A 493,179-nucleotide genomic window follows, 5' to 3' on the forward strand; every position below is an offset into this window, starting at 1 on the left:
AACACATTCTGATTGGCTGGGCCTGGCTCCCCAGTGGGTGGCTGCACCCCTATCCAGTCATGTGAAATCCATAGATTAGGGCCTAATTCATTTATTTCAATTGACTAATTTCCTTATATGAACTGTAACCGAGTAAAATCTTTGAAATTGTTGCATGTTGTGTTCATATTTCTGTTCAGTATAGATAACAAAACATGAAATTAAAAGAAACAATGGAAATCTCTGTCTGTTATCAGATATATCCTGTATACTGCCCTGATTTCTGCATGACTTAACTACCAACTACTGCATGCATAGTCGTCCTCCTCCATAGGTAGACCACTAGACTAGACCTATATCTGTTCTTGAATGTAAATCCCCCCCATCTGGAGTGGATGGGGTCACTATGCATGTGAAACAGATAGGTGTTACATCGTTAACTGCTGTCCCATTGGGACACACTGGGACACACTCTTAGCAGCAAATGGCTCCGTATCCCCCCACTCTGCCAAAACATAGGATAAGGGACAGACGACAATGGGCCACCTATGTAATGGAGAACTGTATTATACCTCGCCACCTCCCCCTCAGACACACACCTCCCATCCTCCATAATAGGACGGAACAGGAACACTTCCCAATCCCTACCCCCCCTGGCTCAACAAATGCTTTCCATGTGCCTGCTAGGCTGCTATATGGTTATCTATAGGTTCCTTCTGTCTGTCTAGGGCTCAGTTTCACACCAATAAGCCCACAAACACAAATAAAACAAATAAATTAATTTAAGCTGCCCTACATAAATAAAATGACACATTCTTTCTGTACCTTTGCATAAATGTTCTATGTTGATAAAGCATGGATTATAAAGAAATAGGGAACTGTGAAGTAAAATGTAATAATGCAGTAATTACAAACAGCAGTGTGATATGTTTATTGAGCAAGTGGCACATTATTGAATAATTCCAATAATAGTTGGTACTTCTGTACAACGTTAACAAAAAAAACGGTTTAATAGCTAGGATACTTTTGACACATTTTCTGACCCAGTTTCAGTTAGATCTTTTCAAATTTGAATGAAATTGTGATGTCAGAGGTAAATAGTTAGGTAAAGGAATTGTTAGGTGAATAGAGATTTGAGCATGTGTGTACGGAATCTGGTGAAATATACCGTGGTAGGTATGCTACTGTACATGGTGGGCAGATAGGATGAGTGGGTTAAAGGGGGGATTGGATGGGGAATGAATGGAGAGAAGTGCTCTTTTTCTGAATGAATCCAATGTTCTGCTCAGCATGTGCTTGCCTGGCACGCCAGCTCTCCATCTCACTCTATTCACTTCCTTCCTCTCTTTCTTCCCCCAGTCCCCCTAACTCATCCACCCCCAACCTCCCCCCATGTCTCTGCTATGCTCAGGCTGAGTCCCTCTATACTGGGATGAACACAGGGCAACCAGCCAGAGAGTGTGTGTGCCTAAGGAATGTCCTCCTCCCAAATATGGGATGAGCCCTGCTGCTGAACCATGCAGCATCAGCCTGGAGCAGGACGGGGGGATGATGGACTGTAGCTGATATTACTTTAAAATATATATATTTTTATTAGACATGGCAGAACTGTGTAAGAAATAACAGAACTGTGTTCAAATACATGTTCTCACATGGTGAAAAAAGTATTTTCAAATACCCTTTTCAAAAACGTTCCCCCAGTAAAGTATTTGAAGTATCACTGAGTATACCATACATTAGGAACACCTTCCCAATATTGAGTTGAACCCCCTTCTTCCTTTTGCCCTCAGAACAGCCTCAATTCGTCGGTGCATGGACTCTACAAGGTGTCGATGTTGGCCCGTGTCGATGTTGGCCCATGTTGACTCCAATGCTTCTTTTTGAGGAAGTCTCTAAGAGCTTTGCACACCTGGATTGTACAATATTTGCCCATTATTATTAAAAAAATTAAGCTCTCTCAAGTTGATTGTTGATCATTGCTAGACAGCCATTTTCAAGTCTTAATAGATTTTCAAGCTGATTTAAGTCAAAACTGTTACTAGGCTACTCAGGAACATTCAATGTTGTGTTGGTAAGCAACTCCAGTCTACACTGAGTATACGAAACATTAGGAACACCTTTCAATTGTCTCACGGCTTAAAAATCCTTCTTTAACCTGTCTCCTACCCTTCATCTACACTGATTGAAGTGCATTTAAAAAGTGACATCAATAAGGGATCATACCTTTCACCTGGATTCACCTGGCCAGTCTATGTCATGGAAAGAGCAGGTGTTCTTAATGTTTTGTATACTCAGTGTATAATTACCACCAAAGTATTTCACAGAAAGTGGACAACACCTGTATTCTAAATTGTGAGTACTGTGGCATTACAAAGCTGTCTGTTGAAAGATAACACTCAGGCTTGAATATAAATACTTTAATTTCAATAGATGAATAATCATGCAGAATTCAGCATTCCAAAGTGATAAGAAAACTCCCCCAGTAGCAGCTGTACAAAAAACAAATAGCTTTCTTATCACCAGCCACAAAAGGCTGCAAAACAGTCCAGCTAAAATTCAGCAACAACACAATGAAATACACCAAAAAGCAAATCACGTCCAATCCAGACTAAAAGCACTCCTTGAAGCACCTGGCTCGTGGAGACCACAGGCAGCTCTAGGGGGAATCCTAAAACTCTGGGGGGGTCTTGGCCCACTTTGTCATACTAACCCCCCTTCTCCTGTATTTCTTCCTTCTCCTATATGCTCAGCCCCCCACTCCCCCCCCCCAGCACATTCTACACATTCAGCCCATTCTAGAAATCCATTTTTAGGCCCTGTGCAAACCGCAGAGCTCTGCAGCCAAACCGGCTAACAGATGTGGACAAAAACATCCTATTCCTGCCTGCGCCTGGGTTTCCCCCTGCATGTGCGGCTAGAATTGGCCCAGGCTGGATCTAGAAATGACTCATACTACACACACACTCGTCCTGCAAGATGGAGATACGGAAGGAGAAGGGAGAGTGAGAGATTGTATAGAGAGAGAGAGAGAGAGAGACGGAGGGAGGGAGAGAGAGAGGAAAGAGGGAGGGAGAGAGAGGAAAGAGGGAGAGAGAGACATATACACATACACTTAGCACAGTTCTCCAGACCGGACCTCAGGAGGGGTGAAAGAGGGAACAGGGCAGACGGGGATGGGAGAGGATGTCATTTTTCTTAGCGGAGGGGGCGGATGGAGGTGAGGGGGCGGGGTATGGGGGCAGGCTGATTCACTGAAGTTCATGATGAGTGGTGTCTGACTCACACAAACACAGGAAGGGGCACGTGCTGCTCATATAATGAATAAAGCGCTGGTATTTATTTATTTTTCCCGAGTGGCGCAGCGGTCTAAGGCACTGCATCTCAGTGCAAGAGGCGTCACTATACAGTCCCTGGTTCGTATCCAGTCTGTATCACATCTGGCCGTGATTGGGAGTCCCATAGGGTGGCGCACAATTGACCCAGTGTCGTCAGGGTTTGGCCGGGGTCGGCCGTCATTGTAAATAAGAATTTGTTCTTAACTGACTTGCCGGTTAAATAAAGGTTAAATAAAAAATAAAAACATTTACTTGGGTAGATCTGAAAGGATTGGATAAGTGTAAGTAATCTGTCAAAACTTTTACAGAGCCTATCAGAGGGCATGGTGGAGCTATTACAACATTGCTTTTATATATACACAATCCTTTCAGAATCAGATCTACAGAAGTACATGGCTGAGTAAGGTTTGGACACAGTATGGTGTATGGCACCATCGTGTGGACATTAGGAAGAAAGAAAGCTGCATCTCGATATATAGTTGAAGTCGGAAGTTTGCAAACACCTTAGCCAAAGACATTTAAACTCAGTTTTTCACAATTCCTGACATTTAATCCTAGTAACAATTCCCTGTTTTAGGTCAGTTAGGATCACCACTTTATTTTGAGAATGTGAAATGCCAGAATAATATTAGAGAGAATGATTTATTTCAGTTTTTATTTCTTTCATCACATTCCCAATGGGTCAGAAGTTTACATACACTCAATTAGTATTTGGTAGCATTGCCTTTATATTGTTTAACTTGGGTCAAATGTTTTGGGTAGCCTTCAACAAGCTTCCCACAATAAGTTGGGTGAATTTTGGCTCATTCCTCCTGACAGAGCTGGTGTAACTGAGTCAGGTTTGTAGGACTCCTTGCTCGCACACGTTTTTTCAGTTCTGCCCACAAATGTTCTATAGGCTTGAGGTCAGGGCTTTGTGATGGCCACTCCCATACCTTGACTTTGTTGTCCTTAAGCCATTTTGCCACAACTTTGGGAGTATGCTTGGGGTCATTGTTCATTTCGAAGACCCATTTTCGACCAAGCTTTAACTTCCTGACTGATGTCTTGAGATGTTGCTTCAATATATCCACATAATTTTCCTTCTCATGATGCCATCTATTTTGTGAAGTGCACCAGTCCCTCCTGCAGCAAAGCACCCCCACAACATGATGCTGCCACCCCCGTTCTTCACGGTTGGGATGGTGTTCTTCGGCTTGCAGGCCTCCCCCTTTTTCCTCCAAACATAACGATGGACATTATGACCAAACAGTTCTATTTTTGTTTCATCAGACCAGAGGACATTTCTCCAAAAAGTACGATCTTTCTCTCCATGTGCAGTTGCAGTTGCAAACCGTAGTCCCACAGTTGCAAACCGTAGTCTGTCTTTTTTTTTGTCTGTCTTTTTTTTATGGTGGTTTTGGAGCAGTGGCTTCTTCCTTGCTGAGCGGCCTTTCAGGTTATGTCGATATAGGACTAGTTTTACTGTGGATATAGTTACTTTTGCACCTGTTTCCTCCAGCATCTTCACAAGGTCCTTTGCTGTTTTTCTGGGTTTGATTTGTAACTTTTCGCACTAAAGTACATTCATCTCTAGGAGACAGAACGCGTCTCCATCCTGAGCGGAATGACGGATGCGTGGTCCCATGGTGTTTATACTTGCGTACTATTGTTTAATCAGATGAACGTGGTACCTTCAGGCATTTGGAAATTGCTCCCAAGGATGAACCAGACTTGTGGAGGTCTACGATGTTTTTTCTGAGGTCTTGGCTGATTTCTGTTGATTTTCCCATGATGTCAAGCAAAGAGGCACTGAGTTTGAAGGTAGACCTTGAAATACATCCACATGTACAACTTCAATTGAGTCAAATAATGTAAATTAGCCTATCAGAAGCTTCTAAAGCCATGACATAATTTTCTGGAAATTTCCAAGCTGTTTAAAGGCACAGCCAACTTAGTGTATGTAAACTTCTGACCCACTGGAATTGTGATACAGTGAATTATAAGTGAAATAATCTGTCTGTAAACAATTGTTGGAAAAATTACTTCTGTCATTGTAAGGGAGTGCGTAACTGGTGGCAGGGAAGTCAGCTTCTAAAGCCATGACATAATTTTCTGGAAATTTCCAAGCTGTTTAAAGGCACAGCCAACTTAGTGTATGTAAACTTCTGACCCACTGGAATTGTGATACAGTGAATTATAAGTGAAATAATCTGTCTGTAAACAATTGTTGGAAAAATTACTTCTGTCATTGTAAGGGAGTGCGTAACTGGTGGCAGGGAAGTCAGGCGCAGGAGAGCAAAACTTGGTCATCAACGGAGCAGTTTAATTAATAAAAACCACCAGAAACCAGAACAACAAACAAATGGGTACAAAACCCGTCGCGCACCAGAGGAAACGTGCACATGCACTTACAATAAACAATTCCGCACAAAGACATGCGGGGAACAGATGGTTAAATACACAACATGTAATGAGGGAAATTAATACCAGGTGTGTGAGAAGACAAGACAAAACAAATGGAAAATGAAAAGTGGATCGATGATGTGGATCGATGACGCCAACCACGAGCGTCACCCGAACAAGGAGAGGAACCGACTTCGGCGGAAGTCGTGATAGTCATGCACACAGTAGATGTCCTAACCGACTTGCCAAAACTATAGTTGGTTAAAAATAAATTGGTGGAGTGGTTAAAAAATGAGTTTTAATGACTCCAACATAAGTGTATGTAAACTTCCGACTTCAACTGTAGGCCTCCTGTAAGTATATGATCTAAAGGACAAATGATTGTCATTCATATCCAACATCACAGTTGTTATTATTTTTCACAGAATTACCTTTCATAGAACTCCCATCCAGCTGTCTCTTAGTGGAGTGTTCTTTCTCTAAATTAAACACAGCTAATGAAACACCTGTCTTTCGATGCACAATGCCCGTCTGTTCTTGTGTAGATTTTTCCCTCAGCATAATATACCCTCATGGGATAGGAAAGACATAAAAACAAAAATGAGCAGCTCATCTCTGTTGCCAGGGAAACCTACTTCTCCTTAGTGTAGTCGATGCCATTATAGAGATACAAGTGACTGGAGACAGACATACTAGAGTGTTATTTACATTAACTCCAGCAGAGTGTAGTCTTGCCTTGATAAAGAGCAGAGCATTATCAATTTTAGCCCCAAGACTAAAGTGTGAATTGGGAAGCCCAAATAGAAAAACAATAGAGATACAAATAGTATACAGTGAGGGAAAAAAAGTATTTTATCCCCTGCTGATTTTGTACGTTTGCCCACTGACAAAGAAATGATCAGTCTATAATTTTAATGGTAGGTTTATTTGAACAGTGAGAGACAGAATAACAACAAAAAAATCCAGAAAAACGCATGTCAAAAATGTTATAAATTGATTTGCATTTTAATGAGGGAAATAAGTATTTGACCCCCTCTCAATCAGAAAGATTTCTGGCTCCCAGGTGTCTTTTATACAGGTAACGAGCTGAGATTAGGAGCACTCCCTTTAAGAACGAGCTGAGATTAGGAGCACACTCTTAAAGGGAGTGCTCCTAATCTCAGTTTGTTACCTGTATAAAAGACACCTGTCCACAGAAGCAATCAATCAATCAGATTCCAAACTCTCCACCATGGCCAAGACCAAAGAGCTCTCCAAGGATGTCAGGGACAAGATTGTAGGCCTACACAAGGCTGGAATGGGCTACAAGACCATCGCCAAGCAGCTTGGTGAGAAGGTGACAACAGTTGGTGCGATTATTCGCAAATGGAAGAAACACAAAATAACTGTCAATCTCCCTCGGCCTGCGGCTCCATGCAAGATCTCACCTCGTGGAGTTGATATGATCATGAGAACGGTGAGGAATCAGCCCAGAACTACACGGGAGGATCTTGTCAATGATCTCAAGGCAGCTGGGACTATAGTCACCAAGAAAACAATTGGTAACACACTACGCCGTGAAGGACTGAAATCCTGCAGTGCCCGCAAGGTCCCCCTGCTCAAGAAAGCACATATACATGCCCGTCTGAAGTTTGCCAATGAACATCTGAATGATTCAGAGGACAACTGGGTGAAAGTGTTGTGGTCAGATGAGACCAAAATGGAGCTCTTTGGCATCAACTCAACTCGCCGTGTTTGGAGGAGGAGGAATGCTGCCTATGACCCCAAGAACACCATCCCCACCGTCAAACATGGAGGTGGAAACATTATGCTAAGGGGACAGGATAACTTCACCGCCTCAAAGGGACGATGGACGAGGCCATGTACCGTCAAATCTTGGGTGAGAACCTCCTTCCCTCAGCCAGGGCATTGAAAATGGGTCGTGGATGGGTATTCCAGCATGATAATGACCCAAAGCACACGGCCAAGGCAACAAAGGAGTGGCTCAAGAAGAAGCACATTAAGGTCCTGGAGTGGCCTAGCCAGTCTCCAGACCTTAATCCCATAGAAAATCTGAGGAGGGAGCTGAAGGTTCGAGTTGCCAAACGTCAGCCTCGAAACCTTAATGACTTGGAGAAGATCTGCAAAGAGGAGTGGGACAAAATCCCTCCTGAGATGTGTGCAAACCTGGTGGTCAACTACAAGAAACGTCTGACCTCTGTGATTGCCAACAAGGGTTTTGCCACCAAGTACTAAGTCATGTTTTGCAGAGGGGTCAATACTTATTTCTCTCATTAAAATGCTAATCATTTTATAACATTTTTGACATGCGTTTTTCTGGATTTTTGTTGTTGTTCTGTCTCTCACTGTTCAAATAAACCTACCATTAAAATTATTGACTGATCATTTCTTTGTCAGTGGCCAAACGTACAAAATCAGCAGGGGATCAAATACTTTTTTCCCTCACTGTATGCTGTCAAGTTACCACTACTTAGTCTGTTTTTAAAATTGTCACCTGCGCTTATCCAATACTTTAATGTACTCCAACTTGTGAAAGCATGAATACAGTGTCACTACAATCAAGGGCCTAAATGAAGTAATCAGTTTATCTAGGCTAAATGACTTTGAGCCAGTCTGCACCAAACCAGGGGAGGGATATGGAACACAAATGACGTCAATGATTGGCTGATGAGCGTATGTTCAGCTCTGTTTTGCTGTAATGCATGAGTCACCTTGGCGACTGTGCATCTGGAGTTTTAGAATTCCTCCTATCTCTCTCTGTCTCTCACCTGATTGATCAAAAGCGAGAGGGGGCCCGCCTGCCTATTTTGTGCCTGTCGCCTCCCTCTGTGGCAGCTTTATTGTAGACCCAGGAGAGGGAGGGTGTGGTGGTGCTGTGCTGCATCTGTGCTGCGGTTACTTACTGAGGCAGTCCGTGCTCAGATTTATCATGGCCTTTATATTCTACCAGAACAGACAGCAGCATGTTATCTCTTCAGAAGGCTGTGATAAGACACATTTGAGCCAGACTCAACAGCATAGAGATATATGGAATACAAATAGGTTTTACAAAAAAGGTGCTTGACCGAGTTGCAGGTGCAACTTTTAAAATGTGTTCCTCTGAATTGAAATCCCTGCAAACAAAGTAGAAGAGGGGTGAATATCTAAACAGCTAGTTTAATACCGTAGTTCCTCCAAACTCAGATAGGGAAAGGTGGCAGACACTTACTCCTTTTTCTTGGTCTGAAGGGGCACTCTGTCTCGGAGAGAGAAGAAGAACCTCAATCGATACACTTCCTTTTCTGGCATCAATCATGAGGACATTGCCAAATCTAGTATGGACCCTCCCAAGAAATCAGGCGGTTTTAGTCAGGTACAGAGCCTTCAGAAAGTATTTATACCCCTTGACTTATTCCACATTTTGTTGTGTTACAGCCTGAATTAAAAATGGATTAAAATAAAATCTACACACAATACCCCATAATACCCCATGCTTTTAGAAAATGTTGCTAATTTCTTGAAAATGAAATACAGAAATATCAAATTTACATAAGTATACACACCCCTGAATTAATACCCCCCCCCCCCAATTTTGTCCTCAGAACAGCCTCAATTCATTGTGGCATGAACTATTCAAGGTGTCGTGTTGACTCCAATGCTTGCCACAGTTGTGCCAAGTTGGCTGGATGTCCTTTGGGTGGTGGACCATTCTTGATATACACGGGAAACTGTTGAACGGGAAAAACCCAGCAGCGTTGCAGTTCTTGACACAAACCGATGCACCTGGCACCTACTACTATACCATGTTCAAAGGCACTTCAATCTTTTGTCTTGCCCATTCAATCTCTGAATGACACACATACCAAATCCATATTTCAAAATCATTCTTTGTCCTGTCTCCTCCCCTTCATCTACACTGATTGAAGGGGATTTAACAAGTGACATCAATAAGGGATCATAGCTTTCACCTGGATTCAACTGATGTAAGTCTATGTAATTGAAAGAGCAGGTGTTCTTAATGTTTTGTTTTGTATACTCATGAGTCACCTTGGCGACTGAATTAATCTCCCAGTGTATATTTGTCTTGTGTTTTAGGTTATTGTCCTGCTGAAAGATGAATTCATCTCCCAGTGTCTGTTGGAAAGCAGACTGAACCAGGTTTTCCTCTAGAATTTTGCCTATGCTTAGCTTTAATCTATTTATTTATTTATTTTTATCCCTAAAAATCCCTAGTCCTTGTCGATGACAAGCATACCCATAACACGTGTTTTTTTTATTAGGTTCCCCATTAGCTGTTGCGAAAGCATGATGCAGACACCACCATGCTTATAAATATGGCGAGTGGTACTCAGTAATGTGTTGTGTTGGATTTGCCCCAAACCTAACACTTTGTATTCAGGACATGAAATTATTTTTTTTGCCACATTTTTAGCAGTTTTATTTTAGTTCCTTATTGCAAACAGGATGCATGTTTTGGAATATTTCTGATCTGTACAGGCTTCCTTCTTTTCACTCTGTCAATTAAGTTAGTATTTTGGAGTAACTAAAATGTTGTTGAACCATTCTCAGTTTTCTGTTATCACAGCCATTCAACTCTGTAATTGTTTTAAAGTCATTCTTGGTCTCATGGTGAAATCACTGAGCGGTTTCCTTCCTCGCCAGTAACTGAGTTAGGAAGGATGCCTGTATCTCTGTAGTGACTGATCCAAAGTGTAATTTATAACTATAACAGTGGAGGCTCCTCAGAGGAGGAAGGGGAGGACCATCCTCCTCAGTGAATTACATAAAAATAATACAATCTTTAAAAAGTTATCCTTTTTAGATAAAACTAAGCTAAATATAATCTTGTCACCAAATAATTGATTAAAACACACTATTTTGCAATGAAGGTCAACAGTTGCCTCAACAGCACTCTGTAGGGTAGCACCATGGTGTAGCCAGAGAACAGCTAGCTTCCGTCCTTGTCTGGGTACACTGACTTTAATACAAAACATAGGAGGCTCATGGTTCTCATCCCCTTCCGTAGACTTACACAGTAATTATGACAACTTCCGGAGGACATCCTGCAACCTATCAGAGCTCTTTCAGCATGAACTGACATGTCGTCCACCCAATCAAAGGATCAGAGTGTCACGAATCCCACCGAAGGCGGTTCCCCTTCCTGTTCGGGCGGTGCTCGGCGGTCGTCGTCACCGGTCTACTAGCGGCCACCGATCCCTTTTTCCATTTTTGGTTGGTTGGGTCTGATTGTTTTCACCTGTTCCTTGTTGGGGTTTGATTAGGAGCTATTTAAGCTGGAAATGTCCACTTGCTGTTGTGCGGGCTTGTTTCTCCTGTGTAGTGTTGGTGGATGTGTTTATTTGCTTTTACGCAGTACTGTAGTGGGTCCTGTTTTGGCCCGGTCTGGGTTTTGCGCCTAGTGTTTTGACGTGACCGTATTCAGTCCTGTATTAAATTGCATTCGTCCTACCCTCGGCTCTTTGCGCCTGATTCCTGCACCCACGTGTTACACAGAGAATTAATCTAGTACTGAAAGCATAAGCTACAGCTAGCTAGCACTGCAGTGCATAAAATGTGCTGAGTAGTTGATTCAAAGTGAGAGAAAGACAATAGTTGAGCCCGCCTTTGTAAGTGCTAAACTGCTTACTGACTGTACACTGTAATGTTACTGCATGATTGTAGTGGGTTTACGAACGCATTAGTTCTATTAGCTATGTTGTCTATGAAGTTACTTTAGCTAATATATTACAATGATGTAGGCTGTGTGTAGTGGTTGTGATATGGTTTGTTTTTTCACTTGGTCACATAAAGCTGATGTGTTGTGCAGTGAAGTCCACAAGCAAAGGGAAAAGGTGAGAAGAGGAGACCACATAGATGCGAGAAGGAATACAACGGGCTGCTATGAAAGTGAACTGTGTTTACATGTGATCAGGGGTGTATTCATTCCGCCAATTGAAAAACATTTCTTAAACAGAAGCAAACGGAAAGAAACAGGGATAAACATGCCTGAATTTGTCCGTTTGCAACTGTTGGACTAATGATTACACCCTATATCAGCTAGTTGTAGGCAAGAGTGTGCAAGGCGGTATTGAATGTGTCACTCTCTGTCACTTCATATTTTTCTCTCGACTGAGGGACCTTACAGATAATTACACGTGTGGGGTACAGAGAGGAGGTAGTCATTCAAAAATCATGTTAAACACAATTATTGTACACAGAGTGAGTCCTTATTAAGAGACTTATTAAGCACACTTTTACTCCTGAACTTATTTAGGCTTGTCAAAGGGATTGAATACTTATTGACTCAAGACATTTCAGCTTTTCATTTTGTATTAATTTGTAAAAATAAAAAAAAAAACAATTCTAGTTTGACATTACACTCTCTGACACCAGGCAACCGGTCTCTCTAGCCTTGTCAACATAACAGTGTTCAATATCTCCTGATCTGCATCCCAAATGTTGCTCTGATCCCTGTATAGTACACTAGCCATTTGTGATGTATCCCCGGACCCTGGTGTCAGATGGCTGTCTATTGATAAATGTTTAGTGTTTCTGTCTAAAAAACAACTGTGGTGCGCTACTGCCTGCCCTGCAGGGCTCTGGGCGAGACGGATGGCTACATTTGTAATTCAGATGGTGGCCCCACAGCTGCATTAACTATTAAAGTGTGGTTATCTATGGGTAATGGGACCCCAGTAACAGAGGAAAAAAAACACTGCCAGTGATGGAGTAGCCTGAGCTTTGATATATGGGCCCTGCCACTCTACATTATAAGATCCTCTCTGCGCCATACTCTGACTGTAAGTAATCATGATATGTGGGGTGTCATTGTGATGAAAGAAAATAGGCACTCACATCATAGCACTCCAGGCGAGAAAGTACATTTATGGGCGACATATAACATGGCAGGTGATATAGGCTCTTGAAACAATCATTCCGGATACAGGCACTCTTATTAAGGAACTAACCATAATAACTATCCAATTTGTGATGACCTAGTATGAGATGTTTTGATCTAATCAAGATCAGCTTTTGCCCTTTATAACCCTACAGACCAAAAAATGGCAGCTTTCTCAATGCTTAGTATTGCTACAGTACGTGTCATGACTTAGCATAGCTGTAGCCATCTGAAATTCAAAGCATTTTAGACAGAGTACTTATTAAACAAAACCTACCAGGCCTCTACCCAATAATGTGATCACACCATCATTAGTAAACACCACTGCCTCGAACCCTCAACTATCGTGTGCAGGCCAGGGCCATGTACAGAATCACGCCTTCACTGACTCTCCCTTACTTTCCCTTACGCTTCTACTCTCCTTTGGTCTCTCTTGAGTAGAGTGTATCTGGGGAGTGTAACCTTTAAGTGGATGCAGGAGTAGCCGGGGTAGCAAGTAGTTGGGAGTACCTGGGGTACAGGAGTAAACCTTCCATGCAGCCAGCTAGCTGGGCAGGCGGTTGGGTACCTGGGGGCAGGGTGGCATTCCACCTGGCTGGCTAGATGAATAAATCATGCCATTAGGCCATTCTTTAGCTGCCGTCCAATTAACCAACAGGGACACTGTGAATGCAGTTACAGCCTGTGATTAATTACACTGCAATAACATCAGACCAGAGCTCACACACTCCCAAAGGGCAGCCACATGGTTTCATGGCTTCATTCTGCAATTTTGTTTTGCAATGAAGTGCTGTGTTGTTATAACGTGTTGTTGTGTTTTGGGGGAAGGTTTCTCTGCTTTTCCTATCTTAAAGTAGTGTTCCAGTGTTTCCATTTTTCTATGAACTATTACCTATAATTACTTACAATATGGGTGAAAAGGTTTTCCTTCCAAAATATGGTAATTAAGTATGCTAAAAAGCAGCTTTCCTGTGTTGGAATGGTGTGGGCATACTCCAACAACAGGATGGTGTAGGCGTATACCGATCATTAAAAATATTAATGCGAGTAGACAGCTGTTTTGATCGTTTTTTAAGTGTTTTCTCTCCAATTTATGCTTTGGCCACAAATACGAGTATAGGACGAGTCAACAACATTATTTGTATAGGAGTTAACAGAATGAGATTTTAAAAGTTAGATTTCAATGGACAGTTACTTTAAAATGATATTGATTTGTACCAGAGGAGAGGAAGTGGTGAGTAGTGAGATGGCACAATATACTGTACACAGCCACACAAGCAGGCAGGCACTCATACTTACTCACACCACTAAGCACACACTATCAAGAGTACTTAAAGCATATATACTCTGTGACTTATCCAAAACCATACATACAAATTACCTCTACCTCTTGAATAGCAGACTCATCAGGATACAGTTAGGTGCAATTATTTCCTTAAACACAATCTACGACTAAGCCTCTGTCCTCCCCACTCCATACTCATTTAATTTGTGGCCTTAATTGAGCCTAAAAAGGCAGGGAATGAGATGGAAGAGAAAGGTTAATGGGACTGACACAAAGGGAAGTACAGACATCAGAGAAGGACTAGCCTTAACTGTCACATCCAGACCGTGTCACAGTCTGAGCGTGTCACAGTCTCCAGGAGCCAATTAGAGCTGGGGTTGCATCCAAAATGGCACTCTATTCCATATATATATATATCTATATATATAGTGCAGTACTTTTGACCAGGGCCAAACCTCTATAGGGGGATAGGGTGCCATTTGAGATGCAACGCTGGTCAGTAATTAAGCCACCTCCAGTAGAGTCAGTAGTGCCAGAGTCGGGCATTTATTTTCTCTGAAAGTACAGACCCTCTCTGAGAGCAGAGTTTGTAATGACCTCTATCTTTCTATCAATGTGCTCACTCAGGGTGAAGTCTGACTTCCGCCGTATCCAATCGAAAGGTCACGGATGATGTAACAGATGAGAGGGGTGGAGGGAAGAGACAAGTTCTTGGGATTTAATGGCAAGGGGGCAGGGACAGTAGAGTGGGGACCCACTTTCACATGTCTATTCTTTCATTTGTGGCTTGCTCTATAAGCACTGAATTAATGTGTTTTTGTTTTAAAAGACTGAAAAGGTGGAGTGCAAAATCAAAAAAGAGGTGCAGGGGCCCTGATTGGTGATCGTCAAACAATGTTTATGTTAGTGTGTGTGAGTATATTTTGTTTTCATTGTGATAGTGTACGCATTTGGCTTGGTCTGCAAATCTTACATTCCATGTTTCCATTTTTTTATGTTTTGTATGTGGGTTCAGCTTAGGTTACAGTTTTTACCCCTTCACTTCTTAGAGGCTCATCCAACTTAAATTAAATGTATTGTTGTTGTTTTTTGACTAGCACTGCTTGATTTGAGATTAAAACCACATATGACTCATGCCTGATCCTGCTTCAATAGCAGAGTTGCCTTTGTGTTCTAGATAGATAGGGTTGTGCAACACATAACAATGACATTCAGCTGCTGCAGCACTTTTCTTTGGTATTTTGGACTAAGTCCACACAATGTAGTAATACATTGGTACTGTATACATACACCCCTCTCTAAGATGAGGTGCAGAGACTGATATAGTAGAAGCAATGAGGAAGCCCAATGGATATCACATAAACTACAATCCATTTTCATGCAGTGCAGCTTACAGGTATAAGAGCCCATGCCACTTTGCTGTTTTCAGCCCATGGTATGAGTTTCTAGAGCTACAGGGGGAAATATGTGAACTGCAATGCATACCCAATGTGGTAACACTTTACATGAAGTTCCTCTTATAACTCTGTAATAACAATACAATTGCCCATCCTCCCAAAATCCAATTAGTGAATTGTCTTCAATAGGTGTAATTGGCTCTCACGTAAACATAAGGACTCTATGTAATGTCACACCCATTTTCTTTACTAGTTCTATTTGTTAACACCCCTCCCCTCTTTTGTGGAGACGGTCTGTGCTTGTGGTGTTCCTGAAAACCAAACCGGCTTTGGCACCAATTGAATTTACAGCAGTTGGGTCCTGTATATTGCATCTGATAAAAGGGTGATTGGAAAAAGGGATTCCTTTATTGGAACTTGGTCTTATCCTTTGCATTAAGAGCTTTCTATTTAAACAAATTAAGTAATTAGCATTGAACTCCTTTATGCCTGATTCCTCAAACTATTATTTTCGGCTATTGTGAATGGCATGCCCGTTATACATCAACAAATATGCTTTACAAATGTGCACTTTACTTGTTTTGCTAGTTGTCAGGAGCATCTTATATGGATCGATAACATCCCAGCTAGCACATAACGTTCTGAAAACCATATTTTTCTTCGAGCTTGGTGATATCGTGGTTGTCCTATGGTTATTTTGAATAAAACCTTGGTGCAGGATAGTTGCTTGGCTTTGGAACATTCTCAGCACATTTAAGGAACTTTAAAAAATTATGTTATTTTCTTGGTATTTAATTTTTTTAACAGAAGGATTCCTAAAAGTTCCAACATGGTTATCTTTAATAACATTTTTGTTAATGTTCTAGGAATGTTCTCCAACTGGTTTGACATTGGGAATGTTCTGAAATAGTTCAGAGAACATTAAGAAACAACATTCTTCTGTGGGAATTTCAATATTTCAGCATAAAGTTTCCTACAGGTTTCCTCATGGTTCTATTTAAAGTCATGTTCTCAGAACATTAAGAAAACGTTCCATAAAATCACGAAAACATTAGTAACATTCTAAGAAGGTTCTAAAAATGTTATTGAAAAACATACACATTCCATTCTCAATGTCTACAAAACTCTCTCTATCCAATTAAGTGTGTTCAGATGTGTTGGCCGTGCCCACTGATTAGCCACACGTGATCTTAATGAGTGCTGTTTGACTTGACAAAAATAAACAGTTTTGTAGGGACTAATTCCATGGATAGAGAATATTTACATTTACATTTACGTCATTTAGCAGACGCTCTTATCCAGAGCGACTTACAGATTGGTGCATTCACCTTATGATATCCAGTGGAACAACCACTTTACAATAGTACATCTATATCTTTTTTTTTTGGGGGGGGGGGGGGGCCTGATCAGAGCCTGAAGGTACGGAGGTGCCGTTCCCCTCACAGCTCCGTAGGCAAGCACCATGGTCTTGTAGCAGATGCGAGCTTCAACTGGAAGCCAGTGGAGTGTGCAGAGGAGCGGGGTGACGTGAGAGAACTTGGGAAGGTTGAACACCAGACGGGCTGCGGCGTTCTGGATGAGTTGTAGGGGTTTAATGGCACAGGCAGGGAGCCCCGTCAACAGCGAGTTGCAGTAATCCAGACGAGAGATGACAAGTGCCTGGATTAGGACCTGCGCCGCTTCCTGTGTAAGGCAGGGTCGTACTCTGCGAATGTTGTATAGCATGAACCTACAGGATCGAGTCACCGCCTTGATGTTAGCGGAGAACGACAGGGTGTTGTCCAGGGTCACGCCGAGTCTCTTAGCACTCTGGGAGGAGGACACAATGGAGTTGTCCACCGTGATGGCGAGATCATGGAAAGGGCAGTCCTTCCCCGGGAGGAAGAGCAGCTCCGTCTTGCTGAGGTTCAGCTTGAGGTGGTGATCCGTCATCCACACTGATATGTCTGCCAGACATGCAGAGATGCGATTCGCCGCCTGGTTATCAGAAGGGGGAAAGGAGAAGATTAATTATGTGTCGTCTGCGTAGCAATGATAGGAGAGACCATGTGAGGATATGACAGAGCCAAGTGACTTGGTGTATAGCGAGAATAGAAGATCATAGGTTCGAATCTCACTGATGCCATGCAACAACAAACAAAATAAATGTGTTTGCATGATTAATGCCTAAGCAAATTAATTTCCATCTGTGCTAGGAGTTCAAAACAGTTAACCCAAACAATGCTAGCAGTGTTACTAAAAGTCTTACTCAAACATTCAGTGAAAGTTAAGTATGTTACTAACAAACCTTCAAATAACCTATAATTTCCGTTTTCAGAACCTTAATAAAACCTCCTAGGAAACCGTTCAGGGAATCATAGTAAAATGTTCTCAGAACCTCCCTGCAACCTAAAAATGAACATTCCCAGAACAGAGGGAATGTTTACTTCCGTTCACGCAGTCGTGAACAGGGAGTACAGGAGGGGACTAAGCATGCACCGCTAAGGAGCCCCCGTGTTGAGAGTCAGCGTGGTGGATGTGTTGTTGCCTACCCTCACCATCTGGGGGTAGGCATCCATCCAGTTTCAGAGGGAGGTGCTCAGTCCCAGGGTCCTTAGCTGAGCTGAAGTCAATGAACAGCATTCTCACGTAGGTGTTCCTTTTGTCCAGGTGGGAAAGGGAAGTGTGGAGTGCAATAGAGATTGCGCCATCTGTGGATCTGTTAGGGCGATATGCGAATTGGAGTGGGTCCAAGGTTTCTTAGATAGTCTTGATGTGGCCCATGTCCAGACATTCAAAGCATTTCATGGCTACAGATGTGAGTGCTACGGAGTGGTAGTCATGTAGACAAGGTTACCTTGGCGTTCTTGGGCACAGGGACTATGGTGGTTTGCTTGAAACATGTAGGTATTACAGACTGGATCAGGGACAGTTTGAAAATGTCAGTGAAGACACTTGCCTTCTGAATGTTAACTTGCTTAAAGGTCTTACTCACATCGGCTATGGAGAGTATGATCACACAGTCGTCCGGATCTGATCTCACGCATTCTTCAGTGTTGCTTGCCTCGATTCGAGCATAGAAGGCATTTAGCTTATCTGGTAGGCTTGCGTCACTGGGCAGCTCTGGGTTTCCCTTTGTAATCCGTGATAGTTTGCAAGCTCTGCCACATCCGACGGGCACCAGAGCTGGTGTAGTAGGATTGGATCTTAGTCCTGTATGGACGTTTGACTGTTTGATGGTTCGTCAGAGGGCGTAGTGGGATTCCTTATAAGCGTCCGGATTAGTGTCCCGCTCTTTGAATTCGCCCTAGCTCTAGCCATTAGCTCAGTGTGGATGTTGCTTGAAATCCATGGATTTTGGTTGGGATATGTATGTACGGTCACTGTGGGGGGGGGGGGGGGGGCACGTTGTCGATGCACTTATTAATAAAACCAGAGACTGATGTGGTAAACTCCTCAATGCCAACGGATGAATCCCAGAACATATTCCAGTCTGTGCTAGCGAAACAGTCCTGGAGCTCAGCATCCACTTCATCGAACCACTTACATATTGAGCGCATCACTGGTACTTCTTGTTTGAGTTTTTGCTTGTAAGCAGGAATCACAAGGATAGAGTTATTGTCAGATTTGCCAAATGGAGAGCGAGGGAGAGCTTTGTATGCGTCTCTGTGTGTGGCGTAAAGGTGATCTAGAGTTTGTTTTCTCTAGTTTCACAGGTGACATGCTGGTAGAAATGAGGTAAAATGGATTTAAGTTTTCCTGCATTAAAATCACTGGCCACTAGGACCGCCGCCAATGGATAAGCATTTTCGTGTTTGCTTATGACCCTATACATTTAGTTGAGTGCAGTCTTAGTCCCAGCTTCGGACTTGTGGTGGTAAAAAGTATGGTCTATAGCTTATCATGAGGTATTCTAAAACAGGCTAGCAGAACCTTGAGACTTCCTTATTATTAGTGATTGAGAACCAGCTGTTGTTAACACACACACCACACCCTCTGATCTTACCGGACGCTGACACCGATGCATAAAACCCCCCAGCTAGCTGTATATTATCCATGTCTTTGTTCAGCCATGACTCCGAGAAGCATAGTATATTACAGCTCTTAATGTCCCGTTGATAGGATAGTCTCTAACCTAGCTCATTCAGTTTAGTCTCCAGCGATTTCATGTTTGGCAATAGAGGATAGGGTAGAGGCGGTTCACAACACACACTTACTCTATAAGCAATTGTTTTCTATTTAATCTACATACATGTCTTTAAACTCCCTCATAACACAATATTTGGTGGCCTGTGTGGTTAGTGCTGCGGACTCTGGCACACATGTATGGCCTAGTCAACTAGAGTCGGCATCAGTTCAAATCCGACCCACGAGCTTCTCTGGCATCCTGTCCTACCTTTCATGTCTGCTTTTCCCTCTCCTAATATCAATATAATAAACAAACCCCCACAAATATATATACACTGAACAAAAATATAAACACAACAATTTCAGTTACAGTTCACATAAAGAAATCAGTAAATTGATTTTTTTTAAAATTGGCACTAATCTACGGATTTCACGACTGAGAATACAGATATGCATCTGTTGGTCACAGATCCTTAAAAAAATGTAGGGGCGTGATCAGAAAACCAGTCAGTATCTGATGTGACTACAATTTGCCTCATGCAGCGCGACAAATCTCCTTCACATAGAGTTGATCAGGCTGTTTATTGTGGACTGTGGAATGTTGTCCCACCCCTCTGCAATGGCTATGTCGAAGTTGCTGGATACTGGCGGGAACTGAAACACGCTATCGTACACGTCGACCCAGAGCATCCCAAACATGCTCAATGGGTGACATGTCTGGTGAGTATGCAGGCCATGGAAGAATTGGGACATTTTCAGCTTCCAGGTATTATTTACAGATCCTTGCGACATGGGGCCATGCATTATCATGTTGAAGCATTAGTTGATGGCTGTGGATGAATGGCACGACAATGGGCCTCAGGATCTCCTCACGATATCTCTGTGCATTCATATTGCCAACGATAAAATGCAGTTCTGTTTGCTGTCCGTAGCTTATGTTATGTCTGCCCGGTACAGTTGAAACCAGGATTCATCCATGAAGAGCACTCTTCTCCAGCGTGTCAGTCGCCATTTTTAAATATATATTTTGTTACATTTAACAAGGCAAGTCAGTTAAGAACAAATTCTTATTTACAATGACAGCCTACCAGGGAACAGTGGGTCAACTGTCTTGTTCAGGTGCAGAACAACAGATTTTTACCTTGTCTGCTTGGGGATTTGATCCAGCAACCTTTTGGTTACTGGCCCAACGCTCTAACCACTAGGCTACCTACCACCGTTGAAAGTGAGCATTTTCCCACAGAAATCGGTTACGACGCCGAACTGCAGTCAGGTCAAGACCCTGGTCAGGACGACGAGCATGCAGATGAGCTTCCCTGAGATGGTTTCTGACAGTTTGTGCAGAACTTCTTTGGTTGTGCAAACCCACCGTTTCATAAGTTCTCTGGGTGGCTGGTCTCAGACAATCCTAAACTGGCGTGGTTACAGGTGGCCAGCGGTTGTGAGGCCGGTTGGATGTACTTCCAAATTCTCTAAAACGACGTTGGCATCCAACTTTGTTTGACATTCCTGCAGTCAGCATGCAAATTGCACTCTCCCTCAAAACTTTACACATCTGTGTCATTGTGTTTAACAAAACTGCACATTTTAGAGTGGCCTTTTATTGTCCCCAGCACAAGGTGCACCTGTGTAATGATCATGCTGTTTAATCAGCTTATTGATATGCCACACCTGTCAGGTGGATAGATTATGTTGGCAAAGGAGAAATGCTCTCTAATAGGGATGCAAACAAGTTTGTGCACAACATTTATGAGAAATAAGCTTTTTGTGTGTATGGAAAATGTCTGGGATATTTAATTTCAGCTCATGAAACATCGGACCAACACTTTACATGTTATTTACATTATATTTTTGTTCAGCATATACAGTATATAAAAAACACAAGTTACTGCAATAGAGATGAAAAGATGTTGATTACCTTTCCGTGCTGTTCAGTGTACTAATCTCCTTGTCCCTGTGGGAATGCGCTCCTCCCCTGGTGATGGCAGCCAACATTAAGAAGAATACCATGTGTGCTGCCAGCCTACCCACTACCATGGTGTGGTGGCAGGGATCCTGGTCCAAAATGTCCACAAGTAAGAGCTGAATTACATTAGTTTGGATCTGAGCCTTGGGTCATATGGCACAAAACGGAAGAAAACGAACTAAAACAGAGACACTACCTGAACTTGCCCAATAAGAAACACTTGTTTTTGTTTTGTTTTGCAAAATATTTTGCTACGGTTTGCCCTAATGAACTCGACCCTGATCGTAGCCCATCATTTACAAATACCCATAACAGGGTTTCCTATGAATGTATCCTACACTCTTAGGAAAAAAGGTGTTATCTAGATCATAAAAGGGTTCTTCGGCTGTCCCCATAAGAGAACCCTTTGAAGAACCCTTTTTGGTTCCAATTAGAACCTTTTTTTGTTCCAGGTAGAACCCCTCCAGGGTTCTTCCTGGAACCAAAAAGGGTTATATTTGGAACCAAAAATTGTTCTCCTATGGGGACAGCCGAAGAACCCTTTTGGAACCCCTTTTTCTAAGAGTGTTATAGTGGTTTGTGGTCCTCTAACAGGTACCTGTTGAATTTTGGCACTGTCAGTCACTACCTGAGCTACAACACTATGCAGGACTTCATCCCCACTATGTCCATGAAGGCCAATCCCACAAGTGATGACCACCACTGCAGGAAACAGCAGAATGACTATAAGGTAACCAAGGCTCTTTCCTCTCTCTTTCTGTTTCTGTCACTGACGGTCTTTGTGTTTTTCTTTATATAGCTCTCTTTTCCTCTGTCTCTTTCTCTCTCTCTGTCGCTCTCTCTAATTCACCCATCATGTCCTAGGGTGTGAGAGGGGTTGTACAGTATATGACCAAGTACAGTTGTAACTGACAGTGTTGTGTGCTTTGTTGCCCACAGAAAAAGAAGCAGAGCTGCCGAAAAAGGTTTTAGAGGAGGTGGAAGAGGAGGAAATGGTTCACGAGGAGAACAATTGGAGTGAACTAGAGCTTTGATATTGTCTCAATGTAATGTCCAGGGTACGTGATCCAGTCTAGGTACCATTACTGACCTATGTTGTTGGTCTGTCAGGTAGTGAGGTGGTGTCGGAGGTGACAGGTGTCCAGGCAGTCTCAGGCCCTGTCTCCGACCTCCCAGAAGGCCTCACTGTGGACTGAGAAGGTCATTACCAAACAAATAGTTTAATACTGTAGTATCTGTATGGTGAGAACAGACAAGCCAAGTCACCATGTATTAGTGGAGGCTGTTGAGGGAGGATGGCTCATAGTAATGACAGGAAAGCATGATAAATTTCATAAATTTCACATACTATAAAACTTTTTCCAGATACCCATAATGTCTACTATTTTGAACTCTTGTACGGGTATTCAGACACGAACCATGACTAATCTTTCTTCGTAATGTAGTTATCCTGTTCCCAGGACACAGTGGCAGGTGAGACAGTCGAGGAGATGAAACATAGTCTAAAGGAGCTGATGGCTCAGATGAGGAAGATGTAGCCGGGGACCAGGAAAGACACTTCTGCTTTCAGACAACCATCATTGGCTACGTCCCAAATGAAACCCTGTTCCCTATATAGTGCACTACTTTAAGGCTCTGGTCAAAAGTAGTGCACTATGTAGGGAACAGTGTGCCATCTGGGACTTAGCCATTATCATTGCCATGCATCGATTATCTCTGCAACATCAGACACCTAAAAACTTTTAATAAAGAAGCATCGACACTGCAAAGCCCCAATGCAGCGAGCATGCTGAATCTTACTGTATATCCACATTATAAAATAAAGCGAGCTCTTTCTTAGCCACTAACCGTACTACAATATCAATACTCCTTAATGCAGGTACTTCTGCTCAAAGGGAGTACAATGCATGGTTAATGAGCTTAAAGTGCTGCTGATGATAAGGATCTTCATATTCCCCAAGGGTAGGAATTTACAGTATGGAAGCATATAGCTGTCGAAAGCTATACATTTTATTTCAGCATCAGAGAGCATAAACTGGATAAACTGGAAGTTGAAATACCCTAACATTAGCCTCCTACCTGCACCTAAATCGTATGTAATTCTCTTAAATTGACTTAAATTTGATGTAATGGACCAGGTACATAAGATGTTAGCTGTATAATAAATGATGCTTATATGTCACCTGTTGACCGAGAGGAAAGATTGTTGTAACACTTGTATAAGTTAATTATAAGTGAAATAATCTGTCTGTAAACAATTGTTGGAAAAATTACTTGTGTCATGCACACAGTAGATGTCCTAACTGACTTGCCAAAACGATAGTTTGTTAACAAGAAATTTGTGGAGGGGTTGAAAAATGAGTTTTATTGACTCCAACCTAAGTGTATGTAAACTTCCGACTTCAACTGTATATACTAGGCGCTGTCAGAGGAAGGCCTAAAAAATTGTCAAAGACTCCAGTCACCCAAGTCCTAGACTGCTCTCTCTGCTACCACAAGACAAGCGGTACCAGAGCTACAATGAGTTACAATGACTCCAACCTAAGTGTATGTAAACTTCCGACTTCAACTGTACAGTTGACAGTGAAGTCGGAAGTTTACATACACTTAGGTTGGAGTCATTAAAAGTAGCTTTTCAACCTCTCCACAAATTTATTTTTAACAAACTATAGTTTTGGCAAGTCGGTTAGGACATCTACCTTGTGCAGGACACAAGTAATTTTTCCAAGAATTGTTTACAGACAGATTATTTCACTTATAATTAACTGTATCACAATTCCAGTGGGTCAGAAGTGTACATACACTTAGCTGACTGTGCCTTTAAACAGCTTGGAAAATTCCAGAAAATGATGTCAAGGCTTTAGAAGCTTCTGATAGGCTAATTGATATTGTTTGAGTCAATTGGAGGTGTACCTTTGAATGTATTTCAAGGCCTACCTTCAAACTCAGTGCCTCTTTGCTTGACATCATGGGAAAATCAAAAGAAATCAGCCAAGACCTCAGAAAAAAAATTGTAGACCTCCACAAGTCTGGTTCATCCTTAGGAGCAATTTCCAAATGCCTGAAGGTACCATGCTCATCTGTACAAACAATAGTACGCAAGTATAAACACAATGGGACCACGCAGCTGTCATACCGCTCAGGAAGGAGACGCGTTCTGTCTCCTAGAGATGAACGTATTTTGGTGCGAAAAGTGCAAATCAATCCCAGAACAACAGCAAAGGACCTTGTGAAGATGCTGGAGGAAACAGGTACAAAAATATCTATATCCACAGTAAAATGAGTCCTATATCGACATAACCTGAAAGGCTGATCAGCAAGGAAGAAGCCACTGCTCCAAAACCGTCATAAAAAAAGCCAGACTATGGTTTGCAACTGCACATAGGGACAAATATCATACTTTTTGGAGAAATGACCTCTGGTCTGATGAAACAAAAATAGAACTGTTTGGCCATAATGACCATCGTTATATTTGGAGGAAAAAGGGGGAGACTTGCAAGCCGAAGAACACCATCCCAACCATGAAGGACGGGAGTGGCAGCATCATGTTGTGGGGGTGCTTTGCTGCAGGAAGGACTGGTGCACTTCACAAACTAGATGGCATCATGAGGGAGGACAATTACGTGGATATATTGAAGCAACATCTCAACACATCAGTCAGGAAGTTAAAGCTTGGTCGAAAATGGGTCTTCCAAATGGACAATGACCCCAAGCATACTTCCAAAGTTGTGTCAAAATGGCTTAAGGACAACAAAGTCAAGGTATGACCTCAATCCTATAGAACATTTGTGGGCAGAACTGAAAAAGCGTGTACGAGCAAAGAGGCCTACAAACCTAGCACATTTGGTTCCTTGGAAGTTGTGGGACAATACTTTTTTGGTTTCCCATTGGTTCTGGCTCATGGGTGTTTTACTTACTCAAGCATGTTCTCAAAGCAGAAAGGATTATGATTGGAACACTTATGTGAGAATGCTATTAATTGACTACAGCTCAGCGTTCAACACCATAGTAGCCACAGGGTTCATCACTAAGCCAAGGATGGTGGGACTAAACACCTCCCTCTGCAACCTGGATCCTGGACTACCTGACGGGCCAACCCCAAGTGGTAAGAGTAGGTAACAACACATCTGCCATGGTGATCCTCAACACTGGGGCCCCTCAGGGGTGCGTTTTTAGTCCCCTCCTGTACTCCCTGTTCACCCAAGACTGCGTGGCCAAGCACAACTCCAACACCATCATTAAGTTTGCTGACGACACAGTGGTAGGCCTGGTCACCAACAACGATGAGACAGCCTTTAGGGAGGAGGTCAGAGACCTGGCAGTGTGGTGCCAGCAAAACAACCTCTCCCTCAATGTGAGCAAGACAAAGGATCTGATCGTGGACTACAGTGAGGGAAAAAAGTGTTTGATCCCCTGCTGATTTTGTATGTTTGCCCACTGACAAAGAAATGATCAGTCAATAATTTTAATGGTAGGTTTATTTGAACAGTGAGAGACAGAATAACAACAAAAAAATCCAGAAAAACGCATGTCAAAAATGTTATAAATTGATTTGCATTTTAATGAGGGAAATAAGTATTTGACCCCTCTGCAAAACATAGTACTAGTACTTGGTGGCAAAACCCTTGTTGGCAATCACAGAGGTCAGACGTTTCTTGTAGTTGGCCACCAGGTTTGCACACATCTCAGGAGGGATTTTGTCCCACTCCTCTTTGCAGATCTTCTCCAAGTCATTAAGGTTTCGAGGCTGACGTTTGGCAACTTGAACCTTCAGCTCCCTCCTCAGATTTTCTATGGGATTAATGTCTGGAGACTGGCTAGGCCACTCCAGGACCTTAATGTGCTTCTTCTTGAGCCACTCCTTTGTTGCCTTGGCCGTGTGTTTTGGGTCATTGTCATGCTGGAATACCCATCCACGACCCATTTTCAATGCCCTGGCTGAGGGAAGGAGGTTCTCACCCAAGATTTGACGGTACATGGCCCCGTCCATCGTCCCTTTGATGCGGTGAAGTTGTCCTGTCCCCTTAGCAGAAAAACACCCCCAAAGCATAATGTTTCCACCTCCATGTTTGACGGCTGACCACAACACTTTCACCCAGTTGTCCTCTGAATCATTCAGATGTTCATTGGCAAACTTCAGACGGGCATGTATATGTGCTTTCTTGCGCAGGGGGACCTTGCGGGCGCTGCAGGATTTCAGTCCTTCGCGGCGTAGTGTGTTACCAATTGTTTTCTTGGTGACTATGGTACCAGCTGCCTTGAGATCATTGACAAGATCCTCCCGTGTAGTTCTGGGCTGATTCCTCACCGTTCTCATGATCATTGCAACTCCATGAGGTGAGATCTTGCATGGAGCCCCAGGCCGAGGGAGATTGACAGTTATTTTGTGTTTCTTCCTTTTGCGAATAATCGCACCAACTGTTGTCACCTTGTCACCAAGCTGCTTGGCGATGGTCTTGTAGCCCATTCCAACCTTGTGTAGGTCTACAATCTTGTCCCTGACATCCTTGGAGACCTCTTTGGTCTTGGCCATGGTGGAGAGTTTGGAATCTGATTGATTGATTGCTTCTGTGAACAGGTGTCTTTTATACAGGTAACAAACTGAGATTAGGAGCACTCCCTTTAAGAGTGTGCTCCTAATCTCAGCTCGTTACCCGTATAAAAGACACCTGGGAGCCAGAAATCTTTTTGATTGAGAGGGGGTCAAATACTTATTTCCCTCATTAAAATGCAAATCAATTTATAACATTTTTTCATGCATTTTTCTGGATTTTTGTGTTATTCTGTCTCTCACTGTTCAAATAAACCTACCTTTAAAATGATAGACTGATAATTTCTTTGTCATTGGGCAAACGAAGAAAATCAGCGGGGGATCAAATACTTTTTCCCCCCTCACTGTATAGGAAAAGGAGGGCCGAACAGGCCCCCATTAACATTTACGGGGCTGAAGTGGAGTGGGTCGAGAGTTTCAAGTTCCTTGGTGTCCACGTCACCAACGAACTGTCATGGTTCAAACACACCAAGCCAGTTGTGAAGAGGGCACGACAACACCTTTCCCCCTCAGGAGACTGAAAATATTTGGCATGGGTCCCCAGATCTTCAAAAAGTTATACAGCTGCACCATCGAGATTATCCTGACCGGTTGCGTCACCGCCTGGTATGGCAACTTCTCAGCATCTGACCGTAAGGCGCTAGAGGGTAGTGCGTACGGCCCAGTACATCATTGGGGCCAAGCTTCCTGACATCCAGGACCTATGTACTAGGCGGTGTCATAGGAATTCCCAAAAAATTATCAAAGACTCCAGTCACCCAAGTCATAGACTGTTCTCTCTGCTAACGCACGGCAGGCGGTACCGGAGCACCAAGTCTAGGACCTAATGGATCCTTAACAGCTTCTATCCCCAAGCCATAAGACTACTGAACAATTAATTAAATGACCACGCAGACTATTTACATTGACACTGCTGCTACTCACTGTTAATTATCTATGCATATCACTTTACAAATTACCTCGACTAACCTGTACCCCCGCACATGGATTCGGTACCGGTACCCCCTGTATATAGCCTCGTGAATTTATTTAGAAAATATTTTCTTAACTATTTCCTGAACTGCATTGTTGGTTAAGGGCTTGTAAGTAAGCATTTCACGGCGTTGTATTCGACACGTGACAAATATATTTTTATTTTATTTGATCTGGGTGTGGCCGATGCCAGGAGAACGCTATCTGCCCAATGCACAGTGCCAACGTGCGTCCACATACTTTGTCATGTAGTGTATGTCCAGCTATAAGTCTTGAAACATACTGTGAAGAGACCTGGAGAATCATATTAGCAGTCATAATAGTTAGGAAAGTTTGATTAAAATGCATTCGAATGAAAAAGCTCTCAGGTTCTCTCTCTGAGTAAAAGTGACAGCGCATGCCTCAACACATGAAACACACTCTTTTTACAACTATTAGATCAATAATAGTTAGCTTTTCTTGAATCATGAATTATGAATGGCATTTTGTGTGTCTGCTGCTGGTTTTTCTGCCCATCCTTAGCACCTTGCCTAAAGAAGTGAAAATCAGTGACGTCTGTGTGGAATGATTCTGTAGCCCTCTGGCTTCACAAAACCTTTCCCTGACCCTGCTGGGTATCTCCTCGATCAGACCGACAGCATCATTGCACTTTGGTACACCAGAAGCACATTAGTTTCCAATGGAATGCTGTGTTTGCCTTGCAGCGTTGCAGAGGCATTTGTAGTGCGTTCTGTGTGGTGCATTCGTTGGATTTATCCAACAAATTGTATGCGTAGACTTCACAGAAATAGTAGCAAAAGGTCAATGTTGAAATTTGTTGCACATCAACAAAAAAATTATGAAAACGGTTTGAGTCCAGAATTGATTACGCAGCATTGATGCAATTATGTTGTCGATCTGATTGAGGCGTAAGGGTGATGAGGTGTGCTTTACCAGTCATATACTCTTTCCTACAGACAGTGAAAAGCCCTGGATGGCTAATTATGAATAATCTTGTTGAATGTTTGTTTTTCACAATAATCCAATTTTGCTTTCTTTTCATTCCAGCTAACAGTCAATAGGTAACTTTTTTTTGTCAAGATGACTTGTGTTCATGGAAGAACGCCATAGAAATAGAGTTAGCCTGCTAGTACCACTGGAAGTAGAGCTTTAAGTAGTGATTGTCTGCAGAATACTGAGAATCCACCCCTCCATTAGAGTGATGGTTCTATAGGTCTGCATCATTACTCAGGCAGGAGGTTGACTCACAAAGAAAGGAAGTAACAAAATTGGATACTTAAAGGTAATCTTCCAGAATGAGTAAAACTACTCACGGTCAACACGGGCCATTAGAGTTCCCCCTAGCCCCTAAAACCAAAAGAAACAATACCTCTAACTGAACAGTACAGTGTTCCGGTAGTAACAGACACCATTAGACTCTTTAGAATGGTCCTCATTTGAAACCCCTTCTGTTTCTCAGATTTTTGTTTCTTTTGAATAAGAGACAATCCTACGTAGATGGGGCTAACACTAGAAATCCACCCAGCACATTTGGGGTGATGAAACATCGGAGCCCCATTCATTGTCAATGAAGGGAAGCGAAGTGGGCGGGGACTGTTTGGGTGAAATGAGCATGGCCGAGGGCACGTGAACAGGGCGGGGCCAAAGTTGGGGAAAGCTGAACTTTATGCAAATACTCACTATAGTTTCCAGACTCTACTGGATTGGCAGTTGATACCTAACACAATTTAGCCTGCTTGCTAGCACCAACACGAGGGTAATGTAAGCTTGGCTAGCCGAATGTATGCGTTAAAAGGATCTTGACCGTAATGCTGTAGGAGTCATTTTCGCCTACATCTTTGGTTGTTGTGTTGTGCAGGTGTTACGGAGGTAAGAACGTGCCATAAACTCAATCCACAGCTTGCATGAAATATCGCAGATGGGGCTCAACCCTTTGGAACGTTGTCATGCGTGTTGCCAAGCAGGCAACCACATACAGATAATTGTAAGGTCCCTCAGTTGAGCAGTGAATTTCAAGCACAGACTCAGGAGGTTTTCCAATGGTTTGAAAAGGGCACCTATTAGTAGATGGGTAAAAAAAAAAAGCTGACATTGAATATCCCTTTTAGCATGGTGCAGTTATAATTACACTTTGGATGGTGTATCAATACACCCAGTCACTACAAAGATACAGGCATCCTTCCTAACATCATGAGGCCAATGGTGATTAAAACAGTTGCAGAGTTTAATGGCTGTGATAGAAGATAACTGAGAATGGATCAACAACATTGTAGTTACTCCACAATACTAATACAAATGACAGAGTGAAAAGGAGGAAGCTTGTACAGAATACAAATATTCCAAAACATGCATTCTGTTTGCAATAAGGCAATAAAGTAATAATGCAAAAAATTCAGCAAAGAAATGTACTTTTTGTCCTGAATACAAAGCGTTATGTTTGGGGGAAATCCAACACTGAATACCACTCTTCATATCTTTCATGAATACATTTTATTTAAATGATTTCTTCCACTTTGACATTACAGCGTATTTTGTATAGATCATTGACAAAACAAATGACAATTACATCCATTTTAATCCCACTTTAATACAAAATGTGGACAGAATTATAAGTAGCCAAACTACACCACTCTTTATTAACGAGGTGAGGTCCTCAGATATACTAACACCAACAATATAATACAGGTTATTTTATCAAAGATGGAGCGTGGAATCAAAAACCGATTCCAAAATGAAAATGTATTTTATTTTCCATTATGCAAAGTCTATAAGTGCATCAGTTGTTTCAAAATCTCATTTCACAACCATTTAGCTTGGTTTACGTTCATTTCACAAGATCACAATACAATATTTAGCTTTCAGCTTTAACAACTTGCACAATACATAATAGGAAATTATAATACAAACAAACAGTTTCTCAGCAGGCCTACTGGAACCCCAATGAAGGCGTGCCAAGGGAGGAACGGATCTACAATGTACTATGGTACATAGAATGCATATACTTACAGTTAAAAGGCTCGATATAGTCAAACTGCAGTCTGCAGTGGTCGTATAGCATTTACTGTGATACTTTCTTTGCAGAAATCAGGGCATTCATACTTCTTTCGCGTCGCAGAGCTGTTGTGAAGGAAATTGTCAAGGAAGTGAGTTTGTATTCATACAGGACCTCCCGCCCCCACCTACCGTCAACCAATCATGTCAATGCGGAGCTATACAGCGCTATATGGAGCACTCCACATTGTTAAAAACTTTGGGAGGCGCACAGCGATGCGGTACAGAGCTCAATGTGGCGTCTGCAAGCCTCCAGAGGCTCCGCAATTGAGTCACACAGTCTCTGGATCGCATTGACAGAGTAAGTATAAATTGGTTTTTAGCCTCATTCACATTACCCATAAGCACTCCGTTACATTTTGGCGGATGCCATGCAATTCGATAGGGAAACGCAATGCCCCCATGCAGTTGAAGGCTCTGTTGTGAGACGGATGTCGCATACTTTGTGTCGTCTTCAGTCCAGCCAGAGTCTGTTGAAGAACATAAACTTACCAAACCATAGAAGAAGATGAAAATATTGATGGCTTTATGGGATAGCTAGCAACTTGTAAACAATAACTCATTCCTATAATGGAGTGAACATTATTTATAATAAAGGTTACATGGTCCCTGCAGCAAAATACACTGCTCAAAAAAATAAAGGGAACACTAAAATAACACATCCTAGATCTGAATGAATGAAATAATCTTATTAAATACTTTTTTCTTTACATAGTTAAATGTGCTGACAACAAAATCACACAAAAATAATCAATGGAAATCCAATTCATCAACCCATGGAGGTCTGGATTTGGAGTCACACTCAAAATTAAAGTGGAAAACCACACTACAGGCTGATCCAACTTTGATGTAATGTCCTTAAAACAAGTCAAAATGAGGCTCAGTAGTGTGTGTGGCCTCCACGTGCCTGTATGACCTCCCTACAACACCTGGGCATGCTCCTGATGAGGTGGCAGATGGTCTCCTGAGGGATCTCCTCCCAGACCTGGACTAAAGCATCCGCCAACTCCTGGACAGTCTGTGGTGCAACGTGGCATTGGTGGATGGAGCGAGACATGATGTCCCAGATGTGCTCAATTGGATTCAGGTCTGGGGAACGGGCGGGTCAGTCCATAGCATCAATGCCTTCCTCTTGCAGGAACTGCTGACACACTCCAGCCACATGAGGTCTAGCATTGTCTTGCATTAGGAGGAACCCAGGGCCAACCGCACCAGCATATGGTCTCACAAGGGGTCTGAGGATCTCATCTCGGTACCTAATGGCAGTCAGGCTACCTCTGGCGAGCACATGGAGGGCTGTACAGCCCCCCAAAGAAATGCCACCCCACACCATGACTGACCCACCGCCAAACCGGTCATGCTGGAGGATGTTGCAGGCAGCAGAACGTTCTCCACGGCGTCTCCAGACTGTCACGTCTGTCACATGTGCTCAGTGTGAACCTGCTTTCATCTGTGAAGAGCACAGGACGCCAGTGGCAAATTTGCCAATCTTGGTGTTCTCTGGCAAATGCCAAACGTCCTGCATGGTGTTGGGCTGTAAGCACAACCCCCACCTGTGGACGTCGGGCCCTCATACCACCCTCATGGAGTCTGTTTCTGACCGTTTGAGCAGACACATGCACATTTGTGGCCTGCTGGAGGTCATTTTGCAGGACTCTGGCAGTGCTCCTCCTGCTCCTCCTTGCACAAAGGCGGAGGTAGCGGTCCTGCTGCTGGGTTTTTGCCCTCCTACGGCCTCCTCCACGTCTCCTGATGTACTGGCCTGTCTCCTGGTAGCGGCTCCATGCGCTGGACACTACGCTGACAGACACAGCATACCTTCTTGCCACAGCTCGCATTGATGTGCCATCCTGGATGAGCTGCACTACCTGAGCCACTTGTGTGGGTTGTAGACTCCGTCTCATGCTACCACTAGAGTGAAAGCACCGCCAGCATTCAAAAGTGACCAAACCATCAGCCAGGAAGCATAGGAACTGAGAAGTGGTCTGTGGTTACCACCTGCAGAACCACTCCTTTATTGGGGGTGTCTTGCTAATTGCCTATAATTTCCACCTGTTGTCTATTCCATTTGCACAACAGCATGTGAAATTTATTGTCAATCAGTGTTGCTTCCTAAGTGGACAGTTTGATTTCACAGAAGTGTGATTGACTTGGAGTTACATTGTGTTGTTTAAGTGTTCCCTTTATTTTTTTGAGCAGTATATATTTGACCTAAACCCTCCCTGAATGCTTGAAAAAAACAAACACGTGACCCTCCCCTATACCCAAAATAATAATTAAAACAGAGTGGATAGCAGAGAGCATGTCTACCGTTTACCCTCACTTCTTGGACAGACCAGAGCCTTAGATATGCAGTTTTAGAAACTATTCTTCGTACTGTATTACATGGCAATGTGGTAAGTTTGATAGCGCAAAGGGCTGCGGGCCAGAAGGTTGTGGGTTCGCTGAAGAGTAGGGGTGGAAAGATCTCCTTTATTTATTTATTTATTTATTTATTTATTTATTTTATTTTACCTTTATTTAACCAGGTAGACAAGTTGAGAACAAGTTCTCATTTACAATTGCGACCTGGCCAAGATAAAGCAAAGCAGTTCGACACATACAACAACACAGAGTTACACATGGAGTAAAACAAACATACAATCAATAATACAGTAGAAAATAAGTCTATATACAATGTGAGCAAATGAGGTGAGATAAGGCAGGTAAAGGCAAAAAAGGCCATGGTGGCAAAGTAAATACAATATAGCAAGTAAAACACTGGAATGGTAGATTTGTAGTGGAAGAAAGTGCAAAGTAGAAATATAAATAATGGGGTGCAAAGGAGCAAAATAAATAAATTAATAAATACAGTAGGGGAAGAGGGAGTTGTTTGGGCTAAATTATAGATGGGCTGTGTACAGGTGCAGTGATCTGTGAGCTGTTCTGACAGCTGGTGCTTAAAGCTAGTGAGGGAGATGTGTTTCCAGTTTCAGAGATTTTTGTAGTTCGTTCCAGTCATTGGCAGCAGAGAACTGGAAGGAGAGACAGCCAAAGGAGGAATTGGCTTTGGGGGTGACCAGAGAGATATACCTGCTCGAGCGCGTGCTACAGGTGGGTGCTGCTATGGTGACCAGTGAGCTGAGATAAGGGGGGACTTTACCTAGCAGGGTCTTGTAGATGACCTGGAGCCAGTGGGTTTGGCGACGTGTATGAAGCGAGGGCCAGCCAACGAGAGCGTACTGGTCGCAGTGGTGGGTAGTATATGGGGCTTTGGTGACAAAACGGATGGCACTGTGATAGACTACATCCAGTTTATTGAGTAGGGTATTGGACGCTATTTTGTAAATGACATCGCCGAAGTCGAGGATCGGTAGGATGGTCAGTTTTACGAGGGTATGTTTGGCAACATGAGTGAAGGATGCTTTGTTGGGAAATAGGAAGCCAATTCTAGATTTAACTTTGGATTGGAGATGTTTGGAAGGAGAGCTTACAGTCTAACCAAACACCTAGGTATTTGTAGTTGTCCACATATTCTAAGTAAGAACCGTCCAGAGTAGTGATGCTGGACGGGCGGGCAGGTACGGGCAGCGATCGGTTGAAGAGCATTCATTTAGTATTACTAGTATTTAAGAGCAGTTGGAGGCCATGAAAGGAGAGTTGTATGACATTGAAGCTCGTCTGGAGGGTTGTTAACACAGTGTCCAAAGAAGGGCCAGAAGTATGAATGGTGTCGTCTGCGTAGAGGTGGATCAGAGACTCACCAGCAGCAAGAGCGACATCATTGATGTATACAGAGAAAAGAGTTGGCCCAAGAATTGAACCCTATGGCACCCCCATAGAGACTACCAGAGGCCCGGACAACAGGCCATCCGATTTGACACATTGAACTCTATCAGAGAAGTAGTTGGTGAACCAGGCGAGGCAATCATTTGACAAACCAAGGCTATTGAGTCTGCCGATGAGGATGTGGTGATTGACAGAGTCGAAAGCCTTGGCCAGGTCAATGAATACGGCAGCACATTATTGTTTCTTATCGATGGCGGTTACGATATCGTTTAGGACCTTGAGCGTGGCTGAGGTGCACCCATGACCAGCTCTGAAACCAGATTGCATAGCGGAAAAGGTGCGGTGGGATTCGAAATGGTCGGTAATCTGTTTGTTGACTTGGCTTTCGAAGACCTTAAAGGTCCTTTCAAGAGGGGGATGACAGCAGCTGCTTTCCAATCTTTTGGAATCTCAGACGACACGAAAGAGAGGTTGAACAGGCTAGTAATAGGGGTTGCAACAATTTTGGCAGATCATTTTTGAAAGGAAGGGTCCAGATTGTCTAGCCCGGCTGATTTGTAGGGGTCCAGATTTTGCAGCTCTTTCAGAACATCAGCTGACTGGATTTGGGAGTAGGAGAAATGGGGAAGGCTTTGGCGAGTAGCTTTGGGGGGTGCAGTGCTGTTGACCGCGGTAGGGGTAGCCAGGTTTATATTTTACAGCTTTATAGTAAAAGTATTGCATGAATCTATCATCTCATTTGCAGGTCTGAGAAAAAAATGGCCTTTTATAAAAATGTAATTCTACGTAATTTTACATACTAGCTGTTTTTTTTTCTCATATCACACAAATGACCAGAATTACGGGCTAAGAACGGACAGAGAGATAGGCCTATGTGTTCATCTTATCATATTTCTCCAATGCCAAATCAGTGTGTCTTGTTTGGAACAAAACTGCCCATTTGCAAATAATAAAATATGAGATGTCATTAGGAATCTGAATATGTTATTTTCAAAAGTTACCTTTCCACCCCAGACAGAGTAGGCCTACCGACAGAGAAAAAGTGAAGCTTTAACTGCTGGCTACTCTTCTTCTGCGGTTGCCTTAGAGAGAAGGTCACAAGTGTTTGCCTAAAAGCTGTCTGGGTTTAAACATCTTCTATTGTACAGACAGTGAATTGCTTAATCAATTGATAGTGACAGAATTAGATTACTTCCCAAGCAAAGTCTGCCTCTGAATGTCAAAGAAACGAAACAATGATATCCCCATATGCATCGGAGTCACGTCTTTCCCATTTCCTGGGTATTTTACAGCTTGTTTCTAGCATAAAGCATCGCCGACCAAAGTGCTGTTATAGATCACTTTCAGTGGTGATTTTAGCATGTAAATCTTGGTGGGTCTAACTCCCCCATTTTTTTTTATGCATGCCAGCAAAGCCACTACACAACACAACACAACACTAATCAATACATTAATTGGACTATAACGGTGACAAGGAGTGCCCACAAACTGTTAGGGCCTATATAAAGCTGTCCCAACAGCAGAGTTCCAACAGCAAAGTCCCAACACCTTACCACTGTTACACCTGGCTATCAGTAGAGCCTTGGCTGGCAGAGAAACAATTCAATCAGCCTCATTTACTGCCCTTTAAAAAAACATAGCTGAAATGGCTGACTTAAACAAATGTGGTTTCTACTGACAATTGAGATGTACAAACTTTTGGTATAAGAGGACGACGAGGCAATCCGTAATTTCAATTAAGACATTAATGAGAGAGCTAGGACGGAACTAGTCAATGTAACTATTTGTTCAGCACTTTTGAAATGTACAAGGACAGAATTCAGAACATCAAATAAATAAAAAATTCTTCACATGCGCCAAATACAACAGGTGTAGATAGACCTTACCGTGAAATTCTTACTTACAAGCCCTTAACCAACAATGCAGTTCAAGAAAAAGAATTAAGAAAATAAAAAGTAACACAATAAAATTACATAACAATAATGAGGCTATATACAGGGGGTACTGGTACTGAGTCAATGTGCGGGGATACAGGTTAGTTGAGGTAATTTGTACATGTAGGTACAATGTAAATAGTCCGCGTGGCCATTTGATTAATTGTTCAGCAGTCTTATAGCTTGGGAGTAAAAGCTGTTAAGGAGCCTTTTGGACCTAGACTTGGCGCTCTGGTACCGCTTGTCTTGTGGTAGCAGAGAGAGCAGTCTAGGACTTGGGTGACTGGAGTCTTTGACAATTTTTTAGGCCTTCCTCTGACAGCGCCTAGTATATACAGTTGAAGTCGGAAGTTTACATACACTTAGGTTGGAGTCAATAAAACTCATTTTTCAACCTCTCCACAAATTTCTTGTTAACAAACTATAGTTTTGGCAAGTCGGTTAGGACATCTACTTTGTGCATGACACAAGTAATTTTTCCAACAATTGTTTACAGACAGATTATTTAACTTATAATTCACTGTATCACAATTCCAGTGGGTCAGAAGTTTACATACCCTAAGTTGACTGTACCTTTAAACAGCTTGGAAAATTCCAGAAAATGATGTCATGGCTTTAGAAGCTTCTGATAGGCTTATTGATATCGTTTGAGTCAATTGGAGGTGTACCTGTGGATGTATTTCAAGGCCTACCTTCAAACTCTGTGCCCCTTTGCTTGACATCATGGGAAAATCAGAAGAAATCAGCCAAGACCTCAGAAAAAAAATTGTAGACCTCCACAAGTCTGGTTCATCCTTAGGAGCAATTTCCAAACGCCTGAAGGTACCATGTTCATCTGTACAAACAATAGTACGCAAGTATAAACACAATGGGACCACGCGCCGTCATACCGCTCAGGAAGGAGACGCATTCTGTCTTCTAGAGATGAACGTACTTTCGTGCGAAAAGTGCAAATCGATCCCAGAACAACAGCAAAGGACCTTGTGAAGATGCTGGAGGAAACGGGTACAAAAGTATCTATATCCACAGTTAAACGAGTCCTATATTGACATAACCTGAAAGGCCACTCAGCAAGGAAGAAGCCACTGCTCCAAAACCACCATAAAAAAAGCCAGACTATGGTTTGCAACTGCACATAGGGACAAAGATCATACTTTTTGGAGAAATGTCCTCTGGTCTGATGAAACAAAAATATAACTGTTTGGCCATAATGACCATCGTTATGTTTGGAGGAAAAAGGGGGAGGCTTGCAAGCCTAAGAACACCATCCCAACCGTGAAGCATGGGGGTGGCAGCATCATGTTGTGGGGGTGCTTTGCTGCAGGAGGGACTGGTGCACTTCACAAAATAGATGGCATCATGAGGCAGGAAAATGATGTGGATATATTGACGCATCATCTCAACACATCAGTCAGGAAGTTAAAGCTTGGTCGAAAATGGGTCTTCCAAATGGACAATGACCCCAAGCATACTTCCAAAGTTGTGGCAAAATGGCTTAAGGACAACAAAGTCAAGGTATTGGAGTGGCCATCACAAAGCCCTGACCTCAATCCTATAGAACATTTGTGGGCAGAACTGAAAAAGTGTGTGTGAGCAAGGAGGCCTACAAACCTGACTCAGTTACACCAGCTCTGTCAGGAGGAATGGACCAAAATTCACCAACTTATTGTGGGAAGCTTGTGGAAGGCTACCCGAAACATTTGACCCAAGTTAAACTATTTAAAGGCAATGCTACCAAATACTAATTAAGTGTATGTAAACTTCTGACCCACTGGGAATAATAAATAAGAAAGTGGTGATCCTAACTGACCTAAGACAGGGAATTGTTACTAGGATTAAATGTCAGGAATTGTGAAAAACTGAGTTTAAATGTATTTGGCTAAGGTGTATGTAAACTTCCGACTTCAACTGTAGGTCCTGGATGGCAGGAAGCTTGGCCCCAATGATGTATTGGGCCGTACGCACTACCCTCTGTAGTGCCTTACGGTCGGATGCCGAGCAGTTGCCATATCAGGCAGTGACGCAACTGGTCAGGATGCTCTCGATGGTGCAGCTGTATACGTTTTTGAGGATCTGGGGACCCATGCCAAATCTTTTCAGTCTCCTGAGGGGGGAAAGGTGTTGTCGTGCCCTCTTCACGACTGTCTTGGTGTGTTTGAACCATGATAGTTTGTTGGTGATGTGGACACCAAGGAACTTGAAACTCTCTTCCCACACCACTACAGACCTGTCGATGATAATGGGGGCCTGTTCGGTTCTCCTTTTCCTGTAGTCCACGATCATCTCCTTTGTCTTGCTCACATTGAGGGAGAGGTTGTTGTCCTGGCACCTAACTGCCAGGTCTCTGACCTCCTCCCTATAGGCTGTCTCATCGTTATCTGTGATCAGGCCTACCACTGTTGTGTCGTCAGAAAACGTAATGATGGTGTTGGAGTCGTGGTTGGCCCGTGCAGTCGTCGGTGAACAGGGAGTACAGGAGGGGACTAAGCATGCACCTCTGAGGGGCCCCGGTGTTGAGGATCAGTGTGGCAGATGTGTTGTTACCTACCCTTACCACTTGGGGGTGGCCTGTCAGGAAGTCCAGGATCCAGTTGCAGAGGGAGGTGTTTAGTGCCACGGTCCTTAGCTTAGCGATGAGCTTTGTGGGCACTATGGTGTTGAACGCTGAGCTGTAGTCAATGAACAGTATTCTCACATAGGTGTTCCTTTTGTCCAATTGGGAAAAGGCAGTGTGGAGTGCGATTTAGATTGCATCATCTGTGGTTATGTATGGGCGGTATGTGAATTGGAGTGGGTCTAGGGTTTCCGGGATGTTGGTGTTGATGTGAGCGATGACCAGCACTTCATGTCTACCTGAAGTGTGTGCTATGAGGCGGTAGTCATTTAGGCTGGTTACCTTCGCATTCTTTGGCACAGTGACTATGGTGGTCTGCTTGAAACATGTAGGTATTACAGACTCGGTCAGGGAGAGGTTGGAAATGTCAGTGAAGACACTGATGCAGATGCTCTAAATGTGCGCCCTGGTAATCTGCCCCGCGGCCTTGTGAATGTTGACCTGTTTTAAGGTCTTGCTCTCATTAGCTATGGAGAGCAGTTAGTGCTCTCATGCATGCTTCAGTGTTGCCTGCCTCGAAGCAAGCGTAAAAGGCATTTAGCTCGTCTGGTAGGCTTGCGTCAATGGGCAGCTCTTACAGTATTCACCCTGTATTCTTAGAACTTTAGGATAAATAAAGGGAGCATATAAAGTAAGCAGACAATGCTAAATCTCTTACAATATAAAATTATTACATTTCTCTAAAATAGAGTATAGGCTACATGTGCACCATCAAGTCAGAACAGTCGGCTAAGTCATGAGGGGAAAAGGGACCAAATTATTAGGGTGAGGCACATGGGCTACTAACACCTTACTACACAGCATACACTTAGTATTACTTTCTGAGCTACAGTATGCATATCTCCCTGGAATTGTACATAGTTTATGCAGCAGCATATAAGACACTTTTGGACTCACCTTGTGCTGTGCTCACTTGAACAGGAAAGTGGCGAGGTGGTCCTTCGTGGGCAAATGTTGTTATCAAAGTCTGGAATTCTCTGGTTTTATGGTGCTTTCAAGACAACTGAGAACTCTGGAAAAAAAACAAGGATGAATCATGACGTTCGTGATCTTCAGGTCGTAGCTCTAGAAAGAGGCCTGATTTCCCGACTTGGTATTCCAAGTTGGATGACCGTTCAAAGCGTATTTTCCCAGTCGGAGCTTGTTTTTTTCCCCAAGTTCCCAGATGTCTTGAACTCACTGAAGTCTGAGATTTCCCAGTTCCGAGTTTCCAGTTGTTTTGAAAGCGGCAGAAGTCATGCTGGATTGACAGCAAGGCAAATGTTGAATGTTTATCCTTTTAAACTTGGAAAAGAGACCCTTAAACCCTGACTTCGACCACACATCCCCTCCACCGAATAGCAGGCTAGTGTGATTGCTTTGCAATGCTTGCAGTTAGCCACTGATTCCTTCCAAACCACTCATTGTTGAATTTGCAATTTCCAACTTGTTGTGTAATGTTTATGTCCACCGATACATTTTATCTGTAATTTCTATTCATCATTTCTCTTCATATGACAAGGATTGAAAAGGATTTTCCAGTAGATTATCGACTTGATTCATGATGATGACTGCTAGTTTGCTATCTAAAATGTTGAAAGTGTGACGCTGACATGATCAGTCCAATCAAAGCTACTGTAGATATAACGTGATTTTACGTCGTTGTATCTGTGGCCAATGACCTTGAGCATTCTTGGATGGGCTCTTCTAATGTAACTATATGGAAGCACCCAAGGGGCTAGAATTCTGCCCCACCTGCCATGAATGATGGGTCGCCACTGATCACTTTACATAATCAGATATTTTTTATTTTCTTTCAAATCTTGAGGTAACAAGGGGTAGTCCTGTGCTTTTTGCCGTTTTCCTTAATAAAAGATTGGCTTATGTCATACACTCTCATACCCACTCAATTTGAGTCTTGGTTTGAACTTAACAGACCTTCACTGACATAGAGGTAGGCTATTTAAAGAGTGCATGGTGGGTGGAGGAATTGACTGACAAATCTATGGATAAAGCAGCCTATAGCTTAATTTCGTCTTTCAAAAGGTAGACCTACCTTTTATTTTTAAATAATATATACAACACAAAGCCCTCTTGTTGTTAGTAAGGTCTAATTAAAATGAAGATGGTGTCAATGAATTATGTCTACTTTCATCACCATGAGCTGTAGATTTTCCGATTGATTGTGCCGCGGTTGCTGCTTCAAGGTTCAGCACCACAATGTAAGTTCTTCGAATCTGGCTTATTGTGAGGTCAGTAACTCATGGGCAAGAATGTAATAAAATCAAGTAGTAACGAGCTATCAAAGTTGACCTCCGGTACTCCTTCTCATCTTTGCGCTCTCCTTCTTAAACTGAACAGAACATTGGCTGTAGGCTAGTCCGCGAGCAAGATAGTGAATTTTTTGGACTAGGCCTAATCAAAAATAATTTTGGAAGAAACCTTTGACTGTCCTCCTAAACTGCCACTGTAACCCTACACAGCTCAGCCATTGGTTAAGCAGCAAACAAAAAAGCTTTTTTTTATCAGCAAAAGCAGGGTTGTAATATCCATTGCAGTGTGTAATGCTGCGTAGTTTTATTTACACAATCCCAGCAGTTATCTTAGAAATACAACTTTTCTTTGTGCTTCTCCGAGCATGCATTTCGTAGCCAATAGCCTATAGGCTATGGAACATTTGAATGAGACCACACTAAATAGCCTATAGGCGGAAATTGATATTGCGTGCCCAGCAGATAATCAGAGATGAGGGGCGGCATCGGGCACAAGTCGATATATAGCGTATTAAGCAACTAATTCTCAAATGCTGAGAAATATAGAAATTTCATCAATTACAAATTACATGACCCTGCCCTGGACTAGCTAAAAAAAATACTAAACCCTTCCCTTGACTGAAATTGAAAAAGCATGACCCTCCAGATAACTACACTGTCACCAAGTGGGTACTAATTTAATAGTAATGTTAGACAATACACATTGGCTGTTCAGCGTATTATTTTATATGTCTGTTGCCTCCTGTTTAAGTTTATTGTGATCATAATGATGTTTGTTTTTTATTATAATTATTAGGTGGAGGTTGCTAGCTACAATGGTATCTTCAACCTAGCCTAGCTTTTAGCTAGCTTGACTTGCTATAAAGTTAGAGAAACAAGTTCAGGAAAAAGAAACTAAACAAAACATGTTTTATTATCACCTAAAATAATATATTTATACTGTCTTGAATAAGAAGGTATATTTAGCGATCTCCCAAATTAAATGTAATTTCTGGCCAGAAACAGGCTGTACTCAATCTTGCGTTACACACGCTACACTTGTCCGTTCAGTAGCGGGGCAAGACTCTGTGAAGATGACAGAAGGCATAATGAAATACGTCACGATGTAAACAGGGAATAAGTGATATTACGTTTGATACCAGAGCCCCGGGGGCGTGTGCCAATGCCTTTATCACTTTATCAGAAGTATGTCATCAACGACGTCCGAAGCTTCCTTTGATCAAGTGCTTTTTCAAACCATGTGTTGCAGAATGCTAGATCCCACTGATTTCGCCATGGTTACGGTGCTTTCTTCAATTCAAAGCTGCTTTCAAACACTGTCCTCTACTGGACACTGTACTTACAAATGTAGTTAGGATTTTGTACATGCATTTTCATCTGAATGGTAGTTTAGCAGGTAGAGTAGGGAACTGTGGAACATTCTGAGACGTGAGGGTATTGGGTTAAATCCCAGTGTAGTCCCATGTTTAGAAAAAAGGTTTTATATGAAACCACACTTTCGGTACATTGTTGTTCAAATAAATTATTTTATGTTGTTTAGTATAAGCTCCTGTCTTAATAAATCCTCTGAAGGATCGGCCCCCTTTTTTCAATTTTCACCTAAAATGACATACCCAAATCTAACTGCTTGTAGCTCAGGCCCTGAAGCAAGGATATGCATTTTCTTGGTACCATTTGAAAGGAAACACTTTGAAGTTTGTGGAAATGTGAAAGGAATGTAGGAGAATATAACACATTAGATCTGGTAAAAGATAATACAAAGAAACAACCAACCGTTTTTTTTATTTTTTTTTTCATCTTTGAAATGCAAGAGAAAGGCCATAATGTATTATTCCAGCCCAGGTGCAATTTAGATACTGCCCACTAGATGACAGCAGTGTTTGTGCAAAGTTGTAGTCTGATCCAATGAACCATTGTATTTCTGTTCAACATTTTGTATCAAGACTGCCGAAATGTGCCTAATTTGTTTATTAATAACTTTTCATGTTCAAAACTGTGCACTCTCCTCAAACAATAGCATGGTATTCTTTCACTGTAATAGCTACTGTAAATTGGATAGTGCAGTTAGATTAACAAGAATTTAAGCTTTCTGCCAATATCAGATATGTCTATGTCCTGGGAAATGTTCTTGTTACTTATAATCTCATGCTAATCGCATTAGCCTACGTTAGCTCAACTGTCCTGCAGGGCACCCACCAATCCTGGAGAAGTTTTAAGCAGATTCACTGTTTAAAAAATAATATATATATATATATATTGTTGAAGGCAAAAAGGGGAAGCATGTTGTAAGAAGTGAACCTTGTATTCCAACTGATTGTAGATTACAAAAGCCAATGGCTTACCACTGTGTCACAGGTTTTTGATGAAAACAGTGGGAAATAAACTTTTGACAGTCAAACGTTTGGAAAGCCCTTCTGGACTGGAACTCATGCATGAGGTAGGAAGAACTGTGTCTGTCTTTTGACAATGTCTAAGCCTATGTCTAGGTTTTAGCTGTCTTCTCAATAAATGTATCTCATCAAAGTGACATGGTCAAACCACGCCAATAGCCATACTGCCACTGCACTGGCTATCTATGTCCTTGTCGTTCATTGCTGTTTCCTTACCCTGTTGAGATCTGTCACGACCAGTAATGAGATAATCACAAAACATATATTTTCTACTACTTCATAGATTTATCAAATTATCTATTGTAACGCAACCATTGGAAATGTATACATTTATGTATAACTGCATCAAGGTTTAACACACAAGATGTGTCTAATCTTTGTTAAAGTTGATGCAGAGAAAGAGTCTGTATTGATGGGTTGTTAATGCTGAGACCTTTACTATGCAGTGCATGGCATCAGGATAAACAACATCAGTCACTCTCAACCTGCTCCGGAGGAGGTCTTCTCTGTTGCATGCTGATTGATACAAATTTCAGACTACTAATGAAGACTATAAGGACCAACACTTACTTGCCTTGCAACCACTATAAAGTGCCTTTGTGTATCCAATTTTAAGAGTACTATCAATGTTGCAAGGGAAAAAATTTATAGGAATATATACAGTATGTAACTTAAATACAGTTGTTACTCTTCTACTCAGAGATGGATATATCTTTTTTGTTTCGATTACCATTGTCTATGGCGACAATGTGTGTAGTCTAATACTGAGTACTATCATAAGTTCATTAAGTAATAAATTAAGTATAAATGAAGTTAAACAAGTATATATTTTGTACAACCAAATCAAAATTTTTCATGACCTTTTGTGTGATTTCAGATGTTTTTGAGAAACTTACAAACAGCAAATCTCTTCCTTATTATCGTTGTGTAGTATTGGGCCCTGAAAAAACATGAACAAATGCTCCAAAAACACCCAAATATGTCCTTTTTGGAAACGGCAAAGCTCTCAGTATAGTGATGCAAGTCTTTAGATGTTGTACACATGAAATTGTGTCATAACTTTATCTGCAAAGTTATATTACATTTTGTTGCGACTCGAGCGATACCTCTCTGTAAATTAGGATACAACAGTGGTGACCTGTCATTCAGAGTAGGTGGGGCAGAGCCTGCCTTGTTTTGCATGTTATTTTGGCATAAATACGTGTCACATATCAGTTTGCAAACAATGTAAAAAAAAATACAAATAATCATAATTGAGTTAATAAAGCTGCATACAAACTCGGTCTCTTTTTTGCTTTATTGAGTAAGGCAGCTCCAAAATGCAGGTTTCAGCCTAGCTCAGTGCTTTCTGTGGTGGTGGGGCAGCCAGCGGAAAATACGAAGCGTAGGGGTTGGTAATGTTCTCTAGTTGCGCCGTGATTGGCTCATTGTTCTGTCACTCATGGGGACACCACATCACCGCAAAATCTAAGGGTAGAGCTAAAAAAATCAAGCTCCTTGGGTACTGCCATAGAGTTACTTTATAAGTGTCCATCCAAGAAGGCTCAAGATCATTGGCCACAGATAAAATTATGTCAAATCACATTATATCTACAGTAGCTTTGATTGGACTTTCAAAATATTAGCTAGCAAGCTAGCAGTCATCATCATGAATCAAGTCGTCCATCTAACGGCAAATCCTTTTCAATAAATAATGAAGAGAAATTATAGATAAAACGTATCAGTGCTCGTCGGCCATTGGACATAAACGTTACACAACAAGTTGGAAATTGCAAATTCAACAATGAGCGGTTTGGAAGGAATCAGTCGCTAACTGCAAGCATTGCAAAGCAATCACTAGCCTGCTATTCAGTAGAGTGGGTGTGTGGTCCCAAGTCTGGGTTTAAGGGTCTCTTTTCCAAGCTTAAACGTGTAAACATTCAACGTTGGCCATTCTGTCAATCCAGCATGACCTCTGCTGCACTCAAAACAACTGGAAACTCGGAACTGGGAAATCTGACTTCAGTGCGTTCAAGACAACTTGGAACTGTGAAAACAAGCTCCGACTGGGAAAATACGTTAATAGGGTAATCCAACTCGGAATTGCAAGTCGGGAATCGTGTATCTTTCTAGATCACTGACGTCATCATGATTCAACCTTTTTTTTTTTCAAGAGTTCCCAGTTGTTGGGAAAGCACCATTAAATCCAGAGAATGCCAGATTTTGATGACAAAGTTTGCCCATGTTTTATATGCTGCTGCATAAATTATGTTATATACCAGGGAGATATGTATAATGTTGTTAAGAAAGTAATACTAAGTGTATGTTGTTTAGTAAGCTGTTAGCTGTTAGCTGTTGGTCGTGCACATGTAGCCTATAGCCTGTTTTAGAGAAATGTCATCATTATCAGGAATCAAGGTAAGACCCAAGTGCAGACTGTGTGAAGTAACAATGTTTATTGTAACCACAAGGGCAGGCAAACAACAGGTCAAGGCAGGCAGGAGTCGATAATCCAGAGTAGGAGCAAAGGTACAGGACGGCAGGCAGGCACAGGGTCAGGGACAGGGACAGGCAGAGTGGTCAAGCGGGCGGGTACAGGGTCAGGACAGGTAAGGATCAAAAACCAGGAGGACAAGAAAAAGAGAGGTTGGGAAAAGACAGGCGCTGACAGGACTAACGCTGGTAAGCTTGACAAACAAGACGAACAGGCACAGACAGACAGAAAACACAGGTATAAATACCCAGAGGATAAGTGGGGAAGATGGGCGACACCTGGAGGGGGTGGAGACAAGCACAAGAACAGCAGAAACAGATCAGGGCGTGACAATCCTTGAATATTGTAAGAGCTTTCATTGTCTGCTTATATACCCTCTTTATTTCTCCTACGGTCCTGAGATGGTGTACAGGGAGAATACTGTAAGAATGGCCCATGTTCTGAATTCTGTCTCTGTACATTTCAAAAGTGCTGAACAAATGGTTAAATTGACTACGTCTGTCCTACTTCACTCATTAATGTCTTAATCGAAATTACGGATTGCCTCTTATACGGTTGTCGTCCCCTTATGCCAGAGTTTGTACATCTCAATTCTCAGTAGAAACCACCTTTGTTTAATCAAGTCAGCCATATGTTTTTAAAAGGCAGTAAATTAGGCTGAATGAACTGTTTCGCTGCCAGACAAGGCTCCGCTAATAGGCAGGTGTAGCAGTGGTAAGGTGTTGGGACTCTGCTGTTGAGACAGCTTTATATAGGCCCGAACAGTTTGTGGGAACCGTTTGTCACTGTTATAGTGCAATAATGTATTGTTTAGTGTTGTGTTGTGTAGTGTAGTGGCTTTACTGGCATGCATACAATTATTACATTTTTTACTCTGCCCCACTAAGATTGACATGCTAAAATCGCCACTGGATACAAAGTATATTGAAAGCATGGGGTGCTTCCACACAGGAAGTTCCAGACACTAGAATCTATGCCAAGTCACATTGAAGCTGTTCTTGCAGCTCGGAGTGGCCTAAAGCACTAATAAGACAATTTATGTTGGTGTTTCCTTTATTTTGACAGTTCCTGTAGCAGTGGAGAATGGAACAGCTGAATAGGGGAAGTGGCTCGAGGCGCGCAAAAGGGAATATAAGATTGCAGATAAAGTTTTGAATTACACAATTTCATGTGTACGATATCTAAAGACCTGTATCACTATACTGAGAGCTTTGCATTTCTAAAAGGACGTATTTGGGTGTTCTTGGAGCCTTTGTTCATGTTTCTCTGGGGCCCCCATACTACAAGTGATTTGCTGTTTGGGGTAAGTTTCTCAAAAACATTTGAAATCACAAAAAAGTGTCTGGACCCTTCTACATGCCATTTAAATACAAAATTGAGATTTTGTTGTAAATTTGTACTTATTTAATTACCTGTTATTCAATAGAGGAATGGTTTGTCAATGTTCAAAACTACAAATAATTGATGGAATGTGCTCAGTGTCGTGGGAATGTTCTGAGATAGACACCCAAATGGGAACCATTTGCTGGTTTCCCATTTGAATGGGTAGGTAGGGTTCAGGCTATTCCCTCATTATTGGAACGATGCACTAAACTCAACAATGAAGAGATGGAATCAATATCTGCAATCAGGAAGGTAATGACAAACATAACATGTTAATGAACAAGATAGGCATGCTCTGGATTACCCTGGGGGAGTACAGAGGTTCCAATCATTATAGATATGGCGTGTGTGTGGAGTGTGAGAAGGCATGGAGACATGTTGAATTGTCTGCTAACATTTTTTTATCCTGGTTTATAATTATCATATTTTTATTATCCCTGATTAAGCCATTTTTGTATTCCAATACACAACCAAACTTAGTAACCTAGCAAGTATGTAATTTTACGCACTGAAAGTAACTTCAGACTTTATTAACAGAATTGCAGTTGTTGACACAACGAGGCACTAGTCGGCGCCGTCAACCTTCAGAATGATTATAATGCAATTCATTGACTGGCCAGTCACAGAAGAAATTCCCACCGCACCCACTCCTACGTTTCCACAACAGCTTTTCACTAAGCCAAATGTTTCTCCAGCCATTTGCTCTCTCTTCTGTAATTTGTCATGGACAATTATTTTCTTCAGGTTTGCCGATTCAAAAGTTCCATTAACGCCAAAAGGCCATCATGAACTTCACACCAGACACCACAAAGCGTCAACATGTCCACATTTACCAATATACCTATAGTTTTGCTTTATATTGGATGATTTGGTAGGGTTTGGGTCGCCCAGAAGCGAGCTGCGTTTCACTGCCCCCATAGAACCTGCTTAACTTCAGTGATGAAGCGCTTGATATAGTTGAATTTGGATAAAAGCGAGTGCGTTTCAATGCAGCACCTATTATGCCCCATAAGAGTTAGAAGAGAATGGCCAGTGTAATGTAAGGTCATTAGCCTACTATCAACCTGAAAACCAAAACAGACTCCGATATGTTGTTCCCCATCATAGCTTCCAGTGAGGAGAAAAATAGGGGCAGGAGAAATTGTGCCTATTATGAAAGAAATGCTTGAAAGAATGCATGACAAAATCGGTCTATTTATTTTGTTGTGATCTCGAACTGACTCCCAAGTTTGGCTAAACACCTGAACCAATGTAATCACTTAAAAGGCCGTATTTCTATAGGCTATATCTCCTCTCGTGTACTTTAAGGTAAGGTTAGACAAACGTGTGTAAAAAGAGCAGAGAATAATCGTGGGTATTTAGATTTTTTATCACTATCTTCTGATATACATTTATAATTCGTTTGTCTGTCGCTCCTATTGATATTTTCAAGCCGCTTATTTGCACTGAAACATTGATTTGTTTAAAAGGCAACTGATTTCGCTGTAATATTTCTTGCATCGATTTTGCGCAACCCCCCTACTCAGCATGCTGGAATGTACTATTATCAGTCACTCTCATTGCCAGAGTCAGAATTGCACGATAAAGCTCAGTATTCGGATGGATTGGTAAGACGTTAAATACTAATTTCCTGCAGTGTAGGAGGGGGTGGCTTTGTAAGCTACACTCACACAAAGTAGAAAATAACCAGCGCAGGAACCCTTTCAGCACCACTCGCCAATGGACAGTGGTTTCAGCACGCAGAGTCATTGGGCAGTTTGAGAAGTGACAGGATTTGTTTGGAGTCTAGTGACCAGTGGGATTTGGACTACCGAGCCATCAAGACAGGTCCTGGAGGTTCTATTCTCGTAATTCTTCGTCACTGCTATTGTATCCCCCAACTACAGGACTAAACATATGCCTTTGTATCCTTACACCTGTTTTTCTCAAACTCGGGTTCTAACCAAAGAGGAGTTCTCTGGAAAGAATCCGTATTTCTGCACATGCTGAAAGACACAGTCGTTGAAAATAGAAATTTAGAGTGGACGGTTTCAATTGAACTTGGTTTTCATAAACGAAATTTTCTGAAATAAAATCCAGTGGGTTTCTTTCAAAGGTAAGAGTTCATTTTCTCTCAGCTCATTGAAAAGAATCATGTGGTGGGCTACATGTGATTATTTAATAGAATGATACTTTTCCAATACATGCACATTATGCATCTTTATATCATTGCTGATATACATTTTTTTTGTCTCCAAATTTAGCTCAAATGTTTCTTCTTGAAGGTTGTAGAATCGCTGCATTTTGTTGTAGATCTGCATCCTTTGAGTCAGGGATGGGCAACTTCGATGGGGGTGGGGGCCACAAAAAATCTGAACTCATCATGAGGGACCGCAATGGCTCGAGTGGCTTGTGGGTCTGCATAACCACATCCATGCCCAGACATGCAGTCAGAGCCGGCCCTAGCCCTTTGGGGGCACTAAGAAAATTGAGCAATTATCTAAATAATTTAATGTAATTCTATTCATTTTGCCATGGGCGGTAAGAAACGTTTGCCGTTTTTAATATGATATCAGAGTGAGTGTGACTACCAAAATCAATGGAGGCCCCCAGTCGGTAATTAATGTGACTGACATGACAAGAGAAAAATTGTTGATGCACAACCAAATTTCTAAATTGCACCTTGTGTATTCTACTATTCTAACTCTCAACTGTAAGGTGAAAACCTCGACTGAGTTCCAAAACAGCTTGGAACCTCAGGCATACAAAAGGGCTGTCAGTTGCCCATCCCTGCTTTACATGACTGCAAAAACTGGGGAAAGATTACTCTTTTGTTTTCCTGATATCAGATTTATGAAAACATACTGGCATTCTTGCACACTCCAGTCCAAAGTGAGAGTGCGGTCAAAGCAGGCTATTTAAAAAGTTATTTGATGCACCTTGACATTAAGTGGGCTGAATCCAGAGTGTGTATTTGCTTGTCTGTCAAGATGTTTGAGGGATATTCACTCCTTTCATTTCAGCGTGTGTGTGTGCACTGCTCAGACTGTGTGTGAGTGTGCGCGTGCAAATCTGCTGCACTAGCTCTTGCATGCACTCATGTAGTCCAAATACATTTATCCCTCTCCATTTTTTGGTTTGTCGCCTAACCAGATACTCAACAGATGAATCACCTCCAAGGACTGTAAAGCCCAGTGGGCTCGGGCTGTAATAGGCTAACATTCTTCGGTACTGTGTACACAATACAATCATCCCCTTCATCAGCTGTGTCAAAGCAAGCCCCCCTAGCAAGCCCCTCTGTTTTTCCTGCTCTATTTAGCTGCCATTCAGATGAGAATTGATAATGGGATGTAATCAATTGAAAAGCAGCAGGTATGAGTCAGAATGAAAATTAATTAATTAAATTAAGATTCTATTCAAGTGAGATTCTTGCTTTGTTAAGATTGGTTAAGATTTTAATGTTGAATATTGGATTTAATTAAACTCCAAGATGTGTTGGAATACATTGAAATCACTATCACAAGGAGGCAAAATTCATGTAATGGGATATGTCTGTGAGGCTACCAGATTTTCAATAATTCCACATTCTGGTGTTATTCCCTCTTCTTTTCAAGTGCTAATGCAAGGATGCTATATACTATATACAATGTGTGTTTAGGAAGGTGTCTGTCAAGGATTGTCAGATCCAATCAGTTTTCAGCATTTTATTGAGAGAGGGCAGAGAAAGATGGGAGAGAGAGAGTTTGTATACTTGTAAGACTCTACAGCATATGACCTCAAACTGTGCTTTGCTGTTTTTGTCGGTAGCCATACTCTTCTCAATATTTATATAATAAAGCATTTGATTCTTCCATTCCCTTAACGTTGAGTACAATTTGACTTGCAGTATTTAAGTAATAGCTTCTTCAATATAAGTGATGAAAATAATATTGGCCAACCCATTGAGTATCACACCGCACCCCCATATGTTATGTCTTGAAATATGCAGTAGAGGTGCGTAGGTAAAATCACCGGAGAAGCCAAGCCAGGAAAAAGGCCATATTACAACCTATGTGTTGTGTTAATTGCATTGTTTGCTCTATAATCTGTAAATTCATATGCCTTGCCATCGTGATATATAGGCCTAAGGCCGAGACAATAAGAAGACACAGCACAGTGGCAGAATAAATTCAACCACACCTTTGTTTCATCACAATTCCGGAGAACAAAATCTGTCCGGTGGAGTCCACAAAGCATATTGCATGTAATAAGCAGTTACATGACCTACAGCATGGTCAATCAAGTTAATGTTTCAGACATTTTCGGGCTACTAAACAAGTATTGATTTAGAACCACGGAGAGTTACCGCAAGTCGCAAAGAAAACAGGCCTCCACTATTCCAGCACCATTTCAACTTCAACATTTCAACATCATCTGATCACCTATCAAAAAACTATTTAGTCCTATCAATGTACGCTAATACGCTAATATGATGTGGCCGTCCATGTTACTGATTTCTGTGTGTGCGTGCAAGTAGAAAAAACATGTTGACTCACCCTACTTGTAGAGAAACGTCAATGCCATCCTCCTCTTTTATGTTACCTAAACGGTCTATCACTCTGTCATACAGTACACTCGTTTAGGTTTTGTTGTCCTTCTCTACTTGGCTAAAATGCTTGCTCGCTAGCCTAACTTCCTTTGATGGGTACTGATGTGCCAGGCCAGCCAGTTAACATTAGCCTACTACATCTAGCTACATGTTGAATTTCCACCCTCTCAGGCCAGTGACACAGTGTATGCATTTATGGTTGGATCATAATTGCCGTTATGATCATTGGCCAGTATGGAGAATTAGGTAAAACCACAAGTCCAAATCCCTATCTCCATCCATGGCTAATTTAGGAAAGGGGTGATTTTAGCTAGCTAGTTAGCCACCAGAGGACAACAACACAACAAGATGGAACAATTCATGTTTTTTCTGATGTGATTGGTGTGAAGCCAAATCCAAACTGTCTTCCCTTGACACTTTTTTTTGGTGTGCCAGGTCCATTCACAGCTGAGCTCACTCAGTTTAGCTCAACGCTGATTGGCTATTATTTTATTTAGAAAATTATCAAGGGAGGCCAAATGCCCGCTGGGTTCCCTTGCATTCAATGCTACAGGTGGCAACAATGTCATGCTCTTTCTGACCAGATAGCATCACATAGATGGACTACACATACTGAGACAAAGGGCCGCTGTTTTGTTCATTCGCTCGGATGCTTTCTCCGGAGATACATTCATCCTTGCAAATTGAAGGAAATTTATGAAACACAGAGAGACTAAAACAATGTTTATTTATGTTTTGGGCTTCCCTTGGAATCCATGAATACACACACCTGGAAATATGCCGATAGACAGATTCATAGTAAACTTACATTGTAAAACTTCTGACAGCCAGCTTTCTAACTCTGCCCGTAACGTTTGGACATTATAGCACTCCCAGAAGGCATGAATTATTGAGTCATTGTTAGTTTTACACTTAAGACATGACTCTGCTGTTGTGCTGTAGAATTTGTCAATTTTGTCTCGTGTAACAAATTCTATACATTCGTTTATACTGGATTAAGCATACATTTCCGTTAACTGTCATTTAATTCATTATATTCCAACACTCCCTCCATCTTGTGCCAAAATCAGTTCCAATAGTTTATATTTATTTCCAAGAGATTGTCCGTTGGATAGGCACTCTGCAAGGTTTTCTATATCTTACCTATCATATGAGTATCTTTTTCTGACTCAAATAGGATTCCCTCAACATTGCTCTGATGTCCAAAAGCTTTCAGGTCGAAATTTCACGAGAGAGTTTGTATTGAGAGAGAGGAAGAGAGAGAGAGAGAGAGAGAGATAATCAAAATGGATGCACTACAACCTCACTCTCCCCACACTACCTTGGCAAAGCATATTTATTGTATTTAATGGGATAAATATTTGATATCTGCTTGGGTTGAGATCAGTTCCATGATTAATTCAGTCAATTTAGGGGATTAATTTCAATTGTATTGGGATTTTTAATGAACAATTTCTGAGTTTCAATCTCAATTCATTTTCTGAGCTGACAGAGTTCAAACAGAATGTAGACCCCCCCCCCCTCCCTCCCCTACATACACCTGTCACGTCTCTTACTTCAGAGGTTACAGATAGAGTACGCAATGTCAAGGATCTCAACAGGCTGCTCATAATCCATTTTCAGGGTCATTGCGTGTTACTGGATCATGCTTCGACTAAAAGAGCCAAAACAGCATAATGAGGGAGCAGACTATCAGACCATCAGATGCCACTTTGTCCTCTCAAGTCTAAATATTTGGAAGTTTCTTTAGTTTTTATTTTTCGAATGACTCCATGTTCATGGAGTGTCCAGTCCACATTCTGGTTCACCTCCTCTGCTGCTCCTCCTGGCTATGACCATCTGTTCATCAGGGGGCCTGATGTCTCCCGAGTTTTGATCACAGTCTGATGATCATATTAGCGCCAAAACAACATGCCCCTAAAACCAGATCAAAATGCTGCCCGTCTCTAAACAAGCTTAAAATATTTTCCTAAAAGCAGATTTTTCCTAATGTAGGCCTAGAGCAATTGGTATTTTTCTGCCTTTGGTTTGTGTCCAACTTTTACAGTTTCTGAGTCCACATGACACTGTAGTGCCATTCATCCAATACGAACAAAAATGGAAGTGAAGTGGCTCTTCTAATAAATTTACGTAAGAGGTTTGGATAATGATTTTGCATTAAAATCTTAGGTTAGAAGTGAATCATGGTGCAAGAAACCTGTGGAGTATGCCAGTACTATTAAGTGCTGGTCTTGTAATTCCTGTTGTGCTCACCCACTGTTATAATGGACCTATCAGACTGGCTTTGGCAGATTCTCCAATGGGTCATTCATTTCCAATAGGAGCTCGCAATGGGGGCGTGGTGCTCCATGGCACGACCATCTGCAGTTGCATGCATGTGAAAAGTTAAGATGGTTTTACACCATCTTAATTTGACACCATCTTAATTTGAGTCAGATCTAGGCTGTATCACAACCGGCCGTGATTGGGAGTTCCATAGGGCGGCGCACAATTGGCCTAGCATCGTCCGGGTTTGGCCAGTGTAGGCCATCATTGTAAATAAGAATTTATTTACTATGTGTGATGGCCCCTACTACTGTCGGTGTTTGTTTGTGTGCGCACCTGCATGAGTACATGTCGCTACACTAACAAACAGTGTCCAAAATCTGTCTTGGCTTCTACTTACTAAAATGAAATATGGTGTACTAATAGTACTACCGTAAAAACATATGCTCTAAGCAACAAATATCAACATAATACTCATCCATACTGAGGAGGCGTCATCTAATGCGCAACAAATGGCGGGGATATTCTGATTATCAGCTGTTGTCAAACACGTGAGTGTGAAAAGACGACTCTGAAAAGATGACTCTACTTCATGAAAAGCCAAAATTAGTTTGACATCCTGGAATTTAAAGCAAACAAATTTTTGAAAATTCACATACAATAAAACCTATTTATGCATACCCAAAAACCTATTATTGGGTGTGGGTAGTCGGAATGGCCAGTGTCTACTCTAGTCTGATCACACAAGTGCATGAGAGCTGAAATGTGCCCACAGTTTGATCCACTTCATTAGAGGCCGGCTGACACTGATCGGAGATGACATCTGTTCACACTGTGGTACATTTCTGAGATTTACGACATAAACAACGGACTGAACAATCTATTCATTCCGGTATGGCGGTACAGCTTCCCCTCTCTCAACTTCTGAGGGGGCACCTCATCTCACAAGGCGAAGCATTCGTCATTGTTTTAGGGGGGGATGTCATAACTCACGGTTGTTATTCCTCTGAGCACAGTGGCTTGACTGCTCAGCCCCACTGAGTAAGTGTTCATGTGTGTGTGCCTCTTCAGTGCTCCCATGCATGCAAACATCCATACAAACAGGATTAGGGCATAGATATATAAAGGGAGAGCGGCTCTCTCAAATCAATTTCCTCCATGACACACAAGCAAGCAGACATCTTGAGAGATAATAGGCTGATAGATCTCTCACACCCCAAGACCTGATAATGTCTTATTTAGACAAATGCGCAAAATGCAATGATTTAACCTATTTATTTACCTGATTACCCTATTATAGGGTACATCAGAGTCACCCACTTTTCGATTGCAAATATCAATTCCAGAGAAGCTGCTATGCTCTCAGAATGTTGTAGAGTTACATATGTAGGATCTTAATTTGAGACAGTTTGCTACAGCAACAGGAAATGTGAATTATTATGTGGATTATAATTCATGGACATTCTTTTTGGTGGGTTTGATAAATGTTTTATAAGAGCAAATCAAGTCTGACATTTTAAAGTGGAAATTACAAACTTTAGAAGACTTTTTAAACCTTGGATACATTACACGTTTGCATTTCCTGCTATGCAGGAATATTCTCAGAAAGAAAAGATTGATCAAATTAAGATCCTACATCTGTAGGCTTGATAAATCATATCTCACACTGCCAGGGTCTGTCTGTACCCTACAGAGAGGCATCAAACCCAGCCACAACCCCACCAGATTAGGCCTTGTTCCTCTCACCAGAGTCCTGGAGGACTCCCTCCCTCATATACAGATGCTGCCACAGGCAGGCTGGGAACAGCCCCTAAATCCTGGCGTTAACAATCAACCAGCTCTTGCTGCTCCCACTGGCCTGATATCCTTTCATATGTCACAGCAGCGGCAGCCTTCATCAACACATGGGAACATGGAAGAAATTAACTGATATTTTTGCCTTCATGTCAGCGTTGATGCTCTATTGCCTCAAGGTTTTACATGGAATATATTGTTGGCTTTAATTGTGTGGTTTAATGCTAGAGTGCTTCAAAGCCTTTGGTCCTAGACCATTTTAATATCACTTAGCTGTTGCAGTGGCCATACAAGTCCACGTTAGCCACTAAGGTCTTAGTCTGGACTGTCCATCCGCTGCACTTTAAACATTTATAGATCCACTGTTCACATCAACTTTTCTCAATAGCCTGGTGGTGGCTTATAGAGAGATGAATGCAAAAGGCAGCAGAGACATATACTGTAGGTTTCACTGTCAGCACACACTGGTCATGATTTATTGCATCGCTATGCTCTCCTTGTTTTCCCCAAACTCTACAATTGAACGTGAACAAGGCAAGAGGAAGCTAGGGACAAGGGAGAGGAGAAATAGCATCAGTTCCTGTAGAGATGCGTTAGCTAACTTACAGGCTGGCTGTCTTTTCTCTTTTCCTCCTGATCAAGAGTGCAAATCCTCGTTAATTATCTGGCGTGATTAAGGTACTGTAAGTACAAGAAAATAACTTAAAGTGTGTGTGGCATTAATGAAACCATATTGTAACCACTTGATTGACGTCGATGCTAAGCGCCGCTTGTTTTAGAAGCTTACTTGCTTCATCAATCTCACACATTTAGGCCTAATGAAGAAGTATCTTGGTCAATCTGACTGATCATCGACAATACAGCCCCTTTGTATTATCATTATTTCATACTTTACTACTACTGTGCAAACACCATAGTAAATTAGCATGCATTTGCCATTCAGAATAAAAATGGGCTACATTGTAATGCACGCTGTGTCTCATAATTAGACTGAAGGTCTACTGTGTGTAGGCTATATCTCATAATGGGGCCTGGATAATATGTAAGAGCTCATTAATCAGAGAGAGAAGCCTCATCATTGACCATGGCCTTTCTCCTCTTCATTCTCCAGCTTGCGCCACGTCTTTATTTACACCACTGTTTTTATTTACACCACTGATTAGTAATGCAGAGGCCTAGCCAGTGACACAGAATATGTCTGTCTGACACACCCATCCCTCTTCATTTGGGCTGTTGTCTCACATCCCTCCCTGATCTCTCTGTGGAATTAAATTGTGAGTAGTACCCAAAACACACAGTTTAAAAACAGTCTTGTGTGATCTGACTTCTTGAAGCTTGCTTCAACTCTTCACACTTTGGTGACTGACCCAATCTCTGGCTGGCTTACAATTTATACAGTGTGTATCTGTTGCGTGGTGTAATATATATATATTTTTTAAATGATCAAATTAAATCCAACTGGATCCCTTTTATGTTTTGTTCATCTGGAAAGTCCAAAGGTGCAGGCGAACACCTCATATACGACCGGTTGTTCACCATGTTTGTTTAACATTCTTCCATAGAGGCGTGCTGCTCTAGTCTACTGGCACCTGGTCTGAGGTCCTCATCATATCTGCTGTACCTGCTCTTTCTTTACACCCGTGCTGTAATAGGAGCTCTGTAGACTCCCCAATCAATACTAATGCTATAGCATGAGAGCAGGCTCCAACAGCATCATAACCTGAAACATGACAGCACCATCCACTGCAGCTCTCTTCAAATGCTTCAGGCGATATATCCCTGAACATCTGATTCATGTAGAGGAAATATTCGTACATGGCTGTGATTGCCTTTAATGCATTAGGTCTGAAAGAGAGCAACCCGGCTCAACGTATTTTACTGGTTTGTGACCCGGCTCTACGTATTTTACTGGTTTGTGACCCGGCTCTACGTATTTTACTGGTTTGTGACTCACTGACACTGCCCCCGGTTAGTGGGGAATAAAGCAGGCCAAGAGTTAACACACATAGGGAACTTTATTTACACACTGAGGAAGGTGAACGTGGGGATGTATATGGGGATGGTTCTGTAATGGACAGAAACAGAGATAGTAAATAGGCCACGCAGGAGATAAATACACTGGCCTGAATATGTAGAGTAGGATAGAATGGGATATGGGATAAAGCAACAAGGACCATAGCTAATAAATGACCTAATAACCCAACCTGGTCTCAGATCATTTCGTATTATTCCTTATGTATATCGGTGACACTCCATTTAGTATGATATGTTACATTTTTTATGGTATGTATTAATTTGTGGATGTCCATCACCCATTTCGTATGATATGTTACGAATTACAGTTGTTATTATATGTTATGAATTTGGAAAACATATGATATGTTCCTGAATTCTAGCAAGGTGGCTAGGTGGCTAACTGGCTAACGCAAAAATGCTAAACTTGTGCTTGATGAGATTAGACCTCGCAACTTTTGGGATGGTAGACGTTCGCATTATACACCCACCCAACCAACCACCCTACTTTTACCTGAAGTAGCCATCTGTCTTATGAAACCATACCAAACGTAACATATCATACCAATTTGAGTCTCCCGGATTTACTGTTTAAGTAAGAATAATGGCAAGGACTGTATATTATACAAATAGTAGGCTACTGCACAGCAACACACAAGAGCAAGGACTCATCATTGCAGACAATAACAATAGTAACATAATAATAACAGTAATGAAAACTACATAGAATACTGCTACTCTAGCACATACTACAATAATAACAACAGTGACAACTTACTTTGTAATCACGCATCCCATGCATGTATATCCACCCATGTTCTGACAACGGAAAAAACTAAGTTCAGGCCCGGCTAATACTTATACGATTGAGAGAGCATGCAACGGACCGACTGGACAGTGCTGGGCTAGCTAGGAGCATCTGATCAATCACAGCATGCATGATCAGTGCATGGGCAAAGTGTAGGGTGCATGGGGATAGTTTGATTGGCTGAAGCCACATCTCTCATATGAGGAGGAGAGCTAGACTACGTGGTGCCAGCTAGACTACGTGGTGCCAGCCAGACATAAACAACAACACACGCTGGAAATTAGTCCCACACAGTGCCCTCGGCATGGGGATTCTGGAACACCATGTACATCCCCATGTTCATCTTCGTCAGTGTGTAGATAAAGTTCCCTGTGTGTGTTCATTCTTCGACTGTCTTATTCCCCTCTAACCAGGGGCTGTGTCAGTGGAAATCCAGTAGAATACATAGAGCCTGGTTCCTCCCTTTCAAGGTAATTTAACCACTCTTACCATCCATGTATTTGACTTGTGTTTGCATCCTTAAGATTTGTTGATAGTCCCTCACTAATAATTAGGCTGTGTTTTAGTCATTAACATAACAATACAGCGGTATCGCCGCAAGATAGATGTTTAAAGTATTTAAATGGCAGGGCACCAGCACTTGTGCTGTCTGTGTTTGAGAAAAGACAGCAGACTAGTCTACTGGGACATATATGATTATAAGAATCACATGAATAAAAAGCCTTGGATGCGCCCTTTCAGCCGTGCTGTGTAGGCACTCTAGCAACTAGCCTCTCTTCTCATCTCAGTGTGTTAGTGAGCTGCGCTGCGGCACAGCCAGGCAGGTTCAGGCTCGGTGTTTCAAATGGAAAATCCATCTCTGTCATTAGACTGCCATTTTCACGCTCTATTAAACTTCATACATTCATCGCACTGGTATGCATTATGTGCCATTGACTCCTGCTATCCTGCAGCGTCGTTTCAGTAATGGGGGGTAGGGGATGTGGGTAGAGTGAGGGTTCATCAGTTTGTCATTTCACCATGGTACCTTTTATAGATTTTCTTCCAGATTATTTCCTGTGTAATTTTCCATCTTGAGGGGTGCCCTGCCATCTGTATTTTTTACAGAAGAGACAGTATTAAGAACAGTATCAAAATACAATAAATTATTGTATTATTATCACATATATTTCTTTGATTGTAGTCAGCTATGATTTCAAAACACATACTGTATAAACACTGATTGTTATTGTTTGAACCGTGATTTCTAAGATTCAGGCTACAATTTGAGGGCCCAGTTTGAAAATGTACAGTATCACATCCAGGTAGATCATCTGATGCCTCACGTTGAGAACAAAGGGAAGAAGTGGAGGAAGCTGCAGCACAAACACAGGACTAAATTAAGCTCCAGATAATTTAATCAGAGAGAAGCTGTGAAACTGCAAAGCGTCACAGGGTTGTGATCCTTACTGTCTTCACATGGTAAGGCTGAGAAGGGGAATGTGGATTTTTATACAGCAGCAGCACAAAGGTTTTCCTCAGGATGGCTAAGTGGAATCCTAACCCTCATGCAAAGTAAAAAGATCAAAGACTTGATTTGAGCGCAGACTCCTTGTTCCAATGCCTCTTGTGAAGAAGTTATCTCGCTCATAATCATGCATGAGCATACCCACTAGTCCTTAGAGTTGTAGATTTCACACAAATGTAGAGTTTAGAGGAAACTTTGTGTACAATCTGTCATGCATTGATGGAATTATGTGCCCTGAACTAAAAACCACAGTTAATAAACACATAAATATACTGTGTTTAATCCGGTTACGCAAGAGTAAACAAAATATAAGAACCAGTCACTTTTCTTTGTCAAATCAAATACACCCTCAAAACATTTTGTTGTGTTGTTAAAATAGTTGCTTTTCAAAAACATTTACCCCAAATGTGCATAGTATGAATGGAAAGACTAATGGAAAGACTAATGAGTGGGCATTAGACAGAACCCAGATGTCCACTGGTAACTATCACATTCAGCTTAGAAAACAAATAACCCCACAGAGTGTCTTCAGCACAGTCAATATTTGTAGAGACATGCTCTACTCCTCTATTTCACTGCAAAACATCACAGGCTTGAATAATTTAGGGACATAAAGCATGCATGGGATCAATAAAGATTAAACATTAAAAAAAAAATACATACCATGGCTGTGTTGTGCAAATATTTACAATTTTCCGTTAGAAGTACTGAATTATATATGAGATATTCTTATCACAACCAGGGGTATAGAGTGGAGGAGTGGCACTCCCACACTTTTAACAATTTGATTTGAGAATACTGGTAAAACTATATCTGGAAAATATATTCTGATAAATGTATTATAAAAATGTATTATATTTAATTACCACTACAATTCATTGAAAAACTATAAAATGACAAACCAAATAAATGAACTAAAAGAAAAAAAAAACATCTCTCACTGTCAACTGCGTTTATTTTCAGAAAACATAACATGTGTAAATATTTGTATGAACATAAGATTCAACAACTGAGACATAAACTGAACAAGTTCCACAGACATGTGACTAACAGAAATGGAATAATGTGTTCCTGAACAAAGGGGGGGTCAAAATCAAAAGTAACTATCTGGTGTGGCTACCAGCTGCATTAAGTACTGTAGTGCATCTCCTCCTTGTGGACTGCACCAGATTTGCCAGTTATTGCTGTGAGATGTTACCCCACTCTTCCACCAAGGCACCTGCACGTTCCTGGACATTTCTGAGGGGAATGGCTCTAGCCCTCACCCTCCGATCCAACAGGTCCCAGACGTTCTCAATGGGATTGAGATCCGGGCTCTTCGCTGGCCATGGCAGAACACTGGCATTCCTGTCTTGCAGGAAATCACTCACAGAACGAGCAGTATGGCTGGTGACATTTTCATGCTGGAGGGTCATGTCAGGATGAGCCTGCAGGAAGGGTACAACATGAGGGAGGAGGATGTCTTCCCTGTAATGCACAGCATTGAGATTGCCTGCAATGACAACAAGCTCAGTCCGATGATGCTGTGACACACCAGACCATGACGGACCCTCCACCTCCAAATCGATCCCACTCAAGAGTACAGGCCTCAGTGTAATGCTCATTCCTTCGACGATTATCGCGAATCTGACCAAAAACCGGTGAAGTTGTTGCCGGTGATGTCTGGTGAGGACCTGCCTTACAACAGGCCTACAAGCCCTCATGCCAGCCTCTCTTAGCCTATTGCGGACAGTCTGAGCACTGATGGAGGGATTGTGCATTCCTGGTGTAACTTGGGCAGTTGTTGTTGCCATCCTGTACCTGTCCCACAGGTGTGAAGTTCGGATGTACCCATCCTGTACAGGTGTTGTTACATGTGGTCTGCCACTACAAGGACAATCAGCTGTCCGTCCTGTCTCCCTGTAGCGCTGTCTTAGGCATCTCACAGTCCGGACAATGCAATTTATTGACCTGGCCACATCTGCAGTCCTCATGCCTCCTTGCAGCATGCCTAAGGCACGTTCACGCAGATGAGCAGGGACCCTGGGCATCATTCTTTTGGTGTTTTTCAGAGTCAGTAGAAAGGCCTCTTTAGTGTCCTAAGTTTTTATAACTGTGACCTTAATTGCCTACCGTCTGTAAGCTGTTAGTGTCTTAACGACCGTTCCACAGGTGCATGTTCATTAATTGTTCATGGTTCATTGAGCAAACATTAAACCCTTTACAATGAAGGTCTGTGAAGTTATTTTGATTTTTATGAATTATCTTTGAAAGACAGGGTCCTGAAAAAGGGACGTTTCTTTTTTTGCTGAGTTTATGTTTCGCAGCCTAGAGGTAGGTAAATGGTGGTTTGTTCCCTGTCTTCTCCCTTTCTTCTTCTTTGGTGGTGGTGAGTATGATGAAGAACTATTAGGCTACCTGTGTGCACTGCGGCGGCCTGTCGGAGTCTTGACCACTTTGGCCAATCAGAACATTGAAAAAATAAATAATTCAGCGTGTGTCAGCCTTGAGGTTGCTCATAAAACACGGACCCCTCTTGTGCAGTGAAACACAGAAAGATATGTGACCACTTTGTAATGGCGACGCTGTTTTGCAGAGGACACCCAAACCAGAGTTGCCACCGCAAAGCCCAAGGAGCATGACACACTCTGGAAGTTGCTATTGCCCTGCTTGGGATATTTAGCCTACATTGGCTATTGGTTGAGACACAGGGCCCATTCTAGCTTGGTATGTCAGGGTTGGCAATTGGAAATGTGAATTGGGCCAAATTGGAGGTCAAGTTTTAGAGATGCATGAATACACCACACCAAAAACTTTATTTTATGGCTATGCAATGATTTATGGTAATGATTTATGTTCACTACTTGGTCAATTGATTTGATAGTATTTTTAATCTATGCAAATAAATTCTATGAATTGATAGTTCACCTCTCTGTTTTCTTTTATTCTGTAATTGGGTATATTGTAACCATGTGTTCAAGCTAATCAAATCAAAGTTTATTTATGATACAGACTGTAAGCTAAACAATACAATGAAATGCCTATTCGCAATAAAGCTCTCCTCGCAAACAGTGCAATGACATTAAGCTACAGTTGAAGTCGGAAGTTTACCTACACCTTAGGCAAATACATTTAAGCTCAGTTTTTCACAATTCCTGACATTTAATCCAGATAAAAATTCCCTGTCTTAGGTCAGTTAGGATCACCACTTTATTTTAAGAATGTGAAATGTCAGAATAATAGTAGAGAGAATGTTTTATTTCAGCTTTTATGTCTTTCATCACATTCCCCGTGGGTCAGAAGTTTACATACACTCAAATAGTATTTGGTAGCATTGCCTTCTAAATTGTTTAACTTGGGTCAAACGTTTCAGGTAGCCTTCCACAAGCTTCCCACAATAAGTTGGGTGAATTTTGGCCCATTCCTCCTGACAGAGCTGGTGTAACTGAGTCAGGTTTGTAGGCTTCCTTGCTCGCACATGCTTTTTCAGTTATATCCACATATTTTCTATAGGATTGAGGTCAGGGCTTTGTGATGGCCACTCCAATACCTTGACTTTGTTGTCCTTAAGCCATTTTGCCACAACTTTGGAAGTATGCTTTGGGTCATTGTCCATTTGGAAGACCCATTTTCGACCAAGCTTTAACTTCCTGACTGATGTCTTGAGATGTTGCTTCAATATGTCCACATCATTTTCCTCCTCATGATGTCATGTTTTTTGTGAAGTGCACCAGTCCCTCCTGCAGCAAAGCACCCCCACAACATGATGCTGCCACCCTCGTGCTTCATGGTTGGGATGGTGTTCTTCGGCTTGCAAGCCTCCCCCTTTTTCCTCCAAACATAACGATGGTCATTATGGCCAAACACTTCTATTTTTGTTTCATCAGACCAGAGGACATTTCTCCAAAAAGTACGATCATTGTCCCCATATGCATTTGCAAACCGTAGTCTGGCTTTTTTTATGGCGGTTATGGAGCAGTGGCTTCTTCCTTGCTGAGCGGCCTTTCAGGTTATGTCGATATAGGACTCGTTGTACTGTGGATATAGATACTTGTGTACCTGTTTCTTCCACCATCTTCACAAGGTCCTTTGCTGTTGTTCTGGGATAGATTTGCACTTTTCACACCAAAGTACATTCATCTCTAGGAGACAGAACGCATCTCCTTCCTGAGTGGTATGATGGCTGTGTGGTCCCATGGTGTTTATACTTGCGTACTATTGGTTGAACAGATGAATTTCGTACCTTCAAGTGTTTGGAAATTGCTCCCAAGGATGAACCAGACTTGTGGAGGTCTCCAATTGTTTTTCTGAGGTCTTGGCTGATTTCTTTTGATTTTCCCATGATGTCAAGCAAAGATGCACTGCGTTTGAAGGTAGGCCTTGAAATGCATCTGCAGGTATACCTCCAATTGACTCAAATGATGTCAATTACCCTATCAGAAGCTTCTAAAGCCCTGACATAATTTTCTGGAATTTTCCAAGCTGTTTAAAGGCACAGTCAACTTAGTGTATGTAAACTTCTGACCCACTGGAATTGTGACACAGTGAATTGTATGTGAAATAATCTTTTTTTTTTAAATTAAAATGTCCTTTCTCTTAAAATGACATTTCATCAAGATCTGTTGCCTACGCCTATAATAATCATTCTTCTTCTTCTTCTTCTTCTTCTTCTTCTTCTTCTTCTTCTTCTTCTTCTTCTACAAATAAAATATTATTCCTTCTCACAATGGTGCTTGTTTAGTAAAGTTAGATCAGAGAATCAATCGTCGAGCAAGATCACACAATGATTAATTTGCATGTTACATAACAGAACTGAATGTAATAGCATAGTAGGGCTGTAATGTTACTGTTACACTAAAACACCTCCTCATTTCTAATGAGATTTAAGGATGGTTAGCTCAAGCCGAATTGTCAATTTTAAAACTCAGAGTGCACCACTAGGCAGGATACATGCTTTGATTGTAACAAAATACAAGAAAGGCTAATAGTTTGTTAACACCATCTGCTCTAATTCTTTCAAATGAAGTAGCCTATGCCTAACTTGGTGTTTGACGGTATTAAAAACATAAATGTTTCTTTAGACAATAACCTATGTATGGGCATAGGCAGACGTTGCACATGTAGGATGCATTTTTTAAATGTATATTCTATAATGATAAGCTATTAAATTGGCTACATCTGTCGGTACAAACTTTGATTGAGGAATTTATGATGCAATTTCCATTTTTTTGTGCTCCCTCACCTAAAAAAATAGGAATACATCACTGATCACAACAAACTGTTCAGCGCAGTCACTAAAAAGAAGAAAGGCCCCAGTGTCTTAGGGTTTATTGCGGGATGAATACAGGATTATTAGAGGATCGTGTCAGTGTAGCTGAGGTCAGCTTGGAGGACAGCATAATGGTGTCAACCAACGGCCCTTTACAGTACATTCAGAAAGCATTCTTTTCCACATTTTGTTACGTTACAGCCTTATTCTAAAATTGATTTAAATTGTTTCCCCCCTCATCAATCTATAAACAATACCCCATAAAGACAAAGCTAAAACTGGTTTTTTGACATTTTTGCAAATGTCTTACAAAGAAAAAACTGGAATATCTCATTTACATAAGTATTCAGACCCTTTACTGAATACTTTGTTGAAGCACCTTTTGCAGAGATTACATCCTCAAGTCTTCTTGGGTATGACACAACAAAATTGGCACACCTGTATTTGGGGAGTTTCTCCCATTCTTCTCTGCACATCCTCTCAAACTCTGTCAGGTTGGATGGGGAGCGTCGCTGCACAGCTACTTTCAGGTCTCTCCAGAGATGTTTGATCGGGTTCATGTCTGGGCTCTGGCAGGGCCACTCAAGGACATTCAGAGACTTGTCCCAAAGCAACCCCTGCGTTGTCTTGGCTGTGGGCTTAGGGTTATTTTCCTGTTGAAAAGTGAACCTCCGTCCCAATCTGAGGTCCTGAGCACAGGTTTTCATCATGGATCTCTCTGTACTTTGCTCCGTTCATCTTTCCCTCGACCTGACTAGTCTCCCAGTCCCTAGCGCTGAAAAACATCCCCACAGCATGATGCTGCCGCCACCACGCTTCACCGTGGGATGGTGCCAGGTTTCCTCCAGACATGACGCTTGGCATTCAGGCCAAAGAGTTCAATCTTGGTTTAATCAGACCAGAGAATCTTGTTTCTCATGGTCTGAGTGTCCTTTACCTGCCTTTTGGCAAACTCCAAGTGGGTTGTCATGTGCCTTTACAGAGGAGTCGCTTCTGTCTCGCCACTCTACCATAAAAGCCTGATTGGTGGAGTGGAGTGCTGCAGAGATCGTTGTCTTTCTGGAAAATTCTCCCATCTCCACATAGAAACTCTAGAGCTTTGTCAGAGTGACCATCAGGTCCTTGGTCACCTCCCAGACCAAGGCCCTTTTCTCCTGATTGCTCAGCCAGCTCTAGGAAGAGTCTTGGTGGTTCCAAACTTCTTCCATTTAAGAATGATGGAGGCAACAGGGTTCTTGGGGACCTTCAATGCTGCAGACACTTTTTGATATATACTTCACCAGATCTGTGCCCCGTCACAATCCTGTCTCGGAGCTCTACGTACAATTACTTTGACCTCATTGCTTGGTTTTTGCTCTGACTTGCACTGTGGAACCTTATTTAGACAGGTGTGTGCCTTTCCAAATCATGTCCAGTCAATTGAATTTACCACAGGTGGACTCCAATCAAGTTGTAGAAACATCTCAGTGATAATCAATGGAAACAGGATGCACCTGAGCTCAATTTCGAATCTCATAGTGAAGGGTCTGAATACCTACAGTATGTAAATAAGTTATTTCTGTTTTTAGATTCAATAATTTTGCAAAAAATTATAAAAACCTGTTTTCACCTTGTCATTATGGGTTATTGTGTGTAGATTAATGAGGATGTTTTATTTATTCAATCCATTTTAGAATAAGGCCATAATATAACAAAAAGAGTGAAAAAGTCAAGGGGTCTGAATACTTTCCGAATGGACTAAACATCAATAGATTATGCTACTCAGTCTCATTATACAACTTACATGCCATTTTAGTAAATGTAGTAAATACCGCTGTAGTAATAGAAATGTTGAGAAAGAGGTCACGTTTGGAAATGGATTCCATAGCTCAGATTTTACTTAGTTTTGTGGTGTGGATTAGTCATTTCTGACATACTCTACATCCTGTACTGTATATGTACTGTACCTCATGTACTGTGGATGTACTGTACATTATACTTCCTTACAGTCAAAGTGCCTCAGCAGTATTGACTTTTTAGCTAGTCAGCCATCAGCACTCAATATCAATGTCTGTAAAGCCATCATATTACGCTAGAACACTGACGAAGCTCTCACCATTGAATCAATCTCTAGAGATCCTGGTGCTTGGCTTTTAGCTGCGCCTTGATACAGCTTTAAACCAAACAAAGGCTCAGGAATAAAAGGCTTGTGAGGAACCATGCACTGTAAAATCTCTAATTCTGTTAGTGCTGCTCTCTCTCGCTCTTCACCCCCCTTTGTTACACGGTACATGTCTAATCGCCATAAAGCAAGTTGATAGAATGGCAATATAAATGAGATAGCATGGCCATCTGAGGATCCGTCTTCATTAGGATCTGAGGAGAGAGTTTCTATTAGTTTTCTATCAAGATGGGATGACGGCGTGTATGGAATTACACGTCACAGTACAAAGCACTGGTGGCCCAAGAGCTCTGAGCTGGGCCCAATGGAGGATGAAAATCCTTAATCAACGGGAGGGGAGTACTAGTGACAGGGCACTATGATCTCTCCCCATGTCACAATCCAGGAGATTATTGCTAGCGTCCTGACACTTCCTCTACAACACTGAGGGGAGGAGGGCGCCTCTTCTTTTCGCTCCTTTCTTTTTCCCCTTTCATTTCAGACATCTTCTCCACATTAAGGTCATTTTCTTATTTTCTTATCTGCCGGCGTGATGCACATTTCTTTCTTCGTTCAAGGCGAGGACACAGGTGGAGCAGGCCTCAGGAGGGCCACATGCTTAACTGGCCTGTTAGGACAAATTATGATTATAATTAGTCTGTGAGTTTTCTGAGGATCTGAGGATGTTTTAAAACAAATGGGCTCATTTTGCTCCAGTTAAGAGTCATAAGCTAAGACAATAGAAAGAGATGATTCACGAGGAGAGAAAAACATGAATGCATGTTTTTTTCCCCCTATGAAATATCCATCTGTTGCTCTTGTTGTTTTCCCCATGCAGCTTGTTGTATTTATTCTATTTCCCACCAGGACATTATTTCACAATTATCATACAGCTGTCTGTCTGTTGGTCCTTTTCTACCCATGATCAAAAGCCCATTAGTTTGAATAAGTCAGCTGCCGTTATCAGAGGGTACAATATAAACACAGGTTTTTGTTCGTATTACTCATGTGGCAGCTACAAAACGGGGCCTGCAGAGTGAAAAGGATCTTTATCTCTGACCTGATTCTAAGAGTGACCTAAATAATGATCGCCCTATTTCTAAACTTTAATGCCTAGCTAAAATATTAGAATCCTTGATTAATTCTCATCTAAGATCTTTCTTATCTTTGAAATGTATTCTAAATGTACATCAGTCGGGTTTTAGACCAGGTCATAGCATTATCTCTGCTGCATCCCTAGTTATAAGTTATGTGCTAAACTGCATGGATAAAAGGCAACCTTGTGCTGCCCTCTTCATTGACCTGTCAAAGGCTTTTGATACTGTTGACCACTCGTTGCTAATTCAGAGGCTTTCCACAATTGGCCTAGATCAGGCTGCATGTAACTGGTTACAAAATGACTTGACAGATAGAAATCAATGTGTATGTACTGATGGTGTTAAATCAGGTTTCCTGGATATTACGAAAGGTGTCCCACAGGGGTTGATTCTGGGTCCTGTACTTTTTACCGTTAACATTAACAATATCGACTTGTCTATAAAAAAATGTAACCTGTACTTGTATGCTAATGATACTGTTACGTATGCTATTGCCCCCACGGTTGACCAGGCTCTATCTGAACAATAGTGCCTTCCTTGTATTACAGAGAAACGTTATTGACTTGAAATTAGTATTGACTGCAGGTAAAACTAGGTATATGTTGTTCTCTAAAAATAACTCTGATGATTTAAGCATATGTACTTTGGATGGTGTCCATATTGATCGAATCCCTGCTTACAAATATCTGGGCATCTGGATACATGAAAAGCTGGCTTTTAGAAAGCATATTGATGAGTTAGTAAAGAAGCTGAAAAATAAATTGGCAACTTCTATAGAAATAGGTCCTGCCTTTCGCTAAATAGCAAAAAGCTGATTATTCAGTCAACGTTTCTATTGGTCCTAGACTATGGCAGCATCATCTATGTGATTATCATAGAGCACAGTGCTTTATTATGGGCGACACTTTTAGTACTCATCACTGCAGTCTCTACTAGAAAGTTGGTTGGTCATCTTTGATGTCACGTAGGTTAATACATTGCTATGTTTTCATTTATTAAGCCCTTTTACAAGACGTCCCACTGTACCTTACATCTTTCCAAAATTACCACACCCGGTCTCAGGGATGGTTAACTCTGGAAAATCCTTTGGTGTCTTCAACATGTTCTTAAATGTGATGTTTTGGTGTATCAAGGGCAATTCAGAATGCTGACTGAGGACCTTATTACTGATGAATGTGTTTGTTTTTTATGACCATGTTCTTCTTTCTACTTGCATTTAGTATTCATATTGATGTGTGTATTTTCTGTAATTTCTGTAATTCAGGGCTCATCTGTATAAGAGACCTTGGTCTCAGTATGACTCCCTGGTAAAATAAAGGTTTTATAAGAGAGAGCTTTAGAATTCTAGAAATTCTGAAATTCAACATCTGAAATGTTATTATTCAAACCACCTAGGTACTGTATATCTGAGAAATATGGCCTGGTTTTCATTATTGCCAACAAGTATTTAGATGAGGATTGCATCGGAGAATGCTGGTGTCAGTTCTACTCCTCCCTCCACCAGCCTCCACTGGATTGCATGTAGACCTATTGCTCTTTGAGTGGGTAGGAGGGATCAAGAGCAGTCCCATCATTTAGGGGGCCGTCACCTCAGAATGCTAGTCCAGCACTGTTAGCACAAACACAGTTTGCCCAGCTGTTGTTGATCCATCCAGTGCCAGGGTGCAAGGTTCACCATCGGAGCTCAGTGGGTCCTCTGCCATCCCCTCCTTGACGGGGCACAGGCTGATAATTAACATGATTAATGGCGCTGGTTCACGGTGGCAGCACTAGCAGTTGAGGTAATTAACAAATGAGTGGGCAAATACTTCCATCTTGCTTTCAAATGAGAGGGATGCTAATTGTCCAACACAATGTTTAATGTTGGTGTGGACTGACTACCAGATTCCCATGCAGACGGGTGGGCACCACAGGCATGCCAGTGTGTACCCTCTGTTCACTGTTTGAGAAGATACTGTATGTTCCTGCCTAAAGCCTGAGTGAGGCAATAGGACAAACATAGGCCCTGTTTCACAGACCCAGAGTGAGGGCCCTAAGCCTGGACTGAAGACTTTTAATCAAGAACCTGGTTGGGTTATCTCAAGCATAGCATATAGGCTAAAAGCATGATGATTGATATGAAACTGTTAAAGACAGAGGGAAGAGTGAGCTGTGTATTGGCATCTTATGTCTCTCCCAAGCATGTAGTGTCTGGCTTACCAAAAGCTACATTAGCTAGCCTTCATTGAGGGGTATCTCCCTGTAGGCTGTTGCAGGACCCATTGCATATTCTAGTTGCTGCCAGGGGGTTACGTAATGAAGGCTGCCTTCTGAGGTTGTGCTGAAGTGAAGCAGGGGACCCTGCACTCTCTTCTGATTAAGTGACAAGAAAGAGGGCCCAGGGTGATGAAGAGTGAGCAATGAATTCTACATACTAAGAGTTTCATTCCAAGACGATATACAGTTGAAGTCGGAAGTTTACATACACCTTAGCCAAATACATTTAAACTTAGTTTTTCACAATTCCTGACATTTAATCCAGATAAAATTCCCTGTCTTAGGTCAGTTAGGATCACCACCTTATTTTAAGAATGATTTATTTCAGCTTTAATTTCTTTCATCACATTCCCAGTGGGTCAGAAGTTACATACACTCAATTAGTATTTGGTAGCATTGCCTTTAAATTGTTTAACTTGGGTCAAACATTTCGGGTAGCCTTCCACAAGCTTCCCACAATAAGTTGGGTGAATTTTGGCCCATTCCTCCTGACAGAGCTGGTGTAACTGAGTCAGGTTTGTAGGCCTCCTTGCTCACACACTTTTTCAGTTCTGCCCACAAAGTTTCTATAGGGTTGGGGTCAGGGCTTTGTGATGGCCACTCCAATACCTAGACTTTGTTGTCCTTAAGCCATTTTGCCACAACTTTGGAAGTAACTTCCTGACTGACGTCTTGAGATGTTGCTTCAATATATCCTCATAATTTTACTGCCTCATGATGCCATGTATTTTGTGAAGTGCACCAGTCCCTCCTGCAGCAAAGCACCCCCACAACATGATGCTGCCACCCCCGTGCTTCACGGTCGGGATGGTGTTCTTCAGCATGCAAGCCTCCCCCTTTTTCCTCCAAACATAATGATGGTCATTATGGCCAAACAGTTCTATTTTTGTTTCATCAGACCAGAGGACATTTCTCCAAAAAGTACGATCTTTGTCCCCATATGCAGTTGCAAACCGTTGTCTGGCATTTGTTATGGCAGTTTTGGAGCAGTGGCTTCTTCCTTGCTGAGTGGCCTTTCAGGTTATGTCAATATAGGACTCGTTTAACTGTGGATATAGATACTTTTGTACCCGTTTCCTCCAGCATCTTCACAAGGTCCTTTGCTGTTGTTCTGGGATTGATTTGCACTTTTCACACTAAAGTACGTTTATCTCTAGGACACAGAATGCGTCTTCTTCCTGAGTGGTATGACGGCTGCGTGGTCCCATGGTGTTTATACTTGCGTACTATTGTTTGTACAGATGAACATGGTACCTTCAGGCATTTGGAAATTGCTCCCAAGGATGAACCAGACTTGTGGAGGTCTACAATTATTTTTCTGAGGTCTTGGCTGATTTCTTTTGATTTCCCATGATGTCAAGCAAAGAGGCACTGAGTTTGAAGGTAGGCATTGAAATACATCCACAATACATCCACATGTACACCTCCAATTGACTCAAATTATGTCAATTATGTCAGAAGCTTCTAAATCCATTACTTAATTTTCTGGAATTTTCCAAGCTGTTTAAAGGCACTGTCAACTTAGTGTATGTTAACTTCTGACCCACTGGAATTGTGATACAGTGAATTATAAGTGAAATAATCTGTCTGTAAACAATTGTTGGAAAAATGACTTGTGTCATGCACAAAGTAGATGTCCTAACCGACTTGCCAAAACTATAGCTTGTTAACAAGAAATTTGTGGAGTGGTTGAAAAACAAGTTTTAATGACTCCAACCTAAGTGTATGTATACTTCTGACTTATATCAATTTATATCACTTTTCAGAAATGTAGGTAAATTAGCTTTTATTGTTTAAATAACCTATGAAAGAGATTGGTGTGTTTTTTCACTATCATGGCATGGGATTGTTCAATAGCGGATATTAATAACAATATTTGTTTGAAATCTAACACTTGATGGTTTCATTTCAGAGACAAAAATAAACATGTTTTGTTGCAAAAAGCTATATATTCGCCACACTCTCTGAGAAAGAAGTATTACTGCTAGGATGTTTTACACAGTCAATTGTGTTGAATAACTTTTTTTTAAATAAATAACTGTAGAAATTACACATTTGTGACATCCATATAAAAATAAATACATTAATCATTACAGTAATATGAGATCTGTATGTAAAATATTTACATTTTACATTTTAGACATCTTCCAGATTTGAGTTCTATGTAGAACCCTTTACACAGAGGGTTCTACATGGAACCCAAAATAGTTCTACCTGGAACCAAAAAGGGTTCTCTATGGGGACAGCCAAATAACCTTTTTGGAACCCTTTTTTTCCAGGTAGAGGGGATGGCCAGGAACAGTGACAGGACTGTGGGAGCCAAAGCAGCTTGTCTGTTGCCTCAGCCTGGCTGAACCTTAATGCCCGGAGCAATCCAAAATGGCAGGACAGTCACACCCTGCCTCAACCATAGTCAGACATCCAGCAAACAGGGCAGGATTACTCCTTTTTAAAACGTTAATTGGTAGGCAGCACAGTTCTGCTCAGTGGTCTTTGCCTGTGGTGGCACCCTCGGCTGTGCTGAATTACATTGTTTCGAGGTATAATGGAGATGAGTTTACCTCGCAGTGGTCAGATTAGCTAAGTGTTTGTACCAGCTGAAAAGGGATGAAGCACAAAAAATAGGCTAACACATGAAACTCTTTCTCCTAACCTTATGTTCATTTTTGGCTCTGTCCTCAATGTCTAATTTGCTTTTTAAGAAACAGCAGGTGAAAATCTGGCCCATAGTGTTGTCAATAACAATGTTCTCCTAATGCGGTCAGACCTTGAACACGTAGGTGATCTATAACCATATTAACCCTCTGAAGCTTCAGTTATTGGTCATTCCCAGCATTGATATTCTGGACAGTGTTGGAGATGTGCTGGTGGAGGACTCAGTCATCCCACTCTAGCCCTCTCCTCTCCTCCTCTGGTCACGTCTCTACGTCTGACTGAGGTCTTGGTGGGTAAGCAGCAGCTCCCCGCATCAGGAGCTAGATCAGAGCCGAGCTGTGAGCGCCAGGATATATCCTCTGCTTTGAAGCTTGGAGGGCTGTGCAGAGTTCACCCAACTGCCAGTTTAATGAATTGCCATAGAGACACAGCTATTTGCTGGGCTTAAAGTTTAGAGTGCAAAAGGGACTGTTCTTTCTCTATTTCTCGTTCTCTTGCTATGCCTCCATCTCTTTCATTCTCTCTGTCCATGTAGTTTCAGGAATTAATTTGTTCTCTCACTGTGTGTTATTGAGAGACTAAAAGACCCCAGGGTCTGGAATAGAATAACATATAGAGAAGTGCCATTGCATGAAGACATAAAGAAGACATAAAGGCAACAATCAAGGAAATAGCCTAGCAACAGCCAACGTTTTAGCCAAGTGGATTGATGGATCGCCTTCATGTGCAAATCCAATGAAGGCTGTGTGTGCGTGCATGCGTGTGTGTGTGTATGTCTGGTATATCTGACAAATAAACGTGAAGTCCATCTGCGCTCGACCACTCCTATTATGTTTTAACAGCTGAAAGGTGAGGTCACAGGACAGACAAGCCGCTAACTTGAATCCAATGCAAAAATGCCATGGTAACAGGCAATTAACATACTGTGTTCCCTAATTAACCACCCTCTACAGAAAGCCCAAATATCAAAAGCCTGACGCACTTCAATGAGTTGTCAGCATGGTGTCTCAGGTAATGAATCACCTACCCTCTCCCTCTGTCCTCTCTGAACAGATGAACATTCTCTATTTTACTCTCTCTCTCTGTCTCTCTGTCCCTCTGTCCCTCTGTCTCTCTCTCGCCCTCTGTCTCTCTCTCGCCCTCTGTCTCTCTCTCGCCCTCTGTCTCTCTCTCGCCCTCTGCCTCACTCTACCCATCGTCTCTCTCTCAATTAAATTCAATTTCAATTAAATTACAATTCTATTTAAGGGCTTTATTGGCATGGGAAACATATGTTAACATTGCCAAAGCAAGTGAACTAGATAATAAACAAAAGTGAAATAAACAATACAAATTACCAGTAAACATTACACTCAAAAGTTCCAAAAGAATAAAGACGTTACAAATGAAATATTATGTGCAAATCGGTAAAGTACAAAAGGGAAAATAAATAAACATGAATACGGGTTGTATTTACAATGGTGTTTGTCCTTCACTGGTTGCCCTTTTCTTGTGGCAATAGGTCACAAATATTGCTGCTGTGATGGCACACTGTGGTATTTCACCCAATGGGAGATATTGGAGTTTATCAAAATTTGTTTTGTTTTCGAATTTGTGTATCTGTGTAATCTGAAGGAAATATGTGTCTCTAATATGGCCATACATTTGGCAGGAGGTTAGGAAGTGCAGCTCAGTTTCCACCTCATTTTGTGGGCAGTGTGCACATAGCCTGTCTTCTCTTGAGAGCCAGGTCTGCCTACGGTGGCCATTCTCAATAGCAAGGCTATGCTCACTGAATCAAATCGAATCAAATCAAAGTGTATTTGTCACGTGCACTGAATACAACAGGTGTAGACCTTACAGTGAAATGCTTACTTACAGGCTCTAACCAATAGTGCAAAAAAGGTGTTAGGTGAACAGTAGGTAAGTAAAGAAATAAAACAACAATAAAAAGACAGGCTATATACGGTAGCGAGGCTATAAAACTAGCGAGGCTACATACAGACACCGGTTCGTCAGGCTGATTGAGGTAGTATGTACATGCAGATATGGTTAAAGTGACTATGCATATATGATGAACAGAGAGTAGCAGTAGCGTAAAAGAGGGGTTGGCGGGTGGTGGGTGGCGGGACACAATGCAGATAGCCCGGTTAGCCAATGTGCGGGAGCACTGGTTGGTCAGCCCAATTGAGGTAGTGTGTACATGAATGTATAGTTAAAGTGACTATGCATATATGATAAACAGAGAGTAGCAACAGCGTAAAAATAGGGTTTGGGGGGGTTGGGGGGGAGGGGGGTACACAATGCAAATAGTCCGGGTAGCCATTTGATTACCTGTTCAGGAGTCTTATGGCTTGGGGGTAAAAACCGGTACCGCTTGCCATGTGGTAGTAGAGAGAGCAGTCTATGACTGGGGTGGCTGGGGTCTTTGACAATTTTTAGGGCCTTCCTCTGACACCGCCTGGTGTAGAGGTACTGGATGGCAGGCAGCTTAGCCCCAGTGATGTACTGGGCCGTACGCACTACCCTCTGCAGTGCCTTGCGGTCAGAGGCCGAGCAATTGCTGTACCAGGCAGTGATGCAACCAGTCAGGATGCTCTCGATGTTGCAGCTGTCGTGTCTTTGGCATCATTAACTTGAAGACATGTTTATCAAATAACTCTCTGTAATTATTATTACGCGATTAAACTGATTAATCGTGTAACTGTAATTAACTAGAAGGTCGGGGCACCAAAATATTCAGATTACAAGGTTATAATTTTCCTAATATAACTTTCAGATATCATAATATCTGATCTGAGTCTTCTGATTTATGATGTATTCTTTACCTCGTCAGTCTCATTCCAAACGTCGTAAATTGTTGGTTATCTGCACGAACCCAGTCTTCACTATGAGTCATCCATACATCAATTGTCTTAAAATTATTTATTTACTAAACTAAGTAATTCACAGAAAGGCATACAAAACAGTAGGTATCGTTACAAAGAAATGGTAGAGGAATGTGCCCTAGTGGGCTAAACCGGCATGGCGGCTTGTTAAACAAAAGGGGTGGTTCAGAATTGAATATTATACAATTTAACTGCTAAACCTTTGCACATGAACGCTCACTCATCCGGGAACAATTGCAATCAATATATATATATATTTACGCTCAGTGTGTCGTCGGGATCTTTGTTGGAAAGGTCGTTCTGTTGGAGAGTTCTCTCTCTCTCTCTTGGTTAGAATGGATCTTTCAAAGCGATATTCGTTCATGTCGTTATAGGACAGATGTTTCCGGCGGTTGTCACGTTCAATGATACTGAATTCCTAGCTGCAGACTAGTAATTAATATCAAAGACTTGTCCTTATTCTGTATCGATAGTCTAATAGTTTAACCACGTGGTATGGTTAAAGTTCAGTAGAGGGATGCATGGTCAAACCTATTAGCCAACTCGTAATGGAGTGGAGGCCTGGTCTGGTGATGGTGATTTTATTCGGAATGACAGAAAAAGGCTGTCTCATGACGCCAGGTCTCGTCTGTTCATGGGGGTGTGCCGATGACTTGGTAAAACTTTAAACAGAAAATACAATTCTCTCACATTAACATCTTACAAGCATCTCAACATATTCCAAATAGCTTCATCCTTATTCATTAATTTTATACAACCATTTAGATGTAAGTCTCATAGCTGAGGCAAGTATATAAACATTATTATGGTAATATGGCCGTATTGTCTTTCATGAGTTTCACAAAATTATACCAAATGGACCAGTTCGTAGCTGGATTCTTCACCGATCTTTTATACCTTCTCCAGAACATAAATGTCGTTCGGTTCTCCAATTCTGTGAGGTGGAAGAATCCTTTGTTCTCTATACTGTGGCCATGAGGAGAGAATTTCCTCATAGGAATTTACGACCGCTGTCACAGAGCCTGGTGTCAGAATTATAGAGGTCGGGGGATGGTGCATAGAAAAGGCCTGGTGCAGAGGGAGGGGGGTCAACTGTGTTCGCTGTATCCAAAGAGGGCAACGTCATGACACAGCTGTAGAACCTTTTGAGGATCTCAGGACCCATGCCAAATCTTTTTAGTTTCCTGAGGGGGAATAGGCTTTATCGTTCCCTCTTCACGACTGTCTTGGTGTGTTTGGATCATTCTAGTTTGTTGTTGATGTGGACACCGAGGAACTTGAAGCTCTCAACCTGCTTCACTACAGCCCCGTCGATGAGAATGGGGGCGTGCTCGGTCCTCCTTTTCCTGTAGTCTACAATCATCACCTTAGTCTTGGTTACGTTGAGGGATAGATTGTTCTTCTGGCACCACACGGCCAGGTCTCTGACCTCCTCCCTATAGGCTATCTCGTCATTGTCTGTGATCAAGCCTACCACTGTTGTGTTGTCTGCAAACTTAATGATGGTGTTGGAGTCGTGCCTGGCCATGCAGTCGTGGGTGAACAGGGAGTACAGGAGGGGACTGAGCACGCACTGCTGTGGAGCTCCAGTGTTGAGGATCAGCATGGCAAATGTGTTGCTACCTACCCTCACCACCTGGGGGTGGCCCGTCAGGAAGTCCAAGATCCAGTTGCAGAGGGAGGTGTTTAGTCCCAGGATCCTTAGCTTAGTGATGAGCTTTGAGGGTACTAAGGTGTTGAACGCTGAGCTGTAGTCAATGAATAGCATTCTCACATAAGTGTTCCTTTTGTCCAGGTGGGAAAGGGCAGTGTGGAGTGCAATAGAGATTGCATCATCTGTGGATCTGTTTGGGCGGTATGCAAATTGGAGTGGGTCTAGGGTTTCTGGGATAATGGTATTGATGTGAGCCATTACCAACCTTTCAAAGCACTTCATGGCTATGGACGTGAGTGCTACGGGTCTGTAGTCATTTAGGCAGGTTGCCTTTGTGTTCTTGGGCACAGGGACTATGGTGGTCTGCTTGAAACATGTTGGTATTACAGACTCAGTCAGGAACTTGTTGAAAATGTCAGTGAAGACACCTGGCAGTTGGTCAGCACATGCCCGGAGCACACGTCCTGGTAATCCATCTGGCCCCGCAGCCTTGTGTATGTTGACCTGTTTAAAGGTCTTACTCACGTCGGCTATGGAGAGCGTGATCACACAGTCGTCCGGAACAGCTGATGCTTTCATGTATGCCTCAGTGTTGCTTGCCTCGAAGCAAGCATAGAAGTGATTTAGCTCGTCTGGTAGGCTCGTGTCACTGGGCAGCTCGCAGCTGTGCTTCCCTTTGTAGTCTGTAATAGTTTGCAAGCCCTGCCACATAAGACGAGCGTCAGAGCCGGTGTAGTATGATTCAATCTTAGCCCTGTATTGACGCTTTGCCTGTTTGATGGTTTGTCACAGGGCATAGCAGGATTTCTTGTAAGCTTCCGGGTTAGAGTCCAGCACCTTGAAAGCGGCAGCTCTACCCTTTAGCTCAGTGCGAATGTTGCCTGTAATCCATGGCTTCAGGTTGGGGTATGTACGTACAGTCACTGTGGGGACGACGTCCTCGATGCACTTATTGATAAAGCCAGTGACTGATGTGGTGTACTCCTCAATGCCATAGGAAGAATCCCGGAACATGTTCCAGTCTGTGATAGCAAAACAGTCCTGTAGTTTAGCATCTGCTTCATCTGACCACTTTTTTATAGACCGAGTCACTGGTGCTTCCTACTTCAATTTTTGCTTGTACATAGTCTAACCTTTCCTTAAGTTTGGGTCAGTCGCAGTGGTCAGGTATTCTGCCACTGTGTACTCTCTGTTTAGGGCCAAATAGCATTCTAGTTTGCTCAGTTTTTTTGTTAATTCTTTCCAATATGTCAAGTAATTTATCTTTTTGTTTTCTCATGATTTGGTTGGGTTTAATTGTGTTGCTGTCCTGGGGCTCTGTGGGGTCTGTTTGTGTTTGTGAACAGAGACCCAGGACCAGCTTGCTTAAGGGACTCTTCCTAAGGTTCATCTCTCTGTAGGTGATGGCTTTGTTATGGAAGGTTTGGGAATCACTTCCTTTTATGTGGTTGTTGAATTTAACATCTCTTTTCTGAATTTTGATAATTAGCAGGTATCAGTGTAATTCTGCTTTGCATGCATTATTTGGTGTTTTACATTGTACACAAAGGATGTCAAAAAATGTGACATTTTGTGAATTCTTGGTTGGTGAGTGGACCCCAAACCTCACAACCATAAAGGGCAATGGGTTCTATAATTGATTCAAGTATTTTTAGCCAGATCCTAATTGGTATGTCGAATTTGATGTTCCTTTTGATGGCATAGAAGGCCCTTCTTTCCTTTTTTCTCAGCTCATTCACAGCTTTGTGGAAGTTACTTGTGGCACTGATGTTTAGGCCGAGGTATGTATCGTTTTGTATGTGTTCTAAGGCAACGGTGTCTAGATGGAATTTGTATTTGTGGTCCTGGCAACTGGACATTTTTGGAGCACCATTATTTTTTGTCTTACTGAGATTTAGGTCCCAGGTCTGACAGAATCTGTGCAGAAGATCTTGTTAGATATTACTGCATAGTCGGAACTAGAAGCACAAGCATTTCACTACACTCGCATTAACATCTGCTAACCATGTGTATGTGACAAATACAATTCGATTTGATTTTAATTTCTGAGGTGCTGCTGCAGGCCCTCCTTGGTTGGGGACAGAAGCACCAGATCATCAGCAAACAGTACACATTTGTCTTTAGATTCTAGTAGGGTGAAGCCGGGTGCTGCAGACTGTTCTAGTGCCCTCGCCAATTAGTTGATATATGTTGAAAAGGGTGGGACTTAAGCTGCATCCCTGTCTCACCGCACGGCCTTGTGGAAAGAAATGGGTGTTTTTTGCCAATTTTTACTGCACACTTGTTGTTTCTGTACATGGATTTTATAATGTTGTAAGTTTTTTCCCCCCAACACCACTTTCCATCAATTTGTATAGCAGACCCTCATGCCAAATTGAGTCGAAAGCTTTTTTGAAATTGCATGAGAAGACTTTGCCTTTGTTTTGGTTTGTTTGTCAATTAGGGTGTGCAGGGTGAATACGTGGTCTGTCGTACGGTAATTTGGTAAAAAGCCGATTTGACATTTGCTCAATAATGTTTTTCACTGAGGAAATGTACGAGTCTGCTGTTAATGATAATGCAGAGGATTTTCCCAAGGTTGCTGTTGACGCATATCCCACGGTAGTTATTGTTGTCAAATGTGTCTCCACTTTTGTGGATTGGGGTGATCAGCCCTTGGTTCCAAATATTGTGAAGATGCCAGTGCCAAGGATGATGTTAAAGATTTTAAGTTTAGCCAATTGGAATTTTCAGTCTGTATATTTTATAATTTCATTGAGGATACCATCAACACCGCAGGCCTCTTGTCCTCTGACTCACTCTCCCCATTATCACTACCTCTCTCCCGATCATCTCTCTATTTTTCTATCCCCTTCTTTCTATTCTCTCTCACTCACTCTCTTTCTCTCTCCACCTCTATCCCGTCATCTCTCTACCTCCTACTCTATCTCTCTCTACCTCCTACTCTCTCTCTCTCTCTCTTTCAAACATTACTGAAGTCTTGAACTCTATGGAATTCAAGGCTTCCAGAACTATTTGATCTAACAAGCATACTTTGCCACATGGTGTGACATGAGAATGAATAAGTCAATGTTTGAAATATTTTCTGAACATTTCATGCTGAACTTCGAAACTTTGCAGACTCTAAAAGCTTTAAGTTGATGATGGGTTGCAACCCTAGCGTGTATGGTTCTGAATCAACGAGCCTACTGAAAAGACACTCAGCTTGGGAAAACTTCCTTAGAAAGTATTTGTGTGAAGAAATACAGTGGGCTTGACCCGTGGTGTAAAGTACTTATGGAAAAATACTTTAAAGTACTGCTGAAGTTGTACTTTTGGGTATCTGTACTTTACTTTACTATTTATATTTTTTACAACTTTTACTTTTACTCCACTACTTCCCTAAAGAAAACAATGTACTTTCTACTCCATACATTTTCCCTGACACCCAAAAGTACTTGTTACATTTTGAATGCTTAGCAGGACAGGAAAATTGTCCAATTCACGCATTTAAAGAGAAAATCCCTGGTAATCCGTACTGCATCTGATCTGGCGGACTCACTAAACACATGATTCGTTTGTAAATTATGTCTAAGTGTTCGTGTGCCTCTGACTATCCGTCAATTAAAAAGGAATTTGAAATGATTTATACTTTTACTTTTACTTTTGATACTTAAGTATATATTAGCAATTACATTTCTTATGATACTTAAGTATATTAAAAACCAAATACTTTTAGACTTTAATTCAAGTAGTATTGTACTGGGTGACTTTCACTTTTAATTTCTATTAAGGTATGTTTACTTTTACTCAAGTATGACAATTGGGTACTTTTTCCACCACTGGGCTTGACCGAACAAACAGTTATCTACTGGATAGATTTGCTTCAGATTCAGTTATTTTCCATAGATGTCAATTGTCATGACTGACAGCGAGGTGAGGAAGTGAAGTGAACTCTCCAGTGGCACAGTGAGATAGGGAGTTAAGATTCCGCTGGCAGTCCTTTGGGTGAAATGTCACAGTGAGCACATCCAGTAATGAAATTAGGGGTCCCTGATCTGTAGTACAGAAATGCATAATTATTGATATGAATATCATTCTCTTCATGGTGATGTATCCTGAATAGGTACTCAAAGGTAGAAATATGCAATATCCTTCTTTTACATATCTGGGTATTATTTTACACACTGGCTGTTATTGTAATGAGCTCCGCCCCCAAACAAGACCACATTTGGTTTGTCCGGACCAGACCAAATCTTGGTTCAGATTTGAGAGCGAGAGCGAGAGAGAGGAGGTTTTCCAGGCTGTTTTCAAAGTCTTGCTTGGACCACCAGATGACAGAAAGAGGAAAAAAAACAGCTGAACATAACAGTATGTCAGTGGAAGGGAGGACAGCAGCAGGTGACCCAACTATGGTTTGTGACTACTATGATTTCCCATTGTAGCCTCTTCAATTGCAGTAATTCCATTACAGATTTTTCGGTAATTTCATTACCGATTTGGTAACAGAATTACGAGTTTGAATCACTTAATAATTCATAGACAAACTTTATATCAGTAAAAACACTATAACTAGTTGGTAGGTCTACCTTTACTTGTTACTTCTGTGAACTTTTATTATTCTCCCTCCTCATGAGGGAGAGAAATGTGAAAATATCTTAATAAAGATATGTGGGGTTTTGGTAATGGAATTTCAAAGCACAAGGTAATGTTTCTTCAACTTACAGAAGGCAGAAATATGTATCCAACCTAAATATAAGTGTTGATACTAGTTGTCAAGGGTCTTTACTTCAACATTATTGTATTTTGATGTATTTCTAATACCAAATACTTTTTTCTTGTAGATGTTTTCGAAGACCCCTTTTCCATCTGTTTGACCAGAAATCAAAGCCTTTGCTTTTTCCTAAATTTGTATATTTGCCATAATGTTAAAAAAAATACTTTAGAGTGGTAGTTGGTAGTAATACTGCAGTCTCGTTCTGGGCTGACTGGTTGATTAGGCAGACGGCATGTGTGTGTGTGTGTTAACTCAGGATGGCGGGCCATCTGGTCCAGTCACTGAGATTGATGAAGGGGATAACACTGTCCAGTGGAAACAGTGAGAGAAATTAGGAGAAAATAGCAGTGGCCCTTATGTTGAGGATATGAGACACTATTTACAACCGAATACCACCAAGGAAATGTAACAGTGAGACCAATGATATATGGGGTTCATGATCTTGCCATTTTGCCAGTCTTTAGATAGAAAGAGACCCAACTTTGTTTTCTGATGGTCATGGTTTTAAATTAGGTTTACTTTGTGCACTAATTATTCTTCCAAAGGAGTAGTTCCAACAGCCAATATGAAGAATAGAATGTAGCGTCAGTTCAATTACTTGGTGAAATCATGGACTTTTGGATTAAGAGTACAAAGGAGGCATTGATTAGCTCAGAGTTTGACAATAACAAACAGAAGAGCACAATTTGGATTAAGAACACTCTAGCTTGAGGCAGTTACTGCCTCGCAGTCAAGGTTTTAACTCGACTGTTTGCAATTATACTTAAACAAACATCAGTTCCTGTCCGCAAGATCTCTGTGGCACACAAGTGATTAAATGTATGGCCATCACATTCATTATTCCGATAGTCTGATAGATATCCTGTGAAATGGATATTTCTACTCATGACTTACAGTAATTAGAGATGAACTCTATGTGGGAACCAGAAAGTGCTCCTCTCATCCATTTAAATTGTGTTAAAGGAAGGCGATTAAAGCCTCTGGTTGTTATATAATAACTTGAATATAATGGTGTATTGTCATCCATCATTTTGTGAATGTGTTAGCATCAGTGTAATCTGAAGGTGACACTTTCAATTAGAACGTAACACTATTTAGTGCTGTGTGTTATGGGTGTAGTTTACAGAACTTTTCATTTAAGTAATGTATGACTGGTAAGATGATAATCTCATTTAAATTCTTGTTAGAATGGCTGTATGCGTTGGCCAGACAAGTCTAATGTACGCTACTATGCTTCGCAAATATGTTTTAAAGTGACTATTATGTTGATTACGGTGAGAAATTTGTTAGATTACTATCAAGTAATTCATGCCCTGTTGAGGAGTATCTTACTAACTACAACATAGACCTTTAATGGAAACACGGTGTAGTTTTACTTCATGCAATAATTACTGTACATCTGTTCAGAGATCCAGTCTTGCAGGAAAACGTTCCTTAATTGCCACCTTTGTCCCAGTTCTACAGTAGTCTGAAGGGATAATAACAGCTGGCCACACTAATTGTTACTTTATGAACTCATTTGTAGAATTATGCTGCAGAACCTTCTCCCAAGAAGCTGGTATATTGTTCTGCACACAATGGCGCTGTGGTTGTGCATCTTTAGATTTTGAACCATTACGTAAACTCAATGAATATACAGTACCAGTCAAAAGTTTGGACACACCTACTCATTCGAGGGTTTTTCTTTATTTTTTACTATTTTCTACATTGTAGAATAATAGTGAACACATCAAAACTATGAAATAACACATGTAGAATAATGTAGTAACCAAAAAAGTGTTAAACAAATCCAAAATATATTTTATATTTGAGATTCTTCAAAGTTGCCACCCTTTGCCATGATGGCAGCTTTGCACACTCTTGGCATTCTCTCAACCAGATTCATGAGGTAGTCACCTGGAATGCATTTCAATGAACAGGTGTTCCTTGTTAAAAGTTAATTTGTGGAATTTCTTTCCTTCTTAATGCGTTTGAGCCAATCAGTTGTGTTGTGACAAGGTAGGGGTGGTATACAGAAGATAGCCCTACTTGGTAAAATACAAAGTCCATTTTATGGCAAGAACAGCTCAAATAAGCAGAGAAATTACAGTCCATTATTACTTTAAGACATGAAGGTCAGTCAATACGGAACATTTCAGGAACTTTGAAAGTTTCTTCAAGTGCAGTCGCAAAACCCATCAAGCGCTATGAAACTGGCTCTCATGAGGACCACCACAGGATAGGAAGACCCAGTATAAGGGCACAGGGCGAGACCCAGATGCAGACACGGGAGGCAGATGGTTTGAGTCTCTGATATTTATTATAATCCAAGGGGCAGGCAAGAGAATTGTCGTGGACAGGCAAAAGATCATAAACAAGGTCAGAGTCCAGGAGGTTAGGGCAGGCAATATGGTCAGGCAGGTAGGTTCAGAGTCAAGGCAGGCAAGGCTCAAAACCCTGAGGACTAGTAAAAGAGAAAGGAAAAGCAGGCTCATGGTAAATCACGCTGGTTGATTTGACAAGACGAACTGGCAACAGACAAACAGGGAACACCGGAATAAATACCCAGTGTCACGTCCTGACCAGTAAAGGGGTCTATTTGTTATTGTAGTTTGGTCAGGACGTGGCAGAGGGTATTTGTTTTCATGGTTTTGTGTATGGGTTTAGATAGAGGGATATTTTGTGTAGAGTGTTTCTGGGGTTTATTGGTGTAAGTGTCGATGTAGAGGGGGTAGTTGATTTAGGTGGTTCGGGGTGTGTGTGTATTGTAGAGGGGTATTTGATTTATGTGTTCCGGGGTGTTGGGTATTGTCTTGTGTTTGTATTTCTAAGGGGCTGTTCTAGTTTTGTATTTCTGTGTTGGCCTGGTATGACTCTCAATCAGGAACAGCTGTACATCATTGTTGCTGATTGAGAGTCATACTTAGGGAGCCTGTTTTCACCTGTCACTTTGTGGGAGGTTATTTCCGTGTTTAGCGTTATGCCTTACAGGACTGTCTATCGTCGTTGTGTTTTTGTATACGTGTTTGTTTTTGGTTTCCCTTCTTTATCCAAATAAAAGAAGATGAGTGTACATATACCCGCTGCGTTTTGGTCTCAATCCAACGACTTCCGTGACACCCAGGGACTAATGGGGAAAACGGATGACACCTGGAGGTGGGTGGAGACAATCACAAAGACTGGTGAAACAGATCAGGGCATGAGACCCAGAGTTACCTCTGCTGCAGATGATACATTTATTAGAGTTACCAGCCTCAGAAATTGCAGCCCAAATAAATGCTTCACAGAGCTCAAGTAACAGACACATCTCAACATCAACGGTTCAGAGGAGACTGCGTGAATCAAATCAAATCAAACTTTATTTGTCACATGCGCCGAATACAACAAGTGTAGACCTTACTGTGAAATACTTACTTACAAGCCCTTAACCAACAGTGCAGTTCAAGAAGAGTTAAGAAAATATTTACAAAATAAACTAAATTAAAAAATAATAAAAATACAATAAAAAGTAACACAATAACATAACAATAACAAGGTTATATACAGGGGGTACCGGTACCGAGTCAGTGCGGGGGGTACAGGCTAGTTGAGGTAATTTGTACATGTAGGTGAAGTGACTATGCATAGATAATAAACAGCGAGTATCAGCAGTGTACAAAACAAATGGGGGGGGGGGGGGGGGGGCAATGTAATAGTCCGGTGGCCATTTGATTAATTGTTCAGCAGTCTTATGGCTTGGGGGTAGAAGCTGTTAAGGAGCCTTTTGGTCCTAGACTTGGCGCTCCGGTACCGCTTGCCGTGCGGTAGTGGAGAAAACTGTTTATGACTCGGGTGACTGGAGTCTCTGACAATTTTATGGGCTTTCCTCTGACACCGCCTATTATATAGGTCCTGGATGGCAGGAAGCTTGGCAGGATGCTCTCGATGGTGCAGCTGTAGAACTTTTTGAGGATCTGGGGACCCATGCCAAATCTTTTCAGTCTCCTGAGGGGGAAAAGGTTTTGTCGTGCCCTCTTTATGACTGTCTTGGTGTGTTTGGACCATGATAGTTCATTGGTGATGTGGACACCAAGGAACTTGAAACTCTCGACCCGCTCCACTACAGCCCTGTTGATATCAATGGGAGCCTGTTTGGCCCGCCTTTTCCTGTAGTCCACGATTATCTCGTTTGTCTTGCTCACATTGAGGGAGAGACTGTTGTCCTGGCATCACATTGACAGTTCTCTGACCTCCTCCCTATAGGCTGTCTCATCGTTGTCGGTGATCAGGCCTACCACTGTTGTGTCATCAGCAAACTTAATAATGGTGTTGGAGTTGTGTTTGGCCATGCAGTCATGGGTGAACAGGGAGTACAGGAGGGGACTAAGTATACACCCCTGAGGGGCCCCAGTGTTGAGGATCAGCGTGGCAGACATGTTGTTGCCTACCCATGATCCAGTTGCAGAGGGAGGTGTTTAGTCCCAGGGTCCTTAACTTAGGGATGAGCTTCGTGGGTACTATGGTGTTGAACACTGAGCCGTAGTCAATGTACAGCATTCTCACATAGGTGTTCCTTTTGTCCAGGTGGGAAGGGCAGTGTGGAATGCGATTGAGATTGCGTCATCTGTGGATCTGTTGGGGCGGTCTAGGGTATCCGGGAGGTTGCTGTTGATGTGAGCCATGACCAACCTTTCAAAGCACTGCATGCTTACCGACGTGAGTGCTACGGGGCGGTAATAATTTAGGCAGGTTACCTTCACTTCTTTGGGCACAGGGACTATGGTGGTCTGCTTGAAACATGTAGGTATTACAGACTCAGTCAGTGAGAGGTTGAAAATGTCAGTGATGACACTTGCCAATTGGTCCGCACATGCTTTGAGTAGACATCCTGGTAATCCATCTGGCCCCGCGGCTCTGTGAATGTTGACCTGTTTCAAGGTCTTGCTCACGTTGGCTACCGAGAGCGTTATCACACAGTCATCCAGAACAGCTGGTGCTCTCATGCATGCTTCAGTGTTGCTTGCCTCAAAGCATGCATAAAAGGCATTTAGCTCGTTTGGTAGGCTCGCGTCACTGGGCAGCTCGCGTCTGGGTTTCCCTTTGTAGTCGGTAATAGTTTTCAAGCCCTACCACATCCGACAAGTGTCAGAGCCGGTGTAGTAGGATTCAATCTTAATCCTGTATCGACGCTTTGCTTGTTTGATGGTTCGTCTGAGGGCATAGCGGGATTTCTTATAAGCGTCCTGATTAGTTTCCTGCTCCTTGAAAGCGGCAGCATCGGTCTGCTCGATGCAGATGTTGCTTGTAATCCATGGCTTCTGGTTGGGATATGTACGTACGGTCACTGTGAGGATGTCGTCGTCGATGCACTTATTGATGAAGCCTATGACTGAGGTGGTATACTCCTCAATGCCATTGGATGAATCCTGGAACATATTCCAGTCTGTGCTAGCAAAAGAGTCCTGTAGCGTAGCATCCGCGTCATCTTACCACTTCCGAAATGAGTGAGTCACTGATACTTCCTGCTTTAGTTTTTGCTCATAAGCAGGAATCAGGAGGATAGAATTATGGTCAGATTTGCCAAATGGAGTGCGGGGGAGAACTTTGTATGCATCTCTGTGTGTGGAGTAAAGGTGGTCTACAGTTTTTTTCTCCTCTGGTTGCACATGTGACATGCTGGTAAAAACGTATTTAAGTTTGCCTGTATTAAAGTCCCCGGCCACAAGGAGCGCCACTTCTGAATGAAAATGTTCTTGTTTGCTTATGGCCTTATAGAGTTGGTTGAGTGCGGTCTTAGTGCCAGCATCGGTCTGTGGTGGTAAATAGACGGCTAAGAATAATATAGATGAGAACTCTCTTGGTAGATAGTGTGGTCTACAGCTTATCATAAGGTACTCTACCTCAGACGGGCAATACCTCGAGACTTCTTTAATATTAGACATTGCGCACCAGCTGTTATTGACAAAAAGACACACACCCCCACCCCTAGTCTTAACAGACGTAGCTTCTCTGTTCTGCCGGTACATGGAAAATCCCACCAGCTATTATTGTCCGTGGCGTCGTTCAGCCACGACTCGGTGAAACATAAGATATTACAGTTCTTAATGTCCCGTTGGTAGGATAATCGTAATCGTAGGTCATAAATTTTTTTAGGTCGGATGGCAGTGGGAGTTTACTTGCTCACCTACGGATTCTCAAAAGGCAACACGATCTGCATCCTCTTTTCCTCCATCTTTTCGTCACGCAAATGACAGGAATTTCGGCCTGCTTCCGGGAGAGCAGTAGTTCCGTCTCGTCCGACTCATTAAAGAAAAAAGCTTCTTCCAGTTCATGGTGAGTAATCGCTGTTCAGAAGTTATTTTCGGTCATAAGAGATCGTAGCAGGAACATTATGTACAAAATAAAAAAAAAAATAAGTTACAAACAACGCAAAAAAACTAGCCCATTTGGTTAGGAGCATGTAAAACGTCAGCAATCCTCTTCGACGCCATCTTAGGCCTTCCTGATCGAATTGCTGCAAATAAAACACTACTAAATGACACCAATAAGAAGAAGAGACTTGCTTGGGCCAAGAAACACGAGCAATGGACATTAGACCGGTGGAAATCTGTCCTTTGGTCTGATTAGTTCAAATCTGCGATTTTTGGTTCCAACCGTTGTCTTTGTGAGACGCAGAACAGGTGAACGGATGATCTCCGAATGTGTGATTCATGCCGTGAAGCATGGAGGAGGAGGTGTGATGGTGTGGGGTGTTTGCTGGTGACACTGTTTGTGATTTATTTAGAATTCAAGGCACACTTAACCAGCATGGCTACCACAGCATTCTTCAGTGATATGCCATCCCATCTGGTTTGTGCTTATGTAACCGGTGTGAAATGGCTAGCTAGTTAGTGGGGTGCGTGCTCATAGCGTTCCAATCGGTGACATCACTCGCTCTGAGACTTAAAGTAGCTGTTTCCCTTGCTCTGCAAGGGCTGCGGCTTTTGTGGAGCGATAGGTAACGATGCTTCGAGGGTGTCAGTTGTTGATGTGTGCAGAGTGTCCCTGGTTTGAGCCCAGGTAGGGGCGAGGAGAGGGACAGAAGCAATACTGTTACACTTAGTGGGACTATAATTAGTTTTTCAACAGGATAATGACCCAACACACCTCCAGGCTGTGTAAGGGCTATTTGATCAAGAAGAAGAGTGATGGAATTCTGCATCAGATGACCTGGCCTCCACAATCACCCGACCTCAACCCAAGTGAGATGGTTTAGGATGAGTTGGCCCCAGAACGAAGGAAAAGCAGCCAACAAGTGCTCAGCATATGTGGGAACTCCTTCAAGACTGTTGGAAAAGCATTCCAGGTGAAGCTGGTTGAGAGAATGCCAAGCGCGTGCAAAGCTGTCATCAAGGCAAAGGGTGGCTACTTTGAAGAATCTCAAATATAAAATAGATTGTTTTTGGTTACTACACTTTTTGGTTACTACATGATTCCAAATGTGTTATTTCATAGTTTTGGTGTCTTCACTTTTATTCTACAATAGCAAAAAAATTGTAAAAATAAAGAAAAACCCTTGAATGAGTAGGTGTGTCCAAACTTTTGACTGGTACTGTACATCGTATATTAGTATACTAGTATTCAACAGATATATTCACATCATCCAGTTTGTATTTTTTTTTAAAGGGTTGAGGAACAAATCTACCTTTGTTCCTCATATCTTACAGACATTGTATTCATAGCAATAAGTCTCTAAACCCCTTAAAGTGGTCCAAAATGTGGGTGTTGGCTATGCCAGAGCTCCTCTGACAGGGATACTACCACGATCACATGTCTGAAAGAAGGAAAACCCTTCTGTGCATGTCCATTTAAACATACATTTTCCTTTAACTTTAATCAAAAGAGACAGACAAGAGGAGAGCCTCTTGTTCTGTTCTGTTCTGTGGTGGAATCGATGTGCTGGTCAATGAGTGTGATAACCATCTCAGTCGTTTCTCTCCCACGCCTTCACTGTCAAAGCTAGAGGAGGTAATGAAAGCGCACACATGATTGGGTTCTGACGTGATCCTGTTGTGTTAACCTGAAATGACCTGAGATAATCTAGTCCTTTTTTGTCTGCCCTGTTTGTCGTGGGTATATGGTGAATGAGCTAGGCTGGTTTGTGTAGACCTCATATAATTACAGTGAGCTGATATAGACATTTGGTCTCAATGGAACCGATAACCTAACCATTGCTGTGATTATTTCCTTTGAAGTAGTGCATTATGGGATAGAGTCCTGGTCTCAAGAGCCAATCACATGGACTTCTCTGATGAACTAACCAGGGAAATTAATCGGGTCGATGATCGACATCCAACTCTGACGGCAGCCTTTTCGAGCTGAGTTTTGCTAATTTCCACAAACTTATAATACAACAACCACTGACTGAAATGCAGAGAGGTTAGAAAGCGGGAGTGTCTGTGAACACGTTATGCCTGATCCAAATCAAATCATCAAATCAAATGTATTTATGTAGCCCTTCTTGGGTTGTGCCGTGGCGGAGATCTTCGTGGGCTATACTCGGCCTTGTCTCAGGATGGTAAGTTGGTGGTTGAAGATATCCCTCTAGTGGTGTGGGGGCTGTGCTTTGGCAAAGTGGGTGGGGTTATATCCTGCCTGTTTGGCCCTGTCCGGGGGTATCATCGGATGGGGCCACAGTGTCTCCTGACCCCTCCTGTCTCAGCCTCCAGTATTTATGCTGCAGTAGTTTATGTGTCGGGGGGCTAGGGTCAGTCTGTTATATCTGGAGTATTTCTCCATTGTCCTGTGTGAATTTAAGTATGCTCTCTCTAATTCTCTCTTTCATTGAAATGTACAGCTGTGTGTCATCCGCATAGCAGTGAAAGTTAACATTATGTTTTCGAATGACATAAAAAATACATAGTAAATACAATAGTGGTCCTAAAACGGAACCTTGAGGAACACCGAAATTTACAGTTGATTTGTCAGAGGACAAACCATTCACAGAGACAAACTGATATCTTTCCAACAGATAAGATCTAAACCAGGCCAGAACTTGTCCGTGTAGACCAATTTGGGTTTCCAATCTCTCCAAAAGAATGTGGTGAACGATGGTATCAAAAGCAGCACTAAGATCTAGGAGCACGAGGACAGATGCAGAGCCTCGGTCTGACGCCATTAAAAGGTAATTTACCTTCTTCACAAGTGCAGTCTCAGTGCTATGATGGGGTCTAAAACCAGACTGAAGCATTTCGTATGCATTGTTTCTCTTCAGGAAGGCAGTGAGTTGCTGTGCAACAGCTTTTTCTAAAAATGTTGAGAGGAATGGGAGATTCGATATAGGCAGATAGTTTTTTATATTTTCTGGGTTAAGGTTTGGCTTTTTCCAGAGAGGCTTTATTACTGCCACTTTTAGTGAGTTTGGTACACATCCGGTGGATAGGGAACCGTTTATTATGTTCAACATAGAAGGGCAAAGCACAGGAAGCAGCTCTTTCAGTAGTTTAGTTGGAATAGGGTCCAGTATGCAGCTTGAAGGTTTAGAGGCCATGATTATTTTCATCATTGTGTCAAGAGATATAGTACTAAAACACTTGAGTGTCTCCCTTGATCCTAGGTCCTGACAGAGTTGTGCAGACTCAGGACAACTGAGCTTTGGAGGAATATGCAGATTTAAAGAGGAGTCCATAATTTGCTTTCTAATGATCATGATCTTTTCCTCAAAGAAGTTCATGAATTTATTACTGCTGAAGTGAAAGCCATCCTCTCTTGGGGAATGCTGCTTTTTAGTTAGCTTTGCGACAGTATCAAAAATAAATTTTGGATTGTTCTTATTTTCCTCAATTAGGTTGAAAAGATAGGATGATTGAGCAGGAGTGAGGGCTCTTCGATACTGCACGGTGCTGTCTTTCCAAGCTAGTCGGAAGACTTCCAGTTTGGTGTGGTGCCATTTCCGTTCCAATTTTCTGGAAGCTTGCTTCAGAGCTCGGGTATTTTCTGTATACCAGGGAGCTAGTTTCTTATGACAAATGTTTTTAGTTTTTAGGGGTGCAACTGCATCTAGGGTATTGCGCAAAGTTAAATTGAGTTCCTCAGTTAGGTGGTTAACTGATTTTTGTCCTCTGACGTCCTTGGGTAGGCAGAGGGAGTCTGGAAGGGCATCAAGGAATCTTTGGGTTGTCTGAGAATTTATAGCACGACTTTTGATGCTTCTTGGTTGGGGTCTGAGATTATTTGTTGCGATTGCAAACGTAATGAAATGGTGGTCCGATAGTCCAAGATTATGGATTCCACTGAGAGAGTTTTGGCTCATTAACTGAGCTCTTTGTGTCTGCATTAATAATGCAGAGCCCAACATGAGCGAATGAGAGAGAGAGAGAAAGTAGTTATGTACTGCCATCATGTTAATGCACCATTAATCACACAGGTTAAGACAACAGCCCAGGGCGCAGTTGACCCCCTCTCTCTAGGGGCAGGGTGGGTCAAACAGTAGGGCTTTTGGTAACTCAGTCCCTGAACCTGGGTAATGTGGTGTTCAGAGCTGTTGTATTCCAGTAGGGTAACCTATCTGAACCTCTCCCCACCCTCATGCTCTGTGTGCTATGGAGTGTGAGCCTCATGAAGAATTTAAATCTCTCTGCTGACAATCCCACCTGTCGTGGCACATCTGCAAATCACATTTCACATGTTTTTTTGTGCGGGTGGAAATCACTTTTCATAGCTCTTGTCTAACCCCAAAAGGGATTTGATTGGGCTAAAGCCAGTGAAATTATTGCTTTATAGTGTACAGGTACAGGTAGATATGTTGCCTAAGACAGTGGTTCCCAAACTGAGGGGTTGGCAGGGGGGGCGCGGAGGTCCCCAACCTAAAGGAACTCAGTCTGCCTTTAAACTTACTCTTGAAGGTTGTAATAGTAGAATGGACAAGGTGCATTTATAAATTGGGTAGTGCATCATCAGTTCCTCTTGTCATTGCAGACCTTAGAGAGCTATTTATAACTGGTCAGAAATGTCCAGATCAACTAGCCCATGTCAGCTAACATTTTTTAGCTAGGTTTTTTTAGCCCATAGATTTTGTAGTAATGTTTAAATCACTCAAATATCACATGAATACACATTAGATATGACAAAATGAATAGAATTACAAGGAAATGAGCTTTAAAACTGCAGCATTTTCTCTCCGCCAACAAGAGGGGTGAGAACAGTTTGTGTCGGTGCATGAACAGTGCTTGTGCCCATAGAAATGGAGTAGACGTTGCACACATACGTGGGGGGGGGGGGGCCTGAGTGAAAAAGTTTGGGAACCCCTGATCTAAGATGATGAAAGTCGTTAAAAAGAAAGTCCAACTGCTTTCAAGGTAGGGTAAAAGAAACGTCCAATAGTGACCTGAATCATTTGAGTTTGTAGACTGAGCTATTTCTTTGTATCCTCATAGGTATTGCCACACTTTATCGGACTACATTTTGCTCAGCTGAGGATAGAAAGACTTCTACTTTGAAGGCTTCATCTAGCACCAAGCTCTCGGTACTCTCATACCCTTTTTCTCCATCCCTCCTGCCTCCCTGAACTGAAATCAATGCCCTGGCCCTTTCATCCTCCCAGCGGAGGGAGCGCCTCGACAGAAACAGAGTCTATCAGGCCTCACCATCCTGACATTTCCCTCCAGCTCCTTCACCTACTAGGCCTAGGGGACCGGGGCTGACTCATTCCCCCTTGGGGTGGATAATCCGGGGGTGAAATCCCCCCAGGCCCCAGCTCCCCCTACCTCCTGTGATTAATGATATGTCTTGTGGCTGTGACCATTGTTCTCTCCTTATGATGCCTTGGGTCGAGCCCTGGGAGTTATGTGTGAGAGCAGGGGAGCTCTTGTTCTTTGTAATTATTTACTGGCAAAGCAGCCGCTGGCAAACATAGACAGACTGACAGGTCTTTTATTAGCAGATATACAGAGCTTTATATTACAAAGACAAAGCCTGTATGTATTACCCTTGGCCCTAACTCTGCACAGCCTTGCTTTCTGGTCTGCAGTATTGTGTGCTGTCCTGCTGAGCACACGTGCTCCAGCTCCACATTGATGGGTTAATGCAGGGATGTTACTGGTACTCTCAGTGCAGTGTCTCACCACTGTACATGTTTGTGACTGCTTGTGTAAATCCCCCTTCCTTCTGTGAGAACAGCTGTTCTGTAAATGTGGGTACAGAGAAGACAGCCCCCTTCAGCTGAAACCATCTTAGTGCATTCAGTGACTCTCAGATGATAACTGGGCATTCATTTGGGTTCAAGTGGAGATTATGCATTTGAGAGAGCAATCGCCTTTCTTACACCCACAACTAATGCAGTCATTCAAAATGTGGATTTTTCTAGGGACTATTTCTGATGTGCTGTTTTTTCATGGACGTCTCTATAAAACATGTCTAGGTATAAATGTCAACTGAACTCGCTTGTTCTGTAGACTCTTATGCCTTTATTTACCTCAGTTTCTCAGTTAGAGACTGAACCAGACGGTGAACGTTCTCCACAGCATCTCCAGACTCTGTCACATCTGTCACATGTGCTCAGTGTGAACCTGCTTTCATCTGTGAAGAGCACAGGGCGCCAGAGGCGAATTTGCCAATCTTGGTGTTCTCTGGCAAATGCCAAACGTCCTGCACGGTGTTGGGCTGTAAGCACAACCCCCACCTGTGGACGTCGGGCCCTCATACCACCCTCATGGAGTCTGTTTCTGACCGTTTGAGCAGACACATGCACATTTGTGGCCTGCTGGAGGTCATTTTGCAGGGCTCTGGCAGTGCTCCTCCTGCTCCTCCTTGCACAAAGGCGGAGGTAGCGGTCCTGCTGCTGGGTTGTTGCCCGCCTACGGCCTCCTCCACGTCTCCTGATGTACTGGCCTGTCTCCTGGTAGCGCCTCCATGCTCTGGACACTACGCTGACAGACACAGCAAACCTTCTTGCCACAGCTCGCATTGATGTGCCATCCTGGATGAGCTGCACTACCTGAGCCACTTGTGTGGGTTGTAGACTCCGTCTCATGCTACCACTAGAGTGAAAGCACCGCCAGCATTCAAAAGTGACCAAAACATCAGCCAGGAAGCATAGGAACTGAGAAGTGGTCTGTGGTCCCCACCTGCAGAACCACTCCTTTATTGGGGGTGTCTTGCTAATTGCCTATAATTTCCACCTGTTGTCTATTCCATTTGCACAACAGTATGTGAAATGTATTGTCAATCAGTGTTGCTTCCTAAGTGGACAGTTTGATTTCACAGAAGTGTGATTGACTTGGAGTTACATTGTGTTGTTTAAGTGTTCCCTTTATTTTTTGGAGCAGTGTATATGTGTGTGTGTATGTATGTATGTATGTATGTATGTATGTATGTATGTATGTATGTATGTGTGTATGTGTGTGTGTGTAACCGATGTGAAATGGCTAGTTAGTTAGCGGTGGTGCGCGCTAATAGCGTTTCAATCGGTGAAGTCACTCACTCTGAGACCTGAAGTGGTTGTTCCCCTTGCGTTGCAAGGGCCGCGGCTTTTGTGGCGCGATGGGTAACGATGCTTTGTGGGTGTCAGTTGTTGATGTGTGCAAGGGTCCCTGGTTCGAGCCCAGGTTGGGGTGAAGAGATGGACGGAACCTACACTGTTACGTATGTATGTATGTATGTATGTAGATTTACCAAAATAATATATGGGGGATTGGAAATGATGCAGACAATTACATTGATGGAAGCAACAATCTATCCTCAATATTAAAGCTGATCCACCCCCTAAAAAAATAAATAATAATAATTGATCCTACACTAACTGTTGAGTGGCAGTCTGAATAGCACGTTACATATTGGTTGTAACGGCTCTCGTCGGAAGAAGTGGACCAAAACGCAGCGTGGCAAGTGTTCATGATTTTTATTTATCACCGAAACACTCAAACAAAGAAACAAAACGAAAAGCGCGCAGTTCTGTCAGGTACAGAATACAAAACAGAAAACAACTACCCACAAAACACAGGTGGGAAAAGGCTGCCAAAGTATGATTCCCAATCAGAGACTACGATAGACAGCTGCCTCTGATTGGGAACCACACTCGGCCAAAACAAAGAAATAGATAACATAGAATGCCCACCCCACATCACACCCTGACCTAACCAAATAGAGAAATAAAACGGCTCGCTAAGGTCAGGGCGTGACATTTGGTAGTATAAGCCATTGTTAGGTCCTTTTCATCTGGCTTAACCAAAGATTGTCTGCCCTTCAGTATCTAGCAGCCCCACTGTTCTTCAAGCTACCAAGTTCCCCTAATGGATTTAAAGGTATTCAGAGCTTCTTCTCGTTCTAACGTAGCTCCTTCCTCTGGCAGCTCTAAGAGCCTTTATCCCTGTTTGACATGTCCTACTGAATCTGAGCAGTGTTCAGTGTCTTACTCTACATCCTGGTGGATCCGCAGAAACACGTACATGAATATTCTCCTGGTATTCTCCTATGTTAAAGACTCGGATAGATATCAAGGTTACTTGTTCAATCAGTCTCCTATGTTAAAGACTTGGATTTGCCTGGATAGATACCAAGATTAGGATCCTGCTTGTAGGACACTTGTTCAGTCTGTCTTCTTTGTTAAAGACTTGGATTTACCTGAATAGATATCAAGGTTAGGATCCTGTTTGTAGGACACTTGTTCACTCAGTCTCCTATGTTAAAGACTGGATATATATCAAGGTTAGGATCCTGTTTGTAGGACACTCGTTCGGTCAGTCTCCCTTGCTAAAGACTGCATAGATATCAAGGTTAAATCTAAACGGAGGGATTGTTTTCATGAGGATCCTGTTAGTAGGACACTTGTTTAGTCAGACACCTAACTACCTCTGATGAGGTGCTTCATGTTAATGACATTATTTCTCATTTCTCCTCCTCCTTTTCTTCTGCCCAGGAGGGTGAATATGTGACAGGTTAAAGGAAATACTCATAGCCTGTTATACATTAAAAAGTATTAGTAAGTTCATAGTATGTGAGGATCTTAAAACATCTAAGGTTAAAAAGGTCAGGCATTCAGTACTAGTTGATAGAGATTGATAAAATTCATATAATTGTGTTAAAATCTGTCAAGCATACAAAGGGTAAGAATTGTGAGAGAAATGTGTAAACGTTATATTGATTACTTTATTTTGTGGTGCCTAATTGAAGGGTAAAAGTGTTAATCTGTGATCTACTAAAAGCTCTTAATCTATGAGCCTGAGATCGATTGCTCTGGTCTCCACCCAAGTTCCCGGGGAAACCACGGTCTTTTCCTCATTACAGTAAAAGTTCTCATTGAGGAAACAATACCTTATCACTCTCGTGATTATTTCTCCCCTTTTTCAGGTATGTTATTGATGATAAAAAAAGAGTAATTTAAATGTAATAACTCGCTAACATGTCAAGAGTGTTTAAGGTGTGTCTTAGTAACATCTTGAGGAAGTTAGAGTTAAGTTTGCAGAGAGTAATATGAGCCTGCTCGGTTGCAGTGAAGAATAGCTTCGCACTGAGAGTAGCTGCCATTTTATGTCGATTGTGAATGAACATCTGCGTTGTTAATAAGATATTTTGCGGTGTTATTTGTATGATGGTTTTTCAAACACTTTATTGCCTGTTGATAAATTGAGTTATGGTTTACTGATTTAAAGCTTTGTGCTTGACAGTGATATTGAAATTAGTATCTGTTTCAGTGAATTACAGAGTATACTTTTGTGACTTGAATAAGCCTTGTACCCTACAAAACTATCTTTCCTGTAGATCTGTTGTTCTGTAAAATGTGTTACTTTTGTAAAATGATTGCAGTAAAAGTTCTCATTGAGGAAACAATACCGTATCACTCTCGTGATTATTTCTCCCCTTTTTCAGGGGCGTAACAAATACTTTATCTTCATGGTGAGCTGTCAGGACGTGATGAATGCAAGTGGAAGAAACCTGCATACATTATTAAGGAAATTATACAGATTATTCTAAAGACAAAGCATTAAGCAGGTTGGAGCAACAAGCACACTTATGTCAGGGTTTCTATACAGATTTAGCTAGGCAGGAGACTTTCAATGGAGAGCATTGAGAGTGCCATCGTGTCCAAAGAGCTGTCAAATTACTTCATACAGTATGGAATCAAGGAATGGTGACCTGGAGTTCCTATGAGATCATTCACTTGGTAAATCCATGCAGTGTATATTAGGATGATCATGCATCAGTGTTTTGTTCCCTTAAGGCAATTTATACAGTAAAGGTATATCAATTGTCATTGATCGACCCTTATCTTCCTATTCACTTAGCTACCTTTCAATGCTACTTTCAGATATTGAATGATTGTTATTACCCAATCAAATACACTCAGGAACTTTCTCTGCAATTCCTGCTTTCTCAGATGCAGCAGGTGCTCAACCAATGTACCACCCAAGTGACTAATTAATTAAACTTAATTTCTACTCAAGCACAGCACAGATGGCTGTATTCCGGGGCTGCTAACCCATCTACCTCTTAGCCAGTACGCTAGATTGCAGTGTCTCATTCATGCTTTGCCCCGTCTTGTTTGATCTTAGATTTAACAAGGCAGATGAAAGGTGCAATTATCGTCTCCCAAGCTCCACTTAAAGGTGTGCCTTACACGAAATTGGTGTGGTACATCGCAAGCTCTGCTTCAAAGAGGAGGTTTTCTCATTTTCCGCAGTGGAGAAGTCACCAAAAGAGACAGAGGGGAGAGATAAAAAGAGAGAGGGACTGAGAAAGTGGGAGGAAGTAAATAATAAATGCTCATATTTTGTCAAAACCCAGGATGCATACAACAAGCCTGTAAATAAGAGAAGCTCATAGTAGCCTTCTAGGGAGGGATGGATAGGGAAAGGAAGGGAAGGAGGGATGGAGGGAAGGAGCGAGAGACTGCACTATAACCTGTCTCTCACTCACCAGAGTTAAAGGGTAGAATATTTCAGGGACAAGTGCTCGCACAGGAGGGGTAAAGGTTTTGGACCTGAACCAACTGTAAAAGTTAGGTTTATTCTCTATTTTGCTCTAAGATGATGGAGATATTTGTCAGAGCGTCAGAAAAGCGTAAAGAAAAAATTTAACATTGTGAGTTCACACATAGGCACTTCTGTCATTGGGAAAACAGCTTCCTTTGTAACTTTGGTTACAGGCACTTCAGTAACGATGATTATACCAATGATATAAATTCCAATGATTATTTCCCTATCAGAGCACTCCTGAATGAGAGGCACTGCTTCATCCATTAGTCTTAGCAGACAATGCAAACAGATTGATGGACAGTTGGACAGGCTGTCATCACTTCTTATTAACCTAACACTGTAAAACTCTCCCAGCCAACAATTAGTCCCTGTGATTCAGAGCTCTGGGTGAATAACAGCTTCTGACAAGTCACAGAAACCTCTATAAACCCGTCCGCAGGCTTCAAACACAGGTCAGATGGTTCTTTTCACAGCCCATCTCCTCTTCGTGCCAGGCTGGGCTGGAGCAGAGAAGTACAGGGTCTTAAGGCTAGCCTAGAGACCAGTGTCAGAGAATGATGAACCAGACAAGGACTATGAGGGGACTACGCTGAGAGAGTGATATGACATTCCGCCACCTTGATGTTATCTTTTGAGGTATAGGATTGTATAGTGGGCTTTGGTGTGGTCACTGAGTCGCGGGATGCATCATTGGAAAACATTGAAATACATTAGGCTGTATTTCCACTATACAGTAAAGATATACCGTAAAGATATACAGTACTGCAATTGCAGTCTACCCATAACAAGCTTACCTTCCTCCCAACATATTTATTGCTGTGTGATACTGAGATAATTAATCCAATGAAAACACGGAACTCACAGCACAAACCATGCGTATCAACAAAGGCTTGGATGCACATCAGCACCCCAAACAAAGACATGATGATTGGTATTACCAGAGGAATACACACGTAGAAGAGATGTACCTTCTTCCAATTAGTGTGTATCCGCTCATCGCTATTCCAGTCAGTTGCATGGCATTCACTTACAGCTATGGCACATGAGCAATGTTTTCACAGATCCTGACGCAGTGTTGTGTGTGGTGTGGCAACCCTATGGCACATTATGCGTTGGCTGGTTGATGCGTGTACGCTCCCCTGAACTCCTGAGCTGGTATCAGGAGTCTCTGTCAACATCCCAGTGAGTCCCTTTTAGACATGCCTGGTTTTTGGTGCTGTCATGTTCCTTTTTTTGCTGCAATCATTACTAAAGCATTCAAAATGTTGAATTAGTCCCAGAGCAAGAGCTCTTGCTAGCTGACACTATCTGCCAACCCTGGAGCCTCTCCTCTGTTTTCCCATTAATCTCTTCTTACAGGGATCTACTCCCAGCTTCAAAGTGAAGTTGGAGAGCCTTTGGTCTTGATGACATGGACTTAATCCCCAGACTAAAGGTTTTATAGAAGTGATCTTTCCGTGTGAAATGGGAATATGGGATTCATGCTGTGAGACGGGGTGAAGCTGAACCACCCTGTTGTGGTGATGTCAGAAGGAACCAGGGGGAGCTAAGTACAGTGATTAATACTAGATCCTCAAAAGCTCTCCGCCCATGTCATCTGAATTGGGAGAAAAATGTGCTCTTATACAAATAAAGCCTAAAACTGTGGCCATTGACAGTGCATTAGAAAAGTACTCAGATCCTTTGACTTTTTCCACATTTTGTTATGTTACAGCATTACTCTAAAATTGATTCAATTGTTTTCTTCCCTGTCATCAATCTACACATAATACCCCATAATAACTAAGCAAAAACAGGTTTTTAGAATTTTTTTCAAATCTATTGAGAAATAATATTTAAAAAAACATGACATATACATAAGAATTCAGACCCTGTACTCAGTACTTTGTTGAAGCGCCTTTGGCAGTGATTATAGCCTCGAGTCTTCTTGGGTATGATGCTACAAGCTTGGCACACCTGTATTTGGGGAGTTTCTCCCATTCTTCTCTGCAGATCCTCTCAATCTCTGTCAGGTTGGATGGGGAACATCGCTGCTAAGCTATTTTCAGGTCTCTCCAGAAATGTTTGATCAGGTTCAAGTCAGGACTCTGGCTGGGCCACTCAAGGACATTCACAGACTTGTCCCAAGCAACTCCTGCATTATCTTTTTAGTGATGGGGCAGTATTCGGAAATTCAGATGAATGACGTGCCCAAACTAAACTGCCTGCTACTCGGGCCCAGAGGATAGGATATGCTTATTATTAGTAGATTTGGATAGACAACACTCTGAAGTTTCTAAAACTGTTTGAGTGATGTCTGTGAGTATAACAGAACTCATATGGCAGGCAAAAATCTGAGAACAATCCAACCAGGAAGTGTGGAAATCTGAGGTTTGTAGTTTTTCAAGTGATTCCCTATCCAGTATACAGTGACTTAGGGTTTATTTTGCACTTCCTAAGGCTTCCACTAGATGTCAACAGTCTTTAGACTGTTGTTTCATGCTTCTACTGTGATTGGGGAGAGAATAAGAGCTCCTGGAAGTAGACAACTGAGAGAATGACATGAGTTCAGTGGCGCGCACTCACATGAGAGTTAGCTGTGTTCCTTTTCATTTCTGAAGACATTGGAATTGTCCGGTTGGAATATTACTGAAGATTTATGATAAAAACATCCTAAAGATTGATGCTATACATCGTTTGACATGTTTCTACGAACATAAATATAACTTTTTTGACTTTTCGTTGTGACATTTTGCGCGAGCTTCCTGCATTTGGAGTAGGGGACTAAAACGTACGAATAAAAAGGAGGTATTTGGACATAAATGATGGACTTTATCGAACTAAACAAACATTTATTGTGGAACTGTGATTCCTGGGAGTGCATTCTGATGAAGATCATCAAAGGTAAGTGAATATTTATAATGCTATTTCTGATTTTAGTTTACTCCAAAATGGCGGGTATCTGTATTGCTTGTTGTTGTTGTCTGAGCGCTGTACTCAGATTATTGCAAAGTGTGCTTTCGCTGTAAAGTTTTTTTGAAATCAGACGCAGCGGTTGCATTAAGGAGAAGTGTATCTATAATTCTTTGAATAACAGTTTAATATTTTATCAATGTTTATGATGAGTCTTTCTGTAAATTGATGTGCTCATTCACTGGAAGTTTTGGGAGGCAAAACATTTCTGAACATTACACGCCAATGTAAAATGTTTTTTTTTATATAAATATGAACTTTATTGAGCAAAACATACATGTATTATGTAACATGAAGTCCTATGAGTGCCATCTGATGAAGATCATCAAAGGTTAGTGATTAATTTTAGCTGTATTTCTGGTTTTTGTGACGCCTCTCCTTGCTTGGAAAATGGCTGTGTGGTTTTTCTTGTCTCGGCACTGTCCTAACATAATCTAATGTTATGCTTTCGCCGTAAAGCCTTTTTGAAATCGGACAATGTGGTTGGATTAACGAGAAGTGTATCTTTAAAATGTGATATAATAGTTGTATGTTTGAGAAATTTGAATTATGAGATTTTTGTTTTGAATTTGCCGCCCTGCTATTTCACTGGCTGTTGAACAGTGTGTCCCGCGGGTGGGACGATAACCTCACATTTCCCAGAGAGGTTATCTTGGCTGTGTACTTAGGGTCATTGTCCCGTTGGAAGGTGAACCTTCGCCCCCAGTCTGAGGTCCTGAGAGCTCTAGAGCAGGTTTTAATCAAGGATCTCCGTTCATCTTTCCTTCGATCCTGACTAGTCTCCCAGTCCCTGCCACTGAAAAACATCCCCACAGCATGACGCTGCCACCACTGTGCTTCACCGTAGGGATAGTGCTAGGTTTCTTCCAGACGTGACGATTGGCACTCAGGCCAAAGAGTTCAATCTTGGTTTCATCAAACCAGAGAATCTTGTTTCTCATTATCTGAGAATCCTTTAGGTGCCTTTTGGCAAACTCTCATGCAATTGCATAGCCTATAGAAATGTTGTGCAACATCGGCTCACGGGCTCTCATGAAGCATTCGATTAGATTTTCAATTACATTTGCATTGATGTCAGAGTGATCATAGGGACAATAGAGTGCTGAGTACCTGGCAGTTAGCAAGTTTGGTAAGCTACTAATGACCATCAGCAGCATTAGAGCTTGGAGAAGCATAATAACCGTGACTAAACGATCACATGTATTTTTGACTGCCATCATGTCTCATGACCGCTGGTGTGGAGCTGTGTCAGAGTGGCCATCAGGTTCTTGGTCACCTCCCTGACCAAGGCCCTTCTCCTCTGATTGCTCAGTTTGGCTGTGTGGCCAGCTTTAGGAAGAGTCTTGGTCGTTCCAAACTTCTTCCATTTAACTTCTATGGGCTAGGGGGTACGTCACCGTCCCACTCTATTCAACAGCCAGTGGAAGAGGGTGGCGCGAAATACAAAACCTCAAAAATGCAATAATTTCAATTTTTCAAACATACGACTATTTTACACTATTTTAAAGACTCGTTAATCTAACGACATTGTCCGATTTCAAAAAGGCTTTACAGCGAAAGCAAAACATTAGATTATGTTAGGAGAGTACATAGCCACAAATAATCACACAGCTATTTTTCAAGCAAGCACATATGTCACATAAACCCAAAACACAGCTAAATGAAGCACTAACCTTTGATGATCTTCATCAGATGACACTCCTAGGACATTATGTTATACAATACATGCATGTTTTGTTCAATCAAGTTCATATTTATATCCAAAAACAGCTTTTTACATTGGCGTGTGATGTTCAGAACATGCATTCCCACCCAAAACTTCTGGTGAATTTACTAAATTACTCACCATAAACGTTGACAAAATACATAACAATTATTTTAAGAATTATAGATACAGAACTCCTTTATGCAATTGCTATGACAGATTTTAAAATAGCTTTTCGGCGAAAGCACATTTTGCAATATTCTGAGTACATAGCTCAGCCGTCACGGCTAGCTATTCAGACACCCGCCAACTTCGGGGCTTACTAAACTCAGAATTACTATTAGAAAAATTGTATTACCTTTGCTGATCTTCGTCAGAATGCTCTCCCAGGACTGCTACTTCCACAAGAAATGTTTTTGTTCCAAATAATCCATAGTTATGTCCAAATACCTCCGTTTTGTTCGTGCGTTCAGGTCACTATCCAAAGGGTAACGCGCGAACGCATATCGAGACAAAAAAATTCTAAATGTTCCTTTACTGTACTTAGAAGCATGTCAAACGCTGTTTAAATACATTTTTATGGTATTTGTCTCGTAAAATAGCGATAATATTCCAACCGGACAATAGTGTATTCATTCAAAAAGGAAAAGAAAAAACAGCATGTTCGCAGGACCGCGCATTTCTAATCTCTTAGTCACCGGGCAGACCACTGACAAACTGAGCTCCTATACTCTGCCCAGAGACAGGAAACGCCTCAATCCGCTTTCTGAACGCTTTAGAGAGCCAATGGAAGCCTTAGAAAGTGCAACGTAACCCCAGGGATACTGTAGTTTTGAAAGGGACAAGAAAGAAAAACGACAAATTCGCAGACAGGCCACTTCCTGCTTGGAATTTTCTCAGGTTTTTGCCTGCCATATGAGTTCTGTAATACTCACAGACACCATTCAAACAGTTTTAGAAACTTCGGAGTGTTTTCTATCCAAATCTACTAATTCTATTCATATTCTCGTTTCTGGGAAAGAGTAGTAACCAGTTTAAATCGGGTACGTTTTTTTATCCGGCCGTGAAAATACTGCCCCCTAGCCCAGACAGGTTAAGAATGATGGAGGACACTGTTTTCGTACCCTTCCCGAGATCTGTGCCTCGACACAATCCTGTGTTGGTTTTTGCTCTGACATGCAGTGTCAACTGTGGGACCTTATATAGACAGGTGTGTGCCTTTCCAAATCATGTCCAATCAATTGAATTAACCACTGATGGACTGCAATCAATTTGTAGAAACATCTCAAGGAGGATCAATGGAAACAGGATGCACCTGAGCTCAATTTCGAGTCTCAGAGCAAATCATTTACATTACATTACATTTACATTTAAGTCATTTAGCAGACGCTCTTGGTCTGAATACCTATGTAAATAAGGTATATCTGTTTATTATTTTTAATACATTTGCAAAAAAAATTAAACCTGTTTTTACTTTGTCATTATGGGGTATTGTGTGTAGATTGATGAGGAAAATGTAACCCTTCAAGAAGATCCCTCATCCCTGGCCTGCAGGCAAAGGAAAGCATCAGAGGCAAATGGAAGAGCTGTCATGCTAAAGATCCCTACCTTCTCCATCCATGTGTGCCTAAACATCAAAACGCTCTTTGACGGGTGGCAAAACGCAGAGGGGATGCAATATTAATGCCTTCTGTTTTCAGGACCATAAATAAACCCAGGCTATATTTGGAACAACGTTACCGTGACATTCCCAAGCATTTGGAATCCTCCTCACGAATACAGTTTATCATATCTCCCTTTCTCTACATCCCCCACTCCTTCACTCCTGTCTTCTTACCGGCTGGGAGGTTTCACTAGAACAGTGACATAGCCATTGTGTGATTCCCAAGCATTTGGAATCCTCCTCACGAATACAATTTTTCATATCTACCTTTCTCTACATCCCCCACTCCTTCACTCCTGTCTTCTTACCGGCTGGGAGGTTTCACTAGAACAGTGACATAGCCATTGTGTGATTCCCAAGCATTTGGAATCCTCCTCACAAATACATTTTGTGGTCTCTTTCCCCCTTCTCTCCATCCCCCAATCTTCCACTCCTGTGTCCCTAGAACACAGGCATAGCCATTGCCTACTCAGGGCTCTGGCACACTGCCAACACCTGCCCTGGCTGCACCGCTGCCTGCTGCTTTGTGATGTGCCAACCATTACTGAGCCACTGCATGAGAAAAGATTGCTGTCTGTTCAGTAGGGTGGATGTGATGCTTAGTAGATGGCACAGTATTTTTCCATTTGTTTTCTGGGTAGAAGACATGACAAACCTTTGATTGTTATGATCAAGCTTGGTGTTTGATGTGGGAGCTGATGTTGCATCATATCTCCCTGGAAGTTCGTGTTTCCTTTAGGTGAACAATAGAAGGTGGTCACATGCGTTGGTGTGTATACCATTCTATCTTGGCAGGGAGCTTATTCGTTTTCGATGCAAAGTCAACACGATGCTTTTAGTTGCAAAACACCTTTAGCTGTAGGCATTCCACAGACTATCCACATCACGACTCCCCTTAGACACCAGAGGTGAGTCATGAGAGCAAGTGGCAAACAATAAATGACCATGGATAAATACATTTACCATGGAGACTGAAGCTATATTCACTGCCTAGCACTTGCAATTCAGATCTCACACAAGCACGCACACATGCACACACACATGCACACACACACCACTTCCATCTCATTTTGATATTATGAACCAACCTTTGTCTCTCCATCCCTTCCCCCATGAGCCTTGTGATGTCTTGAGCTTTGACAGTCATGGAATTTTGGATGACGGGTTATCGGTCAGCCAAATGACCGTGGTCATCATAATAACCGTTCGAATAGCATTTTTTTAAAAATAAATAATAATAATCGGTTGCCTAGGCATTTCATCTGAGCAACAAAGTTTCAATCCTGTGTAGAGTTCAAGTTACAGCAGAAACGGACTCAACCGCACGACTGCTCGGCCGTCCCGTCTTCAGTCAGATGTTTTTTAAAACGGTTATGATGACGGTCATCATCCATAACAGTCGGTTACACAGTTATACAGTAATTGTGCCAGCCCTAGTGACGCATGTGTATTGCTCTGCAGGAGAGTGTGTGTGTGTGTGTGTGTGTGTGTGTGGTGTGTGTGTGTGTGTGTGTGTGTGTGTGTGTGTGTGTGTGTGTGTGTGTGTGTGTGTGTGTGTGTGTGTGTGTGTGTGTGTGTGTGTGTGTGTGTGTGTGTATCAGCAGCATCGTCTGTCCTAAGTATCAAATAGAATAATACTCCTCTTTATTCACTTGGCACCTGCTGAAAAGCACACGCTGGCAACATTTATCTGTCAGAAGGAGAGAAAAGGAATCCTTGTCGTTTTATGTTGAACATCTAACTCACATGATGTGATCACTGATACTCTGTTTGGAGTCTGGACTGTCTGCAACAATTCCAAGTGTATGTCTGTCGCCTACACCTCCGCCAATATTTACACCATGTCAGCCATTTTGCAAACCTCGCCCTTCTGATTTATAAGACCATTAGAAAATCCTCAGTATAATATCGAGTTGCATTTGAAATGATGTATTGCATTATCATCAAAGCAAATGTATTGCTTGGTTTAGTGTTATTTGAGTGGGTCTGTAGGGCAACCCCTACAGTATAATATGAGGCTAGAGACTTGCAGCTGGATGAGCATGCGGCAGTGGTTCACTGTATCACATTCACATGGCATATTTAGGGCGCATTCTATTCAATTGCTTATGGTAAACCACACACCAGCCAGGCTCAAAGAGCTTGTTGTAAACTGTGGCACATGTAAAATTAGCCCATGCAAAGTGGGACACACATGGAACCTCTGCTATTAGCTTTGCTCGTTGCTTCACTGGCTTCCCCTATCTCCCTCCCTCACCTCCCTCTCTCACTTTTTCACAGTCTCTCAGAGAGACATTGTGTACCTTTACAGTAAACATTTTAAGACGGCTAGCTCAAATCCCACCAGTGTGACTTGTACATACGTTACAGAGCAACTTAAAAGGCCAGGCTGTAAATAATTGACACCTTTCATGCATAGCGGTAGAGGAGACCCTGAGAGGAACTACGTAGATAGTGTATTTTAACACTGGCAGGGTAAGGGTTGGGTTGTATCATACAGTAGGCTTATAAACAGAATAAACAGGCATTTAATCACTGCCTGATGCTGAACAAAACCGATCACATCTCAGAGTAATACATATAGCCTACTGCACAGAGACAATGTTGGGTTTCCAGCAAGTTTGTATAGCATCACGCTACACCAGGGCTTTCTCAACTGGCACATTTGGTTCCTTGGAAGTTGTTCGAGCATACGTTTTTGGTTTTCCATTGGTTCTGGGAACGAAGCCATACATTTCCTGACTGGTAAAACATAACTTTTTTTGTTGTTCTGAGAACAGAAGTGAACATTTAGCATGTTCTGGGAACATTACAATAAGAACATTAGAATAATTTTGCACGGCCAATTTTTCAATTTTTTATTTGTTAAAAAAGTTTGAAATATCCAATAAATGTAGTTCCACTTCATAATTGTGTCCCACTTGTTGTTGATTCTTCACAAAAAATTACAGTTTTATATCTTTATGTTTGAAGCCTGAAATGTGGCAAAAGATCAAAGTTCAAGGGGGCCGAATACTTTCGCATGGCACTGTACATACACATACCTATATAGACATACACACTTTTTTAAAGAATATACCTTTATTATTATTCCCCGCAAACCCTACCACCGATCGCCCAATTGGAGTAAACTAATAAACACTTCGGGTTTTACCTTCAATTTATTCATCTTATACACATTTTACAGACAGTCTATTTTACAATAGTTATTTTTTGTTTGTTTTTAGTCCTTCCTCTATTTCTGATGTCCATCCAGTTTGATTTCAATTTGTAACTGTGCTATATCACAAAAGTTCTGAACCTATATACATTTTACAGACTCCGTATGTTTTACATTGTTGTCACGGCTGTCTAGGACCGGTGGAGATGTGGAATCAGGAGCAGGAGACAGAGGGCCGGAGCAACAGTGTTTTAATGATAAATGCAAAACGCAATAGCCGTAGGGCACAGGGCGCGTGACGAAGTCCGCCAGGGGAAAACACATTCCCAAAACTAAACACTCTGGAAAAAGCGCACGGGGCGCAGCCCGGCAATACAATGGACAATAACCAGCGAAAAAGAACAGCTACACTCGCAACTGTCTAGAGTAGACAATAAACAATCCCGCACGAGAACCCCAACTGAAAATACACACTAAATAACCCCCCACTAATTACAGACACAAAACAGGTGCGGGATAGACAGAAAAAGCCAAAAGACACAGAAACAACGATCGGTGGCAGCTAATAGGCCGGCGACGACGACCGCCGAGCGCTGCCCGACCGAGGAGGGGCGCCACCTTCGTTAGATACTGTGACAATTGTTTATCTTGTTATTAGTCCCACCCTTCAGCTCCATTCAACCCTTCCCATCTATCCATCAACATCATCCATTTCGGATTTCTATTTGCCATATATACTGTGCTGTGATGCTTCACAAAACAATTGAACCTTTCTATTCTCATAGCTTCTACAGATTGTAAATTAAAAATAAACATTTTGATAAAATAATTATTATATTATTGATTGATTGACTATGGCTTTTCAAATCACCCAGTATTGCTATCTGCAGCGTTAGCTCTAGGCAAATGTTGCAATTCTTCAGCCATTCCTGGACCTGTGACCAAAAACGAGCTACATATGGACAATACCAAAATAAATGATCTAATGACTCTGCCTCCTCACAGCAGAATCTGCAGAGCTGGGAAGATTGTATCCCCCATACAGTGGGGGAAAAAAGTATTTGATCCCCTGCTGATTTTGTACATTTGCCCACTGATGAAGAAAGGATCAGTCTATAATTTTAATGGTAGGTTTATTTGAACAGTGAGAGACAGGATAACAACATAAATATTGAGAAAAACACATGTCAAAAATGTTATAAATTGATTTGCATTTTAATGAGAGAAGTAAATATTTGACCTCTCAATCAGAAAGATTTATGGCTCCTTGGTGTCTTTTATACAGGTAACGAGCTGAGATTAGGAGCACACTCTTAAAGGGAGTGCTCCTAATCTCAGCTTGTTACCTGTAAAAAAAGACACCTGTCCACAGAAGCAATCAATCAATCAGATTCCAAACTCTCCACCATGGCCAAGACCAAAGAGCTCTCCAAGGATGTCAGGGACAAGATTGTAGACCAACACAAGGCTGGAATGGGCTACAAGACCATCGCCAAGCAGCTTGGTGAGAAGTTGACATCATTTGGTGCGATTATTCGCAAATGGAACAAACACAAAAGAACTGTCAATATCCCTCGGCCTGTGGCTCCATGCAAGATCTCACCTCGTGGGGTTGCAATGATCATGAGAACGGTGAGGAATCAGCCCAGAACTACACGGGAGGATCTTGTCAATGATCTCAAGGCAGCTGGGACCATAGTCACCAAGAAAACAATTGGTAACATACTACGCCGTGAAGGACTGAAATCTTGCAGCGCCCGCAAGGTCCCCCTGCTCAAGAATACATATACATGCCCGTCTGAAGTTTGCCAATGAACATCTGAATGATTCAGAGGACAACTGGTGAAAGTGTTGTGGTCAGATGAGACCAAAATGGAGCTCTTTGGCATCAACTCAACTCGCAGTGTTTGGAGGAGGAGCAATGCTGCCTATGACCCCAAGAACACCATCTCCACTGTCAAACATGGAGGTGGAAACATTATGCTTTGGGGGTGTTTTTCTGCTAAGGGGACAGGATAACTTCACCGCATCATTTGACGGGGCCATGTACTGTCAAATCTTGGGTGAGAACCTCCTTCCCTCAGCCAGGGCATTGAAAATGGGTCGTGGATGGGTATTCAAGCATGACAATGACCCAAAATACACGGCCAAGGCAACAAAGGAGTGGCTCAAGAAGAAGCACATTAAGGTCCTGGAGTGGCCTAGCCAGTCTCCAGACCTTAATCCCATAGAAAATCTGTGGTGGGAGTTGAAGATTCGAGTTGCCAAACGTCAGCCTCGAAACCTTAATGACTTGGAGAAGATCTGCAAAGAGGAGTGGGACAAAATCCCTCCTGAGATGTGTGCAAACCTGGTGGCCAACTACAAGAAACGTCTGACCTCTGTGATTGCCAACAAGGGTTTTGCCACCAAGTACTAAGTCATGTTTTGCAGAGGGGTCAAATACTTATTTCCCTCATTAAAATGCAAATAATTTTATAACATTTTTGACATGCGTTTTTCTGGATTTTTTTGTTGTTATTCTGTCTTTCACTGTTCAAATAAACCTACCATTAAAATTATAGACTGATCATTTCTTTATAATTGGGCAAACGTACAAAATCAGCAGGGGATCAAATACTTCCCCCCCCCACTGTATATATAACATTCTATTAGTTGCAAGAATTTTGTATAGTAATTTAAATTGAAAAATTCTAAGTTTTGAATCCAGTGTTGTTTTGCGTATCAATTCATAAACCATGTGCCATGGAATGGGCACATCGAAAATCTCTTCCCAACTATTTTGCAATTTATATGGCACAGCTTTCAGTTTTTTGGTCCTTAAATGAAATTGGTATGTTTTTATGTATCACACTTTTCTTTAACCATTTATGTTCTTTAATACAGGGCCGACATACAACTTCCTTACTTTTTTCCCCTTCTACTTGCCTCTTCCATTTTTGTGGTAATGCTGCAATTAATTGGTTGTAATTTTGGGTAGAGCAGACATTTCCATATGTCTGTGTTAGCTGCATGTGTGACATCACTCCACCAGTCCTATTTATAATATCATTCACTAAAATTATACCTTTTCTAAACATTTCTTCGAAAAATATATATTTTTTAATCAATTACTATATTTGAATTTAACCACAATATTTGTTGTATTATTTGTTCTGTCTTTTCAGGTGGATTAAACTGAAATGGCAAACAACTTTCTAAGGCTTGTTTAAAAAATAAAGATATTTTGGAGATGATTTCCTTTTCAAACAACCGATAGTGGGCAGCTGTAATCTGAATAAAGGGAAAAAGGCCCTTCTTGAACATAGGATGAGACATTTGTACCAATTTACTAGAAAACCAGTTTGGATTTAATTATAACTTTGGTATGACTGATGCCTTTAGTGAGAGGTCTAATGCTTTAATATTTAATAATTTCTGCCCTCCGAATTCATATTCGTTATATAAATAGGCCCTTTTAATTTTATCTGGCTTGCCGTTCCAAATAAAATTGAATATTTTTTGTTCATATCATTTAAAAAGCAGGTCACTGGGTGTAGGCAAAACCATAAGCAAACTGTGATATGATTAAAGAGTTAATCAGGGTGATTTTTCCACAAATAGACAGGCATTTTCCTTTCCATGGTAGCAAGATCTTATCTATTTTTGCTAACTTTCTATAAAAATATATTGGAGTGAGATCATTTCTTTCTTTTGGGATTTGTATACCGAGTATGTCCACATCTCCATCAGGCCATTTCATTGGTAAACTACATGGTAATGTGAAATTTGCATTTTTTTGTGATCCAATACGTATCATAATTTGGTTTTAATCCAGTGAGGATAGCAAAAGTATCTAGATCCTCTATGAGGCCGTGGAGAGACTCTAATTGTGGTTTTAAAAGAAAACATGAATCATCGGCGTACAATGACACCTTGGTTTTTAAGCCACGGATTTCAAATAATTAATATTATTGTTTCATCTAATCTTAACAGCTAACATTTCAATGGCAATAATAAATAAAAATGCCGATAGTGGACAACCTTGTTTTACTCCTCTAGATAGTTTAAAACTTTCTGAGATGTAGCCATTATTTACTATTTTACACCTAGGGTTACTATACATAACTTTAACCCATTTTATAAGAGATTCCCCAAAATTGAAATATTCTAGGCATTTATATATAAACTCCAGTCGTACTTTATCAAAAGCCTTTTCAAAATCAGCTATGAAAACCAGGCCTGGTGTCCCCGATATTTCATAGTATTCTATTGTTTCCAGTACTTGTCTTATATTATCTCCAATGTATCGTCCATGTAAAAAACCTGTCTGATTAGGATGAATAATATCTGACAATACTTTTTTAATTCTCTGCGCCAAGCATTTTGCTAGGATTTTTGCATCACAACACTGAAGTGTAAGACGTCTCCAATTTTTTAAATGGACTGGATCTTTATATATACCATTTGGGTCCTGTTTCAGTAATAATGATATCAGACCACCTTGTTTCGTGTCTGATAATCTACCATTTATATAGGAGTGGTTAAAACATGCTAATAATGGTCCTTTGAGTATATCAAAAAAAGTTTTTTGTATACTTCCACTGGTATGCCATCCAGCCCTGGAGTTTTCCCATCCTTAAAGGCCCCAATTGCATCAAGCAGTTCCTCCTCTGTAATTCGGCCTTCACATGAGTCTTTCTGTACAGATGTTAATTTTACATTATTATTAGGAAAGAAATCCAAACAATTAGTTTCAGTTAGTAGAGATGGAGGAACCTGAAACGAAAACATATTCTTAAAGTACTTTACTTCCTCTTTCAAAATATAATTTGGTGAATCATGCGTGACTCCATCATTTGTAACAAGTTTTAATACATTTTTTTTGGTAGCATTTCTATATTGAAGATAGTTAACTGTTATTAACAACAACAAAAATAATGGCCAAACTGTTAATTAGTGAATAAGCATTTTTCCAATATCCTTCGTCCTTGTGTGAGTAAGCTGATGGTAAATAGAGGGACTGTTTGAATATGGGGAGTGTCTGAAGTCTGTTATAGAGCTGAGATGAATGCAGGTAGCATAACATGGAGTTAGAATACATGTAATGAACCTGTTGCTCTCACTCGCTCTCTCTCTTTCGCTCTTCTCTTGCTCTCTCTCTCTCTTTCACTCTTCTCTTTCTCTCTCTCTGTCTCTCTCTCTCTCGCTCTCTTTTTTTCTCTTCCCCTCTCTACTCTGTCTTCTCTCTCGCTCTCTCTCTCTCACCGCCCCCCTTCCCTTGTTTTTCTCTCTACCTCGGTTCTGGCTCATTGTGCACAGAACATTTCACAATAAATGAACGTGATACTTGCCAAGATTATAATACATGCATTGTAGTTCTGTGTGTAATTTATTTTCTTGCCGGTCATATTCCTGAAAGAAGTTCCTGTGTTGTCTCCCAGATTGTCCCTCTGGCACCTTACTGATCCATTCATAATAGATGAACTGTTAGGTAACAAGAATCTGGCTACAACTGTTGCAATCTGACTTTATTCAGAGTCCCGGGGAAGGGTGAGATATAAAGCTAGCAATCTGCAGGGCTTGACTTTTATTGAGAACTACAGTTTCATTGAAGTACCCATCTCTCACCTTTTTTATATTTCTTTATCACTATCTTTCACTCTCTCCTCTCTCTCTCTCTCCTCTCACTCACTCACTCACTCACTCACTCACACACACACACACACACACACACACACACACACACACACACACACACACACACACACACACACACACACACACACACACACAGTGTACATGTACACACATGCATGCGTGTGTGTTTGTGTACACATTTTACTATACTTGTTAGTACCAGAAGTCCTCACAAGAATAGTAAACCAACTAAAATTCAGAGAAGTAAGGACACTTTGCCGATCCTCACTTGCAAAAAGGCTATTTTAGGTTTAGGGGTTAGGTTTAGGGTTAGAATTAGGGTTAGGGGTTTGGTTTAGGTTAAGGGTTAGGGTTAAGGTTAGGCTTAGAGTTTAGGGAAAGTAGGATTTTGAATGGGAATCAATTGTTGTCCCCAAAATGTCCTCACAAGTATAGTAAGACATAGCTGTACACACACACACACACACACCCACACACACTCAAAGAAAATATAAAACCGTCAAGAAATTAACTATTGACCCTAAAAAGGATTTTTAAATATATTTATTTTCATCTTCATTTTGGTACGCAATTTCTCCCAGACATGTTGAAAAAGGGTAACAACTATGTACAGTTGAAGTTGGAAGTTTACATACACCTTAGCCAAATACATTTCAACTCAGTTTTTCACAATTCCTGACATTTAATCCAGATAAAAGCACACCCACAACATGATGCTGCCACCCCTGTGCTTCACGGTCGGGATGGTGTTCTTCGGCTTCCCCCTTTTTCCTCCAAACATAGCGATGGTCATTATGACTAAACAGTTCTATTTTTGTTTCATCAGACCAGATACATTTCTCCAAAAAGTACGATCTTTGTCCCCATGTGCAGTTGCAAACCGAAGTCTGTCTTTTTTATGGTGGTTTTGGAGCAGTGGCTTCTTCCTTGCTGAGCAGCCTTTCAGGTTATGTCGATATAGGACTCATTTTACTGGGGATATAGATACTTTTGTACCGGTTTCCTCCAGCATCTTCACAAGGTCCTTTGCTGTTTTTCTGGGATTGATTTGCACTTTTCGCACCAAAGTACGTTCATCTCTAGGACACAGAACGTGTCTCGTTCCTGAGTAGTATGATGGCTGCATTGTCCCGTGGTGTTTATACTTGCGTACTATTGTTTGTACAGATGAATGTGGTACCTTCAGGCTTTTGGCAATTGCTCCCGAGGATGAACCAGACTTGTGGAGGTCTACAATATTTTTTCTGAGGTCTTGGATGATTTCTTTTGATTTTCCCATGATGACAAGCAAAGAGGCAGTGAGTTTGAAGGTAAACCTTGAAATACATCCACAGGTACACCTCCAATTGACTCAAATGATGTCAATTAGCCTATCAGAAGCTTCTAAAGCCATGACATCATTTTCTGGAATATTCCAAGCTGTTTAAAGGCACAGTCAACTTAGTGTATGTAAACTTCTGACCCACTGGAATTGTCATACAGTGAATTATAAGTGAAATAATCTGTCTGTAAACAATTGTTGGAAAAATTACTTGTGTCATGCACAAAGTAGATGTCCTAACCGACTTGCCAAAACTATAGTTTGTTATTAACAAGAAATTTGTGGAGTGGTTGGAAAACGAGTTTTAATGACTCCAACCTAAGTGTATGTAAACTTCCGACTTCAACTGTAAATCTATTAATGCTGCTGTTTAAAAAACATCCCTCATGCAAATAACTATACAGTGTTTCCTTGCACCTGTCTTAAACATGCTGATTTGAAACTTTTTTGACAGAGTCTGTAAGTATTTAGGATCTGTCACTGCTGTAATAATATTTGAAGATAAATACACAACACAGAGGACTAAAGGTCAAGAGGGAATTAGTGATCAATTGAAATAGTTGTCTTTCTGTAATGGGGAACTGAATATTAAAAATGGGTCAGGGACATGGGAGGAATTTCAGTCCGGGACTCATAGCTACATGTGGCAAGTTCTTATTGGTCCGAATTGTCTATACATTGAGCCTGAAATGGGATACTTGTTATTTGGCCATTGGCCCAATTTTACTGCAAGGAATTATAATTGGTCAACCACAGGCTAGGGTTGGGTTATAAACTACATCCTGTCTCTTTATTCAGAGGAAAAACCATTGAGGACAGGGAAGAATGACCATCTACTATGTACTTTCCACCATAACAACTATGATTTGTTCTCTTTAAAAAATATATTTTTCTCCCCCTGATTTGCTTTGGGGTCTGTGTTCTTGAAGAATAACATCAACTGCTAACACTGCCACCAATCTCAGACAGTGAGGAAATACTTTCTCTCTTTCCCACTCAAGTGACAGTCAGTCACGGTGGTGGTTGATCCCAGTGGTGGTTGATCTCACTGGCTCAGTTTTATTACCTTTAAAGTAGCTGACAGACTTCACTGGATGTGGATTCCTCCAGTGTCTGTCTGATGGATATGGAACCTATGACCTCTTTGAGCTTGGATAGAGATGGACACAGGTTGTTGTATGTGTACCTGTGGATGTATGTGTGTGTATATTTGTTTATATGCCAACAAGTGATTGGTATGAGCCCTTCCTGATATAAGAAGGCAGACACTTGTGTCCTCTAGGCAATGAAACATTTGGCTCTCGTATATTGACACCGAGGAAAATCATTCACCAGTCATATGTACTATGAGTGAGACAGAAAAGCGTCTCCTGAAACACAATAGTTCATTTCTGCTCCCCACTGTGATCCTATTGCCCATTTGGGGCCTAAGTATGAGTGCTGATGAAGCATAACGGCCAAACAGCAGTCTCCTGTCGGATTAGGATATCACTGTCAGACGCATGGCTGCCCAGCCGCACTCTGAGGGCCATATTAGCTCAGTGCATGGCATTACCAGGCTTCAGCTCTGTGTTCTGAAATTGAACTGAGTTGAGCCCCCCCACTCTGGCTACCTATTCCATCCAGACAGACATATTGGTCCAGGGGCCATTTGTTTGCAGCTGATGCATTCAATATATACCAGCCAGGTATTATGATGGCCCATAATGGAACATACAGTTGATGCCAAGTAGTTCATAACATGGAGGGTGTAGGTGGATGATGGGTGTAGGTGGATGTTATCGCTGTTGTAGCGAAATGCTTATATTCCTAGCTCCAACAGTGCAGTGTAATACCTTACAATACAATACACGCATATCCCAAAAATTAAAAGAAAGGAATTAAGAAATATAGAAACATTAGAACAAGCAATGTCCAGAATATAAATATATACTGTACTGTATGTATATGATGGTGTGTATAGACATCATGGACAGTATATGAACAGAAAAGGTGTGTACAGAAGTAGTTATAGGATGAGCCTTGACTAGAATACAGTATATACATAATATGAAGTGGGTAAAACAGATTTAAACATTATTAAAGTCACCAGTGTTAAATGTTCATAGGGCAGCAGTCTCTAAGGTTCAGGGTTGAGTACCGGGTGGTAGCCAACTAGTAACAGTGACTAAAGTTCAGGGAAGGGTACTGGGCGGAGGCAGGCTAGTGCTGGCTATTTAATAAAAGTCTGATGGCCTGGGAATATAAGCTGTTTTTCAGTCTCTCTGTCCCAGCTTTGATGCACCTATACTGTGTCTGCCTTCTAGATGGTAGTGGGGTGAACAGGCCATGGCTCGGGTGGCTGAGGTCCTTGATGATCTTCTTGGCCTTCCTGTGGTGCGTTGCCATACCAGGCAGTGATCCTTTGGAGAGCCCGGTGCAGTTGCTGTACCAGGCGGTGACACAGCCGGACAGGATGCTCTCAATGGTGCTGTAGGTTTGTAAGGGGCCAAGACTAATTTCTTCAGCCTCCTGAGGTGGAAGAGGCACTGTTGCGCATTCTTCAGCACACTATCTGCGTGGAGGGATACTTTCAGGTTGTCAGTGATGTGCACGCCGAGCAACTTGAAGCTTCAATGACCACCAACCGGGATTCCTGTGCATCCTGGATTATACACATTCCTAAACACACCTACACACACAAATGCACACTCTCAGACTACTTTCTTATTGCTCATACACTGTAAATTAGGGATGTCAAGTGAAGTAAAATGTTTGTCAGTGACACCTGATGAAAGTGGATGTTGAGAAACTGGCGTTTTAATGAGGAGATTTTTTCAAATTCTTGCCGAGTTGCTATGTAGTCAGCAATTGCCCTCTATACCTCTTACTCCTCTTCAGCAGACAGACAGATGATGTTGATCTGCTCTTCCCATCTGGGTCCTGTGTCTAGAACATCTGGTGTAGATGCCACCGTGCGTGCAGTCTCCGACTCTGACAGCAAAAGGCATGGCCCAGGCACATAACTTTCGTGTCCACATTGGCTAAGAGGGCATGGTGAGAGAGAGTGAGAGACAGAGAGAGAGAGAGGGGGGGGCTGGGGGTGGACTGGGGGGACAGAGAGAGGAAGAGAGGAAGAGAGGAAGAAGGACAAAGGGGGAGAGGGAGAGGGTGAGAACAAACTCAGGCAACATGAGTAATATTCAAACTGATTTATTTCCTGGGAATGGGAGATACGATATGTGGTACTTTTTCCCGCCTTGCGCCGCCTTGTTATTCTGATCTGGTTTCTTGTCATTTCATGTCATTTCACTGGAGAATTGTCCAGCGCTGAAGCAATTTATTTGTCTGCTCTGTTTGGTCACTATGCTGTAATTACCTTCCTTGTTGCTGTATTAGCTTTGTAATCTTAACAACCTGGGGGGAAGGAGATTTGGAAATGAGACTCATGCAGATAACTGGCCAGCAGCTTTTCAAATTATCCAGCCTGTTCTCATATACTTGACGTAACATAGTAAACATAAATCCAGGACACACCAATTAGTATGATATGTTACGTTTGGTATAGTTACACAAGACAGAAGGTTACTTAAGACAAAAACCAAAGTAGGGTGGTTGGTAGGGTGGTTGGTCTAGCAACCCAAAGGTTGCATGTTCCAATCTCATCATGGACAACTTCAGCATTTTAGCTAATTAGCAACTTTGCAACTACTTACAACTTTTTAGCTACTTTGAAACTACCTAGCATGTTAGCTAACTCTTCCCTAACCGTAACCCTTTAACCTAACTCCTAACCTTAACCCTAACCTTAACTCCTAGCCTAGCTAACTTTAGCCACCTAATTAACATTAGTGTTAGCCACCTAGCTAACGTTAGCCACAACAAATTGGAATTCGTAACGTATCATATGAATAGCAATTCGTAACATATCATACGAAATGGATGATGGACATCCACAAATTAATACATGCCATACAAAATTAAGCATTTCATATTAATTGGGGTGTCCAGGATTTACATTTACTATGTTACTTCTACCGCTGAGTCCAGGTTGAATTATTATGCTTAGATTATGATCTCATAGAGAATTATCAAAAGAGCTGATTACCCTGGGTAGAGAGATTATTTTCAGGCCACCCACATAATGTTGTAATTCTGTTTGCAGCTGAGGTAACACATAGAGTACAGGCCACTCAGGAAGATCATTACCTTCTGGGTACAGATTTGTGAAAACAGTCACAGGTCTTACAGCCATGAGGGTATGATGCAAAAGGAGGCAAAGTTAAAGGGGTAAAATCAGGTGTAGCTTTATTTATTAGGTGATACAAAATTGAGGTTACTGAAAAAGGTTCAAAAAGACTTACAAAACAAAGAAATACCTGAAAGGGTCGAGTAATAAAAAGGACTAGGCCTAAGCCGGCATTCCTGCCAATATAACTCTCTTGGCACTGACGGGGTCTACCTGGCCCAATATTGGACTAAAGGAGCCAAACTTTACTCCTTATAGTCCAAGGACCTTACATGTTCTGTTCAGAGGCTAATTGGCTCTGGCAGCCAAAACAGCCATACACTCCATCTAAACGGGAATCGATTCTCAATTGCAGTATGGTTCTAGAAACAAAAAGCCCTCTACTTTCATATCAAATCAAAATAATTTCACAAATGCAAAATATGCACATACTGTAGACTGTTTTAACCGTTTTCTTTGCAACCAAAAGTATTTTTCAGTGACAAGTTTGTAGCGCCTGTCTTCCGTTTACATGCAGGTGTTCTGAGACACAAATAGCTAATTAGCACAGGTAGTCGACTGTCTTTCATCTGTTTTCCATAAACAAATGCTGTAACATGGAAATATGGTCGTATGGGAACCCTAACCTTATAAAAGTGTGTAGTAATTGAACCGTTTCTTTTTTGAAAATGATTCAATGCTGATATGAAAGATATGTTTCCAAAACCAGTACCGCAAGTGATGCGTGTTTACAGCAAGCATCGGGCCTCTTAACAAAAGTCCCAATGGGAAGAAGATACACTAAGTGACCAAAAGTATGTGGACACCTGCTCGTCAAACATCTCATTCCAAAATCATGGGCATTAATATGGAGCTGGTCCCCCCTTTGCTGCTATAACAGCCTCCACACTTCTGGGAAGGCTTTCCACTCGATGTTGGAACATTGCTGCGGGGTCTTGCTTCCATTCAGCCACAAAAGCATTAGTGAGATCAGGCACTTATGTTGAGCGATTAAGCCTGGCTCGCAGTCAGCTTTCCAATTCATCCCAAAGGTGTTCAATGGGGTTGAGGTCAGGGCTATGTGCAGGCCAGTCAAGTTCTTTCACACCGATCTCAACAAACCATTTCTGTATGGACCTCGCTTTGTGCATAGGGGCATTGTCATGCTGAAACAGGAAAGGGCCTTCCCCAAACTAATGCCACAAAGTTGGAAGCACAGAATCGTCTAGAATGTCATTGTTTGCTGAAGTGTTAAGCTTTCTCTTCATTGGAACTAAGAGACCTAGCCCGAACCATGAAAACAAGCCCCAGACCATTATTCCTCCTCCACCAAACGTCACAGTTGGCACTATGCATTGGGGCAGGTAGCGTTCTCCTGGCATCTGCCAAACCCAGATTTGTCCAAACCCAGATGGTGAAGCGTGATTCATCACTCAAGAGAACGTTTTTCCACTGCTCCAGAGTCCAATGGCGTTGAGCTTTACACCACTCCAGCCAACGCTTGGCACTGCACATGGTGATCTTAGGCTTGTGTGCGGCTGCTCGGCCATGGAAACCTATTCCATGAAGCTCCCGACGAACAGTTCTTGTGCTGACGTTGCTTTCAGAGGTAGTTTGGAACCTAGTAGCGGGTGTTGCGTCCGAGGACAGATGGTGTTTCCAGGCAACGGGCTTCAGCACTCGGCGATCCCGTTCTGTGAGCTTGTGTGGCCTACCACTTTGTGGCTAAGCCGTTGTTGTTCATAGACGTTTCCACTTCACAATAACAACACTTACAGTTAACCGGGGCCGCTCTAGCAGGGCATAAATTTGACAAACTGACTTGTTGGAAAGGTGGCATCCTATGACGGTGTCACGTTGAAAGTCACTGAGCTCTTCAGTAAGGCCATTCTACTGCCAATGTTTGTCTATGGAGATTGCATGGCGGTGTCCTCGATTTTATACACCTGTCAGCAACTGGTGTGGCTGAAATATCCAAATCCACTAATTTGAAGGGGTGTTCACATACTTTTGTATATATAGTGTACCTTCATCAATACGCGCTAAAGTTACTTAGCGTCTATGAATGGAGTAGGTATGGAGTGGCCTAAGCATCTTCCTGAGATAGATTAGCTAGCAACATGCTAACTATTCACAGTCGGACAAAAGGCTTTACTATTTTTTAACAGGTCCTCTTTAACCTGTTATGGCTAGGGGGCAGTATTTTCACGGCTGGATAAAAAACGTACCCGATTTAATCTGATTATTACTCCTGCCCAGAAACTAGAATATGCATATAATTATTAGCTTTGGATAGAAAACACTCCAAAGTTTCTAAAACTGTTTGAATGGTGTCTGTGAGTATAACAGAACTCATTTGGCAGGCCAAAACCTGAGAAGATTCTGTACAGGAAGTACCCTGTCTGACCATTTCTTGGCCTTCTTTGTCATCTCTATCCATTACAAAGGATCTCTGCTGTTACGTGACACTTCCTACAGCTCCAATGGGCTCTCAGAGCCCGGGAAAAAGCTGAATGACGTAATTCAAAGCCCTGGCTGAAACACAGTATCGCGTTTTTGTCAAGTGGCCGATCAGGGGACAGTGGGCTTAGGCGCGTGCACTGGCCGCCCCCGTCTTTCTGTTTTTCCCTCTATTTACCAAAACGCAGATTCCCGGTCGGAATATTATCGCTTTTTTACGAGAAAAATTGCATAAAAATTGATTTTAAACAGCGGTTGACATGCTTCGAAGTACGGTAATGAAATATTTAGAAATCTTTTGCCACGAAATGCGCCATGCGCACGACCCTTATTTACCATTCGGATAGTGTCTGGAACGCACGAACAAAACGCCGCTATTTGGATATAACGATGGATTATTTTGGACCAAACCAACATTTGTTATTGAAGTAGAAGTCCTGGGAGTGCATTCTGACGAAGAACATCAAAGGTAATCAAACTTTTCTAATAGTAAATCTGATTTTGGTGAGTGCTAAACTTGGTCGGTGTCTAAATAGCTAGCCCTGTGATGCCGGGCTATCTACTGAGAATATTGTAAAATGTGCTTTCACCGAAAAGCTATTTTAAAATCGGACATATCGAGTGCATAGAGGAGTTCTGTATCTATAATTCTTAAAATAATTGTTATGTTTTTTGTGAACGTTTATCGTGAGTAATTTAGTAAATTCACCGGAGGTTTGCGGGGGGTAAGCTAGTTCTGAACGTCACATGCTAATGTAAAAAAGCTGGTTTTTGATATAAATATGAACTTGATTGAACAAAACATGCATGCATTGTATAACATAATGTCCTAGGGTTGTCATCTGATGAAGATCATCAAAGGTTAGTGCTGCATTTAGCTGTGGTTTTGTTTTTTGTGACATTATATGCTAGCTTGAAAAATGGGTAGTCTGATTATTTCTGGCTGGGTACTCTGCTGACATAATCTAATGTTTTGCTTTCGCTGTAAAGCCTTTTTGAAATTGGACAGTGTGGTTAGATTAACGAGAGTCTTGTCTTTAAAATGCTGTAAAATAGTCATATGTTTGAAAAATTGAAGTTTTCGGATTTTAGAGGAATTTGTATTTCGCGCCACGCCCATCATTGGATATTGGAGCAGGTGTTGCGCTAGCGGAACGTCTAGATGTAAGAGGTTAGCTAGGCCATCTCCATCACAGCATTGAAAACCATTTTCCTTATTTATTGAAGACATTGGTTTCTTCCCAGCCTCATTTGAGGAGGGAGGGAGTGAGTCTCCCTTGTGCTCTGCCAAGCCAGCCCTAATCCTCCATGGACCCTGAGCTGCATCTGCTTCACTTTCTTCCCCCTCTCATCCCTCTCTCCAGAACTAGATGTTGTGCTTCAGCTGAGCCTGGGAAGCCTGGGAAGCCTTCATCCATTATGGATGCTGTGTTATAGGAGACTGATCTATAAGATCTCCCTTTGGATTCCAGCAGGACAGGACAAGCCAGCACAAAGCAGCTAGGCCTCTCTCTGTATCTTTTTACTGTACAGTTACTGGAGCGGGGCATTTTTATCATTTGATTTGCTGTCTATAATTCACGAGGCATGACAGCATAGTAAGGCAGCCCGATACAGTATATTGTAAATCCTGTTGTAGGCTGATAGGGTTCTGCAGAAAAGCATCTATTCCCTTATTTGACCTCTGTCTTCCTCCTACTTCCTACTCTAATCAGGGACATCAAAGCCACAACAGCGGCACCCTACTACCCATTGTTGGGGTTAAGGAGCAGCATGTATCTCCTTTTATGTTGACCTGTTTCCTGCCAGATGCCCTTCCTAGCCTCCATCACAGGACAAGCCAGGCATGGCTGACAGCTGTATGAGGTTGTTGCAGATGTAGTTGCTGTTGGACTGATTGTCTATGCATGGGACAGCCAATGAAAGAAAGGAAGAGAGAGTGGGTGGAGAGAGAGGTAGAAGAGAAAGAGATACACAGACAGAGGGGGAGAGAAGAAACAGACTCAGCTGCAGGTCTTTCCCACTGGGCATACATCCACCACTTTATTAGTCTGGCACAGTGGAAGAGGAGAGCCTGCTGTGGGGGGGACGAAATACACACACACACACACACACACACACACACACACACACACACACACACACACACACACACACACACACACACACACACACACACACACACACACACACACACACACACACACACACACCAATATGTTCAAATAGAGACAGAAGCCATACAGCTGAGATGATGGGTTTGGAGAGGAGAATTGAGCGAGGGGAATGTGGGGTCCAAGCAAATGTCTTCATCAGTTAAGTGATATTCCTACTTTGATTATGAACGTCCTGTGCTCTCCATCTGAGGCGGGATATTTTATAAGCCTTCAGTAAAACACCCTGGAGAGATTCTGCTCTCCACATGAAGAAAGCGGGACGTGGTTACGAAGCAGCCTATGGACTCGTGCCGCTTAGGCTCTGAGTCAGTTATACTCCAGGCCTTATGAGAATAATTCATAACAGTGCTCTAATAGCAAGTGAAGCAAGGGTGTGAAATGGAAAAAAAACATTTATACGACTGCAGTATTAGACTTGGTGATTTTTCTGTTTGAATATCTGGATTCACTATTTGATAGAAACCGTGACCCTCCAATGTTGTTGTTTATGCTCAGATATGTTTAACAAATGCAAAAGCATTGAAGAAGCATGACTCTGCTTATTATCTGCTTCATCACAGTAGAGAGTTAGTGAAAAATGTCTTTCATGTTTCACTGATTTGAAAAGCAGTGCGTGGGAGCTAACGACAATTGAGATAGAATTGTTATAAGAACCATGTGGGAAACTAATATGCAGCAAACCCCCTCACTGAGAAATCTATTGTTGATCAGACCAATGAAATCCCATTTCATCTCTCATTCTTTTTTTAACAGAGCTCTCCCTTTCTCCCCCTTTTTCTCAGAATCTCATCCCTTTCTCCTTTTATCTTTCAGAAGTCTGCTGTCTTTCTGAGCTCGAGGAGGGAGGCCATGTTTGAGTACCTGCAGGTCTGCTCGGGCTGACTGAGGACTTTCTGCCTGCTCCAGGGGGGTGAGCCAGAGAGAAGCTAAACGCCCCTGACTGGCTCTGGAAGAGTGGAGAAAAGAAGGCTTATCTCCCACCTTTGTTCTCTCTAATGCCCCTTGAGATGGCTCTCCACAGACTCACTCCCACCTCAGTCAAAACTGTTTAGTAACTCCACACCGTCTCCATACCCCAACTGCAGGGAGAGAGAATATCCCACAAGGAAGTGGAGAAAGAGAGCGAGAGAGAAAGCTAATTAGTATTACTGAGATAGTGTCAAAGCTGAGAGACATGAGAAGAGACTTCTGAAGAGAGTTCTGTGCTCTGAGGGATATTGCTGTTAACCTTTAGGACATTTGTTTGGGTATTTTTTTAAAGGGACTCAATTTAGTTGGTTGCGGGTTTAACATAGCCTTCTGTCATGACTCTTCTGGGAAGCTGTATGAAGAGGGGGCAGACTGACTGCCACAGAGGTGGTCCGGCTGGGCCCTGTCAGGTTCTGCTCCTGACCTGCTGTATCCTAGTAGTCCTGGGGGCCAAGCCAAAGACACCTGGCCACACACACCTCAACTCCATCCGCATTGACGGGGATATCTCACTGGGTGGGCTCTTTCCTGTACACGCCAGAGGCAACAATGGGAAAGCCTGTGGGGAGCTGAAGAAGGAAAAGGGGATCCACAGACTGGAGGCCATGCTGTTCGCCTTGGACCGCATCAACAATGACCACGAGCTGCTGCCCAACATCACTCTGGGGGCCAGGATCCTGGACACCTGTTCACGGGACACCCACGCCCTGGAGCAGTCGCTCACCTTTGTCCAGGCGCTCATCGAGAAGGACGGGACGGACATCAAATGCCTGAGTGGCGGGCCGCCCATCATCACCAAGCCTGAGAGGGTGGTGGGCGTCATCGGGGCCTCCGCCAGCTCCGTGTCAATCATGGTGGCCAACATCCTGCGCCTCTTCAGGGTAAGTGCCTTACACATATTGGTTAATGGCTGTGAATGATGGCGGCGCCTATGAAAGTAGTCTCTCTCAACATTCGTTTGTAGGCTGGCAGGCAGCACGCTCTGCAAGTGAGAATGCGAGCGAGGCTGCAATGAAAGCAATGTAACAGAAATCTGTAGCTGACGCTATTGCCTGATTCATGTATGATTATTTGTAATAGGTGTCATCAAAAGGCTAGGTTGCTTTTACTGGTAAAAGTGTTTTTAATTTTCTTCATGAAAGGATAAAGATCTATTCTGTCATTTTCCAACATTATGGAAATGTTGATGTGATAAAAACACTCCCCGCATTTTCTATAGACTTTTACTCCATGTCTTCTCTCTAAGGTGATATTACATAGTGTAGCTAGAGGCGTATTCAATATCTCACATTTCAGGAATGCTCTGTGTCTGTGAAAATGCACCATGTCGCTCTTGTATGGGCATCAACTCATTTATGTGAGGAATTAGGTTCACACAGGGATGAAAGTAAGGCGGTACAGTCCGGTACAGAGTCCTTGCAAAATAAATAGTGGGGTACGCCGTACCGGTAAAACATGAGCCAAAATATCTGGGGGCTATTACACCATTATTAATCATTACTGCATGTCAGAGGCATGATAAATAAGCGAAAGGACTTGAAAACGTGTGATATAGCCTATGCTCTAAAATGTGATGTGGTCAGATGAGAACACAGAAATTTTGCCAAGGCAGAGATGATTGGCCGAAACCAAGACGCGTGTGGACAGCAGTAGACACATACATTCTGGCCTAATGACAATCGCCAAATGTCCTTACACTTTCTGGTGTTTTGTGTAACAGATGTCTCTTTCCATTCACCACTGTTCGGAGGCTAGAAATATGTTGTGAGTGGATGAACGTGCGAGGGTAGCCTAGTAAAGGAGCCTTCTGAAGTGATTGTTTGACAAACAGATGAAAACATCATGACTGGTTGGGTTTATGCCACAATAAAAGGTAATACATTTTAAAGGTTAAATGACAGATTTTTACAACTAGGCCCACAGAGATCCTATTGAATTAATAGGGATTTTATATGTAATTCTATGATTAGGCAAGAGCATAAACCCATAGGAAGTCCTGTACCGGGAGAAAATGTAATCTATTTTCACCCCAGGGTTCAATCCCCTCATTAAACCAATTCAAAATCATATTCCAAAATATTATTTTTTATCAAACCAACATAGTCTTCTGCCTGTATGTTGGCCATCTGCGTTTGCCTCAGTTGGATGTGGTCTTTGTGGTTTGTAAGTTCTATAAAAGTCCCATTTAGAACCAGGCATATTTTTCACTGTTCTGACAGTTGAGGCTCATCATTAGTCATCAGCCTCTCCCCATAATGACATTAATTTGGGAAGAGTCCTTAGTGGTGTTTTGCCTCTAATTAAATAGGGCAAGTCATGCATGTAACCATTTGAGCTCGTTCAACACTTATTAAAGATCTAAAACGAGCCTCAACAGTATTATGTTTGCTCTCAGGATCCAAACATAACGTGCCAGTGTGAAAACAAAAGTAAACACAAACACAAGAAGACAGGCCCTTTCATAATACCAACACAAAGCTGTCACAGGAATGATGAAAATGCCAGGCAAAACAATGGGCCAACAGTTGGGCTGTGTTATAATGTAGCTACAATATTATGACGCTCATAGAACATTTGGAACATCGGAAGGAAGACTGGATGCTTGAGGCTTGTTTGAATAACATAATTCCCATAATACAATATCAGCACAGCGATCTGTGTTCTCTGTATTGTGTTCACAGTGCCAGACAGTGACAGTAACAGATAATGCTTGGGGGCATGCAGAGCATAAACTGGTTGGATTTAAACTGTGTGTAATCAGTGTTCTTAGCTTCTCAGGTCACCTCCGTGGCGAGCATGTACTGTAATCGCCCCCTGCACAAAAAGCCGCCTGTTCTGTATTTGTACTGCAATTATACTGAATAAAAGCCAGAAAGCAGCTATGCACCTCGTTGTGATTTCCAAGGCTATGTGCTCTGATAAGTACCCTTTTGAGCTCTGTGCAAATATCATTTGAATATCAAATTGAGAAGCTGGGAAATGTCCCCAGAACTTAAAAGTCAACAAGGATCATTGGGAGACACTCTACTGCAGTAGCTGACAGTAGCAGTCTGTGTTTGGGGTAAAGATATAATAACCAGTGCTGTGCTCACACCATGCTGGCCTACCTCAGCCTGCTTCCGCCAGGATCACATCACCATCATTAGCTCGATATAATGGCTCCTCTTCATTAGTGAATGAGGGTGGTATTGCAGCAGATACATACTCCTCTTGTTTCTAATTATTTCAAGAACTTGACTTGATACTGTATCTTTCATCTGCACAACCTATGTTTTTGTCTCTCTCATCCTCGCTGTTGAGGAATGAGTGTGTGTTCTTCAGATGATTGGATGATGGCGGTAAGAGATTTGATCAAAGTGGGAGGCAGTCTTCAGAAAGATGTGTGGAGAAGATTGCACTGATTTCAGATTGCACTGGTTTCACATTGCTCTCGTTTCTAATTCAGTTACAGTGATGAAGGGCTCATCGCCAAGTGGTACACCAATTAAGTGCAGGTCACTAGAGCCCCGTTTCCACTGGCAATTAAAATTAGTGCCAAATTAGGGTGAAATTAAAAGCTGGCTCGAATGAAATTCTCAAATTCTAGCTGGGTCGAAGGAAACCGGGGGCAGCGCAGCCCAGTTTCACAACTGGTGTTAGCTCGATTAGAATTTGGGCTGCTGACGCCGTTACTATGCAATCACCAAGCTGATCACTGCTGGATGCTGACACAATGTTTAGCTAGCTCATCAGGGCTTGTTGCTGTTAGCTAGCACATGGACAAGCAGTACTGCAGTAGTCAGACATGACACACATTTTCACCATAGCTAGATCCTGTATTAATTTTTGTACTACACAATAAACTTATATTAAAACAGTCAACCCTCGGTTAGCTGTTTCAGAGTTGAACGTGAGCTAGCAAGAATTTTAGCCGTCCAGGTCATATTGAAAGCTAGCTACTTAGCTACATCATATCAAACCCGTCATCTGGTTTGCTTGGTTAGCTAGCTAGGTAATAGCCAATGACATGTCAAGGAAGAATCAAGGTAGGAATTACGCTAGCTAGCCTGTTATGCTAGCGACAATGCTAACCGTTTAGCTAGCTAGCTAACGTCAGCAAGCTAAATGCATGGCTCTGTGTCTAGCTGGTACTAGTAGTAGTATAGGGTAACATTAGTTACACCATGGTGAGGTTGAATACAGTTCATCAACATCTTGCTAGCTAGCTAGCTAGCAACATTAACAAAGCCAACTGCAGTCACATATTGGCTACCTAGCAACATGACATAATTTCAAATTTCTGGATGCAGTAGGAATGCAATTTGAGCTAGCCCCCCAAGGCCAGCCCAACCTGGGATGACGTCAAAGTGCCAATGGAAACGGGGCTCTCGGTGAGCTCTAGATAATGACAGTCAGTAGGCTACACACTCCCTTTTCAATGTCATAACAGGGTCGGGGAGATTTTACTGACCATTTTTACCTCAACATGGACAATTTCAGGTGTTTTACACTTAACTGTTGCACCTTTTTCTTTATTTTAAAAGCAGAAAGTAGGCCAGCTTCTCAACCCTGGCAGACTAGCTGAGGATAGGACTGTTCCCAGCCGCACATAAGCTATACCCAGTAAACTCTTGGTGAGTCAACTGTTTCCTGTGCCGAGGTCAGGGGATCTGCCACATCCATATTTTGTTTGATTTGAACAAGCAGTTTGGGTCCCAACCCTTCTTCTTGCCATGCCTAAGGGTAGTGGCCATAACACACTGCATGCTTGCTATTGTTATCAGAATGGTTCATTCTTTTCCCCCCACTTCCCTCTCACAGTCTTAGAGCAGCTGAGGCTGGGTAAAGTGTTTACTCAGCACTCTGGAGCAGTAGGCAGGATCCCGTCCCTATTGTGTTGTATGAATATTTTATTCCCAGTTTACGTAATGTCCGCCTGGGGATCCAGTTGGGGTTTGAAAGCTCCCTCCCTCCATGGTTGGCCCTGCCTGCTCATGCTCTGTGATGTTCTCATCAGTTGAGCATTTTACTGCAACATAAGCAGGAGCAAAGTGTCCTAGCGCCCAGGCTAATTTGCAGAGGGCTGGTTATGACACTGTAGCGACTGCAATTGATTACACACTAACGACAAGGCTGGTTTTAATAAGGCATCCAGCTTTGTGATCATGTCTTGGAGATGTCGTCTGGCCCTGTGCATGTCAGCTCTTAACTCGGTCTTGTGTAGGCTACTGTATCAGCACTGTAGCTGTCACATGGGCATGAAGGTGGGATCAAGTGCCACTGTTGAGTTGCTGAGACATAACCATATGTTCTCAAAGAAGAACGGGCGCTTCGGCCACCTCCACCGAGGTGTACAGTCTGCTAAGGCACAAACAGCCTACACACATGCCTGTACCTCTGCCTTCTAAGCAGCAGGGAAGATGTATTCAGAGAGTAGAGGGGAGGGAGGTGAGAGTAGTTTAGAGGAGAAGACAGGGGAGCCTGTAGTTAGCTGTAAAAGGAGGGTTAACTAGCTGTTTTTTGTGCTGTCTGTGAAGCAGAGAGACTTTGCAGCCCCTGTCTCTTCCCTCATTAGAGACAGAGATTGTAGACCCTCAGACACTGTACCTTCCTCTTCTCAGCATCTCAACATGTTGAGACAGCATTCTCTCTGGATTAACGCAGGAACCATCATGGACTGTAAAAACCTTACACAAAAATAAATCAATTTGGAAAATGTGATGAAAGGATGCCTCTGCTCTGTTTGCAGGATGCTGGGCAGACATTTACAGGAATCTGTAGAATGCCTGTGCTGTAGGGAATGTGGGGAACCAGAATTATTTTCAATGGGATACCTTTGAGAATTAATTTGGCAAGAAAGTAGCTGAGTATTTGGCAAAACTAGACTGAATGAAGATGGCAACTGTGTGAGCTGAAGCACAACTACACAAAAGCTAGTAGCTCTCAGTAGCTACCTCAGTAGCCAGTAGCTCTCTTTATCACTCTTGAGACAGGCCTGCCAAGGTGTGTCCTGTCACCTTCATGGATCCTCAGCATTGTAGCTCTGTGGTAATTAAGAATAATTGTTTCTTTCTATGTGGACTCCTATTCTGCACTAAGTGAAAATTGGTGTAGCCACACAAAATCAGGTCATTCAAGCCAGCCATTCCAGCCCTTTACCCACCCATCCATGCCCAATAAATCCAAGGAGTGAATTCTCTACTCGCATGTGACATTTAAAATCCCATGCAGGCAAAGCCAACAAGGGAAGAAAAGCAAACGAGCGTCTCAAAATACTTGCAGGAAATTGTTTTCTGCAGGTTTACAGGCCAGTGGTTGCGCAGTGTCACTCAACCAGACTTTTACAGTCGGGAAGACCTGATCCTTGCAGCTGTCTTTCTAACTGTTCATTGTGGTCGTTCCCTTCCATATAGAGCTCCGGCCATAGCGGACCACTCCTTTATTACAGGACTAGTTCAGACTCAAGTCGCTTAGCCGACCCTGGGTCCAGCGGTCAAGTCCCAGTACATCCAAGAGGGAAGTGTGCCCAGAAACATGTCCCTTGCCTCTTAGTTCTGCTCTCTTTTTTCTTAGTTTTGCCGATTCTGTGTGCAAATCCCATCACAGGAAGCTGGAACAACAGCTGCTAATCACCATCCATAGTAGTGAAGGGGCACGGTGCGGTGGTCTCCACATGTGCACTGCTCGCTGTGTGGAGACGCTTGGTTTCACTCAAATTAATTTGTGGCATTTAATTACCGTAAGTTTGCAGGTCTGCAGAGTGAATGTTGCATGGTGGGGAGGGGAGGATGTCGAGTTTGTTTTTTAAATGGATGGTAAAAAAAATGTAACTTCCTGAGAGAACTCTGTGGAGACTAACACCATCTGCACTGATTTTAACAGCAGAGGAGATATACATGTATAGTGCTTTGGTAGGAACACAAGACAAGCTACACCTGTGATAACAGCTCCAATGTTCTGACCCTCTGCATAGTCATTTGACATTGTGTATTCTCAAGGCATGATAGCTTAAATAATTTTTTTTCTAACACAGTAGTCATACAACATGAATAATGTTCAACACTGTGTTTATCAAGTATCCTCTTACCCTTCCCCCTGTGAAAAGAGGGGATTGTTTTGGAGAAAATCCAGTGTTACAATCATGCTCCTAATTTAATGTTGGTATTTTCTCCAATTACTGTACATCACTTCTTCAGCACTCCTTGAAGCTCACTCCTTGAATTTGTGACACTGTAAATTGTCAGTAAGTCTTTTGATTTTGGTCTACATTTACAAACTGTCCATATGCTTACATCAAAACCATTGATGTCATCTTATGTCCTGTGAACTTGTCTCATAGATGCCACTACAGCACTCCCCCTGTCTCGAAATCTAACACTAAGCCTATGCGTTCCAGATACTCATCTTTAAACAACCACATCTCCAAAACAGAATCCAAGCAGCAAAGCCATGGTATCGCACAGTTTCCTCAAAAATAACTCAGGATTAGTCGCTTGCAGCTGTCTCCCCTGGAAAATCTACCCATCAACCAAATAACATTCTGTGACCTACTGTCTGAAGATGTATGCAATGCATGTAGATTTGTAGTTGTAAAGATGGATGAGTGGTCACAAGAGAGACAGACTACACAGTTGTTAGTAGGGGAAATATATTTGAATTAATGTGATCGATGGAGGCATGACAGTTATTGATTCTGGGAGTAGTGAAATTTGATGGAGAAGTGACAAGTAGGACGTTGGAGTGATGGTATATATCAGCAAGTATGTTGTGATAAATGGACATACTCTCTGTTTTTAACCCTACACACTATTGAACATTGCCTGAATGATGACAGTAAAAACATAACCACTAAGAAATGTAAATGCACTGCAATGTTAGCATAATGATAGTCAAGTTGTGTTGATCTGAGATTTTCTATGTCTGCTCAATTCCCTCCGGTGCCATGCCATATCCTCTACCTGGCCTGAAGCAGTGACAGAGAGCTACAGTAAGAAGGTTGGACATCATCCAGTCAACGTGCACGTCAGACAACATGGTAGCTAGCTTCTATGAGTCATCTACCCTCCATCACACAGAGGAATTCACTCTCTCTTCTCTGAGGCAGTCACGATGCTCCATTACAAATGACCATTTTAACGTTAGACAACTAGGACAAAACATATTCATTCAGAAGTGTGAAGATTTATTTATTGCATTAGTGACCTTCAGCAGCACTTAATTTGCTTTATTGTTGAATATAGTTTCAGAAATGTTGAAACAAAATGATGAGATACATGTATAGTAACAGTATGAAATGTCCATGGTTTTGATGTAATGCCCTCATTCTGATATTACATCATTCTAGAGAACAATGTCAGGACAGAACAAATAAAAGGGCATAAACAATAAGACACCCACCCGTTAAAAACATTTGTACACACCAACATTAGCAGATAGACAGAGAAGGATCAATTCTCATTTACTGGTTAATTATCTCTTTCCAGACCTCCCTCAGTCAGTAAAATAGACTAAGTCTGTAATAAATCCCTACACAGAACACAGGGTTTATGTTGTACACATCTGCCAGTTTTATTATTTGTTCTGTACAATAATTAAACAGTCAAGCAAGCTGTGAAGACCCCCTCCCATACAAACACAACACACCTCTTAGATTGCACTCCTGTTCAGGTATTTAACCTGAGGCAGGGAACTGTTGTGACAACATACTCTGTTTCCTGGAATTGTACCCTCGTCTTTTTCCTGCTGTTGAAAGGCAATGTTTGAAGTTACACAATGGACGGAAAGTTGGTCCATATTGGTATTGATTTCACACAAGTTTGAGGTGTTGACATTTAAATGAAGATAAATGTACTAACATAGCCTATGTACCAAAAACAAACACTATCTCACCTGGGCTGTTGCAGACAATAGTTGGGAAGTCTGGAAAATCTGATTGTATTATCAATGTCCCTGCCGAGGATGCCACCATACTCACTGTGTTGGTCGAGGATCCATTCTTGCAAGAGCACCAGTTCAGTATGCTAGCTTATGGTAAACACTGCAACACAAAGCATAAACAGCTAGGAAATAACTGCGTATATAAATGAGTTTTGGTTATATGTAGTTGTAGTTATTGAAGCAGACCACTGCACTTGTCCAGCTAGAGGGTTTGTGGTCAAGCGTTTCCTACCTGACTGGGCCTGAAAAGATGTTAAACATTTCTTGGAGGCTGCTAGGTCATGTGTGAAATCTTGTTCCTAAGAAAACCTGTTTTGTGTCTTTTCAGTGTTGACCCTGCGGCGGTGTGGCATGTCCTGTGGTGGTTTATCTTAGTCAGGACTACTGTATTCCCTGTACTTCTAATTGACTCACATACAGCAATAGTTAAATCTGATCTGACAGTTCTATCTGCACTCTATGGCTGTGTCTGAAATGGCAACCTATTCCACATATAGTGCAACAGTTTTGACCAGAGCCCTATTCAAACGCATCCTATGAGATGGGTAATTGTGAATAAAGGGTCTCCAGGAACATCCAGAGACAGTGTTGAAAGCATACTGTATGTGCATTAGTAGAAATGGTTATGTACAGATTGACTCTTTGCCGCTTGGGAACTGTCTGTACATCAATGCCACAACTACCTCAATCATAATGGAGTTAAATCCAGGGCAGCTCTGTCCCCTCAGATATAGCCTGCTACAATAAACAGATCGTTTTACGTTTGAGGCTATCGATCACACCTTTACTTTCCCCTCCAGATCTACTACACTGAACCCCTCTTTTCTCTGCTTACTGACCCTCTGCTCCATGCCTTTAGAGGTAGGTGAAATGAGTGCAGTGTGGCCAGCTGGATGGCTGGATATGTCAGCCCAGGAGTCCTAGGGTCATCCTCAAGGACACTGCAGCTCCTCAGCCCTGATTTTAGTGATTTAATATGCCAGGCTTACATGTTGACCTGAAGGTCTCTTTCCCTCCAGCTCTCCTCCTCATCTCTCTCCTCTATAGGCCAAGGCATGCTCTACAGGCTCAGAGCCATGAAAGCACAGCCCAGTGTCATTGGCATCTGTCCTAAACACAGCTACTGATGAGATATAATTGCAATGCCAAGCAAGGGTCAGTTTAATCATTTCAGGTTTGTGTAAATCAGGTAGGTATTTTCCAGGTGTTCTTTAGATGGCAACCTCTTGTCTTCTGTTTGACCCCAGATTTACTCCTACAGTATGTCTTTTAATTGGCAGAGTCTAGAGCACATCAGATCAAGCCAAATGTTCTCATTGACCTCTGCTAGAGCTTGGCTGTAAGTTCAGTGCCTGACATTGCAGAAAGAAAAGATCAGACACCCCAAAGAAGCAATGTACTTTTAATCTAATAATTTCCAAAGTCAAACAGTCTTATTAAAAGCTTGTGCAAAGTATGACATTTACACTCAACAACCCTTAAATTAAGTTTTATTAATGAGAGATCAATTGCTACTACGCCGCTGCTGTTAAACTTGCTCATATTTTGTGTTTCTAGAAATAAACAAGAAATTAGTGCCACTTGACTTATTTGGATGAGATGAGTTCTAAGAACAACTTGAGGATGGGAGAAAACCCTCTGATCAGATAAATTATTATCTGAATGTCAAGGGGATTTTGTGATAATTGTGTGAGTTTCTGTGGAAATAACCAAGGGAGTCAATTTGCAGAGAAATATGAAAATACACAATATATTTCTGAAAGACGTAGCTTACAAAATGGTAAGTTATTGCTACTAAATGAAAGCAGTTTCCAATAATGGATTGTACTTGTAGGTAAAGGTCAATAATATTTGCAGTATGTCATAGAATGTTATTAAACAAAACCAAGTGATAACGAACAGAGAGAATCGGTGTGTCTAATAGCATTATAGAAGTAGAGGATACCATTTGAGGAGGTCACTGAAAATAACCAATCAGATGCTCGCAAGCGATGCTATAACATCTGGTGAAACAATTCTGATTTGAATTGAAGTAGCAATGTGTGATTATTTAATGTGACTCTCACAGAGAAATTGCTGTCTTCATTATGCAGTGTATGTGGACCATTTAGAAAGTGATTATCTGACATGAATGCAGTAACATACAGCAGAGATCAGGGCAAACATCAGAGGCGTTGTTATGATCCTTTTTAAATGGCACTTTAAAACCAGATTGAAGAGTGCTTAAGCCTTCAGTGATGTTTGCAAAGTGGGACGCTGTACTGTTGCCCTTCTGGCTCTTTTCAAGTGTTAAACTGGCCATTAGGTTACTGTTGAAAAATGGTTAGAGGCAAATAGAGAAATCTTTCACCCATAACACTTGCTCATGTGGCATTTCATGCAACCGTAGGCTAACTCATTTTAAACATATTATGGAGCTTAGGAGAACTGCTGGCGAATACATGAAGGATGTATACTGTACAAAAATATAAATGCAACATGCAAAAATGTCTAAGATTTTGCTGAGTTACAGTTCATATAAGGAAATATGTCAATTTAAATAAATTCATTAGGCCCTAATCTATGGATTTCACCCACTGGGGAGCCAGGCCTAGCCAATCAGAATGAGTTTTTCCACACAATAGGGCTTTAGTACAGAAATACTCCTCAATTCTGCTATTTTGTGTCTTTTTGCATTGATCTTAACTTTTTCTTGTACATTGTAAGGCTTGGGTGTCGTACTGGAGGAATCAAATGCATGAAGCAGCGATACAGGGTAGTGGCTTTAATAAGCACACGGCTAAAACACAAGCCTTCCCAAAACAGCGATCAAAGCGCACAACAAAACAAGGTGCCCCAAACACAGGGGACAAAACACTGTTGGCGCAAACACACGCACTACTGCAAAATACAAAATCAGTGTCACCAAGCAAAGCAAACAGAGAAACAATCCCGCACAAAGAGCAGGCGGGCGTGCTGGTTAATAAAGCCCGCTAATCAGCTCAACTAGGAACAGGTGCACCTAATAACGAAAAGGGGGAGAAAAAAAAAGGGAATCAGTGGCAGCTAGTAGGCCAGTGACGATGACCGCTGAGTGCCACCCGAGCAGGAGGGGGGGCCACCTTCGGTAGGAGTCGTGACATACATAACGTTTCCACCATCGTTTCCTTCGACTGAAAATAAGTTCTCGACATGAGAACAGCAATCACTGACCTCGATTTGAATGAAGATTTCTACTTCAACGAGTCAATGGGACATAAGTGGGGAGGCAGGTAGCCCATTGGTTAGAGCGTTGGGCCAGTAACCGAAAGGTTGCTGGATCGAATCCCCGAGCTGACAAGGTAGAAATCTGTCGTTCTGCCCCTGAGAAAGGCATAAATAACCCACTGTTCCCTGTGCACTGAAGACATGGATGTTGATTAAGGCAGCCCCCGCACCTCTCTGATTCAGAGAGACACATTTCAGTTGTACAACTGGATAGCTATCTATTCACCCCGGACCAGGCCTTAATCCTGCAGACTTGGAAAAGCTGAAGGCAGTGTAAGAGAGGCTGATGTGTGGGCACCATGGTGAAACTAAGTTGGTGAGTACAGTACATGAACCGCCTCTACGTTCTATTGGCGAATGTACAATCACTGGAGAACAAAATGGACGAGCTCCATTTGAGGTGTGTCTCATTCTTAACCGCAGCTGGTGCTCAATCCCTAATATTAAGGAAGTCTTAAGTTTCTGCTCGCCTGAGTTAGAATACTTCATGATAAGCTGTAGACCATACTATTTACCAAAAGAGTTTTCATCTATATTTTTCGTAGCTGTCTATTTACCACCAGAAACCGATGTTTGCACTAAGACAGCACTCAACAAGCTCTATAAGGCCATAAGCAAACAAGAAAATACTCATCCAGAGGCGTCTCTCCTAGTGGTCAGTGATTTTAATGCAGGGACACTGAAATCCATCTTAACTAATTTCTACCAACTACTGGCGAAAAAACTCTAGATCACCTTTACTGTCCCACGCCCTCCATTTGGCAAATCGGACCATAACTCTATCCTCCTGATTCCTGCTTAAAAGGAAGTACTCAAACAGGAACTACCAACGATGCTCTCAATATGGAAGTGCTCCTATGAAGCGGATACTAAGCTACAGGACTGTTTCGCTAGCAAAGACTAGAATATGTTCTGGCAATATGTTCAAGTAAACTTCCAAGATGGCATAGCAGTCGGATGTATGTTTTGTCTTGTCCCTTCCTGCCCCTTGTAAACATCGTTTTTCCTTGTTTTTTTTTCTTATATATTTTAATATCACTTTCCGTCCACGGACTGAATATACTCTCCTATACTTAAGAACCAGAACTCCCATCAACAGCTAGCCGGTTAACTGGCTACTAGCTAACCGCGGCCCGCTAGCTATCTAGAGCACTTCGGACTGTTAGCTTAAGAGGCCCATCAGACAAATTCTTTGGCCACTATACCTAGTTTGCCAATTGGCCTGGTTTACCACATGGAGCCCTGCTGATCCGTCTTCCGAACCGGAACCCCAACAGAAGCTAGCCAGCTAACTAGCTACTAGCTAGTAGTCAGCTAGTCACTGCTAGCGGTCATCAGCTACCTCTAGCATGGACAACTTTCACCAGTCTGCACAGCGGGACTCAAACCAGAGCAAATCTGACTTATTTTTCTCCATATCTCCGGATCCCTTCCGCAAGCTCTGAACCTTTTTATTTTTTCTTCACCTGGATCATTTCTGCTAGCTAGCTGCTATCCGAGTGGCCACTCCTGGCAAACATCCCTGTCTCGAAGCAAGAACCAATTAGCCTGGATCTAGCCTTGCCAGGCCCATCTGCTATGCCCATCTCCCGGCTAGCCAATAGAGGTCCATCAGCCACTCCCTGGGCTACAATACCTATTTTGCCAACCGGCCCTGACCCATCACGACTGGACCACCGATGTGATCTGCCTGATGGGTTTTCTCAACTGGCTCCGCCGTCGTGTCATCCCCCTGAATGCCCATCCATTAGCCTGTTAGCCGCAGCCTGCTAGCTGTCCAGAGCAAATCGGACTGTTAGCTTAAGAGGCCCAGCAGACAATTTCTTTGGCCACCATACATATTTTGCCAATTGACCTGGTTTACCACATGGAGCCCTGTTGATCCGTCTGCTGACGTAATAGCACGAGGGGGCCACAACAGACTTTCATCCGTCGCGACGTCCCTCCAAGGCCCTTTCTGCTAGCTTGCTAGCCTCGGCTGCCTGAAGCCACTCACTGGACTCCAATGATTCACTCGGCTACGCATGCCTCTCGCTAACGTCAATATGTCCATTGCTGTTTTGGTTAGTAATTATTGCCTTATTTCACTCTAGAGCCTCTAGCCCTGCAATACGCCTTAGCTAACAATTTCATTCCATCTACCACACATGTGATGACATCACCTGGTTTAAATGATATTTCTAGAGACAATATCTCTTTCATCGTCACTCTATGCACAGGTTTATCTCCACTGTATTCACATCCTACCATACCTTTGTCTGTACATTATGCCTTTAATCTACTCTACCGTGCCCAGAAATCTGCTCCTTTTACTCTCTGTTCTGAATGTACTAGGCGACCAGTTCTTTTAGCCTTTAGCCGTACCCTTATCCTACTCCTCCTCTGTTCCTCCGGTGATGTGGAAGTTAATCCAGGCCCTGCAGTGCCTAGCTCCACTCCCATTCCCCAGGCGCTATCATTTGTTGACTTCTGTGACCGTAAAAGCCTTGGTTTCATGCATGTTAACATTAGAAGCCTCCTCCCCAGGTTTGTTTTATTCACTGCCCTAGCACACTCTGCCAACCCGGATGTCCTAGCCGTGTCTGAATCCTGACTCAGGAAGACCACCAAAAACCCTGAAATTTCCATCCCTAACTATAACATTTTCCGACAAGATAGAACTGCCAAAGGGGGCGGTGTTGCAATCTACTGCAGAGATACCCTGCAGAGTTCTGTCTTACTATCCAGGTCTGTACCCAAACAATTCGAGCTTCTACTTTTAAAAATCCACCTTTCCAGAAACAAGTCTCTCACCGTTGCCGCCTGCTACAGACGACCCTCTGCCCCCAGCTGTGCCCTGGACACAATATGTGAACTGATTGCCCCCAACTATCTTCAGAGCTCGTGCTGCTAGGTGACCTAAACTGGGCCATGCTTAACACCCCGGCCATCCTACAATCTAAGCTTGATGCCCTCAATCTCACACAAATTATCAATGAACCCACCAGGTACAACCCCAAATCCGTAATAACGGGCACCCTCATAGATATCATCCTAACCTACTTTCCTTCCAAATACACCTCTGCTGTTTTCAACCAAGATCCCCTCCTCACAGTCAAACGCTCCCTATAACACTTCAGAGAACAGGCCTTTCTAATTGACGTGGCCCGGGTATCCTGGAAGGATATTGACCTCATCCCGTCAGTAGAGGATGCCTACTCTTTCTTTAAAAGTGCCTTCCTTACCATCTTACATAAGCATGCCCCTTTCAAAAAATGTAGAACCAGGAACAGATATCCTCTCTGGGCTAGGCGGGACGAATTCGTCCCACCTACGCAACAGCCAGTTGAATCCCGTGGCGCGATTTTCAAATACCTTAGAAATGCTATTACTTCAATTTCTCAAACATATTACTATTTTACAGCATTTTAAAGACAAGACTCTCGTTAATCTAACCACACTGTCCGATTTCAAAAAGGCTTTACAACGAAAGCAAAACATTAGATTGTCAGCAGAGTACCCAGCCAGAAATAGACACCCATTTTTCAAGCTAGCATATAATGTCACAAAAACCCAGAAGACAGCTAAATGCAGCACTAACCTTTGATGATCTTCATCAGATGACACACCTAGGACATTATGTTATACAATACATGCATGTTTTGTTCAATCAAGTTCATATTTATATCAAAAAACAGCTTTTTACATTAGCATGTGACGTTCAGAACTAGCATACCCCCCGCAAACTTCCGGGGAATTTACTAACAATTTACTAAATTACTCACGATAAACGTTCACAAAAAACATAACAATTATTTTAAGAATTATAGATACAGAACTCCTTTGTGCAATCGAGGTGTCCGATTTTAAAATAGCTTTTCGGTGAAAGCACATTTTGCAATATTCTCAGTAGATAGCCCAGCCATCACGGCTAGCCATTTAGACACCCACCAAGTTTAGCCCTGACCAAAGTCAGATTTACTATTACAAAAGTTTGATTACCTTTGTTGTCTTCGTCAGAATGCACTCCCAGGACTGCTACTTCAATAACAAATGTTGGTTTGATCCAAAATAATCCATCGTTATATCCAAATAGCGGCGTTTTGTTCGTGCGTTCCAGACACTATCCGAAATGGTAAATCAGGGTCACGAGCATGGTGCAATTCGTGACAAAAAATTCTAAATGTTCCATTACCGTACTTCGAAGCATGTCAACCGCTGTTTAAAATCAATTTTTATGCCATTTTTCTCGTAAAAAAGCGATAATATTCCGACCGGGAATATCCATTTAGGTAAACAGAGGAAAGAAAACAAAGCATTCGGTCGACGCGGGCACGAGCCTGAGTCTCACAGTACTGTAACCAGCCACTACCCAAACGCGCAACTTTTTTTCAGCCAGAGCCTGCAAAGCCACGATTCAGCTTTTTGCCGCCTTCTGAGAGACCATGTGAGCCGTAGGAAGTGTCACGTAACAGCAGAGATCCTTTGTAATGGATAGAGATGGCAAAGAAGGCCAAGAAATGGTCAGACAGGGTACTTCCTGTACAGAATCTTCTCAGGTTTTGACCTGCCATTTGAGTTCTGTTATACTCACAGACACCATTCAAACAGTTTTAGAAACTTTGGAGTGTTTTCTATCCAAAGCCAATAATTATATGCATATTCTAGTTACTGGGCAGGAGTAGTAACCAGATTAAATCGGGTACGTTTTTTATCCAGCCGTGTCAATACTGCCCCCTAGCCCTAACAGGTTAAAGCCCTTGGTTCTCTCCAGACCTGACTGCCCTTGACCAGCACAAAAACATCCTGTGGCGTTCTGCATTAGCATCGAATAGCCCCGTGATATGCAACTTTTCAGGGAAGGTGGGAACCAATATACACAGGCAGTTAGGAAAGCTAAGGCTAGCTTTTTCAAGCAGAAATGTGCATCCTGTAGCACAAACTCAAAAAGGTTCTGGGACACTGTAAAGTCCATGGAGAATAAGAGCATCTCCTCCCAGCTGCCCACTGCACTGAGGCTAGGAAACACTGTCACCACCGATAAATCCACTATAATTGAGAATTTCAATAAGCATTTTTCTACGGCTGGCCATGCTTTCCACCTGGCTACACCTACCCCGGTCAACAGCCCTGCACTCCCCACAGCAACTCGCCCAAGCCTCCCCATTTCTCCTTCACCCAAACCCAGATAGCTGATGTTCTGAAAGAGCTGCAAAATCTGGACCCCTACAAATCAGCCGGGCTAGACAATCTGGACCCTCTTTCTAAAATTATCTGCCGAAATTGTTGCAACCCCTATCACTAGCCTGTTCAACCTCTCTTTCGTATCGTCTGAGATCCCCAAAGATTGGAAAGCTGCCACAGTCATCCCCCTCTTCAAAGGGGGAGACACTCTAGACCCAAACTGCTACAGACCTATATCTATCCTACCCTGCCTTCCTAAGGTCTTCGAAAGCCAAGTTAACAAACAGATTACCGACCATTTAGAATCCCACCGTACCTTCTCCGCTATGCAATCTGGTTTCAGAGCTGGTCATGGGTGCACCTCAGCCATGCTCAAGGTTATAAATGATATCATAACCGCCATCGATAAGAGACATTACTGTGCAGCCGTATTCATCGACCTGGCCAAGGCTTTCGACTCTGTCAATCACCACATTCTTATTGGCAGACTCAACAGCCTTGGTTTCTCAAATGATTGCCTCGCCTGGTTCACCAACTACTTCTCTGATAGAGTTCAGTGTGTAAAATCGGAGGGCCTGTTGTCCGGATCTCTGGCAGTCTCTATGGGGGTGCCACAGGGTTCAATTCTCTGGCCGGCTCTCTTCTCTGTATACATCAATGATGACGCTCTTGCTGCTGGTGATTCTCTGATCCACCTCTACGCAGACGACACCATTCTGTATACATCTAGCCCTTTTTTGGACACTGTGTTAACTAACCTCCAGACGGGTTTCAATGCCATACAACTCTCCTTCCGTGGCCTCCAACTGCTCTTAAATGCAAGTAAAACTAAATGCATGCTCTTCAACCGATCACTGCCCGCACCTGCCTGCGCGTCCAGCATCACTACTCTGGACGGTTCTGACTTAGAATACGTGGACAACTACAAATACCTAGGTATCTGGTTAGACTGTAAACTCTCCTTCCAGACTCACATTAAGCATCTCCAATCCAAAATTAAATCTAGAGTCGGCTTCCTATTTCGCAACACAGCATGCTTCACTCATGCTGCCAAACATACCCTCGTAAAAATGACCATCCTACCGATCCTCGACTTCAGAGATGTCATTTATAAAATAGCCTCCAACACTCTATTCAACAAATTGGATGCAGTCTATCACAGTGCCATCCGTTTTGTCACCAAAGCCCCATATACTACCCACCACTGTGACCTGTATGCTCTTGTTGGCTGGCCCTCGCTTCATACTTGTCGCCAAACCCACTGGCTCCAGGTCATCTACAAGTCTCTGCTAGGTAAAGCCCCACCTTATCTCAGCTCACTGGTCACCATAGCAGCACCAATTCGTAGAACGCACTCCAGCAGGTATATTTCACTGGTCACCCCCAAAGCCAATTCCTCCTTTGGTCGTCTTTCCTTCCAGTTCTCTGCTGCCAATGACTGGAACAAACTGCAAAAACTCTCTGAAGCTGGAGACTCATATCTCCCTCACTATCTTTAAGCGCCAGCTGTCAGAGCAGCTCACAGATCACTGCACCTGTATATAGCCCATCTGTAAACAGCCCATCTATCTACCTACCTCATCCCCATACTGTATTTATTTATTTATCTTGCTCCTTTGCACCCCAGTATCTCTACTTGCACATTCATCTTCTGCACATCTACCATTCCAGTGTTTAATTGCTATATTGTAATTACTTCGCCACCATGGCCTATTAATTGCCATACCTCCCTTATTTTACCTCATTTGCACTCACTGTATATAGACTTTTTGTTTTATTTTTTCTACTGTAATATTGACTGTATGTTTTGTTTATTCTACGTGTAACTCTGTGTTGTTGTATGTGTCGAACTGCTCTGCTTTATCTTGGCCAGGTCGCAGTCGTAAATGAGAACGTGTTCTCAACTAGCCTACCTGGTGAAATAAAAAAAATAAAAAATTCATCCTATGGCATTTAGGAATTTACCAAATCAGTCACCGGCTTCATTAATAAGTGCATCGACGATGTTGTCCCCACAATGACCCTATGTACATATCGAAACCAGAAGCAATGGATTACAGGCAACATCTGCACTTAGCTAAATACCAGAGCTGCAGCTAATCCGGATGCTTATAAGAAATCCCACTTTGACCTTCGACGATCCAACAGTCAAAACGTTAATTCAGGACTAAGATTGAATCTTACTACACTGGTTTTGACGCTCGACGCGAGAAATTGCCAAGAAACTGAAGATCTCGTACAACGCTGTGTCCTACTCCCTTCACAGAATAGCGCAAACTGGCCCTAACCAAAATAGAAAGAGGAGTGGGAGGCCCCGGTGCACAACTGAGCAAGAGGACAAGTACATTCGAGTGTCTTGTTTGAGAAACAGATGCCTCACAAGTCCTCACCTGGCAGCTTCATTAAATAGTACCCGCAAAACACCAGTTTCAACGTCAACATTGAAGAGGCGACTCCAGGATGGTGGCCTTCTAGGCAGAGTTCCTCTGTCCAGTGTCTGTGTTCTTTTGCCCATTTTAATATTTTATTTTTATTGGCCAGTCTGAGATATGGCTTTTTCTTTGCAACTCTGCCTAGAAGGCCAGCACCCCGGAGTCGCCTCTTCACTGTCAATATACACACAATACCCCATAATGACAAAGTGAAAACAAGTTTTAGGAAATTTTTGCAAATGTATTATAAATAAAAAACATATCTTATTTTGAATATGGGCTGTTATACAACAAAATGTGGAGTAAGTCGAGGGGTATAAATACTTTCTGAAGGCATTGTACAATAATTGGATTGAATTCGGTAAAACAATAAGTGGGCTGGGCGGTATTCAGATTTTCATACCTTTCCTGTACCATACTGGGGTATATGGCAAAGGGAAAGGGAAAGGCTAGACACAAAACACAATCTCCCTGCATGGCTTTGAGACATTAGAGATGTTAGCTGTGCACGGGAAAGAGGGAGAGAGATTGGTATGGCATTACCAGAAGTGCACGCCAGGGGTGCTATTGCTTTCCAAAAGTAAAAAATAAATAAAGCATACCACACTCATTGCATATAAAACTGTAAAACCGTTTATCTTGAAGGACCATAAGAAATTGCTTAAAAAATATATATATAATAATTGCAGCTGTAGCACATGCCTTGTGAGGGAGCAGAAATGTAATTACCAATAACCATTACGCTCATCAACAACAACCCGAAGGCTAATATGCTACCACCCTGGCCGATAACCTGTGTTTATCAACAGGATTGGCCATTCTTTACCTCCAACGGGCGTGCCCTCTTGGGGCAAACTGCATCCCTTAACAAGACAGATCTTAACAGCCACTCACTCGTCTCCTGTTTGAGGCCATCAGTCTGGTCTTGGGCCCCTCTAAAAGCAATTATAGTGTGTGCCGTGGCAGTGTAAGGGGCAGAGGCATTAACTCACTGAATACATTACCTGTCTGTGTACTCTTCTCTCAGTTAGTCAATTACTGAGTCTAAATAGAAGCATCAGATCTTGACACTGATGCCTTCAATGGAGCTTGCTGCTGTTGATGTTGCTGCTTGGGCAAAAACAAACGTGTGAAACAGAATGCTCCCTATCATTGTCAGAGTCCTCAGCCACCTCCATTGATTTTCATCTCAAAGCCTAAGAAAATTAATATCAGACCAAGATCGAGTCCAGCTTCATAAGTCTATGGGAAAAGTGAAAGGGGAATATGAAAACTCAGCAGGTCTACGGCAAGGTCATCTTAGACTGGCTCAGAAAGAGCTTATTGAAGCTATCAACTGGGCTTTAATTGGTAAACATTGAGTTATTGTGAATTGATTTTAGTCTGAAGGAGACAGACTTTCTGTTTAAAGTCATAAATTGAACCGTGATGCTTACATACCCAATGTAGAAATTAATTTTAATTGAATCTATACTACTTGAACTGTAAATATAGGCTACTCTAAGCTCAGAAACAGTGTAATAACCCATATGTTCTAAACCACAAAAATGTCTTCAATGAAATTTTAAATACGACCATATAGTGTCTTCATGTTTTCCAGACCGTCACCATTAATAACAAATATGATTGATGCAAAAACAGTGTCCTGCCAAACCTAATTTGACTGAGCAATGGCAATGACTACCTCTCACTTCACTGACCGTTGGTTAGTAATGCTATGTGACATGTGTCAGTGCTCTTAGGGAAATGTGTTTGATATGGTCCTGTAGGAGGCCTAGTAATGGCCATTGTATGTGTTTTACTTGCATGTCCATCACCATCTGCGGCTTTGATGGATGGAACACAACATGGTTCTGGAACATGCAGGGTTCTAAGAACCAGACATATTTTTTGTCTTAATTCCGTGAGGAGGTGGAATCAATCAAATGTTGCAGTGAGATTGAGAATATTTGGTGAGACTCTGAAGATCTTGGATCTTAATATTGACCTTCATATAATGTTGATGTTCAGGCAGAACCTCTAGAAAACATGCCATGTTGTCTACAGCTTCTAGGTTGAATATATATGTGGCCTCCTTGAGCCTTACAGATCTTTGCAAAAAAAGAAAGTCATAGAGGAGATGGCGAAATACTATTACATGTGGGATTTTCTCATAGCTTCGTAATGGAAGTAGGCCTATAGCTGATGCATTGTTGTCTTTAGACAACTTTACATTAAAAAACTGTCAGAATACTTTCATGTTTGAGTTCTTGCAGATGCACAGCCAATAGGAGATGACCATCAGCTTCTCTAATAAACAGATACACCAGTAACTTTCATTCTGCAGATACAGATTGCACCATTCAATTTCACTTTCTTCCAAATGGATTTCAAACTTCTAAGATCTGCTCAGGTGAAAAGGGCTGGTTTGCTGAGACATTGAGAAGTGAGCTGCCTGTGTACATCAGCGTCAAGAGGCAAAGGGAAAGGGAAAGGCTAGACACAAAACACAGACTCAATCTCCCTGCATGGCTTTGAGACATTAGAGATGTTAGCTGTGCACGGGAGAGAGGGAGAGAGATTGCGGGTGCACACATCCCCCCTCTGTTGCCTCTTAACTGGCATACACGGTGATGTGCTGCTGCTCCTTTCACCACCTTGCTTCTCTTTTCTGCAACTTTAGCTGAAAAACATAGGGGGAATTAAACATTTAAGTAAACTATTGGGGATTTCAGCATGCCTTTTTCTTTCTTTCGATGAGCTCCAGTGAGAGACAGATCTGCAGTGTAGGTTGGAGTTGGACCAGGTAGGGGTGTAGCCCTTTTCACGTGACATCACTGATGATATGCACTCATCTTTCCCCTTTTACTTGCTTTTTCATTCTAGGTCTGGCTCTACAGCCTGTGCTTTATACAGAATGCATTGTCCTCGTCGGGTCACCTCATCCTGTTCATAAAGCTTGCAGCGTGGTTTTTAAAAACTCCTGTATGATCATTTATGATAGGGAGTACATACTGAAACTAGTGTAGTTGAGATTATAACTAGCTGATGGAGTCAGGTATTTATGAGGTTAAAGTCATGAAGGTGGACCAGGAGAGTGCAGTGTTTCTGGGGACTGAGAGGGGGTCTAAAATGCTTCTCTGTGACATCACAGGGTAGGATTAAAAGCAAGGGTTGGAACCAATTCAGGGAACAGAACTGAAAACCCAAATACCAAAATTATTTGAGGAACAGAACCCGAACAGAAAACGAAAGTTATGTATACTGTTCTGGAACAGAACTGATATTTTAAAGCATGGGAACCGGTTAATAACATTATTTAATGTTCCGGGCATTTTTTTGCAGGCCCACACAGATCCCCAAAAAGTGCCTATGGAAAGCCCTCCCTTTGTCACTCAGGAACTTATGCCACAATCACATACTAGTTTGAACTAGGAAACTCGAGTTTCCTAGTTCCGACTAGCACATGAACAAGGAATTATTCCATGGTCTGCCTTCCAGATGGAAATCTTTGCCAGTGTGTGTGCGTGTGTGTGTAGGCTACCTGCCCCTCCCCTCTGAAGCATACTGTAGGTGTCTGTAGCCTACTGATGACGGTACAGGCATAATGCAGAAATTTGGTAGAGATGTTTAATTAGAGAAGAATGGATTTACTTTTAAAATGCTAGTTAAGGATACTACAGTTATCACGTTTCACATTGGCTTTATTAACTACAAAAAGGTAAGGCGTGTTTTTTTAATTCTAGTCCTGCTCTACCCAAACAAGCTTGTTAGCTATAGCTAGCTAGCTAGATAACGTTTGCTCTGGTCCAACGGTAAACCAACTCGGATGTGCAAAGACATTCAACGTTCCTTCAAAGAAGCCACTCCTACGTGGGTATCATTCTGTAGGCTTAATTCAGGTAATGCATGTCATAACAAGATGCCCAACGATCAAGGCAAGCTTCCTCTCTCGCTCTCTCCTCGCCCTCAAAATTTCAGTTGCATCTGGCGCCCTACACTGTGACTGGAAGCACAGTGTGTGTGTTTGTCTTTCATTATGATTAAACCATGCTGTTACGGCAAAATACAATTTGCTATGTAGAATAAATCGCTTACCCGCTCCACAGCAAGCTGCTCTATCTGCACTGATTGGTGAACTAGTTTAATGTTGAGCTAAATGTAAAATAAAGTACATTTCAGAGGTTTAAAAAGCAACAGAAAGTAACTATATAAACCGTTACTTTTTTTTGGTGCGAACCGGTTCAGAACTTTATTTTGCTGGTCGAAACAGTGGAACGGAACGGAACAAAAAAACAATGGTTCTATTCAGAACGAAAGATTGGAAAATGTTGGTTCCAACCCCTGACCTCTTGGGGCTTGGTGTCCCGCTAGCGGGATAATTCCGACAACATCCGGTGAAATTGTAGAGCGCCAAATTCAAACGACAAAATCGTAATATTAAACATTCATGAACATACAAGTGTCTTATATAATTTAAAAGCTTAACATCTTGTTAATCCAACTGCATTGTCAGATTTCAAAAAGGCTTTACGGTGAAAGCATACCATGCGATTATCTGAGGTCAGCGCCCCACATCAAAATATTTTTTCAACCAGCACAGGCTTCACAAAATCACAAATAGCGATTAAATAAATCACTTAGCTTTGGAAAATCTTCCTCTGTTTGCAATCCCAAGGGTCTAGAAAAAAGAAACGCACACCTATAAAGGCGAGGTGCTGGCTAGCGGAGTAGAACACTAGAAAATAAAGGAAAGCCGCACACTCTAAGAGCTCAGATGAAAAAATTTAATAACCAACGTTTCGACAGCGAAGCTGTCTTCATCAGGGTATCATCACAAACACTGCGAGATGAGTCATTTATATAGTGTCAAGACACACAGAACATACGTATGTTCTTTGTATGCCATTTTTTTTAAATATTTGAGTTAACCAATGATATTAGGCCATACTTGGCCATGATTACAAACACCTGTGTGTCTTGACACTATATAAATGACTAATCTCGCAGTGTTTGTGATGATACCCTGATGAAGACAGCTTCGCTGTCGAAACGTTGGTTATTACATTTTTGCATCTGAGCTCTTAGAGTGTGCGGCTTTCCTTTATTTTCTATTGCAATCCCAAGGGTCCCAGCTACACAATGAATGTTTGTATTGTTCGATAAAGTCCTTCTTTATATCCAAAAAAGTCTGTTTAGTTGGCACCATTGATTTCAGTAATCCACTCCTTCAACATGCATACAAAGGAATCCAATAAACTACCGGTAAACTTCATCCAAACAGGTCAAACAATGTTTCTATCCAATCCTCAGGTACCCTAATATGTAAATAAATGACAATATTTCAGACGGAAAGAACGGTGTTCAATAGGAAAGGAAAATAACAAAGATAATGTTTTTCAAGAAACAAGCCTGAAACCCTGTATAAAGACTGTTGACATCTAATGGAAGCCATACGTACTGCAATCTGGGAGGAATGTTTATATATAGAACCATAGACTTGCATTGAAAAGGACTGTGACCTCCAAAAAATACAATTCTGGATGGATTTTCCTGGATTTTTGCATGCCATATCAATTCTGTTATACTCACAGACATTATTTTAACAGTTTTAGAAACGTCAAAGTGTTTTCTATATGCATATCCTAGCTTCTGGGCCTGAGTAACAGGCAGTTTACTTTGGGCACGTCAGTCAGGCAGAAATTCAGGATACTGTCACCTAGCCCTTTAAAAGCCTCTGACAGATGCTTTTCATCTGTGTGCTTCTAACTTTTGTTATCTCATTGGCATTAGGATGTTTAACTTTTATTCAAATTTAAATCTAGGATGACGTGTCTCCTGGTAGTTGAAAGCTATCACCATGATATCATGAGATGGAAATCCATCTTGGATTCCCTTTAAATACCTCAGGGTGACTGATTACCATTATTTAATTATCTATTAAAAAGCAATTAAGAGACCTTTTACTGAAACAAAAACTTTTTTTTTCTTTCTCCATATTCATAACATGCCTTATCTTATTTCCAATTGCAATTAAAGGGCAATTTCACCAATGCCCTTTCATTTTCTCCAACACAATACCAGTGTCTACAAACGGCGCATTTCTGTTTTATGGAGCAAAGAAAATTCAGGTTAAAAAGTTTTACCTAATGACATCATCAAAAGTTATAACATTTAAAAAAAAATGATGTCACTGATTCGCAGTGACATGGGGAGAAAATGACTGGTTTTCTTTCTTTTAACAAATCTTCTTAGTTAAAGCACAGAGGGTGGATGAATGGCCCAGGCTGCAGATTGCATTGAATTATTTAATATTGCTGTGCATTCCTCATGTGCACCGGCCATATTGTACATATACTGAACAAAAATATAAACACAACACCTAAAGTGTTGGTCCCATTTTTCATGAGCTGAAATAAAAGACCCCAGAAATGTTCTAAAAAGCTTATTTCTCTCAAATTTTGTGCACAAATTTGTTTACATCCCTGTTAGTGAGCATTTCTCCTTTGCTAAGACAATCCATCCACCTGACAGGTGTACCATATCAAGAATCTGATTAAAAAGTATGATCATTACACAGGTGCACCTTGTGCTGGGTACATTAAAAGGCCACTCTAAAATGTGCAGTTTTGTCACACAACACAATGCTGCAGATGTCTCAAGACACAATTGGCATGCAGACTGCAGGAATGTCTAACATAGCTGTTGCCAGAGAACTGAATGTTAATTTCTCTACCATAAACTGCCTCCAACGTCATTCTTGAGAATTTGACAGTGCATCCAACCGGCCTCACAACCGTAGACCATGTGTAACCATGCCAGCCCAGGACCACATCCGGCTTGCGGAGTATTTCTCTCTGTAATAAAGTCCATTTGTGGGGGAAAACTCATTATGATTGGCTGGGCCTGGCTCTCTGGTGGGTGGATCTGACTCCCAAGGCGGTGAGCCTATGCCCTCCCATGGCTGCGCCCCTGCCTAATCCTGTGAAATCCATAGATTAGGGCCTATTGAATTTATTTTAATTGACTGATTTCCTTCTATGAACTGTAACCCAGTCCAATTTTTGAAATAGTTGCATGTTGCATTTATATTTTTGTTCAGTATAGTTGGCTTCAGATGAAAAGGTTCCTGGCTGGAATATCTAATTAGCGATCAATGTTACAGGTCATATCAGTAAATTCAAATGGGAAAACGTAAAACCTGCGTTATGAATTGTCTGGCTTTTCATTTAATATTCAAAGGCAAGTAGGGAGAGACGACGCCTCAGGTTCAGTAGACTGAAAATATTCCATATATCACTATAATAATGAGGACATACTTGAGCCTCCTTGAGTTACTCAACGGGCTTCCTGTGTAACCTATTTTACAGACCAGTTGCATTTTAAATGGCTTATGTGGTCTATAACATGTTCATTAGTGAAAGGGTAATGTAAACGGAGTGTACAAATCATTAAGAACACCTGCTCTTTCCATGACAGACTGACCGGGTGAATCCAAGTGAAAGCTATGATCCCTTATTGATGTCACTTGTTAAATCCACTTCAATTAGTGTAGATGAAGGGGAGGAGACAGATTATTAAAGAAGGATTTTTAAGCCTTGAGACAATTGAGAAATGGATTGTGTATGTGTGCCATTCAGAGGGTAAATAGGCAAGACAAAAGATTTAAGTGCCTTTGATCGGGTATAGTAGTAGGTTCCAAATGTACCGGGTTGTGTCAAGATCTGCAAAGTTGCTGGATTTTTCACACTCAACAGTTTCTCGTGTGTATCAAGAATGATCCACCACCCAAAAGATATCCAGCCAACTTGACACAACTGTGGGCGTAGTGAACATGGAGTCAACATGGGCCAGCATCCCTGTGGAATGCTTTCGACACCTTGTAGAGTCCATGCCCCAACGAATTGAGGCTGTTCTGAAAAAGGGGGAGGGGGGATGAAACTCTATTGTTTTTATTTTTTTGTTGACTGATAAATGTGAGCACATTCAGACTTGATGTTGAAGCTACAAACCATTATGAATGAACAGTGTTGGTTCAGCCTGTGATGTCATATTGAGGGGACTGGTTGGCACAATCAGAGCAGTGCGATTGAGGTCAAGGGAGCACAATACCAGGACATTTTGTAATTTCCGGTTTACTTCTGGGGGGAATGCTGTTAACAATTGTGGTTACCTTTGTGCAGAGGAAGGAAGCAAAGACTCCTCCCTCGCAAATGGAAACTCTCGGCCAAGCCGCTCCCTTCCGCTAACTTCATCTGTGTTTATCATCGTCAAAAAGCTCTTTTGTTTTCATGGATTTTTACAGTATAGCCAATTTTGACAAGCTGTGGAATCTAGTGGAAACCGTTTATCATCCTGCCTTCGCCCAATCCTGATTTGTCCAAATAATCAATGACGAAAACAACAAACCAAAATCAAATCAAATCAAATTGTATTGGTCACATACACATGGTTAGCAGATGTTAATGCAAGTGTATAGAAATTCTTGTGCTTCTAGTTCCGACCATGCAGTAATATCTTACAAGTAATCTAACCATTTCACAACAACTAGCTTATACACATAAGTGTAAAGGAATGAATAAGAATATGTACATATAAATATATGGATGAGCGATGGCCGAATGGCATAGGCAAGATGCAGTAGATGGTATAGAGTACAGTATATACATATGAGATAAGTAATGTAGAGTATGTAAACATTATATAAAGTGGCATTGTTTAAAGTGACTAGTGATACATTTAATATATCCAATTTTTAATTATTAAAGTGGCTAGAGATTTTTGTCAATATGTTGGCAGCATCCTCTCAATGTTAGTGATGGCTCTTTAGCAGTCTGATGGCCTTGAGATAGAAGCTGTTTTTCATTCTCTCGGTCCCAGCTTTGATGCACCTGTACTGACCTCGCCTTCTGGATGATAGCGGGGTGAACAGGCAGTGGCTTGGGTGGTTGTTGTCCTTGATGATCTTTTTGGCCTTCCTGTGACATCGGGTGGTATAGGTGTCCTGGAGGGCATGTAGTTTGCCCCCGGTGATGTGTTGTGCAGACCTCACTACCCTCTGGAAAGCCTTACGGTTGTGGGCGGAGCAGTTGCCGTACCAGGTGGCGATACAGCCCGACAGGATGCTCTCAATTGTGCATCTGTAAAAGTTTGAGTGTTTTTGGTGACAAGCCAAATTGGCGCTGTTGCGCCTTCTTCACCACGATGTCTGTGTGGGTGGACGATATCAGTTTGTGTGGGTAGATTATTTCACCACGCTGTCTGTGTGGGTGGACCATTTCAAAACTTTCCACCTTCTCCACTACTGTCCCGTTGATGTGGATAGGGGGTGCTCCCTCTGCTGTTTCCTGAAGTCCACGATCATCTCCTATATTTTGTTGACGTTGAGTGTGAGGTTATTTTCCTGACACCACACTCCGAGGGCCCTCACCTCCTCCCTGTAGGGCGTCTCGTCGTTGTTGGTATCAGCCTACCACTGTAGTGTCATCTGCAAACTTCATGATTGAGTTGGAGGCGTGCATGGCCACACAGTCGTGGGTGAACAGGGAGTACAGGAGAGGGCTGAGAACGCACCCTTGTGGGTCCCCAGTGTTGAGGATCAGCGGGGTGGAGATGTTGTTTCCTACCCTCACCACCTGGGGGCGGCCCGTCAGAAAGTCCAGGACCCAGTTGCACAGGGCGACGTTGAGACCCAGGGTCTCGAGCTTAATGACGAGTTTGGAGGGTACTATGGTGTTAAATGCTGAGCTGTAATCGATGAACAGCATTCTTACATAGGTATTCCTCTTGTCCAGATGGGTTAGGGCAGTGTGCAGTGTTATTGCGATTGCGTCGTCTGTGGACCTATTGGGGCGGTAAGCAAATTGGAGTGGGTCTAGGGTGTCAGGTAGGGTGGAGGTGATATGATCCTTAACTAGTCTCTCAAAGCATTTCATGATGACGGAAGTGAGTGCTACGGGGTGATAGTCGTTTAGCTCAGTTACCTTAGCTTTCTTGGGAACAGGAACAATGGTGGCCCTCTTGAAGTATGAGGGAACAGCAGCCTGGGATAGGGATTGATTGAATATGTCCATAAAAAACACACCAGCCAGCTGGTCTGTGCATGCTCTGAGGACGCGGCTAGGGATGCCGTCTGGGCCGTCAGCCTCGCGAGGGTTAACACGTTTAAATGTTTTACTCACGTTGGCTGCGGTGAAGGAGAGCCTGCAGGTTTTGGTAGCGGGCCGTGTCAGTGGCACTGTATTGTCCTCAAAGCGAGCAAAGAAGTTGTTTAGTTTGTCAAGGAGCAAGACGTCGGTGTCCGTGACACGGCTGGTTTTATTTTTGTAATCCCTGATTGACTGCAGACCCAGCCACATATGTCTTGTGTCTGAGCCGTTGAATTGCGACTCTACTTTGTCGCTATACTAACGCTTAGCTTGTTTGATTGCCTTGCGGAGGGAATAGCTACACTGTTTGTATTCGGTCATGTTTCCAGTTGCCTTGCCATGATTAAAAGCAGTGGTTCGCGCTTTCAGTTTTGCGTGAATGCTGCCATTAATCCACGGTTTCTGGTTGGGGAAGGTTTTAATAGTCACCGTGGGTACAACATCACTTATGCTAATAAACTCGCTCACCGAATCAGCATATACATCAATGTTGTTGTCTGAGGCTATCCGGAACATATCCCAGTCCACGTGATCGAAGCAATGTTGAAGCGTGGAATCCAATTGGTTAGACCAGCATTGTATTGACCTGAGCACAGACGTTTCCTGTTTTAGTTTCTGTCTATAGGCTGAGAGCAACAAAATGGAATTGTGGTCAGATTTTCCGAAAGGACGGCGAGGGAGGGTTTTGTATGTGTCGCAGAAGTTAGAGTAGCAATGATCCAGAATTTTGCCAGCCCGGGTCGCACATTCGATATGCTGATAAAATGTAGGAAGCCTTGTTTTCAGATTAGCTTTGTTAAAATCCCCAGCTACAATAAATGCAGCCTCAGGATATGTGGTTTCCAGTTTGCATAGAGTCCAATGAAGTTCTTTCAGGGCCGTCGAGGTCTGCTTGGGGGGGGGATATACACGGCTTTGATTAAAATTGAAGAGAATTCTCTTGGTAGATAATGCATTTGATTGTAAGGCATTTGATTGTAAGGAATTCTTCGTAAGGTGAACAAAAGGACTTGAGTTCCTGTATGTTGTTATGATCACACCACGCCTCGTTAACCTCTTACATCTAGACGTTCCGCTAGCGGAACACCTGCTCCAATATCCAATGATAGGCGTGGCGCGAATTAGAAATTCCTCAAAAATACAAAAACTTCAATTTTTCAAACATATGACTATTTTACAGCATTTTAAAGACAAGACTCTCCTTTATTTAACCACACTGTCCGATTTCAAAAAGGCTTTACAGCGAAAGCAAAACATTAGATTATGTCAGCAGAGTACCCAGCCAGAAATAGACACCCATTTTTCAAGCTAGCATATAACGTCACAAAAATAAAACCACAGCTAAATGCAGCACTAACCTTTGATGATCTTCATCAGATGACACGCCTAGGACATTATGTTATACAATACATGCATGTTTTGTTCAATCAAGTTCATATTTATATCAAAAACCAGCTTTTTACATTAGCATGTGACGTTCAGAACTAGCATTCCCACCGCAAGACGTTTATCTTTAAAATGGTGTATAATACTTGTATGTTTGAGGAATTTTAATTATGGGATTTCTGTTGTTTTGAATTTGGCGCCATGCAATTTCATTGGCTGTTGTCGAGGTGGGACGCTACTGTCCCACTGATACCAGAGAGGTTATTAAAGGCACAGTCAACTTAGTGTACGTAAACTTCTGACCCACTGGAATTGTGATACAGTGAATTATAAGTGAAATAATCTGTCTGTAAACAATTGTTGGAAAAATTACTTGTCTCATGCACAAAGAAGATGTCCTAACCGACTTGCCAAAACTATAGTTTCTTAACAAGACATTTTTGGAGTGGTTGAAAAACGAGTTTTAACCTGTTTAGGATAGGGGGCAGTATTGACACGGCTGGATAAAAAACGTACCCAATTTAATCTGGTTACCACTCCTACCCAGTAACTAGAATATGCATATACTTATTACATATGGATAGAAAACACCCTAACACTTCCGGTGAATTTACTAAATTACTCACGATAAACGTTCACAAAAAACATAACAATTATTTAAAGAATTATAGATACAGAACTCCTTTGTGCAATCGAGGTGTCCGATTTTAAAATAGCTTTTCGGTGAAAGCACATTTTGCAATATTCTGAGTAGATAGCCCAGCCATCACGGCTAGCTATTTAGACACCCACCAAGTTTAGCCCTGACCAAACTCCGATTTACTATTAGAAAAGTTTGATTACCTTTGGTGTTCTTCGTCAGAATGCACTCCCAGGACTGCTACTTCAATAACAAATGTTGGTTTGGTTCAAAATAATCCATAGTTATATCCAAATAGCGGCGTTTTGTTCGTGCGTTCAAGACACTATCCGAAGTGTAAATAAGGGTCATGCGCACGACGCATTTCGTAACAAAAAAATTCGAAATATTCCATTACCGTACTTCGAAGCATGTCAACCGCTGTTTAAAATCTATTTTTATGCCATTTTTCTCATAAAAAAGCGATAATATTCCGACCGGGAAAGCGTGTTTACGTACAAAGAGAGAGAAAATAAAAGCATGGGATCCCCTCGTGCACGAGCCTGAGTCTCATAGTACTGTGACCGGCCACTGTCCAAACGCGCTAATGTTTTTCAGCCAGGGGCTGCCTCGATATCATTCAGCTTTTTGCCGCCTTCTGAGAGCCCATGGGAGCCGTAGGAAGTGTCACGTAACAGCAGAGATCCCCTGTATTGGATAGAGATAATCAAGAAGGCCAAGAAATGGTCAGACAGGGTACTTCCTGTACAGAATCTTCTCAGGTTTTGGCCTGCCAAATGAGTTCTGTTATACTCACAGACACCATTCAAACAGTTTTAGAAACTTTGGAGTGTTTTCTATCCAAAGCTAATAATTATATGCATATTCTAGTTTCTGGGCAGGAGTAATAATCAGATTAAATCGGGTACGTTTTTTATCCGGACGTGAAAATACTGCCCCCTAGCCATAACAGGTTAATCATAAGGCATACACCCCCGCCCTTCTTCTTACCAGAGAGATGTTTGTTTCTGTCAGCGCAATGCGTGAAGAAACCGGGTGTCTGTATCGACTCTGATAATGTATCCCGAGTGAGCCATGTTTCCGTGAAATATATATTTTTTTTACAATCTCTGATGTCTCTCTGGAAGGCAACCCTTGCTCGAATTTCGTCTACCTTGTTGTCAAGAGACTGGACATTGTCGAGTAGTATACTCTGGAGTGGTGAGCGATGTGCCCGTCTACGGAGCCTGACCAGAAGACCGTCTGCCCTTTCCCCCCGTCTGCGGCGCCGTTGTTTTGGGTCACCTACTGGGATCCGATCCTTTGCCCTGGGTAGTGGTCCAAACAGAGGATCCGCTTCGGGAAAGTCGTATTCCTGGTCGTAATGTTGGTTGACGTTGCTCTTATATCCGATAGTTCTTCACGGCTGTATGTAATATGACTTAAGATTTCCTGGGGTAACAGTGTAAGACATAATACATAAAAAAAGAAAATACTACATAGTTTCCTAAGAGCGCGAAGCGAGGCGACCATCTCTGTCGGCGCCATATCTAGCTCAGGAACTACTGCTGCTCATAATGAGCAGCAGGAACTACTGCTGCTCATAAACACATACTTCTATGTGAGCCTTGACCGACTCTCGCCATTTCATGTCCATGAGATTCTGTCCACGAGAGATTGTCCTCTTCACAACTGTCACTTGCAAACTCATTCTGTCTGCATCTGGAATTACTCCTGGGCCAAAGACTGGTTGGCCATCCTGAAATGAGAAGCCGTTACTTATTCATTGATATGCTATCTTCAGCAGCGCTTCTCTTTCCTCTATCAGTAGCATGTGATGCAAGGCAACCATAAACCCCCACTCACTCCCTCCAATGACAGAAATCACTCAACTCATGGATGCATGCGTGTGTTCCAAATGGCTGGGAGGAATATGATGTGTCTTCAAACTCTGTGTTATTTAAAACAAATCCATAAAACAAATCCTTACTGTGTATTAATGTAATGCCAACACATAAATCTGAACTTAATATTGTACCGAAAAAATTAAAGGCATTAAAAATGCCTGCTAACTTGAAGACATTGAAAATAATAATATTTGTGTCATATGACATCACCTGAATTCATGTTTCAGAGATTCATCCAGCATGCTCTCTTGAGGTCTGTTGCACTGCAGATGAGGCGTAACATATTCATAGATTCATAGATTTTCATCATCATTTGGTTAATAGATGACACAGTTACATCTGGTGTATGGTGTCTATTTTAGGACCTTCTCAGCCTCGTGCGTCTTCGTTGACTACATTTTCACCTTTCATACCATTCACCAAAAAAGGTTCTCTGTCTAGCACCTTTTTTAACATTTATTCCATAGATGAGACGGGTTAAATAACCAGAGCTGAAGCAAACTGAATTTGATTTGTTTTTATTCCTCGCATGTTCGCTCAATACCTTTTAACCCTCATTTCCAGACCCTCCTCAGTGGTATATTCATGATCAACTTCCACTTTTCATGAGCTATCTGTAATGGCTCTTGACCAATTATAAAGTGTTGGTATAATTAGTTGCTTGGGCGAGTGAGTAGGCTCCAAATTGTTTGTGCTGGAGGGGAACTCTGGGGGAGTTATGTCACTGGAGGGAGAGAGTGAGAGGGAGAAGTGGGGAGAAAGAGAGAGCGATAGAGAGATCAATAGAAAGAAAGAGAACGAGAGAGGGAAGAAGAGTTATTCAGTTCACTGGAGTAGCAGCAACACTGATGGAGAGAGGAGGAACACTCAAGTAGATCCACCTTGCAATCTCCAAGCATTGTTGAAATATTAAAAGAAATATTCTTAGGATCATGTACTCTGTCGTCTTTCTTGAAGCTCTGATGCCACTGAACAATAAGATAAATAGGTTGTATCCTATGTACATCTACCCACTTTCTCTGCCTAAACCTCCTCCAGAAAATGCCAGGGAATACATAAATGTGGGCTGAATCTTAAGGCTTTGTTTCTGTTTGTGTTTATCACTCTCCCACAGATCCCCTATAGTGTAGGCGTCTGGGGTAATGGATTAGAGCGCTGGTGTCCGTGATGGCATGCTTGAGAAAGAGCTGCATATTTCAGGGTCTGTCTTTCTCTTTCTTTGTGCCTGTGTGATGCCTGTGTTTTTCCAAGGAAGGAAGATTGTCACACTGCCACTGATATGCCCATCGGCACGATGGTCCAGTGTGGGCACAGTGTACAGTGGTGTACACTAATGATGTGAAAAGGCTGGGTGTTAAAAGTGCAGTAGAAGGCAGACCAGCCTATGAGGATTTGTTTTGGTGTGTGGTTTGGGGAATAGGAAGGTTAGCATTTGCTCTGCTGGCAAGGACACCGTGGAACGTTTACAAATAAAATCCAACCTGAAGGTGATACCTGTTGCATTCCAGAACGGTGTTATGAGTCCATATTCTGGGACGATTCAGTAAGAACAGTACAGTGTCGTAATTAGGATTGAAAAGGGAGGGTATATTACTGTACACTTTCAGTAAACTACCAGAATTTTGTTAACTTTCAGGTTTTTTATTAGATTATCAGATGACATCTACTGGCCTTTTTGGGTACTTCAGATTATCACAGGTGTCTGTAATTATCTCTGGTGCTCTGTGTGGCCTAGTCACATGTTGGAAGTTTACATACACTTAGGTTGGAGTCATTAAAACTCGTTTTTCAACCACTCCATACATTTCTTGTTAACAAACCATAGTTTTGGCAAGTCAGTTAGGACATCTACTTTGTGCATGACACAAGTAATTTTTCCAACAATTGTTTATAGACAGATTATTTCACTTATAATTCACAGTGTCACAATTCCAGTGGGTCAGACGTTTACATACACTAAGTTGACTGTGCCTTTAAACAGCTTGGAAAATTCCAGAAAATGATGTCACGGCTTTAGAAGCTTCTGATAGGCTAACTGACATCATTTGAGTCAATTGGAGGTGTACCTGTGGATATATTTCAAGGCCTAGCTTCAAACGCAGTGCCTTTTTGCTTGACATCATGGGAAAATCTAAAGAAATCATCCAAGACCTCAGAAAAAATTGCAGACCTCCACAAGTCTGGTTCATCCTTGGGAGCAATTTTCAAATGCCTGAAGGTACCATGTTCATCTGCATAAACAATAGTATGCAAGTGTAAACACCATGGGACCACGCAGCCGTCATACGCTCAGGAAGCAGACGCTTTCTGTCTCCTTAAGATGAACGTACTTTGGTGCGAAAAGTGCAAATCAATCCCAGAACAACAGCAAAGGACCTTGTGAAGATGCTGGAGGAAACGGGTACAAAATGATCTATATCCACAGTAAAATGAGTCCTATATTGAAGTAACCTGAAAGGCCACTCAGCAAGGAAGAAGCCACTGCTACAAAACTGCCATAAAAAAGCCAGACTACGGTTTGCAACTGCACATTGGGACAAAGATCGTACTTTTTGGAGAAATGTCCTCTGGTCTGATGAAACAAAAATAGAACTGTTTGGCCATAATGACCATCGTTATGTTTGGAGGAAAAAGGGGAAGCTTGCAAGCCAAAGAACATCATCCCAACCGTGATGCACGGGGGTGGCAACATCATGTTGTGGGGGTGCTTTGCTGCAGGAGGTACTGGTAAACTTCACAAAATAGATGGCATCGTGAGGAAGCAAAATGGGTTTTCCAAATGAACAATGACCCCAAGCATACTTCCAAAGTTGTGGCCAAAGTTGTGGCAAAATGGCTTGAGGACAACAAAGTCAAGGTATTGGAGTGGCCATCACAAAGCCCTGACCTCAACCCTATAGAACATTTGTGGGCAGAACTGAAAAAGCGTGTGCGAGCAAGGAGGCCTTCAAACCTGACTCAGTTACACCAGCTCTGTCAGGAGGAATGGGCCAAAATTCACCCAACTTATTGTGGGAAGCTTGTGGAAGGCTACCCGAAACGTTTGACCCAAGTTAAACAATTTAATGGTAAGCTACCAAATACTAATTGAGTGTATGTAAACTTCTGACTCACTGGGAATCTGATGAAAGAAATAAAAGCTGAAATAAATAATTCTCTCTACTATTATTCTGACATTTCCATTCTTAAAATAAAGTGGTAATCCTAACTGACCTAAAACAGGGAATTTTTACTAGGATTAAATATCAGGAATTGTGAACAACAGAGTTTAAATGTATTTGGCTAAGGTGTATGTAAACTTCCGACTTCAACTGTATACTATATATGATATATATTTAAGGTATTCAAGTATACACTGAACAAAAATATAAATGCAGCATGCAACAATTTCAACGATTTTACTGAGTTACAATTCATATATAAGGAAATCAGTCTATTGAAATAAATTCATTTGGCCCTAATGTATGGGCGCACCTATGGGTGGGACTGGCTGGGCATAGGCCCACCCACTGGGGAGCAAGGCCCAGCCAATCAGAATAAGTGGTTACACATGGTTACACATGGTCTGCGATTGTGAGGCCGGTTGGACGTACTGCCAAATTCTCTAAAATGACGTTGGAGGCAGTTTATGGTAGAGAAATGAATATGATATTATCTGGTAACAGCTCAGGTGGATATTCCTGCAGTCAGCATGCCAATTGCACGCTCTCTCAAAACTTGAGACATCTGTGACATTGCGTTGTGCAACAAAACTGCACATTTTAGAGTGGCCTTTTATTGTCCCCAGCACAAGGTGCACCTATGTAATGATAATGAAGTTCAATCAACTTCTTGATATGGCACACCTGTCAGATGGATGGATTATCTTGGTTTAGGAGAAATGCTCACTAACAGGGATGTAACCTAATTTGTGCAAAACATTTGAGATAAATAAGTTTTTGTGCATATGGAACATTTCTGGGATCGTTTATTTCAGCTCATAAAACATGGGACCAACACTTTACATGTTGCATTTGTATTTTTGTTCAGTGTAAATTACCAAAATTACCATAGATTGCCATAGATGACCTGTTAATTACTAAAATTACAGAAGATTCCTCTAACTTTATTAATTACCTAGTTGGAATTCCAACACTGATCCTCATCTGGCAGGGCTCCCAATCCCTATCCTCCAGTACATTTCATGTGACGCAGAGCACCACAGCGAGATAAAACAGGATGCTTCCCCTCATCAATATTGACCTACCTGGATGTAGAGATGGGAGGAGGAGGAGACTGGATTTTCATGCACTGGGAGGAGGATATACCGTGTTCCTTTCCTAGCTGCTTCTCCTCAGCGCGTGCTGAAGGAAGGGAGTAGTCAGGGTGGCGGTGCTCTTTCCTTAAGTGATGGGAGTCATTATATGATCATATGTCAGGTTAAACGGATGTGAGAGCAATCAAGAGCCTAGAGCTATAGGGGCACGTGACCTTTCCTGTAGTGGTATGTGAGTAAAATCACTGAGGAAGCCAAGCCAGGAAAAAGCTATATTAGAACCTATGTGTTGTGATAATTGTGCTGTTTGCTCTATGACCTGTTAGTTCATATGCCTTGCCACGATGATAGATAGGCAAAGGCCAAGACAGTAAGAAGATAAAGTGGCAGAATAAATTCAACCACACCTTTGTTTCATCACTGAACCAGAGAGCAACATCTGTCCACAAAGCTTATTGCATGTAACAAACAGTTACATGACCTACAGCATGGTCAATCAAGTTAATTTTTCCTACATTTTCGGACTATTAAACAACTATTGATTTATAATCACGGAGAGTTCCCCTAAGTCGCAAGAAAACAGGAGCTGCCTCCACTATTCCAGCACCATTTCAAGATAATCAAATCACCTATGCTTAGTCTAATACAAGATACCAAAAACAATTTAGTCCAATCAACATAAGCTAAATATGATGTGGCTGTCCATGGTACTGATTTCTGTGTTTGTGTGTTCAAGTAGAAAAAACATCCGAATATCAAATATGATATATTTCTTAATTCCATTCTAGTACTTTTAGATTGGTGTGTATTGTTGTGAATTGTTAGATACTACTGCACTGTTGGAGCTAGGAACACAAGCATTTCGCTACACCCGCAATAACATCTGCTAAATATGTGTTAGTGACCAATAAAATTTCATTTGATTTGGAACATGTTGACTCACTCTACTTGTAGAGAAATGCCATTGCCATCTTTCATGTTGCCGAAATGACTTACTTTGTGCCCCCTCAGATTTTGGGGGAGCATGAAGCACATGTCTATATCCGCTTGGTAACATATGCCTTCAGCAATATGCTACAGTATGTTTGAGTGTGCACCATTAACTGTTGAGAGCTGCCAGCTCTGGCTCTCATTCTCTTTCATAAATGTTTTTATTTATTTCACCTTTATTTAACCAGGTAGGCTAGTTGAGAACAAGTTCTTATTTGCAACTGTGACCTGGCCAAGATAAAGCATAGCAATTCGACACATACAACAACACAGAGTTACACATGGAATAAACAAAACATACAGTCAATAATACAGTAGAACAAAAGAAAACAAAAAGTATATATACAGTGAGTGCAAATGAGGTAAGTTAAGGCAATAAATAAGCCATAGTGGCGAAGTAATTACAATATAGCAAGTAAAACACTGGAATGGTAGATGTGCAGAAGATAAATGTGCAAGTAAAGATACTGGGGTGCAAAGGAGCAAGATAAATAAATAAATAAATACAGTATGGGGATGAGGTAGGTAGATAGATGGGCTGTTTACAGATGGGCTATGTACAGGTGCAGTGATCTGTGAGCTGCTCTGACAGCTGGTGCTTAAAGCTAGTGAGGGAGAGATGAGTCTCCAGCTTCAGAGATTTTTGCAGTTCGTTCCAGTCATTGGCAGCAGAGAACTGGAAGGAAAGACGACCAAAGGAGGAATTGGATTTGGGGGTGACCAGTGAGATATACCTGCTGGAGCGCGTGGTACGAGTGGGTTCTGCTATGGTGACCAGTGAGCTGAGATAAGGTGGGGCTTTACCTAGCAGAGACTTGTAGATGACCTGTAGCCAGTGGGTTTGGCGACGAGTATGAAGCGATGGCCAACCAACGAGAGCGTACAGGTTGCAATGCTGGGTAGTGTATGGGGCTTTGGTGATTCGTTCCTATACGGCCACGACTTCTGTGTTGATGAGTAAGCAGAGACGCCAGGTTCCTTTCAGTGCTGCTAGTATAAACACTGTTATCTTAACGCCCTCATGCTCATTACTGAGACAGAGGGAATTTTTCTAATTTATTCTGTGTCTAAAGCTTTAGATAACCCAATCAGCTTCTGTCTGTCAGTCACTGCCGCTTCAGAGGCAGGGTTGGAGTGCTTTGTTGTGGGTCTGGCTGGGGTGTATGGGAAGTTGAGAACCATGAGTGCTATTACAGTGGCAGGAATAAGTAACTGTTGGGAAGTAATGAGCTCTTTACCCTCCCTCACTTATGCTACAAAGACGAAAAGGACAATGACAGTGCAACATTTGTTGACTGAAGATGACAAAACACCTTTTTCACCACAATGTGTTCTACATTATTGAATCACATTATTGGAAGCGTAATATAAATGTTCAATTACAGAATTCCATTCTATTAACATGATCTCTCAATAAGACATTTTAAATTATGCTTCTGTTCACCTACTCTACATCACAAAGACACAGCGGTTGGAACCAAAAATCTCAAATTTGGACTCAGACCAAAGGACAGATTTCCACCTGTCTAATATCCATTGCTTGTGTTTCTTGGCCCAAGCAAGTCTCTTATTATTGGTGTCCTTTAGTAGTGGTTTCTTTGCAGCAGTTCCAATGGCGCCGGAGGAGATGATTTTCATTTTACATGCTCCTAACCAATTGGGCTATTGTGTGTGTTTTCGCAGTATTTGTAACTTATTTTGAAAATATTGTTTGGGCCACTGTCTCTTATGACCGAAAAGAGCTTCTGGATTTAGGACAGCTGTAATAATGGAGCTGTGAGTTGGGAAGCAGGTGCAACGTTTAATAAAACCAGGAACAAGATAATTCCACGTGGCTACACAAGAATAATACCAACTGGAGAGTGAACAAAAGAGAGTGACATATAAAGGGGAGGAAAGGTGAATGTAATGATGAGTGCCAGGTGTGCGTAATGATGAATCCCAGGACCGGTGGTTGGTATTCGGCGACGTTGTACGCCGGAGGGGAGGAGCAGGAGAAGATGTGACAGTACCCCCCTCTGACACGCCGCTCCAGTCGCAGGACGACACTGACCAGAGGGACGACCCCGAGGAGCGGGTCGGTCCGGGCGGCGAAGGTGGAAATCACGGAGGATGTTGGGGTCCAGAATGTCCTCCTCTGGAACCCAACACTGCTCCTCTGGGCCATACCCCTCCCAGTCCACCAGATACTGGAGCCGACCACCATGACATTGGGATTCCAGTAGTGGTCTGACAGCTTACACCGGGCCACCCTCGATGTCCATGGGGGGGAGGGGGGTCGTGGGGGCAGTATCAGCTAAGGGACCATGAACCACCAGCCTGAGAAGGGAGACATGAAAAGAGGGTGAGATACGATAATGACTGGGTAGTTGTAACCTGTACATCACCTCGTTGACCCTTCGGAGAACCTTGAATGGCCCCACAAACAGGGGGCTCAGTTTCTTGCAGGGCAGACAGAGTGGGAGGTTCCTGGTAGAGAGCCAGACGCGGTCCCCAGGATGGAACACAGGGGTCTCACTGCGGTGGCAGTCTGCCTGTTCCTTCTGACGATGGACGGCTTGCTGGAGTCTCACGTGCGCTACACCTCCTCTGCGTGCAGGAACCACTCATCTATCGCAGGAGCTGCGACTACTCAGGAACCTAACCAGCTCCTGGTTCATCCTCTCCTCCTGCCCTTTGGACTGAGGCTGATACCCGGAAGTGAGTCTGACCATAACCCCGAGCTTCTCCAAGAAGGCCCTCCATACTCGTGATGTGAATTGGGGGCCATGATCGGAGACGATGTCCTCTGGAAGGCCATAATGCCAGAAGACCTGCTGGAAGAGTGCCTCAGAGACCTGGAGAGCAGTGGGGAGACCAGGAAGAGAGATTAATCAACATGACTTGGACAATCTATCCACTGAAACCATCAGAGGGGGAAGATCGGTTACAAAGTCGATGGATAGATGTGACCAAGGTTGCTGAGGCATGGGAAATGGCAGGAGCATTCCGGGGGGGACTTGGTTTGAGCACATACGGAACAGGAGTTGACATACCGAGTGACATCCTGCACCAAGATGGGCCACCAGTACTTCTCAGCGATGGAGTGGATGGTGCTAGAAATACCTGTAAGGCCAGCGATGACAGCTGTGTGTGCCCAGGTCAGCAGCCGATCCCTTACCCCTGTGGGAACGTCGATGTTCTCGGGAGGACAATTCCGTGTGCCCTCTCTAGAGCCTGGCGGATGTCCACATCTACGTCCCAAACCACTGGACCAACGACTCAGGAGGATGGAATTATGGGTGCCCTCTGGACAGGAACCTCTCCCAAATCGTAGACACTGGACAGGGCATCGGCCTTGATGTTCTTAGAACCTGAGCGACAGGTCAGCGTGAAGTCGAACCTGGTAAAGAAAAGTGCCCACCTGGCTAGGCGTGGATTCAGTCTCCTCGCTGTCCGTATGTAATCTAGGTTCCGATGGTCAGTGAGGATGACGAATGGTTCCTTGGCTCCCTCCAGCCAGTGTCTCCACTCCTCTAATGCCAACTTCAACGCCAGAAGCTCCCGATCACCGACGTCGTAATTCCTCTCTGCGGAGGACAGTTTCTTGGAGAAAAAAGAACAAGGATACAATTTCAATGGGTTACCCTGTCTTTGTGACAAAACTGCACCCAAGCCCACCTCAGATCCGTCTACCTCAACCACAAAAGGTCGCGTGGGATCTGGGTGTTTTAGCAAGGGGGCAAAAGTTCAATGTCCCTTGAGGAGACGAAAGGCCTCGTCGGCTGCTGGAGACCACACCAACCTACGAGACCCACCCTTGGAGATGGGGGCACCGATGGCACTGAAGTTCCTGATGAAGCGGTGGTAGAAGTTGGCAACCCCAAAAACCGTTCTAACCTTTTGATGGTGGTTGGGACTGGCCAAGACCTTACCACACCTATCTTCTTGTCCTCCATCTTTACTCCCTGCAGGCTGATTTGGTAACCCAAGAATGATACAGCCTTCTAATGGAATTGGCACTTCACCTTGACGAACAAGTGATTGGCCAAGAGGAGTTCCTGGACTGCTCAAACGTGGGTGATGTGATCTTCCAGGTTGGTCGAGAAGATCAGGATGTCATCGATGTATACAATCACCTGACGTCCGAACATGTCCCTGAAAACCTCGTTGACGAATGCCTGGAACACTGACGGAGCATTGGCTAAGCCAAAGGCCTTAACCAAGTACTCATAGTGGCCAGACATCATGCTGAATGTTGTCTTCCCTCCCGGATGTGGATGAGATTGTAGCCACTCCACATGTCCAGTTTGGTGAAGAACTGGGCCTCGCAGAGCTGCTCGATGGCACCAACGGGAGAGGGTACCGATACTTTGTGTTGATGTCATTGAGTCCTCGGTAATTGATACATGGACGTAATCCTCCGTCCTTTTTGGCCACGAAGAAGAAACCAGCCGATGCAGGAGATGTGGATGTGCGGATGAATCCCTGTTGGAGCGCCTACTTGAATGTAATCCTCCATGGCATGGGTCTCAGCCACAGACAGAGGGTTGATGCGTCTGCGTGGAGGTATAGCACCGGAAAACAGGTCGATGGCACAGTCAAAGGGGTGATGAGGAGGGAGACAGGTAGTGCGGGTCTTGGAGAATACCTCCCTTAGGTCCTGTTATTCCTCTGGGATGTTGGGCTGAAGGGCAACCACAGGACTCTCAACCGACATGGAACCACAGGGGACAGGGAAGCAGGTCCTCCGGTATTCAGACGACCAGTCTGTGATTCTCATCCTCGACCATGAGATGGTAAGGTCATGTCGTTGGAGCCAAGGATGATTTTGTGAACTGGTGCACTGGTGATGAAGAAGGGGATGTTCCCCTGATGATTGGACTCCACGGTGAGGGTGAGTGGTTGAGTGATGTGTGTGATGGTTCCAGATCCTAATGGCCAACAGTTGAGACCTTGAACCGGAAAAGGAGAGGAGAGCGGGTAGATGGTAATGTTGAGGGAGGAGGCAAGGGTCTGATCCATAAAGTTTGCAGTGGCGCCGGAATCCACTAAAGCTGTAGACACAGTACATGATGGACAGTCAGCCAGAGTGAAGGACACCATAAAGAGTCTAGCAGGAAGAGTTGAATCTGGAATACTCACTCCTGGTCCAGGGGATGGAGCATCATGTGACCGTCCCTCTGCTCTAGTGGATCCCGGATTCTGAAGTACCGGACATCGTTGGAGCTTATGCCCTCCTTGCCCACAGTACAGACATAGCCCCAGCTGTATCCGTCTGCGTCGTTCCACGGCCGAAAGGTGTGTGACCCCTACCACCATGGGTTCAGGTTCTGATCCCGAGTTCTAGCCGAAGGAGGTAGAGAAGCGATGAGAATGCCGACACTCCTGGGGAAGGTTATCCAGACGGATGGCCATAGCAATGAGTGCGTCCAGGGTGAGGTTGTCGTCACGACAGGCCAGTTCCGTCTGGACCTCCTCATGCAGACCTCTTCTAAATAGTGTGTGAAGCACCACTGGAAGCTGCTACTGCCCGGAAGGTGAGCGCATACTCAGTAGCTGTCTGATTCCCCTGCTGTAGCTCACCTCCCTATCTGACCGCTGCGGGATGATCAAAAATGCATTTAAACAGAGCCATGAACACCACATAAGAATCTATCTCCTCTCTCCCAGATGGCCGTAGCCCATTCCAATGCCCACCCGGTCAGAAATAACCATGGCAACCTTAGACCTCTTGGTGGAGGGGACTCCCAACTGGTGTGAAAAATAGAGGGAGCACTGAAGGAGAAAGCCACGGCATTTGGATGGTGTACTGTCGTATTTCTCAGTGAGGGATAGACCAGTATTGCTGACCTGAGCGGGTTGCTGAATTGGCCGTTGTGCTGGCTCGCTGGGTAGACTGGCTCTAGAGTATCCTCCGCTGCAACATCTCTTGTTGGTGTTCGAGATGCTGCAGACTGTAGAGAACCTCTTCCATGGCCGTCCCCAGTTGAGCCAGCTGGTCATGGTTCCCTCTGCTTCCATAGTTGAGTTGGTATTCTGTAATAATGGAGCTGTGAGTCGGGAAGCAGGTGAAACTTTCAATAGAACAACAAAACCAGGAACAAGACAATTCAACGTGGCTCACGCCGGTACACAAGAATAACATCAACTCCTGAGTGGACATAAGAGAGTGACATATAAAGGGGACAAAATTATAAAGGTAATGAAGTCCAGGTGTGAATCATAATGATTAACAGGTGAGCGTAATGATGAGTGCCAGGTGTGCGTAATGATGAATCCCAGTACCGGTGGTTAGTATTCCGGCGACATCATACACCGGAGGGAAGGAGCAGGTGATGATATGACAACAGCGATTACTTACATCGAAAATGATAATTTTTCTTTACCGAGTCGGATGCAAAGAATTTACTTCAGACGCCCAACAAGGCCCAAATCCCTGTCAATCGCATGAAGAGGAGACGGAAATATCGTTGACATAGGCGAGTGGGTAATCCGTCTCTACCATCAGTCCTATTAGTCAATGTGCAATCATTGGATAATAAAATGGATTAGGTCCGATCAAGCGTCCCACCTAGTCAACAGCCAGTGGAATCGCGTGGCGCGAAATACAAATACCTCAAAAATGCTATAACTTCAATTTCTCAAACATATGACTATTTTACACCATTTTAAAGACAAGACTCTCGTTAATCTAACCACATTGTCCGATTTCAAAAAGGCTTTACAGTGAAAGCAAAACATTAGATTATGTCAGGAGAGTACCCTGCCAAAAATAATCACACAGCCATTTTCAAAGCAAGCATATATGTCACAAAAACCAAAACCACAGCTAAATGCAGCACTAACCTTTGATGATCTTCATCAGATGACACTCCTAGGACATTATGTTATACAATACATGCATGTTTTGTTCAAACAAGTTCATATTTATATCAAAAACCAGCTTTTGACATTAGCATGTGATGTTCAGAACTAGCATACTCACCGCAAACTTCCGGTGAATTTACTAAATTACTCACGATTAACATTCACAAAATACATAACAATTATTTAAAGAATTATAGATACATAACTCCTTTATGCAATCGCGGTGTCAGATTTTAAAATAGCTTTTTGGCGAAAGCACATTTTGCAATATTCTGAGTACATAGCCCGACCATCACGGCTAGCTAATTTGACACCCACCAAGTTTGGCCCTCACCAAACTCAGATTTACTATAAGAAAAATTGGATTACCTTTGCTGTTCTTCGTCAAAATGCACTCGCAGGACTTCTACTTCAACAACAAATGTTGTTTTGGTTCCAAATAATCCATAGTTATATCCAAATACCGCCGTTTTGTTCATGCGTTCAGGTAACTATCCAAACGGTGACGCGCGAGCGCATTTCGTGACAAAAAAATGCAAAATATTCCATTACCGTACTTTGAAGCACGTCAAACGCTGTTTAAAATCAATTTTTATGCTATTTTTCTCGTAAGATAGCGACAATATTCCAACCGGGCGACGTTGTATTCATTCAAAGGCTGAAATAAAAAAAATAGAGAATTCTCATGAACGCGCTTCTCAGTCTCACTGTTCTTGGGTACAGGGACCACCATAGTCCCTGTACCCAAGAGCACCAAGGTAACCTGCCTAAATGACAACCGACCCATAGCACATCTGTTGCCATGAAGTGCTTTGAAAGGCTGGTCATGGCTCACATCAACGCCATTATCCCAGAAACCCTAGACCCACTCCAATTTGCATACCGCCCCAACAGATCCACAGATTATGCAATCTCTATTGCACTCCACACTGCCCTTTCCCACCTGGAGAAAAGGAACACCTACGTGAGAATGCTATTCGTTGACTACAGCTCAGCTTTCAACACTATAGCTCCCTCAAAGCTCATCACTAAGCTAAGGACCCTGGGACTAAACACCTCCCTCTGCAACTGGATCCTGGACTTCCTGACGGGCCGCCCCCAGGTGGTAAGGGTAGGTAACAACACAATTTCCATGCTGATCCTCAACACGGGGACCCCTCAGGGGTGCGTGCTTAGTCCCCTCCTGTACTCCCTGTTCACCCATGACTGCATGGCAAATCACGACTCCAACAGCATCATTAAGTTTGCCGTTGATACAATAGTGGTAGGCCTGATCACAAACAACGATGAGAACAGCCTATAGGGAGGAGGTCAGAAACCTGGCAGTTTGGTGCCAGGATAACAACCTCTCCTTCAATGTGATCAAGACGAGGAGATGATTGTGGACTACAGGAAAAAGAGGACCAATGAACTATCAGGACCAATGAACTACCAAGACAGTCATGAAGAGGGCATGACAAGGCCTATTCCCCCTCAGGAGACTGAAAAGATTTGGCATGCGTCTTCAGATCCTCAAAAAGTTCTACAGCTGCACCATCGAAGGAATCCTGACTGGTTGCATCACCACCAGGTATGGCAACTGCTCGGCCTCCGACCGTAAGGCACTACAGAGGGTAGTGCGTATGGCCCAGTACATCACTGGGGCCAAGCTTCCTGCCTACCAGGACCTCTATACCAGACAGTGTTAGAGGAAGGCCATAAAAATTGCCCAAGACTCCAGCCACCCTAGCCATAGACTGTTCTCTCTGCTACCGCACGGCAAGCGGTACCGGAGTGCCAAGTCTAGGTCCAAAAGGCTTCTTAACTGCTTCTACCCCCAAGCCATTAGACTCCTGAACAGCTAATCAAATGGCTACCCAGACTATTTGTATTGTGTCCTCCCACCCCCCCCACCCCATTTTTACGCTGCTTCTACTGTCTGTTTATTAATCAATCAATCACATTTATTTATAAAGCGCTTATAACATCAGCCGATGTCACAAAGTGCTATACAGAAACCCAGCCTAAAACCCCAAACAGCAAGCAATGCAGATTTAGAAGCATGGTGACTAGGAAAAACCCTAGAAAGGCTGGAACCTAGGAAGAGACTTGGAGAGGAACCAGGCTCTGAGGGGTAGACAGTTCTCTTCTGGCTGTGCTGGGTGGAGATAACAGTACATGGCCAAGATGTTCAAATGTTCACAGATGACCAGCAGGGTCAAATAATAAAAATCACAGTGGTTGTAGAGGGTGCAACAGGTCAGCACCTCAGGAGTACATTTTCAGTTGGTTTTTCATAGCCGATCATTCAGAGTTAGAGACAGCAGGTGCGGTAGAGAGAGGGAGTCAAAAACAGCAGGTCCGGGACAAGGTAACACGTCCGGTGAACAGGTCAGTGTTCCATAGCCGCAGGCAGAACAGTTGAAACTGGAGTATCAGCACTACCAGGTGGACTGGGGACAGCAAGGAGTCATCAGGCCAGGTAGTCCTGAGGCATGGTCCTAGGGCTCAGGTCCTCCGAGAGAAGAGAAAGAGAGAGAGAAAATTAGAGGGAGCATACTTAAATTCACACAGGACACCGGATAAGACAGGAGAAATACTCCAGATATAACAGACTGACCTTAGCCTCCGACACAAACTATTACAGCATACATACTGGAAGCTGAGACAGGAGGGGTCTATGCATAGTCACTTTACCTTTGCCTTTACCTAGTGTACATGTACATATTACCTCAATTGCCTCGACTAACCTGTGCCCCCGCACATTGACTCTGTACCTGTATGTAGCCTCGCTACTGTTATTTTTTTGTAGCTCTTTGATAATTTTCTTATTTTTCAGTTTTTCAGCTTATTTGAGTAAATACTTTCTTAACACTTATTTTTCTTAAAACAGCATTATTGGTTGAGGGCTTTAAACTAAGCATTTCACTGTAAGGTCCACACCTGTTGTATTCGGCGCATGTGACAGATACAATTTGATTTGATTTGATGAAGGCCTGATTCAGTTGATGTTGAGATGTGTCTGTTACTTGAACTCTGTGAAGCGTTTATTTTGGCTGCAATTTCTGAGACTGGTAACTCTAATGAACTCATCCTCTGCAGCAGTGGTAACTCTGGGTCTTCCTTTCCTGTGGCGGTCCTCATGAGAGCCAGTTTCATCATAGAGCTTGATGGGTTTTGCGACTGCACTTGAAGAAACCTTCAAAGTTCTTGACATTTTCTGGATTGACTGACATTCATGTCTTAAAGTAATGATGGACTGTCATTTCTCTTTTCTTATTTCAGCTGTTCTTTCCATAATATGGACTTGGTCTTTTACCAAATAGGGCTATCTTCTGTATACCACCCCTACCTTGTCAACACAACTGATTGGCTTAAATGCATTAAGAAGGAAAGAAATTCCATATTAACAAGGCACGACTGTTAATTGAAATGCATTCCAGGTGACTACCTCATGAAGCTGGTTGAGAGAACTCTTGAACGTGCCGTCCTTGGCCAGCTCTCCTGCTATCTCTCTCAGAATGACCTTCTTGATCCTAATCAGTCAGGTTTCAAGACTGGGCATTCAACTGAGACTGCTCTTCTCTGTGTCACGGAGGCTCTCCGCACTGCTAAAGCTAACTCTCTCTCCTCTGCTCTCATCCTTCTAGACCTATCTGCTGCCTTTGATACTGTGAACCATCAGATCCTCCTCTCCACCCTCTCCGAGTTGGGCATCTCCGGCGCGGCCCACGCTTGGATTGCGTCCTACCTGACAGGTCGCTCCTACCAGGTGGCGTGGCGAGAATCTGTCTCCGCACCATGCGCTCTCACCACTGGTGTCCCCCAGGGCTCTGTTCTAAGCCCTCTCCTATTCTCGCTATACACCAAGTCACTTGGCTCTGTCATATCCTCACATGGTCTCTCCTATCATTGCTATGCAGACGACACACAATTAATCTTCTCCTTTCCCCCTTCTGATAACCAGGCGGCGAATCGCATCTCTGCATGTCTGTCAGACATATCAGTGTGGATGACGGATCACCAGCTCAAGCTGAACCTCGGCAAGACGGAGCTGTTCTTCCTCCCGGGGAAGGACTGCCCGTTCCATGATCTCGCCATCACGGTTGACAACTCCCTTGTGTCCTCCTCCCAGAGTGCTAAGAACCTTGGCGTGATCCTGGACAACACCCTGTCGTTCTCCACTAACATCAAGGCGGTGACCCGATCCTGTAGGTTCATGCTCTACAACATTCGCAGAGTACGACCCTGCCTTACACAGGAAGCGGCGCAGGTCCTAATCCAGGCACTTGTCATCTCCCGTCTGGATTACTGCAACTCGCTGTTGGCTGGGCTCCCTGCCTGTGCCATTAACCTCTATGGGCTAGGTGGGACGCTAGCGTGCCACCCGTGGTGCACTCCATCAACAGCAGGTGCATTTCAAGAGCGGCAAATTTGAATCCAAATAAATGTCAAAATTCAAATTTTTCAAACATACAACTATTTTACACCCTTTGAAAGATAAACATCTCCTTAATCTAACCACGTTTTACGATTTCAAAAAGGTTTTACGGCGAAAGCATAAATTTAGAGTATGTTAGGACAGTACATTTACAAGAGTTGTGTGTAATGTTTTGTCAATTCAAAGACAGGGTCACCAAAACCATAAAACCAGCTAAAATGATGCACTAACCTTTTACAATCTCCATCAGATGACACTCCTAGGACATTATGTTAGACAATGCATGCATTTTTAGTTCTATCAAGTTCATATTTATATCCAAAAACAGCGTTTTACTATGGCATTGATGTTGAGGAAATCGTTTCCCTCCAATAACCGGCAGTCAAGTCAGCGTCACAAATTAAATAATTAAAATTAGAAAACATTGGTAAAATATTATATTGTCATTTAAAGAATTATAGATTTACATCTCTTGAACGCAATCAACTTGCCAGATTTAAAAATAACCTTACTGGGAAATCACACTTTGCAATAATCTGAGCACTGCGCCCAGAAAAATACGCGTTGCGATACAGACTAGACGTCATGTTGGGGAGATCTAAAATCGAAAATACTATGTAAATAATCCATTACCTTTGATTCTCTTCATCAGATGTCACTTCCAGGTATCACAGGTCCATAACGAATGTAGTTTTGTTCAAAAAAGCTCATCATTTATGTCCAAAAATCTCCGTCTTGTTAGCACATGATCTAAGCCAGCCGGACTTCTCGTCATGAACGAGGGGAAAAAATATATTTACGTTCGTTCAAACATGTCAAACGTTGTATAGCATAAATAATTAGGGCCTTTTTTAACCAGAACATGAATAATATTCAAGGTGGACGAATGCATACTCTTTTATAACGTATTGGAACGAGGGTACCCAACATGAACTCGCGCGCCAGGTGTCTAATGGGACATCATCGTTCCATGGCTCTTGTTCGGTCAGATCTCCCTCCAGAAGACTCAAAACACTTTGTAAAGGCTGGTGACATCTAGTGGAAGCAATAGGAAGTGCCAAAATATTCCTCAACCCCTGTGTTTTTCAATGGGATAGGTTTAAAGGTAATACAACACATCAGGTATCCACTTCCTGTCAGAAAATGTCTCAGGGTTTTGCCTGCCAAATGAGTTCTGTTATACTCACAGACACCATTCAAACAGTTTTAGAAACTTTATAGTGTTTTCTATCCATATATAATAAGTAAATGCATATTCTAGTTACTGGGTAGGATTAGTAACCAGATTAAATCGGGTACATTTTTTTTATCCAGACGTGCAAATGCTGCCCCCTAGCCCTAACAGGTTAAACCCCTACAACTCATCCAGAACGCCGCAGCCCGTCTGGTGTTCAACCTTCCCAAGTTCTCTCACGTCACCCCGCTCCTCCGCTCTCTCCGCTGGCTTCCAGTTGAAGCTCGCATCCGCTACAAGACCATGGTGATTGCCTACGGAGCTGTGAAGGGAACGGCACCTCCATACCTTCAGGCTCTGATCAGGCCCTACACCCAAACAAGGGCACTGCGTTCATCCACCTCTGGCCTGCTGGCCCCCCTACCTCTGAGGAAGCACAGTTCCCGCTCAGCCCAGTCAAAACTGTTCGCTGCTCTGGCACCCCAATGGTGGAACAAGCTCTCTCACGACGCCAGGACAGCGGAGTCAATCACCACCTTCCGGAGACACCTGAAACCCCACCTCTTTAAGGAATACCTAGGATAGGATAAAGTAATCCTTCTAACCCCCCCCCCCTTAAAAGATTTAGATGCACTATTGTAAAGTGGTTGTTCCACTGGATATCATAAGGTGAATGCACCAATTTGTAAGTCGCTCTGGATAAGAGCGTCTGCTAAATGACTTAAATGTAAATGTGAATGTAGAATGCCAAGAGTGTGCAAAGCTGTCATCAAGGCAAAGGGTTGCTACTTTGAAGAATCTCAAATCTAAAATATATAGTAGTAACCACAAACACTTTTTTGGTTACTACATGATTCCATGTCTTATTTCATAGTTTTGATGTCTTCACTATTATTCTACAATGTAGAAAAAAAAAAAAAAAAAAAAAACTTGATTGAGTAGGTGTGCCCAAAGTTTTGACTGGTACTGTACATCAGCTATGATTCATCAGTCTTAGAAATGGCACCGTGAAGAGTAGCCTTTACAGGGCACTATACGGTAAGGTGATGTGTGGTGTGTACTGCATCATACAACAGAACATCCTATAAGGAGGTCATACATGCTTATGACAATCCTTATGCATTATATCCACATCATAATGCATTATAAAGTGTTACATAGTATTGAATAGGGAAATAATCAGTCCTCTCTTTATTTGATGTACAACTCTAGGTCCTATACGCTTAATATGACTGTAGTTCCTATATTCTTAACCACAGTGATAACGTGCAATCCCTTGGTGGTTGTGGCTCCATTAGTTGGGGACGAATGGCCGACAGAGGATCACAGAGAGGATGTTAAAGTAGCTTTATGTTAGTGAAATGAAGTTGTCTATAAGACTCAAGAACAGGTTGTGACAAATCTGAATAGACATGAGTGGACCATCATTGATGGCTCAGAAGGACATTGACGGCTCAGAAGGACATTGACGAGACAGGCGTGCATTTATGACCCAGTGCCATACTTTTAAGTACAGTGAGGAATAGGAGACAGATGAAAAGTACTAGCTATAGGAGGGATGACTTTCTCTCACAAGACTAGTATCTAAACAGATGGAAGACTAGAGGAGAGTGAAGACGAATTGCCCAGAGCATAATGTGAGGGTTGTGGTGTGGTTCACGAGTTCGGCTTCTCGCCATCTGATGAACATGTTGGAAGGGGTAGTATTTGGCAGAGTTTGGTTTGTGGATTTTGGCGTGGATGGTTATCAGGGAAGCCAGCCCCCAGTCGTGGATCGGGGTTGGAAGCTGGCCTCCCGGTAGGGTCAGCCCAGTCGTGAACTGTGGTTGTGCTGAGCCTGCTGGCAGGGCCAACCCCCCAGCCATAAACTGATATTGTGCTGGCCTCCCTGCTGGCGGGGCCAGCCCTCGGTCGTGAACCAGCTGGCCGACCATTTTGCAGGACACCTGGAGGGTGACTCGATGGTGAAGAGGACAGGGTGTTGACGGGTCAATGGATCAGCACGGACATGCATTACAGACTGTTTGTTAGGCAGATGTGCAAAGGCGTGAAGATAGATGTTTAAATGGTTAAGGCAGGCTTGTGGCTAATGAAGATTGGAGGCAGGTGAGCAGATTGGCCAAATATGTCCAAATATGGATTTTCTTACTAATAGGCTGCGTTCCAATATGGGTGTCTGAGACCATATATAGAGTTCCTGCTCCTTGGCCGGGTTCCAATATGAATGTCGGTACACATATATGGAGTTCCTGCTCTAAGGCTGCGTACCAACACAAAAGACAATGCCCATATATGGAAGTTCCTGCTGTGGATTAGATGTAATCTGAAACTTAAAGCTCTACTCCTGAAACTGCGTTATAAACTACTACACATATCAGAGCATCAGAAGTGACCGGTGAGACCAAGATGTTGGCATAGATTCCGTAAGGAATAAGAGACTTGCTCTAGCTCAAACACCATGTAGCTTACTCTACTGTCAACATCCCGCATGGTGTTCTCTGTTTAGATGAATTTTAGGTCACCTGCTGCTGGCTTGGGCAGGCTCTGATATAGTGAACCCATTATTTCATACAGTATGTGGATAGTTCTGCTGGACAGGGGAATTAGAGTATAAATTGTCCCACCGGCATATAGTACATCTCAGCACCATCCAAACACCTCAGAAAGCCAAAGATGAGACATTCAATTCTAGCGTAAGAGCCAGCAGTCACAGGAGTGGAGGTGTTATAAACCAAAATGCTGTGCAAATCAGTGTTGAATCGCTCTGTCACATAACTTCTTAATCTGCGAAACAGAAAATCCAGACTGACCAACAGGGGATGCCTTGATCTCTGAGACATCTCTGAGATGTTCACTGATTTCTTCATTGATCTTTCCAGTTGAGTCAGCCTTGACAACAGTTCCTATAGCCTGGGGGAGTTAAGCCAGTAGCCAGTAGCTACAGAAAATGAATGATCAATATGTGATGACTAATCAGTGGTGTTGACTTTCAAAACATTCCCAGTGAACATGATTGAACATCACCCATACACTGTACGCCCACGGAACAGCCCCAGGTTCTATACTGTGTCATGATGGACGAAGGCTTATGAATCTTGAATGCAATCACTGTTAGCAGATAAGTTATGAAAATATATATGCAAAGATTGCACAAGGTTCTATTAATCAGAACACAATGAATACTTGTTCCTACACCGATAATCAGCACATTTCCACAAGCTAATATTTCCTTTAGCATGGCTGATGAGAGCAGGGCCTTGTTTAACAAATGAAAGCACCACTGAGTTATGATTCCAAATAAATGCGTAGTCATGCATTCCTGGGAGGGAAGGATTAATATTCTCTCTCCTTCAGCAGAAATGCCAGCAGAGCCTAAGGTTTGTCTTTCTCGCCTCCCCTGTGCGCCATTTACCAGCAGAGTGGACGGTAAATCTCCTCAAATAAATCAATTAATAAGATATTATTGAGCAGTTTACCCACAGCATGCAGGGAGTATCTGTATGCCATTCAGACTAGGATGATGGAGGGAGAATCTCAAATGTCTAGATAGAAACCCACCTCTGCCAGCTGAATGTGAGCAAGAATGATTTCAAGCCTTAACATGAGTCCAACATGGTGTGAAATTCTCCTCTACAAGTCTTGGACATGTGTTGAATCTCTGTTTCTCTATTCCCCAAATAAAACCACTATACATTTTCTTTGGCCAGGCTGAAACCCATTTCATTATTGACCGTGAGAGGATGCTTGTGTGTCTCAAATAGACCTCAACATGCTTAGAGAGTGGTGAAGCAAAATGAGGGACATGTGTCTATGAGAGATGAGGAATGGGACTGCATCTCCTGTTATCCCCTTACCCTTTGGTTGTATGGGAAAGAAAATGTAGAGTTGACACCCAAGCAGAATGAGTTCTGTAAAGACACTTGTTAACTTGTCGTGTCCCGTGTGTATATATATATATATATATACACACTGCTCAAAAAAATAAAGGGAACACTTAAACCACACAATGTAACTCCAAGTCAATCACACTTCTGTGAAATCAAACTGTCCACTTAGGAAGCAACACTGATTGACAATAAATTTCACATGCTGTTGTGCAAATGGAATAGACAACAGGTGGAAATTATAGGCAATTAGCAAGACACCCCCAATAAAGGAGTGGTTCTGCAGGTGGGGACCACAGACCACTCCTCAGTTCCTATGCTTCCTGGCTGATGTTTTGGTCACTTCTGAATGCTGGCGGTGCTTTCACTCTAGTGGTAGCATGAGACGGAGTCTACAACCCACACAAGTGGCTCAGGTAGTGCAGCTCATCCAGGATGGCACATCAATGCGAGCTGTGGCAAGAAGGTTTGCTGTGTCTGTCAGCGTAGTGTCCAGAGCATGGAGGCGCTACCAGGAGACAGGCCAGTACATCAGGAGACGTGGAGGAGGCCGTAGGAGGGTAACAACCCAGCAGCAGGACCGCTACCTCCGCCTTTGTGCAAGGAGGAGCAGGAGAAGCACTGCCAGAGCCCTACAAAATGACCTCCAGCAGGCCACAAATGTGCATGTGTCTACTCAAACGGTCAGAAACAGATTCCATGAGGGTGGTATGAGGGCTCGACGTACACAGGTGGGGGTTGTGTTTACAGCCCAACACCGTGCAGGATGTTTGGCATTTGCCAGAGAACACCAAGATTGGCAAATTCGCCACTGGCGTCCTGTGCTCTTCACAGATGAAAGCAGGTTCACACTAAGCACATGTGACAGACGTGACAGAGTCTGGAGACGCTGTGGAGAACGTTCTGCTGCCTGAAACATCCTCCAGCATGACCGGTTTGGCGGTGGGTCAGTCATGGTGTGGGGTGGCATTTCTTTGGGGGGCCGCACAGCCCTCCATGTGCTCGCTAGAGGTAGCCTGACTGCCATTAAGTACCGAGATAAGATCCTCAGACCCCTTGTGAGACCATATGCTGGTGCGGTTGGCCCTGGATTCCTCCTAATGCAAGACAATGCTAGATCTCATGTGGCTGGAGTGTCAGCAGTTCCTGCAAGAGGAAGGCATTGATGCTATGGACTGGCCCGCCCGTTCCCCAGACCTGAATCCAATTGAGCACATCTGGGACATCATGTCTCGCTCCATCCACCAATGCCACGTTGCACCACAGACTGTCCAGGAGTTGGCGGATGCTTTAGTCCAGGTCTGGGAGGAGATCCCTCAGGAGACCATCCGCCACCTCATCAGGAGCATGCCCAGGCGTTGTAGGGAGGTCATACAGGCACGTGGAGGCCACACACACTACTGAGCCTCATTTTGACTTGTTTTAAGGACATTACATCAAAGTTGTATCAGTCTGTAGTGTGGTTTTCCACTTTAATGTTGAGTGGGACTCCAAATCCAGACCTCCATGGGTTGATAAATTGGATTTCCATTGATTATTTTTGTGTGATTTTGTTGTCAGCACATTCAACTATGTAAAGAAAAAAGTATTTAATAAGATTATTTCTTTCATTCAGATCTAGGATGTGTTGTTTAAGTGTTCCCTTAATTTTTTTGAGCAGTATATATTTTTTTCTTCTAAAAGCTCAACTTCAAAACACTCTCCTGCAACCCGCCTCACCAATTTAAAAAAAGTATTATTCACCTCAAATCTGAAATCCACAACAGAAGCTTGCCAGAAGTTAGCCAGTTCACTAGCTAACGTAAGAATTCAGCTAACCACGGTTGGCGGTCATCAGCTATCCCTTAGCTCGAAAAGCTATCGCCAGTTTTGTACAACGCGACTCAGACCAGAGCATACCGGACCTATTTTCTCTCCATATCCCCGGATTTCTACCGCAAGCTCTGGCCATTTACACTTGGATCTTGCAGCTAGCTAGCTGCTATCCGAGTGACTATTGGCTAACGTCGGTCCCGGAGCTAACATCAATTATTCCGGAGCTAGCCAGCTGAAGAGTTCCATCAGCCACTCCTGGGCTACAATTACCTATCCGGACCCGTTTTACTGCCGATGCGGAGCCCCATCGGGCCTTCACGACTGGACTACCGACGTTATCTGCCCGAGGGAGTTATCCAACTGGCCCCTCCGTCGCGACGTAACCTGAACGCCCATCTGCGGTTAGCTGTCTTATCGGCTGCTATCTGAATATGTCTATCGGCCAATTTTCTTGGGCCACTATAACTATTACTATTTTGCCAATTGGATTGGTCCACTCTACCACACGGAATCCCACTAATCTACCGACGGAAACGCATGAGGTGGCTAATAACAGACCATCTTCTGCCAACTTGCTACCAATGGCCCGGCTAGCTGTCTGAATCGCCGTGACCGCAACCGACCTCACTACTCACTGGACCCCTGTGATAACTTGGCTAAGCATGCCTCTCCTTAATGTTAATATGCCTTGTCCATTGCTGTTCTGGTTAGTGTTTATTGGCTTATTTCACTGTAGAGCCTCTAGCTCTGCTCATTATACCTTATACAACCTTTCAGTTTCACCACCCACACATGCGATGACATCACCTGGTTTCAATGATGTTTCTAGAGACAATATCTCTCTCATCATCACTCAATGCCTAGGTTTACCTCCACTGTATTCACATCCTATCATACCTTTGTCTGTCCATTATACCTTGAAGCTATTTTATCGCCCCCAGAAACCTGCTCCTTTTACTCTCTGTTCCGGACGTCCTAGACGACCAATTCTCATAGCATTTAGCCGTACCGTTATCGTAGTCCTCCTCTGTTCCTCTGGCGATGTGGAGGTGAATCCAGGCCCTGCAGTGCCTAGCTCCACTCCTATTCCCCAGGCGCTCTCTTTTGATGACTTCTGTAACCGTAATAGCCTTGGTTTCATGCATGTTAACATTAGAAGCCTCCTCCCTAAGTTTGTTTTCTTCACTGCTTTAGCACACTCTGCCAACCCAGATGTCCTAGCCGTGTCTGAATCCTGGCTGAGGAAGACCACCAAAAACTCTGAAATCTCCATCCCTAACTACAACATTTTCAGACAAGATCGAACTGCCAAAGGGGGCGGTGTTGCAATCTACTGCAGAGATAGCCTGCAGAGTTCTGTCCTACTATCCAGGTCTGTACCCAAACAATTTGAACTTCTTCTTTTAAAAATCCACCTCTCTAAAAACAAGTCTCTCACCGTTGCCGCCTGCAATAGACCACCCTCTGACCCCAGCTGTGCTCTGGACACCATATGTGAACTGATTGCCCTCCATCTATCTTCAGAGCTCGTGCTGCTAGGTGACCTAAACTGGGACATGCTTAACACCCCAGCCATCCTACAATCTAAGCTTGATGCCCTCAATCTCACACAAATGATCAATGAACCTACCAGGTACCACCCCAAAGCCGTAAACATGGGCACCCTCATAGATATCATCCTAACCAACTTGCCCTCTAAATACACCTCTGCTGTTTTCAACAAAGATCTCAGCGATCACTGACTCATTGCCTGCATCCGTAATGGGTCAGCGGTCAAACGACCTCCACTCATCACTGTCAAACGCTCCCTGAAACACTTCAGCGAGCAGGTCTTTCTAATCGACTTGGCCTGGGTATCCTGGAAGGATATTGACCTCATCCCTTCAGTAGAGGATGCCTGGTTATTTAAAAAAAAATGCATTCCTCACCATCTTAAATAAGCATGCCCCATTCAAGAAATTTAGAACCAGAAACAGATATAGCCCTTGGTTCTCTCCATATCTGACTGCCCTTAACCAACACAAAAACATCCTGTGGCGTTCTGCATTAGCACCGAACAGTGATATGCAACTTTTCAGGGAAGTTAGAAATCAATATACACAGGCAGTTAGAAAAGCCAAGGCTAGCTTTTTCAAGCAGAAATTTGCTTCCTGCAACACAAACTCAAAAAAGTTCTGGGACACTGTAAAGTCCATGGAGAATAAGAGCACCTCCTCCCAGCTGCCCACTGCACTGAGGATAGGAAACTCTGTCACCACTGATAAATCCACTATAATTGAGAATTTCAATAAGCATTTTTCTACGGCTGGCCATGCTTTCCACCTGGCTACCCCTACCCTGGTCAACAGCACTGCACCCTCCACAGCAACTCACCCAAGCCTTCCCCATTTCTCCTTCTCCCAAATCCAGTCAGCTGATGTTCTGAAAGAGCTGCAAAATCTGGACCCCTACAAATCAGCCGGGCTAGACAATCTGGACCCTTTCTTTCTAAAATTATCTGCCGAAATTGTTGCAACCCCTATTACTAGCCTGTTCAACCACTCTTTCGTGTCGTCTGAGATTCCCAAAGATTGGAAAGCAGCTGCGGTCATCCCCCTCTTCAAAGGGGGGGGACACTCTAGACCCAAACTGCTACAGACCTATATCTATCCTACCCAGCCTCTCTAAAGTCTTCGAAAGCCAAGTCAACAAACAGATTACCGACCATTTCAAATCTCACCGCACCTTCTCGGCTATGCAATCTGGTTTCAGAGCTGGTCATGGGTGCACCTCAGCCACGCTGAAGGTCCTAAACGATATCTTAACTGCCATCGATCAGAAACAATACTGTGCAGCCGTATTCATTGACCTGGCCAAAGCTTTTGACTCTGTCAATCACCACATCCTCATCGGCAGACTCAACAGCCTTGGTTTCTCAAATGACTGCCTTGCCTGGTTCACCAACTACTTCTCTGATTTAGTTCAGTGTGTCAAATCGGAGGGCCTGTTGTCCGAGCCTCTGGCAGTCTCTATGGGGGTGCCACAGGGTTCAATTCTTGGGCCGACTCTTTTCTCTGTATACATCAATGATGTCACTCTTGCTGCTGGTGGGTCTCTGATCCACCTCTACGCAGACGACACCATTCTGTATACTTCTGGCTGTGTTAACTACCATCCAGACGAGCTTCAATGCCATACAACTCTCCTTCCATGGCCTCCAACTGCTCTTAAATACAAGTAAAACTAAATGCGTGCTCTTCAACCGATCGCTGCCTGCACCTGCCCGCCCGTCCAGTATCACTACTCTGGACGGTTCTGACTTAGAATATGTGGACAACTACAAATACCTAGGTGTCTGGTTAGACTGTAAACTCTCCTTCCAGACTCACATCAAACATCTCCAACCCAAAGTTAAATCTAGAATTGGCTTCCTATTTCGCAATAAAGCATCTTTCACTCATGCTGCCAAACATACCCTCATAAAACTGACCATCCTACTGATCCTCGACTTCGGCGATGTCATTTACAAAATAGCCTCCAATGCCCTACTCAATAAATTGGATGCAGTCTATCACAGTGCCATCCGTTTTGTCAACAAAGCCCCATATACAACCCACCACTGCGACCTGTACACTGTCGTTGGCTGGCCCTCGCTTCATACTCGTCGCCAATCCCACTGGCTCCAGGTCATCAACAAGACCCTGCTAGGTAAAGTTCCCCCTTATCTCAGCTCGCTGGTCACCATAGCAGCACCCACCTGTAGCACGCGCTCCAGCAGGTATATCTTTCTGGTCACCCCCAAAGACAATTCCTCCTTCGGCCGCCTCTCCTTCCAGTTCTCTGCTGCCAATGACTGGAACGAACCACAAAAATCTCTAAAACTGGAAACACTTATCTCCCTCACTAGCTTTAAGCACCAGCTGTCAGAGCAGCTCACAGATTACTGCACCTGTACATAGCCCATCTATAATTCAGCCCAAACAACTACCACTTCCCCTACTGTATTTATTTATTTTGCTCCTTTGCACCCTATTATTTCTATTTCTACTTTGCACTTTCTTCCACTGCAAATCTACCATTCCAGTGTTTTACTTGCTATATTGTATTTACTTCGCCACCATGGCCTTTTTTGCCTTTACCTCCCTTATCTCACCTCAGTTGCTCACTTTGTATATAGACTTATTTTTCTACTATATTATTGACTGTATGTTTGTTTTACTCCATGTGTAACTCTGTGTTGTTGTATGTGTCAAACTGCTTGCTTTATCTTGGCCAGGTCGCAATTGTAAATGAGAACTTGTTCTCAACTTGCCTACCTGGTTAAATAAAGGTGAAATAAAAGAAAAAATCTATTGATAGTTGCCTTCAGTCATTTTGTTGTTTTTCGAAACCTTGAATGCACTATTAAGGGCTACTTAATATATAATTCAAACGTATCTTCAGGAGATACAGTGTCATGTTGGGATGGTGTATCACTTCCCCAATTGCAATATTGCCCCCAACAGCTCAAGATTCTTCATGTTTTCTTAAAATAGCCACTTCGATCAGATAGCAAAAGAAAATAAATGCACACCTTTCAGTTTATCTACCTCATGGGATTTTACTATCTAAGAATTTGCTGTATACGAGCATTTATAATATCCGAAAAAAGAGAAGATACATTTTAAGTTAGTCACTGGGGTATTACAAAAGTTCAGATAACAGTGACTGCTACTCAGGCGAGGCTTTGACTTAGCATGCTACAGGAATTTAAATCACTACAGGAGCATTTATTCGGAGTCCTAAACCTCAACCATCATCCCACCTCCCAGATGGGCTGGCAGAGAGCCTGCAATCTTGATTTGATCCCACTGCTCTGAACATTTAGCAGGTTTTCAAAAACTGACATTAGCCTGTCTGAGAGGTCCCAGCAGCTTGGTTACACTAGTTAGCTGTGAATCTGTCGCTGGGGAGAAGTATGTCCTGGAGCCCAGTTTGACACTGTGTCGCTTAGATCTGCCATTCAGCCCCCCTCTCCCCCTGGGTGGTGTGTGAGTTATCACTCCAACGCAAAACAGCTGTAAGGGCTGTGTCTGTGCTGCAGAGGAGAGATGACTGTTCCAGTGCCCCCGTAGCTCACTGCTGTTTCGCGTTAAGGGGCCAGGGAAGAACAATTTGAAGGTGGTAGGGAAACCCTAGGGTTCTAGCCCTCCTGGCCTGCTATACTGACCATTATACCATTATACAGTATTGCCCATGTCTCTTCTAGGCTACATCCCTTTCCCACACTCTCATTTTCATTTACATATTTGTCACCCCTCTCTTTTTCTCTCTTTTCTACTCTTGGTTTTCTCTTTCTCTTTCTCTGCCTTAGTTAATAATTTATCAAGTTTTGTTAAGTCTCAGAACCACTCCCAAAAGGCTTTGTGCTTACTTTGGGCAGACCAGAAGTTTACTGATGAAATTAGTACCAATATTTAATGAAATCACGTCTACAGAAATTATAGCTCTGGTCGCCCATGTTTGTTTTTCTACAGTAAATGGGATATCTATCAGGGTTTACATTTCTAACAGCATCATTTATTTCTTTGCTACCAACATGTCAGGCCCTAACGCCCCTGGTCAGACAGAGAAATTGACACTTACATCTGTTTTTTATGTTGGCTACCCTGCCAATTTCTCATCCTCCAATGGCTGTGGGTGAAACAATAAAGTGAAACTGGTGCCGCTAAATGTGCTGAGTACGTGAGAAGACTTGGAAAAAGAGAGCGAGAGAGACAAAATAACATGTGTCTGTTTGTTTGGTAAGAAAGGAAAATAGAAAGACTATAAAGTGTAGAAATCCATGTGCAGTTTTTCTGGCATCCCTCTGTCTAATGAGTAGAGGTGCCCTACTTTTACCAAACAAGTGTGCAGCTGTAAAACTACTGCACAAGAAGAGCAGACAAGACAAATATAGATAACATCATTAAATCAAACAATGTTAGAAAAAATAGGATGGGGCAGAGGAGTGTCTTAAGACTGAACTGCATACCCAATGATAGCAAAGTCCTGGAGACATTCTAGGCACACAGTCATGAGGCATGCTGGGTAATGACAAACAGTTATTTATATGTACTCTTTGGTGGCTATGATGGGCTCAGAGGAATCACAACATGCAGTTGACATATGGACATGTTAATTACCAGTTAAGCTGGACAGGGCTTAAAGCTCAAGGTGGAGCTCATGCGAATTAGCCAACTTCTTTCCTTTTCCCTCTGTCCAATTCCATTTCTGCAGGTTACATTATATATATTTCCAGTGGAACCAAGCACAGTTATCATGTGGACCATGGAGTTTGGTGTCCAATGCATAAGCATGTAGAGTGATTCAGCAACCCAAGGCATTCTGGGAGCATGCTTGAAATGATCCGATTTCGGAAATCCCTATGGGACCAATAAATGGGAGATTCTTTCCTTGAGCACTTGGAAGGCGAGTAGGTGACATCACAGTTCTGCTTTCTGTCAAACAGCTTGATCTGATTGCATTACACTCATCTCGACAAGATACTGAAGTGTTTTTCTGTACAGACATAGGGCCGGGACGAAACCAGCATAAAAATACTTGTTAGTATCCTGGCAAGGAAACAAAGCACAAAGCAGATTTAACTTCTTTAGGAAAACAACCCTAATGTTGAAAACAACCATAATTATGTTGTCATCCAGAGTCACTATTTATTTATTTTACAAGCCATAGCACACAATATTTTACATTGGGCAGGTTAATAAAGGACCAAATAGATTTCATTTTTGCCATTGAAAGAATATGGTAATACCGGTATCGTCCCGGCCCTAACAGATATACCATACAGTTTATCATTCACCCGTCAATCTCAGTCTGTTGCCTTAAATGTGACTGACATGATGGCAGCTCACTTTGTCAACCATCACATTATTCTCTCATGGACAAAGTGTTTGATGAAACTTCAATAAAATGTTCTTGTTGCAGAGAAAAAAGAATAGGCACAATGATGTATATCTACTAACCAATCAATACATCATTTTCACATGAACTTATCTGACTATCTTTTCCATCCATCAACTCAGACATAAATGACCGTGGCTAATACTAGCCATTATTTCAGATGACTTGTTGTTGTGTTGTGCTCTGCTCCTGTAGTCAGACCAGCTTGTCCAGCATACAGGAGCTTTGTCAAAGTGTTTTCTCTCTGAGCCATTGAGTTAGTGCCTCTTAACCCCCAACCGCCATGGCTGTATCTTTGCACTACTTCTCCAATGCCACCTTAGCTGTTATTAATAGCACCTACAGTAAATCCAGTCCACTCCAGCAGGTTGGGCCTGCCTGGCTGTGTGTGATATAAAGCAGCTCCATGCAGTGACGTGATCGTGGCAGACTAATGGCTTTCACTTAGGGTCTGACGGCTTGGTATTTGCCAGCCCCTGTTGTGTTGATGGATCTCTTAATTTTGAGTCATTTGTTTACCCAGATGCCATTCCCCCCACTCTGTCTAATGTGTGCCCATTCTACACATCACTCCCGCTGAGAAATAACAGAGCACAGACAAGGGCAGAGTCACTGGAATGAGATTAATATGACAAATTTGGATGTTGAAGCAGATGAGTGTCAATAAATGATCTCCCTCAGGCAGGTTCAGATACTGGTTGTTTACCTGGAAATCACTCTTTTGTTTGACACCATTTGTCACGACTTCCGCCGAAGTCGGTCCCTCTCCTTGTTCGGGCGGCGTTCGGCAGTCGACGTCACCGGTCTTCTAGCCATCGCCGATCCACCTTTCATTTTCCATTTGTTTTGTCTTTGTTTTCTACACACCTGGTTTTCATTCTCCAATTCCATGTTCATGTATTTAACCCTCTGTTTCCCCCATGTTTTTTGTGCGTGATTGTTTCTATGTTCATTCAGTACGTTATGGCTGGTTTTCGACGGGTGCTGTTTTCACCCGTGCATAATTGATTACCGTTTATTGTTGGTCAAGTGTATTGTTACCTTGTGCCTTTATTTTGAGTAAAGTACGTTGCTCACTCATTCTGCTCTCCTGCGTCTGACTTCATGCACCAGCTACACCCACCTACTGACACCATTTTTATAGCCAGCTTTGTTACTGGCAAGCTTTATTATATGCATTTGACTGCTTGTATCAATAAATTATATACTAGGCTAATAAAATATTCAAGATTTGTTAACCTCTATGGGCTAGGCGGGACGTAATCGTCCCACCTACGTAACAGCCAGTGTAATCCAGTGGCGCGATTTTCAAATACCTTAAAAATCCTATTACTTCAATTTCTCAAACATATGACTATTTTACAGCTATTTAAAGACAAGACTCTCGTTAATCTAACCACACTGTCCGATTTCAAAAAGGCTTTACAACGAAAGGAAAACATTAGATGATGTCAGCAGAGTACCCAGCGGGAAATAATCAGACACCCATTTTTCAAGCTAGCATATAATGTCACAAAAACCCAGAAGACAGCTAAATGCAGCACTAACCTTTTGATGATCTTCATCAGATGACAACCCTAGGACATTATGTTATACAATACATGCATGTTTTGTTCAATCAAGTTCATATTTATATCAAAAAACAGCTTTTTACATTAGCATGTGACGTTCAGAACTAGCATACCCCCGCAAACTTCTGGGGAATTTACTAACAATTTACTAAATTACTGACGATAAACGTTCACAAAAAGCATAACAATTATTTTAAGAATTATAGATACAGAACTCCTCTATGCACTCGATATGTCCGATTTTAAAATAGCTTTTTGGTGAAAGCACATTTTGCAAAATTCTAAGTACATAGCCCAGCCATCACAGGCTAGCTATTTAGACACCCGGCAAGTTTAGCCTTCACCAAAATCAGATTTACTATTATAAAAGTTTGATTACCTTTTGTTGTCTTTGTCAGAATGCACTCCCAGGACTGCTACTTCAATAACAAATGTTGGTTTGGTCCAAAATAATCCATCGTTATATCCGAATAGCGGCGTTTTGTTCGTGCGTCCCAGACACTATCCGAAATGGTAAATCAGGGTCGCGCGCATGGCGCAATTCGTGACAAAAAAATTCTAAATATTCCAATACCGTACCTCGAAGCATGTCAACCGCTGTTTAAAATCAATTTTTATGCAATTTATCTCGTAAAAAAGCGATAATATTCCGACCGGGAATCTCCTTTTCGGCAAACAGAGGAAAAAACACAAAGACGGGGGCGACCAGTGCACGCGCCTAAGCCCACAGTCCCTTGATCGGCCACTTGAGAAAGGCGATAATGTGTTTCAGCCTGGGGCTGAAATGACGACATTCAGGTTTTTCCCGGGCTCTGAGAGCCTATTGGAGCCGTGGGAATTGTCACGTTACCGCAGAGATCTTTTGTAATTGAATGAGATGTCAAAGAAAGACAATAAATGGTCAGACAGGCCACTTCCTGAAAAGGAATCTCTCAGGTTTTGACCTGCCATTTGAGTTCTGTTATACTCACAGACACCATTCAACCAGTTTTAGAAACTTTGGAGTGTTTTCTATCCAAAGCCAATAATTATATGCATATTCTAGTTACTGGGCAGGAGTAGTAACCAGATTAAATCGGGTACGTTTTTTATCCAGCCGTGTCAATACTGCCCCCTAGCCCTAACAGGTTTTAAGAAACAAATGAATCTCAGATATGAAATGATTGAATATCAAAGCCATATAACAACTGGAAAATCATTGGAACCATCATCATAATAGTGATTATAAGAAACTTGGTGTTGGTGCCAGAAATAGTCTATACTGTTGATAGCATGTGATCCCTCATCATCATTGATGCCAAGTGCTGCTGACATTCCCTATGACCCGGGGCTGATGTTGTACCCTGACATTATTAACCCAACATGCATGGAGGTTTCTACCCAGTCAGACGAAGAGCTAATCTAATTCCCTGACGGTCCCATGGATCTGGGGGGACTTAATATGACAAGATGGGAGCTTCTGGGAACTTGGAACACCTCTAGCAGGGATCCAAGGACCTACCTTCAGCCTTCCACTGAGACAAGATGATCAAAGGATCCAAAGTGTCGCTGAGGGCAGAGGCCCTAACTGACTGTCTGGCAGGGTAGAACTGAACTCATCATTAACAGGAGACCAGTAGCTAGTGTATCATCAACATGGCTGAGATTATGCCTACAGGAGAGAGAACCTTTACCTGTCCTATAGGTATAGTCCATGATAGGAATACAGTTTAGCAAACAATATCTGCTGAATTTGAATTACAAAACTTCAGCCATTTTCACTTCCAAACCAAGGATAGACACAAGCCCAGGAGAGATAAGAACATGTTGAGTTGACACTAAATACTAAGTAAGTGTCTATATATGAGCCCAGACTTAAAGATCTGCTGCAGGAGAAGAGTGTCTTACTGTAACAACAACTCGATGGAGTGATTGTGATAATATGCAGTTTGTGTATTGACTGGTTATTTATGCTCCTATATAGCTCATTCCTCAGGCTCCATGATGATGCTTACTTTCACCTAATTTCCTCATAATATGCACCACATGTCAACTGTCCCAGTAGTCTCAGCAGTCTCATGTTTTTAACTTTAAGTTTGCAACAAAAAAATGTATAATGGCGTTTCTGTTTTGATCAAGATTTTTCATGCATGTGGGAGATCAAAGTCAGGATTAAAGGCAAAATTAAAATGGTCATTTTAAAGATTAATATAAGCATTTCCTATGATCAAATGCACTACAGTGGAGTTACAGCGCATTCGGTAAGTATTCAGACGCCTAGACTTTTTCACATTTTGTTACGTTACAGCTTTATTCTAAAATTAACCCCAAAAATATTTCCTCATCAATCTACACACAATACCCCATAATGACAAAGCGAAAACAGTTTTCTTGTTTTTTTTGCAAATTGATTAAATATAAAAAACAGAAATACTTTATTTATTCAGACCCTTTGCTATGAGACTCAAAATTGAGCTCAGGTGCATCCTGTTTCCATTGATCATCCTTGAGATGTTTCAACAACTTGATTAGAGTCCACATGTGTTTTAGAATAATGCTGTAATATAACAAAATGTGGAAAAAGTCAAGGGGTCTGAATACTTTCTGAATGCACTGTAACTCAATTGTTGGTGATTATATGAATTACACCTCACAATGGCTGTGGTAGACAGAGCAGAAGCCTACAACCTGAGACTAATGTGCTTTTTATGTGATGTCCTTCATGTCAGGACAACCAGGATCATCTAGCTTTATGGGTTCAGAGAGACAGATGAGTAGGAGAGAAAGAAAAAGGGCCTGTAATTGGGCCCTGGGTATGTGTCATTCCAGCGAAAGAGGCCCCACTCCACTTTACATTGTGAACTTGCTCCCTTGTGAGATATCATTTATTTCTCTCTTGATTTGGGGTGCGACATAACCTTCTTTTTCTAGGCCTCATAAAATCTTGAACAGCAGCCATGAGAAGACAGATGGGAGGGGAAATGGAGAAACCAAGCTTCCTCTCAGATGACCGTGTTGAGGTTGACAGATTGAGAGTACACACGCCATAAAGACAATGTATGTTTTCTGCTCCCTTTCCCTCATAATCCATGAGTGAAACCAAACAAACAACACTGAAAACAGAGTGACAGAGGAGAACATTTACATTTTTCTTCCCTCCTTTTCACTCTTTGCCATGTTTCTACAGATGTAGGATCTTAATTTGAGCCAGTTTGCTTCAGCAGAAAGAGGAAATATTACTTATTATGTGGATTATAATTAACCTGCCCTCAAATCACTGCATGCTGTCTGCTAAATATCTATAGGCTATGTTTCAACTTATCAATTTCAATTTGTATTTTCTCACAACAGTTTGAATTGAGGTGTGTTCCGCCTCCTCATTAATTCACATAGAAGTAAGCCATTTCACTGTGACGGACAATTTACATTTGAGGCATTACTGACAAAACATCTCTCTTCTATGAGAGCCCAAGCACCAACTTTTTCCTCCCTGGCACATTTTCAGGCTGGCGCCCGCATTGCATTCACTGTTAATAGTAAGTGCCTTATTACGTTATCATTATAGTTTCTGTAAATCGTATGTATGTATGGAGCATGTATTTATATTAGATCGTACTTTTTGGAGAAATGTTCTCTGGCTTGCAAGCCAAAGAACACCATCCCAACCGTGAAGCACGGGGGTGGCAGCATCATGTTGTGGGGGTGCTTTGCTGCAGGAGGGTCTGGTGCTCTTCACAAAATAGATGGCATCATGAAGTAGGAAAATTAAGTGGATATATTGAAGCAACATCTCAAGACATCAGTCAGGAAGTTAAAGCTTGGTTGCAAATGGGTCTTCCAAATGGACAATGATCCCAAGCATACTTCCAAAGTTGTGGCAAAATGGCTTAATGACAACAAAGTCAAGGTATTGGAGTGGCCTTCACAAAGCCCTGACCTCAATCCTATAGAAAATCTGTGGGCAAAACTGAAAAAGCGTGTGTGAGCAAGGAAGCCTACAAACCTGACTCAGTTACACCAGCTCTGTCAGGAGGAATGGGCCAAAATTCACCCAACTTGTGGAAGGCTACCCGAAACGTTTGGCCCAAGTTAAACAATTTAAAGGCAAGCTACCAAATACTAATTGAGTGTATGTAAACTTCTGGCCCACTGGGAATGAGATGAAAGAAAGAAAAGCTGAAATAAATCATTCTCTCTACTATTATTCTGACATTTCACATTCTTAAAATAAAGTGGTGATCCTAAATGACCTAAAACAGGGAATTTTTACTAGGATTAAATGTCAGGAATTGTGAAAAACTGAGTTTAAATGTATTTGGCTAAGGTGTATGTAAACTTCCGACTTCAACTGTATACTGTATTCTATTCTACTGTATTTTAGTCAATGCCACTCCAACATTGCTCGATCTAATATTTATATGTTTCTTAATTCCATTATTTTTCTTATAGATTTGTGGGTATTGTTGTGAATTGTTAGGTACTACTGCACTGTTGGAGCTAGGAACACAAGCATTTCGCTACACCCACAATAACATCTGATAAATATGTGTATGTGACCAATAAAATTTGATTTGTTTTGACGTGCATACTGCAAACAGACCCAACTTATTTTGTAACCTTATATCTTTGGTTGACGTGAAAAAACAAACATGCCGGCGCACAAACTACCCATCATCTGATTTCCATTCTTTTAAAGTGTTTTACTCAGTTATTTCCATCACTGGTTAGGTCACCCGTGATGTGATGAATTGTAAATAGTAATTGCTATTACCTAGTTCATATTATGGTTTCTGTCAGCTGAGATTTAGCTAAATATGACTGCTTGTGTTAGGTCACTCTTTCCTCAGTTAGCGCTACGACCAACGTAGCCTACATTTTCTGGTTTGGATGAGAATTGTGTTATGCTGTCGCTACTTCTGTGATTGTCTGAACATTGCATCCAGAAATAAACTGCTCACATTGAGGACATTACATTGTAAAGACTGTGTTTGTGCAAAATGTTTCTGTAAAAAAAAAACAGTTTGGCAAGCTCAAACGGTGACTGTTGCGTCAATCGTAACTCCACATTCTAAATAAGTGTTCTAATCACACTGCTTTGAGCGTACATTGCATGGACCACTGTAGAATTATCACACCCGTGGGTCAAAGGGGTTAATATAAAAAAAAAAAAATAGAAGTTGATACATTTTTAATTTTGCCAAATCAAGTCTTACATTTTAAAGTGGACATTACACACTTTAGAAGCATTTTTAAACCTTGAATACCATGCTTTGCAAGAAAATGATCAGCAACAAAAGAGTGATCAAATTAGGATCCTCCATCTGTAGCTCCTCGAAGCATCAGGTGACAGCGAAATGAGTATTGTGTGGCATTTGCTGAAATTTGTCAGGTGTAGCTTGCCATTTCAGCTTTGATACATTGTCAAAAGCACCACAGGATTTCATTTATTACTAGTATCAAATGCACCGCAGGCCTGCCTTTCTTACTGTAACCTATCCGCAGCACACATTTCACAAAACAATATGCATATGTGCGTATTGTTCTGTATTGCTAGGTATTATTACTGCTCTGTTGGAGCTAGCATTTCGCTGCACCTAAAATAACATCTGCAAATCTGTGTATGTGACCAATAAACTTCGATTTGATTTGATACATTCCAGTAGAGGCTGCTGAGGGGAAAACAGCTCATAAAAGTGGCTGGAATGGAGTTAATGGAATGCTATCAAAAACATGGTTTTCATATGTTTGATACCATTCCATTACTGTGAGCCGTCCTCCTATCAGCAACCTCCACTGATACATACCGTATAAGCCAGGGGTAAGCAACTAGATTCAGCCAGGGGATGATTTTTGTCGGAGAGGATGGTCGGGGGGCGGAGCATAATTATAATAATTTTGATCACTGCAAATTGACCACAACTAAGCGCAAAAAGAGATTGCATTTGAATATAACAATAATTTCAAATCTTGATTACATTGATACACGATCAGGTCTCTTTTTTTTATTCATGGAAATACTTGGGAACAGATTTCCTGAATGAAACTACTGGTGATTTTGTTTTTGGTTTAGTAAAAACTTTGGGGGGCCCCCCAAAAAATCACTTGAGGCCTTGTTTTGGCCCGTGGACCGCTTGTTGCTGACCCCTGGTATAATGTGAAATGGTAAAGAAATGGTAGAATATTTCTCCAATATTTTATCAAATGTTATGTGGAATTTCAATACGATTAGACTCTGGTGACTTGTGTTTCTCAGTGCAGTGGGTGTACAGGGTAAGCTAAAGAAAACCTGATGGGCGCTGTGAAATTGGAGAAGTGGTAAACTGCACCATACAGGCCCCTGATGGATGGCCTGGGGGGGAATGTTTGGAGGGGAAAATCTCATTTTCTCCATGCTAGCTGGAGGGAGCACTACATTTGATCAAACATAAATGTATTCAAACAACTCGTAGGTCTTTGTAGCCGCTAAGAGGTCTCCGTCACCAAGGCATTATCATCTGGTAGTGCATTTACAGAGGGGAGGCCTCCCTATCTCCTCCTCTCTCTCCTATATTTCCTCTCCTACTATAAACCCAAACACCAGGGTGACCAAGGTCACTATTAGTAGGTATTGGAGCGGTAGATATGGGGGTCAAGTATTATGCTTGTATTTTCCCTGCTTTGATAAATCTCTTGAATCATTCTGACTGAAAATTGCATTAAACAGGGAGTGCAGAAGGGCGGATAAAGTTTACATTGCTGAGGTATTAGACATGGTTATGGTTACCCAACTCAACTGTCCTTTCAACCTTTGAGGAAATGTGGTGGAAGTGAGGATGGCACCCAGTTGTTGTATTGATTCAATACAGTACTTGTCTATTTTGTCTATATCTGTGTAGAAAACCTATGAATCAGCAGAATAGAGTTTATAGATGACTTCCAAAGGTCACATGACTGAGAAAGACCATGTGCACTTTTGAAAGTTCAATCAATTAACTGCAGGCAATTATTGGCATAAACAACACACACAGTAATGAAGCATTTCAATATTCAAGCAGGAAGATTATCATATAAATTGTTATGTTGCTATTCCTTTTTCAGAACTGATGCCAATGACTTAATTGTATTACCTTAATAAACTACATCACAACAAAGTGCCGTGGCAGAGACCAATAAATCTGTTTAGATTGCTGAAATGGCAAGCTTTTATAATTGAGCTGCTCTATTAGGCTACTTCTCAACCTTGCTCTATGGTGGTGGTGTGACAAGGATTTAGATACAGAGAAGGTTTAGATACAGAGAAGACCCTGAGGCAGTCATACAGCAGTGTTGGCCTCAGACTCATAATCAATTCTCTGGCAAAATAAGTGGAGGTCAGAAGAAGACAGATGGTTCACGGGTCAGGGAAAGGCCAAGGGTCATTTCACTCTTCCAGGTCTTCATTACCTGCAGCAACCAGTATTGCACCTCACTCTGTACTTCCTCTAGAGTCACTCTCTTCCTGTAAATAACCTCCACTCATATTCTTTCTTTGAACTATTCAATTACCAAAAGCCGCAGCCACCATCAGCCTCAGTGCTGCCACTCGTCTTCCAGCTCTCTCTCTGCCTAGTAGTGTTCCATCACTATCTGCTGTCTCTGCTTTTAAATTTCTTCCTCATATCTAACTCATTGTTAAAAAAATGTTGGTCTAAATCGGATGTTAGGTAGGCTACTATTCTATGAATCCTATGAATTAAACTAAATTATATTTAATTAACTTCTAAATAAATTATATTTAATTACTATTAGAATTCTGTGAAAATGCTAGAATGACAAACTAAATAGATATGTATAGCAGCCTAGAGGTACAGTAGGTAAATGGTGGATAGTTCCCTGTCTTCTCTCTGGTGGTGGTGAGAATGATGAAGAACTGTACAGTAGGCTGTGTGTGTGCACTGTGGAGGTCAGTCGGAGGCTTGACCACTTTGGCCAATCAGAACGTTAAAAAAATATATAAACTCACCGTGTATCTGCCTTGATGTTTATAAAACTCCACGGAACTGCTCTGGTGCAGTGCAACCCAGAACGATATGTTACCACATGGTTACGGCGACACTGTTTTACCGAGGACGCCCAAACCAGAGGGGCTGCCGCAAAGCCCAAGGAACCCGACCCTCTCTGGAAGTTGTTGAAGCCCTGTTTGAGTTATTTAGCCTACATTGGCTGTTGGTTGAGACAGAGTGGGCAATTGTAAATTGGACCAAGTTAAGCGGTTATAATGCATTTGGTTATAGTTTTTGAGATGCAAGAAAACACCACACCAAATTGATTTTATGGCTGTTTTAAAGATAATTTCTTGCAATTCAAAGTAGTAATGATTTATGTTCACTACTTGGTCAGTTGATTTGATAGTATTTTTAATCTATGCAAATAAATTCTATGAATTGATAGTTCACCTCTCTGTTTTATTTTATTCTGTAATAGGGTATATTGTAACCATGTGTTCAATCTAACCAAATCAAAGTGTATTTATTAAGCTACACAATACAATGAAATGCATACTTGCAATAAAGCTCTTCTCGCAAAACAGTGCAATGATATTAAGCTACAGTATATGTATTTGTATTTACATTATGCTATAGCCTACAAATAGCTATACCACGTAGTCTATTAGACTATATTGCAAATTATTGCTGTTCGTTCCTGAAATGACCGAATGGCAAAGCTATCCTTCAACTACCTTTCAGCGCCACAAGTTGGTTCAACCTCTTTAACATCATTACACGATCCTGGCGCTGTCCTTTCAGCTCCACAAACGGCGTTCAATACCTTAAAATTACATCTTCTCCAGATCTATGCATAAGAGCAGTATTCAGACCTCTTCACTTTTTCCACATTTTATTTCGTTACAGACTTATTCTAAAATAGATTCAATAGTTTTTGTTCCCTCATCAATCTACACACAATACCCCATAATGACTAGGCAAAAACAGGTTTTTAGATTTTTTTTGCAAATGTATTACAAATAAAAAACTGAAACAACACATTTACATAAGTATTCAGACCCTTTACTCAGTACTTTGTTGAAGCACCTTTGGCAGCAATTACAGCCTAGAGTCTTCTTGGGTATGACGCTACAAGCTTGGCACACCTGTATTTGGGGTGTTTCTCCCATTCTTCTCTGCAGACGCTTTCAAGCTCTGCCAGGTTGGATGGGGAACTATGCTGCACAGCTATTTTCAGGTTTCTCCAGAGATGTTTGATTGGATTCAAGTCCGGGCTCTGGCTGGGTTACTCAAGGACATTCAGAGACTTGTCCCGAAGCCACTCCTGCGTTTTCTTGGCTGTGTGTTTAGGGTCGTTGTCCTGTTGGAACGTGAACCTTTGCCCCAGTCTGGAGGTCCTGGGTGCTCTGGAGCAGGTTTTATTCAAGGATCTCGCTCTACTTTGGTGAATTTATCTTTCACTCAATCCTGGCTTGTCTTCCAGTCCATCCCACTGAAAAACATCCCCACAGCATGATGCTGCCACCACCATGTTTCACCATAGGGATGGTGCCAGGTTTCCTCCAGATGTGGCGCTTGGCATTCAGGCCAAAGAGTTCAATCTTGGTTTCATCAGACCAGAGAATCTTATTTCTCATGGTCTGAGAGTCCTTTAGGTGCCTTTTGTCAAACTCCAAGCGGGCTGGCATTTGCCTTTTACTGAGGAGTGGCTTTCTGATTGGTGGAGTGCTGCAGAGATGGTTGTCTTTCTGGAAGGTTCAACAATCTCCACAGAGGAACTCTGGAGCTGTGTCAGAGTGACCATAAGGTTCTTGGTCAGCTCCATGGCCAAGGCTCTTCTCCCTCGATTGCTCAGCTTGGCAGGGCAGCCAGCTCTAGGAAGAGTCTTGGTGGTTCCTAACTTCTTCCATTTAAGAATGATGGAGGCCACTGTGTTTTTGGGGACCTTCAATGCTGCAGAAATGTTTTGGTACCCTTCCCCAGATCTGTGTCTCGACCTCATGGCTTGGTTTTTGCTCTGACGTGCACTGTTAACTGTGGTACGTTATAAAGACAGATGTGTGCCTTTCCAAATCATGTCCAATAATTGAATTTACCACAGGTGGACTCCAATCAAATTGAAGAAACATGTCAAGGATGATCAATGGAAACAGGATACACCTGAGCTCAATTTCGAGTCTCATAGCAAAGGGTCTAAATACTTATGTAAATACGGTATGTCAGTTTAAAAAAAAATACATTTCCTGTTTTCACTTTGTCATTATGGGGTATCATGGGTAGATTGATGAGGGGGAAAAAAATAATTCAATACATTTTAGAATAAGACTGTAACATAACAAAATGTGGAAAAACGTAAGGGGTCTGAGTACTTCCTGAATGCACTGTATAGAAATGTGTATTTACATTATGCTATAGCCTACAAAATGTTATACCATGTAGTCGTAGGCCTGTTAGTCTATATTACAAATTATTGTTGTTTGTTTCTGAACTGGCCGAATGGCAGAGCTATCCTTCAACTGTCCTTCAGCTATCCTTTAGCACCACAAGTTGGTTCAACTTCTTTAACATAATTACGCGATCCTGGTGCATTCCTTTCAGCACCACGAAGGGCGTTCCAATAGCTTAAAATGACATTTTATCAAGATCTGTTTCCTATGCAAAAAGTCTGAAACATCACTTATTATTATTATTATTATTATTATTACAAATAGAAAATGATCACTTCTCACAATGGTATTTGTTTAGTAAAGTTAGATCAAGCTGAATCAATGTTTTGCACGATCACATTATGGTGAAATCCTGCACGGAGCCTTCACCGCTACAACATAATGACTCATTAGCATGTTACATAACAGAACTGAATGTAATACCATAGCATAGTAGGGCTGTAACGTTACTGTTACACCAAAACACCTCCTCATTTCTAATCAGATTTTAGGATGGTTAGCTGAAGCTGAATAGTCTCCCCCCCAAAATATAATGCGCTAAACTCAACAGAGTGCACCGCTAGGCAGGATACATGCTTTGATTGTAACAAAATACAAGAAAGGCTAATAGTTTGTTAACACCATCTGCTCTAATTCACTCATGAAACAGTAATTCAAACAGATCTAAATGCATATTCCCATGAAACTGATTGAGATCAATCAAATGATTGGCATGGAGATGCAGTTTTGGACGTTTCACCAGTAAAACATGAAGAATTATCATTCACGATTGACAGTGATGATGACCTATTTTGAAATTAGGTAGCCTATGCCTAACTTGGTGTTTGAGGGTATTAAAAATATAACATTTGTGTGGGCATAGGCAGACGTTGAAATTATTTTATGCATATTCTAAAATAATAGGCAATTCAATTGCCTACATCTGTCGGTACAAACTTTGACTGAGAAAATTATGACATCATAAAAAAATGTACTCATTCCCTCGCCTAAAACAATATCACTACGCCACTGACTGTGACTCCCCTTGAAACGTGTATGCATGATGAATGTGTGAGGACAGAGCTGAGAGACGTGTGTGAGAGATGTGTGTGGCGCAGCCTGCATGTACGTTGAGCTGCCTTGTGTTACTGTGTATTCCAGTGATTTCCTTGTTAGTCTATCTACTGTACCTTCAATACTAGTCTTTACCTTGGAGACATGTTTCATATGACATGATGCCCTTCCACATGATGCTATGTCCTCTGCTTTTTAAAATGCCTGACTTTTACCTTCCACACATGCTTTCAAAGAAGAATTACCACTGTGCCCAAGCTGCAGCCTCTGAAGTTTGATCCATTTACTGTAGTGTCCAAGCTTGGCAGTTACAATATGGGCAAGACTACAGTATGAACTACCCTACAGCTGTCTTTTACTGAACTTTCATTAGATCCTCACCACTTCACCTGAAGCTTCTTACTGTATCATACCTCCATAGTGGTTTAAAGATGTCAGTATGTTCTGTCAGAACTTCCCTTTTTTCCTGATCTGCAGCTCAACCCTGCTGCTCATGTACAGTAAGCGGATTTGGCTAACACCAGACAAAGACTCACGAAGATGGAAAAGGGGGGTGAAATCGTCAGCAACAGCAGCTTGTTGCTATTAGACAAAGACAATGTTATGTAACCCCACACCACCTCCTGTACTGGTAATTTGTTTTCCATTCACAACCCAAGCCCTCAGCCACATCCTGATGTCACACTGATTTCGTTGTGGTAATGAAAAATCGGAGTCTGACTGCAATCCTTCAAAGGGATTTGGAGGCCATGGCATTTATAACAGCAAGAGGAGAAGTAAAAAAACAAACGTCTTAGTTTCTTTCCAAAACAAATCGTCAGGGTCTGCGAGAACCCAGCTTTAACCTGAACCACCCTATGTTTACCGACTTCCTCTAGCATACACATTATCATCCAAATACCATGCCACGTTATTCTTAGGAGAGGAGACTTTGTTAAAGTTGAAATTTCCCTGTCTGGCTGGTTGATAGATAATGTTTACCAATTGTCAATTACCATATCTGAGGGAGTATTAGCTAGCTTGAGCGTGGTTGCACTGTAATGAATATAGAGAGGGAAATGTGTAGAGGTTCACATAAAGTTCGGTTCTGAAATACTCTAGAAAATCAGTGCGTAATAAAGTACCAGCAGGATTATTGGCACTGATTTCAGAGGTTTCCTGAGGTTGACAACCCTATAATTCTATACACACTGAAACCTGAAGTAATCAACTGGTGATGTACTGTAGGTAGCTCTTTATTACCACTGCAGCTTCTGCAGAGTTTTGTGAAACATTACCCCAGTAAATTCTCTCAGCTGCAGTAGCCACTCTATGACAATATATCAAATTAATAACTCCACAAAAATAGTGTAAAGCAGTTCTGACTGTGTGCTCTATTGGAACTTTCCAAAGCTTTCCAATGTTTCTAGTTTTGCGCCACCAGCTATTAGTGGAGAGGATTGCAAACATATTACTCAAGACGCTACTGTATAGAAGATCCCTCTACAGTAAAACACTTATAATGGGTTACCAAAACCTATGCATCAAGTTATAATTACTTCCACTGATTTCCGCATGGTGGTGTTGATATGAAAACATGCATTGCAATTAACAACAATTAGTTGTATTAACTCTATTGTTGTGTTTTCCCATTACTCTACTGTATATTCAAGCAGTGCACAACCTCCCTGACTTCAGCTGACTTCCCTTTTCCCAGAGAAAAGAATAATAGATTGTTATTGACACAGTCTAGTTCCACTGGGGATCTGTCTGTTTAGCATTTTCTTCAGCCATACCAATAGCCACTTCTAACAGACCCTGGTCCCTTCTGGTCCCTCCTTTGTTTGTCTAGTCATTCATCTTCTCTCTGTCCATTGCTTTAGAACAATGCAAGACCTAAAGAACCTCAATTGCATTTCCTTGTTCGAGAACTGAGAGTTCTTAAAGAAACAGTGCAAGAGGAGAATCCTTCCTATTGACGGCACATTTCAATTAGCATCATATCGATACAGCAGGGCTGTGACTTTGAGGCCATTGATTTTGGTTTTAAGAAAAGGTCAGGTTTAATCACTTACAAGTGCTCCATGCTAGCTTTGATCAGTTGAAACGCAAGGATAACGTACTGTACTGTATGAGGCTATGGGTGTTTTTCATGATCAATATGGAAACAAACTGGTGAGTTTTATGGCAATAGGTAATTTCATTCACAACTCTCCTGCAAATTGTGAATTCCAGGTAGCAGTGGCAGAGAGCCAAAGAATTAGACAGAGCAAGAGGACATGTTTTGTCGATTAAATGTACCTTTGTTCTAATCATGATATATTTTCTGTCATTAACCCTTCAGTTATTGAGATGCACTGTATCTACAGTAACCCAATTCCATCCACTGCATACAAACCCCCATACCTCCCACCAAACTCTCCCAGCCCCCATTCTGTTACATTGTCTACTTCAAAAAATATATAATTCAAAGGAGACTCCGATTGATTGCATGCTCATGATGCAATTACAGAGTTACAAACAAAATCACAGAATAATGAACAATATAATCCTCCACAGTAAACAGCCAGAAGTGGAATAAACGTCAATTAATATGTACTATCAATCATTGACTTCTGCACTAACTCGCCCCATTATGCCATTTACTGAGAACGAGGGCAGACTGATCCCAGTAACACGCTGAGATGTTTGTCATGAGTGAGATGCAGAGCACCGCTTGACTCGGGCTTGATTTAGACTTCAAGCCAGTTTCAGGCATGTATTGAAATCCGTTAGTAGGCTATAGCAGCGTCACTTGACAGTCTCATGGTGCGACTGTAAAACCCATCAAGTTGCATTGTTAACTGCCTTGGATATGGAGCGCATTGATAATTGATAATAATTCAAAGACACAACTCAAAGAATCAATATAGACTTGGTGAAATTGTAATGTTAGCTGAAGTCTATAGCCTACACTAATTCGATCCACAGTTAATAGTATTAGGAAAAGATGGGCTGGTGCCATTGAGATATCTGGGGCGGCTCTTAGGTGGCTGAGAGACAGAGGATTGAATACAGACGGATAACCTTTCTTCAGGGGACACTTTTGTCATGTTGAGCTCACAGGGCACAAAGGTACTTACTTTTCCATTAACTTATAATACATTGCCTCCATTTCCTTTTGTGTAAATCCTCCATCCTGTATTTCCACCCTTCTCCTTCCCCCCTTTAGGATTGTGTTCTGTTGTATTGATTTGTCTGTCTATACTCACCTGAAGTTACTGTAACTATTGAGACATATCCTATTGTAATTAGAATCATACCTGCATATGTGCTTGCCATCATGTGTTGGATCAGATTGTAGCGACTTGCACATGTATTGGACATACTGTAAAGAGTGTGTTTACGAATTACTCTACACCATAGACCCACTTAGGATCAGAGAGAGAGAGTTTTTTAAATGTCTGTGGGGTCAGTCTGAAACCAATGAGAAGCGTGTGCTGCTATCACACACCCTTCATCATCCCATAGCTCTATTTATAAGCCTCCCCATACACCAGGCCAACTCTCTAGGGAGGTAATTAATTTGCCTCTAGGTCAGCAATAAAACCGTATCAAAACTAGCACTCTGCTTATCTTATAGTCTCCATTTCTCTGGCCATACTGAATCTCACAGAGGAACCCTAACAACTCTAATTTCTCAGGGCTACTACTTGTCCTGACAACCTGACAATGCTATCCTGTTCAAATCATGCCAGATCCCACCCTTGTATCAGTCCAAACTGACCTGTCTGCGTAATGAGGACCACAGCCCAAATCATTCAGAAGCTTCCATACACTGTGTTGTTCATCAAATCGGAAAATTGGGCTCTAAAAACACTGCATAGTACAGATGTTTTGCCATGCACTGAGCTAAAAAAGTAATCCAGTCAGTCTGTGACTTCTCTGACCTCCTGTGATAGTCTTGTGTGTGGCTGTTTACTCACTTCCCTTGTCTCAGCATTTATCTGAGAGCTGCCACACTGACCCATGACCTCTCTAAGCTTATATCTTCCTTCTCATTCAGAGTATCACAGCACTGTACTGGGCTTGCTGTGAAGTGGCTGCCTAATGAACTGCCTCCCAGGGAGAGAGGGGTATGCTCCGGCAGTGGTTCGCTCTCCTTGTTTCTCCATCCCTTTCTTATTTACAGCCATATTTCAGCCTGGTTCCTGCTGAGCTAGGGTGTTTTCCTGAGATGCTCCGGAGGTGTGAATAGTTAATCTGGAAACAGACACATCATGCTCTGGGATTTGCATGATATGTATAAGAGTGATAAGACCACAAAAGCTGCTTTTCTGTAGTAAAACATACGTATTAGCTGTTATATTGGAAATTGGTTAGAATATACTTTTTTGAGCAGTGTTTCCTTGATTTCCTGAATACAGTAGAGTGCAAGGTCTGTGTATAGGTTGCAAATAGAATGCATTTGACATGAAAATCTGTCAAAAATGTTATGGAAACCTAGCTACTTACTGTTGTATACACAGTAGAATAATTGAGGTGATGTAAAAGTGAATCCCCTGAGGATAGTATAATCATTTATTTGGAAATGAAAATGGCAGATGCACAATAAACCAATCAATAAATACAATTTGATAAAAAAAACACAGTATTTAGCTATTTCTGTCCCTTTCTCTATCCCCTGGTCAATGGTTCTTTGTTGGGAGCTACATGGGGTACATGAGATAGCAGCCATTATTGATCTATTCATCATTGATCAACGCTCTGTGTGAATGGGAACCTCCAGTGGAGATTCATACTGTATGAATGTAGCTTGCTCAGCGTTATCTTTGTTAGCATCTTAAACCTTTCTTGGGGCTCATATGGGAAAAAAAGAACGCTATTTTGTTATTATACAAGTATGAGTGTGCCTATTTACATAATATGTCTGTAAATGCATTACTTTCTCTAGACCTTGATCTAAGTCTGACTTCATAAAAAATATACTGTGTGCTCATGTCCCTAAATATGTATAGTCAAATAACTGTCTGTCAATTCTTCATGCCCATTTGTTTTGCACATTATAAAGTTGAGTGCAATTACAATGACTAATGGAATTCATCAGGAAATGGCATATAATACGCCGCATATTATGGCAAAATGGAACATTGCCTGATTTGTTTGGAAATGTATGACCTTTTTGTGTCTCCTTATTATTTTACCAAAGAGGTTCTGAGCAGAGTGCAGGAAAGAAGACAGGAATAGGTTCTTACATCAGGCCAGTCCAATAAATCAAATCAAATGTATTTATAAAACCCTTTTTACATCAGCAGATGTGACAAAGTGGCACGTGCTTACACAGAAACCCAGCCTAAACCCCCAAACAGCAAGCAATGCAGATGTAGAAGCATGGTGGCTAGGAAAAACTCCCTAGAAAGATGCTGGAACCTAGGAAGAAACCTAACGAGGAACCAGGCTCTGAGGGGTGGCCAGTCCTCTTCTAGCTGTACCGGGTGGAGATTATAAGACTACATGGCCATTATTAAGGCCAGATCGTTCTTCAAGATGTCCAAACGTTCATAGATGACCAGCAGGGTCAAATAATAATCACAGTGGTTGTAGAGGGTGAAACAGGTCAGCACCTCAGGAGTAAATGTCAGTTGGCTTTTCATAGCTGAGCATTCAGAGGTCAATAAACCTAAATGTGTTCATAATGGAGATTTGATAAAACACTGAAATATAGCACTCTGAATGACCTGAATTTTGGGTCTTCTCTTTTTCCATGTGCTCTATTTGACTTCTACTAACTAGCATATTATATTATGTGACTGCGTACTGTTACAGCTAATAATTCAGTGATATGAAGAACATACCTGTAATATACTGTCATATTTGTTAATGTTATGGTTTTGATATAAAAAATGTACTGGAAGGCTTTGATTAGGAATTGTGTTTTATTTTGAGCAATGACATAAAGCATACATTGTGTGTACATTAGTTGCTTGGCAACCATCTACAGTATGGACTGCAATATGTCAGCAGCACTTCTAGCCCTCACACTGTCAGGAAACTGCACAGTGCTCAAGTATGATAAACACATTCTCAACAGAGTGAGCAAATTAGTGAAGTCTTTATAGGTGCAGCCAGATGCTTGTCCACTAAATTAGAACTCTGGCTGTGTCTGTATTTGCTGCTTTGAGTGGAATGAACAGTGAATATGTTCTTATTTGTGGATGGGTTTATTAAAATCCTCTGCAATAGCAAAATGTTTTCTCAGCCAGGTTGTGAGTAGATCGTAATAATGATTTCTCAAACAGTGAGACCTTTGTGGTTGCCTCAGAGAGGTGTACCTGCAAATTGCCTTCCTTTATGTCTTAATAAGCAATAACTCCAGATTTATTAGGGGGAGGACATGCTTATTTTCTTCCTCAATTTGCATTCTGATGGCTTCTATTCCATTCCCTTCTCAATGTTTGAATGGCTGAGAGTTTTATGGCTGTTTCAAATGGGCCTTGATCAGACTAGGACCAGCGTTGATACTACATCCCCGTATCACACAGTGAGTGAGACAAACAGTCTACCTATTCTATGACTTTGTGGAAAGGTTGTCACAAGAAGAGTTGGCTTCAAGTTGACTGCCTTGTTATTAGTCAGTACCATGATTCTGGCCCTAAAAGTTAGGAAACCAACCATCCAAACAACAGAGTACGTTTTACCTTCCACACTGTCTCTAACATTTCAATTCTCACTGCTTTGGCCAGACAGTGCTGATCATCATATTGCATCTTTCATCAATACCCCATCTCCATTCATTATTCTGAGAAATGCAGCCTAACACAGCATGGCCAGCCGTTCTGTCAACACAAATCCAGTCTTCACTGGACTGAACACAGCTTTAATGGACTCGACTGATAATGGCGATGCATCATTCCCAACCTGCCATCGCATGCCATCATGGTTTGGTTGTTAGTTTGTTAATAACAAGCATCACATACTGTATTTTCTGGGAATATTTTATTTATTTATTAAGAGCTTGGTGATGATTCAGACATGTTGAATAACATAGTAATCCAGAGCTTTGTCAGACCTGCCGTTAATTCACATGTCTTGTACACAATAGGATAGATGATCTGACTGTTATTATAGAGTCCAGTCACATAGCTACGTATCCCTTTAACACTGTGGCAGGTGGTCAGAGCTGTTTGTGTTAAACCTCCATTAGAATAGTGCTGCAAATCAGCCAGGATTCTCAGCCCCATTACTGCACCCATACAGCCACATTGCTACCACTCATCTAAGTATATATTAATCTTTCCTGTTTCCTATCTCCTCCCCCAACTCTAACCAAAGATACATTATTAAACACGTTTATAATTTCATCTGCTTTATCAAAGCACAAGGGTCCTCCATTGAGGAGACACATTATCGTCCTTCTTTGACTGATTCTCCGACATGAATCACACAACTAACAAGGTCTTAAGGGGGAAAAGAATGTTGACTCACTTGGCATTTGGTAGTAGTGGTGAAGAATACGTCCATAACCACTATGGGAATGATTCATTACAACCATAATCATTATTTCAATGAATATGTTATTAATTTACTATTTGAATGAATGTACTGTTTTTATCAGTAGTATGTGTATTTTCAAAATGACAGGCTAGAGGATTTTCTGTCCTACATGGTCAGGGTCATAATTAGCCTACTATTTATGTCAGAGCAGTATTGACTGCATGTCATAAGGGCCACATTATAGTATGTCAATTAGTGTGGAATCCTGTGTTCTCAGGGATTACAGAGACCCATCCAGTGGTTATCTTCACATGACGACCACACAACAACAGCCATTTAGTCTCTGTTAGGCTCCCTCAGAAGCTGCAATCACAAGCTGCTCATACCTACAATTTGTCTGCATGCTTTAGCTTTGTTCATAATGGCTGCCCTGTATTGCTGTGTAGCACTTTTACTGACGTTTGCATGCAGAGGGGGAGTAGCCCTCAAGCTCACTGGCAAAGGTGTTTATGTCTAGTCATGTGCAGTGGGACTTTATTGAAGTACTTAGGAGCACCTCTGTCCCTAGTTTTTGTCCCTCATTTTTAAGAGGACTTTATGTAGTACCTCACATGGGAATTTTCGAATACAATGTGGGTACGGATTAAACACAGTCAAACAACACATAAATAATATATAATAGCCTGCCTCCCTATTGTTAAATGGCTTCAAGCGTTTCTGCAGAGTCTGTGTTCTTTCCAGAGCAGTTATTGTAGGTTGCTATTATTAAGGAGATACAGCACTCAAACACTTCATATAGCATATCTTGGACATGCATTACCATTGCCATATAGATTCACATGGCATTACTAAACTGTACAATGTTTTGATTACATTTTCCAAGTACTCATGACGTAAACCTCGATAGGGACACACAGGAGTGCCTGATGGCAAGAAAATATTTTGTTTTGCTTTCGTGAATACTTACACAATCTTCCAATTGTTTTAGAGTTTACACTAGAGTTTAATATTGCCCTGTAAATTCATGTACTGTGTAAGTTTAAATGAAAAGCGTCATACTGCATAAGACTGCTTGAAGTGACGTGTTAAAGTTCAAAGGTAGAGGGGGAGGTATTTTCAAACAGCTCTTACACTAAAAGGGCAATATCATAAATTTCCGAATTTCAAAGTGTGGAAATGTATATACAGTTGAAGTCGTAAGTTTACATACACTTAGGTGGGAGACATCAAAACTCGTTTTTTCAACCACTCCACAAATTTCTTGTTAACAAACTATAGTTTTGGCAAGTCGGTTAGGACATCTACTTTGTGCATGACACAATTCATTTTCCAACAATTGTTTACAGACAGATTATTTCAATTGTAAATAACTGTAACACAATTCCAGTGGGTCAGAAGTTTACATACACTAAGTTGATTGTGTTTCTTTAAACAGATTGGAAAATTCCAGAAAATGATGTCATGGCTTTAGAAGCTTCTGATAGGCTAATTGACATAATTTGAGACAATTGGAGGTGTACCTGTGGATGAATTTCAAGGACTACCTTCAAACTCAGTGCCTCTTTGCTTGACATCATGGGAAAATCAAAAGAAATCAGCCAAGATCTCATAAAAAAAATTGTAGACCTCCACAAGTCTGGTTCATCCTCGAGAGCAATTTCCAAATGCCTGAAGGTACCACGTTGATCTGTACAAACAATAGTACACAAGTATAAACACCATGGGACCACGCAGTCGTCATACCGCTCAGGAAGGAGACGCATTCTGTCTCCTAGAGATGAACGTACTTTGGTGCGAAAAGTGCAAATCAATCCCAGAAAAACAGCAAAGGACCTTGTGAAGATGCTGGAGGAAACCGGTACAAAAGTATCTATATCCCCAGTAAAATGAGTCCTATATCGACATAACCTGAAAGGCTGCTCAGCAAGGAAGAAGCCACTGCTCCAAAACCACCATAAAAAAGACAGACTTCGGTTTGCAACTGCACATGGGGACAAAGATCGTACTTTTTGGAGAAATGTCCTTTGGTCTGATGAAACAAAAATAGAACTGTTTGGCCATAATGACCATCGTTAAGTTTGGAGGAAAAAGGGGGAGTCTTGCAAGCCAAAGAACACCATCCCAACTGTGAAGCATTGGGGTGGCAGCATCATGTTGTGGGGGTGCTTTGCTGCAGGAGGGACTGGTGCACTTCACAAAATAGATGGCATCATGAGGAGGAAAATGATGTGGATATATTGAAGCAACATCTCAAGACATCAGTCAGGAAGTTAAAGCTTGGACGCAAATGGGTCTTCAAAATGGACAATGACCTCAAGCATACTTCCAAAGTTGTGGCAAAATGGCTTAAGGACAACAAAGTCAAGGTATTGGAGTGGCCATCACAAAGCCCTGACCTCAATTTTAACTCAGATTGAATGTCAAGAATTGTGAAAAACTGAGTTTAAATGTATTTGGCTAAGGTGTATGTAAACTTCCGACTTCAACTGTATACATTTTTGACTGTACTGGGCCATTAACAATACTTAAAATAGTACTAACTTCAAAATCCTAAAGTACTTTCAACCTTTCTGTTGTGTGGAGCATGCATAGTCCACATGAATCTTGCATGAGGCCGAAAGCACCACAGTGCAGACATAGTGCCAACATACTGCCTTGTCCTCTCTGCTACAGTACTATTTAATCTACATTCTATACATCTGTGTCTCATTTGGTATGACGCACTATACACATCCTTTTTGGTATGAATTACTATACACATCCTTCTGTGTTTGGTGATGGAAGGTAGGATCTCTGCTGTTCTGGGGAGAGCTGAGCAGCTATCTGGGTATTCTACATTCTTTTGCAGAGCAGATACAATTTTATCACATCCTAAATCGAAACAATTCCCTGAGTGTATGCATACATCTCCCTACAGGGACTGCTGATCCAAAAACCAAAGCAATTTATATGTGGATAGTTTTTAGTTATCCTACTGGGTATAAATATGTCCCTCTTTTTTTATTTCGCCCGAGGGTCCAGTGAATCTAGAAGAAGAAGATGTTTTTTTCATTCATACAAGTCCCCCTGGTGCCTTGCTACATATCATGCTGAACATCAACAGTAGAATCCTGTTGTAGAGGTTATGACCAGGGCAACACTGTCACAGTAATGATAGCATCAGTCTCATTTGCTTTATCAAAGCATTGCAAGTATCTGAGCAAACCTATTGAAGATTGATCACCTTGCTCAAACAAGGTGTATGCACTTTCAAACCATTGATTCATAGTGCCCATATAGTGTCATACTCATCTTGTAATACTATTTAGTACATATAGTATTAAAGATGCATCCATTGCATATATGTATGGGTTACATGGTAGTATTAGATGTGGGCTGAGATTTGACTTGAGGTAAGGAATGACATCATATCAAATTATTTGTTTTTTTCATGCATTGTACTAATAAAACCACTGGTTTCCATTTGTAATCATGACATTCTCTCAAGGTGGTGAGAACAATTGGCTTTCACTGCTAGACTTAATTGAAGATATGCAAATACATGCTAGTATTGCACTCAGTGTTGGATCAAGTTGTATCTGTGCTAGGGAGATGTGAAGATCTAGTGGGTAACACTTTCCAATAAGGTTCCATTTTTAAAGGGTTTATAAAGGGTTTGTAATTACGTTACTAATGGTTATTAAATCATTTGTAAATGGGTTATAACAAATTCATAATTATGTTACTAATGGTTATTAAATCATTTGTAAATGGGTTATAACAAATTCATAATTATGTTACTAATGGTTATTAAATCATTTGTAAATGGGTTATAACAAATTCATAATTATGTTACTAATGGTTATTAAATCATTTGTAAATGGGTTATAACAAATTGGTCAAATAGTGCGATTGCCAGTCAGTGCTTGCCAAATAATGAGACACTATTTACTAGCTACTAACCATTTATAAATGCACTTACAAATTCGTATAATATTGAACCCTTATGTATCATCATGCAACTCAGGAACAGAAATGGCTGGTTTTCAGACCAATGGTCAACTCCCATGATGTGTCTTGTCCCACGTTTGAAACCCTGATGATGCATTGGTACACTTATTTATTCCAGGAATGAAGGCCTCATCTGAAGATCTCAAGCCATATTATTGGTGTGGTTTGCTGGTTTCTGAGAAATTTCCCCGATTTCCCCAACGTGCTTGAAATAAACACGACCTGGAACGTGCCTAGAATTTTGTGTTTACACTGACATAATGTGACAATGCATCATGAAGAATCAGGATGGATGTGGCTATAAGAAGTGTGCAAAGACCAGACAGAAGAGATTGAGCACAAATACATGTTGTTTACAAGATAAAAATTTTGACAGTGGAGAGAAGGTAAATTCTCTATGCAATTTCTTTTACTTTTGGATACAGAAGTTTTTCTGAATGATTTAGCACGCTGCTCAGCTAGCAAAGTAGTTAGCTAGCTAATGTTTGCTAGCAGCTCTGTCCTAACTAGCTAACTAGGAAAAGTTAGCTAGCTAGCTAGCTAGCATTATGTAAAACCTAAAACTTATTTTTGAATATAGAAATTCTGCTAGACGAATTAGCAAGAGATAATCTTTGGCATGATATAGTGGGCTAGCAAAGTAGATCACGTTTGCTGGCTAGTTAGCTATATATAGACCAGAGCCGGTCGTTTCCAATGTGAGCAAATTACTCATAGTGGGCAGAACAAGCAAGGAGGTGGGCAGAGCCAAGCACGAGCTAGTGAGATCCTATTGGCGTGTTCTAGCATTTAGGGAATGCCTACTCTTTTTTTATTTCACCTTTATTTAACCAGGTAGGCTAGTTGAGAACAAGTTCTCATTTGCAACTGCGACCTGGCCAAGATAAAGCATAGCAATTCGACACATACAACAACACAGAGTTACACATGGAATAAACAAAACATACAGTAAATAATACAGTAGAACAAAAGAAAACAAAAAGTCTATATACAGTGAGTGCAAATGAGGTAAGATAAGGGAGTTAAGGCAATAAATAGGCCATGGTGGCGAAGTAATTACAATATAGCAAGTAAAACACTGGAATGGTAGATGTGCAGAAGATGAACGTGCAAGTAGAGATACTGGGGTGCAAAGGAGCAAGATAAATAAATAGATACAGTATGGGGATGAGGTAGGTAGATAGATCGATGGGCTGTTTACAGATGGGCTATGTACAGGTGAAGTGATCTGTGAGCTGCTCTGACAGCTGGTGCTTAAAGCTAGTGAGGGAGATATGAGTCTCCAGCTTCAGAGATTTTTGCAGTTTGTTCCAGTCATTGGCAGCAGAGAACTGGAAGGAAAGACGACCAAAGGAGGAATTGGCTTTGGGGGTGACCAGTGAGATATACCTGCTGGAGCGCGTGCTACGAGTGGGTGCTGCTATGGTGACCAGTGAGCTGAGATAAGGCGGGCTTTACCTAGCAGAGACTTGTAGATAACCTGTAGCCAGTGGGTTTGGCGACAAGTATGAAGCAAGGGCCAACCAACGAGAGCGTACAGGTCGCAGTGGTGGGTAGTGTATGGGGCTTTGGTGACAAAACGGATGGCACTGTGATAGACTGCATCCAATTTGTTGAGTAGAGTGTTGGAGGCTATTTTATAGATGATATCACTGAAGTCGAGTATCGGTAGGATGGTCAGTTTTACGAGGGTATGTTTGGCAGCATGAGTGAAGAATGCTTTGTTGCGATATAGGAAGCCGACTCTAGATTTAATTTTGGATTGGAGATGGTTAATGTGTGTCTGGAAGGAGAGTTTACAGTCTAACCAGACACCTAGGTATTTGTAGTTGTCCATGTATTCTAAGTCAGAGCCGTCCAGAGTAGTGATGCTGGATGGGCGAGCAGGTGCGGTCAGTGATCGATTGAATAGCATGCATTTAGTTTTACTTGCATTTAAGAGCAGTTAGAGGCCACGGAAGGAGAGTTGTATGGCATTGAAACCCATCTGGAGGTTAGTTAACACAGTATCCAAAGAAGGGCCAGAAGTATACAGAATGCTGTCGTCTGCGTAGAGGTGGATCAGAGAATCACCAGCAGCAAGAGCAACCCCATAGAGACTGCCAGAGGTCCGGACAACAGGCCCTCCGATTTGACACACTGAACTCTATCAGAGAAGTAGTTGGTAAACCAGGCGTGGCAATCATTTGAGAATCCAAGGTTGTCAAGTCTGCCAATAAGAATGTGGTGATTGACAGAGTCGAAAGCCTTGGCCAGGTCGATGAATATGGCTGCACAGTAATGTCTCTTATCAATGGCGGTTATGATGTCGTTTAGGACCTTGAGCGTGGCTGAGGTGCACCCATGATCAGCTCTGAAACCAGATTGCAAAACGGAGAAGGTACGGTGGGATTCGAAATGGTCGATAATCTGTTTGTTAACTTGGCTTTCGAGGACCATAGAAAGACAGGTAGGATAGATATAGGTCTGTAGCAGTTTGGGTCTAGAGTGTCTCCCCCTTTGAAGAGGGGGATGACCGCGGCAGCTTTCCAATCTTTGGGAATCTCAGACGATATGAAAGAGAGGTTGAACAGGCTAGTAATAGGAGTTGCAAGAATTTCTGCAGATAATTTTAGAAAGAGAGGGTCCAGATTGTCTAGCCCGGCTGATTTGTAGGTGTCCAGATTTTGCAGCTCTTTCAAAACATCAGCAATCTGGATTTGGGTGAAGGAGAAATGGTGGGGGCTTTGGCGGGTTGATGTGGAGGGTGCCGGGCAGTTGACCGGGGTAGGGGTAGCCAGGTGGAAAGCATGGCCAACCGTAGAGGAATGCTTATTGAAATTCTCAATTATAGTGGATTTATCGGTGGTAACAGTGTTTCCTAGCCTCAGGGCAGTGGGCAGCTGGGAGGAGGTGCTCTTATTCCCCATGGACTTTGCAGTGTCCCAGAACTTTTTTGAGTTAGTACTACAGGATGCAAATTTCTCTTTGAAAAAGCTAGCCTTAGCTTTCCTAACTGCCTGTGTATATTTGTTCCTAACTTCCTTGAAAAGTTGCATATCACGGGGGCTATTCGATGCTAATGCAGAACGCCACAGGATGTTTTTGTGCTGGTCAAGGGCAGACAGGTCTGGAGTGAACCAAGGACTATATCTATTCCTAATTCAACATTTTTTGAATGGGGCATGCTTATTTAAGATGATGAGGAAGGCACTTTTAAAGAATAGCCAGGCATCAATGTCATTCCAGGATACTCCGGCCAGGAAAATTAGAAAGGCCTGCTCACAGAAGTGTTTTAGGGAGCGTTTGACAGTGATGAGGGGTGGTCGTTTGGTCACAGACCTATTACGGATGCAAGCAATGAGGCAGTGATCGCTGAGATCTTGATTGAAAACAGCAGAGGTGTATTTGGAGGGCGAGTTAGTTAGGAGGATATCTATGAGGGTGCCCATGTTTACGGATTTGGGGTTTTACCTGGTAGGTTCATTGATAATTTGTGTGAGATTGAGGGCATCAAGCTTAGGTTGTAGGATGGCTGGGGTGTTAAGCATGTCCCAGTTTAGATCACCTAGTAGCACGAGCTCAGAAGATAGATGGGGGGCAATCAATTCACATATGGTATCGAGGGCACAGCTGGGGGCAGAGGGAGGTCTATAGCAAGCGGCAACAGTGAGAGACTTGTTTCTGGAAAGGTACATTTCTTTAAGTAGAAGCTCGAATTGTTTGGGTACAGACCTGGATAGTAATACAAGATAGAACAAGTTAGCAGAAGGGCCTTTGTGGGACGTCACGATGGAGGTAAATCTGTTTTTGCCTCTTCGTGCGGTGACGTTGATAGACCAGTCGTGGATTAGTAGGGTTCCAAGTAGCTCTAGGTAGCTAGCAGGCCGCGGTTAGCAGAATGGGCCTTCAGCGGACGTTGCGCCTGAGGGGCCTGTTGGAATCCTCGGGCAGATTATGTCGGTATTCCAGTCGGAGAGGATCGGCGGGGTTCCGTGCCCTGTACCGCAGTAGAAGGGGTCTGGATATTGTAGCCCAGGAGTGGGCTTCGGTGGTAGTACAGGAGCCCTAGTCGGGCTAGCTTCAGGCTAATTGGTGCTTGCTCCGGGATGGAAACGCTAGCCAGGAGTAGTCACCTGGGATTGCGGTTAGCTAGTTGCGAAGATCCAGATGAAAATGTTCAGAGTTTGCGGTAGGAATCCGGGGATATGGAGAGAAAAAAAATAGGTCCGTTATGCTCTGGTTTGAGTCACGTTGTTCGAACTGGCGAGAGCTTTCCGAGCTAAAGGTTAGCTGATGACCGCTAGCAATGGTTTGCTGACTGATAGCTGGTAGGTAGTTAGCTGGCTAGCTTCAGTTGAGGGATTCCAGATCCGAAGTAAATAGAAATACTTTGAAAAAAACAGATCCACGCCACATTGGGTGAGGCGGGTTGCAGGAGAGTATTTAGAAGTTGAGGTTTAGGAAAATATTTCAAAAAGATATGCGAAGAAAAAGATGTAAAAATATATATACAAGGGACAAGACAGGACAAAGACAAAGACGTCTGTCTGCTATGCCATCTTGGATCCACTAGCAGTGGATAACATAACTAGCTAAGCCTAAATGGTATAACTCATGATAACGATGATAGTACAGTTGTGTAGCAATAATGTCTATGCTAAATTGTCAGAAATTCCTATTCTCTCCCACAGATTCCCATAAGGTCACAGACTCCAGGATGGGAAAATTCTTAACAAGAAATAAACAGATGAAGACACAGAAGGGGACCATGAGACCCTATGTTGTATTTTAAATAGTTCATCTGTTCATCTGTTCAGTTTTGCCAGGTGGTCAGCTCTAGGACGAGCTTCAGTGGTTCCAAATTTCTTCCCTTTAAGAACAATGGAGGCCACTGTGTTCTTGCAGCCTTTCATTGCAGAAGACATTTTGGGGTAGACTTCCCCAGATCTGCGCCTCGACACAATCCTGTCTTGGAGCTCTACAGGCAATTCCTTCAACCTCATGGCTTGGATTTTGCTCTGATATGCACTGTCAACTGTGGGACCTTATATAGACAGGTGTATGCCTTTCCAAATCCTGTCCAATTAATTGAATTTACTACAGGTGGACTCCAATCAATTTGTAGAAACATCTCAAGGATGATCAATGGAAACAGGATGCACCTAAGCTCTAAGTGTTTCCCAATACTGTTCTTGCATTGAGCAAGAACGAAAGAAGGACTGTTCTCACTCTGAAACATTAAGTTCATTCACATCTCAAAGGAAAAATAGGAATGCTGCTTATTCTATTCTCCCAGTGGCAATTTTTTTAACCATTGCAGTAGAAAATGGACGTTGCCTGGGGAATAGAAAGAGAATGGGGCGATGGCAAGGGATGCTGAATACAATAGAGATCTCTTTTCTCTTAAGCACATTGCCTCCCAGGCAGTTCATTACAGGTCATATTTAATCATATGTTTGAAATGACACGCAGGAAAGTGTCATTTCAATGGTTAACTATATCAGATACCTAAAACAGAATAGGGCCTGCATTTATCTAGAGTCGCCATTATTCAAGGAATGATCTCAAACATAGTGAATCAATCAGAAAGTCCAATTCAACATAACCGGAGGCTGAAATTGTCGTCTCTTAGCACTAATTGCAATTTTCCATTGGATTCCCATCACTTTCTGTGGTAAACAAGTGTAATATTGTCTCTGCAGTCATTCATTAATCACAAATGACATTTTTGTTCAAATCTCAGAGCAGCCTCAACCTTTATTTGTGATCATTTGGATGTTTAACGCAAGTTATAGTTCAACCTGTAATAAGATAATTAATCACAGTTGACAGTACACAAATTAATGATTGCCATTCCTTAACAAATGGAATAACACCCCCATGTAGCCAGCAGCTTTCACAAAAGGGAAGAAACAATAGGTGCCAGGCGACCTGATATATTCAATTCATCCCCGGCATTTGCATTTTTTGTTATGGCAAAGTATGAAAAATGATATCCCTATTTGTTACAAAGAGTGGGAAATGAAATGGAAACAGCCCACTCAGCCAGAATGGGAAATAAATTCTTATCCTGTATTGCCTGTCTGTTCTTTCCGCTACAAGACACAGTGATACACGCAAACTCCAACAATTTAGTGTCACTGTCTCACATTGTGTGTGTGTGTGTGTGCATGTGTGCGTGTATGTGTGCATGCGTGTGTGTGCACGTGTGTGTGTGTGTGTTTAAATAGATGGGAAAGGCAGATGTCCACATCCCTTTTTGTTGTAGTTATGGTGGATGTTTCTCATCCCATGCAGGTGCTTGTCACCCTTTTCCCAATGAGTCAAAAACACTTCAGCTACTATGTATACATATTCATCATGTATGCATCAGTCTGTACATACTGTATGTGTTAATTCCTCCATGTGTCCTTCCAGTTGTCACAGCCTAGTATGACACCAACTGGCATTGGCAGCATTCTGGGTGGGCTACACCTCTAAATAGTGAACGATCACATAGCTAAGACTTACAGTTCAGTTATCTAACCAAAAAAACAGTAGGAGGACTACTGCATACTAGTAGGACTATTGCACACAGCAGTATCCTCTTGGAAAAAAGGTGCTATCTAGAACCTAAAAGGGTTCTTCAGTTGTCCCCATAGGGGAACCCTTTGAAGAACCCTTTTTGGTTCCTGGAACCGAAAGCTGAAGAACCCACCCTTTTTGGTTCCAGGTAGAACTCTTTGGGTTCCATGTAGAACCCTCTGTGTAAAGGGTTCTCCATGGAACCCAAAATAGTTCTACCTGGAAACAAAAAGGGTTCTCCTATGGGGACAGCCAAAGAACACTTTTGGAATCCTTTTTTGTAAGAGTGTATCTGTAACAATATCTGTAGCAATAAATCATGCCCGTAGTCTCTTTATACACACACATAGCTACAGTATGCATATTCATGGCCCAAGACTCACTTTCATGAAATATAGTAGAAGTCAGCGGATGCTTGATTAATAAGACCCTTCACCAACATATGCTACAATCGTCTGTCATCTCCCATATCCTGTGAACACGCTTGTCACACACCTGAAGCTGAGCAGCATATGTGTCAGCCACTGAACAAGGACGAGGAAGCGCTGATTTGTTCAGACATGACACATTATTTTGGGAATCAGTCTCGTAAGTCGTCGCTATTGGTCACAGTAATTATTCCACTTGGCTCAGGTTACCCAGTTGTCTTATGATGAGGGCTATGATGCTGCAGAACAGAAATAGACTGTCTTCTGTAACACCCTGATCTGTTTCACCTGTCTTTGTGATTGTCTCCACCCCCCTCCAGGTGTCGCGCATCTTCCCCATCATTCCCTGTGTATTTATACCTGTGTTCTCTGTCTGTCTGTTGCCAGTTTGTCTTGTTTGTTCAAGCCTACCAGCGTTTTTGTATCAGCTCCTGCTTTTCCCCGTCTCTCTTTTCTCGTCTTCCTGTTTTTGACCCCTGCCTGTCCTGACCCTGAGCCCGCCCGCCTGACCACTCTGCCTGCCCCTGAGCCTGCCTGCCGTCCTGTACCTTTGCCCCACCTCTGGATTACCGACCTCTGCCTGACCTGAGCCTGCCTGCCATCCTGTACCTTTGTCCCTGTTGCTATAATAAACATTTTTACTTCGACACGGTCAGCATCTGGGCTTACATGATTCCTGATAGTACGAACAGGCCATGACTGACCAAGCAGACCTGGACCAGCTGCGCAACACCATTTCCTCACAAGGAGCTCGCACAAGGAATTTCTTTGTGGGCTGATGGAGGGGGTCCAAACGTTGGCTGTGTGCCATGACCGGGTGTTAGACATGCTGTGGGAGCAATTCCGCGGGTTGGCTGGGGGTCAGCCTGCCACGGTGGTAACCTCACCGCCCTCCAGTAACTTGGAGGTTAGCAGCGCCGCCCCACCGGCCACTCCACCTTTCCGGGAGCCCCGGTTACCTCCCCCGGGAATGCTTTAATGGAGAGCCGAGCACCTGTCGGGCGTTTTTAGCTCAGTGTGCCCTCATTTTCGAGCTTCAGCCCTCCTCCTTCCCCTCGGATCACTCCAAAATAGCCTACCCCATCACGCTGATGTCTGGTAGGGTTCTCACTTGGGCTACCGCTGAATGGGAACAGCAGCAGGCCATATGCGTGAGCCTACAGGGGTTCGTGGGAGAGGTGAGGAAGGTTTTTGATGCCAATCCAGCTCCGGCAGTATGCCCGCACTGTGGCCGACTATGCGGTGGATTTCTGCACATTGGCAGCGGAGAGTGCATGGAACCCGGAAGCATTGTTCAACATGTTCCTGCACGGCATCTTGGAGGAGGTTAAGGATAAGCTTGCGGCTCGGGAGTTACCCACGGATCTTGACTCCCTCATCGCTTTGACCATCTTCACAATGGGTTATTGCGGGAATGACGGTTGGAGAGGGAATTCAATGTTGCTCGCCCGTCCAGGGATTCACTACGTGACATGCTGAACCGGTTCGTCTTTGTCTACATTGATGACATCCTCGTCTTCTCCCGCTCCCCCCAAGAACACGTGCTCCATGTCCGGCAAGTTCTCCAGCGCCTTCTGGAGAACCAGTTGCTCGTTAAGGCGGAAAAGTGAGAGTTCCATCGCTCCACCATTCCCTTTCTTGGCTACATCATCTCTGCTGGGAGTGTCCAGATGGATCCCGAGAAGGTAAAAGCGGTGGTGGATTGGCCTCAGCCTACGGCTAGGGTGCAGCTGCAACGCTTCCTGGGTTTCGCCAACTTTTATTGTCGCTTTATCCGGGGTTACAGTACCCTGCCCTCCCCACTGTCTGCCCTCACCTCTACCAAGGTTCCGTTCACGTGGTCCACGGCCTCAGACAGGGCGTTCCGGGACCAGCCGTCCTGTACCTTTGACCCTGTTGCTCTAATTGTTACTTTGACACGGTCTGCATCTGGTTCTTACCTCATTCCTGATAGTCTTCCATACCTGTGTTTTTTCCCCATTCTGGAGTAAGCTGGAAGATAAGCTTATTCAGGAATGGCTTGTTTAGTGGTGATTACTGTAACGTGAGTGCTCTCGTCTACTTAGTGAATAGTATGGGGATCAGTGGAGGCTCCTCAGAGGAGGACCTCCCTCCACTTTCATTAAAAAAATGTTTTAAACATTTAAAAAGTTATCATTTTTAGATAAAACTATATTAAATATAATCAAGTCAACAAATAATTGATTAAAACACACTATTTTGCAAAGAAGGTCTACAGTAGCCTCAACAGCACTCTGTAGGGTAGTACAATGGTGTAGCCGGAGAACAGCTAGCTTCCGTTCTCCTAAGTACATTGACTACAATACAAAACCTAGGAGGCTCATGGTTCTCTCCCCCTTCCATAGATTTACACAGTAATTATGACAACTTCCGGAGGACGTCCTCCAGCCTATCAGAGCTCTTGTATCATGAACTGACATGTTGTCCACCCAATCAAAGGATCAGATAATTAATCTAGTACTGAAAGAATAAGCTACAGCTAGCTAGCACTGCAGTGCATAAAATGTGGTGAGCAGTTTACTCAGAGAAAGAAAATAGTTTAACAGTTTTGAACAAATTAATTTATTCCTAAATGAAGGAGAAGCAAGAGAGAAATAGAGAGCGATTTTGTCACTTTTTTCCCAGTTTCACTTAGCTAGCAAATGCAGCTAGCTAGTTTAGCCTATTGAAACACCATGCTCAAACAGAGGGATGCTATGTTAGCTAGCTGGCTATGACTATCCAACACAACACTGGAACTCTTCCAAGTCAAGGTAAGCTTTTGGTTTTTACAAATGTATTGCCACCGGGGCCTGCCGGTGTAACTGCTTACTGAATGTACACTGTAACGTTACTGCATGATTTAGCGGGTTTACTAACGCGTTAGTTATATTGGCTATGTTGACTATGACGTTACTTTAGCTAATATGGTGACAGCAATGTAGTGGTTTGGCTTGGAAAGTTTATGTCACATACAGTTTATGTGTTGTGCATTGACGTCCACAAGCGAAGGGAAAAGGTGAAAAGAGCAGAGCGCATAACGTAGATGCTAGATGAAACTGTAAACGGTGTTCAGGGGTGTATGCATTCTACCGATTTTGTTGAAAAATATTTCTTAAACAGAAGCAAACGGAACAAAACGGGGATAAACATACATGCAACGGCGGACTAATGATTACACCCAATATCGGCTAGATGCAGGCAAGAGTGTGCAAGGCAGTATTGAATGTCACTGTCTATCAAATTTGTCTCTCGACCTGTGTGCACCTACGTTGTAAATTTTCATTAATGGGCAAGGTTGTAGCAACCTCATGATCGGTATAGGGGAAATTCGAGTATCATGTAGTAGGTAGCCTAAACCTATCGCTGTTACATTTAACTGGGTGAATAAAATATGAATGACAGTCATCCAATATGCTGTAATAGAAATAAGGTCACACATCTTTTTTTTGTCCTCCCTAATCTGAAATGGCACTGACCGCTACTGATAGGGATATATTTATGCAGGTGATCCTAAATGGTGTAATGCACAGTAGTGATTAACTGACATTTCATTGGCTCTTAAAGTGGGATAAGAGTTACATAGTTGAGGTAGTCTACACTTAGAAAAAAGGTGCTATCTAGAGCCTAAATATTGTTATTTGGCTGTCCCCATAGGAGAACCCGTTGAATAACCCTTTTTGGTTCCAGGTAGAACCCTTTTGGTTCCAGGGAGAACTCTTTTGGGTTCCATGTAGAAACCTTTCCATAGAGGGTTCTCCTATTCGGGACAACCGAAGAACCCTTTTGAAAACCTTTTTTCTTAGAGTGTAGTGTGGTGTGATGACTAACATCAAACAGTACCTGAGAGGACAGTGCCTCAAAAATCGCTCTATGTAATACTCTAATATATAACCATTGTGTCGTTGTATATATTACTGTATATCACCTTGAATATCAAATCAATTTTTTTTTTTTTATATAGCCCTTCGTACATCAGCTGATATTCTCAAAGTGCTGTACAGAAACCCAGCCTAAAACCCCAAACAGCAAGCAAAGCATGTGAAAGAAGCACGGTGGCTAGGAAAAACTCCCTAGGAAAAACTCCCTAGAAAGGCCAAAAACCTAGGAAGAAACCTAGAGAGGAACCAGGCTATGAGGGGTGGCCAGTCCTCTTCTGGCTGTGCAGGGTGGATATTATAACAGAACATGGTCAAAATGTTAAAATGTTAAAATGTTCATAAATGACCAGCATGGTCAAATAATAATAATCATAGTAGTTGTCGAGGGTGCAACAAGCACGTCCGGTGAACAGGTCAGGGTTCCATAGCCGCAGGCAGAACAGTTGAAACTGGAGCAGCAGCACGGCCAGGTGGACTGGGGACAGCAAGGAGTCATCATACCAGGTAGTCCTGAGGCATGGTCCTAGGGCTCAGGTCCTCCGAGAGAAAGACAGAAAGAGAGAAAGAGAGAATTAGAGAGAGCATATTTAAATACACACAGGACACCGGATAAGACAAGAGAAATACTCCAGATGTAACAGACTGACCCTAGCCCCCCGACACATAAACTACTGCAGCATAAATACTGGAGGCTGAGACAGGAGGGATCAGAAGACACTGTGGCCCCATCCGATGATACCCCCGGACAGGGCCAAACAGGCAGGATATAACCCCACCCACTTTGCCAAAGCACAGCCCCCACACCACTAGAGGGATGTCTCCAACCACCAACTTACCGTCCTAAGACAAGGCCGAGTATAGCCCACAACGATCTCCGCCATGGCACAACCCAAGGGGGGGGGGGGGGGGGCGCCAACCCAGACAGGAAGACCACGTCAGTGACTCAACCCACTCAAGTGACGCACCCCTCCCATGGACGGCATGGAAGAACACCAGTAGGCCAGTGACTCAGCCTCTGTAAAAGGGTTAGAGGCAGAGAATCCCAGTGGAAAGAGGGGAACCGGCAAGGCAGAGACAGCAAGGGCGGTTCGTTGCTCCAGCCTTTCCGTTCACCTTCACACTCCTGGGCCAGACTATACTTAATCATAGGACCTACTGAAGAGATAAGTCTTCAGTAAAGACTTAAAGGTTGAGACTGAGTCTGCGTCTCTCACATTGGTAGGCAGACCATTCCATAAAAATGGAGCTCTATAGGAGAAAGCCCTACCTCCAGCCGTTTGCTTAGAAATTCTAGGGACAATTAGGAGGCCTGCGTCTTGTGACCGTAGCGTACGTGTAGGTATGTACGGCAGGACCAAATCGGAAAGATAGGTAGGAGCAAGCCCATGTAATGCTTTGTAGGTTAGCAGTAAAACCTTGAAATCAGCCCTTGCCTTAACAGGAAGCCAGTGTAGGGAGGCTAACACTGGAGTAATATGATCAAATTTTTTGGTTCTAGTCAGGATTCTAGCAGCCGTATTTAGCACTAACTGAAGTTTATTTAGTGCTTTATCCGGGTAGCCGGAAAGTAGAGCATTGCAGTAGTCCAGCCTAGAAGTAACAAAAGCATGGATTAATTTTTCTGCGTCATTTTTGGACAGAAAATTTCTGATTTTTGCAATGTTACGTAGATGGAAAAAAGCTGTCCTTGAAACAGTCTTGATATGTTCTTCAAAAGAGAGATCAGGGTCCAGAGTAACGCCGAGGTCCTTCACAGTTTTATTTGAGACGACTGTACAACCATCCAGATTAATTGTCAGATTCAACAGAAGATCTCTTTGTTTCTTGGGACCTAGAACAAGCATCTCTGTTTTGTCCGAGTTTAAAAGTAGAAAGTTTGCAGCCATCCACTTCTTTATGTCTGAAACACAGGCTTCTAGCGAGGGCAATTTTGGGGCTTCACCATGTTTCATTGAAATGTACAGCTGTGTGTCGTCTGCATAGCAGTGAAATTTAACATTATGTTTTCGAATGACATCCCCAAGAGGTAAAATATATAGTGAAAACAATAGTGGTCCTAAAACGGAACCTTGAGGAACACCGAAATTTACAATTGATTTGTCAGAGGACAAACCATTCACAGAGACAAACTGATATCTTTCCGACAGATAAGATCTAAACCAGGCCAGAACTTGTCCATGTAGACCAATTTGGGTTTCCAATCTCTCCAAAAGAATGTGGTGATCGATGGTATCAAAAGCGGCACTAAGATCTAGGAGCACGAGGACAGATGCAGAGCCTCGGTCTGACGTCATTAAAAGGTCATTTACCACCTTCACAAGTGCAGTCTCAGTGCTATGATGGGGTCTAAAACCAGACTGAAGCGTTTCGTATACATTGTTTGTCTTCAGGAAGGCAGTCAGTTGCTGTGCAACAGCTTTTTCTAAAATTTTGGAGAGGAATGGAAGATTCGATATAGGCCGATAGTTTTTTATAATTTCTGGATCAAGATTCGGCTTTTTCAAGAGAGGCTTTATTACTGCCACTTTTAGTGAGCTTGGTACACATCCGGTGGATAGAGAGCCGTTTATTATGTTCAACATAGGAGGGCCAAGCACAGGAAGCAGCTCTTTCAGTAGTTTAGTTGGAATAGGGTCCAGTATGCAGCTTGAGGGTTTGGAGGCCATGATTATTTTCATCATTGCGTCAAGAGATATAGTACTAAAACACTTTAGTATCTCCCTTGATCCTAGGTCCTGGCAGAGTTGTGCAGACTCAGGACAATGGAGCTTTGGAGGAATACCCAGATTTAAAGAGGAGTCTGTAATTTGCTTTCTAATGATCATGATCTTTTCCTCAAAGAAGTTCATAAATTTATTACTGCTGAAGTGAAAGCCATCCTCCATTTGCGAAGGCTGCTTTTTAGTTAGCTTTGCGACAGTATCAAAAAGAAATTTCGGATTGTTCTTATTTTCCTCAATTAAGTTGGAAAAATAGGATGATCGAGCAGCAGTAAGGGCTCTTCGATACTGCACGGTACTGTCTTTCCAAGCTAGTCGGAAGACTTCCAGTTTGGTGTGGCGCCATTTCCGTTCCAATTTTCTGGAAGCTTGCTTCAGAGCTCGTGTATTTTCTGTATACCAGGGAGCTAGTTTCTTATGACAGATGTTTTTAGTTTTTAGGGGTGCAACTGCATCTAGGGTATTGCGCAAGGTTAAATTGAGTTCCTCGGTTAGGTGGTTAACTGATTTTTGTCCTCTGACGTCCTTGGGTAGGCAGAGGCAGTCTGGAAGGGCATCAAGGAATCTTTGGGTTGTCTGAGAATTTATAGCACGACTTTTAATGCTCCTTGGTTGAGGTCTGAGCAGATTATTTGTTGCAATTGCAAACGTAATAAAATGGTGGTCCGATAGTCCAGGATTATGAGGAAAAACATTTAGATCCACAACATTTATTCCATGGGACAAAACTAGGTCCAGAGTATGACTGTGGCAGTGAGTAGGTCCAGAGACATGTTGGACAAAACCCACTGAGTCGATGATGGCTCCGAAAGCCTTTTGGAGTGGGTCTGTGGACTTTTCCATGTGAATGTTAAAGTCACCAAAAATTAGAATATTATCTGCTATGACTACAAGATCCGATAGGAATTCAGGGAACTCAGTGAGGAACACTGCATATGGCCCAGGAGGCCTATAAACAGTAGCTATAAAAAGTGAGTGAGTAGGCTGCATAGATTTCATGACTAGAAGCTCAAAAGACGAAAACGTCATTGTTGTTTTTTTTTTTGTAAATTGAAATTTGCTATCGTAAATGTTAGCAACACCTCCGCCTTTGCCGGATGCACGGGGGGTATGGTCACTAATGTAACCTGGGGGTGAGGCCTCATTTAACACAGTAAATTCATCAGGCTTAAGCCATGTTTCAGTCAGGCCAATCACATCAAGATTATTATCAGTGATTAGTTCATTGACTATAACTGCCTTGGAAGTGAGGGATCTAACATTAAGTAACCCAATTTTGAGATGTGAGGTATCACAATCTCTTTCAATAATGGCAGGAATGGAGGAGGTCTTTATACTAGTGAGATTGCTAAAGCGAACACCGCCATTTTTAATTTTGCCCAACCTAGATCGAGGCACAGACACGGTCTCAATGGGGAAAGCTGAGCTGACTACACTGACTGTGCTAGTGGCAGACTCCACTAAGCTGGCAGGCTGGCTAACAGCCTGCTGCCTGGCCTGCACCCTATTTCATTGTGGAGCTAGAGGAGTTAGAGCCCTGTCTATGTTCGTAGATAAGATGAGAGCACCCCTCCAGCTAGGATGGAGTCCGTCACTCCTCAACAGGCCAGGCTTGGTCCTGTTTGTGGGTGAGTCCCAGAAAGAGGGCCAATTATCTACAAATTCTATCTTTTGGGAGGGGCAGAAAACAGTTTTCAACCAGCGATTGAGTTGTGAGACTCTGCTGTAGAGCTCATCACTCCCCCTAACTGGGAGGGGGCCAGAGACAATTAATCGATGCCGACACATCTTTCTAGCTGATTTACACGCTGAAGCTATGTTGCGCTTGGTGACCTCTGACTGTTTCATCCTAACATCGTTGGTGCCGACGTGGATAACAATATCTCTATACTCTCTACACTCGCCAGTTTTAGCTTTAGCCAGCACCGTCTTTAGATTAGCCTTAACGTCGGTAGCCCTGCCCCCTGGTAAACAGTGTATGATCGCTGGATGATTAGTTTTAAGTCTAATACTGCGGGTAATGGAGTCGCCAATGACTAGGGTTTTCAATTTGTCAGAGCTAATGGTGGGAGCCGTCGGCGTCTCAGACCCCACAACGGGAGGAGTAGAGACCAGAGAAGTCTCGGCCTCCGACTCCGACTCGCTTAATGGGGAGAACCGGTTGAAAGTTTCTGTCGGCTGAATAAGCGACACCGGTTGAGCATTCCTACAGCGTTTCCCTCCAGAAGCCATGAGAAAGATGTCCGGCTGCGGGGACCGTGCGAGGGGGTTTATACTAACGTTACTATCTGTACTTACTGGTGGCACAGACGCTGTTTCATCCTTTCCTACACTGAAATTACCCTTGCCTAACGATCGCGTCTGAAGCTGGGCTTGCAGCACAGCTATCCTTGCCGTAAGGCGATCGTTCTCCTGTATATTATAAGTACAACGACTGCAATTAGAAGGCATCATGTTAATGTTACTTAGCTTCGGCTGTTTGAAGTCCTGACGAACCATGTCCAGATAAAACCTCCGGGGTGAAAAAGTTGAATGAAAAAAGTTGAGTGAGGGAAAAAGTAAAAATATACGGTAATTGAAAAGTAAAAAAACCGTCAGGTATCAAAGTAAGATCGGCAACAAAAACGCACAGCAGCGTAAACAAGTCTGCAAGTTGTGACCGGAAAACCGAAACAAGAAATGTCAAGAAAGAGGAAGAAGGGCAAAATGAGGGGGTGTGATCCGCTGAGCAAATAGTTTCTGTATATGATGTGGTGAGCACAGAAAGAGAGAAGCAGTGGCAGTCCACTGTGGCTGTGTATACATTTACATTTACGTCATTTAGCAGACGTTCTTATCCAGAGCGACTTACAAATTGGTGCATTCACCTTATGATATCCAGTGGAACAACCACTTTACAATAGTACATCTATATCTTTTTTGGTGGGGGTGGGGTTTAGAAGGATTACTATATCCTATCCCAGGTATTCCTTAAAGAGGTGGGGTTTCAGGTGTCTACGGAAGGTGGTGATTGACTCCGCTGTCGTGAGGGAGCTTGTTCCACCATTGGGGTGCCAGAGCAGCGAACAGTTTTGACTGGGCTGAGCGGGAACTGTGCTTCCGCAGCGGTAGAGGGGCCAGCAGGCCAGAGGTGGATGAACGCAGTGCCCTTGTTTGGGTGTAGGGCCTGATCAGAGCCTGAAGGTACGGAGGTGCCGTTCCCCTCACAGCTCCGTAAGCAAGCACCATTGTCTTGTAGCAGATGTAAGCTTCAACTGGAAGCCAGCGGAGTGTGTGGAGGAGTGGGGTGACGTGAGAGAACTTGGGAAGGTTGAACACCAGACGGGCTGCGGCATTCTGGATGAGTTGTAGGGGTTTAATGGCACAGCCAGGGAGCCCCGCCAACAGGGAGTTGCAGTAATCCAGACGGGAGATGACAAGTGCCTGGATTAGGACCTGCGCCGCTTCCTATGTAAGGCAGGGTCGTACTCTGCGATTGTTGTATAGCATGAACCTACAGGATCGGGTCACCGCCTTGATGTTAGCGGAGAACGACAGGGTGTTGTCCAGGGTCACGCCGAGGCTCTTAGCACTCTGTGAGGAGGACACAATCAAATCAAATTTATTTATATAGCCCTTCGTACATCAGCTGATATCTCAAAGTGCTGTACAGAAACCCAGCCTAAAACCCCAAACAGCAAGCAATGCATGTGAAAGAAGCACGGTGGCTAGGAAAAACTCCCTAGGAAAAACTCCCTAGAAAGGCCAAAAACCTAGGAAGAAACCTAGAGAGGAACCAGGCTATGAGGGGTGGCCAGTCCTCTTCTGGCTGTGCAGGGTGGATATTATAACAGAACATGGTCAAGATGTTAAAATGTTCATAAATGACCAGCATGGTCAAATAATAATAATCATAGTAGTTGTCGAGGGTGCAACAAGCACGTCCGGTGAACAGGTCAGGGTTCCATAGCCGCAGGCAGAACAGTTGAAACTGGAGCAGCAGCACGGCCAGGTGGACTGGGGACAGCAAGGAGTCCCCATCCGTGATGGCGAGATGGTGTCCACCGTGATGGCGAGATCATGGAAAGGGCAGTCCTTCCCCGGGAGGAAGAGCAGCTCCGTCTTGCCGAGGTTCAGCTTGAGGTGGTGATCCGTCATCCACACTGATATGTCTGCCAGACATGCAGAGATGCGATTCGCCACCTGGTTATCAGAAGGGGGAAAGGAGAAGATTAATTGTGTGTCGTCTGCGTAGCAATGATAGGAGAGACCATGTGAGGATATGACAGAGCCAAGTGACTTGGTGTATAGCGAGAATAGGAGAGGGCCTAGAACTGAGCCCTGGGGGACACCAGTGGTGAGAGCACGTGGTGCGGAGACGGATTCTCGCCACACCACCTGGTAGGAGCGACCTGTCAGGTAGGACGCAATCCAAGAGTGAGCCGCGCTGGAGATACTCGGAGAGGGTGGAGAGGAGGATTTGATGGTTCACAGTATCAAAGGCAGCAGATAGGTCTAGAAGGATGAGAGCAGAGGAGAGAGAGTTAGCTTTAGCAGTGCGGAGAGCCTCCGTGACACAGAGAAGAGCAGTCTCAGTTGAATGACCAGCCTTGAAACCTGACTGATTTGGATCGAGAAGGTCATTCTGAGAGAGATCGCAGGAGAGCTGGCCAAGGACGCCACGTTCAAGAGTTTTGGAGAGAAATGAAAGAAGCGATACTGGTCTGTAGTTGTTGACATCGGAGGGATCGAGTGTAGGTTTTTTGAGAAGGGGTGCAACTCTCGCTCTCTTGAAGACGGAAGGGACGTAGCCAGCGGTCAAGGATGAGTTGATGGGCGAGGTGAGGTAAGGGAGAAGGTCTCCGGAAATGGTCTGGAGAAGAGAGGAGGGGATAGGGTCAAGCGGGCAGGTTGTTGGGCGGCCGGCCGTCACAAGACGCAGGATTTCATCTGGAGAGAGAGGGGAGAAAGAGGTCAAAGCATAGCGTAGGGCAATGTGAGCAAGGACCAGTGGTGTTGTTTGACTTAGCAAACGAGGATCGGATGTCGTCAACCTTCTTTTCAAAATGGTTGACGAAGTCATCCGCAGAGAGGGACGAGGGGGAGGAGGATTCAGGAGGGAGGAGAAGGTGGCAAAGAGCTTCCTTGGGTTAGAGGCAGATGCTTGGAAGTTAGAGTGGTAGAAAGTGGCTTTAGCAGCAGAAACAGAGGAGGAAAATGTAGAGAGGAGGGAGTGAAAAGATGCCAGGTCCGCACGGAGGCTAGTTTTCCTCCATTTCCGCTCGGCTGCCCGGAGCCCTGTTCTGTGAGCTCGCAATGAGTCGCCAAGCCACGGAGCAGGAGGGGAGGACCGAGCCGGTCGGGAGGATAGGGGACATAGAGAGTCAAAGGATGCAGAAAGGGAGGAGAGGAGGGTTGAGGAGGCAGAATCATGAGAGTGGTTGGAGAAGGATTGAGCAGAGGGAAGCGATGATAGGATGGAAGAGGAGAGAGTAGCAGGAGAGAGAGAGCGAAGGTTGCGACGGCGCAATACCATCTGAGTAGGGGCAGAGTGAGTAGTGTTGGAGGAGAGCGAGAGGGAAAAGGATACAAGGTAGTGATCGGAGACTTGGAGGGGAGTTGCAGTGAGATTAGTAGAAGAACAGCATCTAGTGAAGATGAGGTCAAGCGTATTGCCTGCCTTGTGAGTAGGGGGGGACGGTGAGAGGGTGAGGTCAAAAGAGGAGATGAGTGGAAAGGAGGCAGAGAGAAATGAGTCAAAGGTAGACGTAAGGAGGTTAAAGTCACCCAGAACTGTGAGGGGTGAGCCATCCTCAGGAAAGGAACTTATCAAGGCGTCAAGCTCATTGATGAACTCTCCAAGGGAACCTGGAGGGCGATAAATGGTAAGGATGTTAACCTGTTGGGTCTAGGGGGCAGCATTTGCACGTCTGGATAAAAAAAATGTACCCGATTTAATCTGGTTACTAATCCTACCCAGTAACTAGAATATGCATATACTTATTATATATGGATAGAAAACACTCTAAAGTTTCCAAAACTGTTTGAATGGTGTCTGTGAGTATAACAGAACTCATTTGGCAGGCAAAACCCTGAGACATTTTCTGACAGGAAGTGGATACCTGATGTGTTGTATTGACTTTAAACCTATCCCATTGAAAAACACAGGGGTTTAGGAATATTTTGGCACTTCCTATTGCTTCCACTAGATGTCACCAGCCTTTACAAAGTGTTTTGAGTCTTCTGGAGGGAGATCTGACCGAACAAGAGCCATGGAACGGTGATGTCCCATTAGACACCTGGCGCGCTACTTCATGTTGGGTACCCTCGTTCCAATACGTTATAAAAGAGTATGCATTCGTCCACCTTGAATATTATTCATGTTCTGGTTAAAAAAGGCCCTAATGATTTATGCTATACAACGTTTGACATGTTTGAACGAACGGAAATATATTTTTTCCCCTCGTTCATGACGAGAAGTCCGGCTGGCTTACATCATGTGCTAACGAGACGGAGATTTTTGGACATAAATGATGAGCTTTTTTGAACAAAACTACATTCGTTATGGACCTGTGATACCTGGAAGTGACATCTGATGAAGAGAATCAAAGGTAATGGATTATTTACATAGTATTTTCGATTTTAGATCTCCCCAACATGACGTCTAGTCTGTATCGCAACGCGTATTTTTCTGGGCGCAGTGCTCAGATTATTGCAAAGTGTGATTTCCCAGTAAGGTTATTTTTAAATCTGGCAAGTTGATTGCGTTCAAGAGATGTAAATCTATAATTCTTTAAATGACAATATAATATTTTACCAATGTTTTCTAATTTTAATTATTTAATTTCTGACGCTGACTTGACTGCCGGTTATTGGAGGGAAACGATTTCCTCAACATCAATGCCATAGTAAAACGCTGTTTTTGTATATAAATATGAACTTGATAGAACTAAAAATGCATGCATTGTCTAACATAATGTCCTAGGAGTGTCATCTGATGGAGATTGTAAAAGGTTAGTGCATCATTTTAGCTGGTTTTATGGTTTTGGTGACCCTGTCTTTGACTTGACAAAACATTACACACAACTCTTGTAAATGTACTGTCCTAACATACTCTAAATTTATGCTTTCGCCGTAAAACCTTTTTGAAATCGTAAAACGTGGTTAGATTAAGGAGATGTTTATCTTTCAAATGGTGTAACATAGTTGTATTTTTGAAAAATTTGAATTTTGACATTTATTTGGATTCAAATTTGCCGCTCTTGAAATGCACCTGCTGTTGATGGAGTGCACCACGGGTGGCACGCTAGCGTCCCACCTAGCCCCAAGAGGTTAAGCTTTATGTTAAGGTAAGGATGTTAAGGCTAGTGATTGTGACAGCATGGAATTCAAAGGAGGATATAGACAGATGGGTCAGGGGAGAAAGAGAGAATGTCCACTTGGGGAGAGATGAGGATTCCAGTGCCACCACCCCACTGACCAGATGCTCTCGGGGTGTGCGAGAACACGTGGTCAGACGAGGAGGGAGCAGTAGGAGTAGCAGTGTTTTCTGTGGTAATCCATGTTTCCGTCAGCGCCAAGAATTCGAGGAACTGGAGGGTAGCATAGGCTGAGATGAACTCTGCCTTGTTGGCCGCAGACCGGCAGTTCCAGAGGCTGCCGGAGACCTGGAACTCCACGTGGGTCGTGCGCGCTGGGACCACCAGGTTAGAGTGGCAGCGGCCACGCGATGTGAAGCGTTTGTAACGGCCTGTGCAGAGAGTAGAGAACAGGGATAGACCGACACATATTTGATAGGCTACAGGAGATGCTACGCTAATGCAAAGGAGAAAAATTAACTAAACAACTGGGGAAGCGAGAGAGCAGGGCCTCCCTCACTAACAATTCACTGAAACACTAAAACGCTAAAATATAACTTTTCTAGCTACCACTAGAAATTAAAATTGATGTAAACTACAGTGGTTCAGTGTTTCCAGGAATAGGCTCAAACTTAGTTTATTCCGCTAGATAACTTGGTACAGTATTCTTCCGTGAAAACCCACCTAGTGCACCGTGTCCTATGACGCCGTAGCTAACTAGCATGCTAGCATCCTATAACACACGGTTAGCACCAATACTTGGTAACAACAAGCTACCAATGGATCATTCGTGTCTGTGTCTAGTTCATAACGCAGAAGTAATTAAACGTTGGCTAGCTAACACAAAGTCAGTCCTGCTAGCTACACAAGTGGACTACACATCTCGAATGTTCAGAAAGTTAAGCTAACGTTGCAAAAATCTTATTGACTAAAAATGATACAGCTAGCTGGTAGGGTTAGCTAGCTAGCAGGGGGCGTGTTGTTGACTATGTTAGAGAATGTAGCTGGCTAGCTAACCTCGATAGTTACTCTGTACTACGCCTTTATCTTGATACAAAGACAGCAGATACAACTATGTAGCTAGCTAACAATACACTAATCAAATCGTTCCAATGTAATGTAATGAAATGTAATATAAGTTGGCTAGCTAGCTGTGGTGTTATGGTGTTGACGCCGTTTCGAAAACGGCGCGAACGAATACAGCTGGCTAGCTAACCTTGTTAGTTCCTCAGAGCTACACCTTTATCCTTGATACAAAGACAGCAGATACAACTATTTAGCTAGCTAACAATACACTAATCAAATCGTTCCAATGTAATGTAATGAAATTAAATGTAATATTACCCGCGGAGCGAGGTGCAGCACGACCACTCACTCCAGTGCATTCAGAAAGTATTGAGACCCCTTGAATTTTTCACATTGTGTTACGTTACAGCCTTATTCTAAAATAGATTAAATACATGTTTTTCCCTACCGTATAATTTGTTTGTATAGGTTTTTAATCATTTTTGCAAATTTATTACAAATAAAACAAAAATACCTTATTTACATAAGTATTCAGACCCTTTGCTATTACACTTGAAATTGAGCTCAGGTGCATCGTGTTTCCATTGATCTTCCTTGAGATGTTTATACAACTTGACAACTTGATTGGAGTCCACCTTTGGTAAATTCAATTGATTGGACATGATTTGGAAAGGCACACACCTGTCTATATAAGGTCCTACAGTTGACAGTTCATGTCAGAGCAAAAACCAAGCCATGAGGTCGAAGGGAGCGCCACGTCTGGAGGAAACCTGGCACCATCCCTACGGTGAAGTATGGTGGCGGCAGCATCATGTGTGGGGATGTTTTTCAGTGGCAGGGACTAAGAGACTAGTCAGGATCGAGGCAAAGATGAACGGAGCAAAGAACAGCAAGATCCTCGACGAAAACCTGCTCCAGAGTGCTCAGGACCTCCAGACTGGGGCAAAGGTTCACCTTCCAACAGGACAACGACCCTAAGCACACAGCCAAGACAACACAGGAGTAGCTTCAGGACAAGTCTCTGAATGTCCATGAGTGGCCCAGCCAGAGCCCGGACTTGAACCCGATCCAATATCTCTGGAGAGACCTGAAAATAGCTGTGCAGCGACGCTCCCCTCCAACCTGACAGCGCTTGAGAGGATCTGCAGAGAAGAATTGGAGAAACTCCCCATATACAGGTGTGCCAAGCTTCTAACGTCATACACAAGAAGACTCAAGGCTGTAATTGCTGCCAAAGGTGCTTCAACAAAGTACTGAGTAAAAGGTCTGAATACTTATGTAAATGTGATATTTCAGTTGTTCATTTGTAAAACATTTTCAAGAAATCTAAAAACCTGTTTTTTGATTTGCCATTATGGGGTATTGTTTGTAGATTGATGAGCGGAAAAAACTATTTAATCCATTTTAGAATAAGTCTGTAACATAACAAAATGTGGAAAAAGTCAAGGCGGGTAGCAACAGGTGGCAAGTGAAGACGGGTAGCAACAGGTGCCTATCAAACATTTTTGAAGTTCATTGTCAGACATATTAATTTCTCAGACTTTTAATAAAAAATGGAAATGGAAATATCCCGGTGTGGTTTTTCATATGACTTAGTGGATTGGTTCCAGTAGTTCACAGGATTATACAGTACTAATAGCAGTTACTGTCTCAGTTGGGGAAATTGGTTTGTGGCATTCCGTAAGGGTAGGGTCAAGCCAAAGAGTCTACTGGTTGAAGTAAAAACCTTCTGTGATTTAGCAGTATAACCAGGATGGACAACACTAGTAGTACAGGCTGGAGAAATGTATATTAACATTCCTCTAATAACCTGAGACAGAGCAAACATACCATTTTATGACCAAGATATTGCTGCTTGGATGATTGCAAACATTTGTTGACACTTCATTGCCACTGTAGAACAACCCTCTTCTCCTTCCTTTGAAAAGCATCCCTCACTGTGTGTCATTCAAACACCAGGGGATGGGAGACCTTGAATCCCACCTAGTAGCTAGCTACCTCTCCTTGGTGGCTTCTTATTTTAATGGAGGCGTCTGCTCCTTGTCTGAAGGTATCTGAAGGTTCTATCATGTGTAGCAGGGATCATCAACTAGATTCAGCCACGGGTTGATATTTTCTTGAGTGGATGGTCAGGGGACTGGAACATAATTAGAAATATTTTGTAGACTGCAAATTGACCACAAGAAGCCCAAACTGATATCATATTTGACTAAAGCCTAATCATTTCAAATCTTGCTTACTTTTGTATACGGTCACATATATCTCTTTATTATGCGTGGGAATACTTTTATTATGCGTGGGAATACCGGTGTTTTTACAGTGTTTAATGCCCCCCCCCCCCCCCCCCAATTAAAAAAAAAAAATAATCAGTGCGGGCCGCCAGTTGGGGAACCCTGATGTATAGCCTGAACCCGGGGACTGAGGAGGCTGGAACGTGTGGTGTTCAGCTCAGCAGGGCCCCTCTGAGAGCTGGCTGAGAGCAGACTGACTTGCCGTGACAGGGTTTGCCAATAACTGAACCTGACAGACAGGTGTGAAGACCCCTACCGCCAAATAAGAATCTAGCCCATTACCTTGGCGACTGCAGCCCCCTACTGGGCGCTTGACAGCCTGAGGGATGAGGTGGAACTGTTGTTGTGGTATAGGGTGTGTGGGGGCGTCTGACAGAATCCCTATGTCCCTCTATACCACGACAAAGAGAGCCACAGACATAGCCTTTCCTGGGTATCAGGCTCAGATGGTCATTTTACCACATCTCATATTAAGGATATATAGCGACAGCAGTAAAGCACAATTCCTTGGATAGACTGCCAGACTGGTAGCTAACTTCACCAGTCTCAGACATCCATGTCCAATAGACATTAATCACTTCAAGTCATAAACCTGTTCTATTTGTTTCACTGCCTGTCAGACAAATAGTCTTGACTGAAATATTCACCAAGCAAATTAGAGTTTCAGTGCCAGCCCGAATGCTTTTGATTTTTCTTTGCCAGCCACACAGTGCAGATGTACGGTATAATATTTCTGTAGGTTTCAAATGAGCATTATTACTTCAGCATTGATGTTGTGCCAAATGAACTCATTGCATTTTTTAAAAGCCACAGTTATTTAAAGCAAGCGAATTGAACATTAAAACTGCATAAAACCATCTGCTTGAGACTCCATCACTGTAATTTCTCCCACAATGGATGGGGAGGGATGAGAAAGGGTTGAGGGGAGAGGTGGGGTAAGGTGGTTCATTTCTAAATTCTGGTCACGTTCATAACAAATCTGTGGGAAAGGTCAGTTTTCAGTGTCGAGATCAGGTTTAGGTTAGGGCTAGGTTGAAGATAACAAAGGCTAAGACAAGAGGATTCTAATATCCCATAACGCTTTGCAGCAATGAGGAAGAATTCTAAACAATGGCACCAGCAATGCTAGTTAGTAATGGCGCTGGTCCAATCATTCTGTTTATTTAAAAAGCTTCCTCATGGAATTATTAGCTTGTCCTAACCTGGGTATCTTCAACCTAGGGTCAGGGAACACCTGGCTCTTGAGGGCAAAAATCTTTGCTGGTTTAGTACTAGAGGAAGTGGATGGGGACGCTGTATCCCCAAATGAAAACGGAAATATAGGTTTTAGGTATCTGTCCTTGATCTTGATAGAAATTCCAAGCCACATTGGTACACCAGGCAGTGCCTTTGCTTTTAGATGGACAAGGCATTCTCTGGGCTATATGTATATGTTGTACAATATTCTATCCAAACAAAGGTTTCTCTAGTTTGTATATACTCATTTTCTCTCATGGGTCAGAGAGGAGCTTGGCTGGGGGTGTTGAATTCCTTGAGTCAAAGCATGGAAGTATACAGTATGTGTTCTATTACTGAGAACATCACGCTTCAGTACTTTCACTGTACTCCAGAGAGGGAAAGAGAAATCTAACAAACAAAAAACATGATAAGCTTAGCCTGTCTTGCTTCTTGACAGGATGCTGAAATTCAGTAATTGTTACAGGAGGAAAAATCCCTCAGGTGAAAAATGAAACATTACACAGAGTCCCTAAATATCTATAGCCACTTTATCTGGCAGATATATTTCTGAGGGTTGTCATGGCAGAACCACCATACATTGCTTGAAAAAATCAACAAAAACATATGTATTTTCATATTTAGCTAATAAAAGCATTTAGCTTATTGTCATTGTCCACCTCCAACTCTTATTAGGGAGTCCATTTGCTATTACCAGATTTAAGAAGCATCCCAAAACTTTAATTCTATGTTTCATAGTCTCGGTAATACTTGATTTGGATAATCCCATACACCTTTAGTCAAAGTTTTCAGCCATTTTCTCCACAATTGAAGAGCTAAGAACTGTTATTTTATGGAGGAACAATGGAAGCGAGTCTTGCAGGTAGAGTACAGTGAAGCGGGATGTCAGCAGGGATCCTGTTTGATTTGTTATCTGTGTTTTAGACAAGCTCCCCTGGGATGAAAACCTGAGTGAGCCTCGTGGGTGGGACACCAAACACACCATGTGTGACAGGAACAGTCCATTGTTGTTTTTGATATACTGCTGTATGTTATATATTTCTTTCCTTTCTTTCAAAGGAACATAAAAGCACAGGTAAAAAAACACAAGGATAAGAACAAGAATCCCAAACCAAGTGAAATACAAGTGCAGTACAATGCAATCACATCCTTTGTAACTAGAGAAGCTCTGTTGGATGTAGGTGAAAGTCATTGATGAGTTAAATGCAAGGGAAATAGTGAATATTCAAGTGCTCTAAAATAAGACATTGTTAGCAGCTTCCAAATACAGTTTAGCAGCCCCTTTAATGATGTTCAGGTAGGAGGCAGAGCAGAACATAGACCCTCCCCATGACTTCAAAGCCAGAACAAAAATATGAGGCCAGCACATGTATTTTTCCTTACAAAAGGAGACAGGAAACAGTTTCACTTAACCTCAAAGTAGACAAAAGTGAAGCAAAGTTTGGTGTGAGAACAGATTCCATGAATCAGTGTCCAGCAGGATAGTTTCACCACCCTGTCCTTCTGTGCCCCCTCAGTCACAGCCAGATGTTTAAGTCTGATGACCTCTGTCGGTTCCTGTGGAGCCCTCTGGACATGTGCCAGATACCACAGACACGACTGAAGCCTCTGTGTCCCCATGAGCTTTCCAATTATGAGACACACAGAGTGGCCAGAGAGACACACAGTAGCCTGTTCAGGAATCGAGGAAGACTTGGCCTGTTGTCAGGATAGACCAAGGAGTTGAGGTGACAGGACTATGGACCATTCCCGCCTGACTCATCTCGTGTTGTATAATCAGTCATTACACATCAAGTACAATGCACTGTGCATTGTAAGACATCCACCTACATGGATGAGCTAATGGTATTCTCCTCGCATAAGAAGAGTTGTGACACATCTTTGCTCTAACATTCTAAGGAGTAAGATTATGTCCCTTATTTAAAAAATGTTTGTAAAGGGACATTACCATACTTAAATAGTGCCTTACTTTGCATGTGCCACTCGAAATGCGAGGTGCTGCATGTTGTTCATTTGCATAATTTAACAGATACATCCTCGCGGTTGGAGGAGGAGGAGGGGGCGAGAGGAGGACTGACGTGGGTGTAAGGGGCTGCAGGCACTGGGCACAGCTGGTTTGTACTCCAATAGTGGCTGCGGGGGTGAACATACTAGTGTCAGGATCAATGGGAGCTGCAACTGAACACATCAAAGCCAACCACAGTGTGAGGCAGGGAGAGGAGAGGGGAGGAGGATAGCTCTGCCGCAGTCAGACTGCTTTCAGACCGCAGTGGAATGACACATGCTGGTGGAATACTGTACTGTAGTTGCAGGTACAGTATGAGTAAGGTTTCGTCCAGGTTAACTGTACTCCTGTGCTGTAGAGTTTTAGCCTCCGAGGAGCCTCTGATCTACAGACTTGCAAAATGCATTAGTTCATTCCGGAACATATTACGCAGAGCTGAACTCACCAGCATGCGTCATAGCTCACACATATCTCTCTCCCAAGGTAACCACCCCTCACCCTGTTTCAAATAAATAATTCAGGATAGGCTATATGCAGGAAAATGAACTCTGAACAATGGCTATTACAGCTCAGTGTGAACAGACTCATAGTGGTACTGTAGCTTCAGTATACAAAGATGGGACTTCTGTTTACATTTTAGAATATGACCAGATGTATACATCTATCAATAGATTTTACTGCTACTGTGTAAACTTGCATTCCTAATAACCACAAAATTAATATACAAACCATTCTGCCTTAAAACATCCTTAGGAGTCTATTGTCATACACATGCATCAATCTAAGTAACATAAAAAAAATCCCCATCAAAATCCGTCAGTTTAACCTCTCTAGGGTAGGGGGCAGTATTTGCACGGCTGGATAAAAAACGTACCCGATTTAATCTGGTTATTACTACTGCCCAGAAACTAGAATATGCATATAATTATTGGCTTTGGATAGAAAAGACCCTAAAGTTTCTAAAACTGTTTGAATGGTGTCTGTGAGTATAACAGAACTCATATGGCAGGCAAAAACCTGAGAAGATTCCTTACAGGAAGTGCCCTCTCTGACCATTTCTTGGGCTTCTACACTCTCTTTATTGAAAACTGAGGATCTCTGCTGTAACGTGACACTTCCTACGGCTCCCATAGGCTCTCAGATGGCGGCAAAACGGTGAATGATGCCTTTGGAGCCCCTGGCTGCAAAACAGTAGCGCATTTGGATAGTGCGCGTCACCCTTCGTCACCCTTCGGATAGTGTCTTGAACGCACGAACAAAACAGAGGATATTTGAACATAACTATGGATTATTTTGAACCAAACCAACATTTGTTATTGAAGTAGAAGTCCTGGGAGTGCATTCTGACGAAGAACAGCAAAGGTAATCACATTTTTCTAATAGTAAATCGAAGTTTGGTGAGGGCCAAACTTGGTGGGTGTCAAAATAGCTAGCCCGTGATGGCTGGGCTATCTACTCAGAATATTGCAAAATGTGCTTTTGCCGAAAAGCTATTTTAAAATCGGACATAGCGATTGCATAAAGGAGTTCTGTATCTATAATTCTTAAAATAATTGTTATGTTTTTTGTGAACGTTTATCGTGAGTAATTTAGTAAATTCACCGGAAGTTTGCGGTGGGTATGCTAGTTCTGAACGTCACATGCTAATGTAAAAAGCTGGTTTTTGATATAAATATGAACTTGATTGAACAAAACATGCATGTATTGTATAACATAATGTCCTAGGAGTGTCATCTGATGAAGATCAACAAAGGTTAGTGCTGCATTTAGCTGTGGTTTGGGTTTATGTGACATTATATGCTAGCTTGAAAAATGGGTGTCTGATTATTTCTGGCTGGGTACTCTGCTGACATAATCTAATGTTTTGTTTTCGTTGTAAAGCCTTTTTGAAATCGGACAGTGTGGTTAGATTAACGAGAGTCTTGTCTTTAAAATGGTGTAAAATAGTCATATGTTTGAGAAATTGAAGTAATAGCATTTCTAAGGTATTTGAATAACGCGCCACGGGATTCCACTGGCTGTTGAGTAGGTGGGACGATTTCGTCCCACATAAGCTAGAAATATCTGCGTCCGCCTATGTCGGCCTTCCGCATCTGCGGTGGAAGGTGGCCAAGCTACAGCGGTGTTTGTCAGACCATGAGACATTCCTGAAAATAGGTCTTCTCACTAAAACTTCTGTCGCGTCTGAACAGTTTGGCCTCCAATCTAATATGGCCACTATGGATAGATGAGACTCACACGATGGTGTCGTCTGTTTTGCTCCACCACCTCCACAAGCCCCACAGGTCTCGCCTGCAGTTGGTACCGCCGATGTGCCTACTTCTGTCTGAACCATGGCATAAAATGAACACCTGCCACCGGCCAGATGCAGGTAGATTTTGGTATTGGCGGTTAAGAATGTCTACTTCACCAGCCACCGTGGCGGGTGGTCAATTTGCTGGTCTCTACAGTGCGAGCATTACATTCGCATTTGTGAATATAAATACAGTCAAAAGTTAAGTATGAGCATATGAGTTGCGATTTCTAGCAGGAAAATGCTGAAGTACCTCTTATGTTTTATAGCTGCTAATCACACAAATAAATCTGAATCCTACATCCCACGTCGTACAGCAACAGCTTTGCTTACTGTGAGTGAAGCGCTGATAGATCAGCAAAGTGATACTTTCCTCGTGTTTCTTGGCTATTTACAATGTTTTGTTCGTAAGCTCAGTTGTTTTTCAATGTTAGTTTAAATCTGCTGCTTCAACTGATGGCGAAGAGACTCTGTCGACACTGTCTACTACTTATCACATCCCAAATCTCACACACTCACAGATACCACCTGACATGACTCCAGTGGCCCCATTACTACGGTAACCTCCCGCCCTTAAAAGGGGTAGCTGAACATTTTTTCTCCTCTGATATTTTGGTTAAAAGACTCAGGTATCAAAAATTTGTATTAAATTGAGCAATACACCACATTACTTCTTACTAATACATTTCTTGTTTTAGAAACATTACAAAGCATGGTCATCCGTTTTTTGCTGTAATTATGGTGAGAAATTATTTTGGCTGGTAAAAAATCTGAGTGGCTGGTAGATCTTTTCATCTACCTGCTACAGTGGCTGATGGAACAAAAAGTATATTTTAGGCTCTGGTCCGAACCGTTTTGGCTACAAACTCTATGGAAAGATGAGATTCTCACACACATGATGGTGTTCTCCATTTAAGTGTCACGGGACTCATCTGAAGGTAACCCGGTACCTTTTCAAAAAGGTATGGAGGTAGTTTTGTGCCAATAAAAAGGGGTTTAAATACTCGAGATGGCCAAAAGTATGTTGTCACCTCTTTAAATTAGTGGATTAGTCTATTTCAGCAACACTTGTTTCTGACAGGGGTGTAAAATTGAGCACAGGGCCATGCAATCTCCATAGACAAACATTGGCAGTATAATGGCCTTACTGAAGAGCTCAGTGATTTTCAATGTGGCAGTGTCATAGGATGTCACCTTTCCAACTTGACTGGCCTGCACAGAGCCCTGACCTCAACCCTATCGAACACCTTTATGATGAGCCTACTGCGAGCCAAGCCTAATCGCCCAACATCAGTGCCTAATGCTCTAATGGCTGAATGGAAGCAAGTCCACGCAGTAATGTTCCAACATCTAGTGGAAAGCCTTCCCAGAAGAGTGGAGGCTGTTATAGCAGCAAAGGGGGGACCAACTCCATATTAATGTCCATGATTTTGGAATGAGATGTTAGATGAGCAGGTGTCCACATACTTTTGGCCATGTAGTGTATGTGTCCAAAAAACACACATTTCCTGAGCTTTCTTATATCTCCTAGATAAAGGAAAAACACTTCAAAACCATATTGCTTATTTTTTTACTGTATTTTTTTGCCATTTGTGAATGTGTTATTCAATGCATTTATATGGGCTATATAGTAAAGGCCAAATTTAAATGTGTTCAAATAATTGTTTTATTTTGGCGGGATACCTACAGGGGTCTGACAATTCTAAATCAAATAGCTAAATTATCCATGGTATGACCTTCTTAAAACAATTCCATAGTCACCCCCTCTAAGGCTTAGACTTTTAGAGGTTAAAACATTCTGAAAACTTACTTAAGTCAACATCTGTCTCTCCAGATCCGTCGGTCTCTTCCTGGTGATTCTTCAAGGTGACAGCATATGCCAATAACCCTGGAGGCTGTAGCTGTAGCCTTGTGACAGAAAACATTTGGAGAGAGATCAGGCCGATTTCACTAAACTGTCAGTCATATCTAGGATGTCTGTATCAGGGTCATTCAGCAGTCATGATCTTCCTTCAAATAACCAGGATCACATCCAAACATATTTTGATTTGTTTAACACTTTTTTGGTTCCCAAATAATATTGCGATATGTAATTGTATAGATTTTTTCCCCCTATCACTATTGAGTAGCAGTCTGTAATTTGTTCTTAAATGACTTGCCTAGATAAATAAAGGTTAAATTAAAAATATTGCTATTTATCTTATGGAGTCAGATAAACATTATAATAGGCTAATTGCTTTGTCTTATTATGAGTAGCATGTGATGTGTGTGTGTGTGTGTGTGTGTGTGTGTGTATATATACTATATAATATACTGTATATACACATATCAAATATTACTGCCCACTAGAGCTTTTCACTGTCTAGTAGTGTAATTTATAACCCACAAGGACTTGGGGCCAATCAAAAGTGCATCAGCATAAGAAGAGGTGTCTTTGTATTTTATGTTGTAACATGAAACTCATTATTGAGTGTCATAAAATATGCTCAGTTAAACCCCAAAGTGTGCAGGGAAGAAGCTACGGAAAGATCACTGACCATCGTAAATCTGAAATTACTTGAGCGAGCAGGAATAGAGATTACTTATCAAGTGGGAAAAGTGTTCAGCACTTGAGGCAGTCTGTAAGACTTCCGCACTGACACTACAACAGTACAGTCAGCAGAGTGAATCAAGATCTATTATTACAGTAGATTGTTTGGCACAAACACAAATTATATGGAAACCATTTGACTTATCATTATTTAATACATACATTGGAAAAAAAGGAATTATAGGACTGGTTGACGAGATCAATAGTGGACCCAGGGTCTTGTCAGTGGGGTGAGAAGCATCAAGAGGCACGCAGGATTCGATTGCAAAATGGTGGTATTTATTTACAGGTGCAGAGAGTGAAGATGGATCCAAAATATGTACAAGATGTTGAGGAACACTGACACATACTTTCAAAACAACAAACAATAATCTAAATGGCAAATATACAGAAGCTACCACTGGCTTCTAAGGCAGAGCACCTTCAAACTAGACGGAGCAACTATAACTTAGACAGATCATCAATAATTCCTCAGTTGAGAGCCCAGAGGAAACATGACACTAAACTCTTCTGAAATGAGAAACCCAAAAAGGTTAGAAGACCACCTAAACAGGTATTTCATCAATGTAACATTTATAATTCCCATCACAATTAATGCTTATCAAATGTCATCATATCAATGGCCAATACATTTCCTAATATCAGGACATATTATAACATAGAGATAACATAGAATAAATGTATTAGGAAAACTGACCACGTGCACACTTGCTGGGTAACCATGTGGCTTCACCAGCTCTCACTCTCCAAATCGGTCCACAATCAATCAATCCACTGTGGTGAGTAGGCTACAGTTTGGTGAGACAATGTAACTTTAAACTCTAACAAACAATGTTAACGTTTCTACTCGCGTGTGATATTTTGTATAACTGTGGGACATAGTGATAGGATATGCCTGAAAATGCTTGCATGAAAACTAAACAACTACTGCATGTTTTGGACACAGTGTCCTTAGCTCCCGTTTGACAAGCGCTTCTGTCCAGCAACGGCATGGGAAGTCTACCTAGTAGCCAATATCAGGGTGAAGCAATAGTACGCCCATCATTAGTACTTTTAATTAAAAATAAAACACTTCTCTGTTTTATAACTGAAAATGTACAATTATCTCTGTAAATCGAAAGTGATGTACGACTCAGAGTCATCCTCTGGCTTCAAAACTCCAAACTGTCTGACCTATAGCAGAGCGCTTTCAACGCACCCACTCCTTTCAATGCACCCACTCCTTTCCACGAGCCCACTACTTTCCTGTCGACGCACCCACTCCTTTCCACAAGCCCACTACTTTCCTGTCGACGCACCCACTCCTTACCATGAGCCCACTACTTTCCTGTCGACGCACCCACTCCTTTCCACAAGCCCACTACTTTCCTGTCGACACACCCACTCCTTTCCACGAGCCCACTCCTTTCCTGTCGACACACCCACTCCTTTCCACGAGCCCACTCCTTTCCTGTCGACACACTCACTCCTTTCAATGCACCCACTCCTTTCCATGAGCCCACTACTTTCCTGTTGACACACCCACTCCTTTCCACAAGCCCACTACTTTCCTGTCGATACACCCACTCCTTTCCACGAGCCCGCTCCTTTCCTGTCGACGCACCCACTCCTTTCCACGAGCCCACTACTTTCCTGTCGACGCACCCACTCCTTTCCACGAGCCCACTACTTTCCTGTCGACGCACCCACTCCTTTCCACGAGCCCACTACTTTCCTGTCGACGCACCCACTCCTTTCCACAAGCCCACTACTTTCCTGTCGACGCACCCACTCCTTTCCACGAGCCCACTACTTTCCTGTCGACGCACCCACTCCTTTCCACGAGCCCACTACTTTCCTGTCGACGCACCCACTCCTTTCCACAAGCCCACTACTTTCCTGTCGACACACCCACTCCTTTCCACGAGCCCACTCCTTTCCTGTCGACACACCCACTCCTTTCAATGCACCCACTCCTTTCCATGAGCCCACTACTTTCCTGTCGATACACCCACTCCTTTCCACGAGCCGCTCCTTTCCTGTCGACACACCCACTCCTTTCAACGCACCCACTCCTTTCCACGAGCCCACTACTTTTCTGTCGACGCACCCACTCCTTTCCACGAGCCCACTACTTTCCTGTCGACGCACCCACTCCTTTCCACGAGCCCACTACTTTCCTGTCGACGCACCCACTCCTTTCCACAAGCCCACTACTTTCCTGTCGACACACCCACTCCTTTCAACGCACCCACTCCTTTCCACGAGCCCACTACTTTTCTGTCGACGCACCCACTCCTTTCCACGAGCCCACTACTTTCCTGTCGACGCACCCACTCCTTTCCACGAGCCCACTAGTTTCCTGTCGACGCACCCACTTGCCCATACTCCGGTCACAATATTGGGCTGCAGCTACCCCTTTTTTGATTCCCTGGGACATTTCAATAATAATAAAAAAAAACTATCAGACAGACGAATCATGAGTTTGGGGAGGCGGGGCTTAAAATGCAGGCGGGAATTGTGGTCCTGTTTAGCTAGAGCAACAAGTGAATACGGCACCTCTGATGCACCTCCCATTTCTGACTCATCCTCTGTCCCAACTGACGGCAGAACTTCTACAGACGTATAAGCTGGAGCATTGGTACATTGTGGAAGGCAACTCGTCTAGAGAGACTACGTGCTCCACAGTGCACATCATTTCAAGGAGACATAAAGGGAATATGTTTGTAAAATATGTTATCAAGGATGCACATTTTACTCTGAATTGTATTCTTGTAGACAAATATACATCACCAAAACTATACAGTTTATGTTATTACCATATTCTTGTTCTCTCCACCAAAAAACTAAAAACAATGTTGCCCTTGTGAAAACACAAGACTACCTTGTCAAGTTACTTTAAAATGTGTTATCACAGGCCCTGGAACAAAGGCCCTTGTCTGTTAACACTTTTCACCCCCAAATGAATCACTTCTAGTCTGTGAGAATCTAATTTAAATTAGCTTATTATAGCTTTGGTGCTACTTGATTGGCTTGAGGGCAGCTTGAAGTGGAATAACACTTTGTCTACAACATCTCAACTTTGAGGTTTAATCTCAGTTGTCTTGACACTCTTGAGAAATGCTGTGCTCATTTTTGCAGAGGGCTACAGTATATGACATCATAGCTGGACAAAGTCTGTGCACATAGATGTGGGAGTGAACAGACAGACATTTTTCTTCATTTTTGAAATAGTAGCATTCAACACTCCTTAGTTGTCAATATTTCAGTGTACAGAAGTGTAATACCACAGATAATTACTACAGTAACCACTGAGGTTTACCCTATGGAGTAAAATCCAGGTTCTCACCTCAGTCCTGATGTCTCATTTACTCATCAGTCACCTGAATGAACAGAAAATCATACCTCGTCATTGAAAATGCTATTTGAAAATATTCCCATATAAAATGTATAAACCCAAAACATAATATTTCATTAAATAGACCAAGCATGCATGTGGAACCCAAAATGTATCTCTATGTTGCATAATTTGTCCATGGTGTAGCATGGTGTAGGCTTGAACATAGCATTTTATTTGAGGACTGTCTCTCACCATGACATCTGCATATCCACATAAAGGGTCAAGTGCCATTCAATCTCCATTAGTGTTTGCATTGCACAGAGATGGAATCCTTTAACAGCAAACAACCGACTCCGCTTTCAAGCCAGTTACTGTTAGGTAAATGAAAGTGCAACACTATGCTTAACACACAAAAGCATAGCATCTGTGTTAACTGGTTGGCTTTTCATTTACCATTTGATAGTATTGATCAGCATCCAAGAGATGAGAGGGGTGGGGTGGTTAATAAAACAATCCTGATAGTTCATAAATGTTTGATATACTTTGCTCAATTATGTTACCATCAGCCCACCAAAGACCTTTCCCCTTAGGAACAAAATGTACTTTATATGAAATGACCCCTTACAAACTACTTTTACTAGTTTAATAACACTTATCTCTCAAATAGGGTGTCCGCTTTTAACACAGCCAATCAAGCCTCTACATTCTATAAGTCAGGAGTCCTCTGGACTAATATGAAAGCACTGAGAGCTGACTGCATACTCACAAAGCCTTTTACAGGGATTACTTCTGTAAATTAGAAATGACCTACAACTTGTCTTCAATAAGAGACAATTGAGATGTACTAACTTCCCATCATTCCTTCCAGCATATATCGATACTATAAAGTGGAACTACAGTATGTGCTCACACCATGTCCTCTTGTTCTCTCTCCCCAGATCCCCCAGGTGAGTTATGCCTCCACGGCTCCGGAGCTGAGTGATAACACGCGCTATGACTTCTTCTCCCGCGTCGTGCCTCCGGACACCTACCAGGCACAGGCAATGGTGGACATAGTCAAAGCCATGCGCTGGAATTATGTCTCCACAGTAGCATCAGAGGGCAACTATGGAGAGAGTGGTGTGGACGCCTTCATACAGAAGTCCCGCGAAGACGGTGAGTCATCTCTATCTCACCTGAACATTCTTTTCACTGTTCCACATGTATGCTTGGTCTTATTTAATTAAATATTATTTTTGATTGGCTCCTGCAATCAGGAACCTATTATGACATCATTGGTTGGGTCTGGAAACTTCCTGATGTTTTGGCTCACAAACCCTCAGGATCCATAGGTTTATGGGCATTGGAAAAGCTACATTTAGTTAAATTCATTATCATGTTGCATTTGATTTAAATTTACCCTATTGCAATGAGGCCAATCACTTAACATAGGTGCCATGCTTTTGTGTGTTAAGCCAACAGTAGTGTTGCACTTTCATTTACTGGCTTGAAAGCGGAATCGGTTGTTTGCTGTTAAAGGATTCTATCTCTGTGCAATGCAAACACTAACAGAGCTTGAATGGCACTTGACCCTTTATGTGGATATGCAGATGTCAGTCCTCAAATAAACTGCTATGTTCAAGCAGCTGAACCAAACAAAGCAGGGGAACTCATTGGAAATTACCCTGTAGCTTTTGAGTGCTTTTATCTCTGCAGTATTATTTCACACATCCTGTATATGCTTAAGAGTTTTTCAGGTATGGCATTATACCATTTTAGCTGTATCTCCTTATGAAGCGTTAGAGGCAGAGTGGTCGGGTAGTTTTCAGGGGAGTTCATCTTGTTGTGACCATTCAGAATTCAAATGAAAGGAAAAGACAGTCATAAAAGAGCTGTTCCATTTGAGCATTCCATCTACAGATCAAACATCTTTTAGATATAATAGTAATGGCCATTTGGCCCAAAGAATGGAATCCAGTCATGAATTACGAGGAAAATTAGATACAAATTGTTGGCTGTACTATGACCATCATCATCCATCATACACATCATACTGTACATATAAAATAATTCAATTTTCCCATTTGCATTAACCCAGCTGACCTCAAACAAATACAGAATGGTTTATCTGACAGTTGACTGAATAACATATAGCATCAAATAGCCTAACATGAATAAATTAAACATGCGGTGGTAAAGCTTGAGAAACGTTGAACCTGCTAGAGATCAAAAGGTCTTCTCTCTCTTTTTCTAGAATTGAAAGTTGTATGAATGTTTTTCAAAGTGAGGTTATGAAGGTTGAGAAGTGTTCTCACATGGCAGCAGTAAAGCCATGCCTGGGACGTTGGAAGGAATGATTCATTGTTTCTTTTTCTTTGCTGGCAAAGAGTTCTAGGCCATTCATCTCTGTCTCCCTGGCCTCAAATCTGCCCCTTATTGATGGGCGTTTGGCAGCATAATCTGAAAATAAGTGGATACTGATTTGTAATGTAAAGCGCATGAATAATTAAAATATTGGGAAGTGAAACAGGTCAGTGCTTCTGAATGAATTATCCATGTTGATGAATTCATATCTTAATAGAAAACAGAAATGTATTTATTTACATTTGCCATAGAGGATCATTGTTTCTTTATGCACCCCCCATGTGCATAAATTGTGTGTGTGTGTGTGTGTGTGTGTGTGTGTGTGTGTGTGTGTGTGTGTGTGTGTGTGTGTGTGTGTGTCTGTGTGTGTGTGTGTGTGTGTGTGTCTGTGTGTGTGTGTATTCACGTGTGTGTACGTGCATTCATGTGTGTATTTTTGTCATTATTATGACTCCGATTCATGTGTTGATGATGCCCGTCCTGCTGACCCTACACCCTCTGTCAGTTTACAAGTGTCATTGTCCTGAAATGGGCACCGTGGCCACATTTAGTTTCATCTTTCTGGCTAAACTAAAACAATTTCTCCAATGTGATTGGAAAAGTGTTGCGGTTGGGAAAATGAATCAGTATTGAAAGATAGCTAGAAATTGAACAAACAAGAGAGAACTGAGAAGTAGAAGTGAGCATGACTGCCTGGAGCACCAGTGGGCGTGGGCGTAGAACAGCGTTGGGAATACAGTCAGCTCTGAGCAGGGAGCAGGCCGCACACGCTCAGCCTGACCTCTGACCCCCGCTGGGGTTGAATGTAATCACTACCGACATGCCTACCGCTCTCTGTGCCACTGTGGCTCGCTCGTCTGCCGGCTCCAAGCTGCTGCCCATCATACTGTATGTCCTAGAGAGAGACCAGTGGCGGAGGAAGCGGAGGAGTGCCCCTGCAGAGCCCTCCAGCTTCCCCTGCTCAGCTCTGTGGAGGAGAAGTTCATATGAGGAGAGTTCAGCCTGCTCAGCAATTTATAGGTTGGAGCCTCTAGGTTGCACCACGGGGAGCCTCCAGAAAGGGAGTTCCATGTGTAGGCTTCCCAGATTAGATTAATGTTTTGTACAGTAGGTTGAGCTCAGTTAAACTAAAGCAGCAAACTCCAAACCCACTGCTTTTCGCAGATAGACAGACAATATGGTAGGGTCATGTACTGCATCTTTCCAAGCACCTCTGCCAGGAGGTAAAAACACACCATCCATCTGCCATGCCAACTTGCTGAACCCCCCTTATTGCTTGGCTTCTTATTCGCCGTGGCAACAGAAAGCAATCTATGAATACCCACCAAACCATGACATGTCCAATTAGCATTCCTCTCACCTAGTGCTGTACTGCTGACTTTTTCCCTTGTGAGTGCTCAACTCAAAAAGCTCCCTGCACTCCAAGTCTCCATGCGCCAGACCATTACATCCTGCAGTTTAATGATACTGAGAGCATGGTCATTTTCACTGATCCTTATTACAATCCAAACTATGTAGGATGTTATATTGAACAGTGGTGTAAAGTACTTAAGTAAAACTATTTTTAAGTACTACTTAAGTAATTTTTTGGGGAACCTGTACTTTTAGATTTTTGACTACTTTTACTTCACTACATTCATTAAGGAAATATTGTATTTTTTACTCCATACATTTTCCTTGACACCCAAAAGTACTCATTACATTTTGAATGCTTGGCAGGACAGGAAAATTGTAAAATTCACGCACTTATCAATCTGATCTGGTGGACTCACTAAACAGAGAACATCCCTGGTCATCCCTACTGCCTCTGATCTGGCAGACTCACTAAACAGAGAACATCCCTGGTCATCCCTACTGCCTCTGATCTGGCGGACTCACTAAACACATGGTTCGTTTGTAAATGATGTCTGAATGTTGGAGTGTTCCCCTGGCTTTCCATAAATTAAGAAAACAAGAAAATGGTGCCATTTGGTTTGCTTAATATAAGGAATTTGAAATGATTTATACTTTTACTTTTGATACTTAAGTATATTTTAAACCAAATAATTTTTGACTTTTACTCAAGTTATTTTCTATTTAGGTATCTTTACTCAAATTGACATACCGCACCAACAGATCCACAGATGATGCAATCTCTATTGTACTCTACACTGCCCTTTCCCAGCTGGACAAAAGGAACACCTATGTGAGAATGCTATTCATTGACTACAGCTCAGCGTTCAACACCATAGTGCTCTCAAAGCTCATCACTAAGCTAAGGACCCTGGGACTAAACACCTCCCTCTGCAACTGGATCCTGGACTTCCTGACGGGCCGCCCCCAGATGGTAAGGGTAGGTAACAATGCATCCGCCACGCTGATCCTCAACACAGGGCCCCTCAGGGGTGCGAGCTCATTCCCCTCCTGTACTCCCTGTTCACTCATGACTGCACAGCCAGGCACAACTCCAACACCATCATTACGTTTGCTGATGACACAACAGTGGTAGGCCTGATCAACGACGAGGAAGCCTATAGGGAGGAGGTCAGAGACCTGACCGTGTGGTGCAAGGACAACAACCTCCCCCTCAACGTGATCAAGACTAAGGAGATGATTGTGGACTACAGTAAAAGGAGGACCGAGCACGCCCCCATTCTCATCGACGGGGCTGTAGTGGAGCAGGTTGAGAGCTTCAAGTTCCTTGGCGTCCACATCACCAACAAACTAACATGGTCTAAGCACACCAAGACAGTCGTGAAGACGGCATGACAAAGCCTTTTCCCCCTCAGGAAACTAAAAAGATTTGGCATGGGTCCTCAGATCCTCAAAAGGTTTTAGAGCTGCACCATCGAGAGCATCCTGATGGGTTGCATCACTGCCTGGTATGGCAACTGCTCGGCCTCCGACCGCATGGCACTACAGAGGGTAGTGCGTACAGCCTAGTACATCACCGGGGCCAAGCTTCCAGCCATCCAGGACCTCTATACCAGGCAGTGTCAGAGGAAGGCCCTAAAAATTGTCAAAGACTCCAGCCACCCCAGTCATAGACTGTTCTCTCTGCTACCGCACGGCAAGCAGTACCAGAGTGCCATGTCTAGGTCCAAGAGGCTTCTAATCAGCTTCTACCCCCAAGCCATAAGACTCCTGAACAGCTAATCAGCAGCTAACCCTGTATATAGCCCCGATATTGTAATTTACTGCTGCTCTTTATTATCTGTTTTTCTTATCTCTTAGTTTTTTTTTAGGTATTTTCTTAATGGCATTGTTGGTATGGGCTTGTATTCCACGCATGTGACAAATACAATTTGATTTTATTTGAAGTATGACTGTTGGGTAATTATTCCAACACTGATATTGAAGCCAGCATACTCTGGATTTGTCATTGTACTCAGATTACACAAGGGCTGCCGGAAAACCTGTGGCGAGGCGGCATTTGCCACAGCACTTTTATTTATTTATTTTTATTTCACCTTTATTTAACCAGGTAGGCTAGTTGAGAACAAGTTCTCATTTGCAACTGCGACCTGGCCAAGATAAAGCATAGCAGTTCGACACATACAACACAGAGTTACACATGGAGTAAAACAAACATACAGTCAATAATACAGTAGAAAAATAAGTCTATATACAATGTGAGCAAATGAGGTGAGATAAGGGAGGTAAAGGCAATAAATAGGCCATGGTGGCGAAGTAAATACAATATAGCAAGTAAAACACTGGAATGGTAGATTTGCAGTGGATGAATGTGCAAAGTAGAAATACTGGGGTGCAAAGGAGCTAAATAAATAAATAAATAAATAAATAAATAAATACAGTAGGGGAAGAGGTAGTTGTTTGGGCTAATTATAGATGGGCTATGTACAGGTGCAGTAATCTGTGAGCTGCTCTGACAGCTGGTGCTTAAAGCTAGTGAGGGAGATAAGTGTTTCCAGTTTCAGAGATTTTTGTAGTTTGTTCCAGTCATTGGCAGCAGAGAACTGGAAGAAGAGGCGGCCAAAGGAGGAATTGGCTTTGGGGGTGACCAGTGAGATATACCTGCTGGAGTGCGGGTGGGTGCTCCCATGGTGACCAGCGAGCTGAGATAAGGGGGGACTTTACATAGCAGGTTCATGTAGATGACCTGGAGCCAGTGGGTTTGGCGACGAGTATGAAGCGAGGGACACCCAACGAGAGCGTACAGGTCGCAGTGGTGGGTAGTTCATGGGGCTTTGGTGACAAAACGGATGGCACTGTGATAGACTGCATCCAATTTATTGAGTAGGGTATTGGAGGCTATTTTGTAAATGACATCTCCGAAGTCGAGGATCGGTAGGATGGTCAGTTTTTTGAGGATATGTTTGGCAGCATGAGTGAAGGAGGCTTTGTTGAGAATTAGGAAGCTGATTCTAGATTTAATTTTGGATTGGAGATGCTTAATGTGAGTCTGGAAGGAGAGTTTACAGTCTAACCAGACACCTACGTATTTGTAGTTATCCACATATTCTAAGTCAGAGCACTTTTCAATCAGGTTTGGCAGCACCATACCACTTTTGATTTAGTTTAATAAAATATATAGATGCTAAATGTTAAAAAGAGGGGCTAAGTACTGTTTCTTTTGACTGATTTGGCTCATGATTTGTCAACTCAAGCACAATTTCTGTCCGTCACATTGGAGTGCTGCTACATGCTCTTTCTGTGTCTTGACCAATCAGATTCACAGAAATCACATGTTGCACCGGCCAGGGCACAATGCACAAAGTGTTGGTGCGCGTTATGCGTTCTTCACTTTCCACCAGTATTTATTTAGCAAGCGTGATAGCACATCACTGAAGGCTACTAACAACAGCAGCTGCATAGTCTCAACTCGGATGTTGACCCACCACCTCAACCTCAACAAGACAGAGCTGCTCTTCCTCCCGGGGTGGCCTGCCCGCTCAAAGACCTCTCTCCATTACGTTTGACAATTCCATGTTGTCCCCCTCCTAGAGAGCAAAGAACCTTGCCGTGACCCTGGACAACACCTTGTCGTTCTCTGCAAACATCAAAGCAGTGACTCGCTCCTGCAGGTTCACGCTCTGCAACATCTGTAGAGTACTACCCTACCTCACAAAGGAAGCGGCGCAGGTCCTAATGCAGGCACTTGTCATCTCCCGTCTGGACTACCGCAACTCACTGTTGGCTGGGATTCTCGCTTGTGCCATCAAACCCCTGCGATTTATCCAGAACGCTGCGCCTGCCTGGTGTTCAACCTTTCCAAGTTCTCCCATGTCACAAAGCTCGCATCCATTACAAGAACATGGTACTTGCCTACAGAGCAGCAAGAGGAACTGCCCCTCCATACCTTCAGGCTATGCTCACCCAAACCCGAGCACTCCATTCTGCCACCTACTAGCCAGTAGCCTTAATTCTTGCATAGAATCCAGCCTAGCTGAAGCGATGCATTTTTCCTGATTTCTGACCACTTTTTTTTCACTGGCCTCCATTGATTTAGTCACCCTAATTCTGCCCATCCTACAAGGCTAAAAACGCTGATAACTTTTGAATGAATTATGATAGAGACATGCGGTTTGGACCATTGGTTTTCTTAGAGGATTCTCCACACGGTATTTTACCACTTGGTCAAAACATGTGTTTTGATTGGACACTCTTATACTATGCCCCCTGTCCCTCTGGCCAGGGTAAACAAAGTGGTAACGTTGTGTATTTATAGTCCTTTTGTTTGTGAAAAATTGTGAATGGTTTATAAATTTGGTTTATATTCAAACTTGGGCTGACTCGACTAACTACACTTTTTCAATCCGAAATTATTAACTGGAATTGATCAATAAACACTATAGCTGACATAGACTGTGAGTTAATGTTTCAATAGGCCTACAGTTGCAAAGGGCAAGACTACTACTCTGGCCCCATCATAGCCCATATTAAACCTTTTTACAACAGATTAATCAGGTCATACTGTATAATGTCCGACGATTTAACTGGATAGATACCAGATCAGGAAAAACTACGGGCCCCAGAATTTTTTTTTCTTGCCACACCACTTTGGGACCTGTGGTGCCACCTATGGATTACATTGATATATTATGCCACATGGTATGTTGGTTAAATGAAGCATTGACAATACAATAAAACAGAGGCAGCAACAAACCACACGATTTAATTAGTGTGTTGTGTGATGAAGGGCAGCAGGTATTCTGGCGGTTAAGAGCGTTGGGCCAGTAACCAAAAGGTCGCCTGTTCGAATCCACAAGCTGACTTGGTGAAAAATCTGTCCATGTGCCCTTGAGCAAGGCATTTAACCCTAATTGCTCCTGTAAGTCAATCTGGATAAGAGCGTCTGCTAAGTTACTAAAATGTAAATGAAGGAGAGACTAGAAATTCCAACCGTAATTGAAAAGTGATTAGAATATCCACCAAGCTCAATTATTTACTGTCATTATTATCTGATTCAAAGCTGATTGGGATGCATGGGATGCACAGGCTGATGTGAAATATATTGACTACCTTCTGGGCTGCAATTAAGTACTGTATGTGAACAAAACAGGCTAAGAAGAAAGGTAATGAAATACTGGGCACCAGCAGTATACAGAAGGTATTTGTGTTACATACTCACGGTCTCCTAAGCCTAGGACTCGCATAAACATACTCCATGGACTCACATAGATGCAGTTTGATAGTGACCCAGAAAGCTTCAGCAAGCATGAACGTGTGTTGTAAGTGAAAATCAAAGCCACAGGTGGTTTGGCTGGTTGACAGAAAGCCACCAGAGAGGTTTCCTTTCATCTTAGAGTGGCCAGCCCGGAGCAGAGATGGAGGGATGTGGGCTCTCATTATTAATCAGCCAAACAGAGACAGAGTCAATACTGCCGGGCTTTACTTTGTCCCGTCACGGCCTAACCCACCTGACAGGGTAGACAGAGAGGAGGCGCTACCCCACATCACAATGTGGACAATGCATAATAAGTGCATTGTGCAATTCAAACTGCTTAGGATCTGTTATATTTAACCTTTTCCGAGTTCCCAACAACCAGATGTTCCGGTTTTCTGGGGAAATGGAAAGAGCCTGTGACGCAACTTCCACTTTTGGATGTTGACAAGGTGACACTCCATCTTAACTCCTCCTCCACTTTTACTGTATTGGTTGAACAATGCAGAAGAGAACCTCTCAAGACACTTTTTCTTCTTCTTGTCAAGACCAGTATGTTGGATCTTGTTTCAAGCGTTTCTTTTACACCTGCTATGTTAAGTTACATTTAACCTAATGATTACGATCCCGTTTAACCCTCTGAAAATGTTTTTTTTTTATGTACTGCATGTTACCATTATTCACTTTTCACATGAGATTCTTAACTTTTTATACGTTTCTACCAGGGGTTGGAACCAAAATTATTTTCCAATTGTTTCGTTCTGAACAGAAGCATTTTTTTTTTTTTTTCCGTCACACTGTTCCGACCAGCAAATAAAGTTCTCAACCGGTTCCAAAAAAAACTAAGTAACAGTTTATATAATTCCTTTTTAAACCTTTGAAGTCCATTTTTTTTTTTTACATTTAGCTCGACATTAAATTACTTCACATATCAGTGCGCATAGATCAGCTTGCTATGGAGAGGGAAAGTGATTTAATCTGTATAGGAAAGTCATTAAGAGCAAATTGTATTTTGCCGTAAGAGCAGGGTTTAATGATAATGAAAGAAAAAAACCACTGTGCTGCCAGTCACAGTGTAGGGTGCCAGATGCAACATTCATTTTGCGGGTGAGGAGTGGGTGAGAGAGGATGGAGGAAGCTTGCCTTGAAACGACTGGGCATCTTGTTATGACATGCATTGTCTGAATTAGGCCCACAGAATTCTACCTACGTAAGAGCGACTTCTATGGAGGAACTTTTTATGTCTTTGAACTTCCGATTTGGTTTAACATTGGACCAGAGCAAACGTTAGCTAGCTAGCTAAAAAACATGTTTAACCATCTTCAGTGGGCAAATGCTCACCTTCACTGGCACACTAAAGAAGTGTGCTCTTCATGGATGAATTGCAGTTTCGACTGTACTGAGCAGATGGCAGACAGTGTGTATGGCGTCGTGTGGGTGAGTGATTTGCTGATGTCAACTTTGTGAACAGAAATGCCCCATGGTGGCAGTGGGGTTATGGTATTGGCAGGCATAAGTTATGGACAACAAACACAATTACATTTTATCGATGGCAATTTGAATGTACAGAGATACCGTAACGAGATCCTGAGGCCCGTTGTCGTGCCATTCATCCGCTGCCATCACCTCATGTTTCAGAATGATAATGCATGGCCCCAGTTCTTCCATGGCCTGCATGCTCAACAGACATGTCAAGACCCGTTGAGCATGTTTGGGATGCTCTGGATCGATGTGTGTTCCAGTTCTCGCCAATATCCAGAAACTTCGCACAGCCATTGAAGAGGAGTGGGACATCATTCTACAGGCCACAATCAACAGCCTGATCAACTCTATGCAAAGGAGATGTGTCTTGCTGCATGAGGCAAATGGTGGTCACACCAGATTCTGACTGGTTTTATGATCCACGCCCCTATTTTTTTCTGTGGTATCTGTGACCAACATATGCATATCTGTATTCCCAGTCATGTGAAATCTATAGATTATTATAAAAAAATTAAAAAATTCACCTTTATTTAACCAGGTAGGCCAGTTGAGAACAAGTTCTCATTTACAACTGCGACCTGGCCAAGATGAAGCAAAGCAGTGCGACACAAACAACACAGAGTTACACATGGGATTAACAAACGTACAGTCAATAACACAATAGAAAAATCTATTTACAGTGTGTGCAAATAAAGTAAGATTAGGGAAGTAAGGCAATAAATAGGCCATAGTGGCGAAATAATTACAATTTAGCAATTAAACACTGGAGTGATAGTGCAGAAGATGAATGTGCAAGTAGAGATACTTGGGTGCAAAGGAGCAAAAAAATAAATACCAATATGGGGATGAAGTCGTTGGGTGGGCTATTTACAGATGGGCTGTGTACAGGTGCAATGATCGGTAAGCTGCTCTGACAGCTGATGCTTAAAGTTAGTGAGGGAGATATGAGTCTCCAGCTTCAGTGATTTTTGCAGTTCGTTCCAGTATTGGCAGCAGAGAACTGGAAGGAAAGGCGGCCAAAGGGGGAGTTGGCTTTGGGGATGACCAGTGAAATATACCTGCTGGAGCGCGTGCAACGGGTGGCTGCTGCTATGGTGACCAGTGAGCTGAGATAAGGTGGGGCTTTACCTAGAAAATACTTATAGATGACCTGGAGCCAGTGGGTTTGGCGACGAATATGAAGCGAGGGCCAACGAGCGCATACAGGTCACAGTGGTGGGTAGTTCATGGGGCTTTGGTGACAAAACGGTTGGCACTGTGATAGACTACATCCAATTTGCTGAGTAGAGTGTTGGAGGCTATTTTGTAATGACATCGCCGAAGTCAAGGATTAGTAGGTTAGTCAGTTTTACGAGGGTATGTTTGGCAGCATGAGTGCAGGAGGCTTTGTTGCGGAATAGGAAGCCGATTCTAGATTTTGGATTGGAGATGCTTATTGTGAGTCTGAAAGGAGAGTTTACAGTCTAACCAGACACCTAGGTATTTGTAGATGTCCACATATCCTAAGTTAGAACCGTCCAGTATAGTGATGCTAGACGGGCGGGCGGGTGCGGGCAGCAAATCGGTTGAAGAGCATGCATTTAGTTTTACTTGCATTTAAGAGCAGTTGGAGGCCACGGAAGGAGTGTTATATGGCATTGAAGCTCGTCTGGCGGTTTGTTAACACAGTGTCCAAAGACGGGCCAGAAGTATACAGAATGCTGTCGTCTGCGTAGAGGTGGATCAGAGAATCACCAGCAGCAAGAGCGACATCATTGGGCCTAATTAATTTATTTCAATTGACTGATTTCCTTATATGAACTGTAACTCAGTAAAATGTTTGAAATTGTTGCATGTTGCATTTGTATTTTTGTTCAGTGTAATTAATAAATCCAATGTGAAATGTAATAACTATAGTATTATTAACTAGCATTGAAAAAGATTAAACAGCTCTCCCTAATTTCTGAATCATGCTTGTAACGTCGTCAGTAGGCTACAGTAACCTATGATTCAGATGGGATGGGCAGGTAGCCTACACACACCCATTGGCAAAGATTTCCAGCAGGCAGGCAGACGCTGGAATAAGTTTCTGAGTGACAAAGTGAGGGCTTTGCATAGGCACTTTGTTGCGATTTTTGGGGGACTGGAAAAAAATGCCCGGGACGTAAAATCATGTTTTTAACCAGTTCCCATGCTTTTAAAATAATGGATCACTTTTGTTTCCGGTTTGGATTCTGCTCCTCAAATAATGTTGTTATTTTCGGTTCTGTTCCCTGAACTGGTTCCAACCCTTGATTTCTACACAATCATTTTAATTGTAGCCACTCAATCTGTTTGTAAAAAAAAAAAAAACATCTGTTTATTAACCATCTCAGATTTCTCCAACGTCCACGCTGATTAATCCAATCCAATGTGTCTTGTAGCAATATGTTTACTGTATGTAATTGAATTTGGAGTGCTAAATAGTTGACCGAGGGGTGGCGGAAATCAGCTTCTTGGTGATCTGAGGCCTTTGAAATCCGTGTCGTCTGGTGACTGGTGATCAGACAGCTCCTTTACTCAGCGTTAGTTAGGGATAAGCTGATTGCTGCTGTTGACCCTGAGACTAAATCTGCTTCTCTTTTTTATGACTGTGCTACAATGTATGATGCAGCAAGTTAACATTTTTCTTTTCAACTGAAAGAGGCACTGCATGTCACTAAAATTTAACATACAGTGGTTGTGGGTGGAATTTACATGTAAATAGTTCAGTGTACAGTAATAGTTCCATTAGAGTGACTTGTTTTTACAAACAATATAGTTAAGTTCTGTTTTACTGTGACTGGACAAGACAATGTCATGGTCTAGAGAGCTGTCATGGTCTAGAGAGCCACATTATGGACTATATACAGCTCAACTGAAAACCAGAGAGCAAGTTGTTTTCCCATTGCTGTTCCCAATCACAGTGTTTCCCATTACACACTGCAGGATATCGGTCAGGGTTCATAGTACGTATGGATTTCCACAGCACCACAGCAAACCAATATCTCGCCACCTGAAACACAGCTTCATCTCAAAGTGGTCATGCTGTATAGAATGGATCTATATAGTTGTGGCTGTTTCATCAACAAAAGGACAGTTGGTCATTTTTTTTAAGCACACATAACCACACACAAACTCCCACATAGACACAGCAAACATCCACAAATGAAATGTGAAAAACAGGAAGGATGTGGCTCAAAGGTTAACTCACAGGAAAGCATCAATGTGAAGTATCGATAACGGAGAGTTTATATAATTCATGATATTGTGTCCACATATGTTAACATCTGTTGGATCTGGAGCTACGAGCTATCTGCTAGTTTTTCTCCATAGCCTCAGGACATCATCTTATCTCCGATGGCAAAACAACACCTAGTCTGCTAAATACTCCTGAGTAGGCTACATTTATGTGGTGAAACGTATTAGTTATGGAAAAGATTGACTCATTCTCTCTATGGACATATGTAATTATTTTTATGCAGCACTATGTTTCACATGTTTTCTACATACATAATGGAATAATGTGTGTGGACATTAGTTTGTAAACAAAGTCACTGTTTAAACATCACTATGGCAGGTGAGAATGAATCCCAGCCACTGCCCTCAGGCTCTGTAAGATAATTAATAGCATATTGTTTGCGTGGCCTTATGTGAGACAAAGGCCTCTTATACGTCGAGACACCTTAAATAATAGCCATCATTCTTACTTGGTCTCTGCAGTCTTCTTACAGATTGCCATTTCAGGAACCTTTGCTTGGCATGCTATGTCACTTCATTGTATAAATTAGTCTGTGCTGCAGTTGGGGGCTGCAGGCTGGATTTGCAAGCACATAGTACCATGTCTCAACCTCTCTCTCTCTCTCTCTCTCTCTCCCTCCTCCTCCTCCCTCTCCCTCTCCCTCTCCCTCTCCCTCTCTCCTCTCTCCTCTCTCCTCTCTTCTCTCTTCTCTCCTCTCTCTCTCCCCTCTCTCTTTCTTTAATGGGATTTTTAAGGATACAAATGTAGAGTCTGAGATGTTGATAGCACTCTGTCTCTGAAAGAAATGTGAATAATATTATTTTACACTGATCATGTTGTCCTAACACCACATTATATCCAACTCACCAGACACAGAAATAGTATATGCAGAAGAATAAGTACTAAATTGGTACGAGGCTGGCTGGTAGTTCATTCTAAGTCAGTACCATCCTGGACTTATAATTACTTCACTATGACAGCTGAGAGAATTATCTGAGTCTGGGGACTCCCCAGCTTTAAACAGTCAGACCAGGGGTTCCAGGTTACACATTATGGGAGTAATGATCCCCAATGATGTGCTCAATTATGTTATAATCATGCAATTTCCATTTTATGACCAAGAGTTTGGGTCTGTGTTTCATGTTAAAACAGTTGTTAAAACTGCACAATGTACAGATGTATATTTTATTTTGAGGAACAGATTTCAAGTTTCAAGGGGTTATCTAATGGCAATTCCACAGTAACGGAATTTTGCAGACTTTAAAATGTATGCCAAACAGAAAACATCGATGCCAAAGTTTAACAAACCATACAATTATATGCACAATGACTACTTTCAAAGAATTTACACAGTTAAAAAAATTATAATACTGGAAAAACTTTGCAGATGCAACTTTTGGTAACAGAATTACGGTAAAATTCATCAAAATTGTATTCTGTTACCAAATGTTGTATCTGTAAGGTTCTTCCAGTAAATGTATTTTTTTATTTTTTTAAGTTAAGTGGAAATTAAAAGTACTCATTGTGCATAGAGCCCTATAGTTTCTTAAACTGTGACATCAGTGTTTTTTGTTTGCTATACATTTTAAAGTCTCAGATTATTTCTGTTATCATGGAATTACCCCTAACAGTTTCCCCACCCCTTACCACCACTTCCGTTGTCATTACAGATCATTTTGTATGGTAGCATTACATATTGGTAGTTTATTTCATCAGCACATTGGGATAAAGGAATTCCAGGATGTATTCACGACTCCTCTGCTAGATGTAAATGTAGGTGTGCGTGAGTGAGTGCATCTGTGTGTGTGATGGCTTTTGGCCATGATCCAGCTCTAATCATATCTCTTTCCTTGCAACCCTTTAGCATTACACCTGCCTCACCAAAGCACAGAGGCAGATGTAATTGGTTTGAATCTTCCCCATACAAAAACAAGGAAGTGAGCTAAATATAGCAAGATACAATATATAAGCTTCAAGTCATGAATCCTTACCTTAAAAATACATACTTATTAAGGACAGGAACCACAGGCTAAAATGACATTTTTGCATGTACTTTTCCATTTTGAGATGTTTTGGTAATTTGGATGATTAACGTCAGGATCTGACCCTTTTTTATACATTTTTGCCTAAAATGACATACTCAAATCTAACTGCCTGTAGCTCAGGACCCGAAGCAAGGATATGTATATTCTGGATACCGAAAATAATTAAAGAAAAAGTTAAACTATTAAAGACACTTACTGATACACAAAGTAGGTCTCACAAGCAAGAGCCTGTAACTTAAACAAGATCTCAATTTGCCAATATAGAAAGGCTTTTGAGCAGAAAGTTTGACAGTATTATGTCGTTTTGGTTATATACAGAGATGAGAGCGAGAGATGGGGAGAGGGAGATGAGAGTGAAGGATTTAAATGTTAATGCAGAGACTACCTCTTCTTCTCCAGAGACAGCAGGGGTTCAAACTGTAGAACTCAGTTCCTACATTTGAATATAAAAATAGTTTTGTTTGATTAAATCCATCACGTTTCAAGGAAGAACCAGATGCAGACAATGTCGAAGTAACAAACGATTATTACTAGAACAGGGGGCAGGCAAAACGATAGGTCAAGGGCAGGCAGAGGTCAGTAATCCAGATCAGAGTCCAAAGGTACAGAGCGGCAGGCAGTCTCGGGGTCAGGACAGGCAAAGGTCAATAATCCAGGTTGGTGTGACAAGGTACAGAAACGGCAGGCAGTCTCAGGGTCAGGGCAGGCAGAATGGTCAAAAACAGGAAATTTAGAAAACAGGAACTAGAAACAGACAGGAGCAAGGGGGAAAATGCTGGTAGGTTTGACGGACAAAACGTACTGGCAACAGACAACACAGGTATAAATACACTGGGGATAATTACATTTACATTTTAGTCATTTAGCAGACGCTCTTATCCAGAGCGACATTTCATCCTTTTTTTTTGCTCCGTACTGGTCCCCCGTGGGAATCGAACCCACAACCCTGGCGTTGCAAACACCATGCTCTACCAACTGAGCCACACGAGACCTGAGGCACACGAGACCTAATGAGGAAGATGAGCGACACGTGGAGGGGGGGCGGAGACAAGCACAAAGCACGGAGACAAGCACAAAGAGAGGTGAAACAAGTAGAGGTGAAACAGATCAGGGTGTGACAGTACCTGGGCTCATACCTGGTTGACCGGGGTGCCGGCGTTGGAAATCAGCGATGAGGCCTGGGTCCAGGATGTCCCTACCAGGGACCCAGCACCTCTCCTCTGGGCCATAACCCTCCCTGCCAACCAGGTACTGGAATCCCCTGCCCCGAGGTCGAACCTTCAGGAGACGCCTCACTGTGTACACAGGTTGGCTGTCAATGAGACGAGGGAGAGGGGTGGGCCTGGAAACAGGAGACAAAGGGCTGTGCGACATGGGTTTGATCCTAGCCACATGAAAAGTGGGATGTATACGGAGGGTACGGGGCAACGGAAGACAAACAGCAGAGGGGCTAAGTATCTTGGACATGAGGAAAGTGCTGATTAACCGGGGGGAAAGTTTGCGGGACTCCACCCAGAGGGGCAGATCTCGGGTGGACAGCCATACCCTCTGCCCGAGACGATACCGGGGAGCTGGGGTCTGGTGGCTTTCTGCTTGTCGTCGATACCTGGAGGTGGTCTTGAGAAGAGCCGACCGGGTTCTCTTCCAAGTACGACAACAGCGGTGGACAAACATCTGGGCAGAGGGTACGCCAACCTCTTACCCTTGCTCCGTGAAGAGCGGGGGCTGATAACCCAGGGAACACTCAAAGGGCGAGAGACCCGTGGCAGAGCAAGGAAGGGTGTTGCGGGCATATTCGACCCACACTAGTTGTTGGCTCCAGGTGTGGGGTTGGCGGAGACCAGGCAGCGAAGAGTCGTCTCCAGGTCTCGGTTGGCTCGCTCCGACTGGCCGTTGGACTGTTGGTGGAACCCGGAGGACAGGCTGGCCGATGATCCAATGAGTGTGCAGAACACCTTCCAGATCCGGAACGAGAACTGAGGACCCCGGTCGGAGAACATGTCCACTGGGAGTCCATGGATTCGGAAGACGCCTCCGACGGGAGCCCATGTGGCAGGCAAGCTTGAAGGAGTGGGCTGAGAGAATACTTATTTTCCACCATAATTTGCAAATAAATTCATAAAAAATCCTACAATGTGATTTTCTGGATTTTTTTTCTCATTTTGTCTGTCATAGTTGAAGTGTACATATGATGAAAATTACAGGCCTCTCATCTTTTTAAGTGGGAGAACTTGCACAATTGGTGTCTGACTAAATACTTTTTTGCCCCACTGTAGGTTGATGGGGGTGGTATTGTGGGTGACCTGGCCTATAGAGCGCCCGTCCAGTGCTCTAACGTCCATTGGAATGGAGAGGGGGATGCCCAGCTCGGACCCAGGGTAGTGTCCATAAAGCTCTCATCAGCCCCAGAGTCGATGAGTACCTGGAGAGATTTTGACTGGTTCCCCCACAGCAAGATGGCATGAAAGGGTGTGCGAGTAAGGAGAGAGGAAAAGTTCTCTGTATGGCCCACCAGAGTACTCGCTCCTACTGGTGAGCCTGGTCTTTTAGTGGACAGGTGGCCACAAAATGACCAGCAGTCCTGCAATACAGGCAACTCTTCGTGTGAAGCCTGTATAGCCGTTCGGCTGGGTACAGCCTCTGCCTTGTTGCATCGGCTCAGAGACTCTCGGGGAACTCGGGTAGCCTGAGGTTCTCTCGGCAACGGAGCCGTCTTGGACTTCTGGGAGGCGAGGTGGGCAAGTGACATCGAACCTCCTCTCCTTCCTTCGCTCCCGTAAGTCGCCCATCGATCCGAATGGTCAAGGCGATGAGCGAGTCAAGATCTGTTGGTAGTTCCCGGGCTGCAAACTCGATTTGTACGTGCTTCAGCACTCTGCGGTCCCGTTCTGTGAGCTTGTGATGCCTACCACTTTGCGGCTGTGGTGTCCACATATTTTCGTATATATAGTGTATGTAGTAACTTACTTTGAAGACATAGTGATTGGGTCTTAATAGGTGTTTGGTGTCTGGTAGTCTAAATTCAGTATCCTTGTCTTTAACTGCCATTTCCTGACTCTTCCCACACGCCAATACATTTTTCTCAACCTCAAGTATCTGCAATCACCAAAATGTGTGTGTAGACACATTATCCAGACTTAGACATAGGGAATTGTTGATATGTTTTCAACTGTTTATTCTAGATGACATACAGATAATAAGATTAACAAAGTGTGTAAGGCTATGTGTAAGTCTAGTCCTGGGGTGTCTTAACCAAATGAAACCAAAATTATTTAGTCTGACTTCATCCAGTGTCCAGAAAAATAGATTTGAGTGGTATGGAAATATGTGCATATTTAATGAGATATCACCTAGTTTGCATATTTTAATACAATATTTCAGAATTGTTTTCATACAAGAAAGTATTTTATTTGTGTCCACATTCAATTAGTAAAAGTTGATTGTGATATTAAAAAAACTTATTAGGGTGTGTTGCCTGGCCTTAAAACCTCTTGAGGACCCCTTCGAGATAAAATGGCGTTAACGGAATTGGTTGGACAACAACCAGTGAGATAGCATGGCGTGAATTAAAAAAAATAAAAAATCTTAAAATTCAAGTATTATACGGCATTTTAAAGATACTCTACTCGTTAATCCAATCACATTGTCCGATTTCAAAAAGGCTTTACGTTGAAAGCAAAACATTAGATTATTTTAGGATGGCACCTTAGCAACAAAAAAAAGCAATTTTCCAAGCACGGATAGCGTCACAAAACCAGATATACAGCTAAAATTAAGCACTAACCTTTGACAATCTTCATCAGATGACACTCCTAGGACATCATGTTAGACAATACATGCATTTTTTGTTCGATCAAGTTCATATTTATATCCAAAAACCCAATTTCTACATTGGCGTGTGACGTTCAGAAAATATTTTCTCCCCAAAACTCCCGGTGAATAGGCACATTTAATTTACAGAAGAACTCATAAACGTTGACAAAATTTATAACAATTATTTAAAGAATTAGAGATAATCTACTCCTTTATGCAACCACTTTGTCAGATTTCAAAATAACTTTACGGAAAAAGCACATTGTTCAATATTCTGAGTACAGAACTTAGCCTTCAATGCTAAGCTATTCAGTTAGCCTACAACCACGGCGTCGACAAATCTCTAAAAATATGTTCGAAATATTTTCTTACCTTTGCTGATCTTCGGCGGAATGCACTCGGAAGGGGTCCCACTTCCACAAGAAATGTTCATTTGTTCTGCAAAGTCCATCATTTATGTCCAAATACGTCTGTTTTGTTGACCCATCCAGAACACTTTACAATGCCATGTGGCGTGGACGCAAATCCATAGACGAAATGTTCAAAAGTTCCGTTACCGTTTGTAGAAACATGTCAAACGATGTTTACAATCAATCCTTTAGGGTATTTTTTTACGTAAAATTGCGATAATTTTACAACCGGGCAATAGGTATTCATCCCAGAAGAAAAATAACAAACAACGAAGTCACGGGCACGCGCGTCACAAGACACCTGTCCTCAGACTGGCCAGGGATTGACTGAGCCATAATTTTCTGCCTGGTAACAGGTGATGGATGAAACCAGTTCCTGAAGATTGTTGAAAGCCAATGGAAGCCTTAGGAGGTGCAACGTAAATCCTATGTCACTGTAGTTTTTCAAGGGATTCAAAAGAAAAACTACATTTCTAATTTCTCCCACTTCCTGATTCAATTTCTCAGGTTTTTGCCTGCCATATGAGTTCTGTTATACTCACAGACACCATTCAAACAGTTTTAGAAACTTCAGAGTGTTTTCTATGCAAATCTACTAATAATATGCATATTCTATTTTCTGGGCCAGAGTAGTAACCTGTTTAAATTGGGTATGTTTTTCATCCAGCCGTGAAAATACTGCCCCCTAGCCCCAAGAGGATTTATTAAACACCTTGCTGTAACTTAACTTAAACCTTAGAGGGCCACTATATCTTTCTCACTTGAAATAGTCCTTTGCTCCTTTGGCTCTTTATCTCTAACCATCTTCTGATGGGTGGACATGTTTATTATGGTTCACGAGTCAAGGAGATCTATTCTAATGACCCACCTCCCCCTGTTCAGATAGTACCTTCTCATTAACATGTTGAGTGATGATCCCTGGATGCACCTACAAACTCAATAGAAACTCCATACATGGCCATTCACTTAGCTGCTTCTCACTGTCCATTATATACTGTACATCTGGTTAAGTATTCCTGATGGAAAAAGTTGTGCTGGAGTCCAATTGCAAAGCATGTTAGCTAGAGTTTTCAATGTGATATGCTTGCTCTGCAGTAAGGAAATTATAGCTTAGAGACCTCAGAAAGCAAGGATGTCCTCAATGTGTTGATCTGTTCTCTGCTCTGTATGGGGATTCATTTTGTCCACAGTGACAGTTATTGTTGAAAAGCTGCTCTATTCTCACATCTTACTAGAGACTCATTGGCTCTGCAGCAACAGGAATAGCCGATTAAGCTAAATTCCACGATTTACGATGGAGTTGAGCGGCGACTAGTGTGGACGGACTGGAGCGCCAACGTCACACCTAAAGAATAGCCTGCAGTTAAACACACCATGTTTTAATGTAATTGCGGTCAATTCTTTGGGTGCTGATATAATTTTATGTGACATCGGAGCTCCAGTCTACCCACATTTAGTCGCCGCTCAACTCAATCATGAATCGTTGAGTTTAGTCGGCTACAACGGTAACTGACCGCTTTGCCACTTTACTTAATAATTCCATTATTCTGAAAATAGCTGTGTTGAGGATGTTCAACTTCTTTGGTGAGCAGTGCCAAGGCAATATCATATTTCTATGACCTCACATATTAGAGTCTAGTCCATCTAGAGGGGGCTTGGCACATTGATTTTGGCTGAGCCTGACTCTTGCTGATTCTATGTGTAGGCACGCAGGTGACAAACATCCTCAACAGCTGTGCAGGGACAGTGTGCCAAATGCCTCCCACACACAATAAACGACTTATGCTATAATATGCACACAAACGCATTAGCCATTTATTTAAAGGCCTGCTCAAAGAAAAATTGTTGTTTTCTTCTGTGGAGATTAAGACCAAACAGATGTAATAGTGGGTGTGTTTAAGATTTGTGAATTTAAATATAATGCATTTGAATGCCAGATAAATAGTGTGTGGTCGCTATAAGATAACACTTATATATAATACTGACCGTATTGTGGTCAGTGCAACCAGTGCCTACTCAACCCAGTGATGATTGGTTTCATTGTTCCATAATCACACAACCAAAACAAGAACAAACCCCCATGGCTTTAAATTCCTCTCACACTGCGTGTGACTGCCCTGCATCAGCTATTCCGCTATTCTCTTCCTTGTGTCAGGGTACACTTATAGACGGATGGAGGCAGCGATGCAACCTATAATGTATGAAACGAATGACAAAATTACTATTTTCTACCACAAGTGGAATCCTCCACATTAATATTTCAGAACTCATTTAGAGTACCTGTGGCATCTAGTGGTGAACAGCCCAATGTAATTGTCCAATAGAGCAGCATTTTACAGCTGCATATCAATGTGAGAGGCAGATAATTTGGAGTTCTAGGGCCAACTGAAACGTTTCTTTTGATTGACAGGTGGCGCAACGAGGAGGGCAGTGGAGGCAGACAGGGCAGCGGGATAGCAGGTAGATTTATTATGTAAATATTGGCTCTGAGGGCAGTGTCCCTTTAGCATGACAGGAATATCAAGAGGAAAAGTTATGATTAGAAAACCTTTTTCTATTCCACAGAGATGTTACTAAGCAAAATATCCAAAGGACCACAGGAGGTTGGTGGCACCTTAATTTGGGAGGACGGGCTCATGGTAATGGCTGGAGCGGAATAGGTGGAATGGTTTCAAATACATCAAACATGTGTTTGATGCCATTCCATTTACTCCGTTCCAGGCATTATTATGAGCCTTTCTCCCCTCAGCAGCCTCCACAGCAAAGGACTTTTTGATATTTTAGCTGTCTCACACATACCCAATTTCACTTTCTCTCCGAAATTCTCAGAAATGTTAGCTTAATTTTGTCGTGCAAAGTGCTTTTTAGTGCAGGTGGTTTTAAAAGGAAAGATAATTTCGACCAGCTTGGAATAATAATTCTCAAACACTATTCCAAATTGCGATTTTGAGGATATGTCTATCATAACATGGTTTAATAAGTCATTATTAGCATGAAATTAACTAATTAGCCAGCAAATCATTGTACATTACCATTTGGTAAAAGTATAATTGCACGTGTATGCATTACTGCTCTTTTTCACCCTTTTACTGTCCTTAATGAATGCCTGTAAATGTATAGTTCATTTAGATTAACAGTTACAGTAGGAACAGAAGATTTAATTCAACACAAAAAGAAAGAACGATCCCAAAATTGTATTCTTTAAGGAAGGGATGGGCAACAGCATAGACAGATCTGGGAACAGGCTAGTTTAACAGGGCTTTAGAGTGTTAAAAGAGACATCAGTAGAATTGACTCTGCCAGGGCTAACCCCTTTCTCTTTCTGGCATCTTATCCCATGCAGCACCAAGCCTCTCCCTGCTTTGCATTATTCATACACTGTAGCCTTGAGGCTCCAGGTAAAGCAGAGAGGATTCTGGGAAATGTGCTGGTCAGCTCTAATGGCCGAGATCATTTTAATGCCTAAATTTGGATTGCCAGGATTGCTTCGCCCTCGTGTTGGTGGTAGCAATCTAATGTACCAAGCAAGCTATGTAGTGCTAGGTATCAATAGCCAATTCAGTAGGAGATGGAAACTATAGTGAGCTTCGATTGGTCAATCACGAAACAATGTCACAGTATTTTAATAAAGTTGTTTCCGTTGTATCATCACCCTGAACGGACTACATTTGCATTTTAGCCATCTTATCCTGAGCGACTTACAGTTAGTGCATTCATCTTAAGAAACACTACATGACCAAAACTATGTGAACACCTGCCCGTCGAACATCTTATTCCAAAATCATGGGTATTAATATGGAGTTGGTGCCCCATTTGCTGCAATAACATCCCCTACTCTTCTGGGAAGGCTTTCCACGAGGTGTTGGAACATTGCTGTGGGGACTTGCTTCCATTCAGCCAGAAGCGCATTAGTGGGGTTGAGCACTGATGTTGGGCGATTAGGCCTGGCTTGCAGTTGGCATTCCAATTCATCCTAAAGTTGTTCAATGGGGTTTAGGTCAGGGCTCTGTGCAGGCCAGTCAAGTTCTTCCACACCGATCTCGACAAACCATTTCTGTATGCACCTGTGCATGGGGCATTGTCATGCTGAAAATGGAAAGGGCCTTCCCCAAACTGTTGCCACAAAGTTCAAATCACAGAATTGTCTAGAATGTCATTGTATGCTGTAGCGTTAAGATTTCCCTTCACTGGAACTAAGGTGCCTATCCTGAACCATGAAAAACAGCCCCAGACCATTATTCCTCCTCCACCAAACTTTACAGTTGGCACTATGCATTGGGGCAGGTAGCGTTCTCTTGGCATCCGCCAAACCCAGATTTGTCCGTCGGACTGCCAGATGTTGAAGCGTGATTCATCACTCCAGAAAATGTGTTTCCACTGCTCCAGAGTCCAATGGTGGCAAGCTTTACACCACTCCAGCTGATCCTTGGCATTGCGCATGTTGACCTTAGGCTTGTGTGCGGCTGTTCGGCCATGGAAACCCATTTCACGAAGCCCCTGACGAACAGTTCTTGTGCTGACGTTGCTTCCAGAGGCACTTTGGAACTCGGTAGTGAGTGTTGCAACTGAGGACAGACGATTTTTACCCGTTACGGGCTTCAGCACTTGGCAGTCCCATTCTGTGAGCTTGTGTGGTCTACCACTTCGTGTCTGAGCTGTTGTTGCTCATAGACATTTCCACTTCACAATAACAGCACTTACAGTTGACTGGGACATCTCTAGCAGGGCAGAAATTTGACGAACTGACTTGTTGGAAAGGTGGCATCCTATGACGGTGCTATGTTGAAAGTCACTGAGCTCTTCAGTAAGGCCGTTCTACTGCCAATGTTTGTCTATAGAGATTGCATGGCTGTGTGCTCGATTTTATACAACTGTCAGCAATGGGTGTGGCTGAAATAGCCAAATCCACTAATTTGAAGGGGTGTCCACATAGTTTTGTATATACAGTGTAGCTAGGTGGGACAACCACATATCACAGTTATTGTAAGTGCAGTTTTCCCCAATAAACTAACTATCAGCAAGGTCAGAGCTAGTAAGGGGGAAAAAAAGTCAAGTGCATTTTATTTTTGTGTTTTATTTTAAACCTTGAGATGTACAGTGTTTATATGAAAGCACTATTTTATTCAATAGAGGCTTATGATATTTGACAGGAACATATACTGTACATTAAAGAATACATTTCTTGCGGGTGGAGAAGTTTATTTTTGTAAACCACGGTCATCCGTTTTGACCTGTACTCAATCATTGTAGCTGGCAGAGTGTTTTAAGTTGTGGTTTAGTCTATTAGTCATAGTGGTAAACGGAAAGACTTTAAGGCTTTAAAAGTCTTCAAATATGTATCCTTGTTTGAATTGTTCTTCCACGTACTTTAGTAATTTGTGAACTATTCACATTTTCATTCGTACTTAGTATCCTATTTGATATTACATTTTTATCATAACACAGGTATAATGTTCTTCACTGTCATTGTGACCTGAGGGATTTTCACATTTATGTATTACAAGAGATTGTCAAATTGCTATTTATCTCTCTTCAAGTCAGAACTCAGTTCATTATTGATAAGAGTGTGTATCGGAGGCGAAGTCAGGTGCAGGAGAGCAGAGTGTAGTGAACAGGCACACTTTTTATTCCGATCAAAATGACAGCACAAAAATAACATATAATGTGCCCAAAACACAGAACATAGACAAAAAGTAATGCGCGTAACAATAACCACAATATCAAAATACACGTAACACAAACAATCCTACACAAAGACATGATGGGGAACAGAGGAATAAATACATATGAATTGATTGGGGAATGAAAACCAGGTGTGCAGGGAACAAGACAAAACAAATGGATACATGAAAAATGGAGCGGCGATGGCTAGAAAGCCGGTGAAGTCGACCGCCCAACGCCGCCCGAACAAGGAGAGGAGCCGACTTCGGCGGAAGTTGTGACAATTATGCAATATTGTGGAATGGCTTTTCATTACAAAAAAGTTAATATTGCATCTTGGGTCAGCATATTTCTTAAAGATGTTGATTAAAAACATAGTAGAGCATTCCTGCAACTCATGCCAGGTATATCAACTGATTCTATTTTCAAATGCTCCTTGTGTTGAAGATAAGTGGGACTGAAGGGTCTTGACTGCATTACAGATTTCTCTCATCTCATATCTGACACTGACTGGCTTAAGGGTCCGTCAGGAATTTTATATCTTAGACAGTGTATGTGTCTGGTTTTTTAAAGCTAATTCTGGGTTAAATTCAGGTAGTAGTCACAGTCACCAGTGGACAAGGCCCAGACTCGCTCTGTTTAGGATTCATCATAATGAAAACACTGCTGGTTGTGGTACTGAGGAAGTAATTAGGAGGGAAGAAGATCATGACAGCTACAGATGTAGGATCTTAATTTGAGCCAGTTTGCTGCAGAAGGAAAATAATCCTGCAGCAACAGGAAATGTGAATTATTATGTGTATTATATTTAACAGACATTTTTGTAGGGGTTGCTACATTTTTCCTAAGGGAAAATCAAGTCTGAAATTATTTTTTTAAACCTCAAATACACTACTGTAATATTTAAAATGCCCTTCATTGCATGAAAGTTCTCCTGCAACAGGGTGATGAAATTAAGATCTGACATCTGTAGCACAAAGCATTAAAGTGATTTCCTATCAAATCACCTGTTCAAGATCAATAGTAAAATGCTTTTCATTTGGCCAAAATTCAGAGAGGCTTCTAAACAGCTTCTACCCCCAAGCCATAAGACTCCTGAACAGTTAATCAAATGGTTACCCAGACTATTTGCATCGCCTAGACTATTTGTTGGTTAAGGGCTTGGAAGTAAGGTCTACTACACCTGTTGTATTCGGCGCATGTGAAAAATACAATTTGATTTGATATTGACCCAAATATAGTTGGGAGAATGGTGTTCCATTGTATTTGCAAAAGGAGCAGTCCAAACATAAGCAAAGATGAGGTTGGTTAAGTCCACTGAGCCTCTACTGAATGTTTTACCCATCAACCTGTCTAGTGCTAGTCCTGTCAAGTGCTACGTTGAGCACATTTTGAATGTAGCTGAGATCTAATGACCAGACAGTCATGCCAAGTGGCTTCAAGGCCTGCTGGATACCCTATTACATTCCTGGGCAGAAGTGTTAATGTCTGGATTGGCCTACGAACAGAAGCAGCAAATGTTGTTACACTCGAAAGCATAGGGGTTTAGCCGTTTTTCATTTTAAAATAAAGCTGTGCTCTGATGGCTTTCCAAGGGGGGTGAACTGAGACTCCCAGGGCTGTCAGGTGAGTCATTTCATCACCCTTCAGGACTGTGCTATTCTCCTACTTATAAATCATTTAGCCCAAATAAGAAAATGTAATTTAGTTATTTTTAATTCAAATGTATGCTTGCCCTAGACCCTGCTGCCATGTACCTTTTTAATGTATCAAAGTCCAGGGAACAGAGCACAGTCCGTAAATTCCCCTGTGTTAAGTTGTTCTTTGCAAAGGCCTCAGACATAAATGCAAGGAGGGTCAAAATGGGCACTGTGAGTTTAGAATAGATTATTTGAGGTTCAGTATCAGAAGAAACAAAAACCTGTTTGAATGGTATGATTTATTTCCATGTATGGTTAGAAAATACTGTATTTACTCATTTGTGTAATCATCACAATGCAGTAATTTTTTTCACATACAGTAAGTTATTCAGATGTTAATGCAATTTTCCATTTCACATGTGATATGTGGGATTGTCAGTTGACTGCTTACCAGCCCAGATTCAGACTTAGAGAGGGTGGGACTGTACTTTCTTGGTGATAAACTGGGGAGACTGATATGAGCAGAATAACATGTTCTGTCACTCACTGCAGAGTAACTGCTACCCATGTGCCAGGGATAAATAGAGAGTCTGGGTCCATTTCCCCATGGGAATTAAAGACTGCTTACAGATGAAGTCAGGGCTACTGATGGATGGCTTACTGGCCCTGTTGCAGTTTGTTTTCGAAAGCTTTGGAAACTGTCAACACACCCTCACCACTACATACAGTTGATCCATCACCTAGAAGGCAAGTTTATAACTAACAGTATACAGCTCAACCTAGTTGTGTTCTCATGCATGCTGTTCATGGTAGATTACTTATATCATCAATATTGTTACTTACATGCTTCACTAGATAATTGTTGACTATGGCAGCTAATGGTTTTGCTTAAACACTTTGTCTATTAGCTACTGCGGTTTGTGGAATTGTTGTCCAATCATAATTTAATGTATCTGGCCAATAACATACAATAAATAGTACAAGGCTTTATCATAGCACAAGCCACAAAGTAATTCGATTTGTAGAATTCTTACATAATGTAACTAAACGGATTAATTATTCAACATGAACACGTTTTTCATCTTCATGTTTCCAACACATTGTACAGTAATTTGAATGATCATATTGATTGCAGCCTAATGCAAAGGGATAAGACATCCTCTGCACAATATGCAATACATCTAGGTTTACTTCATCAATTCTGTAAGCTAAAAACAACAAATGACATGCGTTTCCACACAGTTGCAATGATATCCCCTTTTATCCAAGCGTAAGTCCTCTTATTGCCAGCAGGATCTTGCCGACTATCAACATAGAGAGAGAGCCTCACTAGAGAGTACGTTAGGAGCCATTACATAAGACTACACTGCAAGATGGAGAAACCATTCCCTGGGATTTTGTTTCATCTTTTCGTCCTTTGATAACAAATCGGTTGAGGACAGCACTTTCCTCATCAACATGGCACAGAGTCAGGTCCTTTTCTAGACATTAGGCATTTGAAGCTTAAGGCATGATGGAGTACGCGTTCTTGGCTGCCTATTGTAGTGAGGCAGGGGATAAGGTCATTCATGAATGAAACGTCTGATTCGTCATCTAATTAAGGATTCCTGTATTTCCAACTGCAATTTTAATGAGTGGATATTGCAGTTCTATTCTTAATTAATCATTTATTTAACTGAACACTGAAAATTGCTTTAGTAGCATATTCCATTGTCCCTTATTCTCTCACATGTCTTCCAGCTCTCTGTAGATCTGTATTTCTTTATCTCTACAGGTAATGATTCCATTTGCCTTTTGATTTGTCATTTTATAAATGTTTCCATAATAAGCAGATTTTTGGGGCAATTGGCTTGATTAATGATAGGATATAACATGCATAACACATTGGTCACGACTCATGCAAACAATAAAAAAATCACTGCTGCGCATCCATTTCGATTCCACCTCTGAAAAGGCTTATGTTTGATTGAGCGATGCCCACTGCACAAAATTACCTTTTTTAGGCCTCATCTCATCACAATCACACTTTGTCTCGTTTCACAACGGTTTCCTTTGAAGGATGACATCCATGTATCACAGGCAGTGACTAGACAAAGCCACACACTAACACAGGAGATGTACATACTTATATAAACTCATGCTCTTGCAACTAACTACTCTCTCACAAAAAAGTGTCACTGGCCACATCATGATGCAAATGCATCGTGCATTTTGCATCATGATGATGTGGCCAGTGACAATTTGGTTTTTGAAAGTCCAATATCTTGAATGCTTGACTGCTGACGTGGGACTGTATCATTAGTGGACTAATGAAATAAATAGCAAAAGTAAGCTTTTGAGTGGATTATCCCTTTCATGGGAAAGTAATCCAAAAGTAACCGAAAGTAATCAGATTACATTACTGAGTTTGAGTAATCCAAAAGTTACATTACTGATTACAATTTTGGATAGGTAACTAGTAACTGTAACATATTACGTTTAGAAAGTAACCTACCCAACCCTGAGAATTACAGTATTAGTTTCTGTGACAATGGCTACCTTAATATACACAAAAGTCATTCTAGCCCACCACAGTTCATTTTCACACATCAATATTATTAAACCACACTCAGTCTGCTGCAGCTCATGTCAAACACCAACACTGATGATACTTTCAGACACACAGTCCATAGCTGTCTGTGAGCGGAGATCCTGGTGATCAAATATCACACTCTGTCATAAATTATTATTCTTATCCGTCTCTATTTAGTTACAGAACAAAGCATGTTTTAAACTTTACTTCCCTTAGCTTTCAGCTAATTGGCTTTACATTTGTATTTTTTTTTTTTTTTACTGTTATTTTATCAGGGAGTCATACTGAGAGCAATGTCTTACAGATGAGCCCTGGAATTCAGAAATTACAGAAAATACACACATCAAAATATAAATGCACAATGCTAGCAGAAAGAAACTGTGATAAAAAACAAACGCGTTAATCAGTAATTGTAACGTAGACGCAGGGAGTCAGGACGCAGGTGCAGTTAGTTTAATAATATTGAACATGCAGCAATACAAACCAAGCAACGCGTCTGACAGAGACAAACAATACTACACAATGACTGATAACAAAAGAGTGCTATATAAAGGGGACGTAATCAGGGGAATAATGAAGTCCAGGTGTGACTAATGATGAGTCGCAGGTGTGCGTACTGATGGTTGCCAGGTCTGCGTTAAGATGGGTTGCCAGGACCGGTGGTTAGTAGACCGGTGACGTCCTGCTTCCCCGCTCCGGCGCGCGAGTGGACAGGACAGTAATAAGGTCCTCAATCAGCTTTCTGAATTGCCCAAGAGGCACCAAAACATCCAATTTAAGAACATTTTAAAGATTGTTCCACAAAAAAGGTGCAAGAAAACTAAAAGCTGATTTACCTAACTCAGTAGAGACCAAAGGAATTTCTAGAGTCATCCATCTCTGAGACTGGGTGTAGTAACTCATACATCTAAAGTTTAGTAATGATGTTAGTTAGCTACAGTGGGAGTTTTTGTCAACTTACATGACATTAAAAAGGGCCAACCAACTTTCTGGGAGAGAATGCAGTGATGAGTGCTACCACTGTCTCCTGTAATAAAGCTCAGTGCACTATGCTGAACTGCATCTAACAGCTTTGATGAAGTGGCAGCAGCGTTCACATAGATGATGCTGCCATAGTCTAGGACCGATAGGAACTTTGACTAAATAATCTGCTTTTTACTATTTAGCTAAAGGCATGACCTATTTTTTTTTTTTTATAGACAAAGCCCATTTTTATTCTCAGCTTAACTAACTCATTAATATGCTATTTATTTATCCAGATGCCCAGATATTTGTAAGCAGGGACACGATCAATATGGACAAAATCTAAAGTACATACTGTATGTTTAAATCATCAACATTATTTTGATGCACTCTAGAGACAACATATACTTGTTTTACCTGCATTCAATACTCATTTCAGGCCAATAAAGTTTTTCTGTAATACAAAGAAGGCAGACTATAGATAGAGCCTGGTTAACCGTAGGGGCAATAGCATACATAACAGTATCATCAGCATACAAGTGTAGGCAATTTATTTTTTATGCAAACAGTAAAAAGTACAGGACCCAGAATTGGACCCTGCGTTACACCTTTCGTTATGTCCTGAAAACCTACCTTTCCTTATGTCCAGAAAACCTTATTTAACACCATCAGAGATCAAATCCTACTATACCGGCTCTGACGCTCATCGGATGTGGCAGGGCTTGCAAACTATCATGGATTACAAAGAGGAACCCAGCCGTGAGCTGCCCAGTGATGCAAGCCTACCAGACGACCGAAATGCCTTCTATGCTCGCTTAGAGGCAAGCAACACTGAACCATGTGTTAGAGCACCAGCTGTTCTGAACGACTGTGTGATCACGCTCTCCATAGCCAATGTAAGACCTTTAATCTCTCTGGGCTAGGTGGCACCAAATCGTCCCACCTACGTAACAGCCAGTTGAATCCTGTGGCGCGATTTTCAAATACCTTAGAAATGCTATTACTTCAATTTCTCAAACATATGACTATTTTACAGCTATTTAAAGACAAGACTCTCGTTAATCTAACCACACTGTCCGATTTCAAAAAGGCTTTACAACGAAAGCAAAACATTAGATTATGTCAGCAGAGTACCCAGCCAGAAATAATCAGACACCCATTTTTCAAGCTAGCATATAATGTCACATAAACCCAAACCACAGCTAAATGTAGCACTAACCTTTGATGATCTTCATCAGATGACAACCCTAGGACATTATGTTATACAATACATGCATGTTTTGTTCAATCAAGTTCATATTTATATCAAAAACCAGCTTTTTACATTAGCATGTGACGTTCAGAACTAGCATACCCCCCGCAAACTTCCGGGGAATTTACTAACAATTTACTAAATTACTCACGATAAACGTTCACAAAAAGCATAACAATTATTTTAAGAATTATAGATACAGAACTCCTCAATGCACTCGATATGTCCGATTTTAAAATAGCTTTTTGGTGAAAGCACATTTTGCAATATTCTAAGTACATAGCCCAGCCATCACGGGCTAGCTATTTAGACACCCAGCAAGTTTAGCCTTCACCAAAATCAGATTTACTATTACAAAAGTTTGATTACCTTTGATGTTCTTCGTCAGAATGCACTCCCAGGACTTCTACTTCAATAACAAATGTTGGTTTGGTCCCAAATAATCCATCGTTATATCCAAACAGCGGCGTTTTGTTCGTGCGTTCAAGAAACTATCCGAAATGGTAAATCAGGGTTACGAGCATGGCACATTTCGTGACAAAAAAATTCTAAATATTCCATTACCGTACTTCGAAGCATGTCAACCGCTGTTTAAAATCAATTTTTATGCAATTTATCTCGTAAAAAAGCGATAATATTCTGACCGGGAATCTGCGTTTCGGTAAATAGAGGGAAAAAAAGAAATACGAGGGCGACCAGTGCACGCGCCTAAGCCCACTGTCCCCTGATCGGCCACTTGACAAAGGCGATAATGTGTTTCAGCCTGGGGCTGGAATGACGACATTCAGCTTTTTCCCGGGCTCTGAGAGCCTATTGGAGCCGTGGGAAGTGTCACGTTACCGCAGAGATCCTTTGTTTTGGAAAGAGATGTCAAAGAAAGCCAATAAATGGTCAGACAGGCCACTTCCTGTAAAGGAATCTCTCAGGTTTTTGCCTGCCATATGAGTTCTGTTATACTCACAGACACCATTCAAACAGTTTTAGAAACTTTAGGGTGTTTTCTATCCATATCTAATAAGTATATGCATATTCTAGTTACTGGGTAGGAGTAGTAACCAGATTAAATCGGTACGTTTTTTTCCGGCCGTGTAAATACTGCCCCCAAGCCCTAAGAGGTTAAACCGGTTAGCATTATTAAGGCCGCAGGGCCAGATGGACTACCAGGAAGTGTACTCAGAGCATGCGCTGACCAGCAGGCAAGTGTCTACTGACATTTCCAACCTCTAACTGACCCAGTCTGTAATACCTACTTGTTTCAAGCAGACCACCATAGTCCCTGTGCCCAACAACACCAAGGTAACCTGCCTAAATGACTATCAGCACTCCCATCTGTAGCCATGAAAAGATTTGAAAGGCTGGTCATGGCTCACGTCAACGCCATCATCCCAGACACCCTAGACTCACTCCACACTGCCCTGGGTTCCTCCTAATGCAAGACAATGCTAGACCCCATGTGGCTGGAGTGTGTCAGCAGTTCCTGCAAGAGGAAGGCATTGATGCTATGGACTGGCCCGCCCGTTCCCCAGACCTGAATCCAATTGAGCACATCTGGGACATCATGTCTCGCTCCATCCACCAACAGACTGTCCAGGAGTTGGTGGATGCTTTAGTCCAGGTCTGGAAGGAGATCCCTCAGGAGACCATCCGCCACCTCATCAGGAGCATGCCCATGCCCAGGGAGGTCATACAGGCACGTGGAGGCCACACACACTACTGAGCCTCATTTTGACTTGTTTTAAGGACATTACATCAAAGTTGGACCAGCCTGTAGTGTGGTTTTCCACTTTAATTTTGAGTGTGACTCCAAATCCAGACCTCCATGGGTTGATAAATTGGATTTCCATTGATTATTTTTGTGTGATTTTGTTGTCAGCACATTCAACTATGTAAAGAAAAAAGTATTTAATAAGATTATTTCTTTCATTCAGATCTAGGATGTGTTGTTTAAGTGTTCCCTTTATTTTTTTGAGCAGTATATTATAATTAAGTCTTTGATTTGATATTTGATAGACCAGTCTGACTGAGCGGTGGTAGGCAGCAGCAGGCTCGTAAGCATTCATTCAAACAGCACTTTCCTGCGTTTGCAGGCAGCTCTTTGCAATGCTTGAAACACTGCGCTGTTTATGACTTCAAGCCTATCAACTCCCGAGATTAGGCTGGCAATACTATAGTGCCTGTAAGAACATCCAATAGTCAAAGGTCTATGAAATACAAATACTATAGAGAGAGAGAGTTCTATTATAACTACAACCTAAAACTTCTTACCTGGGAATATTAAAGACTCATGTTAAAAGGAACCACCAGCTTTCATATGTTCTCATGTTCTGAGCAAGGAACTTAAATGTTATCTTTTTTACATGGCACATATTGCACTTTTACTTTCTTCTCCAACACTGTTTTTGCATTATTTAAACCAAATTGAACATGTTTCATTATTTATTTGAGACTAAATTGATTTTATTTATGTATTATATTAAGTTAAAATAAAAGTGTTCATTGTTCATTCAGTATTGTTGTAATTGTCATTATTACAAATATATACATAAAAATCGGGCGATTTAATCGGCATCGGCGTTTTTGGCCCTCCAATAATCGGTATCGGCGTTGAAAAATCATAATCGGTCGACCTCTAGTGTGTACGGCCCAGTACATCAGGGGCTGAGCTCTCTACCATCCAGAACTTCTATACCAGGCAGTGTTGGAAGAGAGGTCTTAAAAACTGTCAAAGACTCCCAGCCACCCAAGTCATAGACTGTTCTCTCTGCTATTGCATGGCAAGTGGTATCTACCCCCAAGTCATAAGACTGCTAAATAGTTAGTCTGGGTAGCTATTTGGTTAACTGTTTAACTATCTCCATTTACCCTTTTTTGCACAAACTGTTTTGACTCATCTCATACACTGCTGCTACTGTTTACTATCTGTCACTTTAATCCTAGTTATATATACATATCTACCTCCATTACCTCATACCTCTGCACATCGACACGGTCCTGGTACCCCTTGTATATAGCCAAGTTATCGTTACTCATTGTGTATTTATCATTACTTTTATTATTACGTGTTTTACTTTTCTCTTATTATTATTTATTTATTTTCTCTGCATTGTTGGGAAGAGAACGTAAGTAAGCATTTCACTGTTAGTCCACACCTGTTGTCTACGAAGTATTTTTGATCAGTAGATTCATATTGGATTCTATCTGTCAACTAGTTTTTAAACCAGTTACATTCAGCCTGGTCTAGGCCAATTGAGGAAAGCCTCTGAATTAGCAATGAGTGATCAACAGTATCTAAGGCCTTTGACAGGTCAATGAAGAGGGCAGCACAATGTTGCCTTTTATCCATACAGTTAACTACATAATTTATAACTAAGGATGCAGCAAAGATAGTGCTATGACCGGGTCTAAAACCAGACTGATGTACATTTTAGAATATATTTCAAAGATAAGAGAGACCTTAGATGAGAATTAATCAAGGATTCTAATATTTTAGCTGCAAGTTGACAGGTTAACCATTGAGTCAGCTAGAGGCTGGCAGAGGGAAGAACAGTCGATTGACTGACCAGGGTCAATTAAACCACTGTTTCTCTCAAATAAAAAACCTGCTGAGAAAAAATGATTAAAAGCGTCACTTATCCCATTCTTCTCAGTTATGATACCAGAGTCAGACAACTTGCCTAGGCAGGGAAGAAGAGGTACAGTTGAAGTCGGAAGTTTACATGCACTTAGGTTGGAGTCATTTAAAACTCATTTTTCAACCACTCCACAAATTTCTTGTTAACTAACTATAGTTTTGGCAAGTCGGTTAGGACATCTACTTTGTGCATGACACAATTAATTTTTCCAACAATTGTTTACAGACAGATTATTTGTCTTATATTTCACTGTATCACAATTTCAGTGGGTCAGAAGTTTACATACACTAAGTTGACTGTGCCTTTAAACAGCTTGGAAAATGTCCTCTGGTCTGATGAAACACAAATAGAACTGTTTGGCCATAATGACCATTGTTATGTTTTGGAGGAAAAAGGGGGAAGCTTGCAAGCCGAAGAACACCATCCCAACCGTGAAGCAAGGGGGTGGCAACATCATGTTGTGGGGGTGCTTTGCTACAGTATTGACTGGTGCACTTTACAAAATATATGGCATCATGAGGCAGGAAAATGATGTGGATATATTGAAGCAACATCTCAAGACATCAGTCAGGAAGTTAAAGCTTGGTCGCAAATGGGTCTTCCAAATGGACAATGACTCCAAGCATTCTTCCAAAGTTCTGGCAAAATGGCTTAAAACTTCTTTGGGATCTGGGGGCAGTATTAGAGTAGCTTGGATGAATAAGGTGCCCAGAGTAAACTGCCTGCTACTCAGGCCCAGAAGCTAGGATATGCATATTATTAGTAGATTTGGATAGAAAACACTCTGAAGTGTCTAAAACTGTTTGAATGATGTCTGTGTGAGTATAACAGAACTCATATGGCAGGCAAAAACCTGAGAAAAATCCAACCAGGAAGTGGGAAATCTGAGGTTTGTAGTTTTTCAAGTGATTGCCTATCCAATATACAGTGTCTGTGGGGTCATATTGCACTTCCTAAGGCTTCCACTAGATGTCAACAGTCTTTAGAACGTTGTTTCAGGCTTCTACTGTGAATGGGGAGAGAATAAGAGCTATTTGAACCATGCTCTGATTTGTCATCCTGAGGGTCCCAGAGATAAAATGTAGCATAGTTTTGTTTGATAAAATCAATTTTTATGTTCAAATGTAGGAACTGGGGTTTACAGTTTGACCCCAGGGCTGTCTCTGGCTCCCCACCCACTCTGCCCGGCCATCTAGATGTGTGAAAGTTAGTGTATAAGCTAATGATCCATAATTTATGACATTCCTGGGAGTGTGTAAACTAGAATTTTTTATTACCATAGCATTTTTGTATATTCCTTATAGTTATGTACTTGAAAATGTATCAATTGACCAATTCGGCACATTTGGGCAAAGTCCTGGCAGACTTGATACAAAATATTGTGCAGTAATGTAATTCTTCACTGGTTCAGTCTGAAACTTTGCACACACACACACTGCTACCATCTGGAGGTCAAAATCTAAATTACAACTAGACTCCTATCTGAAAGTATGGCCTTTCTCTTGCATTTCAAAGATGATGTTAGTATTATCTTTTACCAGATCTAATGTGTTATATTCTCCTACTTTAATTTCACATTTCCACAAACTTCAAAGTGTTTCCTTTCAAATGGTATCAAGAATATGCATATCCTTGCTTCAGGTCCTGAGCTACAGGGAGGTAGATTTGGGTATGTCATTTAAAAAAAGGGTACGATCCTCAAGAGTTAACCAGTATTAATTTAATTTCAGTCAGACAAAGATAATATCATGATAGAAATGCAAACAGGGTGTTGTCGTGCCTAAAGTTTGTATTTGGTGGATGGGACAAGCGAAAGAGGCTTCTCAGCACAGCAGTCTGGCGACATGGCTCAAGAGACCACCAGCAGGAACACATCCCCTGACCAAAGGATGTTTAGTCATTCTCAATGACCACTCCTGGTCATGTAGATGCTTTATACTGCATGCAGAGGCCGAGTTCTGTCGTCCAGGATATTTCTGTGTTTTACTGAACCTCTCCTTGTTCTTTCTGTTTTTTCTTGTAGTGTTAATATTATTTTATATCTGATCCAATTCCTGAGTAGTGCACCATCATTACTGTCTGAGTAGGCCAACAACAGTACCCAGTCTCATAGCCAGCTAGTACCAAGCATGAGGGGGGCTTGGGAATAGGCTACTTAGTTACTACCTAGTTCAAAATTAGAATGAACTTTTGCACTCAGCTTCTTCATTCCATTTCACTTTCAATGGAACCTTCTAGGTGCTTTGGGCAACACTTTCATTTGAAAGAGCTTGGTTCAAGAGTTCACTTGATGAACATATCAAACTCTTCAGGCAAGAATACAAACCAGAGGGACAACACGTCACCCCTGTTAATATGGCATGGAAGGCAAGAAATGGCTACCAAAATCTTGTCTTTTGCAGTAAATGGTGCATTCAATGTCAAAACATTAGATTGTCGATTACCACTTCCTTCTAAAGGGAGAAGCATAGCTTTAAATTCAGATATTAATATGGGTATTAATATGCCTGTCCTTTGTTTATGCAATTTAGTGCACTTATTTTGATGTAATTACTTAAATTAAGGCTGTATATTTGGGAAGTCATTCACACACAGGAGACACAAGTGGGTAAATAATTGATGTTATATGTTGTGCAACATATTGACTTATAAACAGTCCTTCATAGGATGGGATCCGTAGTCCAACACTGAACCTACTGTGGCATACTTTTGCCCACGTGGTCATGAAGGAAGATAAGAACATGTCTATATTTTCAAATGACCTGAAGTCCAAACAAATTCATATCTGCCTCTGTTGGAGACATGTACAGGTATATGTCAGTGGTGGTCAGTGCTGTTTAAGATGAGGGAGGACAATTGTTTTTCATGAGCATGGCCTTATTTCTATTACAGATTATTGGATGTGTCTCATTCATATTCCAATCACCCAGTTCAATGTATTTTTTAAATGTATTTAACCTTTATTTAACAAGGCAAGTCAGTTAAGAACAAATTCTTATTTACAATGACAGCCTAAACCGGCCAAACCCAGACGAAGCTGGGCCAATTGTGCGCCGACCTATGTAACAGCAACAGGTTTAGGTTACAACATGATTTTTGCTATACCCGTCTTGAGGTTGCTACAACCTAGCCTATGAAAAGTTTACAACGTAGGTGCACACAGGTCGAGAGGTGACACATGGACAGACAGTGACATTCAATACCACCTTGCACACTCTTGCCTGCATCTAGCTGATATAGGGTGTAATCATTAGTCCAACAGTTTCTATTGGACAAATGTATGTATGTTTTTCTCGGTTTTGTTCCATTTGCTTCCGTTAAGAAAAGTTTTAAACAGAATCGGCGAAATGAATACACCGCTGATCACGCGTAAACACTGTTCACTTTCATAGCAGCCATGTTGTATTCTTTCTCGCATCTATCTACGCATTCTCCTCCTCTCATCTCTCCCCTTTGCTTGTGGACTTCAATGCACAACCGATCAGATGTATGTGACCAGGCGGGGGAAAAAAATCCAAGCCAAACCGCTGCACACAGCCTACATTGTTGTCACCATAGATAAAGTAACGTTATAGTCAACATAGCTAATAGAATTAATGCGCTAGTAAACCCGCTACAATCATGCAATAATGTTAGTGTACAGTCAGCCCTGGTGGCAATAAATTAGTATTACCAAAAGCTTACCTTGACTTGTAAGAGTTCCAGTGTTTTGTTGGAAAGTCATAGCCAGCTAGCTAACATAGCATCCTTCTGAGCAGGGTGTTTCAGTAGGCTAAACTAGCTAACTGCATTTGCTAGCTATTTGCTCTCTATTTCTCTCTTGCTTCTCCTTCATTTTGGAAGAAAATAGTTTGTTCAAAACTGTTCAACTATTTTCTTTCTCGCTTTTTGAGTCAACTACTCACCACATTTTATACACTGCAGTGCTAGCTAGCTGTAACGTATGCTTTCAGTACTAGATATATTCTCTGATCCTTTGATTGGGTGGACAACATGTCAGTTCATGCTGCAAGAGCTCTGATAGGCTGGAGAACATCCTCCGGAAGTTGTTATAATTGCTGTGTAAGTCTATGGAAGGTGTGAGACCCATGAGCCTCCCAGGTTTTGTATTGAAGTCAATGTACCCAGAGGAGGATGGAAGCTAGCTGTCCTCCGGCTACACCATGGTACTACCCTACAGAGTACTGTTGAGGCTACCGTAGACCTTCTTTGCAAAATAGTGTGTTTTAATCAGTTATTTGGTGACGTGATTATATTTAGTATAGTTTTATCTAAAAGTGATACAATTTTAAATGTCTTACAATTAAACATTTTATGAAATTCACTGTGGAGGATGGTCCTCCCCTTCCTTCTCTGAGGAGCATCCACTAGTATATGTGTTGTATGCACTTGTTTACTGTGTCTATGTACTCAGCTAGCAATGAAGGTGCTAAGGCACATAAACTATTTTCAATTCATAGCTTTTCATGTCAGCCTCCGCTAGTTCCAAATCCCGTTTCTCTCTGTTTCCAAATGTAAATATCCCAGGCATAACAGAGTGCTCTAATACTCCCCTCAGTTTTCTCTTGTACCTAGAAGGTGTGTGCTGCCTCACTACTCTCTCTGTATTCCCCCGTTCTCCTAGCTACTCCCTCCTCTCCTGTTAGTACACCTCCCTGCTCCCTCTTCTTACAGACTCTAGTGTACCTTCCCCCTTTCAAGTGTACAGTCTGTGTTGTCTGTGTTTACTAAACATCTGCCTTGGTAGACACACTGCACACCGCACACAACACACAGCACACACAGTGACAGTAAGAGCAAACGTCTCGAAGTTGTCAGCCATGTCATCATGCATCAACATAAATATTATATTGTAACTGGAGCAGTATTAACTAGGAAGTACATGATCAGCAGCACCAGAGTAAGAGAGGAAAGGCAGGATATTAGTGTGAATCCCCATGGGCCCTAAAAGTGTTTGACAAGCAGGCCTGTGGGCACAACACAAACTGCTGCATTCTCCCACAGTGACGGTGAACCCACGCCTCTACGTTGTATTCTATATACCACGATTCCAGAGCTGCTGCCTCATATTAGCATGCACACTGAGTAAACTAAGTAAACCCTATACTGTCTGACAAGTCCTCTAGTGTCTGCCATTCCTTATAATACAAGCACACCTTCCCTTACTATCTGGGGAGGGCATACTGTATACATAGGTGCCCTTTTGGATTGTGTACATTTCTCAGTTCTAAAGAGGATGATAGGGGAGTTCTGAGAAATGGCGTTGGCATATGGATAAATAAAAACAAATGGCAAGTTGGTGAGGTGAAATTGTGGTCATTTATTTCTTCCCATTCAATAGCTAAACCATCCATGTGATTCAAATTAAAACGATCTTTGATACTAGTTCTCAGGGCAAGATTCAAAGCATTTATTCTAAGTAACAGATAATTACTTATATGATCTCCTCAGAGATGAAGAAAATGATTTCCCTGCTAGGGTGGTTGCAACATTCACTGTGTTTTTATTAATTGCTTGACTATCTATCTGTCTTTCTGTCTACATGTTCATACCATATGACAGTGAATCTAAATGATTGGTCTGCAATGTGGGGAATTTCATCATAGAAGAGGGGAAAGAAGGAGAATTTTCCTAATTAAAACCTGTCCTGCAGCTAAAATTAATCTAGAAATGCATTTTGTGGAGAAACAGGTTCCTGGAAGGTAGTCATTACCGTTGGATTATTACCTTGCATAACTATAATAGCAGATACATAATGAGGGAACAATCATAATTAGATCGATAAAAAGGCATAACAGTCTGTGCTGGATTTGTTTTCGCAGTTCAAAATAAACTCCCCTTCACCAAACATCTCTGTAATGGGGAAATTATAAGAATACCTGCAGAACAATAAATACATATTATATTCCTACAATTGTACAGAGATTGGTAATGCATTGTGATGAAGCAGGCATGCTAGCAGTGATTTTTTTGTGGCAGCGATACATTATGGAGTTTTGTGCCACAGACCCATTAGAGGACCCACATTTTTAAAAATGGTGTGCAGCTGTGGTTGGAAGCACAAGGGCATAATTATATGAAAACCACACCACACAAAAACAATACTAAGTACAAAATTAAAAAAGGTTGTTAAAACAGATAACAAAACCTAGTAATTATAAATGTATGAATTAATTGATCAGCAATCACAGAAAACAAAATATTTGTTTTGTTTAAACGTGGGAGAGTTAGGCTATATGGAGGAGATTAATGAGTAGTTTGGTTCATCAGGCTGACCCCAGTCTTCACTTTAAGTTATTGGGGGATGATGATGTTTTGGCAATGTGAAGATAAGAATTCCAGAGTATGGTACCTCTTTATCTGATAAAGAATTGACTATGTGAGGTGCGGCAGATAAGAGGGAAAAGGTTATCGCAGTGTCTTGTGTTATACATAATGTACTGGCCCAGACAATATTACAGTAAATGAGATTTGGGTAAATTATGCTATAGTATAGAGTTAGGACTCAAGCCTGATGAACCAAACCACTAATCTTTCTGATGATACCAAAATATTTCATAACTTTGCTGCAGACAAAATGAATATGATCTTTTTGGGATAGCTTTTCATCAGTTAGAACTCTGAGGAATATAGTGGATGTTCCATTTCATTCCCACCAATTGAGATTCTGGCTCTTTTTATTTTTTGCAATATTTCTTATTCTTAATAGAGAATACAGTAAAGTTGGATTTTTGTACATTTAAAGATAATTTGTTTATCTGGAACCATTCAGAAAATTTGGCCATGCCTGAGTTGGCTTCATTAATTAGTGAATCAAAATTATTTTGTGATTAAATCTAATTGGTATCATCAGCAAAGAAGTATGGTAAAAGACACAGCAGCAAGGTCATTGATATAGATTAGGAATACCAAAGGTCCAATTATCAAACCCTGTGGCACACCACAGGATATCTTGGCCTGGTAGATGCACCCACATTTGCATAAACAAATTGTTCTCTGTCATAGACATAACTATCAAGGCAATTATATGTATAATCATGAAAACTGTAATATTGCAATTTAGAAATAAAGTCATATTTCATGATTGAAGGTTAAATAAAAAAAATAAAAAAATAAACCGTGTCGAACACTTTGGATAAATCTAAAAATATGCCAAGAGCGTATTCATTGTTGTTCAGGGCTGAAAAGATTTTATCCACAAGTTGCAAAAGAGCCTGTTGAGTAATTTTTATCGAAAACCATATTGGTGCGCATACAGAATATAGTGTTGATTTAAATGTTTCAACAGGATTTTAGAAAAACATGGTAGTACAGATATTGGGCGATAATTTGTGAAAGATCTTTGATGCCCATATTTATAGAGGGGGATCATTTTTTACATTTTTTTAATCTTTAGGCACAATACCAGTTTCCATAGCTTTGGTGAAGATATACAGTACCAGTCAAAAGTTTGGACACACGTAATAATTCCAGGGGTTTTCTTTATTTTTACTATTTTCTACATTGCAGAATAATAGTGAAGACATCAAAACTATGAAAGAACACATATGGAATCATGCAATAACCAAAAAAGTGTTATTTTATATTTGATATTCTTCAAACTAGACACCCTTTGCCTCTGACAGCTTTGCACACTCTTGGCATTCTCTCAACCAGCTTCATGAGGTAGTCACCTGGAATGTATTTCAATTAACAGGTGTCTTTCCTTCTTAATGCGTTTGAGACAATCAGTTGTGTCGTGACAAGGTAAGGGTAGTATACAGAAGATAGCCCTATTTGGTGAAAGACCAAGTCCATATTATGGCAAGAACAGCTCAAATAAGCAAAGATAAATGACAGTCCATCATTACTTTAAAACATGAATGTTAGTCAATCTGGAAAATTTCAAGAACTCTAAAAGTTTCTTCAGGTGCAGTCGGAAAAACCATCAAGGACTATGATGAAACTGTCTCTTCATGAGGACCGCCACAGGAAAGGAAGAGCCAGAGTTACCTCTGCTGCAGAGGATAAGTTCATTGGAGTTAACAGTCTCCGAAATTGCAGCCCAAATAAATGCTTCTCAGAGTTCAGGTAACAGACACATCTCAACTTAAAACTGTTCAGAGGAGACTGCGTGAATCAGGCCTTCATGGTCGAATTAGTGCAAAGAAACCAGTACTAAAGGACACCTATAAGAAGAAGAGACTTGCTTGGTTGAAGAAAACACGAGCAATGTACATTAGACCGGTGTAAATCTGTCCTTTTGGTCTGATGAGTCCAAATTTGAGATTTTTGGTTCCAACCGCTGTGTCTTTCTGAGACGCAGAGTAGGTGAACAGATGATCTCCGCATGTGTGGTTCCCACTGTGAAGCATAGAGGAGGAGGTGTGAGGATGCTTTGCTGGTGACACTGTCTGTGATTTATTTAGAATTCAAGGCACACTTAACCAGCATGGCTAACACAGCATTCTGCAGATATGCTATCCCATCTGGTTTGCGCTTAGTGGGACTATCATTTGTTTTTCTTCAGCCCTTTCACACCTCCATGCTGTGTAAGAGCTATTTGACCAAGAAAGAGCGTGATGGAGTGCTGCATCAGATGACCTGGCCTCCACAATCCCCCGACCTCAACCCAATTGAGATGGTTTGGGATGGGTTGGACCGCAGAGTGAAGGAAAAGCAGCCAACAAGTGCTCAGCATATGTGGGAACTCCTTCAAGACTGTTGGAAAAGCATTTCAGGTGAAGCTGGTTGAGAGAATACCAAGAGTGTGCAAAGCTGACATCAAGGCAAAAGCTGGCTACTTTGAAGAATCTCAAATATAAAATATATTTTGATTTGTTTAACACCTTTTTGGTTACTACATGATTCCATGTGTTATTTCATAGTTTTTATATCTTCACTATTATTCTACAATTTAGAAAATAGTTCAACTAAAGAAAAACCCTTGAAGAAGTAGGTTTGTCCAAACTTTTGACTGGGACTGTACATTAGAGGCTCAGTAATCAAAGAGGCACCAGTCTCATCGTGACCTACTGCTGATATATTTAAGTTACCAATTACCTCTATCACCTCCATTACAGTACACCAGGGGGATCAAACTGAAGCAGAGAAGGGAAATGTCCCTTAATGTAATCCAAGGAATGTCTATCATGTGTCAGGTAAGACCCAAATGCAGACTGTGTTGAAGTAACAATGTTTATTACAGCAACAGGGGCAGGCAAACGTCAGGTTAAGGCAGGCAGGGGTCGATAATCCAGAGTAGAGGCAAAGGTACAGGACGGCAGGCAGGCTCAGGAAAAGCAAGGTACACAAATCAGGAGGGCGAGGGAAAAGCAGGAGCAGGGACAACCGCTGGTAGACTTGAACAAACAAGACGAACTGGCAACAGACAACAGAAAACAGGTATAAGTACCCAGGGGATAATGGGGAAGATGAGCGACACCTGGCGGGGGGTGGAGACAAACACAAGGACAGGTGAAACAGATCAGGGAGAGACAATTTCCATCAGTTTTCTAAATTTTATTTGACAGAGGAACCTACATTCGCAAAAAAGTTGTTAAATTCACGTGAAATAACATCAGGATCACTATAGGTCTTATTTCTAACAATACATTTAGATGGAATAGCTGTAGATGCCTTTTGATGTTTTTCCAAGTTTACTTTATTTAAGGATTCTTGGAATTTGTTAGTAAAATAAAAAAATTAAAAAATGGATATCCGAAGTAGGTGAATAAATGTGTTCTTATACTTTTTGGAATTTGCAGAATTCAGGGGAGAGGAATTTCGGATAAACTTTTTATACAACTTCTTTTTATTAACTGAGGAGACCGGTTGTAAACCAAGGTTTCCAGAACCCTTGTGCTGCTCTCTTACGCCATTTAACTAAGGGAAAGCAGTGGTGAAAGATGTGAGAAAATTCTGGTAAGCAGAGTCTCCACATTGGCCTGATTTTATAAAAATGTTCCCATTTAAATATCATTAATCAACATCCTAAAGTGCTCACAATTACTTTAAAAAAATTATTTAAAAAATAATAAATAATATATATATATATATATCAGTATAAAGTATTCCTGTATTAATCACATTATTCAAAGAATTTGTAAAAAATACTGATGTTCTGGTCACTCTTGTAGGCTTATAGATAAGGGGATACAGATAGCTGTAGTATAAAGTCAGATGTCAGTGAGTGGTTCTCACTTTTAAATACGTTTATGTTGTAATCACCCAATAGAAAACACATTTTAGCTTCAAATCCAAGTTTGAAACTAGCAATGCCAGAATTGGGTGGCCGATAGATGCATCCAATTACCAGTTTTTTACCACCAAAAATTAACAGGAGGGAATTTCGATGAAAAGAGATTCAATGTTATCAGATGTAAGTGCGAGGTCCTCGATTACAAAGAATTGAAAACATTTATGAACAAAAATGAATACTCCTCCTCCCACTCTGGATGTTCTACAGTGGTGAACAGTATTGTAAGGAGACATGTCATAAAGTATGGTTGTCTCTTCAGTCAACCATGTTTCTGAAAGGGCAACACTGGAAAATTGAGAGAAGACAGAAAATGAACCGGGTGGTGATGATTTTTATGAAGAATGCGAACGTTCAAATGAAAAGGTAGAAAATAAGCTTGTCTGGGAATTAGATACACTGATATACAGGTTGTTAAATTGCTTAACATTATAGTAATCACAAGTGATAGACTAATCTCTGGTAAATGTCAGGTAATTTGAATCTGGATTAAAACAATCATTATATTTATAGTTCTCTTTATTAATATCTAATGGGTTGAACACCATGTTATCAGGGTTGATATCATGCCCAACTGTCACGACTTCCACCGAAGTCGGCTCCTCTCCTTGTTCGGGTGGCGATCGACGTCACCGGCTTTCTAGCCATCGACGCTCCATTTCTCATATATCCATTTGTTTTGTCTTGTTCCATTACACACCTGGTTTTCATTCCATAATCACTGCATGTATTTAGTCCTCTGTTCCCCTCTGTCACGTCCTGACCAGTAAAAGGGGTTATTTGTCATTGTAGTATGGTCAGGGTGTGGCAGGGGGTGTTTGTTTTGGGTGTTTTGATGTTTTTTTTTTTTTCCTATGTTTTATATTTCTATGTTTATTCTAGTTCTATGTTGTTTTTTGGCAATGACCTCCAATTAGAGGCAGCTGGTTGTTGTTGTCTCTAATTGGAGGCCATATTTAGTTGTGTTCGTTTCACTTGTGTTTTGTGGGTGGTTGCTTTCTATATAGTTGGGTTACCTTACAGAACTGTTGGTTGTCGTTTATTGTTTTCATTTAAGTGTTCTCTTTAGTAAGTGAATAAAGAAGATCACTATACACGCTGCATTTTGGTCCTATCCTTATGACGATTGTGACACCCTCCATGTCTTTGTGTGTAATTGTTTATTGTTATGTGGATATTGTCAGGCGCTATACTTTTGCTATGTTCCGTGTTTTTGGCACGTTATTGTTCTTATGTGCTGTCATTTTTGGACCAGAATTAAAGTGCGCCTGTTTACTACACTCTGCTCTCCTGCACCTGACTTCGCCTCCCGTACACATCCCTAACAGAATTACACACCGAACCATGGAGTCAGCAGGAGCAGGGACCCCGGTTAGAGGAGTCAAGGAGCGCGTCCAGGAACATTCTGCTATGTTACATCATCTTGGTGCCATGATGGATCACGTTGTCCAGACTATGGACCACTGGGAGAGACAGGAAGTCTCCCAGTGCCTCGACCAGCGCAACCGGGGTTATCTCTACCCGTCCCATCCGGAACCAGTCCCAGTGGAATGCGTCTCTCCCTTCCCAGGGAGTATGATGGGACGGCAGCACAGTGCCAGGGATTCCTGTTACTACTGGACCTCTACCTGGCCACTGTGCACCCAGCTCCCTCGGAGAGGGAGAGAGTGTCTGCCCTCGTCTCATGCCTCTCAGGGAGAGCTCTGGAGTGGGCAAACGCCGTGTGGGCAAACGCCAGGTTATCCGGTTGGATAACCTGCTGGTCACCCGCGGACGCCCAGAGGGGGCTCTGTTGGTGCCATCTTCCAGCACCCCCGCTCCGGTGCCCATGAAGTTGGGAGGGGCTGCGCATAGGGAGACTGGAGGAGGAGCCATCACGTGTACCATCTGTGGCCGCAGAGGGCACACTGCTGGTCAGTGCCATGTTGGTTTCTCTGGGAGTAGAGGCAACAGACAGGGCACTCTGGCGTCACCCCAGGTGAGTCTGCACCACACTCATCCAGAGTTCTCTGTTGACCACCTGTTCGTTTCCCAGATTTTTCCCTGCATTCCCAGCATACGGCGCTCGTTGATTCAGGCGCAGCTGGGAATTTTATCGACAGAGCGTTAGCCCTTAGTTTATGGGATCCCCATTATTCCTGTAGTTAGACCTTTCCCGGTTCACCCTCTGGATAGTTGACCATTAGGGTCCGGGCTAATCAGGGAAGTCACCATCTCCTTGGGCATGGTGACGCAGGGGGGTCACGAGGAGAGAATCAGTCTCTTCCTCATTGACTCTCCTGCATTTCCCGTGGTACTAGGCCTTCCCTGGTTAGCTCAGCATAACCCCACTATCTCCTGGCAACAGAGTGCTGTCACGGGGTGGTCGCGAGAGTGCTCGGGGAGGTGTGTAGGGGTTTCCGTTGGTGCGCATCACCCCAGAATATGCTGATTTGGCTCTCGCCTTCTGTAAAAAGAAGGCGACTCAATTACCACCTCATCGACGGGGGGGATTGTGCGATAAATCTCCTGGTAGACGCTGCACTTCCCAGGAGTCACGTGTATCCCCTGTCGCAAGCGGAGACGGTGGCTATGGAGACATATGTCTCTGAATCCCTGCGTCAGGGGTACATTCGATCCTCCACTTCACCCGCCTCCTCGAGTTTCTTTTTTGTGAAGAAGAAGGATGGAGGTCTACGCCCGTGCATTGACTATAGAGGTCTCAATCAGGTCACAGTGAGGTATAGTTACCTGCTACCTCTTATCGCCACGACGATTGAGTCAATGCATTGGGCGCGCTTCTTCACGAAACTGGATCTCAGGAGTGCGTATAACCTGGTGCGTATCCGGGAGGGGGACGAGTGGAAGACAGCGTTTGGTACTACCTCAGGGTATTATGAGTACTTAGTCATGCCGTTCAGGTTGATGAATGCTCCATCAGTTTTCCAATCCTTTGTAGACAAGATTTTCAGGGACCTGCACGGGCAGGGTGTAGTGGTGTATATCGATGACATTCTGATATACTCCGCTACACGCGCAGAGCATGTGTCCTTGGTACGCAAGGTACTTGGACGACTGTTGGAGCATGACCTGTATGTCAAGGCCGAGAAATGCCTGTTCTTTCAGCAGGTCTTCTCCTTCCTAGGGTATCGCATTTCCACATCAGGGGTGGAGATGGAGAGTGACCGCATTGCAGCCGTGCGTAATTGGCTGACTCCCACCACTGTAAAGTAGGTGCAGCGATTTTTAGGGTTTGCCAATTACTACCGGAGATTTATCCGGGGTTTTGGCCAGGTGGCTGCTCCCATTACCTCACTGCTGAAGGGGGGTCCCGTATGGTTGCAGTGGTCGGCTGAGGCGGACAGTGTTTTTGGGCAGCTAAGAGCTTTGTTTACTTCGGCTCCCGTGCTGGCCCTTCCGGAACCCTCTTTGGCATTGATAGGGGAGGTGGACGCGTCCGAGGCTGGTATAGGAGCCGTGCTCTCACAGCGCTCGGGTTCGCCACCAAAACTCCGCCCCTGTGCTTTCTTCTTGAAGAAGCTCAGCCCAGCGGAGTGTAACTATGATGTGGGGGACCGGGAGCTGTTGGCTGTGGTTAAAGCATTGAAGGCGTGGAGACATTGGCTTGAGGGGGCTAATAACTCTTTTCTCATCTGGACTGACCACCGCAACCTGGAGTACATCCGGGCAGCGAGGAGATTGTATCCTCGTCAGGCAAGGTGGGCCAGGTTCTTTACCCGTTTTGTGTTTACCCTGTCCTACAGACCAGGTTCCCAGAATACGAAGGTAGACGCGCTGTCCCGGCTGTATGACACAGAGGAGCGGTCCATGGATCAGACTCCCATACTCCCAGCCTCTTGCCTAGTAGCACCGGTCGTGTGGGAGCTGGACGCGGACATTGAGCAGGTGTTGCGTACAGAGTCTTCTCCCCTCCAGTGTCCTGTCGGGCGTATGTACGTTCCGTCTGCTGTCCGTGACCAGTTGATCTATTGGGCCCACACGTCACCCTCCTTTGGTCATCCGGGGATTGGTCAGACAGTGCGCTGTCTGACTGGGAAGTACTGGTGGCCCACCTTGGCTAAGGACGTGAGGGCTTATGTTTCCTCCTGCTCGGTGTGTGCCCAGTGTAAGGCTCCGAGACACCTGCCCAGAGGTAAGCTACACCCCTTACCCGTTCCACAACAACCTGGGTCACACCTGTCTGTGGATTCTTTAACCGATCTACCTCTTTCACAGGGACACACTGCTATCCTGGTCATTGTGGATCGTTTCTCTAAGTCCTGTCGTCTCCTCCCTCTGCCCGGTCTTCCTACGGCCTGCGGAAGCCCTGTTTACTCACGTCTTCCGGCACTACGGGGTGCCTGAGGATATAGTGTCTGATCGGGGTCCCCAATTCACGTCGAGAGTCTGGAAAGCGTTCATGGAACGTCTGGGGTTCTCGATCAGCCTTACCTCGGGTTTTCACCCCGAGAGTAACGGGCAGGTAGAGAGAGTCAACCAGGATGTGGGCAGGTTTCTGCGGTCCTATTGCCAGGACCGGCCAGGGGGGTGGGAGGCGTTCGTGCCCTGGGCCGAGATGGCACAGAACTCGCTTCGCCACTCCTCCACTAACCTCTCCCCCTTTCAGTGCGTATTGGGGTACCAGCCGGTCCTGGCGCCGTGGCATCGGGGTCAGACCGAGGCTCCTGCGGTGGACGACTGGTTCAGGCGCGCGGAGGAGACATGGGAGGCTGCCCATGTTCACCTCCAGCGAGCTGCGCTTCGCCAAAAGAACAGCGCGGACCGTCGCCGCAGTGACACCCCGGTGCTCTCGACCCGAAACCTGCCCCTCCGCCTGCCCTGCCGGAAGCTGGGTCCGCGGTTTGTGGGGCCATTCAAAGTCCTGAGGAGGGTGAACGAGGTGTGTTAAAGATTACAGCTTCCCTCTGATTACCGTATTAACCCCTCGTTCCATGTGTCTCTCCTCAGGCTGCTGGTGGCTGGTCCGCTCCAGGAATCTAAGGAGGGGGAGGTCCCTCCGCCCCCTCTGGACATCGAGGGGGCCCCGGCATACTCCGTTCGTTCCATCCTGGATTCGAGGCGTCAGGCAGGGGGCCTTCAGTACCTCGTGGAGTGGGAGGGGTACGGTCCGGAAGAGAGGTGCCGGGTTCTGGTTGTGGATGTTTTGGACCCCGAACTGCTGCGGGAGTTTCACCGTCGCCGGCTGGATTTCCCCGCACCTCGCCCTCCGGGGGGGGGGGGGGGGGCACTGTCACGACTCTCACCGAAGTCGGCTCCTCTCCTTGTTCGTTCAGCGATCGACGTCACCGGCTTCCTAGCCATCGACGCTCCATTTCTCATATCTCCATTTGTTTTGTCTTGTTGCATTACACACCTGGTTTTCATTCCATAATCACTGCATGTATTTAGTCCTCTGTTCCCCTCCATGTCTTTGTGTGTAATTGTTCATTGTGTCACGTCCTGACCAGCAGATGGAGCTGTTGTTGTAGTTTTGGGGTCAGGACGTGGCAGTCTTGTGTGTGTGATTGTTCTGTGTTGGTCTTGTGACTCCTGATCAGGAACAGCTGGGGATCGTTGTTCCTGATTGGGAGTCATATATGTAGGAGTATGTTTGTCACTTGGTTTTGTGGTTTTGCACTGCGTGTTGTGTGCCTGCAAAACTGTTCCTGTCGTATATATTGTTTGTATTGTTAAGTGGATGCTCTACTCCTTTATTTTAATTAAAGATGAGTATTCACATACCTGCTGCGCCTTGGTCCATTTCTACAGAAGACAGCCGTTACACATTGTTATGTGGATATTGTCAGGCGCTATACTTTTGCTATGTTCCATGTTTTTGGCACGTTATTGTTCTTATGTGCTGTCATTTTTGGACCGGAAATAAAGTGCACCTGTTTACTACACTCTGCTCTCCTGCACCTGACTTCGCCTCCCATACACACCCCTAACACCAACTGAGATACAAAGTCACAATCATCCATAGAGTGGAACAGAAAAATATAACTGCAAGCCTCACATGTCCAATACAGCAATACATTTGTGTTAATTTGGTTTTAAAAGTTTTATCAATAGGGGTGCACTTCTTATGGAATGCACATTGACACAGTCCACATAACACCACTGAAGACTTCAGAGGGTTATGACATTTAGAGCAATGTGTGTTTTTGGTCATGAGGTTAGGTGAAACACATGAACAAAGTAGAATAAATATGTGTGTGTGTGTGTCAAATCAGTTGAGTATAGCAGAGTCACTTGCAAGAGGGGGTTGAACGTACAGCTAATCATACTTCAGCATTGAGATGTTGCCTTTTTTACATTCTTCAATTAGTCGTGGCAACAGTTCCTTTCTTTTGAAGCATACCTTTTTTGGTCTTCATTGATGAAGATGTTGGTTCCCTACAGGCGTTTGGCTCTTCTGAGAATATCCTCCTTGTCTTTGAACCCGAGCAGGTTCACCATTATAGATCTGGGCCATCCATCGGGGAGTAAAGTGCCATTCCTATGCATCCTCTCCATCTCAATGAGTTTAGGTGTCACGTGTGCTCCCTCTCCGGCCTCTAGGTCATCAGGCTGCTCATTATCCCACACACCTGTCACCATCGTCACGCGCACCAGCGCCTCATGACTCTCACCTGGACTCCATCACCTCCTTGATTACCTTCCCTATATATGTCACTCCCTTTGGTTCCTTCCCCAGGCATTGTTATTTCTGTTCCAGCTTCATGTCTGTGCGTTGTTTGCGTTTCTTGTTTTGTATTAAGTTCCGTTCATTTATTAAATGTATTCACTCCCTGAACTTGCATCCCGACTCTCAGCACACATCGTTACATTACGGTCCTGTTTGAGTTGATCTTCCAGGAGTTTCTTGGCCTTGACATGCAAAGTCTCAGTCTTTATGTCCTCAATTCCATAGATTTAAAATGTTATTGCACCTCGATTGGTTTTCGAGGTAGTCTCCTTTGGAAAAGCACTTGTCAAGTGTTTGGAAAATACAAAATCCTCAGACATGTTGTTGAATGGTGCTTCTCCACCTCCCACTGCGTGAATTCCAAACTTTCTTTAAATTCCATTCCATCCTTAAACAGATCAACCATTTTTTGGGTGAAATACAGAAAGAGTTGCAGAAAGGACTTACATTTATTTTCCTGCAGATCTATTAGATCTTTATAGTGGACCTCGACTGCTTTCACTTTCTATCTCTCTATCTCGCTCCCCTCTCCAGAGGCTAGGCCACAGAACAGTAGCAGTGAAGTGAAGAGGGAGCGGGGAGAAGGGATAACTCTCTATCTCCTCCACAGAGCATATGGTTAGGGACCCTGGGACTGAGACACCAGTGAGGCAAAGATGCTCTTAAGATGGATAGAGTCTCCAGTAATGACAAGGAGAGTTGCTATAGCATTCCTCTAGATCTTGCTGAAGTAAAATTTCCCATGAGTCTACTGGCTGCGTACTGTATATAGAATGAGACAGCTAGATGGATAGACAAACCTACCAGGATAATTAGTTTAGACTGGGTTTAATTAGTTGGAAAAAGTTTACAGGGTGGAACAGCGTAGGATTGGAGACGGACAACAAGAAAGTGGGATGGGAGACTGCATAGAGTGGGGCCCTGAATGGTGGTTTGTAGGATTGTAGGTAGTCTATAAAACACTCCCCAATTTCCTGTCTCAAGTAAGAATGTGCTGTAGATGTAAACCCACAAATGGCTTTCAATCTAATGTGGAGGGTGAAGGAAAGAATTGTGGAATCATGGATCTGTCAATATGACGATGGCTGGCCATGCAAGAAACAGACATGAACTACAATATGAGTAGGAATAAGTCTCTATTTTTCCAGAGAAGAAAAATAAAATGATCCGGCCCAGTGACTCCATGGGCAGAGTACTGCCAGCTCTAGCTGCTTCATCTAGGCCTATTTGTTGTCACATGCATGACCAGCAAGATTAGAACATTCACCAGAGAAACAAATAGTGATAAAAATCCAGTGGTTTAGCAATACCGCAAAATCAAAGAAAAATAAACTACTTGTACTATACAGTATGTGGGAGTACAAGAACATCCATTGCACACCATTGACTGAGGACTGGTGCATGCCATCAACTGGAAGTGGCCCTTTGCACCTATGAGCTAGCCTGTCATCACTGCCATTGTTGTCCCTCTAATGTTCTTCGCTACTTGATTTTTTCTTACTTTCACTTTCCCAACCTATTAGTCAGAGCTGGGGCGCAGCTTTGTTTTCTGATCCATTGTGAGGCCCTGGCAGCCATTCACTGAACCAGAGGGTATTATTCCTGCATTGATGATACAGCGGGCCTGCATTGTATGAGTCAAGAGAGGCAAGTTCATTAGCATGCACATAGACGCTGTGGCATTTTGGCAGGACGACAAAACAATTCTCCTGAAATGTTTCTCGGGGAATTAGAAAGCCTTGGCTTGTTTGGTATCCAATGGACGTATGCTAGAGCTCACTCACTTTCTTTCTGCTGCTGGATACCAATGCCTCAAGGCAAGGCAAGGTTTGTTGCTCTCTTTGGGGACTTGTAAGTGTATTGGGTGTGTGTAACAGTATTGCTTCCGTCAATCTCCTCACCCCAACCTGGGCTGGATCCAGGGACCCTCTGAATACATCAACAACAGTCACCCACAAAGCTTAGTTACCTATTGCTCCACAAAAGCTGAGGCTCTTGCAGAGCAAGGGAAATAACTACTTCAAGTTCTCAGAGCGAGTAACGTCACTGATGGAAACGCTACTAGCACGCACAGCTAACTAGCTAGCCATTTCACACCGGTTACATGTATCAGAGTCTAACACGCCAGATTAGGAATGATCAGTATGGAATTAGGTTACATGGGTTTGACTGATTGTATTTAGATGAAATAGCACTGGTTTCCATAACATGTGTGCTGTATGGGTGGGCTGTTTTGGAGTTTTGATCTGATCACTATTCATTTATTTGCGACAACAGTCAGTTTTTAAATGTTTCTGAAGGCCAACTTAATAGTTCTATGAGTCAGTGAAATTCCTTAAGGCTTGATACATTTGGATTTATACAGTACACAACATAAATAATGCTTACTGTGTCAGAAAGTATGAAGTTGAAGCTGCATATCAATTAAATGATGCTTTCCCAGTAAGCAAGGCATGTGTCTTTTATAACTAAACAAAAGCCTAAAAATGCTGAAGTTAAACAATAATACATGGAGAGAAAGTGTTCTTAATTGACCTGCCTGGTAAAATAAGGTAAAAAAAAATAATGCTAAATTGCAACTATTCACAAATGTATCCAGTGCTCACCATTTCATTTTGGGTATAGGTTCGCTCAGAATTGCTACACAATTTACCCAGTCTCATTGGCAGCCCGATAAACTGAATGGATGGGTTTTCGTGTCTTAGATCTGCCCCTTGTGGTGCATGAAAATATGTTTTAATACCTTGCATTCCTCCTGCTGTGAAATATTACACCTGCACAATTTTAATCTTGCATCCAGACATCCATAAAATGTCCTGAAGACATGAATAGGATTAGTGTTGTTGGTTCAGGAGAGAGCAACAAAATATCTCCTTGGCTTTGGCCTACTTTCAGTTGAAACAGATAAATAAGAAAGAGGGTGATTCTAAGAATGATATGCCAGACTAGCTTGGGGATAACCTGAATTTAGATGGAGGTTTACTGTATCTAAATGCAGATGCCCTTTGCTGGTTTTACCAATGTAGTTATTTCTGATGCAGATTCCTGACAGGTGTTCTACACCAATACTCCAAACTACATCAGAGATGGCACACCCTTAGAAAGATACATGTCTATTTAAGTAAAAGTCCCAGGTACAGATTTTAAAATGTTTGGAGGGAGCCCCAAGACAGATCAGCTGTTCAGCTTTTGTTCATGTCTATTTTCCCCAGTCTATTGTTAAGAACACTATTTTGATGATTATTCCCTATTGGAATTTGGTCTCTAAGGTCAGAGGTTACTGTAAAGCAATTCTTAGTAATTGGTATCTGGTCCCCTTAGCCATACAATCGTCCATGGGTGTCAAATGTATAGTCTATTCAACCCCCGGGTTTCAGCCTTGATTTAATGTTTTGGAATTATGCATGGAAGGAAGAAACAACAAACATAAGGAAGAGCATTTAGGTCCACCCTTCCCTCTGAAGGCTGTCAGTTTATTAATAACCTTGCAGAAGTCTCATTTTGGTCTCCCTGTGCACATTTTTGTTTAATAAAACTCTTAAATATAGAAGTTTATCTCTTGCATCCAGCATTTCTCCACACCTTGACCAGTTTTCAATTCCTAACAATATATTTGGGGCGGCGGGTAGCCTGGCGGGTATGGGGGTAGGAGCTTTGGGCCAGTAACCGAAACGTTGTTGGATCCCATCCCCGAGCTGACAAGGTAAAAATCTGTTGTTCTGCCCCTGAGCAAGGCCCCTGAGCAAGGCCCCTGAGCACTGTTCTCCGGGCGTCGAAGACGCGGATGTCAATTAAGGCAGCACTCCGCACCTCTCTGATTCAGAGGGGTTGGGTTAAATGCGGAAGACACATTTCAGCTCAATGCAATCAGTTGTACAACTAACTAGGTATCCCCATTTCCCTTAAAAAAACAAACAAAAAACAATTGTTCTAACATGTTTTTCCTCTGTCTTGGTTGCAGGAGGTGTGTGCATCTCTCAGTCAGTGAAGATACCACGAGAACCTAAGCTTGGAGAGTTTGACAAGGTAATCCGTAGACTGTCAGAGAACCCCAACGCCCGGGTTGTCATTCTCTTTGCCAACGAAGATGACATTAGGTAAGTTCAGTTGACTGTTACAGGAAAAAAATAAAATGAAACTAACTAAATGATGGCAACAAAGTAACTCAACCCATCTGAGTTTCTGTTTAATGACACAACATTCATAATGTTTGCCCATTGGGTATATATACTGTGGTGTAAATGGCTGTAAATGTTTATATTGTCCTCCTCAGATAACATCCCACAAATTCAGTTAGCTTTTTACTGTAAGCTATAACAGCTTTGTTTTCATTAGGTGTCCACAGTGTAATGGATGTGTGCCAGTTTACATTAAATACATACAATCTAACTATATGTAGCATTCTGATCATAATATGTTCTTCTCATCTGTTGTATATATTTCTAGATTACAGCAATTTCCAATCTGCTGAATATTGTTTAATTCCCTCTGTTCCCCTGCAGTGTTGTAAACCTTTAGTTACCTTTAGGATGACTGAGGAGCATCTTGATCAGTTGGCATGGGGTGGCAGCTTGTGATGTGTGTGGATGCAAGTGTTGCAGCTAACCATTTTGTTTTACAGCACATTCCAAAATGACCTAGTACTAACACAAGCATAAAGCATACAGTACAAGCATACAGTACATATATAGCCTAATGTATGGGTTTGTCCTCCAAATTGAAATGATGCAAAATTTGCCATCTGTCTGTCATTTGATACACACATAGCATCATACTAATTTCACAATACAACACTGCAGTGGCTTATGGTATGTAAATATGAACACAGGACTTGTCACGCCCTGACCTTAGAGATCCCTTTTATTCTCTATTTGGTTAGGTCAGGGTGTGACTAGGGTGGGCAATCTATGTTTTCTATTTCTTTGTTGGCCGGGTATGGTTCCCAATCAGAGGCAGCTGTCTATCGTTGTCTCTGATTGGGGATCATACTTAGGCAGCCTTTTTTCCACCTTTAGTTTGTGGGATCTTGTTTTTGTACTGTTGCTTGCCAGCCCTACAGAACTGTGCGTTTCGTTTTGTATTTGTTGTTTTTTCGGTGTCATCTAAATAAAGAAAGATGTACGCCTAACTTGGTCGCACCTTGGTCCGACCATCATTACAACGACGTGCATAACAGAAGATCCCACCACAAACGGACCAAGCAGCGTGGCCAGGAGGAGCAGACATCCTTGACATGGGAGGATATCTTGGACGGAAAGGGATCCTGGACGTGGGAAGAGATCCGGGCAGGAATGGATCGCCTTCCGTGGGAGCAGACGGAGGCAGCGAGGGAGGATCAATGGCGACTCCGAAGTTCACGACCACGACGGAAGCCCGAGAGACAGCCCCCAATTCTTTTGGGGGGGCACACGGGGTGGTTATCGGAGCCAGGTTTCAGACCAGAGCCAACTCCCGCACTTGCTTTAAGGAGCGTGTGACCGTTCAGGCACCATGTTATGCGGTGATACGCACTGTGTCTCCAGTGCGCATTCACAGCCCGGTGTGATCGGTGCCAGCTCCTCGTACTTGCCGTGCGAAAGTGAGCATCCAGCCAGGACGGGTTGTGCCGGCTCAGCGCTCCTGGTCTCCAGTGCGCTTCCTCGGTCCAGGATATCCTGCGCCGGCCCTACGCACTGTGTCGCCAGTTCGCCTTCACAGCCCAGTGTGTCCTGTGCCAGCGCCCCGCACTTGCCGGGCTAAAGTGAGCATCCAGCCAGGACGGGTTTTGCCAGCTCTACGCTCCAGACCTCCAGTGTGCCTTCACGGCCCAGTATATCCTGTGCCGGCTCCACGCACGAAGCCTCCAGTGATGATCATGGCACGAAACCTCCAGTGATGATCCATGGCACGAAGCCTCCAGTGATGATCCATGGCACGAAGCCTCCAGTGATGATCCATGGCACGAAGCCTCCAGTGATGATCCATGGCCCGAAGCCTCCCGTGATGATCCATGGCCCGGAGCCTCCCGTGATGATCCATGGCCCGGAGCTTGCAGTGATGATCCATGGCCCGGAGCTTGCAGTGATGATCCATGGCCCGGAGCCTCCTGTAACGGTCCAGCGACGGTCTGCGGTCCAGAGCCTCCAGCGACGGTCGGCGGTCCAGAGCCTCCAGCGACGGTCGGCGGTCCAGAGCCTCCAGCGGGGGTTCCCAGTCCGGAACCTTCTGCGGCAATCCCTGCACCAGAGTCGCCACCGAAGATGGCGGATCCGCGAGCGGAGTGGGGTCTACGTCCCGCACCGGAGCCGCCACCGAGGCTAGATGCCCACCCGTACCCTCCCCTATAGAGTCAGGTTTTGCGGCCGGGGTCCGCACCTTTGGGTGGCGGGGGTATTGTCACGCCCTGACCTTAGAGATCCCTTTTATTCTCTATTTGGTTAGGTCAGGGTGAGACTAGGGTGGGCAATCTATGTTTTCTATTTCTTTGTTGGCCGGGTATGGTTCCCAATCAGAGGCAGTTGTCTATCGTTGTCTCTGATTGGGGATCATACTTAGGCAGCCTTTTTTCCACCTTTAGTTTGTGGGATCTTGTTTTTGTACTGTTGCTTGCCAGCCCTACAGAACTGTGCATTTTGTTTTGTTTTTGTATTTGTTGTTTTTTATGGTGTCATCTAAATAAAGAAAGATGTACGCCTACCACGCTGCACCTTGGTCCAATCCTTCCAACAACGAGCGTAACAGGACTTTTGTTGAGAGGTGCATAAGAAGAGGGAGAGAGAGCGAGAGCCAAAACCCTACACAATTTATTGCCAATTTGATTTCAATTTGACCTATCCTGTGAACTTTTTCTATTAAAAAATATAGCAATGACTTTAAAATGTAATTTGTACTCACACATTGTAACGATCGTCGTGCAGGAAGGAAGAAGTGGACCAAGGCGCAGCTGGGAGCGAACTCATGTTATTTATTACAGACTGAAATAACACGGTCAAAACAGAGAATAAACGTATCGCTACTGCTCCAACAAAAAGAGACAACAACCCACAAACATCGTGGGGGGAAAAGGAACTTAAATATGATTCCCCAATCAGAGGCAACTAGTGACAGCTGTCTCTGATTGGGAATCGACAGAACCCAACATAGAAATACGCCCCAAAGCAAGGCTATACCAAAAACATAGAAAATAAACTATAGAAATGCCACACCCTGACCAAAATAGAAGAGTTCACCTGGTCAGGGCGTGACAGTACCCCCCCTCCAACGGTGCGTACTCCCGGCGCACCAACCTAAAGTCTATTAGGGGGGGGGGACCCGGGTGGGCGCCTCACCCTCGGTGGAGGCTCTGGCCCCGGGCGTGTTTCTCCCCCTGCCTCCACCCTAGCCCTACCCCTCTGGCCCGGACTGGACCACGGTGGAGCGGCATGCTCAGGCTCCGGAGCGGAGCCGCCGACCGGAACAGGACTGGTCACCGGTGGACCGGACACAGGCCGTGCCGGACTGTGGACACGCGCCGTGGGCCTGGTGCGGGGAACAGGGACGGGCCGGACAGGACCGGGGACACGCACCACCAACCTGGTGCGGGGAGCAGGGACGGGCTGGCCTGGGGACACGCACCACCAACCTGGTGCGGGGAGCAGGGACGGGCCGGACTGGACTGGGGACACGCACCACCGGCTTGGTGCGGGGAGCCGGGATGGGCCGGACAGGACTGTGGACACGCACCACTAACCTGGTGCGGGGAGCAGGGACGGGCCGGACAGGACTGGGGACACGCACCACTAACCTGGTGCGGGGAGCAGGGACGGGCCGGACTGGACTGGGGACGCGCACCACTAACCTGGTGCGGGGAGCAGGGATGGGCCGGACAGGACTGTGGACACGCACCACTAACCTGGTGCGGGGAGCAGGGACGGGCCGGACTGGACTGTGACCGCACACCGGCGACACAGTGCGCATAAGCGGCGCCGGATATCCTGGACCGAGGAGGCGCACTGGAGGTCTGGAGTGCACAGCTGACATCACCCGTTCTGGCTCAACACCCACCTTAGCCTGGCAAGTGTGGAGCGCTGGCACAGAACGCACTGGGCTGTGCAGCCGTACCGGAGACACAGTGCGCGTCCTCGGCGCAGGATACATCGGACCGAGAAGGGGCACCGGAGGCCAGGAGCGCTGAGCCGGCACAACACGTCCTCGCTGAACACTCCCCCTAGCCCGGCAAATGTGGGGCGCTGGCACAGAGCGCACTGGGCTGTGCAGGCGCACTGGCGATACCGTGCGCACCTCTGCCACCCAAGGCTCTTCCTCCACGCTGTCCCTACGCAGGTCCTCCAGGACCTGCCACATCTCTGCCTCCTCCTTCGCCGTTATCCCCCACGAGAGCAGTGGTCTGGGCTCTTCCTCTGCCCTTCCGGACCACCCCATTAGCCCCCCCCAAATTTTTTCTTGGGGGTGTCTTCCGGGCCTCCTCGACCGCCGCCTGCGACTCCTTCCACCGGCTGGCATCACCTCCTCGACCTGGGAATCCTTCCGCCAGGGTCCTTTCCCCGACATGATCTCCTCCCAGGTCCAGAACTCCTTCCCCTCGCGAGCCCATCTCTTTTCCTCCCGCTGCTTGGTCCTGGTTTGGTGGGTTGTTCTGTAACGATCGTCGTGCAGGAAGGAAGAAGTGGACCAAGGCGCAGCTGGGAGCGAACTCATGTTATTTATTACAGACTGAAATAACACGGTCAAAACAGAGAATAAACGTATCGCTACTGCTCCAACAAAAAGAGACAACAACCCACAAACATCGTGGGGGGAAAAGGAACTTAAATATGATTCCCCAATCAGAGGCAACTAGTGACAGCTGTCTCTGATTGGGAATCGACAGAACCCAACATAGAAATATGCCCCAAAGCAAGGCTATACCAAAAACATAGAAAATAAACTATAGAAATGCCACACCCTGACCAAAATAGAAGAGTTCACCTGGTCAGGGCGTGACACACATATAATAAATAATAACTTATTCCAAGAGCTTGGTGAGTAGAATGCATATTGTATAATATCCATCTGCCCTCAGAGGCAATACACCAAATGCAGGGATTTTGAGGTTCTATGAGGTAATAGGCTTAAAAGAAAAATTGGGTTGCTGAGTCAAGTAACACATACAGTATAAACCAATGTGAGAAGTATCCAAAGGCAATATATTACAGTAACCAAAGTTACCATTAAATAACTTTGCCCTTTCTTTACCCTGTCCTATTGCTTTTGCTCAACAGTACAAATGTGTGGAAAAGAGTTAGCATACATAGCATTAACCTATAATTACCATATAGAGGAGGAGCAATTGACATTAGTCAGGTAATATTCTTCTTTAAGGATATAGGCAGTGATTTGAGGAAGCCGTAGATGGTGGATGACCAGGGCAGAAGTCCCAGTGCTCATTGACTTAATCCAAGCTTGATAATGGGTAATAGTGTTAATATACAGTAATTACACAAAGCCAGGGGGATTTCAGCCCAGTATGCCTGCTCTACCCTTGAAACCAGTCAATGTAAGTGTGCAGCCACTTAATAAAAATCTACAATTAAGAGTTTTCAGCACTCAGGCTATAGAAAGATGCTTGAGCAAGAGTGGCCTCATTCACAGGAGAAGGATGTTAATGCCATCATGCATTTTGTCCTAAACATAGACCTTCAGTACATGTAATTGAGTGATTTCATGATGAGAACACCTGGTGTTTATGTGATGAACTAGATTGTCCTGTAAACGACCTTAAGGGGGGTTTGCAATTGACAGTTGACAAAACAGGCTCCCTCCCTTCTCCTTACCTCCAGGAATATGTTGTCTTATTTTGAAGGATGGTACAAGTTGCCATGGACCCATACAAAGAACCATTCTCAAGTGAGGCAAAAAAAGGAGCATATGACAACATTTGCATAGTATACTGTAGGTTTTGTTATGGACATTATTGTCTCCTGTAAAGTCATATGGGAATGTTGGGGCTCAGAATAAACCATGTTTATTCAGTGAGAGGCAGGATAAAGGTCATTATAACTCAAACATGCATTACTCTCAGTCTCTTCATTCTTTGGATTGAGTGGTGAGGAATAAGGGTAGCAGAGTGACTCAGGGAACACTGTATTGTTATTGTACCTGGCTGTTGTAGCGACTGTGTTTCTAGTACTATGTCTAATATATCCTGATTGCCTAGCCACTTTTACCCCTACCTACATGTACATATTACCTCAATTACCTCAACTACCTCGTACCCCTGCACATTGACTCTGTACTGGTACTCCTTCTATATATTTTTTGCGAATTTGTCTTTTTAACTCTGCATTGTTGGGAAAGGGCTCATAAGTAAGCATTTCACAGTAAAGTCTGCACCTGTTGTATTCTGCGCAGGTGACAAATGCAATTTGATATGAGTACTGTGGTCCTAGTGGCAGCAGAATGAATAATTAATACAGAGCCTGGTGGAACAGCAGGGAATGCCGGCTGGCTCATCATGGTTGCTTCTTAATTAGCTCTATTACCAGGGAGGGACCAACCTTGGAGTAATGTGGCAGCACTGGCAGGCTGGGATGGGTGTTCGCTAGCCTGCACCATGCACACTCCACAGGGTGGCCTCTGTCACAGGCAGGGAGGGTGGCAGTGTTCCAACGGTGTTCTTCTTTAGTGTATTGTGCTGGTTCTGGGGACCCACGGGGTGTGCAGTTAGGCTTTTGTTCATGTCCAGTACCAACACACCGTTTTCAACTAATCATCAAGGCCCTTGAATTGGTGAATTATGTATATAAGTGGCAAGAATTGTATTGTATTCTCTCTCTTCCCTTCTTACAGGCGGATTCTTCAAGCAGCTAAGAAGGCTAACCAGACAGGACATTTTATATGGGTGGGGTCAGACAGCTGGGGGTCTAAGATCTCCCCCATCCTGAACCAGGAGGAGATGGCAGAAGGGGCTGTCACGATCCTACCTAAACGGCAGTCCATCCGAGGTATTGATGCTATACACACTATATAATGTCCTTTATTCCTCATTGTTCTAAATGCCACACAACGGTAGGTAGTGCTGGTCAAGTGAGGATTACATTTATATCTATTTTCTGTTGTCTATGACAATATAGTCTAATATAGCATGATATTTCCATATTAAACACTGACACACTGTAAACAACAGCAGGATAAGAACACCAGTGAGATGAAAGTACAATGCGGAGGTAGTGTTGAAAAAAGAGTTGATGAAGTCATGTCACCGTCAGACAATCCAATGCACATCGCTGCAGTATTTCAAATCCAACTGTGCCTCTCATTGATCTCTCTAGGGTTTGATCGCTACTTCATCAGCAGAACTTTGGACAACAACAGAAGGAATATTTGGTTTGCAGAGTTCTGGGAAAACAACTTCCAATGCAAACTCAGTCGACACGCTCTGAAGAAAGGATCCGGCATCAAAAAGTGCACAAGTAAGAGTAGGATGTCCTTGTTTACCATGGCCTACTCCTACGCACATTCTGTTTATGACCTCACAGATACAATCGCTAGTTTTAGTATTCTGAACATACTTCCTGTGGCAAGTTCCAAACTGCCAGGACCTTTGATTATTCAAATATTATCAATTAAGCCGAATAGAAGAATCATCACTATATTGCACTTAAGTAACTAGAGGTGTCACGGACACTTAAATAGCAGCAGTGATGAGTCAGGCCCAGGAGACAGGTCTGTTGAAGACAACGTTTTAATACTGCCAAGGGCAAAATCCAAAGACAAGGCAGGGTGTACAAATAAACGAAAGGAGAATAGCTCCACTCTCCAAAATAGATGGGGCGCAGCCCGGCAACCCTAATGCCTATCCAACAACGTAGTGAACAAAACTACGCACATAAATCCTGCCCATACAACACGTAACATGAAACAATCCCGCACAAATCCCAAACAAACACAGACAAACTAAATACCCCCCCACTAATGACAAACAAGGAACAGGTGCAACCTAAAACAGACATAACTAACAGACACTGAAACATGGATCGGTGGCAGCTAGTAGGCCGGCGACAACGACCGCCGAGCACCGCCCGACCGGGGAGAGGCGCCACCTTCTGTGGACGTTGTGACTAGAGTAATGCAGAATGTGTTTTGAAAGTGCAATGTCAACAAAATAGATTGGTTTTATTACAGACCTTAACATTTGTTAGTACTTGAATGTAAATGTATAACCCTTCTCCAACAGCATTGGCAGAGATGTAGGTTACCGTAGTATGAGCTAGTGTACATTTTAGGTAAATGCAATGTAAATGGTAGGATCCTCTTGTTCTGTTAAACATGATTAAATGTTCCCATTACTCTACGTCGCCAAGTTCAATCTGCACTGCAGTACAATAGCAATCACCAAAACTGGGCTATTACACAAGTTGAAAACACAATCAATAGCAAATCCAATCAGCATATTAGAGACAAGCTCCCAGGTCATTAAAATCAGTAGGCACTCCAAGCCTGACTGTCTTTCATTTCCCTGTACAAACACAATCTGCAGGATTCTAGTCAGTCTAGACAGGACTGATTCTGGGATTGGTTGGATTGTGAAGCTTTGATGGTTGATTCCTTCCTACGAGTTAATGTCTCTTGCTTTCATCAGCTTGCTACGATAGTTTTGGGAACTTATGGGTTTTCTCGTAACAGTTGCATGACCACTTAAGAAAGACCACTTAAGATATTTTCCCATGGAAAGGGCGGCAGGCACCCTAGAGCAGGGGTTCCCAGACTTTTTTGCTTTGTGACCCACCAATTGAGGTGTCCTTTGAGTCTCAACCCACCGTAAGAGTTGAGCGGTGAAAAAAAATACACAGACCAAAGACAAGTAAAAAAAAAAATCTTTGTAGCAGAGCAAAAATGTAGCAGTTTCAAAGCTAATCTCCTGCAATTCCACACATCCTGCCATGGAGCTGAAAGAAAATCTTGCCGTTTTATAGCCATTTTCCTGCAATTCTATACATTTTGCCATAGAGCAGAGATTTTTTTGGTTTGTTTGTTATTAAGCAAATTGTCTACAATTCTATGCATTTTGATATGGCAAAATGCTGTGTTCTTATGCTTAAACATTATATCAAAGTCAATGGGGGCCTGATTGTCTAGCTTTGATTGTAAATTCTCAAAGATAATAGGCTATTATTGAACAATATATAAAGTAGGTCCTCTATCTTTTCTACATACTTTCTATTTGGTTTTAGTAATTTAAGTTTACACTGAAAGTGTTTTTCTATGTATTTTCTTTTTTGCAATGTCATCACGCAACCCACTTGAACCCCTGCCGCAAGCCACAAGTGGGTCTCGACCCACAGTTTGGGAACCACTGGCCTAGAGGTCAAGAGTGTTGGGCCAGTAACTGAAAGGTTTCTGGTTTGAATCCTCAAAGCCGACTAGGTGAAAAATCTGTCAATGTGCCCTACTGCACATGAGTCCCTGTGGATGCATCTTGCCTATGCCACTCTGCTGCTCTGTCATTGCTCACCCATATACTTATGTATATATTCCTATTCCATTCCATTACATAGATTTGTGTGTATTAGGTACAGTGGGGCAAAAAAGTATTTAGTCAGCCACCAATTGTGCAAGTTCTCCCACTTAAAAAGTTGAGAGAGGCCTGTAATTTTCATCATAGGTACACGTCAACTATGACAGACAAAATGAGAAAAAAAAATCCAGAAAATCACATTGTAGGATTTTTAATGAATTTATTTGCAAATTATGGTGGAAAATAAGTATTTGGTCACCTACAAACAAGCAAGATTTCTGGCTCTCACAGACCTGTAACTTCTTCTTTAAGAGACTCCTCTGTCCTCCACTCGTTAACTGTATTAATGGCACCTGTTTGAACTTGTTATCAGTATAAAAGACACCTGTCCACAACCTCAAACAGTCACACTCCAAACTCCACTATGGCCAAGACCAAAGAGCTGTCAAAGGACACCAGAAACAAAATTGTAGACCTGCACCAGACTGGGAAGACTGAATCTGCAATAGGTAAGCAGCTTGGTTTGAAGAAATCAACTGTGGGAGCAATTATTAGGAAATGGAAGATATACAAGACCACTGATAATCTCCCTCGATCTGGGGCTCCACGCAAGATCTCACCCCGTGGGGTCAAAATGATCACAAGAACGGTGAGCAAAAATCCCAGAACCACACAGGGGGACCTAGTGAATGACCTGCAGAGAGCTGGGACCAAAGTAACAAAGCCTACCATCAGTAACACACTACGCCGCCAGGGACTCAAATCCTGCAGTGCCAGACGTGTCCCCCTGCTTAAGCCAGTACATGTCCAGGCCCGTCTGAAGTTTGCTAGAGAGCATTTGGATGATCCAGAAGAGGATTGGGAGAATGTCATATGGTCAGATGAAACCAAAATATAACTTTTTGGTAAAAACTCAACTTGTCGTGTTTGGAGGACAAAGAATGCGGAGTTGCATCCAAAGAACACCATACCTACTGTGAAGCATGGGGGTGGAAACATCATGCTTTGGGGCTGTTTTTCTGCAAAGGGACCAGGACGACTGATCCGTGTAAAGGAAAGAATGAATGGGGCCATGTATCGTGAGATTTTGAGTGAAAACCTCCTTCCATCAGCAAGGGCATTGAAGATGAAACGTGGCTGGGTCTTTCAGCATGACAATGATCCCAAACACACCACCCGGGCAAAGAAGGAGTGGCTTCGTAAGAAGCATTTCAAGGTCCTGGAGTGGCCTAGCCAGTCTCCAGATCTCAACCCCATAGAAAATCTTTGGAGGGAGTTGAAAGTCCGTGTTGCCCAGCGACAGCCCCAAAACATCACTGCTCTAGAGGAGATCTGCATGGAGGAATGGGCCAAAATACCAGCAACAGTGTGTGAAAACCTTGTGAAGACTTACAGAAAACATTTGACCTGTGTCATTGCCAACAAAGGGTGTATAACAAAGTATTGAGATAAACTTTTGTTATTGACCAAATACTTATTTTCCACCATAATTTGCAAATAAATTCATTAAAAATCCTACAATGTGATTTTCTGGATTTTTTTTTCTCATTTTGTCTGTCATAGTTGAAGTGTACCTATGATGAAACTTACAGGCCTCTCTCATCTTTTTAAGTGGGAGAACTTGCACAATTGGTGGCTGACTAAATACTTTTTTGCCCCACTGTATTTGTTGTGGAATTGTTAGATTACATGTTAGATATTGCTGCACTGTCGGAACTAGAAGCACAAGCATTTCGCTACACTCGCAATAACATCTGATAACCATGTGTATGTGACCAATAACATTTGATTTGATTTGATAAGAGTGTCTGCTAAATGACAAAAATGTAAATGTTAACCTTAACCATGACATTAGCCGATAATAGAGCAGCCTCAAGTGCAGTATATTAGTCATTGGTAAACTTGAGGGCCTCCGGCACAAGCCAATGTCCTCCTGTCATGATATCAGCCAAGCAAAACATAATTTTAATAACACCCTTTGGTGCCAAAGCAGTGTGTTGCCACAACGTTTCTGAAAATCCTCGGGTCCACTTATATGAAAACTGACATTACTGTATATAGCATACTCCTAGAGCCACAACATTCAGCATCACCATGTGAGGATTTAATTTACAATTCAATTGAATGGTGATTTGTTTTCTAAATTGTATAAAGGAATAGAACAAATGTAAGCTCTGTTTATTTTAGCTCATTCAGCAAAATGTTGAGGAGCTTGACAATTATGCAATATTTTATTATTCATAATCCAACGCAAGAATGAGATTTACAATCTTGGCTCCAAAATGTCACACGGGGCCTGAAGAAATCCAGGAGAATGCAAAAATAATGACAGTGCGTTAGTATTAGCAAAACATTAGTCAGTGAAGCCAAGACTTAACTGTAAGGTCTCTGCACATACGAATGCCTTATAGATGCTTTCAAACAGACAAGCCTCCTAAGTTTCAAGAGAGAGGATAGTATTCTCTTTGTGTATACTGGTTTCTTTCATCAGTTGTCATGGTGGCGGCTCTTGAGCTAAATTGCAGCAGTTATTTTTTTCTGCAGTGAGTGTCCCCAGGAGCACTGTAATTTCGTACAGGAAAGAGTTACTATATATCCACTCTACTCAGATCCTCCACAATCTCTCTCTCTCTCTCTCTCTCTCTCACTCTTTCTCTCTCTCTCTCTCTCTCCATACCATTCACTATATTATATTTCAGGGGTGGTTTTGCAGTACGATTGTGCAGGCCCTCTGTAAAATTATTGATTTTCTCTAATAGACAACATTATTTGAATTAACATCCTAAATGAGAGTTTGCCAAATCATCAAATTTGAGGGAGAGAGGAGTATTCTCCTGTAATCTGTCTCTGCTACAGAGATACACTACAGGACCCAGAGTATGTGGACACCTGCTCATAGGACATCTCATTCCAAAATCATGGGCATTAATATGGAGTTGGTCGGCAGGGTAGCCTAGTGGTTAGAGCATTGTGCTAGTAACCGAAAGGTTGCAAGTTCAAATCCCCGAGCTGACAAGGTACAAACCTGTTGTTCTGCTCCTGAACAAGGCAGTTAACCCACTGTTCCTAGGCCGTCATTGAAAATAAGAATCTGTTCTTAACTGACTTGCCTAGTTAAATAAAGATAAAATAAAACATTTAAAAATTGCTGCTATAAGAGCCTCCACTCTTCTGGGAAGCTTTTGCACTAGATGTTGGGACATTGCTGCAGGAACTTGCTTCTTTTCAGCCACAAGAACATTAGTGAGGTCGGGCACTGATGTTGGGCGATTAAGCCTGGCTCGCAGTCGGCTTTCCAATTCATCCTAAAGGTGTTCGATGGGGTTGAGGTTAGGGCTCTGTGCAGGCCAGTCAAGTCCTTCCACACCGATCTCGACAAACCATTTCTGCATGGGCCTCGCTTTGTGCACGGGGGCATTGTCATGCTGAAACATGAAAGGGTCTTCCACAAACTGTTGCCACAAAGTTGGAAGCACAGAATCGTATAGAATGTCATTGTATACTGTAGTGTAAAGATCTCCCTTCACTGGAATTATGCCCAAACCATAAAAAACAGCCCCAAACCATTATTCCTCCTCCACCAAACTTTACAGTTAGCACTATGCATTGGGGCAGTTAGCGTTCTCCTGGCATCCGCCAAACCCAGATTAGTCTGTTGGACTGCCAGATGGTGAAGCGTGATTGTCCCGTGTGGCTCAGTTGGTAGAGCATGGTGTTTGCAACGCCAGGGTTGTGGGTTCGATTCCCACGGGGGACCAGTACGGGAACAAAAAATGTATGAAATGAAATGTATGCATTCACTACTGTAAGTCGCTCTGGATAAGAGCGTCTGCTAAATGACTAAAATGTAAAATGTAAAATGTGATTCATCACTCCAGAGAACGTGTTTCCACTGCTCCAGAGTCCAATGGCGGCGATCTTTACACCACTCCAGCCAACGCTTGGCATTGCGCATGGTGATCTTAGGCTTTTGTGCGGCTGCTCGGCCATGGAAACCTATTTCATGAAGCTCCCGACGAACAGTTATCGTGCTGATGTTGCTTCCAGAGGCAGTTTGAAACTCCGTAGTGAGTGTTGCAACTGAGGACAGACTATTTTTACGGACTACGGGCTTCAGCACTCAGCGGTCCCGTTCTGTGAGCTTGTGTGGCCTACCACTTCGGGGCTGAGCCGTTGTTGCTCCTAAATGTTTCCACTACACAATAACAGCACTTACAGTTGACCGGCACAGCTCTAGCAGGGAAGACATTTTACGAACTGACTTGTTGAAAGTGAGGCATCTTATGATGGTGCCACGTTGAAAGTCACTGAGCTCTTCAAGGCCATTCTACTGCAAATGTTTGTATATGGAGATTGTATGGCTGTGTGCTTGATTTTATACACCTGTCAGCAATGGGTGGGGCTGAAATAGCCGAATCCAGTAATTTGAAGAGGTGTCCACATACTTTTGTGTATATATAGTGTATTTACGAATCACCCCCTGCTATTGGCCAACTGCTGATGTTACTGTAAATATTTAACTGAGGAAGCTGGGACTGTAAAGCCTTCCATTCAATTTCATAAGAAACCCCAGGGACCGGTGGTTATGGGGACTGTTACCCAAGTGTACCCCCTCAGAAGTTTTGGGTTTTGTGTTTGTATGTGGAATGAACAGCAAAACAAAATAATGGTTATTTTAAGTCACATACATCAACCACTTACATGTCAGCTGTCGGTACTTATGCTATAATGCAGGGTTTTAGTACCTTTTTAGTACCTTTTCTCATCTATTAGGATGGTGGCTCCAGACTGAAAGACCTCGGCCCCGGAGTCTGGATGTATAATTCAGATCCAACTACTGGTCTCAGTCCAAATCTCCTTGCTTGTACTTAACTTACATTGTAGGTGACAACCACCTTAACCTGTAGGTCCCTCTATTGCTCAATGTGTCCATGGCCAGATGGCGACGAAACCCATTCAATAGTGGATGGCAGCCAGGTCATAAGCCAAGCCACTAAGTACTTTAATTCCACACATTGATATCGGCCAGCGAGAGCTAGTGCCTCTCCATCAACCTATACTAGCTGGACTGGAGTCATTCGACTAGCTTAGAGGAAATTGCTCGTTGATGATTAAGCTGATTTGAAAAATCACAGGCAATTACTTGCCAAGACTCCTACAGTCAGAAATAAGGAGGTCCACAGCAACTTGAGAACGCTCTTAGTGCCAAGTAGGGTGGAATAGTGGGAACTGGGCTACTGAGATTTACCTAGATTCACTCCCTTTTCCCAGGATAAATAACTGCGAGAAACTGGTAAATTATAACAAATGATTTCTATGAACAGCATGACGTGAAATGGAACTGTTAAATTATATGGGATGTCTAAAGCTGGCTACTATATGGCCTTCTCTCTGCTATCTGCATGATCAATGCTCAGTGTTGAGATATAGTGCTCAGTTCCAAATACATGTCATTGTGGTAACTATTTTTTATTGTGACTGGTAGGGCTACATTTTCTGCAGCAGAGCCTATACTCAGGGTTGGGTAGGCTACTTTCTAAATGTAATCCGTTACGGTTACTAGTTACCTGTCCAAAATTGTAATCAGTAACGTGACTTTTGCATTACCAAAACTCAGTAACGTAATCTGATCACATTGTTACTTTTAGATTACTAAAAGGCATTAAAAGAAGATAAAAATGAATGTTACCAATTGAACGACATCTATTGCAGGATAAAACAATGTTAAAGTTTACATAGCTGGCCATATATGGATGTTAAACTTTACTTTAAATAAAAAAAAACATTTAACTAGGCAAGTCAGTTAAGAACAAATTCTTATTTACAATGACAGCCTACACCCGCCAAACCCAGACGATGCTGGGCGCCGCCCTATGGGACTCCCAATTACGGCCGGTTGTGATACAGCCTGGATTGGAACCAAGGTGTTTGTAGTGACGCCTCAAGCACTGAGATGCAGTGCCTTAGACCGCTGGGCCACTCGGGAGGCTTGTTCTAACACATCGCTTTCTAGTACATATTATAATTTTGATTAAATTATATCTTTATATTAAAAACCAAAGTCTATCAGAATTCCAGTCATTCCAATAAATGTTATACCCCTTGATCTTCAAGAATAGGACTTGGAATTAGCGATTGGTGTCCCGCCAACGGGACAGTTGTAAATCATGCAGTGCCTTGTGTCACGATCGCAGATTTTAGAGAAACAACAAATATCGGTACATGTAAGTGTCTTATATCGGCTGAAAGCTTAAATTCTTGTTAATATAACTGAACTGTCCAATTTACAGTAGCTATTACTGCAAGAAAATGCCATGCTATTGTTTGAGGAGAGCTCCTAACAACAAAACACTTTTTTCACCCCGATAGGTTTGATAAATTCACCTCTGAAGGTGAAATGTGTACTTACATTCTGAATTCTTGCTCAGATTTATCATACAAAGGGTCCCAGAGATAACATGAATTGTCGTTTTATTAGATAAAATCATTTTTCATATCCTAAAAAGGTCCATATAGCATACACAATCGATTTTGTATTTCCACTCATTCAATTTGCAAAGAAAGGAATCTGTTAAAATCCAACCCTAAACGTTGTTTCAACCAGTCAAATCACGTTCGTATGTATTCCTCAGAGATCCTAGAATGTAACCAGACTTCACTATATCATTAGGGGTGTAGTATATCCTATAGGACACCAAATTTGGTCAGAGAGTGACGCCTTCATGGCACACCGACGACTTGGGCGGTCTTCACTTGATCAACTCTAACTTTGTCAAATAAGCACCAATCGGGGTCAAACATAGCTAGCTAGATAGCCAATGAGCGTATCCGGAAGCCCTGTATCTGTCGCAAAATGTAGCTGCTAATCTTGTGCGACAACATGCCTTTTTATTTTGGACAAAAAAATAAAGTTGTTTTTTTCTTAGTATTTTCTTCTACCAGATCTATTGTGTTATATTCTCCTACATTCAATTCACATTTCCTCAAACTTCAAAGTGTTTCCTTTCAAATGGTACCAAGAATATGCATATCCTTGCTTCAGGGCATAAGCTACAGGCAGTTAGATTTGGGTATGTCATTTTAGGCAAAGATTGAGGGTTTCCCTAAGAAGAAATGGAAGTATAGATTAGCCAAATTGTTTTAATTGAGCATAACCCCAAAACTAAGGACTTATTAGCCAGCCTTATTCTGTTGTTTATGATGTTGTTGTCATGGAGGACTGATTGGGCTCATTGATTCGAGTTGAAAAATAAATGCTCCGCTCATGAAATGGCATGCTTTGAGCAGTACTGAAAAATGCTATTTACATGTGAAAAATGAATGCCACATGCTGCATTTGCTATAGGCCTATTGTTTACCTTTTTGCTGATGACACTTTGATATATTGATAACATGCAGCTGTTTAAAGGGCAAATCCACAGATGAAATAACAACAAAACGTTCGCCCTGCCTCTGTTAGGGTAAAAAGCTGAGGGATGGGCCTGGAGAAATGTAACCACTCTCAGATTAATAGACAGAGCTATGGATGCAAGGGCTGACCAGCCATGATATCAACATTATTGTTTTAACATGTTATGAGGCTATATATATATATATATATAATGTATCTATGTATGTATGTGTGTGTATATATATATATATATATATATATACACATACATACATACATAGATACATACATACATACATTATATATATTATGTAATGATTTGCCCTTTTTCTCGGCATCTGTCATTTTGTCTTTGACATGCTTCACCTATATTTCAGGATGACATTTTAAAAGTTTTTAAATGTGTATATATATATATATATATGTATGTGTATATATGTATGTGTTATTAAAAAAAAATAAAAAAATATTGCATTTACATAAGTATTCAGACCCTTTACTCAGTAGTTTGTTTAAACACCTTTGGCAGCGATTACGGCCTCGAGTCTTCTTGGGTATGACGCTACAAGCTTGGCACACCTGTATTTGGGGAGTTTCTCCCATTCTTCTCTGCAGATCCTCTCAAGCTCTGTCTGGTTTGATGGGGAAAGTCACTGCACAGCAATTTTTTTAGGTCTCCCCAGAGGTGTTCAAGTCCAGGCTCTGGCTGGGTTACTCAAGGCCATTCAGAGACTTGTCTCGAAGCTACTCCTGCATTGTCTTGGCTGTGTTCTTAGGGTTGTTGTCCTGTTGGAAGGTGAACATTCACCCCAGTCTGAGGTCTAGAGAGCTCTGGAGCAGGTCTTCATCAAGGATCTCTCTTTACTTTGTTCCGTTCATCTTTCCCTCGATCCTGACTAGTCTCCCAGTCCCTGCCGCTGTAAAACATCCCCACGTAATTTTCCTGCCACCACAATGCTTCACTGTAGGGATGGTGCCAGGTTTCTTTCGGAAGTGACGCTTGGCATTCAAACCAAAGAATTCAATCTTGGTTTTATCAGACAAGAGAATCTTGCTTCTCATGGTCTGGGAGTCCTTTAGGTGCCTTTAGGCAAACTCCAAGTGGGCTGTATTGTGCCGCGGAGCGGTCTCGATTCTATACGGACAATTCCTTCGACCTTGTGGCTTGGTTTTTGCTCTGACTTTCACTGTCAACTGTGGGACCTTATATAGACAGGTGTATGCCTTTCCAAATCATGTCCAATCAATTGAATTTACCACAGGTGGACTCCAATCAAGTTGTAGAAACATCTCAAGGATTATCAATGGAAACAGGATGCACCTGAGCTCAATTTCGAGTCTCATAGCAAAAGGTCTGAATACTTTTTTATTTTTAATACATTTGCAAAAATGTCTAAACCTGTTTTCACTTTATCATTATGGGGTATTGTGCGTAGATGAGGATTTTTATTTTATTTTATCACATTTTAAATAAGGCTGTAATGTAACAAAATGTGTAAAAATGGAAGAGGTCTGAATACTTTCCGAATACACCAAATGGCTCATCAGGCTGAGGTTGCATCATGCTTGAATTTTTACGCCGATCAAAGCTCTAAACAAATCCAGACATATGTACAGTTGAAGTCGGAAGTTTACATACACTTAAGTTGGAGTCATTAAAACTCGTTTTTTAACCACTCCACAAATTTCTTTTTAATAAACTATAGTTTGGCAAGTCGGTTAGGACATCTACTTTGTGCATGACACAAGTAATTTTTCCAACAATTGTTTACAAACAGATTATTTCACTTATAATTAACTGTATCACAATTCCAGTGGGTCAGAAGTTTACATATACTAAGTTGACTGTGCCTTTAAACAGCTTGGAAAATTCCATAAAATGATGTCATGGCTTTAGAAGCTTCTGATTGACAACATTTGAGTCAACATTTGAGTTAATTGGAGGTGTACCTGTGGATGTATTTCAAGGCCTACCTTCAAACTCATTGCCTCTTTGCTTGACATCATGGGGAAATCAAAAGAAATCAGCCATTGTAGACCTCCACAAGTCTGGTTCATCCTTGGGAGCAATTTCCAAATACCTAAAGGTACCACGTTCATCTGTACAAACAATAGTACGCAAGTATAAACACCATGGGACCACGCAGCCGCCATAGCGCTCAGGAAGGAGACGCGTTCTGTCTCCTAGAGATGAATGTGCTTTGGTGCAAAAAGTGCAACTCAATCCCAGAACAACAGCAAAGGACCTTGTGAAGATGCTGGAGGAAACAGGTACAAAAGTATCTTTTTCCACAGTAAAACGAGTCCTATATTGAAATTACCTGAAAAGCAATAAACAAAAATAGAACTGTTTGGCCATGATGACCATCATTATATTTGGAGGAAAAAGGGGGATGCTTGCAAGCCGAAGAACACCATCCCAACCATGAAGCACAGGGGTGACAGAATCATGTTGTGGGGGTGCTTTGCTGCAGGAGGGACTGGTGCACTTCACAAAATAGATGGCATCATGAGGCAGGAAAATTATGTGGATATATATTGAAGCAACATCTCAAGACATCAGTCAGGAAGTTAAAGCTTGGTTGCAAATGGGTCTTTCAAATGAGCAATGACCCCATGCATACTTCCAAAATTGTGACAAAATGGCTTAAGGACAACAAAGTCAAGGTATTGGAGTGTCCATCACAAATCTCTGACCTCAATCCTATAGAAAATTTGTGGGCAGAACTGAAAAAGCGTGTGCGAGCAAGGAGGCCTACAAACCTGACTCAGTTACACCAGCTCTGTCAGGAGGAATGGGCCAAAATTCACCCAACTTATTGTGGGATGCTTGTGGAAGGCTACCCGAAACGTTTGACCCAAGTTAAACAATTTAAAGGCAATGCTACCAAATACTAATTGAGTGTATGTGAACTTCTGACCCACTGGGAATGTGATGAAAGAAATAAAAGCTGAAATAAATCATTCTCTCTACTATTATTCTGATTTTTCACATTCTTAAAATAAAGTGGTGATCCTAACTGACCTAAGAAAGGGAATTTTTACTAGGATTAAATGTCAGGAATTGTGAAAAACTGAGTGTGAATGTATTTGGCTAAGGTGTATGTAAACTTCCGACTACAACTGTATGTGCCTTATATGCTTTAAAATGACGAATACTCGGGAGAAAATAAATTGTTCTCAGGATGGAACATTTGTAAAATACCAGGAAAATATTCAACCCTAGTGCCAATACTGTTTCTATGAGAGCAGTAAGTGTAAACATTTAAATAACACACTTGTAGCTTTAACTTTGAATAATAAATGACCTCCACTTCTAGGAGGAGATTACAGTACAGACACAATATACGTCCTGATCCAGTAAAAAGTATGATTTGGCTCTGTCTGGCATTTGCAGGAGCATTTTGACTATATTCGTTGAATATATCCAACATTGGTCAAAGTTTGTTTTCTCTGCGAGGTTTCAAATAATGTGACCGAATTGTAAGTTGAGCTCAGATACAGGACCAGATACAGTCCATCACGCAATCCTGTCCTTTCTAGTGAACATAACCACAGAGTCAACATAATACATGCAAACCTAAATCAATTAAGCCATACTCTGCTATGGCTGATCTCCTGTTACAGTATGTGAAAAGGGGCACAAATTGGAGACAAACTTCTCCTCCGTGAGCAAATACATCTATCTGTACAGTGGTGTGGCATGAGATTTCTTAAGATTATCTCTGCATGGACAACAATTAATAATGCACAACTGTCAATGGGAGTACTAATAGAATGGATTGCACTGTGAAACCATGGACCCCTGGCATTTATTGTGCAGAATATTGTGTCATTGGAACACATGTTCAATGCAGCCATCTTCTGTTGAGATCTAGTCAGAGCTCTGACGTGTTTAGTACGACTTTGCTGTCCCATTTTGATTCTTCAGAACCTTGAATGGCTTTTATTTTACAGAATTATTATTATTCCAATTTGAGCACAGAATTCTGTCACAGTTTGTTCATTCAGCTAGTGTGTCACCTTTATCAGCCTGTGGCATTTCTTTGATAAAAACAACCTTTTCGGTAATTAATGTGCCTGTAGCACCCAGGGCTCCGCGACTAGGGAATTTACAGCTCCATCAGGTGCGATGCTTGTCGCTGACTTCAATCCAAAGTGAGGCCTCCTGTCTGGGTGCACTGAGGAATCAAGCGAACATGACTGACTGAATGACTGACTCACTCTGTTGCTCACCTTCCCAATCGACATGAGTCATCAAGGCCAGCGGAAGAAGGAGGATGAGGAAAGTTATCTGCACGACTGGCTGAGGCCATTCTCTCGCTGAAACTTAAAGGCCGCCTGAAGTCAAGGTTGCCTTCCATAATCGAGCAATGTTTGGTGCGTCTTTGTGTCCCTTGACTTACAACATTTGTCAATTGTGTCTATGAACCTGAGTTATACTGTTAGCATTGAGACTGTTTGCCCTAGTAGGAAGCCCACTGTGAGCAATTCACCCTGCACTATCTGCTCAATTATAAATATCACTGTCATGTCTGCCTCTGATAAGCCTCCCAGTAAAGCAATGAAAACAATCAAGCAACCTAGAAAATCACAAAAAATAGCCAACATTAACATACAGTACCAGTCAAAAGTTTGTAGAATAATAATGAAGACGTCAAACTATGAAATAACACGTACTGTATGGAATCATGTACTAACCAGAAAAGTGTTAAACAAATCAAAATGTATTTAAGATTCTTCAAACTAGCCATCCTTTGCCTTGATGACAGCTTTGCACACTTTTGACATTCTCTCAACCGGCTTCATGAGTCACTTGTAGTTGATTGGAATGCATTGCAATTTACAAGTGTGCCTTGTTCAACATTGTGCATTTGAGCCAATCAGTTGTGTTGTGACAAGGTAGGGGTGGTATACAGAAGATAGCTATATTTGGTAAAAGACCAAGTCCATATTATGGCAAAAACAGCTCAAATAAGCAAAGAGAAACGACAGCCCATCATTACTTTAAGACATGACGGTCAGTCAATCTGGAACTTCAAGTGCAGTGGCGAAAACCATCAAGCGCTATGATGAAACTGGCTCTCATGAGGACCGCCACAGGAAAGGAAGACCCAGATTTACCTCTACTGCAGAGGATAAGTTAATTACAGTTAACTGCACTTCAGATTGCAACCCCCAAAATGATTCACAGAGTTCAAGTAACAGACACATCTCAACATCAACTGTTCAGAGGAGACTGTGTGAATCAGGCCTTCCTGGTCAAAGGAAGGACACCAATAATAATAAGAGACTTGCTTTGGCCAAGAAACACAAGCAATGGACATTAGACCGGTGAAAATCTGTCCTTTGGTCTGATTCGTCCAAATTTTAGATTTTTGGTTCCAACTGCTGTGTCTTTGTGAGACGCAGAGTAGGTGAACGGATGATCTCTGCATGTGTGTGTTATGGAAATGTTTAATCCCAATGATAATAATTAACAATCAATAAGCTTTGACTAATCCCCAAGGTTTGTAAGACACTGGGTTAAGAATAATTAGGCAAGGACTCGGCTTTCTGCAAAAGGTCTGTACAGTTTATTCAGAGAACGTTCCAAGGTCAAAAATTAGGACTCAGTCCTTTTATAATACACACATACATTCCTATCTTTAGACCACTCCCTTCTCAAACAACCAGTACTTTTCCACTAACCACAAAGAACCATAACATTTGTCACATTCTTCAAGGCTTTCACCTCCCCTCCCCCTTTGGGACCCTCTTGGTTTGAAACCCTCCAAGGATTTTCTATTACCTACTCTACAACTTCACTCTGTTTACATCCCTACTAAAGCATATAACATCATAGTATTTCACAACTAACAGATCTACCCATATCCTGGTTTTATCTTCTCATATTTATCAAACTTTTCCCCCTATCCTACAATTTCAGAGTGGAACACTTAAGTCATCATCCTAACACATACAAATTATTCTAACAGTGTGGTTCCCACGTGAAGCATGGAGGAGGAGGTGTGATGGTGTGGGGGTGCTTTGCTGGTGACACTGTGTGATTTATTTGGAATTCAAGGCACACTTAACCAGCATGGCTCCCACATCAATCTGCAGCGTTACTCCATCCCATCTGGTTTGCGCTTAGTGGGACTATCATTTGTTTTTCAACTGGACAATGACACAAAACACACCTCCAGGCTGTGTACAGTAAGGGCTATTTGACCAAGGAGAGATGTATTTCAAGACCTACAATTGAAGTCGGAAGTTTACATGCACCTTAGCAAAGTACATTTAAACTCAGTTTTTCACAATTCCTGTCATTTACTCCTAGTAAAAATTCCCTGTCTTAGGTCAGTTAGGATCACCACTTTATTTTAAGAATGTGAAATGTTAGAATAATAGTTGAGAGAATGATTTATTTCAGCTTTTGCTTCTTTCATCACATTCCCAGTGGGTCAGAAGTTTACATACACTCAATTAGTATTTGGTAGCATTGCCTTTAAATTGTTTAACTTGGGTCAAATGTTTCGGGTAGCCTTCCACAAGCTTCCCACAATATGTTAGGTGAATTTTGGCCCATTCCTTCTGACAGAGCTGGTGTAACTGAGTCAGGTTTGTAGACATCCTTGCTCACACACGCTTTTTCAGTTCTGTCCACAAGTTTTCTATGGGATTGAGGTCAGGGCTTTGTGATGGCCACTCCAATATCTTTGGAAGTATGCTTGGGGTCATTGTCCATTTGGAAGACCCCTTTGCGACCAAGCTTTAACTTCCTGACTAATGTCTTGAGATGTTTCTTCAATATATCCACATAATTTTCCTGCCTCATGATGCCATCTATTTTGTGAAGGTCACCAGTCCCTGCTGCAGCAAAGCACCCCCACAACAAAGCACCCCCTCCTGCCACCCCTGTGCTTCACAGTTGGGATGGTGTTCTTCAGCTTGCAAGCCTCCCCCTTTTTCCTCCAAATATAACGATGGTGATTATGGCCAAACAGTTCTATTTTTGTTTCATCAGACCAGAGGACATTTCTCCAAAAAGTACGATCTTTGTCCCCATGTGCAGTTGCAAACCGTAGTCTGGCTTTTTTTATGTCGGTTTTGGAGCAGTGGCTTCTTCCTTGCTGAGCGGCCTGTCAGGTTCGATATAGGACTTGTTTTACTGTGGATATAGATACTTTTGTACCTGTTCCCTCCAGCATCTTCACAAGGTCCTTTGCTGTTGTTCTGGGATTGATTTCTACTTTTCACACCAAAGTACGTTCATCTCTAGGAGACAAAATGCGTCTCCTGCCTGAGCAGTATGACGGCTGCGTGGTCCCATGGTGTTTATACTTGCGTACTATTGTTTGTACAGATGAACGTGGTACCTTCAGGCATTTGGAAATTGCTCCCAAGGATGATCCAGACTTGTGGAAGTCTACAATTTTTTTCTGAGGTCTTGGCTGATTTCTTTTGATTTTCCCATGATGTCAAGCAAAGAGGCACTGAGATTGAAGGTAGGCCTTGAAATTCATCCACAGGTACACCTCCAATTGACTCAAATGATGTCAATTAGCCTATCAGAAGCTTCTAAAGCCATGACATCATTTTCTGGAATTTTCCAAACTGTTTAAAGGCACAGTCAACTTAGTGTATGGAAACTTCTGACCCACTGGAATTGTAATATAGTGAATTATAAGTGAAATAATCTGTATGTAAACAATTGTTGGAAAAATTACTTGTGTCATGCACAAAGTAGATGTCCTAACCGACTTGCCAAAACTATAGTTTGTTATCAAGAAATTTGTGGAGTGGGTGAAAAATGAGTTTTAATGACTCCAACCTAAGTGTATGTAAACTTCTGACTTCAGCTGCATGTAGACCTCCGACTTCAACTATATGTGAGAATGCTATTCATTGACTACAGCTCAGCATTCAACACCGTAGTGCCCTCAAAGCTCATCACTAAGCTAAGGACCCTGGGACTAAACACCTCCTTCTGCAACTGGATCCTGGACTTCCTGATGGGTCGCCCCCAGGTGGTAAGGGTAGGTAACAACACATCCGCCACGCTGATCCTTAACACGGGGGCCCCTCAGGGGTGCGTGCTCAGGCCTTTCCTGTACCCCCTGTTCACTCATGACTGTACGGCCAGGCACGACTCCAACACCATCATTAAGTTGTCTTGGCAATATGGTGCCAGGACAACAACCTCTCCATCAACGTGATCAAGGCTAAGGAGTTGATTGTGGGCTACAGGAAAAGGACCGAGCACACCCCCATTCTCGTCGACTGGGCTGTAGTGGAGCAGGTTGAGATCTTCAAGTTCCTTGATGTCCACATCACCAACAAACTAACATGGTCCAAGCAAACCAAGACAGTTATGAAGAGTGCACAACAAACCCTATTCCCCCACAGGAGACTGAAAAGATTTTGCATGGGTCCTCAGATCCTCAAAAGGTTCTACAGCTGCACCGTCGAGAGCATCCTGACTGGTTTCATCACTGCCTGGTATGGCAACTGCTCGGCCTCCGACCGCAAGGCACTACAGAGGGTAGTGCGTATGGCCCAGTACATCCAAACTTCCTGCCATCCATGACCTCCATACAAGGCGGTGTCAGAGGAAGGCCCAAAAAATTGGCAAAGACTCCAACCACTCTAATCATAGACTGCTCTCTCTGCTACCGCACGGAAAGAGGTACCGGAGTGCCAAGTCTAGGTCCAAGACGCTTCTATACAGCATCTACCGTCAAGCCATAAGACTCCTGAACATCTAATTAGGGGAAGGGTTAGCTAACAGGCGAAATAGTTGCAAAGTAGCTAAAAAGTAGCAAGTAGTTGAACATTTGCTATTTACATTTACTATGAGATTTGAACGTGCAACCTTTGGGTTGCTAGATGTTTGCATTATGCGCATACCCTTCCACCCTGACCAACCAATCTACTTTTGTTTTTGCCTTAAATAACCATCGGTCTTATGTAACCATAGCAAACGTAACATATCATACTCATTTGTGATTCATGGATTTACATTTACTATGTTGTCTAGTCTATCAGACCAGGTTGAAAACTTACACATCTCTCTGTCTTCACTGTTCCCTTTTTGCGCAATTCACGCATCCCTGCTGATTTCTCCACTGGCCTATCTCTTTCCCCTTTCTCTAGCTTTTGAACGAGTATATTATTATTTCAAGCAATTTTTTAAAACTAATAGGTCGAGGCCTATTAGAGGAGAGAAGCATCGATCAATCCTCTTGCTTGCGGAATGGCTAAAAAATAGGCTACAGTGTTGGCAATGAACTGGTGGGGAAGTTTGAATGGCGAGAGTGACGTGTAGCTCTGGTGCATTGACTAAATTGATATTGCTGCAATGATGCCTTGCAAACGTAAAAAAAACAGGCAGAGAGAAATTAATAGCTTCATTCATTCACAAGACGTGCAAGTATTTATTTCTAGTTATTTATTTTTGTCCGAATTATTCAGACAAAAAAAAACAGACTTGGTGAGAAAGGGCCTCAAGATTGAATGTGGAGTCAGCAGTTCAGTCATTCTACTTGTAACCACTATGGCATAATAACTGAACAAGCCCACAACATTGCTCGCAATAGTTTCCTAACTTGACTGAAAATGTATTTTTTAGCGAGGATGACATGAACTGTAGTCTGCCTGTTTTGAGCTTAAGGGAGATGAGGCCAATTCTTCTTAATGATACATTGGAAAGAAGCACCCTGCTATATGATAGCCTTCCACATCAAAGTCTGTGCCATGGTGGCACCAGCTCACTTGATGTTCAGCCTTTCATGTTCAATCAAGTGCAAGGTTCCAAATCTACTTGGGGGAAAGAGCAGAGTGACTCCCGACTGCCATATGCGCAACTGATGTCACCCATATACGACGCTTGATTTAGCTCTACTTTTGAAAATGTATTATTCCCCATGAAATTATGTGGTGGGTGAATGGTTGGGTTTCTGATGGTTGGATTTATTGCCTGCTGCGTCTTTACACCATTTCAGTGTTTAAACACACAACAATATATTTCTCCTTCTGGGACAAAAAACAGTAATTTAGAGTCTAAAGAAGCAATTACAAACAAACCCTCTCGAAAGTATACCACTAATGATTACTGACAAACATACAGCATAAATCCACATCAGAAGGCAATGGCCATAAGCTGTTGGGTATACAGGGAGAACACATCAGTACAGTAGGTTTCTGCCTTAGCTTCAGTGAAATCAGAATTTATCAAAGTCAGTCGACAGTCTAATTAGAATTGTATAGTTGTGTTTTGAAACTTGGCATAGGGATACATCCTACCCTTTTTTACTATAGACACTTCCAACTAGCACTGCTTATTTAAAATGGCCTTAGACGTCCAATACGTCTCAATGCGTTTTAAGAAGAAACACCAGAGGAATCCTCAAAATCATTCATACAGTATCTTACTGTCAAGAGCCCATAACAGGAGTAATACCTCCAGTGAAACAGTCTGAGACAGAAAAGATGCTTCATAGCTGGATAAGCTTTTCATTTGCTACCACTGTATTGTAAACAATAGGGTCAGGACCCTCCTCTCTCTCTCTCGCTGCTGAATTATTTCAATATGCAAAACATTAGAATCCAGTGTATTTCTTTAGACAAGAAAGGGTAATAGCACAACATACGTAGTAAACTATATATAAACTCAGCAAAAAAAGAAACGGCCTCTCACTGTCAACTGCGTTTATTTTCAGCAAACTTAACATGTGTAAATATTTGTCTGAACATTACATGATTCAACAACTGAGACATAAACTGAACAAGTTCCACAGACATGTGACTAACAGAAATGGAATAATGTGTCCCTGAACAAGGGGGGGGGGGTCAAAATCAAAAATAACAGTCAGTATCTGGTGTGGCCACCAGCTGCATTAAGTACTGCAGTGCATCTCCTCCTCATGGACTGCACCAGATTTGCTAGTTCTTGCTGTGAGATGTTACCCCACTCTTCCACCAAGGCACCTGCAAGTTCCCGGACATTTCTGGGGGGAGTGGCCCTAGCCCTCACCCTCCAATCCAACAGGTCCCAGACGTGTTCAATGGGATTGAGATCCGGGCTCTTCGCTGGCCATGGCAGAACACTGGCATTCCTGTCTTGCAGGAAATCCCGCACAGAACGAGCAGTATGTCTGGTGGCATTGTCATGCTGGAGGGTCATGTCAGGATGAGCCTGCAGGAAGGGTACCACTTGAGGGAGGAGGATGTCATCCCTGTAACGCACAGCGTTGAGATAATGTGACACACCGCCCCAGACCATGACGGAACCTGCACCTCCAAATCGATCCCGCTCCAGAGTACAGACCGTGACTCGTCAGTGAAGAGCACTTTTTGCCAGTCCTGTCTGGTCCAGCGACGGTAGGTTTGTGCCCATAGGCGATGTTGTTGCTGGTGATGTCTGGTGAGGACCTGCCGTACAACAGGCCTACAAGCCCTCAGTCCAGCCTCTCTCAGCCTATTGCGGACAGTCTGACCACTAATGGAGGGATTGTGCATTCCTGGTGTAACTCGGGCAGTTGTTGTTGCCATCCTGTACCTGTCCCGCAGGTGTGATGTTCGGATGTACCGATCCTGTGCAGGTGTTGTTACATGTGGTCTGCCACTGCGAAGATGATCAGCTGTCTGTCCTGTCTCCCTGTAGCGCTGTCTTAGGCGTCTCACAGTATGGACATTGCAATTTATTGCCCTGGCCACATCTGCAGTCCTCATGCCTACTTGCAGCATGCATAAGGCACGTTCACGCAGATGAGCAGGGACCCTGGGCATCATTCTTTTGGTGTTTTTCAGAGTCAGTAGAAAGGCCTCTTTAGTGTCCTAAGTTTTCATAACTGTGACCTTAATTGCCTACCGTCTGTAAGCTGTTAGTGTCTTAACGACCGTTCCACAGGTGCATGTTCATTAATTGTTTATTGTTCATTGAACAAGCTTGGGAAACAGTGTTTAAACCCTTTACAATGAAGATCTGTGAAGTTTGGGGATTTTTACGAATTATCTTTGAAAGACAGGGTCCTGAAAAAGTGACGTTTCTTTTTTTGCTGTGTTTATATATTTTGCTGTGTATATATATATATATATATATATATATATATATATATATATATATATATATATATATATATATATACTTCCGTTCAAAAGTTTGGGGTCTCTTAGAAATGTCCTTGTTTATGAAAGAAAAGCAATCTTTTTGTCCATTAAAATAACATCAAATTGATCAGAAATACAGTGTAGACATTGTTAATGTTGTAAATGACAATTGTAGCTGGAAACGGCTGATTTTTTTATGGAATATCTACATAGGCGTACAGAGGCCCATTATCAGCAACCAACACTCCTATGTTGTCAATGGCACATTGTGTTAGCTAATCCAAGTTTATCATTTCAAAAAGCTAATTGATCATTAGAAAACCCTTTGGCAATTATGTTAACACAGCTGAAAACTGTTGTTCTGATTAAAGAAGCAATAAAACTGGCCTTCTTTAGACTAGTTGAGTATCTGGAGTATCAGCATTTGTGGGTTTGATTACAGGCTCAAAATGGCCAGAAACAAAGACCTTTCTTCTGAAACTCGTCAGTTTATTCTTGTTCTTGTTCTACACTGTATTTCTGATCAATTTGATGTTATTTTAATGGACAAAAATGTTGCTTTTCTTTCAAAAACAAGGACATTTCTAAGTGACCCCAAACTTTTGAACTGTAGTGTGTGTGTGTGTGTGTGTGTGTGTGTGTGTGTGTGTGTGTGTGTGTGTGTGTGTGTGTGTGTGTGTGTGTGTGTGTGTGTGTGTGTGTGTGTGTGTATATATCACACTGAGTGTACAAAACATTATGAACCCCTATATATTTATAGCCTGTCTCAGAGCAAATTAATCATGTAGCAAAATACATCAGCCTTCATTCAGTGGAATTATGTGTATACAAATGTAGAATTTTAATTTCATCAACCAGTTGCAGGAGAACTTTCCGGAATGCAATTTAAAACATTAAAAATATTTTTAAAGGCTTCTGAAGTTTGTAATTTCCACTTTTACATTTCAGACCTGATTTCAAACCAAAAAAGTCCATTAATTATAATCCATATATTAATTCACATTTCCTGTTGCTGCAGGATTATTTTCTTGCTGTAGCAAACTGGCTCAAATTAAGATCCTACATCTGTATGCTCAGTCAGAACACATCACCTGGCCTCTTCTGACTCCTCTTTTTCTTTCAAACTCTCAAGGCCCACCTTGATGCTGTCCCTGAATTAACAATACAAAGACACAAAGGTTTCACAGCAGGCACTCTCCAGTCTGCCAGGCAGCACGTCAAACCTAGTATTCAGTCACTGCCTTCTTCTTTTCTTCCTTTATCATCCAATAAATGTCAGCCCACTACGAGGAGAGCAGATTGTCTAAACCTGTTCAAAACTTCCCAATCTAGCACACATTGTTAATTTCTTTGAAGTGCTGTATTTTATATGCAGCCAAGAGAGTATCAACGGTGTATTAATCCAGGTGAAATTATTGTAAAGCTGTGCATAATGGCTTTGTTTGATACAAGAAAATACATAATATGCTGGGTTAGATGTGACTTCATGATCAGTGAAAATATATTGTTTACTTGTGAGCAGCAGCTAGCAGGCACCTACAACCACTGTGGACAAGTTGGTATATGACCATTGTCGGCAGTGGATATGATGCAAGCAGCCCAAAACTTCTATGATACTCAACTCATCTGCATGGCATTTTGAGTGTTTTGTGAGCTCTCTCTTCGGTTAAGGAAAAACAAAAAAAGACTTAATATGCGAAAACATTGGGGAATGTAATTTATTGCCGCAAATGAGCAGCAAAACCCTGTTCAGTGATCAGACCCTCCTCATCCTGGGATTTAAAGTTATTCGTCCCATTTAATGCAAAAATATTTACCACAGCCGAGGTAGGTATGTGTGGGTTTGTGTGTGTGCGTGTGTGTTCTCTTATGATTGGTATACCAGTGGCAAACAAGTACAGGACCATAATTGGACATTTTTTATTCAAGCATTCAAAGTCTTGTCAGAGATGTTAAATTGCTTCTCCAAGCCTGGGCAAATACAGATTCAGACTGCATATAGTAGCAGCAGCAAGAGAGAGAAAAAAAAAAAATCTGTTCACAGCCAGCATTTGTTAACATTAAGTACCTCTGTTTAGATAAGAAATGACCATGTAGATCTTTCAAGAGGCATAGAGAAAACAAAACGCTGAGCAACTTTATCAATTACTCCATCCTGCTTTTCTTCATCCTATTATACATTCTATGTCTTGTTTACATTTGGGGAAACAGTGGATTAGGCAATAAGAGACATAGTGAGATGAGAGAGTTAGACCTGGAACTGGAGCATGGTCTGAAGGGAGAGGAAAAGGGGGAGAAGTGGGCAGAGGGGCCATCCCCTAGATGGCACTGGCTGTTGATTTTTATTACAGCCGTCAACACTGGGCAGTAGAGTCCTTACTTACCGAATGCAAGAGTAATATGTGACAGGGTCCCTCCCATTCATCAGGGATGACGTCTGGCTACTGGCACAGAGACCACTTTCCAAATGGACATGAGAGAACTAGACTGATTATGTCAAATGTTGCCTCCCCCTGTATCAATGGCAAGGAGGGATTTGGTAAGTCTGAAAATGACAGTATGAATATACACTGCTCAAAAAAATAAAGGGAAGACTAAAATAACACATCCTAGATCTGAATGAATGAAATAATCTTATTAAATACTTTTATCTTTACATAGTTGAATGTGCTGACAACAAAATCACACAAAAATAATTAATGGAAATCCAATTTATCAACCCATGGAGGTCTGGATTTCACACTCAAAATTAAAGTGGAAAACCACATGATCCAACTTTGATGTAATGTCCTTAAAACGAGTCAAAATGAGGCTCAGTAGTGTGTGTGGCCTCCAGGTGCCTGTATGACCTCCCTACAACGCCTGGGCATGCTCCTGATGAGGTGGCGGATGGTTTCCTGAGGGATCTCCTCACAGACCTGGACTAAAGCATCCGCCAACTCCTGGACAGTCTGTGGTGCAACGTGGCGTTGGTGGATGGAGCGAGACATGATGTCCCAGATGTGCTCAATTGGTTTCAGGTCTGGGGAACGGGCGGGCCAGTCCATAGCATCAATGCTTCCTCTTGCAGGAACTGCTGACACACTCCAGCCACATGAGGTCTAGCATTGTCTTGCATTAGGAGGAACCCAGGGCCAACTGCACCAGCATATGGTCTCACAAGGGGTCTGAGGATCTCATCTCGGTACCTAATGGCAGTCAGGCTACCTCTGGCGAGCACATGGAGGGCTGTGCGGCCCCCCAAAGAAATGCCACCCCACACCATGACTGACCCACCGCCAAACCGGTCATGCTGGAGGATGTTGCAGGCAGCAGAATGTTCTCCACGGCGTCTCCAGACTCTGTCACATCTGTCACGTGCTCAGTGTGAACCTTCTTTCATCTGTGAAGAGCACAGGGCGCCAGTGGCGAATTTGCCAATCTTGGTGTTCTCTGGCAAATGCCAAACTGTAAGCTGTAAGCACAACCCCCACCTGTGGACATCGGGCCCTCATACCATCCTCATGGAGTCTGTTTCTGACCGTTTGAGCAGACACATGCACATTTGTGGCCTGCTGGAGGTCATTTTGCAGGGCTCTGGCAGTGCTCCTCCTTGCACAAAGGCGGAGGTAGCAGTCCTGCTGCTGTGTTGTTGCCCTCCTACGGCCTCCTCCACGTCTCCTGATGTACTGGCCTGACTCCTGGTAGCGCCTCCATGCTCTGGACACTACGCTGACAGACACAGCAAACCTTCTTGCCACAGCTCGCATTGATGTGCCATCCTGGATGAGCTGCACTACCTGAGCCACTTGTGTGGGTTGTAGACTCCGTCTCATGCTACCACTAGAGTGAAAGCAACACCAGCATTCAAAAGTGACCAAAACATCAGCCAGGAAGCATAGGAACTGAGAAGTGGTCTGTGGTTAACACCTGCAGAACCACTCCTTTATTGGGGGTGTCTTGCTAATTGCCTATAATTTCCACCTGTTGTCTATTCCATTTGTACAACAGCATGTGAAATTTATTGTCAATCAGTGTTGCTTCCTAAGTGGACAGTTTGATTACACAGAAGTGTGATTGACTTGGAGTTACAATGTGTTATTTAAGTGTTCCCTTTATTTTTTTGAGCAGTATATAATACATGTACCTTCACATACTTACAGAGGCATGGCCATGGGTAAAGTTGAGTAGAAATTCTGTGAAAAATAATACTGTATATTTACTCCCCCCAGTCTTCCACTTTATCTCAAGCATGATTCAGAGAGGTTATCCAGTCTACTCATTTAATTCCACGAGCAATAAACATCAAGCAATGAGAATCTCAGTTAGCAATCTGACAAAATCCTTAAATTGACTAGGAGTGTTTGTACTGTCTCAGAGGACGTAGATCCTGTTGATTTTACTTGAATCGCATGATGAGAAATTGATCATGCAGGATAAAAGTGTGGCAGATGGGATCTGTTACAGTACCTTAAGGATCAGCTGTCAGTGCCTTTACACGTTGCCAATATCCTACTCCCCTCGCTAGCTCCTCCAAACTCTGGTTCTCCGCTAATGATTTTACAGGGCAAGGGTGCTACTTTTAACGATCTTCACTGACATTTATTAAAATGTGTGCTGTAACAGTGTTCATATTAGCTGTATGACTCAACTCGTTGCATCCCTCTGATAATGGTTTCAATCCTGTTAAACTCTGTTCAGCACGTCTTATAGATGACATAATTCGATCCCCAGGCAGGTGAAAACACTTTTTAATATTGAAATAATAATTACAGATACAAGAGCCAGATGGGGCTCCTGTTTAGTGGTGTTGTTAGAGTCTGAATGTGACTTCTAATCTACTGATGTCCTTGCCTTTGTAGACATGTTCTGTTGACCATTTAGCAGTAGGCCAAAAAGAGTAACTATCTGTTCATTTCTTATTTAACCTTTATTTAACTAGGCAAATCCGTTAACGGGATTGGTTGGACAACAACCAGTGAGAGAACACGGCGCAAAATTCAAAAAAAAATTATCTCAAAATTAAAATTCAAGTATTATACGGCATTTTAAAGATACTCTACTCGTTAATCCAATCACATTGTCCGATTTTAAAAAGGCTTTATGGTGAAAGCAAAACATTAGATTATTTTAGCATAGCACATCAGCAAAAAAGAAAAAAAGAAGCACGATAGCCATCACAAAACCAGATTTACAGCTAAAATTAAGCACTAACCTTTGACAATCTTCATCAGATGACACTCCTAGGACATCATGTTAGACAATACATGCATTTTTTGTTCGATCAAGTTTATATTTATATCCAAAAACCCAATTTCTACATTGGCGCGTTACGTTCAGAAAATGTTCTCCCCTGATAACTTCCGGTGAATAGGCACATTTAATTTACGGAAGAACTCATAACGTTGAAAAAAAATTATAACAATTATTTAAAGAATTAGAGATAATCTACTCCTTTATGCAGCCACTTTGTCAGATTTCAAAATAACTTTACGGAAAAAGCCCATTGTTCAATATTCTGAGTACAGAACTTAGCCTTCAATGCTAAGCTATACAGTTAGCCTACAACCCCGACGATGACAAATCTCTAAAAATATGTTTGAAATATTTACTTACCTTTGCTGATCTTCGGCGGAATGCACTCGGATGGGCACCCACTTCCACAAGAAATGTTAATTTGTTCTGCAAAGCCTATAATTTATTTCCAAATACGTCCGTTTTGTTGACCCATCCAGAACACTTTACAATGCCATGTGGCGTGGACTCAAATCCGTAGACGAAATGGCCAAAAGTTCCATTACCGTTTGTAGAAACACGTCAAACGATGTTTATAATCAAACCTTTAGGGTATTTTTTAACGTAAAATTGCGATAATTTTACTACCGGGCAATAGGTATTCGTCATACAAGAAAAATAAAACAACAGCTAAGACACGTGGATGCGCGTCATAAGACACCTGTTCTCAGACTGGCCAGGGATTGAACGAGCCAGAATTTTCTGCCCGGTTACAGATGACGGATGAAAGCAGTTCCTAAAGATTGTTGACAGCCAATGGAAGAGTTAGGAGGTACAACGTAAATCCTGTCATTGTAGTTTTTCAAGGGATTCAAAAGAAAACTACATTTTGAATTTCTCCCACTTCCTGACTCAATTTTCTCCGTTTTTTTGCCTGCCATATGAGTTCTGTTATACTCACAGACACCATTCAAACAGTTTTAGAAACTTCAGAGTGTTTTCTATCCAAATCTACTAATTATATGCATATTCTAGGAGTAGTAACCAGATTAAATCGGGTACGTTTTTTATCCGGCCGTGAAAATACTGCCCCCTATCCCAAAGAAGTTAAGGACAACAAAGTCAAGGTGTTGGAGTGTCCATCAAAAAGCCCTGACCTCAATCCTATAGAAAATATGTGGGCAGAACTGAAAAGGCGTTTCCAACCTACACTGTGAATGTTTAAATGATGTGTCCAATATAGACAAGAAAAATACAATTTCTGTGTTATTAGTTTAAGCACACTATGTTTGTCTATTGTTGTGACTTAGATGAAGATCAGATCAAATTTGATGACCAAATTATGCAGTAATCCACATAATTCCAAAGGGTTCACATACTACCATTTTTGACCAACTGATGAGCCTTTCTTAATAATCTACTGGAGAACCATTTTGGATTTAAGTATAACTTATGTATGAGTGAAGCTTTTATTGAGAGGTTTAAAGCTTTAATATTTAATAATTTTAGCCCCCCCCCAAACTCATATTCATTAGGCATGTTTAATTTTGTCTGGCTTTACATTCCAAATATATGATTTAAAAAATGAGTCGTCTGGAGTAGGCAGTGCCAATAGTAAGTAAGTAAACTGTTATAGGACCCAAAAGTTAATCAATGTGATTTACCTCTCGATGGTTGCAGAATCTTATCTATTTTTGCAAACTTTCTATTGAAATTGATTCTGGTAAATTCATTTATATTTTCTGAGATGTGAATACCATGTATGTCTACTTCACCATCCACCCATTTTATTGGTAAACTACAAGGTAGTGTAAACACTGTGTCTTTTAGCAATCCAATACATAACATGACACACTAGTCATAATTAGGTTTAGAAAAGTGATCAAGATCAAGAAAAAACTTGAGTCATCGGCATACACATTGTTTTTATTCCCTGGATTTCTAACCCCTTGATGTTCTTGTTGGATCTAATTTTAATAGCTAGCATTTCAATGGCCATAATAAATCGATATAGAGACAACGGACAGCCTTGTTTTACTCCTCATAAAAGCTCAATACTGTCTGAGAAGTAACCATTATTTACTATTTTACATCTGGGGTTCCTGTACATAACTTTAACCCATTGTATAAGAGATTCACCAAAATTAAAGTAACCCAGACATTTATATATAAATTCTAGTCGTACTTTATCAAACGTCTTTTCAAAATCTGCTATGAAGACCAGGCCTTGGTTTCACCAGGATTTTCGCATCACAACATTGAAGTGTAAGAGGCCTCCAGTTTTTTAAATGGATTGGATCTTTATACTTACCACGTGGGTCCTGTTTTAGAACTAATGAAATCAGACCTTCTTGTTGAGTACCTGAAAGTATATATTTTTTAGGAGTAATTAAAACATGCTAATAATAGATCTTTGAGTACATCAAAAAAGGCTTGATATACCTCTACTGGTATACCATCAAGCCCTGGTGTTTTTCCAGACTGAAAATATTGAAATTCCTCAAAAGGTTCATCTTCTGTAAGTTGGCCTTTACACAGGTCTTTCTGTAATTGTGTTAATTTTACATTTATTAATATTATTATTATTATTATTAGGGGAAAATCCTTACAGTTATACAGGTCCGGCAAATGGAGGAGACTGAAAAGAAAACAAATGCTGAAATATTTTGCTTCCTCTTTCAAAATATAATTTGGTGAATCATGGATGACTTTTTGGTAGCATTTCTATGTTGAAAGTTTCAAGAGAAAAGCATTTTTCACTATTTTCCATCCAATATCTTTCTAATCAGACTCCTCTCAATGGCTAAAACCTCTGCTCTAGCATACTGATAATATAGAGTCTAGACTATAGTCATGCCTCTGTACGCAATCACAACTCACTTATATAGAGCAGTCAGACCCAATGCCCTCACCTTGGCTGGTGGTTATGATTTTTCCTTCTCACTTGTGCTGTAATTATAGCTAAGACCAGCTGATTAAAGGCCAGTGGAGTGTCCCACTGTCACTCTCTCCATGCCAACGTGCTGACAAGGCAGCAGCTAATTGCAGGACCAGGATGTTAATTGAAACCTTACTTGGTGATTAACACATTTCCAAAGCATTGAAACAACCTCGGCTATGATTAATATACACCTGTCATAACTAATTGCATTAATACTAAAGAATGATTAGACCTGTCTTGCTCTGTCTTCCAGTCGTCCTCCACTCCTCCAACACATACTCTTGCCTTGACTATCAAACCTCTGATGAATAGTAGAACATAGCAGATGATCAAGACCTGTCGGTCGGTCATGTTTTCATTCTATATCAAAGGAGCCTATCCAAAAATAAATATATTTGTTAGACATGTATATTTTTAGTCTCAAGTGAAGTATAATTTGAGTTGTACACCAGACAACGGGATATATTCACTGTAATACAGAAGTGTGTTTATTGTCTTTGAACTAATGTCATTACATGAGGGTTATGCTACTGTATAATGATTGAATTTAACAGTGGCTTTTATTTTGGTGTCCCTTTAGACCACGAGCGGATCGGGAAGGACTCGTCCTATGAGCAGGAGGGGAAGGTCCAGTTTGTGGTTGATGCAGTTTACGCCATGGCTCACGCCTTACACAACATGCATAAGGAGCTCTGTCCAGGGAAAGTGGGCCTCTGCTCCAAAATGGAAACCATCAATGGAACCATGTTGCTCAAGTTCATTCGCAACGTCAACTTTACAGGTTTGTCTTTGTAATGCAAACAACAAACACCCGTGAACATATGCAAGGATGCAGATACACAAATAAACACATTAGCAAAGGCATCAGCGTTTCCTACATCTCTTGTCTGTAAGACAAAGCCTTACACCATACATTTGTAAAGACGCTTTATCAATTGAAACAGACTTTGAAATGCCAGCTTTGTTCTTCCCACCACATTTACTTGAATGATGTGTCTTACGAGTGTAATTATTTTGAAAACAAACCGTAATGAAAGAAACAATGTGGTTCTATGGCCAACTGAAATACCCCAGTCTACCAGAGAGCAGCATGAAAATGCCTCCCCTAAATAATCTGTTAAGAAAACATGAAAGCAAAAGCAGACTGCAGTGCTTGCGTACAAACCGATTATTACAAGCTTACTGTTACTCAGTTCAGAGAACTCATCTGCATTTTTATGGAACCTCTGTTGCCTGCGAAGCATTTGAAGCTGGGGTACACTACACTGTAGTATACCGCAGTAAAAGTGGGGAAAACATACAAGTGTGCTGCTTTAATAGAATATGTTTAAAGAAAAATACCTTACAGTTGTGATGTAAGGTAAAAAAGAGAAAGTGGACATTTGATTACAATCAGCCACACTATGTAAAGCTTGGTTAGTATTAGTTTGTAGATCCATTAAAGATCAATTGTAAAAGTTGCAATGCTAATTATTCCTGCATTTTCTGACAGAAAATGGCGCCCACACTGTCATACTCATTTTATAAACCTCAAAGTGACAACCGCAACTCCAGTCTTCATCCGTGTTGAAATTTCAAGGAAGGACAAACTCAGATTGCCTAATAACCAACCGTGTGACTGTGACTCATTGGCCTGCTAGGCTACTTTAGAGTATGGTCTCTGTCTGATGTCACTTTCATCTGTTCTAATAAGGTGCTGCTAATTATAAGTGAGCAGAATGTCAGAGTGACACAGTTCAGGCAATCAGGCGTAATGCAACACGTGCATCCTGACACCCACAGACTACTCAGACCCTCTCTTAGAGCCAATTATATGGTAATGAATGCCCTGTTTGGATGGAGGTGTGGTGTGATACTAGAGGAAGGCACAATCCAGTTGAAGAATGGAAGGGAGAGCTGTAGGGGCAGAATAGAAAAGCTGAACCGCATAATGGGAGGGCTGGCGTATCACAGGGCTCTGATGCACTGCTTATAATGTTCTGCACAAAAAGAGACAAAGAGAGTGTATATTGAGTAGGCATACCAACTAGGGATGTGCATTATTCCCTTACAAGACGATTCGATATGTACAGTGCATTCGGAAAGTATTCACATCCCTTGACTTTTTCCACATTTTGTTACGTTACAGCCTATAAAAAAAAAAATTTAATCGCTTTTTTCCCTCATCAATTCACACACAATACCCCATAATGACAAAGCAAAAACAGGTTTTTAGAAATGTTAGCAAATTATAAATATCACATTTACATCAGTATTCAGACCATTTCCTCAGTACTTTGTTGAAGCACCTTTGGCAGTGATTACAGCCTGGAGTATTCTTGAGTATGATGCTACACGCTTGGCACATCTGTATTTGGGGAGTTTCTCCCATTCTTCTCTGCAGATGCTCACAAGCTCTGTCAGGTTGGATGGGGAGCGTCGTTGCGCAGCTATTTTCAGGTCTCTCCAGGGATGTTCGATCGGGTTCAAGTCCAGGCTCTGGCTGGGCCACTCAAGGACATTCAGAGACTTGTCCCGAAACCACTCCTGCGTTGTCTTGGTTGTGTGCTTAGGGTCGTTGTCCTGTTGGAAGGTGAACCTTTCTCCCTAGTCTGAGGTCCTGAGTGGTCTGGAGCAGGTTTTCATCAAGGATGTCTCTGAACTTTGCTCGGTTCATCTTTCCCTCGATCCTGACTAGTCTCCCAGTCCCTGCCGCTGAAGAAAAAAAAACACAGCATGATGCTGCCACCACCATGCTTCACCATAGGGATGGTGCCAGGTTTCCTCCAGATGTGACGCCTGGCATTCAGGCCAAAGAGTACAGTCTTGGTTTCATCAGACCAGAGAATCTTGTTTCTCATGGTCTGAGAGTCCTTTAGGTGCCTTTTGGCAAACTCCAAGCAGGCTGTTATGTGCTTTTTACTGAGGCGTGGCTTCCATCTGACCACTCTACCATAAAGGCCTGATTGGTGGAGTGCTGCAGAGATGGTTGTCCTTCTGAAAGGTTCTCCCATCTCCACAGCGGAACTCTGGAGCTCTGTCAGAGTGACCATCGGGTTCTTGGTCACCTCCCTGACCAAGGCCCTTCTCACCCATTTGCTCAGTTTGGCCAGACGGCCAGCTCTAGGAAGATTATTGATGGTTCCAAGCTTCTTCCATTTAAGAATGATGGAGATCACTGTGTTCTTGGGGACATTCAATGCTGCAAAAATGTTTTGGTACCCTTCCCCAGATCGGTGCCTCGACACAATCCTGTCTCGGAGCTCTACAGACAATTCCTTCATCCTCATGGGTTGGTTTTTGCTTTGACATGCACTGTCAACTGTGGGACCTTATATAGACAGGTGTGTTTCCAAATCATGTCCAATCAATTGAATTTACCACAGGTGGATTCCAATCAAGTTGTAGAAACATCTCAAGGATGATCAATGGAAACAGGATGCACCTGAGCTTAATTTCGAATCGCATAGCAAACGGTCTGAATACTTATGTAACTAAGGTATTTCAGTTTTTTATTTTTAATACATTTGCAAAAATGTCTTATTATGGGTTATTGTGTGTAAATTGATGAAGAATATAAATTAATGTAATCCATTTTAGAATAAGGCTGTAACGTACCAAAGTCAAGGGTTCTGAATATTTTCCGAATGCACTGTATCTACTGTACCAGTGAAATGTTTGTACACACCTACTCATTCAAGGGTTTTTATTTTTTTTTATTTTCTACATTGTAGAATAATAATGAAGACATCACATTTATGAAGTAACACATATGGAATCATGTAGTAACCAAAAAAGTGTTAAGCAAATCAAAACATATTTTATATTTGAGAGTCTTCAAAATATCCACCCTTTGCCTTGATGACAGATTTGCACAGTCTTAGCGGAATGATATAGCCGTCTGTAGCGCGGGTACATTTCTTTATCAGGGGTACTTCGGGGAAACGACCCCTAACTTCCTCCATACTGAACACAGAGACATACAAATGGTATCCACAAGTTCATCTGACTCTAGGGAAGTAGATAAAGGGCCTCTTTGCCAAAATCCCAAGGTATCCCTTTAAGAATTCAAAGTTAATGCCTGAACTTAACCCTAACCTTAAAAATGTGTAGCTAATGCCTAAACTTCACCTTAAACACTTTGAAATTTGATCTTTGGTGCAAATTTGAAAATGGACAATTGAGAAACATGGATGATAGTCTAATTCTGACGTGCGACTGAGAGCAGAAACAGGCCGCCTACCTCGTGTTGCTGGGCACAGTGAGTAGGCTACTGATATTCGCTGGGGCTGTTCAGCCTGCCAAATGACTTGTAGATCAATGACTGTCAACACAGTTACATGCTTAGTTCAACACTGAAGGAGAGGATGCATCAGTTGTCACAAAATATGAATCACTCAGTCTCATTTAAATCAATCAGTCTCACTGACTTATCTTTATCTACCTAATTTACCTTTGAAGGGAATTGTTTGTCTGCAAAATATAAGACAAAAGGGCAGCCTTCTCTTACAAGGAAGAAGCTTTGTCCTGTTATCATGTTTTCTCCTTCTTTAGACAACCGACCACAGGTTGTGGCCAGAATGTAGACTGTGTTTGTGTGTTTGTGTGTGGTGGGGCATTACTTGACAATGCAAATTATAGTAAGAATTCAAAGTCAAAAGATTGTTTGCATATTCCTCAACTAAGCCAACATATGGAATTGTTTTGAGATGATGATACCATGGATCATTTAGCAATTTGATTTTCATTTTAGGACACCTTTAGGTATCTTTTTTTTTATTTTAATGTATTTTTTTAAATACTACATTTGGCCTTTACTACTATAGCCCCTAGAAACGCATTTAATAACGCATGCATAAATGGCAAAAAAGATAGTCTATAAATGTACCATAAGGAATGAGGTTTTGATGTATCGGTCCTATATCTAGGCGATATAAGCAAGCTCAGGAAATATTTTCGTTTTTTTGGACACATATTTAACCCCTTATTTTTTGGGGGCACAAAACTACCTCCATACTTCCATTCGATTGCATTGGTTACCTTTAGATGAGTCCATCACACTTGTGGGGGTCCTAGAGCAAAACGGAGAAACCATCATATTCGTGAGAGTTTCCCCTTTCCAAACCATTCATACACTACAGACATTTTCATGAGAAAACAACTGATTTTCAGGATGTCTCATGGTCTTACATGAGACCTTCCACTGCAGATGCGGAAAGCCGACAGACGGATGCGGTGGATTGAAACGCAGCCCATCTCCAGTTTAAACTGACAGATTTTGATGAGGATTTTTTTATTATGGTACTTAGATTGATGCACAGGTTCGTCAATAGACTCTAGATTAAGCTCCCTTTACTCCTCTTTTGACATCCAGCCTACCCCTACCACCTTCTCCAACCTAGCAGTAGCACTCCCTATAGAAAAGGACTTGAATGCCTGTGACGAAGCTGACTTGGTAGCTCTCGTCATGAAAGTGCATTATTTATTTCCCCTTAGAAGTTTTTTGCGCTTTCATATTTCCCCATATATCTAGTAATTAATGTATCCTAAAGGTATATACTGTTGTTTTTTTGCCAGTATCATGGGTATTTACTGTGCGCAAGGCAAGGTTAATTATGTGTCGAGGAAATGTTTGGTTGAGTTGCATTGTGACGCATTTCAGTTTCCTATTTAAATGCAGAAATGTACCATTTTGCAATCCTCCAAGCTGGATGCGATGTTCAGGTGCACATGAACACTTGCTACACTGACGAGAAATAAGTTTGTTTATTTCCTTGTTGTAACGTGTCCTGTGTCTGAAGTTTGCGTATCTCGTAACTACATCTCGTCTCATGTCTGTGTATAATGGACGGGTGCACGGCTCCATAAGTAATATGTTTTGCCCCTTGCTGGCCTGCAGAACTATTGCTATTAAATGTGTATTCATTAATGGAAAGTATTTCCGCTTTGAGGATAAGCAGGAATGTTTAAGATGTTTATTTAAATGGCATATGTAAATGTGGGTATAATGAAGATGTCTGTTACATGATTTAATATGTCATATTTGGGTAAAGAGCTCCATGGTTAATGGTATGGTCCATAGGGAGTGGCCGTAGGTATAAAGGTACAGTACCTGTTAATTCCCCAGTTCACAGGTTGAACTATGTTCTAGCTCTGGTATGTGAGCTGTGTGGGGAGGCTGTCCATTGCCTGGTATACCCCAACTTGCTATTTATGGTTTGGCAAGGTAGGCCTGATTGAAGCTTAGGTTTTTGATCTAGATTCAAATCAGTATTTTGAGAGTCTGTTCATTTGTTGACACCTTTTGTAGATTATGTAATATTCATTGGATTTCGTCATTCACCGGGAACCACCACGACAATGACCTTTACCTGCATTACTGGAAGACTTCTCAGTAATAAAACTCAAAAGTATTGCGGTTAGACCTAAGATGAACTAAAAATCAATGACAAAAACACATTACCGGAAGGATGTATTGCCTTCAATAGTCTTATTGTACATTAGAATTTAAAATGTAAAAGATTTTAAGGATAACAAGTGTTAACATGATCCCAGTCTATTCTGTCTGGGACCTGGAAGCACCCATGCTGACTAGAGGAAAGGAGGCAATTCCTGATATTGTTGAGGAGGTTGATTCTTGTTGATGTTAGTCCTACCACCATATTATCAATTTTTTCAGAAACAATGCTTCTGCTGCACTGGCTAAATTGTATCATATTCGGGGGATAGCATAGCTTACATTGTGAATTCCCTTCGTTCAAAGAAAGCGAGATTAGAGATAAAAAGCTACAAATACCCATATCCATTACATTGAAACCCAGCGGCTTTACTTTAATTAAAAGCATAGAACTGTTAACATTTTTGTGATTGAAGGATGGCTGAGATTGTTAGTTCAGCTAGAAAAATACAATGTACTTCTGCATTCTTCAACAAACAATGGATACTTTCCTCAGTGAGTAGCCATAAGCAAACCTTCAAGTCAAGAGGGACCTGGCACATATGAACTTGCCGATTTGTAAAGCCAGTTAATTGTTGCAACTGCCTGCATATGAAATTTGAATTACAGAGTGGGGAAGCATAAACGCCAAATGCCATCCTCCCTGCCAGGCAACTAACAAAATTACATGCCATGACAAACTGCGAGGGTAGGGTAAAATACAGCTTGGAATTCAATGCAGCCTCCTTTGTGAGTTCGGTATTACTAAGAAATAACAGGGAGAGGCTGACAGGACAATCAGCCACAGCATTGGCTGACTAATAACCAAAAAAGGCTGGGCCTCCATTTAAAGTGGTTGTAAATTATTGCGTGTCATTGTCACCACTGAATCCTTGTGTTTTCAAAGCCTACTTTAGCATTTACAGGGAAATGTAGAAGATTGTGATAGTTGTTTATCTTCACTGTTAGTTTGGTTGAGGAGGCTGCAGCACTAACAGTGGCTAGGGGGGGTTTTGTGGAGTTGTTACAGATACAGTATAATCATGTATATTGTTTGTTGTTTTACATGTGCTCCATGTACTTTAAGTGTGTTTTATTCTGTTTTTCTCTGTGATTGAACCCCAGTTATGATTATGGATTTGTGGTTTGAATGCAGGTCATTTGAGACCTTAGGGTAAACCACTGTGCATACAGTACAGCCCTTACCTTACGGGTTTTCAGCAGCTGTTCTGAAATTCATTTTTTTTATGTTCAGAGTCAAACTCATGGAAGAGTAACCCCTTGAAAAACCTTGAATATGTATCACATACAGTACCAGTATGGAGAGTATATAAAAACTAATCCACAAGACACTCAACCATCATCATGAGATGTATTTATGGATACTATTTTTACATCTAACCTTATTATTCAGTACAATGTATGTCATATTTACAGAATGTAGGCAACTCAAATTATTCTAATATTACATAGTTGTACTTAACAGACTTTTACACTTCTAATAACTTTCAAAGAGTCAGTCAGTAGTAGGGTTAACATCATTGGTTCTTAAGAATGAACAATGTTTAAAACAAAACGTGTTTCAGCTGACTGGACAGTATTTTACAAGGCTGTAGACCCTATAGACCCCTCAAACTCAACTCTGGACCTTGAAGCCAGTGCCACTGCATTTCTTCATTGTTCCCCTCTGATCAGGGACAGATTTAGACCTGGGACACCAGGTGTGTGCAATTAATTATCAGGTAGAACAAAAAACCAGCATGCTCCAGACCTCATAGGGTAAGAGCTGAGTACCCCTGCTATAGACTATTGCCTCAGAATTCAACCATATGATGCCAGTTTTCACACATTCAATAAGTGACGACTTTGACAAAACTACAGTAGAGCAATAACCTCTGAGATAAAAATGTAAAATTATATAGAAAGTTGACTCCATAAAAGTCTTGGAAGTCTTGCCCATGGAAGGCTCTTGAAGAGGTAAAGTGTGCCAATACCAGCCTATCTAAAGGTTGCCAATTTTATCTGGCACTAGATAAACCTTTCTAATTCATATATTTTCAATGACTCACACAGTACTTCATCAAAACGAAATGAAAGTGACTTGTATATGAATACAATTGTTCACTTGTGGACATTGCCCCTTAGAAGCTATTCTCTTTAGCTATAGAGAGATGCATATCTTTTTACTTAAGTAGATAGTGAGTGGAGCAGAGAGAATGTACATTCTTAGCGATGAGAAACATGATTATAAACTGGATGTGTTCAATGTGCGTGTATCTCTTTGAAAGTGGGATGACCAACTCTTCTACGAGAACTCATTCCCTATAGACATTTAGCAGACATTTAGCAGACGCTCTTATCCAGAGCGACTTACAAATTGGTGCATTCACCTTATAATATCCAGTGGAACACCCACTTTACAATAGTGCATCTAAATCTTTTAAGGGGGGGGGGGGGTTAGAAGGATTACTTTATCCTATCCCAGGTATTCCTTAAAGAGGTGGGGTTTCAGGTGTCTCCGGAAGGTGGTGATTGACTCCGCTGTCCTGGCGTCGTGAGGGAGCTTGTTCCACCATTGGGGTGCCAGAGCAGCGAACAGTTTTGACTGGGCTGAGCGGGAACTGTGCTTCCTCAGAGGTAGGGAGGCGAGTAGGCCAGAGGTGGATGAACGCAGTGCCCTTGTTTGGGTGTAGGGCCTGATCAGAGCCTGAAGGTACGCAGGTGCCGTTCCCCTCACAGCTCCGTAGGCAAGCACCATGGTCTTGTAGCGGATGCGAGCTTCAACTGGAAGCCAGTGGAGAGAGCGGATTAGATATAGATTAGATATGCGTAGCTACAGAGAAAACATTTGACACAAAAAAGCACAAAAAAACATCCACTATCCATCCTAAGCCCATATTATATTTAAACAGGAAGTCAGCACTAAAATGAACCATCTTGTATTTCGAATCTTCTTTTAAAATCTAAGCTTTCTTATCCACTAACCTTCACAGCCGAGATCTGAGACCTGACTTGCAAGCACACCTATGTGTATTGCTTTGAAGTGTTGGAGTGTGTGATATCAAGTCCACCAAAGTGAGCTGCAACCATATTTTAAAGGGATGTGATATGGGGAGGAGAGAGAGAATGAAAGAGAAAGGCCTCTCTATGGCCTTCTCTCTTTATCCGCATCTATCCACAGCCACATTCTCTATGGGGCAGCTGGCTGCGGTGCTCTACTCGGCTCCCAACAGAAAATCACAGGATCCCCACACCCCTCATTTGACACAGTGAGGGGTTTGTGAGCTTGCTCAGGTCCAGGACCAGGCAGGAACACACAGAGAGGAAGAGGTGTGTGTGTGTGGGGGGGCTTACTGTAGTAATCAAGCCCCATGCTGTCATTAGACAGCGCTCTGAGGGGACTTTGGGGGCAATGTGTAACAAAACAACAGGCAGAATGAAAGAGAGTGAAATTATATGAGAATGGGCACAGACAAAAGCTGTGGTCCGACACCCAGGGGAAAAGTCCCACATGGCTGTCAGCATCCATTTTACTCCCCTCATTTATAACAGTATGGTAGAGAACTCATGCCCCAGCAGCTTAGACCTCATGTAACGCTATTCACATATAGCGTATGATGAAAAAAAAGACCAAGAAAAGATTTTCGCACTACAGCTTTTATGAATAAACAAATACTTTATTACATAATTTCAAATAATGAAATGACCCTCTACCCTCCAGTGTTTCTGATGAAATGTTTAATAACTCTACTGTACATGTGGATGTTCATACCAAGGTTGTTATAGTTTCATATTGTGTACAAAGAATGTGGATTTTATTAACAAAAATGTCCCTTTTCATTTTTCTGCAGGAATTGCGGGCACTCCAGTGATCTTCAATGTTAACGGAGATGCCCCTGGTCGCTATGAGATCTATCAGTACCAGATGAAACACAACACCACAGAATACAAGATCATCGGCCACTGGGCAGACCAGCTCCATTTAGACGTATGGCTATTTCTCTCATTATGACTTCCACTTGTTTATTGCATGGCACCCGTCAAGGTTTTCAGTAATGTGAATCCAAGTAAATAACATATGCAGTTGGAAATAGAGTCTGTGAAGGTTTATACAGTACACCATATTTTTAGGTGAAAAAAGATGCACTGGCTAAAAACATGTCATATTAAACCATGATATGAATGCATTATTCATTACTGTATCCATAGCAGTCCATGCACCTTGCCTTGAGTTGGGTTGCTTTACCATCAAATTCATTCAGGACCTGGGATTTATCTATATCACAATAGGGCAGTAGATATCAGGGGCCGGCTGTGGGGTTACTGTTGCACCTAAATCCAGTTTTACCATTTTCATAGAATCCCCCTTAGCTGTTGTGAAATGCAGGCCCAGGGATAGAGATAGTAATATTCACAAAACGCTAACAACCATGTTGCCATTCAGAGATTGTTTACTTAGCTGATTCAGATTCTAAACCAGGCCATTTCAGGTAACCTGCAGGCATCCAAAACATATGATAATAAACAAAATAATGGCAAAAGGACAAGGTCATTATGTAAGCCTTACCATATTTCCACATTTGCTCATTCTACCTAATTAGGTGGAAAGTGTCTTTTAAGCAAGGCTTATGTGGCTGAGAAGAGGACAGATACATTATGTCGTTTCCTGCTGAGTTACACTATATGCAAAAGTATGTGGACACCCCTTCAAATGAGTGGATTCGGCTATTTCAGCCACACCCGTTGCTGACAGAGGTGTAAAATTGATCACACGGCCATGCAACCTCCATAGCCAACATTGGCAGTAGAATGGCATTACTGAAGAGCTCAGTGACTTTCAACCTGGCACCGTCATAGGATACCACCTTTCCAACAAGTCGGTTTGTAAAATTTCGGCCCTGCTAGAGCTGCCCAGGTCAACTGTAAGTGCTGTTATTGTAAAGTGGAAACATCTAGGAGCAACAACAGCTCAGCCTCGAAGTGGTAGGCCACACAAGTTCACAGAATGGGACCGCCGAGTGCTGAATCGCGTAAAAATCGTCTGTCCTCGGTTGCAACACTCACTACCGAGTTCCAAACTCCTTCTGGAAGCAACGTCAGCACAAGAACGGTTTGTCGGGAGCTTCATGAAATGGGATTCCATGGCCGAGCAGCCGCACACAAGCCTAAGATCACCATGCACAATGCTAAGCGTCGGCTGGAGTGGTGTAAAGCTCGCCACCATTGGACTCTGGAGCAGTGGAAACGTGTTTTCTGGAGTGATGAATCACACTTCACCATCTGGCAGTCCGACGGATGAATCTTGGCAGATGCCAGGAGAGAATGTTACCTGCCCCAATGCATAGTGCCAACTGTAAAGTTTGGTGGGGGAGGAGTAATGGTTTGGGGCTGTTTTTCATGGTTTGGGCTAGGCCCCTTAGTGCCAGTGAAGTGAAATGTTAACTCTGCAGTATACAATGACATTCTAGACGATTCTTTGCAGAAATGGTTTGTTGAGATCGTTGTGGAAGAACTTGACTGGCCTGCACAGAGACATGACCTCAACCCCATCAATTACCTTTGGGATGAATTGGAACACTGACTGTGAGCCAGGCCTATTCACCCAACATCAATGCCCAACCTCACTAATGCTCTTGTGGCTGAATGGAAGCAAGTCCCCGGCAGCACTGTTCCAACATCTAGTGGAAAGCCTTCCCAGAAAAGTGGAGGCTGTTATAGCAGCAAAGGGGGGACCAACTCCATATTGGTGTAGTCGTCTTGTTAGATGGTGTTTTTTTTAAATGGTCCTTAAAAACAGATGTCTTTCATCCCACCCCCTTGTGTTTGGATTTATTCTAATCCACTAAAAGTTAATTGAATTGTGCCCTCATGCATATGTAATATTCCTTTTTAATATGCAACAACATAAACAAGATAGTTGCGGCCACACAATGTGATCAGTGTTAACTTTAACAGGCAGCTCAACCGAGTGGGTCATCTACATTTTGGCCAATTGTATTCCTGAATGCTGGTCATTGACCTAATGCACAGCCAACAATTCCGGTCCTTTCAAAATAGGAGTTTACCCTTCTAAATTAATTATATTCAATTTATTATCTATTAAGTTATATATTCATAGCTTTTAATTAATATATTAATACCAAGAAAGTGATATTTCTCCATTTCTATTTTAGATTTAAAATGATAAAATAGTAACAAAGTATAGTTTTATTGACCTATTAATGAACTGCTGTTAATGTAAATGGTTAGCTTACTGATATATCCTAGATCCCTAGTTAACCGTTGGTAATTTGAACATAGTAGACTACATCATTTCTCAAGAGGTGTCATTTCAGAATGAGGGGTGCTGTAGCTCTGCTGGTGTTGTTATTCTGTCTGTCGAGCGCATGAGCTCAGGAAAGGAGGAGGGGTCAGAGAATGACATCATTCAACAGAGTGACAATGAACAGGTAGTGAGCAGGGTGAGGGATTCAGATTAAGAGCCAAAGGCCTGAGGAAACAGAGACAACCCACAACTGACTGGCAAGGCCACCACACACACACCTGCAGTACACTCCTCTCCCCCGCCCCCTTCCCCTGCCTGCCTGCCTGCCTGCCTGCCTGCCTGCCATGTACTCAATCATACTTATACATTCATTATATATACCCATTGATTCTTAAAGAATATAACTTATAAATGCCTTATGAGCTTAGTTCAACTGTCATACCCCATCAGAACCCAAAATAAAAGCCTGTTTTACTCCAATGTTTGTAAAGAATGTAAATGTAAAGAAACACTGAAAACATGGTTAAAGCTATAATTTTGATATCATGGAGGGTCAGTCCTTGCATCCATACCTCCTGTCTATGAATTTGAGAGTGATAACATTTCTACAGGCCCATACCTCAGCTTTTTACAAAGAATGATCAAGTTATCTACAGATCTTAATTTGATACTGTTTGCTACAGTAGGAAAATGATCCTGCACCAACAGGAAATGTGAATTATTATGTGTATTATAATTAATTGACATGTTTGTAGGGTGTGATACATGTTTCGTAAGGGAAAATCAAGTCAGAAATTTCAAAGGGGAAATTACAAACTTCAGAAGCCTTTTTAAACCTCAAATACACTACAAGTTGTTAATTCCCTGCATTGCAGAACAGTTATCCTGCAACAGGATATTAAAATTAAGATCCTACATCTGTACTGCAAGTGTGTGTGTGGTGGCCTGACAAACCTTTGGCTCTTAATCTGAATCACTCACCCTGCTCTCTACCTCTCATTGTCACTCTATTGAATGATGTCATTCTCTGACCCCCTCCACTCTCCTCCTTTCCTGAGCTCATGCCCTCGGCAGACAGAACAGCAACACCAGCAGAGCTACAGCCCCCCTCATTCTGAAGTGACAGCTCATCAGCTCGTCATTAATGGGTCAATAAACACTATCATTTTTGTGACTATCTTATAATCTTAAATCTAAAATAGAAATGGAGAAATATCAATTTATCTTCAAATTAATGGATGAATTAATAGATTTCTTAATATACTGAACAAAAATATAAACACAACATGGGAGCCACTTGGGAGCCAGGCCCAGCCAATCAGAATGAGTTTTTCCCCACAAAAGGGATTTATTACATTTACATTTACATTTAAGTCATTTAGCAGACGCTCTTATCCAGAGCGACTTACAAAATGGTGCATTCACCTTATGATATCCAGTGGAACAACCACTTTACAATAGTGCATCTAAATATTTTAAGGGGGGGGGGGGTTAGAAGGATTACTTTATCCTATCCTAGGTATTCCTTAAAGAGGTGGGGTTTCAGGTGTCTCCGGAAGGTGGTGATTGACTCCGCTGTCCTGGCGTCGTGAGGGAGCTTGTTCCACCATTGGGGTGCCAGAGCAGCGAACAGTTTTGACTGGGCTGAGCGGGAACTGTGCTTCATCAGAGGTAGGGGGGCCAGCAGGCCAGTGGTCGATGAACGCAGTGCCCTTGTTTGGGTGTAGGGCCTGATCAGAGCCTGAAGGTATGGAGGTGCCGTTCCCTTCACAGCTCCGTAGGCAATCACCATGGTCTTGTAGCGGATGCGAGCTTCAACTGGAAGCCAGTGGAGAGAGCGGAGGAGCGGGGTGACGTGAGAGAACTTGGGAAGGTTGAACACCAGACGGGCTGCGGCGTTCTGGATGAGTTGTAGGGGTTTAATGGCACAGGCAGGGAGACAGATATACTATATTAGAGACAGATATACTCCTCAGTTTCATTAGCTGTCTAGATGGCTGGTCTCAGACGATTCCGCAGGTGAAGAAGCCGGATGTGGAGGTCCTGGACTGGCGTGGTTACATGTGGTCTGTGGTTTTTAGTTCGGTTGGACATAGTGACAAATTCTATAAATCAACATTGGAGCGGCTTATGGTAGAGAAATTAACATTCAATTCTCTGGCAGCAGCTCTGGTCGACATTCCTGCAGTCAGCATGCCAATTGCACGCTCCCTCAAAACTTGAGACATCTGTGGCATTGTGCTGTGTGACAAAACTGCACATTTTAGAGTGGCCTTTTATTGTTCCCAGCACAATGTGCACCTGTGTAATGATCATGCTGTTTAATCAGCTTATCGATATGCCACACCTGTCAGGTGGATGGATTATGTTGGCAAAGGAGAAATGCTCACTAACAGGGATGTAAACAAATCTGTGCAAAGAAATTGAGCGAAATAAGCTTTTTGTGCACATGGAACATTTCTGAAATATTTTATTTCAGCTCATGAAACATGGGACCAACACTTTACATGTTGTGTTAAAATGTATGTTCCATTATAGATAGCAGATTAATAGAATTAAGTTAGAAGGGTGAACTATTCTGTCGTTCTGCCCCTGTGCAAGGCAGTTAACCCACTGTTCCCTGGGCGCCGATGATGTGTATGTCGATTAAGGCAGCCCCACCTCTCTGATTCAGAGAGGTTGGGTTAAATGCGGAAGACACATTTCAGTTGAATGCATTCAGTTGTACAACTGACTAAATATCCCCTCTTCCCTTTCCCTAATTTTGAAGGGACAGGAAGTGTTGGCTGGGCATTTGGCCAAGGAGAGACATTCCACATTTAACCCCACCCAATTGTGAAAATACGTTTTTTTTTGTTGGTTTATATGGGAAACATGAGACCAATAAAAAACAAGCCATTTTTCCATTTTTGTATGAGATAATTTTGGCAATCAATTTTAAATGAAAATATACATATCATTTTTGTTTGGCATATTTTATCATCTCAACCAATGTCATTTAGTATGCCATTATCGGATTTCCATATTTTTTTAAACACATATTCAAAGACCGTTAAAAACCAGGAAGTGAACGTGAGCAAAACCAAACCTCATTTACCCCCAAAAATGTTTTACCAATTGTGTATCAAATGGGAAATGACAACGTTTTAAAATGTTGTTGACCTCTAAAACTTCATCATTTCAGAATGATATAATTACTAATATGTTGTTGTTTTACAATTTGAGTAAATCTTGAAAAATATGCTCTACCAGGCAGTTGAGTTACCCATTAAAGGAATGCTATTAAGTCAAAGCTAGTGATAATGGACAATGGAGAAATATTGTTATGGGAATGTTTTATCTGTGCAAATACAAAAATCCTTTCAAATTGATATCAGTATTCCCTCTCTGGCTCTTATCTTCAATATGTTTCACAATATTATTCAGGACATGTAAATCTACTGGTAAACTAAGCATATAAACTGTAAATGCATTCATTTACATGCATTTGACAAACAAATGTATCATATTTTATTAATATTTGATATCAGTCCTCATTTAACTAGGCCTATCTTCCATTTTAAGTAAATGAAGCGATGTAAATTCATGTATAATTTTTTAGATGATTTAAGAAGTCTATGCAAATTCCAATGCAAAATGTGTTTACTCTAATTGGGCAGCTCAACCGGCTGGTTTAAGTAATGCAAACATTATTATTATTTTTTTTTTATACATATTTTTTGGGTGCCAGTTAAAGAGTTAATGACTGTTTTATTTGCATAATATAATTTTTCGATAAGTGCAGATGTTAATCTAAGTTTAATCAAATTTCATTAGGCCTATTCAAGGAAAATATGCTTTCATAAAGTACACTATAACAGTCACAGACAGAGAGATAACTTCTCCCCCCTCCTTCCCCTTCTCTCCACCAGACTAAGGAGATGCGGTGGCCTGGTGGGACATGGCAGGTGCCCCAGTCTATCTGCAGTCAGCCCTGTCAACCTGGGGAGAGGAAAAAAACAGTGAAGGGTGTCCCCTGCTGTTGGCACTGTGAGCGCTGTGATGGCTACCAGTACCAGGCCGACACCTACAGCTGTAAGTTGTGCCGCTTTGACCTGCGGCCCAACGAGAACCACACGGCCTGCGAGGCCATCCCAATCGTCAAGCTGGAGTGGAGCTCCCCCTGGGCTGTCATCCCAGTCCTCATCGCTGTGCTGGGCATCATGGCCACCATGTTTGTGGTGGCCACCTTCATCCGCTACAACGACACCCCCATTGTGAAGGCGTCAGGGCGCGAACTCAGCTATGTGCTGTTGACGGGCATCTTCCTGTGCTACGCCACCACTTTCCTCATGATCTCAGCGCCTGACGTTGGAATCTGTTCCCTCCGACGGATCTTCCTAGGTCTGGGAATGAGTATTAGCTATGCAGCGCTGCTCACCAAGACCAACCGTATCTATCGCATCTTTGAGCAGGGCAAGATGTCAGTGAGCGCCCCCAGGTTCATCTCCCCAGCCTCCCAGCTGGTTATCACCTTCAGCCTGATCTCAGTGCAGCTCCTGGGGGTGTGCATCTGGTTCGGTGTGGACCCATCTCAGGCTATCATCGACTACGAGGACCAGCGCACGTCCAACCCGGACATGTCCCGTGGCGTGCTCAAATGTGACATCTCAGACCTTTCACTGATCTGCCTGCTTGGCTTCAGCATGCTGCTCATGGTCACCTGTACAGTGTATGCCATCAAGACCCGGGGGGTGCCAGAGACCTTCAATGAGGCCAAGCCCATTGGCTTCACCATGTACACCACCTGTATCGTCTGGCTAGCCTTCATACCCATCTTCTTTGGGACTTCACACTCAACAGAAAAGGTGAATGTTTACTTTAACAATTTTACTCTTGGCAATGATGTTTTTAAATGCATTACCTATTAATTCATAATCATCCAATTTTAAATGTTTTGTTGTTGAACTTTACTTATATTATGATAGCAACATTTTTGTTTCATTATATATCTTCAAAATTGTTTAAAACAATCATTTATGAAATCATTTAGTTATCCTTGACAGCCATTACTCATACTATCCTGTTTTGAGGAATTTTCCAATGTTGGCCGATTGAACTAGCTTGTAAAACTAGTTTGTAAGTAGTGAGCACCACGATGACAAGCAAATTAAATTCACTCGTGTATGCCGAGGATTTGTCAAATCTGTCCAAGAGCAGATGCCATTGAAGCTAATCACAGAAAGGGGGAAAAAAAGCATGTGATCCTCCTAGAACAGAGCAAAACTGGTCTACAACCCCCGTGTCTCGATAAAGAATACACATTCATAGGTTTTGATATTATGCATAATGTGTACAATTTAATTTCGGTCTCCATTGGGTTCTAAAAATAAAGAGTCACACACTCTATATATAACTCCCAGTCATTTATTGGGTAAATCCACAACGTTTTGGCATCCCTGTGCCTTCTTCAGGGTCTGACCCTGAATGTATTTTTTTTATAGCTTATAGTTTATTCGCCGTTAGTCAGCACCTCTACAGTCATGGCCAAAAGTTTTGAGAATGACACAAATATTAATTTTCACAAAGTTTGCTGCTTCAGTGTCTTTAGATATTTTTGTCAGATGTTACTATGGAATACTGAAGTATAATTACAAGCATTTCATAAGTGTCAAAGGCTTTTATTGACAATTACATGAAGTTGATGCAAAGAGTCAATATTTGCAGTGTTGACACTTCTTTTCAAGACCTCTGCAATCCGCCCTGGCATGCTGTCATTTAGCTTCTGGGCCACATCCTGACAGATGGCAGCCCATTCTTGCATAATCAATGCTTGGAGTTTGTCAGAATTTGTGGGGTTTTGTTTGTCCAACCGCCTCTTGAGGATTGACCACAAGTTCTCAATGGGATTAAGATCTGGGGAGTTTCCTGGCCATGGACTCAAAATATCGATGTTTTGTTCCCCGAGCCACTTAGTTATCACTTTTGCCTTATGGTAAGGTGCTCCATCATGCTGGAAAAGGCATTGTTCGTCACCAAACTGTTCCTGGATGGTTGGGAGAAGTTGGTCTCGGAGGATGTGTTGGTACCATTCTTTATTCATGGCTGTGTTCTTAGGCAAAATTGTGAGTGAGCCCACTCCCTTAGCTGAGAAGCAACCCCACACATGAATGGTCTCAGGATGCTTTACTGTTGGCATGACGCAGGACTGATGGTAGCGCTCACCTTGTCTTCTCCGGACAAGCTTTTTTCCGGATGCACCAAACAATCGGAAAGGGAATTCATCAGAGAAAATGACTTTACCCCAGTCCTCAGCAGTCCAATCCCTGTACCTTTTGCAGAACATCAGTCTGTCCGTGATGTTTTTCCTGGAGAGAAGTGGCATCTTTGCTGCTCTTCTTGACACCAGCCATCCTCCAAAAGTCTTTGCCTCACTGTGCGTGCAGATGCACTCACACCTGCCTGCTGAGCAAGCTCTGTACTGGTGGTGCCCCGATCTCGCAGCTGAATCAACTTTAGGAGATGGTCCTGGCGCTTGCTGGACTTTCTTGGGCGAGCTGAAGCCTTCTTCACAACAATTTAACCACTCACCTTGAAGTTCTTGATGATCCAATAAATGGTTGATTTAGGTGCAATCTTACTGGCAGCAATACCCTTGCCTGTGAAGCCCTTTTTGTGCAAAGCAATGATGATGGCACGTGTTTCCTTGCAGGTAACCATGGTTGATAGAGGAAGAACAATGATTCCAAGCACCACCCTCCTTTTTCAGCTTCCAGACAGTTATTTGAACTCAATCAGCATGACAGAGTGATTTCCTGCCTTGTCCTCATCAACACCCACACCTGTGTTAACTTGTTATGGATAGGGGGCAGTATTTTCACGGCCGGATAAAAAACGTACCCGATTTAATCTGGTTATTACTCCTGCCCAGAAACTAGAATATGCATATAATTAGTAGCTTTGGATACAAAAACACTCCAAAGTTTCTAAAACTGTTTGAATGGTGTCTGTGAGTATAACAGAACTCAAATGGCAGGCCAAAACCTGAGAAGATTCTGTACAGGAAGTACCCTGTCTGACCATTTCTTGGCCTTCTTTGTCATCTCTATCCAAAACAGAGGATCTCTGCTGTAACGTGACACTTTCTAAGGCTCCCATAGGCTCTCAGAAGGCGCCAGAACGTTGAATGATGACTCTGCAGTTACTGGCTGAAAAACAGTAGTGCATTTGGATAGTGGTCGATCTGAGAACAATGAGACGGGTGCGCGCGTGCACGTGAAGAGTCCATTTTACTTTTTCAGTCTTTGAACGAAAACAACGACTCCCGGTCAGAATATTATCGCTATTTTACGCGAAAAATCGCATAAAAATTGATTTTAAACAGCGTTTGACATGCTTCGAAGTACGGTAATGGAATATTTTGAAATGTTTTGTCACGATACGTGTCCGCGCGTCACCCTTCGTTACCCTTCGGATAGTGTCTTGAACGCACGAACAAAACGCCGCTATTTGGATATAACTATGGATTATTTGGAACCAAACCAACATTTGTTGTTGAAGTAGAAGTCCTGGGAGTGCATTCTGACGAAGAACAGCAAAGGTAATCCAATTTTTCTTATAGTAAATCTGAGTTTGGTGAGTACCAAACTTGGTGGGTGTCAAATTAGCTAGCCCGTGATGGCGAGCTATCTACTCAGAATATTGCAAAATGTGCTTTCACCGAAAAGCTATTTTAAAATCGGACACCGCGATTGCATAAAGGAGTTCTGTATCTATAATTCTTTAACCTCTATGGGCTAGGTGGGACGCTAGCGTGCCACCCGTGGTGCACTCCATCAACAGCAGGTGCATTTCAAGAGCGGCAAATTTGAATCCAAATAAATGTCAAAATTCTAATTTTTCAAACATACAACTATTTTACACCCTTTGAAAGATAAACATCTCCTTAATTTAACCACGTTTTACGATTTCAAAAAGGTTTTACGGCGAAAGCATAAATTTAGAGTATGTTAGGACAGTACATTTACAAGAGTTGTGTGTAATGTTTTGTCAATTCAAAGACAGGGTCACCAAAACCATAAAACCAGCTAAAATGATGCACTAACCTTTTACAATCTCCATCAGATGACACTCCTAGGACATTATGTAAGACAATGCATGCATTTTTAGTTCTATCAAGTTCATATTTATATCCAAAAACAGCGTTTTACTATGGCATTGATGTTGAGGAAATCGTTTCCCTCCAATAACCGGCAGTCAAGTCAGCGTCACAAATTAAATAATTAAAATTAGAAAACATTGGTAAAATATTATATTGTCATTTAAAGAATTATAGATTTACATCTCTTGAACGCAATCAACTTGCCAGATTTAAAAATAACCTTACTGGGAAATCACACTTTGCAATAATCTGAGCACTGCGCCCAGAAAAATACGCGTTGCGATACAGACTAGACGTCATGTTGGGGAGATCTAAAATCGAAAATACTATGTAAATAATCCATTACCTTTGATTCTCTTCATCAGATGTCACTTCCAGGTATCACAGGTCCATAACGAATGTAGTTTTGTTCAAAAAAGCTCATCATTTATGTCCAAAAATCTCCGTCTTGTTAGCACATGATCTAAGCCAGCCGGACTTCTCGTCATGAACGAGGGGAAAAAATATATTTACGTTCGTTCAAACATGTCAAACGTTGTATAGCATAAATCATTAGGGCCTTTTTTAACCAGAACATGAATAATATTCAAGGTGGACGAATGCATACTCTTTTATAACGTATTGGAACGAGGGTACCCAACATGAACTCGCGCGCCAGGTGTCTAATGGGACATCATCGTTCCATGGCTCTTGTTCGGTCAGATCTCCCTCCAGAAGACTCAAAACACTTTGTAAAGGCTGGTGACATCTAGTGGAAGCAATAGGAAGTGCCAAAATATTCCTCAGCCCCTGTGTTTTTCAATGGGATAGGTTTAAAGGTAATACAACACATCAGGTATCCACTTCCTGTCAGAAAATGTCTCAGGGTTTTGCCTGCCAAATGAGTTCTGTTATACTCACAGACACCATTCAAACAGTCTTAGAAACTTTAGAGTGTTTTCTATCCATATATAATAAGTATATGCATATTCTAGTTACTGGGTAGGATGAGTAACCAGATTAAATCGGGTACATTTTTTTTATCCAGACGTGCAAATGCTGCCCCCTAGCCCTAACAGGTTAAATAATTGTTATGTTTTTTGTGAACGTTTATCGTGAGTAATTTAGTAAATTCACCGGAAGTGTTCGGTGGGAATGCTAGTTCTGAACGTCACATGCTAATGTAAAAAGCAGTTTTTTGATATAAATATGTACTTGATTGAACAAAACATGCATATATTGTATAACATAATGTCCTAGGAGTGTCATCTGATGAAGATCATCAAAGGTTAGTGCTGCATTTAGCTGTGGTTTTGGTTTTTGTGACATTATATGCTAGCTTGAAAAATGGATGTCTGATTATTTCTGGCTGGGTACTCTGCTGACATAATCTAATGTTCTGCTTTCGTTGTAAAGCCTTTTTGAAATCGGACAGTGTGGTTAGATAAAGGAGAGTCTTGTCTTTAAAATGGTGTAAAATAGTCATATGTTTGAAAAATTGAAGTTTTCGGATTTTCGAGGAGTTTGTATTTCGCGCCACGCCCTATCATTGGATATTGGAGTGGTGTTCCGCTAGCGGAACGTCTAGATGTAAGAGGTTAACGAGAGAATCACTGACATGATGTCAGCTGGTCCTTTTCTGGCAGGGCTGAAATGGAGTGGAAATATTTTTTGTGGATTCAGTTCATTTGCATGGCAAAGAAGAACTTTGCAGTTAACCTCTATGGGCTAGGTGGGACGCTTGCGTCCCACCTACTCAACAGCCAGTGTAATCCCGTGGCGCGTTATTCAAATACCTAAAAAATGCTAAAACTTCAATTTTTCAAACATATGACTATTTTACACCATTTTAAAGACAAGACTCTTTTTAATCTAACCACACTGTCCGATTTCAAAAAGGCTTTACAACGAAAGCAAAACATTAGATTATGTCAGCAGAGTACCCAGCCAGAAATAATCAGACACCCATTTTTCAAGCTAGCATATAATGTCACATAAACCCAAACCACAGCTAAATGCAGCACTAACCTTTGATGATCTTCATCAGATGACAACCCTAGGACATTATGTTATACAATACATGCATGTTTTGTTCAATCAAGTTCATATTTATATCAAAAACCAGCTTTTTACATTAGCATGTGACTAGCATGTGACTAGCATTCCCACCGAACACTGCCGGTGAATTTACTAAATTACTCACGATAAACGTTCACAAAAAGCATAACAATTATTTTAAGAATTATAGATACAGAACTCCTCTATGCACTCGATATGTCCGATTTTAAAATAGCTTTTCGGTGAAAGCACATTTTGCAATATTCTCAGTAGATAGCCCGGCATCACAGGGTTAGCTATTTAGACACCCAGCAAGTTTAGCACTCACCAAAGTCAGATTTACTATAAGAAAAATGTTATTACCTTTGCTGTCTTCGTCAGAATGCACTCCCAGACTTCTACTTCAATAACAAATGTTGGTTTGGTCCCAAATAATCCATTGTTATATCTAAATAGCGGCGTTTTGTTTGTGCGTTCAAGACACTATCCGAAAGGGTAAATAAGGGTGACGAGCATGGCGCAATTCGTGACAAAAAAATTATAAATATTCCATTACCGTACTTCGAAGCATGTCAACCGCTGTTTAAAATCAATTTTTATGCCATTTTTCTCATAAAAAAGCGATAATATTCCGACCGGGAATCTGCGTTTAGGTAAACAGACGAAAGAAAATAAAGCATGGGGTCGACTCGGGCACGCGCCTAAGCCCATAGTACTCTGATCGGCCACTTGCCAAACGCGATAGTGTGTTTCAGCCAGAGGCTGCCTCGATATCGTTCAGCTTTTTCCCGGGCTTTGAGAGCCTATGGGAGCCGTAGGAAGTGTCACGTTATAGCAAAGATCCTCAGACTTCAATAAAAAGAGCCAAGATAAACAACACCTTGTCAGACAGGCCACTTCCTGCATGGAATCTTCTCAGGTTTTGGCCTGCCATATGAGTTCTGTTATACTCACAGACACCATTCAAACAGTTTTAGAAACTTTAGGGTGTTTTCTATCCAAAGCCAATAATTATATGCATTTTCTAGTTACTGTGCAGGAGTAGTAACCAGATTAAATTGGGTACGTTTTTTATCCGGCCGTGTCAATACTGCCCCCTAGCCCTAACAGGTTAATTGCAATTCATCTGATCACTCTTTATAGCATTCTGAAGTATATGCAAACTGAGGCAGCAGACTTTGTGAAAATGTATATTTGTGTCATTCTCAACTTTTGGCCATGACTGTACATACAATAATTTTCTCTTGGTGTGTGCTAGCTCATATTTTTTATTCGGTCTCTGTTGGGTACCATAAATGTACTGTCTGTATTGAGGACTATCGCTGTAGGAAACAAAGCAGCCATTGAATGTCCCTACAGTAATAGTCCAATTACTGAGGTAAGCTGTTTAGGAAGGTCATTTGGCAATACAAAGCAAACCGTGGCCATCTTTACGATGGTGAGAGCTGCATGGTAATTGCTGTTATTTTCAAAGAAAAGCATACAATCATGTTAACATATACACCCCGGGGGGACAGTTTTGTCTGAGCATAAGACATGTGATTCATCAGAGGGAGACCTGCAGTCTTGTACACCCACAGAAGTTTGCACTGGCAGCATGTCTGTATTATATTGGCAGGTTGACATTTATTGTCATGAATATTGCCCTAGAGGCAGAACTGAGGGATATCCGCTAGATAGACCATCCGCAAAGTCAAAATTGGCTGTATTTTTTTTCTTTTTGGTCTTAATTTAAGGTTAGGCATTAGGTTAAGCAGTGTGGTTAGGGTTAGGTTTAAAATCTGATTTTGTGGCTGTGCCAGCTAGTGACCACTCAGCAGAGCTGCCTCCAGAACAAGATTCATGACGAATGCACATTTTTATTTATTTTTATTTGTTATCTTCTTTGGGATAGGGGGCAGTATTTTCACGGCCGGATAAAAAACGTACCCGATTTAATCTGGTTACTACTCCTGCCCAGAAACTAGAATATGCCTATAATTAGTAGATTTGGATAGACAATACTCTAAAGTTTCTAAAACTGTTTGAATGCTGTCTGTGAGTATAACAGAACTCATATGGCACGCCAAAACCTGAGAAGATTCCATGCAGGAAGTGCCCTGTCTGACAATTTGTTGTCCTTCTGTTACATCTCTATCAAAATTACAGCATCTGTGCTGTAACGTGACACTTTCTAAGGCTTCCATTGGCTCTCTAAAGCCGCCAGAAAGTGGAATGGGGTGTCTGCTGTCTCTGGGCAAAGTATAGGAGCAGAGTTTGTAAGTGGTCAGCCTGGGGACAGTGAGACTGGAGATGCGCGTCCACGAGAACTCGCCATGTTTTTCTTTCTCTCTTTGAATGAATACAACGTTGCCCGGTTGGAATATTATCACTATTTTACGAGAAAAATAGCATAAAAATTGATTTTAAACAGCGTTTGACATGCTTCGAAGTACGGTAATGGAATATTTTGAAATATTTTGTCACGAAATGCGCTCGCGCGTTACCCTTCGGATAGTGACCTGAACGCACGAACAAAACGGAGGTATTTGGTTATAACTATGGATTATTTGGAACCAAAACAACATTTGTTGTTGAAGTAGAAGTCCTGGGAGTGCATTCTGTCGAAGAACAGCAAAGGTAATCCAATTTTTCTAATAGTAATTCTGAGTTTAGGTGACCCCGAAGTTGGCGGATGTCAAAATAGCTAGCCGTGATGGTAGAGCTATGTACTCAGAATATTGCAAAATGTGCTTATATTGCAAAAGCTTATATTGCAAATATTGCAAAAGCTATTTTAAAATCGGACATAGCGATTACATAAAGGAGTTCTGTATCTATAATTCTTAAAATAATTGTTATGTATTTTGTGAACGTTTATCATGAGTAATTTAGTAAATTCACCAGAAGTTTTCGGTGGGTATGCTAGTTCTGAACATCACATGCTAATGTAAAAAGCTGTTTTTTGATATAAATATGAACTTGATTGAACAAAACATGCATGTATTGTATAACATAATGTCCTAGGAGTGTCATCTGATGAATATCATCAAAGGTTAGTGCTGCATTTAGCTGTGGTTTGGGTTTATGTGACATATATGCTTGCTTGGAAAATGGCTGTGTAATTATTTGTGTCTATGTACTCTCCTAACATAATCTAATGTTTTTCTTTCGCTGTAAAGCCTTTTTGAAATCGGACAATGTGGTTAGATTAACGAGAGTCTTATCTTTAAAATGGTGTAAAATAGTTGATTGTTTGAGAAAATTGAATTTTGCTATTTTAGTTGGTTTTGTATTTCGCGCCGTGCGATGCCATTGGCTGTTGGCTAGGGGTTCCGCAGGCGGAACGGGGTTCCACCTAGTCAACAGCCAGTGGAATCGCGTGGCGCGAAATACAAATACCTCATAAATGCTATAACCTCAATTTCTCAAACATATGACTATTTTACACCATTTTAAAGACAAGACTCTCATTAATCTAACCACATTGTCTGATTTCAAAAAGGCTTTACAGCGAAAGAAAAACATTAGATTATGTCAGGAGAGTACCCTGCCAAAAATAATCACACAGCCATTTTCAAAGCAAGCATATATGTCACAAAAACCAAAACCACAGCTAAATGCAGCACTAACCTTTGATGATCTTCATCAGATGACACTCCTAGGACATTATGTTATACAATACATGCATGTTTTGTTCAATCAAGTTCATATTTATATCAAAAACCAGCTGTTTACATTAGCATGTGATGTTCAGAACTAGCATACCCGCCGCAAACTTCCGGTGAATTTACTAAATTACTCACGATTAACGTTCACAAAATACATAACAATTATTTTAAGAATGATAGATACAGAACTCCTTTATGCAATCGCGGTGTCAGATTTTAAAATAGCTTTTCAGCGAAAGCACATTTTGCAATATTCTGAGTAGATAGCCCGGCCATCACGGCTAGCTAATTTGACATCCACCAAGTTTGGCCCTATCCAAACTTAGATTTACTATAAGAAAAATTGGATTACCTTTGCTGTTCTTCGTCAGAATGCACTCCCAGGACTTCTTCTTCAACAATAAAGGTTGTTTTGGTTCCAAATAATCCATAGTTATGTTCAAATAGCTCCGTTTTGTTTGTGCGTTCAGGTCAGTATCCGAAGGGTGAAGCGCGAGCGCATTTCGTGACAAAAAATGTCAAAATATTCCATTCCCGTACTTCGAAGCATGTCAAACGCTGTTTAAAATCTATTTTTATGCTATTTTTCTCGTAAAATAGCGATAATATTCCAACCGGGCGACGTTGTATTCATTCAAAGACTGAAAAAAAACATGGAGTCGTCTCGTGGACGCGCATCTCCAGTGTCATTGTTCCCTGCCTGACCACTCACAAAAACTCCTGCTGTTTTTCGCCCAGAGACTGCAGAGACGTCATTCCGCTTTCTGAGAGCCAATGGAAGCCTTAGAAAATGTCACGTTACTGCAGAGATGCTATATTTTTGATAGAGATGCCACAGAAGGAGAACAAATTGTCAGACAGGGCACTTCCTGTATGGAATCTTCTCAGGTTTTGGCCTGCCATATGAGTTCTGTTATACTCACAGACACCATTCAAACAGTTTTAGAAACGTTAGTGTTTTCTATCCAAATCTACTAATTATATGCATATTCTCGTTTCTGGGCAAGAGTAGTAACCAGTTTAAATCGGGTACGTTTTTTATCCGGCCGTGCAAATACTGCCCCCTAGCCCCAACAGGTTAACTAGGCAAAATGCTAGCCTGCCTTTTATTGGTTATGATTAGTGTGTACAATGTACATTAGGGCTACATTACTTCACTTTAACATTTTAAGGCAATCTTTTGAGGATACGAAGTGCCAAACTCTCCGGGAACTCAGAGTAAAAACCACAGAAAAAAATAGCAAGTATCTTTTGGATCCCCTGCTGTGGATGTTTTGGTTATAAAGATAAGTTCTGAATCATGTGAACAATTAGCTCTAATTGAATCACCTTGCAATCACATGGAAGGGGTCTTGTTACATAAGAAGGCTCTTGTTCATTTTTTTCCCTTGAGGCCCCCACACCATAGGCCCCCACACCGGCCCTTTTTTCCCCTTGAGGCCCCCACACCGGCCCTTTTTTACCCTTGAGGCCCCCACACCAACCCATTCACATTTTGTGCAAAAAAAAGTTTAGACAGGCCCACTGGGCTAAAAATGGACCAGCCCATCTGGCATTTGCACAAAATGCTAGATGACCAGTTCACCCCTGCTCATGCTTGACTGGTAGCAGGAGTAGAGTCAGCATAGGAGATTGTGGGTGGCAGCAGTAGACTGGCAGGTAGCGATAGGGCTCTGTTAATTGTGTCATTGTCTCCTGGTTGAAAGGAGGGTGGCACAGCACCAATCTCTCCTCTGTGTTTGATAAGGAGGACAATGCAGCTGATTGCCAGGGTTGTCAGGACAGGGCTAATCATGCATGACGATATGCCATACTCTGCCAATCTGGGATGTTTAACTTCTATGTAGAGACAATGGAGAGTATGGGTTTACATTGCTATGGCCATACACATGACATAAAGCTTAAAGAGCAAATATAAGATTTGCATAATGTGTTCTTAAAAAAAAAAATCTTTAAGGTCTATCCAATGGTTTCTTCAAAGTTTTATAAAAAGGGAAGCACTGCAGCAAAAAGGGAAAGAGGTGTAATACAGTATGTTCTGTACTGTACTGTGGAAGCAGATGATACATGCTCATTTAAAGCACAAAACAGCCTTAAATATATCCCTTATCTGGTCTTACTTCAAAGGAAGCTTATGCTGGCTTCCAACCACTGCAAACGACAATAAGTAATGACTAACATCGCAAGCATTTTTGTTGCAATTAACAAACCTCAGCCAATGGGAATACAGAAATCAAAAAATGCAGAAATAACCATTCCTGAATGCAGCTAATCTTATTAATACATTAATGTTCCAATGTTTTTATCTGTTTGGAGACGCTGCGTGATATTAGGAACCCAGATACATTTCTGGCACGTGGGATAATGCAGAGAAGTTAGAGGTAGGACTGTAGATGGGCAGGAGTGTAATCGTGGTTGCTTGAAGGGATGACCTGTTTCATGAGGCTGCCCCCATCTCACTTAACGGTCCCTGGCAATGTCTGCCTTCCACTGACAAAGGCGCCAGCATGCACAGGGCCAGGGATAGGACCATTTGGATGGTACTGTAGCTGCAGTCAGGTGCAGGCAGTCAACACGAGGCACGGCTGGTGACAGTCCATTATGTTTGATTGATCCAACCCTGCAATCCAAGTGCTGCAGCCCCAACTCCAACCAGGTCTAGCAATTCCATACAAATATGCATCATTTGATCATCTTAAACGATAAGGCTTTTGTTTCTAAGGTATTTCTTAAGGATAATAGGGTGCTCATATTTTGGTCATTTAAACCTATACTACGATGTGAATGTAGTTACCTTTAGCACCTGAAACTCTGGAATGAAAGGCAGGGGCTGAAATAGCAGCTGGTTGGAAGGAGCACAGATTTGATGCCTAATCACTTTGGAGAGAAAGGTTTTTCTGCTCCTATAACAGAAATAATGGCTTTGCATGCTGAAGTCTGTCTAGCACCATTTTCCTGCTGTGGCATGAGGCACATTGGCGATCATATCAGTTTGTCAAGGCGAATCTATCTGGATGAGACCGATGGACGGGGACATGGGTCCTGGCCCCCCTCACAGAGGTACTCCACCCTGTACTCCGGAGAGGCAGCAATATTGTGCCGGGCTCACTCAGGGACGTGTGTAATCTTCTCAGGAGATTACATACTCCCCCTCAGTCCCCCTATTGCTCTTACTTTGCTCAGGCATCCTGTCTTCTCAACCAACGTTTCTTTAGGGGCTTCATATACTGCATACATAACATATGTTATGATTCAGTAATACATTATTTTATTTTGTTAAGTCTTTGGGACATATGGCAGGCAGCACAACCTCTTTAAATGTATATTATTGGCTGACTGAAGTTAGAGGTGCCAAAGCACCACTATAACTATTGTTAGATTAGTTATAGCTGTTGACATTCTCATGACAGAGGACCTGTCGGGTTATTCCCTGTTGCCATACCGCTCAGTCACTCATGATGTCTGCAAATGTAATGTCAGTCTCCACCTCAGGCAAATCTGTTAGGGAGGTGGCTGGGAGCTGTGTTTCCAATTTACACCCTTCTCCCTTCTTTCATCAGTCTCGGAATAGCTCAGCAACCCTATCCCAACGGGAGATGGAATTATGTTCCAAATAACAAGTTGTTAACAAAAAGTATTTTGCAGTTTTGTAAGAGGATAACTGTGATATATGTTCACCACAGAGAGTACATTTATCTGATGACAATCTTCCAATCTTCAACATATTATCTTTATTTTTTACAGATACAGTGCTTTTTTATTGATGATGTTGTTTTCTACGACCATACTGAATCAGCCGTACTGCCTAACAATGCAACCAGATGACCTATATGATCATGTAATTCCATTGAGAATATTATATCATTTATATGGAAAAATCACTCTCAGGCATTGTATTGATGTTCTCAAGATGTCTCTCCTTGATCCTTGCATGTAGCCATGTTTTCTGTGCACAGCTGTGAGTCACAGCTGTCTTTACACTGAGTCGATTCCAACCCCTCTACCGCAGCCCGGGACCGAGGGCAAGACATCTGTAGTACAGTCACTCATTGCGAGGCCTCCTCCATTAGTCACATATCATAAACAAACAAATAAACACACCAATAAAAACACAAACAGGAGTGGATGAATCATGCAAAGAGCACTTGAAAACAGAACAGTGTGCATGTGTCCACTCCCTGTGTGTTATCACATCTGATGGTGGGGGTTTGATATTGCTGGAGAAACTACTAGGATACTTGGGTGCACTCGTACGTGTCTAAGTAGAGTTGTTTTTGTTGTAGTCTTGCATAAACAATGTATAACTAGTACTAGAATGTACTAGAATGTACTCTCACAAAGCCAAAGGTCAATGCTGTCGTGGGGAACCATATCTTGAGTAGGCTACCCTCGTCTTACCCTCTGAAACTGGATCATTTCTGTCTTAACTTATAACAATGTTTCTCTTTTTCTTCTCCATCTCCCTCCTCTCCTCCACAGATGTACATCCAGACCACGACTCTGACCATCTCCGTGAGCCTGAGTGCCTCTGTGTCTCTGGGGATGCTCTACATGCCCAAGGTCTACGTGGTCCTCTTCCACCCGGAGCAGAACGTTCCCAAGCGCAAGCGAAGCCTCAAGGCTGTGGTCACCGCGGCCACCATGTCCAACAAGTTCCCCACTAAGGGCGGCCTCCGGCCCAACGGAGAGGCCAAGTCTGAGCTGTGTGAAAGCCTGGAGACACAAGGTTAGCACAAAGGACCTTGGGTTAGGGATGGAGCAAGAAGGGAATAGAGATCAGGGAGGAGAGAGGAAATAAGGACACATGTTTAGTTATTACAGCACTCTGTCCTTGAGTTTATGCCTTAAAGTCATTGAGTAATTTCGAGGGGAAATTATTGGGCTATAAAAATGAAAAACAATCCTCGCTTTTATGTAAACATAATTGATTTCATTGTTATTTTACACCTCAACAGCTTTGGGAAATTAGCTGGTGTTATTTTCAGGATGCAGGGAATTGGAAGGGCATTTTTTTTCCTGCCAACCCGTGTGGCATTAAGCATCGGCTGATGCTCTAAAATCTGGTACTGTCTTCAAGCAGGACATAAAGAGCAGAACAGGGTGATGTGGATCGATAGGAAAGGCTTCATATTCAGGCGTCATACTGTAGAGCTGGCCAGGTGTATTAACTCTCCAGCCTCCAGCCATTTCATTGGTGCAATAGCAGTCAGGATTATTGCTCCAACACTTCAGCTCCATCCGACAGTAACACAGCTGCCGTGGGCAGAATGAGCAAATGCCGTAATTGTAAAAACATGTATTGCAAATCATGGGGAAATAATTAGATTTATGGATAGTCACACTCATTCATCCAGACAGAATGATGTTTCCCTGTATCTAATGCATCATCAGTAAATATTCCCATCACCTTTGGAGAATCAAAGCCAATGTTGTGAACATGTTTGGAATTCTTGATTATAGTGCTATTTGAAATATCCAGTTGCACTTTCTCTGAATGTAGATGCTTCCCCAACTTCACAGTCTGACACCTATACTATGACCCCTCTGGCCCAAGCCAAGGGACTAACAGCTGCTCTTTGTGCTTGTGTGTCAGACTGTGATGAGGGAGGGGATCCCTGTGAGAGACTTTAGACACACAGGTAACGGATGGAGAGCCTCTATCAACTTGCCTCTATCACTGACCACGTTTTACCCCATTTACTTTGTGCTAATGTTCAGTTGGATCCTATGCCTGCCTAAGCTATGTTTGCACTAAAACTCACCCACAGCTATAGCACCTTAGATTGTGTCAGACAGTTCTCACGCTCACATACACACCCTTGACACACAGACGTTGATGTCGGTAGACAATGTTGGCGTGTTGTACTGCAAATGGCCTGAGAGCGTGGTAACAGCGTGATGGCAGCCGATGTGGGGAGATGACACCACTCTGGGCTGAATGCGGGGGACAAGTGATAGCCGTGCGTCCCGTGTAATTTGTTTCCCATGTTGACAAACGGAGGAATTTTCTGTAATTGCTGTAAAACAACAATAAGAGGGGGTAGAAGGGCAAAGACAGATGGATCTGCCAGCTCCAATTCTTTCTGGACCATCTATTTTTTATCTTGGCCTCGGAGCGCATAAATATTTAAATAAGGTTCATTTATCAGTGCTGCTCTGGGAGAGGTTCTGGGTGGAATGCCCCCCACTATACATCCCTTCCCTCCAGTACCGTTGCCCTCCAACCACCCAAGCTGTCAGCAGTCGGCGCTCAGATTTATCCGCTCTGACTCACACAATCAGCGAATGCTGTTGTGGACAAGATTGGCAGATTTGTGTGGCGATTACACTGCAGAATGAGCAAGCTGATGACGGTGATATTTAGAGAGGACACACCATACGTACACACATACATAAATGTGTGTGTGTGTGTGTATTGCAGGTAGAGACATATGGTAATGTTGGGTCACAGCATGTTAGGACACTGCCAGCACTGGTCTCTCAGTCCACTGATGGCTGTTATGCCCTAAGGCTATCTCCCCTGGATTGTCTGTCCATGGCTGTGACACCAAAGCCAATCCGAAAGCTGCTAAACCATATTCAAATGTATATTTTCTCAGGAATGACAACTAATATCGGTCACTTCAGGTTAAAAGACGTGAACATTTTGTAAACTTTATACAGTATCTCGCACATCTGGTAATTGAGTTATACAATGTTCACCATGTACTACAAAGACACATATTGTATTCTATTGCTCAATGTTATCACAATTCTAAAAGACGTGCTTTTCTTCAATGGTGTTATGTCTATCGACATGGTGCCGCTGCATGCTTTGCTTGGTGCACAGAGATCTGCATGTAGTTACGGAGCCTTGCATTTGAATGAGTACTATTGCATCACATACTACTGTATACTGTTTGTTAAACTAACTAACAGCTGCAAAGGATACTTTACCATGAAATAGTCTTCACTTATAGGTGAAGTTGCAATTACTGGTTACAATTTGTATTTTAAAGTCAATTCCAGGACTATATATATCCATGTGGAGACATGTTACAACAGCATCCTGATAAGGAATCCAATATTAGTTGTGTTACTAGCCGCATCCACATCTGTACCCTGCTCTGCCCGACTTTGCATCAGATCAAGGAAATCTGCATTTATCTGCAATTTACAGTTGGCAACACATTTCTCAGGAAGTGAAATCATTATTTTAATACTAACCACAAAACATGAACATTTTACTCACTGCTTGCTATTCATATCAATTACCCTCTTTCACTGTTGGTTCCACCTGTACTCCCTGGTGACACTTGGGTCTGATAAAGTCGTGCATAAATAGAACCTGTGCAAGCAATCACCTTAATGGACTGGAAGATGAGCCCTTGACAGATGCTTAAATTAGCCTTTAATGAATTGCCAACATCTTCATCCACATCTTTTCCTTCCTGTCTTTTCTCTCTCTTCCTCTCTCATGACCCTATTCACAGCATTGGCCTCCAAGCAGACATACATCAGCTACAGTAACCATGCCATCTAAGAAACAGACAGTGGAGACCCGGCTCAGAAGCAACAACCTGCGTGTGGAATGAACGAACACCAGAACTGGAGCACCAAGATGCAAAAGCAGTGGGAAATGGGGAGAAATGAGAATAATCATTCAACATATTGAACGGATGTAAGTATTTTCAAGAGGACCAGTCAATGCAAGGCTATTGAATGCCAAACAAAAGCAGTGGGAAGGTTTCTAGGGGGGTGGGGAGGTGCGGGTTTCAGGCAGATATGACAGTGATGTCTCCCCATCCCCTTTGTCACATGTCACAGAGACATCAGACAGTCACATTTCCAAATTAAGTCAGTGTTTTCCTTCTGGAGTTTATAGAACAGCTTTTCTCTTCTGGTGTTTTGTATGAAGCTGATTAACACACTGGCTAACTCCCTGACAAACACCCTGTTCTGTAGTGAATTGAGTTTTCTCTCTGTGTGCAGCGGTGTTGTATCTCTCTCTACCAGTAGTAATGTGCAATTATTTGCTTCCCCTTCTTCTCTGTCCTTTCCAATGAGGGTGAAAGGCTGAACACAATATCTAATTTGTCAATAAGACAAATCTGTCAAAAGAAGTATGTATAAGCAGATGAAAAAGCATGTTATTGCTGTGGGTTTGTCTTCGTTCAAGCCCCCAAAAAACTAAATATTAACCCTCAGGCTCTGTAACATTTACATTATGTTGTCATCATTTTAATGAAGGTCATAGTTGTGAAACAGAGAAAACAAATATGCAACTTTCCAACATCGGAATATTCATTGTTACAGCATGGGTCCAATAAATGTTTCCTTACCATCGTGGACAGTACATAAATATATCAGTGGGTTTTCCCAGATGATGGCTATACCATATCTGACACTATCTTTATGGTCCTTGTGTACAGTCCTAGAGCATGCCTGTGGGAGCATAATATGTACTGTGCTGTGTTGTCAAAATCTATAGAATGCAACATGTGAGAGGATTGCGGTTCAATAGTCCCAGTGGCGTTATCATTGTGGACTATTACACACGTGTTAACTTTTGCAGATGAACGCAGATAAAAATACGAGAAACAGCCATAAGAATTAGCTAACAAGTAAATGCATTGTATGTACTCCACATCCTATTTTTCTGTGAAATACAGCCTCAACACTACAGCCCATAGACAGCTGAAGTGCAATGCTTCACTGCATCCAAGCTGGCATCATTACATGTGAGAAGATCCTTTCATGGTCTTGTTCCATTAGAAGTTCCATCTCAACATGTGACGAATTTGGAATCTGTACCAGAAATGTCTAACATAACATATAGGCATTTGATGGCACGTAACACACTCTTTGGAGCATCAGCAGTGTTCTCCATCCAGTGTTCACCATCCTTAGTTATGTTATTGACTCTTTTGCAAGGCACCTGTGATTTCAGTAAAAGCGCTTGTTCCTTTCATGTTACTCAGAGAGAGGAAGTCGCTCCAAATCCACAAGTGAATTAACTTTAAGAGTAAGCCTATCCCTGCCAGCTCAATAGAGGAAACCACTGCATAAAAATAACAACAAACAGAGCTCTCATCTCCTTCTGTATTGTGTCATGGATCCAATGTTGTTAGTCATACTGTGTTGTTAGCCTAATTTCATCATTCCATTTCTGGAAAAGTACTCAGCATTAATGTTATAGTATCAAAGCCAGTCAATTAATATAGTAAGAAATAGATTGGCAAGATGCTGTGTCACAGCCATTCATATCATGATGTGAATAGCCATTGGAGAAATGATCCAATAAGCTCCAGAACGAAAACTACTGTAAAAAAAAAGAAAAGATAAATAAGATTGGAGAGAGGACAACCCTGTCTGTTAATTTATGATTCTCAGCTCTCCGCTTCAACAAAGATCCCAGATGTTGCAGCAAAATAAAATGTTTGTATTTTTCATTGTTTAAAGATAAGGTGTTGTCTGATTGTTTGTGTTTGTGAATATGATGATTTACTGCTTTTTGCCTCCAATTCATCTCATTTTTTCCAACACTTTGTCCGTGTTGCAAAATAGTGTGTAAGTGCTGAATGGCAAGTTAATGTACGTTATTAAAAATTGATTGATCATGTCTGCTTTATGTACTGACCTATTAAAAAAGAAAAAAAAGAGAAGAAAAAATACAGTGCCTGGATATTTATGAATTATCTATAGAAAACATGAAAATGTGTAGAGCATGTCAATTTTTATACAAGATATTTCTAATAAAATACTGTTTTGCAAAAAAATGAAACTGTTGCTTTTTTTTTATTGTTAAGGTCAGAATTTGACATGTTATTGATTACCTTGTCTCTGGGGAAATCATAGTACTCTTGGAGTCCAAGAGATAGGGATATAGAGCCCAAGAGATGTGGGGAGAGCTTTTTACTTGAGCCAGTTGGAACAAATCATCATTAGTATTCTCTATCTGCAGGACATACTGTACAGTACTGTAGTGAAGACAATACACAGGCAGGGGGGGCAACAAGCTTGCCCTAGCACCACCCCTGCAGCGTTCAGGAATGCTAACCTCCTACTGTAGCCCAACAGAAACAGCCATTAAAACCCCAGCCTTCATGCCTTGTTTTTTTTTCTTCAGTTTAAAGGGATGTCACTTCTATTATAGACAATGTGGTCAAATGTGATCACTGAAAATGTATTCAAATTCCAAAAGTGTTCTTTGAGTGGAGAGAAGGATCTCTACTTTCCCACAACCCCCACTACCCCACACAAAAATGAATTATAACAGAAAAACAAGTCTAAGTCGAATATTGTGAAATTAAGGATTTTGCGAGCGGGCATGGTGATTAATCACGTTAGTAAAAATGGCAGGAGAATAAAGAGATCCATTGCACCAGCTCTGTTATTTCATACCATTGTTTTCATTGCCTAATAATTCTTGATATTTACTTGTGAGACCAAGATCAATTAGCACATAGTGTAAGATAGTTCAGTTACCCAGTCTTGTTCAGTTGAACTGTATCCTGTTCCAATCATAAATAGTAGTTTACATATGCAGATCACAATATGTAAGGCGATTTAAAAAATACAAATGTTTTTACATAAAAGCTAAGGAAAATAATAGCCTGAAGACATTGACACTGACAGTGCTCACTCTTCAGTGTCAAAGAACAGCTAAGGCAAGTGTTATTCTATAACTGAGAGGGATGACATACAGTACCACATGCTGTATCTGTCAGTAAGAAACACATGTTGTAGTTTTCATCTGTTGTGTTGTTTTATCATGTGTCTAACATCGACATAAAACTAATCTGAAGCTATATTGTATACATTTTCATATGACATATAGAAAAGAAAGAATAAGTAATGAATCTCTTTTACATGGTGAATCCTTGTTGGTATTAAAGGAACAGATAGGGAATTCTAACTACTGCATGTTTAAGATGCCACCTGGGGGAATAGTCCTTGTTGGTGAATTTCCACATTCAAATCAGACAGCATATCCCATCCAGGCATTTGCATGGCCTTGGGCCAAATCTGAGCCTTTGCAACATACTGATACTGGCAACGCTCATAATATTGCACATCGTCATTTCCACTGTTGAATCATAAAAGCCATGTAGTCTGCCAAGGGAAATGTTGTCAGGGGGATTGCTAGAAAGATGAATGGATGTTACCATCTGCCAGAGATAGAAAACGAAAAAGTGGAAGGGATTGAGGTGGATTTACTGAAAGACTGTAGAGCTCCTCAAGGCCAAGCCAGTGCTGGGGCTTTGCTACATGGTGAATGCTAAGCATACTTAGTCGTGCTCTTTTGACCACAGTACAACAACTACTGTATAGTACAACATGAATACAAATCAGACACCATCACGCATCATGAGTGACAACACAATGTTTCACACATACAGAGAACTGAAAGATAAAGGATAAGAACAAAGGGTGTTGAATTAAACCCTTAATCTTACACCAGATCGGCTACAGATCAATACTGTAGATTCCCCAGCCTAACAAGAAGTGGGAAGATGTAATTCCATCCATAAAAGCTGTCAGGGTTATGTGATGGCACCGATGAAAGGCAGCTCTGACAAAAACACCTGTCCATAGCAAATATGTTTCAGCCTCTAAATGTGTCTTCAGAGTGATCAATGAATAGACTGTATCATTGGTCTTCTGGTGGGTCTCTATATCTGAGTGGGAAAAAACAGAAATATATGAAACATCAGAAGAATTGGAATTACTATGAAAATAGCTCAGTTGTTAATCTCTAAATTCAAAATTCTCCAATAGAAAATGCCTGCATTCTCCACCATATCTGGTGGTGCTGCCATAACTGCATATTCCAATAAGGTGTACGAATAACACTTGAGCAGCTAACACATGGGGCTCCAGGGAAGATGGTGAGAAGCACAAAGGAAATAAAATTAACTTTTGCATTGATTAAACATTTCCCAAAAAGAGAATGTCTCCAATGCAGACCTTGGCAGAAAATAGTTGTACTTTGTAGTTTATTTGAAAATACCAACTTTTCAAATACTAGAGGTAGATAAATATAGCTTATATAGAGTTTAATTTAAAAGGTAATTATTTTCTTTGATATTTAAATACAGGTCTCAGAAAACCAAATCATATTTGGAGGTATTTGAATATATTGTATGCACGTTTTTGAAAACAAAAAAATACTTAACTTCTTCGGGGTAGGGGGCAGTATTCGGAGGTTTAGATGACTGAGGTGCCCAAAGTAAACTGCCTGTTACTCGGGCCCAGAAGCTAGGATATGCATATAATTGGTAGCATTGGATAGACAACACTCTGTTAAAATATTGTCTGTGGGCATAACAGAACTGATTTGGCAGGCGAAATCCCGAGGACAATCCATCCAGGAATTTATTTTTCTTAGGTCATTGGACTTTTCAATGCTTTTCTATGGGAAAGTCTAATAATTAGGACCCAGATTGCAGTTCCTATGGCTTCCACTAGATGTCAACAGTCTTTAGAAACTGTTTCAAACTTGTTTTTTGAAAAATGAAGAAGTATTCCTATTCTTTCGAAGTATCACTCAGAAGGACTCTAGTCTTTTTGCGCGCGTGAATGAGTGCGCGCTCCATGTTCTTTTTCTCCGGTATTGAACACAGTATATTCCATCTTAAATTGTATTGATTATTTACATATTAGGGTACCTGAGGTTGGATTAGAAACATTGCTTGAATTGTTTGGACGAAGTTTACAGGTAACTTTTTAGATTATTTTGTAGGCATGTTGGGTGAGTTGGAACAGGTGGATTTCTGAATCAAACTCGCGGACATATTTGGGACATAAAGAAGGACTTTATCAAACAAAATGACCATTCATTGTGTAACTGGGACCCTTTGGATTGCAAAAAGATGAAGATCTTCAAAGGTAAGTGATTTATTTTATTGCTATTTTTGAGTTTTTTGACACCTGTGTAGGTTATGAATTTATGTTAATGCAGGAAGTAGGTGAGACGCTGTCCTCAGACGATCAAATGCTATGCTTTCACCATAAAGCCTTTTGTAAATCGGACAAAGCGGTTCGATTACCAAGATTCTAAGCTAAAGAATGGTGTATAACACTTGTATTTTCATGAATGTTTAAAATTACTACTTTTGTATTTTGAATTTCACGCTCTGCAATTTCACTGGATGTTGGCCAGGTGGGACACTACCGTCCCACCTGCCCCAAAGAGGTTTTAATCGCTGCCAAACATTTGATGAAGAACCAAAAAATACAATAGTTAGTTGAAATAGTCAAAATATATGATCAAAAGCACATGGTTTGGAGGGCTCTCAGATATGAATCTTATAGCCTAGAATTAAATACACGAGGGACATGGAATCACTTCAATATTAGAGTACAAAACTTTAGCAGCTTCAAAATGACTAACAAATATATTTTCATAATGAGTGAGACATAAGGTAACCTGGTAAGCGATGGTTGAAATAGCAGCGCTGAGGAGGGCATGTGTCTTGCAGGTTCCTGCTCAACTTTGCTATTTTATGACGGTTCTTCGGTTAATTATGACTTTTTTGCTCAGAATGTTTGTGCAATAATTTCCCATGGCTGTCAAACACATCTGGATCATGATTCGGAAGCTAGACACTTATCTCAGTCTCCAGATCTGGAATACTACATTTGCTCCCTGCACAGCAGGCAAACCTGATGCTGCTGACCAAGATGACCAAAGGCAACACCGGTGATGAAGAAGAGGAAGGGAAAGGGGGCCTTCAAGTTAAGCTGAAAAGACGGGCTACAGGCATTGGCGGACTTACCATTAGACAGAAAAGACAATTATCTTAGGCCTCATACAATCAAAGGCTGGGCATATATACAGTATCAGTCAAAAGGTTGGACACACCTACTCAAGGGTTTTTCTTTATTTTTACTATTTTCTACATTGTAGAATAATAGTGAAGACATCAAAACTATGAAATAACTCATGTAGTAACCAAAAAAGTGTTAAACAAATGAAAATATATTTTAGATTTTAGATTCTTCAAAGTTCTTTGCCTTGATGACAGATTTGCACACTCTTGGCATTCTCTCAACCAGCTTCACCTGGAATGCTTTTCCAACCGTCTTGAAGGAGTTCCCACATATGCTGAGCACTTGTTGGCTGCTTTTCCTTCACTCCAACTCATCCCAAACCATCTCAATTGGGTTGAGTTTGAGTGATTGTGGAGGCCAGGTCATCTGATGCAGCACTCCATCACTCTCCTTCCTGGTCAAATAGCCCTTACACAGCCTGGAGGTGTGTTGGGTCATTGTCTTGTTGAAAAACAAATGATAGTCCCACTAAGCGCAAACCAGATGTGATAGCGTATTGCTGCAGAATGCTGTGGTAGCCATGCTAGTTAAGTGTGCCTTGAATTCTAAATTAATCACAGACAGTGTCACCAGCAAACACCCCACACCATCACACCTCCTCCGCCATGCTTCACGGTGGGAACCGCACATGCAGACAACATCCACTCACCTACTTTGCGTCTCACAAAGACATGGCGGTTGGAACCAAAAATCTCAAATTTGGACTCATCAGACCAAAGAACAGATTTCCATCGTGTTTTTTTGCCCAAGCAAGTCTCTTATTATTATTGGTGTCCTTTAGTAGAGGTTTCTTTGCAGCAATTTGACCACAAAGGCCTGATTCACACAGTCTCTTCTGAACAGTTGATGTTGAGATGTGTCTGTTACTTGAACTCTGTGAAGCATTTATTTGGGCTGCAATTTCTGAGGTGCAGTTAACTCTAATGAACTTATCCTCTGCAGCAGAGGTTACTCTGTGTCTTACTTTCCGGTGGCAGTCCTCATGAGAGTCAGTTTCATCATAGCGTTTGACGGTTTTTGCGACTGCACTTGAAGAAACGTTCAAAGTTCTTGAAATGTTCCGGATTGACTGACCATGTCTTAAAGGAATGATGGACTGTTGTTTCTCTTTGCTTATTTGAGCTGTTCTTGCCATAATAGTGACTTGTTCGTTCACCAAATAGGGCTATCTTCTGTATACCACCCCTAGCTTGTTACAACACAACTGATTGGCTCAAACGCATTAATTCCACAAATTAACATTTAACAAGGCACACCTGTCAATTGAAATGCATTCCAGGTGACTACCTCATGAAGCTGGTTGAGAGAATGCCAAGTGTGTGCAAAGCTGTCATCAAGGCAAAGGGTGGCTACTTTGAATAATCTCAAGTATAAAATATATTTTGATTTGTTTAACACTTTTTTTGGTTACTACATGATTCTATATGTGTTATTTGTTGACTTCAGGAAGCAAAGGAGGTGTCTGCAGTCTACAGTAGAGAGACTCAGAATATTTAAGTTCCTCAGCATCCACATCACAGAGGACTTCACACCACCACGCTTGTCAAGAGCACGCAATAGCTCTCTACTTCGTAAGACGTCCTCTCCAAATACTAGCACTGCACAATCGAGAGCGTCCTGACCGGTTGCATCACGGCCTGGTATGGGAATTTCTCCATCCACGACCCTCCAGCGGGTCTTAGGTACATTACATCACTGGGACCGTGCACCCACCCACAACATCTACTGGAAACAGTGCCTGAGGAAGGCCGGCAGCATCATCAAGGACCCCACACACCCCAGCCACAAGCTGTTCACTCCCATATGGTATTGGAGCCTGAGGTCTGATGCCAACAGGCTCATAGACAGCTTCTATCGACAAGCCATCAGACTGCTGAACACTTGAACTGGACTCACCACCTGCACTGACTCTCTGCACCTTAGCACACATGCCATCACTCACACACACACACACTTGAAACTAACACTTGACATAAAGTTCTTATACATGTGTGGTAACTTTGTGATTATTACAATAGCAACATTGTTGATACATAGGACTTTGGAAATTGCTTTATAATTGTATAATAATGGAGTTATTACTTAAGTGGAATTAGGAACAGTCCTTATTCATCTTACACCGAACAAAAATATAAACGCAACAGGTAACGTGTTGGTCCATGTTTCATGAGCTGAAATATAAGATTTTCCATTCGCACGTAAAGCTTATCTCTGTGCACACATTTGTTAACATCCCTGTTAGTGAGCATTTCTCTTTTGCGAAGATAATCCATCTACCTAACAGGTGTGCAATATCAAGAAGGTGATTAACCTCTCTAGGGTAGGTGGCACCAAATCGTCCCACCTACGTAACAGCCAGTGTAATCCCGTGGCGCGTTATTCAAAAACCTCAAAAATGCAAAAACAATTTTTCAAACATATGACTATTTTACACCATTTTAAAGACAAGACTCTCGTTAATCTAACCACACTGTCCGATTTCAAAAAGGCTTTACAACGAAAGCAAAACATTAGATTATGTCAGCAGAGTACCCAGCCAAAAATAATCAGACACCCATTTTTCAAGCTAGCATATAATGTCACATAAACCCAAACCACAGCTAAATGCAGCACTAACCTTTGATGATCTTCATCAGATGACAACCCTAGGACATTATGTTATACAATACATGCATGTTTTGTTCAATCAAGTTCATATTTATATCAAAAAACAGCTTTTTACATTAGCATGTGACTAGCATGTGACTAGCATTCCCACCGAACACTGCCGGTGAATTTACTAAATTACTCACGATAAACGTTCACAAAGAGCATAACAATTATTTTAAGAATTATAGATACAGAACTCCTTTATGCAATCGCGGTGTCCGATTTTAAAATAGCTTTTCGGTGAAAGCACATTTTGCAATATTCTCAGTAGATAGCCCGGCATCACAGGGCTAGCTATTTAGACACCCAGCAAGTTTAGCACTCACCAAAGTCAGATTTACTATAAGAAAAATGTTATTACCTTTGCTGTCTTCATCAGAATGCACTCCCAGGACTTCTACTTCAATAACAAATGTTGGTTTGGTTCAAAATAATCCATAGTTATATCCAAACAGCTGCGTTTTGTTTGTGCGTTCCAGACACTATCCGAAAGGGTAAATAAGGGTGACGAGCATGGCGCAATTCGTGACAAAAAAATTATAAATATTCCATTACCGTACTTCGAAGCATGTCAACCGCTGTTTAAAATCAATTTTTATGCCATTTTTCTCATAAAAAAGCGATAATATTCCGACCGGGAATCTGCGTTTAGGTAAACAGACGAAAGAAAATAAAGCATTCGGTCGACTCGGGCACGCGCCTAAGCCCATAGTACTCTGATCGGCCACTTGCCAAAAGCGATAATGTGTTTCAGCCAGAGGCTGCCTCGATATCGTTCAGCTTTTTCCCGGGCTCTGAGAGCCTATGGGAGCCGTAGGACGTGTCACGTTAGAGCAAAGATCCTCAGTCTTCAATAAAAAGAGCCAAGATGAAACACAACTTCTCAGACAGGCCACTTCCTGCATGGAATCTTCTCAGGTTTTGGCCTGCCATTTGAGTTCTGTTATACTCACAGACACCATTCAAACAGTTTTAGAAACTTTAGGGTGTTTTCCATCCAAAGCCAATAATTATATGCATATTCTAGTTACTGGGAGTAGTAACCAGATTAAATCGGGTACGTTTTTTATCCGGCCGTGTCAATACTGCCCCCTAGCCCTAACAGGTTAAACAGCAGGATCATTACACAGGTGCACCTTGTGCAGTGGACAATAAAAGGCCACTCTAAAATGTGCAGTTTTGTTACACAACACAATGCCACAGATTATCATGCAGACAGCAGGAATGTCTAATAAGCCGCCTCCAATGTAGTTTTAGAGAATTTGGCAGTACGTGTAACCATGCCAGCCCAGGACCTCCACATCTGGCTCCTTCACATGGGGATCGTCTGAGACCAGCCACCCGGAAGTTGATGAAACTGTGGGTTTGCACAACTGAAGAAGTTATGCACAAACTGTCAGAAATGATCTTAGGGAAGCTCATCTGCTCACCTTCGATGGCCACTGGAATGCTGGACAAGTGTGCGCTTCACAGATGAATCCCGTTTTCAACTGTACCAAGCAGATCGCAGACAGAATGTATGGTGTCGTTTGGGCAAGCAGTTTGCTGATGTTAATGTTGTTTTTTTATTATTAATTTTATTTCACCTTTATTTAACCAGTTAGGCTAGTTGAGAACAAGTTCTCATTTACAACTGCGACCTGGCCAAGATACGGGTCGAGAGCCAGACCCTGTCTCCCGGTACGAACACGGGGGCCTCACTGCGTTGGCGGTCAGCACTCCTCTTCTGCCGTCCACTGGCTTGCTTCAGAGATTCCTGGACGGCTCTCCAGGTCTCCTTGGAGCGCTGCACCCAGTCCTCCACCGCAGGAGCCTCGGTCTGGCTCTGGTGCCATGGTGCCAGGACTGGCTGTTAACCCAACACACACTGAAAAGGTGACAGGTTAGTGGAGGCATGACGAAGTGAGTTCTGGGCCAACTCAGCCCATGGAATGTACCTCGCCCACTCTCCTGGCCGGTCCTGGCAATACGACCGCAGAAACCTGCCCACCTCCTGGTTCACCCTCTCCGCCTGCCCATTACTCTCGGGGTGATAACCGGAGGTCAAGCTAACCGAGACCCCCAGATGCTCCATAAACGCCTTCCATATCCTGGACGTAAACTGGGCACACCGTAGTGCCGGAAGACGTGGGTAAATAGGGCCTCCGCAGTCTGCAGAGCCGTAGGGAGACCGGGCAACGGGAGGAGACAGCAGGACTTTGAAAACCGATCCACAATGACCAGAACCGTAGTGTTCCCCTGAGATGGAGGGAGATCAGTCAGGAAGTCCACTGACAGGTGAGACCATGGCCGTTGTGGAACGGGGAGGGGCTGTAACTTCCCTCTCGGGAGATGCCTAGGAGCCTTACTCTGAGCGCACACCGAACAGGAAGAGACGTAGAATCTCACGTCCTTAGCCAAGGTGGGCCACCAGTACTTCCCCCTGAGACCTCGCACTGTCCTCGCTACACCAGGATGACCCGAAGAGGGTAGTGTTATCACACCTTATAGATGGGGACCTGGAAGGTGGCCCAGTATCGTGCGGGGTCGAGGGGCACTGACTGACCATAGATGCCGCTGTGTAGATGATGTGAGCTTTAACAGGCCCTCCAGAGGAATTGGTCCTGAGCGTGGGCCTGGGCAGGGTCCTCAGGTCCCAGCACGTCCAGTAGCCTCTTCACAGCGTTCTCCCTCTGCAGGCACAGAGCCAGGGAAGGCCCAGAGCTCAAGTACTGGACATGGGCTTCTACACAGAGGGGTCCTAGAGGAAAACACAAGAGGAAAACTGAGCTGAGCCAATGCATTTAAAACAATATAACAATCTGTCCACTGGCCTGGTTTAGGTAGGTAGGAATACGTGAGTTGTCTGATTCTCTGCAACAGACACCAATGACACAGCTGTGCTATTGTCCAGAACCAGCACATGCAGGCCCACCACAGTGAAACCACTCCTCTGGACTTTGAGGATTTTCCCCAGAACATGGCTCCACACTCCAGGCTTGAACAGGAACAGTGTGACCAGCGGCTGGGGACCTGATGGAAACAGACAAGAGTGGAAAATAGGGTGGCTCAGTTGGTAGAGCATGGTGTTTGCAACGCCAGGGTTGTGGGTTCAATTCCCACGGGGGACCAGTACGGGGGGGAGTATGAAATGTATGCATTCACTACTGTAAGTCGCTCTGGATAAGAGCGTCTGCTAAATGACTAGAAATGTAAATGTAGTGTGTGGGCTATCTCTGCAGTAGATTGCAACTCCACCCCCTTTGGCAGTTCTATCTTGTCAGAAAATGTTATAGTTAGGGATGGACATTTCTGGGTTTTTGGTGGCCTTCCTAAGCCAGGATTCAGACACGGCTAGGACAGTGTGCTAAAGCAGTGAATAAAACAAACTTAGGGAGGAGGCTTCTAATGTTGACATGCATGAAACCAAGGCTTTTACGGTTACAGAAGTTCAACAAATGAGAGCGCCTGTGGAATGGGAGTGGAGCTAGGCACTGCAGGGTCTGGATTAACCTCTACATCACCAGAAGAACAGAGGGGGTGTAGGTTAAGGGTATGGCTAAAGGCTATAAGAACTGGTCGTCTAGTACGTTCGGAGCAGAGAGTAAAAGGAGCAGGTTTCTGGGCGCGGTAGAATAGATTCAAGGCATAATGTACAGACAAGGGTATGGTAGGATGTGAATACAATGGAGGTAAACCTAGGCATTGAGTGACGATAAGAGAGGTATTGTCTCTAGAGACACCATTTAAACCAGGTGAGGTCACCACATGTGTGGGAGGTGGAACAAAAGGGTTAGCTAAGGCATATTGAGCAGGGCTGGAGGCTCTACAGTGAAATAAGACAATAATCACTAACCAGAACAGCAATGGACAAGGCATATTGACAGTAGGGAGAGGCATGCGTAGCTGAGTCATCATAGAGGTCCAGTGAGTAGCTAGGCGGGCTGGAGACATGGCGATCCAGACAGCTAGCGGGCCGGGGCAAGCAGGCTAGCAGAAGGGCCTTAGAGGGACGTCGCGACGGAAGAAGTATGTTGTAGCCCCCTCGTGCGGTTACGTTGGCAGACCAGTTGTGATGGATCAGCAGGGCTCCGTGTAGTCAAAGGGTCCAGGGCAATTGGCAAAATAGGTATAGTAGCCCAAGAAATTGGCTGATGGACCTCTTCAGCTAACAGTCCGATATGCTCTAGACAGCTAGCGGGCGCGGCTAGCAGGCTAGCAGATGAGCATTCAGGGGATGTCGCGATGGAGGAGCCTGTTGAAAAACCCCCTCGGGCGGATTATGCCGGTAGTCCAGTAGTGATGATTCGGCGAGGCTCCGTATCGGCAGTAAAAGGGGTCCAGGCCAATTGGCAAAATAGGTATTTTTGCCCAAGGAGTGGCTGATGGACCTCTTCATCTACCCGGGAGATGGCCTAGCATAGGCTAGCTCCAGTCTAATTGGTGCTTGCTTCGGGCCAGAGACGTTAGCCACTCGGATAGCAGCTAGCTAGCCGCGATGATCCAGGTGAAAAGGTTCAGAGCTTGCAGTAGGAATCCGGAGATATGGAGAAGAAGTCCAATATGCTCTGGGTTGAATCGCGTTGTGCAGACTGGCAGGAGTTGTCCGGGCTAAAAGTTAGCTGATGACCGCTAGCAGTGGCTAGCTGACTAATACCTAGTAGCTAGTTAGTTAGCTAGCCTCTGTTGGGGTCTGGTTCTAAAGAAAATAGCAGATCCATACCACCATTCCAACAAGTCAGATCATCTCATTTCTGCCCTGCTAGAGCTGCGACGGTCAACTGTAAGTGCTGTTATTGTGAAGTGGAAACGTCTAGGAGCAAATAACATTTCAGCCGCGAAGTGTCTAGTGCGAAAAAATCGTCTGTCCTCAGTCGCAACACTCACTACCGAATTCCAAACTGTCTCTGGAATCAACGTCAGCACAAGAACTGCTCGTCAATAGCTTCAATAAATGGGTTTCCATTGCCAAGCAGCCGCACAAAAGCCTAAGATCATCATGGGCAATGCCAAGCGTCAGCTGGAGTGGTGCCAAGAGTCGGCATTTGGACTCTGGAGCAGTGGAAATGCGTTCTCTGGAATGATGAATCAAGCTTCATCCATCGGGCAGTCCGAAGGAAGAATGTGGATTTGGCGGATGCCAGGAGAACACTACCTGCCTGAATGCATAGTGCCAACTGTAAAGTTTGGTGGAGGAGGAATAATGGTCTGGGGCTGTTTTCCATGGTTCAGGCTAGGCCCCCTAGTTCCAGTGAAGGGAAATCTTAATGCTACAGCATACAATGACATTCTAGATGATTCTGTGCTTCCAACTTTGTGACAATAGTTTGTGGCCCTTTCCTGTTTCAGCATGACAATGTCCCCATGCGCAAAGCGAGGTCCACACAGAAATGATTTCTTGAGATCGGTGTGGAAGAACTTGATTGGTCTGCACAGAGTCCTGACCTCAACCCCACCAATTACCTTTGGGATGAATTGGAACGTTGACTGCGAGCCAGGCCTAATCACCCAACATCAGTGCCCGACCTCACTAATGCTCTTGTGGCTGAATGGAAGTCCCTTCAGCAATGTTCCAACATCTAGTGGAAAGCCTTACCAGAAGAGTGGTAAGGCTCCATATTAATGCCCATGATGTTGGAATGAGATGCTCGATGAGCAGGTGCCCACTAACCTTTGGTAATGTGGTGTATCTTCAACATGCAGTTCCAGATACAGCCCTGACATAAGTTGAAGGCAGCCAATCCAATAGTTTCTGAAAAGTAGTCACTTCCTGAGAAAGTAATTACTTTCTGAAATCTGTATTCAAATAGTTTTGAAAAAGTACTCACTTTCTGAGATCTGTATTTAAATAGTTTAAAAAAGTATATATTTTTTAAACTATTCAAAGTAACTATTTCCACAAGTTTAACATTGTTCTGAGTTAAAAATGACTATTTCCACATAAGCATAGTTAAAACTATAGTCATCCGAGGTCTGCTCCAATGCACCCACAGTAGACTACTACTCATCACAGATATTTCAGATATTTTGTTTACATCAGCTTCCTACAGGATTTTAGTTTACCTCTGTGGGACTTATATCTGGTCGACAAAACCTCACATATTCTGCCTTTCCTAGAGTGATATGGTGAAAAACATTGAATATCTATAATTTCTCAGTTTGAATGGAGACAGTAAAGCACCTGATAAATTGTATATCTTGGCTGAATACAATGGTCAGCTTGCCCTGGAGTTCTTATTCATGTTATGGCTAACACACCCATTTCAATAACCCAGTAACTATTTCATAAACACATTATATTGAATTACTGTGGTGGCCATTTTGTTTTCTGGAACTTAAAAGGAGTGTGTAACCAAAGTGACAGGGAGGATGTGTGTGCTGAACTGATAGGATCAGGTATTTCTCTTATCTCTACAGCTTTGTGTGTTTCCTGTCCATTTAATCCTTATCTCTGTCCAGGTATGTCTCCCTCTGTCGCCCTTGCTACCAAGCAACTATCATGGGCAGTAGATGTGCGTATAATCTGGTAAACAAGGGAGAATGGCAAAGCTCTACACAGTGAGCAATAATAACAAAATTAATCCTATGTATGTTTCGTACAGTATGAACACACTGGCTGAAAATTGTGGCTGGCTATTCTCCCACTTTGTATGATATTCATGTAGATAGCTATTGTACCATGTATACTGAGTTTACAAAACATTAGGAACACCTGCTCTTTCCATGACATTGTTAATTTGCTAAATTGTAATTAGTTCGTTACTATAGCCTATTTATTGCCTTACCTCCGTACTCCATTTGCACACACTGTATATAGATTTTTCTATTGTAATTGACTGTACTTTTGTTTATCTCATGTGTAACTCTGTGTTGTTGTTTTTTGTCGCACTGCTTTGCTTTGCTTTATCTTGGCCAGGTCGCAGTTGTAAATGAGAACTTGTTCTCAGCTGGCGTACCTGGTTAAATAAAGGTTGAAATAAAAAATAAATAAACTAGACTGACCAGGTGAATCCAGGTGAAAGCTATGAAGGGGTGGAGACAGGTTAAAGAAGGATTTTTAAGCCTTGATACAATTGAGGCATGTGTTGTGTATGTGTGCCATTCAGTGGGTGTATGGGCAAGATAACAGATTATGTATGGGCAAGACAAAAAAAAAGTGCCTTTGAACGGGGTATGGTAGTCGGTGCCAGGCACACCGGTTTGAGTGTGCCAAGAACTGTAACACTTCTGGGTTTTTCACGCTCGACAGTTTCCCGTGTGTATCAAGAATGGTCCACCACCCAAAGTACACCCAGTCAATATGGGCCAGCATCCCTGTGGAATGCTTTCGACACCTTGTAGAGTCCATACCCTGATGAATTGAGGCTGTTCTGAGGGCAAAAGGGGGTGCAACTCAATATTAGGAAGGAGTTCTTATTGTTTTGTACGCTCTATCTTGCCAATAGGATTATAAACTCAATGAATCAAACCATTTCCCTCCTTTTCTACCTTTCTCTTTACATGAAACGCAGTAAGCTGGACAAGGGACTTTATATGCACTTCATAGTTGACAATTCAAGAGAGATTGACCCATTTGGTCTGCATGAGATGACGAGTCATACAAATTCATTCACAAACAACAGACGTTTCACAGTATGGTGCTGTCTGAGAAATGTGAAACATGCATATGTTATCAATAGTTTACAGTATAAACTATGCCTCTGCCATAGAAAGTGCTCACAATAACATCATATTTATTAGTAACATTGAAAGGATACCTATGTCGTCCATGTCAGTTCAAAGGAATAAAAGCGGGGGAAGTAACCTTGAGAGGCTAATGATGTTGCTGTAACAGGATTGGTCCTAAGAGGTGTTAGTTGACTTCTCTATAGTCACTGATGACCTGTGATCTCCAGGTGGACATGTCTTTACAGGATTCAGTTCACCTAGTGTCACATACTGGAGAACAGCCTGCATGTACAAAGGAGGAGAATAATAAAGTGATAGAGACGTTCTGCTGCTAGCTTTACTGTGTCTGGAAAATGTCAAGATATGTAAGACAATGGGTATATTGCATGATATGTAGACCATAAAAACATGAAAGGTGCTGCATTTAGAAATGAAAGGAGAGTCAGATTCATTTTATGAATGTAATCTATTCTTTGTCCCTGTGTACTGTAGGCTATACTAAACACAGTGCATGTACACCTTTTTTTGTAAGTACAAAGTACTAAGATATGTGAAACTAAACACCACTGTTTTAAAGCATTGTACTGTACAATGTGAAACCGTTTTAGACACATTAAATGACCTCTGGCAACATAAGTAAGAAACACAAAACTACAGAAAGTTATAAATACAGAAACAGACAAATCCACTGTGGGCAAAACAATTAATTATAACTATACCTTAGCTGCCGGGACAGTCAACCTTCCTGTGTGGCCCTGGCCCATTACAAAGTGTCTATTGGAGCAATCACAGAGTTAAATCCTTTCAGGATAATCCTCTTTCTTATTACACACAGAACAAAAAGTTTCATACCATCACAGCTAACCACTACACACAGCCTATATTGTTTTCACCATATTAACGTCTTAGTCAACAATGCTATTAGAACTAGCGCGTTAGTAAACCCACTACCATCATGCAGTACAGTGTACAGCAAGCAGTTTATTGTTGGTGGCAATAAATTAATAAAAACAAAAGATTACATTGACTTGGAAGGGTTCCAGTGTTGGATAGTCATAGCCAGCTAGCTAACATAGCATCCCTCTCTGTTTGAACCGGATGTTTGAGTAGGCTAAACTAGCTAGCTGCATTTGCTAGCTAAGTAAGTGAAAGTGAGAGTAAAAAATATATATATACTATGAAATATATCTAGCTCTTGCTTCAACTATTGTCTTTCTCTCTCTTTGAGTCAACTACTCACCCCAACTGTGTTCGAATACCCACACTAACATATTGTATACTACATACTTAATGAGTTTATATTACATACTATATACTATTAGTTCATTTTAGTATACTGTAATCAAACGGTATCCTTTCAGATGACCGTACTAGAGCTTTGCCTGTCTACCGGAAGTTGATGCTGTTGCTATACAACCTCTTGCTAGCTTGTTAGCATAACAAATTACTAGATAGACTTTTTATGACTTCAGGTGTGTTCTTAAATTCAATCTGGAGTGCCAGTGAATTCAGAGCATTTCGCTCTCTGAGCGTTCAGAGCGCACACTGGACGCTCTGGCAGAGGAGTAGAGTTGACCCAAGCGTTCTGGCCTCACTACAGCAGTCAAGCAGCCAAGATAACTGGCTAACGTTGGCTAGCTTGCTAGCTACTTCCAGACACAAATGAGATAACAGCTCACTCTGACCGTTTTACTCGCCCTAGCAGAGCTGGTTAGGCAGTTTTCATGTTATCCAGAAAGTTGATGACTAACTGTGCTGCTGGCAACAATTTAATTACACGTTTTTGCCAAAGTTTACTGACACTGGCCATGTTCAACGGGTGTTGAGTGTTTGTAAATTCATCAGTTATTCTGCGCTCTGGTACACTCAGACGAGAGTGCTCTGAAATCGGAGTAGCTACATAGCCAGAGCGAATTTACGAAAGCCCCTGAATGTCCATTGAGAACGCACAACGACTAAACCATTTAGCTAAGCTAAGAATGACGGGAATAATCAAGTCAATAAACGTTGGGTAGTTAGTTAGATAGCATATAGGTAATATACTGGCAGGTTTCATTAGTAGTAGCCAACTAGCGTTAGGTAACATACTGGTACATACTGCTGTAATGATATGCTATGTGGTTCGTAAGGATAGCGTAGCTAACAAATTGTCAGCCAAAATAACATGTAAGGTAACTTATTTGAAAAGTCATTACTTTATTATATTGCTCAACATTTTCTTCACATTTGTCATAATTAGTTAAAGCAATGAATTTGTATCCACTCTCGTTGGACTTCGGCTTCATATTTTCCGCCATTTTATTCAAATCTGAAAACGATGTGAAGCCACGCCCATTTTGTGAAGCCACATCCATTTTCTGAAGAATTGCATTATAGGACCTAAAAGCACAGAAAGTGTCCACTACTTGTATACTTTGTATTTTGGAGAATGTAGAATGACATCCGGGAACTTTTGGCATACTAACTATGTCCATACTATGACCAATAAGCATACTATATACTCAATTTATGTCACAAATAGTATGGTTAGTGTGGTTGGCATGAGTATTCCAACACAGCTCAGATTTTATGCACTGCAATGTTAACTAGCTGTAGCATATGCTTTCAATACTAGATTCATTCTCTGATCCTTTGATTGGGTGGACAATATGTCAGTTCAGGCTGCAAGAACTGTGATAGGTTGGTGGACGTCCTACAAAAGTTTTCATAATTACTGTTTAAGTCTATGGAAGAGGGTGAGAACCATGAGCCTCCTAGGTGTTGTATTGAAGTCAATATACCCAGAAGAGGACAGAAGCTAGTTGTCCTCTGGCTACACCATGGTGCAACCCTACAGAGTGCTGCTGAGGCTACTGTAGACCTTCATTGCAAAACAGTGTGTTTTAATCAATTATTTGGTGATGTGAATATATTTGGTATAGTTTTATTTAAAAATGATAACTTGAATGTTCCTCCTCTGTCCACTGGTGTATAATGAAACATATAATATTGGATACCTTTCGCACAGTCTTGACTATGTCTTACATGCCCTGTAGTTATGAATGCAGTCCATCAACTATTCAGAGACAGGAACATTTCCACTGAACCGGAATTCAATGATTGAAATTCAAGCGGGCACATCCCTACTACAAGCAATTTAAATCACCCAGGCAGAAATTCATTATGTAACAGCCTTTTCTGGACCTCAAATAAACTTAACAAACCACAAAGCAGCATAATGAGAGTTGATACAGTAGCTATATGAGAGATATATATTCCCTGCCCTAAGCTCCAGGACCCCTCTTTAGAAAGAAGAGTAGCATACAGAACAGTATGAGCTGTTCAGAAAAGAAATCAAGAGCCCCTACGCTGTCTTTCAGGGTTGAAATTACATAAAAAATGTCAATGATTATCTGACGTGACAAAAAAGGGACTTTTACTAACTAACTCTCAGTGTGGATAGCTTCAAACTTTGTTATGGTTGCGTTTCCATACAGAACTCCCCATTGACATTATCATTGGAGACATATTGTACAAGAAAAACCCAATCAGAAAATAATGAAATGTTTAGGTGCATAATATAGGAATGTAAAGGAGTTTGAGTAAAACATTAGTGTGTGCATGCATGTGAACGTGTGTGTTTCAGAGTCGGGAGCGAGGTGGTAGCTGTTAGCTCAGTGATGCCCTTACTGCAGTGATGTTGGCTGTCCAGACTCCAGACTTCACTCTTCACGCACATGCAGGGGCTTCTCTACTCGGCAGGTAGCCTAGTGTTGACTAGTAACCGAAAGGTTGCAAGATCGAATCCTCAAGCTGGCAAGGTAAAAATCTGTGGTTCTGCCCCTGAACAAGGCAGTTAACCCACTGTTCCTAGGCCGTCATTGAAATAAGAATTTGATCTTAACTGACTTCCCTAGTTAAATAAAGGTAAAATACAAATAAATAAATAAACTCCCTGTCCCTATCCCTGTCCCTCTCCCTCTCTGTCCCTCTCCCTCTTCCCCAGCCACCTCAGCGTAGTATTTATGTGTTCACTTGGCTGTGCTACTGGAGGAGACGGCCCATATGTCTCTCTGAACGCTCTGAATAATTTAGCCCAACAGCCATTCCTATAAAAACCCTATCTATATTAATGAGGCTGCTCTGAGCTCTAGGATCACTGCAAGAAGGTGCTGGTCGATCCATCATCTTGGAGGTGTCTGCATAGGTGTAGCCACAGCAGGGAAACCTCATGGTTTCAGCTCCTGGTCAATACCATAGGTCAGAGGTCGAGAGGTGGCCAATGAAAATGAAGAAATCCACTATTCTTATGGTTTTTGCTCTGATTACAAAACCATGCAATTCTAGTAATGGATATATGGGAATTTGATTAGGTGTTTTTTGTGTGTTTTGATAACCGAGAGGGTATTGGCTGGTGTTGGTCGGACAGAGAGGTGATAAAAGGAGGTTGAACAAGAATTTTGCTGTATAGAAATAAAAAAGGAAAGACTACCCAGTACTGAAATAATTCTGCTGACAAACAGGCCAGAGAAAAAGTGGGTTCAGCAGATTGTATGGCCGGTAGATTCTGGTGTATAGTACATTTTGTGGACTTGACCATGAATACCATAACACCAAAAACCAATAGGACCTCCTTCACAGACACATCCATCCTTAATAGTTGGACGAACAAATACAGTATATTCAGCATGTGAGAAAATAATGGCAAACCACAGGAGGCTGGTGAGGGGAGGACAGCTCAAAATAATAAACCATGTGTTTGATCTGTTTGATATCATTCCATTCATTCCATTCCAGTCATTACTATGAGCCCGTCCTCCCCAATTAAGGTGCCACCAACCAACTGTGTGTCAAACGTCTGCTCCTGCTGTGGGGTTGTCCCAGACACAGACATGGATCATCACTACCCTACTTATCTCCTGTCAGTTGTTCAAAGACCACCTACAGCGAGTCTACTGCTACCCCCTCAGACAGACACTGGCAGTCAAGCCTAACTCCTGGCAGGCTGTATTCATGTAGCTGCCTTCCTCATTATCAGCATAAGCACAGAGGGGTTATTGTGTAACTGACCGAGGGTAAAGACAGTAACCTCTCAATCACCTCAGAAGCAGAGGAGACTTTTGCTCTTTAGGAGGCTGAAGAGGCCATGGTACTCATTCAGAGAAAAATGTACTTCCATGGCCAGAATTCACACTATGGAGGTCTTGAATCATAACTCTCTCTACTGTAGGTCCCTATCTTGAGAGCTGCTGTGTGTTTGTCTGTTTCAGTTCTATCTCAGCTATTGAGATGGGCTTGATTTCAATCGTACATTCATTGTGGATGTCCCAAAAATGTATGAGTAATACAAATGTAATACAATGTTTTTTTGTGGAAGTCAGTTCAGATGGCAGCAGAGGAGAGGAGAGATGGATGAATACCCAACACCAAAATGAGCCTGTTTGCAGTGGAATTGCTCAGCATTTCAATCTATGTCTATTTCTAAGGTTAGAGCCGCTATAATGCATGTAGTCATTCTGTATGAGCACCACAAGCACATCCTAACTGGGAAAAGGTTTTAGGCCATCAGCATTCCCCCCTCTTCTGGGGTTAAAACTCTTTTGTCTTAACAGCATAGCATTAAATGCTGCTTCAGGATCGATGGATTCCCACCATTGATGGCTTTATGGTGTGGCAGTCTTAAACAGTGCCTTGGTATGAAACAATTTGTGGGAGGCTGGGGGAGGGGGGGATCTGCTATTGAATTGAACTACTGCTTCTAAATGAAGCTTAAATGAGGCGCCTTCCATAAGTCCCCCCCCCCCCCAAACTGTTCTGCTCTCTCTCACCTTCTTTCATTCTCCTTTTCTTTCTCTCTTACTTTCACCTTCTCTCTTACTTTCACCTTCTCTCTTACTTTCACCTTCTCTCTCTCTCTCTCTCTCTCTCTCTCTCTCTCTCTCTCTCTCTCTCTCTCTCTCTCTCTCTCTCTTTCTGTTCCTCTGCTCAACATCTGCTGCCATGGCTCGCCATTTGTCTTTATGGGCAATAATTTACTTACCACCGGGACCCAGGTAGGGTCTGAAATTTCATCAGCAAAAAATTGTCCTGTTCCATTTCAAACAAATGAAAAGATCAGTGTGGAAGAAAAAAAATCTGTATGGCAGAAAAGGAAAACAATCCATTTGATTTGACTTGGTTTGGTTATGCAGTGTTTGTATTTGGAAACAGCTATACAATGCCAATATGTGACAGCTTTTTTGTTAACTTTTATTTATTCAGGGTAGCCAACTTCGGATGAAGTCGTGACGCAAACAACGCGAAAATCACAGCACATATGTTGTAATATGGCTTTTTTTCTGGCTTGGCATCTCCAGTAATTTTACCCACACACCGCTACTGCTGAGCACAAATATTTTGTCATAACAGGAAGAACAACTTACATTGTAATTAAACACAAGAAGAATAAAAATAACCACAAGTCACAACCTTAACACCACAATTCAACAAATAAACCACTACAATCAATGGAAATAACTGCACTCCTCAATGAATTAATTCAACACCAGAGTCCTAAACTGCCCTAGCAGCACCAGGGAATCAAGATGCAAGGAATTTTGTAGGTTATTCCAACAATGGGGGCACTAAAACTAAAGGAGGATTTACCTAAATTGGTCGAGACCAGAGGGACCTCAAGAGTTAACCAATCCTGCAGCGGGTTTGGTAGCTCATTCTTTTATACGTTAGCAACGAAGTTAGGTAAGTTGGAAGCGTCGTAAGACTTTGTAAACAAAAAGGGAGTAATGAATTGATCTACGGGACTTTAACGAGGAGCAGCCAACCTTTTGATACAAGTTGCAGTGGTGAGTATTAATTAACCTGTTTAGGATAGGGGGCAGTATTTTCACGGCCGGATAAAAAACGTACCCGATTTAATCTGGTTATTACTCCTGCCCAGAAACTAGAATATGCATATAATTATTTGATTTGGATAGAAAACACCCTAAAGTTTCTAAAACTGTTTGAATGGTGTCTGTGAGTATAACAGAACTCATATGGCAGGCCAAAACCTGAGAAGATTCTATATGGGAAGTGCCCTGTCTGACCATTTCTTGGCCTTCTGTAGCCTCTTTATGGAAAATAGAGGATCTCTGCTGTAACGTGACATTTTCTAAGGCTCCCATAGGCTCTCAGAAGGCACCAAAACGTTGAATGATAACTCTGCAGTCCCTGGGAGAAAAACAGTAGGGGTTTTGGAAAGTGGTCGTTCTGAGAACAATGACACTGGTGCGCGTGTGCATGTGAAGAGTCCATTTTCTATTTGCAGTGTTTGAACGAAAACAAGGTCTCCCGGTTGGAATATTATCGCTATTTTATGAGAAAAACGCATAAAAATTTATTTTAAACAGCGTTTGACATGCTTCGAAGTACGGTAATGGAATATTTTGAATTATTTTGTCACGATACGCGCCGGCGCGTCACCCTTCGGATAGTGTCTTGAACGCAACAACAAAATGCAGCTATTTGGATATAACTATGGATTATTTGGAACCAAAACAACATTGGGTGTTGAAGTAGAAGTCCTGGGAGTGCATTCCGACGAAGAACAGCAAAGATAATCCAATTTTTCTTATAGTAAATCTGAGTTTGGTGAGTGCCAAACTTGGTGGGTGTCAAAATAGCTAGCCATGATGGCCGGGCTATCTACTCAGAATATTGCAAAATGTGCTTTCACCAAAAAGCTATTTTAAAATCGGACACCGCGATTGCATAAAGGAGTTCTGTATCTAGAATTCTTAAAAGAATTATGTTTTTTGTGAACGTTTATCGTGAGTAATTTAGTAAATTCACCGGAAGTTTTCAGTGGGTATGCTAGTTCTGAACGTCACATGCTAATGTAAAAAGCTGGTTTTTGATATAAATATGAACTTGATTGAACAAAACATGCATGTATTGTATAACATAATGTCCTAGGAGTGTCATCTGATGAAGATCAAAGGTTAGTGCTGCATTTAGCTGTGGTTTTGGTTTTTGTGACATTATATGCTAGCTTGAAAAATGGGTGTGTGATTATTTCTGGCTGGGTACTCTCCTGACATAATCTAATGTTTTGCTTTCGTTGTAAAGCCTTTTTGAAATCAGACAATATGGTTAGATAAAGGAGAGTCTTGTCTTTAAAATGGTGTAAAATAGTCATACGTTTGAAAAATTGAAGTTTTGGGATTTTTGAGGTGTTTGTAATTCGCACCACGCTCTATCATTGGATATTGGCGAGGCGTTCCGATAGCGGAACATCTAGATGTAAGAGATTAAAACTGTCAGCAGTGATAAACCAAATGGCGCTATGGTAGACGGCATCCAACGTTTTATGAGTAGTGGCTGCAGCAATCTGGTAAAATGTGTCACCATAATCAAGAACTGGCACGAAAGCTGACTGTACAATCTGCTTCTGCTATTTAGGGAGAGGCAAGATCTATTTAAAAAAAAATAAGCCCACTTTAAATATTAGCTTTAAAAACATCCATATGTTTTTGAAACATAAATTCTTTGTCAATCCAAATGCCCAGATATTTGTATGCGGGAACCCGATCGATGGGAGAACCATCTAATGAATAAATATATGTAGTCTATCTGAAACATTCTGGAGAGAACTAGAGAACAACATGAATTTAGTCTTGCCCGCATTATGTACACATTTTAAACCAAGCATAGCGTTCTGTAAGGTAGCAAGGTCAGATTGCAGCTCTAACATAGCCTGGTTAACAATTGGAGCAATGCCATACATAACAGTGCCGTCTGCATACAGATGAATATTACAAGTTTTAACAGATAGACCAATATTATTCATAGAAATAATAAAGAGAACAGGTCTCAGTACCGAACACTGCGGTACACCTTTTGTAATGTTCAAGAAACTAGACTTAACACCGTCAGTCCTGTCTGAAAGATAATTTTCAAACCACTTGCAAGAATAATTGATAACATTTGATAACCTTGCAATTGATAACCTTTCAGACAATTAAAAAAAAGTGATGCATCAGAAGCTTCTGTTCCTTTTTCAGACAGTGGAATTATGCTCTGACATAGAATGTTCGGTATTTGTATTTGTATTTGTATTTATCTGCTGCTTTTTTTTCCTAAGTCCCTCTTGTGGCACCTGAACACACGACTGAACAGTAGTCAAAGTGCGACAAAACTAGAACCTGTAGGACCTGCCTTGTTGATAGTGCTGTTAAGAAGGTAGAGCAGCGCGGTATAGTTTCCCTGACAACTATTCCCTGCTGATTGGTATGCTGTGGCATTCCTTTAAAGACAAGTTAAATGTCCGTTCAGTGGTGCTTCCAGAAAAGGTTTCGTGGTGGAATTTAAAAGCCGTAGTGTACCCTTTCAAACAAACCAACATGCCATAGCCGAGGCGCTTTCAAGGAGCCACATTCCATATGTCTGAAAGAGGTATACACCAGAAGGCTTTCCAGAGGTATGCTGGATTACCACCACTCTCTGATGCACAATTCAAGAAATATGTTGATTTAGCTTTTTTAACCAGGGATAGACATCTGTTTCTCAAATGTCTGGACTGACAATCAGAATCAGTCTGTCTAGCCTGTAATTTTGCAAACAAAGGATTACATCGTTCTTTCACCCTTCATTTTTTGTGCGCCACATGATTATCTCCAAAAGAGTTAAACAGGGAAATAAATGTATGTAAGGGCCTGATCCGAGATTACATTTTTTTATTTCACCTTTATTTAACCAGGTAGGCTAGTTGAGAACAAGTTCTCATTTACAACTGCGACCTGGCCAAGATAAAGCAAAGCAGTGTGACACAAACAACAGAGTTTCACATGGGATAAACAAACGTTCAGTCAATAACACAATAGAAAGTTCTATAAACAGTGCGTGCAAATAAAGTAAGATTAGGGAGGTAAGGCAATAAATAGGCCATAGTGGCGAAATAATTACAATTTAGCAATTAAACACTGGAGTGATAGATGTGCAGAAGATGAATGTGCAAGTAGAGATACTGGAGTGCAAAGGAGCAAAAAATTAATTTAAAAAATAAATAACAGTATGGGGATGAGGTAGTTGGATGGGCTATTTACAGATGGGCTATGTACAGGTGCAGAGATCTGTGAGCTGCTCTGACAGCTGGTGCTTAAAGTTAGTGAGGGAGATATGAGTCTCCAGCTTCAGTGATTTTTGCAATTCGTTCCAGTCATTGGCAGCAGAGAACTGGAAGGAAAGGCGGCTAAAAGAGGAATTGGCTTTGGGTGTGACCAGTGGAATATACCTGCTGGAGCGCGTGCTACAGGTGGGTGCTGCTATGGTGACCAGTGAGCTGAGATAAGGCGGGGCTTTACCTAGCAAAGACTTATAGATGACCTGAAGCCAGTGGATTTGGCGACGAATATGAAGCAAGGGCCAGCCAACGAGAGCATACAGGTCACAGTGGTGGGTAGTATATGGGGCTTTGGTGACAAAACGGATGGCACTGTGATAGACCGCATCCAATTTGCTGAGTAGAGTGTTGGAGGCTATTTTGTAAATGACATCGCCGAAGTCAAGGATTGGTAGGATGGTCAGTTTTAGGAGGGTATGTTTGGCAGCATGAGTGAAGGATGCTTTGTTGCGAAATAGGAAGCCGATTCTAGATTTAATTTTGGATTGGAGATGCTTAATGTGAGTCTGGAAGGAGAGTTTACAGTCTAACCAGACACCTAGGTAATTGTCCACATATTCTAAGTCAGAACCGTCCAGAGTAGTGATGCTGGACGGGCGGGCAGGTGCGGGCAGCGACCGGTTGAAGAGCATGCATTTATTTTTACTTGCATTTAAGAGCAGTTGGAGGCCATGGAAGGAGTGTTGTATGGCATTGAAGCTCGTCTGGAGGTTAGTTAACGTAGTCCAAAGAAGGGCCAGAAGTATACAGAATGGTGTTGTCTGCGTAGAGGTGGATCACAGAATCACAAGCAGCAAGAGCAACACTGCATAGCCACTGCATAGTCTGACCTTCTTAGATATCCGTCGATGCTGCGGAAGCGGAGTGGCCCGGGCCATACTGAACCCCTCCCGGAAGTCCTGGTACTCTGCAGAGCTAGCGGAGAGGTCCAGGGCAATTTCCAAGCCCCCAGGAAGACGCTCCAGGGAAGGCAGGGCTGACTTCTGGCAATGAGTGTGGCAGGACGGGCTCCAGCTCACGATGGCACCAGTAGCCCAGTCAATGGATGGATTGTGTCGCTGGAGCCAAGAGAATCCCAATACCATGGGAACTTGCAGAGACTAAACCAAAAGGAATTGGATTGTCTTGCTGTGGTTCCCCGACACTCGTAGGTTGACAGGGGTGGTCTGGTGGGTGACCCGGCCAATAGAGCGCCCGTCTAGCTCTCTAACACCCATAAGAATGGAGAGGGGTTGAGTGGGGATGCCCAGCTCGGATGCCAAGGTCACGTCCATGAGACTCACATCAGCCCCGGAGTCGATGAGTACCTGGAGAGACTTGGACTGGTCAACCCACAGGAGGGTGGCATGGAGAGGGGGACGAGTAAGGGGAGAGAACAATTATCTTTAAGACCCACCAGTGAACTCACTCCAACGAATGAGCTAGGTCACTTGAAGTGACAGGTAGACACAAAATGATCGGCAGTACTGCAATACAGACAACTCTGGGTCTCAAGTCTGCGTACACATTTGCTGAAGACAGCCTAGCCCTGGCGAGCTGCATCGGCTCGGGAAGAGGTGAATCGAGAGATCTGTCTGTAGTTCTAGGGGCTGCCAGCTCATTCTTCACCTCCTCCAATAATCCATGCAGGAACGTATCGAGCAGCGCTTCCGGGTTCCAGGTACCCTCCGCTGCTAGTGCAGAACTCCACCGCATAGTCTGCCACAGTGACGGTGTCCTGCCGAAGCTGGAGTAACTTCCGGGCAGCCTCTCTCCCGGACACCAGAGCCTCAAACTTTTCTCACCTCCTCCACAAATACCTCCAGACTGAGGCAGACCGCAGATTGTTGCTCCCATACCGCCATGGCCCAGGCGAGTGCCCTCCCGGACATCAGCGTAATAATGTACGCTATCTTCGAGCTGTCCAAGGGGAACGAAGGGGTTCCCGGGAAACCGGGGTGACAGCGCTGCTACCAGCCGGAATAAAGAGGGGCTGGGAGGTTACCGTCGTGGTAGGCTGCTTAGTAGTCAACCCACAGAATTGCTCCCGCAATGCGTCCAAGGCTAGGTTGTGACGTTCGTCCACGGCCTGGAATCCTTCCATTAGACCGCGAAGCAACTCCTTGTGCCTACCAATGGTGGCTCCTTGGGAGGAGATGGCATTGCGGAGGTGGTCCAAGTCTGCTGGGTCAGTCAAGGCCAGTTCGTACTATCAAGAATCAAGGTAAGACCCAAGTGCAGACTGTGTGAAGTAACAATGTTTATTGTAGCAACAGGGGCAGGCAAATGACAGGTCAAGGCAGGCACGGGTCAATAATCCAGAGTAGAGGCCAAGGTACAGGACGGCAGGCAGGCTCAGGGTCAGGCAGGGTGTGACAGTGGTGAGACAGTGGTGAGTAGTTGACTCAAAGAGAGAGAAAGACAATAGTTGAACAGTTTTGAACAAAGTAATATCTTCCAAAATTAAGGAGAAGCAAGAGAGAGAGAGAGACACAGAGCTAGCTATATTTCGAAGTATATATATTTTTACTTTCACTTTCACTTACTTAGCTAGCAAATGCAGCTAGCTAGTTTAGCCTACTCAAACACTCGGTTCAAACAGAGAGGGATGCTATGTTAGCTATCTGGCTATGGCTATCCAACACTGGAACTCTTCCAAGTCTAGGTAAGCTTTTGGTTTTATTAATTTATTGCCACCAGGGCCCGACAGTGTAACTGCTAAACTTCTTGCTGTACACTGTACTGCATGATTGTAGCGGGTTTACCAATGTGCTAGTTCTAGTAGTTATGTTTACTAAGATGTTAATATGGTGAAAACGATGTAGGCTGTGTGTTTCGGATAGCTGTTATGGTATGAAAGTTTCGCTTTTTTCGCCTGGTCACAGGCAGCTGTTGTATTGTTCACTGAAGTCCACAAGCGAAGGGAAAAGGTGAGAGGAAGAGAGAGTGTAGAAGCGAGAAGGAATTATATATACAATGAGCAAAATGATCATGTGGTTTATTTGTGGATGCTAGTTTTGTGTTTGCGTGAGTTCAGGGGTAATGAAACGGGGATAAACATACCTGAATTTGTCCAATAGAAACTCATGTTTGCAACTGTTGGACTAATGATTACAACCTAGATCAGCTAGATGCAGGCAAGAGTGTCACTGTCTGTCACTGTGATACACTAATTTCTCTAGACCTCTGCACCTATGTTGTAAACTTTCATTCGCAGGCTAGGTTGTAGCAACCTCACGATGGGTATAGGGAAAATGTGAGAATCATGTAGTAGCTTAAACCTATTGTAAGGGCTGTCGTCGGAAGAAGACCAAAATGAATCGGAGTTAGTGTTCAACATATTTAATTATTGCCGTAACACTATTCAAACAAAACAAGGAACTGACAGCCAACACAGTCCTGTCAGGTGAAACACACTAAACAGAAACAATTACCCACAAAACCCCAACGGAAAAACATGCACTTATGTGTGACTCCCAATCAACAGCAACGAACTTCAGCTGTGCCTGATTTGGGAGCCACACACGGCCCAAAACAAAGAAATACAAACACATAGAAACAGAACATAGAACGCCCACCCAATGTAACACCCTGGCCTAACCAAAATAAAGAACAAAAAACCCCTCTCTATGGCCAGGGCGTTACACCTATCGATGTTACATTGATCTGTATGAATGGAATATGATTGACCGTCATCCAATATGCTGTAATAGAAATAAGGCCATGCTGATAAAATATATATATATATATATATATATATATAATCTCACCGACCGCCACTGATACCTGCACTGTAACTGCAAGCTGTTGGCCAGAGCGCACGTGCCAATACCAGAGTAGGCACATTAACTAGTTAGAAGCTTATGCTTTCTATGTATATGGAGACACCCCCTCCTCTGTCAACTCTATCAGGTCTAAAAACATTCTAACCAGTCGGATAAACAACAGAGTCTGGCATAAACTTCTTTAGCCAAGACTAAGTTATAACCAGTATGTCCACATTGGTTTGAGAAGCCAGAGTTACAATAAAATCCATTTTCGAAATCAAACTTCTGGCATTTACATGAATCAGTCCAAGGACGCAGCTGCAGGATTTCTGATCAGATGGAGTTTCTAATACAAACATGCCATGTTCAACAGGTAACCCCCTACTAGAAAATACCATGAGGTTGGCTTTAATTGGAATAGATACAAGATTGCCTAGAACTGAACCATTAGGCCTATGGCTCAAACTATGCTCAGTTGGTAATGCCTTATTTGAAAATACCATAGGGTTAGCTTGAATTGGTATAGATAAAAGATTGCCTAGAACTGTACCATTGAGCCAACGCCTCGAGCGAGGACGTGGGTTAAAACAAGAGTCAATCATGGTCACTTGTTGCGGGCCTGCAGTATGATGATAATGCAAATCAAATCTAATTTTATTGGTCACATACACATGGTTAGCAGATGTTAATGCGAGTGTAGCGAAATGCTTGTGCTTCTAGTTCCGACAGTGCAGTAATATCTATCAAGTCATTTAACAATTTCACAACAACTACCGTATACACACAAGTGTAAAGGAATTAATAAGAATATGTACATATAAATATATGGATGAGTGATGGCCGAACGGCATAGGCAAGATGCAGTAGATGGTATAGAGTACAGTATATACATATAAGATGAGTAATGTAGGTTATGTAAACATTATATAAAGTGCCATTGTTTAAAGTGACTGGTGATACATTTATTTACATCCAATTTTAATTATTAAAGTGGCAAGAGTTGGCAGCAGCCACTCAATGTTAGTGATGGCTGTTTAACAGTCTGATTGTATTGAGATAGAAGCTGTTTTTCAGTCTCTCGGTCCCAGCTTTGATGCACCTGTACTGATCTCGCCTTCTGGATGATAGCGGGGTGAACAGGCAGTGGCTCGGGTGGTTGTTGTCCTTGATGATCTTTTTGGCCTTCCTGTGACATCGGGTGGTGTAGGTGTCCTGGAGGGAAGATAGTTTTCCCCCGGTGATGCGTTGTGCAGACCTCACTACCCCCTGGAGAGCCTTACGGTTGTGGGCGGAGCAGTTGCCGTACCAGGCGGTGATACAGCCCGACAGGATGCACTCGATTGTGCATTTGTAAAAGTTTGTGAGTGTTTTCGGTGACAAGCCAAATTTCTTCAGCCTCCTGAGGTTGAAGAGGCGCTGTTGCACCTTATTCACCACGCTGTCTGTGTGGGTGAGACCATTTGTTTGTCCGTGATGTGTACGCCGAGGAACTTAAAACTTTCCACCTTCTCCACTACTGTCCCGTTAATGTGGATAGGGGGGTGCTCCCTCTGCTGTTTCCTGAAGTCCACGATGATCTCCTTTGTTTTGTTGACGTTGAGTGTGAGGTTTTATTCCTGACACCACACTCTGAGGGCCCTAACCTCCTCCCTGTAGGCCGTCTCGTCGTTGTTGGTAATCAAGCCTATCACTGAGTGTCGTCTGCAAACTTGACGATTGAGTTGGAGGCATGCATGGCCACGCAGTCATGGGTGAATAGGGAGTACAGGAGAGAACACACCCTTGTGGGGCCCCAGTGTTGAGGATCAGCGGGATGGAGATGTTGTTTCCTACCCTCACCACCTGGGGGCGGCCTGTCAGAAAGTCCAGGACCCAGTTGCACAGGGCAGGATCGAGACCCAGGGTCTCGAGTTTGGAGGGTACTATGGTGTTAAATGCTGAACCGTAATCGATGAACAGCATTCTCACATAGGTATTCCTCTTGTCCAGATGGGTTAGGGCAGTGTGCAGTGTGATTGTGATTGCATCGTCTGTGGACCTATTGGGGTGGAAAGCAAATTGGAGTGGGTCTAGAATGTCAGGTAGGGTGGAGGTGATATGATCCTTGACTAGTCTCTCAAAACACTTCATGATGACAGAAGTGAGTGCTACGGGGCGATAGTCGTTTAGCTCAGTTACCTTAGCTTTCTTTTGAACAGGAACAATGGTGGCCCTCTTGAAGCATGTGGGAACAGCAGACTGAGACAGGGATAATTTAAGGTTGGGATTACCTAAGCAGGTCTTGGGGTGTTGATAAGTCAATGTTTTAGCGCGAACTTAAAATGCAAGGACAGGGTCCTGACACCAAGATGATTTGGATGGATCCCATCCTGTCTGTAGAACATCTTCTGTTTCCAAAAGGTGTTTAAGCTATCCACAAAATGATCTCCAACAGAGATACAGTAGTGGCAGCAACCTACTGAATCTTTCGCTGCTACAACTCAGTGATGGCACTGAGCCTGAAATAATTGGACGTTTATCAGAGTTCCAATCAGTTCTATAAAGTCCAGTTTCAGATGTTCCGAGCTAGCCATCCTAATGACATTAGATCCCATATGGATTACAACAGCGACAGCCCCCGTATTCTGGCATAAAATGGTAGGAAGCAGCCTAGTAATGTCCTTTACACAAGCACCATGATAGCACAAGGTTTTTTGCCCCGGGAACCAAGATGTTTCTCACCATAGAGCTGCCGATTATAATGACTGGTGAGATAACAGAGGAGGTCCGGCAAAACCCATTGTGCCTGATGGAGGAGCTGGTGCGTCAGACACGCTTTTGAGGTCTGGTGATACGAGTCCAAGGCAGAATCCGAGGCAGAATCCCCCTGGGATGGCGTCAGGATAGGGGACAATAGTGCTGGAGCCTCCGAAGCCGGGAGGGCGAAGCTGTTCCACAAATGGATTTAGGTCGGGCTTCCCGCCTCTTAAGAAGCACCACTCACCACAGGCCGCTTCACGGTGGGTGACGTGCTTCCATGTTTGGTCAGCAGAAATGGTGACAGTATCATCCACTAAATTCATCAGAAGCGACGGTCCTGCTTCATTTTCCAGGGAAGTGGGAGACTTCTTCTGCGAGCGGTCCCTAGAAGGCATTGGCCATTCAGTCATGACTGTTGACATGGCGGTGATACTCTCAACACATCGGAATTTCTTCCAGCCTGTGGAGTAGAGAACGAGAAAGTAGGCGGGGTGCTTTCCCCAGTAGATTGTGCAAGTTCTTAATCTGTTTGCTTCTTCTCTATAGTCCTCTGCGAGTAAACAATTGTTGCATTGGAAGTACGGTTGTTCCACATTGTCCCGGAAGAGAGCGTAGTAAATACAGCTCCTGCTGCACAAAATGCTAAAATTTTCCTCTGAATGAGGAAACATCCATGAGAATAGACATAGCAACATGCAGAGTAAAAAAACAAGAGACAATAACTGATGTTTTTTTCCGGACCTATACAGGCCATCAGTAAATACACCCAAAAGAAAACAAATGAAATGAAATGAAAAAAAGCCTATTAAACTTATCTTTCTGCAACAAAGAAATTCACTCTCAATAATTTGTGCACTCGCTCTCCTTCCAGTCAAAGAGTGGGTGTGTATATCTTGTGCCCTGGAAAGCTTTACCTTCCTGTATACCCTCTGCCCTGTGTGAGCCTGGCTGACATATTCATTAGAATAATATGTGTTCAACCAGGAAATTATTCCCCAGTTGCTATTTGGCATCTGACTGCAGCCAAAGCAGAACTGCTGAGATCAGCCGTCTAGATCACTCTACACTGAGTACACAGGCGTTGGTCTTCCCCTCCTCTGACATGTTTTACACTGATGTGAATCTCCTGTGTTACAGCGTATCTATTGTTGTCAGCTTTTGGGATCTGTCTTCATTTGCTTCTGTTGGATCTCAAAACTTCCGCTGTTTCCTAAATGTGTGGTGTACATCATATACTATTATGGCTACTGCTCAGGTGTGAGTAAACGCATTTAGATGCATTCTTGAGATACAGTATTTATGATTCAGTCTGACTGATTTGGTGAACCTATGCTTTGGTACATGTCAGATCATATGTCTGCAAATGGTGTGGAAGACCACCTGTCGCTGTGACTAGTCTTTGCTTTCCACTTGACCTACGTTATTGTGCAAATGACAGCATGAACTCTGAGTGGCAGCCAGGGGAGGGCAGACAGCAAAGATGGAAAATGTCTGCAGGGTAAAAGGACAGAGCAGGGTTTAGACATGTACAATATGTACCAGGCCTCTGATCCATGTTATGTTTAATGGGTGTTACTGATTAGAGGGAACATGGAAAGTACATGTACTCACATGCTGGACCCTTTTACAATACCATATCGGAGAGCAGCTGCGTATCTATCGTGCCTACTTTATCAGGGTATAAGTTTATGTTTGTGTGCCAGTGACTGAGTTACTTTCTGTGGCTGACCTTAAAAAAGAAGCCAAGAGGGTTCCCTTGAGCTTCTGAAGCACCATGTCTGTATAGATGGAATTTGAGCACAGGGAGAAAAAGCTCCATTCCAGCATTTTCATTACTGACTCCTTGGTGGCACAATTTTTTAACACCTGTATGAACTTGGTGATGGCATAAGGGGATGGGGATGGGGTGTTAGTGAGAGAGCTAAGTGGGAGTGCAATGAATGAATGAATGAATGAGACCTTTAGTATTCCACATTTAATCTGTAACAAGTGCAACCCTTTCATGCAGCCAATGACCAAAAGCGCCCTCTTTGGCCTCATTAGTGGATTCTGCTATTTCAGCCACAACTGTTGCTCACAGGTGTATAAAATTGAGAACACAGCCATGCAATCTCCATAGACAAACACTGGCAGTAGAATGGCCTTACTGAAGAGCTTAGTGACTTTCAACATGGCACCGTCATAGGATGCTACCTTTCCAACAAGTCAGTTCATCAAATTTCTGCCTTACTAGAATTGCCCCAGTCAACTGTAAGTGCTGTAAATGTGAAGTGGTAGGCCACCCTAGCTCACAGAACGTGAGCGCTGAGTGCTGAATCGCGAAGCGCGTAAAAATCAGCTGTCCTCGGTTGCAACACTCACTACGAGTTCCAAAATGCCTCTGGAAGCAATGTCAGCACAATAACTGTTCGTTGGGAGTTTCATGAAATGGGTTTCCATAGCCGAGCAGCCCCACACAAGCCTAAGATCACCTTGCGCAATGTCAAGCATCAGCTGGTGTGGTGTAAAGCTCACTGCCATTGGACTCTGGAGCAGTGGAAACACATTCTCTGGAATGATGAATCATGCTTCACCATCCGATGGACGAATCTGGTTTTGGCGGATACCAGGAGAACGCTACCTGCCCGAATGCATAGTGCCATCTGTAAAGTTTGGTGGAGGAGGAATAATGGTCTGGGGCTGTTTTTCATTAATCCCAGTGAAGGGAAATCTTAACGCTACAGAATACAATGACATTCTAGATGATTCTGTGCTTCCAACAGTTTGGGGAAGGCCCTTTCCTGTTTCAGGATGACAATGTCCCCATGCACAAAGCGAGGTCCATACAGAAATGGTTTGTCGAGATCGGTGTGGAAGAACTTGACTAGCCTGCACAGAGCCCTGACCTCAACCCCATCAAACACCTTTGGGCTGAATTGGAACGCCAAATCCGAGCCAGGCTTAATCTCCCAGCATCAGTGCCCAACCTCACTAATGCTCTTGTGGATGAATGGAAGAAATTCCCTGCTGCAGGGGAAAGTCTTCCCAGAATAGGGGAGGCTGTTATAGTAGAAAACTCCATATTACTGCCATGATTTTGGAATGAGATGTTCGACTAGCAGGTGTCCACATACTTTTGGTCATCTATGCCAACACGTTTATCCCAGAAAGCCTAGACCCACTCCAATTTGCATACCACCCCAACAGCTCCACAGATGATGGATTCTCTATTGCACTCCACACTGCCCTTTCACACCTGGACAAAAGGAACACCTACAGTTGAAGTTGGAAGTTTACATAAACTTAGGTTGGAGTCATTAAAACTCGTTTTTCAACCACTCCACAAATTTCTTTTAACAAACTATAGTTTTGGTAAGTCGGTTAGGACATCTACTTTGTGCATGACACAAGTAATTTTTTCGAACAATTGCTTACAGACAGATTATTTAACTTATGTGTCACAATTCCAGTGGGTCAGAAGTTTACGTATAGTAAGTTGACTGTGCCTTTAAACAGCTTGGAAAATTCCAGAAAATTATGTCATGGCTTCGAAGCTTCTGATATGCTAATTGACATAGTTTGAGTCAATTGGAGGTGTACCTGTGGATGTATTTCAAGGCCTACGCAGTGACTCTTTGCTTGACATCATGGGAAAATCAAAAGAAATCAGCCAAGACCTCAGAAAAGAAATTGTAGATCTCCACAAGTCTGGTTCATCCTTGGGAGCAATTTCCAAACACCTGAAGGTACCACGTTCATCTGTACAAAGAATAGTACGCACGTATAAACACCATGGGACCACGCAGCCATCATACCGCTCAGGAAGGAGATGCGCTCTGTCTCCAAGAGATGAACGTACTTTGGTGCGAAAAGTGCAAATCAATCCCAGAACAACAGCAAAGGACCATGTGAAGATGCTGGAGGAAACAGGTACAAAAGTATCTATATCCACAGTAAAACGAGTCCTATATCGACATAACCTGAATGGCCGCTCAGCAAGGAAGAAGCCACTGTTCCAAAACTGCCACAAAAAAGCCAGACTATGGTTTGCAACCGCACATGGGGTCACAAAGATCGTACTTTTTGGAGAAATGTCCTCTGGTCTGATGAAACAAAATTTGAACTGTTTGGCCATTGTAGCTGTAGCTCAGTTGGTAGAGCATGGCGCTTGCAACACCATGGTTGTGGGTTCGATTCCCACAGGGGGCCAGTATTTAAAAATGTAATAAAATGTATGCACTCTACTGTAAGTCGCTCTGGATAAGAGCGTCTGCTAAATGACTCAAATGTAAATGTAATAATAACCATTGTTATGTTTGGAGAAAAAAGGGGGAGGCTTGCAAGCTGAAGAACACTATCCCAACCGTGAAGCACGGTGGTGGCAGCATCATGTTGTGGGAATGCTTTGCTGCAGGAGGGACTGGTGCACTTCACAAAATAGATGGCATCATGAGGAAGGGAAAATATGTGGATATATAAAAGCAACATCGCAAGACATCAGTCAGGAAGTTAAAGCTTGGTTGCAAATTGGTCTTCCAAATGGACAATGATCCCAAGCATACTTCCAAAGTTGTGGCAAAATGGCTTAAGGACAACAAAGTCAAGGTATTGGAGTGGCTTTCACAAAGCCCTGACCTCAATCCTATAGAAAATCTGTGGGCAGAACTGAAAAAGCGTGTGCGAGCATGGAGGCCTACAAACCTGACTCAGTTACATCAACTCTGTCAGGAGGAATGGGACAAAATCCAATTTATTGTAGGAAGCGTTTGGAAGGCTACCCAAAACGTTTGACCCAAGTTAAACAATTTAAAGGCAGTGCTACCAAATACTAATTGAGTGTAGGTAAAATTCTGACCCACTGGGAATGTGATGAAAGAAATAAAAGCTGAAATAATACTATTCTGACATTTCACATTCTTAAATAAAGTGGTGATCCTAACTGACCTAAGACAGGAACTTTTTATTTGGATTAAATGTCAGGAATTGTGGAAAACTGAGTTTAAATGTATTTGGCTAAGGTGTATGTAAACTTCCGACTTCAACTGTATGTCAAACAGCTTTGTTTTGTTTCAGTCTTCTGCTGTAAAGTATAATATTGGGATTCAAACACAAAATTGAATACATTTCAACTCTATATCTGACATGGTACAGGTGTACTCTTTTTCTAAGCACATAACCATCTGTGTGAGGTGTATACTTTTGTTTCAAAGTAGATTTGCTTAAGACTACCAAGAATCACTCTGTGACCCTGATTTAGCCCACTGCAGTAAAAGGTTAATCTTGCAATGGTCCAAAGGTTTCCAGATTCTAGGGCTTCTTGAGTTTCTTTTTTGAAAATGTATTAAAAAATAAAACACAGAAATACCTTATTTATATAAGTATTCAGACTCATTGCTATGGGCCTCAAAATTAAGTTCAGGTGCATCCTGTTTCCATTGATCATCCTTGAGTTGTTTCTACAACTTGATAGGAGTCCACCTGTGGTAAATTCAATTGATAGGACATGATTTGGAAAGACACACACCTGTCTATATAAGGTCCCACAGTTGACAGTGCATGTCAGAGCAAAAACCAAGCCATGAGGTTGAAGGAATTGTCCGTAAAGCTCCGAGACAGGATTGTGTCGAGGCACAGATCTGGGGAAGGGTGCCAAAAAAAATGTCTGCAGCATTGAAGGTCCCCAAGAACACAGTGGCTTCAATCATTCTTAAATGGAAGAAGTTTGGAACCACCAGGACTCTTCCCAGAGCTGGTCGCCCGGCCAAACTGGGCAATCAGGGGAGAAGGGCCTTGGTCAGGGAGGTGACCAAGAACCCAAGGGTCACTCTGACAGAGCTCTAGAGTTCCTCTGTGGTGATGGGAGAACCTACCAGAAGGACAACCATCTCTGAAGCACTCCACCAATCAGGCTTTTATGGTAGATTGGCCAGACGGAAGCCACTCTTCAGTAAAAGGCACATGACAGCCCGCTTGGAGTTTGCCAAAAAGCACCTAAAGACTCTCAGACCATGAGAAACAAGATTCCCTGGTCTGATGAAACTAAGATCGTGCTGTGGGGATGTTTTTCAGCAGCAGGGACTGGGAGACTAGTCAGGATCGAGGGAAAGATGAGTGGAGCAAAGTACAGAGAGATCCTTGATGAAAACCTGCTCCAGAGCGCTCAGGACCTCAGACTGGGGCGAAGGTTCACCTTCCAACAGGACAACGACCCTAAGCACACAGCCAAGACAATGCAGGAGTAGCTTCGGGACAAGTCTCTGAATGTCCTTGAGTGGCCAAGCCAGAGCCTGGACTTAAACCCAATCCATCATCTCTGGAGAAACCTGAAAATAGCTGTGCAGCAACACTCCCCATCCAACCTGACAGAGCTTGAGAGGATCTGCAGAGAAGAATGGGAGAAACTCTCCAAATACAGGTGTGCTAAGCTTGTACCGTCATACCCAAGAAGCCATGAGGCTGTAATTGCTGCCAAAGGTGCTTCAACAAAGTACTAAGTAAAGGGTCTGAATACTTATGTAAATGTGATATTTCTGTTTTTATACTTTATAAATTAGCAAAAATGTCTTAACCTGTTTTTGTTTAGTTATATTTTTAGAATGAGGCTATAACCTAACAAAATGTGAAAAAGTCAAGGGGTCTGAATACTTTCCGAATGCACTTCATAATCATCATCTCAGCTAATAAAGATATCCTGTATAGCACTTAAAATGCATTTAGGCCTAGATTCAATCAGATCAAGCGTTAACCTGCAATAGCCGACACCCACTTAGCTGGTGTTTTGGCCGTGTCGGAGTTGTAACTGTGTTAGAGCTATCAAATTGGTTAGCGATTGCTAATGTGATCATTGACACGACGTTCAGAATGGGAAAGTTTAGGCGATATAGAAATAATGACGCTCAAATTGAAAATCATGAAATTAAATTATGAGGATTTCTAACAGCCTAATCGAAGTGTAGATTACATCTCACATTCCAGTGTTAAAATTTGTAAACAAGGCTGCATGGGACTTTTGTTAATGTGACTCCGTGCAGCCAATGGCAATGTTCCGGGAGCCGCTTGTTGATTTGACAGCTCTAACACAGTTCCACATCCGACACCGCTAAAACAACCCTTACTATCTGCTATTCTAATTTGTTTGAGCACTTAACTGATCACTTAGTAATGTGTGTGGTAATTACATAAACATTTCCTTCCCATTAATAAGGAAGTGGAAATTAGTTTTTCGTAGCTTTAGGAAGAAATATAGAGGGAATGCAACTGTAACTGAATGCAATCTGAATGAGCTGGAGATAAGTGTCGTTATGGCACCTTTGCCTTCCAACACTCAGCATGGAGCGGAGAGTGACATGCAGGGCTCGTAAAACACTGGGACTGATTACCACTCAGGTGACCTGCATGGTCTGTTATAATGAAGGAACCAGAAAAATCTGCTGTTATGCAACTTGTCAGTGGGAGAAAGGTGCTATAATATCATGGTGGTATCGGCTTTGGTCACTGCGATGTGTTTGAGGTTTCTGCGATTATGGGTGGTCAGGGTTGATATTTACTGTATCTATAAGGAAAGCCCAGTTACTTGATGTGCTCTGAAGGGGATACCTCCAATATCTCCCTAGAGACAGGCCTGTGGAAATCACAACAGGAAGAAATGGCTAGATTATGGACCACTAAAAATGCTGCCACCCTGTTTTACTGCACCACTGTGAGCTGCCAAGTACGATGATATGCACGGCCCATTAGACTGTCCTGTATTACATGGAGAAGTTCTTAATGTGCAATATCTAAGCCTGTCTTGTCTTCCAGATGTGTACTCATCGACAATTACCTCTCAGGTTTACTCTGATCCCTTCACAGACAGGTGAGTAATTCAGATGAAGAGGAGGAAGGAAATCTATTTCCTGTCCTCACTGGCGAGCTACAAGCACTGTTTTAAATGTGCACTGTCCATCAAAGGAATTCAGCATTTTCTGATTGCTTCTTTTCAGTCAAATTGCTCTACTATTTGAGGTTCCTTTTTTGAATAGCATTTTTTGTTGTAGATTTGTTAGTACAGTACATACATGGAGTGTCTGACAGACATTTAATCCAAGCCATTAAACTCTCAGATATTTCAACTAACAGGTGGCAATTTAATGATTAATGTTAATTTTGCATGTTTACATGTCTTCATGTTGTTTTTTTCCAGCTTTGTTTCTTTTAATCTTGTCACATTCCCCCATGGAACCTGTAATGGCAGGCTGCCTTTCACCATGATAGATTGGATTAATTACTACTTAAAACTCCCTAAACATTAGCACACATCTCAGCAACCTCCAGGAAGGAATTTGCCATTCAATTATTAAGCATTACCAAAAAGATCCCCAAAATGTGACATTTATCACTAGGGGGTGGCTCCATAGCATCAGTGCTTTCAGAATTATCCATTCTTTTGTTTGAATTTCTGGGAGACATGATTTGACTGACAGGAAGGCCTCTAAAATAATTATCTCCCTGTTTACCAAAGGCATCTGTAAATATTAAGCCTGTCTTCAGGCAATCTTTAGCAGCAGGAGTTAAAGGAAGGATGGAGAAATTATCATCTTCTGATGCTTCCCAAACTGCAGGAGACAAGCTGTCACTAAGCAGTTGATGTTACTGTAATATCTCTCAGATAGACACAGCAGTAATAACAGCCAACTCCCCAAAAAAGAGCAATTACCAACCCAGAATCCTTTATACTTGGGCATGTTGGTTTAGAGGAACTTCAGTATGTTTAGACATAGGGCTTGATTCTATCCGTATTGCCAAAGTTAAGCTCTATAGTGCACTTGAAATTGAAAGGTCATTTCCGATTGAGCCGACATATGAAGTGTTTACCGCGAATGCAGTCTCCACGAACGTGGGAACATTGCCTTTAAATGTAATCGCGCTATAGCACTGAACTTTGGCAATACGTATTGAATCGAACCCATAGTAAAGTAATATATTGAGTATATTGAGACACAGGGTCCCATTCAATCAAAATCCATAACCCCGTTTCTGGGATACCCTGGAAAGCAAACTCCAGGGAGGAATTTAGAGCAAGATTCAACCCAGAGTGCAGAAGATCTGTGTTATAGAGTAAATGAAATTGAAAGATAATTTCTGATTGAGCTGACATATGCAGCATATACGGTGAATGCAGTCTCCGCGAACATGGGAATATTGCCTTTAAATTTCAATTGTGCTATAGTACAGATCTTCCGCAGTCCGTATTGAATCTAGGCCTTCCACTATTTTATTATAAGCATTACCAGAAACATCAATAAATTGAACAATTATTGCAAAGGGAGTAGGCCAGCTGTTGAGTCATCAACACAATACTTCTATGCACAACAAAACAGAATTATTACCGAAAAGAAAAAGAAAGTATCTTAAAATCTGATGTCCACATTATCAGATGCCCCACAGCTTCTATCCCAAACATCTCTAGACTAACGCCACTGACTCAGGGGATGATGAGAGTAAATGAATCACAGCTAGCCGACAGGGACAGGATACGATTAAAGTGCCTCTAGCAGGAGCTAAATGAAATGGAACGGATTGTAAAAGCAGTCTCAAAGCTGACAGCCTTGAAGAGCTGGGCGATTTATGAGGCAGGGTTACAGAGATTTATGGCTTATTTGGACTGATGCTGAGTCCCGAGATCACAGGGGTCTTCTAGAACTGAGTTTTAACAGAGAGAGAGAATAGAAGCTGATACTCATCGAACAGGACAGATGCTCAATGGGCAGGTACAGTAAAACACAACAGAGCTACATATCACCACACACTGTAATTACAATTTGGCAAAACATTAAGAGCAGTTATCAATTTGGTATCAGGTAACAATTATTAGGTATTATTATATATACTGCTCAAAAAAATAAAGGGAACACTTAAACAACACATCCTAGATCTGAATGAAACAAATAATCTTATTAAATACTTTTTTCTTTACGTAGTTGAATGTGCTGACAACAAAATCACACAAAAATAATCAATGGAAATCCAATTTATCAACCCATGGAGGTCTGGATTTGGAGTCACACTCAAAATTAAAGTGGAAAACCACACTACAGGCTGATCCAACTTTGATGTAATGTAAAACAAGTCAAAATGAGGCTTAGTAGTGTGTGTGGCCTCCACGTGCCTGTATGACCTCCCTACAACGCCTGGGCATGCTCCTGATGAGGTGGCGGATGGTCTCCTGAGGGATCTCCTCCCAGACCTGGACTAAAGCATCCGCCAACTCCTGGACAGTCTGTGGTGCAACATGTCGTTGGTGGATGGAGCGAGACATGATGTCCCAGATGTGCTCAATTGGATTCAGGTCTGGGGAACGGGCGTGCCAGTCCATAGCATCAATGCCTTCCTCTTGCAGGAACTACTGACACACTCCAGCCACATGAGGTCTAGCATTGTCTTGCATTAGGAGGAACCCAGGGCCAACCGCACCAGCATATGGTCTCACAAGGGGTTTGAGGATCTCATCTCGGTACCTAATGGCAGTCAGGCTACCTCTGGCGAGCACATGGAGGGCTGTGTGGCCCCAAAAAGAAATTGCACCCCTCACCATGTCTGACCCACCGCCAAACCGGTCATGCTGGAGGATGTTACAGGCAGCAGAACGTTCTCCACGGCGTCTCCAGACTCTGTCACGTCTGTCACGTGCTCAGTGTGAACCTGCTTTCATCTGTGAAGAGCACAGGGCGCCAGTGGCGAATTTGGCAATCTTGGTGTTCTCTGGCAAATGCCAAACGTCCTGCACGGTGTTGGGCTGTAAGCACAACCCCCACCTGTGGACGTCGGGCCCTCATACCACCCTCATGGAGTCTGTTTCTGACCGTTTGAGCAGACACATGCACATTTGTGGCCTGCTGGAGGTCATTTTGCAGGGCTCTGGCAGTGCTCCTCCTGCTCCTCCTTGCACAAAGGCGGAGGTAGCGGTCCTGCTGCTGGGTTGTTGCCCTCCTACGGCCTCCTCCACGTCTCCTGATGTACTGGCCTGTCTCCTGGTAGCGCCTCCATGCTCTGGACACTACGCTGACAGACACAGCAAACCTTCTTGCCACAGCTTGCATTGATGTGCCATCCTGGATGAGCTGCACTACCTGAGCCACTTGTGTGGGTTGTAGACTCCGTCTCATGCTACCACTAGAGTGAAAGCACCGCCAGCATTCAAAAGTGACCAAAACATCAGCCAGGAAGCATAGGAACTGAGAAGTGGTCTGTGGTCCCCACCTGCAGAACCACTCCTTTATTGGGGGTGTCTTGCTAATTGCCTATACTTTCCACCTGTTGTCTATTCCATTTGCACAACAGCATGTGAAATTTATTGTCAATCAGTGTTTCTTCCTAAGTGGACAGTTTGATTTCACAGAAGTGTGATTGACTTGGAGTTACATTGTGTTTTTTAAGTGTTCCCTTTATTTTTTTGAGCAGTGTATTACTCGCATAATATTTGTGTGAATGGTGTCTCTTGGCAGACCAGCATTGTGAGCTCATCATAGCTCTAAAAGTCGTAGTAATCAACTTCCATGGTTGGAGGAATTGGTCAGATAGTTTGTTTGTTTAATTCCTTAAAATTAGGGTTTGGTAAGGATATGACACTATGATAAACCACCTGCTCATTCAGGCAGTGAGTATATTGATTTTATTGAAAACTCTATAGCATTGTATCAGTTATCCTGTTCTATGAACTAACGGTACAGTGTATATTTTGTACTTGTAGTATCCAGCTTTCCATAGCTGACTATGTGCTGCAAGGCGTTTTTTTATATCCTGAAAGCAGTGAGATGCAATCAACTATGCATATTTTCAAACAAATGTTGTATTTGCTCCAGTATATCCAATAAGTATGAAAGCATGTTTGACAACAAATGTAAACAACAGGAAGTCCCGCAACAATGGCACTTACAGTATATTCAGAAGGCATTCAGACGCCTTCACTTTTTCCACATTTTGTTAGGTTACAGCCTTTACATTTTTTTAATTAAATACAATAACAAAAATCTATCTACACACAATACCCCATAATAACAAAGAGAAATGCTTGCAAATGTTTAAAAAAAATGAAATACCTTATAATATTTTCTAAAAACCTGTTTCTTCTTTGTCATTATGGGGTATTGTGTGTAGATTTATGAGGGAATGTTTTTTTTAATCCATTTTAGAATAAGGCTTTAACATTCAAAATGTGGAAAAAGTGAAGGGGTCTGAATACTTTCCAAATGCACTGTACATCTGAATTGGCCTTATCTTTGATTCTGTTGAAAGTGAAATAATATTCTGGAAATTAGTTTATTGTGCACTTTGTTGTGGATTGTGGGAGGCACTTAGCAATTCTGGGAGGCTAGCTGTGATCACCCTGAACCAGAGAGGGAGACTAGGTATCTAACGGTGCAGCGCGGCTCCTCCGTCGGGGGCATTGCGTGGTGGATATTCTGTCCCACAGCCTCCAGGCGAGATGAAGAGGTAGAGGTTCTCCACCACACGTTGTCTTTACAACATCAAACACAGTGAATCACAACACACAGAGGAGCTCCACCCGGGGCTAAAGACAATGCAGCAAGAGATGCAGCCACTTGCTTAACCCACAGGGCTAAAGACCCAGCCAAGGATAAAGACTGAAGCAAGCTGTTTTGTGCATACTTTTTGTGGTCCAGTTGTTAAAGCATGGCACTTGCGACGCCAGGATTGTGGGAACGATTCCTGGGGCCACCCATACAAAAAATGTATGCACAATGACTGTAAATTGCTTGCATAAAAGCGTCTGCTACATCACATATATTATACATATTAGTTTTGAAGTGTTATTATCTTCAGTGTGTAATGTAATACACATTACATAGAGCAAATAAGACACATTTTCAAACAGGTTTTGATGGTGGGAAAATTAGGGAATGTTTTCTAACATAGAGTATACTGTTTTTCCTCATCAGTGACAACAGGAGAATCATGTGAATTCAATTTTTATTTCAATATAATATTTAAGATTCGGTCCTCCCTAAATCCCTTAATAAGATGCAGTGAATTTGTCTTTTGGTATTAGACCAAGGCTTCTTCTCCGCTGAGTAACGGTCTCCCTCATGGAGCAAGCATCCAAGACCCTGTCAATAAACTTGCGGAGGTATATCATAGCCCTTATTAAGCGGGCCTGTTGTGACCCAGCTGCTGCACGGCGCAATAAGACAGGATGAAAAACTGGCCTTTTCATTCTTCTGGCCAAGCCCAACAATGCAGCCTCCCTGGCCTCCTCCTCAATGACATTACAACGGCTCAGATAAAAATGTTGTATATTTACTTCATGCCATTTTTTTCTACCAAGCATAAACCATCTGCTCCTTGATGGTGCAGATTTACCTGCTGAGGCGTTGGGAGTGGAGCAGCCTGCTTGGCTATGCACATAATCATGTTGATAATGTCCAACACATATCCTAAGACGTATACAATCACACATCACATTTATACATGACATTCATTTTTAATGGAGGTCCAGTATGAATGATTATTGCCATACAAATTATCTAATTATCGAAGTCCATGTAATACATGTTGAGGAATGTAAACATACATCTGGTAACACATGGGGCTTATCCTATACATGTTTAGTGACACTGTAATAACAACATTACTATATACTTAGTAATTTATTCATTGTTTTGTAATTGCATAATTGTGCTCCTCTTCCCCTTCCCCATCCCCTTACACTTCCTCTTAACGTTCATCTTCCCATTCAAATCAAATCAAATGTATTTATATAGCCCTTCTTACATCAGCTGATATCTCAAAGTGCTGTACAGAAACCCAGCCTAAAACCCCAAACAGCAAGCAATGCAGGTGTAGAAGCACGGTGGCTAGGAAAAACTCCCTAGAAAGGCCAAAACCTAGGAAGAAACCTAGAGAGGAACCAGGCTATGAGGGGTGGCCAGTCCTCTTCTGGCTGTGCCGGGTGGAGATTATAACAGAACATGGCCAAGATGTTCAAATGTTCATAAATGACCAGCATGGTCAAATAATAATAATCACAGTTGTCGAGGGTGCAACAAGTCAGCACCTCAAGAGTAAATGTCAGTTGGCTTTTCATAGCCGATCATTGAGAGTATCTCTACCTAGCCCCCCGACACATAAACTACTGCAGCATAAATACTGGAGGCTGAGACAGGAGGGGTCAGGAGGGGTCTTCCCATTCCTCTTCCCCTTCTATTAATCTTCATCTTCCCATTCCTTTTCCCCTTGCTCTTCCCCTTCCCCTTTGTCTTCTCCATCCCCATCTCCTTCCTCTTCCCCATCGTCTTCCCATCCCCATCTCCTTCCTCTTCCCCTCTGTCTTCTCCGTCTCCATCTCCTTCCTCTTCCCCTTTGTCTTCTTCATCTCCATCTCCTTCCCCTTTCTCTTCCCCTACCTTTGGCATCAAAATCTGGAGCCTCACCTTTACTTGCAGTAAACTCCACACCAGGAGGCTTGTGGGGAGAGCTATAGGAGGAAGAGCTCATTGTAATGGCTGGAATGGAATGAACAGAACAGAGTCTAACATGTGGTTTCCATATGTTTGATGTGTTTGAGACCTTTCCATTTATTCCATTCCAGCCATTACAATGAGCCCGTCCTCCTATAGTTCATCTCACCAGTGTCCTATGACACCAACCCCCCTTTCCCTGTTGTGTGTGAAGTATCTGATTTGTCCTGATGCAAAATTAACTGCTGGTGTTCCTACTCCACACAGTGGACCTTGCTGGTAATAACGTCAGACTACACAGTACTCCATAAGAGATAACCTTCGCTGGGCCAGAGGAGATAAGATGATATCACACTGTTTTACAAGGTTCAAACAGAGTGTGAAGCATAAGGTTGCTGGACACTCCTCCCATAACAAATCAGGGTACCCACAAAAACATTAGAAGGTTTAATAACGATGGTATACTGATGGTTAGGGAAATGTTTTTGGCTGCCAGTGAAAAACTATATTGAATTGCTAAATATTTGTGTTGCCATGAAAATTGAAATTGGAAATATGTATCAAACACAAACACATATAAACCATCTGTATGAATGTGTGCACTAACAAAGTCTGTAATGTACATATGTATAATTTAATAATTGTATTATTCGTTGTCTTGAAAAATCTTTATCCATGATGACATTATTCCTTTAGCCACAGAGGTCATTCTACAAAACAACTAGGTCATTCTACTCCACAACTTAAAACCTAATTAAGTGAATATATCAGAGTGCTAATAACTCTGTATTCCAGCCTGGACCGGAGTGGACCCTTACAGACACGCTGCATTAACATGCATTAAAAGGTCTAGGCATCGACGTCATTTACCTGTCTCTGATGAATATTAGCAGTAATATTAAGTATTTTTTTACAGCTCATTTGCTTTTAGGGTTTCTGATTAGCTCCATTTATTTAATGAAGTCTATATATGTTGTTTGACAAACTTTTTTCACATTCTTTTTTAATGCAAACCCTTCACATTTCCACATTAATAAACCTGGTCACAATCTGCTGAAGGTGCAAGACCCATTAATTCAGTGCTTGGCATATCACTCTGCAAATGCCACCTAAATGGTGATGGTCCCTGGAATTCTGCCACATTGTGTTGCATCATCCACTGACTTCCTCCACCATGCTCACCATAAAATACATTCTAGTATTTATTGGTAGCTTGGTCTTCACTGTAACGGCCGTCGTATGAAGTAGACCAAGGCGCAGCGGGTTGAGTGCTCATGTTAACGTTTTATTTAAATAAACTTGAACACTTAACAAAAATAACGACAGCTAAACAGTTTTGCAGGTTAACCCTAGCAGTGCAAAAACAACTTCCCACAAAGGACAGGTGAAAACAGGGCTACCGAAGTATGACTCCCAATCAGCAACAACGATGTACAGCTGTTCCTGATTGAGAGCCATACCAGGCCAACACAAAGAAATACACAACATAGATAGAGCATAGAAATACAAACATAGAACATAACCAAAAACCCCGGAACACTCTAAACAAACACCCCTCTACATAAACACATATACCAACAAACACCGAACCACATAAAACAAACACCCCCCTGCCACGTCCTGACCAAACTACAATAACAAATAACCCCTATACTGGTCAGGAGGTGACATTCACACGCAAATGCTGTGCAATATTGATGTGTGATGTCACCGCAAAGAAAAACATCATGCATTTGGTCAGTTTATTTGTTTCGTTAATTTGTTTCACTCAAATATTTTCTACCAATGAAAGTCTTAAATTAAACGGTAGACATGAAAACATGTAACTGTGTACAGTTAATTGGCTGTGTTTATAATATGTTTAGAATCAGGTGGTTAACCTGCTCTTAAACTCTGTCTTTCCACAATCACCCACTTTAAAGAGCTGCTTTAAATACATTGCTAGTATTCCCCCAAAATCCTCAGTTAGCTATTTTCTACACGGTGTGGCCATTAACTCTCCTAACTCCCTGGCCTTGACTGGCAAGCTGCCACAGTAATTTCCCTATGTCTTTGATGTTCACCTTTCATTATTTCCACAATTGTTAGGACAGTAATCCTTCAAGGACGAGTCATTTGCTTATTTTTTATATTTCAAGTTTGATAATCACAGAATGATTCATTAAACAAACAATTTTACATAAATAATTTGTTTCCTCCATCTGCTCACAAATGATCCCATCAGAGCAATAGAGCAGGGTCTAAGTTGTAGTAACAATTTGCGCAATGATGAACATAAAAATTGCAACAACAATAAAAAATGCAAGGCATCAACATTCTTTTGATATTTTTTTATTATAATAGGGATCCCCATTTAGCTGTTGCCAAGGCAGCAGCTTCTCTTCTTTGGGTCCAAACACATTAAGGCATATCACACAAAAAACAAAAAAAATAAAAATAAAACAGTACATAAAATAACATTACTACACCACTACTTATCCACAAAATGTACAATATCACCATACAACAATACCACAGTGTATGTGTGTAGAGTGTGTGTGCTAGATGTGTATGAGCCTGTGTGTGTGTGTGTGTGTGTGTGTGTCTACTCACAGTCCACGTTGTTCCATCTGTTTTTTAAATCTGATTTTACTGCTTGCATGAGTTACTTGATGTGGAATAGAGTTTCATGTACAGTGGTTCTTCCTTTAAAAGTTGTGGCGTACTGCAGCACAGCTTGTGGGGTGCTGTAGAATTCTATGGCACATTATTTTGGTGTCAGCCATTGTTGCCAGAATGACGCAATTTACCAGAATCTGACGCCATCTACCACAAGCGGTCGCGGCATAAGGTCAAAACTTTTAAAGGAAGAACCACTGTAGTCATGGTTCTGTGTAGTACTGTGCATTTCCCGGAGTCTGTTCTGGACTTGCTGACAGTGAAGAGACCCCTGGTGGCATGTCTTGTGGGGTACGCATTGGTGTGCTAGCTGTGTGCTAGTTGTTTGAACAGACATCTCAGTGCTTTCAACATGTCAATACCTCTCACAAAGACCAGTTGTAACGAGTGTCGTGTGTGGAGGACCAAGACGCAACAGGGAAGTGTATACTCATCTTCTTTTTAATACTGAAGAAGGTGAAACAAAATGAAACACGTATACAATTACGAAAACGACACTAACAGTTCTGTCAGGTGAAGAACACAAAACAGAATACAACTACCCACAATACAAACACACCCCTAATTATAGGACCTTCAATCAGAGGCAACGATAGACAGCTGCCTCCAACTGAAGGCCCCAACACCAATTAACTAAACATAGAAATACAAATGACTAGACAAAACATAGAAATAAACTAACATAGAACAATAACCAAAATCCTGGACTAATAAATCAAATACCCCTCTCTACATGGACACATACACACAACCACCCTGAACCACATGAAACAAATACCCCCTGCCACGTCCTGACCAATCTAAACACTAACAAATAACACCTTTACAGGTCAGAACGTGACACCAGTAGTGATGCAATCAATCTCTCCTCTACTTTGAGCTAGGAGAGATTGACATGTGTACATTTAAGGGCCAGCCGTGCTGCTTTATCCTGGGCCAACTGTAATTTGCCTATGTCCGTCTTTGTGGCACTTGACCATATGCCTGGGCAGTAGTCCAGGTGCGACAAAACTAGGGTCTGTAGGACTTGTTTTGTTGATAGCAATGTCAAGAAAGCAGAACAGTGCATTGTTACAAACTGACCTTAGCATATTGCATCAATATATTTTGACCATGACAGTCTACAATCCAGGGTTACACGAAGCAGTTTAGTCTCCTCATCTTGCTAAATTCCCACATTATTCCTTATAATATTTAGTTGAGGTTTAGGGTTTAGTGAATGGTTTGTCCCAATGCTTTTCATTTTTGAAATGTTTAGTACTAGCTTATTACCTGCACCCATTCTAAAACTGACAGCAACTCTTTGTTAAGTGTTGCAGTGATTTCACTTGCTGTGGTAGCTGACGTGTATAATGTCAAGTCATCGGCATACAAAGACACACAGGCTTATAGCAGATATAGCAGTGGATGTAAAGCCATAGCACATACGTTTTTCCAGCAGCAGACTATGATTGATAATGTCAAAAGCTGCGCTGAAGACTAACAAAACAGCTCCCACAAGCTTCTTATTGTCAATTTCCTTCAGCCAATCATCAGCCATTTGTGTAAGTGCTGTACAAGTTGAGGGCCCTTCCCTATAAGCTTGTTGAAAACCAGTTGTTAATTTAGCATTGTATCTGATCAAACACGATTTTTCCACAAAGTTTACTAAGGGTTGGTAGCAGGTTGATTAGTCGGCTGTTTGAGCCAGTATAGGGTGCTTTGCTATTCTTGGGTAGCGGAATTACTTTTGCTTCCCTCCAGGCCTGAGTGCACACACCTTCCTGTAGGTATAGATTGAAAAGATGGCAATATAGTCTGCTATTATCCTCAGTGATTTTCCATGCAAGTTGTCAGACCCAGGTGGCTTGTCATTGTTGATAGACAACAATACTTTTTTCACATCTTCCACACTCACTTTATGGAATTCTTAATGACAATGCTTGTCTTTCATAATTTGGTCCGTTATGAATGGCTGTGTAGGTTCAGAGTTTGTTGTTGGCATGTCATGCATAAGTTTGCTAATCTTGCCAATTAAAAAATCATTAAAGTAGTTGGCAATATCAGTGGGTTTTGTGATGAATGAGCCATCGGATTGAATGAAGGATACAGCTGAGTTTAACTTTTTGCCCAACATTTCATTTAAGGTGCTCCAAAGCTTTTACCTATCATTCTTTATATAATTTATCTTTGTTTCACAGTATAGTTTCTTCAACTTTTTGTTTAGTCACATAATTTCTCAATTTGCAATATGTTTCACGATCAGTTGTGTAGCCAGACTTATTTACCATTCCTTTTGTTTCAAATTCTTAATCAATCCACAGGGATTTAACAGTTTTTACAGTCATTTTCTTAATGGGTGCATGCTTATTAGTAACTGGAACTCCTCATTACACACAACAGACCAATAAGTACACTTTACATCTTCAACATAGGAATCACTACAAAACCTTGTGTATGATCTCTTATACACTATATTAGGCCCAGCTTTTGGAACTTTGGTTTTCCTAGATATGGCTACTATATTATAATGACTACATCCGATGGATATGGATACTGCTTTAGAGCAGATTTCTGCAGCGTTAGTAAAGATGTGATCAATACATTTTGTTAGCAGTTGATGTTATTCTTCAATAACGCAGACCCCAAAGCAAATCAGGGGGAGAAAAATAGGTCATAGTTGTTATGCTGGGAAGTAGATGGTCATTCTTCACTGTCTTCAGTGATTCTCCCCACAGAACAAAGAGACAGGATGCAGTTTTATACCCCCAACCCTAGCCTGTGGTTGACCAATTAGAATTCCTGGCAATAAAATTGGCCAAAGTATCCCATTTCAGGCTCAATGTATAGACAATTTAAACCAAGGAGAACTTGTCACATGTAGCTATGAGTCCCGGACTGAAACACAAAGGACATATTTTACTTGCTGTTGCAATAAGAAATAGATTTCAAACAAAGTTATAGAAAATAAGTGCTAACACAAAAAACGTATCTGCAAGACAATAACATTCATGTCACGTTCGTCGTAAAGATGGGACCAAGGCGCAGCGGGAATATGTAAACTCATCTTCTTATTTATTGTGAAGAAAACGTGAACACAGAAAAACAAAATAACAAACAATGACGAAGACGCTAACAGTCCTGTAAGGCACAACACTATACCAGGAACAACTACCCACAAAAACCCATAGAAAAACACCCCTACTAAATAGGACCTTCAATTAGAGGCAACGAGGAACAGCTGCCTCCAATTGAAGGTCAACCCAATAAACTAAACATAGAAATAGAACGAACATAGAAATATACTAACATAGAACATTAACCAAAAAACCCCGAAACACATAAAACAAACGCCCCCTGCCACGTCCTGACCAAACTACAATAACAAATAACCCCTTTACTGGTCAGGACGTGACAATTCAAGCCTATTGACTAGGTAATCATTCACAGAGTCCTTTTAAAGGTGACCAGTTCTTCCACACCGGTATCAGTCCCACATAGATAACTATTAGACATGACCAGCTCTTCCACAACGGTATCAGTCCCACATAGATAACTATTAGACATGACCAGCTCTTCCACACCGGTATCAGTCCCACATAGATAACTATTAGACATGATGTTCTGACAGTCTGCCGGTAGTGAGAAATTCTTCTTCCGTTCCACTGGTTGATAAGGACTTCTCTAATGAACACTTCACTGGTGATCTTGTATCGTTTCAGGTACAGTCCTTGGGTCAAGGGATATTGCTGCAACTTCAGATGGTAGATTCTCATAACCTGTAACGAAGGAAACAAAAAGTGAAAGTAACATGTCCTGGTTTCAAGAGAAATTCACATTTCACATAGATTTCCCTAAGCAAGCATTTCAGGAAAAAGTTGGACATTTCACCTAGATATCCCTAATATGATGACTGCAGTGTACAACATAGAAGCTTATCAGGTTCTGATCATCTTACTATGTTTCTTCACCCGAGATTGGCTCCTGACTGCTAATCAATCAGTTCTTTATTCTCCAGGCTCCGCTTTGTCATCAAAATGGACAACCTTGCAATGAGTGACATGTATCCATCGTGATTTTTCCTGGACTTTTAGTTCTGACCTTGTTATGAGCAAATCTTGATAAGGACCTTCCCATTTTGGCCCTGTGTCTGTTACATATTTTTTACCATCACCCACTGTCCTGGAACTACGTCAGTTCCCCCCTTGGGAGTTATTCCCCCCGCCTCTTTTACTTGTCTGTCTATGATTTCTTGAATCAGAATTTTAGCTGTGTTGTGCTGTTCCTTTCTTAGTAGGGTAGGCTTTAACCCATCGTGAGAAATGATCAACAACAACCAGCACGTCTTCCTGTCCTTCACATTTGGGCAGCGTGATGTAGTCAAGCTGTAGATGTCTGAGGGTCCTGGTGGGGCAGGCGCTCGGCGTGTCTGTACTTTAACTCATCACTTGGTGTTGTTTTCCATGCAAATGTTGCAATTCGCCATGACAGTCTCAGCCTCTTTTCGCACACCAGGATTCCACCATTTGCCCACAAAACGATAAACTATCTTGTCCACACCAATATGTCCCAAAGAGTGGATAGGTGTCACCAAATAGGGTAAGAGTGCATTTGGCGCTACACATCTCAGGTTGTATTTCCACACACCTTTTTGATTGAGTTTGCACCCTGCCAGCTATCCATTCCCACACTTCATTTTTTGGTGCACTACTTTGCATGTCCCTAACGTGTTGTGTGATCAGCCAGTTTATGCTGTTCTGTGAAGGGAGTAGTGCACAGCGTTGTACGAGATCTTCAGTTTCTTGGCAATTTCTCACATGAAATGGCCTTCATTTCTCAGAACAAGAATAGACTGATGAGTTTCAGAATAATTATTTTGTTTCTGGCCATTTTGTGCCTGTAATCAAACCCACAAATGCTGATGCTCCAGATACTCAAATAGTCTAAAGAAGGTCATTTTTATTGCTTCTTTAATCAAACAACAGTTTTCAGCTGTGCTAACATAATTGCAAAATGGTTTTCTAATCAATTAGCCTTTTAAAATTATAAACTTGGATTACATAACACAAAGTGTCATTGGAACACAGGAGTGATGGTTGCTGATAATGGGCCTCTGTACGCCTGTGTAGATATTCCATTAACAATCAGCCGTTTCCAGCTACAATAGTCATTTACAACATTAACAATGGCTACACTGTATTTCTGATCAATTTACTGGACCAAAAAATTACATTTCTTTCAAAAACAAGGACATTTCTCAGTGACCCCAAACTTTTGAACGGTAGTGTATATATAAACTCAGAGTCCCTTTTTCAGGAGCCTGTCTTTCAAATATAATTCATAAAAATCCAAATAACTTCACAGATCTTCATTGTAAAGGGTTTAAACACCGTTTCCCATGCTTGTTCTATGACCATAAACAATTAATGAACATGCACCTGTGGAACGGTTGTTAATAGACTAACAGCTTACAGACGGTAGACAATTAAGGCCACAGTTATGAAAACTTAGGACACTAAAGAGGCCTTTCTACTGACTCCGAAAAACAGCAAAAGAAAGATGCTCAGGGTCCCTGCTGATCTGTGTGAACGTGCCTTAGGCATGCTGCAAGGAGGCATGAGGACTGCAGATGTGACCAGGGCAATATATTGCAATGTCCGAACTGTGAGACGCCTAAGACAGCGCTACAGGAAGATAGTGGCAGACAATGTGTAACAACACCTGCACAGGATCGGTACATCCGAACATCACACCTGCGGGACAGGTACAGGATGGCAACAACAACTGCCCGAGTTACACCAGGAATGCATAATCCCTCCATCAGTGCTCAGACTGTCCGCAATAGGCTGAGAGAGGCTGGACTGAGGGTTTGTAGGCCTGTTGTAAGGCAGGTCCTCACCAGACATCACTGGCAACAACGTCGCCTATGGGCACAAACCCACCGCTGCTGGACCAGACAGGACTGGCAAAAAGTGCTCTTCACTGACGAGTCGCGGTTTTCTCTCACCAGGGGTGATGGTCGGATTCGCGTCTATTGTAAAAGGAATGAGCGTTACACCGAGGCCTGTACTCTGGAGCGGGATCGATTTGGAGGTGGAGGGTCTGTCATGGTCTGGGGCGGTGTGTCACAGCATCATCGGACTGAGCATGTTGTCATTGCAAGCAATCTCAACGCTGTGCGTTACAGGAAAGACATAGCTGAGCATTCAGAGCTAGAGACAGCAGGTGCGGTAGAGAGAGAGAGTCAAAAACAGCAGGTCCGGGACAAGGTAGCACGTCTGGTGAACAGGTTCCATATATATATATATATATATATATATATATATATATGCCTCAGGATTACCTGGCCTGATGACTCCTTGCTGTCCCCAGTCCACCTGGTCGTGCTGCTGCTCCAGTTTCAACTATTCTGCCTGCGGCTATGGAACCTGTTCACCGGACGTGCTACCTTGTCCCGGACCTGCTGTTTTCGACTCTCTCTCTCTACCGCACCTGCTGTCTCTAGCTCTGAATGCTCAGCTATGAAAAGTCAAGTGACATTTACTGACCTGACCTGTTGCACCCTCTACAACCACTGTGATTATTATTATTTGACCCTGCTGGTCGTCTATGAATGTTTGAACATCTTGGCCATGTACTGTTATAATCTCCACCCGGCACAGCCAGGGGAATACTGGCCACCCATCAGAGCCTGATTCCTCTCTAGGTTTCTTCCTTGGTTCCTGCCTTTCGAGGGAGTTTTTCCGAGCCACCGTGCTTCTACATCTGTATGTCTTGCTGTTTGGGGTTTTAGGCTGGGTTTCTGATTAGCACTTTGTGACATCGGCTGATGTGAAAAGGGCTTTATAAATACATTTGATTGATTAATGATGGTTCAAAAATCGAAAATAATCTTTGGATTGCACAGAATGGTGAAAGTGAAATGAAATCGAGAACTATGAACAGTCTCGATGTATGAGACTATTCATGTTACAGTAATTATGATAATAATATGATTCAATAAAAACAATGATTTGTACAAGGGTACATTTAAATGTTCTGCTATGTTGAGTTCACTGTTTTGCTTTGTAGAGTTTTAAATGTTCTCTAACTGTGTGCCTGGTGCACCTTGTTGACTTTTATGAAAACAATTTCATGAAGCTGTAACAGGTTTTTGTAGATAACCTTCAGTTGGTTTTTGTGAATTATTTACATTTGAATTAGCAGTATCTCGCTTTGCGACCTTGTACTAGATCAGGAGTGGGTGTTGTGCCCTGCACAAAGAGCCAGCTGTTAAGCATGTTAAGCATGTTAAGATTCACATTGAAACAGTAATTACACCATGGTGTCCTTTTCCTCCCACTCCTCCTCACTGCTGTGCTCAGGGCAGACCCTGAATCACTTGTTGGATTATGATAATTTTCACGTAACTTTTATGACAGAAGAAGAAAACTATCTGTACTTGTTATCTTTAGCATTTCACAGTAATGGGTTATAGTGCCTCGCAAAATGTGTATCTTGGGACAAAATGTGAAGCAAAAATTAGAAGCAAAAATGTCCCTCTCAGTGCATCTGTAGGAGCAGGTCATTTTGGTTATTTCAGTTGTTACCAGTGCTGCTAGATTATTCTTCTGTGTTCCATCCCTCCAGGGATAGTAGTAAACTCAGTCGGGTGTCTGTCAGCTCCTGGAGCTGTAAAAGTGGAAACTTTTCTAATGAGTGCCTCATTTATAACCATCACACTACATTTCTATTTATAGCCATCACACTACATTTCTGTGTGCAGCATTTCTGAAAAGTCTATGAGGTACAGAAATATTGAGATTTATAAACTTGGTGCATGCCATACATATGGATGTTTCCCATTATAAATCAGACCTGACGTAAAACGCCAGATGCGCGCGTGAACAAGCATTAAAACTGGAAAATGCCTTCACTTCACTTTTAATGGTGACAATATGCCCTTTATTTGCTGATTAATTTGAAACTATTGGAATAAGACCACTGCAGTTTCTTTAAGAAAGAGCAATGGAAATGTTGATCACATTTCTATAGAAGTGTGGGCAGAAAGTTTTCATTTGTTGCAGTGACTTTTTCAAACTAAATTCATGGGGCCTATATAGTGAATGCCTTCCTGTGCATTGTGCAAGATTAATTGTATATTTAAAAAAAATTAAAAGTGGGCGAAATGCCTCCGCCCACACTTCTATGAAAAATATCAATTGTTGTTCAATATTTTGTTTATCAATATTGAGTTTCTATGTCCTGCCTTGGTATAGGCGTTTAGATTAAATAGGCTATGATGTCACCCTCTTATCGCACAGCAATACTGTAGCCTACCCATGCTATCAAATATTTGACATGAGCTACCAGTCTATTTACGGTGTTGGCCATTTTTTTTTATGCTGTATCTTGCAACGGACTGTGTCAGTCTCTAGAGGAGAAAACAATGGCAAATAGTTATGGACCTGTCAGCAGAACATGCATCGACTTTTCACCAAATCTATGATGATGGACTGCCCTCAAATTCTGAAACATTGTAAAAAAAACTACACTTACAGTAGCATACAGTACGTACATATAGGCCTACTTCAATGTAAAATATAAACTGTTCACCTGTTAAATTCGACTGTATAATATAAAATCGCGCTGTCTATGTGACTGCAAACTTGAAATATAGCCTATCTATTTACTAGATGAGAGATGTGCATGGTAATATGTTGTATGGCTACTTCAGGAATATGAACCCATACTTACTTGCCAGCTTGCAATACAATATTTCAACCACTAGCAGAAGTGCCTACGCATGGTCTAAAGTTTGTGGGGAGGTGATCACATTCTCACATCAAGTTACATATGTACAGTGGGGGAAAAAAGTATTTGATCCCCTGCTGATTTTGTACGTTTGCCCACTGACAAAGAAATGATCAGTCTATAATTTTAATGGTAGGTTTATTTGAACAGTGAGAGACAGAATAACAATAAAAAAATCCAGAAAAACGCATGTCAAAAATGTTATAAATTGATTTGCCTTTTAATGAGGGAAATAAGTATTTGACCCCCTCTCAATCAGGAAGATTTCTGGATCCCAGGTGACTTTTATACAGGTAATGAGCTGAGATTAGGAGCACACTCTTAAAGGGTGTGCTCCTAACCGCAGCTTGTTACCTGTATAAAAGAGACCTGTCCACAGAAGCAATCAATCAATCAGATTCCAAACTCTCCACCATGGCCAAGACCAAAGAGCTCTCCAAGGATGTCAAGGACAAGATTGTAGACCTACACAAGGCTGGAATGGGCTACAAGACCATCGCCAAGCAGCTTGGTGAGAAGGTGACAACAGTTGGTGCGATTATTCGCAAATGGAAGAAACACAAAAGAACAGTCAATATCCCTCGGCCTGGGGCTCCATGCAAGATCTCACCTCGTGGAGTTGCAATGATCATGAGAACGGTGAGGAATCAGCCCAGAACTACACGGGAGGATCTTGTCAATGATCTCAAGGCAGCTGGGACCATAGTCACCAAGAAAACAATTGGTAACACACTATGCCGTGAAGGACTGAAATCCTGCAGCACCCGCAAGGTCCCCCTGCTCAAGACTACATATATATGCCCGCCTGAAGTTTGCCAATGAACATCTGAATGATTCAGAGGACAACTGGTGAAAGTGTTGTGGTCAGATGAGACCAAAATGGAGCTCTTTGGCATCATCTCAACTCACCGTGTTTGGAGGAGGAGGAATGCTGCCTATGACCCCAAGAACACCATCTCCACCGTCAAACATGGAGGTGGAAACATTATGCTTTGGGGGTGTTTTTCTGCTAAGGGGACAGGACAACTTCACCGCATCATTTGACGGGGCCATGTACTGTCAAATCTTGGGTGAGAACCTCCTTCCCTCAGCCAGGGCATTGAAAATGGGTCGTGGATGGGTATTCCAGCATGACAATGACCCAAAACACACGGCCAAGGCAACAAAGGAGTGGCTCAAGAAGAAGCACATTAAGGTCCTGGAGTGGCCTAGCCAGTTTCCAGACCTTAATCCCATAGAAAATCTGTGGAGGGAGCTGAAGGTTCGAGTTGCCAAACGTCAGCCTCGAAACCTTAATGACTTGGAGAAGATCTGCAAAGAGGAGTGGGACAAAATCCTTCCTGAGATGTGTGCAAACTTGGTGGCCAACTACAAGAAACGTCTGACCTCTGTGATTGCCAACAAGGGTTTTGGCACCAAGTACTAAGTCATGTTTTGCAGAGGGGTCAAATACTTATTTCCCTCATTAAAATGCAAATCAATTTATAAAATTTTTGACATGCGTTTTTCTGGATTTTTTTGTTGTTATTCTGTCTCTCACTGTTCATATAAACCTACCATTAAAATTATGACTGATCATTTCTTTGTAATGGGCAAACATACAAAATCAGCAGGGGATCAAATACTTTTTTCCCCCACTGTATATATGTCAACTTTTGTGTGAAAACTGGCACACACACATTTTGGCGTATACTGTATTTTGTACAGTATGTACTCACAGTTTATAAATGAGGCCCCCGGTGTGTAGTGTTGGTGTTGACCTTTGAGTTATACTTTGTCACATATTACTTTAAATTTGTCATCATACCTCCTCTTGAGTTTTGAGGCAGTAATAAGTGCCCATCACAGATTGTCTGAGTTAACAAATGAGTCATGCATTAGAAAGTGATGGACAGTAAAGCACATTTATGTCGTTTGCTGAATCTACTGCAGTGGCGGTTGATGTTGTTTAAGATGAGGGAGGATGATTTTTTACCTTTTTATGAGCGTGGCCTTATTTCTATTACAGCATATTGGATGACTGTCATTCATATTCCATTCACCCAGCTCAATGTAACATCGATAGGTTTATGCTACTACATGATAGTTGAATTTTCCCTGTAACCATCACGTTGCTACAACATAGCCTATGATCGAAAGTTTAAAACATAGATAATTTTGAGTAATCAAGGTGACAGACAGTGACACATTCAATACCCCCTTGCACACTCTTGCCTGCATCTAGCTGATCTAGGGAGTAATCATTAGTCCAACAGTTGCAAATGTGAATTTCTATTGGACAAATTCAGGTATTTTTATCCCCGTTGTGTTCCGTTTGCTTCTGTTTAAGAAACATTTATGAACAGAATTGGCAGAATGAATACAACCCGATCACACTCACAGTTCACTTTTTATAGCAGCCACATGAAAACAGCAACTATTTACGTGCTCTCCTCCTCTCACCTTTTTCTTTCGCTTGTGGACTTCAGTGTACAACACATCAGTTGTCTGTGACCAGACGAAAAAACCTTTCCAGGCCAAACCTTCATATCATGACCGCTATAACCACTACACACAGCCTACATCGTTTTCACGTCATAGTCAACATAGCTACTAGAACTAACGCATTCGTAAATCTGCTAGCTACAATCATGCAGTACAGTGTACATTCAGAAAGCAGTTTAGCAGTTACACCGGTGGGCCCCGGTGGCAATAAATTAATAAAACCAAAAGCTTACATTGTCTTGGAAGAGTGCCAGTGTTGGATAGCGTTAGCCAGCTTGCTAACATAGCATCCCTCTCTGTTTGTGCCGGGTGTTTGAGTAGGCTAAACTAGCTAGCTGCATTCTCTAGCTAAGTGAAAGTGAAAGTAAGAAAAAATACAACCAAATATAGCTAACTCTCTTTCTCGCTTCTCCTTAATTTTGGAAGAAATGAATTTGTTCAAAACAGCTCAATTAATGTATTTCTCTCTCTTTGAGTCAACTACTCACCACATTTTATGCACTGCAATGCTAGCTAGCTGTAGCTTAGGCTCAGTACTAGATTCATTCTTTGATATTTTGATTGGGTGGACAACATGTCAGTTCATGCTGCAAGAGCTCTGATAGGTTGGAGGACGTCCTCCGGAAGTTGTCATAATTACTGTGTAAGTCTATGGAAGAGGGTGAGAACCATGAGCCTCCTAAGTTTTGTATTGAAGTCATTGTATGCAGAGGAGGACAAAAACTAGCTGTCCTCTGGCTACACCACGGTGCTACCCTACAGAGTGCTGTTGAGACTACTGTAGACCTTCATTAAAAAACAGTGTTTTAATCAATTATTTGGTGACATTAATATATTTAGAATAGTTTTATCTAAAAAGGATAACTTTTTTAATGTTTCACTATTTGTATTTGTATTAAATTCACTGAGGAGGTTGGTCTTCCCCTTCCTCCTCTGAGGAGCCTCCACTGATCTATTGTCACCTCCAAGGTCAAACATTGTAAAGGCAGTCTGACATTTGTTGAGGAGCAAATAATATTCAGGACAAGTATTAGATTGGAAGGCATTTGTCAAATGTTTTCCTTTACTATTTTCCATTTGTATGGTAGCCTGTCATTTTTGAATGGCCACTTTATTCCCAGGTTTGCCCCTATAATGTTAACAAGACTGCAGTCCCGATCAGAGTGATGCATTATTTCCATTTTCCTCCACATACTGTAAGGTAGTGGTCACCAACTACAGTTAGCCAAGCTAAACATGTTCTGGGTCTTTCCACCAATGTTGTGTCTTTTTACATTCGGTCATAAAGAGCACATGTTCAACTTCATAAACATTTTTTTTCCCATTTCAAGAGGTTAAATAAAATATGACCGCTGTATAGTAAGTGCTAAATAAATGCCAAATAATGTAACAGGATTGACCATAACAGGGTTGACAATTTCATCTTAAATCAGCCATGAATCCCTTTGTGACAGGTGGAATGGAAGCTTGCTGTGTGCAAAAGAGCCTGGCAAATTGAATGCAAGTTTAGTATTAGAACCAGCTCACCTGCTTTTACACTATAATTTGACTTTTAGCTAGATGTTCAATGTTACCTTTGAAAAAAATATTTATAAAGGAATAATTGTGTCATATTAAAACAAGAGTTCAGTTCACTTAACAGGGTAGACCTTAAAATGAGGGACAAACATAAATGAATTACTAATCACATTAAATAAATAATAATCTTCAGAAATGACTGTCAATGCAACAAAATGACTAGGGCTTTACAATAACGGTGAAAACTTTGAGTGACACAGTGTTGACGGAGGAAAAAGTTTTACTAGTCATGTATATGGGATACGCATGGTATACAGCATCAGCAGAAAGTATTCATACACAGTAAATTTATCTGTGTAAATTTTACTCAAATTGAATACAATTATACTCTAGAAAAGATAACATTTGGTCCCAGTCTAAATAGAGTAAAAATTACTCTTGTTGCAGAGTTCAATTTTCAGAGTTATTTCTACTCTATTCAGTGTTTATATTTAACTCTACAAACTGTAATTTACTCTATTTAGAGTAACATGGAAACAACTCTAGTGCCAATTCACTCAATATAGAATGTAATATTAACTGTGTACCCCTTGACGTCCTGAATTCTACTTTGATTAAATAAATGTTTTCCTCACCCATCTACACACCCTAATGACAAAGTGAAAACATGTTTTAGAATTTTTGCACATTTATTGAAAATGAAATACAGAAATATCTCATTTACATAAGTATTCACACCCCTGTTAGAATCACCTTTGGCAGCGATTACAGCTTTGGGAATCACCTTTGGCAGCGATTACAGCTTTGGGAATCACCTTTGGCAGCGATTACAGCTTTGGGAATCACCTTTGGCAGCGATTACAGCTATGGGAATCACCTTTGGCAGCGATTACAGCTATGGGAATCACCTTTGGCAGCGATTACAGCTTTGGGAATCACCTTTGGCAGCGATTACAGCTATGGGAATCACCTTTGGCAGCGATTACAGCTATGAGTCTTTCTGGGTAAGTCTCTGAGAGCTTTGCGCACCTGGAGTGTACACTATTTGAACATTCTTTTTTAAATTCTTTAAGCTCTGTCAAGTTTGTTGTTGATCATTGCTAAACAGTCATTTTCATGTCTTGCCATTGTCAGAACTGTAACACAGCCACTCTGGAACATTCCATTTTGTCTTGGGAAACAACTCCAGTGTATATTTGGCCTTGTGTTTTATGTTATTGTCCTGCTGGAAGGTGAATTTTTCTCCCAGTGTCTGTTGGAAAGCAGACTGAACAACGTTTTCCTCTAGGATTTTGCTTGTCCTGTGCACTATTCCGTTTATTTTTATCAACAAAATAAACTTCCTAGTCCATTCTCAGTTTCCTCCTATTACAGCCATTACACTCCGTAAATGTTTTAAAGTCACCATTGGCCCATGGTGAAATCCTTATATGTGTTCTTTCCTCTCCGGCAACTGAGTTAGGAGGGATGCCTGTATCTTTGTAGTGACTGGGTGTTTTGTTTCACCATCCAAAGTGTAATTAATGACTTCACCATGCTCAAAGGGTTATTCAATGTCTGTTTGTTTGTTTTACCCATCTACCAATAGGTGCCCTTCTTTGCGAGGCATTAGAAAACCTCCCTGGTCTTTGTGATTGAATCTGTGTTTGAAATTCACTGCTCAACTGAAGGACCTTACAGTTAATTGTATGTGTTGGTTACAGAGATGGGGTAGTCATTAAAACATCTTGTTAAATACTATTATTGCACACAGAGTGAGTCCATTATGTCACTTGTTAATAAGCAAATGTTTACTACTGAACTTATTTAGGCTTGCCATAACAAAGGGGTTGAATACTTATTCACTCAAGACATTCCAGCTTTAAATGTTTTATTCATTTGTAAACATTTCTAAAAACATAATTCCACTTTGACATTTTGAGGTATTCTGTGTAGGCAAGTGACACATCTCAATTGAATCAATTTTAAATTCAGGCTGTAACACAACAAAATGTGGAAAAAGTTAAAGGGTGTGAATACTTTCTGAAGGCACTGTACATCGTCCAATTTAATGCTTACTTACAGGTTCATTCTTGACAACGCAACAACAATAAGGAATAATAAAAGATAAGAATACGAAGATAAAGTAAATGGCAGTAGAATAGTGTAAGTATAATACAGGAAGGCCTAATTTACAGTCCAATATTTCCCGTATTGCGCAATGGGAAACGGGGGGCAAGTGTATAAATTGATCAGTGTAATAAGAATTTGGTCGCAGAAGTTGTGATGTCTGTATGTATGTGTGTATTTCTATGTGGGTGTGTGCATGAGTAAATGCATGTGTGGTAATGTGTGAATAATCAGAGCAGGTGGTCAGTCCAGTTCAAGTGTTCACCAGTCTGATGGTTTGTAGATAGAAACTGTCTCTGAGCCTGTTGGTATCAGAGCTCATACTCCGATACCGCCTGCCCAACATTACGGGAGAGAACAGCTCGTGGCTTGGGTGTGTGGGGTCCTTGGTGATGCTGCGTGCCTTCCTCAGGCCCCGTTTCGAGTAGATGTCCTGGATGGGTGGGAGCACCTTCCCAGTGATGGCCTTGCTGTTGTGGACGGCGCAATTCCCGTACCAGGCCGGGATGCAACCTGTCAGGGCGCTCTTGATGGTGCAGTGGTAGTATTTAGAGAGGACCTGGGGCGTCATGCCAAATTTCTTCAGCCGTCTTAGGAAGTAGAGACGCTGTTGCACCCTCTTGACAAGAGTGGTGGTGTTGTTGGTCCATGACAAGTCCTCGTGATGTGGACGCAGAGGAACTTATAACTTGTGACTCTCTCTACTGTAGTCCCATTGATAAGCATGTTCCCTCCTCTGCTTCCTGAAGTCAACAATCAACTCCTTTGTTTTGCTGATGTTGAGGGAGAGGTTGTTGTCATGACACCATAATGCCAGTTCACTTACCTCCTCCCTACTGTAGGCTGACTCATTTTTGTTGGTTAAGCCTACAACCATGGTATTTTCAGCAAACTTGATGAGGGAGTTGGTATCGTGCAAAGCCACATGGCCGTGGGTGAACAGGGAGTACAGCAGAAGGCTGAGGACATACACAAGGAGGGCCCCTGTGTTAAAAGTCAGTGTGGAGGGGGTGTTGCTGCTAATCCTCACAGCTTGTGGTCTGCCTGTCAGGAAGTCCAAGATCTATTTGGAGAAGGTGGTGTCCAGACCAAGGGCTCTGAGCTTGGTGTTGAGCTTGGAATGAACAATAGTGTTGAATGCTGAACTGTAGTCAATGAACAGCATTCTCATGTAGGTATTGGCATGCTGGCCTTGATGTGGGCCGTGACCAGCCTCTCTAAGCACTTGATGATGACAGAGGTGAGCGTGACGGGCGATAGTCATTTGGGCATGTCACCTTGTTTTTCTTGGGCGTTGGGATGATGGTAGTCCTCTTAAAGCAGGTAGGGACTACAGCCTTGGACAGGGACAGGTTGAAGATGTCCGCGAAGACGCCCGCCAGCTGGTCAGAACATACTTTGAGGACGCAGCCAGGGATGCCATCTGGGCCGGCAGCTTTGTAAGTATTCTCACTCTTTTGAGAGTTTTCCTCGCAACAGCCCCGGAGAGCGATAGCAACTGGTCGTCTGGAGAGTCTTCCTGGATGGCTTGGTAATGTCTGCCTCAAAGCGAGCATAGAATGTGTTAAGCTCGTCTGGGAGGGAGGCTTCAATGGGCACCGCACAGCTGGACATGTCAAAACACTAAACTTCACCATGTTTACTGCTGTCTACACCCGATACCATGACAAGACTCAATTTAAACTGTTAGCCTCCAAAGTGGCATCTGAGGTCAACAGATTTACAAACAGCCTGCGATTTTTACCTGCATTGGGTTGGTGGGCTGCTGCTAAATTCATGCCCTGCAACACCAATAAAAACAATGATGCAGAAAAGGTTTCACTTTATATCCAGTATCCATGATCTGTACGATCCCTACCAAACTGAGACACTCTCAAGGACAATGATGTCCCCTAAAAGCAATTCCAATGCATTTAACGTTCTGATCGTCTGCTCATTTGAAAGGGTGCTGAGTAGGATCCACTAATTGCTGAGGAGGAGAGCTCTGGGGAAACATTTGGATAGTAGATAGAAAATTAGAGCAGGCCCTGAGACAATAGCCATAACTGAATGGCCATACATTGGCAGATGCCATCATTAATAATCTAAGCAGATAATTAGCAATCCTCACTCAATCAATTATTCATCTGGCGACTTATATGTTTATTCTCAGTGACCCTGGCTCTGTGTTTTAGGCTTGTAAAGTTGACACCTGTCACAGTTTAAGTGAGCTCGCTTTTGCTTTATAAAATAGCTAACAGCAGGGTTGTCTGGTGTGTAATCTTCACCATCGTGATCACTATCATTCTGTAATTGAGTTTCTATTAATAACATAATGAACGACTCAACATCCATTTTAACCTCTAAGATTACTTGCAGAAATATCATGGTATGAAAGTAAATATAGAAGACCGAATGTTGTGTGGCACAGAGAGGCTAGAGACGCTGTCAGAAAAGCTACCTATATGCCACGTTGGGAATTGCGGGGGCAATTTCCATCAATAGCTTAATAAACTGAACCGATTCTCTCCATACATTTCCTTTCAGTCTATGAAGCGTAGTATAATTGTTGCTCTGATTTATTTCCATTGAAAATATTTTGTTGCCATTGAAAAAAGGCCTGCATTATAAACCCACCAACAGCAGAAGTAACAGGAGAAGTAAATGTAATGTAGAAGTGGGTGCCCACTCAAAGTGACTGCATGGGAGGCCACAAACCCACATTCCTCTGATGTTGGAGTGCTCTCAGTGACAGTGAGCACCAGTGGCATATCATTTCTGTCCATTTAGTTTGAAGAGCCAGGCCCGCCTCGCCCCACCACCATCTGTGCATTTGTCAGCCAGAGTGCAATCAGAATTAATTTAACCTCCTCTCCCAGTGATCCTCGGTGGCAGTCTGGAGAAATGTCATCCATTAGGTGTGGAGAGGAAAACTTGTGTACCCGTGACCCTGTTATAAATCACAATCATAGTGTCACAGACAACTGCTGCCACACAAACACCCTCTGATTTACTGTAGTATCTGCCACTCACACTAATTGGAAAACAACTCTATAACCAAGTGAAATATCGGTTTGTTTTCAATTTAATTGACCGGGCTTAATGCAATCGCCATTGTATACATTGTGTCTTCCTTACTGTGCATTGTATACCTTTTCATACATTTCAGATTTTCTGTATACCTTCCATGCAATGCTCATTTCTATGATGTATCAATTAGAATCTTCCGTTGGTAGATTGTTTGCTGGGCTGAGTTGCTAATGTGTTATAATAACACTAATTCACTGAAAATCAGACGTCTCAAACAGTGTATGATAGGGTTGTAATGGCAACATAATTACCCAGAAAGCTATGTGTTAGGCCTACCTCGGCTCCCTCTGTGACAAAAATGAATCCATGCTTTTGTCACTTCTAGGTTAGACTACTGCAATGCTCTACTTTCCGGCTACCCGGATAAAGCACTAAATAAACTTCAGTTAGTGCTAAACACGGGTGCTAGAATCTTGACTAGAACCAAAAATTGTTATCATATTACTCCAGTGCTAGCCTCTCTACACTGGCTTCCTGTTAAGGCAAGGGCTGATTTCAAGATTTTACTGCTAACCTACAAAGCATTACATGGGCTTGCTCCTACCTATCTTTCCGATTTGGTCCTGCCGTACGCTACGGTCACAAGACGCAGGCCTCCTTACTGTCCCTAGAATTTCTAAGCAAACAGCTGGAGGCAGGGCTTTCTCCTATAGAGCTCAATTTTTATGGAATGGTCTGCCTGTCCATGTGAGAGACGTAGACTCGGTCTCAACCTTTAAGTCTTTATTGAAGACTCATCTCTTCAGTAGGTCCAATGATTGATTGTAGTCTGGCCCAGGAGTGTGAAGGTGAACGGAAAGGCACTGGAGCAACGAACCGCCCTGGCTGTCTCTGCCTGGCCGGTTCCCCTCTCTCCACTGGGATTCTCTGCCTCTGATCCTATTACAAGCCTCCCTCTACAACCACTGTGATTATTATTATTATTTGACCCTGCTGGTCATCTATGAACGTTTTAACATCTTGGCCATGTACTCTTATAATCTCAACCCGGTACAGCCAGGAGAGGATTGGCCACCCCTCATAGCCTGGTTCCTCACTAGGTTTCTTCCTAGGTTCTGGCTTTTCTAGGGAGTTTTTCCTAGCCAACGTGCTTCTACACCTGCATTGCTTGCTGTTTGGGGTTTTAGGCTGGGTTTCTGTAGACCACTTTGTGACATCAGCGGATGTAAGAAGGGCTTTATAAATACATTTTATTGAAATTTGATTGATTATTGTAGAATGCACATATCCTAATTATTAGAACGCATAGAGTTGATTATTTCACAGCACATTGCCTTCTATAAAGAGTAGCCTAATATTATTCCAAATAGATGCAGTAAAGAGGCCAATGAAACTCGACAAAAACAATGAAATGCCATGGAAACACGTGGAGGGAAGATGCCACGGGGGAAAGATCCCAAATCTCCTTATTGCCCACCAGCAAAATGATCATACTTTTAGGCTATTGTTTATATGTGTATTTCACATTATGTTGAGGTAAAAATCGGAGTGTAATGCTTGTACGGCTGCACCCCCAAAATCTGAGGAGGCACAAAGTACGTGAGGCTAGCTGGGAGGGTCTCCTGAAGTTGGAGAATTTAGTATTTTTCAAACAACTGAAATAGCTTTTTCCTGCAATCAAGAGCCATAATCATTAGGCTTAATTCTGTCAAAAATATGTATTTTTTTCTGTATATCTAAGCATACCTCTTTTAAAGAAACTAAATATATGCTTCTCTGCATCTCTGCTTAAATCTGGATAAAAGGTTGAAAGGAATGTGAGTCTAATTCAGTAGATTTAGTTAATGCTAGCTTTAGTCTACCAACCTTGCCAGCAAGCATGCCAGCTAAGATAGATAGACTAGCTAGCTACACTAACTTGATAGCCTGAAATGGATTCTTGGTAGTTAGTTATGAGGATGGGAAATTGGGAACCTACAGTTGAAGTCGGAAGTTTACATACACTTAGGTTGGAGTCATTAAAACTCGTTTTTCAACCACTCCACAAAATGTATTTTTAAGAAACTATAGTTTTGGCATGTCGGTTAGGACATCTACTTTGTGCATGACACAAGTAATTATTCAAACAATTGTTTACCGACAGATTATTTCACTTATAATTGTCACGTCCTGACCATAGAAAGATGTTAATTTCTATGGTAGAGTAGGTCAGGGCGTGACACGTTTTTTTTCTATGTTTTCTATTTCTATGTTGTCAGGTTCTAGTTTTGTATTTCTATGTTGGGGTTTTGTTTGGGATGATCTCCAATTAGAGGCAGCTGGTCCTCGTTGTATCTAACTGGAGATCATACTTAAGTAGGGGTTTTTCTACCTGGGTTTGTGTATGTTTCACCTCTGCTTCACGGTTTGTTGTTTTGTTCTGTAGTTTATGTATATGTATTGCATAGTTTCACAGTGTAAATAAAATGTGGAACGACACACACACCCTGCACATTGGTCCGCTTCTCCTTACGACAACCGTGACAATAATTCACTGTATCACAATTCCAGTGGGTCAGAAGTTTACATACACTAAGTTGACTGTGCCTTTAAACAGCTTGGAAAATTCCAGAAAATTATGTCAGGGCTTTAGAAGCTTCTGATAGGCTAATTGACATCATTTGAGTCAATGGAGGTGTACCTGTGGATGTATTTCAAGGTCTACGTTCAAACTCAGTGCCTCTTTGCTTGACATCATGGGAAAACCAAAATAAATCAGCCAAGACCTCAGAAAAACAATTGTAGACCTCCACAAGTCTGGTTCATCCTTGGGAGCTATTTCCAAACGCCTGAAGGTTCCACGTTCATCTGTACAAACAGTAGTACGCAAGTATAAACACCATGGGACCACGCAGCCGTCATACCGCTCAGGAAGGAGACGCGTTCTGTCTCCTAGAGATGAATGTACTTTGGTGCGAAAAGTGCAAATCAATCCCAGAACAACAGCAAAGGACCTTATGAAGATGCTGGAGGAAACAGGTACAAAAGTATCTATATCCACAGTAAAACGAGTCCTATATCGACATAACCTGAAAGGCCGCTCAGCATGGAAGAAGCCACTGCTCCAAAACTGCCATAAAAAAAGCCAGACTATGGTTTGCAACTGAACATGGGGACAACGATCGTACTTTTTGGAGAAATGTCCTCTGGTCTGATGAAACAAAAATAGAAGTGTTTGGCCATAATGACCATCATTACGTTTGGAGGAAAAAGGGGGACGCTTGCAAGCCGAAGAACACCATCCCAACCGTGAAGTACGGGGGGGTGCTTTGCTGTAGGAGGGACTGGTGCACTTCACAAAATAGATGGCATCTTGAGGAAGGGAAATTATGTGGATATATTGAAGCAACATCTCAAGACATCAGTCAAGAAGTTAATGCTTGGCTGCAAATTGTCGAAATGGACAAAGACCCCAAGCATACTTCCAAAGTTGTAGCAAACTGGCATAAGGACAGCAAAGTCAAGGTATTGGAGTGGCCATCACAAAGCCCTGACCTCAATCCTATAGAAAATGTGGGCAGAACTGAAAAAGCGTGTGCGAGCAAGGAGGCCTACAAACCTCACTCAGTTACACCAGCTCTGTGAGGAGGAATGGGTCAAAATTCACCCAACTTATTGTGGGAAGCTTGTGGAAGGCTACCCGAAACGTTTGACCCAAGTTAAACAATTTAAAGGCAATGCTACCAAATACTAATTTAGTGTATGTAAACTTCTGACCCACTGGGAATGTGATGAAAGAAATAAAAGCTGAAATAAATAATTTTTTATACTATTATTCTGACATTTCACATTCTTAAAATAAAGTGGTGATCCTAACTGACCTAAGACAGGGACTTTTTACTCGGGTTAAATGTCAGGAATTGTGAAAAACTGAGTTTAAATGTATTTGGCTAAGGTGTATGTAAACTTCCGACTTCAACTGTATCTAGGCTAGCTACAGCCACCTTCATAAAACTGCTAGGTGGCTAGTAGTATTACAGATACATTTGATGTAATACAATTCTTCTTATTATTTTTAAAAGATTTAACAGGAAAATCTGAGGGGGCACGTGCCACTTCGCCCCCTATGTGCATGACACCTACGGGATGTCAACCCCAATACATATTCATGTCATCGTCACCAATCAACTGCATTACAGTTAATTAAATGACTTTGATTACCACCACTGATTTCTGTATGCTAGCTATGCTACCAGCTTATATGAATGTGAGTTCACATTTAGCAGTCACTTCTAAACTTGAGAAGGGACAACATCTAAATGTTATGCAGCAAAAACAGCCAAATATATCCAAATCGGACTTTAGTAACCACATTGTGGGCCTGTCATAATACATCAATCATGACAAATTTGACGAATATCCACTTTGTTAGATCAGATTTGCTGAATGTGCGCCAATCCGACATCCTTATTCTATCCCCTACGTACTGTGTTCCATTGACCTCTTTACCGCATCTATTACCTTGTCACAAACACATTGTCTAATCATTGTCTTACATACAGTACAACTCAATGACACCAACCATTATCTCCAGTGTCTTACTTTAATGGCTACCATCTAGACAATCTGGATGAGACATTCCACAATACCTGACTGTGAGTTGCAAGGATTCCATCTTGACCAGCTGTTGAAAACAAGGCTTCCACTTTACTAACATGGTAACATTTACATTTACATTTGAGTCATTTAGCAGACGCTCTGTGTTTCTAACCATTTTAAAGTCTGGCTTGAATCAATCATCCTCCATATTTGCCCCTCTGCCTTATCTGGGACGGTTAACAAGGTCACATTTGCAACAGTCGATAGAATTCCCATTTTACGTTTCTCTCCATACACGATTAGGACCTGTGGGGAGAGGACGGAGTGGTTAAAAAACAATTAACTATTTGATACCACAGCCATAGGTTTATATAGTCTTCTACCTGATGTTGTTGCTGAATGATACCTGTCCTCCTCGCATACCATCTAGATCAATGCGCACTCAACCCTGAACATGGTGGAGCATAGAAAAGAGAATATATAGAAAAAAGAGAGTAGGTTGAATTGCAACCACCAGCCATCAAAACAAGCAGTTAGAGCTCTCTTGAGGAGATGTTATTGTGAAAGCTTGAATGGGACTCAGGTAAGTGGGAGCAGCTGCATACTTAGTGATTTGAAGGCCCCAGGCACATGCACAAACAACAGACATTTTACAGTATGATGCTGTCTGAGAAATGTGGAATATGCACAGCTATGTTATCAATAGTTTACAATATAAACTATGCCACTTCCATATCAAGTGCTATTTAACAACATTGGAAGGATTTACAGTACCAGTCAAAGTTTGGACACACCTACTCATTCAAGGGTTTGTCTTTATTTTTACTATTTTCTACATTGTAAAATAATATTGAAGACATCAAAACTATGAAATAACATGTATAGAATCATGTAGTAACCAAAAAAAGTGTTAAACAAATCAAAATATATTTTATATTTGAGATTCTTCAAAGTAGCCACCCTTTGCCTTGATGACTTCTTTGCGCACTCTTGGAATTCCCTCAACCAGCTTCATGAGCTGGTCACCTGGAATGCATTTCAATTAACAGGTGTGCCTTTTTAAAAGTTCATTTGTGGAATTGATTTCCTTCTTAATGCATTTGAGCCAATCAGTTGTGTTGTGATAAGGTATGGGTGGTATACAGAAGATATCCCTATTTGGTAAAAGACCAAGTCCATATTATGGCAAGAACAGCTCAAACAAAAGAAAAACGACAATCCATCATTACTTTAAGACATGAAGGTCAGTCAATGTGGAAAAATTCAAGAGATTTGAAAGTAATGGACTTTGAAAGCAATGGACAGCCTCCAGGCTGTGTAAGCGCTATTTGACCAAAAAGGAGAGTGATGGAGTGCTGTATCAGATGACCTGGCCTCCATAATCACCCGACCTCAACTCAACTGAGATGATTTGGGATGAGTTGGACCTCAGAGTGAAGGAAAAGCAGCCAACAAGTGCTCAGCATATGTGGGAACTCCTTCAAGACTGTTGGAAAGCATTCCTCATGAAGCTGGCAAAGCTGTCATCAATGCAAAGGATGGCTACTTGGAAGAATCTAAAATGTAAAATATATTTTGATTTGTTTAACACTTTTTTACATTCTCACATCATACACATTTAAACCAGTCAGTCCATCATGTTGCATACACTAACAACATAGAGGACATTAATACATTCACTCACAACCGATCACTGTCTCAACTGCACTAGATAGATTAGTACATTTTCCGCTACAATTTACTTTGCATTTAGTAGTCCAACAGCACAAGGAACGAATTAATGTTTTAACACGTTATTCAGTCGTGTGAGAAGTCCCTTGAGCTGGTCAGCGCAAACCTTCAGTACTTTGCCCGTAGTCCGTCTGGGCCCGGTGCTTTGTGTAGCTTAATATTTGACAAGCATGAGGCCACCTCATTCTCTGTTATCTGGACAGGAGAGGATTTGTTTTACATGCGTACATTCGTCTTTAAAATCAATGGTGTCAAATCTTCCATAAAACAGTTTAGGTCGTTTACAAAGGATGAACTGTCTGCCATATTATTTTTCTCTCTTTTCCTTTCTCTTCCCATCATTGCATTAAGCCCTTCCCATGTTTGTCTTGGATTGCTGTACAGAACCTCTGCTCCACTTTATCCTTGAAGTCCTTTTTTGCTTTTCATATTTTTGACCTGAATTCATTTTATTTCTCCTTTACAGCATCAGTATCTCCTTTCATTGAGGCACATTTTCAAGTCCTTAGACAACCAGGGCTTGTTGTTGGGAATTATTCTGACAGTTTTTGTGTTAATGACAGTATCCTCAAATAACTGGATGTATGATGGAATATTGTCTGTCAACTCGTGGGGATCCCTGCACCAGTCAAAGAACACCTCCCAGTCTGTGATGTCAAAGCAGTCCTTGAGCTTCTCCCTACTCTCCTCTCCTATAATCTAATTTCAACTATAACAGACAATTGAAGCAAAATAACCACCATTTTGAATTGCATTTTATGTGGTCAATGTGCAGTTAGTTACATGTTGGTAACCTGACTAGGTTATGGAAATAATAATATGTCTAAGAATTGATTTGAATATTGACATACAGAAGGCGAGGGACTGCACATGATCTAACACACACACCTGTTCTAGATACCAGGAACCAATGCAATAATAATGAAGGAATCCTATTCTCCACAATGGATGGGATTGGGAGCTGGGGATATAGGTAGTCGTTGAAATGTAATCACTTTTTTCTCTGCTTGCCCAAACATCCCTCTATGGGTCTCCCATGGAGTAAATTCTGTCGTGGTACTAATGGCATTTCAGTTGTTTAATAAAATGAAAGCTTTTTTTTTTTTTTTTTAACAAGTGGAGCTCTTCCATCATTACCGAGGAGCAAGGCCCCATTATTATCCCAGAGTTATTCGTTGCCATCCTTCCCCATGCAGCATTGCATGCTGGGGACAGCGGCTGTATAAGCAGAGCTATGGTCTCTAAAAGGGCAGATCTACAGCGGCCCGGGTCGCAAATGACAAACGAGGAGCTCGGGCTAGCGCTTGTTTATGGCTACTTAAAGCTGTCAGTGGGAGATGATTGAGGGTGACCGCTTGATTGGAAAGTGTTGGATCGTCCCAGTCGCTGTAAGCAGTGAGTAGCCTGACAAAGGCACAGGTGAGCAGGGGAAAGGAGGTGAAACAGTGCAGGAGACTGTCTGATTCTGGGTGATAATATGTTTACCTGTCAGGCCATGAGCCAGGAGGTGCAACAGATTGTAGATTGGATCTAAGCCTGTTCTGACTTACACATTTCAAAGCATTAATCACATAAAGGATGTTAATGTTAATGTTATTCTATTTATATTCTTCTTCCATTTTTAGAATACAATTTGGTAACTCTAATTCCTGTGTTACTACACAGTAATTGTTCTGATAACAACACTGTAATAACATGTTTTGCCAGTCACAGTGTTTAATACACTGCTCTTAGGTCACATCATTAAGTTTCAAAATAAACATCTGTTACTGTATGTTATCTTTAAACCAGACATACTGGGCATATCCTTCACACAGCTAGCTACCATTCTGTGTTATCTTTAAACCAGACCTACTGAGGCATATCCTTCACACAGCTAGCTACCATTCTGTGTTATCTTTAAACCAGACCTACTGAGGCATATCCTTCACACAGCTAGCTACCATTCTGTGTTATCTTTAAACCAGACCTACTGAGGCATATCCTTCACACAGCTAGCTACCATTCTGTGTTATCTTTAAACCAGACCTACTGAGGCATATCCTTCACACAGCTAGCTACCATTCCTTGTTATCTTTAAACCAGACCTACTGAGGCATATCCTTCACACAGCTAGCTACCATTCTGTGTTATCTTTAAACCAGACCTACTGAGGCATATCCTTCACACAGCTAGCTACCAGTCTGTGAGAGAAGAGGAGGAAAATGAGGATACCAGATAGACCTCAGAGATATCCTCATGTCCCGTTAGCCTGCTTTGGTTAAGAATGATTACTTTCAGTCAATCCTGCATTAGGCCTGTAAATGAGAGGAATCGATAGGAGAATTGAGCAGGCTTGTGGAATCTCTTGAATTCATTAGTGTGTTAAATTACATGCCTGATAAAAAAACAGGGGGTTTAGAGAATATGGAGGACGAAAAAAGAAAAATAGCGTAATGTGGGGGTGGGATAAAGTATATCTCTTCTTGGTAATAGGTGAGGGAATTGATTGGTAAAATCCATTTGTAATCACCTTCATTACGATTATATGACCTTCACCAGTCCATTTCACGTGTGGAGAGCACATGGTTTGGTGCATGTAGAGAGGATATGTTCTAGGACTTTCATCTCCTGTACTAATGCATTATTGTGTTTTCGATTTAAAAAAAAAATCCCAATTACAGTGCCATCCATGCAAACACCAGACACCAAAGACAATGATTTTATTTGATCCTTGCAAATCTACCATTCAGTTATTCTCTGTACTCTATTTGAAGTGTGAAGGACCATTGAATATTTACACCACATTTTACTATTTCATTGTGAGAAAGATGTCTCTTTCAGTTCTGTCCAGTTCTGCTGAACTTGTCTGCAAAATGAAACTCATAAATGTAATACATTTAACTAGTGCAGCCTTAAAATTTTACTGGCTTTTTCTGACATCTCTATTAAGTTTATCTTCTGCAGCATTTGCAGTAGCAAGCAGCAAAGTTCAAAGACTGATAGGCACCCAATTACAATGTTCTTCAGTCTCTTCTAATTTCTACTTGCTGCTGGCCTGACTTGGGTAGACTGGTCCCATACCTGATTGAGTCATCTTGCCAACTCGTATGGTGTGACAATGACTATAGGAATTGGCAGTAGCGCTGGCACGATAATTGTATAGTTGTGCAACTGACGATTATGGATGACCATCATGAAAATAAAATAACCATCATAACGTTTTAATATTACAGAAGAGTATTAGGGCCAAGTGAAGAGAAACAATACACATCAACGCGTGGTAGTACTAGGATTAATTATTTTGTTGCACGATAGCACTTAAAAGAAATTGCAATATTTTGAGAATAAAGTCAAAATTACATTTTGTGGTGAATAAAGTGTCAATTTTTGAAGTATATACTATCTACGCAAAAACAATTATTCAAGTACCACCATCCATCGCTGTTTATTTATTTTTTTATCTTCGCTTGGCCCTAATACTCTTCCATATAATATATACAGTGCATTCGGAAAGTATTCAGACCCCTTGACTTTTTCCACATGTTTATTTTAAAATGGATTAAATAAAACTGTTCTTCAACAATTTACAGCCAATACCCCATAATGACAAAGTGAAAACAGGATTTTAGAAGTTATTGCAAATGTATTAAAAATAAAAACGTATTTACATAAGTATTCAGACCATTTGCTATAAGACTCGAAATTAAGCTCAGGTGCATCCTGTTTCAATTGATCATCCTTGAGATGTTTCTACAACTTGATTGGAGTCCACCTGTGGTAAATTAAATTGATAGTACATGATTTAGAAAGGCATCTGTCTATATAAGGTCCCACAGTTGACAGTACATGTCAGAGCAAAAACCAAGCCATGAGGTTGAAGGAATTGTCCGTAGAGCTCAGAGACAGGATTGTGTCGAGGCACAAATCTGTCGAAGGGTGCCAAAAAATGTCTGCAGCATTGAAGGTTCCTAAGAACACAGTGGCCTCCATCATTATTAAATGGAAGAAGTTTGGAAACCACCAAGACTCTTCCTAGAGCTGGCCACCCGGACAAACTGAGCAATCAGGGGAGAAGGGCCTCGGTACTCTGACAAAGCTCCAGAGTTCCTCTGTGGAGATGGGAGAACCTTCCAGAAGGACAACCATCTCTGCAGCACTCCACCAATCAGGCCAAAATGGTAGTGTCCAGACGAGAGCCACTCCTCAGTAAAAGGCACATGACAGCCCACTTGGAGTTTGCCATAAACGCACTTAAAGAACTCTCAGACCATGAGAAACAAGATTCTCTGGTCTGATGAAACTAAGTTTTAACTTTTTGGCCTGAATGCCAAGCATCATGTCTGGAGGAAACCTGGCACCATCCCAACGGTGAAGCATGGTGGTGGCAGCATCATGCTGTGGGGATGTTTTTCAGCGGCAGGGACTGGGAGACTAGTTAGGATCGAGGGAAAGATGAACGGAGAAAAGCACAGAGAGATTCTTGATAGAAACCTGCTTCAGAGCGCTCAGGACCTCAGACTGGTGCACAGGTTTACCATCCAACAGGACAACCACCCTAAGCACATGGCCAAGACAATGCAGGAGTGGCTTCGGGACAAGTCTCTGAATGTCCTTGAGTGGCCCAGCCAGATCGGACTTCAACCCAATCAAACATCTCTGGAGAGACCTGAAAATAGCTGTGCAGCGACGCTCTCCATCCAACCTGACAGAGCTTGAGAGGATCTGCAGAGAAAAATGGGAATAACTCTGCAAATACAACTTGTAGCATCATACCCAAGAAGACTCGAGGCTGTAATTGCTGCCAAAGGTGCTTCAACAAAGTACTGAGTAAAGGGTCTGAATACTTATGTAAATGTGATATTTTAGTTGTTTATTTTTAATGCATTTGCAAACCTGTTTTTGCTTTGTCATTATGGGGTATTGTGTGTAGATTGAGGGGAAAAAACGGTATAATACATTTTAAAATAAGGCTGTAACGTAAACAAAATGTGGAAAAAGTCAAGGGGTGTAAATATCTATATATTTTTTATGAACATTTTCAAGTCGACAAACGGTGGTAAAAATGGACTCTACAACGTTATAAAAGTTTGATGCCCCTTGTAGCAAACGGTAGCAATTGAGTATCATGACATTTTGTGCGTATTCAAACGATTATAACGGTAACCCTGGTCATTTGACAGACAAATAACCATCATCCAAAATTCCATGATTGTCGTAGCCCGAGTTGGCAGGTACCAGGCTAAGTCTTGGATGACTGTAATCTGTGACCAGCATCATGATGTCACTGTGGCCTGGTGAGATTGACAGGCGGTCAACTGTAGTGCTGCTAACAGATAGGGACAGAGACACTTAAAATGGCTGCCCAACCAGCTGTTGTCACAATCAAAACCACTGCTGCCACCCCATTCTTGTATCACTGGCCTAAAAAGCATATACTCTGTCGGTCACTGTGCCCTACAGTACACTGTCTCTGGCAGGATAACTATTTTATCAATGATGCAGTTGGGTCATATTTTAAACCAAATCTACGTCTGAGATGATAAGCTACATTTATTGGTAGGATAGTAAATGAGTGCAATACTGTATGGAAATGGTGGGCCTCATCCCTGAGTATTATCTCTATAAACTTGGTTGTGTCCGACAGAGGGACTGACTTCAGCATATCTCTCTAAAGCCCTCCATACGGCACCATGCAAATCAGCTTCAGTGAATATATGTAAACGTTCCAACTTTCAGAATTTATTTAATGTCAACTATAGTACACACCAACTTTCACATTGTAACTCCCCTTTCAACACTAAGGCATTCACATCCTCCTAACTGAATATTCAAACACTTCTATTTGCTTCAGAGTTGCATCTATTAGGTGTTTTTTGTTATACAAAATGACACAGCTCCCTGTGCTTATTTTAAGTTCCTCCCCCTAAAGACAGACTGACAAGGAAAATGGCACAAAGTACAGATTGTCCTTGAGACTCAAGCCATACAGACTGCCCTTGAACAACCCAGCTAGGTCTGTCATTATACTTCTGAGTGGATTATCAGTAGTAAGCTACTGCTCTGGCTGCTATCTGCAGGATCATGTTCATGAACACAGTGGTTCTTGCCAACAGAGTTGATTCCCTTTTCAGTCATCAGCCTTCAACCCATACAATACAACCTAAACTCTTAGAAAAAAAGGTGCTATCTAGAACCTTAAAGGGTTCTTCAGCTGTCCCCATAGGATAACCCTTTGAAGAACCCTTTTTGGTTCCAACTCTTTCCACAGAGGGTTCTACATGGAACCCAAAAGGGTTCTACCTGAAACCAAAAATGTTTCTACCTGGAACCAAAAAGAGTTCTCCTATGGGGCAGCCGGAGAACATTTTTGGAACCCTTTTTTCTAAGAGTGTATACTCTTGACAGAGAATAGCATTGAGAATATCACAGGCCAAACCATTGTAGAGTGCGAAGGCCAACACTACCAGCATATTGATTACCATGACAACCATGGGAATCAATGCAGAATTAACATGCTTTATTGATAGTGCCACACCAGTAATTAAAATGTGATATGAAACGAACACCTTATGTTGGACTCATTATGGAAGTAGGTCTTGCCTCATCGTTATCATGCTGGTCACTGCATGGATGTTACGGTATCTCCCAAAATGAATGAATACAAACACAAGTGTGAACCCCAATAATCGTCTGAGGGCTGTTTAAAAAACATTAATCAAGCTTGAGGGCGCTAAGTGGACACAGCTGCAGAGGGGTAAGCAGAAGAAAAGGTTAATATAGACATCAACTTTGTTCTCTTGTCTGACAAAGAGGACAACCCACTCACATTCAGAAAGGTGATTACCATTAGGCCTGATTTGCTTGCTGAGGCATTTGATTGCTGAGGATCAATTTTGCGTAGGAGTAATGCAGTGCAGAGGCCTCAGACATCACATTGCAGACAACAGACAGACAGACAACAGAGGATCAGCAGGCATGACAATAAACCCTTAGGGGGGGAGTTTATAGGAGGCCACACAGCTGGGTCAGGGCGAAAGGGCCAAGAGATATTCATGTTGAGATTTGTTGATCGTAATATGTAACTAGAGAAAGAGTGGCTCAGAGTCTGAAGCATGATGTTACACAGAGGGGAACTCTTACCAGTGAGCCACACAGTTGTCCTGTCTGATGCGGTGGTTCTCCTGAGTGATATTGGGGATCTCAGCCAATGGCAGCCATTTTCCTTAGAGACACGTCCACCATGTCCTTGGCTGAAACTGTCACAACTTGATCTGTTTCTCCTGTCTTGTGCTTGTCTCCACCCCCCTCCAGGGGTCGCCCATTTTCCCCATTATCCCCTGTACATTTATACCTGTCTTTTCTGTTTGTCTGTTGCCAGTTCGTCTTGTCAAGCATACCAGCGGTGTTCCCTGTACTCCTGGTTCTTGTTAGGTCCTGTTTTCTAGTTCTCCTGGTTTTTGACCATTCTGCCTGCCCTGACCCTGAGCCTGCCTGAAGTTCTGTACCTCTTGACAGTGCCTTGAATTACTGACCCCTGCCTTCCCTGAGCCTGCCTGCCGTTCTGTACCTTACGGACTCTGCCCTGGATTACTGACCCCTGCCTGCCCTCGACCTGTCTTTTGCCTGCCCGCTGTTTTGTAAGTAAACCTTTGTTATTTTGAACTGTCTGGGTCTTATCCTGAGGTCTGATAGAAACAAGAACAAACATAACGTTTAGGAATCTACCAGAGTGTGTTAATGCCCTGCCTCACAGACAAATACATTACAAAACAATCAACTCCCCTTCAGATGCAAACTAGTCATTTGGATGTTTCATAGAAATAACTTCTGGGGTATGTCATCCAAATTCTCCTCAAGGTAACAGCTGTTCTGAAGATAAGAGATCAGTGGTGTGTGTGTGTGTGTGTGTGTGTGTGTGTGTGTGTGTGTGGTGTGTGTGTGTGTGTGTGTGTGTGTGTGTGTGTGTGTGTGTGTGTGTGTGTATATAAGTGGGTCAAGGGATTGTCTCTTGCAGGCCATGGACAGAAGAGAGCGTCAGAGATGGTAAGGCAGTGTATGATAGCGTAGCATATGATTCAGCAGCACTGAAAGCATGTGGGATAATAAGTCAGATGGTTTTAAGCTTTTGCTTCCTGTTGCTTGGTGTCAATCAATGGATGACAGGCACATCTTTCCAAAGAAGCTTTTTAATTTACTTTCAACGAGATGGCCTTGCCATATCATTGTAAAGTACCCCACTCACAGTCCGCAAATGAAAGAACCACTGAATGGAAATATTGGAAAGGAAAAGTGCAATATACTGCTGATATTCAATGGATTTATTTTCTTCAGCTTTACAAACACCAAGACTACCTTGGTGTTTTGTGTGTACATGCTCTCCAATTGAATTTATTTTTTGAAAATAAATCTTGCCATTTTGCAGCTATTCAATGATACCACAGAACTGAGAAATCAAATCACGTAAAATGTTATTTGTCACATGCGCCGACTACAACAGGTGTAGACCTTACCATGAAATGATTACTTACAAACCCTTAACCAACAATACAGTTCAAGAAAAAATGTACTAAATAAACTAAAGTAAAAATTAAATCAAAAGCACCACAATACAATAACGAGGCTATATACAGGGGGTACCGGTATCTAGTCAATGTGCGGTGGTACAGGTTAGTTGAGAGAATTTGTGTAGGTAGGGCTAAATTGACTATGCATAGATAATAAACAGCGAGTAGCAGCAGTGTAAAAACAAAGGGGGAAGTGGGGTGTGGGTGTCAATGTAAATAGTCCGGGTGGTCATTTGATTAATTGTTCAGCAGTCTTATGGCTTGGGGGTAGAAGCTGTTAAGGAGCCTTTTGGACCTAGACTTGGCGCTCTGGTACAACTTGTCGTGTGGTAGCAAAGAAGTCTATGACTTGGGTGACTGGAGTCTGACAATTTTTTGGGGCCTTCCACTGACACCACCTAGTATATACCATAGGTCCTGGATGGCAGGAAGCATGGGCCCCAGTGATGTACTAGGCCGTACACGCTACCCTCTGTAGCACCTTATGGTTGGATGCCGAGCAGTTGCCATACCAGGCAGTGATGCAACCTGTCAGGATGCTCTCGATGGTGCCGCTGTAGAACTTTTTGAGGATTTGGGGACCCATGCCAAATCTTTTCAGTCTCCTGAGGGGGAAAATGTGTTGTGCCCTCTTCATGGCTGTCTTGTTGTGTTTGGACCATGATAGTTTGTTGGTGATGTGGACACCAAGGAACTCGCAACTCTCGACCAGCTCCACAACAGCCCCGTCGATGTGACTGGGGACATGTTTGGCCCTTTTCCTGTAGTCCACGATCATCTCCTTTGTCTTATTCACGTTGAGGGAGAGGTTGTTGTACTGGACCTCCTCCCTATAGGCTGTCTCATTGTTGTCGGTGATCAGGCCTACCACTGTTGTGTCGTCAAACTTAACGATGGTGTTGGCGTCGTGCTTGGCCACGCAGTCGTGGGTGAACAGGGATTAGAGGGGACTAAGCACGCACCCCTTAGGAGCCCCTATGTTGAGGATCAGCGTGGAAGATGTGTTGTTGCCTACCCTTACCACCTGGGGGAGGCCCGTCAGGAAATCCAGTTGCAGAGGGAGGTGTTTAGTCCAAGGGTCCTTAGCTTAGTGATAAGCTTTGTAGGCCCTATGGTGTTGAAAGCTGAGCTGTAGTCAATAAACAGAGTTCTCACATAGGTGTTCCTTTTGTCCAGGTGGGAAAGGGCAATGTGGAGTGCGATTGAGGTTGTCATCTGTGGTTCTGTTGTGGTGGTATGCGAATTGGCGTGGGTCTAGGGTTTCCGGGATGATGGCGTTAATGTGAGCCATGACCAGCCTTTCAAAGCACTTCATGGCTACTGTCGTGAGAGCTGCTGGGCGGTAGTCATTTAGGAAGATTACATTTGCTTTCTTGGGCACGGGGACTTTGATGGTCTGCTTGAAACGAGTAGGTATTACAGACACGGTCGGAGAGTCTGAAAATGTCAGTAAAGACACTCGCTGTGCAGTTGGTCCGTGCATTCTTAGTACACATCCTGGTAATCCGTCTGGCCCCGCGGCCTTGTGAATGTTGACCTGTTTAAAGGTCTTGCTCACATCGGCTACGGAGAGCGTGATCACACTGTCATCCGGAACAGCTGGTGCTCTCATGCATGCTTCAGTTTTGCTTGCCTCGACGCGAGCATAAAAGGCATTTAGCTCGTCTGGTAGGCTCGCGTCACTGGGCAGCAGAAATGTGAATTTACCTCTTGTGAAAGTTCATTTAATGTCCTGTATGTTCAAGTGTATTGTCTAGTGTAAAGCACATTGTAGGGCCATCTGAGGGACCAAAAGGACTTCGATTTTCCTTTAGTCACCAGATTAAAAAATATATTTCGAGATATTGATTACCAGTCTTTAAATCATTTCTGCAGTGTCTTACAACTCATAGATTACCTGATCATTAAGTCATGAAAACCTTCAATAACAGGAGTTTGTTGGCGACAAGAAAAGGTTTCACATTAGTTATAAAACATCTAACAAGGACATTACATGAAGATGTAGCATATCATTCTAAAGGAAGCGCTGAAATCATGCAAATTCCTTATTAAAGTGAGCGGTTTTTGTTTTTCAACACCATTCTGATCAAATGAGTGTATTGCTGAAAAGGAAATTAGTGCAGCTTGAGATTTTGGTTTCCCAACCAAAGTCATTGGGTCTATTTCAAATAGCTGCAGAATCAGTGTCATACCACCACCTTGTGGAAGCCATGAGAAAAGAGGCCCACTTTCCTGGTTTTGATCATGGGGAATAGCCTGATGTAGCCTACCACTACCATGGCAACTGCGTCAAGTTACTGTGGGGTTAACATACTGTCACCAGGATACAAAAGAGAAGCTGTTGACAAGGAGTTTAATCCCCTCAGTGAGGGGCCCAGACTATAATGATATGGCGTTTGAGGAAGACCTCTACTACAGCAGTGTTCCCTGTGTGCGATCTGACATATTGAAGAGACGGATACTAGAATGTGATCTAAGGCCGTAGGTCAGACGTCAAAATATCACAAGATTTGTGATTTACCGTTTACATTGCAAGAGTTTTCAATTTCACTTTTTCACCAAAGCCATGAATCAGAAGACCTAGTACATGTCAGTTTCTGAGACATGGTGGTAGGAAGCTAGCACGTACATTTTTCTGTAAATAATCTGCATAAGTCCCTAAATTTGAGAATCACTTCATGTACTTAGTCAGAGGAAATAAAAAGATGAATACGACCATATCCAGGAAGTATGATTGATTCAAAGACATTCAGGAATGTCCATACTCCATATTTTCCTCTATTTATACACACTCTCTGGTTGTGTAGTGCAGTGTTTCCCAACTCCAGTCCATGTTTACCCCAACAGTACAAATGTTTGTGATATCCCCAGACAAGCACAGTTGATTCAACTAATCATCAAGCCCTCAATGAGGTGAGTTTGTGCAGGGCTACTGGAGGACTGAATTTGGGAAACACTGGTGTAGTGTAGGGGAGAGCAGGGATGAAAGTAACATGGGCGACAGTAACGCACCCATTTTCTCAGATAACGCAGAAGCTAGAGTGATGTAGTGAAGTCAGCACCTTGCTAATGTGGAGGACAACGTCCCTGCAAAAAAACAGACCATTCTGACAATGTTTCGTCGAGTTATCAACAAAAAGTGGTTTTGAGCGATGTACGTAAATGAACTGACCCGGAAGTTGTGTTTAGTTAAGGTGCTAAACATATGGCAGTTTACACAAGGTCTGGCATGAGAGGTGACTGTATAGTTCCCTTAACTTCTCTAGGGTAGGGGGCAGTGTTTTGACGTCCGGATGAAAGGCGTGCCCGTAGTAAACTGCCTGCTACTCAAGCTCAGAAGGTAGGATATGCATATTATTAGTAGATGTGGATAGAAAACACTCTGTAGTTTCTAAAACTGTTTGAATGATGTCTGTGAGTAGAACAGAACTCATATGGCAGGCAAAAACCTGAAATCCAACCGGGAAGTGTGGAAATCTGAGGTTTGTAGTTTTTCAAGTGATTGCCTATACAGTGACTTAGGGTTCATTTTGCACTTCCTAAGGCTTCCACTAGATGTCAACAGTCTTTAGAATGTTTCATGCTTCTACTGTGAATGGGGAGAGAATAAGAGCTCCTGGAAGTAGACGACTGAGAAAATGACATGAGCTCAGTGGCGCGCACTCACGTGAGTTTGCTGTGTTCCTTTTCTTTTTTGAAGACATTGGAATTGTCCGGTTGGAATATTACTGAAGATTTATGATAAAAACATTCAAAAGATTGATGCTATACTTTGTTTGACATGTTTCTATGAACGTAAATAGAACTTTTGTCTTTTCGTTGTGACATTTTGCGCTCGCTTCCTGCATTTGGAGTAGTGGACTAAACGCGCGAACAAAAAGGAGGTATTTGGACATAAATGATGGACTTTATCGAACAAAACGAACATTTATTCTGGAACTGGAATTCCTGGGAGTGCATTCCGATGAAGATCATCAAAGGTAAGTGAATATTTTTAATGTAATTTTTGTAATTTCTATTGACTCCAAAATGGCAGGTATCTGTATGGCTTGTTTTGATATCTGAGCGCTGTACTCAGATTATTGCAAATTTGCTTTCGCCGTAAAGCTTTTTTGAAATCTGACACAGCGGTTGCATTAAGAAGTGTATCAATAATTCTTTGAATAACTTGAATATTTTATCAACGTTTATGAGTATTTCTGTAAATTGATGTGCTCATTCACCGGAAGTTTTGGGAGGCAAAACATTTCTGAACATTACACACCAATGTAAAATGGGTTTTTTGTATATAAATATGAACTTTATCGAGCAAAACATACATGTATTGTGTAACATGAAGTCCTATGAGTGCCATCTGATGAAGATCATCAAAGGTTAGTGATTAATTTTAGCTGTATTTCTGGTTTTTGTGACGCCTCTCCTTCCTTGGAAAATGGCTGTGGTTTTTCTTGTTTCGGCGCTGTCATAACATAATCTAATGTTATGCTTTCGCCGTAAAGCCTTTTTGAAATTGGACAATGTGGTTGGATTAACGAGAAGTGTATCTTTAAAGGGATACAATAGTTGTATGTTTGAGAAATTTGAATTGTGAGGTTTTGAATTTGCCACCCTGCTATTTCACTGGCTGTTGAATAGTGTGTCCCGCAGCGTCCCACATACCCCAGAGAGGTTAAGGAAAAGCACCTTTAGTCAATCTGCTTTCTCTGTGAGCTTCTAATGTCTGGAATACAACTGCCATCAGACACAACTGCACCACCTATCACACCTTCACAAAAAACATGAAGACATGGCTAAAGGTCAATCAGATTTGTGAACATAATCCCTAGCTTTGTATTGCCGCTTTCCATGTCTGTCTGTAGCTTGTGAGGTGTGGAAACACTTTGTTGCTTTTATGGATTTTGTCTTGTTGCTTTTTGTGCTATGTTGCTCTGTCTGCATGCTGTGTCTTGTTTGTCCTATGTTACTCTGTGTGTGTGCTCACTGCTCAATGATTGTCGGTATTGTAATTGTTTTTAATAACCTGCCCAGGGACTGGGGTTGAAAATTAGCCGGCTGGCTAAAACCGTCACTTTTACTGAAACGTTGATTAATGTGCACTGTCCCTGTAAGAACTCAACCCATCTAGTGACTAAATGACAGCATAAGTTTCAAGTATCATGCTAGCTAGTCTTGGGTGTTAGTCATCATACCTGTAACTTCTCCCAGACTAACACAACGTGACCTGGAATAAAATAAAATGCATTTAAGCATAGGCCATTGTCTCTAGTTCATATTGCTTTTATAATGTTAGCAAAATATTAACAAGTGACTGACTGAATGTTTGAACATTTATATATGACATCATTTGAATTATGCCTTAATCAATTGACTTGAAGGATCAGCTTCTCACAAGGTTTTTACCACTAACCTGTCGATAAAAGCTTATGTCAAGCCATGGAAATGTGATAAGCATGATGAGTTTGCCGTTTTGTGAAGAGAATTAAGACATTTATTCTATCAAGACACAAGGAGCGTGTATGACAAGTACAGCTGCAGCGCACCTGATTGGTAGGGCTAAGCATGAATAGTCATTGAAAATAGTAAAACATCTCCTACTACAGTACATTCCCATTAACCTCTATGGGCTAGGTGGGACGCAAGCGTCCCACCCGTGGTGCACTCCATCAACAGCAGGTGCATTTCAAGAGCGGCAAATTTGAATCCAAATAAATGTCAAAATTCAAATTTTTCAAACATACAACTATTTTACACCCTTTGAAAGATAAACATCTCCTTAATCTAACCACGTTTTACGATTTCAAAAAGGTTTTACGGCGAAAGCATAAATTTAGAGTATGTTAGGACAGTACATTTACAAGAGTAGTGTGTAATGTTGTGCTAATTCAAAGACAGGCGTCACCAAAACCATAAAATCAGCTAAAATGATGCACTAACCTTTTACAATCTCCAACAGATGACACTCCTAGGACATTGTGTTAGACAATGCATGCATTTTTAGTTCTATCAAGTTCATATTTATATCCAAAAACAGCGTTTTACTGTGGCGTTGATGTTCAGGAAATCGTTTCCCTCCAATAACCGGCATTCAAGTCAGCACCACAAATTAAATAATTAAAATTAGAAAACATTGGTAAAATATTATATTGTCATTTAAAGAATTATAGATTTACATCTCTTGAACGCAATCAACTTGCCAGATTTAAAAATAACCTTACTGGGAAATCACACTTTGCAATAATCTGAGCACTGCGCCCAGAAAAATACGCGTTGCGATGCAGACTAGCCGCCATGTTGGGGAGATCTAAAATCGAAAATACTATGTAAATAATCCATTACCTTTGATTCTCTTCATCAGATGTCACTTCCAGGTATCACAGGTCCATAACGAATGTAGTTTTGTTCAAAAAAGCTCATCATTTATGTCCAAAAATCTCCTTCTTGTTAGCACATGATCTAAGCCCGCCGGACTTCACTTCATGAACGAGGGGTAAAAATATATTTACGTTCGTTCAAACATGTCAAACGTTGTATAGCATAAATCATTAGGGCCTTTTTTAACCAGAACATGAATAATATTCAAGGTGGACGAATGCATTCTCTTTTATAACGTATTGGAACGAGGGTACCCAACATGAACTCGCGCGCCAGGTGTCTAATGGGCCATCATCGTTCCATGGCTCTTGTTCGGTCAGATCTCCCTCCAGAAGACTCAAAACACTTTGTAAAGGCTGGTGACATCTAGTGGAAGCAATAGGAAGTGCCAAAATATTCCTCAGCCCCTGTGTTTTTCAATGGCATAGGTTTAAAGGTAATACAACACATCAGATATCCACTTCCTGTCAGAATCTGTCTCAGGGTTTTGCCTGCCAAATGAGTTCTGTTATACTCACAGACACCATTCAAACAGTTTTAGAAACTTTAGGGTGTTTTCTATCCATATATAATAAGTATATGCATATTCTAGTTACTGGGTAGGATTAGTAACCAGATTAAATCGGGTAAATTTTTTATCCAGCTGTGCAAATACTGCCCCCTAGCCCTAACAGGTTAACGTGAGATGAGGAAATTATGGTTAGTATAGCTGTTATGTGATCCATTTTAGTCCAACTAATATTGTAAGAAAAAATATTGTGGTTGCGCAACATTGTGACGTAGACACATGGTTCATTTTTATACATATCCTATAGCATTAATTATTGAAATCAACACAAACATGAAATTGTCTGATAGTACATTTGTTGAAACTAATGAGCATTACAAACCAGAAACATGGCGATAAGACTATATTGTGCACTTCTCGGCAGATGTTACTTCCGTCTCAAGACTCAATGGCACTGGAGGGGATGGCTGCTGTTTTACGGGTTTCTTACCAACTGTGCTATTTTGTGTGTTTTTAACATTGTTTAACTAATTTTGCTGCTATTTTATTTTATGACCGAAAAGAGATTCTGAATATCAGAACAGCGATTTACTCACCTCAAAGATTTTTACTTTAATGAGTCCGACGCGAAGGATATACTGCTTCGCCCAAATCCCCGTCATTCGTGTGAAGAAAATATGGGGGGGAAAAAAGGGGGTGGAGATCGGGGTACCTTGTGAGAATTTGTTTGGCGAGTGGGTAACCCACCTTTACCATCCATTCTATTGGCCAACGTGCAATCACTGGAGAGAACTGGATGATCGTACAAGACTATCCTACCAACGGGACATTAAACTGTAATGGCTCGTTTCACTGAGTTGTGGCTGAACAACGAAATGGACACTATACAGTTGGCTGGGTTTTCCGTGCATCGACAGAACACCTACGTCTGGTAAGACGAGGGGTGGGGGGGGGGGTATATTTATCAATAACAGCTGGTGCGCGATGTCTAATATTAAGGTATCGCTCGCCTGAGGTAGAGTACTTCATGATAAGATGTAGACGATACTTTTAACCAAGAGTTTTCATCTATATTTTCGTAGCCGTCTATTTACCACCACAAACCGATGCTGGCTCTAAGACCGCACTCAACGAGCTGTATAAGGCCATAAGCAAACAAGAAAATGCTCATCCAGAAGCGGCTCTCCAAGTGGGCGTGGACTTTAATGCAGGAAAACGTAAATCCGTTTTAACTCATTTCTACGGGCATGTCACGTGCAACCAGAGGAAAAAAGACTCGACCACCTTTACTGCACACACAAAGACACATGCAACGCTCTCCCTCGCCCTACATTTGGCAAATCTGACCATAATTCTATCCTCCTAATTTATGCTTACATGCAAAAAATAAAGCAGGATGTACCAGTGACTCGCTCTATACGGAAGTGGTCAGATGACACGGATGCCACGCTACAGAACTGTTTTGCTGGCACAGACTAGAATATGTTCCGGGATTCATCTAATGGCATTGAGGAATATACCACCTCAGTCACTAGCTTCATCAATAAGAGCATTGACGACGTCATCCCCAGAGTGTCTGTACGTACATATCCCAACCAAAAGCCATGGATTAAAGGCAACATCTGCACCGAGCTAAAGGCTAGAGCTGCCGCTTTCAAAGAGTGGGACACTAATAAGAAATCCCGCTAAGCCCTCAGACGAAACATCAAACAGGCAAAGCATCAATACAGGACTAAAATTGAATACTACTACACCGGCTCTGACGCTCGTTGGATGTGGCAGAGCTTGCAAACTATTAGACTACAAAGGGAAACCCAACTGCGAGCTGCCCAGTGACGTGAGCCTACCAGACAAGCTAAACGCCTTTTAAGCTCGCTTTGAGGCAAGCAACACTGAAACATGCATGAGAGCACCAGCTGTTCCAGACGACTGTGTGATCACGCTCTCTGTAGCCGATGTGAGCAAGACCTTGAAACAGCTCAAGATTCAAAAGCCCGCTGGGCCAGACGGATTACCAGGATGTGAACTCTGCGCATGCGAGGACCAACTGGAAAGTGTGTTCACTGACTTTTTTTTTTTTTACCTCTATGGGATCGGTGTCCCTATACCGGGACAGTTGTTGCTAATGTGACTAGAATGACGTAAGTAACCAACTTTCCAGGACATAGACATGTCTTGTATGCAGACAGACAAAATTATGTGCAGAAAGCTTAAATGATTGTTAATCTAACTGTACTGTCCAATTTACAGTAGCTATTACAGTGAAAAAATACCATGCTATTGTTTGAGGAGAGTGCACAACAACTTTTATCACGGCACTTGGTTTGATACATTCATCTCTGAAGGTAAATAATGTACTTTCATTCAGTAATCTTGCTCTGATTTGTCATCCTGAGTGTCCCAGAGATAAAATGTAGCATAGTTTTGTTAGTTTCTACATTTGAATATGAAAATGGATTTTAACAGAGTTCTAAAGTTTGAACCCCTGCTGTTTGAAATGTGCTTGAATGCTTGGGCAAGCACGACTCCAACACCATCATGAAGTTTGCTGACGACAGTGGTAAGCATGATCAACGACAACGATAAGACAGCCTATAGGGAGGAGGTCAGAGACCTGGCAGTGTGGTGCCAGGACAACAACCTCTCCCTCAACGTGAGCAAGACAAAGGAGCTGATCGTGGACTACAGGAAAAGGAGGGCCGAACATGCCGCCATTCATATTGACGGGGCTGTTGTGGAGCGGATCAAGAGTTGCGAGTTCCTTGGCGTCCACATCACCAACAAACTATCATGGTCCAAACACACCAAGACAGTCATGAAGAGGGCACGACAACACATTTTCCCCCTCAGGAGACTGAAAAGATTTGGCATGGGTCCCCAGATCCTCAAAGTTCTACAGCTGCACCATCTAGAGCATCCTGACCGGTTGCATCACTGCCTGGTATGGCAACTGCTCGGCATCTGACCGTAAGGCGCTACAGAGGGTAGTGCATACGGCCCAGTACATCACTGGGGCCAAGCTTCATGCCATCCAGGACCTATATACTAGGCGGTGTCAGAGGAAGGCCCAACACATTTTCAAAGACTCCAGTCACCCAAGTCAAAGACTGTTCTCTCTGCTACCGCATGGCAAGTGGTACCAGCGCGCAAGTCTAGGTCCAAAAGGCTCCTTAACAGCTTCTACCCCCAAGCCATAGGACTGCTCAACAATTAATCAAATGGCCACCCGGACTATTTACATTGACACTCCCCCTCCCTTTGTTAGTCACTTTACCCCTACCTACATGTACAAATTACCTTGACTAGCTTTACCCCCGCCCATTGACTCGGTACTGGTACCCCCTCTATATAGCCTCATTATTGTTATTTTTTGTGTTTTTATTTTCGTTTTTACTTTAGTTTATTTTGTAATATGTTTTCTTAACTCTATTTTTAACTGCATTATTGGTTAAGGGCTTGTAAGTAAGCATTTCACAGTAAGGTCTACACCTGTTGTATTCGACGTGTGTGTGTGACAAATAATATTTGATTTGTTACACCCGCCGGCAGGTACAAAAGTAACGTTGCTGTAGTTCTGTACTTGGTCTATTTAATTTGAACTAATTCACCCTAGAAATTAAATAACAGTTGCTAATGATAGAGGCAGGGGTGCAACTTTCACTGGGGATGGGGACATGATTTCCCCCACGCCCCCCCCCCCCCCCCCCATATTCTGAAATTGCATTTTTGTCCACTCCAGTTTTATCATTGCACTGTCATGCAACACGCATGCTTTAGGACTATGCGGACGCCTCAGAGCGGACAGGTAGACTGTTTTCCGTTTACAGCCGGCTGGATTTAGGACCGCACAGACACCACAGAGCGTTCAGATGGGCTGTGTGAAGGCAAAGTCTGTCGTATTGGACCAGCACGGGAGAGATGAACAGAAGCAGCTGCTGTCTGTTGCGCTTTTTCTCTGAGTTGTAAAAGCAAGCAGAAACTGTTTACTCTTTAGTTGACTGATCTAGCTAGCAAGTTAACTTCTGTTTGACAGAATTTTTTAAAATAAATACTCCCAGTGCTGAGCTACTAGTACCTGATGTTATGTTAACTAATGTTTAATCCCCTCTCTACTGAAGTGAATGAACTAGTAGCAGCTAGCTAGGACCTACCTCAGCCAGTTCATCTCTGGCTCTGTCAGGTAGCAGTATTTAACAGCTGTGTGTGGAAATGTTTTGTAGCCTTTGTTTTCTCCCATTTCAACATAAGTAAATTTGATGTACCATTAGCTAGCAGAGCTGGCCTAAAGTTGGCTAATGTTAGCTAGCTAGCTATTTTTGCCCCAATCACAATAGACCGGTGTAGTAACTTGACAAGGAATGGCCACACACATTTCAATATTACTTTCCTTTACTTTCAAACTAAGAAATAAAAGGTGTACAGAAACAGCAAAACGATACATGTCACGCCCTGACCTGAGGGTTTGTTTCTCTGTGGTTAGGTCAGAATGCCCACCCCACACTCTATGATGTCTATTTCTTTGTTTTGAGCCGAGTATGCTTCCTAATCAGAGGCTGCTGTCTATCATTGTCTCTGATTAGGAATCATACTTAGGCAGCCCTTTTCCCTCGAGTGTGGGATCTTATTTTTGTACTGCTCGTTATTAGCCAACAAGACGTTACGGTCGTCTTCATTGTTTATGCCTTTTTGTTTGTAGTGTTCTGAGGTAATAAAATACGATGAACACTTACCACGCTGCGCTTTGGTCCACTCCTTTTGACGATCGTGACAATACAGCCCACTCAACATGTGGTAGAATCGCATTGTACAGATCTGTCTCTGGGTGATGACCTCATCAAAGGAGAAAGGTCACGCTCAATGCCAATAATAACCATGCACACATGAATATCAATCATACTATACCGCAGGTAAGTGCAATCCATATTTAATTATTTAGTGTCCACACTATAACAACCCAAATGAAACCAGCGACCGAACGATTGAAGACTGCTATTCTGACATCTTTTAAGCACAACGTGAGTTGACTAAAGCACAAGTTTTTATTAGTCAGTATAGCAATGTAATGTTATTGATCTGTCAGTTTCTCAAGCAAATTCCCTATTCACACTGACACAGTATAAACAACTCTACAGGCTTCACTGTCATGCTGCACAGTCAGTACACAACACTATGCTCATCATAGCTGGATCAGATCGTGACCGGTGTCCATACAGGGTCAGACAGCCAGAGAGAACCAGTCTACAGCGCTCAGGTGAATTTTGCAGTATATTATAAAAATCAGTGAATGGATACAAAATTCCATCTTGAGTTGATGGGTAGGCTACAGTCTGGGATTAACGGTCATTTCAATTGTTGAACCATTGATTCTATTCATTGATAATAGAATGTATAAATGTACACCAATGTAATTATTTCTCTGCCTCATCTGAGCAGGATCAGATGGTAACAGGGGTCTCAGTCAGGCAGCCAGGGAAGTCCAGTCTGATGGCGCTGTGGTGAATTTTTGCAAATCCAACACTAATTTTGAATGTAACCTTAATTTAACTAGGCAAGTCAGTTAAGAAGAAATTCTTATTTACAATGACGGCCTACACCCGCCAAACCCGGACGACGCTGGGCCAATTGTGCGCCGCCCTTTGGGACGCTCAATCACGGCCGGTTGTGATACAGCCTGGATGATGTACCATTTACTTTCTCTGTGCAGCAAATACTGGACAAGCAAGAAGCTTCAAAGATCAAAACTATTTTATGGCAGTCCGAAAAACCTGAAGTTGATTTCCAAACTGTATCAAGGGTTGATAGAGGCTTTCACTGATGAGACAACATGTAAAATAAAAATGTGAGGAAGACCTGGGAGACGCTATTGATGTTGGAATGCATACAGATATGTTAGAATGTTCATGTAATTTCAGACATAAATTACTTTAGTTTAAGACCATCCATAGTACGTACTATATGCCAGTGCAACTGAATATCATGCACACAAATGTAATTATTCAGATGGAGGTGTAAAACACAAAAGAGGACATATTTGCATATGTTATGGTCTTGTGAAGGCTGTCTGAATTCTGTCAAAGATTGATATTTTGTCTCAGCATGTCTGCAGGTTTTCCCTGTTTTTGTTTGCCTTGAAATGTACTGTAGACTGTTATCAGAACTGTCTAACCTAGCATTTATAGCGGCTAAGAAATGCATTGCCTATTTAACTAGGCAAGTCAGTTAAGAACAAATTATTTTCAATGACGGACGACGCTGGGACAATTGTGCGCCATCATTAATAGTAAGGTTGGTTATCCTCCCACAATGTTACAATGATTGGCAGAAATGTAAAATTATGTATCACTAGATTTGATTTATAAGATTAAGGGTATACTGTGCAAAGGTATGGATGCCTTATATGGAATACAGTAAGACAAAAGGAGTCTGTATTGAACACATGCTCACGCCAGGGGAGATGCCGATTTAGACAATCCCTAGCTGCTCAGTCCTGGCCCTGGGGTCTGCCGTACTGTTGGTTGACACTCTGGCCTAACACCTGAACCAATAATGAATGTTTCACTAAGATCCTAAAGCTGAGTGGGGTGTGTTGGATTAGGGCGACGCAGGGGGGTGAACCCCTAGGGACAGGACGGAGTGACTGTGCAAGTAAAAAGGTGAATGTGTATTTATTTTTTTTACTTTTATTTTCCAAACCTTTCCTTGAGACATAAAAAAATAAACACGGGAAGGAAGTTGAGTTATTGAGTGGTGGGGGATGGGAATGCCGGCTGCTTGGGCTGGCTGGGCAGTCTGGCTAACATTTTTATATAGAGAATATCTTAAAGACAATCAAATGTCTTTTTATTTTATTTTTAAGAGTTAATTTGTTAGGCTATTGGTTAAAGGTGCAACACAATGTTGATTTGTTATGTCCTTCCCACTTCTAAAACCAAAGATGCGCCCCTGGGTAGAGGACATGTATAATTTGTTTTTCATAAAATATGGTGTTTCTATCGATCTGAGTAATAAGTGTTACTTTTGTCCCGGTTTCCCCTTACAGTACAGTATGAAATTTTATTTAATTTTTACATTTTTAGTCATTTTAGCAGACGTTCTTATCCAGAGCGACTTACAGTAGTGAATGCATACATTTCAATAATTTTTGTTGTTGTAGACATAATGAAGACCTGAGGGTCAAAACTTTATCTATCAATTACCCACATAGGAGTAGATGTGGCCTTATTTGATAGCATACAGTGTATTCAGACCCCTTCACTTTTTCCACATTTTGTTACCTTATTCTAAAATGACAAAGCAAAAACTTTTTTCTGACATTTTTGAAAATGTATTAAAAATAAAAACTGAAATCACACTTACATAAATATTCAGACCCTTTACTAAGTACTTTGTTGAAGCACCTTTGGCAGTGATTACAGCCTCGACTCTTCTTGGGTATGACGCTACACGCTAGGCACACTTGTATTTGTAGAGTTTCTGAAAAACATCGCCACAACATGATGCTGCCACCACCATGCTTCACAGTAGGGATGGTGCCAGGTTTCCTCCAGACGTGACACTTGCCATTCAGGCCAAAAAAGTTCAGTCTTGGTTTCATGGTTTCTCATGGTCTGAGAGTCCTTCAGGTGCCTTTTGGCAAACTCCAAGCGAGCTGTTGTGCCTTTTACTGAGTAGTGGTTCCCGTTTGGCTACTGTACCATAAAGGCCTGATTGGTGGAGTGCTACAGAAATGGTTGTCCTTCTGGAAGGTTCTCCCATCTCCACAGACAAACTCTGGAGCTCTCTGAGTGACCATCGGGTTCTTGGTCACCTCCCTGACCAAGGCCCTTCTCCCCCGATTGCTCAGTTTGGCTGGGGGTCCAGCTCTAAGTCTTGGTGGTTCCAAACTTCTTCCATTTAAGAATGATGGAGGCCACTGTGTTCTTGCGGACCTTCAATGCTGCAGACATTTTGGGGTACCCTTCCCCAGATTGGATTTTGCTCTGACATGCATTATCAACTGTGGGACCTTATATAGACGTGTGTGTCTTTCCAAATCATGTCCAATAAATTGAATGTACCACAGTTGGACTCCAATCAAGTTGTAGAAATATCTCAAGGGTGATTTAGTGGAAACAGGATGCACCTGAGCTCAATTTCGAGTCTCATAGCATAGTCTGAATACTTATGTAAATAAGGTGTTTCTTATTTTCAATAAATTTGCAAACATTTCTAAACTTGTTTTTGCTTTGTCATTATGGGGTATTCTGTGTAGATTGATGAACAAAAGTAATTGAATCCAGTTTATAAAAATGCTGTAATGTAACAAAATGGAAAAAGTGAAGGGGTTTGAATACTTTCCAAATGCACTGTATTGTACATCCCATATACTTTTCTTCCACAGGGGAAATACTTTTGTCCATGTAGTTTTAATTGTACTCATGAAACCCCACACTATGTAGGCCTAGTCCAATGGCGGTCCATGCAAACCATCAGACACAGTGTATTAAAGTTGTCAAGTGTATTATACATCAAGTGAATTTGTTCAAAAACGTATGAAAAAGACTCCTTCAAATGGGGAAACTAGATATGTGATTTCATTTCTAAACGGTATGAAATACCCTGAAATTAAAGGTGACATTCTGAACTGTCACTTCATATGAAACATTTGATCTCAAATCCAAAACGCAGAAGTATAGAGAATTTATTTTGAAAACATTTCTTCACTGTCTAAATATGTAGGGGAGCGTTTTCGTCGACTAATCGTCTCATCCTTATAGCAATAGCAGCCTCCAATTTTGTAGAGCCATTTCTAGGGTAAATTAGGATGATTTTAGCTAGCTTTCACTTCATTGATTTACCATTTAGAATTGCAGTATTGGCAGTCATGAAATGTTTTTTTTGCATACCGGTATGTATCAACTGGAAGAAAAAAAAATATGTGGACAACCCAAAAGTATGTAGATAGCAAAATCCACTAATTTTAAGGATTATTTCAGCCGCACACAGCCATGCAATCTCGAAGGACAAACATTGGCAGTAAAATGAAGGTCAGTGACTCTCCACTTGACACTGTCATAGGATGCCACCTTTCCAACAAGTCAGTTCATCAAATTTCTGCCCTGCTAGAGCTGTAAGGGCTGTTATTGTGAAGTGGAAATGTTTAGGAGCAACAACGGCTCAGCCGTGAAGTGGTAGGCCACACAAGATCACAGAACGGGATTGCCTGTTGCTGAAGGGTGTAAAAAATCAAAACTGCCTCTGGGGAAAAACATCAGCACATGAACTGTTCGTCTGGAGCTTCATGAAATGGGTTTCCATAGCCGAGCAACCACACACAAGCATAAGATCACCATGCGCAATGCCAAGCATCAGCTGGAGTAGCGTAAAGCTCGCTGCCATTGGACTCTGGAGCAGTGAAACACGTTCTCTGGAGTGATGACTCACGCTTCACCATCTGGCAGTCCGACAGACAAATCTGGGTTTGGCGGATGCCAGGAGAATGCTACCTGCCCGAATACATAGTGCCAACTGTACAATTTGGTAGAGGAGGAAAAATAGTCTGGGGCTGTTTTTTCATGGTTCGGGCTAGGCCCCTTAGTTCCAGTGGGGAGAGAAAAGAAAGAAAAAAAAAGTTAACACTACACTGCATAAGATGAAATTCTAAATGATTCTGTGCTTCCACTTTGTGGCAACAGTTTGGGGAAGGCCCTTTCCTGTTTCAGCATGCCCCCGTACACAAAGTGAGGTCCATACAGAAATGGTTTGTTGAGAACGGTGTGGAAGAACTTGACTGGCCTGCACAGAGCCCTGACCTCAACCCCGTCGAACACCTTTGGGATGAATTGGAATGTCGACTGCGAGCCAGGCCTAATCGCCCAACATTAGTGCCCGACCTCACTAATGCTCTTGTGGTTGAATGAAGGTAAGTCCCTGCAGCAACATTCCAACATCTAGTGGAAAGCCTTCCCAGAAGAGTGAAGGCTGTTACAGCAGCATATGGGGGACCAACTCCATATTAATGCCCATGATTTTGGAATGAGATGTTGGACAAGCAGGTCTCCACATACTTTTGGTCGTGTACTGGAGCAAACCTAAGATCCCTCATGACCCTGGATAAGACAGTAGAATTACACCAGAAAGGACAGACTGACCCTGGCACACAGACTATTACAGCATAGATACTGGGGACTGAGACGTGGGGGGGGGGGGGGGTATATCAAAAAAGCATGGCATGACATGATGCACCCCTCCTAGGGACGGCATTGGAGAGCGTGAGCAACCTAGTGACTCAATCCACATAATAGGATCAGAGGCAGAAAATCCCAGTGGAAAGAGGAGCCAGCCAGGCAGAGACAGCAAGGCTGGTTCGTCACTCCAGTGCCTTGCCATTCATCTTAGCACCCCTTGGCCAGACTACGCAATCATAGGGTGTACTGAAGAGATGAGTCTTCAGTAAAGACTTAAAGGTTGAGACCGAGTCTGCTTTTCTCACATTGATCGGCAGACCATTACATAAAAATGGAGCTCTATAGGAGAAAGCCTCCAGCTGTTTCCTTCGAAATTCTAAGAACAAGAAGATGGCTTGCGTCTTGTGACGTAGCGTATGGCAAGAACAAACCTAAGAGATGGGTAGTAGCAATTCCATCTAATGCTTTGTAGGGTAACAGTAAAACCTTAATCAGCCCTAGTGTCACACGCTCCTGGTATGATGGCGCTGACAGATGGTCGCCTCACTTCGCGTTAGGAAACTATGCAGTATTTTGTTAATTTTTTTAATGTATTTCTTACATTGTTACCGCAGAATCTTAAGTCTTATTACATACAGCCGGGAAGAACTATTGGATATAAGAGTCAACTTACCAACATTACGACCAGGAATACGACTTTCCCAAAGCGAATCCTCTGCTTGGACCACCACCCAGGACAATGGATCGGATTCCAGTAGGCGACCCAAAGAAGGGGCAGATGGAGCGGTCTTCTGGTCAGGCTCCATTGACGGGCACATCGCTCACCGCTCCGGAGTATACTACTCACCAATGTCCAGTCTCTTGACAACAAGGTAGATGAAATTCGAGCGAGGGTTGCCTTCCAGAGAGACATCAGAGATTCTAACATTCTGTGTTTCATGGAAACATGGCTCACTCGGGATATGTTATCAGAGTCGGTACAGCCACCCGGTTTCTTCACACATCGCGCCGACAGAAACAAACATCTCTCTAAGAAGGACAGGGGTGTATGCCTCATGATTAATGAGTCGTGGTTTGATCATAACAACATACAGGAACTCAAGTCCTTTTGTTCACCCGACCTAGAATTCCTTACAATCAAATGCCAACCGCATTATCTACCAAGAGAATTCTCTTATCACAGCCGTGTATATCTCTCCCCCCCAAGAAGACGCCTAGATGGCCCTGAAAGAACTTCATTGGGAACTATGTAAACTGGAAACCATATCCTGAGGCTGCATTTATTGTAGCTGGGGATTTTAACAAAGCTAATCTGAAAACAAGTTCCCTAAATTTGATCATATCGAATGCACTACCCGGGCTGGCAGCATTCTGGATCATTGCTACTCTAACTTCCGCGATGCATACAAAGCTCGCCCTCCTTTCGGCAAATCTGACCACAACTCCATTTTGTTGCTCTCAGCCTATAGAGAGAAACTGAAACAGGAAATGCCCGTGCTCAGGTCTGTTCAATGCTGGTCCGACCAATCGGATTCCACGCTTCAAGATTGCTTCGATCACGGGGACTGGGATATGTTCCGGATAGCATCAGACAACAACATTGATGTATACGCTGATTCGGTGAGTGAGTTTATTAGCAAGTGCATTGGTGATGTTGTACCCACTGTGACTATTAAAACCTTCCCCAAGCAGAAACTGTGCTGTTCATGGTCCCGTGTGGCTCAGTTGGTAGAGCATAGTGTTTGCAACGCCAGGGATGTGGGTTTGATTCCCATGGGGGACCAGTACGGGGAAAAAAAATGTATGCAATGTAAGTCGCTCGGGATAAGAGCATCTGCTAAATGACTAAAATGTAATATAAATGATTGATGCAGCATTCGCATCAAACTGAAAGCACAAGCCACTGCTTTTAATCATGACAAGGCGACCGGAAACATGACCGAATGCAAACAGTGTAGCTATTCCCTCTGCAAGGCAGTTTAACCTGTTTGGGATAGGAGACAGTATTTTCACGGCCGGATAAAAAACGTACCCGATTTAATCTGGTTACTACTCCTGCCCAGAAACTAGAATATGCATATAATTAGTAGATTTGGATAGAAAACACTGTAAAGTTTCTAAAACTGTTTGAATGGTGTCTGAGTATAACAGAACTCATATGGCAGGCTAAAACCTGAGAAGATTCCATACAGGAAGTCCCCTGTCTGACAATTTGTTGTCCTTCTGTTGCATCTCTATCAAAAATACAGCATCTGTGCTGTAACGTGACATTTTCTAAGGCTTCCATTGGCTCTCAGAAGGCGCCAGAAAGTGGAATGGGGTGTCTGCAGTCTCTGGGCGAAGAACAGCAGGAGAATTTGAGAGTGGTCAGGCTGGGAACAGTGACACTGGAGATGAGCGTTCACGAGACTACTCCATTTTTTTATTTCAGCCTTTGAATAAATACAACGTCACCCGGTTGGAATATTATCGCTATTTTACGAGAAATAGCATAAATTTGATTTTAAACAGCGTTTGACATGTTTCTAAGTACAGTAATGGAATATTTTTAATTCTGTCACGAAATGCGCTCGCGCGTCACCCTTCGGATAGTGACCTGAACGCACCAACAAAACGGAGCTATTTGAATATAACTATGGATTATTTGGAACCAAAACAACATTTGTTGTTGAAGTGGAAGTCCTGGGAGTGCATTCTGACCAAGAACAGCAAAGGTAATCCAATTTTTCTTATAGTAAATCTGAGTTTGGTGAGGGCCAAACTTGGTGGGTGTCAAATTAGCTAGCCGTGATGGCCGGGCTATGTACTCAGAATATTGCAAAATGTGCTTTCGCCGAAAAGCTATTTTAAAATCTGACACCGCGATTGCATAAAGGAGTTCTGTATCTATAATTCTTAAAATAATTATGTATTTTGTGAATGTTAATCGTGAGTAATTTAGTAAATTCACCGGAAGTTTGCGGTGGGTATGCTAGTTCTGAACATCACATGCTAATGTAAAAAGCAGTTTTTTTTATATAAATATGAACTTGATTGAACATGCATGTATTGTATAACATAATGTCCGAGGAGTGTCATCTGATGAAGATCATCAAAGGTTAGTGCTGCATTTTAGCTGTGTTTTTGGTTTTTGTGACATATGCTTGCTTGAAAAATGGCTGTGGTTATTTCTATGTACTCTCCTAACATAATCTAATGTTTTGCTTTCGCTGTAAAGCCTTTTGGAAATCGGACAGTGGGGTTAGATTAACGAGAGTCTTATCTTTCAAATGGTGTAAAATAATTAAAAGTTCTCAAACATAGGACTATGACATTTTGTGGTTTTAAATTTGGCGCTCTGTGTCACTGGCTGTTGAATAATGCGGGATGATTTCGTCCCACCTACCCTAGAGGTTTAACAAGCTAAGCGTCAGTATAGAAACAAAGTAGAGTCACAATTCAACGGCTGACAAAAGACGTATGTGGCAGGGTCTACCCACAATCACGGATTACAAAAAGAAAACCAGCCCCGTGGCGGACACCAACATCTTGCTCCCAGACAAATTAAACAACTAATTTGCCCGCTTTGATGACAATACAGTGCCACTGACACGGCCCGCTACCAAAACCTGCGGGCTCTCGCATGGCTGCCAGCCCAGACGGCATCCCTAGCCGCATCCTTAGAGCATGCGCAGACCAGCTGGCTGGTGTGTTTACAGACATATTCAATCAATCCCTATCCCAGTCTGCTGTTCCCACATGCTTCAAGAGGGCCACCATTGTTCCTGTTCCCAAGAAAGCTAAGGTAACTGAGCTTCCGTCATCATGAAGTGCTTTGAGAGACTAGTCAAGGATCATATCACCTCCACCCTAGACCCACTCCAATTTGCTTACCGCCCCAATAGGTCCACAGACGACGCAATCACCATCACACTGCACACTGCCCTAACCCATCTGGACAAGAGGAATACCTATGTAAGAATGCTGTTCCTCGATTACAGCTCAGCATTTAATTAACACCATAGACCCTGGGTCTCGACCTTGCCCTGTGCAACTGGGTCCTGGACTTTCTGACGGGCTGCCCCCAGGCGGTGAGGGTAGGAATCATCTCCACCCCGCTGATCCTCAACACTGGGGCCCCACGAGTGCATTCTCAGTCCTCTCCTGTACTCCCTGTTCATCCATGACTGTGTGGACATGCACGCCTCCAACTCAATCATCAAGTTTGCAGACGACATTAGTGGTAGGCTTGATTACCAACAACGACGAGACGGCCTACAAGGAGGAGGTGAGGGCCCTCGGAGTGTGGTGTGAGGAAAATAACCTCGCACTCAACGTCAACAAAACAAAGGAGATGATTGTGGACTTCAGGAAACGGCAGAGGGAGCAACCCCCCCCCCCCCCCCCCCCCCCCCATCCACATTGACGGGACAGTAGTGGAGAAGGTGGAAAGTTAAGTTCCTCGGCGTACACATCACGGACAAAATGGTCCACCCACACAGACAGCGTGGTGAAGGTGCAACAGCGCCTCTTCAACGTCAGGAGGCTGAAGAAATTTGGCTTGTCACCAAAAACACTCACAAACTTTTACAGATGCCCAATCGAGAGCATCCTGTCGGGCTGTATCACCGCCTGGTACGGCAACTGCTCCGCCCACAACCATAAGGCTCTCCAGAGGGTAGTGAGGTCGGCACAACGCATCACCGGGGGCAAATTCCAGGACAGCTACACCACACGATGTCACAGGAAGGCAAAAAAGATCATCAAGGACTACAACCACCCGAGCCACTGCCTGTTCACCCCGCTATCATCCAGAAGGCAAGGTCAGTACAGGTGCATCAAAGCTGGGACCGAGACAGAAGCTGTTTTTCAATCTCAAGGCCATCAGACTGTTAAACAGCCATCATTAAAATTGAGTGGCTGCTGCCAACATACTGACTCAAATCTCTAGCCACTATTAAATTGGATGTAATAAATGTATCACTAGTCACTTTAACCTCCTACATCTAGACATTCTGCTAGCGGAACACCTGCTCCAATATCCAATGATAGGCGTGGCGTGAATTACAAATTCCTCAAAAATACAAAAAATTCCATTTTTCAAACATATGACTAATTTACACCATTTTAAAGACAAGACTCTCCTTTATCTAACCACACTGTCCGATTTCAAAAAGGCTTTACAGCGAAAGCAATACATTAGATTATGTCAGCAGAGTACCCAGCCAGAAATAATCAGACACCCATTTTTCTAGCTAGCATATAATGTCACAAAAAACAAAACCACAGCTAAATGCAGCACTAACCTTTGATGATCTTCATCAGATGACACGCCTAGGACATTATGTTATACAATACATGCATGTTTTGTTCAATCAAGTTCATATTTATATCAAAAAACAGCTTTTTACATTAGCATGTGACGTTCAGAACTAGCATTCCCACCGAACACTTCCGGTGAATTTACTAAATTACTCACGATAAACGTTCACAAAAAACATAACAATTATTTTAAGAATTATAGATACAGAACTCCTTTATGCACTCGCTATGTCCGATTTTAAAATAGCTTTTCGGTGAAAGCACATTTTGCAATATTCTGAGTAGATAGCACGCCATCACAGGCTAGCTATTTTGACAGCCACCAACTTTGACCCTCACCAAACTCCGATTTACTATTAGAAAAGTTTGATTACCTTTCCTGTTCTTCGTCAGAATGCACTCCCAGGACTTCTACTTCAATAACAAATGTTGGTTTGGTTCAAAATAATCCATAGTTATATCCAAATAGCGGCGTTTTGTTCGTGCGTTCAAGACACTATCCAAGGGTGACGAAGGGTTACGCGCCCGACGCGTTTCGTGACAAACAAATTCGAAATATTCCATTACCGTACTTCGAAGCATGTCAACCGCTGTTTAAAATCAATTTTTATGCTATTTTTCTCGTAAAAAAGCGATAATATTCCGACCGGGAGTCGTTGTTTACGTTCAAAGACGAAAGAATAAAAACATGGGGTCGCCTCGTGCACGCGCCTCAGTCTCATAGTACTCTGACCGACCACTATCCAAACGCGCTAATGTTTTTCAGCCAGGGCCTGCAAAGCCACGATTCAGCTTTTTGCCGCCTTCTGAGAGCCTATGGGAGCCGTAGGAAGTGTCACGTAACAGCAGAGATCCCTTGTTTTGGATAATAACCAGATTAAATCGGGTACGTTTTTTATCCGGCCGTGAAAATACTGCCCCCTATCCATAACAGGTTAAACAATGCCACTTTGTATTATGTTTACATTCCCTACATTACTCATCTCATATGTATATACTGTACTCTATACCATCTACTGCATCTTGCCTATGTCGCACAGCCATCACTCATCCATATATTTATATGTCCATATTCTTATTCATTCCTTTATACACACAAGTGTAAGGTAATTGTTAGATTACTTGTTAGATATTAATGCACGGTCGGAACTAGAAGCACAAGCATTTCGCTACACTCGCATTAACATCTGCTAACCATCTGTATGTGACCAATATAATTTGATTTGCTCTGTTTCACCTGTCTTGTGCTTGTCTCCACCCTCATCCAGGTGTCGCCCATTTTTTCCCCCATTATCCTCTGTGCATTTGTCTGTTGCCAGCTTGTCTCGTCAAGCCTAACAGCGTTTTTCCCCGTACTCCTGTTTTTCTCTCTAGTCCCTGTTTTGACAATTCTGCCTGACCTGAGCCTGCCTGCCGTTCTGTACCTTGTGACACTGCCCTCGATTACTGACCCCTGCCTGTTCTGTACCTTTTGGACTCTGCTCTGGATTACCGACCTCTGCCTGTCCTTGACCTGTCGTTTGCCTACACCTGTTTTTGTAATAAACTTTTTATTTTGTTTATTATATGATAAAAAATTTTTATTCTAGTCAAGATTCTAGCAGCTTAATTTAGCACTAGCTAAAGTTTATGTAGTGCCTTATCCGGGTTGCTGGAGAGTAGAACATTGCAGTTTAATATTTCTGCATAATTTCTGGACAGAAAGTTATTGATTTTTGCAATGTTACGAAGACAGAAAAAAGCTACCAATGAAATGTTTTTATATGTTCGTCAAAAGAAATCACTACAATACATTTTAATAAAACATTTTCAAAAATGGATAAGATCTTGCTACCATGGAAAGGAAAATATGTCTATTTGTGGCAAAATCACCCTGATTAACTCTTTAGTCATGTCCCAGTTTTTTTATTTGCTTAAGGCCCTGCCTACAACTGACGACTTGTTTTTTAAATGATATGAGCAAACATTTCCATTTTATTTGGAACGGCAAGCCAGACAATATTAAACAGGCCTATTTATATAATGAATATGAATTGAGGGCAGAAATGATCAAATATTAAAGCACTAGACATCTCACTGAAGGCTTCAGTCATATACTGAAATCCGAACTGGTCTTCTAGCAGATTAGTAAGAATGGCTCGTCATGTGTTCAAGATTGGCCTTTTTCCCTTTATTCAGATCACAACATCTCACTTCGGTTATTTTAAAATGAAATCTTCAAAATATCGCGATTTTTAAAACAAGCCATAGAAAGTTGGTTGCAATTTCAGTTTAATCCACCAGAAAATACAGAACAAATATTACAACAGAATTTTTTTTTTTTAACGGTATAATCTTTGTAAATGATATCATACATAGGACTGGTGGAGTTGTCACACATGCAGCTAACAAAAATGTATGGAAGTGTCTGCTCTATCCACAATTATAACAATCTAATTGCATCATTACCACCGCAAAAATGGAAGAGGCAAGTGGAAGAAAGTAAGGAGATTCTGTCGGCCCTGCATTAAAGACCAAAATTGGTTAAAGAAAATTGTGATAAAAAAAGTATACCAGTTTCATTTAAGGACCAAAAAATGGACAGCTGTGCCATACAGATTGCAAAATAGTTGAAGAAATGTTTGATGTATCAATTCTATGGCACAAAACGACACAGGGTTCAAAACTTAGTTTTTACATTTCAATTATTTTGCAAAATTCTTGCAACCAATAGAATGTTATATAATATGGGGGATACAACCATACCAGCTCTGCAGATTTTGCTGCAAAGAGACAGAATTATTAGATCATTTGTTTTGGTCCTGTCCATATATAGGTTGTTTTTGGTCGCAGGTTCAGGAATGGCTGAAGAATTGCTACATGTACCTGGATCTAACTCAGCAAATTGCACTGCTTGTCACACCCTGATCTGTTTCACCTGTCTTTGTGCTTGTTTCCACCCCCCTCCAGGTGTCGCCCATTATCCCTGGTGTATTTATACCTATGTTCTGTTTGTCTGTTGCCGGTTCGTCTTGTCTTACCAGCACGCTTTCCCGTCTTCCTTTTTCTCAAGTTCTGTTTCTTAGTTTCCTCGGTACTGATTATTCTGCCTGCCCTGACCCTGAGCCTGCCTGCTGTCCTGTACCTGCCTGACTCTTACCTGATCACGAACCCCTGCCTGTCCTCGACCTGCCATTTGCCTGCCCCGTGTTTACAATAAATCATCTGAGAACTGTACTATCTGGCTCCTGTGTCTGCATCTGGGTCATATCCTGAGTCGTGATAGTTCGAACTGGCCATGACTGACCCAGCAGACTCAGACCAGCTCCACAATGCAGTCTCCCAGCAAGGAGCCACCATTGGAAGACAAGAGGAGTTACTGCAATGCCTTATGGAGGGACTCCAGACCCTGGCAGAATGCCAAGACCAGGCGTTCGATACATTGCTGGACCAATTCTGTGGATTCCCTACTAGGCAGCTGGCAACACCAGTAATCCCCCAGACTCTCAGCAACCCCGCCACCAGCGGCGTTTCTTCCCAGCCTACCCCAGTGTCCCGAGAACCCCGCTTACCACCTCCGGAGCACTACGCTGGAGATTCTGGAACCTGCCGGACCTTTCTCTCCCAGTGCTCTCATCTTCGAGCTGCAGCCTTCGTTCCCATCGGACCACTTGAAGATAGCGGACCTCATAATGCTGATGTCCGGGAGGGCATTCACATGGGCTAAGGCGGTGTGGCAGCGACAGTCTGCTGTCTGCCTCAGTCTGGATGGGTTTGTTGCGGAACTACTGAAGGTGTTTGATTCTCCATTGTCCGGGAGAGAGGCTGCTCCAGCTAGGTCAAGACTCCTGTAGTGTGGCAGACTACGCAGTGGATTTTTGCACGTTGGTGGCTGATAGTGCCTGGAACCCGGAGCATTGTTTGACATGTTCCTTCACGGATTATCGGAGGTGATCAAAGATGAGCTCGCAGCCCGGGAGCTACCCATGAACCTTGACTCCCTCATAGCCTTGACCATCCGGATCGATGGGCTGCAACGAGAATGTAGGAGGGAGAGGGAATCTGTGTCCTGTCGCCCTCGCTCACCCTCGATTCCCAGCTCGCCTCAGAGGAATTCCGGAAACCCCCGAAAGCTACATGTTTGAGTGAACCTGATGTCACCCATGTTCTCTCGGGAATCACCGAGTGCTGCCGACTCGCCTCCTTTGGAGCCCATGCAACTGGGCAGGGCTCAGTAACACCCAGAACTGTCTATATTGTGGAGCTATGGGACATTTCTTAGCTACCTGCCTGTTAAAAACCCAGACATTACAGTTAAAAAATGTTACCGGGGGACCACTCATCTCCTCAGCTTTCAAGCCTCTTCAGGGGGCAACCATCTTCTCCAAGTTGGATCTTTGGAATGCCTACCATCTGGTTTGGATACGGGAAAGGGATGAGTGGGCTGACCAACGCTCCCGCAGTGTTCCAGGCCCTGGTCAATGATGTGCTCCGAGACATGTTGAACCTATTTGTTTGTCTACCTCGACGACATCCTCAACTATTCCCGGTCAGCTCAAAAGCACGTCTTCCATGTCCGGCAGGTCCTCCAGCGTCTCCTGGAGAACGTCTTCCTTTTTCTCAAGTTTTCCCAGTTCTGACTATTCTGTCTGCCCTGACCCCGAGCCTGCCTGACTTTGACCTGATCACGAACCCCTGCCTGTCCTCAACCTTCCCTTATGCCTGCCCCGTGTTTACAATAAATCTGAGAACTGTACCATCTGCATCCTGTGTCTGCATCTGGGTCATGATACTTCTGGGTGATTTGAAAATTCATAGTCAATCGATCAATTATATAATAATATTCTTAGCAAAAATAAATCTTTATTTACATTCTTTGGAAACTACGAGAATAGAAAGGTTTAGAACTTTTGTGAAACAGCACAGTTGAAAAACATGGCAAATAGAAATCAAAACTGGATGGTGTTCAGAAATGGGAGGGGGTGAGGAGAGCTGAAGGGTGGGACTAAAAATAAGATAACTAATGTAAAATATATAGTGTCCGTAAACTGTATACAGTATGTACTGTGTAAGCTGGAAGTAGATGCCTAAGTGTTGTCCAGTAGTTTACTCCAATTAGGGAAAGGGTAGTAAGGTTAGTGGAAAATAATAAAGGGAAGAAAAAAAATGTCAAATACATGCGGGTTTGTAAATGATGCTGACAATTACATTGATTGTGGCTGCTATCAATCTGCAATATTTAAAGCTGATATACCCCCTCCAGAGTAAAGCCGAGGTCCTTCACAGTTTTGTGTTTTTGTATTCTTATGATTGGGACCTACTGGCTTATTATGTACAAGTTTATGGACTGCTGTCTTTCCATCGGCCCTATGCAGTGCAGTAGTGGTGCCTAGAGAAGTGGGTATACTGTAATTTTGCCAAAAAGTGGCAGCAGGTAGCCTAGTGGTTAGAGCGTTGGGCCAGTAACCGGAAAGTTGCTGGATTGAATCCTCCAGCTGAAAAAGTAAAAATCTGTCGTTCTGCCCCTGAGCAAGGCAGTTAACCCACTGTTCCCTGGGCGCTGAAGATGTCTATTAAGGCAGCCCCCCACACCTCTCTGATTCAGAGGGGTTAGGGTGAATGCGGAACACATTTCAGTTGAATACATTGTTGGACAACTGACTAGGTATCCCCCTTTCCCTTATAGACTATTCTCTCTACTACCGCACGGCAAGCGGTACCAGAGTGCCATGTCTAGGTCCAAAAGGCTTCTTAACCTCCCTGGGCAAGGTGGGATGCAAGCGTCCCACCTAGTCAACAGCCAGTGGAATCGCGTGGCGCGAAATACAAATACCTCATAAATGCTATAACTTCAATTTCTCAAACATATGACTATTTTACACCATTTTTAAAGACAAGACTCTCGTTAATCTAACCACATTGTCCGATTTCCAAAAGGCTTTACAGCGAAAGCAAAACGTTACATTATGTCAGGAGAGTACCCTGCCAAAAATAATCACACAGCCATTTTCAAAGCAAGCATATGTCACAAAAACCACAGCTAAATGCAGCACTAACCTTTGATCTTCATCAGATGACACTCCTAGGACATTATGTTATACAATACATGCATGTTTTGTTCAATCAAGTTCATATTTATATCAAAAACCAGCTTTTTACATAGCATGTGATGTTCAGAACTAGCATTCCCACCGTAAACTTCCGGTGAATTTACTAAATTACTCACGATTAACGTTCACAGAATACATAATTATTTTAAGAATTATAGATACAGAACTCCTTTATGCAATCGCGGTGTCAGATTTTAAAATAGCTTTTCGGCGAAAGCACATTTTGCAATATTCTAAGTAGATAGCCCGGGCCATCACGGCTAGCTAATTTGACACCAACCAAGTTTGGCCCTCACCAAACTCAGATTTACTGTAAGAAAAATTGGATTACCTTTGCTGTTCTTGGTCAGAATGCACTCCCAGGACTTCTACTTCAACAACAAATGTTGTTTTGGTTCAAAATAATCCATAGTTATATTTAAATAGCTCCATTTTGTTCGTGCGTTCAGGTCACTATCCGAAGGGTGACGCGCGAGCGCATTTCGTGACCAAAAAATTCAAAATATTCCATTACCGTACTTCGAAGCATGTGAAACGCTGTTTAAAATCAATTTTTATGCGATTTTTCTCATAAAATAGCAATAATATTCCAACTGGGCGACGTTGTATTCATTCAAAGACTGAAAGAAAAACATGGAGTCCTCTCGTGGACGCGCATCTCCAGTGTCATTGTTCCCTGCCTGACCACTCACAAAAACTCCTGCTGTTTTTCGCCCAGAGACTGCAGAGACGTCATTCCACTTCCACAGGCGCCTTCTGAGAGCCAATGGAAGCCTTAGAAAATGTCACGTTACAGCAGAGATGCTGTATTTTTGATGCCACAGAAGAAGAACAAATTGTCAGACAGGGCACTTCCTGTATGGAATCTTCTCAGGTTTTGGCCTGCCATATGAGTTCTGTTATACCCATTCAAACAGTTTTAGAAACTTTAGTGTTTTCTATATGTTTTTTATCCGGCCGTGCAAATACTGCCCCCTAGCCCCAACAGGTTAACAGCTTCTACCCCCAAGCCATAAACTCCTGAACAGCCTATCAAATGGCTGCCCAGACTCACTGCATTGTCGTCGTTTTATGGATGCCACTATTGCTTCGGAGCTTGGTATTCCCTCTCAGCCCTTCTGTCCCCATGGATGCTAGGGCACTGGACGGCCACTCTATAGGGGAAGTCACCCATAGTACTGTCACGTCCTGATCGATTTCACCTGTCCCTGTGATTGTCTCCACCCGTATAGGTGTTGCTTATTTATCCCTGTGTTTCCTGTCTCTGTGCCAGTTTGTCTTGTATGTTAGTCAAGTCAACCAGCGTGTTTTTCCCATACTCCTTTTACTATTCTCTGTTTAATAGTCTTCCCGGTTTTGACCCCTGCTTGACTCTGGACTACTTTTCCGCCTGCCTGATCATCCTGCCTGCCCTGACCTTGATTCTGCCTGCCCTTCAGTACATTTTTGACCCTTTTGCCCATCCACGACTATTCTCCTGCCTTACCCTATTGGATTAATAAATATTGTAAGACTCCAACCATCTGCATCTGGGTCTCGCCTAGTGTCATGATACCTTTGGATCATGACCAGACTGTCAAAGCAGCAGTGATTACATAAAGTCGCTCTGTGTAAGGGATTAAGATCTGAGATATCGGAAACACACAACTTACCATGGAGAGGCCAGAGTAAAAACAGGCATTACACTCTGCCATTGGAAATGTTTTTGTAGTTGTTCCTACAGTCTGTCAGACAGATGATGAGATGGTTTTGACTAGGCTGTTTGACACTAACATCATGGGTGCGGTTTTCATGCTTAGTCTCCTGACTTCTTTGTTATCAGTATCCTTTCAAGAAGTTAATGTACACTGAGTGTACAAAACATTAGGAACACCTGCTCTTCATGACATGGACTGACCAGGTGAAAGCTATGATCTCTTACTGATTACTTGTTACATCCAGGGGAGGAGACAAGTTAAAGAATCATTTTTGAGACATGGATTGTGTATGTGTGCCATTGAGGGTGAATGGGCAAAACAAAATATTTAATGCCTTTTGAATTGGGTATGGTAGTCGGTGCCAGGCGCACCTGTTTGAATGCGTCAACAACTGTAAAGCTGCTGGGTTTTTCAAGCTCAACAGTTTCCCGTGTGTATCAAGAATGGTCCACCACCCAAAGGACACCCAGCCAACTTGACATCTGTGGGAAGCATTGGAGTCAACATGGGCCAGCATCTCTGTGGAATGCATTCAATACCATGTAGAGTCCATGCCCTGATGAATTGAGGCTGTTCTGAGGGCAAAGGGGTATTCAACTCTATTAGGAAGGTGTTCCTAAGGTTTTGTACACTGTTTATTAGAGGAAAGTCTTGGAGCATTACCAGGAAGAGAACAGTATATGCAACAATAAAAATAAGGTACCCTTGATTATGCAACACATGTTACATAACACGTTAAGCATGATGAAAGGAACAAATGACTGAAGTCATCACAGCTGATGAGCATTAGAGCTATGACAGGTCAGCCATGTAAGGTCAATACAAACCTGCATTGTGTTTGTCCAGCCAAATGGGAAGCATATGGTGTCTGTCTTTTCACCTTCATGAAATAACTAACAGTTTCTTTGAAATGCTTTTTAGCAGTAATACTAGTTCAATGGAGGCATATAAGCATTGCAAACTAATTCTGTTAATTTAATGTACTTATACTGCATTTGAAACGATCCCATTTCCTGTACAGAATTAAGGGAGCTAGTGAATAAGACATCTAATCTCTGATTGCTATGGACAATGTATGTGTGACAAGATTAAAATACCAACCTAATGGCTACACAGTTTTAAATGGAGACCACCACATCAATCAAGTTTCAGGAAAGATGGCTGGACTGTCACCTGTCATTATGTGGTGTAGTCAGCGATGAGTTTTTCTATCTGTTGGTACCACTGACTCCCTCTCACTCCACCACCTATTTCAGCATATAGCCCCCCATTCCCAGACCACCCTCCCTCTTTGAGGAACAGTCTGCCTAAATACAAGGAGAGCCTCCTCTTGATCAGAGTATCAGAGTCACTGTGTCTGGTTGCTGGCTGGCAGAGAAATCAAACCCATTTCCCCACAGATGTACTACCAAGCAAAACATTGAAGGCAGCGAGGAAATACCCAAGCCATCAAATACAGTCTGTGTGGAACTAATAGGACGTGAGCTGTAGAAAGGCCACAGGAAGGTAAGCTACATTTAACTTACCATTGCAAGTTCATACAGAGTAGGGTCAA

At 42.2% G+C, this 493,179-nt stretch overlaps 1 protein-coding gene and 1 pseudogene across 1 annotated transcript; both read left to right on the forward strand.

Moving 5' to 3' along the window:
• Positions 1-126,355: 126,355 nt before the first annotated feature.
• Positions 126,356-380,680, forward strand: LOC106567287 (metabotropic glutamate receptor 4). The gene is made up of 10 exons (XM_045693162.2): positions 126,356-127,388; positions 251,678-251,894; positions 307,260-307,395; positions 314,105-314,259; positions 314,587-314,727; positions 344,991-345,191; positions 354,677-354,813; positions 361,002-361,937; positions 375,397-375,643; positions 378,390-380,680. Exons 1-10 carry the CDS (start codon positions 126,843-126,845, stop codon positions 378,437-378,439), a joined length of 2,766 nt encoding a protein of 921 aa, XP_045549118.1. The 5' UTR covers positions 126,356-126,842; the 3' UTR covers positions 378,440-380,680.
• Positions 380,681-444,552: 63,872 nt separating this feature from the next.
• Positions 444,553-493,179, forward strand: part of LOC106567315 (immunoglobulin-like and fibronectin type III domain-containing protein 1) — a 64,883-nt pseudogene continuing 16,256 nt past the window's right edge.

This window comes from Salmo salar, chromosome 13, assembly GCF_965601325.2.
Source record: "Salmo salar chromosome 13, fSalSal1, whole genome shotgun sequence".
Classification (NCBI taxonomy): Eukaryota; Metazoa; Chordata; class Actinopteri; order Salmoniformes; family Salmonidae; genus Salmo; species Salmo salar.

Bases quoted from the DNA above. Each gene is read 5' to 3' on its own strand.
- LOC106567287 (XM_045693162.2), top strand. From the start codon at position 126,843: ATGACTCTTCTGGGAAGCTGTATGAAGAGGGGGCAGACTGACTGCCAC. The intron at 251,895-307,259 runs GTGAGTCATCTC...TCTTGGTTGCAG, and splicing joins ACAGAAGTCCCGCGAAGACG to GAGGTGTGTGCATCTCTCAG. The intron at 314,260-314,586 runs GTATTGATGCTA...TGATCTCTCTAG, and splicing joins TAAACGGCAGTCCATCCGAG to GGTTTGATCGCTACTTCATC.